At 44.0% G+C, this 513,705-nt stretch overlaps 3 protein-coding genes, 2 long non-coding RNA genes and 1 pseudogene across 19 annotated transcripts; 4 read left to right on the top strand and 2 right to left on the bottom strand.

The window, feature by feature from the left end:
* Positions 1-2,359: 2,359 nt before the first annotated feature.
* On the top strand, positions 2,360-55,155 carry CCDC14 (coiled-coil domain containing 14). Its single transcript, XM_027587921.2, is given in 16 exon segments — positions 2,360-2,487; positions 9,484-9,539; positions 9,863-9,935; positions 10,172-10,241; positions 10,333-10,452; positions 11,495-11,731; positions 11,838-11,932; positions 13,023-13,521; positions 15,481-15,622; positions 29,694-29,776; positions 40,038-40,256; positions 40,332-40,464; positions 54,075-54,145; positions 54,148-54,564; positions 54,567-54,925; positions 54,927-55,155. Coding segments are annotated over 16 exon segments (2,673 nt in total). The 5' UTR covers positions 2,360-2,457; the 3' UTR covers positions 54,996-55,155.
* Positions 55,156-164,752: 109,597 nt separating this feature from the next.
* MYLK (myosin light chain kinase) lies at positions 164,753-338,101 on the top strand. 10 transcript variants are annotated; one of them, XM_027583953.2, is made up of 32 exons: positions 164,755-164,853; positions 170,591-170,758; positions 210,495-210,702; positions 221,715-221,763; positions 222,698-222,863; positions 223,846-224,011; positions 225,767-225,785; positions 226,942-227,477; positions 228,036-228,242; positions 232,151-232,285; positions 235,352-235,504; positions 247,062-247,199; positions 248,999-249,196; positions 249,948-250,197; positions 255,752-255,823; positions 256,266-257,539; positions 264,574-264,690; positions 274,042-274,128; positions 288,420-288,470; positions 289,473-289,600; positions 291,484-291,637; positions 297,249-297,551; positions 305,748-305,780; positions 305,878-305,971; positions 307,233-307,436; positions 313,375-313,592; positions 315,620-315,743; positions 323,637-323,789; positions 326,299-326,422; positions 332,028-332,157; positions 333,591-333,722; positions 336,053-338,085. In XM_027583953.2, exons 1-32 carry the CDS (start codon positions 164,824-164,826, stop codon positions 336,298-336,300), a joined length of 6,069 nt encoding a protein of 2,022 aa, XP_027439754.2. In that variant the 5' UTR covers positions 164,755-164,823; the 3' UTR covers positions 336,301-338,085. The 10 variants fall into 10 exon arrangements, with proteins under 10 accessions (XP_027439756.2, XP_027439754.2, XP_027439755.2 ...); XM_027583954.2 differs by having other exon boundaries at positions 333,594-333,722; XM_027583955.2 differs by lacking the exon at positions 274,042-274,128 and having other exon boundaries at positions 164,753-164,853; positions 336,053-336,300.
* Positions 181,368-220,933, bottom strand: LOC113916857. Of its 5 annotated transcripts, none has more exons than XR_003518057.2 (5): positions 220,680-220,933; positions 214,807-214,898; positions 214,311-214,469; positions 210,474-210,616; positions 181,368-181,851 (listed from the first exon to the last, which is right to left on the bottom strand). It is a non-coding gene; the product is annotated as an uncharacterized LOC113916857 (long non-coding RNA). The 5 variants fall into 5 exon arrangements; XR_003518056.2 differs by lacking the exon at positions 181,368-181,851 and adding an exon at positions 194,736-195,142; XR_003518058.2 differs by lacking the exon at positions 181,368-181,851 and adding an exon at positions 204,608-205,094.
* On the bottom strand, positions 338,032-361,591 carry LOC113916858. The gene is made up of 3 exons (XR_003518060.2): positions 361,461-361,591; positions 341,332-341,424; positions 338,032-338,158 (listed from the first exon to the last, which is right to left on the bottom strand). It is a non-coding gene; the product is annotated as an uncharacterized LOC113916858 (long non-coding RNA).
* LOC113916856 lies at positions 351,435-352,501 on the top strand (annotated as a pseudogene). Its single transcript, XR_003518054.1, has one exon. The product of XR_003518054.1 is annotated as an AP-3 complex subunit sigma-1-like (transcript).
* A 41-nt stretch (positions 361,592-361,632) lies between the features above and the next one.
* HACD2 (3-hydroxyacyl-CoA dehydratase 2) lies at positions 361,633-473,833 on the top strand. The gene is made up of 7 exons (XM_027583964.2): positions 361,633-361,835; positions 364,482-364,599; positions 387,299-387,317; positions 441,413-441,501; positions 464,304-464,425; positions 466,391-466,569; positions 472,185-473,833. Exons 1-7 carry the CDS (start codon positions 361,681-361,683, stop codon positions 472,265-472,267), a joined length of 765 nt encoding a protein of 254 aa, XP_027439765.1. The 5' UTR covers positions 361,633-361,680; the 3' UTR covers positions 472,268-473,833.
* The last annotated feature ends 39,872 nt before the right edge of the window (positions 473,834-513,705 follow it).

A 513,705-nucleotide genomic window follows, 5' to 3' on the forward strand; every position in this document is an offset into this window, starting at 1 on the left:
AAAACAAATGGAAAATAAGTTTTGGGGAGAATGTGGAGAACATGGAATGGTATCACTGTTGGTGGGAATATAAAATGGTACAGCCATGTGGAAAAGAGTATGGTAGTTCCTCAAAAAATTAAAAATAGAATTACCATATGATGGTATATACCCCCCAAAATTGAAAGCAGGGTCTGGCAGAAATATTGGTATACCCATGTTCACAGCAACAATATTTACAATAGCTAAAATGTGGAAGCAACTTAAATGTCCATCAACAGATAAACAAACAAAATGTGGTATATACATACAATGAAATATTATTTTGCCTTAAAAAGGAAGGGAATTTTGACATATGCTGTAAGATGGATGAACTTTTGAAGACAAGTGAAATAAGCCAGTCACAAAGGATAAATATTCTATGATCTTGTTTTGTTTTGTTTTTAAAGATTTTTATTTATTTATTTGACACAGAGAGAGAGAGAGAGAGAGAGAGAGCACAAGCAGGGGGAGTGGCAGGCAGAGGGGGAGGGAGAAGCGGGCTCCCCACGGAGCAGGAAGCCAAACCTAGGGCTTGGGGCTCCATCCTAGGACTCCACCCCAGGATCCCAGGATCATGGCCTGAGCCCAAGGTAGACGCTTAACCTACTGAGCCACCCAGGCGCCCCTCTATGATCTTGTGTATACGAGGCACTTTATCAAAATCAGAGAGACAGAAAGCAGAATGGTGTTTGCCGGGGCTTCCCGGGCGTGGGGTGGATGGAATGGGGAGTTGTTTAATGGGTAGGCAGTTTGACTTTCATAAGATGAAAACAGTTCTGGAGATGATGGTGGTGACGTTGCACATTATGAATGTATTTAGTACCACTGAATTGTGCACTTAAAAATGGCTAAGATGTATATTTTATGTTTTGTGTATTTTACCACAGTAAAAAAAAAGGTGAGAAAATAAAGACAAAAAACACTGGAAGCTATTACCTTAAAAGCTAAAAAAGAGGGGAAAAAGGGGAAAACCAAAAAGCAGACAAACAAAAAGGAGGGGGAGGAGCATAAAATTCCAAACAGTAGGAAAATGGCACACCAGGCAGCCATTTTGTAATTGTAAATTACTGAGAATCGATGTTGATATTAAAACTCTCATGTTACAATAATATGCATCATATCATTTTGTTGTTTTAATATATTTATACATATATATATATATATATATATATATATATATATATATATACAGTTGGGAGAAATCAAGAAGGGAATGCACCAAACTGCTAAGAGTGGTACTCTCTGGGATTATGGATGATTTTTTTCATTTCTTATCTCTATTTTCTAAAATAAGCATGTATTAAGAAAAATCAGTGTAAGTTTCTAAAAATCAAGTCAACTTAAGGAAAAAACTTTGTAATCTCAAGTTAACTATGTTAAACACTTACAGGAGAGGGATGAAGAAGGGAGAGGTTTTCAAGTCTAATTCAATACAAAGCTAAATTTATTAAATACCTAGTTTCCCCAAATCAGTATGATTTTAGGTTTTGGATTTTTATTTTAACTAAGACTTTCAAAACGTAGCTCTTCTTCCTATTAAAAATGTAATCAGTTGGGTTATTTAATTTCTCCCCAATTCGATTTAAAACATTAACCCAAAACTCAATGTCTTAAACACTAAAGACTAATTCCCATTAAAAACCGTGAAGCATGCTAATATAGGAACACTGAGTCACTCTTTATTAACAGTAATTACCTCGATTGAAGAGTAAACAACTATGCATGGAAGTAAAACAAAAATCCCAATTAATGAGCATCATTCTGAGATCAAGGGCCACAGTGAATAATTTTGAAATTGCCATCAGAATTACGCAAAGATAACCAGACCGAGGATTGATTTTTATTGACTATCAAAAACAAAGTCATTCAAAATAGCACACAAAACACATAACGAACCAATTCCTTCTAAAACCTAACCGCCCTCTTCCTCAGTCCCTTCCTCTGGCCCTGGAGAATGCCTGTCGCCACTTCCCCCCGGCTCGTGCAGGGCACCTGTCCTGCACCAGACGCCCTCGCAAAAGGGCAGTGAACTCAATTCTTTCAGGAGTTCAGGGGTGGGACTCCTCAGCCCCGCGCACACTCCGAGCCGCTCCCCCCCGGCCCCGTCCCCTCCCCCCCGGCCCCGTCCCCTCCCCCCCGGCCCCGTCCCGCCCTGCCCCGCTCGCATTCTGTGGGCTTCTCCCACGCTCCCTGCGTGTGTGTGACGAGCCGGCGGCTGGGAGGGGTCGACTGCGCACGCCCAGAGCGGTGCGCTGGGAGTACTGGAGAGGCCTCGGCTGCACTCCCGAAACTATGAGGCGCGGGATTCGGCGGGCTCCTTCCCGGAAGCGGAAGCTTGGGGGGCGGGGCAAGGGGGGCCGGGAGTCCGCGGCGGTTAATTCCTTTTATCGGGCGGGTTTACTTCCCTCCGTGTGGGCTTCTCTGAGGCTGCGAGAGATGGTCAGGTCCGGATCTCGAGTTGGCCAGGTGAGGGCTGCGGACCTGAGGCGTCCACCATGGGGGTAGAGAGGGATTGAGGGGGTTCTAGTGCCGGGAGAAGTGCAAAACTCTGAAAAAAGTAAAAACAAAGACAATGCGGCGGCATTTAAAATGCTGAGAAAGGGGAGTTGGGGGGACACCCAATCTTAACATCCTAACAGCCGCTTCGTCCATAGATGTATATTCTGTTTTAATCGTAGTAGTCGCCAGAGTGCTGGCTTTGGTGTGGGGCGCGGGTTCGAGTCTAGCCTCCGCCCTGGGTGGAGGAACCTCTCCAAGGCTCAGTACATTGTCGCATCAAACCCAGGTTCTCGGCTGTTCCACCTAGCGCCGCTATTAGCTGGTCCTCCGTCACAATTGCTGGTTATTTTACCACTAGTAAAAACGGACGTCTCCCAATTAGTGCCCCGCCTTCAACCCTACCTTTCTCAAATGCATGCCCCTCGTTGTAACTAAATGATTCACTTTTCTGCTTAAAAATTGACACGAACACTTTGGTTTCAAAGTAAAAATCTCAGTTCTTTGGCCTGTCAACACAGCCGTTTTTTGATCCCACTAGTGCATTCCTTACCGGACCCCGCCTCCATTCCTGAAGTATCCAGCACTGTTCACCTGTTTGTTCTGCATGTCCTGGATGCCCCATGCCCCCTCATGCTTCCATGCCTTTGCACTTTCTTTTCTGTCCTGCTTAGAATCCTCTTCTATTCCTGGTACCTCCACTCTCCATCTCCTCCTCAGCTCGAGGACCACTTACAGAAGGCTTGCCTAGCACTCGTACATCCCCGTTGTTTGGGTGTTCCTTGCCGCCCCTTTTGTGCTCTGTGCTAACCAGAATCAAATTGCTTTTCAGGCGAGAGACATTGCCAGTATGTCTATCTCCCTTATTACACCATTTATCTCTATATCCTCAAGGCTTAGGACAGCACCTGGTGTATAGTAGATTTTCAGGTAATGAATCAACTATTTCTCACAGAGACTCACTATCTAGAGTGATCTTACTCTTTAAATATATCCACCTCTTTCTGTTTTCTTTTTTTTAAATCTCCCTTCATTTATCAATTCACCTATAATGCTGTCTTCCCCAGTAATGTGAATCTTACGCTTTTTTTCAAGACCTGGCTCAAAACTTTTTTTTTAAAGATTTTATTTATTTATTTGACAGAGATTGATAGCGAGAGCAGGAACACAAGCAGGGGGAGTGGGAGAGAGAGAAGCAGGCCTCCCACCCAGCGGGGAGCCTGATGTGGGGCTCAATCCCAGGGTCCTGGGATCATGACCTGAGTGGAAGGCAGACACTTAACAACTGAGCCACCTGGGTGCCCCTCAAAAGACTTTCTTCATGAGTACTTCCTGACCATCCTCACCCTTTTAGATCTCTTACGTTGAGTAAACTCAAGAGTATGTGCAGTCAGAAAGGGGGGAAAAACATGGTTTTTGTAATCCTGGTCACCTACAGATTCAGATTCCCAGTCTGCCACTACTGTGGTAGTGATATTAAGCAAAGTACTTTTTACTTCTCCAAGTCTCCTTTCCCTTAGCTATAAAATAGGTGTAAATAGGTATCATTCTGCCTCAAAGAATTGGGGAGATTAAATGAGAGAACCTGGTAAAACATCTGTTTCACTCTTGGCGTAAATATGCAACAAAATTTGGTCCCCTTAAAAACAGTTTACAACCATCTTAACGATAAGAATAGCTAACATTTAGGTAGCACTTGTGTGACAGATGCTACTCTTAAGTATTTTTACATAGTACACATAATTCATTTAATATTCATAATAGCCTTATGAGGTAGATACTATTATCATTTCCATTTTATAGATGAGGAAAGTGAGGAACGAAGAGTTCAAATAATTTTCCTGTAGTTACAAAACTCATTAGCAGTGCAGCAGGATTCAGACCTACAAAGCTGCTGCCAGAGTCCATTCTTTTAAACATTACACTATATTTAATCAGATGTATGACTTTGAACAAGCCTCCTTTCTGAAATTTGGGTTCCTACTTCACAGAAATAATAAATCATGGGGTGTGGATTAAATGGAAATGAAAGACTTTGGGATACTCTAAATTATTCTACAAATGTAATTTTATCTTGTACTTGTTGGTAGGAGATATAACTTGTAAGAAAAGCTTATATTTTTCTCAAATAGCAAAGAAAAATAGTTTAATGATAATACCCAGTGGTAGTAAATGTGAGATAAAACAAAATGATTGTCTCATGCATTGTGATTTGAGGCACTCCTTTTGGAGAGTATTTTTGTAATTTGTGTCAAGGGCTATTAAATGAATAATGGCCTTTCACCAAATAAATAAGCTTTTAATCCTGACTATGAAAAGGCTTTTTTCTGTATATTGGGAGGTTTATGTCAGGCTTGTTTTTCAATTGTGAAAAATATGAAGCAAACCTAGGACATGTTATATTACTTCCACTCAAAGAAATACTATACAACCATTAAAAGAAAATTTGAAGGTATGCTAATATGGAAACAGATTTAAAAATAAAACCATAAGATTTGGGCGCCTGGGTGGCTCAGATGGTTAGGCGTCTGCCTTCGGCTCAGGTCACGATCCCGGGGTCCTGGGATCGAGTCCCGCATCGGGCTCCCTGCTCCTTGGGAGCCTGCTTCTCCCTCTGCCTCTCTCTCTCTCTCTCTCTCTCTCTGTCTGTCTCTCATGAATAAATAAATAAAATCTTTTAAAAAAAAATAAAAAAAACCATAAGATTTACTTTTTTGTAACTAGCTAGTCATTATGACTAAGTAAATAATTGATATGAAAAAAGATTAGAAGTCCCAGTAGCAATATCTAGTGCCTAGATCTTGGTTTCTAAATACCATTGTCCACTAAAAGGCACCATGACTTCATGGAGGAATGGCCAACTCCACAGCTGAAGCAGGAAAATTATAAGATGAGCCTGGATACATCAAAATAAAAAGCATCTGCAGAGTAAAGGAAACAACAGAGTGAAAAGGCAACTTACGGAGTGGAAAAAAAGATTTGTAAACCCTCTGTCTACTAAAGGGTTAATATTCAAAATATATCAGGAACTCCTACAGCTCAATAGCAAAAAACCAAATAACCTGATTAAAAAATGAGCAAAGGACTTGAATAGACATTTCTCCAAAGAAGATGTATAAAAGGCCAGTAAGCACATGAAAAGATGTTCAACATTACTAGTCATTAGGGAAATGCAAATCAAAACCACAGTGAGATAACACCTCACACCTTTTAGGATGGCAGTTCTCATTGGCAAGGATATGGAGAAATTGGAACCCTTATAAACTGTTGGTGAAAATGTAAAATGGTGCAGCTGCTATAAAAAATAGCGTAACATTTCCTCAAAAAGTTAAAAATAGACCTCTTATACGATCTAGAAATTCTACTCCGGGGTTTTTATACAAAAGAATACGATTTTAAGGAGATATTTGCACTTCTGTGTTCATTGCAGCATTATTCACAGTAGCCAAGATGTGGAAGGAACCTAAATGTCTACTGATGGATGAATGGATAAAAAAAAATGTGCTATATACACACAGTGGAATATTATTTAGCCTTAAAAAAGGAAAAATCCTGCCATATGCAACAGGGATGAACCTTAAGGATATTATGCTAAGTGAAATAAGCCAGTCAAAAGGACAGATACTGCATTATTCCATTTATATAAGGGATCTAAGATAGTCATAATCCATAGAAGCAGAGAGCAGAATGGCAGATGCCAGAGGCTGGAGGTGGGGGGATTTGGGGAGTTGCTATTCAATGGATATAAAGTTTCAGTTATGCAGGATAAATAAGTTCTAGAGATCTGCTGTACAACATCATACATGTAGTTAACTATATGGTATTGTGCACTTAAAAATTTGTGAAGAAAGTAGAACGCATGTTAAGTGTTCTTACTACAATGAAAAAACAAAACCAAAGGATGAGCCCAGAGCACCTTGTTGCAGAAAGTAAGGAATTACTCAAAAAATAGTGGGGACATATTAAAATGATACAAGAGCCAGTTTGAAAAGACTACCACTGACAGAATCTGGGACAATGGAGCATCAAAATATTTTAAATAATGATGATAATGGATCATAATCCATTGAATAAAATAAGAATGAGTCCATACTAACAAACAAGGAAAAGTGCTTACCTAGAGTTGAATGCCAACTAATAAATGTAGAAGGAATGATGTAAGTTAGACAAGTCACCCTTTCACAAACAAGTGGATTAAGGCAAGAATCATCAATGGGTGCTAAAACTACTGGGTGAAAGTCTAATGAATAGGAAGTCTGCATAATCTCAAAGTATCTGCCCATTAAATGCTTAATACAAAGGTAAAAATAGTAACCTTACAGTGAAAAATCTGGCAGACACCATCTTCAATAATCAAAGTTTACATCATCTATAATGGGAAAATTGATACCATGTGCTTACTCGCATTAAGACAGACAAAACTTACCTTTTGTGGTATTTCTGCCAAAAATGTACAACCTCAATCTAATCATGAGGGAAAATCAGACAAGTCTAAATGTCCGGAGGGCCATTCTACAACATAACTGGCTTGTATTTTTAATATGTGAAGCTTATAAAAGACAGTGATAACCTGAGGAACTATTCCAGATTAAAGGGGACTAGTGAGGTGTGACAATTCAATGCAACATATGATCCTGGCATTGCACATGTACTAGCATTATTTTTTATAAAGGACAGTATTGGAATAATCAGCAAAATCTGAATAAGGTCTGTAATTTATAATACAGTATCAATGTTAATTTCCTGGTTTTGATAATTATACTGTGGTTATATAAGTGACCATGTTCTTGGGAAATATTTAGGAATAAGTATTTAATATCATACCTGCAACTTATCCTGAAATGGTTCAGAAAAACAATAATACTATTTATATATATTTTTTTGTATTGTATATATTGTGTTAATATATATATTTTGAGAGAACATGGAAGATACAGTGAAATATCAACAGTTGGGGAATCTGGGTAAAGGTATACAGAAATTCTTTTGTACTGTTATTTCAAAATAAAAATTACAAAAAAAGTTTTGATGGAGATGTGCCATTATTATAGCTACTGTTGCTTTTATCCTGGGTAATTTTCATTACCTTGTTTTCTGTAATATAACCTCATGTATATTTTTTAGAGAAATATCATGTTATCCTACAATTATGCCATGTGTTTACCTCTGTATACTTTTTTAAAAATTTTGAAATAAAATAATTGTGGTAGGTGTTTTTGGACTTGGTCCAGAACATAGCAGCACCATGGTTTGGAATTTTATTATGATTCTGGCCAGAACACCAACATATGTATGTACCAATGGGAAAGACCCTACGGATGTCATGCAGGGACCAGCAGAGCAACACCACATAGGGTCTTATTTCCTACAGTGTTGGTTCTCATTGCTGGCCTTATGACTCCATGATATCCCAAGTTACCTCAAGGAGAAGTGTAACTCTATTAACCCAATTTTTAAAATGTGCTCTCAGTTGCATATAATTCCAGATAGTTTAATAGTTACTGCTGAAAGCTCTCTTGGGATGAAATATGTAACATGTCAAGAGAAACCATAAATGTTAACTGCCAACAGTGGTGACTACTTCTGAACGGTGAAATGAGGGAGTGAGTAGGGAATTTAACTTGTCTTTTAAAAATTCTATTTTAGGGACACCTGGGTGGCTCAGTCAGTTAAGCGTCTGCCTTCAGCCAGGTCATGATCCCAGGGTCCTGGGATCGAGCCCTGCATTGGGCTCCTTGCTCAGCGGGGACCCTGCTCTCCCTCTGCCTGTCACTCCCCTTACTTGTACTTGCTCGCTCTCTTTCTGGCAAATAAATAAAATCCTTTTTAAATTATATTTTAAATAGAGATTATAGTTACCTGTTATTAAGATGTAAGAAGGTATACCATAGAAAGTCTCCCTTCTTGCTCTCTTCCCCAGATTCTCATTTTCTCTCCCCAGAGGCAAACACAATGAACTTTTACTTGCCTAACTTTCAAGATATTGGATGCACGTTAAAGCAAGTGCATTTTTTTCTTGTACACAAAAGTAGCCCACTTATTTTACTTTTAATAATTAATAAATAGTTCAAATTGTTATGAATATTTAAAAATAAAATTGTTTTAAAAAATATTGTCATATGAGTTTGAGAAGAAACTAAGAGTGAAATGTAGATAACAAGTTTTCATGGGTTGGTCTTGTCAGGCATTCTAAATAATGTGGATAAATAGAATCAGAGTTATGAACTCTATGCTACATGTTGAATTAACTTTATGTTTTGAAGACTTGGGGAGTGTAGGACATGCTCAGATTGAATATAGTCCAAACTTAACTCTATTAGATACTTCTGGTTAAAATAATACCTCAATTTCATTTTCAGCTTACACAGATACAAGGAACAAATATATGTGCTGTTTGCTTGACATTTTATGTAGAACAAACTATTAGTAAGAGTTCAATTGTAATTACGGATTTATAGGATATATCACATTTATAAAAAATTAACAACATGCTATATACATCAAATAGAATATTATTCAGCCTTAAAAAGGAAGGAAATTTTGACACTTGCTACAAGACATTAGGTGAAGTGAAATAAGCTAGTCACAAAAGGAAAAATACTGTATGATTCCACTTATATGAGCTTCCTAGAGTAGTGAAATTCATAGAGACAGAAATTAGAAGGGTGGTTGCCCAGGGCTGGGGGCAAGAGTGGGTGGGAAGTTAATGTTTAATGGGTATAGAATTTCAGTTTGGCAAGATGAGAAGATTCTGGAGATGGATGGTAGTGTTGGTTACACAGTGTGATTATATTTAATGTCATGGAACTGTACACTAAAAAATGGCTACAATGGTAAATTTTATGTCATGTTTTTACCACAAAAAGAAAGGAAACAACATTTCAGGTTATGTCAAAAGACAGCCTACTGAGAATATAATAGAACAATATTTGTATATTTACTATAATATAATGCATTATATCATAGGTGTTATCTTCAGGAAAACACACCGGACCTGCTAAATTAACAAATGGAAAGAAAGGGTAAGTACTTAAAGAAGTTTACAACTTCAGAAAATCTCAAGAAACTTTTCAGGTCTTTGGGCTGCACTAAATTTTGCCTACCCCAGGAAACTAGACGGGTCTCTACCTTCACAGACTCTGGGGAGGAACCTTCCATATCTACTCATGTGGATCATTTTAGTGTTTAACAGTCCTTAAAGTCATTATAAAATCCTATATAAGTCCATTTTATGGACAAGCTTTCTTATCCAACCTTTGCTGGGAAGAAAATGACTACTTATTAATATATTTTAGAAAAAAAATTTTGTAGTATTTGTGAAAATATTAATGAACTTGTTTTCTAGGACCCATTTAAGAAAGATATCACGTTTTAATGCAGATTCTGGCTATGCTATCCATTCTGATTCAGAAAGTCAGGTAAGATTAAACTGAGGAGATACAATATACATTATTATAATTAATTTTCAGGTTAAAAACTAAGAATTGGGAATAAAAATTCAGAGGTAAAGTATTGAAGGCTTTTTGCTTTAAAATATTTCTACCAATAATAAATTGCTTCTGAAGAAAGAAATTTTAAAACTACATAATTTGTTTTTTTTTTCCTCTGCACTAAAATTTTGCCTATGCATTTCTAAATGGCTTTCTCCTTACAGACTGAAACTGTACAAGGGCTTGATGGTTGTGCTTCTTTGCTGCAGGACATTTTGAGAAATGAAGATTCAGGTTTTTCAATTTTTTAAATACCTCTTTGCCAATCACCTTTTCTCAAATAATTCTCTTAATGCAAATGAATTTTTGTTTTAATTATTAATAGGTTCAGAAATAGCATATTCCGAAAATAGATATAATCCCAGATTCTTAGAAGGCAAAAGATTTGGAGCTAAAAAGAAAGGACATGAAAAACATGTTCCTTCAAGAGTCCGGAAGGAAATTTGTAAGTATTTTTTTCTCTTTTTTGTTTAAATATGATCTTTGGGGCTTCTGGCTGACACAGTGCAGTGTGTGACTCTTGATCTTGGGATTGTGAGTTCGAGCCCATGTTGGATGTAGAGATTACTTTAAAAGTAAATAAAATCTTAAAATATATATATATATAATCTTTAATTCTGAGGGTTTTGATAAATTATTGGGCGTATGCAGTTGGTCTTTCATTTTAATATGTGGGTTATTCAGGCGTGTATGTGTGTGCTTATTTATGCTTCTCTTTCTCTATTCTGCTTCTAACTACTGGCTAGTTACTTTGTTTACCATCACTTTCTCAAGAAGAAGAGTAGAAAAAGTGACAGACTGGGTTTTGTAGATGAAAAGGTTCAAACTCAGAATGACATTTATGAGGTATATATAGAGTTATCTTTGTTCTCCTTGCCACTTAATTCCATAAGTAACCACAAATTGGTTGTGTTTCATGCGCATACTTATAGATACTAATTGTTTTAAAGTCATTTTATGTGTATATATTGTAAGTAGGTTTATTACTCAACTTTAAATGCCAGGTTTAAGATTTTGTCAAGGGCCCAGTGTGTAGATTAAGTACACTTTTATTCTTGCTCTCAAAGTTCTGATTTTTTTTTTAACGGTCCAGGTATCAAAATTGTAACAGTTTCCTGTCTCTCTTATTCTATTTTCCCCTGAGAGCATGAACTGGACAAGGAGCAAGGTGAAAGAGTTTTGTTAGATTTTAGAAATAACACCCATAAAGAGGGGTCTTGTAATTGTAGGAGAGAGTTTATAGATACCATTTAATAGAGATTTTAAAGATGTGGTAAAAATAATTTTTGACTGGAGAACGTGCACAATTCATTAACTACTTTTAAAAGAGAATTTGAGGTGATTTTCTTTAGGGGGTGATAGTGGTAAAGCCCTTCTATAAAGTAGATGATAAATTGAGCTATTTCTGAGAGTCTTTTCTTCCCTAATATTTTATGGTAATTAAAGAATCATATTTCAAGAATTTGTTTTCCATTCTTCCGTATTAGTATCTTCAGATAATAAGAAACATATACCTAATGAAGCCTCTGCTGGAAGTGAGAGAGACTCATCAGATATACCACAAAATTGGTCATTGCAAGATCATTATAGAATGTATTCACCCATAATATACCAAGCCCTCTGTGAGCATGTGCAGACTCAAATGTCACTGATGAATAACTTGGCTTCAAAGAACAACCCTAATGGAATTCCTACTGTACCTTGCCAGACCATGTCTGATTCTGGTTAGTATGAATGATATTTTAAAAAGCATGAGTATAAACTCTAAGTTGCCTACTTATTGTAAAAGCATTATGAGATGTGATAACTTTTTGTCCTCTTACCTTTTAGAATCTCAGGCAACTCTACATTCTAGTTATGGCTTATCTACCTCCACCCCAGTCCAGTTACCACAGCATCCATCCTGCCCTCCAATGGTTCATTCTGTGGGTACAGTTTATACATTATACAAGTAATTATTTGCTTTGAGAAATCGTCACCTTAAGAGAAAAAATTGAGTTTACTGATTGATAATGCATTATTTTTTCAAATTATTTTTTACTAGAAAAGTTTTACCCATTCATTAAGGATAATGGTAAGGGTGGGGGTCGGAGGAAAGAGATCATCAGAAAAAAGAAATCACCCATACCTACCAATTAAGCACATTTGCTGTTAACATATTGATAGAGTGCTTGCCAATCATTTAATTCTCTGGTTTTGTTTTCTGGTTTTTATTTAAGTTTGCTTTCTTTTAAAAATATAGTCATAAGGGCACTGGGGTGGCTCCGTTGGTTAAGCACCTGCCTTCAGCTCAGGTTATGATCCCACGGTCCTGGGATCTTGCCCCATGTGGGGCTTCCTGCTCAGTAGGGAGCCTGCTTCTCCCTCTCCCTCTGCAGCTCCCCCTGCTTGTGCTCTCTCTCTCTCTGTCAAATAAATAAATAAAATCTTTAAGTATATATATATAGTTATAATTAAATTATACAGTTTTATATACTACCTTTTCTACTTAGCATTTTATTGTAAACATGTTTCTCAATTAACATACCTTTTGTAAATTTTTAATATGTTAATACTCTATTTAGTGGATATACTATAGTCCACGTAACTACTCCCCTATGGTAGGACATTTAAGTAACAGTTTTTTACTACCATAACGTTTCTGTAAACATATTTGTGCAAAAGCTTCTTGTATGTTTGAGCTTATTTTCTTGCAATGCAATTTCCCAAAGTGGAAGTTTGTTTTAGTCCCAAGGTGGACTGATTTTTGATGCCTTTAAACCGTGTGTGATATTTGCAAACAGTTTATTTTAGTCATGGCTTTATAATGTTCCCATATTGCAGAGTGAACTAATTAATAAGCTTTAAAAAACTAGAACATTGTACTCAAGGGAAATCCAGCTTACTCACTGGTAAGCTATAACTCCATCCTGCAAAAGTCATTTTCTAATATTTCTGGTGTGAGTTTATTATAGTTAATGCCTACAAGTCAATGCTTATATTTTTGAAGGCTTAACTTGTTTTTTCTATCTGTAGGAGGTTCAGACTGATGGTGACAACCAGTTTGCATCAGAAAGTAAAACAGTTTCTGTGAACTGTACTGATGTTCTACAGAATTCCTTCAGTACTGGTCTTGGCGTTCCATGTAGCCTGCCTAAAACAGACAAACCAACTGTTCCACCATTTCAGCAGCTGGGTCTTATTAATGGAATTCTGCCACAGCAAGGAGTTCCTAAGGAACCAGACCTACTGAAGTGTTTTCAAACATACATGACTCTCTTGCATTCTCATCCGGACAGTCAGATTCGCCAAAGCCCCACTCTGTTGCCACCAGCTTTCCTGTCCAGTAATGAAGACAAATGTGCCAAAGAACAAATTGGAGAAGTCACAAGTGAAGGAAAGGATTTAAACATACACATGCGAGATTCAAGAATAAAGGATGTGCAGAAGGCAAAAAATGTGAACCAGAGTGCCGAAAAAGCCAGAACTATAAAGTATTTATTGGGAGAGCTCAAGGCCCTGCTAGCAGAGCAAGGTATATGAGCACATTTAAAATAATTTTCTGTAGCGGGGTGTTAATGCTAAGCAGCAGTGTCATATTATTTAGTCATCATTTATATTTAGAATAGTCGACATGGCGTTTGTGGTATTTTCCACAGAAATATGTCTTGAGCTAATAAGGAAGTGAGTTCTGCCTATTTTATTGTTACTTTTTAGGTTTTGATCTCTTGTTTCCTGTGGATTTGAAATGTACAAGAGAATATCAAACAGTCTTTTACTTGCAAATGTGTATTCATTCTACTTGATTCAAAAGGACCTTGGAAAGATTCAACCAAAGAGAATTTATAGCCATAAACTTTTAGGGGTTAGAAGAGCCCTAAAGATGATTAACTCCCTAGACTAGACTGGTGATTTTTCCTGTTTTAAAAAGATGCAGAGATTTTCTTCCCATCATTTCTTTAATAACCAGCTGTTATAACATTTAACAAATCTGACTTTGAGAAGTAATCCAAACCTTTTAATGCCGTTTTCAGTTTACTTTTGGGTTTTTTTTTTAATTAAATCAAGAAAAATGTCTTAGGTGGAGTTATGAGATATTTGAGCCAAGTCATATTTATTTGTTTTCATTATGTGTATATGCTAAATAATAGCTTTCACTTGGAGTGAGTTACAGATTTGTCATCTTAGAAACCATAGAAACCACAGTAATTGATTATGGCAGCACTGACTGAATACCTAATATTTGCAGATTGACAAAAAGAGATTCCAAATCTTAAAATGTGTTATAGGAACATAGCACTATTAATCTGAAGGCTTAATATATTAAAATCTCTGTGTTTTCAGACCTTTAGTTTATTACTCTTCTCTTAACCAAATAATCACGGTAAGAATAATAATAAGAGTAACAATATTGTCATTTATTGAGTATTTACCATGTGCTTGGCACTGTGCTGAGTGTTTTATATGCATTATCTCATTTAATCCTCACAACAATTCCATGAGGTATTGGTATCTCTATTTAACTATCAAGAAATCTAGGCTTTGGGAAGTTAAGTAATTTGACTAAAGTTCCATTGCTAGAAAATGGTGGAGCCCAGGTCTCTGCCTCCGATGCTTATGAGCAAAACCACTCTACAAAGGATTGGTAGGGAACTTCTCAGCAGTTGGTCACAGATGTTCACTGTGTACGTGTACTTTATTTACATCAGGGTGTTAAAACACCCGTGGGATTGAGTAAAGTGTTGTAATTTAGAGTATACTTTCTACCTCTTTTGGGTATAAGAAAGTAAATATAATTATTAAATGTTTTTAGTCCACAGAAAGTTTGAATGGAAATGAAGGGGCAATTATAAAAGGACAAAAGATCTAAAATCCACCTTCTCCCTGTGTCTGTTTGCCACCTCTCAAACCATCCACTTCCCGAAATTAATAGCAAAAATGGTACTGCTTCTGATGTGGACACCAAATTAGGTGTGGCTGGTTGTTTTAAATCTACTTTATAAAATTAAATAATAAAACCTTATCAGAGTAGATCCTCCCTCAATATTTTGCCAAATTGAATCACCTAAAGTGAATTATTTGCTTATGCCAGGATCAAAGGTTGTGTTGTAAATGTTATTACTGTAATCAATTTTAGGAAACCCTTCAGCAGTGATAGGAGTCCAATAGTCCTTTGGGATTGTGAGCTAGGAGATATGTCAGCTGTCTTCCTACTAGACTCTAACTGAAAAAAATCACTAATAATCCTAGGATAGAAGATTAATCTTTAGTTCACTGAATTTAATTTCTTTAGAATTCTTTTGAATAAGCAAATACAGGGAGCAGGAAAGAGGAAAATAGGATTTATATACATCACAATTATAAGTAATTGAACTGTTTGTTTATAGCAAATATGTACATATCTGAAGAATTTTCTTTTTTAGTAATACACATGAATAATCATCCAAAACCAATTTACGGTATTGTTATTACTTATTTCTTCTCTCTTTTATAGAGGATTCGGAAATTCAGAGGTTGATTACAGAATTGGAGGCGTGTATATCTCTGCTTCCAGCAATAAGTGGAAACACAAATATTCAAGTTGAAATAGCACTGGCCATGCAACCACTAAGAAGTGAAAATGCTCAGTTACGCAGGTACTAATTGTTCTTTGAATATTTTTGTCATATGCAAAGATGTCCTATGGCCAGAACAAAGGTGCCAAATGAGCTATCTAGGACTCTGTAAGAAAAATAGATTTACTGTTTACTGCGTTTCTACTTTTACTTCTCCATTTCCAGCGTTCTCTGATTCCTCTTTCATTACTTCTGCTTGCTAGGACATATTTTCTCCCACCTCCTTTGCCTCCACTGTCAGTTGGTTGGTAGGGTATAGAGAGAAAAATGAAGTTCCTCAGGACATTGTCAGACTAGTCTGGGCTGTGCTGCAGTAACAAACTCTAGAATCTCAGTGGCATAGCATGGCCAAAGTTTCTTTCTCCTTCATGCCAAGACCCTCTTTCATTCTATCACTCAGGGTTTAGGTTCCCTCCATCTTATGAGGCCCCTGTCTCATAAGACATGTTTTTCAGGGAAAAGAGAACACGGACAGATTTGGCGCACCAACTCTACACACCCCAGCCCAGAAGTGATAGTCTTGCTTCTACTTCTGTTTTGTAGGCTAAAATGAGGCATAAGGCCCTGCCTAATGTAAAGTGTTGGGACATAAAATTTTCCCATACTGCCCATACACTCTGGGAGGAAAGGAGAGCCTGATAGGGGTGAACACCAGTAGCCCCACCATGCTCAGACGTAGAAAAAACTCATTTAAATTCTTAGATATTTTTTTTTTTGGCTGTTTTAACTTATGTAGGAAATCACATATTATTAGCAATATCCTAACTTTGAATGTTTCAATGATGGCCACCAAGGCCACTACCGCAGGGTCTGTACTTTGCAGAGAATTAGAATACATTGTCGGTGCTTCTGCGGCCCTGCAGTGTGCGTGAGCCCTGAGGGGGGATTATGGTTGCATGAGCTGTAGACGTTGTCACAAACATTTTCAAGAAATTAGAAAGCAGTAAAATAGGATTCCTAGTTGGAGAGGAGCTTAAATTTATGGATCGGGAGACTGCAAAGGCATGACACCTAGTGAGATTTACTTGCTTAGGATTATTTCTCTGAAGATCATTAGTCTCTAAGATACTATGATATAAGATGGGATTGCTGGGCTTAAATTCTAATAGTACTGTCTTCAGTTCTGACCTATAATAGCATTGGTTTTTCAAAATAAAAAACATGTATAAATATATAATAGTAATGGTAATAGCTAATACTACTACTAACATTTATTGAATGTTTCTAAATGTCCTATGCCTTTATATATGTCATCTCTTTAAATTCTCAGAATGTCTCCGTGAGGTAGATATTATGTTATTCTCATTTACAGATGAGGAAATCAAGGCACAGAGAGGTTATGTAACTTGTCCAAAGTCACATATATAAAAAGATTCTAACTGGGTAGTTTGATTTTAGAGAACAAATTATCTTAATTTCTACATTCTGCATTGCTTCTGCTAGGAAATAGTATCTAACTTATTTTTACTTCAGGACTTCAATATTTAAGTGTATTTTGTGGAATAGCAGACTGTATACTGGAAGCTATTTGAAAGAAGCGTGTTTTTAAAGGTACGACTGTCAACTAATTGGTGTCTTTAAATAAACATACCAGAATTTAGTCTCACAATATTTCTCTTTTAATCTGTGCTCATGGGAAGTATCAGTGGTTCTTGTTTATTTCCCTTCTTTAGAACATTTTAGAATTGTTTTGGGAGCTAATTTATAAGCCACTCAGGAAAATGAGACTTACTTTATTGGTCCACTGCTTGTTTTTAATTTTTTAAAAAAGGTATTAGTTTAATGTTTAACCTTATTCTTCAGACTTGGCACAAGATCTTTCTGGCTCTGTGTCCTTAGAGGACAAAGATTATATAGCGTGCTATTCCCACTGTTTACTTGACCTTCTAAAAATGAAATATCTGAAAAACAAAGAATTTGTCTTTTTAGTAGAATGAGGTTTCCAGCAGAGGGGTAGGAATTTTTGTGCCTCTTTGGTAACTTAATTTAGAAAGAATCATCCATAATTTCCATTACAAATGTAAGTTGGAATACATAGGTTCATTCAATAGTGTTTTTCAGCATTTTTTTTTTCTAAGATTTTATTTATTTTTTGACAGAGAGAGAGACAGCAAGAGAGGGAACACAAGCAGGGGCAGTGGGAGAGGTAGAAGCCGGCTTCCCGCCGAGCAGGGAGCTGATGTGGGGCTTGATCCCAGGACCCTGGGATTGTGACATGAGCCGAAATGACTGAGCCACCCAGGTGCCCCCTTTTCAGTGTTTTCAATCAAAAAACTTTTTTTTCCTGTTTGGACATTTAGAAACTATGTGTTTCTATTTAGCCAGAAAAGTGATCTTTCAGGACTTTCTTGGAGTTTATTGCCATCTTGTGGCTTAAAAAAAATAGCCAGGTGCAATGTTTTTATGGCATTTGGTCATTTTTGGCATTTGGGGCTGCACAGTTTTTATTTGGGACTTCTGATAACATTCTTAACATTTAGCTTTCCTGGTCCTTACTCATGAAATGTCTCTAGTGCCCCATTCATTGTGACCACCAAAAGCCCTGGCATTCCCAAATTTCCTGCATGAGTGTTGAGAGAGTACTACTTCCAGTTAAGAACCATTGAGCTAAAGAGTTCCTTAATATGTACAGGGCAAGTTAGAATTCATGACCACTTCCTGACTATAGACTCAAATATAAGACCATTATGTCCTAACACAGAACAAAAAAATGAAATAGGAATGAGAGGGAGGAGCCAGGGGTGGCATTCAGTCTTTTGGCTTGATCATTTGACAGATGGTAACATAGTTCTTCCAGATGGAAGCTACTAAAGGAAGAATATATTGTTTATTTGTTTATTGCATGTTATTTTTGAGAAAGAAGATATAGGAGAGCCAGTGAGTTAAGATTTAGACATGCCAAATTTGTCATTTAGACCATCTGGAGATATATATGGTATAAGTGGAGCACAGAACAAGATCCAGGATATAAATGAAGACTGGGGAGTTATTCACTGAACACATTTTTATTGAGCTTTTACTATAGATTTGGCACTGTTGTAGGCATTGGAGACAATGGTGATTAAAAACAAATGATTTGTTATCAGCGTGTAAGTGGTAGATTCACCAGGAAGGTATCGAGTGTGAACCCAGACAAGGGTGAAGTGCTGGGGAATAACAGCTTTTTAAGGAAAGAACATGGGGGCAGGAAGCTGTGAGAGAAACCCAAGAAGGAGCGTGTAGGGAAGTGGGAGGAAAACCAGGAGAGAGAGATGTCACAAAAGCCATGGGAAGAAAGAATATGTAGGAGAGATCTTTGCATAGCATTCAGAATAAACAAACTGACAAGAGATAAAAGGGGGTCAAGAATAAACATCACCAGATGACTTGCTCAAAGAAAACCCAAGAAAACTTGAAAAAGTATTCCATAGTTTCAAGGAAATTAAAGATAATAGAATCCTTCTTAGAGGCAGGAAAAGAGAGAATGCTGTTTAAAGGAGAAAAGACAGCAAAGGAGAAGAAAAATGAATCAGGAAAGTAAAAGCAAAACATCTTACAAAAATGAAAACAAACATGAAGTCAGGTTTTTTATATTTCGTTAGGATACTTATTATATTCCATTAGAACCTAAGCAATACGAATGCTGATTTTGTTGTTTGAGGGGTTTTGCTTTTTCCCCCCAAATCTTTCTGTTTCATTTGCTACTAAATTCATAGTTCAGTGTCTCCTACCAACTTTAGCTTATTCCTCTTCCCAAACCCTTTTTTAAAAAAATTTATTTATTTTGTGATAAAATATATATGACATAATATTTATCTTTTTAACCATTTTGTAACTATACATTTGAGGGGCATTAAAGACTTTTATAATGCTGTGTTCCCATAACCACTCTCTATTCCCCCAAACTTTTTCATCCCAGCATAAACTCTGTACCCATTAAACAGTAATTCCCTCTCTTCCCTCCCCTTAGCTTCTGATAACGTCTGTCCTCTTTTCTGTCTATGTGAATTTGAGAAGGCTGAATTTTTCTCTCTTTTGTTTGTTGCTATTATTTCCAGTGCTGAGAATTGTGCCTAACCCTCACTCTGATAAATGTTTGTTAAATGACTGAAGGCATGGTGGGTAAAGTTGAAGAAATAAAACAAGACAAAATAGAGAATAATTAAAAATTATTGTAAAGAAGATACATATGGAAGACAAAGAATGCAAAATTTGGCATAATGACTGTTCCTGATAAAGAGAACAGAACAAGTGGATTAAAGACAATGTGAAAAGATAACGTAAATAAAGGGAAATTTACTAAAAATCTGTGTCAGCAGATTTCCAGGGCATTCAGGATCCCAGGAAAATTATTAAAATGATCCACACCAAGACATAAGCTAATAAAGTCAGCACATCTTAAGGACAAAATAAAATTAACTTTTCTAGACATTCAAAATAAAAGCAAATAATGTGTAAAGAGAAAAATATCAGGCTGACCTCAGCCTTTTCACAGGAATATTCATTACCCAAAGATCATAGAACATTATTTACAAAGATCTAAGGGAAAGAAGGTATGTCCCAAGAATCTCATATGTGGCCCAGCAGTCCTTTTAGTCTAAAGGCATACTCTCAAGTGTGCAAGAACTTAGAAAATGCAGCACCCTTGGATTCCTTTAAAAACAACAAAAAATAATTGTTGAATGGCAAATTCTAACTAACCAAGAGTTGAAGTCAAATAAAGGGGTGGATTAGAGATAAACATCGAATCTATACATAGAACTAAGACAACTGTGGAAATTAAGGTACAGAATAGAGTTTGTTATCTTGACAATAAAAATTCCAAAATCAATGTTTTTATATCCTATTTCCTTTATTTAAGGTTATTTAGGAATACTATTTTATGAAGTAGAGAAATATTTGCCTAAAGTTCATTAGTTCTGATTTCAGTTGTTACTTTTCCTTCAGATAAAATCATGTAATCCTAAATTCAATACATAATAGTTTAAAATGGTATTTGTAATATTAGAAAAATAGTATTTATAAAAAATATAATATTATAAAATAGCATTTGTAATATTATCTGTTTGGCTAATTTTTTCTCTCTGTATAGGCTTAAAAAATGTCTGAATGATATCCAGCAAGTAGTGATTATTATTTCTATTTAGTATTGTGCTGGAGGTTCTACCAGTGCAATAAAGCAAGGAAAGGGCATAAAAGCCTTTTAAAGTACAGGCTGTCATACTCACAAATGACATGATAGTCTTTGTAGAAAATCCTACAGAATCTACAAAAAAGCAACTAGAATTAATAAATGAGCTTAGCAGGGTTGCAGGATATGAGATCAATATTCAAAGGCAATTATATTTCTATACATTGGCAATGAACAATTTGAAGTGAAATTTAAAAACAATACTATTAATAGTAGCATCAAAAATATGATCAATTTAGAGATAAACTTGATTAAAAATGTGTAAGACCAATATACTGAAAACTATAAAACATTGCTGAGAGAAATTAAAAAGACCTGTGTAAGTGAGCGATAAACTGGATGCATAGATTATAAGACTTATTGTTGTTAAGATATTAGTTCTCCTCAAATTGATCTATAGATTCTATGTGACTCTGGGGAAAACCCAGCATCTTTTTTTTAGAAAGATTATTCTAAAATTTATATGGAAATTCAAAGAATCTAAAATAACCAAACCAAAACAACTTTGGGAAAGGAGAACAAAATTGGTACTATCCTATTTCAAGACATAAAGTTATAGTAATCAAGACAGTGTGGCATTGGTATAAAGATAGACAGATATATAATTGAAACAGAATAGAGTCCAGAAATAAACTCACATATAAAGGTAATTGATTTTTTAGGGGCACCTGGATGGCTCAGTCGGTTAAGCATCTGCCTTCAGCTTGGGTCATAATCTCAGGGGTCCTGGCTCTGGCTCCCTGCTCAGCAGGGAGCCTGCTTCTCCCTCTCCCTTGGCCTCAAATAAAATCTTTAAAAAATAATAATAATAAATAAAGGTAACCCAATTTTTGACTAAGATGCTAAGGAAATTCAATTGGGAAAGAATAATCTTATCAATAAATAGTGCTGGAACGATTGGAGAGCCATATACAAAAAAAGGAAAAAAGAAGAAGGAAGGGAGGGAGAGAGGGAAAGGACCACTTCAACCTTTACCTCACACCATATATAAAAATTAACTTGAAATGAATCACAAATCTTAATATATAGGTTAAATAAGTTAATATATAACTTAAATATTTATTAAACTTAGTAAGTTAGGGCACCTGGGTGGCTCAGTTGGTTGAGCAACTGCCTTCGGCTCAGGTCATGATCCTGGAGTCCCGAGATTGAGTCCCGCATTGGGCTCCCTGCTCAGCGGGGAGTCTGCTTCTCCCTCTGACCCTCTTCCCTCTCGTGCTCTCTATCTTACATTCTCTCTCTCTCTCGAATAAACAAATAAAATCTTTAAAAAAAATAAACTTAGTAAGTTAAATAGAACTTATAGAAAACATAAGAAAAAAATTTTAGGGATCCTGAGTTGGGAAAGATTTCTTAAATATAACAAAAAATCTAAGTAGAAAAAATTTGTAAGTTGGACTTCATCAAAATTTAAAATTTGCTTCTCAAAAGACACTATTACTAAAAGAGGCAAACAAGAGAGAAAATATTTGCAATAAATATATCTGATGGACTTGTACATATAGAATGTATAAGGAACTGTTACAACTCAAAAAACAGGCAACATATTTTAACAGACACCACATCAAAGAAGATAGATGGCTATTAAATAAGCATACGAAAATCTCATCATTGTTAATCATTAGGAAAATATAGACTAAAACCATGATGATATAACACTACATACCCACTAGAATGACTAAAATTTAAAAGACTATACCAGATGTTAGTGAGGATGTGGAGGAACTGGTACTTGCATAATTTACTGACGGGAATATAAAATGGTACAACCGCTTTGGAAAATAGTTTGGTAGTTTCTTAGAAATTAAACATAAACCATATGACCCAGTCATTTCACTCTTAGCTATGTACTCAGAGAAGTAAAAGCATATGACCACACAAAAATTTACTTGTGAATGTTCATAGGAAACAGCCCAAATGTCTGTTAACAGGTGAATGGATAAACAAATGGTGGTATGTCCATACAATGGAATACTGCTCAACAGTGGAAAGGAAGAACTATTGATGCATGCAACAGCATGGATGAATCTCAAAATCATTACGCTGAATGAAGGCAGGCAGGCTAAAGAATATATTGTATGATTCCATTTACAAGATAATTATATACTGTATAAATATATAGTATAAAATTCCAGAAAATGCAAACTAATCTATAAATCGGTGGTTGTTTGGGAAGGGGATGCTATGAAAATGGAGCGTGTGGAAATTTGGAGACGTGATGAATATCTTAATTGTGGCGATGGTTTCATCACAACGTATTAAAACTTACCAAATTATATACTTTGATTATATATATGTGCAGTTTATTATATATGTTTCATTTCAGTAGAGCCATATTTTAAAACCGTGAGTAAACCAAAAAAAGAAGAATTTGCCTAAATGACAGCAGTTCTTTTCCTTTGTTTAAGTCAAGTACGTGAAAATATAATACATAATATTTGTTAAAAGCGTGTGTAACTATCCATTTTTAAAAGATTATCTTTTGTTATTTTTTATCATGTATCATTTTTTAATAGAACAATCATGTTTTAAAAGCCTGGCCCTGAACGCTGGGAATGAGAGGGAAGGAGAGCAGCTAATGGTACAGTTGGGTTGGAGGGAATATTTTCCTAAATATGGGAGTGCTTTTAGTATGCTTCTTGGCTAATGCACATGAACATCTAAAGAAGGAGAAGCTACACGTGGAGAAGATAAAAGAAGTGGAATTGGAGCAGAGTCCTTTAGGGTAGAGGAGAAGTTGGGATCCAGGAAGCTGATGAAACTCCCTTTCTGTAAGACTAGAAGAAAGAAGTGAGGATTAGTGTGTATATATATATATATATATATATATATATATATGGATAAATTTGTACACCCTGGGGCAGAAGGGTAACAGTTTGTCCCCAAGCCTTGTTATTTTTTTTTTAGATTTTTTATTGTTATGTTAATCACCATATATTACATAATTTGTTTTGGTGTACTGTTCCATGATTCATTGTTTGTTCATAACACCCAGTGCTCCATGCAGAATGTGCCCTCCTCAATACCCATCACCAGGCTAACCCATCCCCCCACCCTCCTCCCCTCCAGAAACCTCAGTTTGTTTTTTCAGAGTCCATCATCTCTCCTGGTTCGTCTCCCCCTCTGACTTACTCCCCTTCATTCTTCCTCTCCTGCTATCTTCTTCTTTTTCTTTTTTCTTAAAATATGTTGCGTTATTTGTTTCAGAAGTACAGATCTGTGATTCAACAGTCTTCCAGAAAGTGGTCGCTTCTCTGTTCAGATAGTTGTTGCTACTCTCCTCTTTGATCTCCTGTTGAGTTCGTAGGTGTTCAGAATGGTTTGATCCCTATTCAGCTGAATTCCTGAGACCAGACGAAATCTAGGTCTCCTACTCCTCTGCCATCTTGCTCCGCCCCAAGCCTTGTTATTTTTAGTGAAAATAGAAAAGTATCCTACTGAGAGGAGGAGAGGGTAGGAATGAGAGGCTTACAGTGAGGGTTGAAAGTTTAGGCTGGCCATATAGGGGAAGAGAAGAGAAGAATCTGACTAGGGACATGCATACAAGAAGATTGTCAAGCAAAGCTGTCACACACTTGGTGTGTAAGAGGACCTCAGTTTTCCTAGAAAATACCAAAAGAAGCAGTCTGGGTAGAGTTATAGATTACCAATCTATGCTGCCTTTCCTAGATCTGTACTCTTTGTTATAAAGGGGAAACTTTTCAGAAAAGCAGAATTGCTTTTAAACAAACATGGGATTGTATTATACTGTTGTTCTTCTGTAGCTTGCTTTTTTTCACTTCACAATGAGTCTTGAAGATATTTCCTTGTCAGTACATGTAGATGTCTCTTTTTTAAAAAGTACTTGTGTGCAAATATCATTCTCAATGGGGAAAAACTGAGAGCTTTCCCCCTAAGGTCAGGAACACGGCAGGAATGTCCACTATCACCACTGCTATTCAACATAGTATTAGAAGTCCTACCCACAGCAATCAGACAACAAAAAGAAATCAAAGGCATCCAAATCGGCAAAGAGGAAGTCAAACTCTGTTTGCAGATGATATGATACTTTATGTGGAAAACCCAAAAGGCTCCACCCCAAAACTGCTAGAACTCATACAGGAATTCAGTAAAGTGGCAGGATATAAAATCAGTGCACAGAAATCAGTGGCATTCCTATACACCAACAACAAGACAGAAGAAAGAGAAATTAAGGAGTCGATCCCATTTACAATTGCACCCAAAACCATAAGATACCTAGGAATAAATCTAACCAAAGAGGCAAAGAATCTATACTCAGAAAACTATAAAATACTCATGAAAGAGATTGAGGAAGACACAAAGAAATGGAAAAACATTCCATGCTCATGGATTGGAAGAACAAATACTGTGAAGATGTCAATGCTACCTAGAGCAATCTACACATTTAATGCAATCCCCATCAAAATACCATCCACTTTTTTCAAAGAAATGGAACAAATAATCCTAAAATTTGTATGGAACCAGAAGAGACCCCAAGTAGCCAGAGGAATGTTGAAAAAGAAAAGCAAAGCTGGCGGCATCACAATTCCAGACTTCAAGCTCAATTACAAAGCTGTCATCAAGAGATTATGCTACTGGCACAAAAACAGACACATCGATCAATGGAACAGAATAGAGAACTCAGAAATGGACCCTCAACTCTATGGTCAACTAATCTTTGACAAAGCAGGAAAGAATGTCCAATGGAAAAAAGACAGTCTCTTCAACAAATGCCGTTGGGAAACTTGGATAGCCACATGCAGAAGAATGAAACTGGACCATTTCCTTACACCACACACAATAGACTCAACATGGTTGAAAGACCTAAATGTGAGACAGGAGTCCATCAACATCCTAAAGGAGAACACAGGCAGCAACCTCTTCGACCTCAGCCGCGGCAACTTCTTAGAAACATTGCCAAAGGCAAGGGAAGCAATGGCAAAAATGAACTGTTGGGATCTCATCAAGATAAAAAGCTTTTGCACAGCAAAAGAAACAGTCAACAAAACCAAAAGACAACCGACAGAATGGGAGAAGATATTTGCAAATGTCTTATCAAATAAAGGGCTAGTATCCAGAATCTTTAAAGAACTTAAACTCAACATCCAAAGAACAAATGATCCAATCAAGAAATGGGCAGAAGACATGAACAGACGTTTTCCCAAGGAAGACATCCAAATGGCCAACAGACACATGAAAAAGTGTTCAGCATCGCTCAGCATCAGGGAAATCCAAATCAAAACCTCAATGAGATATCACCTCACACCAGTCAGAATGGCTAAAATTAACATGTCAGGAAACGACACATGTTGGCGGGGATGAGGAGAAAGGGGAACCCTCCTACACTGTTGGTGGGAATGCAAGCTGGTGCAGCCACTCTGGAAAACAGTATGGAGGTTCTTCAAAAAGTTGAAAATAGAGCTACCATACGATCCAGCAATTGCACTACTGGGTATTTACCCCAAAGATACAAATGTAGGGATCCGAAGGGGTGCACGCACCCCGAGGTTTATAGCAGCAATGTCCACAATAGCCAAACTGTGGAAAGAGCCAAGATGTCCATAGACAGATGAATGGATAAAGAAGACATGGCATAGGGGCGCCTGGGTGGCTCAGTTGGTTAAAACTGCTGCCTTCAGCTCAGGCTATGGGATCGAGCCCCACGTCGGGCTCCCTCCTCATGCAGGAAGCCTGCTTCTCCCTCTGCCTGCCGCTCCCCCTGCTCGTGCTCTCTCCCTCTCTCTCTCGCTCTCTCTGTGTGTCAAATAAATAAAATCTTAAAAAAAAAAAAAGAAGACATGGTGTATATACACAATGGAATATTATGCAGCCATCAAAAAGAATGAAAGCTTGCCATTTACAATGACGTGGATGGAACTGGAGGGTATTATGCTGAACGAAATAAGTCAATCAGAGAAAGACATGTATCATATGACCTCACTGATATGAGGAATTCTTAATCTCAGGAAATAAACTGAGGGTTGCTGGAGTGGTGGGGGGTGGGAGGGATGGGGTGGCTGGGTGAGAGACATTGGGGAGGGTATGTGCTATGGTGAGCGCTGTGAATTGTGCAAGACTGTTGAATCACAGACCTGTACCTCTGAAGCAAATAATACATTATATGTTAAAAAAAAAAGATAGTAGGAAGGGAAAAATGAAGGGGAAATCAGAGGGGGAGATGAACCATGAGAGACTATGCCCTCTGAGAAACAAACTGAGGGTTCTAGAGGGGAGAGGGGTGGGGGGATGGGTTATCCCAGTGATGGTATTAAGGAGGGCACGTATTGCATGGAGCACTGGGTGTCATATGCAAACAATGAATCATGGAACACTACATCAAAAACTAATGATGTAATATATGATGATTAACATAAAATAATAAAAAAGTACTTGTGTATTTCTTATTATGGATATACCATAATTTATGTAGCATTGTAAGTTGTTGCTAACTTCTTACTACTAAATACCGCTATTGTGAACATCTTTGAATATATCTAAAGGTTGTAGATGCTTTTGCACATGTACAACTATAGTTGACTCTTGAGCAATGCAAGAGTTAGGGGCCCTTACGCCCTATGAAGTCAAAAATCTGTGTATAACTTTTGACTCCCCCAAAACTTAACTACTGATAACCTACTGTTGACTGGAATCCTTATCAATAACATTGAATGTTTTTATTGATTAACATATATTTTGTATGTTATATGTATTTTGTACCGTATTCTTGCAATAAAGTAAGCTAGAGAAAAGAAAATATTAAGAAAATCGTAAGGAAGAGAAAAATACATTTATAGTATTGTACTATATTTATAAAATATCTCTGTATAAGTGGACCCACACAGTTCAAACCTGTGTTGTTCAAGGCTCAGTTATATTACTGAGGCTAGATAACTTAGAATTATTTTGTCAGAGATAATGAACATTTTACATTTTGTTGTGTACTGTCAAATTGCCATTTGAATGGTTATATCAGTAGACTCCCACCAATTGAAATAATTCATCTGCCTCACCAAAAATTGTTTCCTTTTATTTTTGTGAATCTTGTGGCCATAAAATATCTCCTGTTTTAACTTTGTATTTCTTAATATTAGTAATGCTGAGCATTTTTTGTATGCTTATCAGCCATTTTTTTAAGGATTTTATTTATTTGAGAGAGAGCAAGAGAGAGCAGCGAGCAGGGGGAGGGGCCGAGGGAGAGAGAGAAGCAGGCTCTCTACGGAGTGGGGCAGGGAGTGGGGAGCCAGATGCGGGGCTTGATCCCAGGACTCCAGGATCATGACCTAAGCCAAAGGCAGATGCTCAACTGACTGAGCCACCCAGGCGCCCCTAGGTCATTTCTCTTTCTTATGTTAATTGCCTTTTTTTTTTTTTTTTTGCCTTTCTTACTGATTTGCAGGAGCTCTTTAAGTGTTACGGATTTTTTTTTTTGTCTCATATATGTGGCATGTATTTGCTTCCAGACTGCTAATTCTAGAACAAGTTTTAAATTTTGATATTAAATCTTTCATTCTTTTCCTTGATGGTTGTTGGATTTTGAGTCTTGCTTAGGAATGCCTTCCCCACTTCAAGATTACGTAAATTTCCACCTAAAACTTTTATAGTTGGTCTTGTTTGTCCATTTTATGTTTACCTCCTTAACCCATCTGGAATTAATACATGTAAATGATATGGGGTAAGGCACTATCATTTTATTTTTATTTTTTTTAAAAAGATTTTATTGATTTATTTGACAGAGAGAAACACAGCGAGAGAGGGAACACAAGCAGGGGGAGTAAGAGAGGGAGAAGCAGGCTTTCCCGTGGAGCAGGGAGCCCGACATGGGGCTCAATCCCAGGACCCTGGGATCATGGCCTGAGCCGAAGGCAGACGCTTAACAACTGAGCCACCCAGGCGCCCCAAGGCACTATCATTTTAGATTCAGTAACAAAAATAAATAATACAGAATATTTTCAGGTAATTAATTCTGGAAAGATAATAGAGACAACTGTTTTTCAGCGTTAACTTCTTAGAAGTAAACATTTTTGTGGTTCCTTTTATATGTTCCAGTTTGTAAAGTGGCCACAAACTGTGAAGTTCATTGTAGGGCAAAGTTACTGCTCATTAGCATTCACTTTTTTAAAATAGGGCCATTAACTTTTCCATCTAATAAAGAAATTATTAGAAGCATAGGTTTGCATTTCCCATTTTTTCAATATGTGACAAACCAAGCAGATGCATGTCTGATAGCAGTCAGTCCCTGTAGGTATTCTAGTTCATAGTTATGACAGATCTTTTAAAAAAGTAAGTTGTTTGTACAGTAATGAAAATATAGAGAAGGAAGACAGAAGAAGAAAATAGCAAGAAGTGATAGGAAGTGAAAGAAATGGAAAAAGACAAGGAAATCATTGAGAGAATAAAAAAGGAAAGGAAAAATAAGAGAGGTCATCTTTTTTCTTATGAAGGGAGAGTTTATGCTGTTCCAGACAATCTTTTAAAAATTATCTCAGGCCCTATGAATAATAGCAATGTAGCTTTGTTGTTTTATTTATTTGGTTTTTATCTTTTGTTTTGGGGATGAGATGGACTTCTGCAATCCTTGTTGGCACCATCTTTTATCTTGCCTTTTTATCTTTAATTTTTTAATCTTTTTCTTCGTGATACATGTACTCTTTAATGCCCATCCCCTTTTTTCCCCAATCCCCTACTCACCTGAGTGAAATAGGTCAAATACCATATGATCTCATTCATATGTGGAATTTAAGAAACAAAACAGATGAGCAAAGGGAAAAAAGAAAGACAAGCCAAGAAAAAGACTATTAATTATAGAGAACAAACTGATGGCTACCAGAGACAAGGTGTTGTCTTTTTTAATAGGCTGTTAGATGTACACTGTTAAATGAGTTTGGGATTCTTGGAATCATGTTTCTTTATTATTTCCTTTAGGCAACTGAGAATTTTGAACCGGCAACTTAGAGAACAAGAAAAAACTCAAAAGGCATCTGGTGCTCTGGAATGCAACCTTGAATGTAGGTAGAAGAACTTTAAGAACTGATAGTAAATTCTTTGTTCTGGAAATACTGATAAAGAATTGAACTTTCTTAATTACTTTGTCTTAAGAGACTTTTAATTTATATTTGAAAAAATAGGAATAATACTTCTTATTAAAAATTAAATAGCACAGAAACAAAAATAAAAGATCTGTGCTATTAGCAATGTCCACAATAGCCAAAATATGCAAAGATCCCAGATGTCCATCGACTCATGAATGGATAAAGATGATGTGAGATAGAGAGGTAGATAGATAGATAATGGAATATTACTCAGTCATCAAAAAGAATAAATCTTGCCATTTGCAATGACATGGATGGACCTAGAGGGTATTGTGCTAAGCGAAATAAGTTGGAGAAAGACAAATACCGTTATGATTTCACTCATATGTGGAATTTAAGAAAGATGAACATAGGGGAAGGGAAGGAAAAATAAAATAAGATAAAAACAGAGAGGGAGGGTACCTGGGTAGCTCAGTTGGTTAAGTGTCTGCCTTCGGATCAGGTCATGATCCCAGAGTCCTGGGATCTAGTGCCGAATTGGGCTCCTTGCTCAGCAGGGAGCCTGCTTCTCCCTCTCCCTCTGCCTGTCGCTCCCCCTCCTGTGCTCTCTCTCTCTGTCAAATAAATAAATAAAATCTATAAAACAAAACAAAAAAACAGAGGGAGACAAACCATAAGAGATTCTTAACTCTAGGAAACAAACTGAGAGTTGCTAGAGTGGAGGTTGGCGGGGAGGATGGGGTAATTGGGTGATGGGCATTAAGGAGGGCACTTGATGTAATGAGCACAGGGTGTTATATGCAACTGATGAATCACTAAATTCTACCCCTGAAACTAATACTACACTATATGTTAACTAAACTGAATTTAAATAAAAAACTAAAAAAAAGATTTGTGCTATTATATCCCAATAATATACCCCTATTTTTTTTTTTTAAAGGCTGTATTTCCTTTCACATGTCTACTGGTCATATAGAATTGATCTGTTTCACATATACTGAGTTCCTATCGTGTGCCCGGCACTAAAAGAACTATATGTGTATTTTTTCTTTTTTAAAAATGAGATTACACTGCATATGCTCTTCTGAAGCTTGCATTTATTCACTTAATATGTAGTAGACAATCTTCTTTTTTTTTTCTTTCTTTTTCAAGTTTTTATTTAAATTCTAGTTAATTAACATACAGTGTAATAGCAGTTTCAGGTGTAGAATTTAGTGATTCCTCAATTACATACAACACCCAGTGCTCATCACAAGTGCCCTCCTTAATTCTTATCACCCATTTAACCCATCCCCCTGTCCAACTCCCCTCCAGCAATGCTCAGTTTGTTCTCTATAGTTAAGAGTCTGTTTTATTTATTTATTTGTTTGTTTGTTTATTTTAAAATTTTATTTATTTATTTGAGAGAAAGTGAGTGAGAGAGAGCACAAGCCAGGGGGAGAGGTAGAGGGAGAAGCAAATTCCCTGCTGAGCAGGGAGCCCGATGTGGGGCTTGATCCCAGGCCCCAGGGACCATGACCTGAGCCAAAGGCAGATGCTTAACCGGCTGAGCCACCCAGGTGCCCCAACAGTCTTATGGTTTACCTCTCTTTCCCCCACCATGTTCATCCATTTTGATTTTTAAATTCCACATATGGGTGAAATCATATGGTATTTGTCTTTCTCTGACTTATTTTACTTTGCATAAAACTCTCTTGCTCCATCCATGTTGTTGCAAATGGCAAGATTTCATTCTTTTTGATGTATATATATATACATTATATATATATATATATATATATATATATATATATATACACACCACATTTTCTTTACCCATTCATCAGTCGATGGACATTTGACTCTTTCCATAATTTGGCTATTGATAATGCTGCTATAAACATCAGGGTGCATGTATCCCTTCGAGACTGTATTTTTGTATCCTTTGGGTAAATACCCAGTAGTGCAATTGCTGGGTCGTAGGGTAGTTCTAGTTTTAACTTTTTTTTTTTTTTTTAGATTTTATTTATTTATTTGAAAGAGAGAGAGATAGCAAGAGCAGGAGCACAAGCAGGAGGAGTGGGAGAGGAGAAGCAGGCTTCCTGCTGAGCGGGGGGGCCCGATGTGGGGCTTGATCCCAGGACTCTGGGATCATGACCTGAGTTGAAGGCAGACGCTTAACGACTGCGCCACGCAGCTGCCCCTATTTTTAACTTCTTGAGGAACCTCCATACTGTTCTCCAGAGTGGCTGTACCAGTTTGCTTTCCTACCAACAGTGTAAGAGGGTCCCCCTTTCTTCACATCCTCACTAGCACCCGTTGTTTCCTGTGTTGTTAATTTTAGCCATTCTGACTGGTATGAGGATATATCTTGTTGTAGTTTTGATTTGGATTTCCCTGATGTTGACTGATGAGCATCTTTTCATGTGTCTGTTAGCATCTGTATATCTTCATTGGAAAAATGTCTATTCATGTCTTCTCCCCATTTTTAAACTGGATTATTTGTTTTTGGAGTGTTCAGTTTGGTAAGTTCTTTATGTATTTTGAATACTAACCCTTTATCAGATATGTCATTTGCAAATGTCGTCTCCCATTCGGAAGGTTGCCTTTTAGTTTTGTTGATTTCCTTTGCTGTGCAAAGCTTTTTATCTTGATGAGGTCCCAAAAGTTTATTTTGCTTTTGTTTCCCTTGCCTTAGAAGACCTATCTAGTAAGAAGTTGTTAACAGCCAATGTCAAAGAGGTTGCTGCCTGTGTTCTCCTCTAGGATTTTGATGGTTTTCTGTCTCACATTTAGGTCTTTCATGCATTTTGAACTTATTTTTGTGTATGGTGTAAGACGGCGGTCCCAGTTTCATTCTTCTGCATGTGGCTGTCCAGTTTTCCCAACACATTTGTTGAAGAGACTGTCTTTTTTCCATTGCATATTCTTTCCTGCTTTGTTGAAGACTAGTTGACCATACGGTTGTAGGTTCATTTCTGCGTTCTGTTCTGTTCCATTGATCTATGTGTCTGTTTTTGTGCCAGTATCATACTGTCTTGATTTACTACAGCTTTGTAGTATAACTTGAAGTCTGGAATTGTGATGCCTCCAGTGTTGCTTTTCTTTCTTAAGATTGCTTTGGCTCTTCAGGGTCTTTTGTGGTTCCCTACAAAATCTGGGATTTTTTCAAGCTCTGAAAAACGTTGATGGTATTTTAATAGGGATTGCATTAAATATGTAGATTGCTTTGGGAAGTATAGACATTTTATTTTATTTTATTTGAAGATTTTATTTATTTATTAGAGAGAGACAGAGACAGAGAGAGCATGAGCAGGGCGAGGGGCAGAGGGAGAGGGGGAGAGAGATAAGCAGACTCCCCACAGAGTATGGAGCCTGACATGGGGCTCGATCCAGGACCCTGAGATCATGACTTGAGCCGAAGTTAGGTGCTCAACCAACTGAGCCACCCCAGGTACCCTGGAGTATAGACATTTTATACAATATTTCTTCTTCCAGTCCATGAGCATGGAATGTTTTTCCCTTTCTTTGTGTCATCTTGACTTTCTTTCTTTATATTGTATAGTTTTCAGAATACAAATCTTTTACCTCTTTGGTTAGGTTTGTTCTTAGCTATCTTATGGTTTTTGGTGCAATTGTAAATGGGATTGATTACTTGATTTCTCTTTCTGCTGCTTCATTGTTGGTGTATAGAATGCAACAGATTTCTGTATGTTTTTGTATCCTGCGACTTTACTGAATTTGTGTATCAATTCTAGCGATTTTTTGGTGGAGTCTTGGGTTTTCTATATACAGTATCATGTCATCTGCAAACAATGAGTTTGACTTTTTCCTTGCCGATTTGGATGAATTTTATTTCTTTGTGTTGTCTGATTGCTGAGGTTAGGACTGACAATGCTATGTTAAATAACAGTGGTGAGAGTAGGCGTCCCTGTCTTGTTCCTGACCTTAGAGGAAAAGGTCTGTTTTTCCCCACTGAGGATTATATTAGCTGTGGGTTTTTCATATATGGCCTTTATTATATGGAGGTATGTTCCATCTAACCTACTTTATTGAAGGTTTTTATCATGAAAGGATGTTTTAGTTTGTCAAATGCTTTTTCTGCGTCTATTGAGAGGATCATATGGTTCTTAGCCTTTCTTTGTTAATGTGGTGTATCATGTTGATTTGATTTCTGAATATTGACCACTCTTGCAGCCCAGGAATAAATCCCACTTGATTGTGGTGAATAATTCTTTTAATGTGCTGTTGGATACAGTTTGCTAGTGTTTTGTTGAGAATTTTGACATTCATGTTCATCAGGATATTGACCCTGCAGTTCTCTTTTTTTGTGGTTTTGGAATCAGAGTAATGCTGACCTCATAAGATGAGTTTGGAAGTTTTCCTTCCATTTCTTTTTTTGGAATAGTTTGAGAAAAATAGGTATTAAACTCTTCTTTAAATGTTTGGTAGAATTCCACTGTGAAGCCATCTGACTCTGGACTTTTGTTTGTTGGGAGATTTTTGATTACTGCTTCAGTTTCTTTGCTGGTTATTGGTCTGTTCAGGTTTTCTATTTCTTCCTGTTTCAATTTTGGTAGTTTATGTGTTTCTAGGAATTTATCCATTTCTTCCAGATTGTCTAATTTGTTGGGATATAATTTTTCATAAAATTCTCTTATAATTTATATTTCTCTGGTGTTGGTTATTATTTCTCCTCTTTTGTGATTTTATTATTTTGGTCCCTTCTCTTTACTTTTTGATGAGTCTGGCTAGGGTTTATCAATTTTATTAATTTTTTCAAAGAACCAGCTCCTGGTTCCATTGATCTATTCTACTGGTTTTTTAGCTTCTATATCATTTAGTTTTACTCTAATCTTTATTATTTCCATTCTTCTGCTGGCTTTAGGCTTTGTTTGTTGTTCTTTTCCTAGCTCCTTTAGATGTAAGATTGAGTTGTTTGAGATTTTTCTTGCTTCTTGAGGAAGGCCTGTATTGCTATCTGCTTCCCTCTTAGGACTGCTTTTGCTGCATCCCTAAGGTTTTGGACCCTTGTGTTTTCATTTTCATTTGTTTCCATATATTTTTTATTTCTTCTTTAATTTCCTAGTTGACCCATTCATTCTTTAGTAATAATGCTGTTTAACGCCCACGTGTTTGTGGTCTTTCCAAATTTTTTCTTGTGGTTGACTTCAAATTTCATAGCTGTGGTCAGAAAATATGCATGGTATGATCTCACTTTTTTTCTACTTGTTGAGGCCTGATTTGTGACCTAGTATATGATCTGTTCTGGAGAATGTCCCATGTGTACTTGAAAAGACTGTGTATTCTGCTGCTTTGGGATAAAATATTCTGAATATATCTGTTAAGTCCATCTGGTCCAGTGTTTCATTGAAAGCTATTGTTTCCTTGTTGATTTTCTGCTTAGATGATCTGTCCATTGATATGTAGGGTGTTAAAGTCCCCTACTATTGCTGTTTTATTATCAATGAGTTCCTTTATGTTTGTTATTAATTATTTTCTATGTTTGGATGCTCCCAGGTTGGGGGCATAAATATTTAATCGTTGTATCTTCTTGTTGGATAGTCCCCTTTATTATGATACAATACCCTTCTTCATCTCTTGTTATAGTCTTTGGTTTAAAGTCTAGTTTTGGGGCACCTGGTGGTTCAGTTGGTTAAGCATCTGACTTCAGCTCAGGTCATGATCTCAGGGTCCTGGGATTGAGCCCCACTTGGGGCTCTGTGCTCAGCAGGGAGTCTGCTTCTCCCTCTGCCCCCCCCCACTCGTGCGTTTGCGCTCTCTCTCTCAAATAAATAAAATCTTCTAAAAGTAAAACCAAAAAAAATAAAGTCTGGTTTGTCCAGTGTAAGTATTGCTACTCTGGCTTTCTTTTGACATCATTTGCATGATGTTTCTCCATCCCCTCACTTTCTTTCTTTTTTTTTAAGATTTATTTATTTACCTTAGTGCATACAAGTCGGGGAGGGGCAGATGGAGAAATCTTTAAGCAGACTCCCGCTGAGTGCAGAGCTGGATACGGGGCTTGACTCCATAACCCTTGAGATCATGACCTGAGTCGAAACCAAGAGTTGGATGCTCAACCATCTGAGCCACACAGGCGCCCCTCCATGCCCTCACTTTCAATCTGCAGGTGTCTTTAGGTCTAAAATGAGTCTCTTATTTTTTTTATCCATTCTGATGCCTTATGTCTTTTGATTAGAGCATTTAGTCCATTACATTCAGAGTAATTATTGATAGATATGTGCTTAGTGCCATTTTATTACTTGTTTTGTCGTTGTTTCGAGAGATTTTCTCTGTTCCTTGCTAGTCATTGTCACTTTTGGTCTTTCCTTCCCACTGAAAGAGTCCCCGTTAATATTTCTTGCAGTGCTGGTTTAGTGTTCATGAACTCCTTTAGTTTTTGTTTGTTTGGGAAACTCTTTATCTCTCCTTCTATTCTGAATGATAGCCTTACTGGATAGAGTATTGTTGGCGGCAGATTTTTCCCATTCAGCACATTGAATATATCATGCCACTCTCTTTTGGCCCTGTCAAGTTTCTGTGGAGAGATCTGTAGCTAGCCTTATGGGTCTTCCCTTGTAAGTTAGGGACTTGTTTTGTCTTGCTGCTTTTAGAATTTTTTTCTTCATCACTGTATTTTGCAGATTTAACTATAATATGTCTTGGTGTTGGCCTGCTTTTGTTGATTTTGATGGGAGTTCTCTCTGCCTCCTGGATGTCTGTTTTCCTTCCCCAGATTAGGGAAGTTTTCAGCTTTTATTTCCTCAAATAAACCTTCTGCCCCTTTTCTCTCTCTTCTGGGACTGCTGTGATACAAATGTTATTACATTTAATGGAGTCACTGAGTTCCCTAAGTCTACTCTTGTGATCCATCATTCTTCTTTCTCTCTTTTGTTTCTCTCTTTTGTTCAGCTTCATTATTTTCCATAACTCTATCTTCTATTTCGCTTATTTGTTCCTCTGTTTCTTCCATCCTTGTGGTCATTACATCCAGATGGTTTCAAATCTCAGATATTACATTTTTCATTTCTGCCTGATTGTTTTTTCACTCTTTTATCTCTGTGGTAAGGGCCTCTCTGAAGTCTGACATGCTTTTCTCAAGTCCAGCCAAGTATCCTTATGATTGTTGTTTTAAATTTTCATTCAGGCGTATTACTTATATGTGTTTCTTTTTTTCTTTTTATTTGTTTTGATTAGATCTCTGGCCATGACCTTTTCTTGCTCTTTTGGGATGAATTCCTCCGTCTTGGCATTTTGTCTAGGTCTCTGTCTTCTATTGTGTGTTAGGAAAGCCTGTGATGTTTCCTGCTCCTGAGAATAATGACTTTATGAAGAAGAGGTCATACAGTGTCCAGTCCAGGGCCTGGTGCTTCAGGGAGCATCTCTGATGTGTGCTGCGTGCACTCAGCTGCTGTGTTGGCTGCTCTGTCCTTCAGGTCAGTCGTCTGCAGAGGTTCTCCTTACCTGCCATGGGCAGTGTTTGAACCTTGGCCAGAGTGTGGCGAGTTTTAAGTAGGTATCTCTGGCCTGCTTGTTAAATGAGACTTGATGCTACTTCCACTAGAACTGAAGCCTTGCAGAACTCTCTGGTCGGTGTAGACGTGGTGCGTGCAGGGGTTTGTGCTGGTCTTCTGGGAAGGGGCCTGCTGCACTGGTCCTTAAACAGACTTGTCCAAGAAAAGCAGTACCAGTAGAGCGCAGGGTGGGACTTGTGAGCAGGTTAGGAGCCAGTGTTGGTGCTGTGCCGCTTACCAAATTGGTTTATGCTGAGGGTTGGGGAGGGAAATGGTGCCAGCCAGCCCCTTTGTTCCCAGAGAAGGGAGTCAATGCTTGCTGCTCTCAGGGAGGCCCTCTCAGAAGAGTGAATAATTTCCTCTTGCGTGTCCTGTGCATTTTTCAGATTGCTGTTTTCACACTGTCTGTCTCTGGGTCGCTTGCCTGCCTGGAGCAGCACAGTGCACTTTGGGCTCTATCCCAGCCAAGCCTGCTGACTTTTAAAACTCCAAACTCTGAGACCTGGTGTGGTAGAGACTTGCGCTAGTCTCCCGGGGGAGGGTCTTGCTGCACTGGGACAGAAGGGCAGTTATGCTAGAGGACAGGGGCGTGGGATTTGGAGCAAGCTGGTTAAACAGCCAGTGTCCTGGTTAGTTGCCCTCAGCAGGTGTCACTGCACCTTTGGTGAGGGGTGGGAGAGGGAAATGGCACCTGCTGGCTCTTTTGTCTGTGGAGAGGCAATACCAGCTCTCACAGATGTGCTCCCGGAAGTAGGAACAGTCTTTCCCTGGGCCCCTTAGGTGATCCTCACATTTTGCTGTCTGCCCTGGGGTTGCTTGCCTGCCTTCTCTCCAGGAGCAGGGCAGTGCCCTCAGAGCTCTATCCCAGCCAAGCCCAGGGACCTTTAAAACTCCAGTCTTTGAGCCCTGCTGTTTGCAAACTCTCAGGAAAACCAGCCCCTCTCGTTTTCCCAGCCATTGGCTTTGGGCAAGTGTTCTCCTTGTAGGTATCCCTGGGTGCCCCAGTCTCCCTTCGCTTTCTCTGTGACCAGGGCTCCCTCCCCTCTGCAGTACCTGCAACGCTCTTCTCCCCCAAACCACATCTCTGCACTTCTTCTCTTCCGCCATGTGGCCTCTTCTCTCCGTCTAGGTGTGCAGTTTGTTCTGTCAGTCCTCAGATCAATTTCTTGGCTGTTCAGAATGATTTGATAGTTATCTAACTGTGTTCAAGGGACGAGGCAAGCCTAGGGTCCTCCTACTACACCGCCCTCTTAGCTCCCTGCCCCAATAAAATCTAGTGGGTCTTTTTCTTTCTGTTTAAGAACTGTACGGATATTCTGCTTATGTGGTTCCATCATAACGTATTTGAAGTTCTCTGATGATCGTTATCTAGGTATCTTCCCAGTGCAAACAGTGCTGTAGTAAAAGTCTTATACATATGTCTTTGTGCACATATGTGAGCATTTTGTAGATTATAGCTATAGAATGACTGAGTCAAAGGAGATATACGGTTGTAATTTTGACAGATATTGCCAAATTGTGCTTATGGATCATGGCATTTAAAATAATAGAAAAAAAGGAAAAAAACCTGTACCAGAGGAAAAGATGAGAACTGTTTGTTTTTTTGTTTGTTTTTGTATTCTTGGGATCTTTTCCTAAGCCTGACAAAACTCCGATGCCACAAAGGAAAAGATGATAAAATTTGTCCTCAGAATTTTTTTTCACTTTCTGCGCAGCAAAATTATAAACACATTTAAAACACATCAACAAAATGGGGAAAATGTTTTCATAATACATGATATGACAAAGGCTTAATTTTTTTAATATATAAATAGCTCTTACAAAGCAGTAAGAAAAATATGACCACCCGAAGAACACACACTTCATAAAAGTGCTCATCTTCACCAGAGTACTTCTGGAAAAAGTCACTCTGATTCCCCTATGAATAAACAGTGGCGGTGGGGGTGGGCGGGAAAGGAGGCCAAGATGGGAAATGGGGAGATTGGTGGTTGCTGTGCTAAAGAGCTAATCTCTTTGTAGTCTCTGCTCATTTACCTTATTGTTCCCTTGAGAGCATTTATCACTATTTATAATTACTTGTTTGTTATTAGCTCTTTGAGAGTAGGGACCATGTCTGCTAATTATCACTGTACGTCCAGATTCGAACACCGTGCCTCACACATAGTAAGTCTTCACTCAAGGTTGCATTTGTTAAGTGAATGGCGCCGTAGACTTTTATAGCCATTAAAGAGAATGATAGATCTCTGTGCCGATACATATCAATCTTATGGGGGGGGAAAAGGCATGGTTAGAAACTATGGGTACAGTATGAGTCATCTCTTTTTAAATATATATGTTATATGCACAGGTATTTTTCCAGAAAGATACCAAAGTTAATAGTGATTGTCTTTAGGAGGAGAGCAGAGGTAGGGTGGGGAGGAAGATTCTTCATTGAGAATCATTTGGTATCATTGCTATTTCATAATATTTGAATTTTTTTTACTTTGTGCATGTATTATTATTTCATTAAAAAAGGTAAAAAAAATTTTTTTTGATGCCTCAGATATCAGTTGGAGAAGAAAGATATGACTTCTGCATCAAATATTAAAAATATATTTAGTATTTATATAGAACTACTCAAGCATATAATTGTTGAGCAAAATCAATAAATTCCAGATCTTTTCTTTTTTAAAAGCAGATCTTCTCCAGGTTTGTGCTTTTTAAATTCAGGCAACAATTATTTGATCTGTTTTGTCTTGCAGTGTTTTCCCTTCAGTCATTGAACAAGTCCCTGCAAAACCAATTACAAGAGTCACTGAAGAGCCAGGAATTACTGCAGAGTAAAAATGAAGAACTTTTAAAAGTGATTGAAAATCAGAAAGATGAAAACAAAAAATTTGCTGATATATTTAAAGAGAAAGATCAAACTTTACTTGAAAATAAACAACAATTTGACATTGAGACAACAAGAATAAAAATTGGTATGTATTTGAATTGTAGTTATGGTTACATTTTTTCAAAAGATTGAGGAAACTGAAACTTTTTTGTGGTTTCAGAATTGGAGGAAGCCTTGGTCAATGTGAAAAGCTCCCGGTTTAAGTTAGAAGCTGCTGAAAAGGAAAATCAAATATTGGGAATAACATTACGTCAGCGTGATGCTGAGGTGACTCGCCTGAGAGAATTAACCAGGTAATGTTGACTTCATTTGACTAACTTGCCTCCTGTCAGATTATTTATAGACTTCAAAAATCATTGTAGGCCTGCTCTCTTTCCCCCTTTTCTCTTATTTTGTCAATAATTTCTAATGATGTTTTCTTCTGCTCTAGCTGGGTTTAGAAATGCCAAACCTGGCTCAGTGCTTTTTTAAACCATGTGATTCCAGGAAAAGGGCTCTTGTAAGGAGCTTCAGCTTTTTATAAGTAAGCTGAAGAGTAACTTAGCAAATGGTGGAGAGCCCTCTGGCTCTGAAGCCAGAGGGACCTGAGTGGAATCCCAGCTCTACCATTGTACTGGCTGTGTGACTTGAAGCAAGTTATTTACCCTCTCTAAACCTCAGCTGTAAAGTGCGCATGATTAGGGTTGATGGGAACACTAAGAAATCATTCACATGAAGCACTGAGCACAGAAGCCCTCATGCCAGATGATCTCAGGAAAGTCATTTAGCCTCTTTGAGCCTCAATCATTTCATCACAAAAGTGAAGGAATTGGCAGCAACCCCTAAAAGCCCTTGCTTCCCTAACATGTCTTTTCTCAAATAAATAAAATCACCCCACTCAATTTTTATATGATACTTACTTTCAAAGTTCAGTTTTCTCTTGAGACATTTGTTAAGAACTGGATTTCCAACTACTTATTTAAATCCTAGAGAAGTCAGTGATTTTGATGAATATCATCAGATCTGACCATGCATTTGAATGATCCTGGAAGTTCATAGTTCCAAATATAAACAATTTTGAATATAAAATAATCTCCTTTATATTTTCAAATGAGAAGATCTGTTTTGAATTATGAACTTCTAGGGAACTAGATGAAATAGTGATATATATGTATATACAGGATAATTTATTTAGTTTTGTAAACACATTTGAAATGATTATATATATAAGCTATGTTAATATAGAAATACTGCTTTTTTCCCCATTCACATTTCATTCAAACTTTTTGTTGAACAGTGGGGACAAGCAAAAGACACTTGTATATCTATGTAGTGTTGTAATTAATTAGGCTCTAGTCAGAGTTTCTAAAATTGTTGGCTTATACCACTCTTGTTCAAAGTAAAGTGAGAGAATGTCCCTCCTTATGAAAGCCTTTATAACATTGCCAAAGAAAAGCATCTCCTCTTTTTGGAGGAGTAATTTTGGGATGAAAGCTCTGTTATTACCAAGTATTTATGGTAAAAGAAGCCAGTCACCAAAGACCACATTCTATGATTCCACTTAATATGAAATTGTTCAGAATAGGCAAAACCCATGGAAACAAAGAATAGATTAGTGGTTGCCGAGGGCTGGGAAAAGAGGGGAAGAAGCGGGGAGTGAGTTCTAGTGGGTACAGAGTTTTCCTTTTGGGGTGATGAAAATGTTCTGAAATTGGATGGAGGTAACAATTATATAACTCTATGAATATACTAAAAACAACCCAGTTGTACACTTTAAAAGGGTGAATTTTATAGTATATAAGTTATATATCTCAATAAACTTTTTTAGAAAAGACATATGTTGTATAGTCCATTTGGAAAAGAAAACTAGGACCCCAAAGTCAGCATGGGCAGATTCCATGAGCACTTACGTAGGTGTCCCTGGGGAGCGTCTCCTCAGTGTAGGCCCTGAGGAGAATATAGCGGAAGTAAAAGGAGAGTCGTGTTCACTGGTGACTTGGAGAGAAATTAAAGATGAGTGTCATTTGAGGAAGTGTAGAAGGGGCATGGTGCTCAGCCTCTAGGAGAAAATGCAGCAGAGGATCTAGTTGCCTGAGAATGTGCTTTTCATTTCACAGGCTTTACTTCATACTACTAAATCTAGCTCCTTTATGAGCATGAAATCAGAAGCTGATGTTTTCATTTATTTATAATGTACTTGGATTTTTTTCTCAAAGTCTTCTCCATCCCATATCTATTATTTTGTTTGTCCCCATCTATGATGGGAAGATTTTAATATCTGCATTTTCATAGATGGGGAGACTGGGACCATGTAAGTTAAATATTAAGAGAAAGTTAATAACGGAGCTGGGGACTGGAACTCACATCTCTTAATCCCTAGGCAGGTTTTCTCGCACTCTTGCACATGACATATCCTTAGCTAAACTAGTTTATTCCTGGTAACAACTCCATGCCTAATTTAGTCTAAGTGAACCTTAGTATTTTTAAAAAAAACACACCTGAGAGACGGAGGGATGAATGGATGGATTAGTTTGCTTATTCATGTATTCCACAACATTTATTGTATATCATGTTCCAAATATACACGTGTGAAATACAAAAATATATAATCATTTTAGTTGCTGAATATCCGTGTCATCCGAGTTAAAAGCTTATTCTGGCACTTTGATGATGGATATAGGAAGCCACATCCTTTTTTAAGAATAAACTCAACTAACATGTCGAGTTTAACATGTGTGGTGCATTTGTGAAGAAAATTAATAATAAAAGTGTAAGGGCAATTTTCATAGTAATAGTGTAATTATTATAGAAATTGGCATAAATGGAAGCACACAGAAATGAAGGGACTTGCCTGACTTTCAGAGCTCGTTGTGCCAGGCTGGTACCTGAGCCAAGATTTTAGATTTCCTCTTGAGCCTTCCTTTCTGGTTTGGAAAGCACAGCTGCTCTCTGACAGAACAGGACATGTTTTTGAGAGATTCTTCTACCTTTCTAGGAGATACCTTTGTACCTGCTCATTCTTTAAAAATATACAGTCTGCCTTTCCAGTGTTTTTTTTAATTTTTTTATTGTTCTGTTAATCACCATACATTACATCATTAGTTTTTGATTGTAGTGTTCCATGATTTATTGTTTGTGCATAACACCCAGTGCTCCCACGCAGAACATGCCCTCTTTAAGACCCATCACCAGGCTAACCCATCCCCCCACCCCCTCCCCTCTAGAACCCTCAGTTTGTTTTTCAGAGTCCATCGTCTCTCATGGTTCGTCTCCGCCTCCAATTTACTCCCCTTCATTCTTCCCCTCGTGCTATCTTCTTCTTCTTCTTCTTTTTTTTTTTCTTAACATATATTGCATATTTGTTTCAGAGGTACAGATCTGTGATTCAACAGTCTTGCACAATTCACAGCGCTCACCATAGCACATACCCTCCCCCCTGTCTCTCACCCAGCCACCCCATCCCTCCCACCCCCCCCCACTCCAGCAACCCTCAGTTTGTTTCCTGAGATTAAGAATTCCTCATATCAGTGAGGTCATATGATACATGTCTTTCTCTGATTGACTTATTTCACTCAGCCTAACACCCTCCCGTTCCATCCACGTCATTGCAAATGGCAAGATCTCATTTCTTTTGATGGCTGCATAATATTCCATTGTGTATATATACCACATCTTCTTTATCCATTCATCTGTCTATGGACATCTTGGCTCTTTCCACAGTTTGGCTATTGTGGACATTGCTGCTATAAACATCGGGGTGCATGCACCCTTTGGATCCCTACATTTGTATCTTTGGGGTAAATACCCAGTAGTGCAATGCTGGATCGTATGGTAGCTCTATTTTCAACTTTTTGAAGAACCTCCATACTGTTTTCCGGAGTGGTTGCACCAGCTTGCATTCCCACCAACAGTGTAGGAGGGTTCCCCCTTTCTCCACATCCCCGCCAACATCTGTCGTTTCCTGACTTGTTAATTTTAGCCATTCTGACGGGTGTGAGGGTGGTATCTCATTGAGGTTTTGATTTGGATTTCCCTGATGCCGAGCGATGCTGAACACTTTTTCATGTGTCTGTTGGCCATTTGGATGTCTTCTTTGGGGAAAACGTCTGTTCATGTCTTCTGCCCATTTCTTGATTGGATTATTTGTTCTTTGGGTTTTGAGTTTGATAAGTTCATTATAGATTTTGGATACTAGCCCTTTATCTGATATGTCATTTGCAAATATTTTCTGCCATTCTGTCGGTTGTCTTTTGGTTTTGTGGACTGTTTCTTTTGCTATGCAAAAGCTTTTTATCTTGATGAAATCCCAAAAGTTCATTTTTGCCCTTGCTTCCCTTGCCTTTGGCGATGTTTCTAGGAAGAAGTTGCTGCGGCTGAGGTCGAAGAGGTTGCTGCCTGTGTTCTCCTCTAGGATGTTGATGGACTCCTGTCTCACGTTTAGGTCTTTCAACCATTTGATTCTATTTTTGTGTGTGATGTAAGGAAATGGTCCAGTTTCATTCTTCTCCATGTGGCTGTCCAATTTTCCCAACACCATTTGTTGAAGAGACTGTTTTTTTTTCCATTGGACATTCTTTCCTGCTTTGTCAAAGATTAGTTGACCATAGAGTTGAGGGGTCCATTTCTGGGCTCTCTATTCTGTTCCACTGATCTATGTGTCTGTTTTTGTGCCAGTACCATACTGTCTTGATGATGACAGCTTTTTAATAGAGCTGGAAGTCCAGATTGTGGTGCCGCCAGCTTTGCTTTTCTTTTTCAACATTCCTCTGGCTACTCGGGGTCTCTTCTGGTTCCATACAAATTTTAGGATTATTTGTTCCATTTCTTTGAAAAAAGTGGATGGTATTTTGATGGGGATTGCATTGATGTGTAGATTGCTCTAGGTAGCATTGACATCTTCACAATGTTTGTTCTTCTAATCCATGAGCATGGAACGTTTTTCCATTTCTTTGTGTCTTCCTCAATTTCTTTCATGAGTATTTTATAGTTTTCTGAGTACAGATCCTTTGCCCTCTTTGGTTAAATTTATTCCTAGGTATCGTATGGTTTTGGATGCAATTGTAAATGGGATCGACTCCTTAATTTCTCTTTCTTCTGTCTTGTTGTTGGTTTATAGGAATGCCACTGATTTCTGCGCATTGATTTTAATATCCTGCCACTTTACTGAATTCTTGTATGAGTTCTAGCAGTTTTGGGGTGGAGTTTTTTGGGTTTTCCACATAAAGTATCATATCATCTGCAAAGAGTGAGAGTTCGACTTCCTCTTTGCCAATTTGGATGCCTTCGATTTCTTTTTGTTGTCTGATTGCTGTGGGTAGGACTTCTAATACTATGTTGAATAGCAGTGGTGATAGTGGACATCCCTGCCGCATTCCTGACCTTAGGGGGAACGCTCTCAGCTTTTACCCATTGAGAATGATATTTGTGTAGGTTTTTCATAGATGGCTTTTATGATATTGAGGTATGTACCCTCTATCCCTATACTCTGAAGAGTTTTGTTCAAGAAAGGATGCTGTACTTTGTCAAATGCTTTTTTTTTTGCGTCTATTGAGAGGATCATATGATTCTTGTTCTTTCTTTTGTTAATGTATCGTATCACGTTGATTGATTTGCGGATGTTGAACAACCTTGCCAGCCCAGGGATAAATCCCACTTGGTCGTGGTGAATAATCCTTTTAATGTACTGTTGGATCCTATGGCTAGTATTTTGGGTGAGAATTTTTGCATCCATGTTCATCAGGGATATTGGTCTGTAATTCTTTTTGATGGGGTCTTTGTCTTGTTTTGGGATCAAGGTAATGGTGGCCTCATAAAATGAGTTTGGAAGTTTTCCTTCCGTTTCTATTTTTTGGAACAGTTTCAGGAGAATAGGTATTAATTCTTCTTGAAATGTTTGGTAGAATTCCCCTGGGAAGCCATCTGGCCCTGGGCTTTTGTTTCTTGGGAGATTTTTGATGACTGCTTCAATTTCCTTAGTGGTTATAGGTCTGTTCAGGTTTTCTATTTCTTCCTGGTTCAATTTTGGTAGTTGATACATCTCTAGGAATGCATCCATTTCTTCCAGGTTATCTAATTTGCTGGCTTATAGTTGCTCATAATATGTTCTTACAATTGTTTGTATTTCTTTGGTGTTGGTTGTGATCTCTCCTCTTTCATTCATGATTTTGTTGATTTAGGTCATTTCTCTTCTCTTTTTGATAAGTCTGGCCAGGGGTTTATCAATCTTGTTAATTCTTTCAAAGAACCAGCTCCTAGTTTCGTTGATCTGTTCTCCTGTTCTTTTGGTTTCTATTTTGTTGATTTCTGCTCTGATCTTTATTATTTCTCTTCTGCTGGGTTTAGGCTTTATTTGCTGTTTTTTCTCTAGCTCCTTTAGGTGTAGGGTTAGGTTGTGTATTTGAGACCTTTCTTGTATCTTGAGAAAGGCTTGTATTGCTATATACTTTCCTCTCAGGACTGCCTTTGCTGTATCCCAAAGATTTTTGAACAGTTTGTGTTTCATTTTCATTGGTTTCCATGAATTTTTTTAATTCTTCTTTAATTTCCTGGTTGACCCATTCATTCTTTAGTAGGATGCTCTTTAGCCTTCATGTATTTGAGTTCTTTCTGACTTTCCTCTTGTGATTGAGTTCTAGTTTCAAAGCATTGTGGTCTGAAAATATGCAGGGAATAATCCCAATCTTTTGTACCGGTTGAGACCTGATTTGTGACCTAGGATGTGATCTATTCTGGAGAATGTTCCATGGGCACTAGAGAAGAATGTGTTATTTCCATTGCTTTGGGATGGAATGTTCTGAATATGTCTGTGAAGTCCATTTGGTTCAGTGTGTCATTTAAAGTCTTTATTTCCTTGTTGATCTTTTGCTTAGATGATCTGTTCATTTCAGTGAGGGGGTAATTAAAGTCCCCCACTATTATTGTATTGTTGTCGATGTGTTTCTTTGCTTTTGTTATTAATTGCCTTATATAATTGGCTTCTCCCATGTTAGGGGCATAGATATTTATAATTGTTAGATCTTCTTGTTGGATAGACCCTTTAAGTAGGATATAGTGTCCTTCCTCATCTCTTATTACCGTTTTTGTTTTAAAATCTAATTTGTCTGATATAAGGGTTGCCACCCCAGCTTTTCTTTTGGTGTCCTTTAGCATGGTAAATGGTTTTCCACCCCCTCATTTTCAATGTGGGGGTGTCTTTGGGTCTAAAATGAGTCTCTTGCAGACAGCATATCGATGGGTCTTGTTTTTTAATCCAATCTGATAGCCTGTGTCTTTTGATTGGGGCATTTAGCCCCATTTACATTCAGGGTAATTATTGAAAGATATGAATTTAGTGCCATTGTATTGCCTGTAAGGTGACTGTTACTGTATATTGTCTGTGTTCCTTTCTGGTCTATGCTGCTTTTAGGCTCTCTTTGCTTAGAGGACCCCTTTCAATATTTCTTGGAGGGCCGGTTTCGTGTTTGCAAATTCCTTTAGTTTTTGTTTGTCCTGGAAGCTTTTTATCTCTCCTTCTATTTTCAACGACAGCCTAGCTGGATATAGTATTCTTGCCTGCATATTTTTCTCGTTTAGTGTTCTGAAGATATCATGCCAGTCCTTTCTGGCCTGCCAGGTCTCTGTGGATGGGTCTGTTGCCAATCTAATGTTTCTACCATTATAGGTTACATATCTCTTTTCCTGAGCTGCTTTCAAGATTTTCTCTTTGTCTCTGAGACTCGTAAGTTTTACTATTAGATATCGGATGTTGACCTATTTTTATTGATTTTGAGAGGGGTTCTCTGTGCCTCCTGGATTTTGATGCCCCTTTCCTTCCCCAAATTAGGAAGTTCTGTGCTATAATTTGCTCCAATATACCTTCTGCCCCTCTCTCTCTCTTTCTTCTTCTTCTGGGATCCCAATTATTCTAATCTTGTTTCGTCTTATCGTATCACTTATCCCTCGAATTCTGCCCTCCTGATCCAGTAGTTGTTTATCTCTCTTTTTCTCAGCTTCTTTATTTTCCATCATTTGGTCTTTTATATCGCTAATTCTTTCTTCTGCCTCATTTATCCTAGCAGTCAGAGCCTCCTTTTTTATTGCACCTCATTAATAGCCTGTTTGATTTCGATTTGGTTAGATTTTAATTCTTTTATTTCTCCAGCAAGGGTGTCTCTAATAACTTCCATGCTTTTTTCAAGTCCAGCTAGTATCTTTAAAATTGTGATTCTGAACTCTAGGTCTGACATCATATGAATGTCCGTACTGAGTAGGTCCCTGGCAGACGGTACTACCTCTTGTTCTTTTTGCTGAGGTGATTTTTTTCGTTTTGTCATTTTTTCCAGAGGAGAATAGATGAATGAGAGAACAAAATGCTAACAGGTTAACAACGTCCCCAACAACTATACTCTAAACAAATCAGAAAAGACCTGAAACCAGGGGAAAAGAAAGGGAAAGAAAGAAAAAAGAAAGAGAAAAAGAAAGAAAAGAAAAAGACAAAAACAGAACAAAACAAAACAAAAAAACCCAGAATATGACCAAATATGATCAGGCTAGTGCATAGATCAGTGCCACACACTAGATTTTGGGTGTATTTTGGTCTGTTAGAAGAAAGAGCCTCCTAAAATTTTAAAGAAAGAAAGACTTATATATGTACAAAATAAGGGTGGATACGATGAAGGGATGGAATATGAGTGTAAAGATGAAAATTATAAAAGATTTTATAAAAGGAATTGATAAGATAAGAAATTGTTTGAAAAAAGAAAGAAGATTTTTAAAAAAAGGGGGGAGAGAATGTGATCAGGCAGGAGACTAGAATAAAGCCATACACTAGTGATTTAGGGTATATTTTGATCTGTTAGAAGAAACTGTATCTCAAAATTTTAGAGAGAGAACAACTTATATATATATATATATGCCAAAAATAAGGGTAACTACTATGAAGGGATAGAATATGACTCTAAAAATGAAAAATAAAAAAAAAATTTTTTTAAAAAGGGATTGATAAGATGTTCATTGAAAAAGGTAAAAAGAAAAATTAAAAAAAAAACAGTTAAAAAAATTAACTTTGAAAAACTAATGAATCATGGTAAAAAAGCCATGAATTCTATGTGCAGTATTCCCCTAGCGCTGAAGTTCTCCTGTTCTCCTTGATCGGTAAACTTCGTCTTGGCTGGCTGTTTGTGCTGATCTTCTGGGGGAGGGTCTGTTGCTGTGGTTCCCAGATGCCTTTGCCGGAGGTGGAATTGCCCCTCCCTTGCCGGTCCGGGCTAAGCAATCTGCTCAGGTTTGCTCTCCGGAGCTTTTGTTCTCTGCAAGCTTTCCATACAGCGCTGAAGGATGAGAGTGAAAATGGCAGCCTCCCAGTCCCCCGCCCGGAGGAGCTGAGAACTCAGAGAACTCGGGGCCCCGCTCCTCACTGCACCCCCAGAGAAAAGCAGTCAGTCACTCCCATGTCCCCGGTCTCCAGCCGCACTCCTTGCTCACCTGGCCTGTGACCAAGCATTTCTAGCTCTGGCACCCGACCCCGTGTGGAGTCTCCAAACCCAGCAGATCCCTGCGGTGCGTTCCCGCACCGCTCCTCCCAGGGGAGGAAGGGGAGTCTCCCCGGCTCTGCCACTTGTTGGGTCCTTGCTGGAGGAGCAGTGGCCCGACTGGGCCGTGGATCACAGTTTATGGCAACCCCAAGCTGAGAGCCCACACCTCAGCTCCATTTCTGCAGCCGGCTTCCCCGCTCTGATACCTGGGAGCTCTGCCACACTCAGGCACCCCCGGTCTTTCTGTGACCCTGAGGGTCCTGGGACCACACTGTCCCGCGAGGGTTCCACCCCCAGCTTAGCCACTGGAGTGACGTCCCTCAGCGGAGCCGACTTCTAAAAGTTCCGATTTTGTGCTCTGTGGCTCTACCACTTGCCAGAAGCGGCCGACGGAGGCCCCCCTCCCCCGCTGTCTATCCTCCCGAATATCTCCTCGGATTCACTTCTCTGCACGTCCTACCTTCCAGTAAGTGGTCGCTTCTCTGTTCAGAGAGTTGTTGCTACTCTCTTCTTTGATCTCCTGTTGAGTTCGTAGGTGTTCAGAATGGTTTGATCCCCATTCAGCTGAATTCCTGAGACCAGACGAAATCCAGTTCTCCTACTCCTCCGCCATCTTGCTCCCAGCCCATCACATGCCCTTCTTAATGTCCATCACCCAGTTACCCCATCCCCCCACCCCCCCTCCTCTCGAGCAACCCTCAGTTTGTTTCCTATGATTAAGGGTCTCTTTTGGTTTGTCTCCCTCTCTGATTTTGTCTTGTTTCATTTTTTCTTCTACTCCCTATGATCCTCTGTTTTGTTTCTTAAATTCCACATATGAGTGAGATCATGTGATAATTGTCTTTCTCTGATTGACCTATTTCGCTTAGCATAATACCCTCTAGTTCTATCCACATTGTTGTGAATGGCAAGATTTCATTTTTTTGATGGCTGAGTAGTATTCCATTGTGTGTGTGTGTGTGTGTGTGTGTAATATATATATATATATATATATATATATATACTAGATGGATAAAGATGATGTGGTATACATGTATATATGTGTGTACATGTATACCACATCATCTTTATCCATCTAGTCTTTTTTTTTTTAAGGAATGAAAAGGATTCACTTGCAACTAGAGCCTTTTCTTAACATTCACCCTAACATAGAAGCATAGGAAATGAAAAAGGTCATTACTTCTTGTATATTATCTGCTTTTAGAAAAGAGTGTGTCTAAAAATATTAGGTGAAAATGTTTTGCTCTCCTTTTCTTAAGGCTCTTGAGATTTTCCTATCATGTGTTTTCCATTGTTGTCAAGGACCTTTGCTTTTTACGCTGGGGATAAATCCTGTGTCATGACTACTAACTCACTCATTAGATTAAGTGGCCTTTTTAAATGATTATAGAAACACAGTGGGCAAACTTAGCAGTGTCTTACAGGGCTCAGTACTACCCCTGCATTTTCTGAAGATTCAGTAACAACTTCATAATCTAAGTATACCCACGGATGGCAATTTTTTTTTTGTCAGGACAAAATAAAAAGTTTGTATTTGAGCTAAATTCACCCACATTGGTAATTTATAGTATGTTTCATGATACCCTGTGCGATTTAGTTAATTAGGAACATCTCCAATACGATAGCTGGGCTACTGTGACCACTTTAATTTTACTTTTGACAGAGAGTAAAGCAGCAATATCTGACAGTAGAGCTAAAGCTTCATGTTCAACTAGCCCATCCTTCTTCCCTATAGTCATACACTTGGTAGGGTAGACATATGGTTTTTGTATGTGTTGTAAATAATCTCTTAAAGATTTCACAAAATTTCTGAGTGCTTTTCTCAGATTGTTGGAGAGGGATAATGGGACTAGAAGGTACACGTATGAGTTCTAAGCAAATACCCTAAACCAGTTCTAAACAAATACCCTAAACCATCTCTCTGTTCTCCAGCCTTCAATAATTTTGAAATACATCCTATCACTTTTTCAAAATTTTTCTACAATATGTGTTATAAAACCATTAAAATGTGAGGGAAAATTAATATATTTTCAGTGAACAAGTGTAAATATTCTCATAGCTTCTAAGAACACTCTTAAAAGTGCTGATACTTACTTAAATTAGTATATTTTTATAAGTAGCTGAGAAAGAACCTTGAATGTCTATTATAAAGATGTGTCAGTTTTCTAAGCATTAAAAATCAGTGTGTTTAGGTGTATCCCGCAGAATAGAAACAGAAATATATCTACTTTGTAGCTATTCAGGTGTTTGTATTGCTTCCTTTAAAATTTTGACATACTGTCATTTCTTTACTTACAGAGATTTTTCTTTTAGTTTCAGAGACAATGGTCAGTCACGTTTCTTGTTTAAATCAGAAGCTTAGTGATTACTATTAATTTCCAGAGATTAAACTTATTAATGTCATGTCCCTTCTTCATCACTGATTTTGTTCACAGCAAAGATAACATTTTTATTTAAGTCTGGAAAGAAACCTCAACATAAGTATTCCTTTTCTAAAAACAAATAAAATGAAAATTCTAGTATGTAGTCTGATCAAATTAATTAGTGGGTGATTATTCATTACAGCATTTTTTAAAGATATGTTCATATAACATATTTTTTGTCTTTTAGTAATAGTTCATTAGCTTCTTGAGAGAGGTATGAGAAAAAGTGGTAGGAGCCATTGCCATTTGAAGAGCAATCAGAACTCAAAATATGTTTAAGATGACAGGGTAAGGGCGCCTGGGTGGCTCAGTTGGTTAAGCGACTGCCTTCAGCTCAGGTCATGATCCTGGAGTCCTGGGATCGAGTCCCGCATCGGGCTCCCTGCTCAGCAGGGAGTCTCCTTCTCCCTCTGACCCTCCCCCCTCTCATGTGCTCGCTCTCTATCTCTCTGTCATTCTCTCCCTCGCAATAAATAAAATCTTTAAAAATAAAAAAAAAAAGATGACAGCGTAAGCCAGGTTGGAAAAAAGTTTGTTTTTTCCTTTTGTAGGAAAAAAAAAACACTCATTCTATATCCAGAGATATAATCACTGCTGTTAGTATAGAGATTTCCTGTTAGTATTTTGTTTGGATGTGTGTGACTATTTTTACAAAAATAGTATTGTATCCATGTTACTTATGGACTGCTCTTTTAAGTTTAACCTTATATACTGAACATTTCTCTATCAATAAATATCCTTACAAGGCAACTATAAATGGTTATGGTGTGATTATAGCATAATTCAATCGTTCTACTGTATTTGAAGATAAAGATACTCAGTCCATCTATTTTCTATTATAAATTATATCTTTGTAAGTATATCTTGGGGGTACAGCCTTTTGATGTATATATGTAGGCTGAATTCCTAGAGTGCAATTATGGGTCCAAAAATGTGGGATGTACAAATATTTAAGACTTCTGACGTATTGCCAGTTTGCTCTCTGGAAGGGTTATACCAGTGCACACTCCCACTAGTAGTATATGCCTCTTCAAGCTTCTCTGACAGTGGGTATTAGTCTTATTTTACCATGTTAATTTGATAGGCAAAAAAAAAAAAAAAAAATCACATTTAAAAAATTTGAACTTCTCCATTTAGAAGTTGAACTTTTAAAAACTAGGCTAGTTGTAATCTTTTAAAATTACCTGTTGATGTCCTCTGCATCTTTTTAAAAATTGATGTATTTCTTTTCTTATTGATATGTAAGAACCTATATATGATTCAATTCAAAAAGACCAAAAGCTTGGTATAAATTAATAGGACTATTAAAAAAAAGTTGCCATCAAATGAACACCGATATAGCCTGAAGCAGTGCTAAGCACTTTACCTTCATATTTTATTATTTTATCTTATTCAATGTTCATTGTAATTCTGTAGTAGATGTCTTCGTTTTGCAATGAAGGAACTTGAGATTCAGAAAGGTTGAATGACTTGCCCAAGATCACAGGTAGTGATAGGATTTGATTCCATTTCTGTCTCACTTCAAACCCCAAGTGGTTTTTCTTATAACACACTTCTCCTGGTACCTAGCTGTTGCTCGTACCTAATTATCCCAGATAATAATTATCTCTGTCCTTTTTTCCCCAGTATTGTTCCAGTGCCTTTTTGCATATATATTTTGAATGGAGAGAAATAACTTCATTCATCCACACCATTTTGCAATGTTGCTCAAGAATAAAGCATTTCATACCTTAAGAGAAAAAAATTCCTAAGCCTGTATTTTTAAATATCATTATATTAGATTTGATATAGACCAAGATCTTTTAATCATCTGTTTTGTAATTTACTCGTTCCAGACGCATTCTGTGTTTTTGTGCTTTTAGTTGCTTTTTTCCATGTTATGAACCAGGTACTTGCCTCAGATCCTTTCTTTTAAAGATGAGGCATAAATAAATAAATGAAAGAAACAGGTAAAAAAGAATAATTAGTGTACTAAATTCTTCTTAACAGAACTTTACAGAGCAGTATGGCAAGGCTTCTCTCAGATCTTAGTATGGACAGTGCTCGCTGCAAGTCTGGGAATATCTTACCAAATCAATTCTGAACATTTATGAAAAACAGCCTCAACATGACCCAATCCCTGCTCATACTTCCATAATGAGCTACCTAAATAAGTTAGAAACAGATCACACTTTTACACATTCTGAGACACTTTCTGCAGTTAACAATGAGGAGAGCATGGAGCCAGATAGACCTTATGAAAATGTCCTGCCCTCCAGAGGCCCTCAACATAGTCACACAAGGAGCATGGAGGAAGCATCAGGCCCTGGGATGATTTCTACGCTTTCAAAACAGGATTCTGTTGAGGAGAGTGAAATTACAACTCTAATAGACAATGAGTGTAATTTGGATAATACAATTTACATTCCTTTTGCTAGAAGCACTTCTAAAAAGAAGTCACCACTATCTAAGAGACTGTCCCCCAGCCCAGTCGGCAACAGTGACTTGTCTCTGAAAAGGCAAATAAATTGTGTGCACCTGTAGTTTGTTCCTCTTCCAAAAAGGAAGCCGAAGATGCACCTGAGAAACTTCCCAGAATAGCTGATAGGGAAGACAAGCAGCTCCTCAAGAAGATAAAGGAAGCCATTTGCAAGATCCCTGCTGCCCCTGAGGAGCCGCCGGAGCTGGCTGCGGAGCTGGCTGCAGGTCCTGGCCCCACCACCTATCAGAGCAGCGGCATTCGAGGGAGGAGTAGTGCGGTCTCCGACGGTTGCTTTTTAAATTCTGACTTGACGTCGGACTGGAGCATCTCTTCCTTTTCAACCTTCACTTCTCGTGATGAACAAGACTTCCGGAACGGCCCTTGCAGCACTGGACGCTAATATTGCCAGACTCCAGAAGTCCTTAAGGATGGGTCTTCTGGAGAAATGAACTCAGAAGAATAAGGGACTGAGTGCTTCTTTTAAGAATGACCTTGGCTACATTGAATGTATATTTTAAATTTCTTTAGAGAAATGATGTCTTATACCAATTATGTATGATAAGTGTATGAATAATAAATTTATTATTGTCCTTATTATATTTGAACATAAAGGAGTTTGTAAATCTTGCACTGGTTATAATTCTGCCTTTCCGCATTAATTCCTTTTCAGCCCTTTAGCTGAGAATGTTCTCTATTTTATAAGTAATATGAACAAGTTAGTCTCTGCTTCTCTGTACTAGCACTTCTTAACTACTCAGTATCACCTCTGTCCGTGTAAGCAGCACATTCGAGCTGTTAGAAGCCTGAGCGTTGTACTGTCACCAATACCTCCTGGTCACCAGCCAGTGTCTTTATGTACAGTGCTTGGGCAGGCCTTAGCATTAAAATGTTTCTGCCGGCACCAGGACCTCCTCCTACTGGTTTTTAAGTGTTGGTGCTACAACTTCTGAAGGACTCAGATATAATCTCTTTGACATGTCCAGATTTTATAGATAGGGATTTCTTAAGTCTAAAAATACTAAATGAATTTTTAGTAGGTTTTTTTCGTAGAATTGTCCATTAATATTTTTAATGTTTCTTCCAGTATTCATAAATTAATTAATTGGTGTATTTGGAGGTAACAGGCCACAACGCTTCAACAACGTAAGTTACAAAGTACGGTTCAGAAATATAAGATACAGCAAGGATAAAAACTGTGTCATCTGACTACTTCCAAATATTCAATTGTTATTCATATGCAGAAATTCTTAAGATTATTATATGATAATACAGGAAGAGTATTGTATTTTGCCCTTAGGATAAGCTTTCTTTCATGCAAAGAAAATTATTAAATGGTTATGGGTTCACTTAATTAAGGGTTAACAATGTGATTGAAAAACAATGAGACTGGAAAATCCTTGAGAAACCTTACCAGGAGCTTACTATTTATTTAATATAAGACAAACATGGCATAGAAACATGAAATAATTTGATTAAATTTCAAGATGGATTTTGATTCTAGCAAAAAAGATGAGATAGACGGCTTCATAGAAGTTTAGACTAAAAGGAAGTCGCAAATGGTATAGGAAGACCTAGAAGAGAAGAAACTTCATGTTGATGTTTAAGAATGTGTAGGATTTGAATAATCCTGTGAATATCCTCATAATGTTTGCCCCATAAAGAAAATATCATCAAAACGTGGGGGTTGAGTAGTATATTAAGAGGATGATAGGTACACCAACCTGACTAACATAGAGGGATCAAGATTACTACCATTGACTTGAACAACACAAGGCTTAGGGACACCAACACCCCCTATGCAGTCAAAAATCGGCATATAACTTTGACTCCTCAAAAACTTAACTACTAATAGGCTACTGTTAGCCAGAAGCCTTACCGATAACATAAACAGTTGATTAACATATTTTGTATATGTATTAATATACTGTATTCTTAGAAAGAATAAGCTGGGGAAAAATGCAAAGAAAATCACAAGGAAGAGAAAAATACATTCACAGTGCTGTATTTATCGGCAAAAAACAATCCATGTATAAAGTGACCTGTACAGTTCAAACCTGTGTTCAAGGGTCAACTGTATATGATAAAGGTGACAGCAAATGAGGATAGCACAATTAGACAAGTTAGATCAGAATGTCTTGAGTTCCAGGCTGAGGAATAACCATTAACCATGAAGTCTTGGGTGTTTGGGGTATATTTGGTGGTGGGTGGGGTGTTTTTTTTGTTGTTTTTTTTTTAACTGAGGACACCAGATAAAACTCGCTGTTCTCAAATTGCATAGAATGATCGTACATAAAAAGTAGAGGCAGGGGGAGGCTGGAAGCCACCTAGAAAGCTGTGGCAGTAGTCCAGACAAATTGACAAGCCTTTGGCAATAAAGGTGAAAAAGGAGACACAATTTGAAAAACTTTCAGTAGGCTTAGTGACAATAGAAAATGAAAGAGAAAAATCAAAGATGACTCCAAAGTCTCCAGTTTGGTCAGGTTGAGTCACACTGAGCAATGTCCTCAAATGAAAATAACGTTCTTGGTCAAGTTCCAAGTTAAGTCTTCTTAACAGTACTGATAATGGAGAGTGGGATAAAAAGGAGGGAAAGCATGCCCATTCTCAGTAGTCCTCTTTAGGTCTTCACACAAGAAGTCAGTGTCACTGCCTCTTCATAGTCTCAGAAGGGTCAGTCTGCCTCCCATCCCAGCCCCCTCACAAAGCCTTTTCAGATGCCCCAGAGTGTGAAAAGCTGGTTAGCGGAGTATCCCCCAGCCTCTGACAGGGGAACTCAGTGTCTCCTTGATAAATACTGGGGTGTAGAATGGGAGAGAATTGTCCTCAAGCATTTTGTCACTGTTCTGTCCTGCCTTGGATTTGTGGAGGTAATGTGCAGACATCACAATGGATTTGGTATTTGTGAATATCACTGAAGATGAAAGAATCTGGTTCTGTGACCAAGTGTGGAGATCCTAAGGGCTAAAGAAGCCCAAGAAGTACTTTGTACACATTCTTCCTTTATTCCCCCTTGGAGCTGAGTAATCTTGTGAAAATCTTTTCTTTTCACTAATGGCATTTATGTCAAGTGCCTTAAAATTTATAAAGTCTGCCTCAACCCACATGGAAAGGACAGAACTGCAATGCCCAGTTAGATAAAAGGGCATGCGGCCTAGTCACAACTTACCAAGTATTTACTCCTCACATTGTGGGGCAATCTCTTCAGCTAAACATTCCTTCGTTCAATGAATAAACGAGATGAAAGCTCTAATATTTGCCAGGTACTATTCTGGGCTCTGAAAATACGATAAATATGATCTTCTCTGCCCTCAAGGAGCTTACATTAAAGGGGGAACAAACAAAGGGACATGAGCGATAAGTACTGTGAAGAAAAAATGGGAAGGGGACAAAGATGACAGAATTGGCCTTAAGTTTCATTATTAGAGTAAGAAGCCCCTTTTTCAAAAATTATGTTTAGGAATCAAGAATTTAAGCATGCTACCAGATAAAGCTGGATTTGATTTGTGAGCTAACTCTCCCTTAATCATGTTTTAGATCTGTTAACTCTCCGGTTTCCTTCTGCTCAGAATTGCTTAAATTCACCTTATATTTTGATGTTTTAGTATACCACTTGTAGAGAACTGGACACTTTTTTTTTTAAAGCAGTTGGGCCTGAACAGGACCCTACCTGAGAATTACCCAGAGATGGTAAGATGTTAGGGACTTCTGAAGGGCTTAAGTTGAGTTTTTGAAGGGAATTTAATAAAAGTTACCTATCTCACATTTATACCCAAAGAAGGAATCCATTCTACAGTGATACCTGCTACTGGTAGGATCCCAAGTGCACCATATGTATTCCTTTTGCCTGGACCACGCTTTTGCTCCACCTGACCAATTCTTACTCATTTTTCAGACCCATGATACTACTACTGTACCATGTATATGCCTCTGTTGATGCATGTATCTGTTTGCATGGCAGCCTCTCCTACCCTGTATCCTTCTTAAGGGCAGGGACCAGCATTTGTTCATCCCTGACCACCTCTCATGGCACTTGGTGCCTGTCATATAGTAGGCAGTTAATAACAGTTGTTGGACTTTGCTAAGTCCCTGGCAAATGGTCATCTCGGCTTCACTTGACTTTCGCTTGGTGTTGGTAAGTTCATGCAACAGTTTGTAGCTTTATTACACACTTCTAAGCTCCTGGCATTAGCTTCCCTATATTTTTTCTTCTTTATTCCCATTGTTAACTTCTGAAGCAAAATCCACTTGTTTAGCAAATATCCACACACTACTTGTGCTGTGGAGAAGTCATAGATTTTTTAATATTTAGGAGGGGAGATAGGGTGAAGCATTTATTAAACTCTGTCACCACTGCAGGGATAATTTATCCTACCAGCCTACCTTACCAGTTTGTGGGAAAGATAAATGTCGGCAAAGCACTTTGAAAATGAGGGCACTGTATAATCGGTGACTTACAACACTGAAAGAGCCCTCACCATCCTGCTTTCCCTCGCTTGATGTCCTCCAGTTTGTCAGCGTCTTAAAACTTAAATCCAGCAATGAGTAGAGGAACTCCAGATGTGATGTTATCAAGAAGAATGCAGTTAGATCACCACTTACTATGATCTTGTTAAAGTTTTAGCCATTAAATTCTATTACATGATCATATTAGGGCTATAGTTCCTTTCTAGATAGTATTCGCATTGTCATTCTTGGCGTTGAGTGGCATCATGTTAGGACAACTCAGGGGGCCCAGGTCCTTCCTGTCCAGCCAGGAGTGAGCTGTTCTTCAAAGCTCACGTTCTGGCCAAACAAGTGGTCTCAGCTGCCCCAGAGGGAGAGTTCACACTTACCACAAACTCACCAGTGAAGCCAGGTCGGCTAGAGGCCATAAAGAATGGTGAAAAGAGGGAGACTGGAAACCAGGAGACCTAGGTTCAGGTTCTGCTACTGTTTTTCTGTATGACCTTGTTTTACAGTTACAAAATGTGAGGATTTGACATCTTTGGTGTGAATCTTTGGTCACCCCATGATTTGACATCCTATTTAATATTGTATTCTAGCATTTTGACTAGACATCTTTCAATTAGTCAACTGTGAAGGTTCTACTCAGGGTATTTAGAGCTTTATATGAAGTAGACAGGTTGTTTTCCTATCAAGGGAATGGCCTTGCCAACTCTAGAGAAGATTTATAGAAGGGAGGTCATTATTTGCCACCTATGATTCAAAAAAAAGAAAGCTCTGATATTACTGGTGTCTCTATTAATTCTATCTCAGGACAAATTTTTGGTATTTTTGGGGGGGGCGGTTTTCAGGACTAATTTTTGAACATCAACTTAGAAGTTTGAAATACTCCTGGTATAAAAAAGATTGTGGATAATTTTTGCTTTATTTTTTACAGGACTTTTATAGGTAAAAGGGACCTTATGATTCTCTAGTCCAGTCTCATTTCTAGAAATAAGGAACTTGAAACCAAAAAAATATTAAAGACATTTGCTCAAAGCCACACAACTAACTCTTTGAACAGATACTCTGATTTTTCAGTCTACTTTCTTCACTATTTTGTCTCCCTGATAGCCACTAACTCTCATGACTACTTGAGCCCCTGAGGCCCCTAATCTGCTACCAGGATCTAGCTGTATTCCTTTGTTTCTCTACTAGCATGGTCTAATAAGGAATTTCCGCCTGGAATTTATTAAGAGGATTAAATAAGATAAGTAAAAACTGCCTTGTGAATTATAACACTAAATAGATGATAATGATCACTATATATAATTGATCCATGTACATGTATATATACTGTACTAGATACTTAAGGTTTTACTTTTGCTTTATGAAAGGCACACAGTGTTTTTAAAATCTCTGTGTAGCATGAGGCATAATACTAGTAAACGATCCTCCTACCTGTCACTTGGCCAATTCCATCAGAAAGTCATTATTTAAACTTAGTTTAGGGACGCCTGGGTGGCTCAGTCAATTAAGCATCTGCCTTCAGTTCAGGACGTGATCCCAAGGTCCTGCTCAGCAGGGACCTTGCTTCTCCCTCTCCCTCTGCTCTCCCTTACCCCCCTCAAGCTCGCTTACTCTCTCACACGCACGCTTTCTCTCACTCAAATAAAATCTTTAGGAAAAAAAAAAGCTTGTGGTTTAAAGTAGATGGAGAAAGTTACATGAGTTTTTCTCCTATCGACACTGGCATTCACTGTGAGTTCTGACATTTCCAGGACCCCAGCACTACCATCTGCTCAGCCTAGAGGGTAAAAGTGTTTGTTTCTCCATGGGCACTTCAAGAAGACATGTGGAGGTATCACAAACTGTCCAGGAGGGAAATCTGTAACAAGAAATGTCCACTGCTCAGTAGGAAGCACACAGCCAAGGTACATATTTTTACCCCATCATCATTTCCAGATTACTCTGCACTTGGCTGTGAGCTCTAGGCCCAGAATGGGGTAGGATACCAGAACCAAATATATTCAAAGTCAGCAGCTCCAAAACAAGCAGAATAGACCCTCTTGGAGGGTAGTAGTTTGGTTATAGTTTGGCGAGAAGAAAGGAGTAAAGAAAAGTAAGTTTTCAAATCCAGAGCCTCAATGGATGGAGAGAAAATTAATCTTTTTTTTTTTTTTTAGGTCAATACCATCAGACTTGCTGTCTTAGGATAGGGAGATTGGTAGAAGATGAGACACAAACTAGAGCAAGTCAATAAATACATATTTGAATAAGTAGGTCTTTACTATTTTAGAGCAGTGACCTATATGTACCCCTCCATCCTCCCCCCATCACAAAGCTAATGATCATTTTTTTCACCGGAGAACTGAGCCCTCTGTCATCACCTCTTCCCTCCCCCCATCCCAATTGGATTAAAAATCCATCTGATCAGATCTCTGTAATAATGGATGACTAACACATAAAGCAACTCCTTCAACCCCTGAGTTACCCAGAAAGAGTATGAGAATTTAAATTTAGTTTATATATTTGGCCAAAGTTTGAGAAAAGGTCATGATAGATCATTGATGAATATAAGACACTTAGGCAGTGATATTTAAGTCTGTGGATAGGCTTATTTTAATATCAGTGCATTAGAAGAGCAAGAGCTCTGGATCATAAGTCAGATGATCAAGTGACTGTCTTCATATTCTATGTGACCTTCATTCATTTATAATTTATCATATCTCTACTGTGTGCTACACACTGAGCATTTAAAGGTAAATAAGACAAAGTGTGCCTCTGAGGAACTAAGGCCCAGAAACTGCCAAATGAGGAGATATGATCTCAAATTCTCTCCAGCTCAAAATGCTCTTTTCCAAGGAGAGGGCTTCCAATACCAAAGGAACTGGGCACGTAGCTCATAGACACTCAAACCATGTTGGCATCATACAGAATTTTAGCTTTGCACTGCTGTTATTCTTCCTTTAATACTCATATCTTAGGTGACCTCCCTATTTATTTTTCTCCTGGATGATGTCACTTTCAAAGAATATCTTTGTGTGGTGCCTTTCGAGGACTTGAATATTTTAATTTCACCCTTTTAAGCAATATTTCACCATTTCAACAATAGTTTCCATTGGATTTCAATGTGAAGATAGTAGTGTAAAGTTGCCCTTTTCCCTTCTTTTGTAGAAATCAAAATGAACAAGAGGAGTATGAACTCCATTTGTGGGGGAATGCAGGAGACAGCTCTAAAACAAGCCACAGATTAGAAGCATTGCCAAAAGCGGTAGTGGTCAAGCAGGGTGCAGGTGAGAGAGAATAGAGGGTAGATGCTATGACTCCAGATGCAGAAGGAGCTAGCAAAGCACACTTCTCAATGATGAACAGCTCACCCAATGAGAGAAGTTTTAAATCCTTAGTTTACGACGTGGGAAGATGATCCATAGGCTTTACATTGGGGGAAAACACACAGATGCCTATTACCATGTGGAGAAGAAACACTAAACAAATCACTGCCCTGAACTCTGAGTATTAAGGAAAATTCCAACCCTTCTTACACACAAGCATTCTGTAGATAGGCCAATCCAGGGAATCTTCCTTATGTGCTTCAAAACCTAAGTCATCAAGAAGGACCAGCAGAGGATCTATACTAAAATATTTTGAGGGGGAAAATATGAAAAATAGGAAAATGAAACTGTAAATTAAAAACACTTATCAGAAAAATGTTGCCAGAGAGTAAATAATAGTTGTGACTAAATGAGAATTTTTTTAAAAGATTTTTATTTATTTATTTGAGAGAGAGAAAGAGAGAACGAATTTTTTTAAAAGATTTTATTTGTTTATTTGAGAGAGAAAGAGAGTGAGTGGGAGAGAAAGAATGCACACAAGCCAGGGGAGGGGCAGAGAAGGAGACTCTCTGCTGAGCAGAAAGCCTGACATGGGGCTCCATCCCAGGACCCTGGGATCATGCGCTGAGCTAAAGGCAGACACTTAACTGACTGAGCCACCCAGGCTCCCTTGGCTGTGAATTTTTAAAACTGAATTATAAACAGCTGTTTACTCAAATCAAGAGCATTGAGCAGAGAAGCAAGAGCTCAGGGACAACATGAGACAACAGGATATGAAGCAGGAGCTAGTAGAGTTTAAGAAAGAAACGAAAGGCAAAAATCAAGCCATCTCAGAAATAAAGGGAAAGGGGCGCCTGGGTGGCTCAGTTGTGAGCGTCTGCCTTCGGCTCGGGTCATGGTCCCAGGGCCCTGGGATCGAGCCCTGCATTGGGCTCGCTCTCTCCCTGCTTGTGTTCCCTCTCTCTGTCAAATAAATAAATAAAATCTCTAAAAAAAAATTAAAAATTAAAAAAAGAAATGAAGGGAAAAATCAATAAATTTAAAACATAGTTTTAATATAAAATCCTAGGTTCAAATTTATTTTCCTTCAGAACTTTGCATATTACACTACACTGTTGTCTTGTGGCTCCCAGAAGACTGTGGCTATCAAGAAGCCTGTCATAGAGCAGATCCTTACTGCATTGAAGTTGATATAATTTTTTCTCTCTGGAGGCCTTTAGAATTTTCTCTGAATCTGATCTTCAGTTTCACTCTAATGAATATGACAGTGTTGTATTTATGTCTGTATGTTTTTTAATGTCTCCAGTTAGTGCTCTATGAGCTCTTTTTTTTTTTTTAAGATTTTATTTATTTATTTGACAGAGAGAGAGACAGCGAGAAAGGGAACACAAGCAGGGGGAGTGGGAGAGGGAGAAGCAGGCTTCCCGCCGAGGAGGGAGCCCGATGTGTGGCTCGATCCCAGGACTCTGGGATCATGACCTGAGCTGAAGACAGACGCTTAACAACTGAGCCACCCAGGTGCCCCTCTATGAGCTCTTTAAATCAATAATCTTACATCTTTTTCTAATCCTGGAAAATTCTCAGTTTATATTTCTTCCACTATTTCCTTGTAATTTGTTTTCCTCTCTCTTTCTGTGATCTCTACTAAGTTTTTACTTCAAACCTTCACGTCTCTTAACTTTTCTCTTATTTTTGCCATCTCTTTGTCTATTCTTAACTTTTATGAGCAAAATTTCCTGATCTGGTCTTTCATCTCACTAATTTGATTTTTACCTATATCTCTTTTGCTGATAAATTCATTTACTGAATTATAGTTGTTATATTAGAGGAACAGTTTGTTCTTTATAATTGCTTGCTCCTGCTTCATATTTATAATACTCTCCCTTGTCTTGTTCAATATATTATGTATGTTTTAAATCTTTGTTTGATCTATTGATTCTGTTCCCTTTAGCATGGACCATTAAGCATGTGCACCTTGTTTGTATCATTCTTTCTGCCTGTAATTTCATATTACCTTGGGAAACCTAGCTACCTAGACCTAGCTACCTAGTAATACGTACCTGGGAGAAGAGACTGAAATCCATACTCTAACCTAAGACCTCTCTTGATGAGTTTATACAACGTGTATGATGTCGTTGTGTGGTGGTCATAGGGACAGGAAATATTCCTTAGACTGATGACTTCTGTTATTTCAGTCTAGATTTGATCACTCCCTATTTAGCTACCCACATGAATTAGCTTTTCCTGTATCTCCTCCCTCAGCTCTGCCCTTTTTCACGGGTTTCCTCCCTTAGGATTGGAATAGGAGTAAGAACTGCTCAGGAGTCAAAACTTTGCCCTGCACCTGTTGTTCGCTACTCTCCACCAGCCAGATTCCAGCTCTGCCATAATGTTACTCTTATACCCAGTAGCACTGTGCTGGCATTACTTCTGCCCCACAGAGGTGCTGAGGTGAGTAGGGACTCACCCAGAACAGTGTGGAGGATGGAAGAAAATACAATAAAATTGTCCTTCTACAACCTGTCCTCTGCCTGGCCTTCTTTTATTCTAAGCTACCATTTCCCAAATACATACAGGAACAAAACCACTTCCTGTCTTCCCGAATTCTCTTGTTCATTAACCCACCCATCACTTCTGTAGCGTTTCTAAGGTAAATTCTGGAAGGAGGCCAGCAACCTATGTTTGTTTGCCCTCTTGTCCTTTGCACTGATGTGTAATGTCACCTGTCTCTCACCAAGTTCTGCAATATTTGTGCGTCTTTTGCTATTCTCTCAAGTCTGTTTCACTTATGCATTATCTGCCTCTGTGCAATACGACACTTCTAATTATTGCAGATTTACAACATCTTGATATCTGATAGGGTGATCATTTCTCCTTTTTCATCTTCTAAATTGTCTTGGCTATTCTGGGCCATTTACCTCTTCTGTGTCAATTCAGAGATCAGTTTGTCAAGTTCTGTGAAAAATCCTCTTGAGATTTTATGGGAATTGCTTGAATTTATAGGTTAATTTGAAGAATTGCCATCTTTATTATATTGAGACCTTCAATCCATTAATGTTGTATAATGCTCCATTTACTTGTCCCATAAAGATCTTGTTAAAATTTTGTGGGATTTATTTGCAGGTATCTTATAGTTTTTGCTACTATGGTAAATCACTTTTTTTTTCAACAATGAAAATACCTTTATTTTTTCTGATCATACAAAAAATCAAATGAAGGGCGCCTGGATGGCTCAGTCAGTTAAGCAGCTGACTTCAGCTCAGGTCATGATCTCACAGTCCCTGGGATTGAGCCCTATGTCAGTGCTCCCCAGTCAGCGGGGAGTCTGCTTCTCCCTCTCCCTCTGCCCCTCCCCACACTCATGCTCTCTCTCTCCCTCAAATAAATAAATAAAATCTCTTAAAAAATGCTTATTGTAAAAATTTGATCTTTATATAAGTTTAAAAAGAAAGTAAATCTCACGAAAAATCCCATCATCTTAAGACTGACATCTTATCCTTTCAAGCATTCTTTATGAATGCAATATACATACACAAATAAATTTATATATATAGGATCATATCATGTTTGCTATTTTTTTCATCAACCTCCTCCCTCTCCACCTCCTCTTCCCATATCAATGACTTTCCTATTCCCTAACTATACACCTGTAACTTTATTCAAATCCTGTTTTGTGTGTTTTGATAGCTCCCCCCCCCATACACACACTTTTCTTCATTATAGATCCTGAGTCTATCTTGTTAAATCTTTTAAGTATTTAGAATTGTTGTCACTGTCAAAATTTGAGTGGATTTTATTAGCAGCATTAATGATTACAGAGACATAAGAAAATATTTCCCGGGCGCCTGGGTGGCTCAGTAGTTAAGCGTCTGCCTTCGGCTCCGGTCATGATCCCAGAGTCCTGGGATCAGGTCCCTCATCGGGCTCCCTCCTCGGCGGGAAGCCTGCTTCTCCCTCTCCCACTCCCCCTGCTTGTGTTCCTGCTCTTGCTATCTCTCTCTCTGTGTCAAATAAATAAATAAAATCTTTAAAAAAAAAAAGAAAAAATACTTTGCAGGCAGAATGTCCAGTCACTGGAACTCCAAACTGAATTGAAATTTGCTTCTGAGATTACCAGGAAAGAAAAGTGGATATGCCTTTAAGACTGTTTAGGTATGGTCTTGCTGGTGGTAGGGAGAGAGACCAGATGAGCCTTGGAAGACCAACAAAGAAGAGGAATCTGGAACGTTGCTGTTTTACTTAACCTACTGTCAGGTTTCTATTTATGTGAGGGCTCTTGACTTAATTAACCAGTTTTTCCAGTGGGTACATGGACCTGTTGGAGACCATTATAAAACATGCTGGGGTAATCCAGAGCAAAAATTCCCCAAAAAAGGATTTCTTCTGTTGTCTTTTTTTCCCCCTTTTAGAAATACCATTTTGTTTTTAGAGTTTGGTTGATTTGTTTTTGCAATGAAAACCTTTAAAAATTTTTCCACAGGTAAGTAATATAGTAAACGTACCCATTCAGTCACTTTGTATATTCAAAAATAATGGAAAAAATTTCATCCCACCAGAGGCCAGAGTATTGAATTTGGCATGGCAGGACTGAATAACTAATTGATACTCCACAGAGCAATAGTTACCATCTGTGGAACAACTATTATGTATCAAGCACTGTGCTAGTATGCTTTGCAGTGTATCTTCTCATTCAACCCTGGAAAAAACCCTATAGAGCAGACAGGATTTATTTTACCTTTTTAACAGTTAGGAAATTAAGGCCCAGAAGAATTTAAGTTACTTGTCCAAGGTCACACAAATAGTTAATGACAAGCTGCAATGCAAACAAAGGGGCTAACTCAGATCTTACCACTATACCATATTCCCTCCACACAAAGAATTTGTGGTAGAAATGTACAACTTACCCTCTCACCTCCATTTCTCTTAAAGAAATTTTAATAGATGATATCATCTGGTAGATTCTCATAATGCAGAAAATTGAGTTTACAGAATTTATAAATCAAGGGACTTACATATAAAATGCCCCCAAATTTGCTTTAAACAATAGATGGATTTCTCAGCCATGATTTTCATGTGCTCATTTTGTCCTTAAATGTGGTCTTTGCTGTGCTGGGTTTTATAGCACTTCCCTCTGTGGTTTCTAAGATAAACCTTTACATTGTGTTTGGTGGGGAAGGGGAGAAAATAGAGAAGCTATAGGTTTAGCTGTAGAATATGAGGGAGAATGATAGAATGTGAAATAATAGAATATGATCACTCAAGTCCATATTTGTCTTTATTTAAACTGTTGTTACTCTTTCTGACTATATAAAACAGAGGATTTAAGTGTTCTACAAAGTCATACATGAAAGCTTAGCACATAAAATCAAGAAAAGCAGAGCTGCTCTGGACAAGGAGTGGGTGGGTGCTTAGGGGCCTGGCCCTAGTCCCCATTCCATCCACTCTGATCGCCTTTTGGAATTCTGGGGGTTCCGCAGCTTGAAATCATTGAATTGGATTAAATTTGTTTCTAACGTACTAACCATAACATCTTGGACTAAATTTTAGAGTTGTTATTTTTATAAGAAGTGATCTAATGAAACAGCCCTTTCCTGAAAGATACCCAAGAAATTCTCTGTAGAGGATACTCAGGGGATTGCAGTGTGTGGCTGTGAGAAAGATGATTGGCTACCCTTTGCTTTCTACCTACTGTACTATTCTTTCCTTTATTTCTTTTCCTAGCAATTAGAATTGTGACTTTTATGGTTAAAAATTAATTTAAACATTTTTCTGGAATTAGGAGTTATATTTTAATTATTGGCTTTGTAGTCAAATATTTCCCCCCCAAAGACTTTTTAAATTACATAATGATAATGCATGAAATAATAGGATTTAAAGTACACTTGACCGTTGAGGCACCTGGGTGGCTCAAGTCAGTTGAGCCTCCGACTCTTGGTTTCAGCTCAGGTCATGATTTCAGGGTCATGATCTCAGGGTCCTGAGATTGAGCACTGCATGGAGCATGTGCTCAGTGCAGAGTCTGCTTGGGATCCTTTCCTTTCTCCTCCCCACCTGACCCCCATCTTGCATGCGTGCCTGCTCTCTCTCTAAAATAAATAAATAGATAGATAAAAACTTTTAAAAAAACAAAAAAAAATAAAGTGTAGTTGACCCTTGAACAATGCGGGGGTGGGGGGCTGTTAGGGGTACCAGCCCCCTACACAGTTGAAAATCCACATATAACTTTTGATTCCCCCAAAACTCAACTGCTAATAGCCTATTGTTGACTAGAAGTCTTACCAATAACATAAACAGTTGATTAACACATATTTTGTATGTTAGATATATACTGTATTGTTACAGTAAAGTAAGCCAGGGGAAAGAAAATATTATTAAGGAAGAAGAGAAAATGCATCTACAATATTGAACTGTAAAAAAATCCACATGTAAGTGGACCCACACAGTTGAAATCCTTGTTGTTCAAGGGTCAACTGTATAGAAAATCAATTTATAGATATTCCCTACAGGAACAAGTCCACAAATACTTTCTGGAGTTCAGTATTCTATATTTTCATTTGTTAATTCCTCTGGTGAAGGCACTGGTCTTTAAACAAATAATTAGTCTTAAGGACTGAAAAGCAAATAGAAGCACAGCTGGTTGATTTCTAAATTGTTCTTTCTGTTACGGATTTTACCTAAGCTTTACATAGTTCTCAACTCTGGTCTCACATCAGAATTATGGGGAATGAAAAAAAAAATTCTCCAGGCTGCACCCCAGATCAACAGAATCAATTTCTAGAAGAGGATACCCAGACATAAATATTTTTAATATTTTAATATTTATTTTTTTAACATAAAAAGCTTTTAAAAAGCTCCACAGGTGAATCCAGCATGCAGCCAGACTTGAAAACTTGAAAACCAGCAAGTCTTTAGCCTGAGTCCACTAATGCTGTGGATTTAATAAATTCAGAAACTAAGGTGAGTTATTTATTATTCTATACTTGTGAGAGATTAATAAATTGTGACATTTTACCTTCTCTTTTTTCTCTTTTGTTCTCCTTTGGTTTTCCTAACAAGAGCCCAGCAGAAAAGGGGGCCAGGCCAGGGAAGGGATCCAGAGATAGGAAGGAAGTGCAGAGGATGTGCACAGACAGATGGAGGCCAGGGCTTGCAGATTAAACTTCCTGGGAAGGCAGTATAGATAAACAGACACCCCTGCTCCACCAAGGAAAAGAATATATTCTACAACGAGTTTCTTGCTTTGGGACAATGGAACTAACTTGCATTATTTCAGGACATTTAAGGGAACTAAAAACATGTTTCTTTCTGGAGCAGATTTATTTCATCTTGACAAACCAGGTATATATGCTAGGTTTGTATGTTTGGGCCACAGCATTTTTCAGACTAAGTGATGTATTTCCTAGAACTTTGAGTAAACCCTCTTTATCTTGTCACTAACCAGAGTTTAGGACTGGTGCAGTTTAGTTCTCGTTAACTCTTGAAAATGACCAGCCAGGTTTCCCTTTCAGGACAGGACTCTTTCTTAAGAAGAACTTTTTAGAAGTGAAATAAAATTGACAAAACAGGGCAGGATACAAAATCAACAAACAAAAATCATCTGTATTTCTATACGTTAGCAATGAACAATCTGAAAAGGAAATTAAGAAAACACTTCCAGTTTTGATAGCAACAAAAAGAATAAAATACTTAGGAATAAATTTAACCAAGAAAGTGAGACTGGTACACTGTAAACTACAAAACATTGCTGAAAGAAATTAAAGAAGACCTAAATAAATAGGAAGACATCCCATGTTCATGGGTTGCAAGACAGTATCGTTAAGATAACATTACTGCCAAAGCAATCTGTGTAATCCCTATCAAAATCCTAATGTTGGTTTTTGTAGAAAAGAAAAAGAAAAAATCCTAAAATTTACATGAAATCTCAAGGAACCCCTTAATAGTGAAAACAATCTCAAAAAAAAAAAAAAGATGAACAAATTTGGAAGTCTCACACATGATTTTAAAACTTAATACAAAGCTACAGTAATCAAAACAGCATGATACTGGCATAAGAACAGACATATAGACCAATGGAATAGAATAGATAGTAGAAATAAACCCTTGCATATTTGGTCAATTGATTTTTGACAAGGGTGCCAAGACCTTTTGATGAGAAAAGCAGTCTTTTCAACAATTGGTGCTGGAAAAACTAGATATCCATATGTGAAAGAATGAAGTTGGACTCTTACCTTACACCATATAAAAAATTAACTCAGCATGGATTAAAGATCTAAATATAAGAGATAAAACTATAAATTTTTTAGAAGACTATATAGGAGAAAATCTTTATGACCTTGGATTTTGCAGTAGTTTAACAATGACATAAATAGCACAGGCAACAAAAGAAAAACAGAGTGGACCTCATCAAAATTTAAAACTTATGCATCAAAGGATACAATCACCAGAATGAAAAGGCAACCCATAGAATGGGAGAAAATATTTGCAAATCATATATTTGATGGAGGATTAATATCCAGAATATATAAAGAACCCCCACAATTCAAAGACAAACCCCCCAACAATCCAAATGAAAAATGGGCAAAGGAATTCAAAGACATTTCTCCAAAGAAGAAATGCAAATGATCAATAAGCATATGAAAAGATGCTCAACATCAGTAGTCATCAGGGAAATGCAAATCAAAACCATAATGGAATATACTTCATACCCACTAAGATGGTCATTATAAAGTTTAAAAAACCCAGAAAGTTAATAATGCTGATGAGAAACTTTTGGTTTCTGGTCTGTCACGTAAGAAGTTTGGAAACCATAACAAAGAGCTGAACAAACAAAAATCAACAATTCTTCTTAGGTCTGTGAGAGAAGTGATTTCACAGGGCAAACTGCTGTTTCCAGTATTGGAGGTAGACGAATGGATACAGAGAATCACAACTTACCAGAGCAGAAACCCAGAAGCAAAAGCACTAACCAGTGACAGCATAAGACAAACCAAACTGTAATTGACAAATTGATGGAAGGTCAGTATGGATGAGTCTGAGAGTTAAAACCTTCAGAGGAGGGGCACCTGGGTGGCTGAGTCATTAAGCAACTACCTTTGGCTCTGGTCGTGATCCCAGGGTCCTGGGATCGAGCCCCACATCAGGCTCCCTTCTCAGTGGGAAGCCTGCTTTTTCCCTCTCCCACTCCCCCTGCTTGTGTTCCCTCTCTCACCGTCTCTCCCTCTGTCAGATAAATAAATAAATAAATCTTAAAAAAAAAAAAAAACCTTCAGAGGAACCCAGACACAGAGAAGAGAGGGGCCCACACTTTTCAGTTCCAGTAGCTCAACTTCATCCTCACAGTGAAGATCAAAGGACAAGGGGAACAAGTAGAAAACAGTAGCAAATATGGTAGCTATTAATTCAACTATAATCAACAATTATTTTGAATATTGGTGGTCTAAATGTGCCAAATTAAAACACAGAGATTTTCACAGTAGATTAAAAAACAAGACCCAACTCTATGTTGCCTACAACAAGCATACTTTAAGTATAAAGATACATAGAAATTCAAAATAAATGGTTGGAGAAAGGTATACTATGCTAACACTAATTTAAAGAGCAGCAGTAGTTATGTTAATTTCAGAAAGAACAGACTTCAGAGCAAAGAACCTCATCAAGGATAAAGGAGCATTACATAATGATGAAGGAGTCAATTCTCTAAGAAGGCATAATAATCCTTAACATGTATGCCCCTAACAACAGAGCAACAAAATACATGAGGCAAAAACTGATAGAACTGCAAGGAAAAATAGATGAATCCACTACTACAGTAGGAGCCTTCATCACTCCTCTATCAGAAATGGACAAATCAACAGGCAGAAATTCAGCAAGGACACAGTTGAATTCAACAACACCATCAATCAATTGGACATAAATTTGACATCTATAGACTACTTTAACAACAGCAGAATATACATCCTTCTCAAGCTCACATGGAACATTCACCGAAAGACCATATTCTGGACCATAAAACACACCTTAACAAATTTAAAAGAATAGAAATCACACATCTGATCTCACACCACAGTGGAGTTAAACTAGAAGCCAATAACAGAAAGATAACTGGAAAATCCTAAAATACTTGGAGATTAAACAACGTATTCTATATAACACATGAGTCAAATAAGAAATCTTAAAAATATTCGTGAAGATGTGGAGAAGTTGAATCCCTTGTGCACTGCTGGTGAGAATGTAAATGGTGCAAACATTAGGGAAGCAGTTTGGTGTTTCCTCCAAAAGTTTATGGTTTGGTAATAATAGACTACCAAATGACCCAGCAATTCCACTGCTAGATATAAACCCAAAAGAGTTGAAAAAGGGACTCAAACAGATACTTGTATGCCAATATACATATTGGCATTGTTCACAATAGCCAAAAGGTAGAATCAACCCAAGTGTCCACCAATAGATGAATGAATAGGTAAAATGTGGTATGTGGTATATACACACAATGGAGTATTATTCAGCCATTAAAAGCAATGAAGTTTTAGTGCATGGTACAACATGGATGGCCCTTGAAAATATTATGTTAAATGAAACACACAGAAAGACAAATATTGTATGATTCCAACTATATGAAGTACCTAGAATATGCAAATTGATAGAACCAGAAAGTAGAATGGAGGTTATCGGGGACAGAGGGGGATGGGGTATGGGGGTGCTGCTGCTTAACATATATAGAGTTTCTATCTGGGATGATGAAAAAGGTCTGGAAATAGTGGCAATGGTTATACAACACTATGAATGTACTAAATACTGCTAAGTTGTACACTGAAAAGTGGTTAAAATGATACATTTTATGTTATGTATGTTTTGCCACAATAGAAAAGTGGAAAAAAATTGATATAATAGAGAAAATTAAAGTGGAAGGGAAAGGAAGAGCCAGATAAATGTGAGAGAAACAAAGCCAGAAAATCATAGAAATTCAGCCACCATTGTTTTTTGTTATTGTTTTGTTTTGTTTTTTTGAGAGAGAGCGTGCCAGTGTGGCCACGAGGTGGGGCAGAGGGAGAAGGAGAGAGAGACTCTTAAGCAGGCTCCGTGCCCAGTATGGAGTCTGATGTGGGGCTGGATCCCACAACTCTGGGATCATGACCCGAGCCAAAATCAAGAGAGCTGCTTAACCAACTGAGCCACCCAGGTGCCCACCAATTTTTTTTTTTTTTTAACACTACACAGGAACAACAAAATGGGAGCTCTGTGAAGTTAGAAAAGGTATCTGGACCAAACCCCCTTCTAAAAGTTCAGGAAAAAAAATTCATGTCAAAATGAGCAACAGAAAATTATCAGCGTCAACTCTAATGAAAAGTCACCTTAAAAAGGGAGTAAGAAACAGAATAATATCCCTACAGTGAAAACTTGCCAGAAAGATATGCTCAAAAACAGATCGAAGCTGTAATGTTCTAAAAGAGCTAAAAGGCACTGAGAAAGTGATATAAGAATCACATACACCAGAATTAGAGAAACTAAAAGATTGGATCAGAACTCAACAAAGAATTAGAATTAAAAAAAAATTTGAGCAATAAAGATTAAACTATAAGGAACAGAAGAGCAACTAAACACAAAGCCTTAAAAGAAAGAGAAAGTAAAAAGGAGGGAAATTTTCAAAATAAGAAAGAAATGAAGAAAGAAATTAAAAGGACTTGAGGGAAAGTGCAAATATTGAAGACAGGGAAAAGGCCCAACATACAGATAATAGAAGCCCCCAGGGAAGCAATCCAAAGCAGGAAACCAAGAGAACCGAACAAATATTGAAAAAACTATAATTAAAGGGGTGCCTGGGTGGCTCAGTCATTGGGTGTCTACCTTCAGCTCGGGTCATGGTCCTGGTGTCCTGGGATCGAGCCCCGCATTGGGCTTCCCTGCTCAGTGGGAGGCCTGTTTCTCCCTCTTCCACTCCCCCTGCTTGTGTTCCCTCTCTCACAGTGTCTCTCTCTGTCAAATAAATAAAATCTTTAAAAAAACAAAAAACTATAATTAAAGAAAACTTCCCTGAAATTAAATGTATATATTTGAGGCTACATTTTGAAAGAACACACTGACTACCTGGGAAATATCAAACAAGAATGACCAACAGACATAGTCTAGTAAAATTACTGGGCTTGAAAAAAAGATAAAGTTCTTTGGGTATCTATGCAAAACGAATCTAACTTACGAGGGAAAGTAAAGTACACTATATCAGACTTTTTGACAGCAATGCTTCATGCCATAAATAAGTTGCAAAATATAAGATTTTCAAGGAAAGAAAATGCAAGCCAAACACTTCTATCCAGCAAAAACTGACCTGCAATTATAAATGGCATAGACAAACTGTAATCAACATGCAAAAAACTCAGAGAATACTATTTCCATAAGTCTTTTCTTTCCTAAGGAATCTACTAGAGGACAGGCTTTCATACAATCAAAATGACTCGATTAGAGAGAAATAAGGAACTAATGGTGAGCATTAAATGTATATTTACCCATAAAACTAAGACCAAATGCGGGTTAAATGAAAAATACTATAGAATGCAATGGCTATAGAAGCTAGTAATTTAGAAAGAGTAGAACTATAATAAAATGGATACTATATGCAAAAATTAAGTGTTTTCAAGAATCATGATCAGTGGTGGTAGTATTGTTACTTTGAGATTCTTGTATGTTTAATGTGAAATAAATTTCAAATTAGTAAATATTCTAATTCCATTATCCTTGAGAGCCAGAATTCTCCATGTGAGAGAAAGGAAAGAAAGGGCAATGTAATACAGAAGAGATTAAGTATAAGCCCTATAATTTGTCCTGAAATTCGAAATATTAATATGAACTCATGAAGTAGTCTATTCTAGCTCTATCTTTTGAAGAGGCCTAGAAACAGTTACCAATCTAGTAGTAATGAACACCCCTAGTTCCCATATTGTCATCTTAAAATGTCAAGAAAAGAAAATAGAGCTTCTTAGAGAAATGGGTAATTCCATGTTTGTTTGTTTGTGTTTTTTTAAGATTTTATTTATCTGGCAGAGACACAGCGAGAGAGGGAACACAAGCAGGGGGAGTGGCAGAGGGAGAAGCAGGCTTCCCGCGGAGCAGGGAGCCCGAGGTGGGGTGGGGCGTGGGCTCGATCTCACGACCCCTGAGATCACCACCTGAGCCATAACCAGAGTCAAAATCTTAACCAACGGAGCCACCTGGGTGCTCCAGCAAAAGTAAATTTATATTTTGAGAGATTTTTTTGTCTTTGTAGAATCTGAGATCATAGAAATGACAAGGTAGTATTGTACTGTTTTAGCTCATGGTAACTCTATAATGCTTTATTTTATTTCTTCCTTTTAGGATGCTAACACATTTTGGGGGATTTACTATCAGTATTGATTGGCCTGTTTATTGAATTTATATACTTTCCTAAATTGTTCAAAGTAACATACCATGAAATCCCCTTTTTATTTTTATTTTTTATTTTTTTTTTAAGATTTTATTTATTGACAGAGAGAGACATAGTGAGAGAGGAAACATAAGCAGGGGGAGTGGGAGAGGGAGAAGCAGGCCTCCCACAGAGCAGGGAGCCTGATGCGGGGCTCGATCCCAGAACCCTGGGATCATGACCTGAGCCGAAGGCAGACGCTTAACGACTGAGCCACCCAGGCGCCCAGGATAATTCTATGTTTGGTGCAACAAATACATCTGATGAGCCTGGAACATTCTGTCATATCAGGTAGCAAGGAAGCTATCTACTGGCCAAAGATGGGACAGTTTGAGTTTTAATAAGGATTAAAATTGTAATAGATTGAAATCTATCAAATATCTTTAAATCCACGAATTTTTAATAATATTAAGAAAGAAACTTAAAGGTTACCTTCTGAGGATGACAAAATATCTTGACAGATTATCTTGAAAATAGGTAAATTAAAAGAAAGAAGCAAATATGTATCCAGACTTTCCTATATGAACTTATCTCCTGGTAACCAAATACTAGAAAAGAGGACACATCTCCTTATAAATGTATCCAGCTAATAAAAACCAAATGACAGAATTAAAATATCATTTTGTAACCCTCATAGACTTCATGGATGTAAAAATTGAGCATTAACGGCTGCTAACCTTAGAAAAGAGCAAAACCAAGTATCATGTGCCTCTTGATCAAAGAACATCCCACTACCTATAGTCTTGCAAAAGGGATCATACCTGTCTGATGAAGCCTCTGGATCAGCTCCCAATTTCCAGTAAATGCAAAGGACAGGAATATGCTGAACTGCCCCATAAAAGTACAATTTCCAGAGTGGGAAACTCCACAGGTCAAAAGGCCTAAATTCTTCAACCAATAATTGTAACAAAGTCTTAAAAGGCACATCAAGCTAAAAGCAAAAGCAAAAACAAACAAGCAGCAAGATGCACTTGGGAGATAATAGTGTAAAGAAACTAGCAAAAGTGATTCTACAAAAGCCAGGCTAGTGGTTGCTTTTGGGAGGAAGGAGTTGGGGGTCCTTATTGGGCTGGGGCAATGGAGAGACTTCCAGGATGTCTGGCAGAGTTCTCTCTGTTGACTTGGGTGGTGACTGCAAAGATATTACCTCACAATCCAAGTGAACAGATCAGGAAATTCTACAGTATATTTCATTTCAGGTGCAAACTAAGTATTAGGTGAGCCAAAAAAAAAAAAAAAAAAGAATTTAAAAAAGACTTTGTAGGTATCTACAAACTAATAAGAGATTAAAACACAACAAAGGGAAGATGTCAGAGGAACCCTGGAGCTAAAGTTTCAGAGAAGATGCCCAGAAAAAAAAAAAAAAAAAAAAAATCCCATGGAAGCTCCTCATTTTAAAACAAGCCCAGAGACAGTGAGTGTCTCTTGCAAGCTCCACAGAGATAGTACCAGAAGCAGGTCTAACACCCAGGTCTGCCCATCTGGGACTTTTCCCACAACACAGACTTTGCTTCCTTTACACTTTAATTATTTTCTTTCCCTTTTTCTATTTTTTAAAGAAGTGGTTAGTTGAACTTTTTATGTTTCTCCAGAATATTCCCAAGAGGACGTTTCAAAGAATGCATTCGAAGTTGGATCTTCTGGGGAGAAAGAAGATGCAGAACTGCTTTCTCAGAGCTGGGGCTAGTTAGCCTGACAGCAGAGCTGGGTGGGAAACCCCAGTCTGAACCTTCCAGAGACTATTTCTAATCTTAGGGCGTTTTCTTTTTGCCTTCTATAGCTTCTTCCCCCTTCTCCCTCCTTCTTGCCTCTCCTTGATCTGATTGACTCTGGGTTTAGGAGACACGGATCATATTTGCATGTTTAAGAGTTTACAGTAACTGGGGGCACCTGGGTGGCTCAGATGGTTAGGCTCTTGATTTCAGCTCAGGTCATGATCTCAGGGTCTTGGGATCAAGCCCCAAGTTGGGCTTCTTGCTGAGTGTGGAGCCCGCGTGAGATTCTCTCTCTCTCCCTCTCCCCCTTCTTGCACATGTGTTCTCTCTCTCTCAAATAAATAAATGAATAAAATCTTAAGAAGTTAACAGTAACCTTATGTTAGGTATTTTCCTAAGAGCTTTACCTGCTGTATCTCATTGAAGCCTCACATTCCTATGAGGCACTTAGATTAACCCCTTTTTAGAAGAAAACCAAGTAATAGAGATAATAAACCACTTGCCCAAAGTTCTGCTGCTAGAAAGGGTAGGGTTCACAACTCCAGAATCTACATTTTTAAGAACTAGTTTATCCTATCCAATACAATTTTGTATTTTTTTTTTTTAAGATTTTATCTATTTATTTGACAGAGAGAGAGAAAGCACACAAACCATTAGAGGAACAGCAGAGGGAGAGGGAGAAGCAGGCTCCCCACTGAGCAGGGAGCCTGATGCGGGTCTCGATTCCATGACCTCAGCGGCAGGCAGACACTTAACCAACTGAGCCACCCAGGCGCCCCTACAATTTTGTATTTCTTCAACTACTGAACAAAATTGCACGTAACTTGTTCAGTTTTAAAAGTGAGCGAATTTTTTTCACCATACTTTATCCAAAAAACAAAACTGTATCCTTTTGAGGGATCTGCTCGATTCGTTGTTTTTGATCCCCACGTCACAGAGAAAGGAAATTCTGAGGTCTACGCTGCGTTTTTTCCAGTGAGTGGTCCTCTTTTGTCCTGAATCGGGTGGTCTTCCAGGCGAAAATACAAAACAAATCGAGAAAACGCGTTGACCGCAGCCTAAGGACCTGGGGCGGCGCGGCGTCGGGAGCTCGGTTGGCTGGGAATTCGGGACTCCCGGCTCGGAGGGGCCGCGACGGTGGGCGTGGCGGGAAGGACCTTAGGTCCATTCCCGGAGCGCTATGCAAACGACATGCAAATCAGCGCGTGTGAGCCGGAGCCCGCAGTCCGAGTCCGACCCCGAGCGCCGAGCTCTCAGTGCTGGCACACGCGCGCGTTCTCTCCTCGCTGTCCCACTTGCTCTGTCGCCGGCCGCTCACCCCTGTCCCATCCGGCCCGCCCCGGACGCGCCTCGCCGGCTCCCCTCGCCGCCCGCTCTGCAGCCGGCTGCGGAGCGAGCTCGGGGCCCGCGCTGCGCTCCTGCAGCGGGGACGCCCCCGCCGAGCGCGGTGCCTTGGCTACCCGGCCGCCTTCGCCGCGCGGGTGAGTGAGCCCGCCGCGCGCTTTTGTCCCGGCGCGGCCCCTGGGAGTCACTCTCCGAGGGTGGGGGTCGGGGGTTGGGACCCTTGCTCGGAAGCCTGCCCCCGGCTCCCCAGTTGGAGAGGGGCTCCGACGTGCGGCAAGGTGGATCTTTTTGGGGGGGGTGGGTGTGGAGCGTAAGGGAAGGACCCCAACGACTCCAGACAGCCAGGGGTTTTCTTTTGGGGGAGGTGAGGTGCTGGGAAACGGTGATGCGGTTGTCTCGACAGGCGTTATTCGAAAGGGGGTGCGTTTGATTTGAGGGGTGCTTATCGCGGAAGCCCTAAAGGAAAAAAGGTGGGCTTATCTTCCTTAGCCCTTTGCAGGAGGATTCAGGGTGCCACGTGAAGGTCCTCCCAGCCCAAACGTGAGTCTGGGAAGGTAAGGCAGTGGAGGCAGCCATGGGGTCCTAGGCAAAACTGGGGCGTCGGGCGTTGCCGTCTTGCTCTCACTCCCAGCTCCTTAGTCAGGCCCCTCCCCTCTCTCTGCCTCCTTAGCTTCTCCTGGGGTTCGGTGGTTGAGGGACCCTTGTTCACAAATCATTGCAGTTAGAGAGTTGGATAACGAATTCCCAGGGCTTGTTAGCTGTCAGTGGTTGAGGTAGAACCCTTCCTTGGAACTTGTGGCTACTAACACCCTTTGAGACCCAAAGGACTGAATTTTTATGGGTGGTACTGCAGATGGGAAGGTGGACTGTTGGGTAGAGGTTTTCTAGGACTTCTTTGGTTAGGGGGAGCACCCTTGTATATCATTACCTGAAGGAGAAAGACCCAGGCCTTTGGGGCCCAGAGAGGGTAAAAGTAGCCATTGCAATTCAGGAAGCTGGGTTGGGGTGGGGGTACACTTGGGCAGTGGGTGTGGTGCCAGACCCCAGGCCACTGTTTTTCACCATCCCTCCTCACTCCAGGTGCAAAGAGCAGAGTATGTGCAATGTCCCCATTTCACCGCCCCCCCCCCCCAGCCTTTAGGTGCCTGCTCTAGAGCTAAATCCCCCTTCCAAGTGGGGCTATGGGCTCTTCCCTGACTTAGTGGAATCCTTTATGTCAAAGTGAATAAGTTGTCAATAAATTATCTCCAAATGGGGGGCTTGAGAGGACCATTAGAGGAACCCCTGACACTTCAAAGCTCAGGTATCCACAATGGAAGTCTCTGGGGGAACTGTAGGTGCTTCTGGTAACCTTATTGGGTTTCTAAAGGGCATTTTGAGTTCTAGTAAAATAAAATTTTTGTTTTATCACTTCCTTCCCCTCTCTTTTCTTTTCCCTTAAATTCTTGAGCTCCTTCCCTTCTCTGTCAGCCTGTCTTTGTCCCCTCCCCACGCTGCAGGGACTGTGGAGGGTGATGCTGTGGCACCACAGGGCCCTAGGCCAGCATGGAATGTTCCCTCCTGGTGTCCAAGAGTGAGGTTCCCGCTTTGTCTCCCACCCTCAGTGGGCCAAGGGTCTTGAGGCAGAGTAGGTAGGGGCCTGGGGAGTTGGCTCTAGGTGGGGAGGGACTGGACACTGGGTGCTGGGTACTCTGGGGGACTTGCACAAGAGCCTTTTCATTAGGGTGTGCATGTCTTTTCCCTCATTTACTGATGTTACAAAACGATGCTGGTCCTCACGCACCACTAGGCATGAGCTTGGAGAACCACCCCACAGTGGTGAAGGGCTTGTGCTGGTCATTTGTTTTGTGTGTGTGTGTGTGTGGGGGGGGTTCGGTGTTTTGTTTTGTGCAATAACGGCTAACTTAGGAGGGGGCTGGCTGGGGCCTTGTGGCAGTTTTTCTTTGTGTGAGGTTTGCTGACCCTCAGCAAGAGACTGTTTTTCCAGGGGCCAGATCTCAGGGGGATATGTGCAGGGGCAGACTAGACACTTGGGAAGTTCCTGGTCTAACTGGTAAGGTCAGGGTCAGGTGGGTCCATCTGCTGCCTGGAGCTTAGTAGACACACAGGTACATTCACTGCAAGGCAGGGGCCCCCAGCTGGCAGTTGCAGGGGAGTCTGCTGGAAGGCTTGTCAGAAAATGAGGCTGGTGGCAGATGGTGCTGAGGGGACAGGGGCTCTTGCAGTGCCAAGATGGGGGAGGAGTCTTGATCCTTCCCAGGGGTCTTTACCAGCCTCAGAGGAATAGATTGTGAACACTCTGGGGTCATCATGTACTCAGTGTCTACAAGAATGACCCCTGCTGTTTCCCCCCAAAATATGAGTCTGGAGTAAAACTAGTTGGTTTTTTGGCTCTTTGCTTTTTAAAAGGCTCAGAATGCAGGTAGGGGTCCAGATAACCCAGAACATGTGGAGTTTTATTTAGTATCTTTCTGGGAACAACACTTACTGGAATTCTAGAAATATACACCAAGCCCACTTGGAAGCATAACTGCTCTTATCCCAATTCAAACCAACACATGCAGGTTGGAAAATAGTTCATTCTTAAATGTTTCCCGCCTATCCTTTCTGTAAATGTAGTAAAATTTAGAGAACAAGCCTTAGAAAGTACCCCCACCCCCAAAGACATTGTCTTTGCCTATCTTGACTATTGTGTCATTTTCCTCTGACCGGCAGAAGGTGCCCCAGAGAACCTAGAGAGGACCAATGGCATGGGAAATGTACAAGTGGACACTTGGGTGGCATGTGGGCTCGGAATCAAGGAGCCATCCAGCACTAATCCAGAATGAGGACATCGCACGTGTCCCTGGGATGGTTCCTCTGCCATGTGACTCCTGCCTCTATCCCTTCACTCCCCATCCTCTTGCCCCACAGGCACAGACGGTGAATGTGCTGGGCTGGGGTCTGCTGAGCCAGCCACTCACCTCTCCCACCTGTGCCATTCTGCAGATGAATGCCTATCTCTTTATTGAGCTTTGGCTATCTGTTTTTTCATGCATTTTAAGCCAAAATGTTGAGCAAATGCAATTCTTACAATTTCAAGGTGAGCAGACCTCGGTGTTTGTCACTACACGCCAGCAGGTGCATCCTTCCTGCTGTGTATGTACCTGGTATGCCAGGGCTGTGACCCCTGTGAAATGGACAGTAACAGCCAGCCCAGTGGGACTGGGGCAGCAAGAGGGCCACAGCATTGCTCCCTCTTTGCAGCTCATGGGGATAAGGCTGCATTTCCAGATGCTCACACTACCATATCTTCATTGTCCTCCTGCTCACTGTCCCTTGGTGTCTGAGGGTGAATGCTCAATGGGCACCCCACTAGGGAGCTGTGGAGATTTTTGTATAGATCCAGCTTCTTGGTTTTTCCCACCATCGTCCCCATTCCTCCAGTGTTGGTACTTCGGTCCCCTTTGTACCCTCCCCTCTTCTTCTCTTGGGTCTTTAGTGCAGAGCCCTCTGGAGACAAAAGGAATGAGGAGAGATTTCCCTTTCTTTTAGATCTGCCTCTTTACCCCCACCTCCACTCTGGGCCCCCAGATCTGATGCTAATTTGTTAATCTAGGATCTTATGAGTTATTTCTCATAATCTTTTGGGAACTAAACATCTACAGTTATGGGTTTCCATAGTTGAGGATGCTTTTTATAATTTTTGCTGTCTGTTTTCAGAGACAGATTTCTAGTACAGAGTAGCTCTCCTTCAGATTCCTGGCAGGAGGAAGCAGCATGAGGATATTATGTGATCTTTGGTGTTAAACTTAGGTTCAGAGCCATCCTGTTCACTCACTGGCTCTGGTTAATGGGCATGGAATTTAGCCTCTGTGAGTGACTTCAGTTTCCTCATCTGACGACAAGGGTGGTTATGAAAATTAAATGAATATAGGAACATAAGAGGCACAAAAGAAGGAATAACTATTACCATACATATTGAGTAGTGTTCTCTTTGTCTATGGAATGAACTGTACCTCAGCCAACAAACATTAATTACAGACCTGCCCTCCCTCTGGCCCTGTGGAGGTTTATGAAACAAAGGTGGTATGCCCGAGAGACTTTGGGTCTCTGTGGGGGTAAAGCTAACATTTATGAAGAAATTAGAAAACAGAGACAAGTTCTGTATATAGACTCAGGGGAATTTAAGGGTGGCTGAACATTCAGGGCCAGGGTGGTCAGGAACAGCCTCAAAGATGGGGGGGAGGGAGGGTGGGCATGAGCAGGACCCTGAAGGGAGGCTGGGCACTGACCAGCAGAGAGGAAGGTGGGAACACTTGGCTCTAGTACCCAAAAGCTCCAGCTCCCCTTCTGTTGGAACCTGGAGCAATACCTTTGACCCTGCAGTGAGCTCTCAACCATGCAGGCCTGCTTGTTCTGAGATTTATTTGGGGGATGGTTTTCATTCCAGGCTTGTTTTTTCCCTCTGCTGCCCAGAATATTCTTGGAAAAAATTTTGTTTTAATTTTATACTGGATCAAAATAATGAGAAGCAAACCTACAGCCAGCGTGAAAGCCCAGACCCATGGAAGACTTTTGGGTTCCCAGGGCTTTGTGTTCTTTTCTCGTGCTTCATTTACGATAGCTTATTTCCTGGTTCTGGAATGGCAGGCATTAGGGCTGCAGGAGACCAGTCTAGCTGACACCTGTATCATACTCAGGTGGAAACCCTGGTCTCAGAGGCCAAGCCACTGGGTGGCAGAACCGGAAGCAGCCAGAGTTTTTATCACCCCACTCTGATGGAAGAGGGTGATGGCGTGAGAGGGCCTGACCTAGGCCAGAGGTCAGAGGCAATTTGGTTCCATCTCTCCACCTGGTTCTCCAGAGTCTGGAAGGCTACATCCTTTAGTCTAGGACTTGCTAATGGGGTGAATTGAAATGCTCCACAAAAGATTCTAAGGGATTTCCCATCTGCCGCTCTATAAGAAGGCACTTTCTACTCATCTCCTTACCTTCTGCAGTTATGTCGTCTTCGTGGTTAAGTATAACCATTCTCATTTCTCTCCCGAACTTTATGCATTTTTCCAGCTGAGTGCTAAGCCTGGTCCTAGAACGTGCCCATGGCGGACCTATTCCTACCCTTCTGCGTTATCCGTGTTAAGTTCCCACTCGATACTTTCATATTAGTGTCAGCAGAGTGAACGTTTGCTTAGCCCCTTGGTTGCTGAACTTGTGGAAATGAGTATGTACATGAGGCAACAGAGTGCCTGGAGGAACACAGCCCTTACCCTGTGACTTGCCCCTTATTGCTGCCAGAAGCTTGTCTTCACAGCAGGGCCTCCTGGGGGGGCATGATACAGTTCACGCAATTGCTACTGACTTTACCCTGTGGCCTTTCAACCAGTACTGTTTTAGGGAGCTCTTAGTTGTGATTGGACGACCACCTAGGGCTCCTGCTGGTCATAGATGACCACAGCCCCTCAGCCCCTCCTCCTGTGGGCCCTCTGGTCATCCCAGCTTAGAGAATCCCTTGGTTTTACTTTGGTTTTGCTATTGCTCCTAACCAGACCTTTGCTAACACGGGCTTGGAGTATTTGGCACAATACTCTGTGGCACAAATGCATTTTACACTTGATAGCTTTGTTAATCTCGCTCTCTCTCTCTTTTTTTTAAGATTTTATTTATTTATTTGAGAGAGTGCATGAGCACGGGCAGGGGAAGGGGCAGGGGAGGAGCAGAGGGAGAAGCAGACTCCCTGCTGAGCAGGGAGGCTGATGCAAGGCTCAATCCCAAGACCCCAGGATCACGACCAGAGGCTTAACTGACTGAGCCATCCAGGCACCCCAGCATTGTTAATCTTTTGTTTTTTTTTTAAGATTTTATTTATTTATTCGAGAGAGAGAGAATGAGAGAGAGCCCGAGAGGGAAGAGGGTCAGAGGGAGAAGCAGACTCCCTGCCGGGGAGCCCGATGTGGGACTCGATCCTGGGACTCCAGGATCATGACCTGAGCCGAAGATATTCGCTTAACCAACTGAGCCACCCAGGCGCCCCAGCATTGTTAATCTTAAAGCCCAGCCTGATTGCGTCACTCCAGCTTCAGAAACCTTCAGTGACCCCCTGCTTCTCACAGGACAACCTTAACCTGAAGCTCAAGGGCCTCCATAATCTGACCTCCAAACCAGAGAGATTGGTTCACTTATTGTCCTTGAACCTAATGTACACACTTTCCTCTCTGACTATGAGTTTATCCTCTTCTGGAATATTCTTCACTTGCCTCTTTGACTAACAAGTCCTTCTATCCTTAAATATTTGTTCAGGGAATTCATTAAGCTCCCAATACCTGTCAGGTGCTGCCCCAACATGGAGGCTGCCTCTGACCTCTTCAGCTTCAAATTCTTGTCCTTGTTCAGACTTCTGTAGCAATTAGTCCCTGCACAATTCTTTTGGTGGTGACAAATCATTTATTTATTCTTATGGAATCTTTTTATCTTTTTTTATTTTTTATTTTTTATTATTTTTTTTAAAGATTTTATTTATTTATTTGAGAGAGAATGAGAGATGGAGAGCACGAGAGGGAAGAGGGTCAGAGGGAGAAGCAGACTCCCCGCCGAGCAGGGAGTCCGATGTGGGACTCGATCCCGGGACTCCAGGATCATGACCTGAGCCGAAGGCAGTTGCTTAACCGACTGAGCCACCCAGGCGCCCCTCTTTTTATCTTTTTTTAAAGATTTTATTTATTTATTTGACAGAGAGAGACACAGCGAGAGAGGGAACACAAGCAGGGGGAGTGGGAGAGGGAGAAGCAGGCTTCCCGCAGAGCGGGGAGCCCGATGTGGGGCTCGATCCCAGGACCCTGGGATCATGACCTGAACTGAAGGCAGACGCTTAACGACTGAGCCACACAGGCGCCCCGGGAATGTTTTTATCTTTTGTTTCATTTTTTTAATGGTAAAATTTTAGATCTACAACTACATTGAAAAAACTTCAAAGGAAGGACGTGCCCAATGCCTCTATTTTCTCATGGTGTTGGTTCCAGAACTAGCTGATAACAAAGTCCCCTTGGGAGCCTTGTTTGCAAAATAATGCATGCCCTCCCTGTAGCCAGCCTAGATTACCTGGGTGGGGTCAGAGAATCTGTTTTTCCAGAGCTCCCCAGATGTTTCTTGTGTCAGCCAGATTTGAGAATCAATTTTGGTGGATTTTTCATTATGTAATTATTTCTGTGATTTGTATATTAGGAAGGATTGTTAAAATTAACAGAAACCAACTCAGGCTAGCTAATGAGGAAAAGAAAGGTAATTGTTGTATGGTCAAAGGAGATGACACTACATATTTTCTTGATTCCAAGTTACCTTAGGCTGTGAGATTCCTATCACTGTGTAGTTTCTCAGGAATAAAGCACTTCCTTTAATATACATTAAAGAAAATTAGAAAATTAGAAAATTTTCTAAATTACAGTATGCCTTTATTCATAAAATTGTATGCCACTTTCCTATCATTATCACAATCAAAATACTGAGATCCTTTTGCATTGTGTTTGTCTATTATAGTTACACATGATTTCAAGATGAAATGCTGTTTTTCATAATCTGTGTTCATGAGTTTTGAATGTTCACTCCTCCTTGAATTCCTGGGATAAGTTCTTGGTTAAATGCTTGGTCATGACATATATGTGTAGTTTTTTAAAAAAATACCCTGTTGGCTTTGATTTTCTAATATTTTATTGGGTTTATTGCATTTATGGTCATAAGTGAGAACCCTAACTATTGTCTTTGCTGTCCTTGGCCAGTTTTGTATGTGACCATAATTTTGACATCTTTAGCCTCTTTAGAGTTAACAGAATAATTCTGAGAAAGTTAAATTATACCAGAGTTTTATCTACATTTCCTTTAGGTCAAACTTATAGTTCAGGTTTTTCTAGAAGTAAATCATTTTGCTAAAAGTCAAATATCTTCTGAAAGTTAACCGGGAGCTTTGAAAAAATTATTTTATAGTACCCAACTGATCATAGGTTGCACATGAGTCAGTAATACCAAATTTTCCTAGCTTTGAAAAGTCTATGCTTTATTCTGGTAAATTTGGCAGTTCTTACTGCTGTTTGATTCCCTTGCTTAACAAGTGGCAGTTGTTGTTTTAGATACACAATAACTTTTCAATGCTGCCTCATGATGGAATCTTTCTAGAGACATTTTTTTTCTTTCTCATTTAAAAAAAATTGAGGTATAATTTACATGCAATAAAATCCACCCATTTTAGGGTACAGTTCTGAGATTTGACAGCATATATAGTTATATAAGCACCACCACAATCAAGATGCAGGATTCCATTTCCCAAAAGATTGTCTTCTGTGCTTTTGTAGTCAGCCCTTCCCCTCCTGGAAGACCCTAGGAGCCGCTGACCTGTTTTCTGTCCCTATGGTTTTGCCTTTTTTGGAATGTCATATAAACGGAGTCCTATAATATGTAGCCTTTTTAGTTTGCCTTCTTTTACTTAGCACGAGGTGTTTGAGATTCATCCACATGATTGGGTGTTCAGTAGGTTGCCCCTTTTTGTTGCTGAGTTTTATTTCATTGTGTGGATGTACCACAAGGTATTTATGCACAACCGAAGGACATTTGGGTTGTTTCCAGTTTGGGGTGATAATAATTCACTGTAAATATTAGTATTCAGGTTTTTATGTGAACATAGATTTTCTTTTCCCTTGGGTGAATACCTAGGAGTAAGATTACTGGTAGTATGGTAAGTGTATTACAATAACATGTCAAACTAACTAAGTTTATTCCAAGTGGCTGTACCATTATGCATTCCCATTAGCGACATACAAGGGTATAGTTTCCACATCCTTGTCAGCACTTAGTATTTGTAAGATTTAAAAATTTTTAGATATTCTGATACATATAGCTTTATCATTGGGATTTTAATTTGCATTTCCTTAATGACTAATGATGTCGAGCATCTTTGTTATTTGGCTTGTTTGCTATCTCTGTATCTTCTTTGGTGAAGTATCTGTTTAAATCTTTTGCCTGGGTTTTATTGGATTGTTTCCTTATGGTTGAGATTTGAGATATATATAATTATTTTATATTCTGAACATGAGTCCTTTATCAGGTACCTGTTTGGCAAATATTTTCTGACTGTCTATGGCTCGTCTTTTCATTCTCTCAACAATGTCTATTATTGCAGAGCAGAAGATTTTAATTTTAATGAAGTCTAATTTATCAGTTTTTAAAAATGTATTCTTTTGGTGTTATATCTGAGAACTATTTGCCTAATACAAGGTCATTAAGATTTTCTCCAATACTCTGGGGCGCCTGGGTGGCTCAGTCATTAAGCGTCTGCCTTTGGCTCGGGTCACGGTCCCGGGGTCCTGGGATCGAGCCCTGCGCCGGGCTCCCTGCTTGGCTGGAAGCCTGCTTCTCCCTCTCCCACTCCCCCTGCTTGTGTTCCCTCTCTCGCTGTGTCTCTGTCTGTCAAATAAATGAATAAAATCTTAAAAAAAAAAAAAAGATTTTCTCCAATACTTTATTGGATTTTAAGTTTTTATTTTAATTCCAGTTAGTTAACATGCAGTGTTATATTAGTTTCAGGTGTACTATATAGTGATTCGACAATTCTATGCATCACTGGGTGCTCATCATGACAAGTGCACTCCTTCCTCCCCATTACCTATTTCACCCATCCCTCCCACCCACCTCCCCTCTGGTAACCATCTGTTTGTTCTCTATACTTAAGAGCCTGTTTCTTGGTTTTTCTCTCTCTCTCTTTTTCCCTTTGCTTGTTTTGTTTTTTATTTATTTTATTTTATTTTATTTTATTTTTTTAAAGATTTTATTTATTTATTTGAGAGAGAGAATGAGATAGAGCATGAGAGGGGAGAGGGTCAGAGGGAGAAGCAGACTCCCCGCTGAGCGGGGAGCCCGATGCGGGACTCGATCCCGGGACTCCAGGATCATGACCTGAGCCGAAGGCAGTCGCTTAACCAACTGAGCCACCCAGGCGCCCGTGCTTGTTTTGTTTTTTAAATTCCACATATGAGTGAAATCATATGGTATTTGTCTTTCTCTGACTTACTTCCCTTAGCATTATACTCTCTAGCTCCATCTGTTGTTGCAAATGGCAAGATTTCATTCATTTTTATGGCCGAATAATACTCCATTATATTTATATACCACATCTTCTTTATCCATTCATCTATCGATTGACACTTAGGCTGCTTCCACATCTTGGCTATTGTAAACAATGCTGCTATAAACGTAGGGATGCATGTATCCCTTTGACTTAGTGTTTTTGTATTCTTTGGATAAATACCTAGTAGTGCAGTTGCTGGATCGTAAGGTAGTTCTATTTTTAGCTTTTTGAGGAACCTCCATACTGTTTTCCACAGTGACTGCATCAGTTTGTGTTCCCACCAACTGTGCACAAGGGTTCCTTTTTCTCCACAACCTCACCAACACCTGTTGTTTCTTGTGTTGATTTTAGCCATTCTGACAGGTGTGAGGTGATATCTCACTGTAGTTTTGATTTGCATTTCCCTGATGCGGAGTGATGTTGAGCATCTTTTCATGGGTCTGTTGGCGATCTGGATGTCTTCTTTGGAGAAATGTCTGATCATGTCTTCTGCCCATTTTTAATCAGATTATTTGTTTTCTGGGTGTTGAGTTTCATAAATTCTTTATATATTTTGCATACTAACCCTTTATTGGATATGTCATTTGGAAATATCTTCTCCCATTCAGTAGGTTGCCTTTTAGTTTTGTTGATTGTTTCCTTCCTGTGTGGAAGCTTTTTATTTTAATATAGTTCCAATAGTTTATTTTTGCTTTGTTTCCCTTGCCTCAGGAGACATGTCTAGTAAGAAGTTGCTATGGCTGATGTCAAAGAGGTTACTGCCTGTGTTCTGTTCTAGGATTTTATGGTTTCAGGTCTACCATTTAGGTCTTTAATCCATTTTGAATTTATTTTTGTGTATGGTGAAAGAAAATGGCTGTTTCTCTCTTTTGCTTGTTGCTGTCCTGTTTCCCTAATACCATTTGTTGAAGAGACTGTCTTTCCCTTTGGCTATTCTTTCCTGCTTTGTTGAAGATTAATTGACCATATAATTGTGGGTTTATTTCTGGGTTTTCTGTTCTCTTCCATTGATATATGTGTCTATTTTGGTGCCAGTAACATACTGTTTTGATTACTACAGCTTTGTAAGGTAACTTGAAGTCCAGAATTGTGATGCCTCCAGCTTTGTTTTTCTTTTTCAAGATTGCTTTTGCTATTCAGGGTCTTTTGTGGTTCCATACAAATTTTAGGATTGTTTTTTCTAGTTCAGTGCTATTGTTTAACAGCATTTTTCACCAAACTAGAAAAAACAATCCTAAAATTTGTATTTTGTATAGGGTTTGCATTAAATGTGTAGATTGCTTTGGGTAATATAGACATTTTAACAATATTTGTTTTTCTAATCCATGAGCATGGAATGTGTTTCCATTTCTTTGTGTCCTCTTAATTTTTTTTCATCAGTGTTTTATAGCTTTCAGAGTAAAAGTCATTCATCTCTTTGCTTAAGTTTATTCTTAGATGTTTTATTGTTTTTGGTACAATTGTAAATAGGGTTTTTTTCTTAATTTCTCTCTGCTGCTTCAATATTGGTGTATAGAAATGTAGCAGATTTCTGTACGTTGATTTTGTGTCCTGCGACTTAACTGAATTCATTTATTCTTACATTTTTTTGTTGGAGTTTTTAGGGTTTCCTTTATATAGTATCTTGTCATCTACAAATAGTGAAAGTTTTACTTCCTTATTGATTTGGATGTCTTTTATTTCTTTGTGTTGTCTGATTGCTGTGGCTGGACTTTCAGGACTATGTAGAATAAAATTGGTGAGAGTGGACATCCTTGTCCTGTTCTTGACCTTTGGGGAAAAGCTCTCTGTTTTTCCCCATTAAGGATTGTTTGCTGTGGATTTTTCATATATGGCCTTTATTATGTTGAGGTATGTTCCCTCTAAGTCTACTTGTTGAGGGCTTTTACTGTGAGTGGATGTTGTACTTTGTCAAATCCTTTTTCTGTGTCTATTAAAATTATTGTATGTTTCTTATCTTTCTCTTATTGAAGTGATGTATCATATTGATTGATTTGTGAATATTGAATCACCCTTGCATCCCCAGGAATAAATCCCACTTGATTGTGGTGAATGACTTTTTTAATGTACTGTTGAATTCAATTTGCTACTATTTTGTTGAGGATTTTTGCATCTATGCTCATGAGAGATATTGGCCTATAGTTCCCTTTTTTTTTTGTGGTCTCTTTATCTGGTTTTGTTATCAGACTAATGCAGGCCTCATAGAATGAGTTTGAAAGTTTTCCTTCCTTTTCTATTTTTTGTAATAGTTTGAGAAGAATAAGTAAGTATCTGGTAGAATTCCTCCATGAATCCATCTGGTCCTAGACTTTTTTTTGTTGGGAGTTTTTTGATTACTGATTCAATTTCTTTGCTCGTTATCAGTCTGTTCAAATTTTCTATTTCTTCCTGTTTCAGTTTTGGTAGTTTATATGTTTCTAGGAATTTTTCCAATTCTTATAGCTTGTCCAATTTGTTGGCATATAGTTTTTCATAATATTCTCTTATAATTGTTTGTATTTCTGTGATGTTGGCTATTATTTTCCTCTTTCATTTGTTATTTTATTTATTTGAGTCCTTTCTCTTTTTTTCTTCTTAAGTCTGGCTAGAGGTTTATCAGTTTTATTGTTTTTTTCCAAAGAACCAGCTCCTGGTTTCACTGATCTCTTTTCTTGTTTTTGAAGTTTCTATATCATTGATTTCTGCTCTAGTCTTTATTATTTCCTTCTGCTGGTTTTAGGTTTTGTTTGTTGTTCTTTTTCTAGCTCCTTTAGGTGTAAGATTACATTGTTTTTTTGAGATTTTTCTTGCTTGTTGAGGAAGGCCTGTATTGCTATATACTTCTCTCTTAGAATCGCTTTTGCTACATCCTAAAGATTTTGGACCGTTGTTTTGGACCATTTCATTTTCATGGTTTCTATGTACTTTTTAATTTCTTCTTTTATTTCCTGGTTGTCTCATTCATTGTTTAGTAGCTTGTTATTTAACTTCCATGTATTTGTGGTCTTTCCAAATTTTCCTTGTGATTGACTTAAAGTTTCACAGCCTTGTGATCAGAAAAGATACATGGTATGACTTCAATCTTCTTGAATTTGTTGAGGTTTGTTTTGTGAGCTAATATATGATCTCTTCTAGAGAATGTCCCCTGTGCACCTGAAAAGAACGTATAATCTGCTGTTTTAGGATGGAATGTTCTGAAAATATCTGTTAAATCCTTGTATTTCAGTGTGTCATTCAATGCCATTGTTTCCTTGTTAATTTTCCCTTTAAGTGATCTGTCCTTTGATGTAAGTGGGGTGTTAAAGTCCCTGACTATTACTGTGTTATTATCAATGAGTTCCTTGTGTTTGTTATTTTTTTATATGTTTGGGTGCTCCCAAGTTGGGGGCATAAATATTTACAATTGTTATATCTTCTTGTTGGATTGTTCACTTTATGATTATACAGTGTCTTTGTTTTAAAGTCTGTTTTGTCTTGCTACTCAGCTTTCTTTTGACATCCATTTGCATGATAGATGTTTCTCCACTCCCTCACTTTCAATCTGCAGATGTCTTTAGGTCTGAAATGAGTCTTTTGTAGGTAGCATATAAATGGGTCTTGTTTTTTAATCCATTCTGTCACCCTGTGTCTTTTGATTGGAGCATTTAGTTCATTTACATTCAAAGTATATATAGTCATGTTATTTATTTTGTGATTGTTTCTGAAGATTTTCTCTGATCCTCTCTTGTCTTTCTGTCTTTCATGTTTTGCTGATTTTCTTTACTGATATATTTGGATTTCTTTCTCTTTATTCTTTGCATATTTATTAGTGGTTCTTGATATATGGTTACCATTAGGTTTGTGTATAACATTTTCTGCATATAGCAGTCTATATTAAGTTGATGATTGTTTAAGTTTGAACCCATCCTTAACTCCTTTCCTTCCCATGTTTTAGGTATATGTTGTTATATTTTATATCCTTTTTATTTTGTGAGTTCCTTGACTGACTTTTTACAGAAATAACCATTTTCTACTGGTCTTATGTTTCCTACATTTACACTGTAACTTTTGGTTTCTCCTTTCCACTCAAGGAGTCCCCTTTAATATTTCTTGCAGGCTTGGTTTAGTGGTCATAAACTCCTTTAGTTTTTGTTTGTCTGGGAAACCGTTTATCTCTCCTTCTATTCTGAATGATAGCCTTTCTGGGTGGAATATTTTTGGCTGCAGATTTTTCTTATTCATCACAATATATCATGCCACCCCCCTCTGGCTTGAGTTTCTGCTGAAAAATCTCCTGCTAGCCTTATGGGTTTTCCCTTGTGAGTTAATGTCTTTTGTGTTGTTGCTTAAAACCTTTTTCTTTATCACTATATTTTGTCAGTTTAATTACAGTATGTCTTGGTGTGGACCTGCTTTTGTTGATTTTGATGGGAGTTCTCTCTGCCTCTTGGATCTGGATATCTGTTTCCTTCCTGAAATTAAGGAAATTTCCGGCTATTATTTTTTCGAATAAATTTTCTGCCCCCTTTCCTCTCTCTTTTTCTGGGACTCCTATAATACAAGTGTTACTATGTTTGATGGAGTAACTGAGTTCCCTAAGTCTACTCTTGTTTTGCACAATTCTTTTCTCTCTCTTTTGTTCGACTTGATTACTTTCCATTACTCTGTCCTCTAGGTCACTAATTTGTTCCTCTGCTTTTTCTATCCCACTGCTCATTCCATCAAGTGTGTTTCTCATTTCATTTGTCAAGCCCTTTATCTCTGCTATGTTATTCCTTATCTCTTGTGTTAAGAGTCTCATTCCTGTCTTCTACTCTTTTGTCAAGTCCAGTGAGTATCTTTATGATCATTACTTTAAATTCTCTCTCAGGCATATTATTTATATCTGTTTCCCTTAGATCTTGCCTATGGCCTTGTCCTAGTCTTTTGTTTGGGATCAATTTCTCTGTCTTCTCATTTTGTCTAGGTCTCTGTGCCTGATTCTGTAAATTAGGAAAATCAGCTGTGTCTCCGGTTCCTGAGGGTAAGGCCTTATGAAGAAGAGGCCCTGTAGAGTCCTGCGTGTGGTGCCCCCTGTCCCCAGGGCCTGGCACTTTCAGGAGTGTCTCCAGTGTGTGTGGCGTAGGCTGTGCTCTCTTGTCCTGGCTGCTGCGTCCTTCAGGCTGGTCATCGGCAGAGGCTCTCTTTGCCTGTTGTGGGCAGTGTTTTGGTCCCTGGCCTGAATGTGGCACATTTTAACTAGGTGTGCTCTTGTCTGTGTTTGAAATGAGACCTGTCTCCCCTGCTACTGGAACCAAGGCTCTATAAAACTCCTACATCAGAAGACATGGTGTGGCAGGTGTTTGAGCAGGTCTTTTGTGGGAGAAGGCCCACTGAGCTGGTACTAAGGCAAGAGTGACTGAAAAGGGTGGTTCTTTTGGAGTGCGGTGGAAAGAGATAGGGCTAGGTCTAAGCATGTTAGGTAGCAAGTGTCAGTGCTGCGCTGGTTCCTGCAGGTGGCTCTGTGTTTTTGCTGAGGGGCAGGGCAGGGAAATGGTGCCAGTTAGTTCCTTTGTTCCCAGAGGGGTCTCTCTGTGAATGCTGCCTCTCTGGGACCGTGCTTTGAGATGAGCGAATAACTTCCCCACTTTGTGCCCAAGGCTTCTTCATATCCCTGTTTCCATGTTGTATGTCCTCAGGTTGTTTGCCTGCCTTTTCTCCAAAAGCAGCACAATGCCCTCTGGGCTCTATCCCAACCACTGCTGACTTTTAAATTCCGAGCTTTAAGCCCTGCTCGTTGCAAGAACTCACAAAATTTGGCCTTTCTCACTTTCCAAGCCAACTGCTATGGGGATTCATTTTCCCTGTGTACTCCCCTGAGTGCTGGTCTGTCACTCTTCTCTGTGAGCACAGCTCCCTTCTCACTGCAGCAGATGATCCATTTCTCTCCCACACCATGTCTCTACACTGCCCACCTTTTTCGATGTGGCCTTTTCTCTACCTTTGGTTGTGGAGTTTGTTCTGCCAGTCTTCAGGTCAATTTCTGGGGTATTTAGGATGATTTGATAGTTACCTAGTTGTATTCGTGGGATGAGGTGAGCCTAGGGTCCTCCTACTCAGTCACCATCTTCCAACCTCTCCCTCTAATACTCTCTTTGCAATGTTTTATAGTTTTAGTTTTTATATTTAGGTCTGATCCATTTTGAGTTATTTTTTGTGCATGGTGGATAGGTATAGATAGAGGTTCTTTTTTGCATACAAATGTCCAGTTATTCTAGCACCATAGTGAAAAGACTATCTGTCCCCTCTTGAATTGCCTTTGTATTGTTGTTAAAAATCAGTTGAGCATATATATACATGGGTCTATTTCTGACTATTCTGTTACATTGGTTCATGTGTTTATCCTTTCAGTAACACCACACTGTCTTGATTGCTGTAGCTTTATTGTAAATTTTGAAATCAGATAGTATGGGTCCTTCAACTTAGATCTTCTTTTTCAAAATTGTTTTGGCTATTCTAGATCTTTGTCTTTCAAATATATTTCAGAATCATCTTACTGACATCTTTATAAAATCCTGCTGGCAGTTTGATTGCTATTGTATTGAATCTACAGATCAGTTTGGGGAGAATTGACATCTTAACAATATTAGGTCTTTCAATACATAAATAAGCTATATCTTTTCCTTTACTTAGGTCTCCTTTGATTTCTTCATCAATGTTTTATCGTTTCACACATATAAATATTGAACATATTTTGCTAGCCCTATAGCTGTATATATTTCATGTTTTTGGTGTTCCCTCCTCTTCTATTTTCTAGAAGAGCTTATATGAGACTGTTATTACTTATTCCTTAAATTTTTGGTAGAATTTGCCAGTGAAGGTAGTTGAATTTGGAATTTATTTGTGGGAGATTTTCTTTTTTTAATTTTTTAAAAGGGGGGGAGAGAGAGGGAACACAGCAGGGAGGAGGGGCAGAGGGAGAGGGAGAAGCAGACTCCCCCCTCTGCTGAGCAGGGAGCCTGATGTGGGGCTCGATCCCAGGACCCTGGGATCATGACCTGAGCCAAAGGCAGACACTTAACCGACTGAGCCACCCAGGTGCCCCTGTGGGAGAGTTTTAACTACAAATTAAATTCTTTAACAAATATGGGGCTATCCAAGTTATCTGTTTCTTCTTGAGTGATTTTTGATAGTTTGTGGTTTTGGGGTAATTTGTTTTATCTAAAATGTAGAATTTATGGGCAAATATTTTTCATAGTATTTAATTATTATCCTTTTAATGTCTTTACAGATTGTAGTGATGTCTCCTTTTTCATTCCAGATATTTATAGTTTGTATCTTTTTGCTCTCTGTCAGTCTGTCTAGAGGTTTGTTCAACTTTATTGATCTTTTCAAAGAACCAGGTTTTGGTTTCACTGATTTTTTTTTCTCTCTTGTTTTCGATTTCATTGATTCCTTACCTTATCTTTATTATTTCTTTTCTCCTTGCTTTGGTTTAGTTGCTCTTCATTTACTAGTTTGCTAAGGTGGACACTTAGATCATTGATTTGAGACCTTTTTTTCTAATAAGCCTCCAGGGTTCTTCTTTTCTGGGGTGATTGGGTTGGGAAGGTGAACATGGAGGTGTAGAACAAGTTTTTCCACCTCTAAGCATTTATTATGAGATCTTTAGTAAAAGCATGTGCCAGATTCTTGCAGAGTGCCCTGAGGCTTCTGCTTGTGGGTGGGACCAGTGGGAAGGAGGAGCAGAAGTCATACCTTGGACTACTTCCCTCATGAAGGCAGTGGTCTGGTCTTCCAGCTCTGATAGTCTGGGATCCTAATGCTCATCTGCCTCCCAACCTAATCTGTAGAGCAAGGGGTAGAGGGAGTTGAGTTGTTGCAGTTTTATGGGTGAGAGGGCTTTCTCCCAATGGCTTAGAGTGAGGGTGGCAAACTCTCTCTATAAAAAACTGATGGTAAATATTTTTAACCCTTCAGGCTCTACCTCCTCTGTCACAAGTATTCAATTATGCCATTTTAGCGGGAAAGCAGCCATAGGTAATATGTAAATGAATGGACATGGCTGTGTTTCAATAAAACTGTTTACAAAAATAGACAACAGACTGAATTTGGCCATAGTTTGTCTACCTCTGCTTTAGTTAATGGTGAATTACATGGATTGCTTTTCAGATGTTGAACCAGCCTTGCAATCTCTAGATAAACTCCACTAGTTTAGAGCATCTGGACTGTACCTGGTCCAGTCTTTGTTTCTTAACTTGTGTTGTCACTGAGCTGGGAGCTTCTCAGGAAGAGGGCCTCAATAGCACCACCTCCCATCTCCCGTCAGGCATGTAATGGATGGCTCTAAACATTTATGGCTGGATGGAAACAGCTATGCATGTTCATGGTGCCTCTGCCAAACTCCCTTTATAGTTTTGTCAGGGGCCCAGAGGAAATGGAGGTGGTATGGAGGAGTTGGGCCCAAGTGCTGTCACTGCAGGCGCAGGCTCATCTCTCATTTTGGAGGCCACTTTGGAAACATGACTTAAGTTTGGTCTGTGGGGCGCTGCTTCCTAATTACTGTCCTTTTCCAGAGGGTTGTGGTTGGTACAGTGGCTGCCACGCCCAGGAACTTAGGCATCCAGATGCTGGCCCTGTGCTGGTGTTCCAAAAGGGCTTGACTGACCCCTTTCCTGGGCCATGGTCTCCTACAGAGGGGGCATCTCTGTGTGTGTGAGAGGTGGAGCAGGAGGGCCTGGCCCATCTGGCTCCTGAATATGAACTTCAGACCTTTACGTGTGTGGTCAGATAGTGTTGACCATGTAGCGCCATGGTGGTGGGGTGCAGCAGATGGATTTCGTGCAGGCGGATTGCAGAGTCCATCTTGGCTGCTTTTCCTCATTGATTAGGAGAGCTGGATGTATGCCGGATGGGAGGGACTGGGCTCTGCCATTAAGAGATGCAGTTTTGAATCCCAGCCCAACAACTTATTAGATGGGTGACCCTGGGAAATTATTTAGTTACTGTAAATTTTCATCTCCTCATTTCTAACATGGAGATGCTCACAACCTCCCAACGGTGTGAGGTTTACATGAAGCCCCTCACTCTCTCCCCTGAGTTGGGGTAGATAAGGGGGTATTTTGAAGGATACAAAGCAGGGAATGTGGACAAGTCTATGGAGAAATGCCAAACAAATTGCAAACACGATGAGAAAATCCACTAGAAGACTAGGGTGTGGAGAGGGAGTGTCTGTCACTTTCTCCCTCTACAGTTATTTCTGGACTGGAGGATGAGTAGGGGTGACTCAGGAAGCCAGGCTCTTGATTTTGCTCTGGAGCAAGGAGGAGCTAACTGCCGGGTCTGGGTGATGCTTTGGATTGTTTGGCCCTCCTGTCTTTCTTTATTCAGCCTGACTCAATGGGATGGCCGCGGGGTTGTGGGACTTTGCCAGACCCCGGTCAGTGGAACCAATGGCGTAATTGCCTGAAATCTGATGGTGCCGGGCCCCTGGGACCTGGCGACAAAGACAACCCTCCCGTATACATGTATAGGCCCTTACTGCTGGCAGAACATGTTCACACCATCCTTACGACCACCCAATGAGGGAAGGGCCAGGAGAGTCCTCTCTAAATGCCATCAGAACCTCCCCCCACCCCACCTCTTTCAGTGCTCTGGGATCTTTGCATTCTTCCTTTCTTGCAGAAAATCAGTGAATTAAGGAGAATGCTGCTTCGAGGCCCAGTCTGCACACCCTCTGGAGGAATCAGACCAGGGCTTTTACTAGAGAGAACTCATAAAACTTGTTTAGGGTCAGAAATAGATAAGGTTCCAATTTTGTCACTCTGTGATAACTTTATATTATTGCACCTTAAAACAGCATTAAAACACAGACCTGCTTACAACACCCCTGGCTTAAAAAGCAATGTTGATTCTCTTCTACATAAAAGATAAAATTTCAGACTGTTCAACCTGGCATGCAAAATAGGCTACAGTTTAGACTCCTGCCACATAAGATATTTGGAGTTACCCTTGAGTGGCTGTGAGTCCTTTTCATTTGGATAATGCTTTCAAGTTTATTTAGTGTTTTTGCACATTTTGTACTCAATCTTTGTCAGTCATTTGGTGTTATTCCTGTTCCCACTTTATAGCTGATGGCCTGAAATTTAGGAAAATTAAAAAGAACTTGCCCAATTTCACATGGCCAGCAATAGTCATGACTGTAAGCAGAGGACATAAAATAGCAGTCACTTGCCACTTTCTAGCTGTATGACCTTTGAACACGTTTCTTTATCTGTAAAATGGGGATAATACAGATATGTCATAATGGTTTTGTGAGGATTATACCAGATGATCCAAGGGAAGTGCTTGGCATAGTGCCTGCCATATACTAAGGGTTTAGGAAATGTTAGGTCTTATTATGGTACTCTCTTTTAACTGCTCTGCAATTAATGTTTCCAGTTTTATCCCACTATTGTGAATAACATAGCTATAATTATCTTTGTGCAAATGGTGTATTTTTTTCTGTTGTGTCATTTCCTTGGACTATATTCCAAGAACAGCATTACCAGGTCGAAAGGTATGATCCTCTTTTTTTTTTTTCCTTTGGTCCATATTGCCCAATAGCCTTTTAGTGGGATGATTCCCATTTAACAGGCCACTACTAGACCCACGGGAGTGATCTATCTCCCATGGGTGGTTCTTCCTTGAGACCTTTCAGAGGGCCCATCAGTCAGTCTTCATGAGGATTAAAAACAGATTCTAGACTGGTTGGAGCCAAACCTTATAAAATAGGTTGCGCCTACAGCAAGACACAGACCAACTGGTCAGCAAATTGTACTGAAAGCACTGGGGATGGTTGGCCTCTCACTGGCTTTCTTCCGGGCTCTGTGGGAGGTCTTTGCATATGCAATGCAGGTAGGTCTGAAGGAGTGGGGGAGGCAGGAGCTGCTTCTGAGCTGGGTGGACCTGGAAATGCAGGGAGAAAGACCGTGTCCGTGGATGGCTCCAGACTTTTTATATAGAAGGGTGTACTAGTTTCTTAGTGCTGCCATAACAAAAGCACCACAAACTGGGAGGCTTAAAACAACAGGAAATTATTCAATTATAGCTATGGAGGCTAGAAGTCTGAAATAAATGTGTCAGCAGGACCATGTTCCCTCTTAAAACTCTAGGGAAGAGCACTTCCTTGACTCTTAGCTTCTGATGATGTGCTAGCAATCCTTGGCATTTCCAAGCATGCTTTGGCTTCTACATGCATCATCTAATCTGCCACCATCTTCATATGGCCTTCTCTCTGTGTCTGTGTCCAAATTTCACTCTTCTTGAAAGATACCAGGCATTGGATTAGGACCCACTGTAATCCAGTATGACCTCATCTTAACTTGATTACATCTGCAAAGATCCTAATTCCAAATAAGGTCTTTCACAGGTTAGTGGTGGAGTTGAGAGTTCAGTATGACTTTTTGAAGGATGCAATTCAACTCACACCAGAGGGGTTAAGAGAAAATGGAAAATATCCATTTCCTGCATCGTAGACTGCACTGTGGTGGGGCTGCTGCTGGAGACATTTGCGTGGTGGTAGTGCCACTGGTGGGGATGCTGGTGATTGGTTCCAGACTGCTGTGGAGGATCAGGTGCATCTGGCCAGGGTGATGCAGCCGAGGGACAAAGAACTTAGTTACCAAGGGAAAGTGGTTTTCAAGGAGCCAGTAGAGAGAAGGAAGAAGAGCATGGGACTGGGCAGATAGGCAGATCTCATGTTAAGTCTTAGACCAGCTGGAACACCATTCCCACTGAAGCATTCCCACTGAAGAATGAGGTGGCTCTGAGGGCCCTTCTCCTTTGGCATCACATCATCCTTAAGAGTTGACGTTTTAGAGAAGCCCCAGTTCCTCGGCCCTAAGGATTATTGTGAGGTCTATCTAGGCGACGTGGTGTAAGCAGCTGATACAGGAAGGGAACAACCGAGGGGGCCTGGTAATTCCCAGCCCAGTCCTCCCAACAGGACTTTATTCAAGTCCCCTTCTCCATGAGACCTTTCCTGGACACTCTTTCTACAATTTCACCCCCACCCCCAACATTTCATGTCCCCTCTCCTGGTTTTCATTTTTCTCCTTATACTTAACCCCTATCCAGCATGATTTCTATTTTACCTATTTGTCCCACTCATTGTCTCTTTTCTCTACTAGATGGTAAGCTCCTAGAGAGCAGGGATTTTTATGTAATGCTAGATCAGTGACTGTCACATACCGGGCATTCAGTACATATTTGTTGAATGTTGACTAAGTGAAGATATTGTAAACTTGATAAGTGGGATAACATTTTAAAAGGGATATAATCTTGGAAGGGTGTCACTCTTTGTTGACTTTAAACCCCCAGCCTGGACTGCCCAGGGCCCTGCCATGAGTAGCTCCTGCTTTTGAAAGTGTTGTTCCAGTTATCCATTGCCGGTAACAAAACAACACCCCCAGTCTTAGCAGCATAGAAGAGCATTTGTTTTATTACGCTCAGGAGCTCTGTGGGTCAGGAATTTGAACGGGACAGGGTGGGGATGGCTTGGGAAGTTGTGAATGGGTCACATGCCTCAAATGGGTGGGAGCTGGAATCCTCTGGGGGCGTCTTCCCTTACAATCTTGTGCCTGTGCTCAGCGGGGATGCATGTAGCCAGAGCGCCCACAGGTGGCCTCTCCTTGTGGCTTGGGCTTCCTCGCAGCCCAGTGACTGGGTTTGCGGAGGGAGGAGATTTGGAGACTGAGCATTCCATGAGAGCCAGGTGGAAGCTGTCTGGTCTTTTATTACCTGACCTCAGAAGTCACAGAGTGTCCCTTTCACCATACTCTCTTGGTGAAAGCAATCACGAGCCTGCCCACATTCAAGGGGAAGGGAACATCGGCTCTCCCTACCTGGATGGGGTAGTGTCAGAGATTTTGAGGCCATGTTTTAGAACTGCTACGGGGATCGTACTACAGTCTCACCAGTCCCAGTCTGGAGTGAACCTTGAGTGAGATTTCTGGTGCTGCCACCTTCAGGCCAAGACCTACCGTGAGTTAGGACTCTTCTGCCATCTCACTCTTGGACTGACGTGAGTTTCTTCAGGGTGGGCTGCTGTCATTTTACCTCTTTTGCAGCCCTCAGATTATCTGGCACATCATAAGTACTTAGCAAGTGAGTTAGAGAGTGAATGAATGAAGGAAAGAAGGGGTAGGTGCTTTCTGTGCTGCGTAGCCCTGGTGAATATCTTCAGGAGCCTGGGATCTTGGATCTTTCAAGGCCAAAAGTTTTTTTAATTTTTAGTTAAATTCCAGTTAGTTAACCTATAGTGTAATATTAGTTTCAGGTGTACAATTTAATGATTCAACACTCACATACAACACCTGGTACTCATCATAACAAGTGCCCTCCTTAATCCCCATCACCCATCTAACACCCCTCCCCCACCTCCTCCCCTCCCCCTGCCTCCCCTCTGGTAACCATCAGTTTGTTCCCTATAGTTAAGAGTCTGTTTCTTGGTTTTCCTCTCTCTTTTCTTTCCCCTATGATCATTTGTTTTGTTTCTTAAATTCCACATATGAGTGAAATAGTATGGTATTTGTCTTTCTCTGACTGACTTATTTCGCTTAGCATAATACTCTCTAGTTCCATCCATCTCAGTGCAAATGGCAAGATTTCATTTTTTTGATGGTTGAATAAGATTCCATTGTGTATATACCACTTCTCCTTTTCTATTCATCAGTCGATGGACATTTGGGCTCTTTCCATAGTTTGGCTGTTGTTGATAAGGCTGCTGTGAACATCAGGGTGCATGTATCTCTTCAAATTAGTATTTTTGTATTCTTTGAGTAAATACCTAGTAGCACAGTTGCTGGGTCGTAGGGTAGTTCTATTTTTAACTTTTAGAGGAACCTCCATACTGTTTTCCAGAGTGGCTGCACCAGCTTGCATTCCCACCAATGGCGTAAGAGGGTTCCCCCTTCTCCGCATCCTCACCAACTCCTGTTGTTTCTTGTGTCGTTAATTTTAGCCATTCTGACAGGTGTGAGGTGATATCTCCTTGTGGTTTTGATTTGTATTTCCCTGATGATGAGTGACGTTGAGCATGTCTGTTAAGGCCAAAAGTTTTCTGACCAACTTCTGGTCATATGCAGAACGGCTCGGACCTATGGCCTGGGCTTTAGCCACCCAGGAATAGATTCCTGGAGAGGAGGAAAGGTTGTGGAGATGAGAGGTGTCTGTTGTGTCAGGGGTTAAGCAATAGTCTGGTTTGACGGTAGCAAAGCATTTCTGTATTTCTGTAGGGCCATAATAGAATGAGGCTGGAATGCCAGGGCCTTATTGCAGGCTGAGGGTTTAGAGGTTATATGTTTTCATTTCTCCTGGGTAAATACCTAGGAGGAAAATATCCCTGAGCCATACAATAGGTCTAGGTTTAGTCTTGTAAGAAACTGCCAAATTGGTTGTACCATTTTTACACTTCCAAAACAATGTATGAGAGTCTGGTTGCTCCATATCCTCATCAATATTTGGTGTTGTCAGTCTTTTTAATTTTAGCCATTTGTTGGAATGCAGTGTCCCAAAATGGCTGTAATTTACATTTCCCTAATGAGTAATCATCTTAATCACTTTTTCATGTGCTCGTTGACAGTCTGTATATCTTTCTTTTTGAAGTATTACTCAAATATTTTGCCCACTTAAAAATCATGTTGTCTTTTTATTATTGAATTGTAGAAATTCTTTCTTTATTCTGAATACAGCTCTTTGTTAGATACATGATAAACAAATCTTTTTCCTACTTGTGGCTCGCCTATTCATTTTCTTAATGGTGTCTTTTGATGAACAGAAGGTTTAAATTTTGATGAGGTCTAATTTATCATTATTTTTGTTAAAGCTGTTTTTCTCTGTGTCCTCAAAAACTGTGGAAACCCCCTCATAAAGGTCATCTTCTACAAGCTTTATAGCTTTAGTTTTTAATGCTTAGTCTGTCATCCCTCTCCAATTAATCTTTGTGTAAGATGTGAAGTGGTGGTGAGTGGGGGTCAAGATTCTTTTCCTCTTATGGATATTCAGTTGTTCCTGCCCCATTTGTTGGAAAAATACCTTCCTTTTTGTTAGGTATTATGTTTTCTTTTTTTTTTAAGGTTTTATTTATTTATTTGTCAGAGAGAGAGAGAGAGCATGCGCGTGCACAAGCAGGGGGGAGCAGCAGACAGAAGGAGAAGCAGGCTCTCCGCCAAGCAAGGAGCCTGATGCAGGACTCGATCCCAGGACCCTAGGATCATGACCTGAGCCGAAGGCAGACCCTTAACCAACTGAGCCACCCAGGCACCCCTGTTAGGTATTGTTTTTATCCTCATTTTGCACATGGAGAAACCGAGATAGAGGTAGATTAAGTAACGTGTTCATAGGTCCTACACCTGGTAGAGACAGATTCAGGATTCGAACCCAGAGCCTGTATTTTTCATCACAGTACTCTATGTCCTTCCCCCGCTGAAGACTCTGAGGCTTTTGATCTGAGGCAGCCCACTGTAAAGCATAGGCAGAGAACTGAGGAGGGGAGGCTCAGTTTGGGGCTGAGTTGGGGAGCCCATGGAATACCTGACCGGGCACATGGGAGAGAAAGTAGGAAAAGAAGGGAGGCAGCAACCAGGCCAGGGAGGAGGAGGCAGGTTGTGCTGAAAGGGACACGATTAAGCCCAGCCTGAACGTCACTGTTTTTATTAGGCATCAGGGGTTGGTACCTCCCTGTCATATCCACACTGGTCCAGAAGACTGTTTGAAACAGGCAAGATCCAGTTAGTCTAGATCTTTTGAATCTCGGTGGTAAGTATGACATGTGCAAGAGCCATAAAGCTGGAGAAGAGAGTAAGTGAGGCAAAGGGTCAGCAAGCGTCTTGATAACGGTGTCTGTGCCGTGCCGGACAAGGCTGGTTGCAGGCCTGATCCCAGCCCTGCAGCTCCCTAAGTGTGTGAGCTCAAGGTAGTTGCTGCATTTCTGTGCCTCACTGTCAGTACCAGGAATGTAGTAGGCCCTCAGGGAAGCCTGCTGACTGAACAGATGACCTCCAAAGACACAGAATTCTCCAACTTAAATTGCACAATTTGGTAGTTTTAGAACACATGGCCTGAAAGTCAGAGCGAGAGGGAAGGATTGTGACCTGGAGCTGATCTCTAAATCTTCCAGGTGGCACCAGAGGGCGTCCACATAGCTGACACTGAGCCAACACAACCTTAAAGACTTTCCTGGGAAGGACACCAATGGGTGCCCCAGATTCTGCATGGGGTCCTCCTGGCCTGGAGCTCTGGAGCAGGCAGAGGGGATGCGCTGACTCAGGGCAACCAGAGAGCTCCCCTGCCTGCAGGAGAGATGGCACCTTCCATGGTGTTGTTGCCCAGTGAATCACAGAAACCTGTATCCTTCTCTGATTTTGATGAACATGTCCTGCAAGATCTAGATGCGCTTCTAGAGAAGCCCATTTAGATGGAGTTTGTATGATTAATATTTTGAGTCCAGTCTACTCTGCATATGAACAGGAAGCAGCGTCCACCAAGTGTTCATTGTGTACGTTAGAACACTGTCCCTGTCTCCAGGAGCTCATGATCTGCTTAGGGAGAAGACAGGCTCACAAAGAGGTATGTGGTGAATGCCAGCTGGAAGTGGCCAAACACGTGGAATGGCCAGAACACAGCTTGAGCAGAGTATATGAATGCCTCCTACCTGGGCTGTCAAACAGTGATAGACCCTTGGGCCCTTGCACATTTCCAACCCTACCACCTCCTTCCTTCCAGTAGTGCTAACTAAAACTTGAGGGCCTGCTGGGAGGGCAGCACTTTAAATGGATGACCTCATTTGCCCCTTATGATGACCCTGTGAGGTGAGCTCTGTTGGTAACCCTATATCAGATGCGGCAACCGAGGAACAGAGGCAGCAGGATACTCACACACGGTCGCATAGCTGGAAGTGATGGTGCTCAGGGTGTGGACCAGCTGCCTTGCTCCAGAGCCCTCCGTGTTAGGCCTGCAGGGCCCAGCTGGCTAGTATTTTACAGCTTTCCTCTTGCAAACATAGAGCAAGAAGGAGGACATTTCTTTCATGATCTTAACATGTAATCACATTGCATCCAACCAGTTTTTAACTAAATATGGCCTCCTGTACATTTTGCCCTGGCACTGGTTCAGCTAAAATATTCTTAACTTCAGAAGCAGAGGCAGCAAGACCGGACCACTATGTTTATTGACCGATTTAGACTGTCTCAGGGCACAGCTTTGAGGATCAGAGCATGCTGTGAGTGAATATTTTAACAATCCATGGCAAGATTACAGCATCTTGGGCTCAGACACAAGAATTATTCTCAGACAGGGCTTTTTTTCAGTGCCATAAATTTAACCAGCTGGAATTCTTTTCCATCCTATTCAACCTCCTGAAGTCAAGAATTTTGCCTTTTATTGGGAAATCTGCATTTCATTGTATAGATAGAACACTATGTCCTTGGCTCAGTGGGTCTCCAAGAGAAGCTGAGTCTCTGTTTTATTGCAGGCGCTGGGTGTCCTAAGGGCTCAAATACCAGCAAGTCTGTTTCAAGCATGAGAGGTCAGAGACATAGCAGTGCTCTGATCAAAGAATGTGAGAGGCACACTGTCCACCCCAGTGTAGTCCAAGCCTTGTGCACAAGGGTGTGGGCAAAGGCCACAGGTTGAGAAGAGAGCAGTGCTGTTGCTCAGGGTAATGGCTTCCGTCAAGCCTCTGGTCAGGAGCCCTGTGCTGGGCCCCCCAGGGGAGGAGTGCTGCCATGCCCTCCAAGAAGGGACTGCACGGTTGGAGGAGGGTGTTTTATCCAGTATGCCGGAAGTCAGAGTCCACATCGCTGATGTCCTTTAAAGCAGTCCTCTTTGGAGAGCATGTATTACCCCCTCTTACTCCAGGGACGCAGCCATTGTTCAAAATGTCTTTGGAAATTTAGCTTTAGAATTGCATTTAAGGCCTAGTATAGTTCCTTCTTCCTTCTGAGGGGGAGTTTTGCTTTTTATTGTGCTGCATCTGAAAATATTGAAAATCCCATCACTTAATTTATATATGGATATGAACTTACTGCTTCTCTTACCTACAGGAAATGACTGGTAACAATTATGATGCCTACACTTAGCAAAGCCCGATGATACCCCTTATTTAAACTTCTGTGAATCTAATGAGTAGTAAATGCTATCTCATTGTTAGTTTCATTTTTACTTACCTCTAGTTTAAATTGGTCATGCTTCTGTGTTTTTTGGCTACTTGTGAATTGTCTGTTCTTGTCCTTAGCTCATTTTTCTCTCAAACTATTTGCCTTTTTCTTCTCAAGTTATAGAAGCTCTTTATATGATAGTGGTATTTGGACAGTCCTTTTAATGTCTTGTGTGAGGGCACAGATGAAGATCTGAACATGGATTAGATTTTTGGAAATGGCTGACACATGACATGATTGATTCAGGCTGAACTGACTTAAGCGATGTTATTTTAGTAACCATATGTTTGGAAGAATTTAAGCCTGTCATGGATCTGGAGTCTGAAATAATCAGGAATAGACTGTGTTGGAGGTATGATGAGGATGAGTAATTGATGGACTGTTTGAAACAGCTGGTGAAAACTTGAAGCATACATACTTTAAACATTTTAACTTCAAACATGATATTAAACGTGTAGTTGCCAAACTTTCACCGGTACCTTCTCTTTGCCAGTGCACCCCCCAGTGGGAGTCTGTGTTATCTTTCTTGGATACACCATGTCTATGACACATTTTCTGTACTTTCCAGTTGGAATTTTTTCAGTGTAGAATGGAACTTAGATCCCCTTCCCCCCTTTTTTTTGGAACCTAGACACTTTTGAAGCAATTGGAATGCAGAACTTTTTAGATTTTTAATAGTTTTTCTCTCAAATTTTTACAGTTGTTTCATCCGCACCTAATTCAATAGTAGTTTTGTTCTGTTTGGTTTTGTTTGAGAGAGAGAGAGCGTGAGCGCATATGCAAACGGGGGCGGTGGGGGGAAGAGGGAGAGAGAGAATCTCAAGCAGGCTTCACACCCAGTGTGGAGCCTGAGGCGGGACTCATCTCATGACCCTGAGATCATGACCTGAGCCCAAATCAAGAATCGGACATTTAACTGACTGAACCACCCAGGTACCCCTCAATAGTAGTTTTTTAAGCAATTCATCTCTATCATTTAATTTTCACAGAAACTTAGCTTTTATATTCATATTTTAATTACTTTATATAATATGGAAATTTTATATATAAATTTGGTTATATCATTTTAGTGATAAATACAGTCAGCACAAAGGGTTTTGGGGACAAGCAACTCACTCTTGCAAACAGCTTACCTGGAAAGGGTAGAAATGTGCAGGTAGACTAGAGAATTAGGGAGTAATCTACTAGCCCTGAGCATTCAGCATGATGTGGCATTAATCAGTATCTTATAGAGAGGAATGACAAGTATTGGCAATAAGGGTGATTCTGGTAAGCAGAAGTTATTTAAAAGGGCTTCTACTCTAGCTAACATTTATTGAGTGACTGCTATGCCCAGTTTGCTAAGTGCTCTGAATGCATTATTTCATTTAACCCTTACAGCATCCTATAAGGTACAAGTACTATTATCTCCATTTTATAGATGGAAAAAAAAAAACCAAGGGAGAAAGAAGTTTTATAATGTACACATAGTTACATAACTAGCAAATGACAGAGCTAGGATTTGAAACCAAGCAGAGGGTGTCCTCTAAACTATTATAGAAATAGCCTCATAGTAAAAACTGGGAAAGACGGATATAAAATTTGTATGTGCACACAAATAATTAATTATAGGGATTTCGGGGGATTGGGCTGTGACAGGCCTATCCCATATTTGACTGGTAAAAGGGCTATGCTCTTTGACCTTTCCACACATTGTCTTCTAAGGGATACCTTTTTAATTGGAGGGGACAGAAGAGTTCATGGCACACAGTGGGTGAGCAATCATATATTGATTTAATCTGATTCTGGACTCCCCAACCAGAGTTTCTAGTAATTGTGTTGGCAAGCCTATCAGAAAGAAGTGGATTAGAGGTTGTGTTGGTTTTGTCTGAAGGCCTGCATCAAATACCTGAAGGTTTGGGGCAGGGCAAATCTGAGGCTTTATATTAAGGAAGGACACCCAAAGGCTGAGGAGCCAAGGCCTCAGCCAGAGATCATTTATTAACTCACTACTGTATAGTCTAGAGTTTCTTTTGCATTCAGGGGACCCAGATAAAGACAATATACAACCCTCAAGGAACTCCTGGAGGTGGATGAGATATATAAGAAAGGTTCTATGAGAGTTTCCTAAACAAGACAGGTGGAGAGCACTCTGGGAGAACCTACCATAAGACGGGTTACACAGACAACAGGTAAGGATGTTTCTGGAGGTCAAGTGGGAAGAAGCTGGTCCAAGTTGATGGAGCAGCAGGTACAGAGGGGAGGGAATGTGTGAGGATGTGGGTGGTACTTAGTGAAACCAAGTTGGGCCAAGGTCACATTACACCATTCTAGAGAATTTGGACTTCATCCTGAAAAACTGTAGAGAACCATGGAAAGATCTTACCTGGGGAAGTGCCATGACCAGATTTGCTTTCTACAAAGATCCCTTGGTTGAAGTGGAAAACGACTTGGGGATGGATGCTGGTGGCTAGGTTTAAGGTAGAGGGACTAAGTAGGTTGTTGGGGTAATCCAATCGAAAAATGAGGCCCCAGTCAAAAGCAGTTGTAGAGGTAGATGTTAGGGAGGCTAAGATCAGATCAGAGGAAGGACGATAAATAATGTCCTGGTTTGAGCAACAAAAGGACTGGATTTAGGTCAAGAAGACAGGGTTTTAGTTTTGACTCTGCTGCTAATGAGCCAATATCTCAGCCTTTCCGAGTCTTATTATTTGGATGGGATGGTTATCCCCTGCCCAGCCCACCTCCTAGGATCCAATAAGGCCATCGAGAGAAGATTTAAAGGAAGCTTTTGGAAGCCAGCTTGACTGGAAAAGAGATTTCAGTATGGCCTGGGGAGAAGCATTTTGGTGAATGAGGGCTAGGGCCATCTCAGGTTGTCTGGGGAATTACATAAGAGGCTGAAGGAGTGAGTGAAAAGTTAGAGCCCATCCACATTTCTGGGGAACCAGCTCCAATTTTCTTTTCCTTAGTACTCTGAGGCCTCTCCTACTCTGGAGACCTCTTAGTTCTTCCAAGTTCCACTCTGCATTTTGCTATTATGCCATCTTCAGGGCCAAGGTCAATACCACAGGATCTGGGCAACACTGCAAGTGATAAAAATAAGCTTCACAAGCAGACAGAACCCCAGAGCTCCAGCTGCAGCAATAAAACTACCAAGCTTCAGGGCACTGACTGAGAGGGGCCCAGAATCCAATACCAATAGGGACCCAAAAGTTCCTCTGTCTGTATTCTGCCTATAGCTTAGAGTTGTCCTGCTAATGGCCCTGAGGGACAATTGACAGAGTTGAGGTGGGAGGGGGACATGAATATATACAGGCCAGGGTGACAGACCCAGCACAGGCTGTTTTAGGCTGGCCTTGCCTCAGCATTGAAAACTTGGGGCCATAGCCCATAACACATAATTTCTATATACCAAAGAACAGGTATCAGATTGCGATAACAAAAACAGTATGGGTTTTGGAGTCATATCCAAATTCAAGCTCCAGCCTGTGTGATTTGAGAAATCACTTACCTTCTCTAAGCCTGTTTCTGTTGCTGAAAAATGAGAATAACATCACCTACTTTGCATGATTAGCCTTTGTGAAGATTAAATAGGCCATGTAAAATGTATTGTCATGCATATAGAAGGTCCCCATTAAATAGGAGCTGTTATTATCATTATCAATAGGTGCTATTTGAATGGGTAGTGTAGCTAAATGTAGCCAGGAAAACTGGCTGTGTCAGGGTAGACTAACAAAAGCAAAAACAAAAATAAGCACTCATACAAAGTAAACTCCTGGTGGTTAGCACTGAGATTGAAGTGCCTCATCTCATCCTACCTGATGTTCTGGTAAGACCAATACTGGGAAGATCCCAGTGGATACACAGATGAGAGAGTCGAAGTGGTAGATGACAGAGGAAAACATTCCAAATGAAAGCTAAATTTCTCCTTATATGCTCACAGGCAAAGAAGAGTTCCTTTTTAGGTCAAAGGGAAGGAAAGCTCCTTCAGTGTTGTGGGCTCTTCATTTATGAGTTCCAGACTAAGTTATCTTTCTTTATTTATCTAATTACTGTATTAGGACAACATCACAGACACTGGAGACTCAGGTGTCCATGCCCCAATGTACCGAGTTCTGTCCCAAAAAGATGGACTTGTAGTTTTGAGATAGGATACATCATGGTATTTACTGTTTCCTCTTTCCATTTGATTTTTACTCTTGAATGAATGGGAAAGATTATATTAGTCTTTTAAGTTCTTGCCAAAGTCCTCTGTTTTAGTTGGTTTGATCTGTGAAAACCTTGATGTCAAAGGAGAAGTTTCCAAATCTTCTGGGTGGCGTGGCAGGGAGCAGGGTTGGGTCTGTTTGCCTTCAGCACCATGCTTATCTTTTGAACAGAGAGCCTTTAGTGAGGTAAGGATGCTTCGGTAGGTCCAGAGAGAAATGATTGACATTCACAAATGATCCCCTCCTCCCTTTTTAAAGTTTCATTTTGGGGGCACATGCAGCTTTGGGAAGGAGGACCAGATTGGTAATTTACATTTGTTTACATTTTGAAAACCATTTCTGCTCTAAATTCATATCCCTTATGGACAAAAGGAAAGAGGAAAAAAAGTGGACCTAACCAGCCTCAGATAAGAACTAATCATCTCTGTGGATCATAAAAATGAGAATTGCAAAAAAGGTGATCATGGACTGATGCTTGCTAGCTCTGGGTTGGAGAGAGGCAGTGGCTAAGAGTTTGGCAACTAGGGCGCCTGGGTGGCTCAGTTGGTTAAGCGGCTGCCTTCGGCTCAGGTCATGATCCTGGAGTCCTGGGATCGAGTCCCGCATCGTGCTCCCTGCTCAGCGGGGAATCTGCTTCTCCCTCTGACCCTCCCCCCTCTCATGTGCTCTCTCTCTCTCTCATTCTCACTCTCTCAAATAAATAAATAAAATCTTTAAAAAAAAAAAGAGTTTGGCAACTATGAAATAGAGGGACCAAAAGTGCTCTGCAGGCATTGAGAAACCAGAGTCAAGCTTGAAGCCAAGGGCTGAAGGAAAGCTCACCAAGTCATAAAAGAAGCCTGGGGGTGGGAGGGAAGGAGGACTGTCAGCCTGCTGGTTGAGGCTACAACAGAAGTTTGGGCCTGGTTGGAAGACAAAGAAGAAGAAGTTTTGGGCTGAGGAACGCAAGGAACAAGTACATGGCCTTGCTACTAGGAACTGAGCCCAGCTGCTTGTTGGTTCTGTTGACTGTGGCTGCCATGTTCCCATGTAACCCCAAACCTGCTGCTGCACTGGAGCCCCTGGAGGGTCAAGGAGAAATGGGTGAGGAGTGAGGGGGACAAAATAACAAAAGGACAAGAACAAACTCAAAAGGAGCTTGCAACTCCAAAATTGCAAATGACAAATCAAGCAATACAGGTAAGAGAATCAACTGTAAGACTAGGAAATTGTCCCAAATGAAATTCATTTTATAGAATAGTCTGAAAAAGACTTTATAGTAAGTAGGTAGAGGATGTACCCCTTCAAAAAAAAGGGCATTACTTTCATTAAAAAAATAAGAAATTATGGAAAAAAGTATAATTAACACAAGATTGGGTATATATAAAGAAAAATTAAAATGTAAAATAAAAAGTAGTTATTGAAATAAAGATGTAATAGGCAATACTGATGCCTAGATACCACTGAAGCATGATTAACAAATTGGAAAACTGTACAGAGAAACTTACCCTGGCCGCAGCACGGAAATACAAATATGTAAAAAAAATATGAAAGAGCAGTTACAGATATGGAAGGTGAACAGACAGCCTTTACCGTCCTTTAATAAAAGTTACATAGAGAACAGAGGGAGTAAAAGAGAAGCAACATTTAAATAAATGGCTAATAATTTTCCAGAGTTGAGTAACAAATGAGTTCTTAGATCAAAGAGGCCTCCTAAAACTCTGAAGGTTAAATATAAGCGAATCCACAACTAGACATATTATAGTGATACTGTAGAATATCAAGGAGGAGAAAGATGAGTGTATGAGTGTGCTCAGGCTGCCATAACACAACACCATAGACCGGGTGGCCCAAACAACAGCACTTTATTTCTCACACTTCTGGAGGCTGGAAAGCTCTCACTCAAAACCGATTTGGTTTCTGGTGAGAGCTCTCCTCCAGGTGGTCTTCTCACTGTGTCCTCATACTAGAATGAACTCTCTCCTGTTTCTTCTTTTAAGGACACTAATCCTATCTGATCAGGGCCCTACTCTCATGACCTCATTTACCTTAATTACCTCCATAAGATCCTTGTCTCCAAACAGAGTCACTTTGAGGGTTTGGGCTTCAACATATGAGTTTCAGAGGGACACAAACATGCAGTCCATAACAAGAATGATGAATCAGAGTTAAAGATATAACTTATGTATAAATAGATGACACATTGCTACATGTTTCATTAGCAGCAAGAAAGGTAAGACAGTAGAAACAACTTTTACGTGTTGAACCTAGAATACTATACCTAGATAAACTATCCTAGGAGAATGAGTGCAAATCAAAGACCATGAGTAGAAACACAAAGACTCTCACTAAAAGAACTATTATTATTATTTAAAAATTCTTATTATTTAAAAAAATTTAAAATATTATTTAAAAAATTATTTAAAAAATTTTATTTTTATTTAAAAAAATTTTTAAATTTAAGTTTCTCTTTTAATTCCAGTTAACATACACTGTTAATTAGTTTCAGGTGTATAATATAGTAATTCAGCAATTCCATACAATACCTGGTGCTCATCACAAGTGCACTCCTTAATTCCCATCACTTATTTCACCCATCCCCCCCACCCCCCTCCCCTCTGGTAACCAACAGTTTGTTCTCTATAATTAAAAATCTGTTTCTTGCTCTCTCTTTCTCTTATTTTTTTCCTTTTGCTTGTTTGCTTTTTCTTAAATTCCACATATAAGTGAAATCGTATGGTATTTGTCTTTCTCTATTTCCCTTAGCATTATACTCTCTAGCTCCATCCATCTCATTGCAAATGGCAAGATTTCATTTTTTTATGGCAGTATTCCATTATCTTCTTTTCCATTCATCTATCAATGGACACTTGGGCTGCTTCCATATCTTGGCTATTGTAAATAATACTGTTGTAAACATGGGGGTACGCTTATTCTAAATTAGTGTTTTTGTATTCTTTGGGTAAATACCCAGTAGTGTGATTGCTGGATCATAAGGTAGTTCTATTTTTAGCTTTTTGAGGAACCTCCACTATTTTTCATAGTCGCTACACCAGTTTGCATTCCCACCACTGTGCACGAGTGTTCCTTTCTCTCCACAGCCTCACCAACACCTGTTGTTTCTTGTGTTGTTGATTTTAGCCATTCTGACAGGTGTGAGGTGATATCTCATTGTAGTTTTGATTTGCAATTCCCTGATGCTGAGTGATGTTGAGCATCTTTTCACGTGTCTCATGGCCATATGGATGTCTTTTTAGGAGAAATGTCTGTTCATGTCTTCTGCCCATTTTTTAATTGGATTATTTACTTTTTTGGTATTGAGTTTTAGAAATTCTTATATATTTTGGATACTAACCCTTTATCAGATATGTCATTAGCAAATATCTTCTCCCATTTAGTAGGTTGCCTTTTAGTTTTGTTGATTGTTTCCTTTGCTGTGCAGAAGCTTTTTATTTTGATGTAGTTCCAATAGTTTATAAAAGATATACTTTAGAAAGAAAAAAATTAGACAATGGAAAAGATACACAATATAAGAAACAATGGTGAACACAGAAATTGATGAAATATTTTTATTTAACTATTAACTATGAAAAAAATTTCTAAGTGTGTGTATGTGTGTTTTAAAAATCACAGTTAAAATGAAAACTAGTCAATAATAGCAATACAGGGTAGGCTATTCAGTGGGCGGGAAGGGGGGAGGAAGACATCAAAGCCATATTCAGAGTTGGGAAGATGATAATTTATGGATTTTGTAAGGAAAAATATATAGTTGTATCAGTTGACTGTTGTTACATAAGAAGGCGTTACAAAACTTAAAACAAACACCATCTTATTTAGCTCCTGATTATTTAGGTTGGCTTGATAGTTTCTAAAATCTGTACCAGCTCAGCTAGCTGATCTTGACTGGATGCTATGGTACATCTGTGATCAGCAGGTGGCTGGCTAGATTATCTAGGATAGTTTCACTCCTAGGTCTGGAAGTCAACTGTCTCCTGGATGTCTTAGTTCTCTTTCAAATTGCCTTTCATCTTCCCTATTGTCTTCTGGGTCTGTTCACACGGTAGTCTTATTTCCAAATGTAGCCAGAAAGCAAGCCTCACTGTGCAAACACTTTTCAAGCTTCTGCTTGTGATAAATTTGCTAATGTTCTGTTAACCAAAGGGAGTCACCTGGCCAAGCCCAGATTCAAGGGGTGGAGAAATAGACTCCACCCTTCGGTAAGAGAAAGAATTTGTGGCTGCTTTTTGAATCTGCCACAGCCTGCTTCTTGGCCACAGATTATTCACATTTCTCCCACATGCAAAATTTGCTTATCTTCATCCCAGGCTTTCAGTTTCATCCTACTTATATCATCAGCCTGGAAGCCTTTGACCTCAAGATTTTATCATATCAGGTTGTGAATGAGGCTCCTCGCATATCGTTCTTTGGGTAAGGCTCCTCTTGATCCAGAGATCTGTGAATTTAAAATGATAAGTCACCTGCTCCCTACACAGCCAACATGCAATGGTGAGACAGGGACAGGTTAATTGAATAGATACTTCCCTTCAAAAAATGGAATAACAGGAGACACATAGCAATCACTAGTCTAGAATTCCCCAGGGTGAATGTTGCCAGGTCACCCTACTCCAGGGCAAAGAATAACTCTTGCTTAGGGCTCCATTCTGCTTCCTGGGAGTATCCTCCCAGTCCATTGTTCTCCAAAGCTCTTGACTCCATTCTCTAGCCCCTTGGTTTCCCCACCACTCCCAGAAGTCTTTGCTTTATTTCCATAAGAAATGGCCTTATTAACAGTTCAGTGTCTTTCTTACTTGGCTTCTTGGCATAGATAGTTGAGAGCCCAAGACCTCTTTGAAGTTCAGTCAACCCGAGTCCCTCTAGTCCAAGCTGATGGTTCTTTCACTTGTATAGTTTTCTTTCAAACATTTTGGGCTTTCTATATAACAGACTATAATCCACCTCATTCAACAAAAGCCACACATACAGTTGTTTTTCTCTCTGGATTTATTCATTGCAATTTGGCATTAGGCTTCTGTCATGCCCTAAAGATTCCTTTTTTGTCTAGCTATGAAAGTATACTAGGCATTTCCTCAAATCCATCAGAGGTCTTGACAAATGACCATGCCCTCGATTTGCTCTTTGTCCTAGGATCTCTTTTGAGAACCTTTACTTGAAGACTATTTAAATATGAGGAGACTGGAGACAGGAGAGAATTTTATTTTCCAACACAGCAGGTCCTGGGCCTTCTGTATTCCATCTAAATTCTGGCTGCAAACTGAACATTTCCTTCTTTAGCTCATCTCTGTCTTGCTATTTATCATATGCAGTTAAGAGCACCTAACACTTTCCAAATTCTATCTGGAGATATACTTAGCTGTAACTGAAAGTCCAGTAGGTTCATTTATTTTCCCCTCTCAAGTTACTGTAGGCTTCAGTTTCACCAATTGTTCTGTCCCTATATAACATGAGTCATCATTTCCAAGCCTGCTCTCTTTTCTTGCCATTTTTTTTTCAGCTTTTGCACACTATTTCCTTACTGCTTTTCTAGCTACTGCCCTGTTTCAAAGCCAACACCACATCTTTTAAGTTTTGTTATGGCAGCACCCCACTCTTCACTCCTGTATTACTTAGCTTTTGCTGCATAACAAGCCACTCCAAAACTTAGAGACTTAAACCATAACAAACTACCCCAAAACTTAGAGACTTAAACCATGGCCATTTTTATTTATATCACTCTTCACTAGGTTGGCTAGGTGGTCTTTCTGGTCTGGGCCAGCACAGTTGATCTCTTAATTTAGTCCATAAAGCTATTCTTTAATGAAAATTTATGGCCTTAAATGAATTTATTCAAAATTTGAAATAGGGCAAGTCAGTCAAGTATTGTATCATTTAAGGTTGCATTGGGCTGTTTATCAAAGAGAACAAGAAGTAACAAGCAGTTTGGTGTTAGACAGTCCAAGCAGATGTCGGGCTTCCGTGATGCCTTCAGGGCCTCCAGGTCTTCTAACTTCGCATTCACCTCAACTTGGCTTTTATACTCATGCTGCCGCCTCATAGATGAAAGATGGCCGCTTTACTTCCAGCTTTGTGTCCACATTCCAAGCATGATGGGAAAAAGGACAGGTTGTAAGAGAGGCATATATCCGCTGGGTCTGCTATCTTTAATTAAAGAGCTTTCCTGGAATCCCTACCCTGTGACTTCCACTTAGATATCAGCGGTGAGAACTGTGACATATACCAGTTCCTAGCTGCAGGGGAGTCTGGGAAGCATACCTTGTCTGTTTTTTAGCTTGGCATGTTGCCTTCCTAAACTAAATAGGAGTTACGTTAGTTAGAACAAACGGAGAATAAATAATGTGGAGGCAGCTATTATTGTCTATACATGTCCCTCTCAAGATAGACAAGGAACAAAATAAGGAAGGAAACAAAGGAGGACAAATGAAATGAAATAGAAAACAATTTTGAGGATCAAAAAAGTTATAAAATAGATAAATCCCTAGTAAGACTCCCCCCCTAAAAAGCCACAAATAATATTTTGAATGAAAAGGAAATATAACTGCAGATAACAAATAGATCATAAAAATCAGAACACAATACTCTGAAGAATTTTATGCCAAAATTTGGAATGGGAAAAGACATAGTTTTCTAGGTAAATATAATTTGCCATAACTACTTCAAAAGATATGGAAAACTCCAGTAAAGTAAAAATCATTAAAGAACATGAACTGAAAATGAAAAAACTTCTCCACAAAATATCAGGCTTAGATGTTTTATATCTCTACTTTATTCAACTTATAAGAAGTAGATAATCCTAATATTGACAAACTATTTAAGACAATAGAAAATTAAGACAAGCTATTTACTTTTACAATGATAATATAACCTAAATACCTAAACCAGACAAGAAGAATACAAGAAAGGAAAATTGTAGATCAATCTCATTTATAAACATAGATACTTAAGAAATATTTGCAAATCTATTTCAAATATTTACATTCTGACTAAGAGTTTATGCAAGGAGTTAAGGTGATCCAGTATGAGAAAATATATTAATGTAATAAAACATATTAACAGGTCAGTAATACCTATAATTTATAAAATACAAGAATAGCAGTTGTCAGAATTTAGTGCTTATTCATGATGAAAACAGACTTTTCAGGAAACTAAGAATAGAAGAGCATTTCCTTAACTTGATAAAAAGCAGCTATCAAAATATTATAGCAAAAACTATCCTTAATAATAAGACAACCGGCTCCCTTTCAGTAAAGTCATGAACAAGATAAAGATGCCCTTTCTTACCATTTATTTTCAACATTGTACAGGAAGTTCTAGCCAATGCAGTGAGATAAGAAAAATTATGTTACTGTTGGAAAGAAAGACAAAATATTCTTTTTGCCTACAATATGATTTTCCTGGGGTTTTTAAGTAGAAAATATACAATAAGAGCTTGCCAGTTTCCCTAGACACAAAATCAACATATCAAAAATTTATCCATCAGTAATAACCAATTAGAAAAATCAATAAAGGACCCATTTTCAATAGTAATGAAAGCCTCAAGATACTTAGAAGTACTCCTAACTAAAAAAATGTATGAGAATTTTTTTGTAGAGAGGAAAAAAGAGCCTTAATAAATGGAGAAAATGGCTGTGTACATAACCTGAAAGACTTGTTACAAAGATGCCAATACTTCCCAAATTAATTTATAACATAAATGCAATTTCCAAGTGTGGGTGAAGATACGGAGCAGCAGACTCATTCACTGCCGAAAGGAGTGTAAATCAGTACAACGGCTTTAGGAAACAATTTGGTTACACCTTTTAACCCCAAAATTCCAACCCTAGATGGAGAATCTTTCTTGTGTGCATCAGGAGATATGCATTAAAATGTTTGTTGCAAAAGAAAAGTAGGAAACAGACTAAATGTCCATCAGTAGGAGAATGATAATAGCGGTGTACTCATAGAATGAAATACCGTACATATTATGTACAGGAGTACAAAGAACTATCGCTGTATTTCTTAACAGATTAATCTCAAAAACAATGTTGAATGAAAGAAGCAAGTTACTGGAAGGATATGAATAGTATTTATGTAAGTTTTAAAGCCTGGAAAACAATAATGTATAGTGTTTATGCTTATATTGTCTTCTTATGAATCTATAGAAACATGCCTAAGAATAAGTGGGGAGTTTATGATGGTGATTATCTCCAGGAAGAAAGGAAAGGGCATGAAGATGGGAAGAGAGGGTTTGCAAAAAAAAAAAAGTTCTTTTGTTTTTTTTTAAGATCTGTTTGTTTCTATGTTAGAAATCTTTCACCATTAAATGATGTTTTATCCTGAATGGAATGAGCTATCCTGGATTGGATCCTGAAACAGAAGAAGGACATTAGTGGAAAAACTGGTGATATCCAAATAAAGTCTGGAGTTCAGTAAATAGTATGTACCAATGTTGGTTTTGTAGTTTTGACAGATTTACCTTGGTAATGTAAGATGTTAACATTAGGGGAAATTTGTTAAAGGAACCTCTGTATCATCTTAGCAACTTTTCTAAAAATCTAGTGGTTTCCAAATAGTTTTTTTTTTTTAAGATTTTATTTATTTGACAGAGAGAGACACAGCGAGAGAGGGAACACAAGCAGGGGGAGTGGGAGAGGGAGAAGCAGCCTCCCCACAGAGCAGGGAGCCTGATGCGGGGCTCAATCCCAGGACCCCGGGATCATGACGTGAGCTGAAGGCAGACGCTCAACGACTGAGCCACCCAGGTGCCCCACCAAATAGGTTTTTAAAACTGGGGGGGTGGATTTTTTTTTTTTTTTTAATGATCCTCACAGCTATTTCCCCTGATTTCTGCCCTCCCCACTGTCTATCCCGACCTCTGTTTCTATGTGGATTCACTCTTGATACGTCCCTGAGGACATTCCTGCCTGGATTTAATGCTTCTGGCCTTCTTGTGTTCTATACATCTATATGCCCTACTTTAGAACACTCTTAGGGGTGCCTGGGTGGCTCAGTTGGTTGAGCGTCAGGCTCTTGACTTTGGCTCGGGTCATGATCTCAGGGTCATGAGATCCAGCCCCATGTGGGGCTCACACTCAGCATGGAGACGGCTTGTCCCTCTCCTTCTGCCCAAGCCTCACTCCCCCCGCCGCCCCGCCCCAGCCTGCATGCCTGGATGTGCACACACTTTCTCTTACTCTCTCTCTCAAATATATAAATAAAAATCTTTAAAAAAATACTCTGAGGGCAAGACCAGTCTCTTTGTGAAGTTGGCTTTATTTCCATTTAATGGGTTGTTTGGTAGTCACCTAAGGTTCAGAGATCTTGTAGCCAGAAGGGGCCCTAAAAGAGCACCCTATCCAGCTTCTTTCTGAGTGGAGGTAAGGCAGGGAAATTACTTCAAAAGGAACATCTGGAGGCCAGCAAGCCTGAGGAAATCAGTGAGCAGGGATGATTGGAACCCAGATTTTCCCTCCTAAGATGATCTTTATTTTCAACCTCATTGCCTCTCATAATAAAGTCAAAGGAGGTTGAACAGTCTCCTTATTTGTTTGTTTTGAAAACCAGAGGAAAAGAGTTATATATCACCCAGAAATGGTTTCAGTGACTGAAAACACTGAAGCCAGAGAGGTCAAGGCCAGGTTGGTACATCTTTTTATCTCTTTGCTATGAACCTTCTTCGGATTGGAGACTGCCTGTCCCTGACAGCAGAGTGGGCTGGGGTGGTGAGGAAACTAACAGTTATAGAATGCCTCTGTGTCCCTCCATACTTTTTTTTTTTTTTAAGATTTTATTTATTTATTTGACAGAGCGGGAGCACAAGCTGGGGGAGCGGGAGAAGCGGGCTCCCCCTGAGCAGGGAGCCCGATGTGATGCAGGGCTTGACCTGGGATTGGCTGGGATCATGATCTGAGCTGAAGGCAGACGCTTAACTGACTGAGCCACCCAGGTGCCTCTGTGTCCCTCCATCCTTATCACAACTCATTTTACAGATGAGGTGAGGCTTAGAAAGGGTATAGGATTGGAACACTTGAATGACTCTCCTAATGTCACCAAACTAATAACAGGTAAACCTATTGAGATATTGTCTTGTAATAAATTTGTCCATGGTTCCTGGAAGTAACTTCTAAACCTTTGTAATTTCTTAAGTGATAAGAGCTATAAGGGCATCTTTTGTTCTCAGCTCCTGAAATAGCTCTAGGCCATAAAGATGAAATGGGTGTTGTTTTTGTGATTCACAGCAAGCCCCTTTTAATCACACCTGAGGTTGTTAATGAAGTGATTTTTGGAAAGCCCCTAGATAACCATAGGAAGGGGGCTAGTTGCCAGAGGAACCAACCAGGTGATCAGAGGGTTAGAACTTTCAGTTCAACCTCCTGACCTGTGGGAAGGGGAGAAGGGCTGGAGATAGACTTAAATCACCAATAGCCAATGATGTAATCAATCATACGTATGTAATGAAAACCCATAAGAGGTTTTATGAAAATCCATAAAAACCCAAAAGGATGGGGTTTGGGGAGCTTCCAGGATGGTGAACATCCACATGCCAGGAGAGTGATCCATCCCAAACTTCATGGGTACAGAAGCTCCTGTGATTGGAACCCTTCCAGACCTCACCCCACTTATCTCTTCATCTGGCTGTTCACTCCTGTCTTTTAGTATCCCTTGTAATAAACCATCAATCCAGTAAGTAAACTGTTTTCTTGAATTCTGTGAGCTTTCCTAGCAGATGGTCAAACCCAAGGAGGGAGTTGTGGGGACTTCTGATTTATAGCCAGTCAGTCAGAAGTACGGGTAACAACTACCTGGACTTGCAATTGGCATCTGGAATGGTGGCAGTCGGTGGGATCTGATGCTATCTCCAGGCAGATAGTGTCAGAATTGAGTTAAATTGTGGGACACCCAGCTAGTACCTACCTGAGAATTGCTTGGTGGGGGAAAAAACCTATACACATTTGGTGACCAGCAGTGAAACAGTGTTGTCATAGAGTAGAGAAAAACAAAGGAGCATTCTCCCTTTATACTTAGAGGAAGCCATGGCTGGCTCTAAGAACTCATAATTAAGGAAGACCTCTCTGAAGGCAGGATAAATTCCCCCAAACTGACTGCTGCTCTCGGAACAGCTGGGGCTAGGAATGATGTAGAACATGAGCCAAGGCAGTACAACAGCCTGGAACAGGCTGAGAAGAGCTTAGGGGTGGTTGGTGGGGGGGCGGGGAAGGGGAAAGGGGGAGAGCATCAGGCCTGCTGGACCTGCAGGCCACTGTGAACTCTTCCCCCTGGAAAAGAAGAAGTCACAATGGTCGGTTCACTCCTCCCACCCCTAATTCCTCCATCCCATTCCAGCCGCAGGGGCCATATCTGCTGGCCTGCCTGGGGAGGCCTCTCTAAAACCAAGGGCCTCACTTTGTCTCTGTTTGGTTGATGTAAAGAGGCTTGTGTGACTGAAGAGGACTCCTCAGGGCTTGATTGAGGTGATATGAGTAAAAGTAAACTGTAAATCACTACATAAATGTGGTTGTTGGCTGAAAAGAGTGTAAACCTGGGAGGTTTGTGGGGGCAAGGGAGGAAAAGTGCCTCTTGAGAGAGGTCTCCCAGAAGAATATGAGATTAGTTGAGGTTCAGTGAATTCCTTTGTTGCTAACTCAAGAAGCATATTTGAAGGGATAAGCTCCCTCACTTAGAGCAGAGCATCCCAGACTTGTCGCCATAGTGACAGTGCTCAAACAGAGGCTTAAATCCCAGAAAACACCAGGTCATAAGGATTCCTTTGGAGCCATGATTCTCCAGTGGAGGACTCAGCTATTGTGTACTATGGAGGCGAGGGGCAGGGAGTTTGAATAGCTTCCCTTCCTTCCTGTTTCTTGCTGTGGGGCTTTTGTTTTGGTCTTTCTCTCTGGATTGATGTGGCCTTTGGAAAGAGGTGCATCCCTGCAGATGGAACTGGGTCTTCATTAAAACTTATGTCAGAAGCTGGAGGCACTAACAATGAACTACCCAAAAAGGAAATTAAGAAAATCCCATTTACAATAGCATCAAAAAGAATAAAATACTTAGGAATACATTTAACCAACGAGGTAAGACTTGTACACTGAAGACTCTAGGATATTGATGAAAGAAATGGAGGAGGACACAAATAAATGGAGAGGTAGCCCAGGTTCATGGACTGGTAGAATTACTGTTGTTAACATGTCAGTACTACCCAAAGCAACCTAGGGATTCAGTGCAATCCCTATCAAAATTCCAATGACATTTTTTTTTTACAGAAATAGAAAAAAACAATTCTAAAATTTTCGTGAAACGACAGAAGACCCCAACTAGCCAAAGCAATCTTGAGAAAGGAAAACAGAGCTGGAAGCATCACATTTCCTGATCTCAAACTATGTTACAGAGATACAACAATCTTAGTGTTGTTCTGGCATAAAAACAGACACATAGTTCAATAGAATAGAGGGCCCAGAAATAAACCCATGCATATATGGACAACTAAGCTTTGAAAACGTGTCCAAGAATACACAATGAGAAAAGAGAGTCTTTTCAATAAATGGTGTTGGGAAAACTGGATATCCACAAGCAAAAGAATGAAATTGGACCTTATCTTACACCATCCACAAAAATCAAATAAAAATGGATTAAATACTGAAACTATAAAATTCCTAGAACAAAACGTAGGGGAAAAGCTCCTTGACATTGGTCTTGGCTATGGTTTTTGGATATGACACCCAAAACTCAGGAAAAAAAAGTAAAAATAAATACGTGGGACCGCATCAAATTAAAAAGTTTTGTGCTGTAAAGGAAGCCATCAACAAAGGCAACCTATGGAATGGGAGAAAATATTTGCAAACCATATATCTAATTTAGGATTAATAATCTAAAATATATTAAGGAACTCATACAACTCATTAGCAAAACCCCTCTAAATTATCCAATTAAAAAATGAGCAAAGAACCTGAGTAGATATTTTTCCAAAGAAGAGATCCACATGGCCAAAAGGTATATGAAAAGGTGCTCAACATCACTAATCATCAGAGAAATGCAAGTCAAAACTGCAGTGAGGTATCACTTCATACCCATCAGGATAGCTATTATTAAAAAGACAAGTAACAAACGCTGGTGAGGATATGGAGGAAAAGGAAACTGTTTTCACTGTTGGAGGGAATGTAATTTGGTACAGCCATTACGGAAAACAGTATGGCAGTTCCTCAAAAAGTTAAAAATAGAATTACCATAGGATCCAGCAATCCCACTTCTGGATTTATATCCAAAGAAACTGGAATCAGTATCTGAAAGAGATACCCGCATTTCTGTGTTTATTGGAACAACATTTACAACAGCTAAGATATGGCAACAACCTGAGTGTTGGCTGATGGCTGAATGGCTGAAGCAAATGTGACGCACACAGACATACATACACCCGTGAATATTACTCAGCCATTAAAAATAAGGAAATCCTGCCACTTGACAACATGGGTGAAACTGGAGGTTATTATTCTAGGTAAAATAAGCCAGACAGAAAAAGACACGTACTGTATGATCTCCCTTATATGTGGAATCTTAAAAAACGAAACTCATAGAGCCAGAGAGTAGAAGGGTGGTTGCCAGCAGCTAGAGGTAGGGCCTAGGTGGGAAAATGGGAGGTGTTGGTCAAAGCATACAAACTTTGAGTTTTGAGATGAACAAGTTCTGGAGACCTAATGTGCCACCTAATAGATACCGTATTGTATACTTGAAATTTGCTAAGAGAGTCCATCTGAAGTGTTCTCACCACACACGCACAGTCTCACACACACACGTATGCTAACTGTGTAAAGTAATAGCTGTGTTATGTCAGTCCTTTCACAGTGTATACCTATATCAAACCATCACATTGTACACTGTAAGAAGGAGGAGGAGGAAGAGAAGCTGCTGCAGCAGCTAGAGATGTCTCTCTTTCAGGCCCTTTTCCTTCTTGGGAGTACTGTGAACTTACCATTCTGGAACTGAACAGAGTTCTCTGTAAAGTCAGTCACCTTGCCCTTTGCCTCTTAGAACATGGATCAATCTGCAGTAAGCCACACATACTCTTCCTTTTTGTCCTGCTAGCTCAGAAAGTCCAGCTATTGCTACCTCACAGGGGAAGGGTAACAGAGCCTTACAACCAGGCTAACCTATAGGCTATGGTCACTTGCCACTGGTCACTGGGCTTGTCTGGCCTCTTTAAACTACACCCCAATTTGCAAGGATTTATTAAAAGACATGATTGTTTTTTTTCTGATCTGTCTGGTTTCATCTGTCTGGCTGAATATTCCTTCTAAACTTTATGGCTTCCCTCAACTTTGACATTCGTCTGGCCTTCTGCAGCTCTGCTTTGATGATCTGGTTCCTAGACTTGGGTCTGCTCTGACCCTTGGAACACTGAGACTTAAGCTATAGAATTGCCAACAGAAGGGTGGTGAGGGGTGTCCAGATTCCGCCAGTCATCCTGGTCCCAGCTCTTTCCCTCATGAGCCATGTTCCACTCCCACTGCAGTAGCCCAAGACCATAGTGTAAGCCCTCCCCGCAGCTCTTTGTCTTCAGTTATCAGAGTCTGTACATCCTACACCGACAGGACCAACATAGTGTCTGGCCTGGCAGCACACCGGGAGCCAGCCAAATCTGTACTAGACATGGTCCTACCTTAAGGCACTTGTGGTCTGGTGATTGAGATGACTCTAGACTATAAGCTCCTGAAAGGAGGGATATTTGGCTGTTTTGCTTTGTCCATTAGTGTATTCCCTATTCTAAGAACAGTGACTGGTATGTAAGTGTTTAACAAAAATGTGTCAAATAAATGAATGAGTACCTGAAACTTCCACATGCAATGTCAAAAGAGAGAAGTACAACAATGAATAGGGGAGTTTCAGAGGAATGAGGTATTGATAGAGAAAGCTGACAGACAAGTTGATCTGTTCTGTAAGTATTGACTATATGATTCTTTGGAATTCAGTGAGACATGTCTTATGGTCTCTTGCAGGTTAATTTGTGAAAATATTTCCTATATGTTTACTAAGAATACAGGCATACCTCCAAGATATTTCAGGTTTGGTTCCAGACCATTGCAATGAAACAAGTAAAATGAATTTTTTGTTTTCCCAGTGTGTATAAACATTGTGTTTACACTATACTATAATCTATTAAGTGTGCAATAACATTATGTCTACAAAAAAAAAACAGCGTACATACCTTAACTAAAAAATACTTTATTGCTAAAAAATGCTAACCATCATCTGAGCTTTCAGTGAGTTGTAATTTTTTTGCTGGTCGAGGGTCTTGCCTTGGTGATGGCTGCTGAGCAATCAGAGTAGTGGTTGCTACAATTGGGGTGGCTGTGGCAATTTTCTTAAAATAAGACAACAGTGAAGTTTGCTGCTTTGATTGACTCACAAATGATTTCCCTGTAGCATTGATGCTGTTTGATAGCATTTTACCCACTATAGAACTTCTTTCAAAATTGGGGTCAGTCTTCTCAAACCCTGCTGCTGCTTTTCAACTAAACATTCTAAATCCTTTGTTGTCATTTCAACAAGAGTAGATTCCATCTCAAGAAACCACTTTCTTTGCTCAACCATGAGAAGCAATTCCTCATCCGTTAAAGTCTTATCATGAGATGGCAGCAGTTCAGCCACATCTTCAGGCTCCACTTCTAATTCTAGTTCTCTTGCTGTTTCCTGCCCCATCTGCAGTTACTTCCTCCACTGAAGTCCTCAACCCCTCAAAGTCATCATTGAGGATTGGAATCAATCTCCTGTTAATGTTGCTATTTTGACTTCTTATGAATCACAAGTGTTCTTAATGGCACTTAGAATGGTGAATCTTTTCCAGAAAGTTTTTAATTTACTTTGCCCAGATCCATCAGAGGAATCATTGTCTATGGCAGCAATAGCCTTATGAAACGTATTTCTTGAATAATAAGACTTAAAAGTTGAAATTACTTCGTTTTTAAAAAATTTGAAGATCGTCAACCAGTCTTTTATTTTTTAAATTTAAATTTTTTTCCATATACTTTTTACTCACACCATGATAGCTCATAATAGAGCTTGATCTAAAGTTTGGGGGTGGATTTTTTTTTCATCATGATAAGTGTACTCTTTAATCCCCAACACCTATTTCACCCATCCTCCCTTCACCCCCCTCTGGCAGCCCTCAGTTCTCTATAGTTAAGGGTCTGTTTCTTGGTTTATCTCTCTTTTTTTTTTTTTCCTTTTGCTCCTTTGTTTTGTTTCTTAAATTCCACATATGAGTGAGATCATATATTTTTCTTTCTCTGACTGATTTATTTCACTTAGCATTATACTCTCTAGTTCTATTTATGTCGTTGCAAATGGCAAGATTTCAATAATTTTTTGACTGAATAATATTCCATTGTGTGTATATATATATATATACATATATATATATACCACATCTTCTTTATCCACTTATCTATCGATGGGCACACTTGGGTTGCTTCTGTAGTTTGTCTATTATAAATAATGCTACAATAAACATAGGGGTGCATTTATCCTTTTGGCTTAGTGTTTTTGTATTTTTGTGGCAAATACCGAGTAGTATCATTACTGGATTGTAGGGTAGTTCTATTTTTAATTTTTTGAGGAAACTACATGCTGTTTTCCACAGTGGCTATACCAGTTTGCACTCTCACCAACAGTGCAAAAGTTTTTCTCATTCTCCACATCCTTGCCAACACCTGTTGTTTCTTATGATTTTAGCCATTCTGACAGGTGTGAGGTGATATCTCATTACATTTCCCTGATTATAAGTGATGATGAGCATCTTTTCATGTAGATGTCTCCTTTGGAGAAATGTCTGTTCATGTCTTCTCCCATTTTTTAATTGGGTTGTTTTTAGGTGTTGAGATTTGTAAGTTCTTTATGTATTTTGGATACTAACCCTTTATCAGATATGTCATTTGTAAATATCTTCTCCCATTCCATAGGTTGCCTTTTAGTTTTGTTGTTTGTTTTCTTCGCTGTAGAGAAACTATTTTGATATAGTCCCAATAGTTTGTTTTTGCTTTTATATCCCTTGCCTCAGGAGACATATCTAGAAAAATTTTGCTATAGTCAGCATCAGAGAAATTCCTGTCTGAGCTCTCTTCAAGGATTTTTATGGTTTCAGTCTCACATTTAGGTCTTTAATCGATTTTCAATTTATTTTTGTGTATGGTGAAAGAAAGAAGTCCAGTTTCATTCTTTTGCATGTAGCTGTCCAGTAGTCCCATCACCATTTGTTGAACAGACTGTCTTTTCCCCATTGTATATTCATTCGTTCTCCTTTGTCAAAGATTAACTGACCATATAATTGGGAGTTTATTTCTGTTTTCTATTCTATTGATCTGTGTGTGTTTTTATGCCAATACCATACTGTTTTAATTACTCTCGCTTTGTAATATAACTTTAAGTCTGGAATTGAGATGCCCCCAGTTTTGTTTTTCTCTTTCAAGATTGCTTTGGCTATTTGTGGTCTTTTGTGGTTCCATACAAATTTTAGGATTGTTTTTTTCTAGTTCTGTGAAAAATGCTGTTGATATTTTGATAGGGATTGCATTAAAGGCATAGATTGCTTTGGTTAGTATAGACATTTTAACAATATTTGTTCTTCCAACCCATGAGCATGGAATGTCTTTCCATTTCTTTGTGTCTTCTTGCATTTTTTTCATCAGGGTTTTATAATTTTTGGAGTACAAGTGTTTATAATTTTTGGAGTACAGGTCTTTCACCTTTTTGGTTAAGTTTATTCCTAGATACTTTGTTGTTTTGGTGCAATTGTAAATGGGGTTTTCTTAATTTCACTTTCTACTGCTTCATTATTCTTGTATAGGAGTGCAACAAATTTCTGTGCATTGATTTTGTATCGTGTGCCTTTACTAAATTCATTTATCAATTTTTTATTAGTTTTTTTGGTGGAGTTTTTAGGGTTTCTGTAGAGAGTATCATGTCATCTGCAAATACTAGGAGTTTTACTTCTTCCTTACCAATTTGGATGCTTTTTATTTCTTTATGTTGTCTAATTGCTATGGCTAGGACTTCCACTACTATGTTGAATAAAAGTGTTCAGAGTGGACATCCTTGTCTTATTCCTGACCTTCGGGGAAAAGCTTTCAGTTTTTTACCATTGAGTATGATGTTGGCCGTGGATTTCTCATAAAGGCCTTTTTTATGTTGAGGTATAGTCCCTTTAAACCTACTTTGTTGAGGGTTTTTATCGTGAATGGATGTGATTTTTCTGCATCTTTTGAAATGATCATATGGTTTTTATCCTTTTTCTTATTGATGTGACATATCACATTGGTTGATTTGTAAATATTGAACCACCCTTGCATCCCAGGAATAAATCCCACTTGATCATGGGGTATTATTATTTTTAATGTATTGTTGAATTCTATTTGCTAGTATTTTGTTGAGAATTTTAGCGTCTATGTTCATGAAAGATATTGGCCTATAGTACTCTTTTTTTTTTGTGCTGTCTTTATCTGGTTTTGGTGTCAGTGTGATACTGACTTCACAGAATGAATTTGGAAGTTTTCCTTCCTCTTCTGTTTTTTGGAATAGTTTGAGAAGAATAGGTATTAACTCTTCTTTATTTTTTTTAAAGATTTTATTTATTTATTTGACAGAGAGAGACAACAACGAGAGAGAGAACACAAGCAGGGGGAGTGGGAGAGGCAGAAGCAGGCTTCCTGCGGGGCAGGGAGCCCGATGCAGGGCTCAATCCCAGGACCCTGGGATCATGACCTGAGCTGAAGGCAGATGCTTAATGACTGAGCCACCCAGGCACCCCAGTATTAACTCTTCTTGAAATGTTTGGTAGAATTCGCCTGTGAAACGTTCTGGTCCTGGAATTTTGTTTGTTGGGAGTTTTTTGACTACTGATTCAATTTCATTGCCTGTAATTGGTTTGTTCTAATTTTCTATTTCTCCTGCTTCAGTTTTGGTAGGTTATATGTTTCTAGAAATTTATCCATTTCTTCTAAGTTGTGGTTTGTTGGCATGTACATTTTTATAACATTCTGTTAAAATTGTTTGTATTTCTGTGGTACTGGTTGTTTGAAAATATTTCTTGATCCATGGGCTTCAGAATGGATGTTGTGTTAAGCAGCCATGAAAACAACACTAACCTTATTGTACCTCTCCATCAGATCTTTTTTTCCGAGCAGTAGGTCTCAACAGTGGGCTTAAAATATTCAGTAAACCATGTAGTAAACAGATGTGCTGTCATCCAGGCTTTGTTGTTCCATTTATAGAACACAGGCAGAGTAAATTTAGCATAATTTTTGAGGCCCTAGGATTTTTAGAATGGTAAATGAGCACTGGCTTCAACTTCAAGTCACCAGCTGCATTAGCCTCTAACAAGAGAGCCTGTCCTTTGAGGCTTTGAAACCAGGCATTGACTTTTCCTTTCTAGCTATGACAGTCATAGATGGCATCTTCTTCCACTAGAAGGTTGTTTTGTCTATATTGAAAATCTGTTGTTTACTGTAGCCACCTTCATGAATTACGTGAGCTAGATCTTCTGGAGAACTTGCTGCAGCTTCTCCATCAGCACCTCCTGCTTCCCTTTGCACTTTCATGTTACAGAGATGGCTTCTTTCCTTAAACCTCATGAACCAACCTCTGCTGGCTTCCAACTTTTCTTGTGCAGCTTCCTCACCTCTCTCAGCCTTCCTAGAATTGACGAGAGTTAAAGTCTTACTCTGGATTAGGCTTTGGCTTAAGGGAATGTTGTGGTTGTTTTGGTCTTCTATCCAGACCACTCAGACTTTCTTCTCATCAGCAATGAGACTGTTTTACTTTCTGATCATTCGTGTGTTTACTGGAGTTGCACTTTAAATTTCCTTCAAGAACTTTTCCTTTACATTCATAATTTGGCTAACTGCTTGGTACAAGAGGCCTTGCTTTTGGCCTGTCTTAGCTTTTGACATGCCTTCCTCATGAAGCTTAATCATTTCTAGCTTTTGGTTTAAAGTGAGACACTTGTGACTGTTCCTTCCACTTGGACACTTAGAGGCCATAGTAGGGTTATTAACTGACCTCATTTCAATACTGTTGTGACTCAGGGAATAGGGAGACCTGAAGAGAAGGAAAGAAACAGGTGAATCGCTGGTCAGTGGAGCATTGAGAATATGCACAACATTTATCAATTTACTTTGCTATCTTATATGGGTATGGTTTGTGCCACCTCTTAAACAATTACAATAGTAACATCAAAGATCACTGACTACAGATCACTGTAACAGATATAATAATAAGTTTGAAATATTGTGAGAATTACCAAATGTGACACAGAGATATAAGTGAGAAAATGCTGTTGGCAAAGCAGTGTCCTCAGATTTGCTCAATTCAGGGTGTCTACAAACCTTCAATTATAAAAAATGGAGTATGTGTGAAGTGCAATAAAGCAAAGCACAGTAAAATGAGGTATGTTTGCAATGCATATTTTATAATTATTGGGTATAAAGTTCTACAATATGTCTGTTAGATCAAGCTTTGTTCCTCATGGTAACAAACTTGAGAGCTTTTATGCAAATAATTGTGGGATTGAATTAAATTGTGTAGAATTCTGATTCTGAACTGTTGTATTTACATTACATTTACTGGACCCTTTTCCTGAAACCAATGCTATTAGTTTGCTACTTATGGTCAGTTTTTGCCTGACATATTTTCTTATTTTTTCCATTCATTTATTTCAACTTCTTTGTGTGTTAGATTCATCTTGTAAAAAGCATATAACTATTATGTGAGTCAGTGGTGTGTCTTTTAACTGGTGAATTTGGTCCAGTTACATTTGTTATTATTTCTGATACAGTGGGAATTGGAGTGAAATGAGTGCACAGGAATGGAGAAACTGTTGATGGCCATTATGTGACACAATCTAACACCACAGTGTACTGAAGATACCTAATAAATGTCAGCTGTCTTTTCCAACTCCTTCCTCCATTCTCTGCGTAATGGATATTTGGAGAATTATTTTGATTTTTTTCTGGGTAGCTCTTTGAGTGAAAATGCTCTGTCTTTCCAATGATACTCTTAGCCCCCCTAATCTCCAGCATTTTGACCATGCATGTGGTACATATAAGAACTTGGCTGATTGCAGGGGGCTAAAGAGGGAGTGGGTGGAAAGGAAATTGTGGCAGGAGGTGTTGATGACTCGCTGAAAACATTTAAGAGGAAAGGAAGTCTAGAAATAGGGTGGTAGCTGGAAAGAGCAGTAGGTCTAATTGTGGGTCTTTTTCAAGAAAGGATGTCTGGGAGGCAGAGAGAAGGGAAATGACAGACTGTGAATGGTTGAAGATATTCATGGCCTCAAGACTAATCTATCACTTAGCTTCTGTAGAGCAAGTATCAGGGAGAGAGAAATGTATGAAAAAAATGTTTTTTACATGATGTACTCTAGAAATACATATCTCTACTAAATTACTAGTGTATAATATATAAAGATAAGCAATATGATTTTTAAAATGTAGATGAGTCTCATACTTCTTTATCTGACTCTTAACAAACATTAGGTACGACAACCAGATTTTTTTTCCTACTCTGTCTTAGCACTAGAAAGAAGTTTCCATGTCATTGAGTCCATTTTACCATCTAAGGTAGACTTTACAGCATTCCTGACAGATAGCTGTCTAGGACATTTGGAACAATTGTGGTTTTAGAATTTCACCACCTCAAATGGGAAGCATCTGCCTTTGCCCAGAGTCTGATGATAATGAAGCTCTTCCTTTATTCAGTAGATATCTGCCTAAATGTAACCAGCTCTCTCTGGAACCACTATAAGCTGAATGTAATTCCATTACATGTTGAAGACTCTACCATATATCTGTCCCCTCACATTCACTTTCTAACAGCGCCTGAGACCTTTCTCATGAGAGGACTTCTGGATCCCTCAAGAAGCTTGTACCTTTTTAAGCAGGGCATCCCAGTTTTTTGCATTCTTAGTAAAGCAGTTGCTCAGGGCGCCTGGGTGGCTCAGTTGTTAAGTGTCAGCCTTCAGCTCAGGTCATGATCCTAGGGTCCTGGGATCGAGTCCTGCATCAGGCTCCTTGTTTTGCAGGAAGTCTGCTTCCCCCTCTGCCCCTCCTCCCACTTGTTCTCTCAATCTCTCTCTCTCTGTCTCTCTCAAATAAATAAATAAAATCTTAAAAAAAATAAAGCAGTTGCTCAGATCTAGTAGTAGAACCTGAATTTTGTCAGGTGCTTTTGTTTTTATCATTTAATGAAATGATTATATAGTTTCTCTTCTTCAATCATTTGATGTGATGAATTACATTTATTGATCTTCAAACGTTTAACCAGCTGTACATTTCCAGGATAAACCCCATATTATAATGATGTATTATTTCATACTACTGAATTTGATTTGCTAGTATTTTGTTGTGGACTTTTGTATTTTGTTGAGGAATACTGGCCCGTAGTTTTCTTTTCTTGTAATGTCTTTGTCTAATTTTCATATCAAGTAATGTTGGCCTTATAAAATTAATTCATGTTATCTATTTCTTCTTGGTTGAGTTTTAGTATCTGTGCCTTTCAAGGAATTTGTCTATTTAATCTAAGTTGTTGAATTTATGGGCATAGAATCGTTCATAATATTTACTTATTTTTTAAATGTCTGTAGGATCTGTAGTAATATCCCTCCTTTCATTTCTGACTATTGTAATTTGTATTTTCTTTCTTTTCTTTTCCCTGATCACCCTGGGTACAGACTCATAAATTTTATTGATATTTTCAGAAACAAACTTCTAGTTTTATTACTTTTTTCTCTTTTTAATTTCAATGATTTGTGCTGTTATATTTATTATTTCCTTACTTCTGATCAATATGAATTTAATTTGCTCTTCTTTTACTAGTTTTCTAAAGGGGAAGCTTAGATCACTGATTTGAGGTTTTTCTTTTTTTCTATAAGTGTTTAATGCGGGAGCACCTGGTGGCTCTGTTGGCTGAGCATCCAACTCTTGATTTCAGCTCAGGCCATGATCTCAGCGTTGTGAGATCAAGCGCCACATCAGGTTCCATGCTGAGCATGGGGCCTTCTTAAGATTCTCTTTCTTCCTCTCCATCTGCCCCCTCCCCTACTCATGCTCTCTCTCTTTCTCTCTCTCTCTCTCTCTCAAAAAAAAAGTGTTTAATGCTATAAATTTCCTTCTACACTTTAGCTGTTTTAGCTGCATCCCCCAAATTTGGGACATTGTGTTTTCATATCATTCAATGTGAAATATTTTCTAATATCCTGTGACTTCTTCCTTGATCTTGGGTTATTTTAAAGTGTGTTGTTTGGTCTCCAAATATTTAAGGAATTTTTTTTTTTTTTTTTTAGATTTTGTTTATTTATTTGAGAGAGAGAGTACAAGCAGGGGGAGGGACAGAGGGAGAAGCAGACTCCCTGCTGAGCAGAGAGCTGGATGCAGGGCTTTATCCTGGGTCTGCGGGATCATGATCTGAACCAAAGGCAGACGCTTAACTGATTGAGCCACCTGGGCACCCCATATTTAAGTAATTTTACAGATGTCTTTCTGTTATTAACTTCTGGTTTAGTTTCATTATGATTGTAGAACATCTCTCTATGATTTCACTTTTTAAAGATTGATACAGGGATGCCTGGGTGGCTCAGTTGGTTAAGTGTCTGCCTTTGGCTCGGGCTGTGGTCCTGAGGTCCTGGGATTGAGGGCCGCATTGGGCTCCCTGCTCTGCGGGAAGCCTGCTTCTCCCTCTCCCACTGCTTGTGTTCCCTCTCTTGCTGTGTCTCTCTCTGTCAAATAAATAAATCTTTTTTTAAAAAAATAAAAAAATAAAATTGATACAGGTTTGTTTGGTGGCCCAGAATATAGTTTATCTTGGTGAATGTTTCATGTGCAGTTGAAAAGAATGTATATTCTGCCTTATTGGCTGTAGTGTCAATTCAGTCGAGTTAGTTGATGGTGGTGTTCAGCTCCTCTACATCCTTACTTATTTCTGTATACTTGTTTTATCAATTATTGAGAGAGAAGTGTTGACGTCTCCAGCCACAATTATGTATTTTTACCTAGTTCTTCTTTCAGTTCTAAGAGTTTTGAAAAAGTATTTTGGAGTCCTGTTGTTAGGTGCATACATATTTGGGAATGTTATATTTAGCAAATTGATTTTTTTCATCATTATGAAATTATTCTCTCTACCCCTGCTAGTATTCCCTATTCTGAAATCTACTTTGTCTGATATTAATATAACCATTTTAGCTTTCTTTTGATTACTACTTGGATTTATGCCTTTTTAAAAACTCTTTTATTTTTAACCAATCTCTATATTAATTAATTTTTTTTTAAGTAGGCTCCACACCCAGCATGGAGCCCAGCACAGCATTTGAACTTACCACTCTGAGATCAAGACCTGAGGTGAGATCAAGACTTGGATGCTTAACTGACTGAGGCACCCAGGCACCCTCCAATCTCTATATTTAAGGTGTACTTTTTGTAGACTGCATATAATTGGGTTTTGCTTTTTTATCTATTCTCACAATCTTTAATTGGTATGTTTAGATTATTTGCATAGAATGTAATAATCAATGTGGTTGGACTAAAATCTATCATCTAGATATTTTGTCTTATCTCTTCTTTGTTCCTTTTATCCTCTTTTTCTGCCTGCCTCTGTATTAATTGAGAGTTTTTCTTATTTCTTTTATCTCCATCATTGGCTTGCTTACTACTTATACTTATTTTTAAAAATTTAATGTTGTGTCCAGTGTTTACAGCATACATCTTTTAATCACAGCCTACCTTCAAATAATATTATACCACTTCATGTATGTTATAAAAACCTTAGAACATTATATTCCAAGTTCATCTCTCCCAACTTTTGTACTGTTATATATTTTCCTTTTGTGTATACTATAAACCCACAGTGTATTACCACTATTTTTACTTTAAACAGTAAATTATCTTTTTGAGCAATTCAAAAACATTTTAAATGTCTTTTATTTTTACCCTTTTTTAATATAAAACTTTTATTTTGTTTATGCTTACTAAAAGTCAAATAAGCTAATGATATTTTTGTTTCAAAATTTGCCAGAAAAAAAGGTAGAATAATGGTTGACTTTGTCTAATAACTCATGAAGTTTTGGGGGGTGGTCTAAGCATAATTGTTAAGAACAAGTAAACTAAATAGATGTAAATAAAATAAGTTTGTAGGTAAACTTTTTAAAAAGTTTTTATTTAAATTCCAGTTAGTTAACATAAGGTGTAATATTAGTTTCACATATACAATATAGTGATTCAGCACTTTCATACAACACCCAGAGCTCATCAAACAAATGCACTCCTTAATCCCCATCACCTATTTCACCCATCCCCCCACTGCACCTCTGGTAACCATTCGTTTGTTCTCTATAGTTAAGAGTCTGTTTCTTGAGGGCGCCTGGGTGGCTCAGTTGGTTAAGCGACTGCCTTCAGCTCAGGTCATGATCCCGGAGTCCTGGGATCGAGTCCCACATTGGGCTCCCTACTCAGCAGGGAGTCTGCTTCTCCCTCTGACCCTCCCCCCTCTCATGCTCTCTCTATCTCATTCTCTCTCTCAAATAAATAAACATAATATTTTTTTTAAAAAAGAGTCTGTTTCTTGAAATGTCTTTTATATTTACATTTATTTTAATCATTTCTAGAGATCTTAGTTTATCTAGATCCTAATTCTGTTCAGTGTATTCATTCTGCTTTAAGAGCTTCTATTAATAGTTTTTTTGTAGTACAAGTCTGCTGGTAATGAATTCTCTCAAGCTCATTTATTTTTAAACATTGCTATTTCTCCATCTGTGAGAGAGATTTTCATGGGTGTAAGATTCTGGGTTGACAGGTTTTTTTCTTTCAGTACTTATAAGATGCTATTTTATTATTTTCTTGTTGCATCATTTCAGATGAGAAATGTGCTTTAATACTAGTCTTTATTACCCTACATGTAGTGTTTCCCCTCTCCTTCTGCCTTTGAGATTTTCTTTTTGTCTTTGATTTTCAGCAATTTGAACATGATGTGTCTAAGTGTATTTGATTGTTTTTGTTTGTTTTGTATTTATATTGCTTGGAATCTCTGAGCTTACTGGATCTGTGGTATGGTATATTTTATTTTTGGGCAATTCTTGATCATTATTTCTTCAAATATTTCTTCCGTGCCATTGTCTATTTCTTCTCTTTCTAGGATTCCAATTACACATATGTTAGACCATTTCATAGTATCCTGTAGCTCTTAGATGCTTTGTCTCCTCCTTTCCCTGCCCTCTTCCCCAACAAAACACACTCTTTTGTTCTTTGTGTTCCATTTTGGATCATTTCTGTTGACCTATCGTCAAGATCACTGATTTTGTTTCTGCAGTGGTGTCAAGTCTGCCAATGAGCCTATTGAGTTGTTCTCCATCCACAGGAACAGAAAGTAGATTGGTCACTGCCTAGGGCTTGGGGGATTATGGACAGTGACTATGAGTGGGTACAGGGTTTCTTTTTGGGGTGATGAAAATGTTCTAAAGTGCATTGAGGTGGTGGCTGCACAGCTCTGTGACCATACTAAAAAGACATTGAATTGTACACTTTTTTTTTTTTAAAGATTTTACATATTTATTTGATGGACAGAGAGCAAGAGAGCAAGAGAGCACAAGCAGGGGGAGAGGCAGAGGGAGAGGGAGAAGCAGGCTCCCTGCTGAGCAGGGAGCCCAATGTTGGGCTCAATCCCAGGACCCTGGGATCATGACCTGAGCCGAAGGCAGACGCTTAATCGACAGAGCCACCCAGGTGCCCCTGAATCATACACTTTAACTGGGTGAATTATATGGTATGTGAATTATATCTCAATAAAGCTGTTATTAAAAAGAAACCTTCATGCTTTAGGTTTAAATGCTATATTGATAAAAATCTGACAGGAATCAGGGAGGGACATCTCACTGATGTGGTGAAAGAACAAAAATTAATTCTGAAGGAAATGTTACTATAACTTAAACTGGTAGAAGGAGAGAGGTTATATTATTTTATTCTGTGTTCTGTATCTGATTCTAAGTGTTAAAAACTGACTCTTTTAAATGTTCTTTCTAGTTCCTGTCCTTATCCGTCTATACATTTTGTTAATTCCTATAGATAAAATGTGACTTATGGTTATTAGTCTTACAGATAAAAATATTCCAAGTCCTCTCATCGCTTTGAGTTCTCTCTAGGGTTCAACCTCCCCTCCACTGTGTATTCTAGGATGCCTAAACCACTAGGTTTGCTGTTAGCTGGTGGTCTCGCTCTTGGACTTTAGTGACCTAAGAGTTTACACGTCACCTCCTTCTGTTATAAAACTCGTGGAGAGTTCTCCAAGCTGAGAATTTCGGGACAGTTTCCCTACAGGGGGTTCACCAAGAAATCCACAAGAATCACATAATGACCTAGGAGATGCGCCTTCTCTGCAGTGAACACATGTGCCCCCAGGGGTGTTGTATGTTTCCAGGAGCTCAGAAGTCTTCTCAGTTGTTCTTATTTATTAAAAAAAAAAATATTAACTAAAAAAAGCAAAGTATAGAATAGTGTGTATAATATGCTATTATTTGTATTTAAGAAAAAGTGGGGATAAAATGTATGTGTATTGGGGCACCTGGGTGGCTCAGGTAGTTGAGCATCTGACTCTCGATTTTGGCTCAGGTCATGATGTCAGGGTTGTGAGATCCAGCCCTTTACCGGAGCCTACTTAAAATTCTCTCTCTCCTCCCTGTGCCCCTTCCCCTGCCTCTCTCTCTATCTCTCTCCCTTTCTCCCTCCCTCCCTCTCAAAAAAAATACATGTATTTTCATAACATATTCCTAGAAGACATCGATGGCATGGCTGACTCTGAGCTTGGTACCTAGGAGAAGGGGCAGGTACAAGACCTTTCACTCCATACTTTTTTGTTATCTTTTGAGTTTTGAACCATATAATTACACTGGCTATTCAAGGAGGAATACAGGTTAAAGTAAAAACAGAATCCTTCTAGGGTGGTTAATCAAACTTGCTACTTAGACTGGCCTTGGATAATTTACTCTTTTCCCTCATTTCTCCTCGCTTAGGTCTTCCCTCTTCATGCCCTCCATGTCTGATCATTTGCTTGCAACAAATATGTTGCAGCATGCCCCTTCTTCTCAGAGTGTAATAGAAATGCTACACAGGGATGAGGTAACATTTCTAAACTATCTCTCGTGACTGATTGCCATTTTTAGTCCCGAACTTTCTAGACCAGAGGTTCTCAAACTTGAGCCTGCTTCAGATTCACCTGGAGGGCTTATTAAAACACTGGTTGCTGGGTCCCACCCTCAGAGTTTCCGATTCAGCAAGTCTGGGCTCTTTCTAGCAAGTTTCCAGGTGATGCTAGTTGGAGACCACACTTTGAGAACCAGTGCTCTGGACTAAAATAGTTTCTCCTGTGACGTGTTGTCCAGTTTTGGTGTTCCACCTGTGTCCTCATTTAGACATATGAAGAAATAAAAAACAGTAGAGGTTTGTCCCTTTCCATAGGCATGCCTCTAGCTCGCCAGTGTCCAGCTGTCTGTCTAGCCAACAGTGCCTGTCAGGCTGTAGCCCCTTCACAAGATGATATACATGTGACCACCAGCAGGGCTGACGTATCAGAAGCCTGCACCCCCTCCTCATCTGGACTCGCCAAAGCAGACATTCCTGCAGCCATTGCTGTCCCACTCCCTGTGAAGACTTAACTGGTGTTTAAGAACAGGTCTTACAAGAGTCATGCTAATTTCTGATTCACTTTCCAGTGCTTCTCAACAGAGGCATTATTAGTATTCTAGATGAGACAATTGTTTATAATGAGAATTGTGTTTCATGTGGGATATTCAGCATCCTTTCCCCCTTTCCCTGTCCTGGGTCGTTATGGCAATCCATAGTCCCACCCCACACCCCAGGGCCCCCTCCTGCAGCCTTCCCCTCTCCACTTTCCCCACAGAATGGGATGAGAGCAGCACAGCTTTCCCCTGAAAAACACTGTGTCTTGTATTAAGTTATCAGACCCCTTACCAAGCCACATTGCCTTAGCTCCCTGCAAAAATCCTAAGTCATGGTTTAATATTTTCCTTGCTTTCCTTAAATGTTGCTATTAAAAAGTCACTGAATTATGAATATTTCTTTCTGTAAACCCTATGGGTGGAATTGCCCATTATGATGTTCAGTCCCCTCTCTGTAGAGAAATGCTCCGGAGGGCCCTTGTTTCCCTCACTGGAGGCCTTTTCATCCTCATCTGCCAAGGAGAATTATATGAACCATTCTGTTTCTTTTCTTTTTTTTTTTTTTTTTTGTCATGAGTGTCAGGGAACTCAGGGATAGATGTAATGCTTGATAGGGTTGCAAAATTAGTGTAGAAAACCATTTCAGATATATTATCAGCTTTTATACAGTTCTAACTTAAATAATCAGTAGCTTAATTTTGCATTTTTTTGTGAGTGACTTCATTTCCTTTTAGAAGCCTTCCTTGGTACAGGTTGAGTTGTGAAGGATTATAGCCAAGAGTGGCCCAATCAGTTCTGCCAAAGAGTCCCACGGTGGAGAGCCAGGCTCATGGGGACACAGGGCGGGTCGTGGGCCTGAGACACAGGAGGAGCAGCAGGAGAGGGGGCCTCTCTTGCTGGCAGCAAGTGAAAAGGTCACTGGTGCCAGGTGCCAGGTGTGCTCAAGCTAGAAGTGGTGTAAGGGTGAAGGAACAAAGAGCCACAGGTATCCCTGAGCCCTCACCAAGATGGAGAGTCATTGAGGTGAGGTGCAGCAGGACTGAGCTTGCTAGGTCAAGAGGAATTCTGCCTGGACTGACTGGCTTAGCCCACGAGAGGTGCAGAAACCATTACTTATAGGAACACCATCCTGATTTGGCTCCCACTTGGTTCTGTGGCCAGCTAGATCTCCAAGAGCAACTGGGTGCAGATGGGGCTGTCACTCTGGGATCCGCTTTCTGCCGAAGCTCCCTATCTAGGTGGAAAAGAACATCTCTCTGTGGGACTGTAGCAGGGCGGGGATTCCACCCCATCCCACCCCTCCTCTGAGGGCCCAGTTACTTCCATTTCCCCTTCAAAGTATGCATCAAAGTGTCTGGGGACCACCACGCTGGACCGAGGGTGCCCACCCTCTAGGTCTCCTGTGGGAGTAAGGGATGTATCAGGACTTTGCAGTCTACAAGTCTCTCTATTGACATTCCATGGTGAGAGCTTGATTCCCTTTGGGTTTACAAAGTATCCTTTACAAATCAATAGGCCTCCTGGGAAGGTAGCAAGTAATTTGCACATTTGAGGGAATGGATTTACCACTTTAAATATTTGAGATGCACTGCTGGAGGGAAGCTTCTGAACGGAGGAGATGGGCTGAAATTTAGGAACCTTTGCAGGCTGAGGGGTGGACCCTGTGGGCTGCCTGGGTGTGGGTTCTGGGGGAGCAAGGGAGAAGGCTAAGCCCTGGACAGTGTGGGGGAGTCACTCATTCCCAGGTATGGGTACTGTCTCCCTGTCCTGTCAGCTCCTCCTTACCGTGACTATGTCCCCGAAGGCCGGCCCCTGATGGCCCAGGTGCCATCTCCCTCCAGAGGGCCCAGCAGCCACTACCTGCTCTGTGGCCTTCCTCCCTCACCCCTGCCAGGGCCTCTCCCCCGACCCTGTGACCGTACCACAGTTCCACCCTCAGTTCTTTGGTATCTGCCCTGTGTGGAGGAAGGAAGTAGCTAGGTCTTGTTCTCCTGGTAACTGTTATTCCTGAACTCTAAACCCAGAAACCCCCACACGCGGTAATAAAGTCACCTATTGTCCTTGGGACGTTTCCACGTTTCCACACAGCCTCTCTGAGGATGTGCTCCTCGCAGCTGCTCCCGCTCCCTTGTGCATGTCTGCCCCTGACTTGGCTTTCCTTTCCTCCTTCCCACCAGGCACCGGCCGCGTGGCTCCCAGGCGGCTCCCAGGTGGCCGCCCCTGCTGCATTCTGGAACAACTTCAGGAGCTCCCTGGTCAGGGCCTCCCCGAGCGCACAGGGAGGCAGAGCCCCAGGACATCCTGCCTTGCGCTCCCAGTGCAGTTGCCACAACAAACTGCAGGGGAGACCTTGGTGAGTGGGCAGGGTTAAAACTGTGCTGTTGACAGTTCCTCCTCCTCTTCCTCGGCCCATCCTGAGGAGAGGGCAGAGCGGAGAACAGGACGGCCAGGAGAGACCAGTGCCCACAAGGTGAGATGACACCTGGCCAGGTGCCCCGACAGGTGGGAGTGAGGTCAGCATGCTTTAGCATTGTCTCTTGACCTTGGCTTAGCTGGTCAGAATTCTAGAACTGGTAAAGTTGGTGGGAACTGTCACTGAGCCAGTCTGGAAACAAGATGAAGTATCTGCTGGGTGCCCTGGCCTCTGCTAGAGACTGTTCACACTGCCAACCTGGTCCTCCATCCTTCCAGACTGTCCCAAAACTTCTTCCTCCTGCTGCTCCAGAAGGCTGCTCTGGTTGCATTTGGTTTTGATTTTCCCTTTGAGTCTCTGGTTCCTTGCAAGCAGCCATCACTGGGGTGGGAGCACGGGTCGAATTCTGTGTTAATTGTGGGACCGAGCTATTCCACGTCCTGACTAAGAGCCCCCACTGGCCCCCCACAGACGTGGTCGTCATCATTCCGTTGAGGGAGAAATCCCATTGAGAGGAGGCGTAGAGTGAGTCTGCTTCACAAAGATGGTGCCTTCTGTGGGTGGCTATGCAGTGGTCCGTTTTCTCAATATTTCAAAAGTCTGGGGGATCTTTTGGGATTTCCTATGTGAAATTTGGGGGTGGGGGTCCATTGCTTTCTGTAGCTTTAGCTAGTGAGCAGGATGGGTTTCCTTCTGCCACCCTCCATGCTCTCCTTAGGGTCTCGTGATTATGGCACCGCAGGGGTCCTCGGCCTGCATCAGCTTGGGAGCAGTCTGTTCACTCTCACTGTGAAGGAGGCTGATGGGGCCCCGACCAACCCAGTGAAACCAAGAAAGTGAGAAGGAGGAGGGGGAAAGAGGAATTAGTGAAAAGAAGCATAGCCTATGACCTTACAACACTGATTATGTCCCTCATGGTTTTAAGGCTGCTTTGAAGTGTGGTACCATCACTGAAGTGGGAGAATACCTTCTTAGACTACTTTGGCAGACAAAACTAAGTACATGGATTCTGTCCTTCTGTTAAAAAAAAATAGATCCTGTAATTTTAAAGGAATTTGTAAAAAGTGACTATGAGGTTGGACTCTAAAGTGGCAGATAAAAGGAGAAAGCAGTGTCCTACTACTGCTGGAAGAAAATACAGAACGTGTGGCTGGGATGGGGGGCATTATATTAGGCTGGATCAAAGGGAACACTGTGTATGTATGAGCATGGCTCCCTCGAGAGGCAAAGCCTTAAGGCACTCTGACACTGCGAAGCAGCAGAAGCGGGAGATCAAAGGATGGAAAAATTAATGCAAGTCCCTTTATTTTAAAGGCAGGGTTGCCTTGGCTAAAATCAGGATGAAGGCAGAGCCACTGGTGCTGGGGAGTGGGCTCTGCAAGGAGCCCTTTCTGTGGAGTTTCCAATTTTATGCTCATGACAGAGAAATTTGCAAGGAGAGAAAGAGCACAGTCCAAGTTTCGTTGTCAAACCTAGCACCTACAGGACTGCAGAAGCCATCCTGTGCTCCTTTCCCTGCACTGATGCGGAAGGGGGCCTGGGAGAGCAGAGCTGCAGCGACACACCTGGTCAGTGCTGAGTCAGGCTGGAGCTCCGTGCCCTTGTCTGGAGTCCCCGAAAGTCTGAGCTCTTGGGCCACTCACGGATCATTCAGACACCTTTAGCAAGATACAAACGTTGCTTGATAGATTCTCAAAAGGGCAACGAATCGTTAGTTTCATCCATACATTTTTTTCAGAGAGGCCTGTGGAAAATCTCTTTTCTGAATTCCATGCCCTTAATGAAGATGCCCTTTCTGCTTTTGAGAAAATTACTTTGAACAATGAACTGTGATGCTATATCACATCAAATTACATTTACAGAGGCTACATTGTGACTCTTCTAATGAAAGCACATGTATTTTAGAAAGCTTATGTTGCTTGATATGTAACTTATAATTAAGTATTGGGTTTGATCATATTTCTTTAAAAGTTGGGCATTAGGGACTTGATTAATATTGTAACCGATGTTTCTATGAGAAATTCGGTCCCCTTCCCAAGAAAAGGACATAATCCATGTGATTAATGTATCAGACATGACATTTGTTCATTTATCATATAGTCTTTGAGTGATGAGGGAGGCAAAGTCCTTGCTCTGGGGTAGTTTTCCTTCTAGTGAGAGAGGAAGACAATGTCTGTCATTGATTTTATTTTATTTTTTTTTTAAGATTTTATTTATTTGAGAGAACGAGCAAGCACGAGGTGGGGGGTGCAGAAGGAGAGGGAGAAGCAGGCTCCCTGCTGAGCCGGGAGCCCAATGCAGGACCCTGGGACCATGACCTGAGCCGAAGGCAGACGCCTAACCGACTAATCCCCCCAGGCGTCTCTGTCTGGCACTGATTTTAAAGTGCAATGAAGAGAAGCAATGCAAGGTAAGGGGTTGGAGGGATTAGGGTAGAGGGTTATTTTGCATAGGATCACCAAGTAGTCAGGAGGGCCTCTTTGTGAGAGTGAGGTGTGAACAGAGGACAGAATGAAGTGAGTGAGTGAATTTCCAGGTCTGGAGGAAGAACTCTATTCCAGGCAGAGAAACTGGCCATTGCTAAGGCCTCCAGGCAGGAATGAACTGGACATAGAGGAACAGCAGGCAGGCCAGTCAGCTCTGGAGAGGAGGGGGTGAGGCACAGCATGACAGCAGGTGACTTGGAGCAGGAGGTAGGGAGTTTGGATTTTAGTCCATGGCTGATGGGTGGTCATTGGAGCGCGCTGAGTCGGGGAGTGCCATGATCTAGCTGCTGAATGGAGAACCAACTTTAGGGAAACAGTGTGGAAACAGGGACGTAGTTAGACTGCTGCAGGGGTCCAAGGACGTGATGCTGGTGACTTGGATGGCTGGTGGCCCAGGGGTGGCGAGGCATGATCAGAATGAAGGTAGAACCAGGGGGAGTTCCTGATGGATTGGATGGAGAGAGAGGGAGAGCGGAGGATGGCTCCTGGGCCTGAGTGTTCAGATGGATGATGAAGCCTTTGCTCTGGGTGGGACATGCTGCAGGAGGAGCACATTTGGCTGGAGAAAGTTGAGAGATCTTGTTACATCTCATAAACCAGTGGGATGTGGAGTAGGCATTTGGTTATAAAATTCTGGAGGTTGGCATGGAGATTAGGACAGATACGTTTGGGAATCTCTGGCCTCTCAGTGCTTGTAAAACCATGGGCTTGGAATTGATTCCTGAGGAATGAGCAGGCTCATCACTTAGAGACCAAGAAGAAGGGGTAGGAGGAAAGAGAGGAGAGTACATCCTCCCCATCCAGAGAGAAGAGAGTCTTTCCAGATGAAGGGGTGACTGACTTGCCAGTACAGCTGAGAGCATTAAATACGTTATCAGGCTGGGAATAGTGTCCTCTGGATGACTGCCTGGGTTCTTATGTGCCTGTGGACCTTGTCCTCCCCCCATTAGACTGGGAACTCACCAAAGCCATGGATTATTTCAATGCTCTCCTGCTTGCACTTGGAGCCACTTACAGCTGTGGCTGAACCACCTACTGAGAGACACTTCCTTGTAGAAGGTGCTTGTGGATTTGTCCATCACTGGGGCCATGGGGACAGTGTTGATAAGGAAGGGGCAGGACCAGTCCTACTCTGGGCAAAAGGCTAGTGATGTTCTAACTCTGCGTAGAAGGAGTTGGGTAGCAAAAGAGAAGACAGATGGGAAGAGCAGGCAGGAAACAGGAGTGTTAGAATCCCGATTTTGGGAACTATCAGCTCCTTAAATGTAGGCATGTAGCTCCATTTTGAGGAAGGGGATATTGAAGAGTCTGGAGGTCTTTGAACGGCCATTGATTGATGCAGCAGTTGGATTCTTTACCTTCTGTCTCTGCAAAGTATATATGACCCTTGCTGTGGCTTAAGAAGGATGAAGGAGCCCCTCATAACTTCCAGTGGGACCTCTGTCTGGGGAGGAATTCTGTGGTGATACCCTGGGGCAGTCATGGCCTCTTCTCTTGACTGGATTCCATTGCTCTGTATCTGTGAGGGGTAACTGGGCCTGAAAGCCTGGCCATCTCTGACTGGGGGTAGAGTGTGTGGTGGAACAGCTTTAAAGATCCCTAAGGGCTGGGCACATGGGCTTTCTGGCCATCAGGAGTCTGGGACGTAGCAAAACCAGAGGACCCATAGGATCATAGGAAAGCATAGGAATAGTTTGTAGTTGGGGTGCTGTAAGAGCTTTGAAGAGATGGGAGACCATCTTGACGAGACAGGACCAGAAGTTGAGAGCCCTCAACAATATAAAGGAGACCCTGCTTGTGGGTTGAGGGGAGATCCTTGGCCCTGCAGAGTTTAAGCTGGTAATAAGCCTGCAAGCCAAGCGTCCATCCCCTGGTGTTATCCTGGGAACCTAATTACTCAATTTTTCCGGGCGATCCTAATCACGGGGCCTGATAAAGCCCAAGCATGCTTCTAAAATTATGTTAAGATAAAAGCTCTTTTTATTCATTTGATATCCATTAAAACCATCACAGATTAATTATTTTTCAAAAGAAAGAAAACTATGCCACAATTCTGCAACTAACTTACCACCAGATGTTGACATCTTGGGACACCCTGTCATGCTTAAAAATATTGTAAGAAATCTTTAGACAGTAAAATCTAAAAATAAAACCCCCCAAATTAAAAAGAAGAGAGGAAAAAGCATTGTAGTTCAAGAGATTTATTGGTTTATTTTTGAAAAGAATACTAAATTGTAACTTAATACCAGATTCTGAGACCTAGGTATACCCAGTTTTGTAGTGGAGAGGGAGGGTAATTACAAAATGCAAGAAAGTACCCAAGGGAGAAACCTATAAAAATCACCAGTAGCTTATTGGGCACCTAGGTGGTGCAGTCAGTTAAGCACCCGAGTCCTGGTTTTGGCTCAGGTCATGATCTCAGGATTGTGGGATTGAGCCCCACCTTGGGCTCCATGCTCAGTACAGAGTCTGCTTGAGATTCTCTCTCCCTCTCCCTGTCCCCCCACTCTCAAATAAATAAATCTTTAAAAAAAATCACTGGTCGCTTAGCTAAATAGCCAATGGGTATCTACAAGCTGGAAAGTGTATGAATCTTTGATCTGACCAAGTGGTGTGGGGAGTAGGGGGTAGAGATCACATTAATTCATGGTGTCTGAGGAAGCTTTGGAACCACTGACAGCTTCCATATCTACCAGGCTCCCACTAAGCTGCCTGGGGTGAGTTGAAATTGTATTTCATGACATATCTCCGACTGTGTTCTGTTCTTAGTGCCTGAGGTGAGTCTGGAGCACATTCATGGCAGTATCTCTACCTCCTTGCCCCATCCATACAGCTGCCTGCTCAGACCTTGGCTTGGTCTGGTTGCAGCTATGGCAGCTCTAGGCCAGATTTCCCAGGAGGACGTCAGTGGGGTTCTTACCTCTTCTTCCGAACTACGGCAGCTGGCATCCCACTGACCTTCAGCTGTGCCATGTCCCTCAGGCCAAGCATCCCCACCTTTTTGGGGTGAGGTGGTTACTATGAGAAGCCCACCGAGTGTTCTCAGTGGAGGGTGAGGAGAGAGTGACAAGCATCCCGGGATGCTTTCTTCAGTCCTTGGGCCACGCCGGGGGAGTCCTGGTGAAAGTAGTGTGTGCCCTGAGGATGCGGAAGGGTTTGGAAACCATGCCTAGTCGGAATAGTGGAAGGACCAAGTGTGTTCATCTGCAGAAGGATAAAGGATAAATGGTGACTGTCTTCAAATATTTGTAGGCATGTCTTATAGCAGACCAGAGTTTACTCTGTGTGACCTCAGAGGGCAGAATGGAGTCCAGTTAGGGGGAGGCATATCAGAGCTCAGCCCATGATGGAATGGGCTGTTTGTGAGTGTGAGAACTTCTTCTCGCAGGGTTTTCTGGGGGATTGCCTTTTGGGATGCCCTGGCTAGGATCTGTCAATGGCCCCTGGTAGGCACCTCTGTTTCTATTCTTGACAGGAGCTAGGTGGTAGAGGAGGAGGTTTCTAACAAGGTGCACTAGACCTTTCCTAAGAGAGCAGACCCTGCTGAACACAGTGACCCGAACTCCCTCCCTTGCCATCCCTTCCTGTCCCCTTTCTGAGAATTCTCTACTGCCAGACATGTCCAGAGGGGATCCATGCATGGATGAGGCTGTGTCCTAACTGGGGAATCTGGTCCACCCTCAGGGGCTGGAGGGGTCTGGCTCAGCTGCAAACCTACTCTGTCTCATGGAGGGACCCACCAGGATCTTGGCTCACTCCTGCCTCTAACTCTGATGGGTTTGGTTCCATCCCTCTCCCAGCCTGTAATCGCCAGCCTCCTGGCCCACTGTGGCCCAGTTTGGGACAGAACAGGACTCCTATACTGGGTGGGAGGTTGTATTAGAAGATCTCTGTGGTCTCTTAACTGCATCTATGGTTCCGTGATTCACCATTTCCTTGTCAATAGCCCATGCTTTAAAAGCAAATGGGAACAAGTGTTTGGATCCGGTGCTGCTCTGTAAGGAGCTGGCAGTGACCCCGTGGTCACTCCCTCGTCTTGGGCAGCTCCAGTCCTGAGTGGAACAGCTCTAGTCCAGATGCACGTCCAGGGAGGAATTTGGGGAGATGGGGAGGAGTGAGTGGTGGCAACTGGTTTAATGGCATCTCTTCCACTCAGCCAGAAATGTCTTCTTTTGGAAGCTGAAGACTTCCTCAATATGGTCTCAATTAGCCTGTGTGTACCTTTAAAATAATTACATTTTCATCAAAGCATTTTAGAGAGTGATGTTTATCTCAGTGTAAAGGGCATGATCAGGTCTGATCCTGAAATAATGTCTCTGGTACCCCAGATGTCAAGAGTAACTAAAAATATACTATTAAATTGGAGGAATTCTTGGTTTATTGGACCCATCTCCTGTCTCTCTTAACCTCCCTCCAGAAAGTGAGAGGGTGAAGAAGTGAGCCAAAAATCTTTAATTATCCAGTCTGCTGACATTATTTTATCTGCACCACTGATATTAAATCTCGACGGCATTCCATTTCAGTCCCAGAGTGAAGAGTAACCTCTGCAAACGTGGGCCTTTGTCTTGCTGCTGGTTGTGGCTAATGTTCTGTTTTCTACCCATCCCCACCCTCTCTCAGACTTCTTAAATTCCACAGCTTTCTGTGGCACCGGAAATTATCTGTCTGTGGAATGTCCATACTTTAGGAAAGTCCCTGAACAGTGTATCCGGGTTCTGCTTCCCTCAGCTCATCTCGGCCATTTGTGGTTAGGTTTTGGCATGTGCCCACCATTGGAGAGACCTGCGTTTGGCAGGAGCATTTTCTCACATTTCTATTATTGACATAAATGAAATTTTATCAGTTCCTATCACTGACATCCGTGGAGAAGGAAGAGAAAGTCTGGCTAGTTTTTTGTTTTTTTTTCCTCCTATCCTTCATTTACAAATTTAGCTTTCCCTGTTATGTCCTTTTCTGGCCAGTCAGATTGCATCTTAGATTTCAGTTTGGTTCTCTGGGCTGTGACCTTTACACCTGACTTACCGTAAACATGGTCAGCTGGTTTACTTAGCCCCCAAAGGATGCTACCGTTACCACTTACAACTAGGTTGCATTTCTGGAGGGCTTCTGGTGTGCCCAGCACTTGCTGAGGCCTTGAGTCCTCACAGCCTCTTGAGGCAAGTACCATTACCATCCTTTATATTTTACAAATGAGGACCCAGAGATGAAAGAGTCTGCCGAAGGTCCCGCAGCAGAGCCGGGATTGGAAGGCAGGCAGCTGGCCCTCTGCTGTGCACGCAACCAGTGTCCCCACTAACCCTCCAGGAAGTGTTCCTGTCTTTCTAAAGCCCTGTCCTCAGCAAATGCTTCATGAGAACTGACTGTGCAGGAAGGACACTCTGCCACGGAGATAAAGAGATATACAAACCTGAGATCCCCCGACACTGTGGCTGTGGAGACAGAGCCTGACAGTCGGAGCCTGAGCTCTGTCAGCTTACCCACGGTGCCTGGGGGCACTCACCGGGGCCCGTTTTGCTTGTGCTGAGCCCCCACAGAGTCTCCCTGACCAGAGCCAATGTTGTGTCTGGACCAGCCCTTGTGGACTTATTATGGTTGCAAGATGCACCTCAGCAACAACCATCGGAGAACTTAGAAAAGACAAGGTTTACTGCTTACATCCTAGAGGGTACACGGCATGCGTGGGGCCACATAGCGAGGTCATGGGGAGAGAGAGAGAGAGCTGGCCTGGGCTTCTGCTTTTCTTGGGGCCAAAGGTGGGGGCTTAGGGCTTCACAGGTTCACTCTTTATGGGTGAATTTAAAACACAAGAGCAGGAATTAAAGTGCAGGAAGGGAAAAGCAAGTGGTCAAAGGGCCAATCGTGTAAGTCAACCACAGCTGTCTAAAAAGGGAACCTTATGGGTGGGGCGACTTGGCTCTTCATCTAGTCCTGTAGCCGGCCATGTGACTGTTCGAGATGGATGTCTTTGAGGTGGATGCCTGAGCAATCAGAAGCTTAATGTCAGGCACTTACATTACAGTCAGAAAAGCTGATTGTCCAAGTGCTTTCGTGAAGAGTGTCTTCATTGTGTTCACTGCCGCCGCCAGGGTCAGTAGTCGCACCTGGCAGGTAGTGAGCTCTCAAAAAGTATGTGGTGAATGAACGAACTACCAATGAAACAAAGCCATGGACATTTTTATAAATAAATGAGAGAATATGTTCATGACCACAAAGCATGAAGGGCATGAGCTAAGATTGAAGGATGGTCTGTTAAACTACACACGCTGAGTGTATGAAAAACCACGCGCTCTTCTCAGTTTTATATTTTGTCACAGAACTTGGTCCTGGATGGGTGCTCGTGAGTCTGTGTCCTAGACCCTGCTGGCAAGGCCTCCGAGCAGTGGGGACTCTGAGATTAGAGCAGGACTTAGCTGCCTAGAAAAGACTACCATGGCATTCCAGGGCTGCCCCACTGGCAACATTATATAGGAGAGGCCAGAAGGCCTTGATGGTTTGCTCGATAACAACAGTTTTGAACTTTGTGACTCCTTAGAGTTGGATCCTCTCCTGCCTTGCTCAACACTTGCTTCACTTCCCAAGCCTTGCCTAACTTGGTTGGGTATCTAAGTGCACATCCCTCCAAACTGTGCAGGGATCCCTGGGCCTGGCCCCTGCGTGAGCTCTGGCACCAGATCAAGGAACTCAAGCTCAAAGCAGAGCTGAGGAAGGAGAGAAGAATATTTGGGGGGCTGTGAGTCAGCCCAGGAAGCAGGCTGACATGAATCAAGAGGACCCAGATTCAAGAGCCATAAAAATTTCATGCACTTTAACTCAGTAATTGAAATTCTTGAAATATATCTTGCGGAAATGATCTAGAATGAAGGAAAAGTTATGTTCATAGAACTGTGACTTGTGATGTCATCTGTTTTAGTGAAATTGGAAGCAACCTAAATGGTAAACAACAGGGGCGTGATTGAGAAAATTATGGTTCATCCACTTGGCAGAATATTGCACAGTCATTAAAAATGAGACTTATAAAGAGTGTTCCATAACTAGGAGAAAGTCTGTGGCTTGGCCTGAAGAAAAGCATGAGAAAATGAAGGCGGTGGTAACACATAAATACAATTTTGTTTTGACAGGCACCTACGTAGGGGGCGCCTGGGTGGCTCAGCTGGTTAAACGTCTGCCTTCGGCTCAGGTTGTGATCCCAGGGTCCTGGGATCGAGCCCCTTGTCCGGCTCCCTGCTCAGCCGGGAGTCTGTTTCTCCCTCGGCTCCTCCCCACCGCTCATACTCTGTCTCACTCTCTCTCTCTCTCTCTCGTTCACGCGCACACACTCTCTCTCAAATAAATAAATAAAATCTTTAAAAAAAAAATGAAGGTACCTACTTAAAAACAGATTGGAAAAATGTATAGAGAAAATAATGATATTTGTGTCAGGAAAACAGTCATCTATAACTCTGTCCACAACCAGACTTTCAGCAGACTCTGTTTATGAACAATGACAGAAGAGGCTGGAATACGGGGCCCGGAGTGAGTTCAAAGTTCATGCAGAGAATCAGCAATCAAGACCCCGTCTGGAGGGGCGCCTGGGTGGCTCAGTTGTTAAGCGGCTGCCTTCGGCTCAGGTCATGATCCCAGGGTCCTGGGATCGAGCCCCGCATCGGGCTCCCTGCTCCGTGGGAAGCCTGCTTCTCCCTCTCCCACTCCCCCTGCTTGTGTTTCCTTTCTCGCTGTGTCTCCCTCTGTCAAATAAATAAATAAAATCTTAAAAAAAAAAAAATACCCTGTCTGGAAAGGAGGAAGGACACCAATGAGAACATGTCCAAACATGACCCAGTGTGTGAGTAACATAACCATTTCCTGGACTGAGGGCACATGAAGCACAGATAGGGTGAAGGTGGCCAGGGAAGACATCTGTGAAGTTACGTCTCATGTGTAGACTAGGGAGGCCATGGAAATATGAGAGCCATCCATCCATCCTGGTTCTCCTAGACACTCCTAGACAGCGTGTTAATAACATCCCTTGTCGTTGTCAAAAGAGTCCTGATTTGGATAATGTGTCACGTGGTCACCCTAGGTGTTGAAACAGAAGGAGAAGGCCATTCTCGGTTGATAATTGCTCAGCTGGTCCCCTCGAGCACTGAAGAGTGAGTGAATTAGGATTCCCTGAGGCCGAGGCAGGCCCAGCCTGATGGACATCATGGGACTGGGACAGAAGAGGCCCAGGACCCTCTTTTGGTGGCAACTCCTTAAAGACAGTCTCAGCCCAGAGGCGTTCTTGACAACGGAGGAGCCAGACGGATGCAGCTCATTTTGTACATGAACAAACAGATAAATGCCTTACGAAGGTATCTAGAAGAGGTCTCTACACCTTCTGTGAAGCATAACAGAAGGATAAAGGATAAATGGTGACTGTCTTCAAATATTTGTAGGCATTTCTTATAGCAGACCAGAGTTTACTCTGTGTGAGTAAATGTATGTGTATTGGGGCACCTGGGTGGCTCAGGTAGTTGAGCTTGGTACCTAGGAGAAGGGGCAGGTACAATGCTGTTTGGTGGAGGGATACAGATGGTGAGTGTGGGGACAAGCTCTCTTTGACTTTTCTTGGACTTAAGCAAGAAGTTACCTTTTAGCACCTGGATACTATTTCAACTCTTCAGGTAAGACGTAAGGGAAAAGAAAAGCATGGCCTTACTTAAGAGAGAGAGCTCTGCTTTGGAGGCCAGGCTGTGCGTACGTGACAGGAACCTTCAGAGGTCAGCTGAGAGAGGACACCTGACCAAGCAGGTGCTCACTGCAGATCCCAGCTTCCCAGAGTGGTCTGGTGGGAGAACCTGGCCTTTTCCCGGGGCGGAAAGTACCATTGTGAAGGCTTAAACTGAAACCAGTGTAAACAAGACAGTTCCGATCTTCCCCTCATTGCATTTTATCTATGCCACAAGGAGCAGGTGCCATGAATAGTGAAGTTCTGTTTTTCACTTGAGCTCAGAAACCAAGAGGGACAAGGCTACTAGAGAAATGGAACCCAGCCCTGGCTGATAGGCGTGAGGCAGAGCAGAGTTGTTACAAGAGTTCTTCAGTATAATGTTCCAAATCTCCCCGAGTCAGACCCTGGGCTCTGGGAAGTCCCAGGGACTGCTTTCTCCAAGAAAGGTGTCATCTTGGGTAATGCTAAAACACCAAACTAAGAGCCAAAACTGATTCTCTGCATTAAGCAATAATGATAAAAGCTCCAGATGACAGCATTTCATTAAATGTTATAAAACTGTTAGAAATGGAGGCTAGTAAGTAGAAGTGTATTGTTAAGTTAATAGATGTATTTGGTATGGATAAGCACTCGGGGAGTCCTGTTTTGGGCCTAACCAACGATATCTAGCTGGTTGGCTGCTGTACCCACTGGATAGAAGCTTACCTAAATTGCCTAGAAGAAAATGTTCTCACAACTAGAATGGCCATTTGCAGTGATGGCAGACAGCATACTTCTCATCAGAGTCCTGTGCCAATCTTGTTCCTGTCGCGGAGAGAACATTTAACACCCAGTACATGCTGGGGCCGTGTTCCCCTCTCGGCTGATGCTGGGAAAAAAGTGCTGCTTTTGTGTTGGCTGAGTGTCCCACACAGGGTGGAGGATTGTTGGGTTCAGGAGTGGAAAACATGAAGGGTTTTAGGGTCTGTGAACAGGCCAATGCTCCACTAGCTGTTTTGTTTCTAACCCCATGTTCCTGGCCCCTGTGATTCTATTATTTTTCGCTAATCTGACCTCTTCAGTAGGAGCCCAAGTCCCTGGTCCTCAAGCTCAGTGCTCCCCCAGCTGATCCTTGGTGGTGGCCCATTGATGGGACATCACATCCACCTGTGGTGCTCAGGGACTGCAGATTGAACCCTTCACCCAGAGAGTGGCCACTTCAATGGGGAAGGAAAGGCAGGGCAGGGGTGGGGAGGCAGTCAGGGGGGAGGGAGGGAGATCATGGGAGCAAATGGAGGCCACTGGCTGAGTGAGGTCAGAAGGAAGGGGCGTGTCCTCACCCTTCCTGCAGCACTCATATATCATCCGATGGGGGAGGGTGTAGTGTGTGGCACGCTCTGTTTAACCTCGCAGCCATTTATGCCCATAGTGGTCATCGTAGGTGCTCAGAAACACACAGTGTGGGTACGGACAGACTGTGTGTTTGACCCTAAGCTGGGGTTCTTCTCTGCTGGAAGCACAAACTTGATGAACCTGGCTTGATCGGGTCAGGTGATCAGCAGGTGGCCCCTGATCACGTAAATGTTCTAAGTAGTCAAGAGGGAGTTGCATCGCGTCCGCATGCTTTTTGTCCAGCCGTGGAATAGGCTTTGTAAGCAAACATCCGGGGCCTGAGAGGTTGGGATCTGGAATAAGATTCTTATAGATGTGAACCACAGGAATGAATGAACTTCTGGAATTTCCTTGCTGAGAGGGGTGTGCATGCTTGTGGCTATGGCTTTTGGCTACTGTGTATAAGTTCTGCTTCCTGGTGTATGAGACTTACCTAATTACTAGCAGACTAGTTGATCACTTCAGAACCAGAAGTGACTGGCGATTGTCACACAAGTTCCCTCAGCACGCTCATCCAGGTCCCTGAGGGGAGAGGTTAAGGGTAGCTTGTCCGAGCTGCTGTCTGCAGACCAAAGTATGTGAGGGCCCCGCAGGTGCGTGGGCTCACAGAGGCACAGAGGATGTGCACATCAGATTAGAAATTACATACTTCTGTATATACAGATAACCTACATCTAGGAGAGATGCTAGAGGTCTTCTAACCCCTGAGAGGTTAGGACGCTTTCCCAGGGGCCACTGTTAGCAGATCCTGTCCCTGACATCTGGGGGCTCTAGCCTGAAGCCAGCCTTTCTTTCTGGGCCTTGGTTTTCTTATCTAGAGACTGAGAAGGTCAGCAAATGTCCCCTTGTGTCTGTGGCTGTGAGGAATCTAGTGGCAGAGCCAGGACAAGACACCAGAACCTTGGACTCCAACCTCCTCCCAGATCCTCCCTGTGGCACCTCTTAACAGCATGACACTGTTCCCAGGGGTCTGAACCTTGGAGCCAGAGACCAGGGCTTAAAGCCAGCTGATAAGAAGTAGCTGTTATTGTTAGTTCTGTGACCTTGGATGCATTGCTCAACTTCTGAGTCTTCTCTTCAAAATGAAAATAATACCTATCTTTAGAGTTACCTTGAAAATGGAAGTTAACTAGGTAAAACCCTCACTACAGTAGCTAGCCCCCAGCATGCATTCAATCGACGGATTATTTCTGTTTGTAACAGTCGATATTGTGTATCACAGTCACCTCACGTGTCTGGACCTGAGGCTCCCTTTCTGTGAAATAGGAGGGTCGGATTGGACCGGTGCTTCTCCCACTTTGCCATCCCCAAGGGAAGTGGAGAAAGAACATGTGCTCAGGGATAGGGGCTTGGGACGTAGCCTGAAGCAGCTTGTGGAAAGCATCACATTTCTTTGAAGTCCTACATTTATTTGTAAGTCTACTTATAGTTGTCATTTTATACAATAATGTGAATACATTGAGGGTTTTTTGAGATTTTATTTATTTGTTTATTTGAGAAAGAGTGTGCACACATGCACGTGAGCAAGAGCATGAGCAGTGAGGAGAGGGGGCAGATGGCGGGGGAGAGAATCCCAAGCAGACTCCCCAATGAGCGAGGAGCCCCGACTGTGGGACTTGATCCCATGATGCTGAGATCATGACCTGAGCCAAAACCAAGAGTCGGATGTTTAACCGACTGAGCCACCCAGGTGCCCCAGAATGCATTGGTTTTAATATAAAACCCTCTCCCCAATCTTTGAGTATATTTGATGTTCTGGGATGAGATGGCCTCAAGTGTCCCCAAAGGGCACACAGAGGCGCCCCTGTGGGGATGGAGGTGGGACTGCATCATTTCTAAGATCCCTCCCAGACCCAGCATCCCAGGTTCCTAGGGTAAGTGGTACCCAAGGATCCTGAAGGGCCCTCAGAGGGCAGGCTCCCCTGTGTCCCTGCCCCTAGTGGGACTGGGCCGTGTTAAGTAGGGGTGGAAGCAGCAGAAGGGAGGGAGAAGATGCAGCCCCTGCAAATGAAGGACAAAGAAGGCTGGAGGAGCAGGGCTGTGTCTGAGCCTGACTTTTGGCCTGTGGGCTGATAAACCTGGCTGGGTTGGGTTGGCCGCCATCCATCACCCCAGGTAAGTTCCAGGAAACACTAAGCCATTGTTTCTTCTCTACAGCTGGAAGCTGTCCTGGGAATGGGCCCTCCTATCATGGGAGGGTGGGGGGAGGGCAAGGGGTGAACTGCATGTGGCAACATAGGACTTGTCACACTGCCAAGGCATCCTCCTGGCAGTTCTGATGCAGCACCCAAGGCCAAGGTCTGGGGTTGTGCCCAGGCAATGGGAGGAGAGTGGAGGGGAGCCTGGAAAAGAGCAACAGGCTTTGGGGGAGAACACAGATTTCTGGCCTGTGAATGGGAAGAGAGAGCCTCCGTGTGTGTGGCGAGGTTCAGGGGTGCGGGGAGGTAGATCTACTGTTGCTTGTCCAGGCCCTGCATAGATTTGCTAGAGATTAGCCATCCGCATGGACTCTCTCTCAGGCATGAGGGATTAAAATGAAGTCACCCATTTGTTTAGGACAAATATAAGGGGCTTTCCCTGGGCAAGGGATTGACTACATTAGTCAAATTTGTACCCATCAGATAGCATTCCAATAAATCTAAGAGATTATCCCAAAGTTGTTACCCTGGAAATTTCCTGTTGGGCATGATATTTATTATGATAATAAGATTTAACATATATTGATGAATTTTTCCCGGGCATGTTACCAAATAGAGCTAGGATTTGGAGTTAAGAAGGATTGGATTCCACTTCTGCTTTATTAGCTATATGACCTCAGACATGTCACTTGGTCTTAGAGTCTCAGATTTCCCATCAATAAATGGGGTTATAACATACCTCAGTATATGGTGAAGTTGACGTGAGATCTGGATTGGGAAAGCATTTTGTAATTTGTCAGTAGCTTAATGTTAATTTTAAACAAAAACCCTTTTGGCGGCATTAGCGAAGAGCATTACTATCCTCTACGCCCTCCACAACCTAGTCTCAATCAGTTTAAAGACTGTAACTCTCTAAACTTACTCTTAACTCAAACCATCCTTTGTAACTCAAAATCATCCCTTTTTCAGATGAGTTTTGTTGCTCTTAGACATGCATTATCATTTCCCTACTTCTAGTTCAGCTCTTTACTGCAGGGCTCCCCTGCCCTAGGCCGTGCCCTGCAAACCTCAGAGATCCTTACACCCATCTGTGCGGATACATTGGTTCACTCTGGTCTCCAATTTCTTCATCTGTAAAATAAGAGGAAAGGGGGTTGGACTAGATGATTGAGGTCCCCTTCCAGCCCTCATGTTCTACGATCCAGAATTTGGGAGGATGAGAGCAATGCATATTGTCTAGCCAATGACAAGTAACTGATAAACACAAGTCAACATTCGAACGTGAATTAGTAATCCACTCTTTGCAATAGGGCAATATTTGCAGCAATATTTAAATAAATTAGAACAGCTAAATGAAATGTGATACCTCTTCTTCATTTTTTATCATGTTTTATCGATTGATAAATAATGATCAATTGTTTGATAATCATCAAATATTTATATTTGAGGGAGGGATTGTGTGCCAGGCATTGTTAGAAGTTACTTTGCATGTTACAGTTACAATGTATTGGGTATTCCAAGTATTTAGTCTGTGTTAGATACTTGAAGTGGCTTCTAATCTCCACAGAGCCCCATGAAACAGATTTACAGACAGGGAAATTGAGGTTTGGAGAGATTAAGTAAATCACCCAAGGTCATTCAGCTACTAAGTGTCAGAGGCAGGTTCAAGTCCAGCCATTTTTGTCTGACTACAAAGACTGTGATGGGATCCCTCACCGAAGTCCATTGGCTGGCTGTCATCCCCTAGCTTGCTCTTAAATTGCCAATCTCTTGTCCTGGGACTGGCGGTTACTCCAGCTGTGCTTTTGATACAGTTCTGGGCTTGACCCCAGAGGAGGAATTGGTCCTTCCTCTCTAGCTGAGGCAGCCAGCCTGAAAACTGCATGGGGAAACCCCAGCTGGCTGTAGCACCCTCCCTCCTCTGGCATGTTGGAGACACCCAGCCTTGGCTCCCTCCTCATTCTGCTTCTCTCGCACCTGCCCTCTCGCCTCAGTGCTAGTCAAGGGTGGAAGGAGCACTAGAAATCCGTGACTGTTCACCAGGCCTTTGGCTTCAGCCGGAGGAGACAGATTGTGTTGGTGGGAATAATTAGAAACCAGCTGCAAACTTGAATTTCAAATCAGGGCCCATGGGAGCTGACACATCAGGTTGGCCCGTGCCTCATTTTCCTGTGCCGTGTCACGAGGGAGAGGATTTGCAAGAGAAGCGTCCCCAGGCCTCTCAGTAAGGGAAGCTTGAGCGAAGCACGCACGTGCTAGAGCCAGATGGGCGACGGCCTTGCCCTGGGCCCTGGGAGATTCCAGCAGGGGCTGTGGACGGCTTGGGGCTGCAGAAAGTCTTCACACTCTGCCTTGGTTCTTGTCAGCTCTCCCTATCTCCGCAGCCCCTCCTGTCGGCAGGCCTTCCTGCTGCCCGGCTCCTTGGAAGACACTGCTCCAGCCAAAGCCTGAGGCTCTCGCATGGAAAGGCAGGACTCCCACAAAGGGGTCCTGCTCGTTCTGTCTCCTCACATCAGCCTCTCCTCCGGTCAGCCTGATGTCGGTCCAGCCACAGTTATTTTCCCAGGAGAAATGGGCCAGGGGCCCGAAACTGTGAGCTCTGCTCATCCTTCGTGTACATCTGTGTTCTTAGAAACTTAGTCCTTAGGACTGTCCCTTCAGATCATTGCCACACTCCGGCTCCCTGCAGAAAGCAGAGGGGGTAGCGTGTGCTTTAGGCAGACTCAGAAAGAAGGGGTGGGACGTGCCAGTCTGGAGCTAGAGAAGCTGTTCAGAGCCCCCTCTGGGGCAGGGGGTGGTCAGCAGCATCATGAGACTCACTTCCTTTCTGGGCCTTCTTTTCCAGAGCTTTCCTGGATTTCTCTGAGGAGCAGGAGAGGAGACTCATGGCACAGAGTGGTGGCCTTTCCTTTCCTCCTTCTCCCTCTCCTTTCTAGATCTTCCTTCATCTCTCTGTCACTAAGTAACTACAGGTTGACTGGGCTGGGGCGGGGGAAGAATAAAGTAGTGGAAAGAAAAGGAATATGTTCCATTTACTTTATGAGTGAATGGTACTCCCCCAACACTCTGCCCATTAATTTTGGTGTTAATATTTGCCATTCTAAGGGATTCAGTGAGGTAAGTCACATGCTCACTGACTAGCCGCTCTTACCAGTTCTCTCTTTTTGTCCTTCTTTTTCCTGGGGTTTCCCCTCAGTGTTTTCAGCCCCAGTTTCTCTCTGGATAGACTCCATCGAAACAGAGGCTCAACTTGGGAGCTGGCCAGAGGCTGCAAAGCTGGAATAATCGTGTAGTGCCCGTGCTCAGCACTGGCCCCGTCTCTGTCCTCATGGCAGGTGTTGGTGTCTTGCAGGTGTGCCTTGGTGACACGTATGCCTACCTGATTCGGCCGCCCAGCCTGCGAAGCCCTGCATGGTAGGCTGGGGACAGAAATTTCTTTCCTCCTCTCTTGGTGTCCTGCATCATGTTCCTGCTCTGGGCTTGGCTCCCTCGGCTGAACCTTTCCCGCCTGCCCAGGTGTCCTAGGGAGGGCTGGCGGCAGTCCTAGAGACACAGGTACAGTAGGGCAGGAAGTGTCCAGAGAGGCCCATCAGGCCACACAGAGAGAGGACCATAGGAAGACAAGGGCAGTGACTTTCTTAAGACCGCACGGCCAGTCAGGGTGCAGCCACAGTGAGTCCCAGAGTTGCTGACTGTCTCACTGGTGCCATTTTACCCGCCGTGATGCCTCCCAATTTCTCCTGTGGCCCCCTCCGTGGCCAAGGCGGCTTCTATCCTCTGAGCTTCTGAAAGAGAGCTTAAAACAACAATGATGTTAACCACAGCAGCTGCTATGGATTGAGCTCTTACTCTCTGCCAGAGACTGGGCTGGGCTGCTTTACATACACATTGCTGACCCTCGTGGCAACCTCGTAGATAGCGGGGTATTAGCAGGAGCCCCGTTTGACAGATAAGTAAACTAAGACTTTCAGGGGTTTTCATTTGCCTCAGGCCACCCGGTTTAGCGGTGGAGAACGGAACATCTGACTGTCGAGCAGTCTGTTCCCCTCCATGGGGCATCCTGGGGATGGGAACCGTGAGCGCGGTTCCTGTTCCCCAAGGTGATTTTCTGGACCCCCATGGACTGAGGGTGGTGGGGGCTACCCCTAGGTGAGTATCCCAATGCTCATCTCATGGAGTTTAAAAAACTCAGCTCAGTTCATATGACTTAACAGAATGGAGGGAGGAGGCATGGTGTTTGAGAAGGCGATGGTTGGATCAACACACTGGTGACCCCAGATTTACTTCTGTAGCAATAATACCTGACAACAAAATGAATGAACATTAGGATTGTTGGCTAATTGTGATAGAAATGTGCCTTTTGCGAATTTAGTTATAATCAGGGTTTCTGGTTCTGGCTTTGATTTTTTTTTTTTTTTTTTTTGCATGTGACTTTTATTGCAAAAAGCTTCTCTCAGCCTGTTCTCATTAAATCCCAAATTAAGCAAGAATCCCAACAGGAAGAGAGCAGCTCCAGGAGACCAGGCCTCGCTCGTTCACACTGTGTGTGCGGTTGGGTGTGTTTATTTGATTTGATCTGTGAGTGCGTGTGTGTGTGTCCTCGTTTACGAAAATTTAAAAATAACTTTCTGCCAAAGATGTGGGCACTCGGAGTAGTGTTGCTGAGCTCGCATCGTCCTCCTGCCTGTGGTTTGCTGCTCTGCTGATGTGGCCGGGCTGACATGGGCAGCTCATCTGCCTGCAGAAATTCAGATCCTCCATTAATGTGCTTTTCTAGAGGAAAGGCCCAGGAAGGCCAGGGGACAGCCACCTGCCTGGTGACTCAGGGAAGAACTCAGCTGTGGGGGACAGAGTGGGCTGCCTTTGAGTGCTTTCACTTGGGAAACCAGGGACCTGGATCCGAGTCGCTTGGAAATGCCAGCAGGAAACTCAGTCTATCCAAGGCTCATAGTGCCCATTTCACATGCTGGAAGACTGAGAAGCAGAGTAGAAAGGGTCACATGCCTGGTTTAAAGCCAGACTGGCACCCATGTGTCTGGGCCAAACACCTATAGGCTCCAGAGGGGTAGATTTTTTATTGGAGTGACCTGTTCTCCCGCTCCTTTCCCTACATCCTCTCTCTAATGTTCTCAGGATTCCCTATACAATAAAGTTAAGTGGTGTCCCAGTTTGGAAGAGATTTTTTTTAAATACTTTTTTAGCCCAACTTTCTATTCATTCATGTATCCCACAAGTATTTGTTGAGAACTTGTCATGTGCTCATTAGTATTGTAGGCATTGGGGATACAGTAGTTAGTGGAACGGACAGGAGCTGTGACCTGGTGGAGTTTGTGTTCCAGTGGCGGGGAGACAGATGTTAATCATAGAACCACACAACCACGTGGCTGTCAACTCTGAGCCTTGGGACAAAGGATATAGGGGATTTGATGCGCACTGCTAACATGGGACGAGCCTAATCTCTGTGGGACCAGAGGTCTGTGTGCAATGTTTCCAATCAGCCGTTTTGTACTTGGGTAGTTGTGTTTGTACTTGGGTAGTTGTGTTGTGTCGTGTTGTTTTAGACTTATTTGAGAGAGAGAGAGAGAGTGCAGGGAGGGAGGGACAGAGGGGGAGAGAGTCTCAAGCAGACTCCGAGCTGAGCGCAGAGCCTGACGTGGGGCTCCACGACCCTGAGATCATGACCTGAGCCAAAACCAAGAGTCAGACGCTCAACCAGCCATGCCACCCAGGCACTCCTGTGTTTGCTCCCGAACCTAAGTATTCAATTTAAAAATTGTTCTTTTAAGTTTCCTCTTAAGCTCTGGTCCATTTTGCTGATCTTTCAGGGCTGTATTTAACATGCTAGCTGTGTTTAGCATGTTAGCTGTTCCTACTTGCTTAGTCTAACCCACAGGTTTGATAGACATGCCTCCCATGTTTTTGTCCACGTTATTGTCCTTAGCTCTGTCCAACTCAAAATGACTCTCCAGTCCTGTTGCCACCACCAGAGACCTCCATCTAAAAAGACTTAGATCTGAATTTACCTCCATTCCTCAGTGGTGAACAGCATTGTTTTTCGGATTTCTTTCTTCCTTTATTAGCCGTAAAATATTCAAATATCTACCATGTCTTCCAGAAGTCTGGAGTTTATATTCAGTCTTGGCCAAGGACTTAAGTAACTTAAAGGTGTTCTCTTCATCAGTGTCTGTGTTAGCTTCAGATCTCTCAGGTGCATGTTTGTCCAGCCATTCACTTCGGAAGAAAAGGTGGAACCAAATTAGATATCGATGCACCCTCCTCACCCGTTCCTCAAAGCCACACTCCACTACTCCTATAAAACCACTTTTCCTTTTCTAGTTGTGCATTTTTAGGAGGACAGACATGAGAGCAGATGGTACTGGGGAGAACAGGGGGATGGGTTAAAGTAACAGTTCTCAAAGTGTGCCCCCAGGGGACCCTTGGGATCCCCGAGACTCTTTCAGGGGCCCAGAGGTCCAAATCATCTTTGTAATCAGATGGCATTTGCCTTTTTCACCCTCCTTCTCTCTCAAGTGGAGTTTTCCAGCAGCTGCAAATACAGTGATATCACAGTAGACTGAATGTGGAAGCAGATTAGAAAATCTAGCTGTCTTCTATTAGCCAGACATTAGAGAAATTTGCAAAAATGAACAATTCTTCTCATTCAACTTTGTTTTGGAAAATATATTTTTTCTTTTAGAAGTGTTATTTATGTTAACATATAATGGGCTTATTGATGTTTTTGAATGAATTATTGGTTTTAATTTTGAGTACAGTAAATATTGTTAGCAATAACTCACAAACAAAAGCTCTTTGGAATCCTCACTAATTTCTAGGAGCATAAAGGGGCTCTGCGACCAAAAATTTGAGAACTGCTGAGCTAGAGGGTAAGGGGTCCCCCAGGTGTTAGAAGGTGTTAGAAGAATACCAGTTACTCAAGGATCAGACAGGGCCCAATGGAAAAGCTTAAAGCCACGTCATTCCTGATTCAGACATCTGCAGTTTGTCCCATGGCATGAGTTGCATAGCATGAGAGATCCCTTTGGAACTAGAAATCCTTCTCTCCCCCGGAGAAGGACTGGGCTGGGCATTACCTTGCTACCATGTTTTAGAGGTATGTACCGAGGACCCTTCCTGAAGCTCCCCAGGGGTCAGAAGGAGCCCTGCTGGGTCCTGTGTGCGACATGAACACTTGGAGCCTGGTTCAGATCTCAGCCCAGATTCCTTAAGACAATTGCAGCACAGAAGTTCCCCATCCGTCTGTTCTCTGGGCTTCCCTCACTCCAGGGATCGTAAGCAGGGCTTCTTTAGCTTAAGGAGGAAAGAGCTGGGTCTCAGGAGGCACATATCCCATGAGCCCTGTGTGGTAATCCCATGCCAGATGTGCCAAGGGGTAAGTGACGTTCCAGGCCAGATGTGGAGCTGGGGGTGTGCCCAGTCCCTCCAAGGGTTCAGCTCTCTGCTTGACAGCGTCCTCCCTTTGCTCCACACTGAGATTGGAATCGGCAGCTCTGAACAAGTAAAAACCTGTGAGCTTCCACTCCTGGTCTCCCTGGGACTCCATTGAGACCTTCTACAGCTGGCAGCCCGGGGTTTCAAAGGTCACCCCAGCTGGGCGGATTAGAACAACAGATCTCCCTGACTGAGTGAAGTTGGCTGCCCGGCAGAAGGCAAGTTGCAACATCTGCGAGCAGAGTCAGGCAGACGCCCCTTAACTTTTCAGTCTAGCTCTGGGCTCCACAGCGTCCCTGGCTCTCCTTCACTGTCTTCCTCCTCAGACGGACGTTGGACAGGATTCTCTGCCGTCCAGTGGTAAAGCGTGGCTGCCCGCGCGTCCCGACTCATGGGAGAGCTGCCCGGGGAAGAGGCCACGGTAAGGCATGTTGGTTCTCGGGTATGTGGCTCTGCCCCACGGTTTGCTCCTGTGGGTCACAGCAAGTCCACCTGGCACAGCCCGCAGCCAAGGAGCAGCTCACTCCGGTATTAGGAGCGATTAGGGAATTGGTCAGGATCTGAGTGCACCGCAGAGAGAAGATTAACACGCAGAGAGCGGAGCTGTCATTGCCTGGGGCCCTCGCACCTGGGTGGTTTGCTGCCTCCCCTGCGGACCAGGAAGGGGGGGTGGGGAGGTGGGGGTGGGTTCAAGGCTGGCTGCCAGGCTGCCAGTGCAGAGCCCGCTGGGAGCCCAGCCCTAGAGGGAAGGTGTGGTATTTCCAGGATGCCTTGCTGCCCGGTTAGGTGCTGAAAGACCAAGATCATTTTGTTTATTTATTTTTATTATTTATTTTTTTAAAAGGTTTTATTTATTTATTTGACAGAGAGAGACACAGCGAGAGAGGGAACACAAGCAGGGGGAGTGGGAGAGGGAAAAGCAGGCTCCCTGCTGAGCAGGGACCCCCCCCCCCCCGGAATGATGACCTGAGCCAAAGGCAGACGCTTAACTGACTGAGCCACCCAGGCGTCCCACTGCGATCATTTTAAATGTATGCACTTTGGGTAGAGAAGGGGACAGCTGGTTTCCCTAAACTTGTTCTGCCATATAACTTCATCCCTAATTTTTAACATTTCTTCTGAGTCTTTTTGCCTCAGAGTTCACTCTCTTCTGGCCATAGTTGAAAATGTTCTTTTCTGGGTTCAAGAAACAATTTCAAGTGCTTTTGATCAAATTAAAGTCAAGTTAACTTAGGGCTGCTTTGGATGATTAATGTTACTTGTGAAAACCTTATTTGGAGGTGAGCTTTGGCCCGAGCATTGTGGGGGGGGCGGCTGCCTCCCTCTCTCTTTGACCCCCTCCTTCATTTTTTTCCTCCTCTTAATTCTCTGTCCTTTGATCTGCATTTAACTCGTATTGAACGAACCCCCCAAGCTGGGTGTGTTTCAAGCCACTGAGCACTGCTCTGTCAGTAGAGAAATTATGGCAGAAGTTAGCCAGCCCCTCTGGTGTTCTCCACTGGAATGTGGTCATCAGGCTGGACTAGAGATTAGAAGGGAATAAGGATGGTTTGGTTTGCTTTATAGTTATTATTATTATTTGAAAGATTTTATTTTTAAGTAATCTCTACGCCCAATGTGGGGGTTTGAACTCACCACCCTGAGATCAATTGTCGCATGCTGCACTTACTGAGCCAGTTGGGCGCCCCTGATTTATTATTATTTTTTGATATAGAACATCCCAATTATGTCAGTAACCATTACTTGTCAATGTGGATGGATTCTGTTTATGCTGCTGATGTCAGTGGGCAGGGCGATGGGCTGAGCGAAGCTATTTGTGTGTCTGGCCAGCCTGGGACTGGGCTATGGTCCTGCTCGCCTGATAGTTAAGTAACTGCCCCCCCACAACCACCTTGTAGGGGACTGGATGTCTCCTGGCTATACTGACTTGCCTGTTCCTTTTCTAACGATGAAGCCAGACCTCCCCTAGGGATAGATGACTTCTGTCTTCTGTGTTCTTGAAGCCAAGCACTTTCCCTTTGATGATAGCATCCAGGCCCTTCAGGAGATTTAGACAGACCTCAGAAGATCTTGGATCAGGGTGATATGCAGAGAGGGTCCTGAGCCTGATGTCACCACTCCTAGTTTTCAGCTCCCCAGAAAGCAGAGGGGGAAGAGTCTCATGTCTTTCAAAGCCAGGCCTGAGAGCAGAAGGGCAGGCACATTCGCTGTCCCCCATCCTCTGTGGAGCTCCCAGGCTTCTGTCTACTTTATCTCCCTTGCCTGGGGACAGTAGGAAATGCCTCGTCTGGGTCATGGGGTGCTCTAGGAGGCCTGCAGGGTAGGACTGAGGTCAGACTTGGTTTTGGTTTCTACTTCTTCGCTCTGTGACCTTGGACAGGGGTTATTTCTGAGCTCTGGTGTCATCATTTGTGAGAGGAGCATAGTCAGAGCTGCCTGGCAGGACTGTGGGGACAGCCCCATTCAGCTGTGCTGCTGGAACAGACATGACAGTGCTGAGTGAGGCTGCTGTGGGCCTCAGGCCTGCCTTCCCTGCCTCCTCACGGAGTTCTGCCATCCTCTTCCTACCGCTGGTCCCAGTAATCCCGCTCAGATGCCCTTGCCCTGAAGGTGACCGGGCCGGACTGGGCTCCTTGCTGTCCTCGATGAAGAGGGCCTGTGTCCTGCAGCGGGGGGAGACCAGCTTCTCTTTGGGAACTGGATGATGACAGTGTTGATCGGCTACTACTGATTGAACCCCTTTCACGCTGCGCTGTGTGTTTTGTGTGTGCTCTCACTCATATCCTCCCTGCAGCCTTCTGAGGCTGATGTTATCACGCCCATTTTACAGAAAAGGAAACTGAGGCCAAGAGACTTGAAGTACCTTGTAGCTTCATGGCTGGAAAGTAGCAGTGCCCCTGGGTTTGTGGCAGGGTCTGAGCCTCATGCTTCCTGAGCCCACCCCTGGCTGAGTGTATCTGTGCCATTGGAGGAGGGCAAAGGGAGCAGTGTTCCCTCTAGGGTGTGGTCTGGGGGGGTTCTGCAGGATTTGAGAACCCCATTCCTTCCCTACCAGCATGTTACCACACTTGGCCACACACACGTAATTGTTCACTGCTCTGTCTCAAACGCCTAACTTGGCACATAGTCGATGTTCAAGAAATCTATTTTAATTGAGTGAATGAATATGTCCTGATTTTTGCCATTAAAATATCACGATGACTTTAAAATGGTTGTGCAGACACAGTGATCGAAATATGGCAAGATGTTAATTGTTGGAGTTAGGCGATGGGTGTTTGAGGTGCTCATTTTATCATTCTTTCTACTTTTCTGTATGTTTGAAATTTTCCATAATAAAACTTAACTTTGAGTTTAAAATTTCTATGTCATTCAATTCCTATCATGATTTTCCTTGTAAACATACACTCGGATAGCCGCCTGATACTCCACTGTGCTCTACCAGTTCTCTGGGTAGACACTTAACTGGGTCTTTCTTTCTGTTTCTACTTCACAGGATTATTTTTCTATTTCTTCTGCTATAAATAATGTGATTAGCATCCTTAGATATAAATTTTGTGCTGCATCTCTGATTCTTTCCCAATAATACATTGCTAGGGGCACCTGTGTGCCTCAGTCAGTTGAGCGTCTGCCTTCGGCTCAGGTCGTGATCCCGGGGTCCTGGGATCGAGTCCCACATAGGGCTCCTTGCTCAGCAGGGAGCCTGCTTCTCCCTCTGCCTCTGCTGCTTCCCCTGCTCATTCTCGCTCTCTCTCTCTCTCAAAAAAAAAAAAATACCTTGTTGAATGTAGGATTTCTGGGAGGAGAGATGGACTTTTTTTTTTCCAGAATCTCTTTGCCAAATTGCCTTCTGGAGAGATCGCACCAATTGATATGCCCCTCCCCCTGAGGTGAGTGTGCCACCTTACCACAGTCTTACTGGCATTTTATGTTATCTTTTTTTTTAAAAGATTTTATTTATTTATTCATGAGAGACAGAGAGAAAGAGAGAGAGAGTGGCAGAGGGAGAAACAGGCTTCCAAGGAGCAGGGAGCCCGATGCGGAACTCGATCCCAGGACCCTGGGATCATGACCTGAGCCGAAGGCAGATGCTTAACCATCTGAGCCAGCCAGGCGCCCTTATGTTATCTTTTTAAATGTCAGTGTGGTCAGTTTTTTTAAAAATATAAGTTCTTACTTTGTACTCTTGGATTCTCATCGAGGCCAGGCAGTGTCCCTTTGTTTAGTGGCCATTTGTTTGTCTTCAGTGAACTGCTCAAGTCATAGCCTCTGCCCATTTATCTGTGGGGCTGTTTCCTTCTTACTGGTAAAGTATTCCAGCCCTTTGTTTTTGCTGCAAACCGTTTATCCCATCCATCTTTCTATGTTACGGGTGGTGTGTTTTGACATGCAGAAAACCTTAATTTCACATGTATATGCTAGTGGCTCTGTTGCTGTCTACCCCAACCTCAGAGCCCCTTGCCACCAGCCAACTATGACTGCTTACAGGGGGCAAGAAGGCCACTGGTTAGGAATAGGAGCTCTGGCGCCAGACGCCTGGGTCCAAGTGCCAGTTCTGGCCCCTACTAAATGCCATGACCTTGGGCAAATTTCTTAATCTTGCTGTGCCTCCGTTTCTAATCCATAAAATGGGGATGATGATATTAACTGTCTCCTAGTGTTTACATGAGGAGCAAATGAGCTGTTATTTGAAAGTGCTTAGAATAGTTCCTGGGGGATGGTAAGTGCTACAGAAGTTTTGCTTATATTGTTATCTACTGCTGTGAACCTGTGAGTCTTATCATTTGGAAAAGATTTTGTTTACATAGCTAATACCCTATCAGCAAAAGAGAAAGCTGAGTTTGTCAGGCAGGGGATGTGCCCTGTTATAAACGAACCCAGGTCTTTGTTACTTTAACGTGAGCTTCAAAAGGCATATCCCTACTTTATTTTTATTAGATGTTATAAATTTAAATAAACTAATTACATGCCCCTGACACCACTGTTCCATGGCGAGTAAGACGTGGTCCCAATCTTGAGCTGGCCCAGCCTGGTGAGGCTCCCACCTGGACTTGGAACTTGGAGCAGGGAGACTAGGGATGCACTCCAGCTGGTGTGTGGGTGTCCACTGACTGCCTGAGGTCTGACCACCAGGCTTCTCTCAACTGCTGCCTGTTTTCCCAGCCTTGTCCTCCAGTCTTTCCCGTGGATTTGAGGAGATCCTCCTTCCCCATCTTTCCAACAAATCCCTTCTCTGTTTATGAGAGCCAGAGTCTATTCTGCTGCTCACCACCAAGAACTCAGATATGTCCGTTACTAATTCCACTTCTGGAATCAATCCTAAGGAAGTCCCTATGTCCCAGCTAATCTGCCAGCCCCCATCAACATCCTGTCTAGTCCCAACTGGGCCCTGTGCCAGGAGCAAAGAGCTTGAGGTAGTCTTGCCAGTGATGCCATCATTTTGCTTTGTCTCTTTGGGCTAGTGACTTACCCTCTCTAGGCTCCCATTGCAAATGGAGGAAATAGCCTGAATAATCTTAGAATGCTCCCTTCTCTGACATTCTGTGACCTGCAAGGCTTTCCACCATCTAGTCCCTAGAAATGGGATGTCCTCCCTAGACGCGCTTCCTTTCCTCCATTCACTCGCCCACCCTCACCTCTCCTCACCTCAGCCAGGATCCTTGCTGCTTTAACCCCAAATTCTTTCCTTTCTGGGAAGATGAATCCTGTTTTTCTTTAGCCTGTGAGCTCTTATGGTTCACGCAAAAGCAGTTTTACTTTCTACCATGAGTGCCTCACTTACTTGTTGATCCTGAAGAGCCAATGACTATTAAATACTGGTTTTAGATGTCAGCTGTAAAAATGCTGAGATCAGCGGGTCCCTCTGTTCTTGCCCCAGCTGCGCCTTTCCTAGAAGTTCTCCGTAGGGTTTGGGGGAGGCGGGCCTGTGGCCCTGGTGTCTGGTGCGGGATGGGCCTCGCCCCGGCAGCCTTGCCTGTGGAGGACACAGAGCCCCTCATTCCCAGAGAGGAGCTCCAGGCCGACCCTGACCTAACGGGGCACCCACTCCCGACAGAACCCACGGCACAGGGGCCCCACCCGCACACGGGGAATGCTGGCCATGCACAGGGATGAGGGGCTGCACTTCTCTCATCTGACCTGGTCTTCCTTCCTGTTTGCAGACCATGGGGGATGTGAAGCTGGCTGCCTCAACCCAGGTTTCTAAAACCTCCGTCAGTGTGGATCACCCGAGAGTCGGTTCCGTGTCCCTGACCGAGGCCCCTGCTTTCATTGTGCCCCCTCGGAACCTCTGCATCAGAGAAGGAGCCACTGCCAAGTTTGAAGGGAGGGTAAGACGCGTGGCTGGAGGGGAGGCCGGAGAGGAGATGGGGCAGGGTTGTCACTGCTTTGGCAGCCCTTTCCCCAGCAGGCTGGATCACGTGGAAGCCTAGTTTTCTTTGGACCCACACATGAAGTGAATATCTATCAGTTTACCCGACTTGTTTGGTTTATGGTTGACTTTGGTCTGTGCTGGAGAACTCGGGGGTGGGAAGGGGCACCGAGACATTTTGCTGTTAACATAGGACATGTTCTGGGTATGTGCTACCTAATTGTAGAAGATGACATGGGCTGGTGGCAGGAACCATATAGCTTGGGTCGAAATATGTGCCCACAAATCTGGACAGTTGAGAAGAGACTGTAATTTTTCTTTCACCTCCTCCCTCAAAGGAGTGTTTCATTAACCAGCCCGCTCGTGTATCCACTTGGTGCATCCAGAGCAGTGCAGTGGAAGATGGGACCCCTTATCAGTTACCGGTTACCTTTTGCTAATGAATACTGGTCTCTTGCTCTTACTGGGCCTCCATTTCTTCTTCTGCAAATTGGGCATGGTAACCCCTTGTCCACCTGTGCTAGAAAGGAGAAGAAGAAGTTGAGGACACTGAAGAACAGTCGTAAGAATACCCAGGTTATGCCCAAGTGGAGAGACTTGTAACGAGCTGCTGGCTCAGGCCATCAGGAAGTCCCATCATCAGCTTGACATGAAGATGCACGTGGACGTCAGGGACATTTGCGAGTATTATTTATCCTGGGTTAATCATGGGGGAACTATCCCAGGAAACACTGTAGAGGCTAGGAGGCTTTGATCTGAGCAGAAGACAGCTGAGGTGATGAGAGATTCATAGGTGGCGTTATGAATCTACAATTTAAGAGCAGGCCCCTGCACACTTGTAGAAGGAAGGGGTCAAGCGCATCCCTCATCCCAGATGACACCAGGCCTTGCCTTTGTTTCAGCACCAGGTTTGGCCTTGTGCAGGATGGCCCTCGCCATGTGGAGAGTGCGCAGGCTGCACTGTGATGCGTGCTCCACGCGGTCCTGTAGTTAAGGCGGGGTTGGCCAGTGGATCTGACCTAACAGTCCTTGTCATAAGGAAGAAGATCGTGGGGAATGTTGGCGACGCTGCAGAGGGGTCTGTTTTCTTCTTTCTGGGCCCTGCCAGAATGAGGGCTCTTTTCTGTTGCCCTAAGTATGGTCCCCACATCCCCACAGCTGGCAGGAAAGAAGCAGTGGAAGAATCCCTGGGGATTTACGCCGTGGAAAGGAGTGGCCTACTGTTACATGCTGCAGTGTGGATGCACACTGAGAAGGCTCTGCTAAGGGAGAGAAGCCAGGCACAAAAGGCCACACTCTGAATGCCTCCATGGGTATGAGATGTCCAGAGTAGGCACAGCTATCGTGGATTGGTGATTGCAGGGGCCAGGGAGAAAGGGTAGGGACTGACTGCTAATGGGTAGAGGGTTCCTCCTGGGGACGATGGAGATGTTCTGGAATGAGATGGCGATGGTGGCTGGACCACTCTGTGAAGGTGTTATAAAACACTGACTTTATACTTAAAAGATAAAATATAAAAAATGAACTTGAAAAAATGGCCTAGCAAAACTGATCTCATCTCCAGTACCTTCCCTCCTGCCCTACTGCCTTGGAGAGATGAACTCCTTCTCAAATTCTGGCAGACATGGAGAGGAAGAGAGGACTTAGCTTCCTCTGTAGCATGGTGGTGCTTCTGCTTCCTTTGCTGCCTTTGGAGGTCACCAAGGGACCATGCCCTTGAGTTATTTGCTTTGGAACTTCGTAGAATGAGCCCTGGCCCAGGCATCAGCACACTGAGCTCTTTGTAGCTCGGCCATCCTCTTGTTGGCTTCACACCTTCTATGGACCTGGGTTTCCTTATCTGAGAAGAAACAACTCATGGTTTCTGTATTTCTGTCCTCCAGGAATGTGAAAAGAAAATGAATTGAGGAAGAAAACAGTAAAACCACTTCCTAAAGTTAAAAAGTATAGTAATATGGTAGTTTTTTAATGAGGTAAAATTAACACAACATAAATTGAACCATCATAAAGTAAACAATTCAGTGGATTGAAAGCATTCACAATGTGGACTGCAGCGCTCTTAAAGTACAGCATTCTCTGAGGATTTTATTTTGCTTATATTGATGATAGTTAACTTTCTATACTGCATGTGGTTTATATGTCAAAAGGAATGCATTCCTTAGAAGTCAGCCTGCAGAGCTACTTTACCCCTTCCAACCTGCCTGGAATTAATGCAGAACAACACCCTGGCAGCATGCTGGTGGAAGATAGTTCCAGAGAGATCTTAGATGGGAGGGTCGGGCTCCATCCGAGAGCTTGCAAACGGAAATGCAGAGGCTGTCTTCAAAAGTGCTCTTAAACTAGCATGCTGCAAGTGTGTATGATACCAGACCAAAAGGCACAGAGGGCTGTTTTGCATTAGGGAAGAGCCACTTCAGAAGATTCCGGAATGAGGATGCTGGTTGTTTTTGCTACCAGAGGCGCAGTCGAACAGGGAGTGTTCCTGACCTGATGCCCTCAGAGAAGGGAGAAGTAAGGTGGTGTTAACCTGGAGGGATGTGGGCTTTGAGCAGGAGTTGCTAGTTATAAAAGACTGAGCTCTAAACAGGGTTACCCACTGAGTGTAGCCAGTGGTTCTCTGCCTCCAGTGCATGTTACCCTTCACTGCTGCAGCCAGTTGACCCTGCAGACCTCTCCCTCCAGGTGCTGGGGTCCATCCTGTTCCAGATGCTTATTCTGCACCAAACCAGTCCTTGTGTCTGTCACAGTGACCTCGGGATCTCAGCTCTTCATTAACTGGGCTCTTGCAGAATCTCTTTTGAATGAGTGACTTTTTAAAATTAAGCCTTCAAGCTACTGCTTAAGCCCAGGCTGGTGGCCATTGCAGCAGGCATGAACCCTTCTCTTCTTTGTGGCAGCCCCCAGGAGCTCCATCTACTCCCCTCTGTAAAGTTGCCATCACCAGCTCAAGTCCTAACGCCTGGTGTGGAGGGTCCTGGGATGTGCCAGCTTCTTCTGAATAGGGCACAAGGACCCTCCCATCACTGCAGAGAAAAACAGTGGCTACCAGGATGTGAGAAAGTTATAAAGGTTTGCTTCCTGCTGCCTTCTGAAGCTGGTAATTAGAAGTTGGTTCAAATTTGTACTTTTTGTTTTTATTCCTTCAAGAGATAAAATTGTTGCTGCCCTGCCCTCATTTCCTTATTATACCTATATTTATAGGCTAAGGATTTAATGAGCCCTTTCCTCCAATAAAGCCTCTCTTTCTATCAAGAAAGATGACATTGGGTGACATTAAGGTGGGACCACAGATAACCCTTGTGGCTCATGTCTTATTCTGAGAAGCTCCAAACTACAAGTTGTTCAGCTCTGTACGTCTCAGTACCTCACATCCATTAGGGCTTTTCCACTTTATGGCAGACCCTTTGGACAGCCAACACATAACCCATTACCAATTCCCTTTGCCCTTGACCTTTTCTACTCTAGAAGCCATTGTGGAGTCTTTCTTTCCAGCTAGAGGTGGCTCAGTGACACATTTTGGCTGAAGCTGGCTATGGAATTTCTGGGACAGCTCCTGCTTTTCTGATTAAAAAAAAAAAATCACTGGTGCTCTCATGTTCCACCCCTCCTCTGCTTCCTGCCTTCAATGCAGGTAATGATGTCTGGTGCTCAATAGCCATATTAAAACCTTGAGGCAACAAACCAAAACATTGAGGATTGACCAGCAACTAAGAGACAAAAAATCCTAGGGCATAAACACTTTTTTAGATAGGATCTTTGGTTGTGGTTATTCACACAGGAAATTTTACAAAAATGCATTCCTAACTGATAAACTCCCAATGAGATGCTTGTGGAGTTATTATCTCTTTAACTGATGAGAATAAATAGGGATGAAGACATAGCACAGAGAAGAATGAAAAACTTTCAGATCAGACAGAGAAAGATAAATACTATATGATCTCTCTTATATATGTGGAATCTAAGAAAAAGAAAAAGAAAAAGAGACAACCAGAGTCATAGATACAGAGAATCAGATTGGTGATTGCCAGAGGTGGGGGTGGGGTGTGGGCAAAATGGATAAAAGCAGAAAGGTACAAACTTCTAGTTATAAAATAAATAAGTCACAGAGATGTCACGTACATCATGGGGACTATAGTTAACACTACTGTGTTGTATATTTAAAAGTTGCTAAGAGAGTTGATCTTAAAAGTTCTGTCACAAGAAAAAAAATTATAACTGTGTTGTGATGGATGTTAGATTTAATGTGGTGATCATCTCACAATATATACATATATAGAATCATTTTGTTATATACCTGAACCTAACATAATGTCATAGGTCAGTTATATTGCAATAAAAAAAGAAAAAGAAAAAGAAAAAAACCCTCTTTCAGACTCTTACCAAATCGACCAATAGTGATGGGAGTACCTTACTCTGAGTTGAAGGTGGCCCGGCAATTAAAGCATTCTAGAATTCATTCCTCCCTGGCTCTGGCCATCTGGCCTGAACTGACAGGGTCTAGGATCTATGAGAGGAAGTCAACCATATGGGGTTAGGAGGTGAGTTAATATCATGTAACTGTTAATGACATTTTCTATAATGTCATTATAGAAAACCCACTATGCAATCAGCGTCTGTTGATTAAGCCAAAGCTGCCTGCCTTTTAAAAATTTTTCTTGGCTCTGTCAACTGGAGATTATAGGTTTAAGAACTCATAAAACTTTGGATCTGCATCTCATCAGTACTACCTCTAGACCCAGGCAACCTGAGCCCACATTCTAGAAACCCCTGTTCCTTCATCTGGCTATACCCTCACCTCACAGCAAGGGATCTGTCTGCCTAAGGGTTGCCGGCTAGAGCCACACCATCCCCCATGTTCTGAGCACCTGGGATCCCAGAGTTGTCTGCCAAATGACCCTGAACCCACTCCAATGCCTGTGTGGGCCTCTTCCCATGAGAAAGCCTGCTAGGCATGAACAGGGTGGTCAGGGGGCAGCTGTTTGCTTGGGGGAACAAGACAGTGGATGTAACTCGGATGTGGGGCTCTGTTGTCTGCCCACAGGCATAGGGGGATCCCAACAGTGCAGGATGCCTTGAGGGTGAGAAGAGTAGTACGCCGGACTGTGCCACCGTGGGTCGGCATCGCTGGGCCTAGGTGCTGGGGCCTCTTTGCGTAGATACCCGGGGCCACACCAGTGCCAGGGGCTGACAGAAACTCCTCCGCTATTCTTTTGCCCATAAAGGTGGCTAACGCGCCGATAGGCCACTTCCCCTGACACAGAGTCAATTGTGAAAGGAGCAAGATGGTGGGGAAATACATTGAAATGACTGGAGATTTCTTCCCCTCTGCCCTGGAATTGATTCTTATCAGAAAAAGCAAACATGGTGATAGGCCCTGGCTGTGCTGTGAATCAAATGAGCCAATGCTTTAGTGACTCTTGAGAAGTCCAGCCCAAATGAGGCTTCCCTCCAGACCAAGGGGCTCGGTGATCACTGAAGTGGGCTTTACAGGGAAGGGCCAGCCCCACCTCCTCAAGGCATGTTTCTGTTGAAGCTGTGGAGGGTGGAGGAAGGGAATAGAGAAGACCTGACCCATGAGAGCATGAGTAATTCCTCAATTTCCACTTCAGCCAACAGTAGTATCCCTCCCGCACCAACTTCTTCCCAGTTCACTTATAACTTGGAAGTGCTCCGCCAATTTGAGAAATTTGAAGGAAGTGTCTGCTTCCTTCTGTGCTTTCTGTCCTCAGGAGTCTTGATGTAGTTCTGGAGAAAAATGCGTGTATGTAAAACAGTAGGATATGACAGTGTATAATTAGAGGCTTGAAATAGTTCAACAAATTGCTTGTACTATAGGAATTTAGAGGAGATTAAGACGGGGTTTGTGGTGGCTTGGAAACCTGTTTCCTGCTTCCTGACTTCTGTCCTTGCAGTTTGTCCTTCCTGCAGTGCAGGTCTGACTGGGCCTCCCCCTTCTTAAAGTCCCCGAGCCTTGCACGGTGTTCTTCGGCCCTGCCTGCGAGGCCTTTGCCATCAGCTCCTAGGTGTCCAGCCCTGTCCCACTCTCCTGCCTTCCTCCTCCTGACATAGCCAGCCCTAGGCCCCGCTCACCCAGCCTGCAGTCCACAAAATGGGCCCGTTGTTCTGGGTTCACTTTTGAGAAGAAAGGGTAAATAAGAAAAGTATTTTATCTTCCCCGTCGACCTCGGGTTAGGAATGGGGCGGAGTGGGATAGGAAGTAGTGTTTGTTGGTGCCCTATGGGGTCAGGCATGTAATTGTAGTCATTTCATCTTTGTGGTAAGGTAGCCTTCTCCCCATTGTTTTCATAGAGGAAGAACTGAGGGCTCAGAATGATTACAGAACTTGTTAACGTTATGTCAGTAAGTGAGGGAGGCAGTACTTTTGGGTCCAAATCTTGTATTTCTCACACTGTATGATGCCATCCCTGTCCCAGGTCTCATCTGGTTTCTGGAACTCAGTGACTATTCCTTATTCATCATTGTGCCCCAGGAGTAGCATGATGCCGGCCACCTGATGGGTGCTCAGTACACGTTGGGTGCTCCCAAGAACCAAGTTGGTAGGGTCTAAGACTCCAGACCTCCTGCCAGTCAAGTTCATAGGGACTTGATCTTAGGCTTCTTATTGGCTCTTATCTCCCCTTATCCCATCCAGTCTCTGTGCAGCCCTTCCAGAGCCCTCGCGGCGTACCTACACCCCTGCATCCCTGCTCCCTTTCCTTCCTTAGGCTGTGCCTTTATCAAGAACGCCCTTTCTCCCCCTCGCCATCTCATCCAGCATAGGGTCCAAATTCAATTCTGCCTCCTTCAGGATACTCATCCTTAAGGATGCTTTCTTTTTAAAGCATTTTATTAGAGTACAGAGGAGCTGTGGTCGTAGGATGTGGAATATTCCCAATAATCACATAAGATCACTTGTGAGTAATAACCACAGGAAAGAGTCGTCTTCTTTGGCCTCTTAAAAATGTATTATTTGTTAATTATCTAAAATAATTTTGTTATAGAGAAAAAATGATTTAAATGTTAAACTATTTGTAAAACAAAAATTCAAACAATGTAAACAAGTTCCTTTCCTTGACCTGTACTTCTGCTCTCCAGAGGTAACCATTGTCAACAATTGGGGGATTCTTCCAGGAATGTTCTATGCAAATAGAAACATATATCTGCATTTGCATACACACACACACACACGCACACACACATATACATATATATACATATACACAAATGGGCCCATGTACGTATACTGATCTGCAACTTGGTCTTTTTGCTTCACATCTTTTGGCATTTATTTTTCACATTGACACATAGATCTTCCTCACAGATCTAAACATGAACTTTCTAACCCTCCATTGCTCCCTTCTCTGGATTCCTATAATACTTACATGTATGACTCAGTTTTACTTTGATCAGTTTACAGTTTTATCAGTTGTTGTTGATTGTCTTTTGCTTCCTCAGTGAGAATGAGTTGCCCAAGTTCTAGAGCTGTATTATCCAGTATGATGGCCAGTAGCTACATGTGGCTATTTCAATTTAGGTTAATATTAATTAAAATGAAATAAAATGTAAGATTCAGTTCGTCAGCCACACCAGTCCCATTTTAAGTGCTCCATATCCACATGGAGCTAATAGCTACCAGGTAGGGCCACACAGATTATTGAACATTGCTGTCATTGCAGAAAGTGCTGTTGGGTAGGGCTGGTCGAGACCATTCTTCCATTTAACTCAGTTTCCATAAACCAGAGACCCACAGCCAGAAGATATATTAAATAGAAATAAGACATTAAATTCTTTTTTAAGTATAAAAATAATTTCAATTAAAATGAAGTTTTACAAATTTATTTAAATCCATCTTACAAATAAACACTATGTAATTTTTCGGAGATATTTTTGTTGCTTTATCTACAAAGACATATATTCAATGTCCCTTTTCTTTTTTTCCAGCCGACTGATTTTTCTTTTGCTTTTTTGAACTTAAATTCAATTAGTTAACATATAGTGTATTATTTGTTTCAGAGGTAGAGGTCAGTGATTCATCAGTTTTATATAACACCCAGTGCTCATTATATCATGTGCCCTCCTTAATGTCCATCACCCAGTTACCCCTCCACCTCCCCTCCAGCAACCCTCAGTTTGTTTCCTATGATTAAGAGTCTCTTATGGTTTGTCTCCCTCTCTGATTTCATCTTGTTTTATTTTTCCCTCCCTTCCCCTATGATCCTCTGTTATGTTTCTTAAATTCCACATACAAGTGAAATCATATGGTATTTGTCTTTCTCTGACTGACTTATTTTGTTTAGCGTAATACACGCTAGTTTCATACATGTCATTGCAAATGGCAAGATTTCATTTTTTTGATGGCTGAGTAATAATTCCATTGTGTGTGTGTGTGTGTGTATCTATGTATATCACATCTTCTTTATCCATTCATCAAGACATTAAATTCTTGAGCATTTGCTTAGGGCATAAGATTCATTCAAAGAAAAATGTAATCTCTTGATGAAAGAATCTTTGTCTTCCGTTTTCATTGAAGAATGGTAATCGTGGTATCTAGGCCAACTTGAATGTATTCCCAAAGTTTCCCTAGCTGTCTGTTCCAGGTGGCTCAGAAATTCGCATGGCAAGGAGGCTGGTGGTGGGCTACACCCCGGTGGGTGTTACAGAGTTCCTGTAGTACTCACCAGAAAAGCAGCAGAACAGGAAATGATGTGACAGGTATTGCAGAAGTTACTCAGTTGTTAGCAGGTGGTCACTTCTGGCTCAGTGTCAGACTCAACAGACTTTCTGACTTCTCCTCCCTCCAAATATGCCACTGATATGCATATATAGGGTTACAAAGAGAATTAATTCAGAGCTTTACTGAGAACAGGGGAGGGGATGCGAATGGGTGAGTGATTTTCTCAGGATTGCGTGGAAGGCTGTGTCAGCCGTGCCTGCTGTCACAGCCAAGGGGTGAGGCTTCGGCAGAAGTGAGAGGCTCATACGTGAGGTGAAAGCATGGGGAGTTGAGGAGTGGGCTGCAGGACAGAGGTCACGGTGCTTAAAGGATGTTTACTTACTTACTATCCCTATGGAGAAAACTAAAGCTCCTGTGGATATTTGTATTTCAGAAGAATGTCTTTTTACTTTGCCAGCAGTTGAAATGGCTGGCTGTGCTGTCTGTCCAGTTGTTCCATGCCCAGACATTCTAAGTGAAGCCTGCCAGTAGGTGTGTCCTGCTCGGGTGCGCCGAGCTTGCAGTCGAGTGCCTCATTTGGGGAGACAGGACTACACCCAAGGGATGGAAAACCCACACCAGCTACCTACATTTGGAAATGAGTTCTTCAATTATACATTGTGAACAGTTAATTCCTGGCCACCAGACGTTTGAAGAAAATATCTATATAATATAATATTGTTATCAAGAAAATTGTCCTGTTTTTAAAATCAACCCATAGACAAAGCTCAAAAGTGTTAGTTATAGTCACAAAACAGAAAGCAAACTCTGTAAGCTCTGGGAAGCCCAAAGTAAAGGGATGGTGAATGGTAAGGTAGAGGCAGGGAAAGAGAGGAAGAGAAAACTCTAAGGACACTGATATCCTCAGCTTACAGAGTGCAAGGTGAGGAGATACCATCTAAAACAGATGGATCAAATAACAAGTTTGAGTACGTGACTTAAAACCATAATGACAGAGGTCACACATGGTCAGCTAATCGGCCATTTTCGGCACACGGACCTTTTGTGTTTGGCCAGTGGTGTTCTCAGAAAATTCAAGCAAAGATTTGCAAATGGAAAGCCTACACACACACAATTCATTTCTGAATGGCTTTGCACACAAAGTAAGACTTGGCAGTGCTTCCACACGGCAGCACTTGGGCAGTGAGAGCCACCGTCTACATCTAAGGGTGCCTTTGCCAGCTTGCTATGGTCCTCCCCATTCCTAGTCCTATCCCAACACACGGCCAAGAGTCTGTTGCCAGTTGTGACCTTGCCTTTTCCCTAGCTATGTTCATATTAATAGTGGGAGAGCAAAAGCTGAGCGGGGAGGGCCTGGTGATGCTTCTTGTCCCCACCCATTTCCTGGACTTGTGTGTCCTGCCCAGACTCCGTAGGCATTTGAATTTGTGATCTGGCCATCAAGATCCAGTGGAAGATTTAACATAGGACTGGCGAGGGTGAGGCGGTGTAAGTCAGCAAAATTCCTCATCCTTCATAGTGGGAACTGCTAAGTGCTATCTAAATTCCTAAATCAAGAAATAGACACAGTGTTCTATCTAGAATTACAGATAAGAATGATAAGAATAGAAAGATGACTTCAGCGGTTCTATCTGGAGAGTGATACTGTTGCAGGGAGGGGAAAGAGCAAGGGGAAAGAAACTTTTTGCTCTCAACTTTCACCTTTTATTTTATACACATTCATATAGCTTGAATTTTTAAACAATAGATGGAAATTCTGCAATTTGTAAAAAGCGTAATAAAATTGGCTTGGTTATCTTTTTTTTTAACATTTTATTTATTTATCTGTCAGAGAGGGAGAGAGAGGGAGCACAAGTAGGGGAGGGCATAAGGGGGAGAGGGCGGGAGAAGCAGGCTCCCCGCTGAGTAGGGAGCCCAATGCAGGACTCAATCCCAGGACCCCAGGATCGTGACTTAAGCCGAAGGCAGACATTTAACCAACTGAACCACCCAGGAGTCCCTGGCTTTGTATATCTCTCTGAGTTCGTGTTCAGATTCCATTTAACAAGTGGTCAAAGATGAATACCCAGTTCACATCAAAAGAAACATAGGTGAAGTCTGGGTGTGGAAAAAGATATAGCTCTGCATCAAAATACATTACATGGCAGTGTGAACAATTAAACAAATGAAAGTTAAAATATATGTGTATCTGAAAACCAGCAATGTAAAAGACACCAAGAGCTCGCTGTTGGCCTATGAGGAAACAAATGAAGGTTTCCTTTGCTGGGAGCACCGTTGGGCTCAGCCTTTCTGGGGCTCAGACTGGCAGAATGTAACAGGGATGATGAAACCATTGATACGTTTTGCCAAGAATTCTGCTTTTGACATCGTATTCTAACCTGTAATGGAGAAGGAAAAATTAGTTGGTACAAAGATGTTCCGAGCACTATTTAAACAAAAAAAAGAACAAGTTTGTGCTCAAAAGGAGGTGATTAAATAAACATGTCAGTATGGCAGATATTGATAATCATATACTGGTCATTTTGGGCAGCTACATCCATCAATGGGAATGTGTGTGAATGATGCAAAGTGGAAAGAGAAATAGAGCAAAGACGCCATGCACAGTCTGATCCCACCACATAAGAGCATCTACATGATCACTACCTAAAACTGGAAGAGTATTTGGAACCATATAAATAGACATTTTTTTGTTGTAAGATCTTTTATTTTAAAATAAAAATACAGTGTATTTTTATTTTAAAACTGTATTTATTTACTTATTTTTAAAGATTTATTTATTTGAGAGAGAGGGAGAGAGAGCATGCAGGTGAGCAAGCATGAGCAGGAGGGGCAGAGGGAGAAGGAGACACAATCTCAAACAGGCTCTGCGCAGAGCACGGCACCCTCATGACCCTGAGATCACAACCTGAGCTGAAACCAGGAGTTGGATGCTCAATGGACTGTGCCACCCAGGCGCCCCTAAGTGTCTGTATTTGTTAAATTTTACAGTGACTGTTTACCTGTCAGGGAGCAAAAAAAGAGGCTGGTGCTATCTGGATGCATCTGTCTCCTTACTAAGGAGGCTTTTAAGCACCTATTATTTTTAACATGTTCCCGATTATCTTGACTGTCTGCCTTGAAATGGAAATAAATTCTGTGGCAAAATGAGCAACGAGAGATGGAGAGACCAAATTAGTCTCTTCTTACCCTAGCTATATGCTCATGGTGGCCCAAGGAAGGAGGTATGAAGTGCCAGACTTGGCATTCATCAGGGCCGAGTCAGGGGACACATCAGTATGGCCTGGCAGAGACACTGTTTCTGCAGGACCTGAGATGTTCACATTCTTTATAATATGCAACTTCCTTCTAACTTTGATAAGTAAGATGCTGCTTTCTTAAAAATTGGCTAAAATGAGTTGAACTTTCTCTGTGCCCCAGACACTGGGACTACACAGAAAAATAAAATGTGATCCCCACCATCAGCAGTCTTGCAACTAATGGATTATCAATTTTGGTTAGAGAAAATTAGACTTTTTCTCCTCTCTGAAGCCTCTTACAACTCACTGTGTTTTTTCCCTTGCCATGTTCTAGAAGGGTTATATTCTGCACTCTACAATTTAGAATTTAATTAGATGATTAACATAACATGTTTGGAAAGAACACTGGACTTGGGTTCTCATTTCTCTGAAGTTGCCTTAAAACTTTCAACAAACCACTCAACCTCCCTGAGTCTCAGATTCCTTTGTATCAGATCACAAGTTACATGTCCATTAAGGCCCTTTGCAATCTAAAATTCTGTGATTTATATACTGTCGTGTGTGTTCCCTATTTCATATGTCAATTTTTTAAAAACACACCTAAGTCCTAGCTCCTGGTAGGTGCCTAGGAAAGAAAGATTATGGATTTTCTCAATTTTAATCTCTTACATCATTAATGTTCTGCTTTTATTTATGGTAGACTTCAAGTGTTTGAATTTGATTCATTTAACTAATGTTTATGGAGCATTTTACTCTGAGCCAGGCACTGTATTAGTTTAGAACAGGAAGTGTTCAAGGAGGCTAGACTCTCATTTGTGAGGACTGTAGTATTTCGGATCTACAAATCAGGTTGGGGGTTGGACCAAATAATCTTTTTTTTTAATAGATTGTTTTTAATTCAGAGAGAGAGAGAGCACTAACTGGGGAGACAGGCAGAGGGAGAAAGGGAGAAACAGACTCCCTACTGAGCAGAGAGCCTGATGTGGGGCTGTATCCCAGGACCCTGAGATCACGACCTGAGCCGAAGGCAGACACATAACCAACTGAGCCCCCAGGCGCCCCTGGATGAAATAATCTTGACAGTTGTTCCCACTTAGCATAATGCCCTCACGGTCCATCCATGTTTTCACAAATGACAGGATTTCCTTCTTTTTTATAGCTGAATAATATTTTCTGATATATGTATACCACATTTTCCTCATCCATTCATCCATCAGTAAGACTTCTTATTTTTCATAATACGCTATGCATTTGTATAGTATGTTATAGTGCACAAAGCCCTCCTGGGGTTGTTAGAGGGTAGAAAGTGCTAGTTACTTCAGCTCCCGTTTCTAAGCAGCTGGGAAAAGGTAGGCAGAATTAAATGGAATGAAATGTATGAATGGAGGCCCAGAGAATCCCAGAGCATAGCGCTCTCAGGGAGACCTACACTGGCGAATTGGCCGTCTCTAATCACTTCCCCTGAGTTAAATCAGCCCGTGCACTAGTGGGCTGTAGAGCTGAAGAACGGCTTCTCCCCACAGAGCTGGGCTAACCCGCCAGGGCTCCCAGGTGCTCCCCACTCAGTGCCTTTCAGGCTTCATCTACTAAGAGGTTCTTCTCTGAGCATTTCTTGGCCCAGAAGCCTTCTGTGGTTTTGAGTCTGGACTCCTTTCCTGGCATTCATTGTTCTCCACAGTGCAGAATCAGTCCAGTGCTCTTCCTGACTGCCCAAGGACCTGGGCCTCACCATTCCTGAGCAGGTCCTGGGCGTTGCCTCTCTGACTTTTCATCTTTCTACTAGGTTCTGGACCCCAAATCTATAAGAGCGCTGTCCAGACTCTACTCCATTTCTTTTTTTTTTTAATTTTTAAAAAGATTTTATTTATTTGAGAGAGAAAGAGAGCAGTGGGAGAGGGAGAGGCAGACTCCCCGCTGAGCAGAGAATCCAACTCGGGGCTTGATCCCAGGATCCTGAGATCATGACCTGAGCTGAAGGTAGCGCTTAACAGACCGAGCCACCCAGGTGCCTCGACTCTACTCCACTTCTTCCAGGGAAGTGGAATCCTGCTTCTCCGTGCCACTTATGGTCTCCTTCTTCTGAGTCACCTGAGGCTTTATATCTTTGGCTTTATGTGCTGGCTATTTATGTGCTTGTCACTACAATGAGAGAGCCCCTTGAGGGTGATTTACTCATTTTTGCATTCTCCACAGCATCTAGGATGGTGCCCTGCCCATGGTAGGTTTTCAGGAAGGCCTGGATAGATTGTAGGATAGATTTAAATACACAAGGCCTCTGCAATCAGCCTGGTGATGCTCAGATACCATCCTTTGTAAACATCTTCATTTGGCAATTTGCTGGTTGTCATAGGGAGCTGATGTCTCTTAGGACCAGTGTGACAGTAGGAGGGCTGGGGCTGGCGGTCAGGCGCTGGGTCTTTGCTTCTAACGCTGTCTGGCCCCTGGGCTTTCATTTTCTCATCTATGAATGAGGAGGTTAGACCAGATGACTCTCATGCCTCTTCCTGTTGTAAAAATAAAATTTAAATGAGGTTTTATGGTAGGGACCTAGGGTTTTCATGAGTGTGCCCGGTGCTACATGAAGTGACACTCAGGAAGGCCGACTCCAATGGCTGGTTAATTCAGTTGAGCAAACGTGAGTTACAGGTAGGATGTCTGGTACACCTGGGATGAAAATATGACAGAGAGGACCAAGAGACTATCCCTACATTCAAGGGATTCACATTCTCACATAGCCAAGGCTGCAAATGCACCCCTCCACACCCACCCCATGTGCCCTTGAACACTGGCCTGCTGTCTCGGATGGTGGGAAGTGAGTTCTCATGTTACATGTCACACCTGAGGGCTCCTTCACGTTGGATCTCTGTCTCCTGCAGCTGCTCAAGAGCACTGTGGATGGAAGGGGGGGGCCACAGTGACAAGGAATGGACACCTGTGTCCCAACGGAGCTGTCTGAGTGGTGGTGGGGAGGAAACCGGCCCCTCGTGTTCTCTCATCTGCTGGCATACTGAGTCCCTGAGCAACTCCTGAGAGATGCAGGTCCCTCCCTCTCAGAAGATTCTAGCAGGGTGTAGGGCAGGCCAGAGGCGGTGGGAGCAGGGGGTGGGGGAGTGGGGAGGGTGGGGTGGCTATCAAATGCTGTGTTTGAGATGGCAGGCACAGGCTTGGGAGGTAGGGTTGCCTGCAAAGTGTGAAGGACTTGGCTCACCCAGCCCCAAACCCTGGGATGCCTGACAGGGGAGTAAAAAATGAGGCTGGAGGGGTTGGAGCCAGGAAAGCAAGGAAAAGCAAGTCAAATCTGAATCCTGATTTAAAAGGCATTAGGCTGAGAGGAGCCAAGCACCTGAACATACTTTCCACAGCCTGTCATGCAGGGCTTGCATCATCTGTGAGCAGCGAGGGAAAGTTGAGGCCGTGGGGACTGGCTCCCTGGGCTGCAGTCCCCACAGCCAGGCTGCTCAGGGACAGATGCCACCGCACAGAATACCAGAGGGCAGGGTGACCTGCCAAGGTTAAGTCTAGGAAGGAGAGCAGAGACACTGGTTTCTGGGAGTAGTGAGTATAACGACCTCGTGCAGGTCAGCCCCACACAAGTGTAAGGAGCTCTGGCACATGACTGATGACTCACCTGGGGCAAAGCTCTTTTATAATAAAATCAGATGAGCCACCGCCCACCTCTACCTCTTCAGTTTCAGCAGCCAGGGTGTGCCTATTTCAAGTGTGGGGTGAAATCTGGACACATAGGTGCCGGAGTCATTTGAGGAGATGCTGTGTAGGGTTGTTTCTTACAAGGGGTCCTTCTGAACCCACTGGGGTAAGACCAGGAAATCTGCATCTGAATACATCCACATCCTCTACAGGTTACTCTTTTTAAGCCACCAAAGGGAGACTATTGGAAGCAAAGGTCATGGATGCACGTTTCGCTGCACATTGGGGAGCACGTGGGAATGGCCGGAGCAGTGCAAGAGGAGGTAGAATCTTCTAGGAAGATGTATCTGATGATCAAGAAAGTGCTCTCTTCATTGATGGGCTGCTCAAGCACATGGTTGACTCATATAGATCAGTGGTTCTCAGAGATCTACTCTGTATTGGCTTATATATATAAGCCATATATATATATATATATATATACACACACATTTAGTACATAAGCAGAGAGCATATAAGCATATGCTTCATACGTAAAAAGATTTTTGCCCCTCCTCCCCAACCCCAAATTCACCCACCTGGGGTGATAGTACCCCCACACAAGATTAAGTTTTGTAATGGTTAAAATCCTCTACTGGGATAGGGGTGAGGGATCAGAAAAAAGCAAAGGGAAAATACTGGGTAAGAATTACACACAGAAATGAGTGCTGTACAGTTTGTGTAGTTGCTAAAGATGGGCTACCAATTTGACTACAACCTTCCTAAAAATCATGATCAGGGGCAAGGACCATTTTGTCCTTAAAAAGTAAACCAGTTGCTCTGGAGACGCCATCACAGGACATAAGTAGTAGGAACTCTCCAGATGGTGTGTACCTATGGATATGTACACATTTATTTGTGTGTAAATAAGGGGAGCAATCTAGATTTTGAAGGTGGCGAAAGATGCTACTTGGACAGAAGAGTAGAGGCTCTGTCATGGTCCTCTGCCCTGTGATCCTCTCCTTCCCAGAGCTCAAACTGGCTTTTCCCAAACTGGCTCAGGCCTTCACCTGTTTTTCTTCACGTCATCTCCTTTGTGGCCCTGAGATCTCTCTGTTCTACATTCGCTCGTGTTCCCTGGACCTCTCAGAGCCCCCAGCCGGGTGAGAGGCATGACCTGTCCCAGGTTTCAGGGGTAGAAGCGGGGAAAAGTAGACAGGACTCCAGCTGTGGCCAAAGATGCATCGGTGCCTCTGGGAGGCCTCTTTCACCTTGACTTCATCAGGGAGCAGTGGCCAGCCCTGTGCTTGTAAACATGAGCTTGCCAGGGCTCCAATGGTCATAAGACATCAAGGCCCAGCACCAAGAACCTCTGCGCAGACCTCTGTGCAGTGGGGCTGTGGGAGGAGTAGAAAGAAGACAGACTTTGCAGCCAGGAGACCTGCCTTTGAATTGCTTCTACTAAGTTCTCTAAGCTTCATAGATGAGCTGGGAAAAGTAAGTCCTACTTTACAGCATGACTGGGAGGGAGGGTCAGCCCCATAGCAGAAGTGTGCCAGCACATAGTAGTTGCCTAGTAAAATGATAGGAATTATACTAGTAGTATGATCAGAATCACTGGTCTGCCATAACACCACTCTGAAAGTCTTGCTCTAAGAATGTTTTTAAGTAAAAATACAATATGCTATTTAGGAAAACTTAGAAAAGCAAAAGTAGAAAAAGGGTTAAGACTACATATGGTTCTACCTTGCTCTACAGTCACTATTATGATTTTGTTTGATAGTTCTTGTGCTTTTTGCTAAGCTGGGGATTTCTTTTGTTGTCAATGTCGGAGTAACTGTAGGATTTATAGGGGCAGGGGTCAGACTTGAATTCAGGCCCATCCTTTACTAGCTGTGACCTTGGGTAATTTGCCTAGTTACTTTCAAAGTCACTGTCCTAGCTATAAAATAGGGGTACCACCATCCATATTGTGGCATTGTCTAAATAAAGTATATTTGCTTCATATGTCATATAAATAAGTGCTTAATAACTTGTAGTCATAATTAAAATCATTCATACTGTTTTGTATCTTGCTTTTTTCACCCAATATATCATCTTTCAAATCACTGTTAACATAATTTTGATGGTTAATATTCCATTAAATTTGATATATACCATGTACTGAGTCATTCCTCCACTGGTGGTGATTTAGATGATATTTAATATTTCCTTTTATAAATTAAATTCTGATGAACATCTTTATATATGAAGCCTTCAGTTCCATATTTAATATTATTTTCTTGGGTTTGCTTAGTTTATAGTAGGGGAAATAGTGGAATAAAGGCTTTGGGCGTTTTTAAGTTCAAGTACTTTCAAAAGGCTAGTCTTTGGCTTACACTGCAGTCAGCGAGGGATGAGACAGAGCACCCATTTTCATGGCCCACCTGCTTCTTGATCTGTGACACGCATATGCCATTTGTCTGCATGGCATGCCCTCCCACCAGCATCTTCCCGCCTCAGCTCACAGTCTGGTTCTTCCTATACCTGCCCAACTGCTCTCTGAGGCAGACTCCTTCACTGGGCCCCAGTGTTCCTCTGTCCTCTGGCTTAACCTCCTGGTGCTGGGGTCAGACACTGACTAGAGAGGGATGGGATATATCTGTTGTAGTTTCAAGCTCAGAGTTCCCTCCAACCACACAGGGTCAAATCCTGAGTTACAATTTGTTCTTCTTTTTCTCTTTTTTCTCCACACATCACATCTCGACCTACATATTCATTCATTTTAGTTTTTCCATTTGAATCATCTCCTTATTCAGAGTATATTTGTCACTATGTCTTCACTGGGTCCCAGACAAGGAGCCCTGAGGGGTGAACACTGCCCCCCGCACATCAGACAGGGTGCTTCCTAAGGTCGGGGCCATGTCTACTGTGCTGACTCTGACATAGGTGTGCAGCAGATATGGACTAGGGCCTGTGGGACATGAAACACTAAAGACTGAATTCTTGTTCTTCGCTTTGACGCAGGCTGACTGAGGTGATGCTGTGTGCACACATGTAACTTTCATGTAGTTTTCATTTGCTGTGCAAGACTTGCTATGTTGACTTTGTCTTCTCTATTCCCCCTGTAAAAGGAGGCACTCCCTGAGTGGAGACTAGTCCTTCATTGTCTCTGTATCTCCTACAAACGTCTGGCACACTACCCGGGAAGGTTGCTCCGTAAGCCTTTGTCAAGTGAGTGAATGAGCAAACAGTTAGTGAACAAAACCCTATGCTCTTTGGTCAGAGTACGATATACTATAAAATATGTGACAAACGCTATAGGCAAGAAGCATTCCCCAGACCTCACGGAGAAGGTGGGATCCATCTTAAGGTGTTCTAGAAGTCATTAATTTATTCAACCACGAAATAAGATGTGGTGTCTAATTATGCTCTTAAGAATATTCCCTGCGGGGGGTGGGGGGCACTGGTGAAAAACCTTGTCAAAAGACTAGGTGGTATTGGAGTAGCTTTTGAGATCTGGAACTTTCTTGCCTGTGATCCTGTTGCTCCCTGAAAGGCTATAGTGGAAAAAGCATGAATTTGGGGACCTTTTTTTTTTTTAAAGATTTTATTTATTTATTCATGAGAGACAGAGGGAGAGAGAGAGAGAGAGAGAGGCAGAGGGAGAAGCAGGCTCCCAAGGAGCAGGGAGCCCGATGTGGAGCTCCATCCCAGGACCCTGGGATCATGACCTGAGCCGAAGGCAGATGCTTAACCATCTGAGCCACCCAGGCACCCAGGGATCTTGTACTAATAAATTATTAGCCTGCTTTGACTTTCACTTTTCTTACCTGTAAACTTAGCATAGTAATGCTGACCTTCCAGGGCTATTGGGGGGATCGAATGTAGTGATGTGCACAAGTGAGGCCAAGTGTCCATCCCCTTTATCCTGTGTAGCAGGAGCAAGAGTGGTAACTGCCTTGGAAGGCCTCTGCTGTGGTCTCCAGTGACCCCACAGAAGTGTTGTAACCCCAGCCTGACCTGCTCGTAGGTTGCTTAGGAGAGGAGCTGAGAAGTGACAGGAAAAAGGTTTCCTGTGCAGTTCATGAGTTAAGAGAATATCACTTCATTGTGGGCTTGATGGAAAACATTATGTGAGGTTGGTTCAGATCTTTCCAGAGGTCTGCCAGCAACCTCAGAAGTGGAGCCTTATTGAAAACAGCTGGGAGGAGGTTGGCGCCCAGCCTCCCCTTGCTTTTCCATGCCCCAGAGCTGTCTCGCTCTGTGGACAGAGCTCAGCCCCAGGACTCTGCCAAGGGCCCTGGCAGCCTCAGCTGGGGATGGGCGGTGGTTCTGCCCAGCTGCAGACTCCAGCTCAAAGGTTGAAACCAGCTAAACCAGAGGGGATTTGGCCAGGACTGCCCGTCAGTATTTCTTTCAGGGCTTAGAATTAACCACTGTCTCGAGTCCTTGCAGGATGAGTTAACTATTGCGGGGTTCTCTGGGCAGAGGCGTGGGCTGCCGGGTGGGCAATTGGCAGATGGACTTCGTTGTCCTTTGAAGTCCTCTCAGCCGTCCTGCTGGGCTCCAGCTAGGGAATGAAGACACCGTTCAAAGCACCCATGTGGAAGCCTCACCCCCTCTGCTGTGAAGGGCCTTCCATGGAGCACACTGCCTGCTCTCCTACAGCCACAGCCCATTTGGTCTTATTCCAGTTGGTCACCAGCCATGCCGATTTCAGCTGAATTTTCTCCAAGTATGGCATGCCATTCTCTCAGTCTTCCTTTCTGAGGGGACTTCTAGGCACAGCGAGTCCTTCTATTTATTTACTTTTGTGAAAATGTGCTCCTAGCAAATTTGCATAATTTGAAACTCACTAAGTTTTTTGACTGTCTTGGTGCTTTCCAAGAAAGTAAAATATATTCATTGTAAAAATAAAAATTGGAAATACAGAAAACACAGAAATGCAAACAATCCCACCACTAGAGATAACAGCTTTTACATTTTTGTAGATTTCCTTCTAATTTTTTCTTTTAAAACAGGAAGAAAGCATATGGTTATTAAATATCACATAATACTAAAAAAACATGGTTTATAAGCTCCCTTTTTACTTATTTAATGAGCATTTTCTTACATGCCTCAAGATTATAATTTTTAATAATGTTTAGTATGGTATCTTATTGTTTTAAGTATTTTAAATAGACTGTATTTGGCTTTGGATTTCTAGTATTTAATCTTTTAAAAAACTTAAACTTACATCCATCATCATGGGCATCTTTGATAATTCCTAAGGCAGATATTAGACTTAGTGAATCTTTTTAAGTCTTTTGATAGCTATTTCCAAATTGTTAAGATAGCCATATTAAGATCAGCATTACTATGCTAATTTTATAGGTAAGAAAAATGAAGCTCAGATTGTTACCCTCACATCAACATTTAAGAATTTAATTTTTCTGGGTTGGTTAAGTGTCTGCCTTTGGCTCAGATCATGATCCCAGGGTCCTGGGACTGAGCCCCGTGGTCAGTCTCCCTGTTCAGCAGAGGTCTGCTTCTCCCTCCCTGTGCCCCTCCTCCCTGCTTGTGTTGTTTTTTTTTTTTCTCTCTCTCTCAAATAAATAAAATCTAAAAAAAAAAAAAATTTATTTTCCCCTACTCTCATAAATGCTAGTAATCACTTTATTAACACAGTTTAATGAAAAATATCACATTTTATTTTACATTTGGTTGTCACTTTTAAACATTTTTTGTATATTTGGCTGCCTCATGAACTTCTTGTTTATATCCTTTGCTTATTCCTTTATGTGTTCTTTTTATTTAGTTATGTAGACATTTTACCTATTAAGAATCTCCACCTTTATATTCTGTATATAATTTAGATATTTTTAGTTTGATTACCTTTTAATTTTGGTCATAATTTTACTTTTGTACAAAGTTCTACATTTATGAGTTTACATATATTTATAGTTTCTGCCATTGGTGTCAAGCTTGGAATCTCTAAGATTATATCTGTTTTTCTTTTAGCTTTTTTTTCCTTGTAATATTTTAATCAAAATGGATGTTTCTGTGTATAGTGTGAGGTAGGGATCCTAACTATGATTTTTTTCCCCCAAATGATCCATACTTAATAATACATTTTCCCCATTCATCTGCAGTCACTTTTATCATATACTAAAGTCTCATGTATATAATTTATTTTAGGATTTTCTGGACTGCTTTATTAACCAATATATATATATTCTTGTATCAGAACCAAATGGTTTCAGTTACTGAGGCTTTTTAACATCTCCATATCTAATAGTATAATACCACTGATTACTTTTAATCCAAGGACAGAGTAGTTTTCATTATTTATTCAAAACTTCTGATATGTTGTTTTGAAAGTTTTGAAACTTTCATTACATGGGAACTTTGCACTTCCTAAGTTTATTCCTGGATGAAGTGTGTATGTGTATATACTTTTTCTAACTGATAATAGCTACTGGATATGAAAACAATCTTACTTTTTGAGTGGTTAGTTTATAACAGGCTAAAGCCAATATCAGAGATACATGTGTAGCCTTTAATGCTTTTATTATTGAACAAAAAATACTAGAAATTAGGGGCGCCTGGGTGGCTCAGTCATTAAGCGTCTGCCTTCGGCTCAGGTCATGACCCCAGGGTCTTGGGATCGAGCCCCACGTCGGGCTCCCTGCTCTGCGGGAAGCCTGCTTCGCTTCTCCCTCTCCCACTCCTCCTGCTTGTGTTCCCTCTCTCACTGTGTCTCTCTCTGTCAAATAAATAAATAAAATCTTTAAAAAAAAATACTAGAAATTAATGAACCAAGTTTTCTGTTCACAAAATCAAAGGATAGAACAAACCAAAGGAAAGCAGAAGCAAGATATTTATATGAGCAGAAATAAGTTCATTATGAAATAGGAAAATGATCTTAATTAATACATTTAAGGACTAGTCTTGGAAATAGGCAAACTCAACCAGGCCAACCAAAGAAAAACATAAAATTTAGAAATGAGACTCTAACCACTCATCTGGAGTTGACAAAAATGAGATTTTCATGTTTAACTTTGATAATACATTTGAAAATCTTGAAAGAAACAGATTTTTTCTAAGAAAATAGGAGCTGCCAAAATTGACTAAAGAAGAAATTGAAAATGTGAAAAATTTAGTGAAGAAACTGGAAAGGTTGAAGAAAATACCTCCTGAAAACACACTAGATCCAGACAGTTTTGTGAGTAAATTTACGAAACCCTTCAAAAAACTCATCATTCCACACTCTGTATTTGTAGCACAAAGGTTATTTATAGTGTAAATGGAATATTTCTTTCATGTTTTCTCTCACTTTAATGCATTCAGTTCTATTAAATTCTTAGAAAACTAGGATTTGGGTTGGAAGGTACCCCTTGAAAACATCCCAGCCAGAAGGTTCTCTGGGCTCCTTATGGACGCTTCTGTGGATGGGGATCTGCCATGTTACACTTGGTCCCTTTCCTTATGCAGGCATTGTTATCCCTCCTTGTATGAGCCTAAATCTGCCTCCCTGGTTGTTGGACCCATATATCCCTGTTCTGACTTCTGAAGCTACACAACACAGTCTTTTATACAAGAGCTCTCGTTGTATTAAAGACAGATATGCCCTTCTTTTGGTGTGTTTTATTTCAGGCTAAGTATACCTACTTCCATCAATTAATCTTCATGTTCCTTCAATAAATATCTGTTGAGCATCTGCAGGGTGCCAGCTGGGCAGTGATCACCTCGCAGATCCATGAGCCCCTTCATCAACATCCTGTTAATGTGTGGCGTCTGTACGTGGAAGCATTGTGTCAGTGGTGGTCAGGCCGAATGGGATGGCCTTCTCCTCATTTGGACACTGCTGTGATAATTCGGCTTGAGAGTGAATAATGTTTCGATAGGAGACTCTTGCCCAGCTCCCTTTACACGTGAGCTGCCCCCACCTCTGATTTTGTCCAGTTGAGGATTTAGAACTTTCACATGACTTGTTCTCTTTTCATGTCTTTTTATTTGGGCCTTTGTTCCTTTAGAATGTTGATTCTGTGAGCTAACACGTTATGCCCCACGGCATTGATGCCAACTTCACTTCTCTTTAGCAGACTTGTTGTCTTCATTCAAGTCATTAGTAAGAATGTCAATGCAAAGGAGATATATGGGGTCCTGGGACCTCCCAGAGAGACTGTGTCATTAATTTAAAAATACCTATTGATCACCTGCTGTGTACCAAGCAAGGTGCCAAGCTGGTGATTCACTGGTGAGCCAAACCATTATAGTTCTTTCCATAGGCAGACACAGGCTGGTGCTGAGACAGACGAGAGCAACCAGGCATAGAATGAATCCCAAACTGATGAGACCACGAAGGAAGAAGACAAGAGTGCCATGAGAGCATAACTGCATGACCTTATTTGGGAAACCAAGAAAGGTGTCTCTGAAATGACCCTTGGGCTGGGAGAGAAGAGATATTGGTCAACCATCCACTCAGTAGTGGATTTAGTGGCCATGCTGGGCATGCAGAAAACATCAAAAGAGGCGTAATGTCTAGTTCCCCCTCTTGAGTAACTCCGAGTCTCACAGGGAGTTGTGCCAAACGTGCCTGGAATGACCAGAAGCATAACCCGTGTTAGTGGTATAGGTGCTGTCATCCCAGATTGTTGTGAGCCATTCTGACTGAAAATAGTCTCATTTTTTCCAGTAGAGTCATCCAAATATCCTTGGAGTTCCAATATTTTGATGTTGAAACTTTTAGAACACCAGCTCCTTCTTGCACCTGGAGGCTGCCCATAAATCTCCTGTCAGATAATGTGTCCTGGTTTTATGGAAAATACGGTCACCATGCTTGCTGTAGGGCAGAAAGAAATATGAAAGGTGATGTAATGGTGATGAGTTGCCCCAGATTTTCTGAGACAGGCCTGATTTTAAACGGTCTGTATTGCGATCGGATAAGTGTCTGCTGGTTTTAAAAATGTAGTCACTTTAGATAATAGTGTAAGTGCAGGATGTTGGGAAGTGGGGGAGCTCAGGGGGGGCTGGATAGTTGGAGAGGCTTTCTCCAGAGGGAGTGAGTGGTCCTGGGGCAGTGGCAGAGAGGGGAAGGATGGAGCATCTTGGATTTGCTCCTCGCTTGGTTCCGCTAGCCGTGCACATTTCTAGGGTATCTATCCTGTTCACCTAACAGTGTATGGTGAGCGTTTCTGAAAGGACAAAACTAGGAGGATAAGGCTGGCGTATGACACATTCTATAGACAGAAGCAAAACCACAATTATCTCCTTTTGCAACAGGGAGATAACTGAGAATTGGTAGTGTTGGCATTTAGCTCTGACTTTGGGATATTTTCTGGGCTTTATAAATAAGTACTACCTACTTAGAGCTCCAGGTCTAAGTAATCAATCTGCAGCTATGTTTAGAGGAGTAGGCCCCCTTGTGGCCAGGGGTCAGGAGCAGCAGTGGCCTGAGCCCTGAGTCCTAACTGCTGTTAGGGGTCTTTGCCTTAGAGCAGGCCTTGGTGAGTCATGCGGGCCAGGATTCCCTTTGCTCCATGGGTCTTCTCCTCAGATGACCCAGCTGGGCGGTCAGAGCTGAGAATTCTCTCTGCCATGGCCTGGTTTGTGGCTTGCACCCTGGTGACAGATCCTGCCAGGGGCAGCAGAATCAGTTCAAAAGAAGCTGAGGGCCAAAGCAGCATTGGTTTTTTCCACTTCTCCTGGTCCAGCAAGAGGAAGGAAAAACTACCCACCTTGGAAATGGGACCCTGGCCCTGGACCCAGCTGTGAGGCTCTTAAAACAGAAAACAGCTTTGGAATAAACACTGCTCTCTCGCTTGCGTCCTGCAGCTTGCTGAGGGCCCGGAGCTCTTGGGCCCCAGGCATGCCCGTTCTCTCTGGGCTGCAGACTGGCCTGGCTCCCCTCCACCTCTGGGGCAAGAACCCCTGACTCGTTCAGGCTGCAGTGGGCCCCGGTGTCGGTGGAGGGGCCAGGCGTGTTGCAGGAATTCCCAGAGTCGGGGGGCTCCCTGAGAAGGTGAGTGGTGGCAGTAGAAGGAAGGAGCTAAGCTTTTCTAGGCTAAAGTGGACTTTCTAGGGACATGACAAGTTTATGGATCCTTCCCAGACCCAACCTGAAAATGACCTTTTTAAACAAACAACGGAAAGTATGAACCAGACCATTTCTCAGGAGCCTCCAGGACCGCTCTCAATAGTCTGCTTCCCCCAAAAGCATCCCATTGGTACATTCTTCCCTAGAAATTGCTTCTCCTTGCCACTGCCCACCACTCCCCACAGGACCGGCACCACCCATTCTTACCCCTTCCCCTCAGGCCTGGACGTGACTATAGCTGCCATGCTTCATTCAGTCAAGGCCTTATGTAGGATGACGCTGGTATGGCCCGCACACCCACCCATCTTTAACAGCTGCTCGGGCTGCACCCGGATTCTCTGAGCAGTTACCTACACTGAGGTGGGGGCAAGTGCTGCCTACAGACTCCTTGACCCGGTTTAGTAACAAGAACTTTTATCTAATGGTGGCCCCTTTCTCATTTCTTCCAGTTCTCTATGACAAGAAAAGGAGAGTAGATGCCCGGGCTTTCTATAGATGGCCTGTTCACCATCCTCCTTCAATTAGGGACATTCCAGGGGTGGGGGGAGAAGGCCTATTTGGGCTGCAGGGCTCCCAGCACAGGAAGCCCTTGAGCTTCTCTTATAGTAGTCTGGCAAATAGACTGGTTTTGAATCCCCTTCCACCAGCCAGGGATTGGTCAGGCCAAAGCGGGTTCCCCTGACCCTGTTCACAGGCTCTGGGGAGTAGGAGGTACCCTGGCCTTCTAGTCGTTGACTATAGCTGCCATTTGTGGGGCTGGCCTTCTCTGAGAATGAATATGCTTGGTGCCAGCTCAGCTGGGCCCCAGTCGCCATGGATCCCTGAGGATCATATAGTTGAAAGGGACATTGGCGGGGGGCGGGGGGAAGGGTAGGAAAGCTTGAGTTTTGTTTTTACTAAATAACTGGGCAGCTTTTCCCTCCATTTTTTCCAGATGCTTCTTCAGAAAAGAAATTTCAGTGGCTTGGACTGGGAAGTCTAAATGTGCTTTAAATGTGTATTTTGAACCAGGACTCAAACCCCTTTGGTATTCCCCTGCCCCCAACACGTCACCAGCAAACACCCAGAGAAGCACCACATGCATGGGCTTGCTCACAAGAGGACCTCATTTGAGGATCTTGGCAATTGTTTCTTCTCTCTTTCCTGTGTCCCCTGGGGCCCTGCCCAAAATCCCTGAACAATGGCTTGTGCAAGAACGTCACTGCAGAACAGATCAAGCAGAAGTGGCTAAGGAGAGCTGCTCTGGTTAAACTGGAACTGTCTGTGTAGAGAGATTCAGAGAATAGAGGGGGCCCCAGAGTTCTGCCAGCCTGCGTTTGCCCTGCCCTAGCCTGAGATCCTACTCCGCTCGGGAGTCACTTCTCCCAGCCCATCCAAGCATGGGGGTCCCTGCGGGGCTGCCAGAAGGTTGGTGCCATCTTGTTTCTAAGCTCGAATGGCTGCTTCTTAGGAACCCAGCCCTCTCAGGCCCTGGGCCCAGCTCCTTTGGGGCAGAGTGCTGTCCTGGGAGGTGGCCGGGGATTCCTGCTCAACTGGCAGCAACACAGCCACAGAGCTCCTCCCTCTCCACCACACTCCCACAGTCCTCCATGCAAAACTCTTTTGGGGCACTGACTGCACGCTCTGGTGGGTTGCACATCCCTGTCATCCAGCCGACTGGGAGCCACTCCTGGGTGGACAACCTGCTATGTTCATCTTATTTCCTGGCCCGGAGAGAAAGCCGATGTGGCAGGAGCGCAGTGGGCAGACACAGGCACGAACCAGGTCTCGCAGGGCCTTGTGAGCCATGGCCATTGGATTTTATTCTTAGTGCAATGAAAAGCCACTGGAAATTTTTTAAATAGAGAAGTGACTTTGGTCTGAATTGTATTTTTTCAAACTTTTATTTCTTGATTTTAATACTTAACATAAAGCCATTGTGTGATAGGCAATGTAGTGTTTGGAAAAGGGAAAATCCTACAGATACTTGAAACAAAACAGAATTCAGAAATAAATCAGGAAAAAACGCATTTTTTTTTCTTGTAAAGTATATGTAGCATAAAGTTGGCCATGCTTCAGTGTCCGGTTCAAGGGCATTAAGTGCATTCACACCGTTGTGCAACCATCACCACCACCTGTTTTCCCAAACTTTTCTTACCTTAATGAAACTGAAACTCTACCCATTAACAATAATTCTGCACACCCCCACCTCCTACCCGCAGTGACCACCATTCTGTCTTCTGTCTCCATGAATTTGACTACTCTCGGTACCTCCTAAAAAGTGGAATCAAACAGTATTTGTTCATTTGTGCCTGGCTTACTTCATTCAGCATGATGTCTTCAGGACTCATTCACTGTGTCATGTGTCAGAATGTCCTTCCTTTTTAAAGCTGAATACTATTCCATTCTATGTATGTACCATTTTGTTTTTGTTTTGTACATTTTGTTTTATGCGTTCATCTGTTAATGGACACTTGGCTTGCCCTTTTGTCTGTTGTGAATAATGCTGCTATGAACATGGGTGTCCAAATACCTGTTCAAGTCCTTGTCTTCAGTTCTTTGGGGTTCATATCCAGAAGTGGAATTGCTGGATTATACGGTAGTTCTATTTTTAATTTTTTTGAGGACCCTCCATACTGTTTTCCACAGTAGCTGCCCTGGTTTGCATTCCCACCAACAGCGCATAGGAATTCCAGTTTCTCCTTGCCAACACTTGTTATTTTCTGTTTGTTTGTTTTTAATAATGACCATCCTTAAAATGTGTTTTTATAAAAATAAAATGAAAATTATAAAATTATGACAACATAAACACCAGCAGATGAGAGATGTCCACAGGTTGGTGGACAATGGAAAATGAATAGATGATTGGTTGGCTTGGGTTTCAGCATCTTGTGTTGTGCTGTGCCTGTGGTCTGGGGAAGGGACAGCAAGAAAAAGAAGCCAACTTGGGCCAGAGAGTTCCTAAATGGCTGGGGGAGAGGAACTGGAGGCATCAGGTACTTTTAAGGCCTGGGTTGTAGAGTGGAGCTGAAAACTGGAGGGTCGATTAAAAGTCTAATAAGGAGCAGTTAGGCCCCAGGCCCCTCCTGTGCCCCATGTACCAGGCTGCTGTTCCTCCCCCACATCCTGAAAGACCGTGGGTTCTCTGTGGAGAAACTGAACCTGACCGACTCTCAACTCCCGGACGCAACACACAACTGAAGGCAGAGGTGAGGGGCTGTAGTCAAGAGGGAGAGGGCTAAGGGCAAGTGAGCATCCTTAATAAGAGCCTCATGGCCTCCCCTCACTCTAAGCCCTAAATGCTGGTAGACAGATGTAATTACTGTGTCCCCATCACCACCACCAAAGCAGCAAGCATCTTCTTTGTGGAAATGGGTCATCTCAAGAGAGAAGATCCACCAATACTGATAGTTGAGGGTTTTTACCCAGTCACTGTACTGGGAGGTCCCACAAGTTGACAAGTCCCCGCCTGTGTGCATGGAGCTTTTTATTGCTTCACATGTGAAAAATCAGTGAAGGATCATCAGATGCTCAAAAGAAGCCTCTGTTACTAAAATAAGAGACAAGAAGGATCAAAAAAGGAACCAAGAAGAAATAGAGACCATGGTAAACAGAAAACTTTGAAGAAATTTTATCTCACCTTAGAGATAAGATGTTGCTTCCATTAAACAAGAAGAGGATATTATTCAGAACGGCTTTGAAAGGCCAAAAAAGAAAGAGGTCTTTGAAGTTAATGATAGCCAAAATAATAGCTTCAATAAACTGGAAGATAAAATGAGAAAAGCTCCTGGAGAGAACAAAAATAAGGAAGAGAAAAATAAGTGAGAAAAGAAATGCAGAAGGTCATCTAGTTGGGCTAATATCCAACTCACAAGAGTTCTATAAAAAGAACATTAAAAAAAAAAACACAGTGGAGAGAGAATTATCAAAACACACAAATCCCTAAGAATTAAAGACGTGTTACCGATAATGAGAAGACCTATAACCAAAGATCCAGTCTGATAAGTGAACAAAGAAGGCAACCATACGAAGGTGAGTCATCATGACATTTTAGACTGTCAGAGAAAAAGGGAAGGTTCTAAAAGTGTAAAAGCAACACACATGCACGCATGCACACGCACACGCAGCACATGAGAGATGAACAAGCAGCACGGCATTATATCTCTCCGGAGCAACGCCGGATCCCAGCAGCATTGTCTTCAAATGCCATGAAACAATGCCCCCAAAATGCTGAAGGAAAAAAGGATTTCCATTTAGAATTCCATCCCTAGATGTACTGTACGTTGAGTATAAAGTTAGAATATTGACACTCAGAAATGCCAGGTTTAAAAATTGTAAACTTCTATGCATTCATTCTTAAGAAACCACCAGAAGAGGCTGTGTGCAGCCCAAATGGTGATAGACACCAGGAAGTGCCCCAGAGATGGTGAAGGACCACTGTGCATCAGACTTAGAAAGCATCCAGTGTAGACTGGATGGGGAGGACAGAGTATTCCAGGAAGGATATCTCCAAAGGAGGAAAAAATAAAAGCAGGTGGTAAACTAGTTATCTGATGTGTTTGACCATTGCTGAGAAGAAGTTTATAGTTCTCCTAAGATGTCGAAGTTCTTAAAAAACTAAGAAAAACCAAAGTATGGCAGTTATTAACTCCAGAAAAAAAAGAAAAGTTCAAGAAATTGAATTGTAACATACTATGCAGCTTGGCGGCGAGCAAAGTTAAAATGAAAAAACACTATACACTGACATAAAAATTGTGGTGTAATGATTAGGGGTTGGAGAAGGGCTTATGGAGGGAGGGGGATTTGAGAGCTAAAAGCTCAGATTCCATACAGAGAAGTTAGGAAATGATGCCTACAGTTTAAAAGAATAGAGTGGTTGTTATGTAAGGCTGTTGTTTAGAAACATGGGAGAAAACAAACACCAGAAGAAATGGCTGCAAGAGTTGAAGATGACACTCTCAAGGAAGTGGAAATTGGGGATGGGAGGGGAGGAGCAGTGGCCTGCTTTTTTTTTGTTATGACTTATAGTACCAGTGGACATTTTGACCATATGCATGTATTGTCTTGGTGAGAATAAAAACAGCTTTAAAAAAAGCACGTTTGATTGTGTTTTTCAGCCTGGCGGGCAGTCAGACACTGACATTGCATGAGAAGCAGTTTTTGACTCCTTATCTGGCATGATTCTCTCTGCAGATCAGGATGCTTGGGGACAGTTGGAGCCTGGAGATGACATTGTGCCATAAAGTAGCAAACTCATATGGCTGCTCTCTGCCCCTTGTGCTAGGCATGTTCTGACAGCATCACAGAGACACTCTGCTGGCCCTATTGATGCAGGCGGCAGGAAAGGTCCCGCTTTCAAAACCCTACCTGCTGCGCTCCCCTGCCCCACGCCCCCACCGTAGCCTGCCAGCTGGGAGAATCCAGGTAGAATGTGCGCTTTGTGTGGTAACGGGCTTGGGGAGCAGGTGTTGGGTCAGAGGAGCAGCCTGCAGAGACTGAAAATCAGAAATCAAGCCAAAGGGGCCAAGTTGAGTGGTTTTCGGGTTGTCAGGACCCTTGGCTCATTGTTGCCTACCTCTGCTTTTAAACAGAACTACCTCAAATTCTCAGTCCTCGTCATACAGGACCTTTCTGGTATGACCTGTGGCCAGTTTCAGAGTCTTATGGGATCTGGGCTTTGCTGTTTGAGGGGTAAGGAGGCACTGCCAAATGGTCTGCGTGTTCTTTGGAGAGCAGTCCTCTGCTGTATGCGTTCTGCCAGTGAAGTATGTCTGTCTCTCTCTCTTTCCAGGTCCAACCATGACTGGCTAGAGACTCCAGATGTATTACCCCAGATTTATTTCCTTTCTGACACTCACCCGTGCCCTTGAAATTCCAGGGCTGCATTCGTCAGTGAGGCAGAAATCGAGATCGTCTCTGCCTCAAAGGTGCACATGGTATTTCAGGAGGGGATGAATGGTGCGGTCAAAACCACACGCTGCATGTTTGTTTCAAAATGTGCTTTGTGATATTACATTAGAAAAGTGATCCCTTTTCAAGCGGGGTTCACCTTTTCAGTAAAAATAATGAGCCAATTCAGCTAAAGCAGAGGTGTTCACAGTTAAAGTATTAGGTTTTTATCCAGTGAAGAGTCTAATACCTTGAAGTTGTCTTTGAGGACGTGAGTCGTAGAGAATGAGGCCCAGCAAGTCCAGAAGTTTAAAGGACTGATATTTCTTAGGGCACTTTCACACTGTTAATAAAGCTGGGAGCTGAGTGGGTTCTGAGTACCTTATTAGGAAGAATTACTTTGAGGAGAAGAGAGAGAATGTCTGACCTGTAGATGTTATAACGGCTGTAGTACCTGTGCCTATTTCATTTGGTCATAAACTTTTCCATGCAAGTGGTGACTGGTATCGTCCCCTCTTTCAGCTGTGTAAACTGAGGGCCAAATAAGTTAAAACACTTGCCCACGGTCAGGCAGCCTGTAACCGGTGCAGACAGCATCCATACACAGGTATGTCTGATTCCAGAGGCCAGATTTGTCAGGACTCTGGGCTGCAAGTGACAGAAGCCACCTCCAGCTGGGTTAAGCAAAAGAGATGTGCTATCTTACACAACTGATCCTGAGTCCAACACGGTTCTGTCAGGCAAGGTCTCCATCTCTTTTCTTCACTGGTCTGTGACGTCTGGTTCATCAGATGGCCTCCTCCTCTTGGGAGGGGGCAAGAAAATGGGGGGCAGGGACGGGAGAGGACAGCCGTAGACAGCTTCGGGCTTACATCTGCCCAGCTTGGGAACTCTGTGAAAAAGACAGCTTTGGTCTCCCTTTATTCTCACTTAAAACTGCAGGGAAGAGCTCTCATTGGCTGGCTTGGACCATACGTCCATTTTTGGAGCCCATGCCCATCAGCCAGGAGGCAGCTGACTGACTGGCATTCCCACCAGACTGATGTGTGGTGGGTTGAGGGGGATGGGGTGTGCGGCAGGAGATCTTGAGCCAAACAAAACCAAGCCACAGCACTTACTTGATAAGCCTCTACAATGCCACATGCCTCCTATTAATATTTGAGTATACCTGAGAGCATATCTCAACTCAGTAGCAGAAATGGTGATCTCCCGGGCCAGCCTCACCAGCTGGAGAGGCCATGTCCTTGAAAGCCATCATGAGAGCTAGTAAAACCAGAACACCAGGGCTTTGTGTAGAGAGGCTTCTGGTAAGGCTGTAATAATCCCCAGCCACGCCAGAGCAACTGGGAGTTCAAACAGGAGGACACTTGTGTTATATGGAAACTGAATTTGGAGGAACTAGGAAATCAGCAGTGTGACAGGTGCCTGATGACATGTAGGATTCTGTTTCTTGGACTGCTTCCGAGGTTTTTAGGGGCTTGTATCATTAGGAGGGAATCAAATCAGAAAGTTGCATGCATTGATAAGCTTGATCTAGATAAAGGGATAGAATTTTTTTGGAAAGATTCGGAAGGGCCTGAGGTGTAACCCAAGACTGCCAAGACATCACCTGCCTTGTGCTCTCAGGGGAAGAATCGTGGAGTTCTCAGACTTGCAGGTACAGGGGTGCAGGGGTGCCTGTGTCTTGGTCCATGGAAAAGAAAACTTGCCATAGAAAGTGAAAGTGGCTGATCACAGAGGGAGACTTTCAGCATCTGCCCCTGAAGACATGTGTGGTGTTTGCTGAACCAGTTTGAGGAATGGTTCTTGACATTCTGAATTCATTCCTCATGGAATCACTTTTGTCCTCCTTGTTCCACACCTTGGACTATGGGCAGGGTGCATCCAGCAGTCTCAGCCTCTCTCTAACTGCTGTTTTTGGCTGGTCTGATCTCTTCCTGCTGGATTCTGTGTGTTCAGTTAAGGCTTTTGGCTTTTGGCAATGGGATTATTCAAAGTGCCTGCCTGTCTACAGGGCCGCATGCCAGGTGCTGACACAGACACAGGCCCCTAAGCTTGGTCATGCCATGCCTGTGGCTCACCCTTCACTCTTCACCCTCATAATATACCCATGATGTCAGTTTTATAGACATTTTTTGTGGTCTAATTTGTTTGGAGTGTTAATGTTTTCATTCTCCTTTCTGTGCATCATATCCATTTATTATCTGAGTGAGCTTATTATACTTGCAGATGGGGCAGAGGATTCTTCTTCAACTAACTCCTCAGCACCATTGGTTTATTTCCCATTATTTTTTAGTTTTCAAATCACCAGCCCTGATCTAGTAGTCATTGATCATTAGGGAATTTATTTATTATATAAGAAGCTGCCTCAGAATGGGGTAAGAAGTTCAGAGTCACGTGCTATAGGCAGTCAGGGAATTATAACAGGTAGACAGTTGTGTTGCAGCATCGATGTTGTCGGGCTCAGGGGAGACATCCACCTGACAGGTTTCTGTAATGTCAGTATGCCAGGCTCAGCCTTTCCCGGCATCGATTCCGTGACCCAGTGAGATTCAAACAGATGTTCTTTGGCAACCCCTCAAGTCTACTGTTCTCCGCCCCGAGGTTTTTTAGCTCACTGCTCACGGCTTCTTTGTCTATCTTCCCAGCTCTCCAGCATCCTGCTGGGCAGCCTGTTTTCACCCTGGCCCCAGTGCAGTCCTGATTTCTCTCTTCCTGGTCTCCCTCCATCTCCAAGGCGGGCAGAGCCTCAGGTGCATCTCCTGCCGAATCTGGCTGATACATTGGCATTGCGGCTGTGTGGGCTTGCGGTACGCATACAGGGACAGGTCTGTCCAGGAACAAAGGACTTATAGGAGATCATCAAAAATAGCAAAATTGCCCCCCCCCCTTTTACTGTCCACCAAGCTAAGATGGCAGATGTGTTGCTCTGAGTTTTGCCAGGGCTGTGGAGATAGGGAATCTGTCACTGCTCTGGGCTCAGGCTGTGGTAGCCTGTCCCAGACACCTTGGAATAGACTGAAAGCCCTTCACACATGTCAGAGAAAAACCAAGAGACTTAGTGCCTTTAAGAATGTCTCACTTTCAGTCAAAACAGCACCAGCTTCTGAGAAAAAGGCTCTCAAATATGACAGGTAGTATCATATTGCTGCTGAGTAGGCTGCCCACTTTCTCCTCATCATCCAACACATGCAGAATGAGCCCCCGTTCCCTTTAAAGGCTTTTTGAGGATGTAAAGGTTTTTGAGGACATTTTATGGAGCTGGAACACAGTTTTACTATTTTAAATTATTATAGGGGTTATGGTTACTGTATCTTTATTTTTATGACAAGTTGTTGGTTATGCTCTTGATTTATTTGATCCCAGGCTTTTGTTCAAGAACACAACCTCCAATTAAATGTGGTTACTGTGGCAAAAATACGATTCTCCTTAGAATGACCCTCTGTGGGGCTGTTTCCAAAAACTCATTATGGTGAAAAGTCAAGGCTGCCTGTTCGTGTCCATGAGCATGTCTCCTCGTGGTCACTTGGTTTTCCTGTATGGAGGATTAGAGAGTATGAAGGTCGTGGGCTGGACCCAGAGGAGACTGGAGGGAGAATCGGGAAGCTAAGTGGGTCACCATTCAGAAGCATACTACCTCAGTATACTGCCCAAGGCCCCCTGATGGAAGGGGCCTTAGCTATCAGGAGCTGTTTTCTCTTCAATGAAAGAAAGAATTACAATCTTGAAGGGGCTGGGAAGCCTTGCCAGTCCCAGGACTCCAGCCCCGGCTCTCAAGCTGCCCTCCCTTATCACACTGAACATCCTAGGGGTGTCTTGGGCACATGTACGGCACTAATCCAGTCTATTTTAGACTGTTCAGGTTGCTGTAACAGAAATACCGTGGACTGGGGGGCTTAAACCACAGAAATTTATTTCTCACAGTTCTAGTGGCTGGAAGTCCAAGATCAAGGCGTGGCTTGATTCAGTATCTGGTGAGGGCTTGCTTCTTGGTTCATAGATAGCTGTCTTGTTGCTGTGTCCTCACGTGGGGGAAGGGGTGAGGGAGCTCTTCAGTGTCCCTTTTATGAGGGCACTAATCCCATTCATGAAGGCTCCAGTTTCATGACCTAATCATCTCCCAAAGGCCCCATCCTAATACCTCCTAATACCATCACATTTGGGAGTTAAATTTCAACTTATGAATTTTGGAAGGACACAAATATTTAGTCTATAGCCCTGCCGTATTGTTACTCTGGGGGAACAACCCAAGGCTTGTGTATGGCATGGCCATATCTTTTATGAACTCTTTGAGTTTTTCTCAAAGTGGAGAACAGACATTGCTTTAACCTAGAAGAGATTTAGGGTCTCTTAGGGAAAGACACTTATCAGTTCTTTAGGTTCTACAGTATTTGTCTCACCAAAAACATGAATTTACAATGAGGAATAGAGAGACAACCACTCAACTTGGAGACCAAAATTGTGGTCCCAAATCTCCACTTGATCTGCCATTGACTGGCTAATCATAGACTTCTTTGGGCCTCTTTCCTCAGCTCTCTGGGTTCAGTAATATGATTGGCTTTGCGTGTCGTCACTGACACTGTTGGAGCCCCACCCAGACCCCCTTCACCAGGCCAGTATACCCATTCCCAGACGCTGTGTTGGCTAAGGGTTCACAGATGGGGTTCCCTGAATCCCTGTTTCAGGTTCTGCTTCTGGGTACCCCAATCCAAGACCCTTTCCTCATAGGGTTGCAAGAATCAAATAAGATTCTATATGTGAAGGTCCTCTAAAAACTAAAATATCAGTGGGTTTTTAGTGTGGCCTTGGACCAGACTGTAAAAATCCTAGCTGTGGCTTCTTGGCCGAAGGCCTGTGATGAAGGCAGATAAGGCACCCAGGGAAGGCAGGGCTGTTGTCTTGCATCCCAAGGAGGTGAGCCCAGGCTTCTTTCTCTTCCCCACCCAGGAGTGCAGGATAGTGGGCAGACAGTAAAAATGGGTTTCCATGAAGCTGATTGTCTTTAGGTATTATTAGGTAGTGGTTGAACAAGTTTTTCTCCTATTGGGAAGATAAGAATTGGAGTTGTAAATCATTTCAGACCTGGGAACTGAGCGAGATCACAGAAATCCTTGCCTGTGCTTCGGATGCAAGGTGCTACAAAAGTCTCACAGCAAACAGCAACTTTCTAAGAGGCACCAGTTTTAGCATATTTAAAAATCTAAAATTTACTTTAATGTGGCATTTCACAGGTAAATTGGTCAGGGGAGGGGGTGGTGTAGAAAGCAAGAGGAAAATTGAAAGGAAAGAGAGAGCTGAGTCCATGAGGTCTAGAACACTTGCAGTGTCCCCAGTTAATCATTGATGCCCCCAGGCCTGTGGGCCCCAGAGTCGCCTTGCTGCAGGGGGCCAGAGTACTAGCTAATGGAATGCTAACCATGCTTTTGGTGCAGTTAATGATTTATCTCCTCCCATTACAGTGCTCTACTCCCTTTCTCTGAAGCTCACAGAAGGCTGTGTAATCATCTTCTGGAGGTTAGGCTGGCCATGCCTAATGGGGCAGAGGGGAAGATAATGGTCATTTGCAAACTCACTATAGGACCAGACTTTCAGTGGGCTTCCTTTTATAGGAAAGAGTATTTCCCTTAGTTGTTTTCCAAAAATATGCTTTAACGAAGTAATTGTTGTCTGATGTTCCTTTGTATGAACTTTTGCCAAGATAGCATCACAGGATGACATGATTTTATATGGGTACACAACATTTGTCACCATCAAAGATGCATAATGTTTATTTGTAGAGTGCTTTTATTTCCATTGCTAGATTTAAGTACCTTGAGGGCCTCAACAAATTAATGTTTGTGCTGTGCATTTATTATACATACTAATATAAAAGAAACATGGGGTGCCTGGTTGCTCAGTTGGTTGGGCATCTGACTCAGTTTTGGCTCAGGTCATGATCTCATGGGTTGCGGGATGGAGCCCAAATCAGGCTCCATGCTCAGCGCACAGTCTGTTTGAGATTCTCTCTTCCTCTGCCCCGCCCCCGACTCTGCATGCGCGCGCTCTCACTCTCTCTCTCTCAAATAAATCTTAAAAAAAGGAAAAAGAAAAACATATTTTCATTTAAATTTTTTCTATTTCACAAAGCCCAGATATGTTATTTGCAGAAATACCAGAAAATAATTGTTCAGTAAAGAAAAAGAGGAGAAACCCAGAGATAAAGCACAGTTAACACTTTGTTTCATATTATATATAATAGATGTCAGAGCTTATCTGTCCAAGTGATTGTGGACCCCTCATCATGATCCACCTCAGAGTGGATGTGAGTGTGCTGGTGACAAACGTTGTTGTCTGCTTCTGGGGGACATGACTTCAGAATCTCAGCGTTCCCTCACAGATACTCAATCTCTGTCATGAGGATGGCTTAAATTTTAATGGGAAAGGGATTTTTTTCCAGAATTTATAAATACGATGGGCAATATTGATTTGAAGTTTTGATTTTTTTTGTTTTCTGTTCTTTTTTTTTTTTTTTTTTTTAACTGAGGCCAGACTACAAATTAGTGAGGATGGGGAGGCAGGCCTTGTGAGATTTATAAGGCGGCACTGACGGGGTGATTATGGAATAACCCAAGAGGGGATTGTTCACTCTGGGGGTTTTCCCTGTGTTTCCAGGCTTCCTTCCCTAGGAAGACATCTGCATCCGGGCTACTGAGAAGTGGGTTTGAGGATGAGTAGGAGGTGGGATGCCTGGGAAAGGAAGTGAGCAGAGTCCAAAGGTGACCCTTGAAATTGTTAGCACAGTTGTTTCTGCGTTGGTGTGCTTAGGGAACTCACTGTGTTTGGATGCTGTCTCCCCTGTGCTGATATAGCATCTTCTCTGAGCTTGCTGAGGTGTGAGGAGGTCATTGACGGCTTTCTTTGTAAAGTCAATTTGGGGTCATCCAGCAAATTTTGGTTTTGTTTCATTCATATCCATGGTCTCTTGTCTTGCAGTGGATACATGGGTAAAAGCTATTGCTACCACCATTTTATAATACAAACAACTACTTTCTCAGAAGACTTCTATGATGTATACTATGCATTTTCCGGTGCTAAAATCCCTTAATTCTGGGTCCTAGGCTGTGCATCGATGGGCCAGTCTGAACCCTGCTCCTCTGAAGATGAGTCCATTCTCATGGGCCTGTTGAGTCTCAGGGTTTAGAGGAAACTTCTTTCTCTGAAACCCAAGGTGATTTCTTTTCTTGGAATTTGTCTCTCTTAATTTTTCCCTCTTTGGGGAAATATCTTCTCTCCAAACAAGTTACTGTAAGGCTCACATGTGTCAGGTACTTAGAAAAGTGCTTAACACTTAGCACTCAACAGATGTTAGCTACTAACTAGTATTAGAAACAGAGCGCTCTAAAGCCGCCCTGCTCCATAAAAACATCAAGCAAAAGCCCACGTGTTGTTGTAACTTTTCTAGTACCTCATTAAAAAAGTAAAAGGAAACAGGTGAAATTAATTTTTTACAATATATTCCACTTAACCCAACATGTCAAAAATAAGATCTTTCAACATGTAATCAATATTTTTAAATCATCAAGATAATTTTACATTCTTTTTTTCACACTAAGTTTTCAACACCCAGTGTGTAATTTATACTAACAGTGCAGCTCAGGTAGGACTAGCCACATTTGGAGTGCTCCATCGCCATGTGTAGCTGGCGTGACTACCATCCCAGGCAACTCAAGTCTAGAACGTTTTTACTCAAGGTGAGTTCTGGAGACCAGAAGTATCCGCATCATCTGAGACCTTGTCTGAACTGAAGAATCTCAGGCCCCACCCCAGACCTAGAGAAGGAGAATCTGCATTTCAACAAGTGATTTATTTGCATATCTGAATGGGAAGCACTGGTCTAGAATGCCCACGCTCAGTCCTCACCCCATGGGATTCTGATTTAATTGGTCCAAGGTAGGCACTGGGCCCTGGTTTTTTTTAAGCTTCCTCTGGTGATTCTAATATGCAACCAGGCTTGAGTCACTTGTGTAGTGGGCCCTGGAGCCAGGATGCCTGGCTCTGCCACTTTTGACCTTTGAGATCTCAAGAAATCTACCACAAGACTCTCTGTGCCTCAGTTTCTTCATGTTGTGAAAGTCGTATCTGCTTCAAGGAACGTAATGAGTTAATACGTATAAAGCACTCAGAACCACACCTGGCACATAGGAAGCACTCCTGAAATATAAGCTCTCACCTTTTCTTCTTTTCCTTAAAGGTCCGGGGTTACCCAGAGCCCCATGTGACATGGCACCGAAATGGGCAACCCATCACCGGTGGGGGCCGCTTCCTGCTGGATTGTGGTATCCGGGGAGCTTTCAGCCTTGTGATTCGTGCTGTCTGTGAGGAAGACAAGGGAAAGTATACCTGTGAAGCCACCAATGATAGTGGTGCCCGCCAGGTGACAGTGGAGTTGACGGTGGAAGGTGAGTTTCAGGACGTGAGAGCCATGGTGGAAGATGAGCTGTCAGTTTCCCCAAGGCCTGCAGCTCCTGCGTCTGCCCTCTCTTGGGCAGAAGAGAAACCCGCAAGAGAAAGCATGCCCATCCCTGAACTCAGGACCTTTCATCTAATGGTGGTTCCTGCGAACAAGGGAGGCATCCCAGGAGACACTGTCCAACTCACATCACCTCACTTTCCTGCTCCAGCCTTCCCATGGCTTCCCCTCACACTGAGACTGAGACCCATCCCCTACTCCTGGCCAGGCCCCTTGCCCTTTCTTGAGCTAGCCTCAGGGCCTTCCCCTGCCATTCCCTGTCAAAGCAAGAGCTCCGTCCACAGCCCTCACCTCCTTCACGTCTCTGCTCATGTGTTCCCTCCTTAGAGGACCCTTTCTGACCACCCCATCGCCGAGACTCTCTACCCTCTCACTCCCCCTGAATATTTTCTTCCAGCACGCATCGCTGCTTCCCATTTTTTAATTCTCTCCTCCACCCTTACCTTTGACTAGAAACGCTAGGAGGCAAGGGACTTGGTATCCCTTATGCTCTATCTCTAGCATCTAGAAAACTTCATGGCACAGGATAGATACTAAAATATTTGGAGAATGAACGAACAGTGTTTCTTATCATCATTATAAAGTGACACTTGCCTATTTATAAAAATTTTGTTAAACTCAGAAAAATATATAGGAGATAAATATACCATTTGACCATCAGTAAAACTGTTTCTTTTGCTGCTAGTGTATCCCCCACATGCTGAAGCCCCTCCACTGGAGAGAACATTTCCAGTTCAGGCCACTGGCTGCCGCTTAAAGGCCTGATGTCCAAAAGGATGTGGGGGTTTGTCAGACCGTCAGAGGTATGACAAGTTTCCCTCGACCCTTACAGGCCTTTCTAAGGGCTAATAAACCGGAAGTCCAGACTCACTTTCTCCCCTCTCAGGAGATAGTCTTCCGAACCTGGTTTTGGGGGCACTGTATATGAGGATTAAAGTAACCAGAGAAGGTTCTGGAGGGGGTGAAGTGCACCTGGCCCAATGTTTTCCCTGCTTCCCTACATCATGGAAAGACAGACAGGCTGTTTCACCAAACAGAATGTGCATAGTTTGGATGCTTTCCCCAAATTCTTTAACTGAGTGACTCATTCCTTTTAATGACCTTCAACTGCAGGCTGGAGCATTCCAGATAGAAAGTGGCCCCTGATCAGAGTCTCTGAATGGCCCTCATCTAGGACAATTCTGGTACTGTGGTTTCTTCTATAGTTTTCAATATCCAAACTTTGAGTTGAGGATCACAAATAAAAATTACTTTCCCCCCCTGTATTAGTCAACTCAAGCTGTCATAACAAAATAACTGCACACTACATGGCTTCAATAACAGACACTTATATTCTCACAGTTCTGGAGGCTAGAAGTCTGAAGTCAGGGTCCAGCTGGGTATGGTTTCTGGTGAGAGCTCTCTTCCTGGCTTGTAGATGGCCACTGTGTCTTCATATGGCAGAGAGAGAGCTCCAGTGTCTCTTCCTCTTTTTATAAGGGCAACAGCTCTACTAGAGTAGGGCCCTGCTATTATGACCTCATCGAACCTTTATCACTTTCTCCCAGGCCCCATCTCTGAAGACAGTCACACTGAAGGTTAGGGCTTCCACATAGAAATTTGGGTGGGGACACAAAAATTCAGTCTATAATACCTCTTTTCTGGCTTTCTGTTTATTGCCAGATAAATGGGGTATTATGAGTCAGAGTTCCAAGGTTCTGGGCCCAGCTTTTGCCAATCATATGTGTAACTTTAAACCTTTGGCCCTCTGTTTCTGCAAAGAAAGGGTTTTAATTCAGTGGTCTCTATAGACGGCTAGCCTTTGTTTTCTGTGATCCATTTGAAAGGAATGGAATGGGTTAGGCATGCAGAGGAGGTATATAAAACCCAGGTAATATGAAATCTTCTTTTCAATTCCCGTTATTGAGGAAGCTAGAGCTGGTGACCTACTAAAATTTTTCCTGCTTTGCTGAGATGTGGGCAACAGGGAGGAAAGAAGTCGGGAGGGCTATAGAGAAATAAGGCGAGACAAAGACTCTCAACCCTGCGTCCTCTGCTTTGGTTTTAATTTGGGGAGACGCAGGCCCAGACCACTGAAGATGTTTTGTCTTCTAGTCCTAGGACGTAGAGAATGGCCTAAAGGCTGCAGCATCTTTAAATGTGAGTGGCCCTGTATACATTCTGCTTCTGCACCGAAGGCTGGTTTCCACTGGTGTGTGGCTTAGGACCGTCCCATAGACCACACCCCTGGAAGGAAGTGGGGATTCTCACAAAGGGATCTAGCAGCCACCTGCCTTCTCACCAGCTCTGTGCTATGCTTCTTACTTGGAAAGAGCAGAGGCCCTAGAATTAAGAGTGTAATTCATATGTGAAGATTTTGACCCCCTAGTGGTCAAGCTCAGAAGGCAGTGTTGGTACACGGTCTTGGATTTTAGCTCCACTAATTTCTCGCTATGGGGAACTTCACCTTTTGGAGCCTTATTTCCTTTTCTGTAAACTGGAACCCACCGCTGCCCCGCAGGGGTGTGTAAGGATCAGCGCAGCGGTGGCAAATGTAGGCACCCGGTAAATGTGGCCTTGTAATATTTGAGTCTGCTACTAACATCCTGAGAACGACGTCCAGAGAGAAATCTTTGCATGGAGAATAGAGGAATATGCTCCCTCGTCTGATTTCCTGTTTGGTAACCAAGACCAGGAAACATGTAACATCCTCCATGAGCACAAGTGCCTTAACGATAGGACTATTCATCACCTTATGCAGTGGGATGCAGCCCTAGTGTGAGCCCCGCAAGGCCAGTCTGTGGCCAATCCCGACACTCACCCACCTCCAGGGGGCTGGTCACAGAGACTTGGTACAGAGCAAAGAAGAGGCATGGCACCCGCCCTCTGGGAGCTTTCTTTCTAATAGAGGGGCCACAGGTCTGTCCTCCAGCACAACTGTCCACAGAAATATAATGTGAGCCATGTATATAATCTTAAATTTTCTAGTAGCCACATTTAAAAAAACAGGTAAAGTCAATTTTCATAAAATATTTTACTTAACCCAGTATAACCAAGATACTATCATTTCAACATTTAATCAACATAAAATTATTAATGACATATTTTACATTCTTCAGCCTTTGGGGTATATTTTGCACTTATAGCACATCTCGATGCAGACTTGTCCTATTTCAAGAGCTCAATGACCACATATGGCTAATGCCAATCATGTTAGAGAGCACAGCTCTAGAAGCTCCCACTGGAATAGGGATAAACAAGGCTTACACAGAAAAAAAAAGAAAACCCACATAAATGAAGGTGGTGAGTAGTCCCGGGTAATCACATCCACAGAGTCTAGAACATGGGGTGCAGTGAGGGGTGGGACTGAAGTGACAGATGTGCCCCAGACTTGCTGGTCTGAGTCTGAGAAGGCCCTTTGTGTTCCGGGGACCAGGGAGTCACTTAAATCATTTCAAGTAATAGAGGGTTAATTTTAAGACTTGAGCTCAGGAGCCCAGGGTAAACCAAACTGGCAGGCCCAGAGGCGATCCAGGCCTCAGGATGGCTTATACTCACCTTACAGGATTGTTGAGTGCAAACACAGGGATCGACGGATCCCCCTGGGAATCTTGTTAAAAATGCAGATTCTGATTCCACTGGTCTGGAGTGGGGCCTGAGTGTCTGCAGTTCTAACCAGTACCAGATGATGCTCATGCTGCCGGTCCCTGCATCACACTTTGAATAGCAAGGAATGATTAAATTACCGATGTGATATATTTAGCCTGATAGAGTGATTCTCAAATGTAAGCATGTATCAGAATCACCTGAAGGGCTTCTGAAACCACACACTGCTAGGCCTTGCCCCAGAGTTTCTGATTTATTAGGTTGGGATGGGCTCAAGAATTTTCATTTCTAATAAGTCTCTTGGTAATGTGGATACTGCTGCATACGGGGACCAATGCTTTGAGAACCAGTGGGCTAGTGCTTATACCGACTATTAGGGCACCCCAGGAAAGAGAATAGATCATACATATATATGTAGAAAGAAATTCATTACAAGAAATTGGCTCACATGATTATGGAGTCTGACAAGTCCCAAGATCTGTCATCTGGAAGCTGGAGACCCAGGGGAGTCCATGGTGTAGTTCTAATCCAATTTCGGACCTGGCCCAAGAAGAGCTGACGTTTCAGTGTAAGTCAACAGCAGAGGAAAAATCCATGTCGCCGCTCAGAGGCAGTCAGGCAGGAGGAATTCCTCCTTATTTGGGGGAGGGTCAGCCTTTTCATTCTCTTCCGGTCTTCAACTGATTGGATGAGGCCCACCAACATTAGAGATGTCTATCTGTTTTACTCAGTCTACTGATTTCAGTGTTAATCTCATCCCAAAACACCCTCATACAGGGGCTCTTGGGTGGCTCAGGTGGTTAAGTATCTGACTCTTGGTTTCGGCTTGGGTCATGGTTTCAGGGTTGTGGGATCAAGCCCCAGGTCAGGCTCCACACTCAGTATGGAGTCAGCTTGTCCCTCTCCCTCCCCCTCTGCCCCAACTACTTGCACAGGCACTCTCTCTCTCTCTCTCAAATAAATAAAACCTTAAAAAAAAAAAACCCTCATACAAACATCCAGAATAGCATTTGACCAAACATCTAGGCACCCCATGGCTCAGTTAAATTGACACATAAAATTAACCATCACTAAATACTTTATTAGAATATTCCTGAATTATTACCAAATACTTTGTTAGAATATTCCTGAATTATTTCATGGAATCTGACACATTTCTCCTTCTTGAGCTATCCATTAGGAATATCAGCTAGGTAACACAGACCTGCTGTAAAAGTTAGCAGTGGTATGTGATATGGGCTGCAAAGGCAAAATGGGAACGTGTGCACACAGGTTGCGAGAAAGCAGCCACGAAGCAGGAAAAGATGCGCAGAGACCACGTATGATATAACCAGAGCTAGCTCGCATCCAGTCCTTCCTCCATGTTGCTGGCAAGTTTGGGATTGGTCATCCTGAGGACAGGTGCCACCGTGTTCCAACCTGTACAGTGCAGGGCAGGGTGATGAGCATAAAACGTGGCTGCCAGGTGCTTGCCCCTTTTGCAGGCCTGTGGTCACGGCAGGTGTCATTAGGGTGACCGTTTATCTGGTTTCTGCTTACTCTACCAATGTTACAGAGCCTCCTTTGGCTTTCAGAAGAGTCCCAGTTTGGATAATAAATATACATGGCTTGACATGCCCAGTGCCCTGGGCAGTGAGAAAGCTGTAACAGGGATGTTGTATTCTAGGAGAGGTGGAGTAGCAAGAGCAAAGGTTTCAGAGGACGTGGAGAAAGTTTCTTTTCATCTCTGAAAAAAATTCCAAGCCATTAACCACTCTGCATTAGAATGCAATGAACAATTTTTTTAAAGTAAATTTAAAAATAATGAATACGTATTCACTGGGGAGTAGATTTGGCCAGGAGCTCCCTCCTCTTAGGGAGTTTTCTTTGAAATAAATAGGAGGGGCAAAACCCTAGTTCCCCGCACACACACACTCCTTTCTGGACCCGGCCTTGGCCATCATCACTCTTTCTTCTGTCTCTATTAGGTGCCCCATTCTTCCTGCAGACTCCTCTGCCTCCACCACTGTGGACTTCTTTCTGCAGCTTCCTCCTCTGGAGGTGATGGGTTCTGAGGCTGTCCACTTTTGTCTCTGCCACAAAACAAAGCTATGCCCCCTCATCCTAGAATGTCTCCAGGGAGTGAAGAGCAAATCCCTGTATCCATTGCCCCGTTCACGGCTCTTCTCCTCTCTGTGTCAGGCACTGACGACAGAGCAGAACAGTTCAGACAGGGTCCCTGCCCGCTGAGATCTACTTGTACTGAGAAAGAGAGACTGTAACTAAGTAACAAGTGTCACGTTTGTAGCAGAATTAACCACTCCCTGCCTATGTGTGAGAAAGACAGCCGGCAGCCCACTGTCGGGATTTGAGGGCAAGAGGAAGAAGGACCTCACATCATTGGATTTAAGGGGGAAGAGTGGCCCTAGGAACTCGGAGTTAACTGAAGGGTGGAGTTTTACCCCCCAGATCCCCATCTGTCCTCACTTGAGGGCTTCTTCCTGAGACAGGAACTCTCCATCACTCCGGCTTGCCTTCTGTGTGATCTGAGTCTGCTGCTGAGACCAGAAATAAAGCCCCAGACAAAGAGTTATGGGCTTTTTGCACACACAGTTTAGAGTGAGAAATAGTAAGAGAGTTAGTGGGGTCAGCAGAGTGAGGATACATCTGGAGGGGCGGTCAGGGCTTAGATCCTGGGGATGGAAAGCCACTGGAGGGTATCAAGAAGAAAATGACATGATTTGATTTAGGCAAAATATCTCACTGAAGTGTGGGAGGGGGAAGTGGGGGGCTGCCATTGGTCTCCTGTCTTTAAGCATTGATTTCTTGGAAAATGAGCAACGGTTGTTTCTGTTTCCATGTAGAAGGCATTTCCCGGATCCAAACCAGAGGGATCAGGGTGCTGGATCTTTTAATAGCACATTGGCCAATGAAACGATAGAAGGCAACTCACCTCTGCCCCCTCACCTCCACTTCACTTGTTTCGCTTTTGTTCCTTTGTCCCAGAAAGGTACGGATTTTCCTCTGTTCCTCCCTTATCCACACCACTGGCTGGCCCAGTGGATGCCAAGAGCTATAGGTTTTTGCTTTGCCTTTTAGTTGCCCCTGTCCCAAACAAGGCCTGCACCCTCCCCCCACCAAGTCTGCCTGGCTTTCCTCTTCTGGAAGGTCAGTCTCCTGCCCATCTCCCACTTAAGTGCATGTCCCCCGTGCCCTAGCCACCCCAGTCCTGTAGCCTCCACTCTCTACACCCCCATGAAACCCCTGTCCTGCAAGCCAGGGCTCCCTGACCGTGCACTGCTTGATCATTTGCTTTTAAATCCAAATGTGCCCGTGAGTCGGTGCGAGCATCATTACATCTTCTAGCACACCTGAGCATTTACATACCGAAATAGTCATACTTGAACACTTACATATTGAAATAAGTATTATGATAGTTTACTTTCCTTTTATTTTTTGTTACTATTTTAGTTACGGCTTTACATTTATTTTCTTTTTGAGATGATATATGGGTGGCGGTGAACTCTGTGGATGGCCCAGGGGGCATTACTAAATATCTGTTAGAAAAAAAAAATGCCCATTTTTTTCTGATTAAAACCACTATTTTAAGCAATCCTTAAAATCCACTTTGAAGTTGGCTGCAAGTAGGGCGACTGCTCCCTGGTTTGCCTGGAACAGCCCTGGTTTACTCCTCTTGTCCTGGCAGAATTATTAATTATGTCCCTTTCAGTGTCAAGAGTCCCTATTTGGACGATAAGTTATATCATCATGTATTTTGGAAGCATTTCATCTCCTTACCATCTTGATCACATTATTCCCCTTGTTGGCAGCATTCTCTGTCCCAGCCCAGGCCCTCTGTATCCTTTAACAAAAAGTGCTAGCTCCCCACTGTTGAACTTTTCACTCCTAAAACCTGCCAGCTGCATTCTCTTTTACTCGTCCTTGAAAAATCTAAGGGAACTGTTTAAGTACTTCCAGTGCCTTGGCCTTTCCCCCCCTCACTAACTCGATCCTGTCTTCACCAATTCTCTTAACTTACTCTTCTGTGTTTGGCATTTCCATCCCAATCCCCTTTCCACTTACTTTTCTCCATAACCTTACTGTTCTGCCAGATTTTCATAGTTTCACAAAATTAATTTTGCCTTATCTGACAACTTGCAACTTCAAATTTTTGCCTATAAATAGATCCTATTAGTTATTTTAGCCCAAATTCTCTCTTAGTTTTGATGTCAACTCTCTGGTGTTAACTCACATTAAAATAGGCACCCCGTTCCATTTCTAGCTGACTGCTTGCTCTGTTCCCTTTGGATCCTGCCATAAACTGCTCTCACCCTGATACAGAAGTACCTTCAAACAGCATTCTTTTGCTCTTCTTTTAGGCAATGTCATATTTTTGCTTTTTTTTTTAAGGAATAAAAGAATTTTAGCCTTTGGATTAAGATGTTTAGCTCCCAAGAATCTTAAAAATGCCTAGTCTGTTTTTCATTGTGGTTAAAATACACATAAATTTACCATCGCAACCATTTTTAAAGTACACAATTCAGTGGCATTAAGTACATTCACCATGTTGTGTGACCATCACCGCCATCTAGTTCCAAAACTTTTCATCAACCTGAACAGAAACCCCAGCCCCTGGCAACCACTGATGTACTTTGTCTCTATCCATTTGCCTCTTCTGAACATTTCGTATAAATGGGATCAGACGTTTTTTTTTTTTGAGTCTGGCTTTCTTCACTGAGCAAATTTTCTCAGGGTTCATCCATGTTGAAACATGTGTCAGTACGTTCCTCTGTGTGGCTGAATATTTCCTTGTAGGAATAGACCACGTTTTTTTATCCCTTCATCAGATGATCAGTCTAATTTTTATCAAATCTTTGCTCCGAGACGAAATGAGTGATACAGTAGCTTGATAAATGCCGTGAATTGTACACAGATATTTTTCAGGGGGAGTCTCAGTGATTGGGTACATGGCTGATGCTTTGGTGTTTGCAGATACAAGAGGCCCTATTCACCTGTTTGGGTGCCAGAATCTCTTTCCTTTTTTACTTTCTTTCTCCACCCCACCCCTCCTTTTTTTCTTTATTTTTGGTAACTAGATCATGTCTTGTTTTTTTCTTTACTGTCGTATTTACAGGTTGTAAAAAAATACAGCTGAATCAATTCTTCATAGTCCCACCACCCCAAAACAATCACTGTTAATAACATTTCAATATATTTTCTTCTGGTTGCTTTCCTGTGTTTGGATACTTTATTTTACTTTTTCCTAGTTAAGATTACATTGAATAGATAATGTTGCAGCCTGCTCTTTTTTCATAAAATCCCTTTATGTCACAAGGATTTGACTCCTGTAAGGATTTGGGCACTGTTCTGGATACTTCTGATGAATGAATAGGAAGTTCTGGTGGGGATATGGTTTGAGAGTCATCAGCTTATAGATGATATTTAAAGCGATGGGACCGTCTAAGACCTCCTGGGGTTGGGGGTGGGGATCAGCAGTGTAGGAGCAAGGACCCAGGACTCAGCCCCGGGCCACTCCACATGCAAAAGTAGAGCAGAGAAGGTAGTTGAAGAAGAATAGGCACCTCATGAGAGCGGGAGAGTGTGGAGGAGAATGTACTTGGGAGTGGTATGGCCCCATAGCAAATGCTGTTGAGCATCTGAGTGTTGGGGGCGAGGATTATCCATTGGGTCTGGCAAGGCGGTGGTCAGGATGAGCTCAGTGGAGTACAGAGGATCACTGCCCAAGTGGAATGTGCTGAGGAGCAAATGATATAAGATCTTAATCTATTTCTGCCTGTTTTATATATTCTTAAACATAATTTGATGATTTGATGGCAGAATAAGATGTTTAATTGTACACTTTACTTAACAACACTTATTATCTTCCTACTGTGTGGTGTTTACACTGTTCCCAATTTTGACTATTACCAACAAGAAAAATGAACAGCTTTGTAAACTTTCTTTTCTACTTTAAGCATCATTTCCTTTGATTTGAAGGCACAGAAAGGGAGGTTCTGGTCTAAGACCAGAGCATCTTTAGAGCTTAGGATTCTCATTTGCTCCATTATTTTCAAAAGGGACTGACTGGCTGGCACTTCCTCCAGAATCTGAGGGTGATTGTCTGAGGGGCCCCAGCATCTTGATGGCGATTGTCATTTGGGTCCTCCCAGAACAAGTTTCTCCTTTTATCTGCTTAGAAGTCCTTTTAACCTTGAATAGCCTATTGAGTGACAAGAACCAAACCCACCTTATGGAATGAAAACTATACACAACTCGCTAAATAGTGACGTTAAATAGAAATACATGTACAATAATTGTCAACCCACTGGAACTGTAACTTACCTGCAATGCTGGTGTTTGCTCTTAATCCTTTTCGACTAAGGTTCTTTAGTCCTTGAGCCAGATCCAGCCGAGGGAAATACGCAGCCCCCATTCCCATGTTCCTACGCATTCATACAGATGCAATGGGTGCTGGAACTTAAGGAAGTTTACCCTTTTCCAGTAAACACCCTGCAAATTTCCTATTGCAGTTGCCTGCTGATATTCCGGGAATGACTTCCATGCTTTCTGTGTGTGCTTTGGGTGGGGTTTTATAAACATTCCCAGCTTGTGGCAAAAAGAGAACTTCCAGGCTGATCACTGTCTCAGAAATGTCCTCCTTTCCCCCTCCCTATTCCTCCAAAACACCCACCACATTATGGTCACTTCCTGTTCCTGGTCACATTAGGAATGGCCCCTCCCCGCTAGCAGTGATCCCCCCACCACCACCCGCCTGACTGGGTTTGCTATTTAACCGCTTCCTGTCCAGGATGACAGCACCTTACCCAGGACCTGCAGTGTCCATGGTGCTGCTGGTGCGGGTTCTAGTGAGCTCAGTGCCAGTGATCTGCTCCATGCCCACAGGACACATCTTGCTGTTTGCTGGGCCACAAGCGCGAGGATGGAATGTTGCTTGTATCCAACGTGAATAGATCTGGTGAGAGAGATGCATGTACATCTCCCACCCTCGCTTCAGCAGGGTCGTCTTCTGGAGAGGTTCTGGATCATCACAGATAATCCCCGGAGTAGAAGGTCAAGTGGCATGTAACAGCTCAGCACCATGGTTGAGTGGTCTAGGACAGGTGCACATGGACGCATTTCTGCCCTATTACTGGCTTTGTGACTCCTTTTTCTCATCTGTTTAAGAAATAGAAGGATGATGTAGTACCAGCCTCCTTAAATGATGTATGTCAAGTATCCACCATAGAGCCTGGCCCAAGACAGGCTCAGTCAGGGTGAACTATTTCTGGCATTATCCCACTCCATCTCTGTGGCTGACTCTTCCTGAGCTTCGTTGCTCTAAGTTCAAGACTCTCTCTCTTTGTTTCCTGCTTGCAGGGGGCTTTATGAAGAAGCATGGTCAGCCTGCTGTTTCCAAAACCTTGGGGTAAGTTGGGGGGGGGTGTTCAAGCCAGGGTAAGGGCGGGATTGACTTTTTCTGCTGACCTGACAGAACAGGTTTGGGGTGTAAGTCTTTTTGGGCATCCTGGGTTATAATAAGTAAAGCAGGAGCCTACGGGGATGTGATGTGGGTCTCACACAGTGCCTCCTGACCTGCTAGCCTGTGTGGATAGCCCCTTTGACTGGTCTAGCTGCTATATGCTGAGGAAGTTTGCTGTGTGCCCAGTCTGCAGGGACCGCCGACAATCAAGGCAATAGTCAGACTTAAGTAAGCAGACCTAGAAGAGGCAATCCATATGTGGCACTTCTTAGGGAAAGGAAACCTGTATTGGTAAAGGTAAGTAACAGTAGCTGCTATAACAGGCAAGCCCCCAAATCACAACGGTTTAACACGGGGAAAGTTTATTTCTCACTCAAGCAAAGTCAGCTTAGATATTCTTGAACAGGTGGAGAACCTTGCCATCATCGTTCAGGTACCCGGCCTCCTTTCATTTTGCAGTTCCATCATCTCCTGGCCTTGGAGCCTCTCTTGGATCTTCTGCATCTAGCCAGAAGAGTGGGCAAGAGAGAGTGTGGAGAATCTCACGGGAGGTTTTTATGGGTTTAGCCAAGAGCTGGCATACATCACTTCTGCTTGCGGTCTGTTGGCCAAAACCCAGGCTTTTGGCCAGAGCTCAGTAGAATTCAGGTATACCTTACCACAAGGGAGGCCAGTATATGAAGTCTTGCTGCATGATCAGGAGGTAGAGGAAATAGGTTTTGGTGCCACAGACTTTTCCAGAGGATGCATGAGAAATGTGTTTAAGGCACAGAATTGAGAAGGCTGCCTTTGGCTGGTCTCTGACCCAACTTAAGCGATATAGGTAGGGGCAGAGAGAAGATCTGAATTGCTGCTGGACTCTCTGCTAATTTTTTTCCAGGGACAGATTTGTAGCCCCTGTCATGGAGACCCGTCCCAGCATCTGGGGAGAGTGCCCACCAAAGTTTGCTACCAAGTTGGGCCGAGCCATAGTCAAGGAAGGACAGATGGGACGGTTTTCCTGCAAGATCACTGGCCGGCCCCAACCACAGGTCACCTGGCTCAAGGTGAGATTTTTATCTGCCCCATCTCTGGCCCCGGCCTGGGGACCCTGAATGTGGAGGGTTAGACTCTTGGACCAACAAGAGTCTGTCTTTCTAATCAGTCCCTTCTGCTCGACTATAGATGGTTCTTCAGGGTTCTCTGTGTGTCCGATAGCCATGCTTGACCCTGCCCCTATTTGCACACTCTGCCTCTGCAACTCAGCTCACCATGCCCTATAATCCACACACTCCCCAAATAGCATAAAATTTCTGAGTCAGAACAGACCTGACCATCTCAAGAGAGTGGAATTTGAAGTCATGAGACTAGGTTTCAAGCCACAGCTCCCTAATTCATAAGACACATGATGCTGGGCAAATCATTTGGTCTCTTGGAGCACTGGTCTCCTTATCTGTGAGGCAGAGATGATGCCACCTTCCTCAGAATACCTGAGAATACGGTTGGGAGTATTTCATTCAGGGCCGGGCAGTGTGAAGGCAGAGCAGAGGGGTGGGGGAGGGGAGTGGCAGCAGCAGGGTCTTGAGGGGCGGGGTGGGCCTTCAGCAGCGCAGTGAGGAGCCACAGGGAAAGCTTGGGGTCAAGGCCTGCGAGAATAGCTTTCTCACAGATGGGAGTCCTGGGTCAAAATAAGTGAGGGGACACCTTTTCCCTATTTCCCAGTTCTCCCGGACTGAGCCTGGGAAAAGGGTAAAGGAGAGGGAGGCAAAGCAGAGCTAAAGTGAGGAATGTAGGATCCCCACCTCAAACTAGGCCTCCTCTGAAACAAGTTCATACACCTGCTCTAAGCCGGACCTGACGCCACACCACACACATGGACCTCGAGTCGGGGGACCCTTGGATTGTCCAAAGACTGCTCTCTGAGCACATCAACAGAGCCCAGGGCGGAGGGTTCTGCTGCCCAGGCCTGGTGTCCGTCCCAGCCAGGCTTAGATAGTGCCAAAAGGTAAGCAGGTTTCTCTGACCCATCTGCCTTCTTGCCGTCCACAGGGAGAGGTTCCCCTGCAGCCAAGTGCCCGTGTGTCTATGTCTGAGAAGAATGGGGTACAAGTTCTGGAAATCCATGAGGTCAGCTGCGATGACGTGGGAGTATACACGTGCCTGGTGGTGAATGGGTCGGGGAAGGCCTCCATGTCGGCCGAGCTTTCTATCCAAGGTATCGAGTGGCGGGAGGGCTCGCAAGGAACCCCCCTGCCTGGTGTCTGTACCCTGCTAGGGGGAGCTGCTGTCCATTACAGATCCGCGTTCCACTGACCCACCCACCTGCCCGTGCGTTCCCCCGGGGGCAGAGTCTTGAACTCGTGTCCCGGCGCTGTGCCCCACACCTGTGTCTTCAGTCTTTTCTTCTTGCTCACATTCCTTTTTGTACCTCTAATTGCAACTGCCAAGAGTGGACATTGCAAATGCCTCGCCATCACCCCAAATTTAGCCTGCCTCAAATTTAACTTATCATCCACTCCGTCCTTCACATCAGGTGTTCCCTCAGCTTAACTCTTTCTACCGCAGAATTCTGCTTTTCCTCCTCACCTGGACTGGGCATTTCAGCATCTCCTCTGACCCTTGCCTCCTCCTTGCCGTAGGCATTAGCCCCTGTCGGTTCTTCCCTGGAAATCTCTTTGAATGTGTCTCCCCTTTACATTCCCCTTGGTTCCGCCAAGTCCAGCCTGTGGCAGCGGGAGCGTGGGTGGTGAAGGGGATTGGCATCACTCCGCCGGGCGGAGCGGGAACCTTGAGCAAGGTGGGATTTGGGGAATCGGGGAGGGAAAAAACCTTCACGCTCCTCCCCCTTTCTTACCCTCTTTTCTTCTACGATTTTTCTCTTCCATATTCCCTGCCTTTCTCAGAAACTAGTCCTCCTTGCTCTCCTTACCATTGTTGGCTGGAGTGTTCTTCATAACCCACAGAAAGAAATTTATTCAAGACATACATGTGTACATGTGTATATAAACATATTGAACTGAAACAAGTTTCATGAAGCGGTCCTGAGTTGTACGATGCACAGTACCTGCTGGCATTCTCTATTCCATTCTACACCATCAAAGTCCTGGTCTGGACTGAAGAATTAGACTTCACAACTCACTGTGGGCTCAGACCCACTGTTAGGCATTGAGAAGAGTGATTGAGCCACTCCCCTTACTTGCCCTAGCGTTGAATTAAAGAACTGCTCCCCTCCCAAGTACTTAGTGACAAAATGATGTGTGGCCCGGGATGTGTTTTAAAATGCTCCCAGAAGAAGCTCCTCTGAAAACCAAAACAAAAAGGAACAGAAAAGACAGGCAACATGGTGCTATTTCCTTAATCTGAGCGATGGCTTTCAGAATTGGTTATATCCTCTCTACTATTGTATGTTTTGAAATTTTCCACGACAAAATTTTTAAAAACGATATGGCAGGGAAAAAGAATATATCTATAGTATGTTTTCTTCTTTAAAGAACTGAATGAAATTACACTTTCCCTGTACATTTTTAAAGCAGGTATTTGTCAAAACTGATCATTTGGGAGGTTTGTTTTTGAGGGCCGCACGTAAGTTAAACTGTTTGGGTTTGAAATTTTCAGATGTTTGTTTTGGTTTGTCCCTTGATTGGTTTCCTTCTGTGGCTGGTGAACGGGACAGGTCCCATGGCATAGGGAACGGTTGCCGAGGCTTCCAGAGAAGGCCCAGGGCAGCAGTGGAGGCCTTGAAGGTGTCTCAGAGCGGGGCTCAGACAAACTCCTCAGATTAACCCAAGCAGTTCAGCACCAGGGACGCTGAGGGAGGGGCGGAGGGAGGGACAAGCATTGGTGGGGGGGCCAGGCGGAAGCTGACGAGGTGAACACTCTGTCAGAGATGAAAACCAGTGCTGTCTCATCACTGTCTCCTCTTGGTACGTAAAAGAGTCCACTAACAGTCTCCCCTTCTCCCTTTTTCCAGGTTTGGACAATGCCAGTAGGTACGTCTAGGCTTTGTAATCACTGTCTCCATCTTGAGATGCCCTGCAAGAAAAGAGAGGTTGTAATGGAGAAATGCCCTGAATTTCCAAGTCATTGTATAGGAGGGAGAGCTGACCGCTGGGGGCATAGTTAGGTTTTGTTTTGTTCTCCTATTGCAGTATGCCACACAGGCTCTGGAGCAGGCTCGCCATCGTAGTGAGGCTCTCGAAGACACAGTGCTGTCGTCTTTCTTAGCGTCTGGCCAGTCCCAGTTAGCTGTCACTAGGAGGGGCGCTGACCAGGGAGCCTGACACGGGCCAGGCAGGGTCCGCTCACCCACATAGCCCATCTTCCTCAGGAGCTTCCTTTCCCGTGCATGAGGCCTGGAGCCAGATGCTGGGTCTGCGGGGTGGGCAGGCATCTGGTGGAGGGAAAGGGCTTTAAACAGAGCTGCACGAAGCCAGAGTTACAGGCTGCAGTGTGTCCAGGGCAGAGGAACGAGCAGCGCTAATTTAGATTAGAGGGTCAGAGAAACCCTTCCTGGACACTTGCTGTTTGAGCTCAGGCCCTTGACGGGGAATGTTAGCCAGGTGAAGAAAAGCACGGGGAGCATGCTCCCAGCAGGGCGCTAGCATGTGTGAAAGCAGGGAGATGACAGAGAGGTGGGCCCTGGGGGACCCAGAAGAACACTGGTGTGGCTGCTGCCCGGCAGGAGTCAGGTCCAAGAGGCAGCGGGAACCAGCTCACGTAGGGCATCCTTGTGGGCCACGTTGTGAAGCTCAGTCTCATTCTCGGTGCGGTGGAGATTGGCTGTGCTTGCCGTGCAGACCGTGGATCAGAGAGGGCCAGCAAGGACCTGGGGGAGGCGGTTGCATGGTGGGAACTAGGGTGGTGCTCGGGGGGTAGGATAAAGGCAGATTGGATAAATGCAGATAGAACAGGCTCTGGATCGGGATGAGGGGCAAGGAAGTGTCAGGAATGGCTGCTTGCCCTCTGCCTTGGGAAGCTGAGAAAGCTGCCGAGAGAGACTTTTGCTCGCACTCTGTCTTCATTTGTGGGCTTTTGTGATCGCTGGAATCTGGGCTTGTCATGAGTAAAGCTTGTGAGTAACCAGATGACCATTCTATTTCTCCTTCTTCTTCCCCATTGCCCCCCACCCCAACCACAACCAAACAGGTCATTGGTGAGAGGAACAAAGGCGGCCAATTCAGATATCAGGAAGGAAGTGACCAGTGGAACCACACAGGGGCCGAAACTGGACAGCCTTGCGTCTGCTGCCGAGAGAAAGAACTGCTCCAATACCCAGAGAGGGGGCCCCCCGACCTGGGCCACAAGTAGTCAGCCTCCGCCCCTGCGGGAGTCCCAGCTGGAGTGGTCTGGGGACCCACCCGGGAAGGCCCTGAGGAGCCCCGTCCTACAAAAGACTTCTAGCACCATCACCCTGCAGGCTGCAAAAGTCCAGCCAGAACCAAGAGCACTGGTCTCGGGTGCCCCCTCGTCTTCCAGAGAGGAGAGGGAGAGGCCAGCTGCGTGCCCCCCAGCCACCCTCCCCACCAGGCAGTCCAGCCTGGGAAGCCAGGGGGTGGTGAGCAAGGTTGCTACAAGGAAAATCCCCATGGAGCGCCAGAGGGATTCCACCTTCCCCAAATTTGAGAGCAAACCCCAAAGCCAGGAAGTCAGTGAAGATCAGACAGTCAAGTTCAGATGCGAGGGTGAGTAGAGCTAAAGAAGGTCACCGTCCCATCCGCCCCACCAGTGTAGCCCCTGGGTGGCCACTCTCTCCGTCAGCACAGTGGTATCCACCCAGCCCCTTGGACTAGAACCCAGAGCACCCCAGAAGCCACCTTATAGGAAGGACTCAGTCTAGTAACGTGCCTTGTTCTGGAGAAACACCCAACGGTGGCCCGTTGTTCATTGTTGGATATGGCATCGGCCCTGTGTCCTGATCCTAACCACCCTAGAGGGGAAAACCCATCATCACCATCGCCATCAGAAAACAAGCCACAGGGGCTCCTGCTCTTTTCTCCCTTTTGCTGGCTTTGGCTGATCTGGAGACCTGGCTTGTCGCCCTATGTCCCTCCTCCCCACAGACCCTGCCTCCACCTTGAGAGGTTTACTCGTGCACAGTGCAGGGTGAGGGGCAAGAGAGCCTATTCTGCAGGAGGGCCTCTCAAACCAGAACGAGCCTCTCCCTCAGGTCCAGCATCCTGCTTGCCCCACAAGCACAATGCACTCTCTGGGAACCTCATGTCCTTCACCTCGCCCTGTAGTTTCAGGGACCCCAAAGCCTGAAGTGACCTGGTTCCTGGAAGGTGCCCCTGTGAGAATTCGAGAAGGCATGGTTGAGGTTTATGAAGAAGGCGGATGCCATTACCTCTGCCTGCTGAGCGCGCGGGCCAGAGACAGTGGGAGCTATAGCTGCACGGCCTGCAATGTCCGAGGCCAGGTGTCCTGCAGTTGGACCCTCCTGGTGAAACGTGAGTACGCGCCTCCAGTCACCCTGTTTCTCTGTGGGGGGGGGGCATCCATGGGGTGCGTCCTACCCTGCAGGAGTATCACCTACCACCCCCACGCAGGGTGTACAGCCCGACAGAGGCATCATTCCCACCCACATGCCAAGGCGAAAGTCCTTGCTCCAGGACAGGTGACTCCTGATGAGGAGTTCACATCAGAGTCACCTCAGAAGAAGCATGCCCACCCCTCATGCTCAGCCCTGCTGAGAGCTCCCTTTTCTGGTTCCTCAACTGTCCAAGGAGTGCCATGACTCACTTTTCTAACCACAGAGAACCAAACATTCCCTAAATATACACGTTGAGAGTCATATGAGATGATGTGGGATCCCGCATCTTCTATGTTTATTGTAATATCTGTTTATAAAAGTTGTGCCTGTTTGTTTTGGGGGATTTAAACACAATATAGTTTTATGACTCAGAAATAAATGATATTTTAATGTTTTTAAAACAAAATCGGCATTGTGCTGTTTGTATACTGCTTCCTAGTCTAACTTGCTCATGTTACATAAGCATCGTTCTTATACTACTTCTTTCTATATTACTTAATATTATTCAAAAACATGATTTTAATGGCCATATAATGTTTCATAGAATAGTGTACCTGATTACGCTTGCTCTTACTGTCGAATTTTTAGGCTGTTTCCATTTTTTCACTATTGTAACAAAACTGTGATAGATATTTTTGTACCCATCTATCTCTCTATGAAATTTCCTCATTTTAAATGCTATTCAGGGACCCTTGACCCATTGAGGAACATATTAAACCACAAGGATAGAGTCAGCAAATTTCAGGCTTTTAGAAGTTCAATGGACAAATAACCTTTGTCTATTTTTTTTTCAACAAACAAATTGCAAGAGAAAGAGGAAGGGAGGGACAACCTTTAGGAAACATCGGTGAAAAGACAGGCAAGAGATATCAATAATCACAATCTTTGGACTTTGTGTGGCTCCTGACAGAGACAACTTTAAAAACTTTTTTTAATGAGAACACCAGGAAAATTTGAGCATTCACAAGGTATTTGGTATAATGGAATTAGTGCTATTTATAAGATATGACGGTGGTCTTGTTATTTTTTAAGCCTTTGTATTTTAGAGATATAAATTGAGTTGTTTACTGGTGAAATGATATGATATTTGCTTCAGAAATAATCCACGTGTAGTGGGAGTTGGTGGGGGTACAAATGAAATGAGATCAGCCGTGAGTTGATAATTATTAAATTTGAGAAACGAGTATATGATAATCCACGGACTGCTCTCTTTCCTAGTGTGTGTATTTGAAATTTGCCATAATAAACATTTCCCAAAAAAAGAAAAGAAAAGAGAAGAACTTAGTGATTCATCCGTGCAGTAGGATTCCATGCAGCCAGTAAAACAAATATGGCTGACCTGCAGACTCTGATGGTGAAACATGTCCAAGATACCAGTAAGGGAGAAAAGCTAAGTGCAGAGCTGTGTGTATCATATGCTATTTGCATAAAAGGAAAATAATGTATGTAGATATGTGCAAACAGATGCTTATGTGTGCATAAAACATTTCTGGAAGGGTCCACGCGTTGCCTCAAGGAAAGGAAACTGGGGATGCTTAGGAAGAGGTGGGGGGTAGTCTTACTTCCCACTGCATGCATACTGTTGATTTACTTCTTAATTGGGATTTTCACTATGGTCATGAATTTCTTTCTAAGAAATAGTATCCATTCCATTTGGAGGTGGGGGTGCCCTGTAGAGTTCACAAGTCCAAGCACCCGAGCCTCTGTGCAGGGGATGGACACGTGGCATCAGGTCCACCAAAAGGTTGAAAACCAGCAGGCTTTTGTTGGAGTGGTTGTTGTTATTATTAAATGGAAGCCATGCATCGAGACTATACTTGCAGCAAGTTGGGGGTGAAAGAGAATATGGTCTTCAGAGCTACCACAAGATCTGGGGCAAACTGGATGGGAATTAAGCGGGCCGCCAGCGTGGCTCTTCTTACCAACGGTCAGCTGTTTGTTTTTGAATGCACGCTCTTCAGAATGTTGTAAGCCTTTGGTTAATTTCCAGAGTTCTGAAAAAGTTGATTTCGACTGTTTCTGCCAGTGTTCTTGTTGCTGGTATGGAGGAGCGGGTTTTCAGGAGCCTTTACTCTGCCATTGCCGAAGTACTTCTGGGCTCTCTCCTGGGGATACTGACTGTTCTAAAACCTTTCCGGATGACTTCGCCAAGATGCAGGCCACCTGATCCCTACTATCATGCTCTGGTCAAAACGGAAAGAAAATCTTCCTTTTTCTCAGTGGCCCCTTAAGCTCCCACTCTATTTCTCCACTGTCTTTCACCCCCAAACTCACTGCAGGTCTAGTCTCGATGCCCAGCTTCCATTTGATGTAACAGCTAACACTCCACAAAAGCTTGCTCAGTGTGCCAGGCTTTGTGCTAAATGCTTTACCTCTGTTGTTCCATTTAGTTATCCCAGTGGTCTGAGGAGATAATTGTAGTCACACCCATTTTCCAGGTGGGAATACTGAGCTGTGATGAAGTTAAACGACTTGTCCAAGGTCACATGCCTGGTAAAAGATAACATATTTCTAACCCATGTTGGTTTGACACAGAAGTCCGTATTTTTTCAATGGCTCCCAAAGGCATTTCCCTGTGAGGGAATGTGACGCCGGCTGGGAAAAGGGATAGAGGTGGCCACAGCTCTCGAGGTAGTCTGTCCATCCCTTTCCTCAGCTCCAGTCCCGATCAGATGCCCCATTGTTCCGACTTAGCTGCTCTCCCCCAGCCTCCTCCCCCCGTAGGGGAGCTCTGGTGTGGAGGAGGAAGTGGGGACGCAGAGTCAGAGAGCCAGGTGTAAAGCCTGCCTTCGCCATTGGGCTGGACTATGAGAACTTACTAACCTGGTCTATAAAATGAGCTGAAGAAAGCGACCTCATGGCGCTGTCACAGTCACATGTGGGAATGTCCCTGGCACATAGTAAGCCCTCCCGTACCAGTTTTTGTCCTTAAGCCCCTGCAGTATCATATGGCTTACCCCTCACCACTGCATGGGATAGCTTCTCCTGAAAGGCACCGCTGAGGCCTCTTCTAATCACCGAATCCCTTCCCCCTTCCCGGCTGTCAGCCACCTTGACATTTCTGCCACATGTTCTGCTCGTGGAAGAGACGATCTATCCCTATTGCTCTTAGTTAAGGCCCCCCCCAAACTACAAAATGCTCCCCAGTCCACCAATGTAGAGGGCTTCTGGAAAGCTCAGCTCAGTGGTTCTCAACGAAAATATGCATCAGAATCCTGAGGGAACTTAGTAATGCATAGTCCCAGGCCCCCAGCAGCCCCGAGCTGTTGGCCTAGGTTGGAAAACTGGGACACATGCGAGTCTCTGTCATTTATTTGATCCAGTCTTGGAATTGGAAAAAGTAACACTTTAAAATTGAAATGTCCTCCCCGGTGGGCATATTGTCTCTACAAGTACAAAGATATTCTCAAGGTTGTGCAGGTCCGATGGGATATGTTAAAGGAGAGAAGGGGCACTGGGGAGTACAGGGGGACCAGGAAAGCAGGGAAGAAGGAGCTCTGCGGATGCTCCAGGACAGCAAAAGGCAAGACAGGATAGGAGATGCCTGAGACCCAGAGGAGAGGGGGCAGGCCCGTGTCCTGAGCACTCCCGGACCTGGGCTGTTTTGTGACCGTGAATAAGCCCCTGCTGGGTTCTCAGCCTCAGGCTCCAGGTCTCCACACCTGTGGTGCTGCCTGCCTCCAAGTTTGAAGAGAGGTTAAGGCCAAGCCAGGCTCCTGAGGAACTCTGGGTGCAACTGCCCGTGAGGCTTGGGGTGACTGCAGTGCCTCAGCAGAGCACGTCAGCTGTGGTCTGAGACGGCCTGTCCGTTCTCTGCCCTTGCAGGGCTCGCCGCGACGGAGGTGGCACCCTCTTTCTCCACGGTCCTGAAGGACTGCACTGTCATCGAGGGCCAGGACTTTGTGCTGCAGTGCTCTGTGCAGGGGACCCCGGTCCCCCAAATCACTTGGCTGCTCAATGGTGAGTTCCCCCCTGCTCTAGCCCCCTGGGCCCTTTGGCCCTGCCTGCGTTCTCACTTGGCTTGCCCCATTTATCCCTCAGAACCTACAGGGTACAGAGAGCTCACGGGACTGTGGCGTCTGCCATCGCCTGGCTGGGGACATCGGGCAAGTTGCTATTCCTATCTGAGCCTTGAGTTCCTGCAACACATGAATATGTCAGCTGCCTCCCAGTGTGGTGGTTGCGAAGTACATTAGATCCTTTATATAAAACAGCTAATGTACATGGCTGCACAGGCAGTTTGGTTCATTTATGTGGCCAGGCTCATAGTGGACCCTCAATAAATATCTGTTGAGTCAATAAATGAACAAATTAACAAATTAGTGAACGACACTAGAAGTTACTCATGGAACCTCGCCTTTTATTTAGTGGCAGTTGGTTTTGGGATTCATAGACAAGTAACTCGTTGTAATGTTATAGTCCTATAGAGACATGCCAACTTTTTTTTTTTTTTTGCCAAGTAAGGCCTTTTGAAAAAATTAGTTATCATATATGATCACTCTTCTCTTGGTAAAAAAAGCCTTTCGATTCCAAAAGTATGGGAGGACTCTAATTTTAGAACTGAGAACAGCCCATCAAATTGATGGCATTGGGCAGGGTCTGCTTTGGAAACCCCCGCTTTGGGGATCCACAGGGAGGATGAAGGAGAACTGCCGGTGAGGGGACCAGGGCACTTAGCCTTCTCTGCCATCTAGGGGCCAGGGCACCTCGGACACCCCCCTTCACCTCTCCGGGCATCAGCTTCTTTATGGGTGAGGAGATGGGCTGGAACAGAAGTTCTGGGACCTCAGCCAGCTCTCAGGGCTGATAGAATAGGCTCCTTAAGGGACAACGGCACCTGTCACCTATGCACCAAATAGCCCCGTTTCTACACTATTGACGCACCAAATAGCCGTTTCTACACTATTGACGTGTTACTTGGGAACCTTCCCAGTTGGTATAGTTTGCTTAGGCTTTGCTAGAGATTATCTCTGGTCAAGTGAGAGAAGGTGCATATAGTCTTCCTGTGTGTCATCTTCGTGGGCAAATAAGTGACACTTGAGGTCACCCTTCCACCCCTCACTGTGGACAGAGCTTCTGTCGGATCCCGTGACTGACTACAGAGAGGCAGCCTCCTTGCAGCTGGAACAGAACACGATGTTAAAGACTAGTAATGGATCTGAGTAAGAGAGTTTCACTTCCGTCTGGCTCAGGGTCCAGACCAGGGGTCAAGAAACATTTTCCGTAAGGCCAGATAGTAAATATTTTCAGCTTTGCTGGCCATACAGTCTCTGTCACAACTACTCAACTCTGCTGTTGTGGCATCACAAAAGCAGCCAGAGACAATATGTAGATGAATAAGTATGGCAGTGTTGCAATAAAACTTTATTTATGGACACTGAAATGTGAATTTCATACAATGTTCACAGATCACGAAATATTTTCCCTTTGATTTTTTTCAACGATTTAAAATCTGTAACAACTATTCTTAGCTTTCAGGCAGTACAAAAACAGGCTGCAGGTCAGATTTGGCCTGTCAGCAGTAGTTTGCTGATCCCTGGTCTGCACCCCTCAGGACCTGGAAAAGCGACCCCACCGTTTTAATTCTTGGTCAATCTTGGCATTTCCACACCATTGCCACTAGAGGGCGATCGTGCTCAAGTTCCCCTGGCTGCTACCCATCTTGTCCCAGTCTCCGGGCAGGGAGAGTTCTGTGTCTCCAAATTCTGAGTGCCTTGAGCCAACAACTCCTTTCTGGGGCCACCATTCTATCCCATGTGTGTAGGACCAAAATGAGTTATGCTCCAGTAACAAAAGAGGTCTTAAACACTATGTTGGCACATTTCGACAGCAGAAGCACTTTGATGGCAGTCATGAAATGTACTGGTATTTGCAAGGAAGAGAGGTGTTAGAGTGTCTTTTTTTTTTTTTTTTCTTCCACAAAAAGCGAAGAGCAGTGTTCAGTCCTCTCAGTAGCCCGATCCTGGCCCTTGCCTTTCCCAGCTCCCAGCCCCACCTTTATGAAGGGCAGAATCTCTTCCCTCCCGCCCTATGGCATGCTTGCTTGGCAGTCTCTGCAAACTGTCATAGAGACACGAGGTGTTGCTATGTGCAGAAGAAAACATTGCACTGCAGGGAGAGGACTTCTTTCTGTACTTTCTCCTTCCCCCCACTGCCCACCCCCAATTTTATGAAGTGCAAACCAGGACCCTGGGGCCTGACAAGGGAAGAAACTGACAGTCGCTTCCTATATGGTAAGCAGACACATTCCTGCTCTGGGGCCAGAATCTTCAGTAATGAGATTTTTTTTTTTTCCTGGAAATGAAAGCTCACATCCTGGAATGATAAAGTCCCAGGGACATATAGCATTAAGGAAACCACTGGAGTTCATAGCATGCACTTCTATCTCCATGCAGGGTTTTATGTGACCTGAATAAAGGGCCTCTTGTGTTAGGGACTCTGGGAAGAAGGGGCCAGAGTCATTTTTAGTTTCCCATATTTATCTTTTCCATGAACCCTAAAATGCACCAAAATGCACCTAATTACAACGTCAGGTTGAGGTCACACGCTTGCTTTCTGATGAATATCTGCAGTGGGAAATGGAATCATTATTTCTGGAGATGTCTAAAAGGAGCCAGGAGCCTCCTGTTGTCTGGGTGAGGCCTGTTGTGCCTGAGGCTGGGCTATGGGCCACATGACCCTGTAAGATTCTTTCCAGGCTCAGAATTCTGTGGAGTCCAGGCTGTGGATGTGGGGACTGTTTCTTTAAACAAAATGCACAGAACTCTGCCCCCTTCCCTGCTGCATTCGAAATGCCTCCAGAATCTCTCCCCACAGTCCTTCCAGCCCCAGCCTTGCTCCTGCACCCCAACAACCACGGCCTCTCTTCCATGTCCCTCCCAAACACCTGCTTTCTCTGCCCAGCTGGCTAGGGGAGGGCCTGACACGTCAGCCTGCAGTGGATCTGAGCGAGCATGGTGACATGACAGCAGTAGCCCCAGCACTGGGAGCCCCTTGGCCTGAGTCTTCCTGTGCTTCCCTCCACAGAGCAGCCCATCCAGTATGCTCACTCGTCCTGCGAGGCCGGTGTGGCTGAGCTCCACATCCAGGATGCCCTGCCGGAAGATGATGGCACCTACACCTGTCTGGCCAAGAACACCGTGGGGCAGGTGTCCTGCAGTGCCCGGGTCACTGTCCATGGTAGGAGCCTCTGGGCACCTCTCTAGAAGCACCTTTGCTGCAGACATCTGCTTGGGAGAAAGAGCACACTGCACCTGAAGGCAGGCAGGTGGAGGAAATGGCCTCTAGAGGTCCACAGTGACAAGGCAAAGGCCCGTCCCCCACCCCCTCACCCCAGCGGGGCTGAGGGAAGATGCAGGGGAAAGAGGCAAGGGCTCCCTTGGCTCAAGAAGCTTCCAGTGTGGTAGGAAGAAGTCCTTGCACATTGAAAGATGTCCCAGGAGGAGTACTCACATACCCTCTTAGGACTTAGGGGTCTCACAAATGCCACCTCCCGTGCTGGGGGTCACTGGGTAACAGAGTGCTGGTACTGAGGCTTCGAGAGGGTCCCAGGTTGTTGCCCTTTTCCTTCTGACCCTGCTCCTCCCCACCAGCCTAGGCTGGTTTTTCATAATCAGCAGCCTGGTGTCCAGTAATCTGATTACCATGCTCATCCATTGATCCTCGCCGAGCCCTTAGTCCCAGGAAGTTCCAGGGGAGTCACGGCCCTCGAGACAGAGCTGTCTGGGCTGTGGGGTCAGCGGGCATGGTGACAGTGCCCAGGGAGTGCTCCCTGGGGTCAGGGTATCCAGGTAAGCCTGCCTCCCCACCCCACCGCCCCCGTCCCAGGCTTGGGCCCCCGCTCCTGTGTGTGACTGGGGCCTGGGGGCTCTGCTTTCCCAGCATGCTGGCAGGAGACCATGTCTCTTCCCTCTGTCCCCCGGGGTTCAGGTCTTGTGGGTAGAGTCTCCCAATAACGTGAGCAGCTGCCTTCTGGGCGGCCACAGGACCCGGTTTCACTGAAAAGGGTAAGGGGAAAATCATGCGCTGGTTACTGCACTAAATGCTTTCTCATTTAGACCTCAACAGCCATGGGGAGGGCCATGCTCTCCCTGCTTGCCCTTATTTTAGACGGAAGGGTCTGGAGGTCTCAGAAAGCATACGCAACTTGCCTAAACACACAAGCTGATAAGTCAGACTGGGCTTTCAGACCCAGATCGCCGTGACTTCAAGCCTGTGCTCATTCCTATGCCCTGCCCTTTTCCAGAGTGTGAATCCACTGGCCCGGAGGGGGAGCCTGAGCCCTGTAGGCTGGGCAGTGTCACCCCTTAAGGATGAAGGGGCTTGTGCTGACGCTGGCTCTGTGAGGCTCTCTGCCAACAAGGGGCACACTCCTGGGCCTCCCCCGTTTCTCTGAAGTGCTCTGGCATGGAGTCCTCACCTGCCTCCTCTTCCTTCCAGGAAGCCGTTCACACCCAGGTGGGAGCCTGACTCTGGCCCCCTGGGAATCTGTCAGCCAGAATGGTGGCTGACATATCTATTCTCTTTGTCCCCACAGATCTCCTTTCATGGCTCAGTAAGGGGCCTCCGGAAATTGTGGTAATGAAACAAGAAGAGATCTGAGCTTCGTCTCTTTGGGCCAGGGGAGCGGCCCTCACCTTCCCAACAGGGGGCTCTCCTTGGAGGTCCACGTGGCCTACTCCAAAGCCTAGTAACGGGCAAGAGGGCCAGAGTGACATGTGATGGGTCTGTTGCCCAAGACTCTCTCCCCGCTAGCTTCAGCCAGTGGCCCTGCTAATCCAGTGCCTGTCCCCACTTGCCTGGGTTTAGATTGGATTAAAGAGACCCAGCTGAGCTAATAGTCCCTCTGGAGGGGGGGTCCCTAGATGAAGGATCAAGGAGTCTTTGGGGGCGTCCTCCTTGTCCCCAGGTCTGTGGGAGTAGTAGGGCCTGGGTGACTGCCCATCCAAGCGTGTTTTAAAGCAGAAACAGGTCCCCAGCAAGAACTCTGCCAGAACCTTTTGGGTTTTCTCTGAGAACAGCCCTGAGTGAGTGAGAACTCCCTCCCGGTGTGGGGATTTGCTGGCCTGTGAAGGCCAAACAGAGGCTCAGATACCATAAATGGTGAAGCAGGCTGAGAGACGCAGCCGCATGTGCGGGCCACAGGGGTGGGCTGTCTGCACAGGAGCGAGGTGGGCTGAGCCTGGCACAGTGATACCCCCTGGCTCCCTGCCCCGAGGCGCTCAGGCAGCTCAAGGCCACGTCCTGCACCATTCTCAGCCGTGGGGTTTTTCTTACTTTATTGGCAGCTCCTGGGGCTCCAGGTCTCTGGGGGCGGCCGAGGGGTTGGGGTGACCGCAGGAGAGACGTTTGTTCCTACTGTACCCAGCATGGTTCTGGCCCCTCCATCGCTGCCCAAGGCCTGGCCTTTCCGTTAACCCTCAGTGTGGCACCAGCCACAGTCCCATCCTGGCCGTGGAGCAGACTGGCCGGGAGTGCATCCTGCTGCACCACCAGCTCGCCTGGCCACAGGGGTGCCATTCCAACCCCCAGGCCTCGCCTTCCTCTTCTGTGCAATGGGGACACTGATAGTCACAGTCCCCAGTACTGAGGATTAAGTTAATAAATACACGTCATGTCCTCAGAACCGAGGAAGGGCTCAGTGTGTGCAGTTGTGATGATTGTCCAACAGACCCCCCCAACTTTTACACAAGGTAAAATTGTTCAAAATGCCAAGTCTAAGCAGTTTTACCAAAGGACCAGCTTTGCCACAGTGGGTGGGAGGTTGTCTGTCCATCTGTGTGCCTGTTCGTTTGCTTTAAGTAAGGGCGAGAATCCCAGAATCCTAGAGGGAGGGAGGGAGGCACCGAGCAGACACTAGAATCTGAGGAGGACCCCATTGTAGGGGCTGTGGCCACGAGAGGGCGCCTTTGAGCAGGGCGCCCAGGCCATCCACTTTCCCGGGAGGGGGCCCTTTCCAGGGCGGCCGTGCTGCAGGCACGCTCAGCGGAGAATCCCGGCGATGCTCCTCAGAACGCCAGGTGTGGGTGCTCTTTCTCACCTCATTAGCCTCTTGCCAAGGTTTTGCAATCATCCAGAAATCTCTGGCCCAGCACTCTGATGTGATTTCTGCGGCCACTTCACCCAGCTTTCTCTGCCTCCTCTCCTCTGCAACCCCTTTCTCCAAAATCTGCCTCTCTCCCCAACAAATGTCATTTGCTTTAGGAAGCCCTTCCCAGGAGTCTCCCTTATCATTGTGCTTATTTTCCAACAAATCTGTACTGAGCCCCTGCTTTGGGCCAGACATCATTCTGGGGAGGCCGCAGTGAGCAGGACAGACAAGCTCTGTTTTCCTGGCGCGTTCGTTCTGATGGGGAGACACACCATAATCAGCACATAGTTTAATCAAATACTGACCGAGAAGGGTGGAAAGGATCCTTCTGGAGGATGGGTGAGGACATTGGGTGGTGAAGGAAGGCTCTAGGTGGAGGGGACTTTTGAGCAGAGACTTCAGTGAGCTGGAGAGAGAGTGCTCTAGGCAGCCGGGGCAGCAGGTGCAAAGGCCCTAAAACTGGGAGCAAGGTCAGCCTATTCAAGGAATAGCCAGATAACCAGGGTGGCTGGAGGAAGGTGAGAATGAGTTAAAGAGAGGCAGGGGCACCTCAGGCAGGGCCGCTAGGGAAGTAGCCCACATTTTATTCTAACTGTGGGATTTTACTCTAATTGTTTGTCTAATTGTCTTCCCTGTCAGACTGTAAGCTTCCTGCACGCAGGGACCGTGTCTTACTCATTATTGCACGTGGATCCAGGCCTGCTATGTGAGCAGGTGTTCAGGGAATGGATGAAAGCACATGGCGGTAGGCAGCCTCCCTAGACATGCAGCAGGCGTCCCTCTACCTCTTGACTTCCCTGGGGGCTCAGTGCTCATTGGAGTATGCAAGAAACCCACCAGCTAGCTCTCAAGAGTCCCTCAACAAATATTCCTTCTGTCCTCCCCCCACCCCAGGATAAAAAAAAATCCCCAATATTTAACCAGGCAATGAAAGCCTTTCCCCACCAACCCAACCCAAGATGGAGACTAACGGATGATTAATCTAAATTCCTGCAGAGCCCAGGAAGATCAGAGGGAGAGTAAATATTTCAGTGTATTTGGACTGAGTCATTGGGGTGGGGGAGAGACTTTCTCAGGCTAGAATACTTTAATTTATCTCCCCCTGGAGTATCTTTGTCAAGGCTAAAATTCTTAAGTGACTAGATGTACTAACTTGCTAACTGTGCCCATTTTGACTTTAGTGTCTCAGCCTAATGGTGTTTATTTAACTGAAGGCCTGCTGGGCCTCCTGAAGGCACCTAAGGACATAAAATATCGGGAAATTTTTTAAGAAACTGATATCTAGAGTAAAAATAAGAAACTTAGAGCATGAGTAGAAGCCCAGTTCACTCTCAGGTTAGTGACAGGCACTCGCCCTGACAGCCTCCCACCCCCACCTCTCTCCCAAGTTATGCTCAGGTACTTAGGGTGCTATATAATCTGTCTGATGGTGTCAGGTATGAACTCTCCCCTCCATAAGCTTACAAGCACTGAAAACATGTCTAATAGTTATGTTAGCTAAAGAGAAATGTGTTGAAGAAGGATAAACATTGGTTTTAAATTTTTTTGTCTCTTAAGACCCTTAGCCCACCCACCACATCTGTCCCAAAAGTCTTTTAAATACTAAGAAGGCAAGCAGATAAGTGTTAAATTATTTTATAACCAATATTCTAGTTTTATATAGTTTGAATACAACAGAAACGGTTTTGTGCACCATGTGGGTTCTTCGTGTCGCAGGAAGACTTCTGAGTATATGTTTGTGTATATGTGTCCATATCATAGAACTGGGGCCTCATTTTACTAATTGGACAATTAGAGAGGCAGAACTGTCTAGTTCTCCAGCCCACTGTTGGCCTTATCTGTCATTTACTTGCTTGGAGTCCTTGGTCAAGAATGCCATCCAGAATTACAGCCTTGTGTCCCTAACAGCAGAATATGATCCATGCTACGACCATATGGTGGAGACAGTGGTTTCCAGGCACTCGTCGGGAGGGAGCACTGGGGGCTTTGGCTGCTACACCTTTATGTTGAGAGTTTGGTTGTTAACTTCTGAGTCAGTCAGAAGGCTGTGATTGCAATGATTCCTGCTTCCCCTCCAGCAACCTTACCACTACTGGTCAGAGATCTTTTGGGGGATGTCATACGTCACTGTTTCCTTTTGTTCTTTTCCTTGCACACTTCTATTCCCATTTGCTTCTTAGGTTCTAGAGAAGTCGGTGGGAGGGAAGAAAAGCCAACAGAGTAAGGCTCTTTCTATGACACAGAAGTAGAAGTTTTGCTGAATCACCAAATAGGTTTATTTGGTTAGGAGAGACTTTTGTTGGAAGAGAAGTCAAATACTGGGGATTTACACCTTGTGTAAGTGCCCTGCAAATAGGAAGGGGTTGGGTGGAGGTAGGCTTTCTTTGAAGAGTCCTCAAGAGTCAACAGTCATGGCATGTAGGGAAAGGAGGCTAGTCTGTGATCCCCGGACCGTGCTGGATTTTGAGCACCAAATAAAGAAAGAAGGGAGGACTGTGCTTCCAGAGTTCCCCTTCAGTTGGTGATTTACTGAATTTCCATACTCTAACAGGGCTTGGAGTGAATCAGATTTGCTGTTGGAATGGTATTTTGCAATGTAATGACTAAGCAAAAGAGCTCAGCAGTGGTTTCCAACTGTGCGTTTGCAAGAGGTCTGTGTGTCTGTGCACGAGAGGCTTTGGGAGAGGGGGTGTTAGGAAGTAGGGGAGAGCCATTCCACATCCATTTTCATTGGGTGGTCACCTGTGAATCCAGGGATACGGGCAAGCTGCTGCTGGACAGGGCCTGAGGCTCTGAGAGTGGGACTTAGTAAATGGCCCTGACAGCAATAGGCAGGGGCCCCTCTGTAAGGGAGAGTCCTTGGGGGGCTCCTTAGACGGTAGGGTGTTTCCCACCAACACCCTGTCTCTGTTTATGTGTCTGTGTCATCTATTTAAGCACTTTCCTACAATTTCTTGTTTTAATCTGAAATAAGTTTTAAATGAGCTGGGAGCCTGCAGAGGGCCATTTTCAAGGCAAGCCCCTCAAAACATAAACATGTGTATTTAATGCAAGTTCGGATCCAATGAGGGTGGCTAATAGAAGGAGAAGGGTGGAGAAAGCGCTTCTAAGGAGAAACCCCGAATTGTTTTTCCTGCTCAACCCGTGGCCAGGAAAGAAAGGGCTGAGATCACAGCCAGTCACGGGGACAAAGACTGCAGACACTTCTAAATTTCAAGCCCAAGAGAGGCTGACAGCATCATTCATGTCTCCAGGTTTGAGGAACGGCTTATACAGGTCATTGCATAAGAATTAATGAGAAGGGCAACAAAGTGCACCTGTTGTGTGGGTACTTAGCTCTTTCTCTGAATAAGAGCTTTTCAGAAATAAAATAATTGAGTTAATACCAGTTCATGTGAGTCTTGCAAACCATCAATTAATGTTTTTAACGAGGAACTTTTTTTTTTAAGATTTATTATTTGACAGAGAGAGACACAGCGAGAGAGGGAACACAAGCAGGGGGAGCGGGAGAGGGAGAAGCAGGCTTCCCGCGGAGCAGGGAGCCCGATGCGGGGCTCGATCCCAGGACCCTGGGAACATGACGGCTGAGCCACCCAGGTGCCCCGAGGAACGTTGTTTTGACAGAAAAAAAAAAAACTAATGGGTTAGAAGAGCTGACTTGTCAATTATTTCCTTCCCATCACAAGTCCGCTTTCCCCTTGTGAATGACCTCCACTTCGCAGGTGGACAAAAGCCGTGCTGGGGGGTGAGGCGCCGCCCACCGAACCCGGCGAAGTAGCCAGGCCTGCAGCTGCTTCGGCCCCCGCGTCTCCCCCTCTGGGCTTGGGGACCCTGACAGGTTCTCCGTTTGCTACTTCTGCTTCCCCGGAGCAAGAAGTTAATGTGGAAGTCTGTGAGAGGAGTCTTCAAAAACAGTTGCTGATGAGTCAAAACAGAGCAAAAATGGCCAAGGAGGAAAACATCAGAGGGTCAGCAGGCAGGGAGGCCCTTCCTTTCCCCTCCATCCACCCCCTCTCTGCCCTGCCCTCTCTCCTGTTCCTCCCCCTTCTCCAGTCCCGTCACCAGCTTTCGTGGATACGGCACCATACTTGTTGTCAACAAACTGTTCCTAAGTATTCTTGATCTCAGGTCTTGTCTTTCCCCGGAGGCAGGCTTGATCTGTTCCCTTTCTCTGCACATGGAACAGGGCACCCAGTAGCTAGCTACTCAGTTAAATGACAGAGTGTGTCCGTGAGTGACTCTACAGTCACTGGCCAGGGCACCAAGTACAGGCACCACAGGTGAGTCACGTTCCATCTCTAATTCTGGGCCAGCACATCCAGGTGGCTTGGCCCTTCCTGGATCGCAGAGAGTGGGCGCTCTCTGGGCTTGGTCTCAGCACAGCGGCAGGAAGCACAGCTGTGAGGAAACCTGGGGTATATTTAGTCTGGCCCCATTTAAGCAGGGTGGCACATCTGTCTTTGGGTCCCGTGGACCCCTCCCTTGCCATCTGTGTGCTGTGGCCGGTGCCTGCCGTCCCCCTGCTTCAGACCAGGACTGTGCCAGAAGACAGCTAAGGCGCAAGCCCAGAGGTGCACTTCTCTAGGGGCACTAGTGAGCCTGGGCATGGACACAAACTATGTCAGAGAGCTCCTGCTGGAATTTAGGTGGCCCAACCAAAAAAAGGGAGTTGGGTTAGGAACAGAAAAAAAAAAAAAAAAAACCAAAAACCATGTATTTTTATACTTACTATGTGCCAGATATTATTCTAGCTGCTTTACATATGTTGCTTCTTTTAATCATCTAAAAACCCTGCAGTATTTATCATGCATTATACTGATGATGTAGATGTTACGCTTATCAACACTGTAGCATCAAGAACTGATGATACTGTGGGTTGGGGAGCTTGCTTCAGATCACACAGCCAGAGCTTCGAGTGAGTTCAGAGTACCACCTTCCATCTGTCTTCTTGTTTTATCCAGCATAAACTGATGCCATAGCGTATAGGCCACAGATGAGACAGAGTAATTTGTTTGACTTTGAAATTAAGTGCAGTACACACATCTTGCCCTTTTCACCTGGCTTGGCCTTGCTCCGAGTTCGCTGTGCTCCCCTGGCTAGAGGCTAGGATGGGGGTCAGCAGATAAGACCTCTGTCCTTGTGGAGAGTTTGCCACCAGAGAAGCCTGCTTCACGTGGAAGAGATGGCCTCCAGAACATCTTGGCCTTACCATCAGAAGGCCTGGGTACAAGCTCTAGGTCTGCCTGTGACTGGCCCTGTGACCTCGCGCAGGTCACTTCAGCTGAGCACGCCCTGGCCTCCTTCTCGGGAGGCTAGGGTGGTGGGATTGGGACTGGGGCCTCGGGATTCTCGTGAGGGCTGCTTTCCTCAGGCTGCTTCCAGAAAACTACTTGCCCCCAGACTGAGATCCTCACGGCTCCTTAATCCCAGGGCAGAGTGTGTTTCTGGGAGGGTTGGTTGGCTTCTCACCCTGTGAAGAATTTGGGGTGGTTGAATGCTAGGGATGACTCAGCCGTTCGCTAGCCTGGACTCAGTCACGCTGATCCCATGTGACCGCAGTCTGTAGGTCTGAGGCCAGGTTCATTCTGCACACTTACTCCCAACCATTTCCTTTTGCCCCCCTCCCAGGCCCGGGGCCTAGGGAACACAGGGCAGGGCTGGGACGGCGGTGCCAGGGGACTCCATGTCTCCCAGGCCAGGCGCCCCCAAAGCAGTCATCACACTCATCTGTCTCCTGGAGAGGGTGCAGCCAGGTTGTTCTCAAATTATTTTACATATATCCCAGGAGAGTTTTAAGCAATACATTTGTATTTCTAACAGTATTTGCCTTGTGTCATGTAAAAACAAACAAGTCTGTAATCCTTGGGTGAGGGCCCCATCTCTGTTCGTTTGCAGCTGATAACCCACAAGTAATGGAGCCCAAGTGGGTAGGTTTGAGTCAGCGCCCTTGTCAGCCTCACACGGAAGGTGTTGTTGGTGTTGAGCAGTCGTACAAAGTATGTTCACATGTTCTCTCTTCAAAACTCCTGAGATTATACCGTTACTACCGTCAACACAGGTGAGGCCGCTGAGCTTCAGAGAGAGGCCGTGACTTGACCGAGGCCAGACCTGGGAGAGGGTAGGGGCCAAGGAGGGGCCGCCGCCAGCTCCAAGGAGGGTCTGATGTCCCCGCAGCACGTAGGCATGCCCGTCTACATGGACCTCTGAAACCGGGGACTGGCTGAGGCAGCAGAGGGGCAGAACGGGGGGAATCTACACAGGCAGAAACATTTTGTCCTCAAGCCTCAGTCCCTGCGGGACAGGAAATTCCTCAACTCTCCTGAGGCAGCCTGCTTTCCTGGCCACGGCAGCCCAGGGCACAGCAACGAGATCTCTGCCCTTGCAGTTCTGGGCCTCCCCGAGCCCACTCCTGGGCCTCGGGTCAAGGGAAAGTCTGCCTGGCTGCCCCTCTGACAAAGGCAGCGATGCTGGGGGCCGGGGTGGAGGCGGCGGCCGGGACCCGAGAGCACAACCCCCGGTCTCGGACCGTACGGTACCCTGGCTCCGTGCCTTTCACAATGCGCCTGCCTTGGGGGAGGCTTCCCTGCAGCATCCTGAGCCTTCTCCGCCTCTCCCGTCCTCACTTCCAGAGGCCGTACCTGGAGAGCTCTGCAGCGGGCCCAGTTTTGTTTTGAGTACCAAAAGTTAGAAACTCAGTGCCAATTTGGAGTTCTATTTTCCTCAGGTATATAAAGCACCGTGGAGAGGCGTCCCCATGGCTACTGGCTTTCTGGAAACCTGGTATATATGGCCCTTGCTAATAAGAACCCAAAATACCAGAGTCCCTTTCCCCCAAAACTTAGAGTTTAAGTTAGAGATATTCTAGCCCCCTCCCTCCCTACCCCTGCCAAAACACAAGAACAAAATAGCTCGGAATGATTGAAGGTCCAAGCCACCTGGATCGCAGGGCAAAGGGCAAGATCAGAGACTGGGCAGCCACGAGCTGGTCCTGCACCAGGGCTGTCCTGTGTGGGAAGCTGACACTGGCTCAGCCACTCTGCTGCCCCTTCCCCTCTGGCTCGCACAAGGCAAGTCCAAGCCCAGCTTGGGGAGCATTCCAAGTATAACAGAAAGCCTATTTGAGACCCCATCTCCCTGGAGAACTGAAACGGGGTGAGTGGGCCAGCCCTGAACCCAGAGAGTTGTTCTAGCTTTTGTCTTTGACTAGCTGCTATACTTCCTCCCTCCCTTTGAGACTTTCTTTTCCCAGTTTTTCCTGAGATAATAGTGATGTACGATAAACTGCACATATTCGTGGTGGTTAATTTGAAACCTTCACCACAATCTTAAGAAATGAGCATCACCACCAACCCCAAATGTGTCCTGATGCCCCTTTACAATCCTTCTCCATAAGTCCCAGGCAACCACAGATCTGCTTGCTGTCCCGAGATTTTGCATTTTCTAGAATTTTATATGAACGGAATCATCCAGTATATACTTTTTCTTTGGCTTCTTTTATTCAGTGTCATTTTTGTGAGATTTGTCTGTCATAGTGTGTCTTGTTAGTCTGTTTCTTTTTATTACTAAGTCGTATCCCACTGCATAAATACAGCACAATCTCTTTATTCATTCACTTGTTGATGGCCATTTGGGTTGTTTCCAGTTTGGGGCTGTTAGGAATAAGGCTGCTATGAATGTTTGTGTACAAGTCTTTGTCTGGAAGCGGGCTTTCATTTCTCCTGTGTAAAATACCCAGGGGTAGAGTGACTGGATCGTATGGTAAATGCATGTTTAACTTTTTAAGAAAGTGCCGAGCTGTTTTCAGAAGGGTATGTGCCGTGTGTGGTTCAGCAGTGTGTGAGAGGCCCCGTCACCCCACATCCTCACCCACACCCGTGCTGGGGGTGGCCGGCCTTTTTCATTTGAGTCACTCTCGTGTGTGTAGTGTCTTTGGCTTTCTTGAGGTACTTAAAATCTCTCGGGAGGGTGATAGAGCGTCACATGGCCATAGAAAACGACAAGGAAGCTCTTCACTTCTGTTTTACGAAAGGCATCGAGGTATATTGTTAAATGAAAAACTAAGACATCAATCAGTGCATAGAGTGTGCAATCATTTCTTTAAGAGAAGAAAATAGGAGAGTATAGCTATTTGCTTGTGTGTTATATACACAGACATTCTCTGGCAAGATGAACAAGAAACTGAATATTGGTTGCCCCTGGGGAGAGGAGCCTGATGGCCACAGGTCAGGGATGGAAGGGAGACTACACATAGTCTTTGGTACTTTTTAAATTTGGTGCCATAGGCGCATATCACTTATTCAGAAAGGTGAGTGAAATTAAAAAAAAAAAAAAAATCTCCTAAGATGGCAGGTGTTGAAGTTCTCCTGAGGAAGCAGAGCCCCCACTGGGCTTGGCCCTGCAGAGGCCTCTCCTTCCCCGGCTCCCAGGCAAGAGCACTGGCATTGCCAAGCAGAGAAAAAGGCTCACCTTGCCTTGTTGCTAGTGATCTCCAGCCCCTCCCCACACGCCCCACCTGCTAGCAGTCAGCCTCTGGCAGAAGCCCGAGCCTCACCAAAGCTGGGTGCCCAGCAGTCATCTAGTCTGTGTTTGTTGAATGAATATATGAGTGTTCGCCCCCCCCCCCCCGTTCTGTTGTCTGCCGCACAGAAAAGAAGAGCGACAGGAAGAGCGGGTACCCTCTGCCCGTGGCTCCCAGCAAGCCAGTCGCGCCCCTCTTCCTGCAGGGCCTCTCCGACCTCAAAGTCATGGATGGAAGCCAGGTCACCATGACAGTCCAGGTGTCAGGTCTGTCTCTGCATCTCTCTCCTTGGGGTAGATGGGAAAACAGGTGCAGTTGCCATGTGTGCTTTGCTGCCCCACGTCCCGCTCCGGTCATCCCCCCACCAGAAAGCAGCAGGGGACCGTCAGGCAGTGGACCCGAAGAAGTGGAGCCTGCTGGTGCCTCTTTTCTGCTTCCTCTGGGCAGGAATTTCTGGATTCAAGGTTAATTCATGGTGGTCCAGAGGAAGAAGATGACCATAGCCAGCGGGGTGGGCATTAGTGGGGACACATAATGGGGCTACTGTAGCTGGAAGATTTTGAACACTGGCGCAAAACCAGCTGATGTGAGCTTCCCAGCTCTTGGAAGATACTTTGTTGCTCTATTCAAGTTTAAGGTGAGAAGATAGAGCAGAGGTTCTTCTAAAACCAGGGCGGGGTGACAAGAGCATGTGACCAGCAGCCCCGTGGGACTGTCACAGTTCCCGCTAGAGGCCAGCAAGAGAAGCCTGGGGACTCTGCTGGCACAGACTTACTAAACCGGCTTGTGCCCAAGCATATCCAGAGCTTCCTGTTCATTGCTGACCGCTGATCAGTCCGCCTGACAGCCTGGAGGCCACTCTCCTGGGCTTTAGTTCATCCTGAGCTGCAGAAGTAATAAAGATGAGCTGTGGGAGAACCAATGGACTCCCCCTTTCAGGGATCCCCATGCACCCCCAACTCCTACAAGCCTGAGGCAGCCCCATGACGGTCCCAGGCCTCGGCTGGGCTGCCTCCCCTGTCCACGCTCCTCGAATTGACAGAAATCAGAGGTGTTCTGCTCATAGCGTCCGTACCCGTGCTGGCTAACCCATCAGAAGCAGACCCCACTCTCTCTCTCTCCTTGAGAGATCCTGACACCACACAGCCTCCCTCATCAGCCATTCCCGGGGCCTTGCTCGTTGGGAAGCAGAGCACAATGCTACCTACCGCAGGGGCAACTCTCACAGGGGGCCATTGTTTTCTGCCCCACCAAACTGCTAGAATCTACCAAGGAAAGTAGACTGGTAAAACCTGAAAATGCTATCCACCCTGAGCTGTGTTTGGAAACTCACGTGAGCTGGTGCCCATGTCCACCCTCAGACCCAACATTTGTATGGCCGCAGAATGAGATGCTGACTTTTCCTCCTGGTAAAAACTGACAGAGGAGTGACTGCGAGGTCACCATGGCATTGCCCGGACGTGCACGCACTGTGCGGGGCAGGGCAGAGCGGGAAATGCATTCGCTTCACACCCAGGGAGCCAGTTACCATGTTCCCAAGCAGCTTGAATTCTGATTTTTTTCACTTCCCATCCTTTCTGGTTTCCGCAAATCTGTTGTTAAATAATTATCATGAATATGCATTGAGCACTTTCCTAGTGCCAGATGATATTCTAATCTGCTAAAGATTTTATTTATTTATTTTGGGGGAGAGCAGAAGGAGAGGGAGAGAGGGAATTTCAAGCAGACTCACACTTAGCGTGGAGCCCGATGCGGGGCCCGATCTCACAACAATGAGATCATGACCTGAGCCAAAATCAAGAGTCGGACACTTAACCAGCTGAGCCACCCAGGCACCCCTCTGATCTGCTATTCTAGTGGGCTGTTCCGGGAGACTGTATTAATTTATTCAATCCTCCCAACAAACCTTTGAGGAAGATATGGTTAGAATGTTTTGCGGATGGGGAAACTGAGGCATAGAGAGGTTAGTATTTAGTACAGTGTCACACTATTAAGTGCAAAGTTGCCACATGGCCCAGGGAACCAACCTCCTGCCGGGTCTGCCTGCCCTATCTCCCCCACTCAGGGAACCCACCCCCTGAGGTCATCTGGCTTCATGACGGGAATGAGATCCAGGAGTCGGAGGACTTCCACTTTGAGCAGAGAGGCACTCGGCACAGCCTTTGTATCCAGGAAGTGTTCCCGGAGGACACGGGCACATACACCTGTGAAGCCTGGAACAGTGCCGGAGAAGTCCGCACCCAGGCGGTGCTCATGGTACAAGGTGAGGCTGCGGGGCTGACCAGGGTGGGGGCAGGTGGGCGGGGGGAATCCGTGCAGCCCTAGTGGGCCCTCCAAAAGCCATTTGGAGGTGAGGAAACCACTTGAGCTTACTTGGTTTCTCCCATGGCCCCTGTGTTCCCCTGGTCCCATTCCAGCCTCCAAGGCCAGGCTCTGGCTGAGTGGCAACACTGTTCCCTGAAGCCGTCTGAAGTCCTTGCCCTCCCTGGGTCATTGGTGACAAGTTGCACAGAGGGCTAGGAGAGAAATCTTAGGATACACTTAACAATTAGGGAGCGGTAGCTTTTTGTCCCTTTTACTGAAATATCGTTAACACACAATGTTGCATTAGTGCAGTGATAGCTTTTGAGGCAAGCTGTGGCCCGTTAGGGTCCTTGCCTTTAAAGAACGTATATTTAAGAAGAGAGAGCAGAGAAGGACACATAAAGCAAGTGACAACTCAAAATTATACACATCTCATTGTAGATCATTAACACCTAGCCCCCCTAACACCCTACTTCCCCTTGCTGTGGATATACAATATTCTCACGTCTGTATTATCCTCAGAGAACATAACCAAGACAGATTTGCCATTAGAAAGATGTGCTGTAACTGTATATCCAATAAAAGTGATTTCTGGACCAGCTGTTATTTGGGTAGCATGCAGTCTTTGACGTTTACCACCAGGGAGAGCTGAGTGGACCCTGTTTGCTGAAAGGCCTTCCTCTCTAATTCAACCCTTTGCCAACTTCCAGAGCCTCAGGATGGCACCCAGCCCTGGTTCATCAGCAAGCCCCGCTCAGTGACAGCCTCCCTGGGCCAGAGTGTCCTCATCTCCTGTGCCATCGCTGGGGACCCCTTCCCCACTGTGCACTGGCTGCGCGATGGCAAAGCCCTCTCCAAAGACACTGGCCACTCTGAGGTGCTACAGAATGAGGACGTGTTCACGCTGGTTCTAAAGAATGTGCAGCCTTGGCATGCCGGCCAGTATGAGATCCTGCTCAAGTGAGTCCACATGTCCTGCCAGCTGCCTTTAACCCACTACCCCCAAACCTCCTGTCAAAGTTCCCACCCAGGACTAGGAAGCAGCAGAAACCCAAAATAAGGTGCGGCTGGGCTCAAGGTAAGGAAAGGGCAAGCTCGGTGCTGCCAACAAGCTTTCATTTCTCCCGCTTCAGTGCAAAGGTGTTCACTGAGCTCCTGAGCTCAGTTCCCCAGAGCCCCCTGTCTTATTACATCTTGGCTTTTGTTCCCCTATTATTTGGTGTGTGGAGAATATGAAGGAGGGAAGAATGGATTAAAATTGGAAAAGCAACAGGATAGAGGGAATGTATTAGTTATTTCTGGCTGTGTAACAAATTACCCCAAAACCGAGCAGCTTAAAACAACAGTTACCTTCTCACAGTTTCAATGGATTGGGAAGTTGACACAGCTTTGCTGAATGATTTTTACAGTGAAGATTGTTGGTAGGGACTGTCGTCTCTGAACGCTTGACTGAGGCTGGAGGATCCACTTCTAAGATGGCTCGCTCATAGGACTGTTGGCTTGAGGCCTCAGCTCCTTGCCGTGTGGCCCTCTCCCTAGAGCTGCTTGAGTGACTACATGATATGGCTTCCACAGAGCTAGGGATCGGGGAAGGGAATAAGCTGCAACCTGCAACGTCTTTTGTGATCTACCCTGGGAGGTCACACACTGTTACTTCCACTGTATTCTGTTTGCTAGAAGTAAGTCACTAAGCCTGATTAGGGTCCATCTCTTGGAGAGAGGAGGGTCAAAGAATCTGTAGACATTTAAAACCACTACAGGGAGGTTAACTATGCCCATTCCTTTTTTTTCCCTCTCGTTTAAGGTTTTTCTAGATTACATGGGAAGGTAAGCTCCATGAAGGCACACTGCTTTGCTCCCAGTGCCTAGAACAGTGCCTGCCCAGAGTCAGCATTCAGTGGTTGTTAAATGAAAGTGATCCAGAAATGTTCTTCTACCTTGAAAATGCTCTCACTCTTAAAATCCCATGCCAGCCCTGGGTTGATGGAGACAGAGCGCCAGTCCCTAGGGTTGATGTAAGCACTGAAGAAGAGCACTCTTCTGACCTTGAGCCTGCAAACAGGACGTCATGCCACATAACAAAGATGTTTGGAGCTGCCCTGGCTCGGGTGCCCGGCCACTTTGCAAGGGACTTGCTCTCCTGGATAAATCATTTCCCTGTGCTGAGCACGTCATGTTCAAGGCTCCAAGCTACATGCCAAAGCTACTGCCATGATTGAGCACTGTTCCTATAATAATAACAAAACCCAGTGTGCGGCCCACCACTTGGGTCCTTTCTGGGCATGTGCTTTATGCTTGTATCAGTTCGCTTTTGCTGCATAACAAACTACTCGAATACTTAGTGGCTTTATAAAATATAGTCATTTATCATTTCTTTAGATTTGCTGGGAAGTTCTGCCTAGCTGGGCAAGGCTTAGCAAATCTCAGCTGAGCTATTGCCATGTCTGCAGTCAGCTGCGAGGGTGGCTTGTGGGCTGGCTGGTCATCCTGCTACCATCAGCAGTATGCATAGAACACACCTTTGCCTTAACACCCAAACCAGTTGTTATCGGGAAGGCAAGTCTGCCTCCAGAATAGAAAGGAGGTAACACTCTCCCTCCCCTAGGCCAGTACAAATAATAGAAGCTGACGACACAGGAGACTTGAGCTTGTCTGCATGGAAGGAGTCGTGCTGCAGGACAATACTTTCACATTAATCAAACCAAATATCCTAGAAGGGTGAAGCTCCTTCTGGGATTTTGAGGACCATAGGCTGAGGTTTAGCAAATGAGTAAAGGCTTGGCTGTCGAGGGCACATTGAAGAGCTGAGCAAGAAAGGGTAGGGGAGAGCAAAGCGAGGGCTGTGGGAATTCTGCCAGGCCAGAGTGGAGGGTTGCACTGGGAGGTCGGCAGGCAGACTGTCTGGGCCCAGCTGGGGACAGTCATAAAACTTACACTGTCCCAGCTGGAAGGGACTTCAGAAGTTATCTAGCCAACTCATCGTTTAATAATGGGGGAAACTGAGGTCTCAGGGTCATGGATTTGCTCGTGGCCACACAAAAGCAAGTAGCAGAGCCCAGATTGGAACCCTCATCTCTTTTAATCAGATTCTCTCCCATTCCCTGTTTCTCCCAAGTGCACGGGAACTTGGGGAATCCAGGAGGTTCCACCAGAGTCCCCGTCCACGCAGCCCTTGCCCCTTTCCCCTCCCCAAAGTCCAGCCTCTTCATTCCTTTGGGTAGCTGTTGCCCTGGCCTTGGCTTTGTTCCCAGCTGAGGAGCAAGTCAGTGGAAAATTCTCCTGGGGAGTATGTGCCAGGTCTGCCAGGGGCCCCATTCCCCTCCAGCTTTTCTCATCCTGCCAGAAATCAGCCCTAGACCCAGGACAGAATGCCTCAAGGAGGGAGACCAGATAGCTGGAAGGAAAGGGCGGGGCGGGGGTGGGGGTTGGTGTGACAGGTCCTATCCGTCCCTGCTGCAGCTGTGGCCGGGAGGGTTCTGCCTCCCCAGCCCTAACGCTTGTCTCCTGAACTAAAAGAGGAAATGTCAAAAAGTCAGTTCCAAATTCCAGCTGAAATATTTGAAAGATTGAGACTTGCCAGGAAATCAATTCTTTAAACTAATTTTACATATAAAACCCATTCCAGGGGTGGGTAAGTCAGAGTGGGACAGGGTCCAAAGGCTTTGTAACCAAAGAGTGGGCTTCTTATTCAGGGTTTGGGAGGTGGGAGCAGAAAGGGTTTTGTTACTTTGTAAAAGGTGCAGCCTATGGGGTCTTAGCCCCATATCCCCTCTGGCAGCACCCGGGCTGAGCTTGGCCTGACTTTATAACTGAATATGTAGATACAGACACCAAAGATACAAGAGGCTGTTTGGCTGGATAGATTATCTGGTGTGTGGGTCCCAGGTCACAGGCCTTTCTGACTTTGTGTAGGCTCTGAACGAACCCATGATTTACCTTAAAGGCCCAACAGAGATTTAAGTTTTTGGCTGCAGAAATGGTGACCCCCCAGATCTCCCCAAGGGATGATCCACTTAGTGGGCCAGTCATGGTATCCCAAGTTCTCCACCTCTGCCCCTCAGGCTTCCCCAGGTGCCTCAGGCTGAGGCCTGGGGATGGGTCACGCAGCAAGCTCCCTGTGCTCCCTCCTTAAGGGCAGGCAATCGAAGCAACAGAAGCCCTCGCCTGCTTCCCCATGGGGAGACAGAGCTTACTCCAGCCAGGGGATGGGGGGCCCCCACCATTTAAAGCCTCTGAAGGGTTCAGCTGGGGTAGAGCACACCCATCTGGTCAGCGTCTGCTCCTGATTTCTGCATGCGGGCTGCATTATACCTGTGGCAGGAGGAAACTCAGCTGGGGCAATGTTGGAAAGCACTAGTGAGAAAATGTGGCCCTTGGCCTCCTGGCCTCCTACTCCTCACCAACCCTGGGCCCCACACCCTGTGCTTGAAAGAAAAGCGGGGAATGAATGGCCTAATACTGGCCAGCAGCCTAGCTGTAGTGGGGTGCCAGGAAGCTGGGCCTCACCCGCAAATGCCCTCCCGTGTTTATTCCACAAGTTGACCCAAAGCCCCGTGAGCCTTCTGTGCCCAATGCTCAGGATGCCCTGAGGGCCTCTTAGCCTCCCCAGGGCCTGGCACTAAGGAGGCACCTGACTGCTGTTTGTTGAGCAAAGGAACAGCCTCAGGCCTTCCAACTGTGCAGACCTGAGGCTCTCTGAACCTTGAATTGATGCCCCCCTGAGAGCCTGAGCATTGACAAAGGTAGCCAGGAGGGGACCCCAGTGGATGAGAGGAGAGTTGGAGGACAGCACAGATCAACCTCTCCTTGTTTCAAATGGGTCTTTGTGCCTGGGAGTGAGCGGCATCCCCCCACCCGCCCCCTCCAGTTCCCCTGCAAATCATCTGCCACGCCGTGGGCTGCCAGTGTCCGATCTGGACCTGGCCCTCTACTGGGAGGGAGGCCAAGCAAAGCAAGGTGGAGAGCCACGTACATCAGCAGGGCTGTGTGAACACGTGCTCTGGGGTCTGTCCATGTGGGGATAACTGTGCCTGTGTACATGGTCCCAGACACGGACCTGCAGGTGCAGTTGGCCAGCAGGTAAGGTCCCCTATCTGTGCGTATCCATGCCTGTGGCTGATACCCACATCCACACAGAGGCATGCGCACACACACACATACACACACACACACACACACACACACACACACATACACATACCCCACAGTAGATTTGTACTGAGGAGCCCTGGGGGGCAGAGGGAGAAGGTTACAGGTCCCCGATTCAGGGAGACCTGGGTGTCGACCCCTTTTTCTGCTGGTTGGCTCTGTGAGTTAAGACCAATTATTTAACCTTTAGAAGCGTTATTTTTCTTATAAAGCCAGTGCTGGCTTCCCAGAGATGTCATGAGATGAAGTGAGATGGATTATGTAAGGAACCTGTTGCAGAGCTTGGCACATCTGTGGCAGGAGCTGAGGCACGTGCCGGGCCCCGAAGTGCCAGTAAGATGACCATGCAGGGCGGATGAGTGGGACTGCCTCAGAGAAACTCCTGAGCCTCCTTCCTTAACCTTTACAAGGGGCGTAATAGTGTTTCACCCCTCACTGGGGTGTTGTAGGCACAAGAAGGTAATGGAGATGAACGAAAGGTGGTGGGCTCTGTATAAAATGGGAGGTTATCACCATGAAGGGTCGCCTCTGGCTCTCAGTCCTGCCCCCACCCTCGCCCCTTCCCCCTGCCTGGACAACCTTGGCTGGTCAGAGCTCAGAACCGCCAGCAGATGGCAGCCACGCAGGGTCGGAGGGCCGATGGGCTCTAAGTCGGGGCAGCACACAAGCAGGGTACGGCCCTCCCCGAGCAGAGAGCAGAGGGGGCCTCAACTGGCCACCCACCGCAGGGACACTAATGATTTAACAGTGGGTTGAAGAATCCAGAGCTCTCCCCACCTGAAGGAAGGAGAGAAAGGGTCATCCATGCAGGAAGACACCTGTTTGGTTTTTAGCTGATGGGGAGGGATGGGAGAGTATTTTCATTTCTCGAGCAGCAGAAGGGGAAATAGCAGTTGGAGGGGGGGGCGGTGCACTGTGCGGAGAAGACGAAACCACCTCTGTATTGCGGGAGTGTGGAGCCAGACTCAGGGTCACAGCCCAGGACTGCGCGGGCTGGACCGAGCGGCCCCATCACACCCTGGCAGGTTTAGGCTTTAGTTTTGAGTGATTGTATTTAGATGAAGCGATTGTGTTCCTACTTCTGGATGTCTGTCTAAGCTGTTCAGAAGACTTTTTTTTCCCCCTTTTTATACAAGAGCTGGCGGGGGGAAGAAAAGGATGACCAAAGCAGGGCAGGGCCTGCCCTAGATCTAGGTCTTGTGTGGGTGTTTGGGGTCCCAGCTAAGCCCGTGGCCCCCTCTTCCCTGGATCAAGCTGGCCAGCCTCTGGCCAAGTTCCTGCCTGCCCTGCCTTCCTCAGCCCTGGGCTGAGCAGACCCTTGGCTCTGAGAGCCTCTTGATCTGTGTTGATCTCTCAAATCCCTCAGGAACCGGGTTGGCGAATGCAGTTGCCAGGTGTCACTGACGCTACAGAGCAGCCCCAGCAGAGCGCCCCTGCGGTGAGTGCCCCCAGGAGGTGCCCGGCCAGGCCCCATGCCACCAGCCACCCACTTTCCTCCTGGCCCCTGCAGGCCCAGCCCAGCAGCCCCAGATTATTTGTATCCTCTAGCAGAGGCTGCTGAGCCAAGAGGGAGAGATTGGAAGGGGAACGAGGGAGGGAGAGCAGGGGAGGAGAGGGGGGGTGAATTATTATTTTTTTTTTTTTTTTGCACACACCCTTATAAGGCCACTGAAGTCATTACTGATGTAACAAACCAAGTAAGCAAGCAAGAGCCTCTCACCAATGTTCCCTTCTATAAACACAGCCTGGTCAGCCCCAACCTCCCCTTTCCCCCGCCTCTCTACCCTCCCTCCCTCAGGGATTTGCTCTCCCCTGACGTTTCTTTCTTACCCGGCCCCTTTTCCTCTTGCTACTTTCCTTTTTCCCTTCACTGGTTGCAGGGGGAGGGAGCCTGTCAGCTGTGAGGGCCTCTGCAGCCAGGGAGCCCAGGCTCATGGTGGTGGCGGCCACTGCTATGGGACCCTGAGGCCTGGCTGGCCAGCGAGAGGGCAGGGTTGGCCAGAGGAGGACGACGGTGAGGACGTGCGGGGGTTGCTGAAGAGGCGCGTGGAGACCCGGCAGCACACTGAGGAGGCCATCCGCCAGCAGGAGGTAGAACAGCTAGACTTCCGTGACCTCCTGGGGAAGAAGGTGAGCACCAAGACCCTGTCAGAAGAAGACCTCAAGGAGATCCCAGCTGAGCAGATGGATTTCCGCGCGAACCTGCAGCGGCAGGTGAAGCCTAAGACTGTGTCAGAGGAAGAGAGGAAGGTGCACAGCCCTCAGCAAGTCGACTTCCGCTCAGTCCTGGCCAAAAAGGGGACTCCTAAGACCCCGGTGCCTGAGAAGGCACCACTTCCCAAGCCTGCCACCCCAGACTTCCGCTCAGTGTTAGGCAGCAAGAAAAAGTTACCAGCAGAGAATGGTAGCAACAATGCTGAGGCCTTGAATGCCAAGGCAGCAGAAAGTCCCAAGGCCGTGAGCAATGCCCAGCCTTTAGGGTCCCTGAAACCCTTGGGCAATGCCAAGCCTGCCGAGACCCTAAAACCCGTGGGCAATGCCAAGCCTGCCGAGCCCACGAAACCTGTGGGCAACACCAAGCTTGCTGAGACGCTGAAACCCATAGGCAATGCCAAGCCTGCTGAGACCGCAAAACCCATGGGCAACGCCAAGCCTGCTGAGACCCCGAAACCCATGGGCAACGCCAAGCCTGCTGAGACCCCGAAACCCATGGGCAACGCCAAGCCTGCTGAGACCCCGAAACCCATGGGCAACGCCAAGCCTGCTGAGACCCCGAAACCCATGGGCAACGCCAAGCCTGCTGAGACCCCGAAACCCATGGGCAACGCCAAGCCTGCTGAGACCCCGAAACCCGTGGGTAACGCCAAGCCTGCTGAGACCCCGAAACCAGCTGGGAAGGACGAACTCAAGAAGGAGGTTAAGAATGATGTGAACTCTAAGAGGGGGCATGCAGGAGCCACAGATAATGAAAACAGGTCAGAGAACCAAGGGACAGTCCCAACCTTCAAGGAGAAGCTACAAGACGTCCATGTGACAGAGGGCGAAAAGCTGCTACTCCAGTGTCAGGTGTCCTCTGACCCCCCAGCCACCATCACCTGGACGCTGAATGGAAAGACACTCAAGACCACCAAGTTCATCATCCTCTCCCAAGAAGGTAACAAGGGCGAGGGCTGGGAAGAAGGGGGCTCTGTACCAGGGCCACCGTAGGCTCGTGGACTGCCGCTCACAGCCCTGCCAGGAGAGGTGCCCTGCTCCGGGCCTTTGGGTACACACTCCATCACGGGGCGGTTAGAGGTGGGCGTCTGGTCCTGTGGCACACACCCAGGCCTCGGCATCTGTCTGGCAGAGATGCTTCATGGCAGCCCCAGCCGTGGCTCCTCAGAGTGGCCCTGGGCCTGAGCTAGTGCCCCACAGCTCAGACGTGGAGAGGGCTCTGTTTGCAGGCGCGAGGGGGGCCCGGGGCCTGGAGCCCACCGGGGGCTCGGAGCTGAGGGCTGCATTCGCAGCAGCAGCATTTTAGGTTTGGAGAAGGGTGTACAGTGATGGGACGGCACGGGACTGTGATTTGGGATCAAGAACAACTTAAGTCTTGATAACAATGTGGGTTTGAAAGGATCGGTGGGGGAAAGCCAAAACCCCAAACAGCCCCTACGGCACACACTCCTGGGCGGACAGAGCCACTCGCTTCCTAATTTGGATGAGACTTTTGTTTGCTGGTATTTCACATTCTTGGGTTGTGGGGAGAAGAGGGGGGGGGCACTAAATCCTGACATCTGGGGCCTTTTGGGGTCTGGAGTTCTGAGATGGGCCAGCTTATACCGAGAGAAGGGATGGGGGTGAGAGGGGCATTTCCTCTGGACCCTCAATGTGGTTCGAAATGTTTTAGCCAAGCATCCCAAGCCTGTATGGGAGCTCCCAGTCCGGCAGATTTCCCACACCCCACTCTGGTGGCCAGCGCTGGAGCAGAGCCTGGCCTGAGCTAAGGGCTGGTACCGGTGGCTCTGAACAGGGCAGGGTACAAAGTTCCCCAGGAAGTGGCATTTTACCCTTAACGGGTGGAGGGCGGCAGCCAAGAAGAGGCCCAAGTGGGCAGGTCCTGTGCAATCGGGAAACACCCCACACTGTGCTGCTCCCCTTTCTGTCTGCTGACTGCAACCCCTCTCCCCTCCTTCATCAGGCTTCCTTCTTTCTTCCTGAAACCCGAAGGAAGCATTTGAAGAAAGCAGTATCCCTCTCAGCCCACGATGAAGCGTCTCTCTTCATTCTGCAACTCAGACAGCAAATCGGGAACAGCTGAGCATTTTGAATCTAAGCGCTAAAAGATTAAGGGAAAATTGACCAGGAGAGAGAAAATATTTTATTTTCTGCTACTGTGTTGATAGGAGAACTTTCTCGTGTGGATATCTCCAGATTGGTAGGGTCCTCAGAAGGCATGTCATCTGCCCCCCTGCCTCTGCTTGCTCCGCCTCCCTGTGGTCCACACACAGGTGGGCGTGGGGGATTACTAGGGTGGAGTGAGATGTCCAGGGGAGTGCATGGTGCACCTTCCCTGTCACCCCTGTGGGCCCCTCCCAGTTGGAAAGCCTTTGGTAGAACTGGTCTGAGACCTTGACTGGGAGCATTTCCCGGGTTACCCTGTGGTGATCTCTCCGGGAAGGATGAAGGAAGGGTGGGCAGCCGCCCGTCCCTGGGACATATGCACAGTGTGAGGCCCATGGCTACACCCACCTCAGGGAAACAGATGTCCGACAGCTGCCGTGAGACCTGTGTGGGGCCTGCAGAGCCACTAGTAGCTGCTTATAAACAATCCCCTCAGCTGAGCAACGTGAGCAGACCTCAGCCCTGGTCTCAAACACACGCCGGAGCCATTAGGCACTGAGCACTCATGTCCAGAGTGCCTTGAGTACGTGGTATCTGCTATCACGGAGCGTTAAAGGGCTATTCCGGTATCGCCTCTCACAGAAACCACCTCAAAGGGACAGTTTAGGTCCAAATCAGAGGAAGAAGAAATGATTAAAAGAAGGCCAGCACAAGGAGAGCATAGGGAGGACTAGGAGCGGGCTGGGAAGGGGATGAAGAGACAGCCCCAAATTCAGCTTCTAAAAAATACTCTAAATATTTGTAATTCTCCTTTGAAAACTAAGACTAGCTTGCATGAATTGAACACCACGTACCAGACACTGTCTTAGGCCTCTTACACTGATTTCATCCTGCCTCTCAGACAAGTACAGGATCTTGCCCAAGGCTGCACAGCTAGGGAGTCACAGAGCTGGGCTTTGAATGTAGGCTGTTGAGTTCTGATGCCTAGACCACTAAGCTGTGTTACCTCTTAGTTCCTTCTTGTCAGACGTCAGCACAGCTGAGAGACCTTTCAGGATCCACTCACCAGCAGCATTGTCCAGCAGGGGAAAATACTCATGGCTATTAACTCCTCAACATTGTCAGTAGTTGTCAAGAGGCCGGAAGACTGGTGGTGCCCTCTGGGCTTGCCAAGTTTCTGGTATTTTCACTGCATGGGCCGGTGTGTCTTGCCACAGTAGGGAGAGTGCCTTGTCTTAAAATACCAGCCCTGATTTCTGTCCATCCCTTCTCTAGAGCCTCACCCTCCAAGTCTTCAAGAGCCTGGGTTAGACACGGACCCCAGGGAGAAAGCCTATCTGAAAGCCTTATCAGTGACCACTTCAGCAGGCCCCCCTGCAGGGAGCCGGGCACGCTGAGAGGTGTGAGTAGATGTACTCTCCACAGATCTGGAAAGAGGGGACATACACTCACAGTGATAAAATGATTCCAGCCAAGTGCCGAAGTTGAGCTGGTAAGCGTAGGAGAAGAGGGAGCTGAGTGCTGGGGCCGCAGGAAAGGCTGGTGCTGAATAAGCTGGGCCAGGGCTCCCGGCAGGCAAGGCAGGGGACGTATGGGCTTCCCAGGCAGGGGCTCCAGCAGCAGCAAAGGCGGGCCTGCGCACAGCATGGGAGGGCTGGTGGGGAAGGCATGGCCCATGACATCCTAGGTCGCGCTAAGGAGCACAATTCTGGGGGCACTCGGGAGCCACGCAAAAGTTTGGAATGAGGAGCAGTGCACACACAGCTAGGGGTTTAGGGGTTTAGATCGACCCCGCGCCCAAAGACAGGTAAGGAGCCTTACTGAAGAGGCCAGGGAGAAAGGGGGACTGGACTAAGAAGGTAGCCATGGCACAGACAGGAAACAACCAGTTCAGGAAACAAGGACAGAATTAAGAGAACCTGTTGCCTGGCTTGGGAGCAGGGGCAGATAAAGAAGAGGAAGGAGAGGAAGACCACTGCATGCTGGTGACTGGGGTCACACTTCTGCTGGCATCAGTGGAAATCAGCTGGTGGTCTGGAGAGGAAGGTGGAGGGGGTGGCTAAGAGGGTCTCCCCATCCTCCCGCACCCTCCCTGTCCCCCCCTCCCTGGCACTGAGCCCTGTGCTCTTAGCTCGTCTAAGATCAAACTTTACTTCTTCCGGTCTCCTTGCCAGACTGTTGTCACCAGCCTTTGGCCATGAGAGACTCCCGTGCTCTTCTCCCCCACCAATTGGCATGTACATCCACATACCTACTGCCAGTGGACACTGTGTTTATAGGTTCAGGAGGCTTCTCGGAACCCTGTAGCTTGGATCGGGCTCATAGCCTTCAGGCCCCCCCAAAATATGGTCATGTTCGCCCCATTTAGCACCAAGAAGAGCAGAAGAGGAGTGACCGGACTCGGCTGGAGTTGACTGCTAATTCTGGGAGAAACATGTTGGAAGTACTCTTCCCCTTTCTGCATTCCCAGAGCTGCAGAGTAGATGGTGTCCACTTATCAGCAGCTGGGCCTGCGCTCCGGGCCTGCAGGGGGGCTGCCCCAGGCCCTCTGGGCCCTGCAGCCTAGCTCCTCAGGTCTGGGCCTTGGCCTTGACTGAGGAGTGGGAGGGATGGCCAGTGAGCCAAGGGGAGCTCTGTGCTGCTCCTGAGAAGCAGTTTCATCTTTATGCCCTATTTCCTGTCCCCGGGCTAGGCTTCTCTCCCTGGCAAACATCTCTCCCAGTCTAATAATGAGAATTCATTTTTGTTGCTGTTGTCAACTGATGATTCATTTTTAATGACCTTTAGTGTGGGATCTTGCAAAGGCTTTTTAAAAACCTATGTAAGTTCATTCTACAAAACACTAGGATTTAGGCATCCCCTACTATGTGCAAGGATGCATAATCTGCTTGAAGAACTCCGAGGTAGGAATTTTTTTCCGTTTAGAAACTCTATGGTCAGGGCTTCTGGGTGGCTCAGTCGGTTAAGACTTCTGCTCAGGTCATGATCTCAGGGTCCTGGGATCGAGCCCTGCATCAGGCTCCCTGCTCAGTGGGGAGCCTGCTTCTCCCTCTGCCTCTGCTCCTCCCCCTACCTTATGCTCTCTCATTCTCTCTCTCTCTCTAAAAAGAACATCTATATGGTCTTTTTCAATGATAGGTTATATGTGACTAAATGTTCATGGCTTTCTCTTGCATAGATCTCCCAGATCACCTGCTACAGAAATGTGCTTTGTTGTTCTCAGGATGGCAGATTTTTTTTTTTTTTTTCACTGTGACTGCATTCCAGGCTCAGGAAAAACATTCATAATAGACACAGTCACTGCCCTCTGAGAACTAGTGGAGGAGACAGGCATGTATTTCAGCAATGGCCATGGGAGACATACACGGATAAAGGGAAACTCAGGGCGCAGAAGAGGTCCGTCCATGGCTGGGGATGCTTATGGGTGACAGGGAAGGCACCATCCCTGAGGAGGCGACCTGGAGCTGAGTGGTACTGTCCAAGACATCCTAGAGGACCAGGTTGGGGAGACAGTGCTCACCGAGGGCATCCTCACAGCACGGCCTCCAGGGCTTTGGGCCGCCCCCACCCCACCCTGCCCCCCCACCCTCCCATCTTCCCACACACTTAGAGCAGGATGGGGGATCTTCAGACCCCATGGCCCTGAGGGGCTCTCCCAGGGACAGTTCTAGCCAAGCCACTTATTGGATCTTTGATTCTGTGGTGACTGCTCCCATCCCCCTCACCTCTCTCTCAAAATTCCCCACCAGGCTGAGGCTTCTCAAAAAAAACCTCTGGGAAACGGTTTTTCTTCTGGAGGTCAGGAATAAGCTGTCCCACAGGAAATACCAGATTCTTCAATCCGGGTTAGCCTGCCTGGGGGCCCTCCCCCAGCCCGCGCACGTGGCCAGGGGTCCCGGGGTCCCGGCTTTGGGCAGTGGGAAAAGCTGCCTGTTCGGCTGCGTTCCCTGCTGAGGGGCTGAGGGCCGTAGTCTAAATGCCCCACTTCTCCCGGTGGGCTCAGCCCGGTCTCTGCGGTTGGTGCCATTTGGGCTTAAGGCTGAAGGCAGTGGGGGGTGGGGGTGGGGCTGAAACTGAAGGACAGTCAGGGATTTGAGCAGAAGGTTCACTGGGAGTGGGGTGTCTGCTCACAGAGCCTTAGCCTCAGACTGAAGGGAAGTGGCACAAAGGGGTACGTTTCCTCTAAGCCTCAAATTCGGGGGCCAGAGGTCATCTTAGCATCCTCCTGCCCTCCCAGCTGAGTAGAAGGTTCTCTCCAGGGAGGACAGTTCCCCTCAATCCCAGATTCCTGTGCCTCACGGTCTCACTGTCATGATGGATTTCCTAAAAGTCCAGCCTGAGTCCTTTCTGGTTCAGTGTCTGCCAAGTCTGTCTCCGAGGGACAGGGAGCAGAGATCCCGACTTGATGCCCTCCCCTGTGGGAGAATGCAGTGAGGCCTTTCCTGAGAAATAGGCTCTCCGTAAGTGGGAGGGAGGTGGTTGGTAGGACGAAGGTTTCCCTGTTTAGGACATTACCCAGGTGCCAAGAAGCAAAGGGAACTAGTACACCTCTGCTTTCCCTTCCACCCTCAGTGAGGTTCTCTGAATATCATTCTTTCTGTTGGTCAAGTCTGTGCATCCACCTAATGGGGGTGAGGTCACTTTTTGAGATGGGTGCCTGTTGGCCTCCCATCTGGCCGCACTGTCCCGCACATACGCCTGGGGTGCGCACAGCTCTGCCCGCCCAAGGCCAAGGGCTTATGCCGAGCCACCAGCCGGGGGAGTAGGAGGTGGGGGGAGTGCGGTGACCGAAGCCAGTGGCTCCCAGCAGCAGGATGCACGTGGCCCTGGCTCTGCCCTCTTCCTTGTGTGATGACTGCTACCCTGACAACAGGGGCAGCTTTGGGCAAAGCGCCACGCTGTTGGCTTGTTCGTGTGTCTAAAGGCAGGAACTAGGGTGCCACTGCCCGCCTGCCTGGCCCAGCACTCCCAACCCTCAGCGGCCTCTCCACACCCTGAGGGAAACCCCCCAAGGGGGTACCCCAGAGAAGTAGCCAGACCCGGGATGAGAGAGCTAGGGTGGGCAGGGACCAGACCCCCGATTCCTGTGCATGCCCAGCCTGACTCCTCCTTCCCCCAAGCAGGCCAGACGTGTGCTGGGGGTGGAGAGACCCATGGGGAGAGAGAGCCATCGCCACCCCTCTCTGAGGCAGCCAAAAGACCCTGTCCTGAAGAGAGGCAGCCCCAAAGTGCCCCTCTCCCTTGTTGGCCTTGCCTCTCAGCTCATTCCTGAGAAGCCAGCCTCAGGATCCCAGGCTAAATGTACCCTCTCCTCCCAGCAGACCTTCCCGCAGGTCAGTGCCCCTGCTGGACAGGGACTCCTGCCCTCCCTCACCCACCTCTTTGTTCAGAACTCCCTTTTCTAAGATGCACGCCCGAATAATTGCTATAAGCTGGGGGCCACTGTTCCTAACACGGGGCTGTAAACTTGGGGCTGGCTACTGCTCATCTCTCTTGGTGACATCACAGTGCTGAGGCTCGCGGTCCGTCTGCTCCTTCCATTGTATGGGATGCTCTCCAAAGGCAGAGACTATTCCACTCTCTTCTTCTGCACCTTTCCATTATGACTCCCTAAGAGAGCTCGCTGGGAGGTAGGAAGAGGGTACCAGGAAGGAATATACTTAGGGATCAGTTATATTGGGCCTGGGTTATCAGCAAAAAGTACCTTGACTTTGGTAGGGAGAGAGGGTTGGTTCCCACAGGACCCCCAACTTCTGGGCTTCCAGAGGCTGCCCGTGTGTCTAGCCCATCCCTGCCATGTTCCAGGTGCCAGGGCAGGTCTTGGGCTTGTACCTGCTCCCCTCAACCGTTCTCCCTCTTCCTTCCTAGGCTCACTGTGCTCTGTCTCCATCGAGAAGGCACTGCCCGAGGACAGAGGCTTATACAAGTGCATAGCCAAGAATGGCGCCGGCCAGGCTGAGTGCTCCTGCCAAGTCACCGTGGACGGTAGGTCATGCCCACCCCTCCCTGGCACAGACAGAGTCCCACTCCTCAGCCCTTCCCTTGCCAGCCTCCCAGACTGCCATCCCTCCCCAAGGCATTCGCTTTGTGGGGTCAAGCCATCGTTGGCAAACAATGAGACAGAAGAGAAAATGGGAGCTCAACTTGATGGCCCCATGTGACCTTGCAGCCCTGCCCTTGGCCGACAGGAGGGGCTGCTCGCCTTGGTTGTCCCCCTGTCCCCAGTCCTGATCTGCACACACAGAACCTTGCTAAGCAGGGAAGCCAGGCACGGGGCAGGAGGAGAAAAGACACACCCACAGGAAAATGACTACATGGTATTTTACAAGCGGCCCCTCAGTGCTTGCACGTCAGCCCTGTGGTGAGGATGGAGTAGCGGGAGGTCCCTGAGGGACACTTCCTCCCGGAGGTGAGTTGGGGCTGCGTCTTCAGCTAGAGGGGACAGGCCTGCCTCTGTAAGAAGAAAAAGTCGCCATAATACAGCAGAGGGAGAGGAGGAGACACGTGGGGGGCCGAGGGCTACCAGATCTGTGTGCAGTTTCCGAGTGAGGGAAGGCTGAAGCCAGGCTGTATTCACGACTCTTCTTTCTCTCCTCGGTCTGAAGTTGAGCATTAGAGCCTCAGAAGTAGAACCAGCCTTGGGATGATGGAGGCTACCGCCCTCATTTTCAACGGTAGGAGACCAAGGCCATGGAGAGGGAGAGCGTCCTCTCCGGGTTCCCCGGTCCACCGAGGGCCAAGCCAGGGCCAGAATCCCATCTTGGGCCTTCCCATCCAGAGACCTTTCTTATTATTTCGTTACTTGCCTGGGACTGTCTAAAAAGGTAGCGTGGGGGAAATAATTTCTTGCCCTTGAAATGCCTGGTTAGTAACTCTGTGTGACACGTGGAAAACTAGTGTCCAAATAAGGCAACTCAAAGGCCAATTTTGTTGTTCTTCTGACTCCTGAATATAATCACTTGGGTCCTGAAGTCCTGCCCCGTTTCACGGCCATCCCCCAAGATGTGGAACCTATGTCCCCGTTCTCGGCTTTGGAATCTGATCTCCTGGTCATAAAAACTGAGATCTGTGATATATTAGGAATGGGAGAAAAGGAAAAAAGAGTCTTTATTTTTTAAGAAAAAAAGAGCCTTGAAAAGAGACGTTTAAGAAAAAAAAAATACAGTGGCAAAACAAATTCAATTGTCAGTAGCCAGCAGTAGAGCCAAAACGGTGGGAGGACTGTGTGTGTCTCCCTGGAGCCCTGTGACTGCGCTTGTCACAGGGCCTCTGCGTCTCAGGAGCAGATTGGGTAAGTCAGTGTATGTTCTGCTCAGAGCGGGGCTCGAAACGGTGTTTTGAGGCTTTAGGTAGGGCCTGCTGCTATCAAGTCCTCCCCGGTGTGACCTGCCTGTCACCCACCCAGGTCAGGTTCCTGCTTCTTTCTAGACAGGTGCTGCAGTTAAAAAAAAGTGTTTCTGGTAACTTGACCCCAAAAGCCCATTTCTAACAGCCCGCACTGAGGACCCGTGCTGGATCTAGCCAACCTAGAAGGAAGCCCAGCCTGCTAATGAGGGTATCTGCTTTTGGAATCCCTGGTCTCTTCGGGTCCTATTTACACAGCTAGCTGAAGGCAGGATAGTAATTCATTCTCCTTATCTGCAAAATGTCAGCACCTTTTTGAGAAACAGCAAATGTTTTATTTTGAAAACCAAACTTTGTTTTCAAAATAAAATTTTCTTTTTTGCTATAGAATACCTTTGGGAATTTTTTTTTTTTTTTTTAACGTTTGGGGAATTCGTTCTGCAACTTATGGGACTTTCCTTGCCCCTAGATTGGTCTCCTTCTACCCGATTCCCTTGTACTCTCGCTCATCTTGATCACCGTTATTTATCTCTAGTTTGGCCTAGGGCTGTAGACGAGGAGCTGGGTCCTCGGAGAAGAGCTAGCAAAGGGGTTGGAAGGAGACCAGCTGAGATAACAGGACTGACTCTCAGCTAATTGGCTTTTGTTTGTCAAAGAGAAAAAGGGCAGCCCCCTTCACACCCACTCTTTTCCCTGTTGCTAGACTTGGAGATATATTAGTGTCCTGTGTGTGGGTGGCCTTCTCAGCATGTCCAGTTTTATTTCTCCATCACAAGCCACCTCTAGACAAAGGACTGCAGTTTCCCTAACTGTTCTCCTGCCACCTCGCGGCACCTTTTCCCCTCCTGGGCTCCCCCAGCCAAACCGGTGTCCTGTCTGTCTTCCATCCCCTGGTCCTCCCAGCTCTCCCTGCTCCCCAAGGCCATAGTACCTAACTAAAGGCTCCGGACGGGGGGGGGGGGGTCCATGCGCCCTTTGAAATGATACGCAGAATTGTGTGCATTTGTGGTTTAGAGCATTTTTCTGAGAGAGCCCATAGTTTTAAACCAAATTCTCAAAAGAAGTCATAAATTAAAGTACATGGAAGAACTGCTTGCCCTAAGAAGTAACTGAATTTGCAAGTTCGTTCATGCTGTGGGGTCTCCCTGTCTCTCTCCAACTCCAGCTGCCTACTCAGCCTCTGGATAGGACTGCACCCCTCCCAAGGTCCCTCTCAACTAGAGGTGGGGACTGCAACTCACGCCAACGTCACGCCGGCCCTGCCCCCTGCAGTCATGAGCTCTCACTCACACAGCCTGTGCCCAACACCATTAAGACTATACATCTGTGGCCAATACAATGGTACATTTCAGGGCCTCATAAAAATGACTTTGGCTCGTTGGCCAAAGTGTTAGCTGTACCCCTGTTTTTCCCACTGATAGTAAAGACAGAGGGAGGTAGCCTTTATAATTCAGCACATCTGACTATTTTAATCGTGCTGCATGGGTCTTTTCCCTGAGAAAAAGGGTGCTCTTTTGCACTTTCTGAATTCTGGTCACACCCCTGTTCCTTCCAAGTGCAGCAGAAGGCAAGTGTCAACTTATACCCCAAAAAGCACCTGAAGTCTGGAGTGGATAAGGACTTGCCAGAAAACTCACCCAGGGGGACAAGAGCTGACCTTCCAGGTTTGCTGTGGCCAGAGACCCTTGTGCATTTTGAGTTTATACAACAGTTGGGCATGGTATCTCTCAGTGGGAAAACCGAGGCTCGGAGAGGGTCAACAGCCTTCCCGGGTCACACAGACAGTTCACAGGAGAGTCTCTGGGTGTCTCTGATCCCAAAGCCCATGCCCTTGGAGCCACCATGTGCAGGGAGTTAGAACATGAGTTCTGTAGGCAGGATTCACAGCTGGGTGTGTCTGGTTCTGAAACCTACCATTTCCAGGACCTGGCATGGCCTCTCTGTCTAGTGAATAACATGTCAGTGTCCACTCTCTGAGACATCCGGGTCTCCCTTAGTAACAGCCCTTCCTGCTGGGAAGTCCCCCCATACTTCCTTGCAGTCCTGCCCTTGGCCCACAGGAGGGGCTGCTCACCTGGTTGTCCCCCTGTCCCCAGTCCTGACCCCCACACGCAGAACCTGGCCTGAGTGACCCATTCCCTCTTATTCAGACTCAGGTGAGAGGTGGGGAAACAAAACTCTTTGCAAGCCCCAAATCCCAAGACAGGGCAGCTTAGGCTGCCCTTCCCCAACTACTCTGGCTGAGGGCATCTGGCCTGAGCTACCATTGAGATCAATGGCCTTGTGACCAGGGAGGGTCGTCGTGCATATGTGTGGTAGGAGGTGACGTTCCAGTGGGCACATCCCTGCCATCATTCATCCCGGTGCCAGGCACTGCTTGGGGCCTAGGTTAAAAGCAGTGAACAAAAAGGAAATTCCTTTTTTTGGGGACTTTACATTCTAGTGAGAGGGAGACAGTAATACAGATGAACAGATCTATCATAGAATCTCAGGCAGTAGCAGGTGCTACGAAGGAAGCAAAGCAGGGTGTGGGGAAGGGAACGTTACTGTTGGAGAGGGTGGTTGGGAGGCCTCTTGGAAAAAGTGATGATGGAACAGAGGCCTGAAGGAAGTGAGAAGGAGTCTGGAAGGAAGAAGGGAGAGGGAAGGGTGAGAGCGAAGCTCTGAGCGGAGACTGTGCCTGACGCATTCCCAGCAGTAGGAAGGCCAGAGGGGCTGAGCCGTGAGCCAGGGGCCAAGAGGTGGGAAGTGAGGTGTGGAGGACCAGCAGTCAGATCTGCAAGGCTGTAGGCTGTGACAGGGAGACCAGACTTCATTCTAAGTGTGGGGGGCCAACTCTGGACATTGGGAAGGATCACTCGGGTGACCACAGTGACCAGACCCAGGATGGGTAAAAGGGAGAGTAGGGAGACCAGCTGGGTGGTTGTGATGGTGGTGTGATGGCCCAGCCAGGAGTTGATGTCAGCTTAGATTCCATGCAAGAGGTGGGAAGTGATCAGATTCAGAATCTATTCTCAAGGTAGAGCTGATAGGATTTGCTCATGAGTTGGAAATGGAGAGAGAGAAAGGGAAGTCAGAGGTGACTTGGTTTTCATGGGGAAGCAACAGATCCACAGTGGTCCTACTTTCTGGATGGGCGTATAAGGGGGTGGGGGACAAACCAGAATTTTGCATTTTGCACCTGTGAAGTTTAAGATGTCCATCAGACAGGTGGGCATGTCACATAGGCAGGCCTTTAGATGAACCTGGAGTTGACTAAGGAGGTCAGGGTTGGAGCCAGGATATGGGGAGCCATATCCACACAAGAGGCCACTGAATGTCCTGGGATTGAACGAGGTCCCTAGGGTGGATGTGGATGGAGGGGGGAGGAGGAAGGCAGGACAGAGGTCTGCAGAGGAGACCGAGAAAGAACGGCCACAGTGGGACAGGAAGAAATCCCGGAGAGAGGGGTCTCCCCGAAGCCAAACGGGTGGCCACTTCAGTAAGAAAGGAATGATGGGATCAGGGTGTCAGACGCGGCTACCAAGGAGAATTAAGGTGAGCCTGAGCCCTGGCCATTGGGTTTGGCAACCCGAAGCTGACTCGTAACGGTGACAAGGGGGTTTGCAGCTGATAATGAAACAGCCTGAATCGAGGCATGTAGGGTCTGAGTGGCCTGCTGAAGTCCACGTGGCTGATAACTAGCTGGCTGGGCATGTAAGCGCAGCCTTGGCTCCTCACTACCGCGCCTCCTGCGGCCATGGCCGGCGGGCACCCCTGACTGGGACCGAGCGGATTTCGACGCACCCTTCGTTCGTGGGCCAGGGTCCTGCCTTAGTAACAAGTCTGCTCCCACTTTCACATTTGTCCTTCCAGTCATCACAGGCAGCTAACACGCATTAAATGGAACTAAATAAAAGTTGCCGTTCCGCTAGGCCAAAGACACTTGAATATTGGCAAGGTATGGTTCAACCCGAAGCAAGCAGATAAAGCACGTAGCATCATGCCAGGCACCGACTGAGTAGCCCATCTCATTCACTCTGTTGGGATATGATTCCTGGTTTCCTGGTAAAGGTCAGGCTCAAAACAGGTCAGGAAACTTGCCCAAGGACTCACAGGCCCCAGATGGCAGAGCCAGAAAGAGGCTCTTCTCCTGCCTGGAACGCCCTCTCTTCTGATGATGCCAGCTTGCTGCTTGCCCTCGGGCAGAGAAAGAGGCCAGCCCCTCTGCCCTGCCCCCTCGTGGAGCTCCTGGAAGCTTGGACCCCCTTCTAGAAGCCTCCTGACACCTCGTTCCCCCTGCCTTAGGCTTATATCTCAGGGAACCGACCTCTTGGGGAAGACAGAAGCAAAACTGCTGCCCTGGAGGCCGGGTCCGAGCTAGCCCAGGAGTGGAAGGGGTGAGCCGTTGCCCATATAAGGACACGTTTTCCACTCCATGTAGGGGCCCCCACCTCTCCCTACTGCCATCTTCCTCCCGCATCCGTCTTTGGGGGCACAACCAGGCCAGCAATGGACTCCAGCCCTGGGTCCCAGATCTAGAAATGGAGTTCGGTTTCATCACCAACTGATTAAAATAGAAAATACAAGCTGCGCTTAGACTTGTATTACTATTATTTTTATCCCCTGGGCATCCATGCAAGCACAAAGCTGGCTCTGATTAAGCACATGGTCCTTCCAGCCCACTCCTCGCTGCTGTTCTCATGGAGGGCTAGTGGCTTGTGGTGTGTGCACAGCCCCCAGGGGGCAGGAGGACTGCCTAGGGAAGAGGGGGCGAGTCCCACCCCTGGTGGGGGTGGGGCTCCAAGTCTGGGGCTATGCCTGGCTTGAAAGGGAAACTCGAGTCCCTTTCCTCATGGTCAGATGGAAAGATAAAAAGTGCACAGAACTTCTAAAAACAAAGCTCCGAACATGTGACAGGGCAGTGTACTCACACGTCAGTGTCAAGCCAGCACTCAGAAGCTGAGGACAGATGCGGAGGCGGGAAACACATAGCGTGCGGGTAGGAGCTGGCCAGGCAGGGCGTTTTGAAGGTGGAGAATTTTAAAGCAGATTCGGAGGGAGGTGAGGAAACGTGGTAAACAGGAGGGGTGAATTCGTAGGTAAATGATCATTTTTCTCGTTTTCCGAGCACCACTTTCTCCTTTGAGTTTTTTAACACCGTGTGGTAGAGAAAGTAAGTGTTATTTCCTTTGTGCAGATATGGAAATAGAGACCCAGAGGGGTTGAAATGATTTGCTCATGATCCCAAGATTGCTGATGACAAAGCCAAAGCTGGAACCCTCCTCTCTGGGTCTGTACTCTAAGGGTGCTTGGAAGCGAAGGCCGACACGACCCCGCAAGGAGAGAAGGGGCCCCAGTCTCTGTGTCCCTTCTTTAGGGACCCAGGAGCCCCAGGCCTCTCATCCTTTGCCGGCTTATGCCTCCAGTTATGCATCAGTTAAAACAAGAACAACAGCCCTGATCCTTCTTTATCTCCCTCCTGTGATGTCCCAGAACTCACCAGAAGAAAGACAGGCAAAGAGAGTATCCAAGCCGAGGAGCACAGAACTCTCTATGCATACTTGGCTCTCTCCTCCTCTTCCTTAAAAAGGGGGAAAACAAACTCACATTTTGGGGTGCAGCTTTCTGTAAATTGTCATTGGTGCCTGTCAGGTCTTGAAGGGAGGGCCCTAAACAAGGGAACCACAGACTCATGCCCTGATGTATGGCACCCTAATCCCCAGACATCAAGGGAAGCACTGGTCGGCACTCCTGTCTCTTAGACTAGGCCCCGAGACCTCCCTGGGCCCCACCCCCACCTCTAGACATGCCGGCACATATACCCACATGTACACACACAGCCTGGGGAGACAGACGGGGAGTGACATATTAAAATCATCTGTGGAGCTTCTGGATCCTATTGACACCCAGGCCCCTAACTAGACCAATCAAACCAGGACCTGGGGAGTGAGAGACCTAGGTACATGTGCTGCTAATGGGCAGCCCATGTTGAGAACCACAGAGGTTGACAAACATGTACTGAGGATTTTGCTGTAGCTGAGAATGACCATTAGGCCTGGGGAAAACACCCAGTGTGAGGAAGTGAAGTCATCCCCATCCCCTCCCCATGGGACTTTCTGCTCCTCCATCCATATGCACATGGAACCCGGTGTATGGGCGGCCTGCTGAGGAGACCGGCAACAGGCAGTGTCAGCTAAGGAAGGCAGGGACCCCTGACTCACCATCTGGGGTTCCTTTTGCTCTAACCAGAAGGTGGCAGAAGGATAAGAGTGAGGAATGGAGGCATGGAAGAGGGCCAGGTTATCAAGTGCTGCTTAAAAGGACTTCTTCCAACTGTGTTTCCTCAGGACCGTTCCCTGTCATACACTGCTAGGAAGCTCTTCTTAAGGCCTACCCCTTCATCATTCCTGTAGTGACATGTGCACAGCTTTCGGCTGACTTCCATAGGAGATTGTCTCCACGGCCCTGGAGGCCTGTGTGCCTTGGAGCTGCCAGTGAGCCTGGACGGCGCCTGCACCAGGCCTCTGTCCCTGGGTGACCCAGCTATAACTGAGAGTGGGCAGGCTTTAGGTGGGAAAGGAAGCTTGACTCTTTGTCGGGGCATTTACATGGGCAGATCCACCTTCTGAAGCAGGAAAGAGAGGCAAATGCCATCTAGAAGGAGCAATGCATCCAGATGGGAGCATCAGGAGTCCATGTGTTGAGAAAGGGTTCATCCCCAGGCCCTAGTTCTGTGCAACCTGTGTCCACCCCGCAAAGCCCCAGGAGCTGGCCTGGGAGAGGGCATGTGTTAGCGGCTAGGACTGCCCTGTCTAGGAGGCAGGACAGCAAGATGGCTCTTCCTTCCCAGCCAAGCCACAGGAATGTGGCCCAAGCTTCAGCTGGAAAGTCCCACCCCCTCCTTCCTCCCTCTGAGATTCCTCTCGTCAGGAGCAGGAAAGGGAATGGCAGGAAGGGGCACAGAGGGGGAGGCTCGCTTCCAGCACATCCCTGAAGAGAGTTCCTTGTGGGGAAAATGCTCCTGGGGAAAATGCTGGAACATAGTGAGAGCTGTTTAACCAGCTGCTTCTTATCCAGTTTCCTGGGTGGTTTCCCCGATACTTCCTGAAGCCCAGTCTCCTCGGGGCCCGGTAAGGCCTTTAATGCCCAGCCCAGTACGATGTTTTTCTGCTGCCCCAACAAGGGAGAGTTTCCCCTGGCCTTGTCCACACTTGGCATTAATGTGGAAGAGGGAATGTGAAGGAGAGGCTTGAAGAGTTGTACACCTACCCATGTCCCATTTCAGGTCTACCCAGAAGGCTCTGCAGGGTTTCATGGGGTCTACTTTGAGGAGGGGTGCAGAAGCTCCCATAACGGGCCCAAGGCTCCATCCAGGGGCCGGGAGAGGCAGGCCGGCTGTCTGCTCCGAGGCCTTCATCTGGTCTGGAGGTCTGTCAGTGGCCATGTGTAGAAGGCAGTCTGGGAAATCAGAAGGTGCAGGCCCCTTTCAGGCCATGAGCCAAGGGCAAGGGCCTTGTCCTCTCCTTCTGTACGAGAGAACTCTCCGTACAGAGCAGGCTTTGGGAAATGCAGAGCCGTTAGCCCGAGTGAGTGAAGGCCCAGTGGAGGGAAAAACACAGGAGAGAGGTAAGCAGAGGGCACCGGCTCTCCTCCAGCCCTGCCAGTGATGGGATTCCTGGCAGCACACGCCTGCCGTAGAGGGGACGTGTTACCAGCTCCCAGGATAGCCTGTCCATCCATCTTGCCTGGGCGACTGTGCTCTCTCCACCTGATTTATAAGGCGCAGTGGAGTGGACGCTCCTTCTTTGGTGCTTCTGTGGAGGAAGGTGCCCAGTGGCAGGCGCCGTCTGCCCAGCAGACACTGAGGGCCCCCAGAGTGGAATGGGGAGCAGGACGGGGCAGAGGGGCTCTAATTTTGGTCGGGGTGGGAATTTTTTATTGAGATGCCTCCTCGACTCATTTCCCCGGGCAGCAGCCCACTGATGTTTGTGGTGACCTGTTCTGTTCCAGATGCTCCCACCAAGGAGAATGCCAAGGCCCCGGAGATGAAAGCCCGGAGGCCCAAGAGCTCTCTTCCTCCTGTGCTAGGAACAGAGAGTAAGTACTTGTTCAGCTCCTCTAGGCAAGCCCAGCACTGAGGGCCAGCGTCAGAGCCCCAGCCCCCTCGTGTGCACCCCGCTGAGCCCCAGGAAGTCCTGGTGCCCGGGCCAGCGGCCACGTGACCCTGCCCACCTCTCCCTGCCTCCGCACGTCCACGTCCACTCGCCGCCTCACTCAGGCCCTCTGTACTTCTCACCCAGACTCCTCCTCCCGATTCCTCCCAGGTGAGTCTTTCCTGCCGGTAGACCTTTCCAAGCTCAGATCTTACCACTCCTGGCTGTAGTCCCAGACAAGGGAGCCTCACACACGTCACTGTCCTGGCACACCCGCCACACTTGTACACACACATTCGGACGTCGGCCTGGCCCTTCTTTCCAAGCCCGCCCCCAGCTCCTCACTCCTATCTGAGACTCAAGCCAGACTGGGCTCCCCAGTGTGCAATGGAAATGTCGTGTCCCTTCCAGCATGCCTCGGCTGTGGGAGCACCTTCCCACGTGAGACAGACGCCCACCGAAAGGCCACCTCATTGCTTTCAAAGTGACCCTGGCCTCGCGCGCACTCACGGAGAACTCAGCAGCGCCCTGCTGCCCCGTGTCTGGTGATGTGGCTGGGGCTCGCTGCCCTCCACTCCTGAGGGCTGCCGCTGGGCCTTGCTCATAGAAGGGCCTTATGGAGTCTCCTAGAATCAGGTTGCTACTGCGGTATAAACAGCTACTCAGGGAGGGAGCTTCTCCAGCGACTCTCCAGGACGGTCTCCCTCTTCCTGGGTCTCACCTAGAGGACCAGGGCCCACTGAGCCATCAGACACAGCATGCAGAGCCCACAAAAATATCTCAATCTCTTATAGAAGTAGAAGAAAAACTAAACTTTTAGGTCAAAGAAAAATGTTTTAATTCATAACGTTAATATATTTATCTTTATACCAGTGCAGCTGTAAAATATAATTTGTGTGTATGTATGTATGTGTATATACATATATATCATTTTTTTTTCTTCCTTTTTAAAATGGAGGAAGGGGTTCATGAAGGCAAAAGTGCATAGAGACCACAAAAGTCATAGTGCGGCCCTGGCTTCCCCTATTGATTAATTATTGGTCTCATTTTATTAAAACTCTGCTTTGAAACCCCAGTTTTAACAGAGGGTATGGAGTGGTTTGAACATCCCCCATACACTCTATGTTTAAAAAAAAAAAAAGACAAGCTCTTAATTACCCATACTAATAGAGCTAAGTGACTGAGCTTGATTAATTAAAAGGCTGAGTCTCTTTTTCTGTGACAAGGCAGAGTTCTGTGACTTAGTTTTATTCTCTTCTTTTCAGAGCTACATATTTACCTTCCTAATGATGAGCTTGGGTTCCTTGTGCACATACCAGCCAGCTGTCAGGGGGATACTCAGCCTTCAGTATGTGGGGTAGCCAAACTGGAACTGTAATGTCTAATGGATATTTAACCAAAGTGGGGAGCTCAGATGATCAGGAGTGGACATTTAATAAGTTGCTGGAAATGCATAAATAATTGTTAAGAAAAACCTAGTAAGAATGGGTTGGTGATTTTCTTTTCCAAGAGGATTACTTGGGCCTGTGCTCTATTCGTTACGAGAAAATGGGATCTTAGGAGAGCACCCGGGGCTTGTGACATAGGGGTCTGAGCCAGTCCTTCACCTCTCCTGGGAGCAGAAGCTAGAGCGTGTGGAGTTTGAGCTGGGTCGTCAGCAGCCTCCTGTCCTCAGCTCTGGCACATCCATTCCAGGCAGATCCTGGAGGAAGTGAGGCGTGGGGTCAAGGGGAGAGTGGTGAAGGAGAAAACAGGCTGGAGACAGTGAGCATCCCCGAGAGCTGGGCCTTTGTGCTGGAGGAGGGAAGGCGGTGGGAAAGGCCAATCAAGTTGTCATCGTCCAATTCTGGGATGGGAGCCCTCAACCCTCCTGCATATTACATTCACCTGGGGAGCTTCTGAAACCTCTGCTGCTGGGACACCCCAGCTTAGTTAAACCAGAATCTCTGAGGGTAGCATCCAGGCTTCAGTATTTGTTCAAGCTTCTGGCCCATTCCAGTGTGAGGTCGGTCAGGCCCGAAGCCTGGCAAGCCTGCACTGTTGGGCCGGAGAAGCAGAGGGGGTCTCCTTTCCTGCCTCTGTTAAGTGTGGCGCTGCCTTGGAGCCCGTCACGCCCAGGTCCTCAGACTATCTCTGGTACAGCCCACAGTCTCCACTTTTTAGGGAGGGAGCAAGATGCCAGAAACAGAGCTGGAAGCCAAGGTTCTTAGCCCTCTGGAGGGAGTGGGGAGTGGGGCTCAGTCAGTGGTACTGCTTAGGGAAAGGGGCAGGGCTGATGGAAAGGGCTTGTCTCCCTTCATAGCAAATAAACACATTCGTGAGTGGATTAACTCCAGCAGACCCCGCTTGTCTGTGGAAGGGGAATTTTACTCTAGCCTTTGGGTCACAGTTACAGACAGGACAGACGTCTTACCCTCCCCCCCTCAAAGAAATGGAAGAGTGTTTCTCCATGTACAGTAAGGACCACTTTGAATGGTCCGTCCGCGCAGCCCCTCATCACCCCATGCATCACCCCCTGGACACTGAGAGCGTCAGCAGGGTGGTTCTGGTGGCCCCTCCACCTGCTTACACACCTGTGCTCAGAAACCTGTCGAATTCTCTGGATGCTTCTAGAACACCGTGGAGCTTCCTTCCTGAGGGCTCCTGAGAAGGTAGCTGCTCGGAGATAGAAAATGAAGGAGGTGTCTTTTAGACCTGCACCTCCAATTCTATCCTCACTCTTTGGGATGATTTGTAGCATTTATTAATTACATATGTATGCATTCTTCCTTAAACATGCTAAACAGTATAGAAATGTTCCAGGGACAACATGAAAGCCCTCTTTCATCAACCCCCAGTTCTACTCACCTCCTCAGTTACATTCACAACTGTTTTTTTCTGAGCATTTACATATGCAGATGTAAATACATCGTGCATTCTGGACACCTCTGCAGCTTGTCTTTCTCTCTTACCATAGCCGTCTCTCATCCCAAACATCTCTGGCCCCATGAGAAAGCCCAGATTCTCTTGTCCCTGAGTGCTCTGGCTGTATATGTGTGTTCCTTTTTTTCAAGGGCTGGGAAGTACATAATCTAACTAGGAAATCCATCTCTCCTACCAGTAACCGAGGGAAGGCCAAGTGTTTCTCTTGTCAAGCAGATCATAGCCAGATCCCTCCCCACAAGACCTCCGCACCCTCAGCTGTGTTGTTCAGTCCTGTGTGCGAGCTGTCAGGTGTGAGGGTAGACGGCACATGTCCACTCAGTGGCCTGGGAGCCCCTGGGAGTCCTGCTGAGGACCGTGAGGGCAAAGCCAAGTCCATCGGCCAACCCAGGTGGCAGGATGGGAGGAAACGGACAGAAGTACAAGCTAACGTGCCAGACCCCAAGTCACAAGTCCAGGAGCAAGGAGTGGCAGTGTGCAGTGATTTGGGACACGGGGAACTCTGGGCCAGGTTAGGAAGGAGAGAGGAATGTGGTGTGGTTGAAGTGGAATGGTAACATTGCTGAAACACTGGAGAAAGGAACTGCACAGATGCCAGAAGGAATGCTGTGAGCACCCCTCCCTCCCCCCCACCCACCCGGGTGCTCACGTAGCACCTGCCCAGCCCCCGTGCAGCAGGCGTCCCATCAGGTGCTCACGCTCTGTCACTTCAGGCAGGTCTCACTCAGCTGAGCTACAGGTAGTTGGTCCCATTTTACAGAGGAGCAAAACTGAGCCTTAGAGAACTAAAGTGTCCTGCCTAGGGTCTGACAGCTGGTAAGATCTGGAACTGTGAGGCCAACCCTGATCCATGTTCCTGCTGCAGAGCGCCATGCCCTGCTGGTCTCAGAGGCGTACTTTGTGGTGTCCACATGCGCCTGGGCAGTACTCCCCCCGGCCCATGAGGGGGCAGGGTTCTGTTGCCATGGGAGCTGAAGGGACGAGGAGGGCAACCCCCACCATGCTCGCTGGGATCCTCAGACCTGTCAGGGTATTTGCCACAAGCCTCCCAAGAGGAATTTTTTTATGACTTTATTTTGATATAATTTCAGATTTATAGAAAAGTTGCAGTAATAGTAGAAGGAACTCTTGTGTACCCATTACTTAGATCCACCAATTATTTATGTTTTGTTCTACCATCCTAGCATTCCCTATGTTATGTATTCATATAAATTTATTCACCATTCATGATATTCATGCAGATGTAGACATACTATGTATATATTCACATATATTCACCATGCATCATATAGATTAGATGTACACGCACCATTTATGCATAAATTAGAGACATCATGCCCTTGATCTCCAGGTATGTCATTGTGTATCTCCTAAGAACATAACCACAATGCAGTTATTAAAATCAGGACATTTAACATTAACCCCATACTACTATTTAGTGCATGGTCTATATTCACTTTTTGTCAATTGTCCTGATATCCTTTTAATGCAACTTTTCACCCCTCGATGGGAACTTACTGTTGGCACTCCTAGAACACTTCATCCACTCCTCCAGTCCGGAGTGGTTGTCCCCTACCTTTGGAGAAAGAACAAGAGAGAAGTGCACGGGCCCAGGGGAGAAGCATCCAAGACTCTACCTGGGTTGAGTAGGCATGGGGAGGTGGCAGCGTCCTCGTTGGACCTCCAGATGCCCCTTTACTGTGCCTGGTTCTGGGGCAGTCCTCAGACATAGCCAGAAAAGCCACTAGGCTAGAAAGCAAGGGACAAAAGTCTTGGTTCTGCCTCTGATTGAACATGTGGACTTGGTCAAAACCATTTGTTTCTGGGCCTGGCAGATGGGGACTATCTCCAACTGAGCCCAGGCTTTTCCAGGAGGTCTGACATCAGTCTATTCAATGAAATGCTTTTTTTTTTTTTTTTTTTTTGAGTGACACAGTTCAGGTGAGGTCAGCTAACTCCCCTTCATATCATCCGATATGTGATGGGTTGAAGCTACAGTAAGTATCATTTGTTTGACACGGTAACAGAAACATCCTGATGGGAAGGAGGCTTTAAGCAGAAGGCCCAGGTCACGGTTATCCTAGCTGGAGGGGATCGGCATGGAAAGTAGATGGGACTTCAGAGCTGGTTTTAGAGAATAGAGACATGGCAATGCCAGGTGGTAACAGACTTGGGGATTCCTCCTATCAGTCTGTAGAGCTGATGGTCTTTTAGAAAAGAGATTAATGAGCACAGGGCACTTTGATAACTTGAGGGCAGGAACCAGGGCCTGTTCATTTCTGAAATGTCAGTGCCTAGCCTGAGGTAGGGATAAAATAAGCATTTGCTTTTTCAAATAGATTCATGAGTTCCCAGGCTTTGAGGGTCCCTGCCTCTATTGCACTTCTGGGATTTGGGGATGATGCAGACAGAACACCCCTTTGTACTCTGTGCCTGGCAGTGGCCTGACATTTGCCACTTTGGCATCAGTGACCGCAGTGGGCCATCCCAGATTATGCTTTTTAGATACCTTTGCTTTGGCCTCCTGTATGTGTCTCTCTCCAAAACCAAAGTCACGTCAACTTGAAAGCATCTTTGGATGTCCAAGGTAGTGCCCAGTTTTCCTGAAAGATTCCCCCAGGATCACATCTTTCTTTTAAATATTCTCTTGAAGTCATGGGGAATGTTAAGTCACGACGGGATTCAAAGAGCTAGAAGGAAATGCTAGACACGTTGACATTTGGCATCAAGATTTGCTTGACACTGGGATCCTGGAAGAAAAACTCTGGGGTATTTCCACAAATGCCTTTGAAAACTGGTACCAACTCCCAGTGTCTCTCTACCCAAGTATTGCTCCATGAGGAGGGATAGTGCCTAACATCACCCCCCACCCTGCCATGCATGGGACCTTGTGACTTCCCCCCCCTCCTTCCCCAGTCTTCCCCTGTCTCCCATGATCCTGTGAAATGGGTGGATGAGTCCTCCCCAGGGAGGACGCTGGTGCTGCCTTCCTGGCCATGCTGGGTGCCTCTTGCACAACTATCCTGGCCTCCTGTGTCCTGGGGGCTGGGGGGTGAGTGTTTGCAATGACAAGAAGAGCAGTGTTCCTCTGGAATCTTCTTGTATGACAGCCTTTCCTATGAAGGGATGTTAATTCTGGGGAAATGACCGATAATCCTCCACAGGTCTGTCTAGAAGGACATCCTGGAAGGGGCCCCGTGTGTGCCAGCAGTGGGGAAGTGTTGGGGGTTGTCCCAGAGCCCTGCGTCTGCCCAAGCGCAGGGCAGTGGGATTTGGCCTTCCCTCCTCGGGTCCCCACAGCCACCCTCCTTCCCCGACACAGCCCTGTGTGTGAGTGCGCCCTCCATACCTCACCCAGCCTGAGTCACCTTCAGGAGCCTGCAGTAGAAAGTTAATGCTGATTTTGGGAATTGCAAAGGGTTTGATGTCTATTTTTAGTTAACTACCGAAAAAGGGAAATGTCCCCAGAGAAGCAGACATCCAGGGACCTCCGTGTACCCGAAGCTGTTGGTGCTACCTCCCTAATTTTCCTTTGCTTTCCATTGTCTCAGACCCTTTTGACGCTGAGGGACCCACCTTCAGGCTCTGTAAATATCTCCCAAGCGCTTGCTCAGGTCTTCTGCCCTGCTGATTCATGGGAGAGGCCCTCCTGTGCCTTCAGACTGAGCAGTCTGGAAACTTCTGTGGACCCTGACCTCCTCCCCCATGCCGGGACAGAAGGAAGGCTCACCAGGCCAGGAGTCGGTCAGGGCTTGGGCAGGCCGGGGCAGAAGCAATCCGTGGGCTGCTCAGACAGGAGGCCGGCCTCCCCAGCCCTGCCCCCGGTTTCCCAGCAGGCTTCCAAGTTCAGGCTTTGATTCATGATGTTTTCACTGGGCTGCTTCACCTCTTCCAGTCTCAATCTCCTCTTTAGAGTAGAAGGCCCAGCACCCAACAACAGCTTTGATCTAGTTGGTGACAGAGCAAGGAGGCAGCTCCTTTTCATGGAAAGTTGCACAGGGACTCAGGCTCCAGGGCTTTATCTCCCAGGATCAGGGTCACAGGGCTGGGGTGGAGTGTTCTGGGGAACTCCCAGGTTAACAGAGATCCTCAGGGGCTCCGCTCATTCCTTTAATAGCTTTCCAAGCATGTGCCAGGTACCATGCTAGGTACTGGGGGTACAAAAGGTGAATAAAATGGGCCCTGTTCCTGTGCCCAGGAAGCTTGCTGTGGTGTATGCGTGTTGGCCGTGGGTTTCTGCAGTTATGATGCCTCCAATGAGTGCTGACATACGACCACCTCGAAGGGCCATGGAGCCCAGCCTGGCAGTAGTGATGTGGGAACTGCAGGCTGCCGGAAGAAGGTACCAGAGTCGGCAAAAGAGCTGAAGGCAAAAGGCTGGTGCTACAGAAACAGGAAGACAATGGGTGTGGGGGATAGAACAGCCCCCTCCAAAGGGTGAGGCAGGGCCCAGCAGCATCAGCATGCCCCAGACGGCCAGGAACTGTATTTCTAGCAAATTTCCCAGGTGCTCATGATGCACACTCAATTTGGAAAAACCACTGACGTCGAGCATCGGGGCCTGGGTGACTGAGTTCCCCAAGAGGGAAGGAAGAGTAAGAAAGAAGATGGATGAGGGCTGGGGACGGATCTCGAAGGCCCTTGTAAGATGAGTTGGACTCGATCCTCAGTGGCAGTGGCTGGCATTGGAGAGGTTTAAACAGTGAACTGATGGCCTCGGAATGATGGCTGTATTAGGGTGGGGACAGGGGCCCAGAGGCCGAAGAGGTGCTACAGTTGGGGCTAGAATAGTGACAGTGGGGATGTGGAAAGTGGCAGACCAAGGAGGTATTTAGTGGGTGGAATTGACCGATGTTAGTAACAGGAGATGGTAGGGAGGGGGCCTTGGGAGGGGCAAGCAGCAGGTTTGGGGAAAAGATCCTGGATCTGCTTTTGGACACTGGGCTTGCAGTATAATGCCAGGGAAGGGGACGGTCAGGTAATGGGACGTATAGGTGGGCTGAGGAGAGAGGCCTGGGCTCCAGCGAAAATGAGGCCAGCAGAGAGAGGAATAAAAGAGGCACTCTTGAGAGCAGCAGTGAGCAAAGTACCCCAGGGGCATCTGAGTTCGGGGAGCAGAGCTAGGCCAGGAGGAGTTGCTGCCTGGGGCTGACCGTCTGGGAGAAAGGACTGAGTTCCTCCTCAGAGGGACGGACCAAGGGGAAGGCAGAGGGAGGATATTAGCTGCTAGCCTGACCATGTGGCCAATAGCTGCCCCAGGATTTGCAAAGATCGTTGGATTTTATTTTCCTTCTAGGATATTCCTTTCTGGCAATGGTTGGTGCAAACGTGTAAGGTGTTGGAGAAGGGAATGAGAGACACAGGGCTGACATTAATAATAAGACAATAGGACAGGTGACTTCAGAGTAGAGGAAACTAGTTAGTAACCCAAGGAGAGCTGAGAGTTTAAGCATCTGGACCAGCAAGAGTGTTACCTCCACTGAGGACTTGCACTGGGAGAAGGAGCGCCGGGAGCAGCATGCACGATGTCATGTAGGTACAGAGCTCAGCTGACACCGTGTGATGTACGAATAGGTGAAGGAATGAACAGAGAAGTCCCCTGGGGATCCATCTGGGGAAGAGGGGTGAGTGGGGTGGGGGGCTGGTATTAGAGCATGCACTCTGTACGATACCTTCTTTACAACGTAGCTTAATGCTTTACAACAAATTTTCCTTCTCCCCTTCACATTTTGTGAGTGAGGGAACTAAAGCTCTGAAAGGCTAAGTGACATGCTTTACGTCACACAGCTCAGGGAGCGACAGGGCAGTAACTAAACCCAAGCCCAGCTCCAGAGCCCGTGCCCACTGCCTTTCTGCAAGGGGACAGAGAAGAATCTCAAGGGCCTGGATTTGGGGATGGAGCAGAGAGTGAACTGGAGTAGAGGCAACAGGGAGAAAGCAGCCACACACACGGCATCAGAGGCTCAGGTCCTGTTTCTACCTTGGCCACATCTGGTTTTTATGAGCCTGACGAATCACCTAGGAATCTATCTCCTTTTTCATGACCTGGAAACAATGTGAGGTGCCCTGCTGGTTGGTGTTTTGTTGGGGAAAGAACCCAATAGGAAAAAGGATGATGAGATCGTGGTTTAGACACCACAGGCACTGAGTCCAGCTCTCTGTGAGAAACCAAGTTTTAGAATCAGGGGATTCTGCTTTCCGACCCATGAAGTATGTTCTTCTAAGCCCTGAACACAATTAATGGATTTCAGCAGATGCTTGTATAAAATGTGTATGGCAAAGGATACAGAACCTCATTAACATTTAAAACTGTCTTTACTAATAGGAACCAAACCAGCTTCAAATGCTAACCAATGCAAACAGCAGAAGATGCTAATGTATAGAACAAACATAAAACTTTGGCCCTCGATCCAGTTAACGGTGACGCAGGAAGATAGAGACCAGTTCAGGCTCTACTTCTAGCCACGTAGGTTTACCGAGGCTGCCAAGAATAGCGTAGAGTGGGACTTTGGGGTCATGTGATTTCATGGTGTGCTGCCGTGGTCCTCCTTGTTCACTCTCGGCCCTCCATTCCACGCCTGTCGCGCTCCTTCCCAGCCTCCAGAGCCCGTCCACAGCTGCGTTCATCCCTACGGCCGCCACAGCAAAATACCACAGACCGGGGCCTTGCACGACCGAAGTGTATTGTCTCACGGTTCTGGGGGCTGAAGTCCAAGTGCAGCGTATGGGCACATTTGGTTGCTTCCGAGGCCTCTCTCCTTGCCTTGCAGATGGGCGCTTTATCACTGTGTCCTCCTGTGACCTTTTCTCTGTGCATGTACCCCGGTGTCCCTGTGTGCCCAAATTTTCTCTTAAGGACACTGGTCCGTTTGGATTAGGACCCCTGCCCCATGGCTTCACCATAACTTAATTACCTCTTTAAAGCCCATATCTCCAAATATGGTCATATTCTGAGGTACTGGGAGGCGGGAGTTTCAACATAAAAATTGTGGGGGGGATGCAGCTCAGCCCGTAACAGCAACCCCACACAGCTCCTCTGAACAGATGGCTTTCGCTGTCCACGGGAAGTCAGGTCCTGCCTGTGGTAGCAGCCCTTCGGCGTCCCTGGAGGGCCTGTCCCTTCCCAGCAGCCCTTGATGAAGAAGGGAGGGGCTTCGGGGCTCAGCCTCTCGTGGCTGTTCCAGAACCCGTCTGATACCTGCTTCTAAGGGCTTTCCCATGCTCTTCCATCTTGGGGCTCTCCCTCTCCAGAGCCCCCGCCTTCTGCTTTCAAACCTGTACTCCTCTCTCACCTGGGAAGAAACCTTGCTTGACATTTCTTCTTCTGTCACCCTGTTTCTCCTTGTCCCTTCAACTCCAGAACTCATGTCAGGTTAGTTGACTCCCTACCTGTTTCCTTAAGAATCTCCTCTGAAGTGACTTCTGACCACACCGTCTCGTGGAACCTGCCCTCTCGCACCTTACCCCGTCACTCAGCGCTGGTCATACCTGACGCCCACTTCCCCGGGGCCCATTCTCCTCCACCCTTGCTTGCAGGAACAGCCCTCCTTCCATCTGCTGAGGTCCACAGCCCTCTCCTTCATCATCCCAGCTCCTCACCGTGGGCATCGCCTGGGATCAGACACCAGCCCCTTCCCATCTTTCACTGCATTCTTTCCCCCAAAGAACTGACCCATCCTCACAGTTTCCATTATGATTGCGTGTTTGATTCTAGAGTCTTCCGCTTCCAATCTCCACCAACCTCCCTCTAGAATTCTGATCCGGGGCTTCTAGCCTACAAGTGGGTTTAATTCTTTCATCTACCACATTCACTTGGACCAAGCCAAATGCCTCCTCTTTCACTCCCGAGTTCTGTTGTTCTGTCACTAGGATTTTCCCCACTTATCCAAGCCAGAAATCTCTAAGGAATCTTTGTACCTCCCTTCAGCCCCTAATTGTTTTAACTTTTCTTCTGTCTCTTATTTGTATTTTCTTTTCTGCTGCCTTTACCAAGGTTGGACCTTGATCACTTCTTTCCCAAAGGATGGCAGTAGCCTCTGAATTGGATAGCCTTGTCCCCAGGAGGTGGGGAGACCTCCAGGAGTCCTCAAGCCCAGCTGGACTGCTGTTTGCATGAGGACTCCCTGTTCACTCTGGACAAAGACCTAACCCTCAGACTTGGGATCCTAGGCCAGCACTGCGAGGACAGCGGTGTTCTGTGTCTGTGCAGTATGGTAGCCACAAGCCACGTGTGGCTATCGAGCACTTGAAACCTGACTACGATGACCGAGGAACTGAATTTTTTATTTTCCTTCATTTAAATTGTCACACTGCCTTCATACCACTGTTCTCTAATCCCAGCCCCACACTCTGGACGGCCTCCACCAAACATCACCGTGATCCTCAACTTAAGCCACTCTCTGTTCCTGAACCGCGGGGCCCTTCTGCCTCCAGTTCAGTTGTTCTGCAGCCTTGAGTTCCGTCCTGTGTCCCACCATCGACCCCTGCCTAGTCACCCCCTCAGCCCACAGGGCAGCCTCTTTCTCCTTCACTTGAACGACCGCATCGTGTTGTCTGGATAAAACTTTCTTTTTCTTTTTTTTTTTTTTTTTAGGTAGGCTCTACACCCAGCGTAGGGCTTGAATTTACCACCCGAGATCAAGAGTCTCATGCTCTAAGGATTATCTCTAAGGATTATCCAGGTGCCCCCTGGATAAAACCTTTTATGTTTTTTATTTTTATTTTTATTTTAAGATTTTATTTATTTACTTGACAGAGAGAGGGAGAGCACAAGCAGGGGGAATGGCAGGCAGAGGCAGAGGGAGAAGCAGGCTCCCCGCTGAGCAGGGAGCCCGATGCAGGCTCAATCCCAGGACCCCGGGATCATGACCTGAGCAAAAGGCAGATAGATGCTTAACTGACTGAGTCACCCAGGCGCCCCTGGATAAAACCTTTTAAAAAAACTTTCTATTTAACTTTTATTTTGAAATAATCTCAGACTTAAAGTTGCAAAAAATAGTACAAATAATTCTTATATACCCTTCACTCCAATTCCTTAAATATCAGCATTTTACCATGTTTGCTTTATCATGTATTTTTTCTCCCTCGCTTTTTCCCTCTCTCCTTCCCTCCCCCTCTCTACACACACATATGCATATATATACGTATTTGTACATATAATTTTTATGGGTAGTTTGAAAGTAAGTTGCATACATGGTATCCTCAACACTCAAATACTTCAGTGTACATTTCCTAAAAATAAGGACAGTCTCGTGAAAACCACAGTTTGGTGATCAAAACATGAAATTAACATTGATACAATACTATCATCTAATTTATTGACCTTATGCAAATTTTGCCAGTTGTCCCATCAATATCCTTTATGACAAAAGGAAACAAACAAACAAAAAAAGCCTTTCCTGTGGGCCACAGGCCTTGCCATTTAGGCCCTTGAGGACAAGCTCTGCTTTCTTACATGTGTGTGGTTTTCCTCTCAGTTCCCGGGTTAGGGGTGTGTGCTGACTGGCATTTGCCTGACACACAGCAGGCCCTCAGTAAGTTTTGGTGAGATGGACAGGGGATTGATAACGTTGAGAAGCTAGGGTACGTTTGGTGGAAGCAGGCCTCACCCTGGGCTGGGCCACATGCCTGGTAGTCGTCAGCTCTGTGATCTCAGAGAGTCCTTGCGTGGCTCTCAGGTGGGTAACCACACTCTCTGTTTTACAGATGCACAGCTGATAATCCACAAAGTCAGCTGACTTGCCTGTGGGCACACAGCAATGTCCAAGCCAGGACACAGGGCTTCTTCTCCATAATCTGCAGAGGTGAAGCTTTGTGGGTGAATAATTGCTAACATTACCACTGCTCATTCCTTCAATAAATAGTTACCAAGTACCTCCTCTGTCCCAGGCACACTGAGTATACAGCAGTGAGCAAAAAAAAAAAAGTCCCTGCCCTCGAAAACCTTTTACTTTAGACATAGGGGAAGGGCAGACAGTAAATAAACAAGTAAATATATAGTTTGTTATATGGTGCTAAGTGCCATGGGGAGGAAAATAAAGTGGGGTAAGGGAGATAAGAAGTGCTGGGGGCAGGGGGTTGCTATTTGATATAGAGTGGTTAGGGAAGATCTCATTGGTTAAGTGACTCCCATTCTTTTGTATTTGTATATATAACTTATATACAGTAAAGTTCACCCTTTCTGGGACACTGTTCTGTGAATCTTGACAACTGCATATAGTCACATAAGTAGTGCCATAATCAAAATATGGTTCCCCCACCTTAAAACATGTCTTTGTGCCCCTTAACGGTCAACCCCTGTCCCCATCCCCCGCTAATCTGCTCTTTGCCCCTATAGTTTTGCCTTTTCCAGAATGAGGCATATAAATAGAATTATACAGTTTGTAGCCTTTTGAGTCTGGCCTCTCTTGGAGAAAGATGAATCACTGAGATTCATCGTATGTTCTGTGTATCAGTAGTTTGTTCCTTTTTCTTGATAAGGAGTATTTCATTGTATGACTATACCATAAGTTCATCCATGCTCCAGTTGGGGGACAATTGGATAAATTCTAGCTTTTGGCAATCACAAATACAGCCCCTGTAACCATTCACATACAGATATTTGTGTGTGCATAGATTCTCATTCCACCTGGATAAATAGGTTTTGATTAAAGACCTGCAAGAAAGATGAAAACAAGCCATGAAAATCACTGAGGGTATTTTTGGTATTCATCATATTGTTATTTAGCCAAATGAATAGGTTTGTGCTGTGAAATTGGTCTGTGTGGGTCATTTTTCTTATTTGAGTTACTTGGAGAAAGTGGAAGGAATGGAGTAGGAATGGAAGAGACCGTCTGGTGGGTTCACTCATTTATTCATTCATTCATCGATCCATTCAGCAAACACTAAAAAAATGAAAGCCACTAGTCCACAGTCTGTGACCCAAAGGAAGCCTGAGACCCTTGGATCCACACCAAAGGCTAACTTTAGATGATTTGTCTGACATAATTTCCTTTCTGAGTTTCCTGAAGTTTGGGTGAGAGAATAGTTACTGAGTGTGGAGTTATCATCGTTGAAATGGACAAAGGAGACTCAGCATTTTTGAGTTTTTATCTCAATGGAGGCTCCAGAAACCCTTACAGAGGGCCCCCCACCCCGAGAACTGATATTCATTCAGTTGTGGGGTTGTCTATGCGGGAGTGCAAGATCTCCTGAAAAACACATTCAAGTGAGGGCTCTACCTGGGGCAGGGGCAGCGGGCAAGGCTCCTAGGATTCGGGAGCTTTGTGAAAAGCCAGATTGACAGAAAATAACCTGTGAATGTCTCTTTTTCAGGTGATGCAACTGTGAAAAAGAAACCCGCCCCCAAGACACCTCCGAAGGCAGGTAATTGGCCACCAGGAGAATTTGGGGGCAAGAGTCATCTGCCATGAGGGGTTTTTCCTTTGCCCAGCAAGACTGAGCACTGGTATAAGGTCCCAGGAGACCACCACTGCCCCTCCCTGATTCAAGCTCTGCATTATTCAGACCAAACTTTCCCCAAGAGCCTCTGTACAGCCTGGCCCCCTCCCCTCTCTCACTACTTGTCTTTTCTCCTGCTTCCCTGTAGCGTCCCTAGCTATAGGGATGTCATATGGCATCACACAGTATGAGTGACTTTCCCACCCCTTCTGTGAAATTCTGCCTAACTCTCTGCCCTCCACGCTGCCATTTAAGGAGGTGATCCACTCTATGCTGTCTTAATGCGCTGTTCTGTATGTCCTTGTCATATAGAGCCTTGTCTGTTTCCCAGTGAAAGACATTTGAGGACATGAACCCTATTGAACCTGTCAGCCAGGGTAACCTGACGGTTCGAAGGCAAGGTGCTGCTTAATTAATAAAGGAGTTAGCAGGGGGCACCTGGGTGGCTCAGTTGGTTAAGCATCTGCCTTCAACTCAGGTCATGATCTCAGGGTCCTGGGATCAAGCTCCCTGGGCTTCTCCTACATCTTCTGCTGTTCCCCTTGCTTGTGCTCTCTGGCTCTCTCTCTCTCTCTCTCTCTCTCTCTCTCTGTCAAATAAATAAATAAAATCACCTAAAAATTAAAGGAGTTAGCAGGTAGATTAAAAATTTAGGGTAAGATGCAAATTCCAGAGCAAGTGACACATGGAAAATTATGCCATGTAAATTGTGTGGGCCATTTTGGAAGAATCCAAATAAGGACATGAACCAACCTAGCAGGCCCATGAGTTTGGACATTCTGGAGCAGTGGCCGCTGTCTTCAGTGTTACTCTGAAGGCTCTAGAAGGCGAGAGAGGAACAGACCAGTGTGGACAGCAGCACTGAGTGAGATCAGTCTGTCCGAGGCTCCTGTCTCATTGCTCACTTTGTCACTTGTCCTCTCCCAGCCATGGCCCCTCAGATCATCCAGTTTCCTGAGGACCAAAAGGTGCGCGCAGGAGAGTCTGTGGAGCTGTTTGGTAAAGTGGCAGGCACCCAGCCCATCACCTGTACTTGGATGAAGTTCCGAAAGCAGGTCAGTGAGGGAGGGGAATGGCCCGAGAATGACCCTCCCAGCCCCTGGGCCGAAGGGGATGAGAAATGCTGTCATGGCGGCAGCATCATTTTGATCAGCCGGGCCTTAGAAATGGGAGGGGAGGGCCCTCCCCCACCTGTCCCCACCCCCCACGTCTGAGTTGTTAATAACCTTTGCTTCTGAATCTACCATGAATACCTGCTTTACAGACCATTTGTGTGACAGAGAACAGTATGAAGGAAAAAAAGGAAACCATGCATGCCCCCCACCTGATTTTGATATTTTAGTCTAGAATTCTACTCAGAGTCAGGAAAATAGAACCAGTGACCTAAAGGACCTCTCAGACCCTGTGAGCCTTCTGTGATTCTGGGCTAGCCCACTGAGCCCTATCTGTGGTAACAACTTCAACTTACCACGTGCTGCAGGGATAAAAGTGAAGCCGGGTATTTGGATAGATAAATTGTACATTAAATAGAACCTGGCTTACTGGCCCAGAAATATACCATTTCTAATAATGATCCTATGAAAGAAATGTCTGAATTTATTTTTTCTTTTTTTTGAAATGTCTGAATTTCTGAACAACCAGCTTAAAGGGACATGGGGAGCCCACCCGTTCTATTGAGCCCATATTGGTAGCGTGTGCCTCTTACATGTGATCGACAAAGGTCCCAGATGGTGGCTGGCACTGAATCAGGAACGTTGCAGAGGATGTGAAGATTTCATCTGAGTTCTCTGCTGTTCTGTTTCTAAACCGTTCAAATTGTCCTAAGGCCCAGAGATGGGAGGCTAGTACCAGGGAGGAATGGAGGACTGGTCTCAAAAGATGAAGCTGAGAAGCCTGCCTTATCGTCCCAAAGATGCTTGCTCTGTGCTCTGTCTGGCCTTGTAGTGTCTGAAGGAAGATGTAATCTCTCCCTTTTCAGAGACATTTGGCCAGGTCCCCTTCGGGGACAAAAGAACTTTCTCTGGTGATGGATATGTTCTGTATCCGTTATCCAATATGGTAGCCACCACCATATGTGGCTACTGAGCACTTGAAGTGTGGCTAGTACAATCAATTAAATTGTAATTAATAAAAATCGTTATAACGGCTTTGTTATATACACCGTAACATTCAGACACCATAAAATTTGACCTTTTAAAGTGTACAATTCAGTGGTTTTCAATATATTCACCAATTGTGTAACCATAACAATGATCTAATTCTGGAACATTTCCATCACCCCAAAAAGAAACCGTGGACCCATTAGCAGCCATTCCTCCCTTTTCCCCAGGCCCTGGCAACCACTAACTTACTTTCTGTCTCTATGGATTTGCCTATTCGGGGCAGTTCATATAAATGGAACCATATAGTATGTATTCTTGTGGTAGTGTAAATCAGTACTTCATCCCTTTTTATGGTCGAATAATATTCTATTGTCTGGATATGCCACAGTTTGTTTATCCATTCATCAGTTGATGGACATTTGGTCTATTTCACTTAGTTAATTATGATTTAAGTAGCCACATGTGGCTAGCGGCTCCAGTATTAGCACAGAAGAGGTCAGAACACACTGGGGTGGCCTTTGTAGGGGGCTCTGCTCAGACGTGTCTGAGATATGGGACCCTCCTCAGCTCTGGTCTGGGGCAGCAAGTGCAGACAGAGCTCATCTGCCAGGCCCTGCTCAGCACCCTCCCTGCTCGCCCCAGATCTGGACCACCTCAGGGAGGCTTGGCTTTGGACGCAGGAGAGGAGGGGCCTTACGGGGAAGCCCAGAGTCCAGACAAGACGGAGCCCCATACCGCTTGTCCAACAGCATTCCCTAAGGGTGGGGAGTGGGGGTCGGAGCCCTCCTCCTTTCCTGGCCCAAGTCTCCAGCGCCTGCCCCACTCTCTGCCCCCAGATCCAGGAGAGCGAGCACATCAAGGTGGAGAACAGCGAGAATGGCAGCAGGCTCACCATCCTGGCCACATGCCAGGAACACTGTGGCTGCTACACTCTGCTGGTGGAGAACAAGCTGGGCAGCAGGCAGGCCCAGGTCAACCTCACTGTCGTGGGTGAGTCTGGGGACGGGGTGGCCTGGGGGTCAGAGCACAGGGAAGGCAGAGGCCCCCAGCAGGATGGGGGGGGCCTCAGGGCTTCATCTCCCTGGGGCCCACTCCTTCGGCACCCTGCCCACCGCCTGGCAAGCTCCTGTGTCCCCTCTCCCTGCCCCCTCTCTCTGGCAGGGCTTCATGCCTCTGGAGAAGCCCAGACCCTGCCGCCCACCCCACAGCGTTTTCCTGTTCCTATGAATCCGCTCCTGGCTTCTCTCTTTCTAGCCTTTGGAAACCCTGAGCTGCACTACTGCAGACCCATCCTTCCGGCACCTTCGCTCCCTGTCCCTGGGGTCCACTCCCTTCCCTCTCCCCCGCTACTCAGTCCCCTTGCCAATCCTCGCCTTCAACTAGTGCTGCCTTCCACTGCCCGGCTCCTGCACCTGGTTCTGGGAGCACCGCGGGCAGAAGATCACGACCCGCAGACTCAGTGCTGGGCTCCGCCGGTGTCCAGCTGGAGGCGTCAGTCGGCTCAGTGGCTTCCCTGAGAAATAGGAGGTGGCAGGCATGAACCTGTACCACTTCATGCCCCGCACCTACAGGTGTCTGCATATCTGTGTCCCCCTCTCTCGTCTTCGCCTCTCTACTTCTCCCGTAAATGTTGCCAGGGCTCTCTCATCCCAGCCAAACACACGGGAGCGTGTACGCCTGCAATACCCTGTCTTGCTCTGGCCGCCCAACCATCTCTTGCCGTCTTCCTGGCCATAGCCCCCTGAAGGTGGCCGGTCTCCACTTGGATTCTGCTTCCTCGCCTCCCTGTGGCCTCCCTCCCATCCCCAGGAGTCTGTTGGGACCACCCTTCTGAGGTCACCGTGATCCACTCCCTTTTCTCACCTCCTGCAGTATGGAGTCGAGTCTCTCTCCAGACTGATTTTCAAGTTCACTTTTTCCTCTCCATCCCAGTCACTGTTTTTCATGCCCTGATGGACTCTCTCCCGAAATGTCAAAATACCTTGCTAACTGGTCCCACACTGTGGGTTGTGCTCAGCTCCTTGAGCCCTGACAGGGCAGGTGCTCAGGACAGCAAAGAAACAGCAGAGGAAGGAGTGGGCAGATGGATAGCGGGCCGTGTCTCTGCGCATCTGTGGGCCGTCAGAGGTTGTGTGTGTGAAGGCCTTTGGCCTGATGGTTACTGATCTGATCGCCTTTCTTTTTCTGCTTTAGATCAGGAGTTTTAAATCTGGGAAGGCCAGTGTGCTTACAGGTCAGGGAACAGGTTTCTCATCTATAAAAAGACAGGAGACAACTTTTTCTCACTCTTTCTCTCTTTGCTGACTCCGGATGTTCATTTCAGTAATTTTCCCCCAGGAGTCAATAACATTTGGGGGCTTGGGGGCTTGACGCTAGTGACCCAGTTTGCCTACACATTTAGACGTGTACCTGAACTATTGATTTGGCCTGACACGCCCCCCCACCCCACCCCCACCCCCGTCAACAAGCATTGGCTTCCAGTTTTCCTTGGTGTTCTCTAATCTGCCCCAGCTTGGGGAACCTGGGGGTCACCTCCTTTGAACTGCTTTTCTGCCACCAGTGCCCCCGCCCCCATTCTGGTTGGCTCCGCGGTGCCACCAGCTCCCCTCCTCCAGCACCACCGCGGGGCTGCAGTTCTGGCCTTTTATGGTTTCGTTTCTCATTCTCCTCGGCCAGTGCTGACAGGGCCATTGGCGTGGCTGCCCGCCAGCTGGCAGGAGCAGCATGTTAAATGCCGTCCTGGGAGGGGAATGGAATGGAGGGGAACGGGCTTTCTGTCTGCCTCCCCCTCATAGAGCTAAGAATAGAATTGCTCAATAAAAGGAGGACTCGCATTGATGGATCCGGCAAAGCCACATTCATTCAGAGCCCATGGATTTAGCATTAGTCCAGAGTAAACCTGGATTAGGCCCAGATTTACCTGCGTGTCTCTAAGGGGCATCTGTGCATGATCTGATCAGGGCTTATTAAGTAGATGTCAAAAACAAATGGGATGAGACAAGAATTGTTTGGGCTTCTCCAGGCAGTTTTCAAGCACTTTGGAAGCATCCGTTGGCAGGCTGGCTAAATAAGGCCGACTTAACACAACTTCTGCCGGTTAGCAGTAAACCTCTCTTCTTGTCTGTCCTTTCAAGTACCAGTTTCTCTTCATCTAGGCTATGACTCCTATTTTTAAAATGGTAATAAAAAGTAGCCTTTCCCTGGGTTAGTTTGAATGAGCAATGTTTAACTATTTTAAAGGCTTACGGTTTAAAAGGCAGCACAGGAGTCTGATGTTCTGAGAGCCTCAGCTGACACCAGCCATTCCCGCTCTGCGGGGCGGGGGGTGGGGGGGCGCGGGGAGGGGCCCCAGAGAGCAGCTAACCCAGATGCATTCCTTCCAGTAACTTGTCCAGCAGGAGAAAAACAGGTCACTTTGCATAGCCTTAAAGGAGAAAAACAAAGTGGAGAGAATCTCCAAATACCCAGTAATCCCCAGCTACTATCTGAGCTTGGAACTCGCAGGATTTTTAAAGGCAGGAGATTTCCCTTTGTGATGCTTGGCATGGGTTTAAGCAAGATGCTTCTTGATCTTATTCTGCCTGATAGCCTGTAAAAAAGCAAGCCCCTGGAACAAGGCTCTGGAGATGTTTTGGAGTCTCCTTTTGGCTCTGCCACTGGCTAGCTGGGTATTCTTAGCAAGCAAAGTGCCTTAGCTTTCAAGGGCCAGGATCATCCAGGCAGATGACCCTGGGGTGGGGGTGGGGCCGTCTCACACCCGCTGCCCTTCTCTAAAAGCTGCCCTGAGCTTAGATAGCAAGCACTGGCTTCCAGTTTTCCTTGGTGTTGAGGCGCAGTGAAGGGAGGTCCAGGTGGGCCACAGATACGACACACAGGCACATGAGACCTCCAGTGAGAGGTGGTGGAGAGGAGATCCTCCATTTTCCCGGAACGGAACAGAAAATCCTGGGGCTGGTGCCCTCAGAGATTTTTTCCTTAGACTCAGCGCCTCCCATTGTGATAGTCAAGTCTCCAGGGAGCCATGGGAGAATTCCAAGGCAGCATGGAGTTTAGGGTTCTAGACACTGAGTCCGCTTTGCCTTCACTGGGCCATGCCCAGGGTCCCCGTCCCAGCCCGAGTGCCTCTGTGTCCTTAGTGTGGAGGGGAGGCTCACAGGCCCCCTGTTCTGAGGATGTTTGTTCTGTTCCAAGGGTTTCCGTCCCTGGCTGGCACAGCCTCTGTGTGAGGCTCTTGTCAGTGGAAGAGTAGACCTACCCTAAGGGCGGGCCTGGGGGTGGGCACTTCCAAGCCCCTAGACTTAGACTTGAACCTTGTCTGAACTCCTCAATTTGGAATCAAATTCCTTGAAAGCACTGAAGCTTCGCTAGGAATTATAAAGTCCCCCTCCCCAAATTTTGCATCTTCTCTTGTGCTGCAGGGGGTGACATGTATCATACGTCAGTCTCTCTGACCCTTTCAGCCAAGAGACATCTGGGACAGGGTAGGGTACAAATAGCACCTCTTTTGCAATACCCATTTCTCAACGTTAGCTTCACCGACACAGAAGAGAGAAAAATCAGTCTGTGGAGTGTATGTGCGTTTGTCTTATAAACCTACATGACTCTAAACGTGTCCAACGAGACACTTCCCAGGCAGTTTTCCTGGGGGGAGCAGTGAGTCTGTCTTCCATCCCTCTTTGGGCTTTTTTAACTTCCTTAGCCGGGTCTTGAGAGGACTTGAAGCACTTGCCTCCACGAGAGTTGAGAGTAATAAACATCTTAGCCAACACCAGAAATATTTCTAAAAAGACCAATACATCTTTCAGAACAAATAGTTTTTCTAAGAGAACACTTTAAACAACCAGCGAAAGTGGTTCCATCCCAGGAAGCCTCCAGAGTGACTGCCAATGGTGAAAAGTAGCTCTGTCACAATCCCAGAAACACTCCACGCGAGGCCCAGGCTGGGCTTGCGTGGGGACGGGCGGGCGGTCTCCGGACAAGCGTCCGGACAGGCGTCCTCAGCCGGGAGGGAGAAGCCACGGGGCCTGGGGGAGGGGTGAGAACAAATACGTGTGTGTGCACGTGTGTGAGTGTGGGTACACACGTACACAAGCCAACAGAATGTTTTATTCCTCCCCTGTTTGCACAAAGTCATCTGCAAGAATTCTCTTTGGCTTTCTGGCCTTGCCGAAGGGAGGGAGAGTGGGAGTCAAGTACTTTACCTGGGTTTGCTTCCTTGGGTGCTTACAAAACCCCTACAAGGTAGATGCATTTTAGCACCATTGTCCCAATAAAAAAGATGAACTAGAAGTTTGGAAATCTTGGAAGTTAAGGAATTCGCTCGAGGTCACATAGCTTATAAAATGACATAGTATGAAAAGCATGGTTTTAATTGCTAGTTTGGGGAACTCTACACCTCAGACTGCCTTGGGGGGAGTGCGAGTTGGAGGTTACTGAATACTGGCATCTGTGGCTAAATCAACCACCTCTAAAAACAAAATCTGAAAAACAGGAGAATTTGTTCAGAGGAGAGACCAACAAAATCAGCAAAACCCGATCGCCCCACTAAGGTCTAGGCTAGTGTGAGTTGCCTGGAAGCTGGCAGCGTTACTGGTCTGACGAGGAAGGCAGCCAGCCAAAGGGGCTGCTTCTCACTTGTGTCCTCAGCTCATTTTCCAGCCCTTAGTCAGGGATGGTTGTGATTTGCTGCTGCGGTTTGCTTTTGAAATTCTTTCTCATTTTATCCTGGTCCTATGGGGATAAAAGAGGTAGGGTAGAAGTAATGTTTTACATATTATAAAGTGAGAAATAAACTCCTACAATAATGATAGTAATGCGATCGGGTTTTGCTGATTTTGTCGGTCGCTCCTCTGAACAAAATTCTCCTGTTTTACAGATTTTGTTTTTAAAGGTGGTTGATTTAGCCACAGATACCAGTATTCAGCACACCAGCCACTTTTCTAGGAACTTCTCACAACAGCCTTGTGATCCAATTGCTAGGGTTAGCCACATTGCTTACAGACAAGGAAACTGAGGCACAGAGAGGTTAACAAGAAGTGAAGGGAGACAGACCCGTGTTCAAACCCAGACCTGTCTGACTTCAGAGCTCACTGTGCTATTCCGCCTCTCCGCGGGGCAGGCGTTCCGCAAGTCCCGGAGAAAGTGGAGACTGACCCTCGTTATGTCACAGGCCACTGGCCTAGGGCCTGACAGACACCCACGCACACAGTAAATTCTCTCTCAAAACATATTTTTGATGGGAAGCAGTCCACGCCTTCTGGGCAGCTTCCTAGATCTGTTTACTCAGAGAAATATGTTTAGGACTGAGACAAAGTACAGGAAATCATGTCTTGTAGGCTGGAAAACTAGCCAAAAAAAGAGGGGTTTTTTTTTTTGTTTTGTTTTGTTTTGTTTTGTTTTTTGAGCAGATAGGTATTTGTGGGGCTTTCCGCCTAGGTGTATTTGAGCACAGGTGTGACTGTGTAGGTGAGGAGAGGAGAGCCAGGACCAGGGCTGTCCGCTCGGGTTCTCTGGGCTTCTCCTCCAAGACAATGCTAATCTAGAAAGGTTCTTTCCCTGCAATTCTGAAGACGTGGGTGATGTTGTGCTTCTCTGTCCCCAGACAAGCCAGACCCCCCAGCCGGCACGCCTTGTGCCTCTGACATCCGGAGCTCCTCGTTGACCCTGTCCTGGTATGGCTCCTCATATGATGGGGGCAGTGCCGTGCAGTCCTACAGCGTCGAGATCTGGGACTCGGTGGACAAAACGTGGAAGGAACTAGCCACATGCCGCAGCACCTCTTTTAACGTCCAGGACCTGCTGCCTGACCGAGAGTATAAATTCCGTGTGCGTGCCATCAACGTGTATGGAACCAGTGAGCCGAGCCAGGAGTCTGAACTCACAGCAGTGGGAGAAAAACCAGAGGGTAGGCTGCCTTCACTTTATTGCTGGCTTGAAATACGTGTGCATGGCTTACCTTGTGTATGTAGAAACCTGTACTGAGAGGGGTACCGAGGACTGAGAAGACGTCGATGATGGCTGGCGGCAGCTTTGGGGATCTTGATTTCCAGGGTGGTGATGCTGATCTATCCTTTAAAAGAAGTACCTATGACCCTTCCAAAGACGTTGGACCAGCAATTTTGGTACACTGCCACCAGGGGGCGATGGCGTGTTAATCAGGAGCGCAGTCCTGGCAGGCAGGAGCTCAGAGGGACTTCAGTTCCAACTTCCCCCTGCACCCACCTCCCTCCTTCTGTTGCACTCCTATCGCACTGCCTACTCGGTGTCAAGTTCTTGGGACACAAAGACAGATTAGACAATTGGCTTAAAATTTAACTAGGAGGACAGCCAAGTAGATAGTAACTATAATGAGATGGGATACATGCGATTATAGTGGTGTAAACAAAGAGAGGAGGAGACACAGCAGAAAGCATTAAGTTTTCCATGAAGGTGGAGGAAGGCTTCCTAGAGGAGGTGACAACTTATGCGGAGTCTTGGGAAAAGGGGTGGGCTTCCAAGAGGCAGGGAAGATAAGGAGAGGCATTCCCCACGGAGGAAGCAGCATGAGCGAAGGTGCAAAGTGATGGAAAAGCATGGCATTTTGAGAAGCTTGTGTGTGGCGAGGGCATATGCTGTGTGAGACAGAATAGGAGGAAGCAACCCCGAAGGGCAGTTTAGGTAGCATTGTGAAGTTCATCAAAGATTTCTGGGCAGGGGATTGTTATGATCACATCTGTCTTTTTAGAAAGAGAATTAGAGGAAGAATAGAGCTTTGCTAACCAAAGTGGGGTCTGGACCAGCAGTCTTGGGATCCCAGCACTTTCTGGAAATGCAGACTCTCAGCCCCTCCACACCCCTGGTCCTTTCTGAACCCTCACTTCAAGCTGGTCTACCCCCATGAATTCAGCAGTGTGACAGTTCGGGAAGCACCCAAGCGGAGCGGGGATGGCACTGGGGTCTGCGAGATACCAGTGGGGCCTCTGTGCTGTAGTCCGGGCCGGGGATGGTCAGGGCATGAATGAAGGCCTTGGCAGATAGAACTGACCATTCTCAGTGACTTTTTGGGTAGAGTTCAAGGAAAAATGAGAAGAGTTGAGGATGACTCCCAGCTCCTGGCTTGAGTAACTGAACACAAATTTTCTGTTTTGTTTTTTTTTTTTAAATCCACTGCTTTTTTTTTAAGATTTTTTTAAAATTTATTTATTTGAGAAAGAGAGAGCACACGTGTGAGAGAACATGAGCGGGGGTGGGGGAGGGAATAGAGAGACAGAGAAATAGACGCCCCGCTGAGCAGGAATCCCGATGCAGGGCTGGATCCCAGGACCCTGGGATCATGACCTGAGCTGAAGGTAGACGCTTAACTGACTGAGTCACCCGGGAGCCCCTGACACAAATTTAAGAGCCATTTATTTTTCCAGTTCTTGGTGGCTAATATGTATCAGGCACTTGCTATGGGCTGACAGTGTGGTAAGCACTTTACCTGCATCATTTCATGCATCTAACTCAGTGAAGGAGCTGCCGTTATTACCCCCATTTTACAGATAGGAGAAATGAGGTTTACAGGGGTGAAGCTACTTGCCCAAGATCACAGAGCATGTAATGTAAATGGCGAGCTGTCTGACCTGAAGCCTATACTCCTTTGGGAGCAGTCAGGCTGCATCCCAGGGACTGGCGGTTAGGTAGCAGGGAGTCCCAGAGAAGACGCAAGTTCTGGTTTCAGTCCTGGGTAATTGAGGTGACTGAAGGCGATCCAAGCGTCTTCAGACTACTGACCGGTTGATCTAGAGCTCAGGACAGGGTTTAGGTTAGAGCTACAGAGCTGGGAATCTTCGCTGTTGAGCTGGTAATTGAAGCCATGGGCATCAGTGAGGTCACCAAGTGGGTGGTGGGAAAGTCAGCGCAGATATCCAGAGACGGAAGGAAGAATGAGGGGGAGAGCACCAAGAGAAGCTGGAGCCGTGTGGAAGAAACACAGGAGTGAGGTGCAGAGGGGGGCTCAGGGAATAGCAGCTAGCTCTAAATACAGAAAGAGATGAGACTCAGGGCTAAAGCCCTTTGAGGCGCAGCCATCTTTGAGAGCAAGTGTTTCCGCAGGGTGGAAGATGGTTGCCCTAGGGGTAAGGAATAAGGGGGAGGAAGAAAGGCCAAGAGTGTGGAATACTTTTTCAGGAAGTTTGATGTGAAGGGAAGCAAAAGGGTGCCATGAATTCAAGGTGGAGAAGAGATTGGGGGCAGGGAGGAGGCACACCAAGGGAAAGGGCACCGGGAGAGGGAGAGCTTCAGGGTATGAGGCAGGGAGGGGAGGGGCGAGAAAAGTACAGGGCCGGCCTGACGTCACCACGGGACCAGGGGCGTCATGAGCACGGGATGGCCATTACAGTTTGACGTCCTTCTTTGGTGAGAAAATCAGTTATGAAATAGATATTATAACCTTACTTTCATATTAAATGAGGGCTCCAGAAAGAAACGGGAGGATGCCGGTGGAAAACAGATCAGATTTACAATGTTGCGGGCGCAGCCCTGTCTCGGGGGCCTGCATCCGGCAAGCCCTGGTACGTGGGAGCCGTCCGTGGAGGCGTGGAGCCCAGCCCCTGGGCCAGCCCCATTGGGCCTCCCCGCGGCTGTCCTGGGCTCCCGGGCTCCTGCCCACTCGCTGCTCGCAAATGTCTGCTGGGAAAGCCGGCTAACAAAACTGCCATCTGCTGCCCTTTTACCCCCCCCGCTTTGAAATGAGCAGAGTGGGGAGTAGGCATGTTAGCGCCAGGGCAGGCGCTCAGCTTTATGTTTTTAGCTCCCCACCTCTTGAAAAGTGAGAAGGAAAGAGCTAACATGGCAGTGAGAAGATGTTCCTTAGCTGGAAAGGAAAGCCTCCAGGTCCTCTGTGGAAGAAACCCGGAGAAACTGTAGAGGCCCTGATAAACCCCATGCCGAGGACTGGAGGCCACAGGAGTGGCAAGGTGTGGCTCCCAGGAGGCCAGGACAGCAGCTCCCAGGGCTGGAGGGAGAGTCTGTGGGGACCAGGGACCAGGACCACCGGGCTCGGGGCAGGTGGCCTTTCCCTTCCCCCCTGCAGCCAAGCCAAACCCCGGTTGTGGTCCTCAGACTCTCCTCCGAGGGCCCCTCCTGGCGGGGAGCAAACGAAGGGAAATGCAAAAATAGCCTGCCAGCCCGAGGAGGGGTCCAGGCCACCAAGGGCTTCCAGACTGGAAGCTGCTCCCATCTCCGGGCCCAGCTGGATTACCGGGGAAGGGGGAGGACGGAAGAGTTGTGGAGCATTAGGCCTGAGGGGCAGAGGGTAGAGGGGGTGAGAGGGTGGAGTAGAGGGAGGTGGGGGTTCCAAGTGAAGCCCCCTGTGGACTGGTCAGATGCTTGTTAGTTATAACCTGGGGAGGGCATCTGTCTCTACTTTAAAAGGAAAATGGCTCGCAGAGAAGTGGGGTGTGGATGCACGCGTGTGTGAACTGCATGTGTGCACGCATGCGTGTGCATGTAGAGGAGGGATGAGAGAGGGGGCTATGGTGGCTCCTCTCTGTGGAGCCAGTGGTCTATGGTTGTCATCAAAACGGCAGTGCCAATGAGCCCTCCCTCCACTAAGCCCAGCTAATGTCGGCTCTCACCTTCCCCACTGCCACCAGTATCCCTCCTGCCTGTGCCTTAGCAGCTTGGGTATTCCACTTCATCCTGACCTCCCCATTCTATCCCTGCTAAGCACCCCGTCCCTTACCCTACATTCACTCCCCCAATGTACCCTGCACCCTTCCTGTGTTCTGGCACTGTTCCGGGTGGTACAGGACAAAGCACGGTGTGTCCTCCCCCTCCCCCCACTTCAGTGGCCTCGTATGCCATAGCCACACCTCACACTAGAATCCCTAACCCAGCTAGCTCCCCTCCCTGTCTCCCCAAACCTGGGTAAACAGAGCCACTGCCCCAGTACACCCATCTCTCCCATCCCAGCCAGGCCTTCATCTCTGCCCCACCCTACCCCTGCTCTGACTTCATTCCATCCTTGCTCCTAATCCTAATTTGTTCTAGAATATATAGTTGTTAGCAAAACAGCTGGGAGAAAGGCTTCTTGCAGATTTAAGCCTTCCTTGCAAGGCTGAGGGCAGTTAGAGCTGCAGAGCCCCTGAGGGCTCTATAGAAATCAGCCTCCCTGGACTGCTCAACCTGTCCAGGGCTACAGAGGCCTCTCTGGGGCTGGGGTGCCCCCTAGTGCCCGCTGGGCGGGCATCAGCCCTCGGCCGTGGAGAGCTCCGTCCAGGGGGTTGCCTAAGGCATGCCCTGGGAGGGTCCCAAGGGCTCATCTGATCCTGTCCCAAACACTGTTCCAGGGGAATGAGACTTACCTATTTGCAGAAATAGCTCAGAACCATCTTCCAAATAGTTCTTGTGCTTAGCTTGTGGATGTCCCAGCTCTTTCTGAATAGAAGGTTTTTGAAACCTCTTGTTGAAGTCCCTCCTGCTGTAGTTCAGCTCCTTCTGTGGTGGAAAGATAGAAGCCAACTGGTCACCCCTCCCATTACTAAGCCCTTTATTCTTTTTTTTTTTAAGATTTTATTTATTTATTTGACAGAGAGAGACACAGCAAGAGAGGGAGTACAAGCAGGGGGAGTGGGAGAGGGAGAAGCAGGCTTCCCGCTGAGCAGGGAGCCCGATGTGGGGCTCGATCCCAGGACGCTGGGATCATGACCTGAGCAGAAGGCAGACGCTTAACGACTGAGCCACCCAGGCGCCCCAGCCCTTTATTCTTGAAGGCTTGGCTCATCGAACTGTGGCCTTTCCCCAACTCCTACCCTGCTCCTCTCCTTGTGGCCACATCTCCTTCCAAGGAGAATGGAGGCAGAACGAGACGGAAAAGGAAGAAGGAAACCTCTCAGCCTGGAGTCTTTGTCTATTTCAAACAGAGGAAAAGTTGTGGTGGAACAGTGAGTCAGAGAGAGGGGCGTGACTTCCCTGAGAATGATCTGGGTCCCCATAACCATAGCATCAGGAGAGCCTTCTGCACCTTAATTGCCAAGGGAGAAAGGCAGAGATGAAGGGCGGATGTGGTGTTGGCAGTGAGAGCCAGAAGGCCAGCTCTGTAACTTCTAACTGGTGTGCAAGTTAAGTGGGAGAGGCCAGTTCTAGAACTGCATGCCCCCTACAGGGCTGCCTGCATGATGCCCCTGGGGGGCCAGGCCATTGGAAAGCCCCATGGCCGGTGCCCCCTCACTAGGGAAGTACAGACAGTTCCTCCTGGAGATGCCAGGCCCAGACAGCCTGCCTTCTCTTTTCTCTCTCGGCCCGCTGCTCACTCCACCCCAGGATGAGTGGCATGGGAACAAAAGGAAAAAGGGATGCCTCATCGGGTGACCACTCTCCCATATGGGGCCACCATGGGCCAGGATGCTGGGCCTCCCCAACAGTAAAGGTTGCTATGATTGTTAGTATTTGGTCTCCGGGGCCCAGCCAGTGACAGCATCCTTCATGACAGACTTGAACCCCTTGCTTCCCTTAAAGCCCCGTCTGAAGTGCCATTGTCAGACTGTCCTAAGCCCCTGCTGACCCCTGTATATCGTTTTCATGGTGCGTCTGGAGATGTGAGTTCCGTATGCCTACAGCCTTCCTCCTGTGTGAGGCACCACACGAGATTGTTCTCTCAAGTTATGGCATTGATTAGTTGATAAAAGTCTGTAACCTTAATCTTACGCTTGGCCATTGCAATTGTTAAAAAACCATATCTGAGACCTGGATGTCTCATTCGGTTGGGCGTCTGGCTCTTGATTTTGGCTCAGGTCATGATCTCAGGGTCCTGGGATCAAGCCCCGCATTGGGCTCTGCGCTGAAAGTGGAGCTTGCTTAAGATTCTCTCCCTCTCCCCCCACAAAACAAAACAAAACAAAACATCTCTGCTTTAGACTTTTTTCCCCAACCAGAAAGGCCTAACCATGTCTGCTCATCTTCACATGGCAGCTCTTCTTTCAGTGGCTTTCCATACTCCCACCAGCTCTGCTGTGACTTTTTAAGTGTCTACAGCCCTAGTTCAGCAGCAGACACCCCAGGCTCTGCTGAGGGCAGAGTAATCATACCTGTTTGTGGCCAGTGCACATTCCCCCCCGCCGCCGCCCCCCATGACAGCATTCTGTCGGCCAGAGCAGTAGGCTGAGGAACTGGGTTCTCCACTCTCAAGTGTGTGATTTAGAAGACTTGATCAGTTAGGCTTCTGTCCTGGTGCTATCTGTGAAACCCTCACCATTAATCTGAGAGTTCCCGGGACGCCTGGGTGGCTCAGTTGGTTAAGCGTCCGCCTTTAGCTCAGGTCATGATCCCAGGGTCCTGGGATCGAGTCCCACATCGGGCTCCTGGCTGGGCGGGGAGCCTGTTTCTCCCTCTGCCTGCCACTCCCCCTGCTTGTACTCTCACTCTCTCTCTCTAGCAAATAAATAAATAAAATCTTAAAAAAAAAAATCTGAGAGTTCCCATCTCTCTTACCCTTTTTATTATTCCAGGGCATTTGCCTTCTTTTGACAGAATATTCTTCCCCGTCCCACTTATGTTTAGTTTTTCATTTCCTCAACAGCATTTTAAGGACTCTAAACAAGGGGTGCCTGGGTGGCTCCATCCATTCAGCTCAGGTCATGATCTCGGGGTCCTGGGGTGGAGCCCCGAGTCAGGCTCTTCACTCGGCACAGAGTCTGCTTCTCCCTCTCCCTCTGCCGCTCCACCCTGATCATGCTCTCTCTCTCTCTCTCAAATAAGTAAAATCTTAAAAAATAAAAATAAAAAACGAAAAAAAAAAAGGACTCTAAACAAATCATAGCCTCTCTTGCTCCTGGGAGACTTATCCATAGGTATGAGTGCTGTCCCTTATCACACCCTTTCCCCCAAGTCTTATTCACACGCACACACACACACACACACACACACACACACACACACACACGCTCTTGTAAAATCTCTGTCCTCCCTCGCCGACTTTCCTCAGATCTTTGTTCTGTCTCCTCAGGAAACCTGCCTTGTCTCCATCTGTCTGTGAAACATAGCCCACATCATGACTAAGGAGCACAAAGCACATCACAAAGCATGGCATCTAGAGCTAGCCAAGGACACTAGAAATCACCTAAAAATACAACTCTCTCCTTCTACCGATGAGGAAACTGGGACCCAGAAAGGGAAAGGCACTCAGCCAAGGTCAAGAAGCCATAATGGCTCCATAGGGACAAAGCTATGCCTAGGCAAAGGAAAGCCTGGAGCTCTGACGTGGGTGTGTTCGGATGGACCCCTGACCATCCCCTCATGCCTCCCCCCATTCACTTCAGACACATCCATGTGAGCAGCCAACATGGGCTGCTCATGTCCCTTCTGGTCATACCTCTTAAACACCTGCTGGTTTCACTGTGTGGTGGTTCACCCACCTCCACCTCCCCATTGTGTTCCGGTATTTCCTTTAAGACACAATTCAAGGGCTACTTCTTCCCAGAATAATTGCTCTGACTTATAGTTGCCCTATTTTGTATCAACATCCTGCCTTGTATATTCAGTCTGTACTGCGATGTCATGTGCTTGATTATAGAACACTTGTAATGGGGATTTCAAGTATACAGAGTTCTGCCTCCCCAGCTAACTGTAAGCTCCAAGAAAGGAGAGATCCTGCTTTCTGTGTACTTGTTGATATAACCGTGATAACTTGCAAGATACCTGGTACATGTCTGGAACTCCATGTACCATTATCTAATCAAATGGTTAAATAGGTTTGATGCTAGGAGCAATTTAAGTTGCTGACTTTGGAGTCGGAGCAGAAAGGGGCTGTCACAGTTTTGTGTAGGTTCTGAAAGTCAGAGAGCCTGGGAGCGCTGTGAAGAAGGGTGTGTCTAGGGGGTCATGAGGTTACAGAGGAAGGGATGGAGGTGAGAGCTGGTGCAGAAGCTGCTGGGTAGGGTGAGGAGGCCAGGGCCTGCTGGTGTGTCCATGGCCCTGCAGCAGTGTGGACTGACCCACTGCCTGGCCATTCCCAGCACTCCGGGCTTTGTGGTCTCGGCCTGGGAAGGCTGAGGTCTCACGAAGCCCCCAGCATGTTTTGTTCTCGATGGGCTTTCAGTACTAATCACTGTGTCCTCTGTGTCCTTCCCTGTCTCCCCGCCAGAGCCAAAGGACGAAGTGGAGGTGTCAGATGATGGTGAGTGCTGGCCACCTGTCCTCAGGTAGACTTGAGGGGTGGAGGGGGGCGAGAGAGGAATCTGATGGCTCACACTCATCCCACCCCCACCCTGCAGATGAGAAGGAACCTGAGATCGACTACCGGAACGTGACCGTCAACACTGAACAAAAAGTGTCTGACTTCTATGACATCGAAGAGAGACTAGGCTCGTAAGTGGAACGGGGAGCATCTTTTGGGCCCCCAGGGTTGGGGTGGCACAGATCCCATCATTAGATTCTGCGCCCTGTCCCCCCATCTTTTGCTGAGTTTTGCCAGCTTCCCATGCTGAGACCCCTAGCAGGAAGAGGAGGTGCAGACCCAGTCAGCACCCCATGAAGGCATCCCCACCCTCTTAGTTGCTGCTGGTGCAGCCCTGGCTCAGCTCCACGAGAGTCTTGAGCAAGGCCCTCCTTTCCTGTGCCTTCCCCCGCATGCACGAGCAAACGAGGCACCAGGGTCCGGGTCACCGGCAGGAGTCAGTCAAGCCTGAGCCGTCTCACTGTTCAGCAGTTGTAGTTTTCATGCATCCGTAAAGCCCACAGCCTTGAAAAGCACAGCTGCTCACCACTGCTCACTTTATGCACCTGGTCCGCACTGTTTGCTCTGGCTCTCCCCTGGAGGGCGGGTACCCCAACCCTGAGCCCTCGTTGGACGCAGCGTCCCCTCCAGCAGCAGCCCCCAGGGCTGTCTGTCTCCCCCTAACTATCCCTGGAGGAGCACACGGTGGAGGCCAAGGGGATGGGGCTCAGGTTTGATTTCCAGTAGGTTTCTGGGAAATAAAGGGGTGACACCAGCCTCATCAGAGTTGAGTACAGGGAGCCTGCACTGCCCACAGGAGCTGGGTCAGAGGAACACTACCGCACTCCCCTCTCCCGCCGTGGACAGCAGGGGCCTTCCTGGGATGTCTCCAGGGGACCCGTGCTGGACACTGGAACAGAAGGAAGGCAGCCACTCAGAAATTCTCTGTAGTTGGGGAGGACTTCCTCCACCCAACGTCATGGGTCTGTCTTTGTCAAAGGAGAGAGAAGTCCATCAGCCAAGAGAGAGGCCTCAGCCCAAGGAAATGACAGCCCAGACAGAGTAGTGAGCCTGAGCAGTGACCGGGCAGGGATGCGGGTCGGGCACAGGCCGAGGTTGCCAGGTGAGGGAGAGTAAGGTTGTCTGGCTTAGAGGTGTACCTCATGATCGAGAGCAGGGCTGGCCAACTTTTCTATAAAAGGCCGGATGATGGATAGTTGAGGTTTGTTTCGGTGAAGCACAAAAGCAGCCATGGGTGAAATGCACACACATGGGCGTGGCTGTGTTCCAATAACATTTTATTTACAAAAAGAGGTGGGCTAGATTTCTCCCGTAGGCCATCGCTTGTCAGCCCCAATTTAATGGAAAGCTCGGCTGAATTTGCCTTTTCTCTACTCCTCCTTTCATTCGCAGTGGGAAATTTGGACAGGTCTTTCGACTCGTAGAAAAGAAAACTAGAAAAATCTGGGCAGGGAAATTCTTCAAGGCATATTCCGCAAAAGAGAAAGAGAATATCCGGCAGGAGATCAGCATCATGAACTGCCTCCACCACCCCAAGCTGGTCCAGTGTGTGGATGCCTTCGAAGAAAAGGCCAACATTGTCATGGTCCTGGAGATGTGAGTGGTTTGCTATGGGCCTGGGAGCCCCTCGCGCGTCGCCCCCACTGTCCACACCCAAGACCCTTCCGCCCCAGGATGGGGAGCACTGGAGGTCAGGCTGCAGCATGTAAGAGCCTCCCCAGCCCTGGTGGCTGGGGGGTGTCCCCTCAGAATGGCACATCTGCACACAGGAGTGGCCCTCACCCACTGATCACCACCCCACTGCAGCTCCTTGCTCATTTGCATAGCAGATTGGCAGATCTCTGAGGACCCCTGCCCCCTTTTCACCCCCACCTCCCTGTGAAAGTGTCAAGGTTACCGCTAGGCTCCTCGGCTGCGTTCAAAGGCATTGACTTCGAGGTGGCTTTGGAGGAGAAAGGGAGGGGACAGAGCAACTTCCTGAATGGCCTTCAAAAGAAGAGGGGCCCAGGACTGGGGGCTTGGGATATGCGGGTGTAACCCTTCCTCCTGTCTCGGGCTGGGCTCTGCAGGCCCCCATCCCGTGCTTGTTTGTACTTTGACTTCTCACCAGAGGGTTGTGTTTTCTGGGCTGGCTTGTCCATGCACAGGGGCCTGGATCGGAGGACCTCCAGCCAAGGCTTTCCTGGAATCCACCGTTTCCTCCACTTGCCTCAACCCCAAGCCACTGGCACGCATGCACATGCACGTGGACACACACACACACGCGCACGCATGCACAGGTGCACACCTGCACACACACACACACATAAACACATGCAAATACACATGCGCATACAGCCCCTCAGTAAGCCAGATGCCCTCTGCAGAGGGGTCTGTGTTTTTCAGTTTTCTTTCCTTTTTTTCATCAGAATTTGTGGTCAGTGGGAAACAATCACATCAAAAAATGTAAGAACATGCACAATAAACAGTTCCATTCTGAGCCCTGTCCCTCATCTACCCTTTTTCTACCTCCACCACTAATACCAGTAACCGTTTTTATAGGTTTTGTTTGTATCCTTCCAAAGTTTCGTTATGAAAATACAAGCATATGTGATTTAAAAAATATATATTTCCCACCTTTTAGCACCAAGGTACCTCATATCCACTGTTCTATATTTTTGCTTCTTTTCATTCAGCAGTTCATCTTCGTATGAAGGGCTCTGAACGTTTCAGTGGCTGGTGAGCTTCCTCATTTGCCCTGCTCCGTGGGATTTGCTTGCATGCATAAACCACAGTTTCCTGGAGCAGTCTTCTTTTGGTCGGAGGTTGCCGGGTTTCCAGGCCTTTGCTTTTCCAAACAAGCAGTGTTTGTAACCTTGTACATACATCTTTTCACGCACGCCTGTGCACATCTGTAGGATACATTCCCAGAAGTGTGGTCATGCTAGATCAAAGGGTATGTGCATTTGAAATTTTTAGAAATCATGTGAAACTGCCTTCAGCATCCTCGCTTTGCTCGTCCTGGGCTTCAGGGATCTTAGTCCTTTGGAGAGGATTCTCTCAACACCTTCCTTCCCAGGGAAGGTGAGGCCTCCCCAGGCTTGAGGTGTGATTTTTCTCTCCTGGCTCAGTGATCGCTTTGGTGTGTTTCCTTCCAGCTTATGTACATCTGGAAAAGCTAGCGTGGGTTAAAAGCACAGACTTAGAGTACAAAGTGAGTCTGATAAATCTCACGTCAATCCCAGCTCTGCCTCTTGTTGTGTGGCCTTGAATAAGTAACTCAGCTTTGCCAATCCTTAGTGTTATTATCGGTAAAAGGAGGATATAAACTGCCTCATGAATAATGTGGGGAATAAATGGAATCACGCAGTCAGGCATAGTGCTCTATAATTGGGACTTATTCTTAGTCGTATGATACATTGACATTTTCTGTGTCGTGGTCTTGTTCCCACTTAAAATTATTCGGCAAGCATTTTAACACACAGCCAGGTGTTGTGGAACAAAAACCCTCCTATTCAGGAAACCTGAAGTCAGGTCCTGTTACCACTGAGCTGTGATTTTGTAATTATTAAATCCTTCCAGCGAGGAGACATACTTGGATTAGACTCCCTTTTGGTTCTAAAATTCAGCAATTCTGTGGAGCTGTAAACTCTTCAAAGAATATCTGCATTCATATCTTAGGATCTGTTTCCGGCCCCAATTCGAGCTTACCTCCCCACTTGCAGGAAAGAGCAACCCGTGTCTGTGGCCTCACTGATCACTCCCTCACCATAGCCCTGTGGGCTCGGTGCTTCGCATTTATTCTAGAACAGGTTGCTTGGTCCAGGCAGTGTGGGCGTGTGGGGACATGTGAAGAAATGTCTTATGTTTAGAAGTTAAGCATTGGGCAAGTTTGGGAGAAGGTTCAGGGAGGGGGTAGGAGGCAGCCAAGCCTGGGTAAGGCCAGGCAGCCGCACCAGTGGGCAGAGCACCATACTTAGCGTGGAATTGGGAGTTGGCAAGCTGGATGGAAAAATGTTGAGAGAAAACGTAAGAAGGCTTCAGCTGGCCTGGCTTTCGTCCCTCCTCCCCATGCCTCCCCCGTGGGCAGGAGCAAGTCTGACAGGCACAGATGCCAGCCGAGTCTGCTGCGCTTGGGGTAAGACGCTTGCCCCTTGATAGGAGCTCAACCAAAGAAGTAGGAGCCCATTCACACTCCATCTGTACTGCCCTTCCAGCTTAGACAGACTTGGCCTCGCAAGGGCAAAGGCTGGTGTTCAGCGGTACAATTTGCCATTGCCCTCGTTTGAGGGAGGTACTGAGATTCAGAGAAGGACGGGGTCTGGTGATGTAGAAAAATGAAAACGTCTTCCAGGGTCTCCTCCTTCAGTTCAGCCACCTCCGACACAGTGAGAAATCAGAAGCAGTGTGTGTCTTCAGCCTTTCTGACCTCTGATGATGGGACAAGCCACAAGCCCCCATCTAGCATTGTTGCCCAGACACAGGGGTTCCCTCGGGCCCCTGGCCTGAAATCTCGGCTTGTCCTTTGGGAGCGCTCAGGCCCTTCCAGGTGGTGGTGGGACCCTCAGCACTGAAGCAGTACGATTTAGGCTGGATCATCCACTGCGCATCTCCCTTTGGTGCTGCCGTTGGCAAAATTGATCAAAGAATATCCAGCTGGCTGCCAGGAGACAAGAAGTAGAGGGTCTGGGTATGGAGTTCTCTGAAACACCATATCTTTTGGCTTTCAGTGAGGGCTGGCCAAGGTCTACACTTGGTGGGGGCAGGGGGTGAATTTGATCTCTTGGGATTAGGTAGCCTTGTTAGTCGGGATTCACTCACTCACTCACCTACTCACTGTTCATTTATTTATTTGTTTATTTTTTTTAAGATTTTATTTATTTATTTGACAGAGAGAGACACAGCGAGAGAGGGAACATAAGCAGGGGGAGTGGGAGAGGGAGAAGCAGGCTTCCCGCCGAGCAGGGAGCCCGATGCGGGGCTCGATCCCAGGACGCTGGGATCATGACCTGAGCCGAAAGCAGCCGCTCAACAACTGAGCCACCCAGGCACTCCTCACTGTTCATTTATTAAGCATACATTTCCTCTGGCCCAGTCGTGTCCCTTGGCCCATCTCTGTGGGTGGCAGCTTCTTTCCATCCATAGTCTTGAGTATTTTGAAGAGAAACTGGGTAGAACCATTAATCCCTTTTATATAACCCCTTCCATCCTAGGAAATGGACCATAGGAACAGCTTTCAAAATACATTAAATATATTTGAATAGATTGAGCCTGTTTAAACTTATAATGAATAGGTTACCTCTAGAAAGGCAGTAGTAATTACTTCCATGGCTCAGATTTCTACTGCTCATTGCCTCAGACATTCCCAAGAGCACCACAAATAATGGTTGCTTGCTTTTCCAGAATATTTTACATTTAAAAGCACACATTTTGGGGCACCTTGTCAGTGCCAGATATTGCCAGGTATAAATAAAGAGATGAGCCAGACCTTTTCCGCACATGTTCATAAACAACTTTAAGCCAAGGCAGGTCTGATACAAAAGGGACAGACAAGACTGTGGGAACCCAGGGATGGAAAGAGCCTTTCTTCTGGGGAAATGAGTAGTGATTTCTCAGAGGAATTTCTCAGTGAATTTCCCAAGCTTGTCCCAATCCTAAGAATGTCCTGGGGTGCTTATTGAACATATGGACTCTCAGAGCCCTCCCAAGAGTTTCTAAGTCAGAATCTGCAAGGGGGAAGAGCTTGAGAGTCTGTATTTTCAGTAAGAGCCCCAACTGGCTCTTTAAAAAAAAAAAAGGTAATTAACATTATTGAGCACTTACTATGTGTCAGGCACTCTTCTAAGCACTTTACCTATATTAAGTCACTCAGTCTTCACAGGAACCCTGTGAGGTGGTGCTGTTTTTATCTGCACCTTCCAGATGAGGACACTGAGGCACAGAGATGGTTAAGGATCCAGGGAGACCTGAGAATGGAGATTCAAGTTTGCCTTGGAGCAGAGCAATAGAAATGGAGGGCTTGAGGACCGAAGCGCCACCTGCTGGCCGCCCGGGGACCTCCTGCTCTGTTGGTGCTTAGAGCGTCCGTTCTAGCGCCCCCAGTGGCTACTGGCACAGACTGACCTTTCCCAGCTCGGCCCTCCTGGACAGTGTTGGTGATGGAGGCCCACACAGGCTGTGCTGTGCTGGGCCCCGTGCTGTGCTGGGCCCCATGCTGCGCCCCTGTCTGTCCCTCCCTCAGGGTCACTGACAAGATCCACCTGACTCACCACAGGTTGTGAAATGGTAATTAATATGTGCTGAGCACCTACTGCGTGTCAGGCACGATGCTTTACAAAAGTTCCTTCACTCCTAACAACTCTATGAGGTAGGGACAGATAAGGAAAGCGGGGCTCAGAAAGTTTAAGTGACTTGCCTAAGGTCACACAGCTTGTAAAAGGCAGGGACAGGATCCACGCTCAGCTTTTTCCCTTCTTCATGATGGCTCCCATCAGAGAAGAGATGCCCCCTCTCCCCCAACCCCCCAAAAAGAAGAGGGAAGGCCCTTGGAAGATGATGGGCCCAGAACAAAGCCTACCCGGCCTCGTTCAGCTGGTGGACATACGGGCCATTGCAGAAAAGAGCTTACTGATGTCTGGATGCTATAAAAGTCACCAGGGAGATGCTTTAAACTTTCTGAGCAGCAAGGAAGGAAGGTGGGTCAGAGGGCTGGGACAGGGGCACAGAAAGGACCCATGTAACTCAGGGGACAAGGCCATGCATCTGCACTGAAAGGCAGTATGCTGGCTGGCTGTAGCCTGTGGGCCAGTCCTTAGAAGAAGATGCCCGCTATGGGCCCCAGAAACTCCATGGTCAGGATCCAAAGTCTATCCAGGCAGGAGGATGTACTACACTTCCAGCCTGGGCGCGGGAGCAGGCATGATGAGTTAGTTACGGCTGGAAGGAGTAACCGATACTATAGGGCCTGGCCAGAGGAGGCATGGAGAATGGGTTACAGTCGATGAATTTTAGAAAATGTGCTGAGGCTCCTTATTATTGAAGATATTTTTCTGTTTCTGGCTATGTGAAACAAATGCTATGGGTGCTGTGAGTATTTCAAACTTCAATTCCCTATGACCAAAAGACGCAGCTGGGTACAAGAACGAGCCCTTCCACGTCTGTGGTCATTCGGGGAGGGAGGCTGCCTGGTGGTTACCCTTTTTGCTGAGGAGATTATGTCTGAATCTCTCAGCTCATGATCATCTCTGAAACTACCCAGCCCAAATGCTTCCCTGAGTTCCCCAACATCTTAGTGGGCACAAACAGGGTCCCTCCCAGCGGGAAACTGGGAGGCCCTCCTGCCACAGTGGAAACTGGGACCAGCATAACAGGGCAGGGGCCGGGAACTGAGGAAGCCGCAGAAGTGCCCGGCGCCTCCTACCTGGGCCTTCCTGCCCGTCCCCGCTGCTCCTTCCCCGTGCCCCCCCTGCCCCTTCCCTAGCCTGCCCTTGGCCAGACCCCCTGCCAGCCTGGGCCCCGTGGTCCTGAGTTCTGACTGTTCCTTCTGCTCCTTCAGCGTGTCGGGGGGTGAGCTGTTCGAGCGCATCATTGACGAGGACTTCGAGCTGACGGAGCGGGAGTGCATCCAGTACATGAGGCAGATATCGGAGGGGGTGGAGTACATCCACAAGCAGGGCATCGTCCACCTGGACCTCAAGCCCGAGAACATCATGTGTGTCAATAAGACCGGCACCAGAATCAAGCTCATCGACTTTGGTCTGGCCAGAAAGCTGGGTAAGGCCACCCACCTGTCCCGCGCTCACTCACATACCGTGACAGTGGCTGTTTGTGTTACACACATTGGGCATTGGAGGGAATGCACTGGGATGGAGTTAAAGTCAGAGACCGTGGGGGCTGCTGAGGCTCACATCCTGCCCCAGCCACCCACTAGACTTGACTTCGAGTCGCTATCCCTTATCTGTAAAATGGGATAATAGTAGTCCCCACATCATCGAGCTTTGGAGAGGGGGCGGGGGGGGAGCCAGGTGCGTTAATACAGGTTAGGTGATGCAAGCAGTGCCTGGCACATAGTAGGCGCTCTGCAGGTGTTCACAGTTTATTATTGCTGCTGTCAGGATCCCCTCTTGTGGCTTTCACTCTGGGACCTGCAGCTGCAACTCATTTTGGTGATGGTGCTTGCTCCCATTAGCATCCTAGGCAACAGTTTCCGGAGCACTTTCACAGACTTTCACTGGGCTCTCAGAGCAGCCCTGTGAGGGCGGCGGGGCAGATTTTTGGAGCCCTGGTTTATAGACCGGGAAACCGTAGCTTTGCCCAGCAGGTCCCCCCACGAGTCAGGAGAGGTGCTGGGGCCGGAACAAGGACCGGGGACCTAGCTCAGGGTTCTCTGAAGCCCCTCTGCTATTCCTGCACTGGGTGGGGGGCGGGGAATGGGGGCAGGTGGTAGGGGACTTCATGCCCAGCCCTGCAGCCATCTTGGTCTGAGACCGTCTGCCTCCCGCCCTGCCCACATGCCGCCTGCCTGCGTCGCTCTTTGATGGCTCGGTAGCTGATGAAACAGCCTCACCCTCTACCCCCTGACCATTGCCCTGTCAACAAGGAACCGAGGGCTGGTGCAAACTGGACTTTCACCACCCCGGGGGCACTTGGTGCCAGGGCACGCCGTTACGAAGAGGACACTGAGGGAGCGAAGTTCTGCTGGGGTCTGACTTGCCAGGACGCGGTGCCCCGAGGCCAGGTGCAGGAGCCTGCTCTGCTCCACCCGCTGCAGACGTGGTGTGGGGGCGGCAGCTGGTGGACAGGGCCTGCCCTCAGGCAGGGACCACTCATCGTTTGAACAGATAGGGCCCCACTGGCCTCGGGAGCTGGCAGCATCAGAGCCCCAGGGACACAAGGTGCAGGCTCCCACGGTGAGAGAGCGCGGGGATGGTCGTGTCTCCCACAGCCCCGAGAGCTGGGAAGGGCTTGTGTGTAGCAGGAAGGGCTCAGGTGAGAGTAGAGCAGAACTCTCACATCTGAAGGCTCTTCAGTAGTCTGTCTTAGAGCATTTGCTGCGGGTTCCATAGTGACATAAGAGCAGGTGTGGCCCACAGGCCAAAGGTAGGCCACCTCCCACTGTGGACGAGATCCTCCAGGAGCTGGTACCATGGACATCCTACCGGGCATCTCTGGTCCCTTAAGGCTCAGTGACAGCAGCGTGGGGTTAAGGTCTTTCCTGGCTATGCTCCCAGCAGCTCCTGGGAGGAGAGACAGGTGGGGGCAAAGGGATATAGCTCAGGAGTGGGACCGCCTGGGTTTAGGTCCTGACCCCCACTGTCAAAGGTGGGTAAATCACGCAACTGCCCTGGGCCTCCCTTTCTTCCTCAGGAACATGAGGATCATACCTCTCTCGTGGTTGTCGAGAATATTAAATAGCAAAGTCCTTACAAAACAGGCAGCAGGGTACAGAGGACATAGTGAATGTTAGAGATTATTGCCAAGCGCAAGTTACTGCCCCTTCTGGGAACGCGTGGGAGAGACAGACACATGAAAACCCATCTGGGGTGCAGGGGCTTCAATGGCCTCCTCTTCCCGCCCCACCCCGCCCCAGACATTGACAGTGAGCGCTCAGTCTGTCAGCTTCACTGGTGCACTGATGCACCTGTTCGCAGGGAGGCCGGGTGTCTGTGCCATTCTCAAGGGGAGCGCAGCCAAGGGCCAGGCCTCCTCTGTGTCCCTCCCGTGCACACAGACGGCATTCACTTACCACAGGTTAGCTCCCGAATGTTCTGGTGATTGATCCCTCTCCATCCCTGTTACAGAGAATGCGGGGTCTCTGAAGGTCCTCTTTGGCACCCCAGAGTTTGTGGCACCGGAAGTGATCAACTATGAGCCCATTGGCTATGCCACGGACATGTGGAGTATCGGAGTCATCTGCTACATCCTGTGAGTCTCGGGGCACATGAGGGAGGGGCAGAGAGCTCCACAGGAGGGTCCCCAGGCTGCCCTGCCATTGAAGGAGCCAGTGTGGGTTATGGTGGAGAGCCCAGCCCGGAGTCAGGAGGGCCACAGCTCCTATCCCCCTCCCACCAGCCTGCCCCACTCCTGTTTTCCCAATGAAGTCAGCAGCCCATGTTGCACCTCTGTAGGGGTGGCTAGCGCTGACCCTGACACCCCATTCTGGGCCCTTCACTGTCCCTCATGCTGACCAGGCTGGGGTCTTTGGTCAGGAGGATGGAATGTGGCTGGTGCCGTATAATTTACCCTCATGTGTGTAGGTGGGTCCATGGAGAAGGAGGCAGGGAGCCCAGGTGCACATCTCCTGTGGGCATCATCGTTGTCTTCAGAAGACAGCACCCCATCCTCATGGCAGGGGGACCCCAACTACCAGCCTCATCCCTGAGCCCACTATATGGGCCAATTATAAGCACTTTTGATGAGAGAGCCGTCAGCAGACAACAGAAAGCCACACAGGAACTGGAATTGGGAAATCAGGTGGACAATATGGAGCCATTTCAGTTAATGATGCCGGAGAAGAATAGCGGAGGCCAGGAATGCAGACCAGAGCTTTGTGAGCAGTCATATGCACGAATCACCTAGGCCTCTCCTTAGATTGCAGATTCCGTTTCAGGAAGTCTGGGACACCGAAGAATCCACGTTTCTAACAGATTCCCGGTTGCCAGTGGTGCTGATCCAAGGACCGCACTTGGAGCAGCAGGCTCTAGAACGCACGCCTTGGTGGCATCTCACTGATTTAGTCTCTGAAACCCCAGGCTGCAGACAGTCCTTGGCCTCTGAGGCAGTCCCTGAGCTTATGTGGCAACACACAGTGAAGGGATGGTCTCCTGAAGATGCAGATACGCATGCATTCATTTTGGGGAAAAAACATATTTTTGTTGTTAAAGCGAAAGGAAAAATGTAATGTTTTCATAGAAAACTTGAGGAGGACCTAAGAAGGCTTTCTTTGGCCCCTGGGGTCTTCAGACCGGGGTAAGAAATGGCTCCAGGAGGTTCTGCTGCACAGCCAGGTTTAGAGCCACGGCTACGAGACAGAGTGATTTTGTGTGTGTGCAGAGTGGGCTGACCAAGACTGCTCCTCAAGTGCCAGGTGCCCCCTGCCCCGGGGGCCCGGAGTTTTCTTTCTTTCCTACCTGCTCAGGAGTGTGATTCTCACCGTGACCTGTCAGGACAGCCTCCCTCAGTTACACCTCGGTCGTAGGCTCTGTCCCCCAAAGAGTCGTCTTCTCCCCTGCCCAGGTCACTCCCCCCGCCACCAGCACCTTCCCCAGAGCAGAGACAAGAAGAGCCCTGGCCAGGAGCGCATTTGCCTATTTCTCCCTCACCTAAGCCTACCCCAGGAGAAAGAGGCTGTCAGGTAGTGGAAGCTCCAGTGAACAGTCCTCCTGGCTTCCTTGGTAAATAAGGAATTAGAGCAGGGCAGCGGGCCCAGTCATCCCTCCTGGGGCTCCCCAGGCTGCACGGTGCTCACACACAGCTCTGGCCCCAGGGGAACACCTGGCCAGAGAAACAGGCTCACTCAGTTGGTTGCGTTCAGACCCAGCTGTCCTGTGGCCTGGTTCTGTCCCTGGGTCCCTCACAGATTCTCGCATGGGCTCTCGTTCGATCTTCACCACGAACCTGGGAGTGAGTTGTGGCAGGGATCTGATCTTCGCTTGGCTTGGAGGTGACCGGGGCCAAGGAAGTCCCCATGGCTGCCCACTTCCCACAGTCCTGGAGGGTGACCAGCCTTCCCGGTTCACCCAGGCCTGACGGGCTGCCTAGGAAACAGGACTCTCAGTGCTAAAGTGGGGCTGGTCTGGGAAACAAGGACCGCTGGTCTCCCTACTGGTCAGGGACTGCCCTTAAATTTTCACAGTGAACAGGTCAGTGTAACCTGTACCCAGATGAAGAATCCCCATGTGGCTAGGACCCCTGCAGCCCTGCTGGGGCCCCTCCCAGTCACTGTCCCTCAGAGGTACCCACCGTCCTCACGTCTAATGCTGTGCACCACTTTTGCCTGTTCCTGAACTTGATAGAAACGAAATCATACAGGAAGATGTGTCCGGCTTCCTTTGCTCAGCGTTGTTCACGAGACCCATGAGACCCATTTGTGTTACTGTGCGCAGTGGTAGATTGTCCGTTCTCAGTGCTGTGTAGTAGCCCACTGCATGGCCGCCATCCAGTGTATCCAGTCTCCGTTGATGGGCTTTTAATAGATGCCAGTGTGGGGTATTGCAAGTATTCTGGTCCATGGCGGATATATAATCTAGAACTAGAATTATTGAGCCATAAGAGCACTTTATTTTAAAATGCAAAGTCTTTTAGGTAGCAGAATATAATAATTTGGATAATATGTTATATTGCTTTACTAGATTACTTTTAAAGCTAAGACCAAGAAATAGGGAAGAGCTTTTTGAAATAGGGAGAAAATAATTTTGATGAATGGGGCACTATCCTGAAGGTGTTTGGCCAGCAGGGTGCAAGGAGAAGGGAGAGGTGCACGTGACCGGGAGGCAGGTGAGGGCGGGGCATGATGGACACAGGTCAGCTCTGTGGAGCCTCCTGCAGCCTCCGTGTCCAGGCTCCTGCACATACCACTGTGGGCTGCTCTTCCCCCCGGGACTTTTCCTGTTGGCTCTCACAATGAGAAGAGGCCTGGGAGCTCCCCTCCTGAGTGAGGACCCTCAGCAGAGCACGTGGGACCCAAAACAAAAGTTGGAGCCAGCCAGATTGCTTCCTTCCAGACCCTGCCATGCAAAATTCTAGAGCTGCTGCTGGAAGTCTCTGGAAGAGGCTCTATGGCAGTCTTCATGTACCCTCTCGCCCTCTCTTTGGAGCTTGGTTGTCTGACAGTCCTCATCAAGGCCACCTTCCACATTTGTACCAGAGGAACCCCCCCATCTCCTTTCTGGGGCCAGTGAGAGATGGGGAGGCCACGGAGTTGGGGAAATAGGTAATAACTCATTTACTATTTGCACCTCCTAAAGGACCAGCTCTGTCCCCGTACGTTGTTATGACTTTGTTGGAGGAACTCCTCAAACCCCTCAGGGAGATCAGGGCTGATCTTGTCCCCACACTGGAGACCTGGCCTCGCTGCCTGCCCTGGGTTTTCCAGGCAGAGTAGAGATGCAGTGAGTGGCATTATGGGCCCCCCGCTACCTTCTCATCCCTGATTCTGGAGGGAGATGGTAGATTTTGTGAATTTCCTGGAGATTTTTCTGGTGTTAGCAATGTCTGGTTTTAGGCAGGAGGAGAGAGGATGGGAGTGCTCTAGTCCACACTTCAAGGATGTCCTAAGCCTTATCTCCTTTTCTAAAACCTCCTTTCCTTTCCTGCTTTCCTCTCCCCTATTTTCTGAGCACTTAGTGATCCCTCACTGCCTGTGGGGACACCAGAACCCTTCTCTGTGCCCTTCTCTCACCCCTATTCCAGAATTCCTTCTCTCCCTCCCTTGCTCCAAGGCAAGGTAAAGGGCAATCACTGCTCTGCCTTCTCCCTACCAGATTCCTAGTGGGCTCAGTGACAGACTTCCCATTTCAGCTCATTTGTCTTTTTTTTTTTTTAAGAGAGAGAGCACAAGCAGGAAGAGGGGCAGAGGGAGAGGGAGAAGCAGATCCCAGGGAGAGGGAGAAGCATGATCCCAGGACCCAGAGATCATGACCCAAGCTGAAGTCAGATGCTTAACCAACTAAGCCACCCAGGCGCCCCTCAGCTCATTTCTTGAGAATCTACTGTGGTCCAGAATGTTGCGGCCATCCCCATCCAGAGTCTAACTTCTAGGGACGTCAGCCCAGTGAGCTAGGGAGAAGGCCCAGTACCCAAGTATTAGGTGCCTACTCAGACTTGCAGGTTCGGGTACAGGGTTCTTCGGAGGGATCCAACAGCCCCACTAAGGGCTGTCCTTGCCCTCCCCACTGCTGAACCCAGACATGCTCTCTGATTCTAGCTCCAGGCACCCTGAGCCTGTACCAGACCCAGCCACCACCTGCAGGTTTTGCTCTTCAGAGACTTAGGCTGCAGTTAGTGTTACTAACCCAGGGGGTCTACTTTCCCAGCCACTGCACGAAAAGATACCTGGTTCTTCCTCTGGGACCTAACCAGCCCCCTCAAATCTTTCCACCACCCCAGGGAATGAGTATCTGAAGGCTAACATGGGATAAAAGACTAACCTCTTCCTAAGACTTCAAGAGCTCTGCTGGCCCATGTGTGGTCTCTTTCACTGGCCATACCTGAAGGAGGGTCGTCTGCTTGAAAAACACCATGAGGAAAGTATAGTGAAAGAGACATTTCTGTACCTTTCTCTGTTCTGACATTCTGCCCTGCAAGCAGAACAGTCTTCTGCATCAGATTCCCTGGGCAAAGTTTTGTTTCAGTGAGAGATTAAGAGTTAAAAAATTAGAACAGCCTGTAGTCATGACCTCTGTGACTCATCAGCGACCATGAAAAATGGATGTGAAGACTTTGGACACGCTTGTGAATGACAATGTCAAGTGACAAAAAAGTGGAACACCCGAGAATTTTCCCATGCTGATTACAGTTGTATAAAAAAACAGATAAATCTGTTGGTTATGTTGGGGAGGAAGAAAGAACTTTCCTCCACCCTCTTAGGTTCTTTTCTTGGAGGCCTGCAAATCAAACTGACAAAAGGCAGATTAACAAGAGAAAAAAGCCAGATTTAATTATGTATATATGCATAGGAGTTCACAAAGAAATGTCATTCAAGAAGGTGTTTAGAATTGGGGGCTTATATACTATTTTAACAGACCAAGCAAGTAATTGTAGAGAAATAACTAGGCAAAGGAAAAGAGGTTTGGGGCTTCTGGAGGGTGTAAGTTATGAGAAGGTGACTAGGAAGTGTGTAGTAAATAAGGGTTGTTTAGCAAGGTCTGTTATGAAGATGAGTCTCCTCTTTCTGGGAAGGGTTGAAAACATATTTACAAATGGAAATTAATGTCACCTTAATAAAGAGAAGTGGATGTCCTGCTTTGAGACAGAAAGGGAGGGCAAAGAGCTAATTGCCTTCAGCTCAAAACATTCTTTATACCAAAGTGGCATATTTTGGAGTGGCATACTTTGATCCTCTTCAGTTAAAAAATGAGATAAAACTAGGAAGAGGGGTGGGTAGTTGTGTTTCTAACACTAATGTTATTATGTTTGTTGATTGGGTTCATCAACCCAACCCATACGTGATCCTTGTGCAAATTCTAGCAATAAAAAGCCCAAAAAAGAAATTTTTTAAAAAAAAGTCCTGCCAAATCCCACCACCAAGAAATATTACTGAAATTCTGACACTCTCTTTGTCATCATGCTCTGCATATATTGCAAGTTTTATTTTAGAGACATACTCTTTAACAGGAATTCTGTGGGAGCTTGGCAGGCAAGGACCCAGCCAGGGCTGGGGGTATTTCAGATGGCTGGGCTGCCAGAAAGGAGGGCTGCCAGAGACGAGGAGGCTCTCCCCAGCTGTGAACTTTACAGAGATTAAGCCCTATCTTTGCAGGATTACAGTCCCTAATTAGGAAAGGAGGTTTAGAGAAGAGGATGGTGCAGCATTCCACAGCAGGGTTGTCTGCTCTTCTTGCAGTCTTCGGAATGCTGCAGGACTTTCCCCCTCTTTGTTTCAAATGCAAAATGTAAAGACAGAAGGAGGCGTGTAGCTGACAAGCAAGAGTCAGGCTTCTTCGAGATGGGCTAGCTGGGGTCACACTGAATCACAGAGATGGGGAGAACTGGAAGCCCCTAGGAATTCTAGCCCAGTACCCTTGGTGGAAAAAAGGGGAACCTGAGGCCCAGAGAGTGTGTGTTGGGGGAGGGGGGAGAGGAATAGCCTGTAACGGTGCAGACTCGGGAGTGGTTCGCGCCCACCCTTCCTTCGTTGTCATGTAACCGAGCATAATTAGCCCCATGCCTTCTTCAAAAAGAACAGAAATCAGTGTTTTGCTTTAAGACATTTTAATGCCATCTGCAAAACTCTGTTATTCTAAAACACAAGTATATTGACCAGGGCAAGACAACCCACATTGCAAAGCTTTCTTCTTTTTACAAAAGGTTTCGCCAGAGGCTTCCTCCCATGGCAAGCTTGCCTCACAATATATCAGTGGGTTTTGTTTTACAAAACTTAGTTTGCAGGTGCTGTTGTATTTCATAAGCTGAGGCCGTTTGGATGTAGAGACGCCTCCAGAAGGGTTTGTGTCATTGTTTATGATGATGGGTTCTTAAGGATTTGGGGGAAAGGGACATTAGTGAAGGTTTCATCTGGAAGGTTGATGGCATGAAGGCCCTGGATCCATCTCATGGGACTCAAGTGGGGTCAGGGCAGGAGCAGCTACATAATTTGTGGGGTCCCATGCAGAATAAAAAGGGGGAGTGACTTGTTCAAACGTTACTATGACTTTCAGTATGACAGGAGCAGATCATTAGACCAAGAGTGGGACCTTCTAAGGGTGGGGCCCTGTGCACCTGCCTAGGCCTGACCCCCAGGAGGTCGCCCTAGGTCAGGGTAAATGGCCGGGGGGACGGTTGGTACAAAGATGAGGTACACGGAAGTGAGCAATCAGGCCGGTAAGCCGTAAATCTGTCCTACTTGGCTTTGAGATACTTGGCCTTACAAATATCATTTGCCTTAAGTTATTGGTAAATGCGTCATTCCTGAGGTCACAGATTGGTGAGGCAGTGGGCGTGAACTGTATGTGGAAGAACTGTATAATATCTGCAGTCATGGACAAAGCTCCTTACTATGGACCAGGCCTCATGCCAGAGCTAGACACCATGATGGCTTCATCTGCATAGAAATACTCGTCTAAAGGTGCAGTTAAGATCTAGGCTCTAGAGAAATGTGCCTGGGTTCAGATCTCACTGATTGAAACCTTGGGCAAGTTACTTAACCCCACTCTGTGCCCATCCCCTCGTCTGTTAAAGTAATGAGTTACCTGGGTTATAGGGTGGTATTAAGATTGAATGAGTTCATCTATTTTAAGCTGTTTGCCCAGTGCCTGGCACACGGTAAATGTTGGCTGCCAGGATGCTCTTGATGGAGGAGAAGGAGGAAGAGGAGAAGTAGAATAAGTAAAAGTGGTGACCACTGTATAGTTAAGTGGTAGGTTCTCCATTATATAGAAGAGGACAACATGGCACGGAGAGATTAGGAAATTGTCCCAGATCACCCAGAAAAGGAACAGACTGTGCCATTTCCTCAGCCTTGGTATCTCTTAGGGAAGCTTTCTGGTTTGGCCTAAGTGCCTCAGACTCACTGGGATAGCCGGATCAGCAAACCCATGTTGCTGATTCCAAGTCTGCTGTTCGTCCATGCTTCCTAAGCACCCCGGGCGTGCTGGGCCCTGTCATTGGTGCTGATGGTGTGAGCGGTAGAAGGGAGCAGGGGCGGCCCGGTGTGGTGGTGAGTGCTGTACCATGTAACTAGTCCCTGGTGAGGGTGGCACCAGCACAGAGAGGAAGGTAGTCTTCCACCCAGGAGCCTTGGAGAAGGTTCTGGGCTTTGGGCAAGAACAGAGGACAGGGAGGAAGGGCCCTGCTGTGTCCTGCCAAAGCCGTAAACTGACGTAAATTCCTTCCCCTCAGCCTCACAGGCAGGTGGTGACAATAGGCAGTGACACGCCAAAAGTACTGTGAGCCCTGAGAAGAGTCGGGGCCACGAAAGCCTGGGGAACCACACCTTCTCTTTTCTCTGACGGGAGGCAAGGCAGGCACAGGGGTGTGATGGGTGCAGGCTTTTGCGGGCCCTCACCTTTGACTTCAGTAACACTTGGAGGGACCGTCGCACCGTGTCCTCCCTGCCAACACCCACCCCCATTCACCGGCTGTCCTGTTCTTCTCTTCCAGGGTTAGTGGACTTTCCCCCTTCATGGGTGACAACGATAACGAAACTCTAGCCAACGTTACCTCAGCCACCTGGGACTTCGATGACGAAGCGTTCGATGAGATCTCTGATGATGCCAAGGATTTTATCAGCAACTTGCTGAAGAAAGATATGAAGTAATGAGTTGACATTTCCATCTTTTCAGCTTCCCCACTCCCTGGACTGGGGTCCGGAAGCAGGGACTTCCTTTGCCCGGTGTGGGTCCCCTCTCCCCTGAGGAGAGGGGGGCAGGCACTGCGAGTAGTGGGGAGGAGAAGGAGTCTTCCTAGGCCCCCCGCTCCCCAACACCCGACTGGTCTTGAGAAGCACAGAAACCTCACTCGAAAAGCAACCCTTGACCAATGTTGCAGGGAGAGGAGCAGCCTGTTCTGTGTGAATAATGATATAGCCCCTTTGGTTTTCTGTGTGCGAGTGTGGCCACGGAAGCCAGGCTGAAACCTCAGCCCCTCTTCGGAGGTTACTCCGGAAGTATCCTGTTTGTGGCCCCTGATCATACCCCTGTGCTAATCCGGCTTGGTGTTTTTTCCATATCTCAGTGATTTAAGAACTGCTGGCCTGAACAGGGTACCTGCTCCCACTGGCCTAAGTGAGGCTGTGATTTCAGACCACTGGCTCAGCCCTGTCCCCACGTGGTCCCTGGCCCCCCTCACCGTGCAGGCTGTGGGGGCTGCCAGGAGCTGCCCTTGTGGTCGGCAGAGGGACACATAAAACAGTAGTGACCACTGGGAGGCCGGTGTGTTGGGTCATATGGACGGCCTGAGGCCGTGACAGCAGGTCAGACACACAAGGCGCACCGCAAGTGTTCCCATGAGAGAAGAATGGAGCTGGGGAGGCTAGGGCGGAGGCCTCGGGTGTGGCCAGCCAAATTCGTGGGTGAGGCCTCTCCGGGTGAGGGAACCGGTGGGGGTACAGCAGGGGGGCGGGGACGCTGTGCACGTGTAGGGAAAGCTGGCCTGCCCTGGGGAAGGGGGCCGTGGCTGTCAGATGAGAGCAACCGGCCCGTTGGGTGCCTCGCCTGCTCTGTAAACAGGTGGCCAGATGAGGCAGGGCCTGGCCCCAGGAGCCCCCCAGTAGCATTTGGCAACAGGGAACAGTTCTAAGCTTTGCCCTAGAAGGGTGGCGTTGAGTAGGTGGGGTACCAGAGGATGAGAAGGGGAAGGGCGGCCAGACTCCCCAGTCAGGTGACTGCATTAGCCAGGTGACTTTGGGGTGCAGGTTCCGCCCTGTCTGCCTAGCCCACAGACCCCCTGAGGCTACCAGTTATCTTGTTCCCCTTTGGGAGAAATCCTGTTTGGGACCAAGAGCACAGCTGTGAGAAGAGCAGAGTTGGAGGGTCTCTCAGATGGCTCCGATTTTCTGGTTATGTGTCCACCTCTCAGTCCTTTTGAGCTACCTCAGGCCAAACTCCTCCAGAAGCTACATCCACACTCCTTCGGTGAGGCCTTTTTGGCATTTTGCTCTCACAGCCTTTGTAGCAGAAGTAGGCATGACCTGGGTAGAATCTGGATGTTGTGGGGGCCTAGATTCCCTTCCAGTGGGAGCGATCCTCACTCTCAGGGTGCTTCATGGAGATGCAGACCTCCTTCCCAATAACACTGGTCCAGGATGGCTTTTGTCCATCGAGCTTCATTCACTGAAGATTTGGTAAATGAGGCATTATGTATATACCTGTTTTCTCATCCGACCTTGAATTAATTCAGTAATGAGCTGTGCTGGCCCCTCTGTGCTCATAAAATGGATTCACCAAAGAACTGATTTCAAATTATCAAGACACTCGATTCCCATAAACTCTTAAATGTAGCATCTCTTTAACCAGAAATCTCCACCTATCTACACTTTTTAAAATATTTTTGTATTATAAAATTAATACATGTAAATTGTAGAAAATATGAATATAGGAAAATTAAAATAATCCGTAATCCCTTTATCTAAAGATCACTACATTTTGCTATACTTAGCAAATTTACTTATACTTATTTTTCTATGTATGTTAACATTTGGTTCTTTGGGCTCTATTAGTCCTATTACAATTAAGGTGATGACCCTGAATTATTTCTAGAATCCCAGAGCTTTCAGAAAGAGTAAATGAGTCTGAGTGCAGTTTCTAAGGTTGTCATAATTCATAGGTTGTATATAGGACATACTTCTGAGTTTTAACAAGAAAAACCCGACACTCAACCACAACATAAGACATGAGAGCTCAGTGATTCTGAGATTTTGGCCTAATGTTTTACTCTCTCCTACCCCAGACAAGGAGACAGAAAGATTAGGCCTCCATAGCTCCCTGCCCCCCGTGTGACCCCACCGTAGAATATCATTCTCAGATGTGTCTGCCTTTACCCTTCCTAGACCCCAAGGGCAGGTCATGAGACTCCAGTTGCTTACGTGGTGGTTAGGCCTTAACACTTAATCACTTACATAGAGTAAGGCAGTGTAATTCAGACCAAGAGGGGAAAAAGGCCCAGGAGCACAGTGACCCTGATCATGGTGGATGGACTGGGAACAGAGAGAGCCCTGGGCTCTGCCCTGTGTGACCAAGGACAGGTGACTTCCCATTTCTGATCTGACCAGCAGTCTCTGAGGTCCCCTCCTGCTCAGAAATCCTCTGATCTCTGCCTCCATCAGAAACCGCCTGGACTGCACCCAGTGCCTTCAGCATCCATGGCTTATGAAAGACACCAAGAACATGGAGGCCAAGAAACTCTCTAAGGACCGCATGAAGAAGTACATGGCAAGAAGGAAATGGCAGGTAACGAGGGTATCCCTTTGGACTCAGATGTTGCCCCTCACATTTGCTTTATTGGAGCTACCCTCAATCCAAGAATATTTACATCTGTTTCTGAAATAGTCTGGGACCAAGACCGACATTTCATGTCTTTGTGGCTAGGGTTGAGCAATGTCACCTTGAAGACTATTTGGCAACCCTGGAGAATGTGATCTCCTTAAAGACAGTGTGATGGCCTTATATTTCTTTATAGTGAAGGAGGAGGGCACAGGATCTACAAAGAGAGATATGGTCCCCACTGTCTAGGGAGACTGTACGTTACTATGTGTCCTTGGGTGAGTGACAACCTTCCCATGCCTTCATATTCTCACCTGTAAAATGGGGGTAATAGTGGTACCAACATCACAGCATCTTTGGTAGAATCATATGAAGTAATCTTCATCTGGCCTTGAGCATATTGCATGGCACATAGTAAGTGTTCAAAAATGATACCAGTAACTCATATGTATGGAGGGCTGGCCATATGTCAGGAAACATTCAAAGCACTTTCTATGCGGTGAGTCTTTTAATCCTAGGAGGCAGGTACTATTATTAACCCCACTTTACAGACAAGCTGAGGCTGAGAAAAGTTAGGAAAGTTACCAAGGATCACGTAGCTAGTAAATGGGAGTGGATTCAAACCCAGAGCCTGGCTCCAAAGTACAGTCTTAACAATGGCACAAAATTGCCTCTGATTAATAGCAGATGGATAAAATTGTCATCCAAAACCATAGAGAACTTGTCACCAGCTATTTTATTTTTATTATCACTATTAGTATTACAAAATTTCTGGGCTATGGTTTCTACACGCCGGTACATGGGTTTCTATACTCAAGGAATGTATAGTGTAATGGGGAACTGAAGCAAATGGACATAAAAGGACATAATGCACACCAAGAATCATAAACTATCAGTATAGCCTTCCATAGCCATATATGTGAGTGTAGATGGGAGAAAGGAGTCAGTCACACCAGAGTTGGATGTGGTTGGGAGGAAATGCTGCCAGGGGGAGGACTTTGAAAGTGGTCATGGAAAATGGGCTAGAACGAGAGAAGAGGGGATACAGCACAAACGGAGGAGAAGGCGCAGAGGTACTCACCCCGACAGGAGCAGAGTCCTTTAACTGGGCAGCCAAGGGAACTGGGGCATTTAAAAATGGTCTGTGTGGCAGAGAAGAAGGAAATCTCTGTTTTAGAGGCAACTGGGACACTGGTAAGTTGCCATAGAGCAGGACTAAACTGTAGTCACTAAACCCCCAAAAAGCACAACTTCACACAGAGGTTGAGAGGAGGAGAGGCGGAGGGGGCCTTAGGGTGCATGTGTTTAAGGGGTTACTGCCCCCTGAGTGGCTCAGCCAGGACTCCCCCACAATGGGAGTCAGTTCCTGGTTAGCCCCCACTGAAGGTTTAGGGGGGGGTCTCTCGGTTCCCTCAAGTGCCAGGTGACTTGGAACACCTGTGTTGCTTACCTTACCCTCTGGTATCATTAGGATCCAGTGAAATCGGAGTAACTAATGTTCTTAAAACATAAAGGGGTCCATAAAATCAAAGTTGGCTTTATTAATGATCCTATGGCCAGTAGATCTCAAAGAAATAATGGTATTTCTGGAGTGAATAGGGTGGCTGGTGTGGGGGTGGGGTGGTCCTACATGCAGGGAGTCTCACGGGATTTTGCTTGGATGATGCTGTGGGTTAAGAGGCAGCCTTATCACTTCAAGCTCTCTGGGAGCATTGACACATCTGTTGATGAACCAAAGCCTTCAGGAAGGACCTGAACCCAAGGGACAGGCACAGAGAAAAGGGAATGGGAGAGGAAATAAATGGAATCTTTTAGTCTGACGGGTCAGGGAAACATAATTTGTGCTGATACTTTAAATCAAAGTTTTTCCTACTTGTTAACAGTGTTACTAGCCATAAGGTTTTCTGTAAGTGAGAAGGGAAAGGAAAGGATAGAATTCAGAGAAGGAACCTTAATTTCATACCTTCATATAGGTAGCAGCATTTGGAAATAGGTTTTCCACAAAAATAGTGGTTAGGTTTCACAAAATTAACACACAAAAGTAGTCTATAAAATCCCAGGTAGCACAAGATGTCCCTGAAGCATAATTTCACTGGTAATGGCTCACCTGCATCTAACCATCCACATTTTTTACCCCAGATACCAGGACCTTAGCACACCCTGAATAGGGGCTTCCCTCTCAGAGCAGCTGAGGTTGCGTGTGGTGGGGCAGAGTAAAGTGCAGTGGAATAAAATGGGGTGGACTGTGGTGGAGGGAAGGGCCCAGGGCCGACACAGGTGGCCCAGAAATCTCTATGGCTGCACAAGAGAAGGTTCCTTGCTATCGTTCTGGTGTGGTTTCCATAAAAGGCCCAGGAAGAAGGAAGTAACATGAGAGCAAATCCCTATAAGTAAGGTAACATGTAGATGACTAATCATGTCATTGATCTTAGGAGTCATTGATCTTCTGAAAGAAGGTACGTTTTTTATTTATATGAAAGAATTCTAAAAAGACGTGATGAGCAGCAGCACTGAGGGTGAGTTGAAGAGGGTAACAGCGCTGCTGCTTGTGAAACTGGAAACAAAAGACTGGGAATGAGAGGCCTGTGGGCAGCCATCTTTATTTTCTGAGACCCACAAAGACTCCAGCAGCATGGACCATAGGCCCATCGAGAAGAAAGCTTTTGACTCTGTATAGCAGAGAGTACTCTTGGCCATCACATTTGGATATTCACTTATCAGGGGAAACTGGAGTCTCAGAGCTGTGGGTATATATGTAGGGTCTATGATGGCTGGCTGGCTGGCTCTAGGGTGACCAACTTGCCCCAGTGTGCCAGGGGCCATCCCAGCTTTAGCCCTGAAAGACTCTCCTCCTGGGAAACCTCTCCGTCCTCGGCAAACCCAGGCTGGTTAGTCACCCTCGCTGGCTCCCCCAAGGGAGGGAGTCTGTGTGGCATTAGGGAGGACCGTACAAACAGTACCCGCCTGGAGCACAGGAACCCAGCCTGGGCAATTGCCCTCAGACAGGAAAAAGACTTCCTCAAAGCAAGGATGGAACTTAGGGTATTGAAATTTTCTTGATGTTCCAAAAATTTCTAAAATCGTAGTAAAGCAGCAACCAATTTTCAGCTCAAAGGCATGAAACTGGAAGACTAGAACGTACAGATGTATTTCTAGTTGTGACAATTTCTCTACTGATTTTTTTTCATAAATCAGTTCCCAAAGATTGACGTATATTATTTTTAAGATTTTCCTTATTAAGCACTTCTTACTTTTCTCCCTGTTCTAGAAACTAGATGCTGTAATGCTCCATCTGATGGAAGCCTCTTTGTTAATGTGTATTGGCTTCCTTCTCTGAAATACTCTCTTTTATCTGCCTTGTTCTGGCAACTTCACATTAGTCATTTTGTTAATAGAAGAAGAAAGACTTCCTTATTCCACACCATACAAGTGAAGATAGTCCTAATCAGTCACAATCCAGGAGTTTGGAATTAGGGAGCCCATGGGCTCATGGGGAGTGTTCCCTGCTACACAGTCACAAGTATGGATCATAGTCTCTCTGGAGAAGACTGGAGCTATAGGGAGATTCAAATCTGGTTCAAGAACATGAGGTCCACAGAGAGGAACTGATTTGCATAGTAAATTTCTACTCTCTGAGTTGAGCGACTCCTGGCCCAGGCAAACCAATCTGTGTTGGATAAAGGGAATCGAGAGCCAGAAGGGCTGGGTCTGAGAGTTTGGCTGACTTGGGAATAGTCAGGTCTGACGTCGACTCCATAGGGAGGGCTGCCGTGGCTGGCACCTCCTCTTGCCCCTTCCTGAGGTCAGGATGAGCTCCCATGGGAAGAGCTGGATCTTTCCAGCTAGCACAACAAATAGATCAATGATGTCACCAGGAACAGCCTCTCCAGGCAGAGCATGCGAGACTGCCAAGTGGACTCAGTCTGCAGGTACATTCTCTGCAGGGCCACGGGGCCTCTGCACACAACTAAGTTGGTCCATTGTCCTCTCATCTTCTTCCCCCATCCCAACATCACCTCCACCTGGGGCTTCCGGAATTCTGTTCCGAGGGACGCAGCTTCACCATGGTGACAGAGGGCCGGAAACATAACCACACCACAGTGATGTATGCGAGAGGGTGGATGGCCAGAGGACAGAGCAGAATGGAATGTCTGTCCAAAGTGCATGAAAAGAGTCAGCCACAAGGATGGCGTGTGACAAACAGAAAAGTGGTGGCCGTTATAGCAGATCTCAGCTTAAACCACACACACACACACACACACACACACACCCTTGAGTCCTTAGTGCCCTGTGATTCTTTACTTTCAAAAATAATCTTTTTATGGAAATATCCTGGCTTTCCAGATAGTCCAAAATCGTGAGGCTTTACTGAAATACTTGAGCACATGAAGTTAGTTCAGGAGGAAATGGCTGTGCCAGTGTAGTTTATGGCCCAGTAGGTGAGTGCCGGCCACTGGCCTATGTGCAGGCTGTTTCTTTACTCTCTGGGGAGCCAGTCTGCGGTGGTGTCTGCACTCTGGACATGCAGCGGCAGGATGCCTGAAAAGATGCTTTGGGTGCAGGGATGGAAAGAGTTGGTGATGCCTTCGTTTCTTACCTCGTCATTCCACTGACCTTAGAATAGGGGCAGGAAACATCACTTGGAGGTGAGACCTTCAAGGACCTGTGGGATCAGAACGTGAAGGAGAAACACAGACACAACTCTATATTACAGGGTATTTCCTGACCTAAATCCTATGCTTGGTAGAATTTTCACAATGCAAAGGAAGTTTTCATAGCAAGTTCTGCCGTCCTTTTCAGCAGAAATTCTGTCTTCTCCCAAGGTTTCTCATCTCAGAAAAGCAAAGTGCCGCTGCCTTTCATTTCTTTGGGTCCTTCTTTTTGATGCCTGGCTGTATGTCAGGGAGGTACACCCCTCCAGAACCTCATTGTGGATTCACAGACTCACAGGCCAGGCTGAGTGTTTCTCGAAATCTCTTAAGCATCTGAGTCATAAACAGAACTAATGAGACCTTGGAGATCATCTTGTCCAAACCCCTCCTTAAACAGAAGGAAACTGAAGCCTGGAGAGGTTAAGCGACTTGCCCAAGGTCAATAGAATGCTTTTTCTTTTTTTTCTTCGCATCATGACCTGTCAGATCTGTAGTAACCTTCTCTGGACCAATTAAATTCCTATCACTAGTATTGTTTTACGAGAAACAGCCCCACTGGGCCCCGTCAGCAATAAGTCTTTGGAGCTGTCTCAGCCTGCAGTTGCTTTATATAAACTATCCCTTTTATGGGAGTTGAAGCACAGTATGAAAAGGGTTTTTGTCTCATGTTGACCTTGTTTAGTCACATTAACGCACACATTGGTTCCAGGCCCCATTCCATTCTCCGAACATCTTCTGACACGCTGATAGTGCTGAGCAGAGCAAGGTTGGGCTCACTCCTCTGGCAGAACCTCGGCACTTGGGAGGCCCTCGTTTCAGGGACAGCTACTTCTCCTGGGCTAGGCTCTTCTCCCCGAACCCCACTGCCCAGCTGGAGACAGGGACGCCGCCTGAGTCCAACCCCAGTGTCTATTTTCCAGAAAACGGGCAATGCTGTGAGAGCCATTGGAAGACTGTCCTCTATGGCAATGATCTCAGGGCTCAGTGGCAGGAAATCCTCAACAGGGTCACCAACCAGCCCGCTCAATGCAGAAAAATTAGAATCTGAAGGTAAGGAGCTCCAGGAAGATTTTTCTCCAGCCAATTGGTGAGAAAGGAAGGGTTGGGGGATGGAGGGACATTTTGAGGTTTTGGGGGGTTTTCGGTTTGGTTTTTTTTTATATAATATAAACTACAAGGATTAAATTCAGAACTAATTTTAGGTTGCCCTAACAACAATTTCTAGTTATTCTTTAATTGTTCAACCTTAGGTTCAACTATTTTCAGAGGGAAAGTTATTTGTCTAATAGAACCAGATGACCTCCGCTGTTCTTTTCCCTATATTTTACATAAGAATTAGCGAAGACTTCATTAAAAGCTTCCTTTTTTCTCATTACAAAAGCGATATTTGTATATTGATAGGTAAACATAAATAAACACATATAGTAGTATCTTTAAAAAAAAATCCTTCCATATTCTTACGTCTTTGTGTTTTTCTTTAAAAAAACGAACTATAGTCCAAAGTCATTTGGCATTTTTCATGTTGCCGAAACGTCGTTTGAATGGGGTAGACTGTGCATGACAGGGCTCCTCCTGAAGACCAGGAGAGTTAGTTATTTGCACACCGTCTGCGAGATGCTGCCTTGACCATCTCCTCAGTGAAGGCCTCGGCCTCTTCCTGCTCCAGATACATGTAGGGACTGGCCCTTATCTTCTTAAGGCACCTCATTTTGCCAAAGACACCCGCCTACTTCCCGCTGCCTGGTGTTTTTGGTATCCAAAGGTGAGAAGCTAAGTCTAGATCCCTCCTGAGTATAAAGGTAGGGTAATTGGCGAGGCTGCTTGCTGGGCTGTTCTGATGGAGTCGGGGGCATAGTCTGCAGCATGTGGGCCTGGTCCCTCCTGATCCATACTCCCCAGATGACCCAGAAATAGCCTGAAAGGAAGGGAGAAGATACAGGAGCCCCCCCAAGGACAGCTTTTCCCTGAATCCCTGGTCCACGTCATACAATGGGAAGGCAGTGTAAGTGTGGAGAACAGAACTCCAGGCAGGTTGAAGATGCATCTAGGACCCAGCTCCTCCTTCCCGAGGAGCAGGTAAAGGGCCTGATGCTGCAGGAGGAGGGCAAACGGGGGACAGAGATCGGGAAGGCTGTTGTGGTTTGTCCTTGTTAGATACCCTCCACTGAATCCTGAAACAGCATGGAATGCAGCCAAAAATCCTTTTTAAAGATTATTTCCTTTTTCAATGTGTCAGCATAAGGGAAAGGGGGGGGAGTTCAAACATTTGTGCAGTTTGGTTATGGTTCTCTCTGCTGCCAAAACCTTTCGGCAGCAGGCCAACCTGTCCCCAGGAGAAAGGTGTGCTTGATTCAGTCCTCTAAGCTGCATTATTTGCTGAATTTTAGCAACTTAAAAAAAAAAAAAAGTCAGCTTTTTTAAAAGAGGGAAGAGGAGAGAACAGGGAATGAAGAACTGACCGCATTTCCTTCCCTGTCTCCTAGAAGATGTGTCTCAAGCTTTCCTTGAGGCTGTTGCAGAGGAAAAGCCCCATGTAAAACCCTATTTCTCTAAGACCATCCGTGATTTAGAAGTTGTGGAGGGAAGCGCTGCTAGATTTGACTGCAAGATTGAAGGTAAGTTGTAGCTATTCTTCCCTTGACTACAAAAGTGGTGTGGTGGACTGGTGGGCTCTGCCCTGTGCCCCGGGCAAAATGTTCATTCTGGGCAGCCAGGCTGCGAGGACAACGGGGCCAGGAGGAGTTGGCCAACTGCTCCCACTCCGCCTCCTGAAGGTTGGTGCCATTCAGTGACTCGCCTAGGACACCCTTGCTATTTCACATCCTTACATCAGCCACTAGACTCAAGTTAAAAGTAGTTTATCATGGACCTGTTTGGCTATGGAACATGCTTAATGAAATGAGCTTTGCAAGCTTCTGGGAAGCATGTGAACTGCCCACAAGAGGCTTCAAAGGAAGGTGGCCATGAAGAGTATAGGATGGGGAGTCGGGTGGCTCTGCTGCTTATCTGTGGGCTGTGTGACCTTGGGTGGTGATCTAAGTCTTCCGAGCCTCAGGCCTTTAACCTTCAGATGATGTCTAATGCCTGCGTAGCTCTGGGGAATGCTATGAGAGGCCATATGGGAAAAGGGGGAACCTCTTAAGTCTGTTCAAGATGTCATGGCACCAAGGGAAAAGTTGTGGGATTGGTAAGTGCAGAGAGTGAGCATGCCATGTGACTTCAGATGGAGGGAAGCTGCGCTCCAGGTGCCTGTGCCACCTTCCCCATGCTTCTCTGCCTGCCGAGAATAACGTGGCCATAGAATTGTGAGCTGTCAGTGCTCAAGGGAACTTAAGGGATCTTAGCATAGCACCTGAGAAGTGAGCAATATTGGTGACACAAAGCATTTCCATTTCCACAGACGGCAACATTCCAGAAAGATAAGGGCAAGAAAAGACAGGGTTCTTTGTCTCAAGTCTGTGACTGTTGTGTGCCAACCAAAGTGGAGGGTTATCTCCCATTTCAGTCTGACCAAATAAAGCACAGGAGTTCATTAGGCAACCTTCCCAAGGCTGCATAGCACAGGACAGCCGTCAGAAAAAATCTTGCCTCCCAACGTTCTAAGATTCTCCAGCAGTAGGACTAGATAATGCCTTTTGGGTAAAGTAACCCAAAGTGAGGAATGAGAAAAGTTTTTCTCCTGCATCATTATATATATCTCAGATTGCCTTGTAAATACAGGGCCTATAATCATCTTTCTTTTTTTCTATTCAATTAAAAAAAAAAGTAGATGTGTTGCCTTTGCTAGTATGGAAGTGCACAGCTTGGGGACACTGTTGAAAGCTCTGGGGCCAGTGCTCAGAATTCTCACCATCACCACTGTCTCTGGGTCTCCTGAAGTTTTTTCCTTTTTAAAAACTATTACAACATAGTGATTATCATTTTTGTACTTTTCTCTTTGGGATTAGTTCCTTCATTATTTGCAGAACTTTGACTAGAGCACTAAGGAGGAATTAAAGCATATGGCTGCCATTTTGATATAAACAAAATCTACTTGAAAAGAATGTTCGAATTCTTAAGTTCTTATGTGTAATTTTTATTCTGAATGGGGCTGTAATTTTTTTCCTGTAAAAATATTTCTCCCAAACGTAAAGAAAGTCAGTTAGAATTATTATATATTTGTAAAGGCTTATCCGTGTGAGTATATATATATATATATATATATGTATATATATATATATCTCATATATATAATACATAAGATGTATATATGTATATAAAATATATTTTTAAATGCTGAATTTTCCAGAAACATGACTAATAACATAAAATGAGGCTAACCAATGTGGTCAATTTCCAGTTATCTATAGTTGGCAGATTATCTGTCTTTGGATCAGACTAAGATAAATATTGCTTTTTTTTCTTAGCAATATTATCAGATCCTCTAACTTATGTATTATGGAGCTTATTATGAGCTTTGAGTTATAATTTACGTAACATAAAATTTACCCATCTTATTGTACAATCACCACAATCCAATTTTAGAACATTTCCATCACCCCCTAAAGATCTCTTGTGCCCATTTGTTTTCTTGTTTTTTATTTACATTTATTTAAGTTCAACCCTTCTACACAAGATAAGAAATTTTCTTTTCCTCCAAGGAGATCTTTAGCTCTAGGCATGTGTCTGGAGTCAGGGCTGTGTTGCAGGTGGGACGTAGTACAAGCCCCACGTGGATGGTAAATGGCATGCCTGTAAAGTACCTTCTGTGGGATTTCAGATATTGCTATTTACAACATATGCCCATATCTGAATGTAAATCTCAAAAGAGATGCTAAAAGCCAACATTGTGATTTTTTCCTGTACCCCTTTAATCAATAGAGGTTGCTTAGGAGCTGCTTGCATGAATTGATAAGAAACTTTGAATAATCGTTTCTGCAACTTGTGTCCTCTCCCCGTGCTGCAGGATACCCAGACCCTGAAGTTGTCTGGTTCAAAGATGACCAGTCAATCCGGGAGTCCCGCCACTTCCAGATAGACTACGACGAGGATGGGAACTGCTCTTTAATCATTAGCGATGTTTGCGGGGACGACGATGCCAAGTACACCTGCAAGGCTGTCAACAGTCTCGGAGAAGCCACCTGCACAGCAGAGCTCATTGTGGAGACCATGGAGGAAGGGGAAGGGGAAGGGGAAGAAGAAGAGGAAGAGTGAAACAAAGCCAGAGAGAAGAAGCTTCTAAGGCATATTACAAAGACTATTTCTCTAAAGCTCAAAAAAATCCAAGATAGTAAAAGCACCTAGTGTGATAGATTATCTAGTTAGTCATTTGAGGGTTGATTGTTCAGCAACAGCTGTTGGTACTAGCAGCAGCTATTGATGGGCATTAACATGAACTAGTTGGCGCCTTAAGATACTAACACGGCCAGATTTCATTTTGGGAAATTACCAGTAACTTGCCTGATCTGTTGATTTTAGAAAGTAACCAAAAGAAATCTTTATCTGGGCAAAGTCATAAATTCCCTAACTGAAAGCACTCATGAAAAATAAGGCCCTGTGCTCACAGCTCAGCCCAGAAGGTCCCTGGAGATGGAGATGTGTCTCTCCCAGCTCCTAATTCCAGAGAACGGCGTCTCCTCCAGTCCTGCAGCACTTCATTCTGAAAGCAGTTGAGCCATTTTAACTTACGAGGCCCATTTGATTCCAAAGTATACTATAGACATGCAAACTTTTCATTTCTCTCCCCTGTTCCACCTGCCAGTTTTGCTGGCTCTGAACTTGCCATGAGTTTAAGCACTAAGGACATGACGCTTCTTAGATTCTGAAGACCGGTTCCCTGCTTCGTGGATGGCTGGCTTCCTTAGGAAAATAGAATCTCTTTTCTTCCAAAATCAGTAGGAAATCTAAACTTATCCCCTCTTTGCAGATGTCTAGCAGCTTCAGACATTTTTGTAAGAACCCGTGAAAAAAAAAAAAATCCTTGCTAATGTGCTTTTCTTCTGAAACCAGGATTCATATTTGTGCTGTTACAGAATATCAGCTCTGCATGTGTGGTAAAGATGTTTGTGTTTGAATGTATGAAAAACCAGTTTGCTGAAAAGTGAGTCTTAATTATTTATCGGCCACTATGAAACAGATTTCAACTGATGAAGGGCTGTAGAACTGCACGTCCTTTGGAATCTCCTTCAGGGTAGTCTGACTTTAACACAACTTCCATTCTAAACACTCGCCAGAGAACCCTACCTACCTTATGGGGTTCCACAATGTTTTCTTCTTGAATGTGCATCAGTCAGGCCTTGCCCGCAGCCTTCAAATGTATCCATAGACCTGATAAATGCACTCAGACTTGCATCTTTAGGACTTTTTCTTTCACTATATTGGCACTTAAATTTTTCTTTATAAACTTTTTGAAGGTCATAAACAAAGACTATAAACCGATATACCTAATACATTTCTCTGCGTGTGTGTGTAACATTCCAAATACTTTTTCTTTTCCACTGTTTGTAAAGTGCAGCAATTTCATATTTCAAGGGACTTTTTGATAGTTCCTCAAGAACCAATTTGAAATGACTTCAGTGCAACCCTACACAGTATCAACTTTAGAACTTTGATATTAGTCTTATGTTACCTTTCATTCTATTTTTATCTGCTTTTTGCTGCTAGTTTCAAATTTGCCAGTATTTTTCTTTTTGCTTTTTAGGCAGTTAAATAATTTTTTTCATAATAGCCACAGTATTACCACAGTTTATAATAAAGGGTTTTAAAATTTGATTTAGAGCATTTGAAGCTTTTCTTCACTTAGTTGTGTTTAGACTATAATCTTTGTGTGCATGTGTGTTGTCATGTGTGTGCCCATGTGTGGTGTGTGTGTTTGCTACAGGTTTTTAAAGTCTTGAAATTGTGTTAATGTTCTCCCAGTTTATTATGCCATCAGAATGGTAAATGAGAACACTACGACTGTAGTTAGCTCACAGTTTTTAAATAAAGGATACCACAGTGCATGCTGTTTGTTCAATCTCTGCAGCCTTCTCTTTCTTGCCATGCCACCACCTGGAGACTACCCAAAGTGATCCTGGAAATGACAAACAAATCCTGTGCTGCATGAATGGCTTAGATGGTTGTGCTTCACTAAGGAATACAACGACTTACGTAGATCTTGTTCACACGAGGTAGCCTAATTTGCACATTTTGTGCAAAATCTCTCTTGAGCATCAGTTTGGTTCAGTTACATTCTACAGATAAATTCCATGGACATTCGATATCTGTCGAATCCTCATAATGCTAAGATCTATATGACATTTTGGCATGTGACAAATCATCATTATTATTATCAGTATAATCAACTAGGGCTTGGTTTGCATTTGTAATTTTGGTGCAGTTTGTTATTGGCAACCAAGTGCTTTCTTTCCGTGTCTTGATATTTAAACATTTGTTAGGAGGAAATTCCTGATAACGCTCCTGCCCTATTGAAATCTGTTATCAGATGGTGAGCCCCTTATGTCTTGAGTGTTCAAACAATATTATAGATATTCTAGAAAGAATCAAGGCATGCTAATAAATGCTGGATTAGATGATTCTATGATTCCACAATGTAGCCTAGAGGGAAATAATCCATTGTCCAATTAATATTTAATTTTTTTCATTTTTTTAAGGCAACCACAATCCACAAATGTTCCTAGTGTGGAAATTACTATTTTTAAAGAAGAGGACTTTTTATTCCTTGCTAGGGAAAAATTGACTAAATATATTCTGCACCAGGAAAAAAAAAGTACATTTTCTCCCATTCTATTTTCATCCCAAACACATAAAAAGTCATTGGTTGTTGTTTACATTGTAGAACTTCATATTAAATGATATTTCTATGTATACTTAAAGACATGATGACTATTGTCAGCTCTAACTTTATATAGTCGCTTTTTCTTTTAATCAAAGTGTTTGAGTTTTACTTTTTTTTTTCAAGATTTTATTTATTTATTTGACACAGAGAGAGACACAGTGAGAGAGGGAACACAAGCAGGGGGAGTGAGAGAGGGAAAGCAGGCTTCCCGCGGAGCAGGGAGCCCGATGCGGGGCTCGATCCCAGGACGCTGGGATCATGACCTGAGCGGAAGGCAGATGCTTAACGACTGAGCCACCCAGGTGCCCCTGAGTTTTACTTTTCACATCTTACTGGCTTTTAATAAATCGATGCTAATAAGTATCAAGGAGATGAAGGATAATTGAATTCTAAGGAAACTCAATTCTCCAATCTTCAAGAAAACACAAGTAATACTACTTTCTTTACCCTTTAGGAACTCCTTCTCTGCATTTTGAAAGGTAGGCTAACGTCTGTGCCAGTCCTTACTGAGGCTCTTTGCCCCCTGGCACAGCATTGTGGGCCCTTGGCTCGATGGGGCTGTGACTAGTCCTGGTCAGTGAGCTGTGAGTAGAAGTGATGGGTGTCCCCTTGGCCAGAGTGCTTAAGTACTAATGCAAGACTCCCCACTCTGCATCTGCCTTTGGCTCGGGTCATGATCCCATGGTCCTGGGATCAAGCCCCACATCGGGCTCCCTGCTCCGCGGGAAGCCTGCTTCTCCCTCTCCCACTCCCCCTGCTTGTGTTCCCTCTCTCGCTGTGTCTCTCTCTGTCAAATAAATAAATAAAATCTTAAAAAAAAAAAAAAAAGGGAAAGAAACAACCAGCTAGGACAACAATCTCGAGTGTTTTTGGAACCTGGAGCTACCTGAGTTAGGGGAGCATCCAATGGGGCCATCTGAGATAGATGCAGAGAGACAGATCACTAGGGCAGGATTTCCTTGACAGTGACCCAAAAGGGTGGTGGGAGGGGCCACTGTGACAACTACAATCATTTATCTTCAGTGGCTTTGAGCACTGGAACTGGAAATGCCCAGGAGACCTACAGTGTTTGGAGACAACCTTAAATTTCTAACTGCTGCTTGTTTGAAATCTTAGCCTGCAGGCCTTGCCATGTTCCAAATGCTGACATTCTGCAGGGAGGGCTTCATGTCAGAGACAGTCGCCCCAGTCGTGACCACATGGAAGTGTACCATAAATCCTCACATTATTAGATTCTGGGACTAGAGTCCTTCTAGTTGGAGATAACTAAGGAAGAAGAAAATTATAAATTAACCTGTCAATTTGGTCATTCCCACTTACTAGCTTCTTTTGGGCAGACATGAGTAGCCTCCAATAGTTAAGAGATAGGTGGAGTTATAGGACTCCTCCACAACTTTATTCCAGATGCTATGTTAAAGTGAAAGATAGCCTCAGGCCAAATTCGTCAAACATTCATTAGCAAGTAGTCATACAACCTATTCCGTAAGGTCCATGAATCCCAGATCTCTCTCCAGAAAGCACCCAACCTGTTCATTGAAGACAAATGTTGCAGGATACGAGGGTAGGATTTAGCTAACCTGCTTAATCAGTCAAGGGGACTCAGTTTCAGCTGTACCTCTCACTTGTGCTTGTGCTTCAGTTTCCTCATCTGTGAAATTACAGTAATAGCGCCTCCCTCATAGTTTTTATAAAAATTAAATGAGCTCAGGATGCCTGGGTGGCCCAGTCAGTTAAGCAGCTGATTTTTTTTTTATTAAAAATATAATGTATTATTTGTTTCAGGGGTACAGGCCTGTGTGATTTTTTTTAAAGATTTTATTTATTTATTTGAGAGATAGAGTACAAGCAGGAGAGAGAGGCAGAAGCAGACTCCCCACTGAGCAGGGAGCCCGATGCGGAGCCTGCTGCAGGGCTCGATGTGGGTCTCCATGCCAGGCTCCATGCAGGACTCCATGCAGGACTCGATCCCAGCACACTGGGATCATGACCTGAGCCGAAGGCAGATGCTTAACCGACTGAGCCACCCAGGCGCTCCTAAGCGTCTGATTCTTGATTTCAGCTCAAGTCATGATCTCAGGGTCATGAGATCAAGCCCCGTGTCGGCTGGGTGCTGGGCATGGAGCCTGCTTAGGATTCTCTCTCTGCCTCTCCCCACCCCACGCATGCACACACGTGCTCACTCTCTTTCAAAAATAAAAATAGATGATTTTTTTTTTAAGTAGGCTCCATGACTGGTGTGGAACCCAATGCAGGGCTTGAGCTCTGACCCTGAGATCAAGACCTGAGCTGAAATCAAGAGTCAAGACCTAAACTGAAATCAAGAGTCAGATGCTTAACTGACTGAGCCACCCAGACACCCTGAAAAAAATTTAAAAAAAAAATAAATTAAATGAGCTCATGCACATTACCTGATCCTGACGGTAAGCCCCTATTCTTCTGGCACTGAAAGATACTAAGATGTGTCAGAAACACCCTCTACTCTCAAGGAAGTGATTATACTCCTGCAGAAACAAAATACATATGTAAAAAAGTTATATACTAACAAAAGACAAAAAGAACTATTTAAGTTCACCCACCTCCCAGAAAAGGATCTTTGAATCTGAAAGTGCCCATGCAATTGTACAAAAAATAATTGCTGTGAGTTTAGGAAATGCTACAACTGCCCACTTTTTCTAAGGGAAAGTTTTAACTCCCAACTGCTACTCTCCTCTTTATAGTCACAAGAGAAAAGCTCATCTGACCTTATGAGTCTATTTTGCAATTTCTCAGACTTCGCTTGGCTTTAATTGCACTATACCTTTATCCCAAAGAGTTCCCTAATTTTTTTTTTATCTTTGATCTATTTGCCATTTAAGTAACATTAACTCCTATGAAAAAAAACATTGTGAAGACCACCAGCTCTATACACAAGTACAGTTGGGGTGGGGGGAGCATGTGGCAAAATAACTACAATCTGGTTTACTAATTGAGGAGTATGTTATGGATATACACACAGACTCATAATTACCAAAAAAATCTTAACTTCACTTTCTTTTTTTTTTTTGATGTAAGAATAGTTTTTATTTTTGGTGGTATCTTCCAGGTTATAGAGCACTCCTACAATAGCCCATTTGATTTTTTTTTATCATTTGATTTTTTTTCATCATGATAAGTATACTCTTTAATCTCCATCCCTTATGTTCCTTACCCCCCCATCCACTTCCCCTCTGGTAACCATCAGTTTGTTCTCTATGGTTAAGAGTCTTGTTCCTTTTTTTTTTCCTTTGCTCATTTGTTTTTTTCCTTAAATTCTACATATGAGTGACATCATACAGTATTTGTCTTTCTCTGACTTATTTCACTTGGTAGTATACTCTCTAGCTCTCTCCATGTTGTTGCAAATGGCAGGATTTCATTCTTTTTATGGCTGAGTAATTTTGCAGTGTGTGTGTGTGTGTGTGTGTGTGTGTGTGTGTTTATATAAAATATCTTCTTTATCCATTCATCTGTCAATGGACACTTGGGCTGCTTCCATAGTTTGACCATTGTAAATAATGTTACAATACACAGAGGTGCATGTATCCTTTTGAATTAATGTTTTTGTATTTTTGGGGTAAATACCCAGTACTGCAATTCCTGGACTACAGGGTAGTTCTGTCTGTAATTCCTTGAGGAACCTCCATACTATTTTCCTCAGTGGCTGCACCGGTTTGCATTCCCACCAACAGTGCAGGAGGGTTCCTTTCTCTCCACATCCTCATCAATGCTTCCTTCTAGGATGGATACTACATAATAATAAAGGGGACAATCCAACGAGAGTATATAATATTTGTAAATATTTATGCACCCAAGATAGGGGCACCCAAATACACAAAACAGTTAATAACAAACATAAGAGAAATAGGCATTACTAATATAATAATGGGGGACTTTAACGCCCCACTTAAATCGATGGACAGATCATCCAAACAGAAAATCAACAAGAAAATATTGGCTTTGAATGACACACTGGACCAGATGGATTTAACAAACATATTCAGAACATTCCATCCTGAAACAGCAGAATACACATTCTTTTCAAGTGCACACAGAACATTCTCCAGAATAGATCACATATTAGGCCACAAAACAAGTGTCAACAAAATAAAAAAAGTTGAAGTCATTGCACGCATCTTTTCGGACCACAACACTATGAAACTAGAAATCAACCACAGGGAAAAAAGCCATAAAGAGCATAAATACATGGAGGTTAAATAAATAAATGGTATTAAACAATGAATGGATCAACCAAAAAATCAAAAAAGAAATAAAAAATTACATGAAAACAAATGGAAATGAAAACACAACAGTCCAAAATCTTTGGGATGCAGCAAAAGTGGTTCCAAGAGGAAAGTCTGTAGCAACGCAGGCCTACCTCAAGAAGAAAAATATCAAATAAACAACCTAACTTTACACCTAAAGGAGCTAGAAAAAGAAGAAGCAAACAAAACCCAAAACCAGCAGAATAAGGAAATAATAAAACTTAGAGCAGAAATAAATAATATAGGAAAAAAATGACATAAAAACTAAAAAAACAAAACAAAACAATAGAGATCAATGAAACCAGGAGCTGGTTCTTTGAAAAGATCAATGAAATTGATAAACCTCTAGCAAGATTCATTTAAAAAGAGAGAGGGGGCGCCTGGGTGGCATATGCCTTCCGCTCGGGTCATGATCCCGGGGTCCTGGGATCGAGCCCGGCATTGGGCTCCCTGCTTGGTGGGAAGCCTGCTTCTCCCTCTCCCACTCCCCCTGCTTGGTGTTCCCTCTCTCGCTGTGTCTCTCTCTGTCAAAAAAATAAAAATCTTAAAAAAAAAAGTGGATTTAAAAAATAATAATAAAATAGAGAGAACCCAAATAAACAAATCACTAATGAAAGAGGAGAAATAACAACCAACACCAGAAATGCAAACAATTATAACAGAATATTATGAAAGTCTATATTACAACAAATTGGACAACTCAGAAGAGATGGATAAATTCCTAATTTTTAATTAATATTTACAAAAGCTAATTCACATTGACTTGTTCCTGACTACATATTAACCACAGAACAAAGAGTGCTCTGCTAGGCAGTCCCAGGAAGTGGCTGGGTAGGTATCTTTTTTTTTTGTCTAGAAAGCTCAAAACAGAGGGTCCTATTTTCTGGAGAAGCAGAATACCAAGGGCTTAGAAAATGAGAAGCTACCATGGCAGAAGTGGAGGCTACACAGGACCTACTGAAAATAAGCAGTCACTCTGCTTGCTCTCTTTGGAACCCATGCTAAACTGAGAGTAAAGGAATAATCATTTTTTTAAAGCCATAAGCCCTTCAAAGACAAATATGGGAGAAGACAGATGAAAAACACTAGACTTTTGGAAGACAGAAGGTAAAGAAATGAATGGGTAACTGACTTAGAACACAGAAGCTGAAACCTGACTTCCTGTAGAGAGGGGAAACAATAGGAGGCAGGTCAGCTTTGCCCTGAAGAAACCCTAAAAGTTTAAACACTGGAGGAACCAGGTACTTATGAAGGGGATCCTTAAAGGGAATGTAAGGTATCAACTCACAGATGCCAACCAAGGTCATTTAGGTCAAAGCAGGTCAAAAATCCAACTAGGAGATCAAGACAGAAGTGGGATGGAATAGGTAGGAATTAGGACAGACCAAGGTCCAGAGTCCAGGAAATCGGTCTGAACACATACATTCATAGTACCCATAAAGTGCAGAAAAGAGCCTGGTCCTAGAAAGGCATTTGCTCGCTCCAGCAGTTTTAAAGACATAAACTTTTTCACACTGGTTGTCCAAGAAGCCAAATTGTTTAGACTTTCAATAATGAGCCTTCTTAATGGATGTCTTACATTCATTTATTTAAGATACAAGCTCAGTTAACTAATTTCCATTTAATCCAACTTGCCCAACTTAACCACAATTTTCATTCCTCTGTAAAATAAATTAACTGATGCCCACATACTTCTAAGTGTAGTCAACTGGGTTTGTTCTTAAACTTATTTATTCCAGTTGTAACTGTAATTACATAATTTAATTATTATATAAGCGAACAAAAATTGAGTGATAAAGGGAAAAATAGTTGTTTCTATGGAAACTGAATGAAGATTAGTGGCCATACATGGCAGATTGAACACTTGGCATTTATTTCCCGTCTTCCAAAACCTCACTAATATGAAAGTAAAAGGACAAAGGCATGAACCCACACGGGCAAAAACAGAGAGAGGTGATATGGCAGACTTGAGTGTTGACAAAATTGGGGGATAGACTAACTGGTAACTAATTTTGTTCTTTTTCCACTCTGCAAGTGGGTGCAGGAGAGAAAGCCTCAAAGAGCAAGCTGAGTCCTACCAAAGAACTAGGCAAAAGTAGAGGGATTAGACCAACTGTCTCCCATCTCCTCCTCTAACCCATATGGCCCTCTGACAGTCCCTTTCCCAACCCTGGCAGGAAAGGGGATCTTCTGAAGTTAGACTAGAGAGGCCATGGACTGGTGGACAACAGGTCCAACTGAGATGGAAGTGAGGCAACTCAGAAAACACAGGGCTCAGGGAAAAGCTACACACTAAACCTCAGGACTCCAGCCCTCTCCCCTGTGTGGCAGCCAGAACTCTGCCAAGCAGGAGCAGTTACGTAATTTGCAGGGCCGAGGGTAAATGAAAATGTGGGGCCTTTGTCTAAAAAAAAAAAAAAAAAAAAAAGAGAGAGAGAAAGAAAAAAAGTAGTAAGAATTTCAAGACAGTGACAGCAGGGCAGTAAAATAAGTATGAGGTCCCGTCAGTGAGGGGCCCTGTGTGACTGCACAAGTGTGCACCTTTGAAGCCAGCCCTGCTGCAGGGTACTCCTGCACAGGCAAGAGGTTGGAGCATTTTTCTTGAAAAATTGGACAGCACAGAGAAATAACCCACACATGCTGTCATGCAGGAATTTCTCAATAAAACATCCCAATTTTCATCAAATTATCAGTGTTGGTATATTATGACTGAGGGTGATTTTTGTGCACAAAGAAAGATTACTTGGAAACCATTCTGGGTTTTTTGTTTTTGTTTTTTAAGTAAGCTCTATGCCCAGTGTGGGGCCTGAACTCACGGACCCGAGATCAAGAGTTGCATGCTCTACCAACTGAATCAACCAGGCACCCCATTCTGTTTTTTTTTTAATTAATATTTGACCTATTAATGTGACAAATTTTAAAACCTAGTTCTTCCTTAAACTATTAAATTCAGTTTCCAGATCTGATTTGGTAGATTTATAGATTTACTAAGATGTAATACTCACTTTTTTTTTTAAACCTTTGACCTCCTTTACCCATTTCCCCCATCCCCCACCCTCACCTCTGGCAACCACCACTCTGTTCTCTGTATCTATGAGGTTGTCTTTTTTTTTTTTTCCTTCAAGATTCCACATATAAGAGAAATCATACAGTATTTATCTTTCTCTGTCTGACTTATTTCACTTAGCATAATGCCCTTGAGGTCTATCCACTTGTTGCAAATAGCAAGAATTCATTCATTTTTATGATGGAATAATATTCTGTTATTTATCCATAAAATAATTTCTTCATCTATTCAACCATCAGTGGACACTTAGGTTGTTTTCACAGCTTGGCTATCATGAATAGTGCTGCAATGTTCATTGTGCATAGTGTGCATAGATCTTTTCAAGTTAGTGTTTTTATTTTCTTCAGATAAATACCCAGAATTGGAATTGCTGGATCATATAGTTTAAATTTTTTGAGGAACCTCAAAAAATTTTTCCACAGTGGCTGCACCAATTTCCATTCCACCAATAGTACACAGGGTTCCCTTTTCTTCATATCCTTCCCAACACTTATTTCTTGTCTTTTTGATAGCAGCCATTCTAACAGATATGAGGTGAAATCTCACTATGGTTTTGCTTTGCATTTACCTGATGATTAATAATGTTGAGCTTCTTTTCATGTACGTATTGGCTATCTGTATGTCTTTTTTGGAAAAATGTCTATTCAGATTTTCTGCCCATTTTCTAATCAGATTATTTGGGGTTTTGCTATTGAGTTATATGAGTTCTTTATATTTTTTGGATAGTAACCCCTTACCAGATATATGATTTGCAAATATTTTCTCTCATTCAGTAGATTGTCTTTTTATTTAGTTGATGTTTTCCTTGGCTGACCAGAAGCTCTTTAGTTTAATGTAAACCCATTTATTTATTTTTTGCTTTTGTTTTGGTGTCAGATTCAAAAAAATTATTGTTTTGGTAATACCTATGTCAAGGAGCTTACAGCCTATGTTTTTTTTTTTTCTAGTTTTATGGTTTCAAGTCTTATGTTCAACAGTCCTTAATCCATTTTGAGTTAATTTCTGTGTGTTGTGTAAGCCAGTGGTCTAATTTCATCCTTTGTCTGTGGCAGTCCAGTTTTCCCAACACCATTTATTGAATTTTATTTCTTTTTCTTGCCTAATTGCTCTGACAAGAACTTCCAATACTATGTTGAATACAAGTGGAAAGAGTGGGCATCCTTGTCTTGTTCTCAATCTTACAAAAAAAGCTTTCAGCTTTTCACCGTTGAGAATGATTTTAGCTGTGGGCTTGTCATATTTGGCCTTTATTATATTGCAGTAACTTCTCCTATACCCACTTCACTGAGTTATCATAAATGGATGTTGAATTTCATTAAATGTTTTTTTCTACATCCATTGAAATGATTATGATTTTTACCCTGCATTTTATTAATATGGTGTATTACATTGACTGATTTGTGGATATGAACCAGGCTTACAGCCCTGAACAAAGCCCAGTTGGGGGGAACACTATCTTCTCAGCTGACTGAGGATGCTTTTTAACCAGACTTCAGTGGGGCATAAGCCTGGAACTATAAGACACCCTGGTGATATTTCTTGTGACTGATGATCAAGTTAAGTCCCTTTCTGTACTCACTATGTTTCCAACTCCAAAATCCAGTTTTTGGGCTTAAGTCCTAAATGTTCCTTTATTTCTGAAAGTCTGTACCACCTAAAAGATGATAGCTTACTTCTTTCATGACTTCAATGGTTTTACATTCTTTACTTCTCCTTAGATATCTAAATCTTTCCCATCTACCTATATGGATACTCATAGCCAGTATTTTGAATCCTGAGGAGTCTTCAGGGTATTGAAACCTTTCTCAATTTGGCAAGTCCCAGAATGTTTTCTTTCTGGTAGGGCCACACTGCTATAGACATTAAAATTATATCCTACTGAATTCCACATATCATGGACTTGTCTGATCATTCTAAAGTTATTCTAGTGACTAAGCACTTTACAGGAAGGCCCACATTAAACAGGCCCCACCTAGACACAAACTTGTTTTTAGTACCTCACTCTTAAATACAGACAAACAACCAAATACCATCAACCATTTGAGGTAAGTCTCTAACAAAAAAGACAGGACAACAAACATTAAAAAGGACTTAAAAAAAAATAAAGACAATACAGGAAGAGAAAAAAACAGTAATTAATATCTTCAAAAAATACAAGAAAACATTACATCCAAAGCACAAAGACAGGATGCTATTAATATTTTTTTTTAAATTAAGACATCTAGGTAAGACGATGGAGTAGGAAAATCCTCGCTCACCTTGGCCCATGGATACAACGAGGGAACACCAACATCAGTGTAAGTAACCCAGAAAATGACCCAAAGACTGACAGAACATACTCTCCACAGCTAAATGTAGAGAAGAGGTCACACTGAAGAGGGCAGGAAGGATGGAGACATGGTCAGGAGCTAAAAAAACCCTTGGGAGTATCCATGGAAGGGAGGGATGCAGCCAACTGGAGAGGGAAAAGAAACAGACCCTCATACCAAGCACCCCAGGCATGAAGAAACTGCATGGGGAAGACAACTCCCCATAACATTTGGCTTTGAAAATCAGAGGGGCCTAATTTCGCAAGTTCTTACAATCAGCTTAACACTTAGAACTATAAAAATCAACAGGCTGAGCTCTGGGAGACCATGGAGAGCTATAGGAAGCTGAGTCCCCATCCTTAAAGAGACAGCATAACAAACAGCCCCAAGGAGTTAGAGCAGAGAAAGAGCAGTTTGAAAAATGCCTGGGGTAGTCCAGAAGGAGATTTATTTATTAATCTCAGAGCATATCCTGGAGGGGCAGGGATCCTTAGGAGACTTCTCCAGTAACAAAAGAGCTGTTGGGTACCATTTCCCCCTGCCAACCCCCAGCCTAGACACATGGACACCTGCAGGAACCAACACAGTGCCAACACTCTCCACCTAACTGGCTAACAGTGCCCCTGCCCCCATATTCTCTGTGGACAGGCCCCCTCTCACCAGGCCTCAGCTCCAGGACCCCTCTCCCAACAAATCTTGCTAACACTGCACAGACACCCAGCCCTGGCATTCTCCTGCAGACCTGCCCCCTCCAATATGTCCTGGCAGGAACCCACCCAAAACAGTGCCACAAGCCCAGCATTGTGCAAGCAGCCCTGATAAGGGCCAGCACCACTCCAAAGTGACTCCTGCCCCAGGGACAGGGGCAGATAGCCACATAGACAAATTTGACTACAGCCCCAGCAGTGAGCTGAAAGAAGACATCTGGTCTGATTACAGGCCCAGCCCACCAAAGAAAGTTTCTCAAGGGACAGCAAAGAGAAGGCACCCTGCAGTTCCTGGCTACCACATCTCTGGCAAACACATGATCTGATTCTTTTTTTTTTTTTTTTTTTTACATGCTCTGATTCAATTCAAGCCCAAGGCAGCCCTATATTGGCTCACTAACAACACAGGGACCAAATCCTGCCTACAACAGGCAAAGAGAGCCATCACTGAAGACGGAACTGAAGGCAAAAGCTCAGCCACAACAGTAGGGTGCACACAACACACATAGGAGACACCCCTGAAGCTCCAGGTTCTGGTGAACACGGGACATTGCACTGCAGGGTACTACAGGACCTCTTCTTCACAAGGCCACTACTTTCAAGTGCAGGAAACATAGCTGACTTTCCTAACAGAGAGAAACAGAGTTAGAAAAAAAAGAGGATACAGAGGAATATGTCCCAAATGAAAGAACAGAAAAAAAGCACGGCAAGAGAGCTAAACAAAATGGAGATAAGTAATATGTGTGATAGAGATTTTAAAGTAATGGTCATCAAGATATTCACTGGACTTAAGAAAAGAGTGGAGGACCTCAGTGAGACCCTCAACGAAGGGAAAACATAAAGAACAAATCAGAGATGAGGAACTCAATAACTGAAATTGAAAATACACGAGACGGGGTAGATAGTAGACTAGAGGAAGCAGAAGAACAGATCAGCAATCTGGAGGACAGAGTAATGCAAAGCAGTCAAGTTGAACAGGAGAGAGAAAAAATAATAAAAAATGAAATAGACTCAGGGAACTAAGTGACACCCCCAGGTATAATAGCATTTGCATTATAGGGATCCCAGAAGGAGAAGAGAGAGAGAAAAGGGGGAAGAAAGTTTATTTGAAGAAATAATAGCTGAAAACTTCCTGAAACTGGAATCTGGGGGAAGGAAACAGAAATCCAGATCCAGGAGGTACAGAGAGTCCCCAACAAAATCAACCCAAGGAGGTCCACACCAAGACACACAGTGATTAAAGTAGCAAAAAAGTAGTGATAAAGAGAGAATTTTAAAAGCAAAAGAAGACGGTTACATACAAGGGAAACCCCACAAGGTTATCAGCTGATTTTTCGGCAGAAACTTCACAGGCCAAAAGGGAGTCACATGATATATTCAAAGAGCTGAAAGAAAAAAACACCCTGCATCCAAGGATGCTCTACCCAGCAAGGCTATCATTCAGAATAGAAGGAGAGATAAAGAGTCTCCCAGACAAACAAAAGTTAAATTCATGACCACTAAACCAGCCCTATAAGCAGTGTTAAGTGGGACTTTCTGAATAGAAAGGAAAGACCATAAGAAGGAGTAAAAAAAAGTAGGAAGCACAAAAGAAGTAAAATTAAGTATATCTATAAAATCAGTCAAGGGATTCACAAAATAAAAGGAGGTACAGTATGACACAATATACCTAAAACATGGAGGGGAGAGGAGTAAAAATTTAATGCTTTTAGCATGGGTTCAAACTTAAGTGACCATCAAATTAATATAGACTGCTATATACATAAGAAGTTATATATCAACCTAGTGGTAACCACTAAATGAAAACTGACACTATACAAACAAACAAAACAATATAAAGAGAAAGGAATCCAAGTATATCACTAAAGAAAGCCAGGAAGCCATGAGAGAAGAGAGCAAGAGAAGAAAAAAACAGAGAAGAACTACAAAACCAACCAAAAACCAAATAACAAATGACAATTAAGTACATACCTATTAATAATTACTTTGAATGTAAATGGACTAAAAGCTCCAATCAAAAGACATAGGGTGATGGAATGGATTAAAAAAAAAAGCAAGATCCATTCATATGCTGCTTACAAGAGTCTCATTTGAGACCTAAAGACACATGAGAACTGAAAGTGAAGGGGCGCGCGTGCGGGAGGGGCGGGTGGGGAAGGATCGCAGGCGAGATCGGGAGGCGAGGCTCGCGCGCCCGCCCCCGCCCTGGCCCCCAGCGCCCACCCGGTCGGCCCAGCTCAGCCATGATCAAGGCGATCCTCATCTTCAACAACCACGGGAAGTTGCGGCTCTCCAAGTTCTACCAGCCCTACAGTGAAGATACACAACAGCAAATCATCAGGGAGACATTCCATTTGGTATCTAAGAGAGATGAAAATGTTTGTAATTTCCTAGAAGGAGGATTGTTAATTGGACGATTTGACAACAAACTGATTTATAGACATTATGTAACATTATATTTTGTCTTCTGTGTGGACTCTTCAGAAAGTGAACTTGGCATTTTAGATCTAATTCAAGTATTTGTGGAAACATTAGACAGGCGTTTTGAAAATGTCTGTGAACTGGATTTAATTTTCCATGTAGACAAGGTTCACCATTTCTTGCAGAAATGGTGATGGGGGGAATGGTATTGGAGACCAACATGAATGAGATTGTTACTCAAATTGATGCACAAAATAAACTGGAGAAATCTGAGGCTGGCTTAGCGGGAGCTCCAGCCCGTGCTGTATCAGCTGTAAAGAATATGAATCTTCCTGAGATCCCAAGAAATATTAACATTGGTGACATCGGTATAAAAGTGCCAAACCTGCCCTCTTTTAAATAAAAAATTAAAAAGGCCACTCCCAGGTAAAATCCAGGGGGAAACGTCATCTAAGTTTACCATGCAGTTGTTTGCCAAAAATAGAGGAGGAGAGTCTTAACTTTTGCTCTTGGATTTAAGTCAAGGTACTGTATAAAATTTGTGTAAAATCAGTATGGAAGTTCAATGTTGCTTTTCTTGCTCAGTGATTTTGAAGAAATTGGGTAGTTCCAGTGTGATATTTCTCTTTCTTTTCTAAACTGCATTCCTGTGCCCACCTAAGGCATGCCTCTATGTATTGGCTGCTACAGTATTTCAAAAAGTGTTTGAGACATTTCTTTAAATTATGTACAATCCAAAATGTTGGTGTTTTGTATGGATCACAAGTGCAGCATTCCATAATTCTTTGTTATTTGTCACATTGTTATTTAAAGAACCAAGTATGTATTGCATGAAAACACTATGACCTTTTCCTCTTAGTTTAAATAAACTCCAAGGTAACTGGACTTCTAAAAAAAAAAAAAAAAAGAACTGAAAGTGAAGGGATGGAAGAGCATTTATTATGCAAATGGGAATGAAAAGAAAGCTGGAGTAGCAATACTTACATCAGACAAAATACACTTTAATACAAAGACTGTAACAAGAGACAAAAAAGGACATTATATAATCACAAAGAAAACAATCCAACAAGAAGATATAACGATAGTAACTATTTAGGCACCCAACATAGGAGCACCCAAATACATAAAGCAGCTAAGAACAAAAAGGAAGTACTCAATAGTAATACAATAATAGAAGGGGAATTTAACACCCCCACTTACATCAGTGGATAGATCACCCAAACAGAAAATCAGCAAGAAAACAGTGTCTTTGAATGACACACTGGACCAGATGGACTTAACAGATATATTCAGAACATTCCATCCTAAAAGAGCAGAGTACATTCTTTGCAAGTACACATGGGACATTTTCCAGAATAGATCACATATTAGGCCACAAAACAAGTCTCAGCAAAATAAAAAAGACTGCAGTCATATCATGCATCTTTTCTGATCACAACACTATGAAACTAGAAATTAACTTCAAGAAAAAAAATCTGGAAAGATCACAAATACATGGAGATCAAATATCATGCTACTGAACAATGAATGGGTCAACCAAGAAATAAAAGAGGAAATAAAAAATACATGGAGACAAATTAAAATGAAAACACAATCATCTAAAATCTTTGGGATGCAGCAAAAGTGGTTCTAAGAGGGAAGTTTATAGCAATACAGGCCTACCTCAAGAAGCAAGAAAAATCCCAAATAAAAACCTAACCTTACACCTAAAGGAACCAGGAAAAGAACAAACAAAATCCCAAACCAGCAGAAGGAAGGAAATAATAAAGATTAGAGCAGAAATAAACAAAATAGAAACTAAAAAAACTACAGAACAGATCGATGAAACCAGGAGCTGGTTCTTTGAAAAGATCAACAAAATTGATAAACCTTTAACCAGACTCATCCAAAAAAAATGCATAAATTCCTAGAAACATATAAGCCCCCCAAAACTGAATTACCAGCAATGAAATTGAATCAATAATCAAAAAACACCCAACAAACAAAAGTCCAGGACCCGATGGCTTCACAGGTGAATTGCACAAAATATTTTAAAAAGCTAATCCCCAGTCTTCTCAAACTATTCCAAAAAATAGAAGGAAAGCATCCAAATTCATTCTATGAGGCCAGCACTGCCCTGATATGAAAAGCAGATAAATAGGCTACCAAAAGAGAGAACTACAGGCCAATATCTCTGATAAACATAGATCCAAAAATCCTCAACACTTTTATTCAACATATTACCAAAAGTCTTAGCTACAGCAATCACACAACAAAAAGAAATTAAAGGCCTCCAAATTGGTAAGGAAGAAGTAAAACGTCCACTCTTTGCAGATGACATGATACTATATATAGAAAACCTTAAAGATTCCACCAAAAAAACTGCTAGAACTGATCAAGGAATTCAGTAAAGTTGCAGGATACAAAATCAAAGTATAGAAGCTGTTGCATTTCTATACACTAATAAGGAAGCAGCAAAAAGCAGAATTAAGAAAACAATCCCAATTACAATTGCACCAACAATAAGAAAAAGCTAGAAATAAATATAACCAAGGAGGCGAAAGTCCTGTACTCTGAAAACTATAAAATACTGATGAAAGAAATTTAAGATGACACAAAGAAATGGAAAGACATTCCGTGCTCATAGATTAGAAGAACAAGTATCGTTAAAATGGCTATACTTCCCAAAACAATCTACAGATTTAATGCAATCACGATCAAAGTACCAACAGCATTTTTCATAGAACTGGAAAAAATACCCTAAAACTTGTATAAAACCACAAAATACTGTGAAGAGCCAAAGCAATCTCAAAAAAGAAAAAAACAAAGCTAGAGGTATCACAATTCCAGATTTCAAGTTATATTACAAATGTGTCATAATCAATACAGTAGGATACTGGCATAAAAATAGACACATAGATCAATGAAAAGAATAGAATAGAAAGCCTAGAAATAAACCCACAATGTTATGGTCAATTGATCTTTGACAAAGGGGGCAAGAATATGCAATGGGAAAAAGACAGTCTCTTCAAAATGGTGGTGGGTAAACTGGACGGCTTCCAGCAAAATGAAACTGGACCACTTTCTTACACCACACATGAAAATAAACTCAAAATGAATTAAGTACCTGAAACCATAAAAACCCAAGAAGAGAGCACAGGCAGTAATTTCTCTATCAACCCTAGCAAGCAACATTTTTCTAGATATGTCTCCTGAGGCAAGGGAAACAAAAGCAATAATAAACTATTGGGACTACATCAAAATAAAAAGCTTCTGCATAGCAAAAGAAACTACTAAAAGACAACTTATTGACTGGGAGAAGATATTTGCAAATGACATATCTGATAAAGGGTGGGTACCTAAAATATGTAAAGAACTTATACAATTCAACACACACAAAAAATCCAATTAAAAAATGGGCAGAAGACATGCACAGACATTTCTCCAAAGAAGACATACAGCTGGCCAACAGACACAAGAAAAGATTCTCAATATCACTAATCATCAGGGAAATGCAAATCAAAGCCACAATGAGATATCACCTCACATCTGTCAGAATGGCTAAAATCAGTAACACAAGAAACAAGTGTTGGCAAGGATGTGGAGAAAAAGGAACCCTTGTGCACTGTTGGTGCGAATGCAAGTTGGTGCGACAGCCACCACTGTGAAAACGGTATGCAGGTTCCTCAAAAAAATTAAAAATAGAAATACCATATGATCCAGTAATTCTGCTGCTGGGTATTTACCCAAGAATATGAAAACACTAATTCAAAAAGATATATGCAGCCCTATATGTACTGCAGCATTACTATGGATAAAGAAGATGTGGGTGGGGGTGTAATGGAATATTACTCATCCATAAAAAAGAATGAAATGTTGCCCCTTGCAAGAACATGGATGGAGCTAACTGAAATAAGTCAGTCAGAGAAAAATACCATATGATTCACTCATATGAGGAATTTAAGAAACAAAATATAGGAACAAAGGGGAAAAAAAGAGACAAACCAAAAAATAGATTCTTAACTACAGAGAACAAATTCATGGTTACCAGACGGGAGATGGGGGAGGTGGGTGAAGTAGGTGATGGGGATTAAGACTACACTTACCACGATGAGCAGTGAGTAATGCACAGAATTGTTGAATTACTATTTTGTACACCTGAAACTAATATAACACTGTACGTTAACTACACTGGAATTAATTTTTTTAAAAAAGAGAGAGAGATAGAGAGAGAGAATGGTACACTACAAGGCAGAAGGAAGAAAAAGCCTGGCTGCCTTTCAATTCAATGACTGTGCACAATGTCTTGTCCCCCAGTAAAAACATGGCCCAGTGAATTCCACAGATCTAACTACTCATATTTCTTTTTCCTCCTTCCTGTGGGGGCCATATGTGTTTATTTCTCATATTCCTTGTGATAGATGTCTTCCATTTCTGGCCATCCAGTTCTAAACACACTATTTGGAGGGAATTTCAAGAAAGAAGCTCACGTATAGGCAAACAGCCCCTTACCCAGGAATAAAGTCTCTAGAATTTGGGCATGTAACCCTCCAATCAGATGCTTCTAAAACCCTGACCCCGTAGTAACACAGAGAAGCAAATGGCAGTTTTGAATCTTTCAGGGGTAGTAGAGGAACCAGTAATGGCAGCATTCAATGTCCAGGGGTAGCCAGGCCAATGACAGCTGGATAACCACCATATTCTTCTTGTGTATCGATCTGGTCTCTCTTTTTGGCTGCCTAATTTCCCATGGTTTCCTGTCCATCTTCCAAACCTCATTCATCAGCTTTTCCATTACTTTTATGAGCTATCCACTGACCTTACAATACATTCCTTTCTCTCTAATTAACCTAAGTTGGTCTCCATTGTGTAGGAACCTGGAAATGATTAGTACATTCCCCTTTGTGTAGAAGTTGCCTTTTCTATGAAAATAAAAAGATGAGGGAGAGGGTTGCCTCCTAACCAATTGCCCCTAAGTCAGGTGGCCAGCTCTAATCCAGAAGAATCCATTATTGTGACTTTGGTGGTAATCATTTCTTTCCTTTTCTTTATAGTTTTACCAGCTATGTATATATCCCCCCCCAAAATGTAGTTTCATTTAGCCTGATTTTGAACTTTAGATGAATCATACTGTATACATTCTTTTGTGCCTTACTTCTTTCACTCAATGTTTATGGGATTCATCCAAGTTGTCAAGTAGAGCTCCAATTTGTTCATTTGCATGGCTGTAAGGTAACCCACTGTAAGAACATCTCATGACTTATTTATTCCACTGTGTGTAAGATGTTGTGTTGTATCAGTGTGGGGCTATAATAAGCAAAACTGCTTTGAATATTCTGGTATACGTATTCTAGGGGCATTCAAGGGCATCTACTTGGCAGTAGAATATCAATCATGGGTTATGTGTACCTTTGACTTTCCTAGATAATGCCAAACCATTTTCTGAAGTGAACACACCAACACCACCAGCAGTCTTCAGGAGTTTCTGCTGCACGATGTTCTCGCCAACAACTGGTGGTATCAAACTGTTTCATTTTAGCCACCCTGGAGGATGGCTCATAGTATCTCACTGCAGTTATAATTTTCATTTCCCTGATTAACAGTGAAGTTGAGGATATTTGCATATGTTTATTGGTCATATATTTTCTTTGGTAAAGTCCCTATTCAAGTCTTTTGCCCATTTTTTTCAATGTGATTATCCCTTACTGATTTGAAGGAGTTTTCATATGTTGTGAAGGCTAGTCCTTTATTAATTATGTGTGTGGTAAATGTAGTCTCCCACTCTGTATTTTGTGGGGTTTTCTGTTAATTTTATGCTACCTTTTGATGAACAGAAGTTCTTTATTTTAATCTTGTCAAATGTATCAGTCTTTTCATTTATAGTTGGTACTTTCTATATCGTGTTTTAAAATTCTCCACCTTTGAAGTCATAAAGATATTCTCCTCTATTACTTTTTAAAAGCTTTAAATGTTGTCTTTCTCGGGGCGCCTGGGTGGCTCAGTCGGTTAAGCGGCTGCCTTCGGCTCAGGTCATGATCCCAGGGTCCTGGGATCGAGCCCCATGTCCGGCTTCCTGCTCAGCAGAGAGCCTGCTTCTCCCTCTCCCTCTGCCTGCCACTCTGCCTACTTGTGCTCTCTATCTCTCTGTCAAATAAATAAATAAAATCTTTAAAAAAAAAATAAAAAATAAATGTTGTCTTTCTCATTAAGCCTATAAATGATTTTTGTGTGTGCTGTGAGGAAGGGAATTTTTTTTTCCCATATGGATATCCAACTGTCCCAGCAGCATTTATTGAAAAGCCCATCTTTTCTCTACAGCATCTCTATCATACACAAAATGTCTATATATCTTTGGGTCTATTCTTAGGCTCTCTATTCTGCTCCATTAGCCTATCTGCCATTCCTATACTAATACTATACTGTCTTATTTACTATAATATATAATAATTCTTGATCTATTATAGATCAAATTCTCCCAATATCTTGACAAATTTTGGATCTTTACACTTCAATGTAAAATTTTAATTTCTTTATCAAGTTCCACAAAAACTAAAATGAACAAACAACAACCACCTGATGAAATTCTGATTTGCAATCACATGCAATTTATAAATTAATTTAGGGAGAACTATCACCTTTACCATACGGAGTCTTTCAATTAATGTCTTGTAACAGCACTCCAACCAGTTTTAAGGGTTAACTTGCTTCCAGCTTATGCACTTCTTGCTTGCTGACCTAAGTCCCTTGGTCTGTAGCAGAACTAACTTACTTTCCTCGAGTTTTGCAGACCACTGGCCTTGAGGAGTGAAGGACCAAACTTTGCCAGATGATAAGACCTGATTACATTCTAAAGCAGCTACCACTGATGCCAGCAAGTCTGTTCAGGGTCATGTCGACTTAGAACTAACTGCCTGGGCACCTGCTTCTCCTGCAGATAGCCTCTCTCCCTTTTCTCATGCCTTCTCCTTTAAATCCCTCCAGCTTCGCCTAGACAGTGATGAATGGTCTTTGAGATGTTAGGCCACCATCTTCCCAGTTTGCCGGCTTCCTGAGTAAAGTAACCTTTCCTCTCCCACCACCACTTGTCTCAAGTATTGATTTTCAAGTGCCAAGCAGCTGAACCTGAGTTCAGAACCGGTTCTCTGTCCGGTAACAAACTCAGGATCCCTCCACTTATTTTAGGTCTTCCTTAATGTCACTCAATAATGTTTTATTCTCTACATGGAATTGGAATATTAGCACAGAGGCCATGTAATTATGTACACATGTTTAAAATTCTTATGTTTTCCTGATGAACAGAATCTTTCATCATGATTATCTCTAGTAACGCTTTTTGGTTGATATTGATAGAGATGTATTAGCTGTAGTTTCCAATTGCTGCTGTTAAAAATTTCCACAAGCTTAGTGGCTTAAAACAACACAAATATATTATTTTACAATTCTGTAGGTCAGAAGTCTGATAACAGGTCTCACTGGGCTAAAATCAGATGTTGGCAAGGCTGTATTCCTTGCTAGAGAGAAAATCCATTTCCTTACGTTTTCCAGATTCTAGAAGCCCCTTGCCTCCTCTTCAAAGCCAGAAACATTGCATCTCTCTTTGCCTTTATTCTACAGTCACTTCCCCTTTTGACTCATTCTTTTCTGCCTCCCTCTTGTGATTACATTGAGCCCACTCAGATAATCCAAGCTAATTTCTATATTGCAAGCTCCTTGATTTAATCACACCTGCAGAATCCCTTTTGCCAAGGAAAATAACACCTTAATCTAAGCGTTTGTGTCCTCCCCAAAATTCACATGTTGAGACCCTGCTCCCTAACACCCTGGTACTTCGAGGTGGGGCCTTTGGGATGTGATTAGGAATGGGATTAGGACCCTTATAAAAGAGGCCCTAGAAATCTCCCTCGGTTAGTCTTCCAGTCCTAGCCCTGGTACTAGTGGTTGCCATCAGAGAAATCCTGGCTTTGGCTTTTGCTAACTGATCACTGTTCTAATTTCAATTTACTGTTCTTAACCATCACCAACGAAGCCCTCTCCCCACTTCCAGTTCCCGCTTTGGAGATCCCTTACATTCCTGCAAATTTAATAATGGTTTAAAAATAACATCATTTTTCTCAAGTCTTTGGGGGGTTTTCTTGCTTGCCTTTTTTGGGGGGGCAGCAGAATGTGGTAGACTGTATAATGGCCCCCCACAAAGGTCCCTATTCTAATCCCCAGTATGTTACTTATATGGCAAAAGGGGCTGGGCAGGTGTGATGAAGTTAAGGCTCTTGCTATGGGGAAATTTATCCCAGAATATCTGGTTGAACCCAATGTAATCACAAAGGTTGTTTGTTGTAAGAAAGCAGGTAGAAGTTCAGAGAGGGCAAATTGAAATGATGCAACTTGTGAGCCAAGGAATGCCAGCAACTTCTAGAAGCTGGAGGAAGTAAGGAATGGATTCCCCCTTGGAGCCTCCAGAAGGAACAGTTTTGCCTGCACCTGGTCTAAATCTAATTGATGACTCAACCTCTCCACTTCGATGTCTAATGTAAATTTCAAATTCAACATGTAAAAAACAAAATTCCTGATTTCTGCCTTCAAAATACTTTCTTCTATGATTCAGTTCTTCCAAGTTGCTCACAATGTCTCCTTTACCGCATACTCCACATATATCCACAAATCTTATCAGCTCTTTTAAAGTATGTCCAGAATTCAATTAGGTTTCCATCATCTCAGTCACAACCACTCTGGCCTAAACCAACACTATGGCCTGGATTACTGCAATAACTTCCTAACTGATAACACCTTTCACCAACTAATACAGATTTATTTTCCACCAGCTCCCTCTATATGGTCTCTGGGAGACAGAACACTCTGCCTCTCATTCAGTGCCAGGAACCCCAGTGCAAGCTCACAGACGCTCCACTTACTAGAATGGATAAATATTTTATACCACTACGTATACAGCAATTCGTTTAAGATGTGTGTGCGAAAATTAGCTGCAGGAGCCTTTTACAAATTAAAAAAAAAAAAAATCCAGAACAAAGCAGTTAATGAGCAAGAGGGGTCAGATGGCTGAGGCAGTTTCCATAAGCCTTCCCTGTTTACCTCAGCAGACAGGTTTTCCGTTTAAGCCAACACCCTTTTGACCACTGTGGGTGGAAAGTTTCTTGCTCCACTCGGCACCTCACCCTTAGCTGACGGCCTAATCACCTCGTCCTCGTCCTGCCTTGGCAACAGGTGAGCCCACGTGGCTTCAGGCTGGAAGATGCACTTGAACCTTCCAGACCCTCATAAATGACACTGTATCCTGGACCACACGTACGACGTTAGTCAGACAGAAAAAGGGGCAAACTTCTCGTTTACCTTCTCCACTGTACTAGTAACTTAAAATTTAAAAGGCAGGTAAGAAACCTTCGAAGACTGAACCTTCAACCTAGCTGCTGGTGCAGGAGCCGAGAGTAACCCCTGGAAAGCGTATTCCTCGCCGGACTCTGAGGTTGATGGGAAGCGATATCTGCGTCAATTACCCTGACCCAAAATGGCAGGTTATTCGATCACGCGCATAGCGATAAAGCTAGAGCCACTGGAAGAAGTAAGATAAGGGAGAACGAAAGCAACATTTTCTTGCTCCATCATGGAGGCAGAGTTTATAAGGAGAAAAAAAAGTCAAGGACGATGAAGCACCCAGATGTTAGGAACCGCGGGACTACCGAGGGAGACCAAAGGCGACTCTGAACTAATCCAACATGGCGCCAGAGAGAATAACCCGGAGCGGAAAGAGGCGACGATTACCGTGATCCAAGATGGCGCTGGCGTTTGAAACAAGCCGAGAGGCGGGGAACGCCAGGAGTGTCTTTGCCCTCTTTCAAGATGGCGGCCACCGTGGGCGCTGTCTCTGGCTCCGCCCCGCGGCCTCGGCCCCGCCTCTCCCTCGTCCCTCCCTCCGCCCCCTCGCAGTGCCTTGTCCGGGCGGCGGTGTTCGCGCAAGGAGAGCGTGCTCTGAGAACTTGACATGGCGGCAGCGGCGGCTACTGCGGCGACGAAGGGGAATGGGGGCGGGGGGGCCCGGGCCGGGGCCGGGGAAGCTGGCGGCGCGCGGAAAAAGAAGGGCCCAGGGCCTCTGGCCACGGCGTATCTGGTCATCTACAATGTGGTGATGACGGCGGGGTGAGGCCGGGACTCGGGGAGGCGGGGAGCAAGCCGGGCCGGGGAAGGGGCTTTGCGGCCGGCGGAGCGGCCGGGCCCGCGCGCAGGGCAGCCCGGGCGGTGGGTGTTAGGGTCCGGGCTCCGGGGCACTGAGGGCAGCCTAGTCGGCCCAGGTGCCTGCCCGGGACTCCCGCCTGGGCGAGGGGCCGAGCAAGTTCTCCGGCTGGGTGTGCCCGAGCTGGAGTTCCCGGGCTCCAGGGCGGCACGGGGAAAGCCGCCCTGGCGCTGGTCCCAAAGGCCTTGGGAGGACGGGTGGGCTGGTCAGAGGTCAGTCCGGGGGGCGGGGGGGCGGCGTGCCGGCTATCCTGCAGCGCCGAGAGCCCCGGCGGCAAGTCACGAATGCGAGCCGTTTCCCCCAAGGGGAGTAGAGGGAGCTGTGGCTGCAGAGTGACCATTAAATATTTAGGCGGCTGTTTTCAAAATCCGGACTGAGCTTTAATCTGAAAGGTAATGGAAAAGCGTTCAAAGTTTTTGACCAGTGACATAAGCAGAGCTGTGCTTTAAATGAGTTGAGACTTTCTGGAATGGATTGGGGTAGGGAAGGTGGAAGGCAGAGTTATTGGGGATGAGGGGAATACACCCTCTAAACAGGTTTTACCTCCTCTTGTTTCTCCCTCATTTTAGTCCATCCCTTGTCACAGCGGGTTTTTAGTTCTAGTTCTGACACTATCTGTGTGACCTTGGATAAATCACTTTGCTTTTCTTGTCCTCCGTTTTTCATCTGTAAAACTAAAGAGTTTGGATTAGGTGATCTTCAGGGTTCCTCCAGTTCTTTGATCCCATAGTTTTGGTGCTGAGGATCGCAGGATCAGACTGTTATGTTTTGTTTTGTTTTGTTTTGTTTTAAGATTTTGTTTTTAGGTAATCTCTACACCCAATTTGGGGCTCCAACGTACAACCCAGAGATCAGTAGTCGCTTGCTCTTCCGACTGAGCCAGCCAGGCTCCTCTGTTATGTATTTTTGAATTGTATTCATCTGTAAAAGATTTTCCCTAACATTTTATTATGAAAATCTTCAAAGATGCAGAAGAGTTTAAAGAACTGTAGGGTGAACATCTAGTTTTATTTATTTTTAAAATAGGTACTACATTGGCAGGTGCAAAATTCAAAATATACCCAAGAGCATACAGCGAAACTCTTCCCTCTCACCCTTCCCTTCCACCCAGAACCCCTCCCCCTAGGTGCTAATTTTGTGATTCCCTCAGATGCTGATGAAAGCAAATATGTACACACACTCCCTTTTTCACACAAATGCTAATGTCACATTAGCATTTCAGCACCTTGCATTCTTCACACACATATATAGGGAGGATTGTAGACTTGATTGCTTCATTAGAAATGGCTGGTGTTGAAGCTTAGGTTCAGGGAGGTTGTGACTTTCTTGACTAGCTTGAGATCACTGAACTTGTTAGTAACAGATCTGGGTCTAGAGCCTGTTTCTCTTGGTTCACAGGCCAGTGGAGAAATAATAAAGATACAGGTTTTCTTTATTGCATAAATGGTCAGAGAGTGATTTTTAAAAGAACATTTCAGGAGTTTGTACTTGTAGGCAAGGCCATTAACAAGAGCATTAGACTGGAGAGAGATTTTAGGGTACACTGGGGAAGAAAGAAAGAAGCCTTTATTCCTGGGTGATGGAGGATGGGGAGTGGTGTCTTAAGCCAAGAAAAGAAATTGGGATTTTGAGAAGAAAGTAGTCTTATTTTTTTGGTAGGTTGCTAATACTGGGACAGTTACACCATTAAGGAATTCATTTCTTTTACAAATTCTTGACATCTTTGTATGATAGTTTCTGGAAATAACATAGACCATATATCCCATTGCCTAGTTAGGATTGTACATTTATTTAGGTGAATCTATTACTGCTTTCAAGGAGACACCTTAATAATAAAGGTCCATTTGTTTCACTATGGAACTTAAAAAATTATAGGGCCTGAGAAATTCATTTTTGAGAAGGATAGAACAGAAATGTAACATTCTCATTGATATGCCTGTTTCCCTGTTTAGTGTTTTGTATTGATCTGGCCTTTTTTTACTGAATTGGTTGTGGGAAATTCGGCTAAAAAAAAATCTTTTTTTCTTTAAAAAACCATCCTTTTCTTATTTCATTCGCAATTTTAAAAGAGTAGGGTATGGGTGTGTTTCTGTGAGATACTTGTGAAAACAGTTTAAAACATCTTTCCTCCGCCCTGTTATTATTACAGACCCTTTGACTGCACAGGCCATTTAAAATTTTCCTTTAACAGCTTTTCTCTTGTCTTAGATTTCTGGCACTTAATTTAGCTGCTCAAAGACCAATTTAGCTTATTCTCTTCATTTTGGCCTTGTTCTCAACAGGCAAGTTTGCCAAAAAGCTGAGCTCCAGATGGGTGAGGTGCCACTGTGTTTTTGCAGAGCAGAGCACTCTTGGTTGGGTGCTGTTGGTGGTGCAACATTTCTGTGCATTACAGCTTGGCATTTGAGGGCCATAGTTGATAAATCTGGGCTACTGATTCTTGAGGTCACCTTTAGCAGTACCTGTTGTCACCAGATTTTCTGTTACCCCCAGTCCTACTTACCTTTTTTTTTTTTTCTTTTCCTGATTGCTCTTTTTCCTCTTTCTCATAGGTGGCTGGTTATAGCAGTTGGTCTGGTCAGAGCATACCTGGCTAAGGGTAGCTATCATAGCCTTTATTATTCCATTGAAAAGCCTTTGAAATTCTTCCAAACTGGAGCCTTACTGGAGGTAGGTCCTGAGATTTGTTGTTCTTATTGGTTTCTATTGTTAAAAATTTGAAAACTTGCCTCATAGCATACTATAACGTTGATGACTAGATTATCTTTTTGTCAGTCTAGATAAGGTAAAATCTCATTTAATTTATGTTACTTGGAATATGTTTTACATTCAGCTTCTATTGAAAATCAAATGAAACAAGCTTAAAATAGGATTTTTTTTTTAAATTCTAGGGAAATTGTAGGAAAGTATTAGCAAACTCAGATACTTTCAGCAGCCAGCTTATAATGGAAACAGTGAAGCTGGTGAGTGTAGGATGTCAGACATGGTAGATACAAGAAACAGTAGAGCCTATCTACATACATCAAAAAATTTTTCTTAAATAAATGTTCATTAGTTTCCCTGTATTAAGAGTAACATATCTAGTCCTGTCTCCTGAGGTCAGTATATGTTAGCATTTTTGAGTTGCAAGTGACAAAGTATTTTGAACAAAAAAGGAATTTACTGGCTTTATAAGATAAGATAAAGATTGGTAAAGGGTTAACTTACCAAATCAAAGGAACCAGCTCAGGAATGAGACCCAAGGATTTGACGTTGCCAGACTCTTTCCATCTCTCATCTCTGTTTATGTCTATTTCTCTTTGAATGTTGGTCTTAGGCTCTCCTACTGCAGACTGCCTTCTTCCATATGGTAGGAGAGGGGGGAGGAGTTATTTTTCTCGGCCTCTGTGTCACAGTTCTAGGGAAGGGTTCTGATTGGCCTTACTTAGACCAGTCACCCTTGCCTGTGATGTGAGATAGTTGATTAGCCAGGTCTAGGACATATGCCCCTCCTTCAGGCCAAGGGACTATAGGCTTTGTTAATGGAAAAGGAGGAATGGGGTAGCCTTGGGCACACAGAATCAATAGCTACTATAGTTCATAATGGTAAAAAACCTTCAGGTTGCAGCAAAAATCTGGTGTTCACTTTCATTTCACTTAGCCTCCAGGGCAAGCCCATCATGACATTTGGAAGGGTATTACCTTTTACCTCTGGGAAATGACGTGTAACACCTTAACCTCTCACCTTCACATTTGAAACAGAAAGTTGTAGTTTTCTTTTTTTTGTTTTTTCTCTCAGAAAGCAGAGGTTTCAAAACTGTCCATATTTACACATTTTAGGCAGATGGTATGGGGAAGTGAGCTTCCAGCTGCGAATCGAGGACCCATATTCTAACTATGCTGGTTTTATCAATTCTGTGAATTTGAGCAAGTCATTTATCTCTGTCCACCCTTTCTTCTCATTTGTGAAATAATTAGGTTAAAGTAGATTTCCAAAGCCCCTTCCTGCCTGATGGGAGGAATTTTGAGAGAACTTCAGCAAATCCTTGTGTGGGCCATTTGTTAAACTTAAGAGTTTTGATTTTTTTTTTTTGGAAGGTGCCAATAGTAAGTAAATAGTACTTTGCCTCTCAGAGCTTTGGCCAGCACAATTCTCTCCAGCTATAGAGAAGCAAGTTTGGGGCCAGGCCATGAGAAACTGCCCCAGGGCTTGACATGGTATGCAGTTGTACCCAATTGGAATTCTTCAGTGATTTAAAGGGGTTCTATCTCCCTAAGCCTTTGTAATATTAGAAGTATAATTTTTTAAATTTCAGTATGTCTTAGGGAAGGTAGTGACATTAATATGTTTTACAAAATCCACTCAGGAGCCAAATCTTAACATTTTGAAGGATTAGCCCATTTATCCCTATAGAATTTTTAACAGGGATTTAAGAAAACATTTTGGATTTTTGGTTTTATTTCTGTTATCCCCACTCAGAACCAATTAGGTGACAAATCCTGGATTTGATTTTGGGAAAAGGACTTTGCAAAATGAAGTGAGGACTCCCAGGAATGGCAGGGAATTAGCTTTGCAGTTGTCATGGCAATATTGTCATGGCAATAGACCCCTCAGCCTGGGGCAGGAGAGCAGACTTATGAAAACTGCATCTCTTGAGTTGTCCGTTAAGGAAGATTTCATGCCTCCGCAACCTGTATCATATAATAATTACATGTGCACAGTGTCGTTGAATTACAGATTAGTTATCCTGGGAATTATTCATGTTTGACAATATATCTTGTTTGCAAGAGGAGGAAAGGAGAGAATGATTCCGGGGAGGTTATTCATTTATGTCTCTGTATGTTCAGTGTCATTATACCTTTTTTTTTTTAATTGAAGTATAATTAACATACAGTGTTAATAGTTTAAGGTGTGAAATAGAATAATTCAGCAGTTCTATCCATTACTCAGTGCTCATCAAGATAAGTGTATTCTTAATGTCCTTTATCTGTTTCACCATCTCCTGCCACCACCAGTTTTTATTTTGTATTTAAGAGTCTTTTGGGTTTTTTTTTATTTCCCAACATTCTGTCTTTGATTTTTATTTTCTGTCTTTTTTGCATTTTTTTGCCTTGTTTTAAATTATAATTCTAATACAGTTAACATACAATGTTGTATTAGTTTCAGGTGTACAGTATAATAGTTTAACAATTCTGTATAGTACTTATTACTCATCATGATAAGTGTGCTCTTAATCCCCATCATCTGTTTCACCCATTCCCCCACCCACCTTCCTCTGATAAGCACCGGTTTGTTCTCTACAGATAAAAATATGTTTTTTTATTTGTCTTTTTTTTCTTTGTTTGGTTTCTTAAATCCCATGTATGAATGAAATCCTATGGTACTTATCTTTCTCTGATTTAGTTCACTTAGCATAATACTCTCTAGAATCATCCATGTTGTTGCAGATGGCAAGATCTCTTTTTTATGGCTGAGTAATATTCTGTTTGTGTGTGTGTGTGTGTCACATCATTGTATATGTATACCACTATAAATGAGGTTACTTACTTGTATTTATGTATGCTGAATTTTTTTTTTTAAGATTTTATTTATTTATTTGAGAGAAAGCACGAGGACATGAGCTGAGGGAGAGGCAGAGGGACAGGGAGAGGGACAAGCAGACTCCCTGCTGAGCACAGAGCCTGATGAGGAGCTTGATTCCAGGACCCTGAGATCATGACCTGAGCCAAAGTCAGACACTTAATGGACTGAGCTACCCAGGCGCCCCTGAATGTTATTTGTTAGTAGGTTTTGTGGGAGTTTGCTTAAAAAACAAATAGGAGTTACTTGTTGTTTGCAAGAAACTTCAAATTTTCTTAGGAAAATGTAACATTATGCTTTTCAAAAGATTTAACATTTACCAGGCAAGCACAAATGGGATGGAGTAGTATAAGAAGATAGGTGATTTCACTTCTGAGGAAATTAATATTTTGCAAAATGGGTGCAAAGATATATTGAGTCAGTGATACAATAATATAGCTTTTTTATAACGTGGACACAAATCCTAATTTTTTTCTACATACTCACTGGAAAATGTCTTGAGTGTATTTTATAGATAATTTTGCAAGTTACTCCACAGGTGATCATTTGATTAAGTATGTATTTGAGTTGTTGTAATGTGTGCTATGGATGTTGAGCCCTTGCTAATAAAGAGCTTAAAATCTTATTGGGTAGATGATTATACTAGGGCTCTTGGCTGGAGATTACAGAAACCTCCTTAAGCAACTTGGTAGGGGACTTTGTTATGAGTGTACAGGATGTCCCATGGAGTCCAAGGACAGGGATGCAGCCTGCAGGGAACTCCGGGATTCCTGCTCCACTTCTTATCTCTGCTGTTCTCAGTTTCTCTGTCTCTGATTCTTTCTTCTCTTCTTGCACACTGGTTGTCTGGGTTTCTTAGTCTACATGGCAAAAAATGGTAGTAACCAAAAGCTCCTGAGATTTCCTCCTGCAATCAAGAGATCAACTAGTTGGAAATAGACTCCTATTCCCAATTCCACATTCCCAGTGAAGGGCCTAATTTGTCCATCTTGAATCAGGTTCTCACTCCTGGACCAGTCACCTGGTAGGCAGGAGCAAGGTCACATTAACCATATAGAAATTGGAGGGAAGGGGTAATGTCTAGAAAAAGGGGTACTAGGTGGAAAGCCCAGTAAGTATTTATCGAAGTATTGAAACACAATACAACCAACATCATAATGTACAAAGTGATTTGTAAATTGACAGAAAATAAAATATACTGATAATCTCGTAAGCCAAGGGGGGAATGTATGAATAAATATGGTGTGTCTTGAGTTGAATCTTGAGTAATTTTGAAAGCTAATTCACAGAGGTAGCAAAAAATATATTTTTAAAATGTCATTCGTGGATGAACCAATTTCCATACCATAAAGTTAATGAATTACTGACACATGTTATGACACAAATGAATCTTGAAAACATTGTGCTATGTGAAAGAAGCCAGACACAAAGCACTACACATGTACGATTCTATTTATATGAAATGTCCAGAGAGGCAAATCCACAGAGACAGAAAGTAGATTAGTGGTTGCCAGCAGCTGTGGGGAGGAGAGAATGGGGAGTGACTGCTAATGGGTACAGCGTTTCTTCTTAAGATGATGACAGTATTCTGGAATTAGTGGTGATGATTGCAACCTTGCAAACAAACTAAAGACCACTGAATTGTACACTTTAAATGGGTGACTTCAGTGGTATCTAAATTACATCTCAGTTTTTAAAAAATTCTATAATGAGCTGTGGATAAGTTTTCTTCTTCATTTTTTTTTTTTTTTGATCTGTGATATTCATTGATAAGGATAAGTTATCTTTCCGGCTTTGTTAAAGTTGAGTTAAAGATTAGAATTTGGTAGGGATACCTAGATGGCTCAGTTGGTTAAGTGTCTGCCTTTGGCTCAGGTCATGATCCTGGGGTCCTGGGATCGAGCCCCGCATCGGGCTCCTTGCTTGGTGAGGAGCCTGCTTTTCCCTCTGCCTCTGCTGCTCCCCCTACATGTGCTCACTCTCTTTCGCTCTCTCTCTGACAAATAAATAAAATCTTTAAAAGAAAAAAAAGATTAGAATTTAGTAGATTGATGCTATATTATGACAGTTTAAAATGATTTCTGAGAGGGGCGTCTGGGTGGCTCAATCAGTTGAGGGTCCGACTCTTGATTTTGGCTCAGGTCATGATCTCAGGGTCGTGGAATCGAGCCCTACATTGGACTCCATGCTCAGCGGGGGAGTCTACTTGAGATTCTCTCTTTCCCTCTCCCTCTGCCTCTCCCCCCACCCCTGCTCTCTCGTTGTCTCTGTAAAATAAATAAATCTTTAAAGAAAAAGAAAAAAAATTATTTCTGAGAGAATCTGGATTTACTTAACATAAGACTGTAATTATAGCAAAGACACTTTAAATACTCATGATTGGATATGCCTCAGTGAGCGGCACTGTGATTCCGTGGTTTAAGGACTGCTCTGCAAAGACGTTAATTGTTGAGACTGATACAGACCATCTTCAACATATGTACATTGCTATATGTCTCACTTAACCAACCAGTGTCTAGCTGGGAATGCCTACTAGACCACAGGAATTCCCTTTCCTTCCCATTCTCTTCCAGATCCTTCTATCATTTAGAACCCCCTCACCTACAAAAAGAAAGGGGAAAACACCCCAGTCTTATTTGTGATCTTTTGCTAGAGTTGGTCTAGAGCTGGGTCTGCAGTGGCAGAACTGGTTCCAGAGAGGCAGTGGAGGAGAGTAGACACCTTTTGTTGTATCTTCTTACCCCACTACCCCTTTCCAAGCCCCGTCTCTCGAATCTGCTCTGATTCGTTGTGCCTCACCTCACAACTCTCTTCAGACCCTTTAATGACATAATCAGGAAGCTGATTTTGAGTATTTCTCTAAAATATGGCAAAATGTTAAGAACTTGTAGTGTCCTTAAGAAGGAGGGGGCTCCCATCTTGTCTCCCTGCTGGTTTTTCTGTGTTTGCCTCCAATACTAGATGACTTTTTTCCTGCAGAGATACTAGGAGGTTAATTTCTGTGGCATTATTAATACGATAGTATGCTTGAGGCACATCATTGGTCAAGTTTACTTTTGTGTACTTATCTGGGGACACGACCACCCTCTGTAATATTTTCCCTCCTTGTGAAAACATGCTAACTTTCCAATAATAATCTTAAAAAGGAAATTTTGAAACACAAGCTATATGTACATTTTAGGCTACCTTTATTATGAAGACTTAAGAAAACAGACCTCTAAAAGAGACTTCTGAAAAGCTAGCAGAGCAGTGATAGTGAGGATATCTAACACAAACAGAAAGGACAACAAACCACAGACAAGCCAGCTTCAAAAACAATGTGAAAACCAGAGATAAAATAGAACTTGGTATACCATTAATAAGTGTCACAACATTTGAAGGGAAGAGGGAGCCTGTGGGAAATGGAGCCCACCCACACAGGCCTCACTGTTTGACAACTCAAGCAAATAGAAGAAAATTGACAGAACATTCAAACAGGTAAGACAGCTAATGGCTTTAAAAAGGAATGGGCAGAAATTTTTTTTAAATGAAATGAAAAATATTGATGGTATCAGTACAAGGCAGGAAGGAGGCCATAGTGCAGAGAAATAGGTGATACTAAAGAATAAGAAAAAGGTAAGAATTCCCAGTTACGGTCTAAGATTAAATAGATTACAGAGCAGCTATTGGGAATGTTCAGAGTTCGCCATTTGAAATGTAAAAAAGAAAATTACAAAATATGTAGTGCCAAGTGGATCAGGGATATTATGTGTTGGTGGACTAGCTAATTTGTGAATAATTATTTGAATAACAGAAAAACGAAATATATGGGAAAGTAATGAAATTCAACAGACTAATACTAATGTAATAGAACTGACATATCTCGAAAATGGATTTTGGATATGCAACTTGTCAAAAAGTAAGGGTACCAGCAATAGAAAAAATTAGAACATGAAACTCATAAATAATCAGGAAAAATTCTAGAAAACTTTTCTGAACTGAAAGACCAACTCAGTATGGTTATTGAGAGTATATGGAGTTCCACACTGGAGCTGTTTTTCAAGAAAAAAAAAATCCTTTCCCTTCTTGGGCACCTGTACGTTAAATTTTTAAACTCAAGACAAAGAGAAGCAATTTCTAGCAGAAAAGAGATCTTAAAATATAATAGTAAGGGGCGCCTGGGTGGCTCAGTTGGTTAAGTATCTGCCTTCGGCTCAGGTCATGATCCCAGGGTCCTGGGATCGAGCCCCATATCGGGCTCCCTGCTCAGTGGGGAGTCTGCTTCTCCCTCTCTCTCTGCCCTTTCCCCTGCTTGTGCTCTCTCTGTCTCTCCCAAATAAATAAATAAAATCTTCAAAAAAGTGTAATAGTAAAACAGCCTAGGACTTTAGACTTTGAAGAATAAAAATATCCTCATGAAATTAGAAAGTGTTAGGTTCCTAGATAACCTTGCAATTTCCTACAGATGGAGACATTTTGAAATACCTACAAAAAGCATTGAAACTTTGAAAGAACCTTATCAAAGGGTATTTAACTCTTAGGTAAATAAATAAAATTAACCAAGTGTTCAGATTAGCATGGTCCAATAGAACATTCTACAGTGACAGTGTTCTGAATCTGTGCGGTTTGATACAGCAGCCACTAGTCACATGTGGCCATTGAACCCTTGAAATGGGGCTGGTGGGGCTGAGAAACTGAGTTGTTTTGTTTTTTGTTTTGTTTTGTTTACTTTAAGTAGGCTCCAACATGGGGCTTGAGCTCACAACCCTGAGATCAAGACATAAGGTGAGATCAAGAGTCAGGTGCTTAACCAACTGAGCCACCCAGGTGCCCCAAGAAACTGAGTTTTAAGTTTTACTTGTTTTTAGTTTAAATTTCAATAGGCACCTGTGGGTAGTGGCCACTGCATTGGACAGCATGGCTTTAGATCCTGATACAGATTGCAAGGTGTCCATTTGGAATTTCATCAGATAATTCAGATCTTACCCAAGTAGAATGAAGTGGGAAGGAGAGTAAGCCAAGGAAGAAATTGTAAATTCTATGTCACTCCAGAGTTTAACTTCCTAATTCATAAGGTGAAATAATGAGAATAATTATTAAAATATGTTGATCTTTTTAGATTAGGAAAAATCATTAGGAAAAAAGCAAATTGCAGATACTGGAAGAGGTATGGAAGGATATATAGTAAACTGCTACATGTACTTATTCCCATGGAGGGGTGTGGTATTTGGGGAAGAATAAAAGGGAAGTTCTCTTTGCTCTCTATACTTTAGTGTGTGCTTATATATCACTTCTGTGAATCTTGAAATAAAAAGGAAGATATAATAATATAAAATGTAATACATTATATAATCGAAAACAAAAATGGGAAAAACAAGATTAAAACGTTTTTTTAAAAAGGAAGAAAAGTAGATTACCTTGTGATTTAAAGTGAAGTACACATGAAAAGTACAGAATTTTACATCTGTTGTTAAAAAAAAGAAAAAGGAACTATAACAGTAAACCTATAAGATGACGGAGTGTAATATAAATGCATCATTTCTAATGTTTATACAAATAGACTCATTAATTTTTTCAAAATAAAAAGTTACAGTGATGGTTAACAGTTTAAAAAACAAAATTCAGCAACCTGTTGCTATGAAAGACAAGTTTACTGGAGGACAAACCAGTCTGCCATGACTGAGCATATAAGAAAAGCAGGACTGCCCAGTTACAGCAGAAGATAAAGTTGATGTCAGAGCAGAAGCCAAAGAGAAACTGGCATAGTTCACAATTTGTCATGCAGGAGGAACATGGCAAACACGTTGGTGGAATTAGTTGATGGGTAGATGATTGTCATAGAAAAGCTGGCAGAAATGTTACAGAAGTAAAATTAGAATTGTACTTAAGTGTCACAGTATATGTAAAAGAACACCGGAGACAAGAAATCTGGGTACTGAGACTTGGTTTTGCCGCATGGTCTTAAACTCTCTGCGGTGGATACGCTGGATTAAATGACCTTAAGTTTTTCCCAGGGATGGGTGTGTGTGTGTGTGTGAAGATTTTATTTATTCGGAGAGAGCAAGCTGGGGGAGGGACACAGGGAGAGGGAGAGAGAGGATCCCACCACCCCAAGATCATGACCTGAGCCGAAATCAAGAGACACCCAACCAACTGAGCCACCCAGGTGCCCCTAGTTTTTTCCCAGTTTTAAGTTCAATAAGGGTTCAGCATTTTACTGTCAGATTATAAGAATAAAGCAGGTAATGAATTAACAAATTATAGAGCTGAACATAGCAAGAAAGGTAAAAATAAATGAGAAAGAGCAAATAATGGTAATTAAGGAAATTTCACCTATTTTCTCCTTTAAAAATGGATGTGAAAAGATTTTGAAAACAAGTTTGGACTGGAGTCTGAGGGAGTACAATAAATACCCCTTTTTCTTATGTTCTGAACATTGAGAAATAAAGGAATTGCATGAGGATCCTAAAAATCAACTTTGTTAGCAATAAAGGCCTAGCTGGAGGCTGTGTGTTTGTGTGCAAACTAAATGGGTTTGCTAACTGAACTCCAGAATTAGATCACCACCCACCCTGCCCTAGGCAGCAGCAGCCAGGGTGGCATGGAGTAAATACAGAGCTTGGAGTTCTTTGTGAAAACCCCAGGGTAGAGGTGAGTTGAGCACTCCCCATTTATTCTTCTCAAATTTACTGTTCAGATGAGTCATCCTTCCTTTCCTGGGATAAAGTGATTAACAGAGAAATATTTGGGAGAAAACTCTTCTCATAGAAGGCAGAGAAGGGGAGAAAGGTGTTTCCCTCTAATCTAAGTGCTGTATATACATTACAGGGGGGAAAAAAAACCCCGTAAGCATAAAGAAGAAAATGCATGGAGTCAATGTTTTGACAGAAAATGGAATCATACATACATATGGTATGAGAATTTTTCAAAACTAGCCAGATACAGGTAAACAGAACTCAGGTGAGTTCTGGACCTCCCATAACATGAGTATGGTAGACCTGTCTTAAAGCTGCCCAGCTCAGGAGATTTTTGTCCTCCCTGGAAGTTCTCCCAGTTTCATGGCTGGACCTGTCTTTCCTGATAGCAAGGGCATCTCTACACCCTGACTCCCTCTCAGGCCATCGCTGGCTGGTCCAGGGGTGCACACCTGACCCATACTGCACTGGTCAGATATTTTTCTCCCAAGAATTTGGAATCTTGAGTTGAAAGAGATTGGGGCCCACTGTAGCCCAGTCATATTAAATCCATGAGCTACAGTTGAGGTCTCCAGAGCTGTTTGGGTTCCAATTCCTCTTGAGATTTGCTAAACTTTTTTGTAAGAGTGTTTTGATTGCCACAGTAGAGTTGCTTTGTCTATATGTCTTACAACACCTGAGAGAGTCCCAACTCAGTAAAGGTTTGTCCTGCATCTGCCCTGGCTTTTGTATATCCCCCCAGGCTAACCACTCTATAAATACAAATTGACAGTTTTATAGTACATATTGATACTAAAATATCTTCATGAGAAATTAAACCAAAAGCTTATTAAGTTAGAAGGAAATTGTTATCTTAGTGTCCTTTTGCTGCATAATAAAGATATCACGAACTTAGCAGCTTGTTTTTAAAATAGCATTCATTTATTAACTCATGGTTATGTGTCAGAAGCTGGGCTTGGCTCGGTTATCCACATAGGGCCTCACAAGACTGAAATTAATGTGTCATTCAAGCTGGCTCTTAACCTGTGGGCTCTAGGGAAGAATCTGCTTCTAAGCTCATTCAGCTTGTTGACAGAATCCAAGTCTTGTGCTTGAAGGTCTGAGGTCCCCCGTTCCTTGCTAGTTGTCAGCTGGAGGTCACTTCCTGCTCTGCTTTTATAGGGCTCACCTTGTTGGATCAGGTCTACCCATATAATCTCCATACCTTAAAGTCAGTTGATTTGGGACTTTAATTACTTTTGTAAAATCCCTACACTGCAGTACCTAGATTAGTGTTTGGATAACCAAGGAACAGGAATCACAGGGAATCATCTTTAGAATTTGCTTACCACAGTTGATAAAAAGAAGGAACCTAAGTGAAATAAAGACACCATCTCAAAATAATTGAGTAATTTGTTCACTCTGCAAATTGTACTCTATAAGAATTACATTTCCAACTTGCATATTTAGCTGAAAAGAATTTCAGTGCAATAGTGTTGTTACTGCCAATGCAATGAAACGGACTGAAATTATGTAACAAGATTTGAGATTCCTGTTTAGACTTCAATTATTAAGTTAGTGAAGGTACCTGAAATACAGGGATCTCGTTGGATTTTTTTAAATATAACTTTTAATAATATTTCTTATTATTGCCTTTTTGGGGACCACCATAGTTTTTCAGTTTTATCCTAAAACTATCACCAGTCTATTATACAACTGCTTTATTGCCTCTTGCAGTATTGGTTTGTTTGTTTTTATCTAATCCATCTCTTCCTTGTTGCACCATTCACAGAATATGGGCAGATGGGCTTTCTGTGATACTTTTTTTTCTTTTTTTAGATTTAATTTTTTATTTGACAGAGAGAGATAGCAAGAGCAGGAACACAAGCAAGAGGGAGTGGGAGAGAAAGAAGCAGGCTTCCCACCGAGCAGGGAGCCGGATGTGGGGCTCGATCCCAGGACCTTGGGACCATGACCTGAGTTGAAGGCAGACGCCTAATGACTGAGCCACCCAGGTGCCCCTCTGTGATACTTTTTTCCTACCCTGTCTTGTGACATAACCTAAAGGATTATTTTGACACCACACTTAGAAAAAATAAGACCAGGCTCATTCATGATGATATTGTACTTGCATATTTTTTTTTTTACTTTGTTATTTACCTTGGCATATTATTCTAACTTCAGCTAAGATTACTTTCCTATGTCCATTACTATCTTAATACTATTTTTTATTCTAGTGTTGGTCTGCACCTCTGCTCTTTTATTGTTCTATACTAATTCAAAGTGCTTTCTGATACTCTTATTTTTAAATCCAAACTTATTTGTCATAAATTGTCACATATATCTGACTGCTTTATTATTCCCCCAAACATTTGTATAGTGAAATACATATTTTAAAAAATAAATTACTTTCTATTTCTTCTTTCCATATCAGAACATTGGATTTTTAAAAAATTTTTGTTTAGGTAGATTCTGTCACCTGTGAATTTCATTTGAGGATAGAAGAGGCATTATAAAATATATGTGATTAAAAGGGGGAGATTGGGCCTACTAGGACTAAGACCTGTTATTCTGTCACAAAAAGAAAAAATGATAGCCGTCAAACACTATACAGTTGACCCTTACACAACACAGAGGTTGGGGCACCAACCTCCCCTGCAGTCGAAAATCCACATATAACTTTTCACTCCCTAAAAACTTAACTCTTAATAGCCTACTGTTGACCAGAAGCTTTACCAATAGCATGAACAGTTGATAAACACATATTTTGTGTGTTACATCTCTTCTTTGATGTATTTTTACAATAAAGTAAGCTAGAGAAAAGGAAATTTTATTAAGAAAATTAAAAGGAAAAGAAAAATGCAGTTACTGTACAGTATACTAGTAGAGTGAGGCACCACACATCACCTCATCCTTACCCAAAGTTAGTGAAGATGGTTCTGGGAGTGACACCCGCTCCGTGCTCCTCTTCCCAGGAATGTAGGAAACCTCATTCCAGGCACGGTTCAGGGGAAGTCGAAGAACCGGTGAAAGCAGAGCTTCTCGATAGGTCACTTGCTTCACCTGACCCCCTTTACATGGTTCTAATACAGTTTCTGCTTGTGGGAAATGCTAGGAAGCTTTGAAAGGCCAGTTCCCCTTGAGAATTAGTTCCCAACCTCAGAGAATTTTCAGCACCTTGGACAGCCCCCCCTCCCCCCCCCCCCCCCCCCCCCCCCAGGTCTCTGCAGGCTAGATTTCTGCTTGGTGCTACCCTGTCCCGAGTTGTTCCTGGAACCCTTACTACGGGAAGGCAGGTTATCATTCCGTGATCCTTGAACAACACTGGCCAGTAACTGGCCCTGCCACTTTGTTAGGAATCCCTCCCCAGGGCCAGTTCCTTTGCACCTCTTAGCTGAAGACCTCAGTGAACTGAGCTTCCCCCAGGTGGGTGGTATGGTGATGAATGCCAGGAACAGGCAGGAGCCATGCTGTCCCAGCCTTTTCCACATCTTTCCTCCAACTTCCCTTCCCTTCTAGTCATTTGGCAACCTCTGTCTTACTTGTTAATCAAAATATGAAATATGTATTTGGGGCGCCTATGTGGTAAAGCATCCAGCTCTTGGTTTCAGCTCAGGTTGTGATCTCCGGGGTCATGAGATCGAGCCCTGTATTGGGCTCCATGCTCAGAACGGAGTCTGCTTAAGACCCTCTCTCCCTCTCTCTCTGCGCCCCACCCCGTGTTCTCTCTCTAAATTTGAAGAAATACGTATTTGTTGAAAAAAAAAAAACTGAGTGTAAGTGGACCCGTGCAGTTCATGCCATTGTTGTGTAAGGATCAACCATATATCCTTTTCTATAATGTCCCATTGTTAATCAGCCTCCTGAGTGGACATCTTACCACATACATGGATAGGTTTTCTGTCTGTGTACTGTTATCTGTCTTGTCTCAGCATGCTCTTTATTCATGTCTTTTGTTCCTCATTTAAATCTACAGACATCTTTTATTTTCCTCAGCTTTACAGCAGGAGGTCCAGATTATCTTGTAAGATTCACACAGTTGAGATTCTTAGCGGCGTTTTCTTTTGAAAAAGATAAGATTTGCAGTATAATAATTCTTTTCTTATCAGTTAACAAATTTGTGAAGGTTGGTTTTTTTTAAGATTTTATTTATTTATTTGACAGAGACACAATGAGAGAGGGAACATAATCGGGGGAGGGACAGAGGGAGAATCAGGCTCAGGGAGCCTGATGCGGGGCTCGATCCCAGGATCTTGGGATCATGACCTGAGCCGAAGGCAGACGCTTAACGACTGAGCCACCCAGGCGTTGATTTTTTTAACCCAAGCTTCTTTCACTCCCCCTCTCCCCAAAATTTAGAGAATTAATAATTTTTGAGGACATAGTCTTATCAGGAATATTTTAGATGAGCCAAGTCTTGTCAAGTTATGGTTTCAGCAGATATCTTGTAACTAATAAACAATGAAATAATATGATAAAATCAATAGAGTAGAAATAGAGCCTCAATTCTGGACATCACTTACTACCTTTTTCCAAACCATGAGCAAAGAATATCTTTACACTTATTTGTGTCTTTTTTAATTTCTTTCATGAATGTCTTATAGTTTTCAGTGTACAGGTCCTTCACCTTGGTTAAGTTTATTCCTTCATATTTTATTCTTTTTGGTGCATTTGTAAATTAGATTATTTTCATAATTTCTCTTTCTGATGTTTCATCATTAATGTATAGAACACCACAGTTTTCTCTATATTGGCTTTGTATCCTGCAACTTTACTGAATCCATTTATTTATTAGTTCTAACATTTTTTGGTGGAATCTTTAGGATTTTCTACATATAGTATCATATCATCTGCAGATAGTGACAATTTTACTTCCTTACCAACTTGAGGCCTTTCATTTCTTTCTCTTGCCTAATTACGGTGGCTAGGATTTTCTTTTTTTTTCTTTTTTAAGATTTTATTTATTTATTTGTCAGGAGAGAGAGAGAGAGAGAGCGCACAAGCAGAGGGAGAAGCAGGCTCATCGCTGAGCAAGGAGCCCCATGCCGGACCCGATCCCAGGACCCTGGGATCATGGCCTGAGCCGAAGGCAGACACTTAACTGACCGAGCCACCCAGGCGTCCCGCTGTGGCTAGGATTTTCAATACTCTGTTGAATAAAATTGGCAAGCGTACACGTTCTTGTGTTTTCCTGAATGCTTTTCACTGCTGAGTATAATGTTAGCTGTAGAATTGTCATTTAGGGCCTTTATTATGTTGAGATATATTTCCTCTGTACCTACGTTGTTGAGAGTTTTTATCATAAATGGATGTTTAGTTTTGTTGAATGCTTTTTCTGCATCTACTGAGATGATCACGTGATTTTTATCTTTCATTCTGTTGATGTAATGTATCATACTGATTTGCAGATGTTGAACCATCCTTGCATCCCTGAAATAAATCCCGCTGGATTGTGGGGTATGATCCTTTTAATGTATTGGATTCAGTTTGCTAAAACTTGTTGAGGATTTTACATCTATGTTTATCAAAGATACTGGCCTGCAATTTCTTTTTTTGTGGTGTCCTTGTCTAGTTTAGTATAGATGATGCTGGCCTCATAAAATATGTTTGGAAGCTTTCCTTTCTGTTCTATTTTCCGGAAGAGTTTGAAAAGGATGGGTATTAAATCTGAAGGTTTGGTAGAATTTGCCAGTGAAGCCATCTGGTCCTGGACTTTTGTTTGTTGGGAGGTTTTTGATTTTGTTTCAGTGTCCTTACTAGTTATCAATCTATTCACATTTTCGGCTTCTTCATGATTCATTCTTGGAAGATTATATGTTTCTAGGGATTTATTCATTTCTTTTAGGTTGTTAAGCTTGGTGGCATATAATTGTTCATAGTAGTCTCTTATGATTCCCTTTATTTCTGTGGTATCAGTTGTAATTTCTCTTTCATTTCTGATTTTATGTCTTTGAATCCTCTCTTCTGTTTTACTTGGCTGGTTTAGCTAAGGGTTTGTTGATTTTCTGTTTTCAGAGAACCAGCTTTTACTGTCATTGATCTTTTTTATTGTGCTTTAAATCTCTATTTCAGGGACACCTGGGTGGCTCAGTCAGTTAAGTGTCTGACTTTGGCTCAGGTCATGAGATCAGGCCTCCCATCAGGCTCCCCTGCTCAGTGGGGAGTCTGCTTGTCCCTCTGCCCCTCTCCCCGCTTTCTCTCTTGCTCCCTTTCTCTCTCTCAGATGAATAAATCTTTTTTTTTAAATCTCTTTCATTTATTTCTTTTCTGATCTTTATTATTTTCTTTGTTCTACTAATTTTGGCATTTGTTCTTTTTCTAGTTCCTTTGGGTGCAAAGTTAGATTGTTTATTTGAGATTTTTTTTTGTTTTTGAGGTAGGCCTGTATTGCTATTATCTTCCCTCTTAGAACCACTTTTGCTACATCCCATAGATTTTGGTATGTCAGATTTTTGTGTCCATTTGTCTCTAGGTATTTTTTATTTCTCCTTTGGTTTCTTCAATGAACCGTTAATTGCTCAGTAGCATGTTGTTTAGTCTCCATGTTTTTGTGGGTTTTCCTGTTTTTTTTTTTTGTAATTAATTTCTAGTTTCATACCATTGTGGTCAGAAAAGATGCTTAATATGATTTCACTCTTTTTTAATTTATTGAGATTGCTTTGTGGCCCAGCATGTAGTCTGTCCTTGAGAATGTTCCATGTGCAGTTGAGAAGAATGTGTATTCTGCCACTTTGGGGTGGAATGTTCTATATATACCTATTAAGTCCATCAGGTCTAATGTGTCATTTAAGGCCAGGGTTTCCTTATTGATTTTTTTGTCTGGATGATCTATCTCTTGATGAAAGCAGGGTATTAAAGTCTCCTACTGTTATGGTATTGCTTTCAACTACTCCCTTTAGGTCTGTTAATAATTGCTTTGTATATTTTGGTGCATCTGTGTTGGGTGCATATATATTTATAAATGTAATATCTTCTTGCTGGATTGACCCCTATATCATTATATAATGCCCTTCTTTGTCCTTTATTATAGTCTTTGTTTTATTTATTTTTATTTTTTTATTTTTTTAAAGTAGGCTCTATGCCTAGGGTGGAGCCCAGCATAGGGCTTGAACTCATGACCATGAGATTAAGACCTGAGCTGAGATCAAGAGTCAGACACCTAACCAGCTGAGCCACCTGGAAGCCCCTCTTATAATCTTTGTTTTAAAGTCTATTTTATCTGATAGAAGTATAGTTACTCCAGCTTTCTTTTCATTTCCATTTGCATGGAATATCTTTTTCTAACCTTTCTCTTTCACTCTGTGTGTGTCTTTACATCTGAGTCTTATAGGCAGCGTATAGATGGGTCTCATTTTTTTATCCATTCAGCCACTCTGTGTCTTTTGATTGGTGTATTTAGTCCACTTACATTTAAAGTAATTTTTAATAAGCATATACTTACTGCCATTGTGTTAATTGTTTTCTGGCTATTTTTGTAGTTCTTCTCTGTTCCTTTCTTTTTCTCTTCCCTTGTGGTTTGCTGGCTTTCTTTAGTGTTATGTTTAATTCCTTTCTCATTTTCTTTTGTGTATTTACTGTAAGTTTTTTCCTTGTGGTTACTGTGAGGGTCACACAAAATATTTTATGCAAATAGTCTGTTTTAACTTGATAGCAACTTAATTTTAAATGCAATTCAGAGCTTTACCTTTTTACTTTTCCCCCCACATTTTTTATTTTTGATGATTCCTTTTTATATCTTTTTATTTTATGCTTCCCTTAACTAATTATTATAATTTCAGTTTACTACTTTTGTCTTTTAAACTTCATGCTTGCTTTATAAGTGATTGATCACTACCTTTGTTATATAGTTACCTTTTCCAGTGAGGTTTTTACTTTCCTATGTTTTCTTACTACTTAGCTTAAAGAAGTCCCTTTAACATTTATTGTAGGCCTGGGTTAGTTGTGATGAATACCTTTAGCTTTTGTTTACATGGAAAACTCTCAATCTCTTCTTAAGTTCTGAGTGATAACTTTGCTAGGCAGAGAATTTGGGTTGGAAGTTTTTTCCTTTCAGCACTTTGTATATGTCATGCCACTGTCTTCTGGCATGTAAAGTTTCTACTGAAAAATCTGCTTATATAGCCTTCTAGCATTTCCCTTGAACATAACAAGTTGTTTTTCTCCTGTTGCTTTTAGGATTCTCTTAATCCTAAACTCTTACCATTTTAATTACGATGTATCATGGTTTGGATCTCTTTGGGCTCATCTTATATGAAACTCTGGGCTTCCTGGACCTGGATGTTCAGTTCCTTCCCCAGATTAGGGAAGTTTTCAGCTACTCTTCAAATAATTTTTCTTGCCCTTTGTCTCTCTCTTCTTTTGAGAGCCCTACAATGTGAATGTTATCCCCCTTGATTTGTCTTTAGGGTCCCTTAAGGTATATCTTCACTTTTCTTAATTTTTTCCTTTTTTTAAAAAACCACATTTGTAAAGGTGCTGTGTCAACTGGGAAAAGTGTTAATTATTACAAGATATTTTGGAAGTAGCCAGATAAAGTGCCAGAACATAGAGACATATCTGCTAATTTTTTTTCCTGAATTCACATTCTCAGAACTGTTTCTAAAATTAGAATTCCAATTAATTTCTTATCTTCTCTCTTTTCAGAAGACTGTTTGTTTTTGGGTTATATCCTTCCTAATTTTTTGTTTCTTGGAAGAAGTGATGTGGGGGTGCCTGGGTGGCTCAGTCGGTTAAGCATCTGACTCTTGATTTAGGCCCAGGTCATGATCTCAGGGTCATGGGATCGAGCCCCGTGTTGGGCTCCACACTCAGCAGGGAGTCTGCGTGTGATTCTCTCTCTCCCTCTCCATCTGCCTCTCCTTCCCTCTCTCCCCCTCTTTCTCTCTCAAGGTAAATAAATCTTTTTAAAAAATTGATTATGGTAGTATTTGGTGTTTAGTTAAAAATAGGCACTTGACAAACAAGTATATCAACTCCCTACCCTTTTAAAATTGTGGATATTTTCTTAGCCCTTGAGATTAAGTTGTCTGGGAACCAATGCACTGTTAATTCCCTGATTCAACTTGGAGTTTGGGGAATTCTTTTCCCCTTCTACTGTCTACTCCCATTACCAAGTCCCACCAGTTCTGTATCTGAGTGATACTCAGCTACAATTCTTTCTTTCCTGTGTTCTCAGGTCTCATAATGTGCAGGCCATTATCACACCACACTTAACTGCTGGAACTCCTTTGCTATTCTTCCTGCCCTTGATTCCTATGTGCCTCAAACCTTCCACAGCTTCATAACATTCATCAGTTACATCACCTTTTTTCTTTTAATTTTTACTATTGAAGTATAGTTGATATACAGTGTCTTATTAATTTCACGTACATAACATAGTTTTTCGATAATTCTGTATATTATGCAGTGTTTACCTCAGTGAGTCTGGTTACCATCTGTCACCATACAACTTTTTTTTTTTTTTGGCCAACTAGGGAGATGCCTTTGGGCTTCAGTTTCTTTCTTTTAATGTGTAAAGTAGCTTTATTTAAGTATTATTAACATATAGTATTATGTTAATTTCAAGTGTATGATGTTTCAACAATTCTGTTCATTCATTCTTACCATTTTAATTACGATGTATCATGGTGTGGATCTCTTTGGGTTCATCTTACATGAAACTCTGGGCTTCCTGGACCTGGATGTTCAGTTCCTTCCCCAGATTAGGGAAGTTTTCAGCTATTCTGAAATCATAATTATACTCTCAATCCCCTTCACTTGTTATACTCATTCCCCTACTGCCTCCCCTCTGGCAACCACCCGTTCTGTATAGTTAAGAGTCTGTTTTTTTGTTTTTGTCTCTTTTTTTCTTTGTTTGTTTTGTTTCTTAAATTCCACATATGAGTAAAATCATGGTATTTGTCTTTCTCTGACTGACTTATTTTGCTTAGCGTGATACTCTCTGGATCCATCAGTGTTGTTGCAAATGGCAAGATGTCATTCTTTTTTATGGCTGGGTAATATTCCACTCTGTATATATAACATATCTTCTGTATCCATTCATCAGTCATGGATACTTAGGTTGCTTCCATATCTTGGCTATTATAAATAGTGCTGCAATAAACACAGAGGGTGTATATATGTTCTCCAATTAGTGTTTTTGTATTCTTTGGGTAAATACCCAGCAGTGGAATTACTGGATCGTATGGTAGTTCTTTTTTTAACTTTTTGAGGAACCTCCATACTATGTTCCACAGTGGCTGCACCAACAGCTAGCATTCACACCAACAGTGTACAAGGGTTCTTTTTTCTCGACATCCTTGTCAACACTTGTTATTTTTTATCCTTTTGATTGTAGCCATTCTGACAGGTGTGAGGTGATAATCTCACAGGTTTTGATTTGCATGTCCCTGATGATTAGTGATGTTGAACATCTTTTTATGTGTCTGTTGGCCATCTGTATGTCTTCCCTGGAAAAATGTCTATTCCTGTCCTCTGCCCATTTTTTAATTGGATTATTTGGTTTTTTGGTGTTAAGATGTATAAGGTCTTTATATCTTTTGGGTATTAACCCCTTATTGGATACATCATTTGCAAATATCTTCTTCTATTCAGTGGGTTGGTTTTTTGTTTTGTTGATGGTTTCCTTTGCTGGGCAAAAGTTTTTTATTTTGGTGTATTGCCAATAGTTTTAATTTTGCTTTTGTTTCCCTTGCCAAAGAAGACATGTCTAGAAAAATGCTTCTGCCACAGATGTCAGAGAGATTACTGCCTGTGTTTTCTTCTAGTTTTATGGCTTCAGGTCTCACATTTAGGTCTTTAACCCATTTTGAGTTTAATTTTGTATATGGTGTAAGAAAGTGGTCTGGTTTCGTTGTTTGTGTGTAGCTGTCCAGTTTTCCCAGCACCATCTTTGAAGAGACCTTTTCCCATTGTGTCTTCCTGCTTTGTCATCGATCGCACCGTACCATGTGATTACGGTGTCACTGACGGTACTCCCTGTGCTGTCCTTTTCACCCTCATGACTTGATTTATTTTATAACTGGACGTTTGACCTTCATCCCCTTTATCTGTTTCATTCATCTTAATTTTTTATTTTTATTTTGTGGTTCTGTCTGGGCAAGTTCCATTGCTTTGTCTTCCAGCTTGCTGATGCATTCTTCTACTTCATCCAGTCGGCTGTGAACCCTTCCAGTGTATTTTTCAAATTTCTGTTCAATACTTTCTTATATTTTCTATATCTTTGCTTAAGTTCTCATTGTGTTCAACCAGTTTTCTACTGAGTTCACTGAGCATCTGTATGATAATTTCTTTGAACTTTTTATCAGGTTGGTTGCTTATCTGTGTTTCATTTAGTTCTTTTTCTGAGATTTTGTCATGTTCGTTTCTTTGGAGCGTATTACTCTGCCTCCTCATTTTGCCTAATTCTTTGTGTTTGTTTCTATGTATGAGGTCAGTCAGCCACCTCTCCCAGTCTTGAATGAGTGACCTTACATAGGAGATGGTACTATTTGGCCCAGAAATACAGTCTCCCAATCACCAAAACCAGGAGCTCAAGGGGTGTCCCCCTTGTGGGCTGTGTGTGCCCTCCTGTTGTGGCAGGGCCTGGGGCTGTGGTTGGTGGGCTACGCTGACACTTGGTTGGGCTGCAGGCTGTGTCCACAACTTCTGCAGGGTGTCTCTGGGCAGGGTGCTCTGCAGGGTGTTCCCACTGTTAATAGAATGTTACAGGAATTCCAAAATAATGCCCACCAGCACCCACCTTAGTAAGGTAGACTTGAATCACAAAAATTGCTCCCACTGGTGTCAGTTTCCACGGAGAGTCCCTGCTGTTTCCTGCCTCTTTGGGCAGATGCTCTTAAGGTTAGCAAATGATTCTCCTTTATCTGTGGTGTATGTACTATTCAAGTTGGTGTTTTGCACTGGTATCTGGGTTGAGCGAGTCTGTGTGTGGGCCCTTTAAGAGCAGGTTTTCTGTTCCCTGCAGCTTTATAGTCTTCCTCAAGGTGATCCCTATTGATTTTCAGAGCCTAGTGTTTTGGGGGCTTGTCTCTTCTGTGCAGGATCTAAAGATTTGGGTGCCAGGTATAGAACTCAGGTACCTTTGATCCTCTGGGAAAAGTCCACACTTTTGATGTCCCTCCCAATTGTGACCCACCATAGCTGGGGTTTGTTTTATTCCCTAGCAAGTCTGTGTTTCTGCTGCTATCCTTTTATTCTTGGTTGTGAAGGCTCTGTTCATTGAACTTTCAGGTACCTTTCAGAAAGAATTATTCCACAGCTAGTTGTAGTTTGTTGTGTCTAGAGGAGGTGAGTTCAGGATCTTGTTACACTGCCATCTTGAACCCAGCTCCTTAGATTACATCTTTACTGCAACCACCACCAGGGTTAAAGCAATGCCATATACAGGATGAATTAGAAGACAATTTAGAATAACCTAATTGGCCACTTGGATGGCCACTGAGATGGAAAGGAGATAGCAGTCTCACCCAAGGCACTAGAAATAAGAACAGGGAAGACCGATGCCAGATTGGCAGGACTTGTAGGTGAGGGGAAGGAAAGAACAGCTGAACTTGGGAGACTGGAAGGTTGATGATAAGAGGCATAGCAGGTATGAAGGAAGGAAAGGGGGAGTTTCTTGAAGAGGCATGCCATGTTTGAGCTGCTGCTGGTACACCTAGTTGGAGATGTCCAAAGGCAGTTTGCAATGTGGGCCTGAAGCATGAAGAGATCTAGGGTCACAGATTGGACTGGGAACATGCCTGTAATGAGGTCACCAAATGAGATAAGATGAAGTCTCACGGTGGAGCTTTGTAGGTTGAATGAATGTCTGCATTGAAGGGCCTGCCGAGCAAGAAGAGCCAACAAAGGCTCTTCTGACCCTGTGTTCTATAGTCTGTGACAGTTTTGTTCTATAGAATATGGGACACGGGAGATGGACACCTACTGCTCTTACAAGTTTATGTGTTATAAAAGAGACATCTGGTAGATTACTGGGTAAGGTTTATTCCTTAGGAAATCTTCCACAGATACACAAACTAAAAAGGAACAAACAAACAAAAATAAATAAGAATGTACATTTTGTTAAATAACCAAGTTTAAAAATGGAATGTGTGTTACGGGAACTATATATTATTATTGATCTTTACTAATTCTTTTTTCCCCCTTTTTTCTCTAGGTTTTACATTGTGCGGTAGGTAAGTATGGAATTTCCCCCTACTATGTACAGTGGGTTCTGCTTTTTTTAAAAATCATAAATAATAGGTCAACTTGATTATGACTGAATATTGAAAAAATGAAGCTGTTTAATCGTTGTATATAAAATTACTTACATTGGCATGGCTTTTGGTTTCTTAAATGACGGGTACTACTTAGATGTTATCACTGAACAATTTATTAAATGTCACAGCTGTTTCACTCTGTCATTTAAAAAGGCCCCTCTCACCTTGTTATAAGGGTGACAGAAGCACTAGTATATTCATTAAAATGTGACTTGGGGTCCTGATTCTGGTCTTTGTATAAAGCCCTCTCTGTGATCACTTGAATATTACATGCTCTTTCCTTGCGTTTAAAATGGAGTACTACATATATTGCCTATCTCCCAGATGAATACTGAATGAAGGTAAGAGGGATTGAAAAAATCTAAGTATAAAGAGTTATGTAAATGTAAGGGATTTCTACTAAAAGCAGATACAGTGTGTTTTCTTTTTGGGGGAAGGGGCAGGTCATCAAATTCTGCTTCAGAACTGAGGTATAGCTTCTCTGTGCTGGGCTAGACCCTTCTAATCAAATCAAAATCAGTTCTGGAAAGTTGACAGATTCTGTAGAGTAAGCCCAGCTGGTTGCTGTGAGTTTGAACTTGTCTCTGAAAGGGAGGATGTACAGTTGACCTCAGGACGCACCAAAGGTCTGAAAACTCCAGAATTATGCATCCAAACCATTTTGGTCCTGTCAACTTAATTCACAAATTAAGTGGGTACTTCCTGTATTCAGAGCACTGCGCTTGGCACTGTGGAGTTCAGAGATGAGGAGACTTAGTTCAGAAGGTCACACAGGTGGACACACAGCAAGCTATCCCCTGTAGGTCTTACAGGGTCACTCTGAAACCTGTCTCCATTAATTTTAAGGACGACAAAGCTTCTTTGTTGTAAACAGCTGCACCTCAGCTAATTTCCTGCTAGGAAGAAGGTCTACAGTTGGGTTTCTCATGATTTGCAGAATTTTGTATGCTTGTGTCTATATTTATTTTAGGGGCGGCTGGGTAGAATTCAAAGCTTTCATTAGATTCCCACAGGAGTATGTGATCCCCAAAAGCTTAAAAAACACTGCTTTAGAACCTTTAAGCAAAAGATTTGAAAGGGGCTTGGGGTCTCATCTGCCACATGGTCTGCTTTCTCAGAGGTTATGGGACCTGGGCTGTGTCACATAGCCAGTTAAAGGGGTTTTAGCTGATGTACCATTTATCACACATGTTTCCTTTTTAATCCTTTATCTACAATTTTGAGATGAACAGTTTTGTCCTTAGATGGTTAAATGAATTTTAAGCATAAGCTTGCAGATTAGGGGATACATTTGGCCAGAGAGAGTTCTGGAACCACTTCAGGCCTTTTCCACGTGATTGAACCCTGTGCCCCATTCTCCTCATTCTCTCCATTCTCTTAACCTTCAGCTGCCTTTAGATGCATGTTTTCTGAGCATGTGTGCTACATTTTAATTAATATTTCATTGTATTTTAATACTCCAATTCCCTTTATCTTAGAATATATTTTCAGGGCGCCTGGGTGGCTCAGTTGGTTAAGCGACTGCTTTCAGCTCAGGTCATGATCCCAGAGTCCTGGGATTGAGTCCCACATCGGGCTCCTGGCTCAGCGGGGAGCCTGCTTCTCCCTCTGACCCTCTCCCCTCTCATGCTGTTTCTCTCTCTCTCTCTCAAATAAATAAAATCTTTAAAAATACATATATATATTTTCATACCTCTGTAAAATTTCTGCCTCTAGAAATAGTTTCTGAACATGTGTGGTACATTTTAATATTTCATTGTATTTTAATACCCCGATTCCCTTTATCTTAGAATGTATTTTCATACCTCTTTGTAAAATTTCTGAGTGTATGTATTCATACCAGGAACATCACTGAATGCCTGGCAGGTGGGTGCCATACCTGGGGTTGGACAGTGAGAGTAGAAAGGTGAGCAGGCACAAGCTTGGGTTCAGGAAACCCCCCGTCAGGTGGGCACCCTTCTGAGCTCCTCTGGAGGAGTGCGCTCCAGACTGGTGTTCATGTCACACTCTGCTCCGATAGTTTGTAGACAAGTGTCCCCAGGGCCTAACATGGTACCTGACACATGGTAGATACTTAAAAATTCCTTTTTAATTCCTCAAGAACCTTGCTCTGTCAGTGAATCTGTCTCCTGCATCCTCACTTTCTGTCATCCACCTTTTCCTTCTCACAAAATGCTCGGGGTACGCCATCCGAAAAATAATTTTTAACCTAACCTCTGACCCTACATTCCTCCCTTACCACTGCTTAATTCCCTTCTGTCTCTTTTACCAGATTTACGGTGGACTCTTTCCCCTTCCACACTCCCATTAATACCTTAGGCCAGCAGTTGGATCTCCTTGTCCTAGTAAAATTACCCTTTGGTTTAAAATCAGAAACAGTTTCTGCTAAATTCTGAGGACATGTGTGAAACTTACTGGACTTCTTGACTACATGGGGCACCACTGATGACTCCCTCCATGAGGTCCTTCCTGCTCCTTTAGTTTCCGTTATACTGAGCCGTTCTGGCTCGCTCTTGTCCTTTGTGGTTCTTTTCTTTCTTTGGGGGTTTTCTTTCTCTCCTTGACTCTTCATTGTGGGCATTCCAAAGGTCTGGCCTCTTTGCTCTTCTGACTGAATATGCCCTCTCTAGGTGATCTCTTCCCTTCTCATGCTGTGAGATACTTGTGACACCCACTTTTTTAACTCCAGGCCACCCCTGCACCCTAGACTCCAGATCATCCCTTTACCTGCTGGCTATCTGCTTCTGAATACACACCTCCTCCTCAGTATGAGTCAGATTCCCAGACTTGTTCTGCCTCCCATATTCTCATAGTCAGGGGCACCACCAGGCACCAGCCCATTAGTCACCTAACCTAGACCTAGAGCTCACTCATGGCTCCTCCTCCTCCCTAGCCCCCACTCCCACAGCCAGGTGGTATTCAGATTTTATCATTTCTGTTTCCTGCATATGTTTCAGATTGTCCTGTTTTTTCATCACTATTCAGGGCCTTAGTATGCCTCATCTGGACTCCCATATGGGTCTCCCTGAACTTCTAGGCTTATAATATTAACAGTAATAATAAGAGCTGTCATTTACTGAGCATTTACTATGTTCCAGTGCTTTACATTCATTACCTCATTTACTTCCCATTTCACAGGTGACAAGACTGAAGCTTAGGTTTTATTTTTTTCAAGGATTTTATTTATTTATTTATTTATTTATTTATTTATTTATTTATTTATTTTAGAGAGAGAACGCGAGCACAAGTCGGGGGAGGGATGGAGGGAGAGGGAGAAGCAGACTCCTCGATGAGCTCGATCCCAGGACCCTGAAATCATGACCTGGGCTGAAGTCAGACACTGAACTGAATGAGCCACCCAGGCGGCCCCTTGGAAGGTTTTATATCTTGCCAAAGTTCACAGTTAATAAGCCCTAGAGCCAGGAATTGAACCTTTGGCTGTGTGACTCTAAGCCCATGCTTCACATAGCCCTTAGGGATTTAGTGAAAGAAAAATTCTGAGCTGCTTGTTTTCTTGCTTAAAACCTTTCACTGGTTCCACCTTCTTCATGATTTGGACCCTGCTCGCCTCCCCAGCCTTACCTGTGCCCTGCCTCTCATTCCATGCTTCAGCCACCCTGACCTTTTTATGAGTCTCCCCTGTTAATGTACTACTGCCCTACTTCCTGCCTCTAGTCTGTGCCAGGCTCTGCTCTCTGGAATGAGCAGCCCGCTCCCTTCGGCTGGCAACTCTTCACCTCTTCCTCCAGTAAACTTTCCTACCATGCACTGGCTAGATTAGGCACCCTTCTTCACCTTTCTGTAATATCCTGCACTTCGTGGTTATACTTTCTGCCATGTATTATGGTCTATCACTGTACCTGTGTCCCCCACCAACACCACTGAGTTTTTTGAGAAATGAGAACTATTTCTAATTGATTCTGTATCCCAGCATCTAACAATACAGGGCACCTAGTGGGAGCTCATAATCTTACCAAATTCTGGTGACATTTTCCAAAACTTGTTTCAAAATGTTTTCAGTTCTTTTAAAAAATAAGAATAAATAAGCTGTTTCTAGCATTAGTTTAAAGACAGTGCCTTATTTTTAATTCATACAACTCAAGTTTATTTTTGGAATGCTGGTTTCTTTTCTTGTGACTTTGTGAAACTTGTCACTGTAAGAATTTGGTCTTTTAAAACTTGTTGTGGAGCCTTGAGCTTACAGACTGTTTAGTTTACATACTGTTGATGAAAAGTCCGGACCTCTGTCAGACCTGGCTTATTCATCAGCTGTGTGACTTCTAGGAAGTGACTCAATTTCTGTGCACCTTGTTTCTTCATCAACTAAAGGGGGATGATGCCCACATCGTAGGGTTGTTGTGCAAATGAAAGGCAACATGCATGAGAAATACTTAGCACAGTGCCTAAAACATGGTAATGCTGAAAACTGCCCCCCAAAATAGGAGCTGTGATTATTAACTAAAGCGACATAATGTCACAGAATGTTAAAAGTTTGTCCCTGATGTAATGTTTAATATTTATGTAAGTATAACTTTTCCGTATTCTTAGTTTTCTTAAATTATAATTTCTGTGTAAATGAGTGCTTCAGCACCACTTATTCTTAGTTTGGGTTGGAGCTGCTTCTAGTTCATAGCTGTGACAATGCAACTGGGCAAAAATAGCTTCCAGAAACACTACATTAAAATTCTGTATGAGGGGCTCATTTCTGGGAGAAGTCAAGCCTTCTGTCCGTGCAAAAGGGTTCCCATGCCCCAATCATTTCGAAGTCGGTGGTTTGTTCTCCGTTGATAATGTAGAGATGAGAGTTCTTTTTTGGAGTTGGGGGAGTAATTCTGAACACGTATTGGGGATGTATTTTTTTTTTTAAGTAAGATATCATTGACGTCTAACACTGTTTCAGGTGTACAACATAATGATTTGATATATGTATACATTGCAAAACGATGACCGCAATAAATTTAGTTCATGTCCATCACCTCACAGAGTTATACTTTTTTTTTCTTGTGATGAGAACTTTTAAGATGACTCTCTCAGTAACTTTCAAATATAAAATACAGTATTAACTATAATTACCATGCTGTACATTACTTTTCCAGGACTTATTTATCTTCTAACTGGAAGTTTGCATCTCTTGACCACCATCACCCATTTCCCCCATCCCCACCCTCTGGCATCCACCAATCTGTCCTCTATCTGTGAGTTTGGTTTGGGGTTTCTTTTTTTCAAATTCCATATATGAGTGAGATAATGCAGTATTTGCTTTTCTCTGAGGCAAGATTTCTTAAATGCTGTGGTTGCAGCCCTCAACCCAAGATTGTAGTGCTTTATGTTTATGCAACATTTTTCTTTTTGGAAATGAGAATTTTGGGGGGAGGGGCGCCTGGGTGGCTCAGTCGTTAAGCTTCTGCCTTCGGCTCAGGTCATGATCCCAGGGTCCTGGGATCGAGCCCCACATAGGGCTCCCTACTCAGGAGGAAGCCTGCTTCTTCCTCTCCCACTCCCCCTGCTTGTGTTCCCTCTCTTGCTATCTCTCTCTCTGCCAAATAAATAAAATCTTTAAAAAGAAAAACAAAACACAACACTCTGAGACATGTCTTTCACAAGACCATAGAGAAGGGTTCTGGTTCCTTTATTCATGTGGCACAGTTTGTATTGAAAGAAGTCATTACCTATTTTCCTATGTTGCGTTTCAGATTAGATGTAGAAGAGGTATATGGGATATGGGGTGGTTCTCAGCTAACTTTGGAGTATGGTTCTCCTTCTTTGTTGGATTGGAAAGTAGAGGTAGAGGGACTAGAGCTGAAGATACTCTTGCTTAAGACGTGACATTGTGCATTCAGTGAACCTTTGTGTCAGAAATTATACTGTCAATATAAATAATTTTGGAAGTTCTCTTTTGATTAAGAAGTGTAGAACAAGGGGCGCCTGGGTGGCTCAGTTGGTTAAGCGGCTGCCTTTGGCTCAGGTCATGATCCCGGAGTCCTGGGATCGAGTCCCACATCAGGCTCCCGGCCCAGCGAGGAGCCTTCTTCTCCCTCTGACCCTCTCCCCTCTCATGCTGTTTCTCTCTCTCTCTCAAATAAATAAATAAAATCTTTAAAAAAAAAAAAAGTGTAGAACAGGAACTCAGTCATAGCCCAGAGGGTATTATGTCTAAAGTTGAGTATTAGCACTTTGATATCATCAACAGACAAGGACAGAAGCCCTTTTACTAAGATATTCTGGATTTGTGATTTCAAATATTTGTTGTATGTGCCAGCTTGCACTCCTTTCTCAAACGAATGACACCTTTTCTTTTATTTACTTATTTTTAAAAAGTGAATTTTAAGAAATTTGCAGTTGTGTAAGTATTAGTAGGTAGGATGTGGCTTCAAACCTGACTTTATTAGGTAATAAATGGTGCCAGGGAGGGGAGATGAGCACCAGAAACTACATCTCCTACCAGAAATCTTTTCCCTTCCACCAATTAGAGTGAATTAAATCCTCATTAAACTATAACACTTTTGCCCCCCACTTTGAGAGGGTAGAGGGTCAAGCTTTTAGCAGTCATTTACAGTGCGGTATTGTGAGGGGAAACTATTATCACATATTATTAAAACCAGACCCAGACCCCTCCATGTTGTAGTGGAAGAGAACTCTGAAAGGAAAGCATCCTGGATGGAAGGGATAATTCCTCTGGATTCGCTTACCTGGGATTTCCATTCCATCCCTGCACCTGCCCAGGCCTCAGGGGTATGGCTTTAACTGCTTTCTTTGGTTCCACTTAGGTTAGCTGACATTTTTTTTTTTTAAGATTTTTATTTATTTGGGAGCGAGAGAGCGAGCACAAGCTGTGTGTGGGGGTGGTGGAGCGGAGACAGTTAGAAGGAGAAGCAGGCTCCCCACTGAGCAGGGATCCCGACGACGTGGGGCTCGATCCCAGGACTCTGGGATCATGACCTGAGCTGAAGGCAGGCGCTTAACTGACTGAGCCACCCAGGCGCCCCAAGTTGACCTTTTTTAAATGAACTTCACCAAATAGCAAAGAAGAGCAGAAAGGGAATGAGTATCAAAATACAAGCAGTATAAAAATACCCATATCCCCAAAGTAGAAATTCTAGATGCTGACCTCTACCTCCCCTTTTGTTATTGGGAGTTGACACAGTCACACAGTTTACTGTCTCTCTCCCACCCTGTTTTTAGTGTGCTCAACCCCAGGAATCCCCCACCCCTCTCCCCAGCCCATTTTTCTGACCCCCTCACAAAAGTGAATAAAAATGTTTCAGATCTAGATTCAGGTGTTGCTTTCTGCCTGGGGGCATGTTTAGTAGTGGTAATGGCAAAGGGAAGAAGGAGCCCTTAGAGGTGGGAAAATGGACCTGACCTTTCCCAGCAGGCTAACCTGTCTGCCCTGCCTAGAGGCTTCTAAGGCTCCCCCTGGAGAGTTCCTGGGGAGCAGCGGGAGGATTAGAGACCTGGATAGGAGGTTGCCATAGTCAACCTTCACATCTTTGCAATTCTGCCTTCGTCACTTATTAAGTACAGTCATTTCCCAATGTCCTGACAACCAGAGCTCTGTGTGAAGACCATATGACCATGGTCAAACCATAATCTTTCTCACAGTCAGGCCCTTCAAAACAGCCTAGCTTCGTCTCCTTCTGCCTTGGCTCTTCATTCATTCTGTTGCCTCCTGATCAAATTTTGCCTCCTCCCCTCCAGAAAGGAAGCAAAGAGGAAGGGCAGATAGTTTTAGCACCTGCATCTTCTGTTCCTGGTACCCAAAGCTAAAACACTTGTTCTCTGAATAAACTTTGTGTTTTCTCACCTCCATAATTTTGTACGTGCAGTCTCTGCCTGGAACACCCAGCTCTGTCAGTTGTTCCTTGCTCTGTGTGAATGTACTGAGATGAAGGGAAGGGAGAAATGGAGCATGTTCATTAGGAGCCCAAAATGCCTGAGCAGGGAAGGTGGGAGACTTATCCAGAGCCCATGCGCACTGCCTGGCACCTGGTCAGCACTCAGTAAGCTGTAGCAGCTCCTCCACTGATGATCAGTGGGCAAAACTTGATCTTTGAGGGTTTCTGTGCCCCGTCAAGGTTCAGAAGGGAAAGCCATGAAGAGAGCTTAGATCGGGGAATTTTACCCTCTGCCATCCTTGTAGGAACAGCTAGGGGTTTGGTTTGAATATAAACCCGTTACTGAGATAAATATTTAAAGTATCTTCTCTGTAAGATAATAATGTGTAGCGTCCAGTCCTTTAGAAACCAAGCTAAGGCAAACCAGGCCTATTGGAAATGCTACTAGTTTTGTGACAAGTCAGATGTTCTCTCTCTAGACCTTAGTTTTCACATCTGAAAAACTAGGGGTTGGACTAGATAACAGATTATCTCTAACACTCCTTGTAACTTGATGTTCTGACTTTCCATGAAACAAATGTAGCTTCAAAATTGAATTTCAGTTATCTGAGTAGTGATAGAAAAGGATAGGCTAGATCTTTCAGTGTACCTGTGTATTAGTATTAGGAAACTATTTCAACAGTGCACTGTTCCAAGTACTGTAGTTTCAGGAAATCTTTCCACTCAATGCATTTTGAAAGCCACATCTCAAAGCAGAATTGAAATAGGAGATAAGCACATGCTCATTTTCTATAGTATGCATTTACCCATAGTCATCACTAGATGGCGCCCTTGTATTAGTAAGGAGATTTTTCTCTTGGAAGTTACAGAACTTCTGGAGAACTTCTAATAAAAATAGATCGTGGGGCTCCTGGGTGGCTCAGTCGTTAAGTGTCTGCCTTCGGCTCAGGTCATGATCCCGGAGTCCTGGGATCGAGCCCCACATCGGGCTCTCTGCCCCTCTGGAGGCCTGCTTGTCCCTCTCCCACTCCTCCTGTTTGTGTTCCCTCTCTCACTGTCTCTCTGTCAATAAATAAATAAAATCTTTTTTAAAAAAATAGATCGTAATGAATCAATAGCTAAAACTGAGGAATGATCAAGTTTACCAGAAAAAAAGAGAAATGGATGTTTTTCTGTCAAGTCTAATGATTTGATCACTAATATCAGAGGTAATGAAAAACTGGAACTTTCTGCATTACCCTGAAGGAAATTATCTTATAAATATTTCTTTTTTTAAGGTACCAAAGTGTCTTTAAAATTAAAAATAAGCCTAGTTTGCTTCATTAAAAGCCAGGCCAAAAAAAAAAAGTTTCTCAGAAGTTCTCTGGTGAAATGGTTTGTGACAATCTGAAGTCAATAAACCTTTCATTTATGTTCTTAGCTTCAAAAGCAAAGTTAGTTCAAGGAAGCTGGAAATACCATCTACTGACTGAGTTGAGTAAATTCCATTGAGCCGAATGGGGAACGTTTGAGTTCTTTTTAGCAAAAGAATTATTTGATTTATGACTCACTGGCAGGAGTTGAATGGTTAAGTAAATAATAAGGGAGCAAGAATGCTTAGGAATATTTTATGGTAGTGGTATGTCTTTTTTTATAGCTCTGTACAGCTTTCCTGGGAGAGGATTGTTTTCCTCTCCATTCATAGCAAATATCTTTCCAGTAATTTTTTTCTGTATGTTCTTTCAATTAGCAATTTGCATTTAAAGATTTATCCATGTCTTTGTATGCTTGACAGCTGATTCCTTTTGATTTCTGAATAGTATTCCATTGTATGGATATACAGTCTTGTTTATCCGTTCACATATTGAAGGACATCTTGGTTGCTTCCAGTTTGGCATGATTATGAATAAAAATGCTGTAAATATTCATGTGCTGGTTTCATGTGGACAAAAAAAATAATTTTGCATTTTCAAATCAGTAGAGTATAAACCTGGTAGCACAGTTGTTGGCTTGTGTCATAGGACTGTGTTTAACTTTGTAGGAATCTGCCAAATTGTCTTCCAGAGTGGCAGGACCACTTTGCATTCCCATCAGTAATGAAAGTGCCCATTGCTCTGCATCATTGCCAGCAATTAGTGTTGTGAATTTTAGCTATTCCAATACCTGTGTAGTGGTATCTTTTGTTTTAACATTCATTTCTTGAATGACAGATGATGTTGCATATCTTTTCATATTATTTGCCATCTGTGTATATTTTTTGCTAAGGTATCTGTTCAGATCTTTTGCCCATTTTGTAATTGGGTCGTTTGTTTTCTTGCTGAGATTTAAGAATTCTTATTATAGGGGCACCTGGGTGGCTCAGTCGGTTAAGCGTCTGCCTTTCTCTCAGGTCATGATCCTCTGGTCCTGGGATCAAGCCCCATGTCAGGCTGTCTGCTCAGCAGGGAGCCTGCTTCTCCCTCTCCCTCTGCCTGCCGCTCCGCCCGCTTGTGCTCTCTCTGTCAGGTGAATAAATAAAATCTTCAAAAAAAAAAAAAAAAAGAGGGCGCCTGTGTGGCTCAGTCATTAAGCGTCTGCCTTCGGCTCAGGTCATGATCCCAGGGTCCTGGGATCAAGCCCCGCGTCTGGCTCTCTGCTCCGCGGGAAGCCTGTTTCTCTCTTTCCTACTCCCCCTGCTTGTGTTCCCTCTCTTGCTGTGTCTCTCTCTGTCAAATAAATAAATAAAATCTTTGAAAAAAAATCATTCTTATTATATTTTGGATACATGTATAGATATATATTTAGCAAACATTTTCTCCCAGTCTGTGACTTGTCTTTTCATTCTCTTGATACTGTCTTTCGCAATGCACGAGTTTTTAATTTAATCTATTTTTTTTTGAATTTTTAAAGATTTTATTTATTTATTCGACAGAGAGAGGGAGAGAGAGAGCAGGGGGAGCAGCAGGCAAAGAAAGAAAGAGAAGTAGGCTCTCCACTGAGCAGGGAGCCCGATGCAGGGCCCAAACCCAGGACCCTGGGACCATGACCTGAGCTGAAGACAGATGCCCAACCAACTGAGCCACCCAGGCGCCTCACAAGTTTTTAATTTTAATAAAGTCTAGCTTAACTACTTTTTTGCTTTCATAGATCTTGCTTTTGATGTTGTATCTAAAACTTCATCACCAAACCCAAGTTCATGTAGGTTTTCTCCTATGTTTTCTTCGAGACGTTTTACAGTTTTGTATTTTACAAATAGGTCTGTGATCCATTTTGAGTTAATTTTTGTAAAAGACGTCCAGTCTATGTCTGGGTTCGGTTTTTTTGCATATGGATATCCAGTTGTTTTCGTACTACTTATTGAAAAGATTATCCTTGCTCCATTGCATTATCTTTATGCTCTTGTCAAATATTAGTTGATTGTTATTTGTGGCAGCCTATTTCTGGGCTCTCTGTTGTATTCTGTTGATCTGCGTCTTACTGTTTTGCCTATAGTACACTGTCTTGATTATAGTAAGTCTCAAAACTCAGTAGTATAATTCCTCCAACTTTGTTCTTTCTTTACCATTGTATGGTTCTTTTACCTTTCCATATAAACTTTAGAATCAGTTTGTTAATGTCTACAAAATAGCTTCCTGAGAATTTGAATGAGATTGTGTAGAATCTGTAGATCAAGTTGGGAAGAACTGGTATCTTAACAATACTGAGTCTTTCAGTTCACAAATAGGGAGTAGCTCTTCATTTATTTAGCTCTTTGATTTCTTTCATCATTGTTTTGCAGCTTTCTGCATACAAATTGTTTTGTTAGATTTATTCCTAGTATTTCCTTTTTTTGATATTATAAATGGCCTTTTTAAATTCAAATTCTAGTTGTTTCCTTGCTAGTATATAGGGAAGCAGTTGACTTTTATATATTGACCTTATACCCTGCAGCCTTGCTATACTTGTTTATTAGTTCCAGGAGTGATTTTGTAGATTCTTTGGGACTTTCTGCATAGACAGTCGTGTCATCTGTGAATGAAAACAGTTTTATTTCTTCCTTTCCAACCTGTATACTGTATACTTTTCAGGGTTTGTTTTTTTTTTCTTAACTGCAATAGCTACAACTTCCAGTTTTACATTCATAATGTTCTTTATTCAATAAAATAAAGATATTGCCAGATTAGTTTTTCTCCACAACCAGTTTTGAAGAAATGCACTCTTCCTACTAATACCTCCTAATTCCTACTACTAATTCAATTTCTAAAGCTATCTTTTGCCCCCCACTTCTGGCCTGTGTGGCAGTCAGTGAGCTTATTCTCACTCCCTTCTCCTCCCAGTTTTTTTACTTACATTATTTTTACTTTGTCTAAACATGTAACACCTGTATGTTTTTCTTCTGCCTTGTCTACACTTAAATATGTTAAATATTCATTGGCCTGTCACCTTTTAGTCTGAGGAAACTCAGCCTCTAGCAGTGTCAGGGACTGTGAGGGCTGTCTCAGTTATTACCCGACTTGTAAGCCAGGAGGTTCGTTTGTGACCAATGGGTGCTAATAGCATGCTGTGGAGGAACATGGAGCTTGGGAATCTATTGGTTTTATTTTATTTTTTTAAAGATTTTATTTATTTATTTGAGAGAGAGAGAATGAGAGATAGAGAGCACGAGAGGGAAGAGGGTCAGAGGGAGAAGCAGACTCCCCGCTGAGCAGGGAGCCCGATGTGGGACTCGATCCCAGGACTCCAGGACCATGACCTGAGCCGAAGGCAGGCGCTTAACCAACTGAGCCACCCAGGCGCCCCAGGAATCTATTGGTTTTAAAGTGAGCGGAAGCAACTTGCTCTTTGTTTTCGAAGAGATGCTTCCTTACTCCTCAAAGTTACTCCATGCAGACACAAATATAAGAAACGACCTGGGTAGAAAGCTGTCAGTACCTTGCCTTTTTGGCATACACAACAGGAATGTGCAGGAATGCTCAGGGCCTGTGTCAGATTGCCTTTCCCAAAAGTAGCTTCTCAAGAAGGGCCTGTGGGCATAGTATTCCTCTAGTTCGTAGATGCTTAAGACTTTTTCTGTAGCCTTAATATCTGAAGGAGCGATTTAGATGTAAAATCATCAGTTCATAGTTTTCTTCCCTTGGATTTCTTAAAAAAGCTGCTCCATTATTGCCTTGCTTATATGTTTCTCTTGGGAAGTCTGATGCCAACCTGATTATTTTGCTCTTTTATTTAGTCTTTTTCCCTGAAAGCCCTAAGAATTTTTTTCCCCACTCTTATTAAAGTATAATTGACAAATAAAAATCGTATATGTTTACGTTATACAGTGTGAGGTTTTAATATATTCATATGTTAAGTGATTACTACAATTAAGCTAATTAACGTTATCATTTCACATAGTTTTTTTGTAGTAAGAACATTTAAGATGTACTCTGATCTACTTAGAAAACTTCAATTATACAATATAGTATTATTAACTATAGGCACCATGCTGTACATTAGTTCTCTAGAACTTATTCATCCTGCATATCTGAAACTTTGTACCTTTTTACCAACATCTCCCCATTTCCCCCATCTCCCCAGCTCTTGGCAACTATCATTCTCTTATCTGCTTATGTGAGTTCAACTTTTTTAGATTCCACCTATAAGTGAGATCATGCAGTATTTTTGTTTCTTGCCTGGCTTATTTCACTTAGCATAATGACCTCCAGATTCACCCATGTTGTCTCAAATGACAGGATTTCCTTCTTCTTTAAGGCTGAATAATATTCTATACATATATTCTGTGTGTGTGTGTGTATTGATTGCGTATCAATATTTTCTTTATCCATTCATTCATCAGTAGACACTTAGGTTGATTTGCTATCTTGGTTCTTATGAACAATGCTACAGTAAATATGGAAGTTGCAGATATCTCTTCAAGATACTAATTTCATTTCTTTTGGATATGTATCCAGAAGTGGGATTGCTGGATTATATGGCAGTTCTATTTAAAATTTTTAAAGAACCTCCATATTGTTTTCATAAATGCTGTACTAATTTACATTTCTACCAACAGTGTACAAGGGTACCCCTTCTCTATAGCCTCCCCAACACTTATCTTTTGGCTTTTTAAGAATAGTTATTTTTGGAGCACCTGGGTGGCTCAGTTGATTAAGTGTCCAATTCTTGATTTTGGCTCGGGTTATGATCTCAGTGTTGTGAGATAGAGCCCTATGTTGGGCTCCACGCTGGGTGTGGAGCCTGCTTAAGATTCTCTCTCTCCCTTTCCCTCTGCCTCTCTCCCATTCCCCCATCTCTTAAAAAAAATAAATAAATAATTTTTTTTTTTTAAATAAACATCCTAAAAAAAAGGAATACTTATTGTGGATACATATTTGAAGGGGTACATGATGTTTATAGCAGCATTGTCAACAACAGCCAAACTATGGAGAGAGCCCAAATGTCCATTGACTAATGAATGGATAAAGAAGATGTGGTGTGTGTACGTAAACACACACACACACACACACACAGGAATAATACTGAGCCATCAAAGAAAAATCTTGTCATTTGTAGTAATGTGAGTGGAGCTAGAATGTATTATGCTAAGCGAAATAAGTCAATCAGAGAAAGACAAATACCATATGATTTCACTCATATGTGGAATTTAAGAAACAAAACAGATGAACACATGGGAAGGGGGGAAGAAAAAGGAGAGAAGGAAACAAACCATAAGAGACTCAAGGATAGAGGTGCCTGGGTGGTTCAATCATTAAGAGTCTGCCTTCGGCTCAGGTCATGATCCCAGGGTCCTGGGATTGAGCCCCGCATTGGGCTCCCTGCTCGGCGGGAAGCCTGCTTCTCCCTCTCCCACTCCCCCTGCTTGTGTTCCCTCTCTCGCTGTGTCTGTCTCTGTCAAATAAATAAATAAAATCTTTAAAAAAAGAGAGAGACTCAAGGATAGAGAACAAACAGAGCATTGATGGAGGTGGGAGGGAGAGGGCTGGGCTAGACGGGTGATGGGTATTAAAGAGGGCACTTGTATTGAGCACTGGCCATTGTATGTAAGTGATAAATCACTGAATTCTGCACCTAAAACCAATATTGCACTGTATGTTAACTAGCTAGAATTTTTTAAAAAATACAGTTTTTTTGGGGTGCCGGGGTGGCGAAGTCGTTTGAGCATCCGACTCTTGATCTCAGCTCAGTTCTTGATCTCAGGGCCAGTGAGTTCAAGCCCCGTGTTGGGCTGCATGCTGGAGCCTACTTAGAAAAGAAAACAAGAGAGGGAGAGGACAGATACAGTAGGTGTGAGGTGGTATCTCACTGTGGTTTTGATTTGCATTGCCCTGATGAAGAGTGGTGTTGGCCATTTCTTCATAAACCTTTGGCCATTTATATGTGTTCTTTTTTTTATTTTTTATTTTTTTTATTATGTTCAGATTGCCACTGTATAGTACATCATTAGTTTTTGATGTAGTGTTCAATGATTCATTAGTTAAGTATAACACCCAGTGCTCATCACAACACGTGCCCCCTCCCCCCACCCTCCTCCCCTCTGAAACCCTCAGATTGTTTCCCGGAGTCCATAGTCTCTCATGGTTCGTCTCCCTCTCTGATTTCTCCCCCTTTGGATTTCCCTTCCTTCCCCTAGGGTCCTCCGTGCTATTGCTTATGTTCCACATGTGAGTGAAACCGTATGATAATGTATGTGTTCTTTTAAGAAATGTCTCTTCAGGTCCTTTGCCCACTTTCTAATTGGATATTTGTTCTTGGTATTGAATTGTTTGAGTTCCTTATATATTTTGGATATTAACCCCTTATCAGATGTATGGTTTGCAGATATCTTGTCTCATTCCATAGGTTGTCTCTTCATTCTGTTGATTGTTTCCTTTGTTGTGCAGAAGCTTTTTAGTTCTATGCAATCCCATTTGTTTGTATTTTGTCGCCTGTACTTTTGGGATTATATCCAAAAAATAATTGCCCATATCAGTGTCAAGGAGCTTTTTCCCTATGTTTTCTTCTAGTAGTTTTATAGTTTCGGATCTTACATTTAAGTCTTTAATTCATTTTGAGTTGATTTTTGTGTATAGTGTGAGATAGGGGTCCAGTTTCATTCTTCTGCATGTGGATATCCAGTTTTCTCAACACCATTATTGAACCCTTTCCCCATTGTATGTTCTTGGCACCTTTTTCAAAGATCAATTGACCATATGTGTATGGCTTTATTTCTGGGCTCACTATTCTGTTACTTTGGTCTATATATCTGTTTATATGACCATACCATGCTGGTTTTTTGTTTTTGTTTTCATACCATGATGTTTTGATTACTGTAGCTTTGAAGTATATTTTGAAATCAAATAATGTGTTGCCTCCAACTTTGTTCGTTTGGCTCAAGATTGTTTGGCTATTTGGGGTCTTTTTAGGTTCCATGTAAATTTTAGGATTTTTCTTTCGATTTCTGTAAAAAAAATGCCATTGGAATTTTTATAGGAATTGCATTGAATCTGTACATTGCTTTGGGTAGTATGGACATTTTAACAGTACTCTTCTAATGCAAAAACATAGGATATCTTTCCATTTATTTGTGTCTTTAATTTCTTTCATCAATGTTTTATAATTTTCAGTTTGTAGATCTTTCACCCCCTTGGTTAAAATTATTACTAAGTATTTTTTTATGCTATTATAAATGGGATTTTTTTTTAATTTCTTTTTCAGATAGCTTGTTGTTACTGTATGTAAACACAACAGATTTTTGTATGTTGAATTTATATCTTACATCCTTACTGAATTCATTTATTTTAACAGGTTTTTGGTAGAGTCTCTAAAGTTTTTTTTGTATATAAGACCATGTCATTTGCAAACATAGACCATGTTACTTTTTCCTTTCTGACTTGGATGCTTTTTATTTCTTTTTCTTTCCTAATTGCTCTGACTAGGATTCCCAGTACTCTAGTGAATAGAAGTGGTGAGAGTGGGCATCTTTGTCTTCTTCCTGATATTAGAGGAAAAGCTTTCAGCTTTCCACCATAGAGTATGGTGTTAACTGTGGTTTTGTTGTATATTGCCTTTATTATGTTGAGATACATTTCTTCTATACCTAATTTGTTGAGAGTTTTTATCATGAAAAGGTTTTGAATTTTGTCAAATGCTTTTTCTGCATCTATTGAGATGATATGATTTTTATGCTTCATTTTGTTAATGTGGTATATCACATTTACTGATTTGCATATGTTGAACCATTCTTTCATCCTAGAGGTAAATCCCACTTGATCATAGTGTATGATTTTTGCTGTTGAAATTGGTTTGCTAGTATTTTGTTGAGGATTTATACATCTGGGTTCATGAGGGATATTGGCCTGTAATTTTCTTTCATTGTAGTTTCCTTGCTTGGCTTTGCTGTCAGGGTAATGCTAGCCTCATAAAGTGAGTTTGGAAGTGTTCCCTCCTGTTTAACTTTTTGGACAAATTTGAGACATATTGGTATTCTTGAAATGTTTGGTAGAATTGGCAGCCAAGCCACCAAGTCCAGGGCTTTTTCTTTGTTGGGTGGTTCTTGATTACTGATTCATTCTCTTTGCTCATTATTGGTCTGTTGAGATTTTTCTATTTCTTCACAATTCAGTCTTGGTTGAGTAGTATTCTAGGAATTTATCCATTACTTCTAGGTTATCAAATTTGCTGGCACATAAATGTTCATAGTTTCTTATGATCCTTTGTGTTTCTGCTATATCAATTGTACTCTTTTCTCATTTATAATGTTACTTATCTGAGGTTTCCTTTTTTTTTCCCCTTAGTCTATCTAAAGGCTTGTCAATTTTATCTTTCCAGAAAACCAACTCTTCGTTTCATTTGATCTTTTATATTATCTTTCTGGTCTCTATTTCATTTATTTCTGCTCTGATCTTTATTATTTCCTTCCTACTGCTTAATTTGGACTTAGTTTGTTCTTTTTCTAGTTCCATGAGGTATAAAGTTCGGTTGTTTATTTGAGATCTTCTTTTGTAATGTAAGCGTTATTGCTATAAACTTCTCTCTTAGAATTGCTTTTGCTACATCCCATAAGTTTGGTATGTTGTGTTTCCATTGTCATTTGTCTCAAGATATTTTTTTATTTCCATTTTGGTTTCTAATTTTCCAATTTTACTCTAGTAAAAGTTATTAGTTTTGAGTTTCATTCCATTGTGGTCAGAAAAGATACTTAATATGATTTTAGTCTTAAATTTTTAAGACTTGTTCTGTGACCTAACTTATGATCTAAATGGAGAATGTTCCATGTGCACTTTGCAAAGAATGTGTATTCTGCTGTTGTTGGGTAGAATGTTCTGTATATGTATATGGGTCCATTTGGTCTCTAGTGTTGTTAATGTCCTCTGTTCTCTTATTGATACCTGTCACAATGATCTATCCATTGTTGAAAGTATTGAAGTCCTCTACTATTATTGTATTACTATCTATTTCTCTTTTCAGTTCTGTTAATATTTGCTTTATGTATTTAGATGCTCCAATGTTGGGTGTGCATATATTTACAGTTGTTATATCTTCTTGATGAATTCACTCTTTTATCATTATATGGTGATCTTTGTCTCTTGTGACAATTTTTTTACTTTGTCTGATAACGTCTTAGCCACCTCTGTTCTGTTGGTTGCCATTTGCATGGAATATCTACCATCACTTTCAGCCTGTGCGTCCTTAAAGCTAAAGCGAGTCTCTTGTAGGCAGCAAATAGTTGAATCTTTTTTTCTGTCCGTTCAGTCACTCTGTCTTTTCATTGTAGATTTTAATCCATTTATGTTTAATGATTATTTTGAGTTCTTTTTCAGGCAGTTCATAGTTCTCCATTTCTTTAGGGTCAACTATTGGTGCTTTATTTTGTTATTTTGATGGTGTCATGTTTTTCTGATTACCCATGACCCTTGTGGCTTTGCATTGATGTCTGTGCATTTGAAGAAGTAGTCACTTTTTTCCAATGTTTATAGACCGGTTTTGACAGGGAAATCCCTCTACCAGTACACCTGGCCAGAGATTCTGGCCAGGCTCCCTAGTGGAGGTCTGCACAGAAGCTTGCTGCTGGAGTCGGGCAGGCTGGCCAGGTGCCTAGGTTAGTGGGTGGGTGGGCCTGGTGCCTGGGCATGCCAGGATGGGTCTGAGTCTGGGTCTACAGGGTGGGCTTGGTGCCTGGGACTGCAGTGTCAGGCCTGAATCCTGGGTCCACAGGGACCTTCCAGGGACCGCCCCTGGAAGCTGGGGCTGCAGTGCCCTGTCTGGCACTGGGATGGGCCTGAAATCTGGGTGCAGGGGCATGATGGGGCCAGTGCTAGGTTCTACAGATGGGGCCACAGGTGCAGGTCTGGTGCTATGATAAAGTTGGGTGTTTACTTCACTCTCCTTACCCCACAACAAAGGGTATCTCTCTCCTCACTGTATTACCCAGGCTTGAGATTGGGGTGACATAGGTAATGTGAAACTGCCCTTCCTATTGTCTTCATTGAATGTTTTCTTATTTCTCTGCTTCAGCCAGGTACTGTAATCTTTAACCTAGAATTCTTAGCTCTTGTGAAGATACTTTTGTTCTTGGATTGTTGTTCAAATGTTTTTGAGGGGATAAGCACTGAATAATCCTATTCTTCCCCTTGCTGACATCACTGAGGATTTTTTCAGTATATTTAAAGTCTAATACATTTACTAGGATATGCCTTAGAGTTGACCATTATATGGCAATTTCCCTAGGTAATTAGTATGCCCTTTTGATATGTAGATTCAGGCCTTCTTTTATTTCTGGAAAGCTTTATTGGATTATAGTTTTAAAATTTTAGTTCTGTTCCATTTTTCTGTTTTTCTTTCTCAGGGACTCCAAATGTATGTACAAGCATACCTCAGAGGTATTGTGGGTTTGGTTCCAGACCACTGCAATAAAGTGAATATCACAATTTAAGAGAGTTAAATGAATTTTTTGGTTTCTCAGTACATATAAAAGTTATGTTTACACTGTACTGTAGTCGATTAAGTGTGCACTAACATTATGTCTAAAACAACAGTGTACATACCTTAATTTAAACTTTATTGCTGTGGTGCCTGGGTGGCTTAGTCGGTTAAGCATCTGCCTTCAGCTCAGGTCATGATCCCTGCATCCGGGAATCAAGCCCCATGGCGGGCTCCCTGCTCAGCCGGGAGGCTGCTTCTCCCTCTCTGCAGCTCCCCACCCACCACTCGTGTTCTCACATACTCTGCGTGCTCTCTCTTTCTCTCTCAAATAAATAAAACTTTTAAAAATCTTTTAAAAAAATAAATAAAAATACTTTATTGCTAAAAAATGCTAGCCATCATTTGAGTGTTCAACTAGTCATAATCTTTTTCCTGGTGGAGGGTCTTGCCTCAGTGTTGATGGCTGCTGACTGATCAGGGTGGTGGCTGCTGAAGGTTGGATGGCGGGTGGTTAAGTTCTTACAGTAAGACAGCAGTGAAGTTTGCCATACTGATTGAATCTTCCCTTTAGAAACAGCTCCTCTGTGGCATGCGATGCTGTTTGATAGCATCTTACCTGCAGAACTTCTTTCAGAATTGGAGTCAATCCTCTCTCACACCCTGCTGCTGCTTTATCAACTAAGTTTATGTCATACTCTAAGCCCTTTGTTGTCATTTCAACAGTCTTCACAGCATCTGCACCAGGAGTAGTTTTCATCTCAAGAAACCACTTTCTTTGCTCATCCATAAGATGCAACCCTTCATCCATTAAAGTTTTATCATGAGATTGCAGCAATTCGGTCACATCTTCAGGCTCCACTTCTAGTTCTTTTGTTGTGTCCCCCACATCTGTGCTTACTTCCTCCCCTGGAGTCTTGGACCCTCAAAGTCATCCATGAGGATTGGAATCAACTTCTTCCAAACTCCTGTGAATGTTGATATTTTGACCTCTTCCCATGAATCATGAATGTTCTTACGGCATCTAGAATGGTGAATACTTCCAGTAGGTTTTTAATTTACTTTGCTCAAATCTATCAGACACAGATCTACCTATGGCACCAGTAGTCTTACAAAATGTATTTCTTAAATAATAAGACTTGAAAGTCAAAATTACTCCCTGATCCATGGGCAGCAGAATGGATGTTGTGTTAGCAGGTATGAAAGCATTAATCTCGTTGTACATCTCCTTCAGAGTACTTGGATAATCAGGTACGTTGTCATTGAGTAGTTACATTTTGAAAAGAATCTTTTTTTCTGAGAAGTAGGTCTCAACAGTGGGCTTGACATACTTAATAAACCATGTTGTAAACAAATGTGCTGTCATCCAAGCTTTGTTGTTCCATTTACAGAACACAGGCAGAACAGATTTAGCACAATACCTAAGGGCCCGAGGATCTTGGAATGTAAATGAGCGCTGGCTTCAACTTCAGGTCATCAGCTGCATTAGCCCCTAACAAGAGAATCAGCCTGTCCTTTGAGGCTATGAAGCCAGGCATTGACTTCTCTAGCTGTGAAAGTCCTAAATGCCATCTTCTTCCAACAGAAGGCTGTGTTATCTACATTGAAAATCTGTTGTTTAGTGTGGCCACCGTCATGAATTATCTGAGCTAGATCTTCTGGAGGACTTGCTGCAGCTTCTCCATCAACACCTGCTGCTTTCCCTTACACTTTCATGTTACAGAGATGGCTTCTTTCCTTAAACCTCATGAACCAACCTCTGCTAGCTTCCAACTTTCCTTCTGCAACTTCCTCACCTCGCTCAGCCTTCCTAGAATTGAAGAGAGTTAGGGCCCTGCTCTGGATTAGGCTTTGGCTTAAGGGAGTGTTGTGTCTGGTTTGACCTTCTATCCAGACCACTCAGACTTTCTCCATATCAGCAATAAGGCTGTTTTGCTTTCTTATCATTCATGTGTTCATTGGAGTAGCATTTTTAATTTCCTTCAAGAACTCTTCCTTTGCATTCACAAATTGGCTAACTCTTTGGCACAAGGGGGTCTAGCTTTTGGCTTGTCTCAGCTTTTGACATGCCTTCCTCATGAAGCTTAATCATTTATAGCTTTTGATTTAAAGTGAGAGAGAAACTCTTCCTTTCTCTTGAACACTTAGAGGTCATTGTAGGGTTATTAGTTGGCCTAATTTCAGTACTCTTGTATCTCAGGGAATAGGGAGGCCCAAGGACAGGGAGAGAGATGGGGAAACAGCCCATCAGTGGAGCAGCTGGAACACATACAACATTTATCAGTTAAAATTGCCATGTTATATGGGCAACAGTTCATATTGCCCCAAAACAATTACAATAGTAACATCAAAGATGACTGATCACAGATCACCATAACAAATACAATAATAATGAAAAAGTTTGAAATATGTCAAGAATTACCAGAATATGACAGAGACACAAAATGATGAAATGCTATTGGGAAAATGGCACCAATAGACTTGCTTAAAGTAGGGTTTGCCATAAGCCTTCAGTTTGTGGAAAAACATAACATCTGTGAAGTGCAGTAAAGTGGAACACAATAAAAGGAGGTATGTCGCTATGTTGGATCTTCTTTGCGTCTCTTCCAGCCACTTTTTCTCTGATCCCTTTTACTTATCTCATTTTCATTCTCTTGGTGGCTTTTCTTCTTTTCTTCAGTGCCCTTTATTAAATTTTCATTTGAATCTATTCTCCTTTGATCACCTTGAAATTAGTCTTCATTTCAGGTATGATTTTGTCTTTTTTCTTTCTACCGTGAGTCAATCAATTTTTGTTTTGCTTCTGCCTGCTTTTGTCCATTTCTGTTCTTTTAGTTTCTGAACTTCTTGTTAAAAATAATTTTTCATATCCTCAAATGCTTATTTAAGCATATTTAATTCAGTTTGGAGTATTGTGTTTAAGTTTCCTTGTGATTGATTTTGTGGAGTGCATTTTCATTAGCTGAAATGTTTTGATCTTTTTTGTTTTCTTCTGATAATAGCTTTGGATAGTTGTAAATTGCTTTCATCTCTTCACTTTGTGGAAAGGGTTGGAAGTTTGAGTTCGTTTTTAAGATTCCTAGTTTGAGAAAACTTTTATCTGTAAATGTAGTGGATGTAGCCCCTTTAACTGAGCGCCTTTATTTGAGGAGGCTATTGGAGGGAGAAATTGTATGCCCATCAATTGTTTTAGCTCTAATTTGTGTTGTGGTTATCTAAATTTCCCCGTCTCTTTTCTCCTTCACCATCTGGTCACTAGAAGGCACCTGTCCCTTCCCTTATTACCCATTTGTTCCCAGAAGCAATGCTTTCTTGGGACTGCCACTCGAGTCCCATGGACGAAAGTCCCTCCCCTGTAGCTGGTGCTCTCATTGACAAGGTGTTTTTTCAGTGTTTTTGTACTCAGGGTTGACTGCCTCTTTCTGTGGTGACTTCAGTTCAAATTTAGGCCCTCTGTTCCTCTTTTCTCTTTTCCATGTCTTTTGTCCAAACTCCTCACTTTCCACAGAGGTTTGCAGTGGCCGTTCAAAAGATAACTCTGCTGGAATTTGGTGTTTGTTTTTCTACTTCCAGATGATTTGTGCCTGTAGTTGTCTATGTCTTTTAGTTATAGTGAGGATGTATATTTTATATTGATTTGTTATTTTTGATCTGTATAGCTATTTGGAGGATGCATAGTATTGTTACATAGATGTCTTATGATTTTTATTTAGTGCTGTTTGTTGAATATGTAGGTGGTTTTAAAATGTGCAAATTATAACTATATCTATAGCTAAATCCTTGCACAGCTGTGATTAGTCTCTACGGATAAATTCCTAGAAATAGGTTAAGAGTAATATTACCTTTTAATACTTTTACTAATGCATACTTTCCAGTTGCCCTTCAGAAAACCTCCAAGCATTTATTGAGTTTCTGCTGGGTGGCAGGTACTGCGCTGACTAAACATAGAGAATACAAATACCCAGTCCTGCTCTCGAGCCAAGGACACAGACATGAAGCACAGTGTGACCAAAGTTTTGCCCAAAGGGTAAGGTCAAAGCAGTTTATGAGCACAGGAGAGGTGAGAGTGCATTTTGGAACCCTTTTCTATTATAAACAAACTCACCTGTGTCTTCACAGAATTCTTCCTCAGCTTTCTTACCTTGATGGAACCCTGGCTCTCTGAGCACACACTTCTGCTGCCCCTCACAATGGGGCGACTCACTCATCCACCCGCCCGGTCTCTCTCCCAGCTCTTGGCTGGCCTTAGGCCACCTGCCTCTGTCCTTACGACTCATATGTGGGCTCTTCTTTCTCCCTATGCCCCTCAAATGTGAGTGTTCCCTCTGCTTTGGCCCTGAGACTTCTTTTTTTCCCTTATACAATCTCTCTGTGTGACCTCATCATACCTTCCCTGTGGCTTCAGTGGCCCCCACATATTCACTTTTGGGCCACATCTGTCTCCTGAGTTTCTGTGCCAGCTGTCTGTTTGTAACCCCCACTTGGTTACTCTGCAGAAACGTCAAACTCAACATGTATAAAGCTTAACTCACCACTGTATGCCAGGCCTGCTTTCTCCTATTCCCTGCTGGACCTGTTCATAGCATTAGCAGTTTCTACTGGTTACCGAATTAGAAACCTGGGGGTAAGCCTTGACTTTTTGCGCACTTCCTCTCTCTCTCTCTTTTCCTTCAGGAAGGAAGTTTCTCTGCCTCTATATTTATCTTCTGTCTTTTTGCTCTCATGTCCTACCCTGAAACTCTCTTATCCTTCTTTCTCTTCCTTCATGCTTTTTCCCCCTTCCTTTTATTTCTCCTACCACTTCATTGTTGCTCATTTTCTCCATTTCTCTTTTTCCACTTCCGTCCCCATTTGTTCCCTCTGTATTACCTGTTCTCAGACTCTAGTCAGCCCTCACTGCCAGGTATGAGTCTTGGTCATGCCTCTGCTCTTCTTCCTTTGGAGAATTTGAGTTTGGTTGGGACAGCTTGAGGCCAGAGTACCATTTCTGAAGCCTGGGGCAGAGGAGAATGGGGTGGGCAAAGTATCAAATACTTATAAACTAGAAGCCAACTTACTGCTCTCTCCCTTTCCCTTCTACCCCGAGAGATAGCCAGTATTTGTCTTCTGAGCATAACATGAGTTCCCAAATGACAGCTCTGAGGTGCCTTAAAAGCCACAAACATTTAAAACCTGGGTGCAGGAAGCACCCCCAGAAAACTTTCAGCCTGATAAAAGAGACCCAAATGATCAGGAATGAGGACTTTAAAGAAATATCAATCCGTGAACATCAGCTAATCTTGGTGTTTAATGTTTGGCTTTAATGGTGGCTCTTTTTCACAACCTTCTTGAGACTTGGTTCATCATTAGCTTTTATCACAGTCATAGCTTTTGAGGAGCATGACTAATGATTCCAGGAGGCAGTTGAGTTGAATAAAGAGTGTTTTGAACTTGTAAGTTGTTCTGTTAGTGACAGGTGCTCAGAAAGGAATCAAGGATCTATAAATAATGGCAGATTAGCACCTTGAATAGACTGTCAGAAATCAAATAGACAGCTTGCTCTTATAGATAGATTTTTGGAGCTGGAATATATTGTTTCCTTATTGACTTATAAGAAAATAGAAAAAGCAAAAGATATGTGACAATCTGAGGTGGGAATACTCTTTCTACATGTATAACATATATTGGTTAATTTTTGGTAAAGTAAGTTGAGTAGAATCTCAGAAAATAATTAGTTCAGTTCTAATGCTCTAATTCAAACAGATAGAAAAAATAGAAGTAATGGTGGCTGAGGGATATGTTATTCCACCCTTCTGCAGGAATCAAAATGGTTATTGCTTCCAAGGAATGAATAGAACTCAAAACCATTAAGTAGGGGTGCCTGGCTGGGTCAGTTGGTAGAGCATGTGATTCTTGATCTCAGTTGTAAGTTTGAGTCCCACATTGAGTGTAGAGATTACTTAAAAATAAAATCTTGAAAAAGTAAGCAAATATATAAAAATAAATAAATCATTAAGTAATTATGCAATTTATAGCTTACCTAAATACAATTTATACTAAAAATATGGTTCTGCTGAAATGTTCTATATCTATTGATTCATTAAAAATTACCCCAAAACTGAGTGGCTTAAAATCACAACATTTCCTATCTCCTAGTTTCTGTGGGTCTGGAATTCAGGAGCCATTTGCGGGGGAGAGGGGGTTCTGGCTCATTCCCTGCCATAGTTGCAGTCAGATGTCAGCCAGGACTGCAGTCAGCTAAAGACTTGACTGGAACTGGAGGATCTGTTTCTGAGATGACTCATTCACATGCTGTTGACCAGAGGCCTTGGCCTCACTATTTATTTGATCCTCTCTATGTAGGTCTGCTGGAATGTCCCTCATAACATGACAGCTGGATTCCCCCAGAGTGGATGATCCTAGAGAGAGGGCAAGGAGGAAGCCACAGTGCCTTTCACGATCTAGTTCCTATTGCCAGCCACCATTACTTATATTTTTTCTATTTGTTTGAAGCCAGTCACTAAGTCCAGCCCCACAGTCAAAGGCAAGAGAATTAGTGTCTACCTCGTGAAGGGAGGACTATCAAATAATTTGGGGGCATATTTAAAAATCATCACAGGCCTTTTTTTGCCTGATTTTCTCCTTCCCATGGTTAGAAGTAGTATAGCTTAGTAGTTCAGAGCAGGGATCCTGGAGCCAGAGTGCCTGGGTCTGATTCTGGTTCTGCCACTTACTAATTTCATATGAGTTACTTTCTCTGGATCTCACTTCCCTCTTTTATACAATGAGGAAAATAATGGTCTCTACCTCATTAGAGCGTGTGCGAAGTAAATTAGCTAATATAAATGAAGGATGTAGAACCATGACTGATGTGTAGAGTACTCTCAATAGATAGTAGATTGTAGTACTGTTGCAGTTTGGGCAACAGTATAGCCTTCTATGTTTCTCTCTTTATTTCCAAATAATCTAAAGTAATGCTTGGTCTAACACAGCACCTAAAACAGAGTTTCTGGTCATCTTGACAAATCCTTTAGGAATGTGGATCCATCATAGGATCAAAGTGAGCTGGTGACTCAGTGTAGACTCCACCTGCAGTAGAGTAGCCTATGAAGACCTTAGCTTCCTAAGGACATACCATGAGGAAAGTGTATCCCTCTGCACTCTGAAACTCTGACCTGAAAGGACTTTCTCCTAAACTTTGCAGCAACCTGCTTTGGGATATGGGTTCTGTGTTCATTATTCTTACAGTTCATTGACATATTCAGCCCGTAAATCTTTATTACAATTTCTTTGGAGTTCAAAGCAAGATGACTCTTCATAGTACTTTATTTACTGTGAAGAATCAAGTAAAATACATATTTCCTAGCTCTCTGGAGTATACACCTCTTTTCATGTAACATTTTATCTTAGATCTGTGACTGACTTGTTTAGATAGAGTATGGTGCTAATGCTAGAGTTTTTCCTTAAAATAATCTGTGTAGGGGGAGTGGGGTAATCACAGGTCCAACACTTTCAAAGAAAATTGGTTTATTAAAGAGCAACCAACTATTTATAATTGTTAAATACTTCAGTAAATACTGCATTTATATCGGTTAGATCTTGACCTGGCATTGAGTTGCCACATTCTTGGCTCCAGAAAATGTTTTTAAAAGATGCTCATGAATATCACATGTCAAAATTGCAAAAGAAAGCAGGGTTTTTTTGTTTTGTTTTGTTTTTGGACATAAAATACTAATGATTTTTTTGAGATATGAACTCTGTTTTATAGAGGATTTAGAAAACTGTTAACCAGAAGGAATTATTACACCAAATTTCCACCATCTTCTTTCTTATTGATACCATTAGTCTTTGTGGCTGAAAAGTAGACATTGGGGAGGGTATGTGCTATGGTGAATGCTGTGAATTGTGCAAGACTGTTGAATCACAGATCTGTACCTCTGAAACAAATAATGCAATATATGTTAAGAAAAAAAAAAAAAGCAGGAGGGCAAGAATGAAGGGGAGTAAATCGGAGGGGGAGACGAACCATGAGAGACGATGGACTCTGAAAAACAAACTGAGGGTTCTAGAGGGGAGGGGGGTGGGGGGATGGGTTAGCCTGGTAATGGGTATTAAAGAGGGCACGTTCTGCTTGGAGCACTGGGTGTTATGCACAAACAATGAATCATGGAACACTACATCAGAAACCAATGATGTAATGTATGGTGATTAACATAACAATAAAAAATTTTAAAGAAAAAAATGAAATAGCTTCTTTTAAAAAGTGTTACCTAGGGACACTTGAGTGGCTCAGGCGGTTAAGCGTCTGCCTTCGGCTCAGGTCATGATCCCAGGGTCCTGGGATCGAGTCCTGTATCGGGCCCCTTGCTCAGCAGGAAGCCTGCTTCTCCCTCTGCCTGCTGCTTCCCCTGCTTGTGCTCTCTCTCTCTCTCTCTCTGACAAATAAATAAAATCTTTAATAAAAAAAAAAAGTGTTACCTAGTCCCACATTCTTATATACTTGGATCTCTTAAGTTTACCCAAATTCCCTTCAGATTTGGGGTTCATTTTTTCAACTCTGAAAGAAATTATATAGGTAGGATTGCATTTGGCTATATATGCCAGGATTCTGACTACTGTGCTTTAACGAAATAAGGGTTTCTTTTTTCATATAACCAGAAATCTGTCTTTCTGCTCTATCATCCGTAGTGTGACTTCTGTCTTGGTACATGTGATCCTGTAGTTAGAAGACTGCTGTGGTGAGTTATGTGGTATCTTGTCATATTCCAGGCAGAAAATGCTGCACAGCAAGGCTCTTGAGAAACTCTCAGCCCTTCATTGGTCAGATTTGGGCCCCCTGGCTTCCTCCAGCTGCAGGGGATTCCAAGGCAGCTAGTGCTTAAGCCTGGTACACTGCTACAGATCAGTGCCCTGTTAGTGAGGAAGAGAAGGAGAATGCATAGTGAATAAGTGACTATTAGTGGCTGCCACAAAGGATTTGTGGATAGTTGCTAAAGTCTCAAGCTAATATAGCAATCCACCAGTCCATCCTAGGCAACAGAATACAGTGATATTATAGTACTTGGTATGAGTAATTAATCTGTTTTATATTTCTAAAGTTGGATTTGAGAAGCAAAAACATAGATTGGCTAACCCCTAGAGAATATATATATTGTTCTAAATCTCAGTACCCCTAAGTAGTGTACATGGTCTTAAACCTCAGTAATGACCTATACATGATCTCCTTCCAGCAGTCTTTTTTAGAATAGGAGTTACTTCAATAAATAAACATTTCCAAAAGCTGTTTGAAGTTAGTTTTTTATTATATGTGATTTTTTTTTTGGCGAAAATGATTAATTAATCAGTTGTGTGTGACAATGATTACACATTGTGTTGATCGAAATTGTACCCATTTTTATTTTTAACAGAATTTGCAGTATAGTGGCTATTAACTCAAGTTTTTGTTTTTTTTTTTAATGGAAAGGCCTTATTTCTAAAGTAACCTTATTTCTTATAAATTTATATCTTATATTTCTTACATTCCGGATATAAAAGTAACACATGCACATTGTAAGAAAAATTCAGCTCATGATGAAAGACACAAAGAAGAAAATAAAAATGACTTTACCCTGAAATAATTGTTGTTACCTTTTTGATCTACATTCCTATGTATATAAAGTATTTGCATTTTAGGATCATGCATTTTAGGTATGTAGGTAATATATTTGGGAATTATCTGTGAACATAGTTCACGAATAAGTTTATTAACTGAGGTATCTCTTGACATAAAAATTTGAGAAAACTTTGGACAAATAACTCCAACCTTTAAAAGGTAAATAAAAGTTACTGTTTCATTTTCATTATTCATAGCTGAAAAATTTTAAACTGGTATTAATGGAAAAGTTTGACATTAATAAATCCTTACTGACTTTGATTTATCTCATAACAAAAAATAAAATTTTTTGCTCTGAGCCTAGGATTTCCTTATTCCTCCCTGGGGCCATTTACTTATTTTGGGAGCTCACAGTTGAAATATTATCAGAATAATAGCAGATGATTGATAGGAAAATAGGATTTTTTTTTTTTTAAACAGTGACCATTTAAAGATCTGTGTAGGTTGGGTCCTTTTATACCTGCACATTCATTTGCCTATCGTTTTCAAGCTGCAGATATATTCCACCTCTCTAGTTAAATTTAGCTGAGGAATTGTTAGGTTCAGGTTATAATTGCTCAGTCTCTCTTCTCTTCACTTTCCCAGCCTCTGCAGTACTTTGACAAGCTTCACTCCTGCAAGCAGTGTTTTCAGTGTGTGTCTTTTATGCACTGTCGACAGGCTCTTTCCATGTTCCCCTGGCCTCCTACTCAGTGAATACCACCACCGCCTCCACCCCCGCCTTAGTGCAGGGATGGGCAAACAGAGCTGGGCAGAGTCATTGTACTTTGAACAGCTACTGTATGAATAGCCCTCGGTAGACCTTTTCTTTTATCCCTCTGAGATCTCTTGCCTACCATAAGAATCAAGTTACCCCCAGATGGTGCTTAGTTGCCTTGATTATGGGCTCAGGGTTCAAATAGCTAGGCTTTCCTATAAGTATGGGTAGCAGAGTGAAAATACTGTTTTCCATTTAAATGCCACTTTAACATTACTTATTGGACGAATAACACAATAGATATAACAATGGAATTCATTTTAATCAACAGGAAAAAAAATGCCCCTAAATTCTGCAGTTCTAGTCAACAATTTTATTTTTCTTTGTTTTTTTTCTAGCCCTGGTCTAGGATGCCTGAGTGGCTCAGTTGGTTAAGCGACTGCCTTCAGCTCAGGTCATGATCCTGGAGTCCCAGGATTGAGTCCCCATCGGACTCCCTGCTCAGCAGGGAATCTGCTTCTCCCTTGGACCCTCCCCCCTCTCATGCTCTCTCTCTATCTCATTCTCTCTCTCAAATAAATAAATAAAATTTTAAAAAAAAATTTAAAAATCTAGCCCTGGTCTATGTGCACTGCATATGCAGTTTTTACATTGTTATAATTAAAGTGGTTATCATTTGATTTCTGCGTTTTTTAATATAATTTTCTATGTTGTTACATAATTTCAGTAGTATACTTTAATGAGTTTATTTTTCAAATGGTACAAAAAGGTTCAGAACTCACCTTAATTCACATGGTACAAAAATTCAAGAGATATAAAAGGGTGTGCAGGGGAAAGTCCCTGTCCCACCTTGGTTCCTTGTAATCCAAGTTCCCTTCCCCTTTTCCTACAGGTAAAACTGCTTTCCCTGGTTTTTGTTTTTAAGATTTTTTTATTTTTATTTATTCATGTGAGACAGAGAGAGCATGAGCAAGGGAGCAAGGCAGAGGGAGAGGGAGAAGCAGACTCCCCACTGAAAAGGGAACTTGATGCAGGGCTCAATCCCAGGACCCTGGAGATCATGACCTGAGCCGAAGGCAGACGCTAAACCATCTGAGCCAGTCAGGCACCCTGCTTTCCCCTGTTTTTTTATTTGTTTGTTTGTTTTTTGTAAAATAACTGTATATGTACTTTTTTTTTTTTAGCTGATTCTTTCCTTTTATGTACCATACCTGGTATATAACATACTGGTTTCCCCAAATCCTCTAAAGTATACCAATGAAAGTTTGTGGGGTTCTTTTTCCCACAGGAAGTATATTTATTGTTCTTTAAAAAGGTTCAGGGCTTGATTTTAAATCAGGCAGCAACATCTCTCATCAATCTGACATCTCTCTCAGCATGTCATACTGGCTTCAGCTAGCAATACTTTATTAAATCTAAAAGAAAAAGCCACTTCAATTTTGAGGAAAAAATCCAGTTCTGAGAACAATTAACATTAGTCTGTAATTTAAAACAAAATGAAGGCTAGTATTTCATGTTGCTTTATACACCCTTCTCATACAGAACCAGACGTGATTTTCCTACCTCAGGCAGACACTAATATTGGTCAACACCACACACACAAATACACCTTCTCCCAAACAACAAAAATCAGGTATGTCCAAGGGATAGTAAAGGTTTTGCTTCTTATTTTATCATCATGAACTTGTGGATTTTAACATAACTGATATGATTCAGTCCATTGTAAATCTTTTTAATGCTCAGATTGGCCATCTTTGGCCTGTAGAAGCATCTTTAGATTATCTTCCAAGTCTTTTTTGACAGGACCCCAGTCATCTTTGATAACTTCCTTGTTTTCTGATATGAAAAGATGTTTCAGTCTCATCTTTTATTCGCTGATATTTTAAATTTTTGAATTCACTACAAAATGTTGAATTAGATGTATCATTATGCTTCCCCTAGTGGGAAATGTTTAGGTTGTTCCCCTTTTTAAATAGTGTTAATAATTTTTCAGTCAATATCTCTGTTGATATATAGATTTTTTTAGTCTTTGGTTTTTGCCCTTTGCATACATTTTCAGGTGTAATTACTAATTCAAAGAGCATGAGTATCCTTTTAACTCTTAAAAATATTGCCAGATTGCTAAAGGAATTGCTGAAGGATTGTGCCCATTTGCAAAGTGAGTATGGTGGTTTTAACACAATACTAACATTTAGGTATTATGATATTTTTAATATTCACTAGGTTAGTCATAAACTGAAAGGTACTCTTGTTTACTGTATTTTTTGCTAATTGTGAAATATTCCATATTATTTATTATGTTTATTTTTATATGGATCATTTACTTATACCCTTTGCTCATTTGCCTAATAGGATCTTGATTTTTTAAAAGACAAAAACAGTTTCTGTTTCATATACTTTGAAAGTTAACTTTTTCTCATATTGGTTGCAAATTATTTATTTATTTATTTGGGGGTTTGGTGAAGGGCAGAGGGAGAGCAAGAGAGACTCTCAGGCAGATTTCCCACTGAGTGCGGAGCCCGACTCAGGGCTCAATTCCAGGACCATATATCATGACCTGAGCCAAGATCAAGAGTCGGACAGTTAACCGACTGAGCCACCCAGGGGCCCCTTGGTTGCAAATATTTTAATTCTCTTCTGGTTATATTTTGACCAATAAGTAACCTTTGAGACTAACCACCAAATTTTGCACATAAACATTAATTTATTCAAAACTGTCTCTGTAAGCTTGGCAAGTCACTTTACCTCCCCAGACCTCATTTTCTAATCTATCAGACATTGGGTTGAACTTGCTCTCATAGATTCTTTACAGTTCTGACAGCTAAGATTTTCTTAGCTACAGATCACCATATTAAATAACCCTTGTGGTTCCTTGCTCTTATAAATAGAGCATCTGTCCCATGGAAGCCTTCTTTCACCACCACCTGTGTGGTTAAATTTCCTCTTCTTCGGTCTTCCTTCACTGTCCACGTGGTTTGGCAGAACTCTGAGAAAGAACACGGTTTGGTAGAAGTATCTTTCTTGGTTTGCTTAAATGAAATCCTGTGAATGTTGTTTTTTTCAAGTCATAAGGAAATGATTCTCCTTTCTCAACCTTGTCATTAGATCTTATATTATTTCAAGCCAGTGACCATTGGATCAGGTTCAGCCTTTTGAGAAAGTTTTATGTAAAAAGAATTTTCAGAGTATACTGAGACAAAATTTAATCAAATTTCAAAATAGAGATGCAAATAAAATATTTTCTTATCCCCAATATCCAGGGCACTTACGGATTGTTAGCATAAGTTTAGCCAAAAGTGACTGTAAATCTAAGAGTTCAACTATCAGTTTTATTTGGTCTTGACAGTTTTATTATATCTTTTTTTTAAGAGACGCTTACGATGTAGTCTTGCTGTAAAATATATATGAAATATGTATATTCCAAATATATATATATTTCAAAGCTGCAATTAACAGTCTGGTCTAAAATACCTGGAGTGCTGTGGACAATAAAAATAATCGGATGGCAATTTGCTATTGAAATGCTAACTACAATACAGAGGTTTGAGAGTTTCCATGACTTACAATTGACTCATTGTGTTCTCTTAGAGAACGGCTTCTAATATTTTTATGTTTTCCTGTTTTTCAAAAGTGACACTCTTCTGTTATCTTCAGAAAGGTGGGAAACATGTCCCATTTTTTTTCATGTCTGTATTTTGTTCTCATTTGGAGATTAGACTTTCAGTAACCTTATTCTTAGAGAGTGGAGACCCCAAAAGTAAACAAACAAATGAAAAGCTTCTGGATATTTGATTCCCTTCAAAGGCTCATTCCCTTCAAAGGCCTCGGGTTCCTCTCTTGGAGCCAATTTATTACTACTTTTTACGTGTGAGAACCTCAGTTAAGAAGAACAACCTGCCAGTGGCTGACACTTTGACAGCTGGCCATCTGAAACAGTAAACTATATAAAGGACATCTAATAAACTAGAACTATAGTCAAAGCCATTTAATATGTAGGGATATGGCTCAACCAAACCAAGCACCTGGTTCTTTTTTTTCATGTGCATTGAATTTTACAACTGGATTTTTTTTTTTCTCCTTGTATTCACCATAAAGGAGCATAGTGCCAAGTTCATGGTCTGCTCCAAACACAAGTACACAGGCCCTCTTCACTTCTATTTAGTTGTTAATTTCTCCCATTGTTTCAAGATATTTTTCTTAGACTTATTTTCCCTAAGCCTGGCTTCCTACCTTTTGTTTGTATTACGTATCATTGTGTTTTTCCAGCTCTTCTCAAATTTCCCTAATATCTTTGGGGGGAGGTATAGTTTTACCCCAGGGATTTGGGGAGTAAAGGTGAAATAGCTTGCCATAAATGTGAGAACTTTTGAAGTCCCTTTTTTATGTTTTAATGTGAAAATGGATACTCACCCCAAAAATTTTCAGGGAAAATCAGTGAACCAGGGTGATGTACTTTGAATATATGCTGTGGGTTTTCTCCTAAAATAGAATTGCTTTCGTAGGGGTAAAATTCCAATGAAAAATACTTTGAATTGTTCATGTAACACAGTGCAACTTAGTATTGACTCTCAGTAAGTCCAGCACAGCCACGTTTCCCTCCAGTGTTGAAAATGTCTACTCTTTCTTCATTTGAATGCTAGATGAAATAGTTGGTTCACATTTAGGGTCTGTGTTGGATGACTCTTATATTATCTTTGAACAGTGAAACCACAGTCAGGGTAGTGAGTGACCAAGAGACCTAAGACTACCATTCACTCTGGTGCCCACATTCACACTGTGAAATACCAGGTGGAGTTGCCTACACTAGTTTCCTATCTTATTTTCTTTGGGTTGTGTTCATACAGTTGAGTTTGAGTAAGTTAACTGCTACTAGGATGTCGTGGGATTGGACCCTGCTGCACATCCTTGGGGTATGTGTGCCCCAGCTTGAGAAGCTCCTCAGTGTTTAAAGTTTGGTCATATTAAGGGAAAAGATTTAATTCTAACTGCACATTTCTTTCCAATGCTAGAAACATGACATATCACTGTACTTGATTTTCTCATGTGTCTCCCCTTTTATCCATTTCAATTTAGTCAAAAATAAGCATGAATACACTTAGTACCACTATCCTTTTATCACAAAGAAATATAATGCCCTCTCACAGTTTAGTACATCTTTTAGAAAGCTAACCTCAAATAAATCCAGAGCTTATCATATGAATATCATAATTTGGCTATCGATTTCAGTGTAAGACACAAATTTCTTTTGTCAGAGCTCAGTAAAGCAGGTGTGGTTAAGTAAAATATATTGAGCATTGCTTTTGGGGGAGTCAGGTGCTGCAACCCCAAGAGGCAAGGCCAGTTTTCTATGTTCTGGGAAAATAGAGAATTGCCCTTCTGTCTGTCCTTTCTTTTAAAAATTAAACAAAAGGGGTGCCAGGGTGGCTCAGTCAGTTAAGCATCTGCCTTTGGCTCAGGTCATGGTCCTGGGGTCCTGGGGTCCTGAGATCGAGCCCCATGTCAGGCACCCTGCTCAGCAGGGAGTCTGCTTCTCCCTCTCCCTCTACCTCTCTCCCGCTCGTGCTCTCTTGCTTGCTCGCTTTCTCTCTCTCAAGTAAATAAATAAAATCTTTAAAAACTGTATTTTTTAAAAAGCCAGTCATCTTCCTTGAGTCCCACACTCCCACCCTTTTCTTCATTTGGCCAGAAATATTTTACTTCCATGAGATTAGCTTGAATGTAAGAGAAAATATTTAAGAAAATTCCTGTTTAAAATTGGAATTAGCTCAGTTTCAGAATTATCTTTTTGCTGGTGCCAAATGTTTCTCCTTAAGAGTAATGATTTTATTAATTTTGAAATCTAATTCATGTGTTTTGTCAGGAGTTCGAGCAATGTGGAAAAGTACAAAGAGCAAAGTTTACAGATGACTCCAAATTCTACCATTTTAGAACTAGTCTTCGTTAATATTAGATAAACACCATTCCAGAAAGGGTTTCCTTCGTGTATATATTAAGAAAAGAAAAGAGTAGATGGACGGAAGAATCAAGATAAGTTCATACTATACATGTTATTTTTCATTAAAATCACTGTTTTTATTAATCATAAAATTTTTTTACCGTGAGATATACTATTTATTGAAAGTCTCTTAAAGTTTAACAAAAAGTTACAAAAATTTAGTTTAGAATTACATTTGGCTATATTTTAGTTTTTGGTGGTATCTCCTAATTCTATTAAGGAAATTAATATTCTCACTTCTTCCATCTCTTCTTCCCTGGGCCCCACTATTATATTACTAATATATTATTATGGTTCATAAGCACTTATACTATGTTCTCTGGCCATAGTTAGCATAATTGTTTAGTCTTAGCTTTATATTTGAATGGACTCATTGCCTACTCTGGGCCCTTTGACCATGACTCCTCCGTTCCTGGATTCTTTATTTTGATTCATCTCTTGTTTGGCTGAATTTTTGATAGCATGTGTTTCTTAAGAACATTGGTTGCATAGGCATTATGTGTCAAGTCCTTTCATATTTAGTAATGTTTACCTTTTGCCATTGTGCTAGAATGACATCTTGGCTGGGTATAATATTCTTGGATGTACTTTCTTTCCCTCAGACCTTTGTAGTGTTGCTTCATTGTCTTCTGACATTGGATGTTCTGTGGAGAAGTCTGAACAGGCTGATTTTCTTGCTATTTTGTAGGTAACTTGCTTTTTTTTTTTTTTTTTTTGGTCTGGATCCCTGAAGTATTTTTGTAACCAAGAAATTTCTTGGTTTTACTCATTCACGATCAGTTTTTTTTTTTCTGGAACACAGTGTATTCTTTCAGTACAAATTTAGTTCTTAAATTTCTTGGATTATGCCCCTGGATACATTTTCTGTTTCATATATTAGGTTCTCTACTTCGGGGATAACAATTATTCTTTTGTTCGATTGCCTTTGTTTTCTATAATTATCTTCTTTCCAGTTGTTTTAATTTTTTACTTTCCTCTAGATGTAATGCATGCTTTATTATTTTCTTTTCTTATATTGCATTTGTGTGGTTTCCATGCCTCTTTATCTTTCTAAAGTGTGAGCAGCCCTGTGCAGTGATTTTTTTTTTTTTTTTTTTTTTTTTTGCTTTGATATAGATGTTACTGAATTCTCCCTGGCTGCATTTCCACAGTGTTTATTTAGTTGCTTTCCTCACTGAGCTACAATTTAGGATTGGTCTTTTCCTGTTTTACGTATTTTTGTACATGCTGAGGACATAGGGATAGGGCTTAAGAGACTGCATAGATATTAAGACATAAAGTCTCAGTAATTAAAACAGTGTATATATGTATTGATGAAGAAAGGTCTTCAGGATATTTTTTAAGGGAAGAAAAGCAGAATATAGAACAATGTGTATAAAATGCTGCCATTATGTAAAAAGTTGGAAAAAAGGATGGATATAAATACATCTTTATGCATTCACTTACATATTTGCTGTTATATACCTAAAATGTATCTCTGGAGTGATAGACAAGGAATTAATAATTAGTTGCCTGTGGAAAAGGCACCTGAGTGGTGGTAGGATGGGATTGGGAGGGAGACTTTTCTCTATATATCTTTTTATACTTATTTTGAACAATGCAAATGAATTACTTATTTAAAAACACATGAGCTCTTCCTTCCTTTCTGAGATTTAATTGCTCCATGCTGGGATTCTGCCACCTCCTAAAAAGTATATCCCATTCCCATAGGGAAATTTGTGCCCGTCCTCCAGCTCAGTGTGGGATCGGAAAGGGTTGGCATCCTTGAGACAGCTCCTGGTTAGTCACATCCTCCACTTTACCATCACTTTCCAGCCTCCATGTCTGTCACACTCCACTTAGAAATTTCTGTTTCTCTCCAAATCTGAGCCTGTTGGTGAAAATTCTCAAAATTGTGTTGATTCACCAATATCATTTCTGGGAGATGGGGATAGAGTAGGAGGTGTGCAATAATCTTTCCTTTTTTGGCTAGAACTTTTAAAAATATGTGGCATACAGTTGTTACCCCATTCCTTTTTGGTTGCTGCTGGTGAGTGTTGTTTTTGTTATTGAATATTGCTACTTTTAGTTCAGTGGATTTGGTATTTGGGTAGGGAGATTCTAGTTTCACTTGCCATCATTTAGTTTAGTTACTGGCACCAACTTTGTGTTGCCTGCCTTGCTTTGGTCTGCCCTCCATTACCATGTATTCCTTGATGATTGATGGTGGACTCCTTTTCTGTTTGTGGGCTCCAGCTGAATACTATCCTGCTCCAACTCCCAACCTGCCTGACTACACGTGACTTGCAAACCAGTCTTGGTCCTAAGTAGCTAATCTCCTAAACCCACTGACCTGGTCCATTTGAGGGCTGTTCCGAACAGGGAGGATTTCCAGTCCTGCCGACTTCTGCCGGGCTCAGGGAGTCCTTGGAGCACCCTGGTTCTGGAGAATCAAACCGTTTGCCAGATCCCCTTTATACAGCTTTTGCTTAACACACACACACACACACACACACACACACACACCTGTTTGCCAGACCCCCTAGATCCCCTTTATACAGCTTTTGCTTAACACACACACACACACACACACACACACACACACACACACACACCTGTTTGCCAGACCCCCTTTATACAGCTTTTGCTTAACACACACACACACACTGTTTGCCAGATCCCCTTTATACAGCTTTTGTTTAAAAACGTGCACGTGCGCACACACACTCCACACATATAAATGCCTGTTTCTTTTATATGCCAATGTTTTGCTTCAAAAGTTCATTGCCCTTTCAACATAAATTCCCATAATTATTTCTCAAGTTATAACCTCGTCTTGCCAAAGATGTGCCCTGCTGATAGAGAAATTTTTCTGAAACCAAGAAGTGATCATGCCATTCTGTTTACAAATGTTTAGTTGCCTCACATCACCTTCAGGAAGAAGTCCTAAAAATAAGAGCTATCCCAAAGCAAATCAGTTACAGCCTGAGAGAGTAAGTTCATGAGGGCAGAGACGTATCTCATTCACCATTATATCCCCAGCATGGAAAACAGTACTTGGCACAAAGTAGGTACTCCAGAAATATTTGTTGAATTCAATTAATGAATAATAGATGCCTGGTAAGTCTTTTTTTAATGAATTTTGTCCTAGTGATGGGTTACTGATAAGATTGCAGAGTCTCTCGTTGTCTGAAAACAACCAACTTAAGTAATCAACAACCAAAAATCTGAGGTGTAGGTAGTTTTAACACGCTGTGTCATTGTGTTCAAATAAGGGATAATGGCATAATAAATGCAATCACATTGGGAGTGACTGCAAGAAGTCTAGAAAAGAAGGAGGATCCAGTATGTCTGTACTCCTCATTCCACACTGATTTGTGGTAACTTCCACAGGAAATATAATAATGTAGTATGCTTCAGATTTGGCTTGAAACTTTCTGACTACCATGTTGAAAAGGGCAACTGAGAATATAACACTGTATGTTAACTACACTAAAATTAAAATAAAATAATAAAAGAAAAAAGAGAAGGGCAGTTGAGTTATAGAAATCCTATCAGATTGGAGAGGCATAAATATTACTTAGCATTGATTTCTAAAACAGACTTCCCACCTAGGGCTAATATAAGGGGAATTGAGTGATAGAGTGGATATTATACTGCATACCATTCCTACAGCAAATAATGATTCTTTTTTTAATTTCATGAAATCCAGCTGACAATAACAATACACCCAACTCAGTGATATCAGTTCTGTTCAGGGCAAAGATGATTCCGTCTATGTGGCCTTCTGTTGTTGGTCTGGCTTAATTCCAAGGATAAACTTGGAGATCTGGTCTTCAGATGGTCTTCCTTATATAAGGGGTCCTTCTTCCTGCTGGCCTTTTGACTGGTCCAGTAGAGCAGGCATTTTGAGATTGGGTTGTCAGGCTAGAGCCAAAACTTTTGTTTGCTGGGTGACCAGTTGAGGTAGGTACATATGCCACAGAAACCAAGTGAGAGTATGAATGACATCATTTGGGGGAAATTCAGGTACCTAAATACTAAATAGGCAATTTCCTGAATAGGGAATTAAGGAACACCTGCAGGCAAAGCCAGAAACATCTCTGCATCTGCATCAAGTTGATCAGCTTTTTATTCCCTAACTTATTAAGATTTAAATTTACTGGCCTTTTACTCCTAACTTACTAAGATTTAAATTTACTGTTGAGGGGTAGGCTAAAGCAGCCAGGCTGTATGCTGCTGGTGGGAGTGTATATTAATACAGATGTTTTGGAGAGCAGTTTGGCCATGTATTTCAAGATCTTTAAAGGCATTCATAGCATTTGACCTAGTAGTTCTACTTCTGGGAACTATCCCAAGGAAATAATCCTTAAAAAAATTTTTTTCTAAGCCTCAGAAATTTTTTAAGTATTATTTGTAATATTTTATTCATTTATATCAAGAAATTTGAGAAATTTCAGTGTCTCACAGAAGGAGAATAGATAAATATATTCCACTCAAAGGAATACTATGACTCAAGTTAAAATATTTTGAAGAATATGTTGTAAGAAAATTTCTCAAAATTTTAAGTGAGAAAAACAAACTACAAAGAGTATAAACAATAGAAGTTGAACTGTATTTAAAAATATACTTAGAAGAGGGGACGCCTGGGTGGCTCAGTTGGTTAAGTGTCTGCCTTCGGCTCAGGTCATGATCCCAGGGTCCTGGGATCAAGTCCCGCATCGGGCTCCTTGCTTAGCGGGGAGCCTGCTTCTCCCTCTGCCTGCTACTCCCCCTGCTCGTGCACGCGTGCTCTCTCTCTCCAACATAATAAATAGATAAAATATTTAAAAATGTATATATGCATACTTAGAAGAAAAGACTGGTGGGAAATCTACCTAAGGAATAAATGTTTTTGGCTGTTAAAACTTAACTTTTTAAAAAAAGTATAATTTTTGATTAGCACTTTCAAAAGGAAGACATATATAAATCTTCATATTCCCTATGAAAGGGAGCTCTAGAGTAAAGAAGAGTTCCACTGAATTGCAGTATTCATCCCTCAGAACAACCAGATCCCTTCATGGAAGTCACACTTCCTAATAAGCATTCTGATTTCCACAGGAGGAAAAAAGTGCCCCTAGATGAGGGTCTCTAAAATTCCAACCATTCAGTTATTACAAAGGCTGTGCTTCTGTTGTAAGTGAATGAAATGACATTTTGGTTTATTATCTAGACTCCTCTGGATTTGATTAGTCTGAGTCAGTCTCCCAAGAGCCTGATTTTTGCTCATGAATGGGATAAAATTAGTTTTTGAAGTTGGAAACCTGAGGTCCAGATCCTGGACTTCTTGATTCCCACCGAAATATATCCGCAACCCTGGAGCACCGGTCAGGCCATTAGCAGTCTAGCCCATTGTTTCAACGGCAAAAGAAGAAAGCAGAAATGAAAGGGAAAAAAATATTTTTATGTGATGAGCTAATCTTTGAGTTAAAAAAAAAAAAGAAACTAGAAATACTGGTGGTCCTTCCTTAAGCAGCAAATGCTTAATAATTCATTTAGGAAAGCCTTTGATTATTGATCTTTAGATTTTCTGGTAATGTAATCTACAGTATAATCTGGCTAAGTATATTCACTTAATGTTTGACTCACTGATTTAGCTTCTTTAGCAGTATTATATATTATATCACCAGGCTTTGTGCTTAATTCATATATTTTTTAATAAAAGCTTTATTCACATATAATTCACATATATATTTCACCCATTTAGAATATATAATTCAGTATTCACAGAGTTGTGCAACCATCACCAGTCAATTTTAGAATATTTTCATCAGCCCAAAAAGAAACCCAGTACCCATTAGCTGTTGCTCCCAGTTTCCCTCCTAACCTTCTAGCCCCTGTGAACCACTAGTCTTTCTGTCTCTATAGTTTGTCAATTCTTGACTTTTCATATAAAACGAATCATGTAACATGTGGTCTTTTGTCACTGGCTTCTTCAGTCAGCATGTTTTCAGAGTTCATCAATATTATACTATGTATCAGTACTTCATTTCTTTTTATTTATTATTCATTAGTTTTTACTTTATTTCTGATGTTCCGTTGTATAGATATACCACGTTCTATTGATCCACTCATCTGTTGTTGGACATTTTGATTGTTTCCAGTTTGGAGCTAAGATGAATGCCACTGTGAACATTCACTGCCAGTGTTTGGGCATATGTTTTATTTTTCTTGGGTACATATATACCTAGGAGTAGAATTGCTTGGTCATATGGTAATTCCATATGTAACATTTTGAGGTACTCTCAGACAGTAGCTATACCATTTTATATTCCTAACTGCAATGTTTGAGGGCTCTAATATCACCACATCCTTGCCAGCTCTTGTTATTTTCTGTAATAATGTATCTGATGATTATAGCCATCCTAGTATAAGTATATCTCATTATGGTTTTGATTCACATTTCCCTGCTGACTAATGGTTTGAGCATCTTTTCATGTCTTTATTATCCATTTGATATCTTCTTTGGAGAAATGTCTATTCAGATTCCTTGCCTATTTTTTAATTGGGTTATTTGTCTTTTATTATTGAGTTGTAAGAATTCTTTATTTTCGGGGCACTTGGATGGCTCAGTTGGTTAGGCATCCGACTCTTGATTTCGGCTTAGGTTATGAACTCAGATTAAGCCCTGTTGTCAGGCTCTGCATTGGGCGTGGAGCCTGCTTAAGATTCTCTCTCTCCTTCTGCCCCTCTCCTCCCTCTTTCTCTCTCTCAAAAAAAAATAATAAATTTTTTTAATTAAAAAAAATTTTTAATTCTTTTTTTTGGATATAAGTCCTTTATTATATACAATTCATAGATATTTTCTCCTGTATGTTGTCTTTTCACTTTTTTGATAGTATCCTTTGAAGCCCATAAGTTTTTAATTTTGATGAGCTCTATTTTTTCTTGTGCTTTTAGTGTCATAGCTAATAAACCATTGCCTAATCCAAGGTCACAAAGATTCACATTTATGTTTTCTTCCTCTTTTTTTTTAATCTTTAATGCAGTCTTTTAAAGAAGGTGATCATTTTTTACTGAAAACATCATTTGAATTTTATCTTTGCTAAAATGCTGGGGAGGAGGGGCGGAGTTTGACCTGACCATATAATCTTTTTTTTTTTTTTTTAATTAACGTATAATGTATTATTGGTTTCAGAGATACAGGTCTGTGATTCATCAGTCTTATAAAATACCCAGTGCTCATTACATCACATGCCCTCCTTAATGTCCATCACCCAGTTACCCCATCCCTCTACCCCCTCCCCTCCAGCAACCCTCAGTTTGTTTCCTGAGATTGAGTCTCTTATGGTTTGTCTCCCTCTCTGGTTTCATCTTGTTTCATTTTTTCTTCTCTTCCCCTATGATCCTCTGTTTTGTTTCTTAAATTCCACATATCAGTGAGATCATATGATAATTACCTTTTGCTGATTGACTTATTTTACTTAGCATAATAACCTCTAGTTCTATCCACTTCATTGCAAATGGCAAGATTTTGGGCTTTTTGATGGCTGAGTAATATTCCAGTGTGTGTGTGTGTGTGTGTGTGTGTGTGTGTGTGTGTGTGTGTGTGTGTGTGTGTGTGTGTGTGTACACACACACTGCATCTTCTTTATCCATTCATTTGTCGATGGACATCTGGGCTCTTTCCATAGTTTGGCTATTGTGGACATTGCTGCTATAAACATTGGGGTGCAGGTGCCCCTTCGGATCACTCCATTTGTGTCTTTGGGGTAAATACCAAGTAGTGCAATTGCTGGGTCATAGTGTAGCTCTATTTTCAACTTTTTGAGGAACCTCCATACTGTTTTCCAGAGTGGCTGCACCAGCTTGCATTCCCACCAACAGCGTAGGAGGGTTCCCCTTTCTCCACATCCTCACCAACATCTGTCATTTCCTGACTTGTTAATTTTAGCCATTCTAACTGGTGTGAGGTGGTGTCTCATTGTGGCTTTGATTTGTATTTCCCTGATGCCAGGTGATGAGCATTTTTTCATGTTTCTGTTGGCCATTTGGATGTCTTTGCAGAAATGTCTGTTCATGTCTTCTGCCCATTTCTTGATTGGATTATTTATTCTTTGGGTGTTGAGTTTGATAAGTTCTTTATAAATTTTGGATACTAGCCCTTTATCTGATAAGACATTTGCAGATATCTGCTCCCATTCTGTTGGTTGTCTTTTGGTTTTGTCGACTGTTTCCTTTGCTATGCAAAATCTTTTTATCTTGATGAAGTCCCAGTAGTTCATTTTTGCCTTTGTTTCCCTTGCCTTTGGAGATGTGTCTATCAAGAAGTTGCTGCAGCCGCGGTCGAAGAGGTTGCTGCCTTTGTTCTTTTCTAGGGTTTTGATGGATTCCTGTTTCACATTTAGGTCTTTCATCCATTTTGAGTCTATTTTTGTGAATGGTGTAAGGGAATGGTCCAGTTTCATTCTTCTGCATGTGGCTGTCCAATTTTCCCAACACCATTTGTTGAAGAGATTGTCTTTTTTCCGTTGGACATTCTTTTCTGCTTTGTTGAAAATTAGTTGACCATAGAATTGAGGGTCCATTTCTGGATTCTGGATTCTGTTCCATTGATCTCTGTGTCTGTTTTGTGCCAGTACCATACTGTCTTGATGATTACAGCTTTGTAATAGAGCTTGAAGTCTGGCTTTGTGATGCCACCAGTTTTGATTTTCTTTTTCAACATTCCTTTGGCTATTTGCAGTCTTTTCTGGTTCCACACAGATTTTAGGATTATATGTTCCAGCTCTGTGAAAAAAGTTGATGGTATTTTGATAGGGATTGCATTGAATTTGTAGATTGCTCTAGGTAGCATAGAAATTTTAACAACATTTGTTCTTCCAGTCCATGAGCATGGAACGTTTTTCCATTTCTTAGTGTTTTCCTCAGTTTCTTTCCTGAGTGTTCTATAGTTTTCTGAGTACAGATCCTTCACCTCTTTGATTAGGTTTATTCCTAGGTCTCTTATGGTTTTGGGTGCAATTGTAAATGGGATTGACTCCTTACTTTCTCTTTCTTCTGTCTCATTGCTAGTGTATAGAAATGCAACTGATTTCTCTGTGTTGATTTTATATCCTGCCACTTTGCTGAATTCCTCTATGAGTTCTAGCAATTTTTGGGTGGAGTCTTTTGGGTTTTCCACATAGAGAATCATGTCATCTGCAAAGAGTGAGAGTTTGACTTCTTCTTTGCCATTTCGGATGCCTTTTATTTCTTTTTGTTGTCTGATTGCTGAGGCTAGGACTTCTAGGACTATGTTGAATAGCAGTGGTGATAGTGGACATCTGTGTTGTGTTCCTGACCTTAGGGAACAAGCTCTCAGTTTTTCCCCATTGAGAATGATATTCGCTGTAGGCTTTTCATGAATGGCTTTTAGGATATTGAGGTATGTTCCCTCTGTCCGTACACTGTGAAGAGTTTTAATCAAGAAAGGATGCTGTACTTTGTCGAATGCTTTTTCTGCATCTATTGCGAGGATCATATGGTTCTTGTCCTTTCTTTTATTAATGTATTGCATCACGTTGATTTGCGGATGTTGTACCATCCTTGCAGCCCAGGAATAAATCCCACTTGGTTGTGGTGAATAATCCTTTTAATGTACTGTTGGATCCTATTGGCTAGATTTTGGTGAGAATTTTTGCATCCATATTCATCAGGGATATTGTTCTGTAATTCTCCCTTTTGGTGGGGCCTTTGGTTTTGGGATCAGGTAATGCTGGCCTCATAGAAAGAGTTTGGAAGTTTTCCTTCCATTTCCATTTTTTGAAACAGCTTCAGAAGAATAGGTATTAATTCTTCTTTAAATGTTTGATGGAAATCCCCTGGGAAGCCATCCGAACCTGGACTTTTGTTTATTGGGAGATTTTTTATTACTGCTCCAATTTCCTTGCTGGTTATGGTTCTTTTCTGGTTTTCTATTTCTTCCTGTCTCAGTTTTGGTAGTTTATACATCTCTAGGAATGGATCCATTTCTTCCAGATTGCCTATTTGTTGCCATATAGTTGCTCATAATATGTTTTTTTTTTTTTTAAGATTTTATTTATGGGCCCCTGGGTGACTCAGTTGGTTAAGCGACTGCCTTCGGCTCAGGTCATGATCCTGGAGTCCCGGGATCGAGTCCCACATCGGGCTTCCTGCTCGGCAGGGAGTCTGCTTCTCCCTCTGACCCTCTTCCCTCTCGTGCTCTTTCTCATTCTCTCTCTCAAATAAATAAATAAAATCTTTAAAAAAAATAAAGATTTTATTTATTTGACAGAGAGAGACACAGTGAGAGAAGGAACACAAGCAGGGAGAGTGGGAGAGGGAGAAGCAGGCTTCCAGAACGCCGAGCAGGGAGCCCAATGCGGGGCTCGATCCCAGGACCCTGGGATCATGACCTGAGCCAAAGGCAGACGTCCAATGACTGAGCCATCCAGGCGCCCCGCTCATAATATGTTCTTATAATTGTGTTTCTTCGGTGTTGGTTGTGATCTCTCCTCTTTCATTCATGATTTTATTTATTTGGGTCCTTTCTCTTTTCTTAAGTGTGGCTAGGGGGTTATCAGTCTTACTAATTCTTTCAAAGAACCAGCTCCTAGTTTAGTTGATCTGTTCTCCTGTTCTTTTGGTTTCTATTTCATTGATTTCTGCTCTAATCTTTTATTATTTCTCTGCTGCTGCTGGATTTAGACTTTATATGCTGTTATTTCTCCAGGTTTTTTAGGTGTAAGGTTAAGTTGTGTATTTGAGACCTTTCCTATTTCTTGAGAAAGACTTGTATTGCTATATACTTTCCTCTTAGGACCACTTTTGCTGCATCCCAAAGATTTTTGAACAGTTGTGTTTTCATTATCATTTGTTTCCATGAATTTTTTTAAATCCTTTTTTTTTTTTAATTTTATTTATTTGACGGAGAGAGACACAGCGAGAGAGGGAACACAAGCAGGGGGAGTGGGAGAGGGAGAAGCAGGCTTCCCGCAGAGCAGGGAGCTCGAGGCGGGGCTCCATCCCAGGATCCTGTGATCATGACCTGAGCCAAAGGCAGATGCCCAACGACTGAGTCACCCAGGCACCCTGCATTTTTTTAAATTCTTCTTTAACTTCCTGGTTGACCCATTCATTCTTTAGTAGGATGCTCTTTAGCCTCCATGTATTTCAGTTCTTTCCAAATTTCCTCTTGTGATTGAGATCCAGTTTCAAAGCATTGTGGTCTGAAAATATGCAGGGAATGATCCCATTTTTTGATACCGCTGGAGACCTGATTTGTGACCCAGTATGTGATCTATTCTGGAGAATGTTCCATGTGCACTTGAGAATGTGTATTCTGTTGCTTTAGGATGGAATGTTCTGAATATATCTGTGAAGTCCCTCTGGTCCAGTGTGTCATTCAAAGCCCTTATTTCCAGGCGCCTGGGTGGCTCAGTCATTAAGCATCTGCCTTCGGCTCAGGTCATGATCCCAGAGTCCTGGGATCAAGTCCCACACTGGGCTCCCTGCTCAGCAGGAAGCCAGCTTCTCCCTCTTTCACTCCCCCGCTTGTATTCCCTCTCCTGCTGTCTCTGTCAAAAAATAAATAAAATCTTAAAAAAAAACAAAACTCTTATTTCCTTGTTGATCTCCTGCTTAGATAATCTGTCCATTGTAGTGAGAAGGGTGTTAAAGTCCCCTACTATTATTGTATTATTATCGATGTGTTTCTTTAATTTTGTTATTAATTGGCTGCTCCCATGTTACGGGGCATAGATATTTATAATTGTTAGATCTTCTTGTTGAATAGACCCTTTAATTATGATATAGTGTCTTTCCTCATCTCTTATTACAGTCTTTGGTTTAAAATCTAATTTGTCTGATATGAGGATTGCCACCCCAGCTTTCTTTTGATGTCCATTAGCATGGTAAATGGTTTTTCACCCCCTCACTTTAAATCTGGAGGTGTCTGTGGGTCTAAAATGAGTCTCTTGCAGACAGCTTATCAATGGGTCTTGCTTTTTTATCTAATCTGATACCCTGTGTCTTTTGATTGGGGCATTTAGACCATTTACATTCAGGGTAACTTTTGAAAGATATGAATTTAGTGCCATTTGTATTACCTGTAAAGTGACTGTTACTGTATGTTGTCTCTGTTCCTTTCTGGTCTGTGTTACTTTTGGGCTCTTTCTTTCCTTAATATTTCCTTTAATATTTCTTGTAGGGCTGGTTTGGCCATTACAAATTCTTTAAGTTTCTGTTTGCCCTGGAAGTTTTTTATCACTCCATTTTGAATGACGTCCTAGCTGGATAAAGTGTTCTTGGCTATTCTTTTTCTCATTTAGCACCCTGAATATATCATGCCAGTCCTTTCTGGCCTGCTAGGTCTCTGTGGATAGGTCTGCTGCCAATCTAAATGTTTCTCCTGTTGTAGGTTACAGATCTCTTGTCCCCAGCTGCTTTCAGTATTTTCTCTTTGTCTCTGAGATTTGTAAGTTTCACTAGTATATATCAGGGTGTTGATCTGTTTTTATTGATTTTGATGGGGGGTTCTCTGTGCCTTTTGGACTTTGATGCCTGTTCCCTTCCCCAGATTGGGAAGTTCTCTGCTATAATTTGCCTCAATATACATACCTTCTGCCCCTCTCTCTCTTTCCTCTTCTTCTGGGATCCCAGTTATTCTAATATTGTTTCGCTTTATGGCATCACTTATCTCTCAAATTCTCCCCTCATGATCCAGTAGTTGTTTCTCTCTCTTTTTCTCAGCTTCTTTATTCTCCATCATTTGGTCTTCTATATCACTAATTCTCTCTTCTGCTTCATTTATCCTAGCAGTTAGAGCGTCCATTTTTTATTGCATCTCATTAATAGCCTTTGTGATTTCAACTTGGTTAGATTTTAGTTCTTTTATTTCTCCACAAAGGGATTCTCTAGTGTCTTCTATGCTTTTTTCAAGCCCAGCTAGTATCTTTATAATCGTCATTCTGAACTCTAGTTCCTATATCTGACTTATATCCATATTGATTAGGTCCCTGGCAGTCAGTACTGCTTCTTGTTCTTTTTTGAGGCGAGTTTTTCTGTCTTGTCATTCTGTCCAGAGAACAACAGATGAATGAGAGAACAAAATAAAATGGTAACAACAAGCCCAGAGAAATATACACTAAACAAATCAGGAGAGACCTGAAACCAGGAAAAAAAAATTAAAGAAAAAAAAGAATATAATCAGACAGGTGAGCAGAATAGAGCAATATACTGAATTATGTATGTATTTTGGTCTGTTTTTTAGAAAACTAGATCCCAAAATTGTAAAGAAGAAAAACTTAGGGCGCCTGGGTGGCTCAGTTGGTTAAGCGACTGCCTTTGGCTCAGGTCATGATCCTGGAGTCCCGGGATCGAGTCCCGCATCGGGCTCCCTGCTCAGCAGGGAGTCTGCTTCTCCCTCTGACCCTCTTCCCTCTTGTGCTCTCTATCTCTCATTCTCTCTCAAATAAATAAATAAAATCTTTAAAAAAAAAAAAAAAGAAAAACTTATATATGTACAAAAATAAAATTAAATACAATGAAAGAATAGAATGTAACTGTAAAAATTGAAATTAAAAAAAGACAAGTAAAAACAAAAGAGGAAAAAAATCCAAGAACAAAAGGGAAAGGATATAAACAAACAGGTGAACAGAACAGAGCAATACACTATGTCCTGAGTGGTTTTTGTCAGTTTGTTAGAAGAAACTATATCTTAAGAGAGTAAAGAAAGAAAAATGTATATATACAAAAATAAAATTAAGTACATTGAAAGGATAGAATGTAACTGTAAAGATGAAAATTCAAAAAGACTTTAACAAAACAAAACAACAAAAGGAAGAAGAAAAACAAAAAAGAGAATATGATCAGACAGGTGAATAGAACAGAGTCATATAGTAGATTTTGGGTGTATTTTGGTCTGTTAGAAGAAAAGTGCATCCCAAAATTGTAAAGAAAGAAAAACTTACATATATATATACAAAAATCAGACTAAATACAATGAAGAGATAGACTATAACTGTAAAAATGAAAATTAAGATCAAAAAAAGTTGATAAAATAAGAAATTGGTTGAAAAGGAAAGAAAAAAATTGAAAGACTAAAGAATCATAGGAAAAAAGCCATGAATTCTTTGTGGGTTGTTTTGTTTTTCTTTTTTTATTTTATTTTATTATGTTATGTTAGTCACCATACGTTATATCACGGTTTTTGATGTAGTGTTCCATGATTCATTGTTTGCATATAACACCCAGTGCTCCATGCAATACGTGCCCTCTTTAATACCCATCACCAGGCTAACCCATCCCCCCAGCCCCCTCCCCTCTAAAACCCTGTTTGTTTCTCAGAGTCCACAGTCTCTCGTGGTTCGTCTCCTCCTCCGATTACCCCCCTTCATTTTTCCGTTCCTACTTTTTTTTTTTTTTTAATATATTCTATGTGCTGTATTACCCTAGCACTGGAGTTTTGCAGTTCTCTTTGATGGGTAACCTTGGTCTTGGCTGGATGTTCTTGCTGATCTTCTGGGGGAGGGGCCTGTTGCAGTGGTTCTCAAATGTCTTTGCCCGAGGCAGAATTGTACGGCCATTGCCGGTCCAGCCTAAGTAATCTGTTCTGGTTTGCTCTACGTGGCTTTTGTTACCTGAAAGCTTTCCACGCAGCGTTAGAGGACAAGAATGAACATGACGGCCTCCCTATCTCTGGCCCCGGAGGAGCCGAGAACTCGGAGCGCCACTCCTCAGTGAGCCCGCAGAGAAAAGCAGTCGATCACTCCCGACTCCCCGGCCTCCAGCCGCACTCCTTGCTCACCCGGCCTGTTACCAAGCGTTTCTATCTCTGGCGCACGACCCCGTGTGGAGTCTCCAAACCCAGCAGATCCCTGCAGTGCGCTCCCTCACTGCTCATCCCGGGGGAGGAAGGGGAGTCTCCCTGGATCTGCCGCTTGTTGGGTCCCTGCTGGAGGAGCCTGAGTGTGCCATGGATCACGGTTTATGGCAACCCGGAGCTGAGAGCCCACTCCTCAGCTCACTCTTTGCAGCCGGCTTCCCCGCCCCAATGGCCTGGGAGCTCTGCCACACTCAGGCACCCCCAGTCTTCTTGTGACCCCAAGGGTCCTGAGACCACACTGTCCCGGCTAACACTGCACCCTCACTTACGCACCAGAGCAACATCCCTCACTGGAGCAGACCTCTAAAAGTTCCAATTTTGTGCTCTGCTGCTCTATCACTTGCTGGTAGCTGGCTGACGGAGGCTCTGACCCCCCACCCCCCACGATTAATCTTCCCATGTATCATCTGGGATTCACTTCTCCACACCTCCTACCTTGCAGAAAGTGGTCGCTTTTCTATTTGTAGAGTTATAGCTATTCTTTTCTTAGATCCCTATTTGAGTTCGCAGGTGTTCAGAATGATTTGATAGCTATCTAGCTGAATTCTTGGGACCAGATGAAATTAAGGTCTCCTACTCCTCTGCCATCTTGGACTCTTGCCCCCCATTTATATTTTCTTCTAAGAGTTTTATAGTTTTATCTCTTACATTTTGGTTTTTGATCCATTTTGAGTTAATTTGTTTGTATTTGATATAAGGAAGTGTTCTAACTCTATTCTTTTGTATGCAGCTATCCAGTTGTCCCAGCACCACTTGTTGAAAAGACAGGGGCGCCTGGGTGGCTCGGTTGTTAAGCGTCTGCCTTTGGCTCAGGTCATGGTTCCGGGGTCCTGGGAATGAGTCCCACATTGGGCTCCCTCTCCTTCTTCCACTCCCCCTGCTTGTGTTCACTCTCTCACTGTTGTTTCTGTCAAATAAATAAAATCTTAAAAAAAAAAAAAAAGACAGTTATTTTTCCATTGAATTGTCTTGACATCCTTGCTGAAAGTCAAGTAACGGGTGCCTCGGAGGCTCAGTCGTTAAGTGTCTGCCTTCGGCTCAGGTCATGATCCCAGGGTCCTGGGATTGAGCCCCACATCGGGCTCCCTGCTTGGCCAGGAAGCCTGCTTCTCCCTCTCCTACTCCCCCTGCTTGTGTTCCCTGTCTCGCTGTCTCTCTCTGTCAAATAAATAAATAAAATCTTTAAGAAAGAAAGAAAGAAGGAAGGGAGGGAGGGAGGAAGGAAGGAAGGAGAAAGAAAAGAAAGAAAGTCAAGTAACTATAAATGTAAGGATTTATTTCTAAACTCTCAACTCTATTCCATTGGACTACATGTCCATGCATTTATTTTTCTTTCATTCATTCTACAAAGATTTATTGAGTGTCTTTTTATGGCAAGCATTGCTTGACATGTCCATGTTACTTGCTTTTGGGAACTAAACTGTCCCTCTTCGAAGCCCAAATCTTCAGGAAACACATTCTAACAGGATCTTCCATCTCTTTTTCTTAATGAGATATGAAGTGATTTCCTTTCATAGCCACACCCATAGAGACAATACTATCTCTGATTTGTACACAGTCTTTGGGCAAGTTGTTTCTCTGTTTTATAAATGTTCAGAAGTCTGAGTGTGTTTTAGAAGGCTTGGAAGAATGAAAATTGGCCTAGGATAGTCCAGTGGATGTATTGAAGAAGAGGTTAGTTTTAGAGTGGAAGGAAGATCTGCAGCCATGTTGAGGGCTCCTGGCAGGTATGGAATGGCCCACACGCAACCTGAAATGTCCAGGAAGTTGGTAAGTGTAGTTGCTGCTAGTAGTAAGGCCAGTGAGAAATGGCAAAGAGGTGAGGATGGAGGAGCTGCTAGATTGGGTACCCATAATTCTGCTTCCAGATTTTACTTTAGTAGCAGTTCCTTACCGGTATAAAGTTACAATGAGAAAATGAGGCTTACAGATAATGGCTTATTGCTGGGTTTAAGATGACCTAATGGAGGCAAGAGTTTTTTGTAATGGCGGTGGCTGGTTTCTCCATAGGGGTTGTGATTGTAGGAATTGAAAGGAGAAGCCAAAGAAATTTAAACTTAGCAGAACTTAATGGTTATCTAAAATAACTAATGATTCCAGTGTTCTAACTTCAGGACATTGGAAGGATAATTATACCAATGTTTACTGTAATGAACAAGGTGAGAATGATTTATAAAGATAATAAACTTTGATTTTTGTATGCTTATTGGCAAACTATTCAAGTGAATTTTAAAAGGTAATTTAACCATTAGATAATACGTCAATATACAGTATAGGTAGTACATATGATATGCAGGAGTTGCTAATGTTCATTAGATACAAATACAGTTGATTTCCCTTTTATAGGTGCCTATTCATTTTTGAAACCCATAGTATAAAATGACCTTTCAGTGTCTAATTTTAGTGGTTAAGCGATGGTTTTGTTTTCTCTATATGATAAATATAAAATATATTGCACTTGGCCAGTGATTTTGAAAGGCTTTACGAAAGGTACCTAGAGGGGCACCTGGGAGGTTCAGTTGTTTAAGCGTCTGCCTTCAGCTCAGGTCATGATCTCAGGGTCCTGGGATCGAACCCCACATCGGGCTCCCTGCTCAGTGGGGAGCCTGCTTCTCCCTCTCCCTCTGCCCCTCCACCTGCTTGTGCACTCTCTCTCAAATAAATAAAATCTTACAAAAAAAAAAAGAGTACCTAGATTCCATGATATACTGTTGGCATTAACAATATTATTGTTTTGGGGGGAAGCAATATTAGAGTTTTGGAGGGAAAAAGTTGGGGTCTTGGGGGGGTTTTTTTATTTTTTTTTTTTAAGATTTTATTTATTTATTTGTCAGGAGAGAGAGAGCGCGCACAAGCAGGGGGAGCTGCAGGCAGAGGGAGAAGCCGGCTCCCCGATGAGCAGGGAGCCTGATGCAGGGCTCGATCCTAGGACCCTTGGATCATGACCTGAGTCAAAGGCAGGTCTGATTAAGCTTAACTGATTGAGCCACCCAGGCATCCCTGAGGAAAAAAGTTTTTAATATTGACTATATTGAAAAACAGTTTATATAAAGTTTCAGTTACCCAAGATGGTTTCATGTCTAAACAGTAAAATTGAATGGTTCAGAAAATGTATTACATGTTGAAACTTAGTACAATATACATTTATTTACCCATCCTAAAATTTCTTTCAGGAATCGTTCCATCTTCTGTTGTCCTGACTTCTTTCCAGGTGATGTCAAGAGTTTTTCTGATATGGGCAGTAACACATAGTGTCAAAGAGGTAAGTGTTTACATAGACTAAAGTAAAGTAATGCCAGCAATGCTAGTCAATGCTGGTCAACTTTTCTGTCTCTTGTGTGTTATGGCTACAGATGAAACTCTATGTCACATCAGTATAGCCCAAATAAAATGCATATTCGCTGTAGGAATTGGGTTAGTAGTGGGAAACATACTCCAAATATGCACTGTTGTTAAAGAGAAGACTGGTTAAATGATAAAGTCCTGCAATCTTAGTTCCCATAGAGATTCGGATAATATGGATGTGGTCTGCAGTTTAGTTACCTTTTTGGGGTATCTTGTTTGTATTCAGCATACAAAACTGGACATCTGCATCCTTACAGTGGAACTGTTGGCGGAGTTGGGAATATTAATTCAGTCCAGAGCAGTCCTCTTTATAGGACGAGGAGAAACAAACTTGTTTCCACCCCACCCACCAGGATCAATGGAATTCCCAGATGTGCTGAGTCTAGTGGTTCTGGACGGGAAGTACGCTGCACGGGGGCCTGGGGCGATAGGTACCCAGGCAGGCCCGGTGATGCTGGGAGAAAGCCAGCATTACTGTCGGTATGAATCCACAGCTAAGCTTTCATTTTCTAGTATCGGAGAAGGGGATTATTTTCCTGTATGTTTTTTGCTTTTTAAAAGTTTTATTTATTTCTTGTTAATGTCACCTTAAAATAGAGTACCTGTAGCCACCAAGAGGATTCATTTTTCAGTTTTTTGGTCCCAGTCACCAGCAGTATTGGAATCTTTAGGACTCATGAAATGTGCTTATCCATTAGCATTATTCTGGTGTTTTCTTTGTGTTCTGTTCTTTCAAAACCACTGTCAAAACATTTTGTTTTTCAGGATTTATTTTGACAGTTTCATTTGTATTTCAACTAATGAGGTTTTTCTTCTTAACTTTTTATTGGCTTATGATACACATACAGAAAAATGCACGTGGCTGATAAGTTTTTAACCAAAGCTGATTAAGCTCATTTATTATTTTTGTTACATTCATACAAAATTTGGTGATCCAAAGGCTTTTTTTTAACCTCTCTCACTTCTCCTGGCACACCCCAGGTCATCAATAGCTAACTTTCTTTTTTTTTTTAAGATTGTATTTACTGGGGCGCCTGGGTGGCTCCATCATTAGGCGTCTGCCTTCGGCTCAGGTCATGAGCCCGGGGTCCTGGGATCGAGCCCCATATCGGGCTCCCTGCTCGGCGGGAAGCCTGCTTCTCCCTCTCCCACTCCCCCTGCTTGTGTTCCCTCTCTCCCTGTGTCTCTCTCTGTCGAATGAATGAATGAATGAATAAATAAATAATCAATCAATCAATCAATCTCACAGGGAGGATCATGACCTGAGCCGAAGGCAGACGCCTAATGACGGAGCCACCCAGGCACCCCAATCAATAGCTAACTTGAAGAGCCTGTTGCTGTGGCATTTCAGAGGCCAGTCTTGCTGTCTGTCACCTGTTCCTCAGCCCATGCTCTTGGCCAGATGCTATTTTTCCTGCCGTAGAGTCTCATGTTAGTTATAATTCACTTTGTTCTCTACAACATTACTTACGGCTTCCCTGTTAAACTGCCATCCTTTTTCCTGAAATATCATTAAAACACTTATTTCCCTTATATTCAACTCTGTTTACTTTAACGGTGGGAACCACATAACTAACATAAAGAAACTGATGTCAGAAATAACTGCTTAATATATCTCACTCATAGTAATGTTCAAATTCTTTTCATACTGCTCTACTTTCATTCTCAGTTTCTTTTTACATCCTATTCCCCTCTAATGTGGACAAGAATTCTTCACGTTCATAGCATCATGTTTGGATTTGGACTCTTGCTACCCCCTCTCTCTGGCCTTTTCATATTTTCCATGCTCATTCCCCTTGTTTTTCTGTAATTGTACATGGTGTGCTAAGGTCGGGCTTATTATACCTTTTAAGACTAGATACTACTTTTTTTATATGTGAGGTATGTTTCCTTTTAAGAGACCGTATAGGCCTCTCATGCATCTCACTTGTCATTTTAATTCTCCACCTATGGAATGCTGGTCACATAAATGTTGCCATGTACATCATAGAACCAGAAGGTAACAAGACAGTTTTCTATGATGATATAAAAGGACTCACCCATCAGTTAGTTTGACATCTTGATTGGTAGGTTATTAAAGAAATAATTGTGGTCTCTTTGTTGAAAAGCTTTTTCTTAACTAAGCATAGCAGATAACCTTCCCACTTTTTTCCTTCTAAAGAGAGCCACCTATATGAGTGTAGTAAAGCTTCTGACAAAAATGACAAGCTCAGGGTGGGAGGTAGGGTGTAGGAATCAGCAATTCTAGCTGACCTCTTTCCTTTCCAGTTTTTCCACCTGTCTTCCAGGCTTGAACTGGCTCCTCCTCCATCTCTTAGCCAGGCTGGCCATGCTGCTGCCACATCAGACTACTATGGGCTTTTTTCTCCTCACACTCTGTTTGAGTCTGTCCTTTGTCTCCTCATTGAACTGAAACAAGACTGGCTTTTTCCAAGGTGAACTGCAGTGGAAAATGCCACTTTCTATCCCTCACTATAACCCCCCTTCAAAAACACAGGAGTTCGTAGGGCAGATATTCTTCCTTTGTCCAAAAGTAGCTAAGCCGATCCCCAGATTCGTAGATATTCAAATGAGCCACTGTCCCTTTCCTGGCCCAACCCTCTTAGAAGAACCCACCCAAATCCTCGTCACAGTTCTCAATGGAAGATCACTGTGTTCTGAGCAGAAGTCCCTGGTCACCAACATGGGCAGTAGTTGAGAAAGAAGTTGCTGGACTCTCACTGTGACTTTAGCCCAAGTGCAATGAGTGCCCTGTACAGTCTACTAGTGACAGTTTGTATAAAATAAAGCTGTACCCTGGAATGCTGAGCCTTCTCTCCTATCTTCCTCAACCTCTGCCACCAGTGGTGAAAGGGATGTTTTCCTGCATTCTTCCAGAGTGTTCTGTGAGTTCTCCTGATTCTACCAGCCCGCCGTTTCCCACCTCTTTTTGGCATGCTGCTGGGCTTTGTGACACTGTCATTCTTGTCAACTTCTCGGCGAGATGCTTACAAAAAGCTTGCAATCAGTGTTTAAGAAAGTAACCTCCAGTTTCTTTGTCATTATACTGATCTTTGATGCATTACAGTTTACAGAAGGCTTTATTAAAGATAAATTGTGGTCATTCACTCTTGACAACTGTCCCTTGAGGTAGGTTGTAGCCTCCAATTAGAGTTTGGATGCTAGAGAAATCAAAGTGACTGTCACACATCCAAATAAGCAGAGTTGGGAATGGACTTCTGATTCCAATCTCTTCCCTCTGTATCAGAGCTTCCCTCTCACCATTTAAATTGTGGGATGAACGCAACCTTATTTTTGTGTGCTGACCGGGCTTTCTCTATCCCGTACGGAATGGAAAGCCCCCGTCTCAGACCGAGGAACACATGCCTCGAAAGCAGTTCTGTCACGCCACATGCTTGCTGAGGTAGGATTCTCAGATCGGTCATCTATCTGTATGTGAAACGCCCACACGAGCTGTGGGCTTGGGGCGCTCGTCTGTGGCACGTTGCCCACTTGCTCCTCTCTTGGTCCGGTGTCCCAGTGGCTCTCTGATGAATCCGTCCAGTTGACTAGCCTTTCTCCTTGAACATTCCAAGACCGTTTAACTGTTGGGGCTTATGGAGTATTTGGAACAGAATTACCCAGAAAGCTTATTAAAAAATGCACGTTCCAAGTGCCACCCCACACTTGATACAGAATCTCTGGCAGTGGAGCCAGAGAATAGCATTGTGAGTAAGCTCCTCAGATAACTGTATGAATTCTAAGGTTGGAGAATATTCTTAAGATACCATATGTTGTGCTGTAATTTTAATTGACCTTCTCTTTTCTTGATTTTACTTCCTATTTCTACTTAATTTACTTGAAGCCTAACCAGCTCTCATCATTCTTTTCAAGTCCAAGAGCCGTGGTTTCATTCTTGAAGAATGAAAGCCTTAGGGTTCCCTCAACACTGCTAAAGTAAAGGCACTGTGGAGTTTCTGGACCTTTTTCCAAAATACAGTGTCTGCTGAGCTGAGACTCATGCACACGTCAGAGAAAGCCTGGGAGGCCCACCTTGAAGACAGAGGGAGATCAGAAGGCACAGCATTAAAGAAGCAAAACTGACTTTCGTTTGCTTAAGAGCGAGGATGAAGAATCCAGCTGCTTCACTTTGGGGTGGGTCCTGGCAAGGGCTCTATCCTGGGCATGTGCTTCATGGTGCCCGGCCAGAGCCACCAGGCTGATTGATTAGGAGTTCATTCCCACCTGAGGAAGTACTGTGCAGACACTTCTCTTCCTGGGATTTATCAAGAAATGTCACCTTCCTTGGACAGCTTTATTATTTTCTAGGTAATTAGAACTCAGTATTATAGAACCTGGAGGCTTAGCACCTGTAACTCATGTGAGGAGTTGATGAGTGTTGACTTTGACTCTTAATCCTAAAGCTCAGGACAAAATGCTTCAACATTCTGGGCCTTGTTTTTCTCATATGTAATGTGAGTATTGGTCCTGTTTATGTCATGGAGTTTTTGTGAACAAGAAATGAGAAGGGTTTGTGGAAACAAGGCAGCCGTATTCAGAAATCAAGGTCTCTAGCATGCAGCTTTTGCTGAGCAGCTTCTGAAAGCCCTTGTAAAGCAGTTTCACCTCAGAAAGAAGGTTCCTTCTTTCATAGATGAACAGTTTGCTTTTTCTTCCTCTTTTCTTCTTTTTCACTCTCGCAGAAACTAAAATACTAAGTAAAGTGACACCCTCACTCCCACACTCCCTCATCCTATTTTGGTTGCATTATAGGTTTGTCTTCTCTGCTGGCTTCACAGCATGCACGTGCTCTCTGTCACCTCTCGAGGTTACTTCTCCCATTAGTGTTTCCTGTGGCGGCACATGCTTCTTGCTGTTCCGAATGGCCATCTGTGAACACGGTGTTTCCCTGAGGCAGGAAGGGCACCTTCTTATCCCCATCAATCAGATGAGGAGCGCAGGTGCTGCGTCGGGGGTACAGTGTCCCCCCTCAGGTTCTGTACTTGGACCCAGAACCATGCCACTCTGTCTTCTAGTACGTGCCCTTTCCATAGTGACATTTCATCTTAGCAAAGGCCATTGGGATACCTTCAGTATCTTTTGCCTCCGGAATGCCGAATGTCTCAGATTCTCCACCCATTTCCATCTAGTCCCATACTTTCTATTTTAAATATTTCTGTAGGTGGATTTGCATCACCTTCACTTTTAAAATTAGCACCTCTCCTAAAGGTAGAAAACCTCATTATTTGATCATTAATCAGACACTGTCAAACTTGAGACAAGTCCTAGACAAAGGCAGCCATACTGTATTGCTACTTCCACAGCTGTTCATAAGGGACACTTGAAGATAGTGGTACTTTGCTCAGAGCTAGGTGGTTCATTCTGCCTTTGCCTGTATTTAGCATAGGGGATTCGGGCAAAATCAGAATGCCTCTTTTTCCCTCAGTGTTTTTCTGTCTCTTTCCAACATTTTCTTGAGCTATATATAAAGATTTTTATTTCAAAATACTGAAAAATACTTAGATTTTCGTAAGTTCACTTCTGCCATCCCATGTTGCTTCTTTCTCCCATTGTCTTAGTGCTTTTGTAGCCCTTGAAAACCTCCATTGGAACTCATTTGTTCAAAATATATTATACTCTGATGGTACTGTTCTTTGATAATTAAGTCAGTTGTGTTAAAACAAGAAACAATCCAATATCTTAAACCATGCAAGCCAGCATTACCACCACTTCCTACGGAACATAGCGCTCTTTGTCAATTAATCATTGAATAGGTTCCAAGTGCAACAAAATCAGGAAATTGGTTTCATTTGTCTTTAACATTAATCTTTTTCTCCTCCGGGCTCTCCTCCCCGTGGTGACCCTGCCCCACAGACACCCCTACACTTGAAGCTTCTCAGGACCTTTTCTTCTGCTCTCTCACCCCAAGGGCTAACTCTGACATCCACCATTCCCAGTTGTCAACTCCAGCATGAGAGGGAACAGTTACATTAGGCAAACGCCCCGGAAGGCTGAACAGTTATTTTCATTTTGGGTGGGATCTCACTCAGGGGAGGAGGAGCAGGGGCAAACCTGCCCCAGCCTAACTCATTGCAGACTGCCCTGGAGACTCCCAGTCTTTTCAGGCTTGAGCACTAATGGCTTCTTCCTTTTCTTCTGCCCCAGAGCTTCCAGATCTTAGGTTTTCCAGAGCATTTTATAGTTCAGTTAGTCTTTTTATATATTATGCTAGAGTTCCCTTCCCCCTTGTAATTGATGTTCTGGATGCGTCAGTCGGGTCACCTACATTGCTCCTATTTTTTGATAATGAAGTTTCTGACAAAGAAACTTCTTGTTGGAATGCATCATCTTCAAGCATTAGACATTTCTATACTATTGGGTAGTATCTTAATCTATGTATTGCTGCTATTTACAAACCGAAGGAAGCCTGTTTAGAGCCAAATCTGGTGTCTTGCAGTCCTGAGATTAGCAAAGATCTTGACTCTTGACATTAGGAGACTATCATGGAGAAGGAATGAGAGTGAAGGAAGGAAAAAATGGATACCTTGGGTGTGAAATAGTAGTTTCCCAAATAAGGCCATGAGATCTATGGGCTGGAGCTTACATGGTTTCAGCTTTGGTTACATGGCATCAGTTTGAATTAAAGAATCACGTGGGGAAGCAAAGCTCTGTGTCACAGAACTGTGCTGCTGAGGTGTATTGTCAGTGGACAGTTACCAGGAAGTGAATTCTGGCATTCAAAACTGTTCTCATCCATGGTTTGAAAATGAAATGCAGTAAGGTGCTTATTTAGACTGTTTATTCCACACCAAAGAAAGGTAACTTTTTGGTTACCAGCATTTGTCTTTTGGGTATTTGCTCTTTCCCAGCACTGTCTAATAGAACTTTCTGCAATGTAGAAATGTTTGTATCTGCACTGTTCAATACAGTAGCTACTAGCTATATGTGAACACATTGAACCCTTGAAATAAGGTTAGTGAGACTGAGAAACTAAATTTTAATTTCATGTAATGTAATTTAAAATAGCTGCATGTGACTGGAGGTTGCCGTAGTAGTGTAGCTGTAGATGTTCAGTGTGATGTTATTTTGCCGTTCTCTTGATTTCAGTCAATTGGGTTTTCATATACTTGATCTCATATGTGCATGACTGTGTGATTTTTTTTTTTTTTTTACTTTTTTTTTTTAATTTTGTTAAGTAGCCTCCACACCCAGCTTGGGGCTTGAACTCACGATCCTGCGACCAAGAGTCGCACGTTCCACTGACCAAGCTAGCCAGGCACCCCTGACTGTGTGATTTTTCAAAAAACAGTCTGAAAGAAATGTATATGGTATACTTGGTACGCTGTGTTCTTTAGACCCAGTGATTTTTTTTTTTTTTTGTAACGCTCGAGCATAAATCGTTACAAAAACCCTACCTGCAGGGACGCCTGGGTGGCTCAGTCATTAAGCATCTGCCTTCGGCTCAGATCATGATCCCAGGGTCCTGGGATCGAGCCCTGCATGGGGCTCTCTGCTCCATGCGACGGGAAGCCTGCTTCTCCCTCTCCCAGTCCCCCTGCTGTGTTCCCTCTCTCGCTGTCTCTCTGTCAAATAAATAAATAAAATCTTAAAAAAACACACACAACCCTACCTGCAGATGTGGGAAATGGTGTGGATGGTTTTCTCTGTTGCAGAGATAGCAGTTGATTAGCTGGTGAGGCAGAAGGCCATGCAGGCCCGACCTTTCAGAGGCCTGCAACTTGGCCTCCGTGGAGGTGGATTCACCATGGTAACATGTCCCAGTCTTGCCCTTTATGAAAACCATTTCACAAGCCTTCTCTGTCCTATTTGAGGTTGGTAAGATAACATAAATAATAGCATAACAACATAATAAAAACATGAAAGATGCCATAGAAGTATAGTCAGCATTATCCCAATGAGCTCAAAGATTCTCATTTCACACTCTAAAAGTGAGATGATTGACATGCATCGTGAGCATTGCTAAAATATGCCAGCAACGTCAAGGAAAGTTAAAAATTATTACCTATAAATTGCTTTTAAACAGGTGTGTTCCACAGTACAATGAGTGGCATTTCTAAAGCATTGATTAATATTCATTTGAAAACTGTTAATACGTGGGAGAAGGAACTATCTCTTAGATTACCTTCTCCTCTGCCAAAATGGTCTTTTAGGTACTGTAGCTTTTTCAGTATAACTTTATTTTTAAGCATGAATCTGGAGTATGAAATAGTTTAATTAAAAATATATAAATTGACAAGAATACCAGTGTATTCAGCCTTCTGACAACTGGCCTGCACAGTGAATGCAGCAATAACTGGTCTCCTTAGGAGTCTTGACGATGATGGGGCGGCCTGAAGAAATCATTCCCCAACCCCCTGCTCCTATGAAATATAGATAAAATGTATTCTAGTTTCTTGGGGGAAGAGGGTTCAATAATGTTTTATACTTATGGAGCGGCCTGAAGAAATCATCCCCAACCCCCTGCTCCTATGAAATATAGATAAAATGTATTCTAGTTTCTTCGGGGAAGAGGGTTCAATAATGTTTTATACTTCCTCATCTCAAGAAGCCCTAGTCAGGCACCTCTCATTATAAGCTATGATGCATCACGGATAAAGTAAAGCATATTACTAAGTTGTCTGCATTTTCCAGAAAGAGGACCCTTTTCAAGTCTGAAGTGAAATCCTGGTGCACTTCGGGAATTTGTAAGACGTGACTTGATGTATATGTGCGGATATGTGTGGGTGCATGCTGAGAGTATGCTTTGCATTTTAGAAGTGGGGTCGGGGGAGAACTAATTATCAGGCTTGGTGCATTCAAGACTTAACTTTTGTTTTCTTCAGATTGCTGCCATAAACGTTTGTGTTTAACAAGAAGAGTTTGGCCATCCTCTCTCCTTTTACCTTATTTTGCTCTGGCAAAAAATTACCAGAATAACCAAAAACTTGAAAATTGTACGTCTCGTTTGCATTCTGCATTTGGTGCTGGACTGTTAAATCAGGTTTAAGGAATCTTTTGTTGAGGTCATTGCTTCAAAGAAAATTGTGTTGTAAAAGCTAATCAAGCTAGCCAAGTTTTTAAGTAATACTATATAGTTTTTAAAACTTGAGCTTTTCTAAATGTTACATTTGTGTAGCGCTTTGCAACCTGTGCAGAAGCTATGAGCTGGCAGCAGATCTATCCCCCAGGTGGGTTTGAAGAGAAAGGTCAAGAAAAACCCAGCAGCTGGGGGGTATACCATCTCCCAAGAGCAGAAGTACTCATCTCAGCTACAGCTAGTGATTGCTAAGTGGATCCAGTGTTAGGCAGTATGAATTTTTAAAGAAAAGGTAGAGATCTAGATTATTTTTTTATGAGGAATCTCCCAGCTTTACTAACTGGCTCAAATATCTTTAAAGCACCATACAAGGCCCAAAAGAACATCTGTGATCCAGGAGATGGTATTCATAGCTTTGATTTTTATTTTCTGTCTTATTGAAGATTTTGTAATTAATAAACTGTTATAGAACTAAAAGAACCATGCCATTTCACAATATATATGACCAATCTTGTATTCTTTTGAATGTCATTTAGGTTTCTGACAATGATCAGTCCTCTCCTCCCTAAAGTGTTGAGTAGGCACATTGCATTTGGAGGTTTGGGGGCACTCTGTGGGGCAAGTATGCCCCAGCTCTCCCCATTGGATCGCAGTAACCTACTGCTGTGGATCTAGACTGGATTAGACATATAGGATCCAGGTTGGGACTGCCTATGACCCCATTCTGATGAGACCTCCGTGCTTGAGATGCGGTGAAGGAAATAGTTGCATGAAATAACATGCTCTTTGGGGGTGAGAGAATCAAACAGAACTAAGGAAGAATCCTGGGAAAGCCTAGCAGCTGGGGGTCCTTAGACATCCCAAAGATGGTAGAAGTAGAGGGAAGGATGGCATCTCTTAAGCAACACTGAAACAAACAACAAAAAGCAAAACAACAAAACATTGTCTAATGGTACTTAAGCCAAAGAGGCGGCCCTCACCGAGTCAGAGTCAGCTAGCGTAGATAGTAGGAACTTAATAAATGTTTGTTGGATTGAATTTTTCTCTTCATGGAAGAATAACAACTGCTATTTATTAAATCACTAGCACTTCACTAAGCACTTGCTATGTTTTTCTGATCCTACAACAACCATGCAAAGGCAGATATTCTCCCCAGTTTCCATTTGAGGGGACAGAGGCTCAGAGAGGGTAAGTAACTTGTCTCGGGACATGCAGCCCCGAAGTCTGAAGGTCTCTGATTCCAGAGCGGTGCTGATTAGAGAAGAGGCTGGTGAAGGAAGCTACCAGCCTCCCATCCTGTTTTCTAGGAAATGGGCAGACCACGTGGTAGCATTGAAGTTGGGTTCATGGGGACATGTTAGCGTTTGGATCTGCATGTCTGACCTTGCCATAAGTACAGCATTGATTGAGCATTGCGTGTTGACTGCATGCTTATACATTTTTTTCATTGCATGTTCAGAAAAGTTGATTTCATGACCAAGAGTTGTTTTGGTAAGCGAAAAAACATTTGACTAGGCCATCATCCACATCAAAAAATAGTCTTTAGTTGTTGTGTTGTAATGGAAAGAATTTTTTAACCAGTTCCCTTTGTCACTGTAGTTTAAAAAAAAATCTATGTGGATGCACATTTTTCTCTCCTTTAAATGGGAAAAAATGTTAATATTTCTTTATAATGTAACTCACATTTTCCATAAAGGAATAGTATTTTCTGGTTTGTTTACTGTATACCCTGTCAAGGATCTTTAATAAATGCTTAATCATGAAGGGCACTTTACACATGAATTGTCATGTGAATAAGGCTAATACTGATTCAAACTTTTTTTAAACCACATGTCAATATTTATTACATTTCAATTTTTTTTCTTATCAAGGATGAAATTCCTCTTAAGTAGGTAACTAAATGAGTTCTATCTTTGTTCAAAAATTTAATAAAGTTATGGAAAGGATCAGGGTTATAAAATTGTCCTAATCTCCAGCCCAAGCCCTCAGCTGATGTCACCAATCAGGCACCAGCCCTGTGACCCTCCGCCTCACTCTCACTGGGGAGCTGCCCTCCTCATCTAAGGCTGTTCCAACCAAGTCAGAGAACATGCAGGCTTGGACTGCAGACAGGTCAACGTTTATTTGTTCTTATTCCCTCAACAAATATTTATTCAGTATCTTCTATGCTTCAGCCATTGCGCGAAGCACTAGGATACACGAGAGAAGGAAAGTCATGGGTGCCGTCCTCACGGTGCTTCCGGCATAGTCCAGGAGCAGAATTGAGCAGACAGCAGTACCCTAGAGTGGTATTTATTAAATCACTAGCACTTCACTAAGCACTTGCTATGTTTTTCTGATAGAGTGGGATAGCTGGTGAGGCAGAGGAAGGACAGGGGGCTGCTGGGACCACGTGGTCACTTTAGCTGTTCATTATCCCTGGCCCAGTTGCTTCTCCTCATCGGGTAGCCTTGGGGACTTGGGGAATATATACACAGCGCTTAGTATAGCGCCTCTTACTTAGGAAGTGCTCAGTAAATGTTACCTACATATTCTGTATAATGTAATCTAATCTTATCAGAAAATTTCAGTGACAAAGTTCTGTGCAGCTGTTTTGAATTCTTTTCCATGTTCTGAGGTTCAAAATAGACATAACTGACTTTTCACATAGAAATGAATGTTTTTTATACTTATTAAAATAGTTTCACAGTTAGCTGGTAAAAATTTATACATAATTACTTTGATCATACTTGAGGAATAATTAGCCCTGCAAATGGGAGTTATCATTATCTTAATCATCATCATTATCCTAATCTAAAGCATTTATTAAAAATTAGATTTTGGGGGTGCCTGGGTGGCTCTGTCAGTTAGCATCCGACTCTTGGTTTCAGCTCAGGTCATGATCTCAGGGTCGTGAGCTTGAGCCTTGAGTCGTGCTCTGTGCTCAGCTAGGAGTCGGCTTGAGATTCTTCCTCTCTCCCTCCCCCGCCCTGTGCACACATGCACGCACACTCTCTCTCTCTCTCAAAAATCTTTAAAAAAAATTAAATTTGCCTTTTAATTAAAGCTAACCTCTCTTCAAAGCAAGTTTGTAGACCTGCCTTCAGGGTATTTACCATTTAAGATAATATCAGTTGAGAGGCAGCATTAAATCTATTATTCCTTCACAAGTTACCATCTCACAGTGTGCTCTTATTTATATGCTTTATTGTAAATGTTCTTACATCTTTTTGTGGTATATAGCCTGCCTCTTCCAGCAGATTTGGAGGCTTCATATAAGAAACAGGATACCTAGAAACTAAATGATAGTTGTATTTGCTCCTAATTACGCCCCCAGAAAAGTACAAAAACTCTCAGATTCCCTTCACTCAGATTCCCCACCTATTGGCATTTTACTGCATTTGTTCTATCACCTTCTCTTCTGTATTTATATACCCATTATCATCCAGCCTTTTCTGAACCTTGAAAGCAAGCTGTACTTGCTGTCCTGGCACCCCTAAATTCTCAAGTTCGTGTTGCAAACATTCTCCATCACCTGCAGTGGAGGTGATGACTTCCTGTGACCTCCCAATCAAGAAGCCAACACTGACACAACACTGCTGCCCCCCTGCAGGCCCCATTCAGATCTCACTAGCTGCCCAAACACTTTTTTTTTTTTCCCATTCTGGAATGGCAGACATTTACTAAGTATTTCTGTGCTCCAGGTATTGTGTAAGCGGTAGGATACTCAGGGAAAGGAGAAACTTGTTGCTATGGTATTCCTGCCACATACATGTTACATTTAGTTGTCAGATCTCTTAAGACACATCAGTCTGGGAGAGCTTGTTAGTCTTGCTCTGTCTCTAATGTCCTTGACAGTTTTAGAGTACAGGCCTTAATTTCTGTAGGGTGACCCTCGACCCACATCCATCCAGTGTTCCCCCATAACCAGTTTGCGTCACGTAGAATGCTACAGAAATGGTGCCATGCTCTTCTCAGCACATGTGAGGTGGCAGTGCCATGACTACCCAGTGTTGCTGACCCCAACCACCTCCTCCTGTTGATGTCTGCCAACTATCGCCACCTTCAACTCACCGTCTTCCCATTTTTATTGATTAGTATTTTGCGGGAATGACTCCCACCTGTGTCAGCCACCTCTGGTGGTTACCAGATGATGATCCTCTATTTCTGTTACCTCCTTTACATATATTAGGTGGCTTCCTACTAGAAGGAATCGCTTTCCTTTTCTCCCATTTATTTATCATTTATTTATTTCATTTATATCAGTTTAGACTCATGAGTTCCTATGCAATTCAGTGGATTGTAATCTGTTATTTACTTTGTTGCTAAAAATGTGATTTTGCCAGGGGGAACACTTTTTCCTTGTCCTTTTGATTTGTCTCCCTCATTCATTGAGCATTCCCCTACTTTCTGCCAAAAAAGATTTCCAGACTTACCTTGAACTTCCCAACCCCAACCCTGGAATCAGCCATTTTGCCAAGGAGCTCTGGTTCCTTTTAGTGGGAGATGGTATTTAGGAACCAAGATCTGGGTAGCTGAGGTGCTTCACACTACTGGGGTGTTAATGCTTCTAGGTCCTCTCCATGGAGAAAGCTAGGAGATACATGCATATACACACACTCACGGTACATACATATATACTCATACCCATGTACATCTAAAAGTATATAGCTCTGTGTTGGTGTGTCTATATGTATGTTTAATTATGAGTTCATACGGATTCCTCCAGTTATAATCCAACCACCTTACTGTTCTTTCTGGCATCCTCCTTCCATGTTTGTAAATACTTCTTCAACACTAAGAAGCCTTTTTTTTTTTTTTTAGCATATTGATTTCTTTGCTCAGTTTACTCACTCAGTGTAAGTGATTTCCCAACCACACTCATCATCTCTTCTACCCATCACCTCTTACCTCCGTATCCTTGGATGCCCAGCCTCTGGTTGACCTGTCTGCAGCCCCCCAACCTTCCCTCTTCTGTCCATTCCCTTGGCCTGTAGGCCCACTGGTCTTCATGTCCATGTGGCTCCCTATCCCTCACCACCTTGAGCTTTCAGCCCCCCTGTGAGGGGAAGGGAAAGAGACACTTAGGTGAATTTTAATGCCTATCCAGAGACAAATTTGAAATGATTGGGATGATTACTTCTCTGGCTTGTCCCATAAGGTATTGCGTTCTTTTTTCCATTTTCTTTTTTATCTTTGTTTTTATGAGCTTGTTTTCATTTTGAATTCAGATCATATTTTATAGTTTTATTCCTGCAGAGCAGAGAAAGAAAAGAGAAACAAGCTCTTGAGATAGATTTTAGGGTCTTGGCAATAAGTTAAACTCAGTAGGTAAAATGGGGCTAAAACAAAAAAGCAGTGAAGATTATTAGCAAAGCAAGGCTCAGGGAAGAAGATTCACACTAACTGTAGGGAATTCATTAGGGTTTATTTCAAGTTCTTATGTTGGTTTCCATCTCAAGTCAGTTGATGCGTGACTAAGTTCATTTCATGGGTATATTCAGGATATCTCTGGACAGCAGTGAGCCTATTCCACTCAGTTCCTTCAGTGTCTCCCCTTCAGAGGTGGGCCACATTTTTTGGAGAACTTAATAGCTTTCTTGATAGAGGAGATTGTCACATTTACCTTATCTGTTCTTGGCTCCTATACATGGGTTCCTTTGAAGTTTTCTTGGTTTTATAAGAGAGGTGTTCTCCCCATAACAGTAGGGGTGGGTGGGTGTGCACTGTTCAGAGTTTAGGGGCACAGACCTGAGTTCAATTTCTGTAAGCCTCCCTTGCCTCATTTGTAAAATGGAGATTTAACGAGGTAATAGATGTAAAAACATGCTTGGTATACAGTAAGAGTTCAGTAACTATTGAGTATAATTATTATTTTTACTGCTATTGTCACCAAAATTATTAAAAAGGGATTATTCAGGGGTGCCTGGGTGGCTCAGCTGGTTAAGCATCTTCCTTCAGCTCAGGTCATGATGTCAAAGTCATGGGCTCGAGCCCCGCATCGGCCTCCCTGCTCAGCAGGGAGTCTGCTTGTCCCTCTCCCTCAGCCCTTTACCCCTCCTCATGCTCTCTCTTGCTCAAATAAATAATTTTTTTAAAAGAATTATTAAAAAAAACAATTAAAAATGGTCCAAAGACTTGACTAGACATTACTCAAGAGAAGATATACAAATGACCAAATAAGCACATGAAAAAATGCTCAACATCAATAACCATAAGGGACTGTGTTTCAAAGGCACAGTGAGATGCCACTTCATACTAGGATGATTGCAATCATAAAAAAAAAAAAAGAAAATGACCAGTGTTGATGAAGATGGGAAGAATTAGAACCCTTGTGCACTGTTGCTAGGAGTGTAAAATGGTGTAGCCACTGTGGAAAGTTCAGCAATTCCTCAAAAAGTTAAATACAGAATTACCATATGACCCAGAAATTCCACTCCTAGATACATGCGCAAAAGAACAAAAGACAAGGTACTCTGATGTACACCCATGTTCATAGCAACATTATTCACAATAGCCAAAAAGTGGAAACAACCCAAATGTCCATCAGCAATTGAATGAATAAGTAAAATATAATGTACACAAACAATGGAATGTTACTCAGCTTTTAAAAGGGAAGAAATTCTGTGGGGCGCCTGGGTGGCTCAGTTGGTTAAACATCCAACTCTTGATTTTAACTCAGTCATGATCTCGGGGTCATGAGATGGAGCCCTGTGTTGGCCTCTGTGCTGGGCGTGGTGCCTGCTTAAGATTCTCACTCTTCCTCTGCCCCTCCCTGCCCCATGCTCACTCTGTCTCTGTCCCCCTCTCTAAAAAAAGGATGAATAAATAAAAGTAAAGAAATTCTGGTACATACTACAACATGGATGAACCTTGAAGGTATTATGTTAAATAAGCCACACACAGGACACATAATATTGTATGATTCCCCTTAAATGAGGTACCTAGAATAAGCAAATTCTTAAAGACAGAAAGTAGACTAGTGGTTACCAGGGCCTAGAGGGGGGGAAAGGGGTTCTTACTGGGTACACTGGGATGATGAAAAGTTCTTGAGATGGATAGTGGTGATGGTCGTATAACATGGTAAATGTACTTAATGCCACTGAATTATATACTCTAAAATGGTTTTAAAGTAGTAAATTTTATGTGTATTTTACCACAGACGAAAAAAAGATTGCTGAGATTTTAAGATGGTGTAACATGAAAAACATGCTTATGTGTACTTCCCTTTTTCATAGTGTCCATTGGTTATAGATGTATTTATCCCCTCCCCTGACACACACAGTCTGTCAAAAGAAGGCTGAAGAATGACATTTGTAGAGATAAACAAGTCATAGGAAGGGAAAGTTGGGAGGGCGGCAGTCAAATGAACCTAGAACAGGGGTTGGCCTGTGGGCCAAACCTAGCCTATAATTTGTAATGGTTTTTACATTTTAAAGGGTGTAAAAAACAACAAAGATGAATACATGACAAAGATTACATGTGACAGCAAAACCTAAAAGATTTGTTATTTAGTCTCTTATAGAAAAAGTTTGCCACACCTGGTTGGAAACATTGCTGTGGGCTGAATTGTGTACCCCCCCCAAATTCGTGTCTTGAAGCTCTAACCCCCAGTGTTGTGGTATTTGGAGATGGGGACTGTGGGAGGTACTTAGATTTAGATGAGGTCATGAGGGTGGGGTCCTCAGGAGGAGATTGGTGCCCCTAGAAGAAGAGACCCCCAGAGAGCTCTCCCCTCCCGTCCTGCCCTGTGAGAACACGGTGATAAGGCACCAGCTGCAAACCAGGAAGACACCCCTCAACCAGAAACCAATCATGTTGGCACCTTGATCTTGGACTTCCAGCCTCTAGAACTGTGAGAAAACACATTTCTGTTGTTTAAGCCGCCTGTCTGTGGTATTTTATTACGGCAGCCTGAGCAGACTTAAGACAAACATACTCTTCAGAGTTCTGCCAAGAACAGACTCTACTCCTCGCCTCTTAAATTTTACCAAAATCTCCTCTCTTCACAAATGAAGGGGATATTAAGAAGAGGAAAGAACACTTACCATAAGGCATGATAAGGGTATTTCTTTGAAATAACCATAGTGGTAAGCAGTGGGTTCCAAGATGCTCAGAAGAATAGGGGTTCTACAATAGTGATTTTCTTTGTGGCACCATCTGTTTTTCTTTGAATGTAATAAAAATGACAGCTTTTCATGTACTGATACTCCCTGAGCCTTTTAAAGTCAAACATATGATGCTATTTTTGTGTAAAGGTTTTTCTCTTGCACCCATTTGTTTCTCCAGCTTGAATTGCTATGTAAACTCCCTTGGCTAAATTACACAAGCTGCCCACACCCAGCGCCGCCTCCCTCGCTATAGAGCCGGGGACGGAAACCTGCCTTCTGTAGCGTGGAGGGTCCAGTACGCATCTCATTGACTGCATCGGGCAGAGGAAGGTTTCCTGACGGGCAGAGCTGCCCCACGCGCACTCCCTGGTTGGGGCCATGATTGTGAAGATGCAGCTTTGAAACATGGCTTCAGGAAAGTTTTGGCAGCCAACCCTTTGTCCCCCTCTTTTCTTTTGTAAACCTTGATAATCCTCCTTTATCTCCCCCCCCCTTTTGCCCCAGATGCCCCCTTTTCTCTTAAAAGGCAATAATTTAAAGTAAACACCGAGGGGCCTGGCTGGCTCTGTTGAGAGAGTGTGCAACTGTTGATCTCGGGGTCATGAGGTCATGACTTCAAGCCCCTGTTGGGCATAGAGATTACTTCAAAAAATTTAAATAAACATATTCTTTTTAAAAAAACAACTTTATGGAGGTATGATTTAAATACCATCAAATTCACCATTTTAGGTGTACAATTCAATGCTTTTTAGTAAATTTACCAAATTGTGTAACCGTAACCATAATCCAGTTTTAGAGCATTTCCGTCACCTCACTGTGATCCTCATGCCCTTTGAAAGTTCATTCCTGGGGCGCCTGGGTGGCTCGGTCATTAAACATCTGCCTTTGGCTCAGGTCATGATCCCAGGGTCCTGGGATCGAGCCCCACATCGGGCTCCCTGCTCGGCGTTCTGGAAGCCTGCTTCTCCCTCTCCCACTCCGCCTGCTTGTGTTCCTTCTCTCACTGTGTCTCTCTCTGTCAAATAAATAAAATCTTCTTTAAAAAAAAATAAAAATAAAAAATAAAAGTTCATTCCCATTCCCAGCCCCTGGCAACCAATAATCTACTTTCTGTCACTAGATTTGCCTTTTCTGGATGTTTCATATAAATCTTTTGCAGTGGCATCTTTCAGTCAGCATCACGTTTTTGAAGTTCGTCTATGTTGTAGCAGGTATCAGTATTTCTTTCCTTTGTGTGGCCAAATAATATTCCATTGTATGGATTATGTCACATTTTTATCCATTTACCAGTTGCTGGACATTTGGGTGGTTTTTACTTTTCAGCTGTTCTGGGTAATGCTGTGTGATCGTTTGCCGGCACATCTTTGTGCAGGCATATTAAACCTCTTATTCTTGATAATAAAATTCTGTGTTTCTAGTTCCTAATTCAAAATGTAGCTGGGTTGAACTTTTTTTTTTTAAGATTTTATTTATCCATTTGAGAGAGAGCACTCACACGTGAGCGGGAGAAGGGCAGAGGGAGAGGGAGAAACAGGCTCCCTGCTGCCCACTGAGCAGGGAGCTGGAGCAGGAAGCCCCATGTGGGCTCAATCCCAGGACCCTGAGATCATGACCTGAGCTAAACACTTAACCGACTGAGCCACCCGGGCACCCCTGGGTTGAGCTTTTTATAATCCTAGGCCTTAGCCCCTCCAAAAACCCCTCCAAAGCTAAACTGGCTGGTTTTTCTTTCTTTCTTTTTTTTTTTTTTTTTAAAGCCTCACTGGTCCTTTTTCTCTGAGTCACTGGCTTTTGATAGAAAGGAGGCTCCCCACTTGTTAGAAAAATGTTCCCAACTCCTGCTTTCAAAAAAAAGAAAATAGAAGGTGTCATTCAAGTTAAGGGGCACAGACTCTGCACATGCCTTGTGTGCAGACCTGTGTCAGGGGCCAAGAAAGCCAACTGAGAGGAGCCCAGGAGCCCTGAAGACCTTACAGTCAGCGAGTAAAAAGCCAGGGAACTAAGCCTGTGGTATACCCTCAGCAGGCAATAACGAAGGGAGGTCTTAAAGTTATTCTCTCTTCTCTCACCTTCTTTGATAAAGGAAAATTATTTTTAAGAAGTGCTATTTAAAGTCTCTACCCGTTTTTTTTCCAACTAAAAAAATTTCCACTTATGCAAGGAAGTTCGTCTTAGCCAGAGTTTCGTGCCTTTCCCATGTACAGGTTATATGCACACCCCTCTCCAAAGAACAGCAGCTGGAAGCCCTCAGCAGCCACTGTCCAGGGCAGCCTTCCACCCTTCATAGCGCTTTCTCCTCAGCAGTCTCAGTTTGGCTGTGTCCAGGGTCTGGGAGCACACAATTTCATGCAGTGGCCTATTAGTCATCTGATGTGTTACACAGTTCTTATTTCAAACCAGATATTTTACTCCTGTTGAGTCTGCACTTAGTCTTGTGTCTGTTTGCCTCTTGCACACAACATTTCATTTACATATTTTGAAGTAGTTAACCCTCTCCTTTTCCAAAGTAAGCTTGCTAGTTCAGGGGTTCTTATAACCTACTTCGATCCCTGGGTGGGATCTAATCCTTTGGAATGGAATCATTGGGATGAGACTGTTAATGTAGCCAAATACTGGTTGGTTGCTTGGTTAGTCGGTCAGTTGGTTGGTCGGTCGTTTGAACAACCACCTGCACCCTGTTGGCACGCATGAAGCTTGTAGTTCACCAAAAACTCATCTCTTGGATTCATAAGCTGGGTCTTCCCCATTCTGTACTGGAGTCATTTTGTTGTTGCTGAAGCATGTATAATTTACAGTTAACCTTGTTAAATTTTATCTTACTGGGGTTTTTTTTTTTGTTGTGGTAAAACATAGATAACAAAATTTACCATTTTAACCGTTTTTAAGTGTATGGTTTGGGTGCAGTAAGTACATTCCCATGGTTGTATAATCATCACCACCATCTGTCTCCAGAACATTTTTCATCTTCCCAAACCAAAACTCTATACCCATTAAACATTATTCCCTATTTCCTCCCACCCCTAGCCCTTGGCAACCTTCTGCTTCTACTTTCTGTCTCCCTGAATTTGACTACTCTGGGTACCATATGAGTGAGATCATATAGTATTTGTCCTTTTGTGACTGGCTTATTTCACTTAGCAAATTGTATTCAAGGTTCATCCATGTTGTAGCATGTGTCAGAATTTTTAAGACTCATTCCATTGCATGTATATACCACATTTTGTTTATGGATTCAACTGTTGATGAGCATTTAGGCTGTTTCCACCTTTAGGCTGTTGTGAATAATGCTTCTGTGAACACAGGTGTACAAATATTGGTTTGAGTCTCATTGATCTTATTAGCTTCAGCTCATTACATTCTGCCCCTGTTTTGTGTCATTGGACAATTGTCTGCAAATCAGATAAGCTTGATCTCCAACTTTTACCCAAGTCCCTTGTTTTTGTTGTTGTTGTTTATTTAAGTAAGCTCCACGCCCAGCGTCGAACCCAGTGTGGGGCTTGAACTCATGACCCTAAGATCAAGACCTGAGCTGAGATCAAGAGTTGGATTCTTAACTGACTGAGCCATCCAGGCGCCCCTTCCCAAGTCCCTTCTTTATAACAGTGTTGTATTTCCTATTGAGCTGAAGATATCATTTTCATAAAATGGCCATTTCCCCCATTCTTTCTTTTTAAAATTATAACATGGTCTTCACAGCTGGGCTCTGGGAGCAGCTGCTTTCACAGATTCAGCCTGAGTCTAAGCTTGCTTTTGGATCAAGTCTAACATGGGTATGGGGGGAAATGAGTCAGATTAGGCTGGATCAAAGTGCAAGGTTTGAGGGGGGTTTGTTGTCTTTCTGAAGGCCACTTAAGACTACACAGAAACTAATATCAGGTATCAAAGGCAGGAACTTAATCTTGGAGTGACCTGATGCGAATTGAATTTGTTTGCTCCACAAACATTTATTGAGCTCCTACTTGTGAAATCCACAAAGTACTTTTGGGAATCAGAAGATGAATAAAACACGGTCCCTGCTTTCAAGGTGATTAGAATGCAAACTATTGGAAGAACTTTCTATTGCAACCCAGAGATCTTTAAGCAAGGCTTCATTCCATAGCTGTAAAATATACCTCCTTAAGATGAAGAGGATTACAAAATACATCAAAAAGCAAAATGTGCTCTGAAATTATGTTTTAGTATAGCTGTGTTTTAAGCAAGGATTTGGGGACAGGCTGAAAAATGGAACAAAAGCTTCAGAGGTATTTAGGTTTCACTTTGGCTAATATAAGAGCACCAGGAAAACAAAAAGTACTCTTGCTCTTGACAATGTAAAATTCTTATTATTTTTAGGAATTAGTAACTATGCATTTATGAAATTCCTTGTCAGAGCAATTTAGTTAATAGGTATGTAAATGACTAGTTATTTTATTGTGTAGGTGGATCGCCCCATGTACACTTTCTGAGGAAGAATATAAGTGCTAGAAACTATTCACATTGCAAATGCAAAGAAGAAAAGTTAAAAGTTAGAATGCTGTACCTTTGTTGTATTAGGTGTTAGGAATGAGACAGAAGATCCATCTTGTCAAAATCTGTTCAGTTCACTCAGTGGAATTTCTTAGTCACATCCAGCTCTAACTGCCTATTTCGGATACAAGAAAACGTGAGTGAATTGGGTGCAAGGTAGTTTCTTGTTACTGGTCTTCAAGCCCGGGCACAGGATCATTATAGACCTGGCTGGGGGGCTGGGGGGGGGGGGCACTGAAAGCAAATGCCAGGGCAGCAGAGATACATTTCCATGCGAGATTTGCAGTCCAAGGCATCTAGTGAGAACGGCCCCCAAAAACCACGGGGGTGGGGGCTGTTTTAAAGTTCACTGCATTTTCAGCATGAAAGTAATTCAGAGGAAGTTGGAAATTCCAGAGCCCTTCTGGCTTTAGCCACCTCCTGTGGTCAGCATGGAAGCTTTTATCATTTTTGAGTTAAACCAGGCTACATCTGGGGGAAGAAGTCACCATTGGGAGAGAGTAAATGGGCACTGCCTTTCAGATGGTCTCTGGCTCTTCTTTCCTCACTTGAATTCATCCTGCCCAGTGAATGAGCCTCATCTTCAGTTGTGTTTCAATCACTACATTCCTCTTCTTTGAAATTTCCGCAGATTCTTAGTTGTCATGCAGATCCAATTAAAATGCTTATTAATGGACAGACCCCAGGCTTTCCACCGATTCGCCCTTCGACCTTCTTACCTAAGTAGTCTTGGCTCCCACTACCATCAGTCCACCTTCTCCACAGGAGGCCCACAGACAAAACACTCATCTGTGTTTTTTCCTGTGGCCTATAGCTCATGGAATTCCTGTTTCTGCCTCTCTTACTCATCAGGAAGCTGAGTTCTTCTCACTTGCCCCTAATCACTTGGCTCTACACAATTGTTGTCATAGGCATGTGTTCCTGGACGTGGCAAGCGCTTAATGTCCTGTAGCACTGATGACCAGACCAGGGCTGTGTCCGCTTGCTCAACCGCCCGGCTCTGCCAGGGAGCAGGGGGCTGGCGCTGCACACTGAGAGTGCTTCTTTGTTAAAATGTTTTATGTGTTTTATGTGTTTGCTTTTGCTCTTGTTTTCCTTTTCCTTCAGGTGCAGAGTGAAGACAGTGTCCTCCTGTTTGTTATTGCCTGGACAATCACAGAAATTATCCGTTACTCCTTTTATACTTTCAGTCTATTAAACCATCTGCCTTACCTCATCAAGTGGGCCAGGTAAAGTACATGGGATGAAGATTAACTTTTGAAATGACCCATCATGTATTTGTCCTTTATTGCTAAATATTGCCTCCAAACTCCTAAAAATAAAGTTGTACAATGTCAACTGTATTTTAATTTTTTTTCTTTAATTGTATGAGACAAAAGAGTTGGGATTGGTGATATGAGACTGGTCTGTGGATTTCGTCAGGATAAGGGATGCTACTTAACTTTGATTAATAGAAACACTTTTAAGTTTGATATACTTGTTATTTTTATTGGATCGATTATTTTCATTTAAATTATTCGATAGAGATTTGATGTAACATCCCTTTTTTGTTCCTATCAAATTTTACTGATGAGCTCCTGCCATTATGCTTTTTGGACCAAGTCCAGTTCTCCTAGTCTCAATTTTGCCAACAAGCTATGACTTAATTTTTAATTAATAACCAACATTACGTGCAGTTTTATCTTGTTAGCAATTTTATTTTGCTTTGATAAGTTTTACCAGTAATATTTGTTATGAATTGGGGAAAAGGCTGACAGTTCATCTGTTTATCCGAACTAATTCATGAGATGGTTACGAGCAGTTTTCTGAGTTGGAGAGGATTATGGAGAGTGACAAAGCAAAAGGATCAAAATTGTCCTTGGGGCCCAAGTGCCTCATTTCCTAGAAGGAAAATGGTGGTTCCTAGACAACTTATGAGTTTAATGATTAAATTAGAGACATAAACCAATTGTTTCCAACATTTCAAGTGTGCAAACTCCTTTCTTTTTTTTCCCATTACACAGTTTTATTAGGAAAAGGGAAGAGTGGGAAGAGATGGCAGTTCCTAACTCACCAGGCTGGGCAGGCATTGTGGGAACTGTCTGCTCTGTTACAGGGAGAGTTGGCTGGCCAAGCCCTCATCTTGATGATTCTTTTGTCTACGGCTGTGCATGGCCTATGGAAGAATCTTCCCGTTCCACCGTCCTCTTTAGCATAGCTGAAGTTGGCAGCAGGGAACACCGCAAACACAGCTTCCGCTCTTTGTCACTGATTTCTCAGCACAACTTCTGCACCTGGAATTTTACTTGCCGTCAGCCACAGCCAGAGCTTCTTTAAAATTTGAGTGGCTGGTTTCTTTAGCACTACTTACCCCTCAGAATGATTTCCAGTTAGTTCCATAGGATGAACTTCTCTCTGAATTCTTTTTGAAACATAGAGAACTCCTTTTTGAAGTGAAAAAAATGGTGTGGATTCTTCTGTGTGATAATCATTGTAGGGGTTTTTTATTATTGAAAAATTACACAATTACCAAAAGCTATTGTGAATTTTTTAAGGTTTTTAAAATTGGCATATATTTCATTTTTCACGATGATAATGTATAGACATTTGACTAATAGCAGTATAAGCACACCAGCTGTGCTATTCTTTTCAGCCCACAGACCAGACTTGTGGTGTGCTTTGTAGGGATTCCTAGACACGTGCTCCAACACCTCCCCCACCAACTCCCTGCAAACCCCCCAGCTCTACTCCCACCCCTGCCACAGGGCAGGACCCTTCTATAAACCGTGACTCGGCGCCCCTACTTTACTAATGATTGGCATCATCTGTATTATTTTAGGGAGTTGTATTGAATGTTTATTTAGTTGGACCAAATTTTGAGGCCAACCAAACCCATTTATTTTAGAACATTCAGAGACATACCTGCTATAGGCCCTTTTCAAAAACTGGCTTGTAAAACCTGAATTTAAACAGTGGGTAAACGGGCGTCTGGCTGGCTCAGTAGAGCATGCGACTCTTGATCTCAGGGTCATGAGTTCAAGCGCCGCATTGGACATGGAACCTACTTTAAAAAGAAAGAAACAAATAGTGGGTAAGTAGGAAAATGTAGAAATCATAGCTTCCTGAAAGACCAGTACTGATTAGAGGGGTGGGAATGCATCTTTCTACTCATGCTGGCTTCAAGCCTCAGTCATGAATATTTTGTTTTGTTTTAGGTACACACTTTTCATTGTGCTGTACCCAATGGGAGTGTCGGGAGAACTGCTCACAATATATGCTGCTTTGCCCTTCGTCCGACAGGCTGGCCTGTACTCTATCAGTCTACCTAACAAATATAATTTCTCCTTTGACTATTATGCATTCCTAATTCTGATAATGATCTCCTACATTCCACGTAAGTAAACAGTTCGTATATTTATTTATGTTTTTAAAATTGGCTCTACAATAATTAGAGTCAAATGCCTTTGGATGTTTTTATACCATATCAAGTAAATGTAAATCTAATTTATTAGGAACGCTTTGGTTTTTATTGAATGCTGACTGTCAGAGGGAATTTTTTCTAGTAGTAATTGAATAAAGATGAACCCTTCTCAATACAGCTGCCAAAACGCAGCCCTTCTCAGTGTGTGGGTTTGAAACACTGAATAGCAGGAAAGGTGAACTACCTATTGGGGGAATGTGTACCCCTTACAATGATTATCACACAGAAGAATCCACACCATTTTTTTCACTTCAAAAAGGAGTTCTCTATGTTTCAAAAAGAATTCAGAGAGAAGGTCATCCTATGGAACTAACTGGAAATCATTCTGAGGGGTAAGTAGTGCTAAAGAAACCAGCCACTCAAATTTTAAAGAAGCTCTGGCTGTTTGTGGCTGACGGCGAGCAAAATTCCAGGTGCAGAAGTTGTGCTGAGAAATCAGTGACAAAGAGCAAAAGCTGTGTGCAGAACAAAAAAGGCCATTAAAGACCTTACCTTGACTTTTTCTGTCTCTGGAGAACTGCTTGTTATGGTATTTGGAAAACATTGTAAAGAGGTATTTGCATTTTCATTATATCAAAATAGACACTTCATTTATAAGGAATCAGCAGCTAACTAGAAACAAATTAAATAAAAATAGATTTATTTTTTTCTATATTTCTTATTTTCTTGTTTGGATATGAGCACTAAAATCATCTGAACAGGACATAATGTTCTCTTCAGAACAGTTTCCAGTTATTTTAATAGTACTGCTAAAGGTTTAAAAACGGATAATCAAAAGTGCCTATCAGCGTACTCAGTATCAAAGAGAAATGGCCATGTTTGAGGCTTCTGTGAAGTGAGTCCTATTTGCTGAGGAAGAGTTGTTTAGTCCTTTTCTCAAATTCTGATATTCACTTAAAATCCTATGACTGATTTTCACGTATCCAAAAGGATTTTGTTTTCCCCGAGGACATAAGAAGTTAAGGTTTCTTCTCATTTAGCTATTTCTGTAGCCATTGTCACTGTGAATCTTATTTTGGTCTATAAGATGCTATATTCTTCCCTAAACCTCAGGTTCAATTCAGACAGGAAGGTTGGATTTTTCTCCAGCCCACAGCATGAACTGAATGAATCATCGTAACAGTCGTAAGCGACATGTTTGTGTCCCTCTGTGGAAAATTGCATTTCATGCATTGTGAGAAAAAAACTACATCCAGATTTCATATGAGCATTTATCTTGGAGAAATTCTTGGACAGCAGTTCTGCTTAATGATTCATTTTCCACTCTCTATTAATTATCAAGTCCTCCTCTTTGGTACTGGAATCATGGTGGCCAAAGGCCTTTTCTCTTAAATTGAAAAAGGTAGTTGATTTTCAAAGAAAACATAAATAGGGAAGAGTCTAAAAATTTAATAAAAATTAGCTTACAATTGTTCATCTTTTTAGTTTTGTTCCCTTAGAGTTTCATTTTCCAGTCTCTAGAGCAACAGTTCCTACTTGGAGTTTTGCCACACCCAGAGTAACACATATTATCCCAGTGGGCACCACAGAATTTATTAAAAATCAGCATAAGGGACCGCCTGGGTGGCTCAGTCGGTTAAGTATCTGACTTCAGCTCAGATCATGATCTCGGGGTCCTGGGATGGAGCCCCAAGTCAGACTTCCTGCTCAGCAGGGAGCCTGCTTCTCCCTCTCCCTCTGCCCTTCCCCCCTGTTTGAGCTCTGTTCCCCCCCTTCTCTTCCTCTCAAATAAAATCTTTAATAAAATAAAATAAAATCAGTATAAGGTTTGAATAAGAGATAGATGCCAGACTGGATAACTGGAAAAGGAGCAGGGATGGTGTGATGAAATCAAACCAATAGCAGGATGCTGCCACATTGACAGAAATCTGGGACCCCTACCTGAGAGTTGCTCTAAGATCTTAGTCTGCCAAAGAAGGAGGGTCCTCATTCCAGGAGCAGCTCTCCAGGACAGCCTCAGTCTCTCTGTACCTCCTCGTTTTTTTTGTGCTCTGGTGGCCAACCATCTCCCAGTCTTTTGCCTCTGCCTCCTGACCCCTTGATCTAGTTAAGGGGCCTGGTCAAGCACAGCAGCCCTTCATAGTGATAGGATTCATGAAGGAAAACAAACTCCATTCTGTGGGATTTTCTTTCTGGGCCTTCAGATGGAGAGAGAAGAGAAAACACAAAAGAGTAGAGTGGGCTCTCAACCCAAGTTGGCTTTCTTTACCTTGGTTCCTTCCCCTTCTTTGTTTCTCAGCCTCCTGTTGGTAAGAACTTGGGTGGTGAAAGTCTATATTATTTCTTTCTTAAGGTAGTTTAACTCCTATAGACCAAGACAAAGGGTTGATTTCAAATAAAGATGAACAGATTTTCTCCCAATCCCTGACCCCGCACCCAGGCTCAAGATGACGGCCCAGACCGTATCTTCTACAAATCAGTTGTGTCTGCTGGCTCTCATTATGCCTTAGGCCTGAGCCAGTTGTCCTGCATGTTTTTAGTTGTTTAGGTTGTTAATATTAAGACCAGTTTGTACAGTTCATTCCAGCCAGCAGCACATGTCCAACTTTCCAGAACTTTGTATTTATAAGAAGAAAATGCAGAGTTAAGAGGGGTTGCTATTTGACATCCAGTCTTCTTTACCAAATTTGGTTTTCTTTCTACAATGTAAGTTTCTTTTAATCTTCTTTAATGGGAAGTTGGTGATATGCATGTATTATACAAAATAACACCTTTTATTGTTGTACATGTGGCTCAAATTGTGGCCCATGAGCCTGGGCCCCAGGAGTTTTCTCATATTGGGGTGCTGTGGAATCCTTTGCAAGGTGCTCCTTTCCCACTTTGCTGCAGCTGCAGTATGTACAGTCTCTCCAAACTCGGTAGACATCTAAGTCCTGTCTACATTTCCTGCCCCCCAAATTGGTAAAAGTTGGCTTTTACCACCCAATAGGAGTGGGGATTTAAAAAAAAAAAAAAAAAAAAGGCTGAGAAATGAGAAACACTGGTGTTGGATGAGGGCACTGAGAAGCTGGGTGCTGTCCAGGTTGTCAATAACCATAACCACACCTCAGATTTTTAGAGACCAAGAAAAAACTTGCCCCAGGCAGAGCATTTCCATTTGCTCTCAGCCTCCAAGTTTTCCTCTGCCTAGAGAAGCCCCTACTCCCACTGCAACACTCGCATGCACAGTGACCATCTCCATTCCATGTGTCCTCCTGGATAGGGAGAGCAGAAGGTAGAATTCAGAATAGCCTATTGTCAGGCTGAGATTGTTTGGGGGTTTTTCTTCATTGTCGTCTATGGTTACAAAGAGTAGCCATGCATCTGGAATTGTTTCAGCTGTTACGGTTGGGCCAGTCTAAACATGTGGGTAATTCAGATGGAGACAGTGTCACCCAAGTTCTGGTCACCAAGAAGTCATTACTAGAACTGTAGAAAACCTCCGGCCCAAGTGCCCCCATTCTCCTGGCCTCGCCCACACACATTCCTTTGCTTGGTCCTTTACAACCTCTGAAGTTGTAAAGAATTGAAAGAGCCATATCTGCCCTCCATTTCTGACCTCAGGCCCTTGCCTGTGGGGATGAGGGTACTCCACCATCTTGCTTTAACTGCCACCAAGGGCCTGATGAATGGTTTCTAGGTCATCCTTCCCCAGACCCTCTGAACTAGCAGGGAAGCTTTAGCCACTCCTGCAACCGGTGGAAAAGTCCTTAGTGTACTTTGCCACAAATTTTCCCTTTAGTAAAGCACATCTATAGAAATATGACTGGCCCCACATTTTTAAATGATTGCAATTAGCATTCCTTATGGTTTAATTATATCTTTACTTCCAGTTTTTAGATTATAGAGCTTGTCAAATTTTCTGGCTTTCATACCAGAATAGTTCTCTCCCCTCTTGAATTCTATGTACAAGCTGAGTCTTTTCTCTGAATAACTTCCTGCCTACAAATAGCGAGTGGACTGGATGGCAGCCCTGTTCAGCGTCGGAGCCTCCTCTGAAGTTTATCAGATCTGTGTGCACACACCCACTGATGTCTTGGAGTACTTTGGGAGGACCATTTGAAATTTGGCCAACTTGGAACCAGTTTAAAAAGGAAGAAACTGTTGGGGTGCCTGGGTGGCTCAGTCAGTTAGGTGTCCGACTCTTGATTTCGGCTCAGGTCTTGATCCTCAGGGTCGTGGGTTTGTGGGGTTTTGTTTTGTTTTGTTTTGTTTTTTTTAAAGGAAAAAACTGTCAGGGGAATCGTAGAAATTACCTCCCCAGAAATACAGTTTACTTTCTACAAAGTGGAGATTGGAGCCGTTGAGAAGGGAAAGGAAGGAGGGAAGGATAGTGTACATTTAAACCAACTCACTAGGGTTCTTACATAGGTGTTGAACCCCCAGTTCACAGTAGCCTTGTGAAGGCAGGTAGCTTCAGCTGGCTTTTCCCAGCAGGAATCCTGTAGGCATTTGGGGTAGGACAGTTCTTAGTTGTGGGGGACCGTCACACATTGCAGATTTTGGCATTCCTGCTTCGTGTGCTGAATGCCAGTAACCTCCTTCCTGCAAATCTACCCCCCTCCCCCCAGCTTCCAAATACTCCCAGGGAGGTGGTACCACCCAATTTCTTTAGAACCAGTACTTTGTAAAGTAAGCTATGAAATGACCAAGAATAGGGGCACCCGGGTGGCTCATTCAGTTAAGTGTCCAACTCTTGATTGCAGCTCAGGTCATGATCTCAGGATTGTGAGATGGAGCGGCACTCAGGCTCCATGCTGAGCATAGAGTCTGCCTCAGATTCTCTCTGCCTCTCCCTCCCCCCTTCCCCCGCTTGCTTGCGCCCACACTTGTTCTTTCTCCCTCTAAAATAAATAAATAAAGTCTTTAAGGGAAAAAAAAAAAAAAAAAGAAATGACCAAGAACAGAATCTCTAGTGCCTAAGATATTAGCTTACTTTTCATAAGGACTTTCTACAGCCAAACTTGGCTTCTTCATGTTCAGATAAAATGTCATGGCCCTCTTCCCCCTCCTCTGTCTTCCCCTTCAAAGAACAACCTTTCTCGGGAAATGCTTTTGGGAGATCCCCTCAGGTGACAGAAGGGACTAGACTGAGTGTCAGGAGCCCAGAGCCTGGTCCTGATTGTCAGGAATTTGCTGTGAAATCCCAGGCAAGTCACCTATCCTCCCTGGGGCTTGAACTCCTCCTCTGTAAACAGGAATAATAAGTCCATCACTAGAATTCACCTATTTGTAACATCAGAGAATAAATGCAAAGATACTACGAGAGAGGGTAGAGTGTTATTTGGCGGCTCTGTGGCATCTCGATGGGTAATGATAGTGATGGTACTGTGTGTCACTCCAGTCCGGACCACCCTTCCCCTTCAGCTAAAGCAGGAAAAGGTAAGTCCTTGTGCATTTTTCCTACCCTTACCCAAGCCCACCGTGTTCCCTTCCTTGGTTGCTGGATGAGAAAGTGAGTCAAAGAGGACCCCAAGTCCATGTGCTTTAAGGAGAACATGCAGTTTTAAATGATCTAGCTCCTTAACCGGTTCTTTCTTTTCTTTCAGTTTTTCCCCAGTTATACTTCCACATGATACACCAGAGAAGAAAGGTCCTTTCTCATACTGAAGAGCACAAGAAATTTGAATAGCTCCTGCTTCCTGCGCACCCCCAAAAAACAAACTTTTCAATGACAAAAAATGCTGCAGACTTTTTGAGTTCCCAATACGTTTCATAGAAAATAAGTAAGAACTATTTTTAAAATATTAAAAAAAATAAAAACCAAAATCCAGTGTCACACAGGCCTGGGATTTTATTTAAAACAACAGCAACAACAAACAACAACAACAAAAACTATTACATAAAACATCCTGGCCGGTCCATTTCAGCATGCTCTTTCAACCAGAAGTTCCCAGTATTTATGATGGTGCTGGAAAGGGATTTGGCGTTTTATATCCTCCTGTTTCCTTCATGTATCTGATAAGTAAAGATCTGTAATACTAAATACTTGAGAGTTACAGTCTGAGTAAGGAAGTTGTACCAGCTGAATGCCCAGCTTGCAGTAAGAGTTCTGTTCCAGTCTGCAGTGTGTTTCGCATTCCCTTTTCAAAGTGCTTGACTGCATGCTGGAAACTGTATTTTTGAAGCGGCAAACTTTCTTGTCTGGAATGTTAAGAAGTTATGGCTGGGATCTATCTCCCCCTATCTAATGAATGAATTATACCATGTATATGTCCATGAAGCTTTGGGGTAGTACCTGTAATCTGAAAACAACTAGAACCCTTTTGTTTGTTTTCAGTTGAGTCGTTGCAGCCTGCCACTGAGAAACGTGCTCGAGTTTAATAAGTATGTGTACATCGTAGAGAACGTATCTTATCTAGGGCTCAGCCTCAATCATATTTTAACACAGTGACAGTTCTCAGAAAGGGAAAGCTCAATTGCCAGTAAATGACGAGTACCTTTCACCGTGTCATTCTCAGAACACCTCTGAGTAATGTATTTACCCATAGCTATTCTCACTTCTGGACCCAAAGCCAGGCTAGTCACGTAAGGGGTAGAGAATCTGTAATTGAAAGCACATGGAAGGTGTTACTTTAGATATGTAGACCTGAAGAACATTTAGGAATAGGTTTCTATACCCTTCTTACTTTATTTTTAAATGTCCTTCAACTCTTCGGTTAGGATCCTTTTCCTAATTACGGTCCTGTGTAATCCCCACCACCTTGTAAGTCCAGAGGTGGTGAAGTGCCCCAGTCGGGCAGACATGAGCTAAAAGCGGTTCCCTCTCCCATGTGTGGGAGCGGCCTAGAAATACTTTGGTCATGTGGACCATATCTAATTGCCGTCATGTTTTCATACCATTTAATTGCTGAACTGTGCATTTAAGACTCTTGAAGAAAGGGTTGATGAAAATGTAAAGCCCAAATTCAGATGTGCATTAAATTTTAAACACAGAATGTTCTTTGTGGATTCTTTTCTCCCCCCGCTTTTTTTAAATCATTGATCTTTAAAATTTTAAAGGCCTAGCTTACTAGCTTACTGAGTAGTTATTTAAAATATAATTGCTAAAAAAAATAAATAAAAATAAAATATTGCTAATATCAGAAGAGTGTCATAATGGAAAACTTATTTTTTAAATTAGTTTTTAAATTATTTTCATAGAAGCCTGATAATGAAGATGAAAATGAGAAGAAAGTATGGAGCCTAAAAAAAAAAAGAAAGTATGGAGCCTAAAATTTATTGCAGGCAGATGTGTAATAAAATTATTTTTGAATTGAACATTAAAATTCTGCTTTAAGTCAGCACTCTTAACTTGGGCATGTTGAGACTAGAATCTGTTCTTACACTTCATAAACTAAATATAGAGAAAAGATTATTTTTCGTGTTTTTTTTTTCTTTTTCCTAAATGTATTTCTGCTGTAAAATAGAAACAATTTGAGTTATATTAGTCTTAATTACTTAGTTTGGGTAAGATTTTTTTCAGTCGTTTCTGGAATAGTTATAGAAGATGGGGTGAAAAATACAGGTTTTCCAGGATCGGATTGGGGGTTTTATTCGGGCCTCTCTGTTATAATTTGTCACTATTTATGAAAAATAGTCTGTCGCAAACAGTGGTGTTACATCAAATTGAACTTTGGCAGCAAGAACACAGCAAGCAACTCCCTCCTCAAAAAGGGTCTCCACTGCACTGTGTAAATTTTTGTCCATCGACATTTAAGATGCTCGTGGCAGATAACTAAGGCATGCACTCGGCCATGTCCTTCATTCACCTCTCTCGGTAACTGGTTGCTTTATCTCTGACATGAATTAATTTCTCCTTTGAAGTGGTGGTGTTCTATGAATTGAGAACATCTAACCCCACCAACTGTCACATCTTACAAAGTGTGAATGAGGAAGGCAGTGTTTGGTGGGTATTTTGTCAGACTTCTTGTTTTCATTTCAGGACATAGTCAAAGGCATCATCTGCCCCGCCGCCCGCCTGGTTGGGTGTTTCAGATTTCCCCCTTCGGGGACCACCTTCCGGCAGAGAATTCTTTTGAGGTATGCAGTAGTGCTTTGTAGACACAAGCTGCTAATCTGCATCTTGCTGTGTTCTGTTTGCTCAGGTTGGGATCACTCATTTAATACATACTCACCATTATCAAAGGCACCATGGAGAGTTAGTCATGGAATAAAGCACTGTCCTTCCAGATAAAATCCATTCCTCTGGAGTGAACTTCCCACAGAAAGGGTTTAGAAGAACTAGAGGTAAAGAGGCATATGAAGATGGTGTCCTCATCTCTACTGGTTTGTTTGGATTATTCATTTATAACACAAGATCGGCGCTGATGTGGTACAACCTGCAAATTACTTTCAGTTCTGAGTTTCTAGATAAAACATTATAAAACATTAACATCAGTACATACTGCTCCTTTGAAATTTGGGTAGAAAATTATACAACCATATATATAGTCCATTTTTGTATTTTTTCTATGTTGTGAAAACCAAAATTGTAATTTTATAAGTCTTTGATTCACTAAAATTATATAATTTAAATGTATTTTTTGTATATTTAGAAATAAGGAGTTTAAAGGCTATGCCTAACTTTCTATGCATGCATTTGAAGCTGTTTTTACCTGATAATGTTAATGTAGTAATAAGTTGTATTCATAAAATACTGATCTGTGTTGCATTTCAAAATAAACTGGTGCGTGCTCTGCCTGGATTTGAAATACCAGTGCATCTAGTGATTTTTCACATTAAGTTGGCCTGAACGTGGTGTTACAGGAATATGGAAGAGTTTCAGTTTTGTCACGGATTCCAGTTCTTTCTTTCATAGGTTTAAAATCTATTTCTGCTATTCGTAATGCACTTACACAGGAGAAATAGATTATATTAAGAGGTTTCCAAAAAGTCGTTCTTCCTGCCAGTCTTCAAGCTTACCAAGCCCGTCTCAGCCTGGCCCCAGAAGGACAAGAGGGACTACTCATGTAAGCGACCAGGAAGTCGGTAAACGATTGAGGATCCTTGTCTTACAATGTTTGGGGTTTTGTTTTGTTTTGTTTTGTTTTTTTACAATGTTTTTTTAATCTAACTTTTCTAATATAAGTTAAGAAGGGAACTTTTGTTGCCTGGCAATGTTCATCTTATATTAAAACAAGATGTGGTCAAGTACCTCCTGAAAATGCCTCAAAATAGAGAGCAATCCTAGGAACCGCTTCACCCACTCTCAAGTTCACTGTAGGAGGTGGTGGGAGGGACACGGGCAGGATACACCCCGCGCGGCCGCTTCCGTCCTGCTAATTCTAGACCCCAGGCCTCTTCACCTCAAAATGAAAGCACTGATGTGTCCATGGGATGGGCATTGTCTAGTGGGTGATCCCTGAGCGATCTCCTTCTCAGGTGCCTCCAGCGGTTAACATGCCCACTGCTGGGTCGGCCAAGTCTTTCTCAGAGTTAACCATCAACCGTTGTCCAAGACTGTGGTCCTTGTTCCAAAGGGAACGTTTTCTTTCTACCTGCTGTCTGAGCACAGCCTTAAGACGTTAGCAGCACGGTGGTTGTAGAAGCACTCCTCGTGTATGCAATCTAGTCTCTTTCAGAGATGGGCATTTCATTTACGAAAAGAATCATTTCAACTAAAGCTGAGGAACAGATGGTAGAGTTAGTAGTAGAGGCTACCCAGAAAATACAACCTTCACTATCTTAGGGTGGTAATGGGAAACCAGGGCTTTCTAATTTGTCATTGTCATATTTTGTGGCAATTATGTGTACTGTGTTAACATAATAAGCTCTAACCTGAGGAGTTACCATTGGTATAAGTGAGAGACCTACTGTTACACACAGTGTTCCAAAAATACCGCTGTGTTGTTCTGTTCCCTTTAACAAGAATGGAGACTAGCTTTGCAATTCCTCATATTATTAAAAAAAAAAAAAAATCCCAACCTTACAAATGGACTGGCTCATTGTCATACAGTCTAGTGGTGAAGAAACTGTTCTAAGCAACTCTTACCAAAAATAGCCATACCTGTTAACACCCCTGCCTGCCACTGAGAGCCAGTCACCAGAGAGCGCTGCGTGGGTCTCTGACCAACGCTTCCTTGTAAGTGTGAGAGACTAGTTAATCTTTTTTGCTTTCAAATTTAGAAAGCTACTCCTTAGTGTTACTGGGGCAGATCTCATTACCAAAAATATTTTTTTCCCCCAGGAAAGGCAGTTCACCCTAAAAAGTCCCATTCAAAGAGCAAAAATAAAACATGAGAAAGGCTGTGTATATTAGCACCCAGTACCCATTTCATAAATCTCTAAAGGTTCGGAAGTTGCATCTCTGCTCACTAGTTCCAGAACATAGACTTGTGAGCACGGCAGCACCTTCACATCTATCTTCGGCCTTCGTGGACGCAGTCCAGATGCATTTCCAGATACCGCACTTGGTTGAAGGCCAAGCTCCGCTTCTGCGTTGTTGTAGCGGGGCTCCCCCGCTGGGAGGCAGCACCTCACAAGCGATCGGGGCCTTGGAAGTGTGAGGCGTTTGGAACCGGGCTTCAGCCCCACGACGCGGAAGGGGCTGAAAGGCACAGCAGTGAAAATTAGGCAGGGGTCTCTATTGTCCGTATAAAGAAAAGGCAGTCAGATCTTAAAGCATATTCTGGAGGGGTCCAGGAAATAACACTTTTTTTAGAACAAAGAAGCCAGCTTGGATGTATGTTTTGAAGGCTCCATCTATTTGTTCTCTTCCCAACGCAGAACCCTCCCCAGCATGGACCCTGCAGGGCTTTTGGAGCTGGTCGGAAAGCAGGTGTTAGTGCTCCTGTTTAATGGAGAGCCTGCTTGTTAATCTTTGAAATGTTCGGGGAGGTCAGTTCCCACTCTTCTTCTGTCTCTGGATATTTTTGGAGGGTGGCCTGGGCCATGAGAAAATGTCAGGCCACCTTATAAGGCTGCGTCTGGCCCCGAGAATGCTTGTCTGCAGCATGTCCAGTACACTCTGGGGGTGTGAGTTGACTCTTGGACTGTGGGTTTTCTCACAGATGTAAAATGCTTCTATTCATGCCATGGATTATTCTTACTCTTTAACGGGCTTAAAGTCTTCCTCAAGAGAGAGCTATTTAAATGACACAAATTTTGGACATACCGGCTAGATAACCAAGGGTACATGTAATCCTCAACAAGCACACTAGTTGATTGTGCTGGGGTCCATAGAAAGTCTACTGCAGGTGGTTTCCTGAACTAGCTAGCGTATGTCAAAGTGAAATGCATAGAATATTGGTTCTGAGGGCGCCTGGGTGGCTCAGTCGTTAAGCGTCTGACTTCTGCTCAGGTCATGATCCCAGGGTCCTGGGATCGAGCCCCGCATCGGGCTCCCTGCTCAGTGGGAAGCCTGCTTCTCCCTCTCCCACTCCCCCTGCTTGTGTTCCCTCTCTCACTGTCTCTGTCAAATAAATAAAATACTTAAAAAAAAAAGAATATTGGTTCTGAGTAATGATGGGAGGAGGACTGTGGGGGGGGGCGGATTCTGTGGTTGAAAAAGAAAACAAAATTAAAGTTTTTTTCTCCTATGAAACTTTTCAGATCTTTTTGCATGTGAATGCAATTTGTGAATCTCCAAGAGAGGGGGATGTTAATGCAGGATTTTCCAAAGCTATTTTCAACATTTGTCCTTGAAACATCTTCAGAGCTAAGGCTCCTTGAACACCTTGAAAAATACTAATCTGAGGGCTCCTGGGTGGCTCAGTCGGTTAAGCATCTGCCTTCAGCTCAGGTCATGATCCCGGGGTCCTGAGATTGAGCCCCAAGTGGGGCTCCGTGCTCAGCGGGGAGCCCCCGCCTCCGCCTCTGCCCCTCCCCCTGCTCATCTCTCTCTCAAATAAAATCTTCAAAAAAAAATACTAATCTGTTGTTGGCAGCTTTCCCCATGGGGGACTAGTAACCCATGAGGAGTGGGGGGACAATAAGAAATGCGGGCTTAGCCAGGGATATGGGAAGATTTTCCTTGTTTTTGTTTTTAATAATCCACCATCGTCAAGCAGATAAATGAATTGATTGAGAAGCCAGATGTCAGCAGCCCTGGATGGAGTCTGCCATTTGCTGCTTTCTGGTGGTGTCTGCCAGGGGCTGGGAACTCATGTGTCGGTGAAGACGTGGCTGGGACCGGCAGACCTGAGAAGACCAGGGCCTCAGGGGCTGAACACCCGGAGCTGGGAGCAGCCCAGCTGCGCCCCACCCGCGCCTACGCCCCAGCTTGGGAGCGCAGACTCCGGTGCCTGCCGGCACAGCCTCTCCCTCAAGCTCGCGTCCTCCTTGAGACTGCTGGTGTCCGGAGACCGTCTTCCACGCTGCACCCACATTCCCCAGTGTTGCCAGGGGGTGGCTGCGCTGTCCTGGCGTGCCCTGCTACCTGACAAGGCCTTAGAGCTCCTTCCGTTCTGTGTTCTATCCTGCCCTGGCGGCTCCCCACGTACACCCTCATGAGCCAGAGAAGCCAACGCGCACACGGCGCGGAGGAAACCAGGCCGCAAGGGAAGACGCGGCTGGGACTAGCCCTCAGCCCACGCTCTCGCACGCACACGCACGCACGCCAGGGCACCTCCAGGGCTGTGCCCGGCTCTCTTCTGCCCACACGCATCCCAAGGCCTGGCTGAAGCTCCTAGCTCTCTTCCTCTGCTCCGGGTCTCTCTCCCTGCTCCCTGAGCTCCGTGAGCCATGACCCCTCAACCTTCCCCAGCAGCCCTCTCGTGCCAGACTCCATCGTTCTCACCATCATCACGAACCTCCGTGCCCTCCTCTCTGCACCCTCGTGGCAAAACCCCAAGCTGGGATCAGTCCAGCTGCTACCCTTCCCTGTGCCTCTCCTGCCAGGGACTGCCGGCCTGGCACACTGTCCAAGAGTCCCTTCAAACCCCATCCTCCTTAAACCTCTGACTCATCTTAGCCCAGGAAAGCACCCCCAATGTCACCGAGAAAACAGCCATCAGACAGCAACTCCTGCAACTTTCTTGGCCAAATTATTACAAACTTGCCCGTACAAGAGGACTTTTCTTGTCCTACTGTTAGAATGGAAGGGTGACCCTCTAACCAAAGCTGACCCCTCCCTTGTGCTCTGGGTGTTTCCAACTTACTCCCCACCCCCCTCAGGGACCTGACTCTAGCCCTCTCTGTGCTTCCTCTTTGCCAGCAATCCCCATCGACTGCCTTCCCGGTCTTGGCCTTGACCCCTGTGCACTCCACGGCTACCCCCCCTCTCCTCCGGCTCCTTGGAAGGGTTGGCTACAAACACTTCTCTATTTCTCACCTCCCACTCTCTTCTCTTCTCACTACTGCCTGGTGCTTCCTTCTATGCCATAGCTCTGTTCATGGTCACTCGTGACCTTGGTTTGAAACCCAATGCACACTTTTTAGTCCTTGTTTTTTGGTTGAAATTGGGGTGCCATCATGCTGGATGTTAGAAATGATGGTATGGTTTTGGAGAAGACTGGGGCGGGGGGTCCAGCAGTACCATGTCCTGGGCCTGAACTCATTTCTCCCCCATGCATCCCTAATGAAGGTGTAGGCAAAAGAAACAAGGACAAAACGGCCAACAAAAAACGTAACGGTTAACTGTGGCATGAGCCCCAGGAGCACATTCTGCGAAGCTGGGCAAACCTCACAGAACACTCCTGCTTCCTAAACTAGCAAGAGGTGGTAAGTACCTGGGACTGAAGGAATTTGTGAGGCCTGTTCAACTCACCTCCCACCCCACTCATCTCATTTTTCTCCACCCAGACTTCGGTCTCCTCACTGGGACAGGCAGAGAAGTTGACCCAACCCCCCACCAGCTCGAGGAAAGAAACACTCAAAGTTGAGTGCATGTGCCACCATGCTTGGCAGCAGGCTGGCTCAGGCTGGTGGAGGCTCAGGCTGGGAAGGACAGCTTACCACTTACAGCTTGACGAGCCAGAGGAGGGCCCCACACCCCTGCACACCGATCCCTTATGCCCACTGACTCATTGACTCTCGCTAGTAAATGGAGCTTCCCCAGCCTTCCTTGGGGAGGAGCCAAAACGTGCAGGGGCGGGGGGAGGGGGGAGAGAAGGAGGACAGATCTAGGAACCATTCGCAGGAAGCCACCCATCATTCTTGAGACCATCTCTGCTCTGGACAGCCTCCTCTTCTGGTTTTCTCCTGCCCCTGTGACCAGCCTTGCTCTGTCCCCTCTGCTATCCCTGGCTCAGAGGTTCTCAAACTTGAGTTCATCAACAACCACTCGGGGTGCTTGACAAGATCAGATTCCTGGGCTCCTTCTGACCTATCAGATCTAAATCACTGGAGAGAGAGGTTGGGGGTCTATTTTTACACAAGTCCCAAGGGTGATGCAGGGCTTATTTGTAGAACATTGCCTTAAGGGGCTCCTGATCTTGAGGGTTCTACCCTAACTCCTCACTTCAGCCCTGGAGAAGATCTGGCCCTTGGATATGTTCTGTCTGGACCACGTTGTTTTTTTTTTTTTAAATTGAATCAGTTGCCAACACCTTAAAGTGGATAGCCGTCATGTGAGCCATCTATGAGAAGTCAGAAGATGAGGCAGCAGGAGTCCACGTTCCCGTACGTTGGGCATCGGCGAGAAACAGGGAGGGCTGCCCCATTGGATGGAGCTCAGGCCCCAATGCCACCTGCCAGAGACCCCAGTTCGCCTGTCCCTGACTGGCCATGCCCCGTCAGCATCTGAAGCAGGAGCTCGAGAGGAGGAGTACGGCTGCATGGTTTCTAGCTCCCTCTGCCATGAGCCTGCATCCATATCAGGGCCCTACTGGACATCTTTGCTCCGCTATCCCACAGGCACCCTGAGCTCAACCTAGCCAAACAGAACTCATCATCCTCTCCTCCCCCTGCTGCAAAACTCTTCCTCCTCCCACTTCCAAGGGGGCCGTGCCTCCCTGAATGGCACCCCAGCCACCTGTTGCTCAAGCCAAGAACCTGGGAGTCATCTTTCCTTTTCTGCTCCCTCACGGGCCCTCAGTTAATTTATAATTAGTTGCTAAATCCTGTTGATGCTATCTCCTGAGGATCAGTTGAATCTATCAACTTCCCTCCTCCACTGCCTCCTGTCTTGTCGAAGCCACCACCCCCTCCTCCGGACAGCGGCCTCCTACCTGGCTCTCCACTCCCTCTCCTGCCCTCCCCCCAAAGCCATTCTGCACACAGCAGCCAGAAGAGCCTCTTTAGAACACAAATATTACCATGTTATTCCCTGTTGAGTCCTTCAGTAACTCTCTGTTGCTCCTGGTGTGAAGTCCAGACCCCTGAGCATGACCCAGAGACCTTCTGGGACTTGTGTCTGCTGATGTGTCTAGCCTCTCCATGCCCCATGTTCCACGAAAGGCGACCAGGCCCTCGGGGCCCTTGGCTCTCACCTTGTGGCCTTTGTGCACCACATTCCCTGTGCCTGGGAGACCCATTCCCTCTCTACCTGGCAAGTTCCTGCCGGTTCTCCAGGAAGTACCTGCCCCGAGGTCCTAGGACTGGCTCTGGTGCTCCTCCAGGATGGTCCCACAGTGCCAGGGCGGGGGGGGGGGGGGCAGAAGAAAGATTCGAAATTAGAATTTCAGGGGTGCCTGGGTGGCTCAGTCGCTTGAGGCTCCAGCCCTTGATTTCAGCTCAGGTCATGATCTCAGGGTACTGGGATTCAAGCCCCCAGTCGGGCTCTGCACTCAGGGGGGAGTCTGCTTGAGATTCTCTCTCCCTCTCTCTGCCCCTCCCCCAACTCAAGCTCCCCATGCACGTGCTCTCTCTCTCTCTAAATAAATAAATAAATCTTTAAAAAATAAAATAAAAAATTAATTAGAATTTCAGGTAACAGTGAAACTCTTATTAGTATAAGTATGTCTCAGGCAACATTTTTATTTGCCAAATCACTGTGATGGGGCCCAGATTTACCCTCGAGGTCCTTATTGCCACCTTCTCTCACCTTCTCAAGACTGTAGGCTTCACGAGGGTAGGGACTCCTCCCAAGCCCATGTCCTAGCCTTCCACTGGGGTTTAGGACACCAGCAGGAAACTTACAAACAGATGATTTTTTTTTCTTTTTTTTTAAGTAAGCTCTGCATCCAATGTGGGGCTTGAACTCACGACCCCGAGATCAAAAGTCCCACATTCCACCGACTGAGCCAGCCAGGCGACCGTACCTACAAACAAGATATTAAGTAGGGTCGTATCAGAGACTGTAAGTTCTTTTGGTTTTTTGATTTGAGAGAGAGAACGCACGTGCACATGCGCGAGTGGAGGGGGAAGGGGCAGAGGGAGAGAGAATCTTATGCAGGCTCCACGCCAAGCTCAACGCCAAGCTCAATCTCACGACCCTGAGATCACAACCGTAAGATCACAACCTGAGCCACAACCAAGAGCCGAACACTAAACTGGCCCCGCCACCCGGGTGCCCCCAGGTACTATAAGTTCTCTGAAGAAACTTGGAAAGGCAATGTGTAGGCAGACGCTGGACCCACGGCCCTGTACTTAGCATGGCGTCTCTGAGGACTAATAGATGCAGGATTTCACCCTGATCCCACAGACCCCTAGAGCCCGCAGTGCTGCCTCCCTAGTCGCTGGAACACAGGGACATTGGTGGGGGGGCAGGGCGTTCATTTAGGGTGAATGTTATGTGGGGACCCCACCCAGACAGCTTCTCAAAGGGCACAGGTGCCAGCTCCTTAGAGACTTCCAGCTCTCCCTGTACCCTCTGGCACCCTTGGACGGGGCTCTCCGAGCAGCCCAGGGGGCACAATGGGCAGCTGAGCTCTCAGGAGGGTTCCATCTCCTCTCTTCCAGACTGCGGTACCCTGCAGAGTGCCTGCAGTCAGAGCACTGTTGGTCTGCACTCAGAACTTTCCCGAGCCTCAGCCTCTTCCTCAGGCACTTCTCATTAGCAAAGCTGCTGACAGCTGAGAGCCTGGGGACGAGGTGTTCCCACAGGCCTGGTGGCTGCCGATCTGCGGCAGCCCAGGACCAGAGCCACCCCCAGTCTGGGCCAGGACGGGCCAACAGTGTGCGCCCACGTGCCATGGGTGTCTCTGCCCACAGCCTCCAGCCTCCATTTCTTTGATGGTCTCTGCCGCTTCTCCCCAGCCTCAGGACAGCTAATCAAGCCCCAACTCTCGCTGAGAGCTCTGGCACTGATCACAGCCTGCCAGGAGCTTGGGGCTGCTTCACTCCCTATGCAAAGTAAGGAGGTGAGCAACCCCATCTGCTCCATGGAAGACTGTCACTAAATACCACCCCCCCTCATTCCCCACATCTCAAGCCCACGTCGCACACCAGGGAACTATGACTTCTCAGATCTGGATGAGACCTCAGACCGGCATTGTCACCTCCAGCCTTGGAAGTTTCCAGAGTTGGAAACCGATGCCAAGAAGAGAAAGGGACACAGGTGGTCAGTGGCATTCCCTACCTCCCAGCCTGCAGGACAGCCCTGCAGGGCACTTCTGGGAGTGCAATCAGAGGATTTCATGCTCCTCCAGCAACCTGAGCTTCCTACCAAGGAAGGCCCAACTTCAGCAGCCCATATTGTGATTTCAGGTATAGACTTGCAAAGAGATCAGAAAATAAGGGGAGACTGGGGAGGGTGTCCTGGAGACTACCTATCCCTGGGAGTTTGGAGGACATGACCAGGGGTCTCTGTGCCAGGCAGCTCTGTAAAGGGGGAAGGGAAGTCTGCAGTGGGGTTCAAGTGGTCCCCTCTGGCCACAGAAACCCTGTGGTTGTCGGGCTTAACCTGGGCCTGTGAGGGTTTCCCAGAGTCCCTACCCGTAGTTACCCAGGAATGGAAGTCAGTGGGCTCCTTCTGGAAGTCCCAGCTCCTGGCATCAGCCCCTCCCCCCCTCCCCCGCCCCGGCTTGGAGGAGCACAGCCTGGGATGCAGCCTGCACAAGTGGAATCCAAGGGCTCACCCAGCCTCCTGTCAAGAATCTCAATTCAGAGCCAGGAGGCTGTTGGCTTGCATGGTATATTTAGAAAAGTCAGGCTCCAGTTGCTCCCTGTTCCCTTACAAAGTGTGAACTGCACCCATCACATGGAAATGTGATTCACTTCTCAGCAACCAAGCTGAGCTGCTTCCCACCGCCTCCAAGCAACCCTCCCTCCCTGCCCCACTCAGCCCTCCTGGGCCCCACGTGAAGCTGGAGGCTCTGGTGGCCGGTGACCTGGAGCGCCAGGTGGAAAGCCCCTCGGTGGTCGGAGGCAGAATGTCTCTTTTGCATCTTTCATAGCAATGTGTGGGTCTTCGTCTATTTACTTTCTTTCTGGCAGTCTGGATGCTTTCTTCCTCGTGGCCTCACAGCCCTCAATTCTCAATCCCACCCCCACGGCACACTGCTCGTCCTGTGCTCTTTAGAAGCCTGGAGAAGCTCACAGTCTGGTGGTAAGCCCCTGGTGGGAACAAGCACAGTCAGGCTGCGGTTGCACCCGTGCAGCCTGCAAGCTGAGCGTGGCTTTTTTTTCTTCTTCTTTTTCTAAAATGATATTCTAAATGGCTTTGGTTACTAACATTTTTAAATTAAAAGAGTTCACATTTAAAAAAATTAATTTCCTGCTTCTCTTGAAAAAGAGACCTGGAGTTCCGGCAGCCCTGGGCCCTGGTCCTGTAGGGCAGGTACACGGTGAGGGAAGGGGGAGGCGGCTGCTCCTCGTCCCTGGCCAAGCTCTCCAGGCCCTGTCGCCCCTCCGTCCTCCTACCTACCAGCCCCCGGCCTTCCAGCCGGAGCCCGGTCAGGGGGTCCAAGGGTGATGGTCACCACCTCTCCTCCTTCTGGGAGGCACCAGCCTGGTGAAAGGGCGCTGGGCCTGGTAAAGGACTGCGTCACAGTCCCGCTATGTCACGGTATTCGCCCCGCCCCCACGCACTGGCTCCTCAGAACAATGAAGGGGTGAGCTCCGGAACCTCTCAGGCACCCTCTGGCCCTGACGCCGTGTGACTTCTTGAGGCAGAGAGGGGGACTCTAACGTTGGAGGGGTGCTCATGTGATAGCAAATCCACAGTGCAGGAGTAGAAGCTGGAACCAAAGGTACGGTCAAGGAAGGCTGTCCTGAGGCCCCGAGGTAACAGAAAGAGGCCTGGGGCAGAAGCGATATGGTCCATGCTCAGCAGCCCGCAATCTCCCCATGACGTCATCTGCCTTCAGGCAACACTACCCCAGGGGAGGTTTCTGACGGCGTGCCAGGGGACCCGGGGATATGGAACAGGCCCACCCAGGGGGCACAGGCCCATCCTCCAATGCAGAGTGACTCACCCATGTGCAGGCCCCTAAGGCAAGACTGACCCATGAAGGGTAACAGAAGCTAATAATGTGCAGCACTTACTAGGTACCAAGCACTATTTCTATTTTTTCACATATATTAACCCATGTATTTCTCCCAACAATTCTATGAAGTCAATGTTGTTAGAATCCCGTTATACGGATGATGAAACTGAGGCACAGAAAGACTAAGTAACTGGCCCCAGGTCACCTGACAGGTGATTGATTGAGGCTGGATATAAACCCAGAGGACGTTCCAGAATCCACACTCCGTGACTATACACTAACTATATTGCTTTTGCTTTAGCTCTAAGGCCATAGGGTGCCCGGTGCTGAGCCCCCAGCTGCTTGCCATCTGGAATCATGTCCAGCTGCAGCCACCCAGCCTGGCTCTGAGCTGGTTACCACAAGCACCTGATGGCACCGGCCAAGAACACCAACAATAGGCAAGTGCGTTGAAGAACGCTCTTTCGTTTTCAAGTCAGTCTGCACCACACAGAGAAAGTAAGGGCCCAACACAGAAATCTCTTCCCTTTGTTGTCAGAGCGAAACAAGACAAGCCATTCAAGAACCCGCAAAATGACATATTCCCCACGACTATGGGGGAACTTCCCCATTTTCGTCACCCAGCTCAGCCCTAGCCAAAAGGATTTCACTCAAATGCCTGAGACAGCCCCTTCTGCCCCCGCAGCCTGGGTCCTCTTCCCTGGAGACTGGCAGGCTCCTTCAGCCCCCGAGGGGCAATGACATCAGTCCCTTGCTCACATAAAGAGTATTCCCAGAACCTGACCCAGCGGAGCCGCATTGTCTTCTTGCTTAGACCCTAGAGGAAGTTTAGTAGTCACCAAAGGTATGCCAGGCAGGAGCCAGTAGATGGGGAATATGAACAAAGACAAGAGAAAGTCTGCATGGATTCTGCCTTGCTAGGAGTCTAACAATCCTCCTGAGCCCTGCAGAGCCCCTGAGCTGGCCTTCCACATACCAAGGACTAATTCCCACTGGGAGCTTGGTGGTGCTGCCTGGGACACCCAGGGGTTGCCTGAGCCCCCTGTGTCCCTGTGTTATCTCTCAAGCCTTCATCCTCAGGGGCCCAGAGATAAGCCTTCCATCTCCTTGCCCTCCCCTAATATCCTGCAGGTTCCCCAGGACTTGGTTACTGCTCCCGTCTCCCCTGAGAGCACCAAAGTCCCTTTCCTGCTCCAGCAAGACCTAACTTACACACAAGAAGCCACTCAATCCCCCAGCCCTCTCTGAGAAGCAGGATATAGGAAGGAACAAGAGCATGGTGGCGTCACAGAACGACGCTCCTTGCCAAACTCCCCAGAAGACTTGGCCTGTCCCCGTAGAAGCTCAGTCCCTCTGCATGGCCCAGAAGTCGCCTGCTCGCTGATGGTGGGGCCACGCAAGGCTGCCCAGTGCGTCTCCCTTCTTCCCCACCGGACAGCCAGCCAGGTCTGCTGCTGTCAGGGAAAGCACCGAGACCCCTCGCCAAAGCAGGAGCCCAGACCCTCTCCACTTAGGGGCTCCATTGGCCTATAGGACCCCACACAGTGATTACAGGTCCTGCTCACTATCAAAACAAAGCTGTTGCTGGTGGGCTGGGCATATGCCAGAGGGGACGACCAGGTTCTCTGTGTCAGCTGATAGCAACCCATTGATGCGGACGTGACCTCTGGGGAGTCGGGGGAAGAAAGAGAGATCAGTAATTGTGCAGCAAAGAGCTTCTTGTATTATGGGCTGAAATCAAGCTATAGCCAGGGTCAGCCTCTCTCTGGAGGCTCTAGGGGAGAATCCTTACTTGCCTCTTCCAGCTTCCGGTGGCTCCAGGTTTCCCTGGCTTATGGCAGCAGAGCTCCAATATCTGTCTCTGTGTTCACACGGCCTTCTCCTCTGTGCCCCTGCATCTCAAATCCTCCTCTTTTTCCTGTCTCATAGGAACACCAGTCACTGGATTTGGGGCCCATCTTAAATCCAAAATGATTTCATCTTGAGATAAGATTGAATTCTCATTTTAAGATCTTAAATGCCTTAATTTTATTTGCAGACCCTATTTCCAAATAAGGCCACATTCAGAGGGTCCAGACATGTCTCTTGGGGAGACACTATCCAACCCACTGCACCCTGTTTCCTCCTCTATAAAATGGGGCCAACAGCAGCACCAGCCTCACAGTGCTGTAAGGATCGCCTGGGTTAATACAAGCTCAGCGCTCAGAGCAGGGCCCAGCACGTCGGAACTGCTCCGAGAACATTAGCTGTTACTATCATTCCTCATCCTTTAAGATGCCATTCCATGAACCTGCTCTGAACCATGTTTTTCCCCTCACCCGGACAAAAGCCCTTGCCCACACAGAAGTCTCCACGGCCTTAGTAGACCCCTCCAGCTTTATCCCAGGGCTCGGTATGAGTGGGTGGAGGCTGGTTTCCTCTGCCAGCCCATTGGCTTCTTTTATTGAAAGCTGGATCTTATTCAGCTCCTTAGAAAAAGAAAAAAAACACAACAACCATTTTTTATCCATATGAAAATATCTTGATCACAAGCAATAATGTGTGTATAGAGACATCATAGAACATATCTCGTCATCGTAAGCCCAAATGTTTCCCAGTTTCCTCCCGACCATTTGACTGGTCCCCATCACCTCTGTCTCACCAGCAGCCAGTGCAGAGCCTACCATGTGGGGCTGAGGCCCTTCTATCAGCTACTAAAGTGAAGGAGGAGGGCAGCCTGAAGTCAAAGCAGAAATTAAGGAGCAGCTGAATGTACTGCCCAAGGACCCTTTGCCTGGGGGGACATGGGTGGGTCCTGAGGGGTGACGGAGGATGGAAGGAAGGCCTGGAGCCTGGGGCGCCCGAGGCACAGTGAGTGTCGGCAACTGAGTCTGATGGAATGGTACCTGGCATCCAGGGAAGCTCAGCCCGGAACGATGACAGAGCCCGGAGAGCCAAGCAGGGCAAGAGGCCCACTGTGACCCCTGGCTCAGCTGTGTAAAAGGCACAGCAGTTACCTTTGCTTTTGTGGACTATTTACTATGGATGACTAACTACCATGTAGCATAATAACAGCTATGTATGTAATTATGCGGCAGATTAATTTGTTATAAGCTTTATTTAATTATACTGCTAAACTCTGTTTGCCAAGTCGCTACTACCCCCAAAACAAAAACAGAACAAAACAAACTTCGAAGGCCTGTTGCTCAGCTCTGCTTTCTTAGCTGGGGAAGGTAGGTGAGACCTGGCCTAACATGCACCGCAGAAGCCCACTCCCCGGCCAGAGTCATCCTCTTGGCTGGTGTTAAAAACTACAGTCTTGTGCTGGGCCCTTGCTGTCCCCGGCCAAGGGGCTCGTGTCCAGCATGCATACTGCATGGGCATCTCTGAAGGCCTAAGATGGGCTCAGTCCCCTCTACTTACCTAGGCTGGGAGAGGGGTCTTCTGGCTCCAGAACGGCGAGATGGCTGGAATGGCCTCGGGGCTCCTGCAGGGTGTGAGTTCACTCCCAGAGGGTCTCTCCTGCACATCCCCCACAGCCCCTGCTCAGCACAGGGTTGGCCACTACCCCTGGGGTTCTTCACCCCCGCCTACCTCACATTCTCCTCTTCCTTTTCTGTCTCTCCTGTCCCTGGTTTCTACGGTGACGGGGACAGCACCGAGCACCACAGAAATGCTGATGGACTCCTCAGGTTCCAGCCTTAGAGCCGAGTTGGGAGGAGGCGGGAAGCCACAGAGAAAAGCCAGGCAAGTTGTGCAGCACACCTGGGACCCTGACCTTTCCAGGAGACAGCGAAGGCACGTGTGGGAGCCCCACCAGAACTCTGTGGGGTCCGGTCAGCCCTCCGCTCCATTCCCACTGTGGAAGTTCTTTCTCTCATCTAGCCTCACTCTTCTCATAGGGCACTTTCCTTGGTCTCTCTCCTCACAGCGGGTCAGCCGCCAGCCCTGCCCCCGGCCAGCACACACCACGACGGCATGCCCTCAGTCCACAGCAACGATGGGAGCAGATAATACTGGCTGAGCACAATAGCCATGGTCTACGCTGACACCTTCGGACCTGGTCTCACGTGCTCTTCCAGAAGCCCCGTGAAGTGGGTGCTGTCTTCACCATCACCATTCCACAGATGAAGAGAAAGGGCTCTGACACACAGCTGGTAAGTTTAGAGGTGGGATTTGACCAGGCCTGTCCTGCTCTAGATCCCATGCTCTTCACCGTTACATTATAATGCCTTCTCTCCTATTATTCATTCAACAAATATTACTGAACATCTCTTCAGGCAGACCGTGTATTGGATGCTGAGGATGAACCCACGCACGAGGTAGAGACGGATGAGCCCTCGTGGAGCTTACATCCAGGCCCGCCTGGTACCTGTGTGCAAGCTTTGTTCTCCTGGGGCTTTGGGAGGCCCGACATGGGCCAAGGGTGGGATGGGAAGCAGTCCCAGCCAAAGAGTCACGTTATTTAGGAAGACCTGCATGCCACGGAGGAACTTTTGAGCCAGATCCTGCTGCTGGACCTCAAGGCTCGCCTGGGGATTCTCCCATACCCCAGGCTTGAACATCAGCTGGGCCTTCCTCCTGCTGGGCTGGCCCTCCTAGGGGCACCCTTCCCCCAACATCCTTCTCTTTGGCTCCTTCAACCAGCCATCGCTCCAGCTGGAAAACAGGCCTGCAAGCCAGACCAGCTCCCTACTTGATGTCATCTCACCTGAGGGAAACTCACTAGTCAACAAGACTACATCTGTGAGCTAATGAAAGGCATACAGAAACGTTGGGAGGCCCTGGCCAGGCAGCCCCTTCATCCCTGCAGAGGAGCTCAGGGGAGTCGGGTGCAGGGAAGGGATGCTACCTCCCCCCGAGAGCCACCTGGTGCAGCCCGAAGGACTCCCATGGGAGGGCAGGGGCTCTCTGCTGACCCCATGCCTCTGCAGACACAGCCTGAGGCCTCACTAGGAGGGGTGGGGGAGAGAAGCACCGGGCTGGACACCGTCCCCAGAGGAGCCCTGACTCGGCCCTGATGAGGACTTAGCTAGAAAGGACTACCTGTCCTAGAGTCACTACTGTGTGGCGGGCCCTTGACTTAGCCTGGGAAAAGAGATGTTTTTATTCCACTGATGAGGAAATTGAATCTCAGAGAGGTGAGCTAATTTTGTTGAGGTCACACAGAGAGCAAACAACAGTTCTGTCTAATAGGTCTAACTCCAAAGTCAACACCTTTTTCCACCACGTCAGATAGCCTCTTTTAGGGGCCAGGACCGGAGAACACAGCTTCTGGAGGCCTCCCTACCCCTGAGAGGAAAGGAGAGAAAACCCAGTATGCATTCTCCTTGCGAGATGGGCCCCCCAAAGTAGAAGGTAGTGGCTCACGCGTGGTCCACACCCCCACCATATCCCCACCATATCCCCACCCTGCATGATGGGGGGCTGCTCCGCTCCCAGGGCAGTTCTCCCCCAAACCACAGTCCCAGGATGGCAGGGATTTCTGGCCCACCCTCCCAGCCAGGCCGGAGCCACCCACCTCTCTAGCGGTGGAGGTCCAGCCAGGCTCTGGAAGGGCGGTTATCCCTGGAGGCGGCAGCATCCGCCTCACCGACAATCTGACAATCTGGATGCGGCGGGGGTGCTAATCCAGTCAGTGAGAGATAACCAAGAGAGTGAATTCATTAACCAGAACTTGGAAAGGAGCTCACAGCATACAGCCACCATGTGTGTGCATCAGAGGGAAACAACGTCCCCGTGGCTCCCTCCCTGGGATGGGGTCCTCACTTGCCACAGGCCTCCTTCCCACCCCACCTGGTTAATTCTCACCTTCCAGGTGTTCTCTGCAACATCACTTCCCAGGGAAGCCCGCCCCAGGAGCCCCTGGGTCCCGGTCCCCTGCGATGGCTTTTGCCATTTCTCCTTCGGGGCCCTGGTACAGGTGTCACTGCGTGACTGCGGTTTGTAGGTCAGCGTCTCTCTCCCCCTCTGGGGCGTCGGCTCTGAGAGGGCAGGCATTCTGGCCTCGTTTGTGCTGTATCCCCAGCACTTGCACGGTTTGCAGCATGGCAGACGCTCGGGGATAGCTGTTGAATGCGCAACTCCGGGTGGAAGGCTGGGAGGGAGAAGCTCAGGTAGAAGGAGAGAAATGGGGAAAATAGACTTTACCGTGTAGTTTGCCGGCCTTTCCCCATCCAGGAATTGCTCAGCCCACATAGGAATTTCACAGGGCTGTGGAATCATCTACCCCCCAGCCCTGGGTAGGACAGTTTCTGCCTGCATCCAAGCTTGTCCGCTGTTCTCAGAGATCCCTGCAAATGCAAGTTCCTTAGTTCTCCTCCCATGTTCCTCGTGACAGTGATGTTAGGGAAGTTCTTCTCTGAGTCTGACTCCTATGTTTCCTCTGCCACCTTTATCCCCCGTTCCTTGTCCTCTTGAACACAGGCTCCAACAATATCAGAACTAGACAGGAGCTTAGAGATGATCTAAGAAAGTAGCTCTCAAGTCGTTTTCTTTTTAATTTTTATTTATCTATTTGACAGAGGGAGAGAGAGAGAGAGCGCACAAACAGGGGGAGGGCAGAGGGAGAAGGAGAAGCAGATCCCCACTGAGCAGGGAGACTGAAGCAGGACTCGATCCCAGGACCCTGAGATCACGACCTGAGCCAAAGGCGGGTGGATGTTCAACCGACTGAGCCACCCAAGCGCCCTTCATTTTCTTTTTTCTAACAGGAAAATCCCTTTTGCCAACAATCAGAATCTGAATCCTAAAATGTGAGGCTGACAAAAGGGGAGCAGCTCTGATTGATATAGGGTGTGGGAACCCTCCTAGGGCACCCCAGGAGCTCCTTGGAAACCAATTTGAAAACCAATGAGACAGAGATCCAAGCCTGACACTTTGTGGACAAGAAAATCCAAAGAAGGGAAATGATCTGTCCCAGCCAGAACCACAACCGAGGTCTTTCCTGCCTGAAGTCCACAGCCAACATTGTGGGACCTTAGTGGAAACGGCAACGTTTGGGGTACTCTGCAGTTGTGCTATTTAAAAATATGTTTCGGGGCGCCTGGGTGGCTCACTCGTTAAGCTTCTGCCTTCGGCTCAGGTCATGATCCTGGGGTCCTGGGATTGAGCCCCGCCGCATTGGGCTCCCTGCTCCATGGGAAGCCTGCTTCTCCTTCTCCCACTCCCCCTGCTTGTGTTCCCTCTCTCACTGTGTCTCTCTGTCAAATAAATAAAATCTTTAAAAAAATAAATTAAAAAAAAGTATGTTTCAGGGGAGCCTGGGTGGCTCAGGCAGAGGAGCATGTGACTCTTGATCTTGGGGTTGTGAGTTTGAGCCCCATGTTGGAGGTAGAGATTACTAAAAAAAAAATAAAATAAGTAAACTTAAAAAAATAAAAATATATAAAAAATAAGAGTATGTTCCAGTATCATTTGGGGGCTATGTGTTTTGTGTTTTCTCCTCTATGATATCTGGCACTTAAATATGCCAAAAACTCAACAAGAAATTGGCAAAGAAAGTTATAAAAACATGTTTCACAAATCTCCAAATCTTTGAACAAAGATGGTCATCACATTTTCTCAAACATTTCCACATGGGCCTGCAGAGCAAAGCCCATCTTTTTTGTATTATTTACTTATTTATTTCTTTTGGAGTGCATTTGGAGCACAAACCATGCGATTACAAGAAAGATCCAATTGGAAGGCGAATTGGTGGCGTCCTTTGTGCTGGGATTCATTAAGCCTCTCAGCCCCAGGGACCTGGGGATTTTCATGGAACCAATTCCCTTCTTGGGATTGTTAACATAATCCCCTAATTGGAGCATTGAGGGTTCTATTAGCGGCCAGCACAGTGCTCCAAGGGAGGACATTCCTAAGGACCAGGAGGAAGGTCTAGGCCTCCTCTTGGATCTCCCTGTGACCCACAGGCTCTTTACCACACGCTCTTACCCTGCCTTCCCCCTCCAGCCGGCTCCCAGACCCCAGAGCAGGGGAGTGTGAAGTACCCCAGGTGAGTAGGGCTAACAGGGACTGGATGGTAACCGCTCTTACCGGTCAGACATCTTCCACGTACTGCCCTTAGAACATTAGTCCATATAGTCAAACCGTGGGTGCCATTTATTAAGCTTCTAGTATGTTCCAGGCACTGTAATTCTGACAACAAGGAATCGCAGTATTGCTATCTCCGTTTCGCAAATGAGAACACTGATTTTTCAGAGGAGCTTCGGCTGAACCAAATGTTATTTCATTTAATATTTGCATATATTATTTACTCTAATACTAATAATGTTTAACTCTTAATGACTGTTCACTATATTTCTAAGAGCTTTACATGTATAAACTTGTTTAATCCCCAAAACAACCCTATGAAATTGGGTATATTATCATCCCCATTTTTTTTAAAGATTTATTTATTTATTTATTTATTTATTTATTTGAGAGAGAGAGAGAGAGAGTGGGGGAGGGGCAGAGAGAGAGGAAGAGGGAGAGAATCTCAAGCAGACTTTCCACTGAGCATGGAGCCCAAGTCGGGGCTTGATCTCATGACCCTGAGATCATGACCTGAGCCGAAATCAAGAGTCGGATGCTCAACCAACTGAGCTACCCAGGTGCCCCAATCATCCCCATTTTATATATGAGAAAAGTGAGGCACGGAATGGTTGAGCATCTTGCCCAAGGGTACTCTGCTCTCAGCCTCATCATCGGTTCCAAGAAGTCTCAGTTCAGCTTAAGCATGGGTTGTGCTCCTTGCACAATTCAGGGGAAACAGCGCAGGGAGTGGTTAAGAGCTGGAGTCAGGCACACATAGGGTCAAATTCCAGTTCCTTCACAGGCTGTGTGAGCATAGGCAGGCAGATTAACCAGCTATTGCTATGTAACAAATTGCCCCAGCATTCGGCTGTTTAAAACAAGAAACATTTAGTATCTCACATTCTGGGGATCGCGGATGTTGAGAGCTGCTTCCCTAGGTGGTTCTGGCTTGGGGCCGCTCATGAGGTTGCTGTCAGGATGTTCTCTGAGACTATGGTCATCTCAAGGCTGAGCTGGGGCAGGAGCTGCTTGGAAGTTCACTGCCACGGACCTCTGTACACCTCCGTACATGTGAGGACTCCCTCGCCGCTCTAAACTGGCTTCTCCGGGGTGAGTGATCTAAGACAGGGAGAGAGAGTACCCACGATGGAGGCCACAATCTTTCTGTAACTCAGTCTCAGAAGTGGCTTTCCATTCCTTCTACCCCATCTTGTTCATTAGAAACGGGCAGTGAGTGCAGCCCACACTCAGATGGCAGGAGATTACACAGGAGCACGAAGACGAGGGGGAGGGCAAGACTGAGCCAGTGGAGAGGGCCCACCGCACAAGTCACTCAAACTCCTGAGCCTCAGGCCCCAACTCTACAGAATGGGAATCCTAGAGCTCCTACCTCAGAGAATTCTTCTAAGGCCTCAGTGAGACAATGCCCATAAAGAGAGCGGAGCAGTGGGGCGCCTGGGTGGCTCAGTCGGTTAAGTGTCTGACTTCGGCTCAGGTCATGATCTCAGGGTCTTGGGATCGAGCTCCGAGCTGGGCTCTCCGCTCTGTCCCTCCCCCTGCTCGTGCTCTCTCTCTCTCTCTCTCTCAAATAAATAAATAAATAAAATCTTTAGAAAAAAAAAAAAAAAGAGAGAGACACCAGAACAGTACCCAGCAAATAGAGAGTGCTCCATAAATATCAGTTGCTGTCACCACCAAGGCTGTAAATTACTTACAGGCAGAGACACTGCATCTTTCTTGATCACATCTGTCCCTCTAATGCCTTCCTGGCCCAGGCCCCGGCACTTGCTCTCACTGTGCAGACACCCCGGCCGGCACAGGACTGGGGCAAAATGAGACAGCACCCGCTCTCGGGGATCACCCACTCACGGCGCTCTCAAGGCCTGTGGGTCAGGAGTCAGGAGGGCATCGGCAGTGTCACCTGGGAGCCAGCCAGGGCGTGAGCTTTGAAAGTCTTCTGCAGCTCTGGCCCCCGCTGGCTGTCAGCCTACTCTACTCAGAGACGGTCAGCAATGCAGCTTACCACAGGGTAAGCAGTCCTGGCTGTGACGCTGCCTGCCTGCTCCTGGGGGCTCTGGCTTGGCAGATTCCCAAACACTGAACAAACCATGCCTAGGAAGGGCGGGCACAAGGCTGAGGCCAAGTTCCCGAAGGCTAGACCACCCCCGAGTGGCAACAGTAACACTCTGTGCCTCCCCTGGGCCTGTCATCAAGGAGCAACAGGTTGCCCTCTGTGTGCTTTGGCGCTGGTGACAGTGGCTCACCATAACCAAACTGGGGCTCAGGGAAGCGAGCTGAGGAGGGGGGGCGGGAGCCCCGCAGAGAAGCTGGGGCTGTGCTGGGAGGATGCACGGCAGTCATGCGCTTGACTCGTGGCTCCCCCACTTGTCTGCTGGATGACTCTGGACCGGCTGCTTAGCTCCCCTTCACCTCTGGTCCCCCATCCACAAAATGACCTTCCACCTTGCACAGAGGCGACGAGCCCCCGCAAGGCAGATGTGCAGCGCCGAGCACACAGTACATGCTCCATCGCGGAGCCGTCCTTATTACCAGGGTGCAAGGAGGCTTAGAGAAAAAAATTAAAAGCTTACTCTGTTTTGTTTTGTAAATTTTACTGAAGTGTATATACACGTTAAAAAGTGCAGGAGGGGCCCCCGGCTGGCTCAGTCCATAGAGCATGTAGGCTGTGAGTTCAAGCCCCACGTATCATAAATGTACGGCAAGACAAATATTCACAAAGGGAACACACATGTGTTATCAGCATCCGCATCAAGAACAAAACATGATGGGCACCTCAGAAGCCCACGTCATGTTCTCTCCCGATTCCTATCCACCTGCTGGAAGAACCACTATGCCTCTAACTTCTAAGATCCTGCTTTTGCACTTTATCTATTTTTTTTAAAGATTTTACTTATTTATTTGAGGGAGAGAGAGAGACAGAGAGAGCACAAGCAGGGGGAGAGGAAGAGGGAGGAAAAGCAGACTCCCCGCTGAGCAGGGAGCCTGATGTGGGGCTCAATCCCAGGACCCTGGGATCATGACCTGAGCTGAAGACAGGCGCTTAACTGACAGAGCCACCCAGGAACCCCTGCACTTTATTTAAATAAAAACAAATGATATGCCCTTTTTTGTGTCTGTCTTCTTTGGCTCCACAGAGTGTGTGTGTGTGTTATTCCCACATGTTGTTGCACATGATTGTAGTTTGTTGGTTCTCATTGCTCTGTTGTGTTCCATTGTGTGAATATACCCTCATTTATTTATTAATTCCACTGATGATGGGCCTTTGGGGTTGTCTTTGGTTTGGGGCTCTTAAAGACAGTCGTGCCATGCACATTCTTATACCTGTTGTTTTTTTTAATATTTTATTTATTTATTTGACAGAGAGAGAGAGAGACACAGCAAGAGAGGGAACACAAGCAGGGGGAGTGGCAGAGGGAGAAGCAGGCTTCCCACTGAGCAGGGAGCCCGATGGGGGCTCGATCCCGGGACCCTGGGACCATGACCTGAGCCAAAGGCAGGCGCTTAACGACTGAGCCACCCAGGCACCTCTTATACCTGTTTTTATTTGACGGGTTAAGGGTGAAATTCCTGGGTCAGAGGTCACCCAGACTTACCACTTCAGTAGGAACTGTTAAACACAGTTTTCCAAAGCGTTTTTACTAATGTAAACTCCCAGCAATGAACGAGTGCCCTCCTTGCTCTACATCCCTGTACACACTTGTAATTTTACTTTCTCATCCTAGTGGGCATGTAGTGGTGATTTTAATAAAGACAACTGTGATTGTAATGTGCGTTCTCTTGATGACTAGTGGGGAGGGCCACCTCTTCCTACGTTTATTGGATATTTGGGTGTGAATCTACATAGTTTAATCTCTGTCCTTGATGGGGCTGCTCTGGAGGACTGACCCTCCTCACTCCCATGGGGAATTTTGGATTTTTGTGGCTCAGCCACAGAATTGCCAATTAAAACAAAACAAGCCACCATCTGTGATAGATGTTGCAGACTGCTCCAAGCTGCTTCGTCCCCTCTGTAGCAGGCTCTACAGCTCCAGGTCCGTCCATGATCCGCCCTCTGCCTGGCAGACACACCAGTGTGAGATCGGGAAGGCAGAAGTGTGGCCAAGCGTGTGCTTTCGCTGCTGCCACTGTTTCTCCCGGCTAGCGCGAGGATGGAGACGTTTGGTTCTCCTGGGGTGGCGGTAGCAGAGACCCGAGGCCCAGGCTCTAGCTTCGTGGGTGTCAAGGGGTAGACAAATGGCATCCATTCACTGATGTGGAGCACCTGGATCACTGCCAAGGGGATGGGGTCCCGGAGCTGGCAGATGGGGCCAGTGGCTTCCCACTCCCAAGATTCCTGACCGTGGCAGAGATGGTAGAGCCCTGGTCAGGCCAGTGTTTCTGGGAGGCATTCCCAGAAGCCCAGCCTACCTCTGCTCCACCAGCCCTTCCAGTGATTTTGTGAAGTCCTGAATCCCTGTATTAAATTATTTCTGCTTAAAATAGCTAGAGTGATTGTTATACCTGCAATTAAACTCTGACTGACTGATATATTGTGATGCCCTGATACAGCCATTTCTTGAAAGGAAAGATCTTTTAAGACCAAGAAATAGGAAGAACCAAATCCTAAATAAAAGGACAGTTTCTTAAATTTCATTAAATCAGTCCCATGAAAAGCCCATTTTCCTTCTCTTGTTTTGCTAGTGGGAATTTCAACACTAGTGGGCTCTGAAGGAGGAAGTGAGTTTAGAAGAGGAATTTAAAGGGAAAACAGAAAGAGTGACCCCTGAAATGGAACATGGGAAAGTTGAGAACTCCTAGACTGTCATTTATTGACTACTTACCCATAGCACCAAGAGTAGCATGACCCTGGTACCGACAGTATCCTGAACTCATTTAGAATGCCACAAATTGGGGTGCCTGGCTGGCTCCGTCAATAAAGCATGTGACTCTTGATCTCAGGGTCGTGAGTTTGAGCCCCACATTGGGGGTAGAGTTTGCTTCAAAAAATGAATAATAATAAAATAAAGTCACTTATTAAAAAATGCCACGAATAATACTGTGTCTGTGGGTTCTTTTGCCCCGACCCAGAGTCAAGGCTGAAGGAGGGCTTTTGAGGAGGGGGAGCATCCGTCAAGCAAGAGCCACTGTAGCTGTGTCCCAGAAGATAATGTGAGTGACCATTAGGAATATTTGAGTAGTTATTTGGTAATTTAAGTGTTGATAGCAGGCTTTAGGGGGAACAACTCCAGAGAGGAGAGGGAGGAGCTAGAGTGAGGAGCCTGTGGGTGGTGAGGAGGTTTGCTGGCTATTTGGGATCTGGGAGGATCTGCTGGCCATCCTTGCTCTGCTCCATGGCAGCAAAGGCCTCAGTGCTGAAGCCAGGCTGGGGAAGGAAGTGTCCAGGCTAAGAGTCAGCTCAGGCTCTGGTGACGGTGTCAGGAGTTGGGGGTGGGGGAGGGGTAGCTCCTGATGCGGTGCGCAGAGTGGGGCTCTAGAGACAAGGAGAGGGGCCAATGCCACCATGCTGGAGCTCTAGATGCGGAAGTGTCTCAGTCATCTTTTGGCCCAGGGATGTGCAGTGATGCTCTCTCTCTCTGTTGTTTTTGTTTTGTTTTTCCTTTTTAATGGTTCACAATGGACATTTTCAAATATACACAAAAGTAGACAGAATAGTACAATGATGCCCCGTGGACTCATAACCCAATGACAACAGTCACCAACTCATCAGCCCAGTGATTTTTAAGCTGTTTTTAGCCCCTGATTCTCTGCTCTCTTATGTGTGTGTAGCTGAATGAAATTATGAACCATTTACTTATGTGTTTTCCCTCTCCCTTTCTCCCATTCAAGCAGATGTTAGGAGAACTAGCAGTACCTAGGAGAAAGTAAAGGGCTCCCAAGGGAGGTAAAAGAGGGGGAAGGAGGGGGCGCCTGGCTGGCTCAGTCGGTAGAGCATGTGACTCATGATCTCAGGGTTGTAAGTTCAAGCCCCATGTTGGGTGTAGAGATGACTTAAAAATCAAATCTTGGGGCGCCTGGGTGGCTCACTACGTTAAGCGTCTGCCTTCGGCTCAGGTCATGATCCTAGGGTCCTGGGATCGAGTCCCACATCGGGCTCCCTGCTCAGCGGGGAGTCTGCTTCTCCCTCTGCCCCTCCCCCCCACTAGTGCTCAATAAAAAGAACATCTTAAAAAAGAAAAGAGGGGAAAGGAATCTGCATTTGTTTTCTAGGGTTGCTAACAAAATACCATGCACTGAGTGGCTGGAACAGTGGAATTGTATTTGTCACATTTCTGGAGGCTGGAAGTCTGAGGTCACTATGGCACAGCGCTGCTTCTGTCTAAGGGCTGGGCAGGATCTGTCAGTTCCCGGCCTCTCGCCTGGGCTCGCAGATGGTCACATCTTCTCCATGGGTCTTCTTGTCATCTTCCTTCTAAGCCTGCCCGTGTCCAAATTTCCCCTTCTCATATTGGATTAGGACCCAACTAAATGACCTCATTTTAACTCGATTACCTTTGTAAAAACCCTATCCCTAAATAAGGTCACACTCTGAGGTATTGGGGCGTTAGGACTCCAACATATCCTTTTTTGGTGGGGGGACACAACTCAATCTACCACAGGGATCACAGGCATAGACTGACTGAACGTCTTAAAAACAGAAAAGGAAATTCTCTCTAGGCTCCAAAGGGTTTTCCTGGGGTGGGGGGTGAGCTACAGAGAAGGGTCTGTGGGTTGAGGATGAGAAAGACAGACAGGGGACATTGATCAGCTTCCAAAGGCACCCATGTCCCAGGGATGACACACAATCAGCAGAAGCAGCTGGACCCGCAGGGGACATGGACAGAGACGTGGCTTGTTAGTGGACACCCATGTCCCAGAAGTGAGCCACGGCCTGAGAGGAGAATTCCAAGAATAACTGGGGTGAAAATTTCATCCAGTTCCTGGGAGGGCATCCTGGGAGTCAGAAATTAATTTAGAAATTTAGACAATAAAGGAATTGATGTTTTCTGCACCTTCTGAGTTTGTCAACAGAGAATTATATCTGCCAAACATAAAACAGATGAAAGGACTGTTTTGGGTGGAGCTCACCCCCAATCCTGGTTCCCCTAAGGAGCCCGAGGGTTCCAGGAAACTCAGTTTGAAAACACTTGGGGTCCACTCCCCTCTCCACTTCCCCAATAAACACACAAGGGCATAGAAGCTCAGAAGAGGAAAAGGCCCAAGGCACAAGGCAGATTAGCAGAGAAACCAGACTAGAATCCCCAGCTCTTGCTTTCTACCAGCATACTTTCCTGGTGGCTTCCTCAAAGATTTCTCAGGGAGGCTGATACTGTGTCTCTGCTCCATATGTAGGTTCTCAGAGGTATCTCACTGCACAGCAGGCCGCTGGAGCCCTGAGCCGTCCAGAACGGGCATGGAATCACTTCTCGGGGCCTTGTCAGGTTCTTGTTTTGTTTTAGCCATTCTAATAGATGTGCAGTGTCCTGTGCGCTTTTGACATGTCCCCATTAATCTTGGAGGGCGTCTTTGTATTCTAGCCCAAGGATGCATTCCAGATTCACCTTGTCCTTTCCCTGCCCCACGAAATTATCCCTGGAATAAGCCATTTATCCCTGGTTCTAGGTTGAGTTTTGCTAGCAGTTACACAAGAAGAGGATTTGGGAATTTTTTTTTTAAAGACTTTTATTTATGTATTTGACGGAGAGAGACACAGACAGAAAAGAAACACAAGCAGGGGGAGTGGGAGAGGGAGAAGCAGGCTTCCCGCAGAGCAGGGAGCCCAATGTGGGGCTCGATCCCAGGACCCTGAGATCCTGACCTGAGCCGAAGGCAGACGCTTAACGACTGAGCCACCCAGGAGCCCTGGATTTGGGAAATTATGACATGTTACGGGGAAAACACCATTAAAAAGCTAGATCTCTAATGTAGATTTGATTATTCTACAGTTGGCTCATTCCCCACATACCGAGGTAACTCCTATAGGCAGAAATGGCCGATAACTTCCTCCTTGAACTTGTCTCCAGCATCTTTGAATACATCTCTTTCTGCTTCAACTGATTATAGAGTGGATGCTGTTCTCTGAAATTGGATATCTGACCTAGTTGGATTCAAAGGCAACAATGATCCTATTAGCATTAGAAGATAGCAGTTGGTAGTTTATATCACACGATGGCAACACACTTAACCTCTGTGGTTACCCCTGTTGAAGGCAGGGCTTTGCAGGACCAGAGCCACTGCTGAGATAAACCATTGTGGTGAGAACAAGGAATATAAAACCTGGGGAGTAGGCTGGCTACTTCAAACTGCACAGAGTGTTTAAAGAAAGAAATAACAACCTCAGGGTTTTTTGCCCCCTTCTTCCTTTTAAAAAAAGTCTTCTATGTAGTGTTATATGTCAATTATACCTCAATTTTAAAAAAAGAGCCTTATTAGCTATAAACAGCTAATTTATTAAAATGGCTACATATATTGACGTAGAATAAACTGCATATATTAAAAGTATACAATTTGATGTTTTGATATATATATGTACACACACACCCCTGTGAAACCATCACCACAATCAAGACAATGAATATCCATTACCTGCTAGAGTTTCCTTGTGCCCCTTTGTAATCCAGCCCTCCCTCTCTTTGCCTCCTTGCCATTCCCAGGCAACCATTAGTCTGCTTTCCATCTCTACAGATTAGTTTGCATTTTCTAGAATTTTTCTATAAATGGAATAATACAGTATACACTCTCTTTTGTCTGGCTTCTCCCACTCAGGATAATTATAATAATTTTGAGGTTTATTTATGTTGTTGAATATATCAATAGTTCATCCCTTCTTATTGTTGAGTATAATCCATCGCATGGGTATACCGAATTTATCTATTCTATTGTTGATGGGTTTTAGGTTGTTTCTAGTTATAAATAAACATGCTATAAATATTAGCATACAGGACGTTGTGCAGACATATGCTTATATGCTTTCATTTTTCTTGGGTAAATACCTAGGAGTGAAATTGATAATTATATGGTATGCGTATGCTTAGCTTTTTAAGAAACTGCCAAGATGTTTCCCAGTAGCTGAGCCATTTGACATCCCCACGAGCAGGGTGTGAGAGTTCCAGTTGCTCCATATCCTGCCCCACACTTGGTATGATCCCTCTTGAATTTTAGCCCATTCTAATCGATGTGTAGTGCTATCTTGTTGTGATTTTAATTTGCTTTTCCCTGATGACTAAGCATCTTTTCATGTCCGTATGTGTTATCTACATATTTTCACCCATTTTTGGTGAAGTATCTGTTCAGATCTTTTGCACATTTTTATTGAGTTGTTTTCTCATTATTGAATTTAGAGTTCTTTACAGATGCTGCATACAAATCCTTTATCAGAAATATGATCTGCAAATAATTTCCCCCAGTCTGTGGCTTATCTTTGCATTCATTTAACAATGTCTTTTCAAAGTTCTTAATTTTAATGACGTCTAATTTATCAATACATTTTTGAATAAGCTGAAAAAGAATGATTTTGACTTTTGGTATTATGTCAAAGAAATCTTTGTAACCCAAAGTCACAAATATTTTTTCCTGTGTACTCTTTTTTTTTTAATTTTATTTATTTATTTGAGAGAGAGAACACAAGTGGGGGGGGAGGGGCAGAGGGTGAGGAAGAAGTAGGCTCCCCACTGAGCAGGGAGCCCTACATGGGACTGGATCCCAGGACTCCAGGATCATGACCTGAGCCAAAGGCAGACCCCCAACCCACTGAGTCACCCAGGTGCTCCTTCCTGTGTACTCTTCTTACAGTTTTAGGTTTTACATTTAGGTCTATGATAAATTTTGTGTTAATTTTTTGTGTGTTAATTTTTTTGGTGTTAAGATGGAGATTGCAAACTTTTTGTGAAAGGATCAAATAGTAAAGATTTTAGGCTTTGTGGTCCATCTGATCTCTGTCATAACTACTCAACTCTGTCATGGAGTGTAAAAGCAGGCTGAGAGAATAAATACATGTGTGGCTGTGTTTCAATAAAACTTTATTTATTTAAGATTTTATTTTTTTAAGTAATCTCTACATCCAAAGTGGGACTTGAACTTCCAACTCCAAGATCAAGAGTTACAGCCTCCACAGACTGAGCCAGCCAGGTGCCTTAAAACTGTATTTATAAAAACAGGTAATGGCCACATTTGGCCCACTGGCCAGAGTTTGCTGACCCCTTCTTCAAACACCACTGAAACTCCTTGGCAGTAGAAGCAGCTCCATCCATCCCTGTCTGTCGGGTCTGGTCCTGCCTTGCTTAACCATCCTTAGGGACCTCACCGCAGGTAGGCACCTTGCATTTCTTTTCATGCCCCACTTCTACACTTCTTCGTTGCTTTCCGACCAATAACTAGGGGCATATTCCTGTATGGCCCCAGAGGACCAAGTCAAAAATCTGACTCAGGAAGAGCTGTCCACATGCCAAACAAAGCAAACTATTAAGTCATTCAACTTCATCCTCCCTGCCTGCTTTGGGTTAACAAAAAAAGTCAAAAAGGTTAGGTCAAATTCTGCCCCTAATGCTGTGTGATATTGATCCCTCCACGTGTCCTTCCTCTGCATCCCCATCTGTGTGTGTTGGGGGTGGGGGAGATTTCTCCTAACACTTTCAATGTTATTGAGTAGATAAGAATAAGACAATACATTTCTTACTCACCTGGTTCATTCTTTACCAGACAATTCCAAAGCTGCCTTCTCCTTGAATAGTTTTTAAAGACAAAAAAAGCACTATACAAATGCAAGGTATTGTTACTATTTTCTCTCTAAGTAATTCTAGAAAGCCCAACCCCAGGATTTCGCAATCTGTCACTGTCCCTTGGTGCCTCTGCCTGTTGCCAGGGAGAGAGATTATCCCAGCTTGGGGAAGGTCAGCCAGCCCCAACAAGATTTCTAACACAGCCTAGCTTGCTGTGCCGTCCCCAATCGCAGATCCAAAGTCAGTGACACCGAGACTGGACGAGACCACTCCAACGCCAAACAGAATAGCCACTGAGAGGAGAAAAACACTCAGCACCACAAACTCCTCACACGCCTGTGATCACCACCCACGCCTGCAACAGGGCCCAGCTCTCCAGTCGGCCCGGCAGACAAGCTGCGGTCTGCCAGAATCCTGAAAGAGGGAATGTCTTTGAGAACAGAGACCTCGGGGTGCCTGGGTCATTAAGCGTCTGATTTTGGCTCGGGTCCTGATCTCAGGGTCCTGGGATCGGGCCCCGTGTCAGGCTCTGTGCTCCGCGGGAAGCCTGCTTCTCCCTCTCCCCCTGCTTGTGTTCTCTCTCTCACTGTGTCTCTCTCTGTCAAATAAATAAATAAAATCTTTAAGGGTAAAAAACAAAAAAGAACAGAGACCTCATCTGCATGGCCCTGGGGGCCCTGCTTTGAACACAGCAGAGATGAAAGACCAAATCTCCCAGAATACTAGAGGAGCTGGTACACATGGAGCACAGACATAAAAATATTTATCACAGTCATCCATAAATGTATGCAAGAGCCTGAGACCCGGAGATGTACCTCATTCCATGCTTACCTATTAAATGAACATCTGGATCTATTAAGAATCAATTTATTAATTGGCTATAATTAAGAATGACTCCAATTTTACCTAAGGGTGAATAATTTGAAAAGGAATTTCTCATCATTGTCCTGATCCTCATAACAAGTGGTCAAGGGGGTAGGAGAGCATTGTTACACTTGCTGGCTGGGGACTGCAGTTCAGAGAGGTGAAGTGACTTGTGAGACCTCCAGGTCTTCTGACACCAAGCTTAGAGCTCTTCCCTAGTTGAATTGGCTCTGCCTACCAATAAAGAGACAGCTGTTAGGGCCAGATGGGGGTCCCTCCCCACCACTGCCACCTCCCCTCTTCTAACCTTGCAGTATTGCCTCTGGCTTATAAAACAAATGCATTAGGGAGTAAGCAGCATGTTTTCTTTACAAAATGATTTGCCATAGAGAGTTTTGAATAGTACTCTCCCCAAGGGCATCTAAAAAAAGGTTCAAACTATAAAAGTGGTATGTAAACCCAGTTTGGGGAGATATCATTATATTGTCTAAGGTTCATATACATGGTCAATTACATGTACAGATAGCCATTGGGTAATTTAAGTCAGGATGAGACAAAATGACCTCTGTAGAGTATAGGAGTGTTTGTCTCTGATGCTTTCTCTCTTATACTCCATAAAGGGGTTGTGGACTCACTCTGTGTGTGTGTGTGTGTGTGTGTGTGTGTGAGTGTGTACTCATAGAAGGGGTGTATAAACAACGGGAGAAAGCCTGGCTTTAAGTACAAGGCTGAAGTTCAGTGATGCTGCCTTCCAAGAAGGTAGCCTTTGACTTTTCTAATGAAAAATTAATAGGCACTTACTTGCTGCTGCCTTTAATTACATTTGCTAGAGACAAGTGTCTGCCAACCAGCATGGCTCTGGCTGTTTTCTTTGCTGGATCTGCTCTCAGCAAAGCCCACTGGTTTGGGAGAAAAAAGGGTGCCATTTTGGCTGAGCACTTGAAGAGGCAGAAACATCAATGGGTGAAGATTTTGTCACATTTTTTTGCTAAGGGGTCTCCCCCATTAGCATTTACCTGACAGAGAAGTTGAACCAAAAACACCTTGGTAGAACATGGACCAGAATTCTAAACCTGTGGTCTGAGGACCTCGAAGGACTGAGGAAATCTTGAAAGAGGGCCAGAAGGGTCTGTCTACAGACAGAAAGTCCTGTCTCTGGGCATAATAAACACGCTTTCCCCTACAGATACAGAACCATTTTTCTAACATGTAGATGCTATTGGGATTAATAAAGTATTAATTCGCTTAAATCAATTATTAAATTTAAATAGCCTTTACCATTAAGCATTTTCTTAACTAAAAGTGGGGTCCTTGACAATTTTTTACCTTACAAATGGGCTTCGAAAGAAAAAAAGAGGACCTTCACCCAGGAAAAAACTAGGAACTTAAACCTAGGATATTCTTTCTGTAACTGGGAAGTAGGGTTACTGAAGGAATGGTCTTTCTGGACCTCCCTCTTTTTCCCTATTTTTTTAACTGCTTTATTGAGATATTATTTGCATTCCATAAAGCTCATCCATTCAAAGTGTAATTCAATGGTTCTTAGTATCTTTACAGAGTTGTGGAACCATCACCACAATGTGAAGACAGTTTCCCCCATGCTGTTGTACTCGTCAGCAGTTGTCCCCACCTCTCCTCCAGCCCCCAGCTCTAAGCGACCGCTGATCTACCCTCCTCCCTCTGTAGATTTGCCCCTTTGGTACATTTCATATAAATAGGATGGCACAATAGGTGGTCTTTTGTGACTAGATGAATGTTTTGAATCCTGGGAACTCCATCCACTCTTTGGATACCCAATCTCTGTGTATATTTAAGACCTTTCTCGCCTCTCCCAAAAGCCTTTCTTGCTCCCCCAGCCTATAGGAATATTTTTCTCCTATTAGTTCACAGCCTCTTGTTTAGAGTGTTCAAGAAGCACCCGGCATAAGCTGCAGGATATGCTCTCTGCTGACGTGGCACTGCTTTGCCGCTCTTTCTGTTGATTCCCAACCTCTGACTTCTTGAGGGTGCCATCTTGCTGGCACACTTCTTGAGCTCTACCTGCCCCCCAACTCAACTGTGCCCAACATAGTCTTCTGCTTGAAATGGATAATCAGTTTATGTGTGTTGAAAGAATAAACGACTCATGGGGATGTTTCCAGACTTTTAGATAAAGCGCAAGAAAGCAAGCAAATCAAGAACAGGAACCAAGATAAAGCATGGAACGTGGGCATTAGAGTCCAAAGGGTCGGCAGCTGCTGATCAGGTGCGAACTTGAATTGACTGGAAGGTATTAAAAGGCCCCCTGGGCAGCAAAGGGTCTCTCACCGTACCTCCAGTAGAAACTGAAAGAACATATTAGTCATTCCTTCAGCTGAAGGCATTAACCGCCTCCATTAAAATGCAAATGTCAACACCTGGGAGAGTGGCAGATGGAGCTATTATCAGCCATTTCCACCTCAGCTACAATCTGAGCTCTTTAAATATTTCCTGTTCCCTGAGGCCCAGAGGTTTGGAACAGTGTAGGTCTGGAAAAATCTAGGGCCCGGTTCCCTATGGCCAATTGCAAACTTCTTACTATCCTTGATTTCCAAGGCAAGGAAGCCAGATGTCAAGAGTGAGAGAGAGGGCTGATATCTTTGGTTCTTCCTAACTGCTGGTGGGGGGTGGGCTAGAGTGGCAAATGGCTCCTAGGGACCCCAGGGACCCCAGCCACCCATGCCCAATGGCTAAGACACTGGGCCCCAAGCCTCCAAGGATGACCCACCCTCAGGGCACTGCGTGCTCCATCCTGTTAGCGACTCTCTGATTTGGGGATAACAATCATCTAGTTTGAAGGGTGGGGCTTCATCTCAAAATGCAAATGTCTGGGGGAGAGTGACACACTTTTGGGAATGGGGTGATCTTTAAGATTCTTTCATCCTAGAGAGAGCCCAGGGGTCTTAGAGTTCCTGAACTCCATGTGAAGAATACATTACCGGGCAGGGCAAAGTTCTTTTTTCACCCTCAAAGCCTAACTAGCTTCTATTTCTGCCCTCTTCCTTCTCGCTCCCAGGTACCTGTGCCCTTCTCTGTTCCATTTGTCTTGGGAAATGCTCAGTGGTCCTAGGCATTCTCTCCTTCCTCTCCCTCACTTATCCCTGCTCCTAAGCAGCAAGCATTCATTCTCTTAGTGCCCCTGCCTTGGTTGGGCGTTAGCGGGGAAGCTTGCTGATCAGACTCATTCACAATGACTTGGTAACAACTAACAGCCCTGGCGTGAATCCTTCGGTCTCCAAGAGGTATCTGCATTCTTTTTGTTCAACCACTTTATTGAGATATAATTTACATACCATAAGGTTCACCTGGTGAGTTAAACTGTACAATGTTTTTTAGTATATTTCTTGAGTTGTGCAATCATTACCATAACCTAACTTTAGAACATCTTCATAACCCCTCTAAAGAAACCTTGTGCCCATGAACCACCACTCCCCATTCCTCCCCATCCCTAGGCCCAGGTAACCACTAATCTACTTTCTGTCTCTACTTTCTGTCTCATTTTAAGGGAATAATTATCATCCCAAAGCATGACTACCTAATGGAAGAATTTTAAGCAGTGTGAGGGAAGGTATTTTTAGGTAGGGGAGTAGTACTGATACCCACTTCTACAAATATTTCTAAAAATTCTAAAATATTAATATTATAATTTCTGAAATAGAAATATTCTTCCAAAAAGAAGCCCAGGAGAGTGAAGAATGAAATCCCAAAGTGTAACTGAGGCACAAGAGGGAGGGTGACTGGAGGGAGGAGAGGGTATCAGCAGATCTCCCAAAGGACCTGCAGTATCCTGAGGCATGTGGTCACCTCACCTCTGTAAACCCAAGTACTCATTCCAGAAAGAGTCCTGATGTGGCGTTGGGTCAGCCCCTATCTGATGACGATAGCCAGGTGCACATCTGGGAGTTGGTCTTCAAAATTCCTGCCTTTCGTTCCTTTCCTAGTTCTCTTCTGACCTTAAGGACTCCTCCTCTTCCCAGGGCTTGACTCCTGGGTTTCAGCCTTCCACAGATGTCTGCCAGCCAATGGCATCATTCCCATCATATCACTTTGGGCTCAGTCTACATGCGCTCTGCAAGAGCTCCTTACCCCTCCCCTAAGCTCTTGGATCTTGTTTATTCAGTCTAGTTACATCATTGCCGGAGTTTGCCTTCCAAAACATAACTGACCAGAATACTCCTGTCCCCAAATTCAGTGGGTTTTTATTTTATTTTTTTTAAGATTTTTTTTTTTTTTTTTTATTTGACAGAGAGAGAGAGAGCACAGCAGGTGGAGTAGCAGGTAGAGGGAGAAGGAGAAGCAGGCTCCCGGCTGAGCATGGAGCCCGATGCGGGGCTCGAACCTAGGACCCTGGGATCGTGACCTGAGCCGAAGGCAGTTGCTTAACCAAATGAGCCATCCAGGCGCCCCTCAGTGGCTTTTTAAACTGAAGCCCCCCCTCCCTCTACACAGTGTTCAAGAGTCCAACCTACCTCTCCATCTTCATCTACCATTGCCAGTTGCAACACTCCCCATCCCCCCCCCACCGCCGCCCCTGCCCAGCAGACTCCATTCTGCTCATTATTCCTCAGATGTACCATTTGTTTATCATCAAACAGTTATGGGGCACCTCCTATGTGCCAGACACCAGGCTAAGCCCAGGGCACAAGAATGAGTAAGATACCAACTCTGCCCTCAAGGAGTTCAGCTGACTGTGGAGACTGTTCTGAAAACAAGTTAAGAAAATACAATGTGACAAGTGCTATAATAGAGATAAAAACAAGGTGGGCTGGGAGCTGAGGAGGAGGAAGCACCTCACAGCCTGGGTGAGGCATTAGAGAGCGTTTCACAGAGGTGCCACAAATGTGATTTGTGCAGAGTAGGAAAGGTGCTCTCTACAGAGGCTTAAAGGGCAGCTCAGGGTGGTAGGGTGACATGGGGAAGTGGTGGGCAGTGAAAACAGGCGGCGGGGGGAAGAAGCTGTTTTGTGGACAGTTTTCAGTTAGGGGCTGTGACCTGCAGGATCAAAGTGGGGGACAAAGTGGAAGACAGATTGAGGGCAAGGAGGAAGGAGGGAGAGAGCTGGAGAGTGTCCAGGCAAGGAGCAGGGAGGATGTGTGGGAAGGTAGTAGCTGGAGAATGCGGAAGACGGATGGGAAAAGTGGAGGGTGTAGCAGCAGGGCTTTGGGACAGGGATAGGAGGGGAGGAGGGTTCACCACTCAAAGATCAGGGAGATTGGGGGACGGTGATTCCACAAGTGGTGAGAAAACAGGGAGGAGCAGGCTTCTTGGGAGACAACCTGAACTTACTTTTAGACAAATTGAATCTGTCCCTGGTGGGTACCAAGGAGCATCCATGGGAGGCTCTCCAGTGGTCACAGCTAAGCTTGGAACTGGGAAGGAAGGCAGGGGCTGAAGATAGAAATTTCAGAAATACCTTAAGGAAAAAAAAATTTACCCTTTGACCCAGCAATTCTCCTTGTAGGCATTTCTTCTAAGGATATAAAGATGTGTGTGAAGATTTATCTGCAAAAATGCTCATTGTTTATAACAGTAAAAGAGTGGAAACTTTTTATAAACTGCTATGACAGTGAAAGATACCCAACAGTAGGGGATTGGTTAAATAAATTATGCCATATTCATGCAATGGAATTCTGTTTGGACAATAAAATGAATATTGTAGATGAGTGCTTACTGGCATGAAAAAAACACTATATTTAGCTAAGTAGAAAAATGTAGACTGTAAAATTATTTGTACAGTAAAAGCCCTATTTTTAGCACTATTTTTTGTTAAAAAATTAAGATGTTAATGGTTCTTTCTAGGAGGTATGATTATGAATGTTTGCTTTTGTCTTTTTTTGTTAGTTTTTCTACACTTAATCATAAATGGTTTTTTTGGTAAGATGATGCTTATTTTATTTTTTTAAAAATTTTTAAAAATTTACTGGGGAGAAAGAGGGGCAGAGGGAGAGGGAGAAGCAGACTCCCAGAGGAGCAGGGAGCAATTCTCCTCTACCTGAGAATTGGGTAGGTACATCATTCCAAAGATCAAGGTCCTCATCGACCGGCAGTTAAGTCCTTTTCTCCACTCCTGACTCTCTGTGGCTGGTGCTGTGCAGGAGTATCTGGTCATTCGAGGTCCAGCGGGAACCCCACTTTACTCTGGGTTAACAGCTCGCTAGGTGTACAGGAGGTAGTTTGGTGCTGAAGAAAGATCTTTCGGTCCCAAGTTGGGGAACTTGTGTGACCACGGCAAGCTAATCACACTCTCGAAGTCTCTCGGTTTCGGATCTATAAGTTGGGAATAGTCACATGCGCCCTGTTTGTTCTCTGTCACACCCCAGGGCTATCGAAGGAACCCAAGTTAAGATTTAAAAAACGAAAGAACAAAAGAAAGAGAGAGGGAAGGAAGGAAGGAAGGAAGGAAGGAAGGAAGGAAGGAAGGAAGGAAGGAAGGAAGGAAGGAAGGAAGAAAAAGTGTGACCAGGCAAAAGCTCCTCACAAACGCCAGGTGTTCCTAGTGCTGTCTGCAGGGCTCCCTCTCGGTAACTACCCACCAAAGCGTTCCTGCCCGCCCCGCCCTGGCTGCATCAGCCTCACCCACTGCATCTCCATCTTTTCCGTCACTGCCTTCCTGCGTCTCAGAGATCCTCAATTTCTCCATCTCCCCCGTCCATTTCCGGGTCTGGCTCTCGGGCCCCTCCGGGGACTCTGGTCTCCGGCTCCCTACCGCAGCCGCTGCCCCGGCGCCCCCAGCCCGGTGCGCCCTCCTTTGGCACGGCCGCCCGGCCAGAGAATCGCCCAATAAGAGCGCGGGACTCAAGTCTGACAGCTCAGGAAGCGGCCAATCGAGCCGGGCCAGGGAAGGGGGGCGCAGCGCGGGGGCTGAAGTTGGGTTGAATGGGGGAGGGGGATTAAAGGGGGATACAAAAGAGGGGAGCTTGGACTAGGGGCGCAAGAACCCAAGCAGGGGGCGGGGGAGGAGCGCACGCCACCCAGGTCCAGCGAAGGGACCGCCGACTGGACGAGGCTCCAGGCGCCAGGGAGGGAGGGGGCGCGGCGAGAAATTTAGGTGAGGAAGGGGAACTGGGGACCCCGCGGCCCCGGGCGCCTCACGGGGCCTGGCCTGAGGATGCCGGCGGGGCGCAGAGGCGGGGGCCGCGGCCCGGCCGGGGGCGGGGGCGGCCGCGAGCGGCTCTGAGCCGAGGCCGGAGCGGCGCGGGGGGCGGGGAGGTGGCGGGAGGAGGGGATGCGGAGGGCTCTCCGGCGGCGGCGGCGGCGGCGGCGGCGGCGGCGGCGGCAAGCGGGCGAGAAGGAAGGAGCGGCGCGAGCGGCCGGAGCGGCGCAGGGCCCGAGGCGTGCATGGCGCGCCCTGAGCCCGGCTCCCGCGGGCCTCCCCGGAGCGCCCCCGGGCCGCAGCAGCTCTTGGGCGGACCCCTCTCGGCCGGCTGCATCTGAGCCCTGGCCCTCGATCTCTGGATGCTGCACTCCCCGGGAGAAGCCCGCCTGCTTTGGGGCACAACGGCGGCGGCGCTGCGCCGGATTCCGCCCTCCGCCTAGTTCTTCTGCGCCCGGCCACGGTGGGCCGGCAGCCGGCGGCAAGGAGCCTGGGGCTTACGGAGTCGGCGCGGCAGCCCTCCTGGGCCAGCGGGTCCGGGCCAGCCCCGGTCGGTTTGGGGGAAAGGAGGAGGCGAGAGGGGAAGGGCCGCGCCGCAGGAGCCGGTCTTCGCCTCCGCCCCCTGCGCGGACGCGCTGAAAGCTCGGCTCGGCTTTCGCGGGGGCCTCGCTCCCACTCTCGCTGCGGGAGGTGGGGGATGCGGGCGACGGCCCCCCTGGGCTCCAGGACCCACCCCCCAGGGCCCGGGAGCTGTTGCTCCGCCCGCCGCCCCCTCCCCCGTCCTCTCCACCCCCCATCCCACCTCCCCACCCCTCGTAAGAAAATAATGCTGCCTGGCGCCCGCACCTCCCAGTCGCTCCTAGTCCGCCGCGAGGAAAGGGTACCCGCTCGGTCTCCACGCCGGGACCCCCGCCTCGCCGCCCTAGCCGCCGGCTCGCCGCGTGTGCAGCTGGGCCCCGCTTAGGCAGAATCTGCGAGCGCCGCGCCCCGGCATTGCCAGCCCCGGGGAGGCGCCGCCCGCAAGGACACCTCTCCGTCCCGCCTCGTCCGCAACTCCGGTCCTCGTCGAGCTCGAAGCGAACCAGGAGTCCGGACGTCCCTCTGCGCGCGGCGCAGCGGCTCGAGCGGTCCCCGCTGCCCCAGCTCGGAGCCAACTCCA

This window comes from Zalophus californianus, chromosome 1 (assembly GCF_009762305.2).
Source record: "Zalophus californianus isolate mZalCal1 chromosome 1, mZalCal1.pri.v2, whole genome shotgun sequence".
NCBI lineage: Eukaryota > Metazoa > Chordata > Mammalia > Carnivora > Otariidae > Zalophus > Zalophus californianus.

What these genes read in the sequence shown, in the direction of transcription:
- HACD2 (XM_027583964.2), top strand. Translation starts at nt 361,681, where the DNA reads ATGGCGGCAGCGGCGGCTACTGCGGCGACGAAGGGGAATGGGGGCGGG. An exon ending in TAACACATAGTGTCAAAGAG is followed by an intron (nt 441,502 to 464,303) that starts GTAAGTGTTTAC and finishes CTTTTCCTTCAG; the next exon opens with GTGCAGAGTGAAGACAGTGT. An exon ending in AATGATCTCCTACATTCCAC is followed by an intron (nt 466,570 to 472,184) that starts GTAAGTAAACAG and finishes CTTTTCTTTCAG; the next exon opens with TTTTTCCCCAGTTATACTTC.
- MYLK (XM_027583953.2), top strand. Translation starts at nt 164,824, where the DNA reads ATGGGAGAGCTGCCCGGGGAAGAGGCCACG. An exon ending in AATCACTTGGCTGCTCAATG is followed by an intron (nt 232,286 to 235,351) that starts GTGAGTTCCCCC and finishes TTCCCTCCACAG; the next exon opens with AGCAGCCCATCCAGTATGCT. An exon ending in AGAAAAATTAGAATCTGAAG is followed by an intron (nt 332,158 to 333,590) that starts GTAAGGAGCTCC and finishes CCTGTCTCCTAG; the next exon opens with AAGATGTGTCTCAAGCTTTC.